General features: G+C 39.0%; 4 protein-coding genes and 1 pseudogene across 4 annotated transcripts; 4 read left to right on the plus strand and 1 right to left on the minus strand.

The window, feature by feature from the left end:
• Nucleotides 1-1,747: 1,747 nt before the first annotated feature.
• On the plus strand, nt 1,748-4,707 carry SOX17 (SRY-box transcription factor 17). The gene is made up of 2 exons (XM_054499549.2): nt 1,748-2,253; nt 2,867-4,707. Exons 1-2 carry the CDS (start codon nt 1,947-1,949, stop codon nt 3,808-3,810), a joined length of 1,251 nt encoding a protein of 416 aa, XP_054355524.2. The 5' UTR covers nt 1,748-1,946; the 3' UTR covers nt 3,811-4,707.
• A 55,066-nt stretch (nt 4,708-59,773) lies between these two features.
• Nucleotides 59,774-60,485, minus strand: LOC129042642 (putative signal peptidase complex catalytic subunit SEC11B). Its single transcript, XM_054498877.2, is given in 1 exon segment — nt 59,774-60,485. A coding segment is annotated over 1 exon segment (540 nt). The 5' UTR covers nt 60,474-60,485; the 3' UTR covers nt 59,774-59,933.
• A 30,315-nt stretch (nt 60,486-90,800) lies between these two features.
• RP1 (RP1 axonemal microtubule associated) lies at nt 90,801-432,237 on the plus strand. Its single transcript, XM_063669462.1, has 32 exons — nt 90,801-91,187; nt 91,430-91,703; nt 96,951-97,104; nt 158,551-159,177; nt 159,713-159,884; nt 186,525-186,688; nt 190,322-190,408; nt 193,611-193,743; nt 200,840-200,991; nt 210,850-210,928; nt 216,770-216,845; nt 217,725-217,801; nt 217,903-217,934; nt 218,111-218,240; nt 247,965-248,068; nt 249,990-250,166; nt 254,850-255,062; nt 268,580-268,757; nt 274,816-274,947; nt 283,013-283,212; nt 287,396-287,482; nt 303,145-303,277; nt 303,970-304,121; nt 307,257-307,411; nt 318,014-318,072; nt 318,396-318,440; nt 331,472-331,635; nt 397,864-398,083; nt 412,921-413,075; nt 417,435-417,513; nt 426,266-426,347; nt 432,141-432,237. The coding sequence occupies exons 4-32, from the start codon at nt 158,563-158,565 to the stop codon at nt 432,235-432,237; spliced, it is 4,149 nt and encodes a 1,382-aa protein (XP_063525532.1). The 5' UTR covers nt 90,801-91,187; nt 91,430-91,703; nt 96,951-97,104; nt 158,551-158,562.
• On the plus strand, nt 244,849-245,598 carry LOC129042861 (ribosomal protein uL30-like; annotated as a pseudogene).
• LOC129042925 (putative elongation factor 1-alpha-like 3) lies at nt 429,286-431,019 on the plus strand. Its single transcript, XM_054499246.2, is given in 1 exon segment — nt 429,286-431,019. A coding segment is annotated over 1 exon segment (1,389 nt). The 5' UTR covers nt 429,286-429,312; the 3' UTR covers nt 430,702-431,019.
• Nucleotides 432,238-576,716: the final 144,479 nt, after the last annotated feature.

The raw sequence follows: 576,716 nt of genomic DNA on the forward strand, positions 1-576,716 counted from the left end.
CTAAAATCAACCGCTTTCAAAACTACCAAGTAAAAGTAACACCCCTCTATGATTTCTTTATGCAGATTTAATTTTTTTTTTCTTGTTTGAATCTTAGAGACCCAGGAACTAGAAACGCTTTCTTAACTTGTCCCCTAGCCAAGGCTTCACAGATACTTGCAGAATTAAAGATAAGTTGGCTTAAAACAATCGTGTAAGAGTTCTTTTGAGAAAAAGCAATGCCAGAGAAACTGAAGGCCAGGAGTTTGCAAAAGTTTTGTATTTTTATGGATGCCACTAATAAGCAAGACTGGACAGACGGTCTTGTTGTTGTAGTATCACACTCAAAACAGCAGCATTTTACTTCTCAGATTCTAGGTGTAAGTTCTACTTTTTTTTATCACGCCTTCATAATAAAGAAAATCTGTTCTGGAGATTGGTATATTGATTTCTTTGCAAAGTTATCTCTAATTATGCAGGAATGGCTGTTAGTTGCCCTCAAAAACCAACACAAATACACAAACACAACAGCCTGGCTTAGTGATTATTAAGAGCTGCAAGTCTGAAGGCAGACTGCTGGGTGTGAATTCCACCTTCTCAACGCTGTAGTCTCCAGCAAGTTCCTTAACTTCTCTGCCTCAGTTTCCTTTCCTGTAAGATAGAGTCTACCTCAGGGTTATTATGAGGATACACTCCTTTGCTAATGCTGGAGGGCGCTAGGAATAGCAGTGGTAGGCTGTGTCATTTCTTAGTGCTGTATAACGGCTTGTTTTAAAAGTCCCACTGAAAACTTTTTTTTTCCAGATCGAAACACAAGTTTAATAGTCATTCAGATTTCATTCCAGTCTAAACAAACGTATAGAAATCTAATTATCTGCCAGAATAACCGCTTTAAACTGACTCTAAGAACCACAGTTACTTTGCAGCTAAAACAGATTGTTCTCTTCCCCCTAAAAACTCGGACATTTAGACAAATATTGCTGCTGTCTTTACATTTTAGAAATCAGTATTAAGGCTCACCTGTTACTGAACACATACGAGAAACAGTTTTGTTATGCGTATCTTATATACATCATGTACACATTTTCATACTTTCACATGATGTCTATAATAAGATACACATAAAAACTGGTTGGTTTGTCATGAGTAAATGCTTTATTCTTCAGAGTGATGGAATATTGGATACAGAACGTCGTTCCATATTTAATCTTGCTTTAGAAAATTAGGATTTATCTTGGACACAGCATTTTGAATACAACGCAGGCAAGTTGAGTCCTGGGGGAAAAATTGTATTTTTAAATTTATTATCAACGGTGTCTTTCGCACTCGAGAAAACACATTTGAAGAAGATGCCCGTGCAGTTCCTTGGAAGTAAGCTGGGTCACCCACCACTGAAACACCCTGGGCTTCTACAAAAAGATGTGCTTTAAAGAGAACAGAATGCACGCTCAGTATGTTCATCTAAACGACCTTGGGCAAGTACGTGGATTCCAAGGTACAATCAGCCCTCCCAGACGGCTTTTTGAGCCTCCCTAACCCGGGTGGGAGAGGACGCGGCGCCAGACCCAGCTCCGGCTAGTTTTCCCGGGGGCAGGTGTAGCCCTGGGCGCGGGGCCGGGGGAGGGGCAAGGGGCGGGCGTGGGGTTGGACTGGGACTTGGGACTCGGACCACGGCCTGGGCGTGGGCCTAACGACGCGGGACCGGCCCGCCCTCGCCGCTCCATTGGCCACATCTGTGCAGAAAAGGCCCCGCGGCCCAGGGGCGCCCGCAGTGTCACTAGGCCGGCTGGGGGCCCTGGGTACGCTGCAGACAGCGACAGGCCAGAACACGGGCGGCGGCTTCGGGTCAGGAGACCCGCGCAGCCCTCGGGGCATCTCAGTGCCTCACTCCCCACCCCCTCCCCCGGGTCGGGGGAGGCGGCGCGTCCGGTGGAGGGTTGAGGAGAGCGGGGCAGGCCTGGAGCGCCATGAGCAGCCCGGATGCGGGATACGCCAGTGACGACCAGAGCCAGACCCGGAGCGCGCTGCCCGCGGTGATGGCCGGGCTGGGCCCCTGCCCCTGGGCCGAGTCGCTGAGCCCCATCGGGGACATGAAGGTGAAGGGCGAGGCGCCGGCGAGCAGTGGAGCGCCGGCCGGGGCCGCGGGCCGAGCCAAGGGCGAGTCCCGTATCCGGCGGCCGATGAACGCTTTCATGGTGTGGGCTAAGGACGAGCGCAAGCGGCTGGCGCAGCAGAATCCAGACCTGCACAACGCCGAGCTGAGCAAGATGCTGGGTGAGTCCGAGTCGGAGACCCAGGCGGCCGGGCGCGCTGGCGCGAATCGCTAGGCCGATTTCTTAAGCCCCAAACAGTGTTCTTTGCGAGCCCGAAGCCCAAGACCAGGGGTGTGTAGCGGCCACGTCCTTTCTTAAGGCTCTGGGTTCCCTTCCCGCTTCCCGCTCTCCGACCCTCCAAAGCAGCTTTCCGCCTTGCTCTCCGGCTCCCGGATTCCCCAGGTGGCCGGGGGCCCGGGTCCAACGGCTCTGGGAAGGCGACTTCCCGGCACCTCTGGGCGGCGCGAGAGCACCCTTGGCCCTGAACTGGGCCGGTTGTGTCCATCCCTCGACCGTTTCCCTAGCTAGGTGTCCTTTTCTGCTTTTCGAACGACCGGGTGATGGGTGAGCGGAAAGCCGCTTCCAGGAGACCAAAAGAAAGGGGTGCCTTTAGAGGACGGGTATTTCTAAGGGCTCGGACTCAGGAGTCCCAGACCTCCCTCTTTAACTTCACCCCGGTTGCGCAATTCAAGGTCTGAGGGGAGAGGTGCGTCCGGATGGGGCCAGGTGGGGCCTGGAGCGGGAGCGCAGCCGATAAGCCCTGCGCCCCTCTCTCCCTTCCTTCCACTGTGCAGGCAAGTCGTGGAAGGCGCTGACGCTGGCGGAGAAGCGGCCCTTCGTGGAGGAGGCCGAGCGGCTGCGCGTGCAGCACATGCAGGACCACCCCAACTACAAGTACCGGCCGCGGCGGCGCAAGCAGGTGAAGCGGCTGAAGCGGGTGGAGGGCGGCTTCCTGCACGGCCTGGCTGAGCCGCAGGCGGCCGCGCTGGGCCCCGAGGGTGGCCGCGTGGCCATGGACGGCCTGGGCCTCCAGTTCCCCGAACAGGGCTTCCCCGCCGGCCCGCCGCTGCTGCCTCCGCACATGGGAGGCCACTACCGCGACTGCCAGAGTCTGGGCGCGCCTCCGCTCGACGGCTACCCGTTGCCCACGCCCGACACGTCCCCGCTGGACGGCGTGGACCCCGACCCGGCTTTCTTCGCCGCCCCGATGCCCGGGGACTGCCCGGCAGCCGGCACCTACAGCTACGCGCAGGTCTCGGACTACGCTTGTCCCCCGGAGCCTCCTGCCGGCCCCATGCACCCCCGACTCGGCCCAGAGCCCGCGGGTCCCTCGATTCCGGGCCTCCTTGCGCCACCCAGCGCCCTTCACATGTACTACGGCGCGATGGGCTCGCCTGGGGCGGGCGGCGGGCGCGGCTTCCAGATGCAGCCGCAACACCAGCACCAGCACCAGCACCAGCACCAGCACCACCCCCCGGGCCCCGGACAGCCATCGCCCCCTCCGGAGGCACTGCCCTGCCGGGACGGCACGGAACCCAGTCAGCCCGCCGAGCTCCTCGGGGAGGTGGACCGCACGGAATTTGAACAGTATCTGCACTTCGTGTGCAAGCCTGAGATGGGCCTCCCCTACCAAGGGCATGACTCCGGTGTGAATCTCCCCGACAGCCACGGGGCCATTTCCTCGGTGGTGTCCGACGCCAGCTCCGCGGTATATTACTGCAACTATCCTGACGTGTGACAGGTCCCCGATCCGCCCCAGCCTGCAGGCCAGAAGCAGTGTTACACACTTCCTGGAGGAGCTAAGGAAATCCTCAGACTCCTGGGTTTTTGTTGTTGCTGTTGTTTTTTAAAAGGTGTCTTGGCATATAATTTATGGTAATTTATTTTGTCTGCCACTTGAACAGTTTGGGGGGGGGTGAGATTTCATTTAAAATTCGTTCAGAGATTTGTTTCCCATAGTTGCATTGTCAGAACCCTATTTCCAAGTTCAAGTTAACTAGCTTTGAATGTGTCCCAAAACAGCTTCCTCCATTTCCTGAAAGTTTATTGATCAAAGAAATGTTGTCCCGGGTGTGTTTTTTCAATCTTCTAAAAAATAAAATCTGGAATCCTGCTTTTTTGCTCCACTAGTACCTCTGTCACACTAGTCTTATCAAAAACTAGTTCTTAAGATCAATGTTAAGTTTATTAATGTAAATTTCTCATCCTCTTGAAAAGGGTGAACATAAATGCCTTTAAGGAGTATATCTAAAAATAAACATTAGGATATCTAACTTTGATGTAATTGTTTCGGGAAGGAAAAAAGAAAAGCATTCTGGAATGAGCCTACTTCATTTCAAGTAATCTTAGTTTCTAAAACTAACGGTTAATATTTTCAATTCCAGTATATCACTTTAAGTAGAAGGGGATGTCCAAGTAATTTTGGTTTTCTAACTGTTGAATCATAAACTTGACCTGCCCACAGAGGCTTTTCGGATGTTTTTATCTGTGTTCTGCCATCTCTTTACACTCCTCGACATTCAGTTTACCTTAATCTTCACATTTTTACACCTTGGGAAGTGGCAAGCGTTGCTGGGTTTAAGATAATTTAAAGGAGTCACAGAAACTAATCAAAATAAAATTTGCATTATGACAACTTTTAATACACTTTAGCATTTTATTTGATTAGGTTTTTTTTTTTGTTTTTTTTTTTTTTGCTTTTAGATTTAATACATACACGGACGATTGCACAGACTTAGGGGAGAATCCATGAATGGTTTGTGTGTAGTGTCCCTATCTATCACCATCATTACTTTATCAAGAAGAAACAGTTACAGGGTTGTGAGTAAAAGATGGGGATCAGCCCCTGTAATCTACCATACTAATTGCTGTGGCACGTCTCACCACATTTGAGATTGAGACATAAATGGAAACAGGTGACTTATAATGGGTATTTCCTGTGCCAGGTATTTGCTCAATGCTATTCTAAACAGTTTGAGCCTCAACAAACCTGCAGGTTTAGGTGCTATTTTTCCCATTTTGTGAGAAAAGGAGGCACCAGGCCTTCCCCTGCCATGTATATGAAGGCTTGTATTACAAGTTCTTTTGACATATTTCTCACCTGTTTTCCTCTGGACCAGGATGTATTCATGGGCACTGGGAGAATTTACATTCTGTTGGTTTCGCACTGGGAGAATTTACATTCTGTTGGTGAGAAACCATATAATTATCCTTAGCAGCAAGTGCTATAGAAAACGGAAAGGCTTGGAGGATAGCTTCCAGTATTTACATGGGAGAGATGTCTGAGCTGAAATGATCGGCTGGATTCTCTTGAAAAAAGGCATGGAATATGTTTTTCAGAAGGGACTCCTGGAATGTGAAGGATAGACAGTTTCAGTGAGGAAAGGTAAGTTTATTCTGTCAGGCATAACAGGTTTCCTTTAAAAAGGTTAAATTCTTTCTCTTAGCTCGGATAGGTTGTTTCTGCTTCCAGCCTGAGCTCCTTCCGCAGGGTGTCCCAAGAGATCCCAGTAGATAAAGTGGGCAGAAGGGCTACCAGCCCAAGTTCAGGGCTGTGCTCACATTACACTTGGCATTTTCATCATAGTCAGCCCAAGAAGACTCAGCTGTACCCTTGGCTGCCATCTCTTAACGATATTAAGATAAGTACAGAAAAGAGAAAGAAAAAGTTCTTAGGGGAAAGATCTAAAGTCCTGTAAATTACATCTTTACTCACTAGGTGCAGGTGGAAAAGCAGTAAGAGCTAAAATTGTTAAGGTAATATTCATGCATTTACATGGATGGAGGGATTGGTGTTCACAAATAATTTTTTTGGGGTAGAAGCGTCAAGCCAATTCCTTCTCTTTCCTCAAGCACACAGATTAAGTGACTGCAGGTAGCAGCTAGTGATTTTTTTTTAATTCCTAATTTTAATTTTTATGGGTACGTAGTAGGGGTATATATTTATGGGGTACATGAGATGTTTTGATACAGAAATGCAATGTGTAATCACATTATATAAAACGGGGTATTCATTCCCTCCAGCATTTATCCTTTGTGTTACAATCCAATTATACTCTTATTTTAAAATGTACAATTAAATTAATACTGGCTATAGTCACTCTGTTGTGCTATCAAATACTAGGTCTTATTCCTTCTATTTTTTTTTTTTTTGGTAGTTTTAAATTACCAAAACATTTGGTATCCTTACACCCTTTCTCATTTTAAAGTACAGGGATATGGGCCCTGGTGGCAAAATTAGAAATAGAGCTTTGGGGTCCATTACAGACCATTATAGTTTTAAAGTGAACGACAGAATGTAAAACTTCTGCCTAGGTTGAACGACTCTATATCATCACCAAATGCACAGACCTCCCCCCACCATCAGCTGTGACATCACCAAATGCATAAATCCCCTCTGTGACATCACCAAGTGCCTGGATACCCCCATGACATCACCAAGTATGTAGACCCCTGTTTCCTCAAGTAGATTCAGATGAAGTGACCACAGGTACCAGCTAGTGATTTTTTGAGACAAAATATTAAATCTGTCTCAAGTTTTTACTGTTTTATTTTGGAGACAAATACACATAAAGGATACATTGCTTTTCTACCCATCTTTAATTTGGTACTTTAGAATTATATTAGGAGGTAAGAATCCAGCTCTTTTATGAGCTAAGATAGCCAGACTTGATGCCAGTATAGAATGTGCATGCCTTTGAGACATCCGGAGCAATAAGGAAGAGGGTATTTTTTCCTCCATGAGAATACTGACTATATCTCTATTAAGCTACCAGGTGGGTCTGATAAATTACAGATAAACTTGTAAATTACTTATACAAGCAGCTAAGAGATAATATTACAATGAAACAATTTACTTATTATTCTTATCAGTAGATTATTGTATCTTTAGTTTGAATCACGCTGCAGAAGATATCAGCTTGAATTTGTACTGATATTAGGAAAAGCACATCCAAGCCAAAGGAATTCAGATAAAACGGAAAGGGTGCAATGAACCAAAAGACATCATCTCAGCGTAACATTTTAAAATGTCCCATTTCATTTTGTTTTTAATACTGTGCCTGTCACATAATAAATGTTCAACATTCCCTTCCTCCCCCTGTTCCTCTTTGATTTGTTTTGACAATAGTGGACAGGGAGAAGTATTTTACATCCATTATTTCAGCACAAATTTATTTTTCCTGCTTACAAGGTGCTTCCTTCTGGGTCCACAATATTCATCTGAAGAAAAATGGCACTGATGTTCCTACCCAGTCCCCATCTGGAGTAGGCTCAAGTTCCTCCACAGGGTGGGCTCCTAATGGAGAGAGTACTTCTTTAGGTCCTCTGGCCTGGGATCCAGCAGCATCTCAGTTTTTCACCATAAGACCTATCCCTACCCTCCTTCTAATGAGAAGGTGGCTGTGTGCTTTCTCTGGAATTATCAAGCAGCTTTATGGGAATAATTCAGTTTGCACCATCCTCCGTATACAAACACTGAACCCTCACCACTGATATTTTTCCAAGGTTGGTTCAAGATACTGGAAACTACAGTGTCTTAGTGCAGCACTCAGTACACAGCAAGTGCTAAATCAGTTGTTGTGATAATAATGTTCTTTAATGTAAAAATTTCTCTGTAGCTAAGATTCAAGAAACCATTTGGCTAAATAAAGTATTTTAAAAATCTCTTCTTTCTGAAGAAATTTTAGCTTTGACAATCTTTTTTCCACCTGAATCGAAATCTTAAACCTTTTGCCAAAGTTGACTTCCTAACAAGTATTTCCCAAACTGATGTTGCTCCAAAAGATGATCTTGTGAGGATACTCTCTGTGTGCAGGTTCAGATAAGAAAAAAAATAAACATCAGTAGCTGTGCTGTGGATCCCAGTTCTGTGAGTTAGTGCCCTCCCATAAGCCTGATAACTTGTTAGGCAAGAAAAAGAACTGTGGTGCGTGTGCAGTTAAACCCAGCAGTTTTTTGCTCTTGGTTAAGGACTGTCTCATTTTCAGTATTACCTGACTTGTCACCGGTAAGTGCTCAGAAAACTGAATAACTTGCTTGGTAGTTGGTATCTCAGTTTTCTCTTGGGAAGCCTCAAGGAAACTCAAGAGTTCCTGCTTTGCCTCTCTTTTCTATTAGAGGCAGTCACCTGGTGACTATTATTCCTTTCTCTTGAATAATGTGTTTGAACACAAAAATTTAACCCCAGACTGTAAACTACTGGAGCAAGGACTAGAGAATAGCTCTATGAATAAAGCTAGCAGTGTCTGTCCTCCAGAAGAAGAAAAATCTCTGCAGTTTGAATCAGAGGTTCACCTGGCTCAGAAACGTAGCTCTGTGAGTTTGGAAACATCATCCACCATTTCTGCACTCCAGCCAGCTTATCTGTAAAAAGCAGGGGTGACGGTAAAACATTTTGCCAAAGTTTTCGTCTGGATAATGACGAAAGCTTCACTGAACTGTTGTAGGGATTAGATGAGATTACGCTGAAGGGAGTGCTTCAGTGCCACAGAAAGTGATCTCCCTCTCTCCAGCTTCCTATATTTTGATTTTATGTATCTCTCTCTATCTCAGCTGACTTGGGGAATTTAATCTCATTCTTCCATTGGGAAAGAAAAAACAACAGTAACTCGCCTTCCCCGGGTGCCTTCCTTAGTGGAATGAGAATTTTACAGCCTTATAAGATTGTCTGTGTTTGCTGGAGACACAGCATCTGTGTTTTACTTTGTGCTTTGGACAGCTTAGTCTCTTTGATTATAAAATGAGAAAAAAATAATTGTCAGTTGGAGAACTTTGTATAGAATGTCTTAATAGACAGGAACTCCCATCCTGCATGAAAATCTTCAGATCTTTATAAAAGGGACAGTTAATTAGGACATACTGAATGCGATATCAAGTTTGCCAACATTTATCTTTCTGTTAGCCCCTCCTCCCACCAGTATGGTTTCTGAAGTCCTGAATCTATTTCCACGCCGTTTACTTTTTGAGAACTGAACAGGGTCTGAATTCTTGAGGAGGAATAAGCAGAGTGTAATGGGGAGAAAGGCAAATTAAGAAAAGATTCTGGCTTCCAGTAGTTCCAGGTAATACTGAAACGCGATCCGCAGGCTTTTAAATCCCTCAGTCCTCAGAAGTTATTTCTGTGAACTGATGGATACGGACGGACTGATAGGAAGAAAATTAGTAGACACCAGCAAAATGGAAGGAGCAATTTTATAGCTGCCCCCTATATAGTGGATTTTTCTGCTTTTTAAAATAAATATTTCTTCGGACGTTTGAATACAATAGTAAGGATCAGAGGTGCACACATGCGCACCAAGAATGTTGACCTGAAAAAACTGACTGAGATAACAGGAAGGAAAAATAGAAAATAAAAATTTAGGTTTGTAGTTTCAATAACGAGACTGTGGACATAGAAAACGTATAGTTTTATTCATTTAAAAATAATTTTAAAAATGTAAATGATGCACACGCTTACAACAACTCAAACAACATTGCAGATGGGCTTGTAATATAAACAGAGTTGTCAGAAGTTACCATCTCTCCCCAGCCCCAGTCCCACAGGTCACAATCAATTCCTTTTTTCTTCCCCCTACTGGGCATTACCTACATTAATAATTCTGCTTGTCTAGCGGTTAATTAATTAATGTCCCTGCATTGCTAATTTTAGGCTTATGAGTTTTAGACATTTACTTTCTGCTACGACAGCTAAGAATTTCCTGCCCCGCTCTTCCTCGGAATATAGTTACATCCTTATTTCCACTTCTGTTAATTGTCTTTTAAAGTCCAGGACTACATACCCTTTTCTAGTTCCATCGCGAAGGCGGGAAGTCTTGATTCCTCACTGGGAAAAGTGGGGACATCGGTGCCTCCACCCTTCCCTGAAGCACTCCTCTCCTCTTTTGCGGAGATGGATTTTTAAAAACAGATTGGGGTTGGGGTGGGGGAGGGACAGCACGCGGAATATTGATGCACGCGTCATATGAAAAAGATATATATATATAATATACATGTATGTATACCTGCAAAGTGCTGTTACGTATACGTGTGTATATTAACAGCATTAGGAATCCCAGACAGTTGGGGCCGCTTACCGCCGTGGCTGTGACTTTAAATTCACTCACTTCTTACATCCACTAGGAAAAGAGGATTTGTTTCCCTAAAGCCTATAAAAGGGGAAAGCCTTAGGCGCAGTGGCAGCCCCGTTCTCCGCACCCTCCTGCCCTCGGGTCCCGGGCGGGCTGCGGGAGTCCCTCCTGCGCGGGCGTATGAGGCGCTAGAGGTCACCGGAGCGCGCTCCCCTCGCCAGGGACCTACACTCTTCCCGCTGCTACATTAGGCCGCATTAACAAGGCTCTGGATTCACTTTAATTTAAAAGGTAAAAGATCTGTAGGTCTGATGCGGGAGTGAGGCAAGGAGCGCTCGGACCGCGACGTCGCGCGCCCGCTTCGAGGAGTTTTGAGCCCTTAGCTTGGTGCCGGGGCCCGCCCGGCGCTAGATGAAGTGCTCGTTTACTCGGCCTAAGCCACGGTGACTCGAAGGTGAGAATGCAACTTCGCGGGGCACCGGCTCAGGGGCCTGCCTGCCGCGCCAAGGCTTCGGAAGGTCTCAGCGCGACCTCCGGGACAGGCTTTCCTCTGAGGGAAGGGGAGGGGATTTGTGCCTCTGCACGTTCTTTCCTGTGGAGGGGAAAATCAAACCCTGTAGCCGTCCGCTGCCGGGTAGGGATCGGGCGATGCTCGGCGCCCGAGTTCTCCGCCGTTCAGGTGGAGCCTGGCGGCGGGAGCTTAGGTTGTCGGTGGGTCACATGGTCCCAGAAGAGGCCCCGCGGCCCGGAGGCGCCCGCAGTGTCGCTGGACCAGCGGGGGCGCTGGCCACGCCGTGGGCTGGGACTGGCCCGGAACGCGGGTAGCGGGTTCGGCCTCGGAGACCCCCGCAGCCGTCGGACCATCTCCGTGCCTCGCTCCCCACCCTCTTTTCCTCCGCGTCCGGCGGAGGGTTTCGGGGCGCGGGGCAGGCCTGGAGCGCCGTGAGCAGGCCGGATGCGGCATACGCCAGTGACTACCAGAGCCAGACCCGGAGCGCGCTGCCGGCGGTGACGGCTGGGCTGGGCCAGTGTTCTTGGGCCGAGTTGCCGAGCTCCCTCGGGGATTTGAAGGTGAAGGGCGAGGCGCCGGCCGGGGCCGCGGGCCGAGCCAAGGGCGAGTCTCGCATCCGGCGCCTTCCAGGTGGGGCGAAGGTCGAGCGCCAGAGGCTGGCAAGGGACCCCCGCCCAGCTTGACGCCCAGCTGCGCCCGACGCCGGGGGAGGCGGAGCGCGGGGAACCGAGGCGCCGGGAACCCCGGACGTGGGAGGGCTGGGCTTCTGCGCGGGGAGACACCGGGCTCGGTGAACATCCTCAAGAACCGGTCGGTGGCTCTACCTCCGAGAACTCTCTCGTGTTTAGCGATTCTCATATTTAGTGTTTCCCTTTAGGAAAACTTGACCGGCAAGTGCCGACTCGTCTTGGGAGCTGGAGATGACATTAAATAAAAAGGTTCAAAACCAAATTGTTAATTATCTCCAGGTATAAACGGTAACACAAAATTTTGCAGTCTTGGGAGAAAGGTTTTAATGTGCCGCCTAATTAGGCCAGGTTCTGCAAAAACAAAACAAAACAACTCTATTCCAAGTTAAAAAGAATGCCCCTATTCCAAGTTAAAAGAAAAAAAAAATTGTATTCCTTGTTCATTTATGGAGTAAGGAATTGAGAGATGGGTGCTGAGTTATTTCAGATTCAAACTGCTCGCCACAAATGGAGCTAGAAATACATTTAACAGCCTTTCAGGAAAACGCCTAAAGCTTTAGAATTTCAAGCTAGCCAGGTTGCAATCTAGAGCTCTTGTTTGTTGCTGAAGTTTGGGAGAGGATGGCCTCTACCTGTGCACACATCGAGTTAATTTTCCAGAGTCTTTTGAAGTTAATAGGGAGCGGCTTTTCTGTTTATTTTTTGAGACAGGGTATCCTTCTGTCGCCCAAGCTGGAGTGCAGTGGTGCATCGCAGCGTACTGCAACCTGGACTTCCTGGGCCCAAGCGATCCTCCTGCCTCTGCCTCCCAAAGTGCTGGGATTATAGGCATGTGCCACCGCGCCTGGCCTGTTTTTTGCTTTTGAGAGAAGGAATAACGTGGCCAGAGTTTGTTTGTTTGTTTATTTTTTGAGACGACGTCTAGCTCTGTCGCCCAGGCTGGAGTGCAGTGGCGTGATCTCGGCTCATTGCAACCTCTGCCTCCCGGGTTCAAGCGATTCTCCTGTCCCAGCCTCCCAAGCAGCTGGGATTACTGGCGCGTGCCACCACTCCCGGCTAATTGTTTTATTTTTTAGTAGAGACGTGGTTTCGCTATGTTGGCCAGTCTGGTCTTGAACTCCTGACTTCAAGTGATCCACCCGCCTTGGCCTCCCAAAGTGTTGGGATTACAGGCGTTACCCACCGCGCCCGGCCTGTTTTTTGCTTTTAAGAGAAGGAATAAAATGGCCCGAGTTTATTTTAATCAAACCAGTGTAAAACGCTTTATATTCTGCATTATAGCTTTATTTAAAACTTATTTCATAAAAATGTAAGCAGCATATGAAAACAGTGTCCCTGCTCCAGTCCCAACTTCAGATATTCAGATATATGTCCTGTGTTCCCTTGAACACATTTTCTTTCTCTCTCTTTCTTTGTTTTCTTTCTTTCTTTTTCTTTCTTTCTTTCCTCTCTTTCTCTCTTTCTTTTTTTCTTTTTTTGAGATGGAATCTGGGTCTGTCACCACGTATGAAAACAGTTTCCCTGCTCCAGTCCCAACTTCAGATATTCAGATATATGTCCTGTTCCCTTGAACACATTTTCTTTCTTTTCTTTCTCTCTCTTTCTTTCCTTCTTTCCTTCCTCTCTTTCTTTTCTTTTCTTTCTTTCTTTCCTCTCTTTCTTTCTTTTTTTCTTTTTTTGAGATGGAGTCTGGCTCTGTCACCACGCTGGAGTGCAGTGGTGCGATCTCGGCTCACTGCAACCTCCGTCTCCTGGGTTCAAGCAGTTCTACCTCAGCCTCCCGAGTAGCTCGGATTACAGGCGTCCACCACCAGGCCCAGATACTTTTTGCGTTTTTAGTAGAGACGGGATTTCACTACGTTGGCCAGGATGGTCTGGAACTCTTGACCTCAGGCGATCTGCCCAACTCGGCCTCCCAAAATTCTGTGATTACAGTCGTGAGCCACCGCGCCCAGCCGCACACATTTTCTATTTAAGGAGTTTCTCCCCCCAACCCCCCATGGGATCGCATTTTCCTACTGTTCTGAAACTTGCTTTTTCAGTTTACAGTACACATTTGGCGATCTTGTATTCCTAGAAGATGGACTTCGATTTACCGGTTGATGGTCTTCTCCACTCTTCCGTGGGGTCAGCCCCACTTGTCCCGTCTCCAGTCCAATGTCAGTTTGTGACTTAATCTTTGACATCGTGTACAGTCTGAGCCCTGAGACCCCCTCACACATGCACAAATTGAGTTTATGCACAGAACAGATAGTACCTGTACTTTAAATGTAGACTCACTGGGGAGCACGTTTCACTCCATAAGAAAAGGGGTAAAAATTGTGGACACCATAATTGCAATATTTTACAAGACCGGTGCTTTCTTTTTCTCAGGGGTGCTGGCAGAGAGAGGTGCATAGAAAACTCTGGGTGGGTTACTTCCTCCTGGTGCATTGCCCCTCCGTTTCCTGCTTACCTGGGCAAGTGCTGGTCTGCGTGGATGGCTTATTGGCATTTCCGGGACCCTCATGTCTTAAGGCTGAGACCTAAGAAGCTGATTCTGTCCAGGAGGTGAGATCTGCCCCGATCGATAATCGTAGGCTGATGGGGTCGCTGCTCTGGCGTCATAGTTAATGTTAACTTCCACTCACACTGTGTTCGTCTGGGTGATAAAGTGTGTGGGGCGCCTCTTTGCAGGCGTCCTGTCCTCTTGGGAGATGTCTGCGCTTTGTGAGTTTGGGAAACAACTGGGTACCCAGCGAGGTGGGCGCAGGAGGAGAAGCTGCCTTCCTTCGGGAGGCGGCGCAGGGCGGGGGTCTTGCGGGACCAGGCCAGAGACCAGGACCGGCCCCCAACCGTTGGCGGCCGCGTAGCCCTGGGCGGCCTGGGCCTGCCCCTCCCCGGGCAGGGCTTTCCCTCCTGCCGGTCGCTGCCCCGCACATGGCTCTGGTCGTACTCCGCTCCACCGCCACCGCTGCCCACGCCCTCCGTCCCCGTTTGACCGCGTGGAGCCGGACCCCGCCTTCCTCGCCCCGCGCTGCCCCAGGCCTGCCCCGCACCAGCAGCTAAGCGCAGGTCTCTACTGCAAGCCCGCAGCCCCCTCATCGCTGGGCCTACTGGCGACCGCCGGCGCCGTGCGCGTGAACTGTGGGCGATAGGCTCGCCCGGGGCGGGCGGCGCGCGCGGTTTCCAGATGCAGCCGCCGCGCCGGGGCAGCTGACGCCGCCTCCAAAGACGCGCCCTGCTGGACGGCGCTGACCCGACACAGCCTGCCGAGTGTCCTGGGAACAGCCCAAGCCGGTGCCGACTTTAACCTCTCTGCTCAGGCCTCAGAGTTGCGTTACCAGTTTACCATGTATTACTAAGATTGACAGAATATAGGAAATACTCCTGTCTTTCTCAGAAGGAACTTTCCAGTAAAGACAGCGTTTAATATTGTTAACGTCTCAAAGGAGGCAGTGAAAAATGTGCTCAGGTTAAGCATGTGCAAAGTCAATTTCCATTTTCTACTTATGCACATTATATTTTGCATTAAAGTTTGATCATTTTAAAAGTGGAAAATTTATGGGCAGTGGCAGAAACCGCTTTTTTCCCCCAAAAGTAATCTTCTTCCAACTAGTTTTAAATATTTTACTAACAATTATTGAGTATCTTCGACATTTTAAGTCATTATTTTAAAGTTCTTGGTTATTGACATGTTGTAAATTTGAAAAATAAAGTTTTTCTTAAAAAATTGTGTGTGTATGTAGATTTTATATTCTGCAAAATTAAATGAAGTGTGTGTGTGTTATTCAGGGCCCCGCAGGAAACAGCTAACATACTTAAAGGGTGCCCGAAGAAAGATCATGAGTGGTCTATACATGTGAATCCATCTTGGGACTGGAAGCATCCAGGGCCCCAGGCGCTCAAAGCTGCACTCATCAGGCCTGACTGGGATGATGGCAAAGCAGTCCCTGGAGCCCAAGATGACTGTGGCTTTGGGAGTTCTGCCAGCCAGGAGCTCTGACCTAATCAACTAGTGCTGATTGTGGCCCAGAAAGATGTGACTAGGAAATAAATCCCGGAGAAAATCCTGTGGCCCACCTGGTTTGCTGGCCAAACCTGACCCCCAAACCAGAGGACAGGAGGCCAGTGGAGGCAGGAACCCGGAGAGTGGGGGGAGAGGGCATATGCTGGGGGACACCCAGGTGGAAAGGGCCAGGCTTTCCTTTAAGCAGCTCCATGGGAGGCCGTTTAGCAGAGCACCGCCATATTATGGGTGCAAAGCGTCAGGGATGGGAGGAGGGAATCTTAGCTGCTGCTCTTCTCATTCTCAAGAACTTTATGGCCCAGGTGGGGACCCAACAAAAAATGAGTAACAATACAACATTGTCGGGTGGAACGTTCCTTCCCTACTTTCTCTGGTTGACATTACTTCCTAGAAAGATTGGGTGACACCCTCTTAGGAGCTTGTGTTTTGTCCCTTAAATGTTAGAGGTTTGAAATACTAGTTTCTGAGGAGGCTTTTCAAAGGTTGGGATAGATTAGTACCTGCGGAATGAGCTAATAAAATGGATTAATACATGCCATTCTCCAGGATAAATGTAGAGTGTATATCTTGCTATTTTTCATACTACTTACTTAGGACTTTGAATGAGCTTGGCTATTTTCCGACCAAAAATTAGCTATGGTTTTCAAAAGAGCTTTATAATGTTTGAGTGCTTTTCCCTGGAATCAGGGATGTGGATGTAGGGTGAATGATTTCTGTAGAGGATTTCTAAAATTGGTTTTTCAGGAAGCATATTTGTGATCAAAGGTGCAACTCAACTCCCTGGATTCATGTTAAATACATTTTGAAATGAAATACCGTAGGCCGGGTGCAATGGCTCATGCCTGTAATCCCAGCACTTTGGGAGGCCAGTCTGACCAACATGGAAAAACTCCGTCTCTACTAAAAACACAAAATCAGCTGGGTGTGGTGGCGTATGCCTGCAATCCCAGCTACTTGGGAGGCTGAGGCAAGAAAATCGCTTGAATCTGGGAGGCGGAGGTTGCGGTGAGCCGAGATGGCGCCATTGTACTCAAGCCTGGGCAACAAGATTGAAATTCCATCTCAAAAAAAGAGAAATACTGTAATACCCCATGGCCAGCACTGTATTGCTATTTAAGAACTGGTGACCAGCACTGTATTGCACTTTAAGAATTGGGGACAGAGCTCCCTGTTTGGCCTCTCAGATGGGATGCGACCATGGCAGTTGTTGCTGTCTCCCCAGAAGAACTTTGGTTTTTCTTTGGAGAACTTGCCCTTTCAGCATCGTCAGTCATGAGGTCTGGGTGGAGGTCACTCGGGTGAGCCCGGCATGTCTCAAGCTTGTTGGCATTACCCATCCCCCTACCCCCCACTGTTATCCAGTTAAAGGACAGACGTGACTCAGAAGGTGGGTGGATCGCCTGAGGTCAGGTGTTCGAGACCAGCCTGACCAACATGGAGAAACCCTGTCTCTACTAAAAATACAAAAATTAGCTGGGTATGGTGGCGGGTGCCTGTAATCCCAGCTACTCGGGAGGCTGAGGCAGGAGAATCGCTTGAACCCAGGAGGTGGAGGTTGCGGTGAGCTGAGATTGTGCCATTGCACTCCAGCCTGGGGAACAGAACGAGACTCCATCTCAAAATAAATAAATAAACAAACAAACAAATAAGAGAGTGACTGGAAGCAGCCCTCCTTGGACACAGTGGGGGTGACGGTCCATAACCAATGCAGCCATTTTCATGAGAGCTGGGCCAGGAGGTTACCGGTGGAGAACGGACACAAAGCCAAGCAAGGACACAGAGAACCTGGATCCCAGGTGACAATATCAAGGCTCCCAGGGGGTGAGCTGTACCTCTGACTACTTCAGTTATGTGAGCAAATTCAGTTCATTTACGGTGAGTTCATTTTCTTTTCACTTGAAACAAAGGGATTCATAACGGATAATCAGGGGACAGGGCAGGCTGGAGCAGTGATTGCTAATTCCACTGGCTGGCACAAGGAAATACCAAATATGGAGTCTCTTTGGACCGCCGGCATTTGCATTGCCTGAGATCATCCAGAAATGCCGAATCTCAGACCATCGCTGCACTTCTGCTTTAGATTGGTCCATAACAGTACTTCTCAAATGAATGTGCATGCAGATCTCCTTGGGATCTTGCTAAAAATGAAGTTCCAAGATTCTGCACTTCTAGCAAGTTCCCAGGCTAGGCTGATGGATCATACTCAGAGAGCAAAGCCCTGGTCTACACTTACTTCATAGGGACCATTCTTTTTTTTTTTTTTTTTTTTTCCTGAGATGGAGTTTCGCTCTTGCTACCCAGGCTGGAGTGCAATGATGCGGTCTCGGCTCACCGCAACCTCCACCTCCCAGGTTCAAGCTGTTCTCCTGCCTCAGCCTCCCAAGTAGCTGGGATTACAGGTGCACGCTGCCACCACGCCTAGTTAATTTTGTATTTTTAGTAGAGACAGGGTTTCTCCATGTTGGTCAGGCTAGTGTCGAACTCCCAACCTCAGGTGATCTGCCCTCTTCGGCCTCCCAAAGTGCTGGGACTACAGGCGGGAGCCACCGTGCCCAGCCTTAGAGACCATTCTTAACCTAAAACACTTGAAGTTCAGGTACGGACACTGAAGATTCATTTCAGAAAAGTCACTAGATGAGAATCTTGGGTCATTTCTCCTCTGCTCCTTACCTCGGCACAGCCTGTCCTCCTGACTCACCAGGGTCCTCTTTCTTTTCTCCAAAGTCTTATCAATGATCTAGTTAGATCGAGACTGACATGAGCTGACAACACAGACACCCTGTTGGCAGGCGGCAAGCAGCCCCCTCTTCCTCATGCATTTCCACTGGCCTCACTGCCAAATTCATTATTGCTCATCATTTCAAGAATCTGTCTCTGGTTTGCTTGTCTCTCTTACTAGATTAGAGTCAGGCTCTTGTTGTAACACAACATACTGAATTAGATACTGAGTTTCTACCTTCTATAAACCAATGATTCTCAAAAGCAGGTTGCACACTGCAATCAGTGGAAGCTTTAAAAAAAGACTGAGGCTTGGTCTGGCCCCTTGAGATTCTGACTTAATTGGTTTTGCCTGCAGTCAGGGTGTTTCAGTTTTAAAATCTCTCGAAGTGCTGCTAATTGCTGCCGTAAGTAGATGAACATGTTGATATCACAGAGCTACCTGAGAAGTCAGTTACTTATTTAGGTATTTATTTCATCGAATATTTATTGAACATCTATTATATGCCAGACACTATACATTGTCTTCAAAGATAAGACACATACATTCCCTGTCCTAAAGGAGCCTGTCATCCTGTAGAAGGGAAAGGTGTATAGACAAATAATTGTAATGGTGTGTTCAATATAATGAAAAGTATAAAAACTATCCTTTGGCAAAAGGCAGAGTGGTGGATTCCATGTTAAGGGGCATGGGATAAAGGTAACTATGGCTGACAGTAACTGAGCATTACTATGGAAGAGGAAGGCCTCCAGAGAGTGCTGATGTGTGTGTGAGGCCTTGAAGGAGGAGAGAACCCAATGAGGAAGGTGAGTGGGAGATGGGATGGGGAAGGTTTTTCTGGGTTGAGGTTGGGGGATTTGGGGATGAGATGGTGGAGGAGCTGAGGGGGCTCCCTTCTGTTTTCTTTGTAAAATCAGAGTGGGGTGAAGACCTGAGAGGGCACAGTGGTGGGTGTTGGGAGGGGCAGGGGCATTGGCAGGGGTGGACCTGAGAAAAGCAGTGAGCTCTGTTCTGCAACATTGAAGGCTGTGATAAAGGTGAGTTCATAGATCAGCATCCCTCTTCAGGCTCTTGGGAGCAGAAGCTCCCACGTAAACAGAGATGAGACTATAGGATTCATCCAAAGCTGTGCTTTCAGCAGCAGGGGTGAAGGCAGACAAGAGGGCCAGAGAGTGTTGGTGAGACTGGGGTTCGAGAGTTCCAAGTTCCATGTGGAGGAAGTGAGATCTGAAGAGAGCTTGGGAAAAAGGGAGGGAGAAGCTGGGATGACAGGAGAAAGTATCAGAGGGGAATTTCAGAGACAAGTAGGTCAGGGTGACCAAAATGTGCAGGATGGGCTGCTGAGGGGGTGACGGTCACTGGAGTTGTGGAGCTCTGGGACGTGGATGCTGAAACCCCCCATGGTGGGGCGGGGAAGACTGTGATCCTCTCTACATGGTTCATGAGATGCTCACCAGTGGGTCCACCCAGAGGGGAAGGCAAGTCTAGTGGGAGTGGATTTGAAGAAATCATTCAGGAGGGGGAGTTAAAAGAGAACACAGGGACACGGCACTGAAATGCAAAACAGAGCAATGGAGAAACAGGAAAATACTGAGGAAAAAGGACAGAGGTTCCTAGTGATAAAAGGAAGCCTTACACATCCTTCTGAAAACTGGATTTTTTTTTTTTTTTTTTTTTTTTTTTTTTTTTTTTTTTTTTAGTTTAGGGGTAAAAGACCTAGAGTTCTGAAACTTTGCTAGAGGCAACAGTGGAACTGTTGCTACCAGCTCAAGGCCAACCTAGACAGCATCTCTTATCAACTCTGTAATTGATAGCAGGCTTTACAGATAAGTGATTTCAGCAATGCACTCTTGCTGAGAACTTCCAGTTAGAATTGATTGATCAATGGGTGCTAAACTTCAAAAATCATTATTAAAAAATATTCTGCCCAACAGCTCCATATTGATACCTTGAGGCAAAGCCCCATTCATCTGGCATCAATTACAGTTCTGCTCAGCCTGGAGGGATGCCTGACTTCCCACACTTGACATTCCTCTCCCCTCCCCCAGACCCTAGAGCCTTCCCTTATCCTATTACTGAGCATTAGTGCCAGGTTCTCTATCTGACAGCACAAGGACAACACCCAATGTCAAGAGGAGCACTATCTGACCCAAGATATAATGGAACTTCAGAAGGTGGCTGGCTTTCCCAGAATTTCCCACTAGAGGAGGGGGGATGCACCTGGGGTGCTGGAAGCATGCGTGCTGGGGTCCTCCTGGAGCCCTCCTCCTCCAGAGAAGTCCAGTGATCTCCAAAAACAGGGCACACAGACCCTGCAAGATGCGCCCCCTACTTGGAGAGAGACAGAGCCGCCCAAAGACCTTCAAGGACAGAACCCGAGTTCACCAGTCAATGAACGCCGGGAGCATCCTCAGACCCTCTGCAGCCAATGCTGGTGTGAAGGTGGAGTCAGTTCTTTCTTGGAAGTTTATTACCAGTGGCGGCTGCGACGTCCATGTTTGCAGAGGAAGGGAGGCCTTCCTCTTCCCAAGTGGATCCTACATCCCGTTCCACTCACTCCACTCAGGAGAATCAAAAAAGAGGAAGATAGGGCTTTCTGCCTTCCTTTTCTCAGCTTTTCTTTCTGGGCTGTCTCACTCGGGCTTTTGCTGAACCATACACCCCAGAACCATCCAAAAGCACAAGGGTTCTGTGCTGTGGGGGAGTCTCCAGGTGCAGTTATATATAGTGTGGGCCAGCACACCCACTCCCGTTACTCATGCAGTTTGGCCCTGGTTGAATGCATGAACAATCTCTTCCAGGCACTCCCTGTTTTCACTTCCCGCTGCCCACAGGGCCCCTCCTCTGTCTGACCCTTGGGGGTCAACATCCTTTCTAGCCAATCCACCCCACTTCCTCCCTCAGGCCGGGCTGGAGGCTGTTTTTTAACTTCAGGGGTTCCTGGAGAAGAGCTTCCTCTGCCCCTTCACGATCACATCAAACACACTGGATTCAGGGTCTTGAGATTTGAAGATTTGAAAGTAGAAAGATCAGTGTGAGTCCAAACCGTGGGAAGGAACATGATGAAAGAGGCTGGACTTGAAATATCCACCAGCGAAGGTGGGCAAAGGGCCGCCTCAAACAGGGAGAAATGGGAGCACCTTGCATTCTGGGTGCCCTGGACAACAGCCTGAGCAGCTGGAGGAGGGGCTCAGGGGTGTCTGAGGGGCTCTGGTGAGAGTTCGTGCAAGTAGCATACTCAGACAGGGTGGGCGCTGCACAGGTGACGGAGCTGGGCCCCTCATTTTGAGAGCCCCCTAGCTGGGTCTGTGACCTGGGGCCAGCCCCAACCACTCGGAAGGTCTGTTTCCTCCCTGTAAAATGCAGGTAATTATATTAAATAACTAACTGCAGAGTCACTGTAAGGATTGGAAATATTTGCACAGTGCCTGCCTGAATGATGGTATTGGGAGGAGACCTGTGTACCTGAGTTCCTCTGACCTGATATTTCCATGGGAGCTGGGGGGCAGCTGATGAGGAAGAAGCTTCTGCCCCACCAGCCCAATTCTGTACCGAGCAATGCAGCCTGAGCCTCCGAGTGACCACCCTCCTGAGCAGTCATAATTCACTGGGACAGAAACACGAAACGGTTTTTTCTCGAAGTATGGCTTTAACCATGCTCTCTTAAATCTCCCTGTCTTGATCTTTAATGATCCCTTGGGAAGATTTTATTACTTTTTACTTTTATTTGTTAAAATCTAACAGTATTTATTTGAAAACTAAGAATGCAAAAAGTCGATTCGCTGTAAAACCTCAAACATAGTTTAAATCTTATCCCTTTTATTCCCTTCCCTAAAGGTTTAAACTGGGACCCTATCTACCAGCCATGGAGGAGGAGGGACACTTTGCCTTGCAGATACCCCTTCTCGCCTCCCTCTCTAAGGCAGGCTCCTGCTGTGTGTGTGTTAGACTGGGGTGTGGAGGAAAGAGAGGGAAAGGGACAAGGGTCATTTTACTTACCTGGTAGCCACTGCTGTACTTATCTCTGGTGCTTCTCTGCAGGTCATTTACTGGACTAAGATCCCTTATGTGGCAGGGTCCAACTCATGGACCACATGGGATGCTTTAGAAGGTGCTGGGGGCCACCATACTGCCTTCTTCCTGGGAGATGGGCCGCGGCTGGCCACTTCCACATCCACCTGCCTATCCTGGGCAGCAAGCCCACAGCCCTGTGCTCAGGCGCCCTCACCTGGAAGGCAGTTTTCTCTGTGGTGCACTGGCAAGATGACTAGGGCCTGATCACTTTGCATGGTGCCCACTCTACACCAGGAAAATCCATGCACTCTGGAAGGTGGTGAGATGGCCCCTACTGCCCCTCTCCCAGCCCTGCCACTTCCCCTTAAATTCTTTTTTCTTTCAAATTTGATTCTTAGACATCAAATCAGAAACCAAAGTTCAACTCTCCTTTATTGCATTCCCTGAAACATCTGTCTTCCTTTTTTTTTTTGAGATGGAGTCTTGCTCTGTTGCCCAGGCTGGAGCGCAGTGGCATGATCTTGGCTCACTGCTAACTTTGCTTCCCAGTTTCAAGCGATTCTCCTGCCTTAGCCTCCTGAGTGGCTGGGACTACAGGAACGCACTACCACGCCCAGCTAATTTTAGTATTTGTAGTAGAGACAGCCTTCACTATCTTGGCCAGGCTGGTCTCTAACTCCTGAGCTCAAGTGATCCAACTACCTTTGCCTCCCAAAGGGCTGGGATTATAGGTGTGAGCCACCATGCCCAGCCTGTCTTCCTTTTCAGAAATTATTTAACCTACAATTATTTATTATGTAATTTATAAGACATTCAAGGACTGGGTGTGGTGGCTCACACCTGTAATCCCAGCACTTTGGGAAGCCGAGGTGGGTGAATTACCTGAGGTCAGGAGTTCGAGACCAGCTTGGCCAACATAGTGAAAACCCTGTCTCCACTAAAGATATGAAAATTAGTCTGTAATCCCAGCTATCTGAGAGGCTGAGGCTGGAGAATTGCTTGAACCTAGGAGGCAGAGGTTGCAGTGAGCAGAGATCGTGCCACTGCACTCCAGCCTGGGCAACACAGCAAGACTCCGTCTCAAAAAAAAGACATTCAAAATTACACAGTGTAATAGCATACCACCCATCATAAGAAACAAACATCTTCTACAGTTGGTTCTTTGTATTCATTTGTATAATACTACATCTGAACTGTGTTTGTAGTGATTGTTTATTTGCATATGAAAGAAACCCAACTCTGACTGGACTAGTAAAAAGAAAGGAAGTATTGGCTATGTAATTAAGCCACAGAAAGGGGAGGTAGACTTTTTTCTTCTTTTCAATTTTGTTTTGTTTTGAACCTTTAATGATAATATATATGCATACGTTGGGCTATAGAACACTGTGTTTGGTTTGACTTTGGGTCAAGGGTTGGGGATGTGCATGGCAGCACTAGTGAACAGGGTCTACATCAACAAAGATACACGTGGTCATAAAGCAAGAAACTGGTGCCCGGCATGGTCAACTTTCATTTCCTCATCACTCAGTAGCATGTTGGGGTCCCCACGGCTGATGTGGGACAGATGTCCAGACTCTGCGCATTGCAGGGTGTCCTCTAACACATCCAGCTCCAGCAGCATGTGGTGCATCTCCCTTGGAAATTTCTCATAATGCTCATACCCCTGAATCAGCCCTCTGGAAACCTCAAGCAGGTCCAAGGTCTTGGCTGCTTCCAGGAGTGCTGCCCACTCCACCCTGGATAGCATACACAGGTGTTGAACTTTGTAGGGTTGATGTGGACCTCGGTGTAGTGGGGAGGTGGAGGGGGAAGCCACAGGGCCCCATCGCCTGCACATACGAGCTCAGCTGATTGTGGGGTGAGGAGTTTCAAGTCATCCCATGAGCTCTTGCCAGGCCAGAAGTGGAACGGTCCTCTTTTCTCTTCTGAGCTTCTGTTGGCCTGTTGGCTTCATTCCTTTGGGCTGTGGATCCCCAATATATTGGATCCACTGGGACAGGTCTTTTCAGCCTCATCGCTAGATAGGGCGTGTGCCCTCCACCAGCTCCAGACAGAAAAATGCAGGGGAAGTCATATGCCTATCATTGAATCAATTATTGTGCGTAGGGGGACCGGGTATTGCATTAGGCTGAGCCTGGTTTTTTAGGGTTAGGTATTTTATTTTTAGAAAAATTGAGAGAGAATGCTTGGTACTACTTAGTATCCACTGTATAGATCCACTCAATTCTTTAAAATGCTTCATTGTATTCTGCTTCAGGGCTGTGCTGTTATTTGGCCAATCTCTATTAATGGATATTAAAGGTGTCTCCATATGGAATCAATCTAGCTTCCCATCAATGGTGGGTTGGATGAAGAAAATGTGGAACATGCACACCATGGAATACTATGCAGCCATAAAAAAGAACAAAATCATGTCCTTTATAGCAACTGGCAGCTGGAGGCCATTCTCCTAAGCAAATTAACACAGAAACAGAAAACCAAATGTCATATGTCCTTACTTATAAGTGGAAGTTAAACTTTGGGTATACATGGACATAAAGATGGGAACAATAGACCCTGGGGACTCCAAAATGGAGAAGGGAGGGGAGCAAGGGCTGAAAAACTTCCTAATGGATACTGTGTTCACTATTCAGGTGATGGGTTCAACAGAAGCCCAAACCCCAGCGTCACACAATATACTCTTGTAACAAACCTGCATGTGTACCCTCTGAATCTAAAATAAAAAAAAATTTTAAATAAGAACTTAAATGGACTGGGTGTGGTGGCTCACCCTGTAATCCCAGCACTTTGGGAGGCTGAGGCAGGTGGATCACTTGAAGACAGGAGTTTGAGACCAGCCTGGCCATCATGGTGAAACTCCATTTCTACTAAAAAAGCAAAAATTAACCAGGCATGGTGGTACATGCCTGTCATTCCAGCTACTCAGGAAGCTGAAGCAGGAGCATCATTTGAACCCAGGAGGCGGAGGTTGCAGTCAGCCGAGATCACCCCACTGGGTGACGGAGCAAGACTCTGTATCCAAAAAAGGAAAAAAGAAAAGAAAAGAAATTGTCTCCATTTTTTTCCTGATATGAACAATGCTTTCCATAACATTCTTTTATTTTTGTAAGCATGCATCCATATTTTTTATAAGACAAAGTTCCAGAGGTGGAATTGCTGCCAAATGGTATGCGGGCGGATCACCAGGTCAGGAGATCGAGACCATCCTGGTTAACATGGTGAAACCTCGTCCCTATTAAAAATACAAAAAAAAAAAAAAAAAAAAAAAGGAAAGAAAATTAGCCGGGCGTGGTGGCGGGCGCCTATAGTCCCAGCTACTCAGGAGGCTGAGGCGGAAGAATGGCGTGGACCCAGGAGGCGGAGCTTGCAGTGAGCCGAGATTGCGCCACTGCACTCCAGCCTGGGCGACAGAGCGAGACTGTCTTAAAAAAAAAACAAAATTGATATTGCCAGATTACTTTCTAGTTGCACTCTACCAGTAGTTCACAACAGTGTTGGCTTTTCCATACTCCCACCAACATCAACGTATTGGTTAACTTGTGCTGTGTAACAAGCTTCTGAAAACTTAGTAGTTTGAAACCAACAACCACTTATTTGCCCACCATTCCGTGGATCAGCAATTTAGGCAGGGCCCACATGGGATGGCTCACCTATGTTGACCGTAGAGCCCCAGTTTTACAGTCAGCTGGAGGTCAGTGACCCCGCTCACATGTCTGGCAGTTGGCTGGCTGTTAGGTGGAGTGATGGAGACAACTAGGTCATTTGTATTTGTCAGTCAGCATGTTGTTGGTGGCCAATGGATTCCTAAGAACTGGAAGATGCAAGTTCCATTGCATCAGTACTTTTCAAGCCTGCATTTGGGTAACATTTGCTAATATCCCTTTGGCCAAAGCAAGCCACTTGGTCAAGCCGGGATCCATGGGGTGGAAAATAAGCTATACCTCTTCATGGGACAAACTGCAAAATATTGTGGTTATTTTTGTAATCTATCATAGCCAGGTTATATCATTTTGTTAATCTTGGTCAATATGACTGGTAAAAAATGAAATAATCTTTTCTTAAATTTTACTATTATGATTGATCATTTTTTCCCAATTTTTATTCATCATTTTAATTTGTTATATAACTTGAGTGTCTGTATTTTTGTTTGGGGTTTTGTTTTGTTTTCCACTAAATTGAAACACCATTTTTGTCATATATTAACTTTCTCATATGTACTTGGATTTGATTTATTCTGCATCCTCTATATTTTTCTGTACCTTATTTGTTAATTCCTGAAAATATTTTCAATAATTTTTTTTTTTTTTTTTTTTCAGAGAACAGGGTCTTGTTAAGTTGGCCAGGCTGGCCTTGAGCTCCTGGGCTCAAGCAATCCTCTTGCCTCAGCCTTATGGGTAGCTGGGATCACAGGTGCTGCCACCATGCCTGGCTCCTATTTACTATTCTTATTTTAAAATTTCTTTTTCTGGCCGGGCGTGGTGGCTCATGCCTGTAATCCCAGCACTTTGGGAGGCCAAGGTGGGTGGATCACCTGAGGTCATGGGTTTCAGACCAGCCTGGCCAACGTGGTGAAATCCTGTCTCTCCCAAAAATACAAAAATTAATGGGGCACGGTGGAAGACGCCTGGTCACAGCTACTTGGGAGGCTGAGGCAGGAGAATTGCTTGAACCTTGGAGGTGGAGGTTGCAGTGAGCTGAGATCATGCCACTGTACTCCAGCCTGGGCAACAGAACAAGACTCTGTACCCCTCTCCCTAAATTTATTTTTCTATTAATTAACTTTTATTATTCTATTTAAAGTTAAAATCATACTTATCCAGTTTGAAAAGAATTGGAATTTAAATTGGAATGATAGTACATTTGTAGCTTACTTTCGGTAAAATATATATTTTTATGATTCATTCCCATCTCATATTTCCTAGCCTGGTCTAGAGATTCAATGCAATCCCTATTAGAATGCCAATTGCTTTTTCTTGCAGAAAAGACAGCTTGATCCTAAAATTCATATAGAAATACAAGGGTCCTCAAATAGCCAACACAGTCTTGAAAAAAAAAGTTGGAGGATTTCTGTTTCCTGAGTTCAAAACTTAATACAAAGCCACTGTCTGATACTTACAACTCAACAATAAAAGGACAAATAACTCAGTTTAAAAATGGGCAAAGATTTTGAATAGACTATTTTTTATACTGTCTTTGTCTGGTTTTTGGATCAGGGTAATATTAGTTTCATAAAATGAATTGGGAAGTCTTTTCTATTTTTTGGAGGAGATTGTGTAGAATTGGTGTTACTTCCTTTTGGATTGTTTGAGAGAATTTTCCTGTGAAGCCATCTGTGCCTGGAGATTTCCTTTTTGGGAGGTTTTTAAATTATAGATTCAATTTCTTCAACAGTCATAGGATTATTCAAATAATCTCTTTTATATTGAATGGTATTTTGTGATTTTCAAATAAGTGGTCTATTTGTTCTAAGTTGGTAAATTTATGGTTATAGAATTATTCATAGTATTCACTTACTATCCTATTGATATCTGCAGTGTCTGCAGTGATATTCTGTTTCATTCCTGATATAGTAATTCGTATCTTCTCTCTTTCTTTGTCAGTCTTGCTAGCAGTTTGTAACTTTTATAGAGTTTTTCAAGGACCCAGTTTTTGCTTCATTGGTTTTCTCCATTGTTTTTCTGGTTTCAATTTTATTGATTTCTTGTTTTTCCCTGCCCCCACCACACTTCCTTCCTTCGTTTCTTCCTTTCTTCCTTTCTTCCTTCCTTCTTCTTGCTCTGTCACCCAGGCTGGAGTGCAGTGGCACAATCATAGCTCACTGCAACCTTGAACTCCTGGGCTCAAGGGATTCTCCCACCTCAGCCTCCCAAGTAGCTGGGACTACAGGCAAATACCTCAAAAAAAAAAAATCATTCTACCATAAAGACTCATGCACACAAATGTTCATTATGCACTATTCACGATAGCAAATACATGGAACCAACTTAAATGCCCATCAGTGACAGATTGGATAAAGAAAACTTGGTACATATACAACAGGGAATGCTATGCAGCCATAAAAAAGAATATCATGTGGTTTTGTAGGAACATGAATGGAGCTGGAGGCTATTATCCTCAGCAAACTAATATGGGAACAGAAAACCAAATACTGCATATTCTCACTTAAAAGCTAAATAATGAGAATTCACGAACACAAAGAAATAAACAACAGACACTGAGGTTTACTTCAGGGTTGAGGGTGAAAGGTAGGAGAGGAGCAGAAAAGATAACTATAGGGCTTAATACTTGTGTGATGAAATAATCTGTACAACAAACCCCTGTGACGTGAGTTTACCTGTGTAACAAACCTGCACATGTACCCCTGAACCTAAAATGAAAAAAATTAGCTTGTGACTTCGCTAGCTCACTTATTAGTTCTAATAGCCTTATTGGTAGATTGAGATTTTCTTTGTAGACCCATATGTCATCTGTGAATAAAGACAGTTTTAATTCATCTTTCCACATTTATATGCCCCCCTTTTTTTCTTGTCTTACTGAGCAGGTGAGGGCTTTCTGTACAGTCTCAAAAAGGAGAAACACCCAAGAGTCTTCCTTCTTTTTCTGGTGACATGACTCATTGGCAAGTCATTTCCCAAGAGGATGAAAGTACATTTTTAATTACTAGACTCTGCCTCCATGACACTCACCTTTGGAGGCAATCAAACCACCTTAATTTGAGAAGGGAGTAGAGTGAACTTTGGTAGTGTGAGAACTGGAAAAGTGAGTGACTCAACACTTGTAGTGGCTCATCTCCCAGAATGAATGCCCAGTGATTATGGGTCCCTGATAGACTCTAAACATGTCTTCGGGGAAGCTGGGCTCAGAGAAGAATGGACATTCATTGAACTGAGAGGATAGGGCTCTTAGGCTACAACATGGCAAATATGGTGAGAAAGTCTTTGCATCATGTGTGGCTCTGAGGAAATGGAGGCATACAGGGGCAACATCTAACTTCAGAAGTCCTGGTCAACCAGTGCTGGGAGATGGGCCTTTGCTTTGGACAGAGGGAAGACTGTGTGATGGCAGTCCTGGGTGGCAGAGATATGGCAATGCCAGTGGCAATGGTTTGAGAGACACCAGGGCTGTTGGAGTCCTGGTCCTGGATCTACTTGGCAGTGAATGTTTGAAGGATCTTTGTTTGGACTCCATGTGACTCTGAAATTCTTGAATGATCCAGAAGAGGATAAGAGAGAGCCCCCAGGGGGGTGAAAATGTACTTCCTGCTGGTCACACATTTGGGGGTTCAAATCAGTTTTAACTCAATTGTGGGAAATGAAATAAATAAAAAGCAGAACCATTAAATGTTTTGAGAAGGAAACGATGGACATGTAAAGTGCATGGTGAGCCACTGTATACTGGTGTGTACTATTCTCACAGGTCAAGGGAAGAAAAGGTGTGCACAAGCATGGAGGCTGGAGCAGGTAAAGCCTGTACTGGAAGGACAAGTTCATTGGCCTGTTCAGAGTGGAGAACCCAAGGCTCTGGGGCCACCAGAGGGGGGGCACTTGAACAATGCTTCTGCAGAGGACTTTTCCTACAATGAGTTAAAAACAATTCCAAGATCTGGAAATATTTCCACTTCTTTTTCTTATCAGACTAAAATCCATTTTAGTAGGTATTTCTTGAAGTTATTAAGGGAATAGACTTATTGTTTAAGGAGAGGGTGGCAGCTCCATTTACCAGGGAGAACCTATTTAAGAACCCACAGTCTTGGGCTCTTTCCAAGGCATTGTAAATTTACTTTACAGTGTCTGATTTACTTTAAAGCTTCTTGTTATTGCAGTTTAAAACAAAATTTATCCTGCACACATCCTGTTTAAAACAGAATTTTCTCCTCTGTTAGGCAGAGATAAAGAATGCAAGAACGTGTGCTTTATAGCATTGATTGCACCTTGATATTAGGTGAAAATGGGCCCTGATGCTTTAAATTATCACGTTGATGGCTGAAGGGAAACCAAATCATATGCATTTTAAAATGTAATTTCGTTATGTCTTAATTTAGTTAGGGTGGTAGTTCTAACAAATCTAAATGGAAGAAAAATTCATTTCATCTCCTCCTTTTCCTCTTGCTCCTTCACTTTCTTCACCGTCGTGTTCCTCTTTAGAAGTGTGACATGTACACATTTTTATGTATAGCATTATGGTACTCCTCCAACATTTAGATCCTATTTTCTTTTGGAAGACAGCAGTATGCTCCCCAGGCTGCGTGGCACGCTGGTGGATCACACCTGTCCCTGTCTGGCACAGAATCACTAGTAGCTAGAGCAGCTCTCCCTTGCTGAGCAGCCTGGGGTAACTGGGACCTTCTTGTGCAGCACTTTTATTTCCTTTTGCCAACTCACAGCAGATTTGCCTCTTGCATATAGTGAGCAAAGCCCTCAGAAGTGTTGTATGTGCTACCCCATGTCATGCAAAGAAGGAGGCAGCAGGCTCCATGCACTGTGCATGCCTTTCTCTCTTTGATAGGGCTCAGGTATTTGGCCCACATCTTTATAGTTTCCAAGACTGCTAGTGGAACAGGAGTCATGCTTTTCAGCTTATGACCTCTGAAAGAAACACATCTCATATATGCTTGCTTTGGAGATTGAGCTGGTTGACAATGGTTGACATTGACAAAAAAGTCAAAAATCTACAAGAATAATATTTTACTGCAAGTCTCAAGGAGTTTTGACACAGATAGGCCTTGACTATGGCCCACGGAAGTGTCATGAGAACTAGGTTTGCTTGCTTTTTAGGTAATCCCCTGTCATTTCTGGATAATCTCCAGGAAAATGCCAATTTCTTGCTGAGGATGAGCAGCCTTCTTGGTCTGAAAATAGTGCTTCTGCCTCAGGGCAACTTCCTTCACCTGCCCTCACAGATGCCCCCAGTGCTTTATGCTGCCTTCTCCTAAGCTCATCAGCATCCTGCCCTTATCTGGGACTCCTCTGTGACTTTGACATGGGAAGGTCCTTCCACTGCTCTGGGCATCACACCCACTGGTCATCACATCCACTGGGTATCACACCGACTGGTCAGTTGCTAGGGAAGGTTCTGGTTGTAGACCTTGGAACTGGCCTTGTTTTATGGTAACTCTGTGACTTCAGGGTAGAGACTACGTGTCCCATATTGGTTCCCTTTAAAACAGTCAACCAGAATTGTGTCACTTACTGTTTCAAAACTTGTGTTTCTTGTAGAACCTAGGCCTCAGTTGTGGTTTGAATGCTTCTATATTCAGATGACTTTTCAGGCAAAAAGATTGGCACTTCATTGATGACTGGTCAATTCTTCCTAGCTAGACCACCAGTCCTGCTCATCCTCTAGGCTCTCTTTTACTCAATTCCCCCAACAATTGTCAATCAAGCTCTCTTCTTCCCCTCTATCTATCTCTCTATCCCAGCTTTGGTGTTCTACAATATTTAAATGTTCTAATTTACAGTTTTTGTGACACTTTGGTTCCATGTAACAGAAAATCCAACTGTAATTTGCTTAAGTAACCATGATCTTTTTAACTCACACAACTAAAATGTTTACAAGTAAGACATATTTCAAGCATGGCTGGATCTAGGGACTCAACAATATTCTCAGAACCAAATTTTTCTCCTTTTCTTTTTATAAATTTTGCCTCTGGTTCCTTAGAGGTGAATCCATTTTTAGATACCACGTGGAGGCAAGATGACTGGAGAAGCTCTAATACCCACATGGCAAGAGGTACCTACATGGCGTGGTCCCCATTCCACTAATGGCATCTTAAGTTGGCTGCTTCTTGTGCAAAACCCAGTCTCTGTTGGGTAAATACTGTCAGTTCAAGATTTCCTCCTTGGTTTTCTCCCCAGGGGCTCTGGAAGTCATGGTGCATGGGGGCGGGGAAGTGGCTTCTCTCTTGGTGTCTTCATGGGCTTCCATCCCTGCTCAGTCTTCTGATGAAACATTTGCCTCCCCTTCTGCTCTCCAAGTAGGTATCAGTCATTTTTGTCCCAACTTCAAGGTGTCCTCACTCAGCTACTTCCATCTTTCTGTGGCAGAAGAGTTTTTGGTCACCCTGCTGTTTCCTGTGGGGACTGCCTGAGCCTTTAAAACAAAACAAAACAAAACAAAAAAACACTGGCTAGGGGCAGTGGCTCACGCCTGTAATTCCAGCACTTTGGGAGGCTAAGGCAGGCAGATCACCTGAGGTCAGGAGTTCCAGACCAGCCTGGCCAACATGGCAAAACCCTGTCTCTACTAAAAATACAAAAATTAGCTGGGCATGGTGGGCACACCTGTAATCCCAGCTACTCAGGAGGCTGAGGCAGGAGAATCACTTGAACCCAGAAGGTGGAGGCTGCAGTGAGCCGGGATTGTGCCACTGCACTCCAGCCTGGGTGACAAGAAAGAAACTGCGTCTCAAAAAAAAAAAAAAAACCTAAACATACTTGCTATCATTTCTAGCCTAACATTTTAAATATAAATTGAGTCTCAGATTAGCTTACTCACATATTTCCAGCCCTGTGTTGGTGTTTCTAACTCCTTCTCACAAGGGTTTTGACAAGGTTGAGCAGGGACCAAGGAGTAAGCTTTGATCATAAGTATTGAAAACCTTCTCCTTTGTCTAGCTGGTTAGATTAAAAAAAAAAAATCACCTATTGCTTAAAAAAAGAGCTGCATTCCTTTCTGCGCCCTCTCTAACTCTGTAAAGCATATTCGTTCTCTGCTTGAGTCTCCTAGGCTTTGCTCTTGCTGGTCACAGGCAAATATCTGGAATTCTAATACACACAGCAAACAGCAACAGTTACAAAACATTTTCTTTCTCAAGTTTCTCTGAATCCATGGCTTTCAAGACTGTTCTCTGTGTTTTAAACTTGAAAGAGTACTGTGAGAGATGGAGAAACCAAGAATTGGACCCTCCATTGACTCAGAGGCTCCTGCTGAGATGTTAGGGAGAACAAACACTGGGAAATGAGGCAGGGTGGGAAAGGGTGCGGTGGAGGACATGTATTTGTTTAAGTGGTCCAAATTTTAACTTATTTCTATTATGCCTAACAGCTCTTGTATCCTGAAATCATATATAATAAAATGCTGTAATGACCATCACAGGATGATCTTACAAAGGACATAACTAGTAGAGTTTAGGAGCATTGGTGGAAAGGAGGGAGGAAATATACATATTCTCCCAACATCTCAGGTTGAATCAGGGGGTAGTGAGTGTTATGTCTCGGATGTGATATGCTGAGATGACAGTGAGGGTATTTGTGAAGCTCAAGCTTCATGGTGTTAGTTCTGAACAGGAAGAAGGAAGGAGGTGCTACGGCAGTGGTTCCAGCCTCTGGGTACATCACCGTGGGGGTACTTAACAAAAATACACTGGGCCTCCTGAGCCAGAATCTCTGGGGTTGGTGATAAGCTTCCAGGGTTTTTTTTTTTGAGATGGAGCCTCACTCTCTTGCCCAGGCTGGAGTGCACTGGTGCAAGCTTGGCTCACTGCAACCTCCAGCTCCCAGGTTCAGGTGATTATCCTGCCTCAGCCTCCCGAACGGCCGGAATTACAGGCATGCGCTGCCACACCCGGCTAATTTTTGTATTTTTATTAGAGACAGGGTTTCACCATGTTAGCCAGGCTGGCCTCAAACTCCTGACCTCAAGTGATCCGCCAGCCTTGACCTCCCAAAATGCTGAGATTATAGGCGTGAGCCACTGCGCCTGGCCATAGGGAATTTTATTGTAGCCAGCCTAGTACAAGTCAAGTATGTTTGGGGAACACTGTGTTAGATCAGGGAAGAATCAACAAAATATAAAATGGCAGCAGGATCCCCTGGTAGTCTGGTTTTAAGAGACTACACTGGCAAGTGCTCTGATATGAATAGTGCTAGATAAGAAAGAATACTGAGCTGAAAGAATTTTAATGATTTATATGTGGAGGAGAAGATGTTTTCTTTGTAAAGTTGTCAAAGCTACAATATTTGGAACTCTTTAGAAATGATTGGCTGATAAGAGACCCTGATGTGCAAAACAAACCATTGGGGAAAGATGCTAAACTGTTTTTCTTCTATTGATTGAACCTAATTAAAATGATGTCTTAACATTAAGCTATATTCCACTTGACAAGCTATGAATAATTTTATCTGCCTTGCTCTCTTCTAACCAGGCTAACATTAAGAGAGGCCAGTATTGAAGGCTGCATCATTAAAAATCCTGTCCAGGTAGGAGAAGTCTCTGGAGCAAGCCCTATACATCATAAGACTGCTCTGTTTCTGTGTGGTAGGATAGAGCAAGGAAAGCCTGGTCTTCATCATTTCCCATGGATTTTAGGACTCCTTTCGCAGCTGCATTCAGATACTCACAAAGTAAGCCTTTGATTAGGAAGGCGGAGAAACAGAGATGCTTAAATGGAACTGGGCAAACTAAAGTGAGCACATAGCTTAGTTTGTATTCCCTTTCCTTTTGTTCTCTTCAATAGTGTTTGTTCTTTCTTATCTGAAAGCATTTTATAGTCTACTTAAAAAAAGTCTCAGGTATAAATTTATAGAGCTTGGATTTTAGGATTTATATAATCTCTGCTTTGCTGAACATTGAGGTGCTTTTAACAACTGAAATCTTTCAAGTCATATGCCAGGTTTTTGTGTATGTAAGGTTTTCTATGGAAGAAGATTCAAATATTTCCTTAGATTTTCAAAGGAGTCTTTGGCTTCAAAATGATAAAGAGCTAAGCAGAAGTCTTGATGCTAAGTCAACAGTTCTCTTTGGGAATTTGACAGTGCTAATCGGTAGTTTCTGTAGATTACAAGATGCCCCACATCTGAACAATAGAAAAAAATCTAAGGTCATCAGATGAGACCCTTGAGGGGCGGTCCTCCTTGCATCTGGTCTGAGGGCGGTAGCAACTGGTTCCTCTCTCGATAATGCTTTTCTTGTTTGTTTTGAAATGTGGGTTGCTAGAGAGATTAACTGAACTAGGAGAGGTTCTCAGAGATGTGGCAGTGCACAGAGGGCTCATGACTTAGATAACTCTTTAGCAAAGTGCTGTACTGGGCCAAACTTGGCATCACCTGGTGCAGTCTTGTCCAGGAGGCATGCACCTGAGCTCTGATGAACAATCCTCTGTAAGACTCTATTCTTCTTGCTTTGGGTCTCCTTGCAACCCCAGGGAGCCTGCTCAGAGAGTCTGTCATGGTCATGGCATAATAATTGATTTTAAACCGGGCATAGTAGTGTGCGCCTATAGTACCAGCTATTTAGGAGGCCAAGGTGAGAGGATCACTTGAGGCCAGGAGTTTGAGTCCAGCCTGGGCAGCATATCGAGATCTTATCTCTAAAACAACAAAAAAATTTAACTTTATAAAAAACTATATATTTTATCCTCTGTGACTAAAAATTTATTCAGAATAGGCTTCTATCTTACTCCTTAATATACTTGAATGTCAATAGTTATTTCAAGAGGAAGAGAGGGCAAAAGTAAGCATTCTTGAGCATTAGTATATCTGAAGCTTTCCTGTAGTAACATTCCATCCACAGACAAGTCTGTAAAGTAAGGCCATGCCAGTTTATAGATGTGAAAAATGAGCGCTCCTCTAGCAATTCCGCCTCAGCAACGGTTTCTCTAATCCTTTCCACTCTGCTGTCTTCTCTGACCTAAAGCAAACCCATTTCTTAGGCTGACCTTCTTCCTTTTAAGTGAATGAACAATTTCTGTCCTCTTCATGGCCAGCTATAAAGAAAAAAGTTGCCTTGACTTTCTGTCTTCAGACTCTCATTTCCTTTCTCTCCTCATCATTGCTTCTGAAACACCCCAGAAACTCCTACTTGTCAACTTATCCTGAATTCCAGAGAACTGATGCGAGTTGGAAAGGAACGGTGGGTTTGAGAAGGCTGCAGAAGGCTGGGAACTATTAAAAGGATGGAAGTGAGAGCCACGGTACAGACTGGGTCAAACCAAGAGGGGCCCGTCCCTGTGAGAGGGTCAAGCTTTCACAGAAGCACAGGTGAGTGCAGAGGTGCAAGCTGTGAGTTGTTGCAAGAAAAGCAAACATGCATGTGTAGAAGGCAAATGCACTGGAAACATTGTCTCTGCTGAATGTGCTTATGATCAGTGAGAGCCTGCATGGCTCTTGGAGCACTGGAAACAGTTCCCCTGACAGCTGCCTGGTAGTTTTTGTTCTTCAAACTGCACATCAAATTGTTCTTTGACTGGTCTCATGGATTTTATTCCTACACAGGTGCAGACTAATATGCAGCCACAGACTCGAAGGGACCTTGTATGCAATTTCTGGAGCTCTTTCTGTCACATCATCCTTTCTGCCACTCTGCTCACAAATTCTAGTTGCCTCAGTCTCCCAAACTCCAACTTCTGTTTCCTGAACTCAGCAGAACTGCTGCACTATGCTTGCAGTCTCCTTTCACAAGTCTTTATAGTCTTGTACACTAGCTGATATATTGTGTATTATTTGTTTATTTTCTGATATTGTACAGCTATAGTAGGTCCTCAATGTGTTAAATTAATACACGAATGCATCAACAGAAGGGTTAGGTTAGTTGCTGTTTTTACTATTTTATTTCAGTTTAGTTTTATTTCATTTTACTATTTTATTTTATTTTATGGAGATAAGATCTCACTCTGTCACCCAGGCTGGAGTGCAGTGGCACCATCAAGGCTCACTGCAACTTCAACCTCCCAAGCTCAGCCTCCTGAGTAGCTAGGACCACAGGTGTGCCACCATGCCCAGCTAACTTTTTATATTATTTGAAGAGATGGGATTTCACCATGTTGCCCAGGCTGGTCTCAAACTCCTGGGCTCAAGTGAGCCTCCCTCCTCGGCCTCCCAAAGTGCTGGTATTATAGGTGTGAGCCACCACTCCTGGCTTTCAGCTGGTTTTTATTCAGATTGTTTGGAGGAGGTTGAGTATGGTGCAACCTCAGATGAAGACTCCAAATTCTCTTTCCCTTACCCTCTTTTCTGGGACCCACAGTCCACCCACATACTATTGATGTTCTGAATGCCAAACCAGACTAATTATCATCTTCCTTCTATTCTCAAGTCTGCCTTCCTTAGATATTCCTTGTCTGGAAAAATAATACTATATACATGTTTTACTTTATTCGTGGTAAATTACTTGCTGTCCTGAACTTACTCTTTCAACCACAATATTAATTGAAAATTTTTTGCATCTCCTATGTGCCAGCCACTGTCCTAGGAGCTGGGCTAATAAAAGCACTGCCCTCTAAGAGCTTACATTTCAGACAGGGAGACATGCAGGCATGCAGGTGCTACTACACTGTAATAAATCACAACAGAGGCAGAAAACAAGATGCTCGGAGACTTAACAGGAAGGTAAGGTCTCCCTGTTTCACCCATGTCTCTGACTCTTCCCCAACCGCTGTCTCTAGACTTCGAGAACTCCCATTCATTCTCTGTTATTCAGCACAGATATCTCTCGGGCATAGTTCAAAGTCCCTGGCTTTATGTTGCTCCAGTGTGTTTATACAGCTACCATAAGACTTACTGCTTGTAAGGCTAGGATCATGGTTTTTTGTGCCTCTTTAGTCAAATCAAAAGCATAGCTCCTGACACATCATAGGTGCCGAAAGAATCAAAAGGCCAATGTGATATGTCATTTTCCTCATGCAAGGCCCAAATCTCACACCGCTGTATAGATATTTTGTGGGGTTTGGTGACAGGAGTACTGGTGGTGGTTATATACCGTATGGTATCACTAGAGCGTGGGATTTTTTTTCCATAGGTTATTGGGGTACAGGTGGTATTTGGTTACAAGAGTAAGTTCTTTAGTTGTGCTTTGTGAGATTTTGGTGCAGCCATCACCAGAGCAGTATACACTGCACGCTATTTGTAGTATTTTATCTTTTGCCCTCCCTCATCCTTCCCCCCAAGTCCCCAAAGTCCATTGTGTCATTCTTATGTCTTTGAGTCCTCATAGCTTAGCTCCCACATATCAGTGAGAATATACGATGTTTGGTTTTCCATTCCTGAGTTACTTCACCTAGAATAATAGTCTCCAGGCTGGGCACTATGGCTCACGCCTGTAATCCCAGCACTTTGGAAGGTTGAGGCGGGTGGATCACCTGAGGTCAGGAGTTCAAGACCAGTCTGGCCAACATGGTGAAATCCCGTCTCTACTAAAAATACAAAAAAACCCCAAAAAACCCCAAACAACAACAACAAAAAAAACATTAGCTGGGCGTGGTTGTACATGCCTGTAATCCCAGCTACTCGGGAAGCTGAGGCAGGAGAATCACTTGAACCTAGGAGGCAGAGGTTGCAGTGAGCCAAAATTGTGCCACTGTACTTCAGCCTGGGCAACCTAGTGAGACTATGTCTCAAAAAAAAAAAAAAAAAGAAAAAAGAACAATAGTCTTCAATCTCATCCAGTTCGCTGGAAATGCCATTAGTTCATTTCTTTTTATGGCTGAGTAGTATTCCATCATATATATATATATGTCTATCTCACAGTTTCTTTATCCACTCATTGATTGATGGGCATTTAGGTTGGTTCCATGATTTTGCAATTGCAAATTGTGCTGCTATAAACATGAGTGTGCAATGACTTCTTTTCTTCTAGGTAGATACCCAATAGTGGGATTGCTGGATCCAGTGGTAGTTCTACTTTTAGTCCTTTGAGGAATCTCCACACTGTTTTCCATAATGGCTGTAGTAGTTTACATTCCCATCAGCAGTGTAGAAGTGTTCCCTGATAGCTGCATCCATGCCAACATCTACTGTTTTTTGATTTTTTGATTATGGCCATTCTTGCAGGGGTAAGGTAGTATTGCATTGTGGTTTTGATTTGTGTTTCCCTGATCATTCATGATATTGAGCATTTTTCCATATGCTTGTTGGCCATTTGTATATCTTCTTTTGAGAATTGTCTATTCATGTCCTTAGCCCACTTTTTGATGGGATTGTTTGTTTGTTTTTCTTACTGATTTGTTTGAGTTCATTGTAGATTCTGGATATTAGTCCTTTGTCAGATGTATAAGCTGTGAAGATTTTTCTCCCACTCTGTGGGTTGTCTGTTTATTCTGCTGACTGTTCCTTTTGCCATGCAAAAGTTCTTTAGTTTAATTAAGTCCCAACTATTTATCTTTGTTTTTATTGCATTTGCTTTTGGGTTCTTGGTCATGAAATCCTTGCCTAAGCCAACGTCTAGAGGGTTTTTCCAATGTTATCCTCTAGAATTTTTATAGTTTCAGGCCTTAGGTTTAAGTCTTTGATCCATCTTGAGTTGATTTTTGTTTAAGATGAGAGATGAGGATCCAGTTTCATTCTCCTTCGTGTGATTAGCCAATTATCCCAGCACCATTTGTTGAATGGGGTGTCCTTTCCCCCACTTTATGTTTTTGTTTGCTTTGTCGAAGATCAGTTGGTTGTGTTGCAAGTATTTGGGTTTATTTCTGTGTTCTCTTTTCTGTTCCATTGGTCTAGGTGCCTATTTTTTATACCAGTACCATGCTGTTTTGGTGACTGTGGCCTTATAGTATAGTTTGAAGTCAAGTGATGTGATGCCTCCAGAATTGTTCTTTTTGCTTAGTCTTGCTTTGGCTATGTGGGGTCTTTTTTGGTACCATATGAATTTTAGAATTGTTTTTTCTAATGCTGTGAAGACTGTTGGTGGTACTTTGATGGGGATTGCATTGAATTTGTAGATTGCTTTTGGCAGTATGGTCATTTTCACAATATTGATTCTACCCATCCATGAGCGTGGGATGTGTTTCCATTTGTTTGTGTCATCTATGATTTCTTTCAGCAGTGTTTTGTAGTTTTCCCGGTAGAGGTCTTTCACCTCCTTGGTTAGGTATATTCCTAAGTATTTAAATTATTTTTGCAGCTATTCTAAAAGGGATTGAGTTCTTGATTTGATTCTCAGCTTGGTTGCTGTTGGTGTATAGCAGGGTTACTGATTTGTGTACATTAATTTTATATCCTGAAACTTTGCTGAATTCATTTGCCAGTTCTGGGAGCTTTTTGGATGAGTCTTTAGGGTTTTCTAGGTATACGATCATATCATCAGTAAACAACAACAGTTTGACTTCCTCTTTACCAATTTGGATGCCCTTGATTTTTTTCTATTGTCTCATTGCTCTGGCTGGGACTTCCAGTACTATGTTAGATAGAAGTGGTGAGAGTGGGCATCCTTGTCTTATGCCAGTTCTCAGGGGGAATGCTTTCAACTTTTCCCCTTTCAGTATAACGTTGGCTGTGGGTTTGTCATAGATTGCTTTTATTACATTGAGGTATGTCTCTTGTATGCTGATTTTGCTGAGAGTTTTAATAATAAAGGGATGCTGTATTTTGTCGAATGCTTTTTCTTCATCTATTGAGATGACTGTGTGTTTTTGTTTTTAATTCTGTTTATATTGTGTATCATATTTTTTGACTTGCAGATGTTAAACCATTCCTGCATCCCTCGGATGAAACCCACTTGATCATGGTGGACTACCTTTTTGATATGCTGTTGGATTTGGTTAGCTAGTATTTTGTTGAGGATTTTTGCATCTATATTCTACAAGGATATTGGTCTGTAGTTGATTATGTCTTTCCTTGGTTTTGGTATTAGGGTGATATTGGCTTCATAGAATGATTTAGGGAGGAGTCCCTCTTTATTCCATGGAATAGTGTCAATAGGATTTGTAACAATTCTTCTTTGAATGTCTGATAGAATTCAGCTATGAATTCGTCTGGTCCTGGACTCTTTTTTTGTTGGCAATTTTTAAATTACCGTTTCAACCTTATTGCTTGTTATTGGTCTGTTCAGAGTTTCTGTATCTTCCTGGTTTAACCTAGGAGGGTTGTATATTTCCAGGAATTTATCCATCTCCTCTAGGTTTTCTAGTTTGTGTGGGGAAAGGTGTTCATAGTAGCCTTGAATAATCTTTTGTACTTCTGTGGTATCAATAGTAATGGTTCTCATTTCATTTCTAATTGAGCTTATTTGGATCTTCTCTCTTCTTTTCTTGAGAATTGTCTATTTTCTTGGTTAATCTCGCTAATGTTCTATCAATTTTATTTATCTTTCAAAGAACCAACCTTTTGTTTCATTTATCTTTTGTAATTTTTTTGGTTTCAGTTTCATTTAATTCTGCTCTGATCTTTTTTATTTATTTTTCTTCTTCTGGGTTTGGGTTTGGGTTTGGTTTGTTCTTGTTTGTTCAGTTCTGTGAGGTGTGACCTTAGATTGTTTATTTGTGCTCTTTCAGACTTTTTGACATAGGTATTTAATGCTATGAACTTTCCTCTTAGCACCGCTTTTGCTGAATCCCAGAGGTTTTGATAGGTTGTGTCGCTATTATCAGTCAGTCCAAAGAATTTTTAAATTTTCACCTTGATTTCATTGTTGACCCAACAATCATTCAGGAGCAGGTTATTTAATTTCCATGTATTTGCATGGTTTTGAGGGCTCCTTTTGGAATTAATTTCCAGTTTTATTCCACTGTGGTCTGAGAGAATACTCAATATAATTTTGGTTTTCTTAAATTTACTGAAATTTGTTTTGTGCCTTGTCATATGGTCTTTCTTGGAGAATTTTCCATGTGGTGATGGGTAGTTGCAGATCTTTTTGTAAATGCCCTTTATAAAAGGTTAAAAATGTTCCCTTGTAACCCCAGTTTGCAGATAATTTATATCAGGAATGGATGACAATTTTTGTCAAAGTTTTAAATTTTCAGTATCTGTTGAGATGGTCAGTTTTTAAAAGTTTGATATTATTATGAATTAATTTATTTGCAAATCAACATTAATTGATTTTCAAATGTTAAGCCAGCCTTGTCTAACTAGGCTAAACCACACTTGGTCATGATGTCATTTAATATGTTGTTGAATTCAATTTGCTAAAATTTTGTTTGGAATATTTGCATTCATGTTCATAGGGGATGTTGGTCTGTAGTTTTACTTTTGTGTAAAATCTTTTTCTGATTTTGGTATCAGGACAATACTAGCTTCATATAATAAGTAGTGAAAAATTCACTCTTCTTTCATTTTTGGAGGAATTTGTGTAGAATTTGTATAATTCCTCAAATTTTTTGGTAGAATTCACCAATGAAGCTATTTGGTTCTGTAGTTTTTTTGTGGGAAGGTTTTAAAAGCATATTTTCAATTTCTATTAAACATTTAGGGCTTTGTAGGCAATTTATTTCTTCTTGAGTGAGCTTTGCTAATTTGTGTCTTTCAAGAATTTTATCAATTTTATCTAAATTGTCAAATGTATCAGCATAAAGTTGTTTCTAATGTTTTATTATCTTTTTAGTAGAACCTGTAGTATCACCTCTCTCATTTCTGGTATTGGTAATTTGTGTCTTCTTTTTCTTTCTAATCAGTTTGGCTAAATGTTTATCAATTATATTGATGTTAAAGAACCAGCTTTTGATTTCATTGTTTTTTTCTATTGTTTTTCTATTTTTCTATTTTACGGCTTTTTACTTATTTTTTTGTTATTTATTTTCGTGAGCTTACTTTAGGTTTCATTTTCTCTTCTCTTTCTAGCTTCTTAAGGTAAAGGCTAAAATAGAGTTGGGAACTATCTTCTTTTCTAATATAAGCGTTAAGTGCTATAAATTTTCTTCTAAGTACTGATTTAATGGTCTTTTGACAAATTTTGATGGGATATATTTTTATTCAGTTAAAATACTAATAAATTTTTGTTTTAAGCATTTAGTACCATAAATTTTCTTCTAAGTACCGATTTAATGGTCTTTTGACAAATTCTGATATAATATATTGTTATTTTTATTCAGTTAAAATACTCATAAATTTTTGTTTTGATTTTTTTGGTTCATGGGATATTTAGAAATGTATTATATAATTTCCAAATATTTGGAGAATATTCCAAAGGTCTTTCTGTCATCGACAGAGGGGCATTCAAATCTCTGACTACAATTGTGAATTTATCTATTTCTCCTTGATGTTACTGTAGTACCTGCTAATCCATGGTTTTACTTCCTGTGGTTTCATTTATCCATTATATAGTACAATAAGATATTGAGAAAGACACAGAGAGAGAGAGAGAGAGAGGCTATACTCACAAAACTCTTATTACAGAATGTTGTTATAATTGTTCTATTTTATTATTAGTTATTGTTAATCTCTTACTGTGCTTCATTTACAAATTAAACTTTATCATAGGTACATATACACAGGAAAAATCATACTACATATAGAGTTTGGTACTATCTGTGGTTTTAGGCATCCATTAGGGGGTATTAGAATGCGTTCTCCATGGATAAAGAGGAACTACTGTCTATCAGTTTGGTTGCGTTTGTTTGTTTGTTTGTTTTGAGACGGGGTCTCACTCTGTCACCCAGGCTAGAGTGCAGTGGCGTGATCTTGGCTCACTGCAACCTCTGCCTCCTGGACTCAAGCAGTTCTCCTGCCTCAGCCTCCTATGTACCTGGGACTTCAGGTGTGCACCACCATGCTTGGCTAACTTTTTGTAGAGACAAGCTTTTGCCATGTTGCCTAGGCTGGTCTCAAATTCCTGGACTCAAGGAATCTGCCCGCCTTGGCCTCCCAAAGTACTGGGATTACAGGTGTGAGCCACCTTGCCCAGCCTGTATATATCATCTATTTTTGATTCATCTATTTTGAAGCAATCTGTTAATAGATGCATATTCATTTAGAATTTTTATGTACCCTTGATGAATAAATTCTTTATTATTATGAAATGGCATTCTTCAGCCCTCATAATATTTTTTCCTCTGAAATCTACTTTTTCTGATATTCATATAAGCCTTTTCAGATTTATTTTTATTATTGTTAGCATGATATCTATATTTCCATCTTTTCATTTTTTAACCTGTTTGTATGTAAAGTGTATATATAAACACACTTTATATTTATATATATATTTATAAATATATATACACTTTATATATATACTTATAAACTTATAAACTGTATATACATTTACTTTATATATATAAAGCATATATATAAATACACATATATAAAGTGTTTATACACTTTATGTATATATAAATATATATATTTATATGTATTTATATATTTATATATTTGTATATATTTATAAATATATATATATAAAGTGTATATATATATATACACTTTATATTTAAAGTTTGCTTTCTTTTTTTTTTTTTTTTTTAAAGTGGTAATAGCTCTTCATTGTTTATTCTGTCCTGGGTACTTGATACACAAGCTTCTTAGAGTCAACCTCGTAGTGGCATTCCCATTTTAATAAACAGAGAGATTGAGGCCCAGAGAGGTTAAGTAATTAGTTCAAGATCATCCAATTTGTTTGAGCAGAAGCAAGATTGAAATCCAGATATGTTTGACTCCAAAACTGTGCTCTTTCCACTCCACCATAAGCTCCTACTTGAGAAGTCTATACCCAGAGAGAGGGCATAGGAGTGGGTGTCTGGGGAAGGTTCCCCAAGGTGGGCAGGAGACTTGGAGAATGAGTTGGAGGAAGGTGGAAAAAGGGGATGCCAAGCCAAGGGAAATACATCAGAGGCCAAGTGCCCTGTGTTTCAGGAAGAGTGAAAAGCCTCACCTGTCCAGGGCCAGGCTGGACCCTCAGCCCTTCAATCTGGTGGTCTTCATGACAACAGGCTCACCCAGGTCTTTAGAAGTGCATTTTCCTGGAATTGGCACAGCAGAGGCATGGCCCATCTCTTTGTCTCTGACAGGTGAGCTGGCTGTTTCCCAGGCTTCCCCCTCTCCCAGATTGCTCACTCTCCGCTCAGGCTGTCTCTTCTCCCAAGAGCAGCAAGAGACTCACTTATCTTTGCAATTTCTTTCTATTTGGAAGTTACTTTCCTCTTTAGCTGCTCGTATGCATGCTTCAAGAAACAGAAATATTTTCTGAGTATTTTCAGTTGCACGGCATCTTCCTATATGGTATGTTATAAGGATCCTTTAGGAGAAGCTGTGGGAGATTTAAGCCATTGCTACTTTACTCCCAAATTCATCACTAGGATTTAAAGATTTTAAGCTCATAACTCATGTTGCCATATGTGAACTGCTCAGAAAATGTTTTCCTAGAGCACTTCTGCAGAGCCATCTTTATTACTCTCATCTGTTTGGTAAGTAGGTTTGTGAACAATAGTTTTGATAAATTCTACCAGCATTTTACCAATTCGAAAGCACCCTTTTTTTTTTTTTTTCTTTTTTTTTTTGAGACAGGGTCTTGATGAGTCACCTAGGTTGGAGTGCTGTCATGGTGCAACCACAGCTTACTGCAGCCTAGACCTCCCAGCTCAACTGATCCTCCCACTTCAGCCTCTCAAGTAGATGGGACCTCAGGTGCACGCCACCACACCCAGCTAACTTTTAAAAATTATTATGATTTTTTTTTCTTTTTTTTTTTAACTGAAAGTTTTTTTTTTCTTTTTATTATTATTATTATTATTATACTTTAGACTCTATGGTACATGTGCGCAACGTGCAGGTAAGTTACATATGTATACATGTGCCATGCTGGTGCGCTGCACCCACCAACTCGTCATCTAGCATTAGGTATATCTCCCAATGCTATCCCTCCCCCCTCCCCCCACCCCACAACAGTCCCCGAAGTGTGATGTTCCCCTTCCTGTGTCCATGTGTTCTCACTGTTCAATTCCCACCTATGAGTGAGAATATGCGGTGTTTGGTTTTTTGTTCTTGCGATAGTTTACTGAGAATGATGATTTCAAATTTCATCCATGTCCCTACAAAGGACATGAACTCATCATTTTTTATGGCTGCATAGTATTCCATGGTGTATATGTGCCACATTTTCTTAATCCAGTCTATCATTGTTGGACATTTGGGTTGGTTCCAAGTCTTTGCTATTGTGAATAATGCCGCAATAAACATACGTGTGCATGTGTCTTTATAGCAGCATGATTTATAGTCCTTTGGGTGTATACCCAGTAATGGGATGGCTGGGTCAAATGGAATTTCTAGTTCTAGATCCCTGAGGAATCGCCACACTGACTTCCACAAGGGTTGAACTAGTTTACAGTCCCACCAACAGTGTAAAAGTGTTCCTATTTCTCCACATCCTTTCCAGCACCTGTTGTTTCCTGACTTTTTAATGATTGCCATTCTAACTGGTGTGAGATGGTATCTCATTGTGGTTTTGATTTGCATTTCTCTGATGGCCAGTGATGGTGAGCATTTTTTCATGTGTTTTTTGGCTGCATAAATGTCTTCTTTTGAGAAGTGTCTGTTCATGTCCTTCGCCCACTTTTTGATGGGGTTGTTTGTTTTTTTCTTGTAAATTTGTTGGAGTTCATTGTAGATTCTGGATATTAGCCCTTTGTCAGATGAGGAGGTTGCGAAAATTTTCTCCCATTGTGTAGGCTGCCTGTTCACTCTGATGGTAGTTTCCTTTGCTGTGCAGAAGCTCTTGAGTTTAATTAGATCCCATTTGTCAATTTTGGCTTTTGTTGCCATTGCTTTTGGTGTTTTAGACATGAAGTCCTTGCCCATGCCTATGTCCTGAATGGTAGTGCCTAGGTTTTCTTCTAGGGTTTTTATGGTTTTAGGTCTAACATTTAAGTCTTTAATCCATCTTGAATTGATTTTTGTATAAGGTGTAAGGAAGGGATCCAGTTTCAGCTTTCTACATATGGCTAGCCAGTTTCCCAGCACAATTTATTAAATAGGGAATCCTTTCCCCATTTCTTGTTTTTGTCAGGTTTGTCAAAGATCAGATAGTTGTAGATATGTGGCATTATTTCTGACGGCTCTGTTCTGTTCCATTGATCTATATCTCTGTTTTGGTACCAGTACCATGCTGTTTTGGTTACTGTAGCCTTGTAGTATAGTTTGAAGTCAGGTAGCGTGATGCCTCCAGCTTTGTTCTTTTGGCTTAGGATTGACTTGGCGATGCGGGCTCTTTTTTGGTTCCATATGAACTTTAAAGTAGTTTTTTCCAATTCTGTGAAGAAAGTCATTGGTAACTTGATGGGGATGGCATTGAATCTGTAAATTACCTTGGGAAGGATGGCCATTTTCATGATATTGATTCTTCCTACCCATGATATTGATTCTTCCTACCCATGAGAAATTTCTCCACAGAAATTTCTGTAATACTAAAATGTCAAAATTTGCTGGAAAATTTTTTAAATGTTTAAAAAAATATTGTACAAATCTAAGACAGTGGTGCTAAAATAATACTAGTTAAAAATGGACTTTATTTTATTTGGTAAGAATGCCCATATTTACAAATAACTCCATATAAATCCAGGTCTCTGAAAGCAATACAGTCTCTGAGAGGAGCTCGGTTTAAGTGTTATATGTGTATATCTTTGCATTCTTGAGTCTGTGTTTTTTAATAAATTTCATTTTCTTTTACTGTTAAAATATAACTATTAATTAAATAAATAATTATTATTTACTAATGTGCAAGCACTATACAGTTCTTTGTATGGTGCATAAAAAATGACAAAACACTGTCCCAGTCCTCACAGAATTTACACTGCTCACATTATCTTGAAAATATGCATTTTGATATCAGACTGATTTGTGGATTTTATAGGTGTGCTTCCTGAGATCATTGGGTGATGAACAAAATTGATCATGGCCTGAGTATCAACAAGATTTTCAATGTAACAGCCTTCATCAGATAACATAATGTGTTTCTTAGAAAGGAAGTTCAAAAGGACCAATTCTGTTAGATTGCTGACCTTGACCTCCTGTGGCCAAAAATCCTGTTTCCCTGTGTTTTGAAAGGAAACACGTTTGAGAAAAGCTCCCCATCCCAGATTTGGTGATTTTCCTTAAAGGCTGTTTGGAGAGACAACAATGGAATTCTGGGAGAGATCTGACATCAGCAGGTTCATCTGATCTCTCTCAGGAGAGAGAAGTGTTTGTTTACTCTGCTCAGAGTGCTATATTCCTATGCATGTGCTATTATTAGAGTCCTTTGAAGTAGAAAAGTCATATGTCATAGACCTCTTTGTAATTAAAAACTGTAAGGCTGTTTTTCTGATATGTATGTAGAGTAGATGGAGAAGGAGTAACACTTGTTTGTTGAAAATGAATTCTGAGGAATTTGGGAGTAGAGCTTTGCAAGTTTTGGTTTTCTGTACAATGTCACATTTATTTATCTTACCTTTTCAAATGTCTTTGAAGAGATGGTACTAAAGAGAAAAACATGATTGGACCTTTGCATCTGGACCTCAAGAAATTTATAGGAAATTGAGTGGTATCCAGAAACTGTGTTGGGCCGAAGTTAATTGGGAGTAATACTTGCCCTGAGTACATACATTGTGAATATCAAAGGAAATGAGCCATATGAAATAGCTTCCAGACCATAGCTATTGAAAACTGAAACATTTCTTATTTATTTGGCTCAGTATAACTTAAAATTCAAAATTTAAGAAAATCACAATTTAAAAAAATGATATGCAATTTAATTGTTGTCACTCTATAGCAATATATCCTAGAGTTTTTTACATGTATATCTCATTTTTTAAGTGGCTGCATAGTATCCTCTTGTATGAAAGTAAAATACGTATTCTGTGTTGATAGACATTTAAATAATTTTCTGTTTAACTATTTTTAAAAAGCCACAGTGGGTACCCAAGTTACACATACTTTTATACATTCTCAAGCATTTCTTATTGATGGTAAAATGTGTGAAAAGAGAAGAAACACACAAAAGATGATATGCTGTTGAAGATGTGGACTAATTATGTTTATATTTATTAAGGAATGAAATTTTGCATGAGGCAATTAAGACAATAGAGTGTAAGAGTAAAGCCATTTAAAAATTGTAAAAAACGGGCCGGGCACAGTGGCTCACGCCTGTAATCCCAGCACTTTGGGAGGCCGAGGTGGGCGGATCACTTGAGGTCAGGAGTTTGAGACCAACCTGGCAACATGGTGAAACCCCATCTCTCCAAAAAACAAAAATTAGCTGGGTGTGGTGGCACGTGCCTGTAATCCCAACTACTCAGGAGGCTGAGGCAGGAGGATCACTTGAACTCGGGAGTCAGAGGTTACGGTGAACCGAGATCGCACCATTACACTTCAGCCTGGGTGACAGAGTGAGACTTCGTCTCAAAAACAACAACAACAACAACAACAACAACAACAACAAATTGTAAAAAACAAGCCATCTTGGCTCCCGCCCCCAGGAAGATGCAATAGATATACTTTTCTCTATTCCTCTTGCTAACTACAGCTAAAAACTGTGGGCATTACACAAAAAGTAAATATCAGAAGACTTTAAAAGATGAGAAACAAAAAGGACTGGCTAGGGATCATGGGACCTGGGTTTTTGTGTTGCCTCAGGTATTCTAGATTGGGTATTCGAGAAACGTAATGTGGAAATGCCAAAGGATTTAGACTAAAAAAGCCCAAAGGTGAATCTGTTTCCCAAATGACCAAGAAAAGTGTACTTGCTGTGGTTTAAATGATGGCATCTCCTGCAAAATTTATACTGCAACTTAATTTTCAGTTCAACAATATTAAGAGGTATAGTCTTTGGGAGGTGATTAAGTCATGAAGGCTTTTCCCTCGTGAATGAGATTAGCACCCTTATCAAAGGGCTATAGGTTGAAAGAAGTGCTCGCTTGCCCTTTCTGTCCCTTCTAGCATGTGAAGACACAGTGTTTCTCTCCTCCAGAGAATGCAGCTACAAGATGCTATCTTGGAAGCAGAGAGCAGCCCTTACCAGACACTAAATACCAATGCCTTAATCTTGGACTTCCCAGCTTCCATAACCAAAATAAATAAATATCTATTGTTTATAAATTACCCGGCCTGTGATATTTTGTTATAGCAGGACAAACAGACTAAGACACCAGTCTAATGAGACAACTTTTAGATAATATCTGCTCTATTCCATCATAATATCACAGAAGCTGACGATCTCCCAAATTTGGCAAGAGACATAAACCTGTAGATTCAAGGAGCTGTGCAAACCACAAATAGGATAAACTCAAATATTTCTGTGTCAAGACACTTCATAACCAAACTTCTAAAAACCAAAAACCAAGAAAAAAGCCTTGAAAGCAGCAAGTGAGAGATTACTTGTAACAATTCAAGTGATAGTGGAGTTTTCATCAGAGACAGTGGAGGCTGAAGACAAAGTGGCACATTTTTCAAGTGCCTAAACAAAAGAACAATTAACCCAGAATTCTATATTCAGAGAAAATATCTTCCAGGAATGAAGGGAAAATAAAGACCTTCTTAGTGAGTCAGGCTGAATAGTTACTCCCCTCCAAATGCTCATGCCCTAATCCATAGAATTTGAGAACATATCACCTTCCGTGGCAAAAGGACTTTTCAGATGTGATTCGGTTCAAGATCTTGAGGTGGAGAAGTTATTCTGGACTATCTGGGTGGGTCCAATGTAACCACAGGGTCATTATAAGAGGAAGGCAGGAAGGTCAGTGTCAGAGAAAAGAAAATGATGATAGAAACAGAGGGGAGGTAGAGAGGGGAGAGAGAGAGTTTGTGACAGATTTGAAGATGCTACCTGTTGGCTTTGAAGAAGAAAGGGCCACAAGACAAAGAATGTAGAAAAGGAAAGAAACAGATCCTCCCTAGAACCTCCAGAAGGAACTAGAACTGCTGACACCTTAACTTTAGTCCAGTGAGACTCATTTTGGACTTCTGACCTATATCATGGTAAGATAATACATTTGTCTTGTTTTAAGCTACTTAGTCTGTGGTAATTTCTTACAGTAACAACAGGAAACTAATATACTCAGATAAAGAAAAACTAAGAGAGGTATGTTACCAGCAGACATGCCTTAAAGAAATGGTTAAAGCGATTCTCGAAATAGAAAAGAAATTACATTTAAAAAAAGAATCTTGGAACATTGGGTATAAAGAAAGAACATGGTAAGCAAAAATAGAGGTACACGCAATAGGTTTTCCTTCTCTTGACTTTTATAAATTATGTTTGACAGTTGAAGCAAAAATATAACACCATCTAAGTGGTTCTCAGTGTATGCATAGGGAATATTTAAGAAAATTATATTATAAATGGAAGAGAGTAAAAAATGTAACAGTAGATAAAGTTTCTACCTTCATCTGAACTGCTAAATTGTCAACACCCATTGTATTGTATACATACAATGGAATACCTAGAGTAACTACTTAAAAAGCTATACAAAGCAATACACCCCAAACACATAGAGAAATCAAGTCAGAATTCTTTAAAATCTTCAAATAATACACAGGATAGCAGGAAGAAGATATAAATTGAAAAATAAGCAGGAAACAGAAAATGAAATAGCATATTTCAGCCTTAACATATCAATATTTGCAAGGAACTGTCCATAAGAAACTAATTTCAAATATAATAATAAAAGGAGGTTGAACGTAAAAGGATGGTATGACATTTCATTTTATGCGTCTGCTTGACTGGGTCAGATGGTGCCTGGATATTTGGCCAATCAATATTCTGGGTGTGTCTGTGAGGGTGTTTCTGGATGAGATTCACCTTTGAATCAGTAGACTGAGTAAAACAGATTTACCCTACCTTCCCTAATGTGGGTGGGCCTTATCCAATCATTTAAAGACCCCAATAGAACAAAAAGGCTGAGTAAGAGGGAACGCCTTCTCCCTGACTGAGCTGGGACATTGGTCCTTCTGGCCTTTATCTTCAGGTTGAAACACTGGGTCTCAAGCCTAATGGCTTTCAGACTGGAGCTTACATCCTTAGCTCTCCTGGTTTTCAGGCCTGTAGACTTGGACTGGAAGTACATATCAGCTCTCCTGGGTCTTCAGCTTGCTAGCTGAAGATCTTTCAGGACAATGTAGAACTTCTTAGCCTCCATTATTGCACATCTTTCTATATCTATATCTGTATCTATATCATCTATATCTATATCTAAATAGATCTATCTCCTAGATATGTAGATATACTTCCTATTAGTTGTGTTTCTTGGAGAACTCTGACTAATATAAGTGGGAAAATATTAATATATACTATGTAAACATTAATCAAAAGAAAGCAAATAATTGATAGAACACTTGATAGAAAATCAGCAAGGATACAGAAGAACTTAGTAACATTATCATCCAACAGAATTTGGTGGCCTTTTACAAATTATTCCACACAATAAGAGCAAAATACCCATCCTTTTTTCAACTGCCCATGGGATATTTGCCAGTGTAGACCATACTCTGGGGATAAAATAAGCTTCAATAAATTTTAAAAAATGGAAATTATTCAAAGCATATTCTCTGACTTACAAAGGTTTCAAACTAGAAATCAATATCGGAAATATAATAGGAACAATCTCCAAACACTTGGAAACTGAACAAGACACTTGTAAATAATCATAGGTCAAAGAGAAAGTTTCAAGGGAAATTTAACAAATATATTAAACTTAATTAAAATGAAAATACAACATATAAAAATCTGTGGGACACAACTAAAGCAATACTAGGAAATAACTTTATAGCATTAACACTTACATTAGAAAACCAGAAAAATCTCAAATCAGTAATCTAAGCTCCCATCTCAAAAACCTAGAAAAAGAAGAGTACAAACCCAAAGTAAGGAGAAGGCATGAAGCAATAAAAGTTAAATAGAAAATTAATAAAATTAAAATTGAAAACAGAAAATTAATGGAGAAAGGCAATGGAAAAAAAAGTTGGTCCTTTGCAAAGATCAATAATACTGGGAAAAGTCTATCATGACAAAGAGAAGGCACAACTTACTAATATCAGGAATGAGACAGGAGATAGCACTATCAACCCTACAGACATCAACAGAGTTAAAAATCAAGACTATGAATACCTGTACATACATAAATTTGACAACAAGACTGCGTGTGGTGTTGGCAGAGGGATAGACAGAATGATCAATAGATCATTCTCAATAGAGATACACCCATCCAATTTATGACAGAGGTGCAAAAGCCGTTCAATGAAGGAAAGAACATCTTTTCAATAAATGCTGCTGGTGTAACTGGTTATCCATAGGCAAAAAAAAAAAAAAAAAATGAACCTCAATTTCAACTTCATTCCTTAAACAAAAATAAGCTAAAAATTAATTATGGATTTAATGTAAAATCTATGAATCAAATATAGATAAAATGTAAAGGTATAAAACTGACAAGTTAACATAAGAGAACATCTTTGGGATCTAATGCTTGTGAAGAGTTCTTGGACATGATACCGAAGGCATAATTCATAAAAGAAAAATCAATAAGTTGGACTTTATTAAAGTTAAAAACCTTAGCTCTGCAAAGGACCCTGTTAAGAGGATGAGGAACAACCTACAGGCTGAGAGAAAGTATTTCACACCACATATAAGATAAAGGACACATAACTAGCATTTATAAATAAACCTCAAAACTGAACAGTAAAAAACAATATAATTAGAAAACTGGTCAAAGATCATGAGACATTTCATCAAAGATATATAGAGATGGCAAATAAGCACACGGTGTTCAGCATTACTAGCTATCAAGGATGAGATATTACTACACATCTATTAGAATGACTAAAATTTAAAAAAATAGTGAAATTACCAAATCCTGGCAAAGGTGTATAAAAACTTCCTCTCTCACACATGGCTGGTGGGAGTGAAAAATGGTACTAATCACTGGAAAATAACATGGTAGTATTGGTATTATTATTATTTTTAAACTAGACATACACTACCTCATGGCCCAGCAATTCTATGGTTGGGTGTCTATCCCAGAGAAACGAAAATGTGTGTTCACACAAAAACCTGTATGCAATTATTGATAGTGGCTTTGCTGGTAATAGCCAAAAACTAGAATCCACCAAAATATCCCTCATTAGGTAAATGGGACCGGGTGTGATGACTCAATCCTATAATCCCAGCACTGTGGGAGGATAAGGCGAGAGGATATCTTGAGCCCAGTAGTTCAAGACCAGCCTGGGGGAGACCCCATCTCTAAACAAACAAACAAACAAACAAATGAAAGGTAAATTGTTAAACAAACTGGTGTATCCATACCACATAATAACTACCCAGGAATAAAAAGAATGAACTAGTGATGCATGAATCAAGTTGGATGGATCTCAAGGACATTACGCTGACTGAATAAAGCCAGTCTCTACAGATCACATACTGTGTGATTGTATTTATATATCATTATGGAAATGACAAAACCATAGACATGGAAAACAGATTCATGGTTGCCAGGAGTTAGGGGTGGTGGAGTGGGGTGGAATGTGGGAGTAACTAAATGGGGTAGTGTGGGGAAAATCTTTGCATTGTTGTACTTCTATGTCTCTTTATTGTGGTGGTGGTTACCCAAATCAAAATATGTAGATGTGTTTCTTTGGGAACTAGGAACAGAAATGGGCTAGATACTCAGAATGGCAAGGAGAATCTTTTAGGAATCTTATCTATTTTTTTCTCATCAAAGATATTAATTTGACCGACAAGTATTTATTAAATGCCAGTTACCGAAATAGCTGATGGAATACAGAGATAATTAAAATATGTTCTTTGCCTTCAAATGGCTGACAGTCTAGTACATATGTAATCTCCGGTGCAATGTGATGATGGATATTAACAAAACTGTTGTTGGAGGGCTCGGGTGGGTCTCCTGATGCCAGTGAGACCCCACCTCTAGCTGACGTGAGAAAGAATTCAGGGACGAGTCAGAATGAAGTGCAGGGCAAGAAGCCTCCATTGCTAAGCGAAAGCACACCCTTACAGAAGTGTGTGTGTGCTCGTGAGAATGACTTGTGCACGATGGAGTTTGGATTTCTAATTTATGGGTGTTTAACTAATGGGTAGAATAATTATTAGGTATTCTGGAAAAGGAGGGGATTGCAGGGAGCTGCCTGGTTATCATCCCCTTTCTTCCTTGTTTGGGTTTGTCTGGAAGAGTCATGAACATGTCACCCTGACTGGGGTTTTGAACATTTTCTCCCTTATTTTGGGTTTTCTGTTATCCTGTGATTTCTTTGCCTAGTTCCTGTTTTTGCTGTTGTTTGGGTTTTTCCATTCTCCTGCGACCACCCAGTGTTATTCCTATCTCAAAAACTGGCGAGAATGAGGCATTGAGGAGGTGTTGCTATTTCTGATCTGGGAGGAACCTGCAGAGCCTGCTGCTGTGAGGATGAGGAAGTTGTCTCAGTTTGGCACAAATGCCTCCAACCTCTTATCTCTTGTCCACCACTGATTTATCACGTCCCTTTCTCTGTGCACATGGTCTTGACCTCAGAATCCTTCTGAAACACATTCTAGGCAGCCAGTACCAAGCAAGCAGAGTGGCTTCTTGACATAGAAGAAAAGTTTCAGTTGAGTAATCTTAGATCATAATAATCACTCCCCCTACGAGCTTTAAGGTTAACACTCAGGGTGAGCCATCTCCAAATTAACAGCCTTCAACATGTGGTCTGTGTTTTTTTCATGTTTGTGATTCTATTTAGATGTAAGGTGTTTAAAACATTTTAAATTTTATTGGTTGTAAATATCATGAACTATTTTATAGATAACAATAAAATTGTATGGCATATAGACCGTCTCACAATTTCTAAATGTGGAATTACACATGGGCAACCACAAGCTGTCATGAGAGTTTTTTAACCATCTTAGTACTCTCACTTCAATGATGCTTTAAACACACAGGACTCCTTTGCATGCAGCTCACTCCTTGTTCTCAAGTCCTGCAGGATTCCCAGCCTTCATGGCCTCCTTGTAAGTCTCAGCCCTGCTCCAGTCTCCAAGACCAATCCTGATTTCTGCCGAAGGCATTTAGGCAACTTTAGCATATGCTGAGCCTCAGTATCTGGTCACCTGCAACTGTTATCTGAGATTTTACAACCAAGCTTCTACTTAGATCCTATTTAAAATTGAAACTCAGAATTAGATATTGCTATTAAAGAGTTAATATTTGTATCCTTCAAAATCCATATGTTGAAACCTGATCCCTAATGTGATGATATTTAGAGGTAGGGCTTTGAAGGGTGATTACATCATGAGGGTGAGGTCCTCATGAAAGGGATTAGTGCCCTTATGAAAGAGGTCCCAGGGAAATCTCTTTCCCTTTTTTGTCAGGACACAGAGAAAAGGCAAACAAAAAGACAGCAGTATATGAAGCAGGTCCCCACCAGACACTGAACCTACTGATGCCTTGATCTTGGACTTTCCAGCCTCCAGGATGATGAGAAATAAATTTCTGCTGTTTATAAGCCATCCCATCTATGGTATTCTGTTAGCAGCCTGAACAGATTAAGTCAAGTGTACTGGGCCTGGCCCCTAAATCTCTTTTTATAAGGTTTAAGTAAACTAGGAATACAAGAAAATGACATTGGAAGAGAAGAAACACATTTATCCGTTGTAGATGACATGACAATATACCTAAAAATATAATAAGTTCAACAGGACAGGTGAGGTACCTCACATCTGTAATCCCAGCACTTTGGGAGGCCGAGTCAGGCAGGTCACTTGAGCCGAGAAGTTTGAGACCAGCCTGGCCAACATGGCAAAACCCCGTCTCTACTAAAAATACAAAAATTAGCCGGGTGCGATGACAAGTGCCTGTAGTCCCAGCTACTCGGGAGGCTGAGGCAGGAGAATCACTTGAACCTGGGAGGTGCAGATTGTTGTAAGCTGAGATCAAAGCCACTGCACTCCAGCCTGGGCGACAGAGCGGGACTCCATCTCAACAATAACAACAACCACAACAACAACAAATTTACAGACTGTTAGACTATTAAATTTTTAAAAATGGCTTTATATAAGATGGAATACAGAAATAAGTATTACTTTCTTTTACTAGCATTGAACAATTAGAAATTAAAATGGGAAAAATCACATTCAAGATATTGTCAAATTAGTTTGTAAAACATCTAAGAATTACTTAATAAGAGCACTATATATATTTTTATTAAAGGACATAAAATAGGACTAAAATAAATGAGACATAGTAATAATTCCTCACGAGAGGAAGACTAAATAACATACAGATGCTGTTCCTTCCCAAGTAAATTTACAAAGATAATGCAAATCTGATTAGAATCCCAGTGAACTGTTTTGGGAAATAGACAAGTTGGTTTTAAAATTTATTTGTAACAATGAAGTTAGCATTTGAAAAGAAGAATCAGAAGGGGAAATTTGCTCCCTAAGATAACACATAATTACTTAGATAAAAATGGTTGGGTGATGGTATAGAGATAGACAAATAGATCAGTGGTACATAAGAGAGAATGTAGAAACAGACACATTGATATATGTGGGTTTTTGTAGTGAATCTTATAATTTTATGTTGCCTGAACATGCATTTTGAACATTTAACTTTCTCTTATCAGTAGCAGAGTTAGTCTGTCTTGACAGTTTCTAGTTTTATGCTCCCCCCACTCCCACACCCAGTTGCTCAGTGTTGTTGATCCAGCTATCTGCCTTATATAACTGCCTCCTGGTAACCCCCTCCCTATGGGACAGCTGGATACAACCTGCCTGACTGGCCCTGCTGACCCCCATATCCTACATGGACTGTGCGGATGTGCTACAGTGACCACCTCTCAGTCACGGTATGACCTGGAATTTGTGCCTGCTGCTTTGAACCCACTAACTAAAACTCCTCTTGGGAAATCCGTTTGAATAATGTCTTGGACTCCAATAAAGGGACTGGCCCACGGATCCCTCTCCCAACACACTCCCTGACCTGTGTGTGTGTGTGTGTGTGTGTGTATGCAATGCGTGTGTGTGTGGCCTCCAGGCATGCTGTGCACCCCCTGAACCTGTAAGTAGTCAAATATTTATTTCCATCTTATATCTCATCTATCTAATCATTGAAGGAGTGGTCTCCATCCAAAAAAAAAAAAAAGATTCTAAGTTAAAACAGTTTAATATTATGATAATCACAGTACTTTGAAAAAACAAACTTACTCTCACATTGCATGATATAAATATAAATTGTAGATGAATTAAACTTCTAAATGTAGAGAAAAAACATTGCTAGGTTAACTATGCTGCAATATCAAAAATATCTTAAAATCACAGTAGCTTAACATAGGAAAGTTTCTTTTTTTTTCTTTTTTTTGAGACTGAGTCTTACTCTATCACCTAGGCTGGAGTGCAGGGGCATGATCTCTGCTCACTGCAACCTCCGCCTCCTGGGTTCAAGCAATTCTTCTGTCTCAGCCTCCTGTGTAGCTGGGATTACAGGCACATGCCACCATGCTCAGCTAATTATTGTATTTTTAGTAGAGACAGGGTTTTGCCATGTTGGCCAGGCTGGTCTTGAACTTCTGACCTCTGGTGATCTGCCTGCCTCGGCCTCCCAAAGTGTTGGGATTACAGGCATGAGCCACCACACCCAACCAGGAAAGTTTCTTGATTATGTGAAGTCTGAAGTGAGCCTGGAGACTCTTCGAAGGAAGCTTCCTTCCATGTGGTGATTCAGGGATTAAGGCTGCTTCCATTTTGTTCCCACAAAATTTGAACCATTTGGTTTCAAGGTGTACTGCTGAAGCGGAAGAGAGATCTGAAGGTTCACACAGAGGTCTTCATGATGGGGGTGAAAATGACATAGAACTGCCTATGTCACCTCTGCCAACATCTCATTGGCTAGAATGAGTGACATCCATGTAACAATTCTGAAAAAGGTTGGAATGTGGTAACATACATGGATATTAAGTCGGCATTAAATGTCTCAATCATAAAAAGTATAATTATCAAGAATAGATATACATTTTTATAAACCTGGGGTTGAGGAAGCTTCCTTAGGATTATTTAGAAAAGAAAAAGCAATAAAGGAAAAACTAAATTTAACAATAGAAAAGCTTAAAAGAATTAAACAGTGAAGGATGCCAAAAACAAAGTTAAAAGGCAAGCAACAGATTGAGAGAATATATTTGCAACACATACGAATTACAAATGTTAAAATTTCTAATGTGCAGAGTTTCTATAAAGAAAAAATAGGCCAGGTGTGGTGGCTTACACCTGTATTCCCAGCACTTTGGGAGGCTGAGGCAGGAAGATTGCTTGAGCTCAGGAGTTTGAGACCAACCTGGACAACAGAGTGAAACCTTTGTCTCTACAAGAAATAAAAAAAATCAGTCAGGCATGGTGATGTGTGCCTGTAGTTCCAGCTACTCAGTGGGGCAGAAGTGGGAGGATCACTTAAGCCTGAAAGGTTGACATTGCAAGGAAATGTGATTGTGCCACTGCACTCCAGTCTGGGTGACAGAGTAAGACCCTGTCTCAAAAAAAAAAATATATATATATGTATATATATATATAGATGGTCAGTGACATAAGTAATATATATACGAGGCAGTCCATTGCAGTATTGTGGTAATGGCATAAAATTGAACATAATTTAATTTTCAATAAGAGTCTGACTAAATCACTTACAGTATGGCTATACAACAGAATATCACGTAGTCATTAAAAAAAGAAAAATGTGGATCTCTATACACTGACATGAACAAATATTCTTGATGTATAAGTGAAAAAAATGAGATGTAGATCACTATGGACAATGGTGATTGTAATTTGGGAAAAAATTGATATATAAATAAATAGATAAATAATATAAAACAATAAAAGTATTAAAATATGACAAAATAGGGAAGGATATGGATAAAACTTTACATTGTTAATCTCTAAAAAGCAGGGAGGCATTCACTTTGTAATTCATAGAATTTTCTTTTTTTTTGGCTCAACCTTTTAATATAAAAAATTCACTGGTGTACAAAAATGTGAAAGTGTGACAATGACAACTATGAAATCCTGTGAATGAAAGTCCCCTCAAATGCACTCTGTGGTGCACATGCGGCCGCCCACACAAACTCTGGCGTGGAAACATAAACTAATGCAAACCAGTGCTGCCAAGAAACGCCAACACGTGTGTTCTCCATTCCACCAATCACAGACCAACATCTACTCCAAACATCCAGTAACGAAAAGTGTGGCATCTTCCCAGGAACAGCAAGGCAGACTTCTTACTCACGATGGACCAGCACAAATAAACCCAGCAAAAAGAGCACTTCATACTTAAATTTAGGATAGTCATTCATGAGGCTCGTCCCAATTCCAATATAAGGAACAAATCCCCTGGCTCTCCCCACGACATCTTTTTTCTCTAGCCAATGTTGCTCTTGTTTATAGAGGCCTCGGTCATCAACCGCATTATTATCTCCTTGGGTCAAAAACTTGATATGCCCATTTTGCTTTTCATGAACCTTCAAGATTCGGTGAACTATAGGAATCTTTCTTCCTTCTATCCTTAGAACAGCAATTTCTCCCACTCATATGGGATCTTCAACTCGAATCGTTAGAAAGAGAAGATATCCTCTATGAAATGCAGGTTCCATGCTGCCACTGAGCAACACTACAATTGGACTTTCACTTCCAGTTATTACCAGTAACCCCTTCCAGATCATGAGTGCTGATGAGACAATCATTCCAAAATTTAGGACTTGATAATAGAGCTGCCGCTTGTTCATCCACTGCACATCATCCAAAAAGTCTAGAGACAGCATGGCGGGGATGGCGAGCAGGACACCGGCAAGGGAGAGGGAGTGAGGACCAGCGGGCGGAACGACTGGCCTGTAATTCATAGAGTTTTCTAAGTGATAACTTTTGTCTTTTTGTGTTCTGGGCATGGTTTAAATAGAAAACCTTCAATAATATTCACTCATTCATTTATTTATTTACCCATCTATCCAACCATCCATCCATCATTCCATCCATTCATTCTATCATACCCAAGAAACATTGATTAAAAATCTATTTGTAGGCATTGTGTTTGCCATGCACATTTGAGTAACATTTAGTTTGGCACAGCTTGGAATAAGAAGAAAAATGTCCATGTGTTTTTTCCTTTTTCTTCTAGCTGACTATTTTAAAACCAATCAACAAAACGTAAAGAGTCTGGCCCTGGGCTTCTTGCACACACCATCTGTTTTGGCTTCCCTGGCCTCTGGCCTTTGTCTGCCCTGTAGATGACAGATTAGTCGGGGACATCCTTCATAGTAGGAAATGGAGGTCAATAAAATTTGCACCAGGCTTTTCAATTTAGTATCATCCCAGTCAGGACATCCCAAAATAAAATTTCTTTTAAAAATAGATCTAGGAGGAGAAAAAAGATTGAAAACAAACAATCCTCTTATGTCACTAATTCTGTGAGAAAACCTGATTTAAAAACAAATCAGTTTCTTGTTCAGGTGCAATGATTTTGTGGGTAGAAAAAAAGCAGAACAAAAATAGTGCAGAGTCCAGTGTGATAAAGGATACTATAGAGCAAAACAGGAAGTTGTTTAATGGAAGGGAATAATTGACCTCAGAGCCTGAGACGTGCATAGATCCTTGGATGCAGAGGTTTTTGCATTTGTAAAGTGTTGTATCGATGCTTTATTGACCAGATTTGAATAGTACATCATGCATTCTTTCTTTTTTTGAGACAGAATCTTGCTCTGTCGCCTAGGTTGAAGTGCAACAGCGCGATCTCGGCTCACTGCAACCTCCGCCTCTTGGGTTCAAGCGATTCTCTTACCTCAGCCTCCCGAGTAGCTGGGATTACAGGCATGTGCCACCACGTCCGGCTAATTTTGTATTTTTAGTAGAGACAGGATTTTTCCATGTTGGTCAGGCTAGTCTAGAACTCCTGACGTCAGGTGATCCACCCATCTTGGCCTCCCAAAGTGCTGGGATTACAGGCTTGAGCCACCGTGCCTGGCTGGACATTGTAAATTCTTACTCTGATAATTCAAGCAAAATTTCTTGAATTAAAGAGGAGTATGAGGGAGGCTGTTGTGAGATAGGTTTAATTTTTATCTTCATTCTGATCTTACAGAGGAGGAAATGAATGCTCAAAGAGATTCTGTGATTAGTTTGTGATAGAGCCAGTAAGTAGAAGAATCCATCTCAAACCAGGTGTACCAACCCCAGACACTGGCAGAACACTCTCTTTATGTAAGACCTCAAAAGCTTACTGGTTGGTGTCTGTTGACTTGTTTTTCTCTGTTATCTTGCCTGTCTGCAGTGACAAATTCAGTGCAGCTCTAACTCACGTGGACAGGGAGGAAATGATTCTAGGATTGAGGACTTAAGGGTGTTTAGCAGAGAAGAGAATTGTTTTGTTTTGTTTTGTTAGTTGTTGTTTTCCTCAGACAGGACCTTGTCAACACTTTCAAATATGTAGGCTGTTTGCTGTTTCCTTTATGTTGGTCCCTGAGAAGGATCTGCCCTTCTACCCTGTTTCCCTGGGGGGTGTGGACAGAGCCTTTGTCTTTGGGGAAGGGGGTCATCTTGGGAAAAGGAGAACAGGGCATCCTGAGGACCTGCCCTGTCTAAGGAGAGAAAGCCGAACAGATGGCAGCTGCCACGCAGAGGGCACTTTGTAGGAACTCTGGCTGGAGCAGGCTTCCTGCGCTGCAATGCCAAATCCTTCCCTTCCAAGGCAATGCAGAGGAGCCTGATGACGTGGCTTGGGGCCAGTGGGCTTGTGGCCAAAGAGCACTAAATCAAAGCAAAGAAGAGGTGACACCTTAAAAGCAAATGACATTTCATGTTTGTTTGTTTTGGAAGGCAGAGAGAAATAAGTCGTAATTGTAAAAGAGTAGAAGATATAAAACAACATGGCTGTAAAATATTTTAATGTTATTTGTTTGTAAAAGGCTTTTCTTTAATGAATATGCTCTATTCTTATTAAGCAACTTTCCCAACATTTCTCTAAATGAGGATGGTGAGTTTGTAAATTCTAGTTTTACCTGAAAACTGGTGACCTGGTGTTAGGGAGGCTCTTATCCCTTTAAAATAAACATAATGCACTAGTTTGTAATCTCTGCAGGTATATTAAAATGTTTTCAGTGATAAACATTTCGAGCTTTAAAACTTTTATCTCTTATCCGAATTCAAGATCTATGTCTTTAATGAACTCTTTCAACTGGACATTCAAACATGGAAAATATTTCTAGATTCTCATCTCCTATAATCAGCTGCGAATGGCTGTGAATTCCCAGAGGAAGACCTGTGGAAGTCAGAGCTGAGCTTCTGGAGGCAATATTATGGGAGCATAGGTCTTGGGGCACATTTCCTCAGAACCCAGGGGACTCCTAGCCACTCACTCATTTATCATGATCACACATTTAATCTTTTTTACTTATGTTTCAGGAATATAAGAAAATGTATGTTTTAAAAGCATGAACACTTATACTTACTGAGTATAATGCCTGACTAAGAAATAAGGTGTTACACCTTATTAATAAGGAGAAAATGCCAAGCTACCAAAGCATACATTGGAAAGCAATATGATAGAGTAGAAATAATGCTAGCTTTATTGTTCCTTTACATTTATTAGTAACCTTTAATGAGCTTCTGTTTGTGTCAGGAACTGAAGTTGCAGAGATGAAACTCTGAAATTACAGGTGCCCACCACCATGCCCAGCTAATTTTTGTATTTTTAGTAGAGACAGGGTTTCGCCATGTTGGCCAGGCTGTTCTCTAACTCCTGGCTTCACGTGATCCACCCACCTTGGCCTCCCAAAGTGCTGGGATTACAGGAGTAATGCAGATGATGAAAGATACCCTTTCCTAACTCAGAAGTGATGAGAGACTTGTAAGACACACACACACACACACACACACACACACATCCCCTATACTATACTTCAGGAAGTGCTGTGGCAGACGGAAGCTCTGGGAACTAAGAGATCAGGAGTAAAGGGAATCTAACCCAAAGTGGGAGCAAGGCTAAGCCAGGCAACTCCGGAAGGAAGGGTGCAGCAGGCAGGAGGAACAGCATCTGCTAAACTCTGTGGTGGGGCAGAGCACTTGCACACAGGCAGCTGCCATGAATATGATTGGCTGGTGTAGGCTGTGCTGTTGGTGGTGGAGAGGAATTGTGGGGGACCTGGGTATCCACACCAAAGAGCTGGGGCTTTCAGCAGGGGACCCAAAAGTTCGCATCTGTTTACTCACAGACTAAGGTGGAGATTTTTGCCCGGCGGGGTCTGAGGAGCACGTTAGAAGCTATGCAAACCTCTTGAAACTGTGTGCAATATGTTAGGAGTATGCGAGGGTGGGTAGGTGTGTGTGATGTGTGCATTTTCCCCTGGGAAGGTTTGGTTATGTTCTTCCAACTTAAAATGTGTCATAACTCTCAGAAAGGGTAAGGAGCTCAACTAGGACAGAAGAGGGTGATCAGATTGGAAGGTTATTGCAATACTTCAGATGACTAATAATGAAGTCTTGGGCTGATAAAGTTGTCCTCGGGATGGATGGGCCAGGACAATTTCAGAGAGAATAAAGATATGGTGCTGACAGGATGTGTTATCTGATTAGATCTGCAGGGGGAAGGGGAGAGGGAGGAAGCTGCCCAGTGCAAGGCCTCTTGAACTGTGACCTGCCCCTAAGCTACCTGGGGCTCCTGTTCAAGTGTAGATTCTGACTAGAAGGCCTGGGGAGGACCCAGAGATTCCACAGGGCTAACAAGTTCTCTGGTGATGTCCATGCCATGCCACTGGTGCTGAGTAGCATTTTAAGTCACAAAAGTGGAGGTAGCATACTCTAGGTCCAATTCTCAACCTCGGCTGTTGAGGCTTTCTTTCTTTAATGATTATGGGGCTTGGCATTGTGAGCATGGTAGGTGGTTGGACAGCATCACTGACCTCTGGCCATGAGATGACAGTAGCACTCCTGGGGAGTGCTGAGGAGACAAACAACCAAAAACTTCTCCAGGTATTACCAAATATGCAGGGGTGGGAGTGGGGCTGAGGCACTGATCTAGAGGTTAACTGCTCTGGCTTCACGTTAAAATCATCTGGGGAGCTTTAGGAGCTATCAGTGCCTGGCCTCGCCCAGACTGATTATATTCTAATCTCTGCTTGGGGGTTGGGGAGGGTGTCCACCCAGCTTTCGGGAAGTCCAGTGTGCAACCATCTCTGTGGTTGATGGGGCAGCCCGGCTGATAAAACCCAGGACTACACCTGAACGCAGGAAGAGGAGCAGTGTGGGCGGGGAGGTGGCGTGAGGAGTGAAGATAAGACTTCAGATTTACATGTTGATACGATGGAAGTGCCTGGGGCTCATTTAGATGGAGATGCTCACTTTGATTTTCTTGGTTACTGACAAGCTCTGTGGCCTCGTGTCTATGAAATATATTTTCAGGTTTTTATTTTACCTGTCAATTCTGATAGTATCTACTCTATGAATAGAGTAGATTGACGAAAAGGTAAAATAAATGAATGGATGTGAAAGAAAGTAATAGCTGTCTTACACTATTGCACACACACGTGCTCCAGGGTTCTTCAGAATTTTATTTGAAAAATCATATTTTTAAAGTTTTGGAAAACACAGAACAACATTTTATAATATCAGGGCAAGAACTGATTTCTAGAAAAAAGAACAACAAACAAAAAGCACAAATCATAATTGATACATTCAAGTAAATTAAAAAGCACCATCAGGAAAGTTAAAAGACAAAGACTGAATGAAGGTATTTGCATAGCATATAATTGACAAAGCTTTAGCATAAAGAATATGCAATAAACTCCTAAAAATCAGTTACAGAAAGTTGAACAACCAAGAGAAAATAGACATATGATATCAATAAGAAAGCTACAGAAGAGGAAACAGAAGTAGCCAATATACATAATACTACAAGATGCTCAACCTCCACAGTGATCCGGCAAATGGCAGCTGGAGCTGCAATGTATACTATTTCTTACCTACCAGATAGGCAAAAATTTACAAGTCTGATACAATGAAATGTTGCTGAAATGGCAAGGAAGAGGAAACTCATGCTGCTGGTAGGGATACAAATTAGTACTGCAATTCTGTGAGCAATTTGGCAATATTAAAAGTTAAAATGTCTAATAACCTGTGACACCGTAATTCCATTCGTAGGTAAGTTGTTTACGTGCAGAGATGATTGCTGCAGCATTATTTCCAACAGTGAAAAATTGTAAATGCCCTAAAGGTCTATCAGTAAGAGAATGGCTAAATAAATTGCATTCCTTTTAACATAATGGAATTTGTGTATTTTTATGAATATAAATAAATTAGAGCTTTAGGTATTAACATAGATAAATATCAAAGGTGACATTGAAAAAATGGTAAGTTACAGAAGCTGTAATTAGTGTATCCTGTTTATTTAAAATGTAAAAAATACAAAACAAGACTGTATTTTATTTACATTGGCATACATTCTTACTTTAAAAAGAATCAGGTGCATGCACGGGAATGTTGAAAACCAAATTCAGGATATTGGTTCTTTGTAGGGGAGAGAGAAATGAGATTGGGGAGAGTGACACAGGGTGGAGAAGTTGAATAGTTTGCCCTGGTGTCAATAGCTTAGAGAACAGGAGAGCCTGGATTATACCTCAGCCTCCGGCCCCAGAACCTGAACTCTTATGCTCTGTGGTGCATCCTGAATTTAAACTCTATCTCCATATTGAAAAAAAGTTTCCTGGATGAGCTGTTGTGCTCAATCTGCTCATGATAATTTAATTGGAGAAATTATTGGTTACTGATAAATAATCTTAAATTTTGTGATTTAATCTTAAAATATTTCTAGCACAGCATTTCAGTACTAGCAAGTATCATAGTATAATTGTGTGACTACCTGTATTACATTTTTTAAACCTACATTTGATGTATAATACATTGACTAAAATAGAATTCCTCATCATTGAAAGTCAAAGATTCAGTACAATAATGATTTTTTATAAACCAGCTTTCTATTCCTTTTTAAATCAGTTTTCTACTCTCAAAAGTTCTAAATTTTCTACTAAAAAATTCTAGTTTAATAAGATTTTGTGAACTTTATAAAAACATCTCTTTATACTGAGAAGGAAGGAGTCCATAAATCTTGAGTTTGAGCCCATGATATGGTTGTTTGGCTCCTAGAAGTGTCTGAAATAGGACCCAACATGTACACGGAGCTTTCCTAATTTAAAAGTTCCTTCATGTACATGCTCACTCTTTGTCTTCCAGCTCAGATTGCTATAACCAAGTCCCATGGACCCAGTGACTTACAAACAGGAATTTATTCTCATAGTTCTGGAGGCTGGAAGTCCACAATCAGGATGCCAGCACAGTTGAGTTCTGGTGAGGGCCTCTTCCAAGTTGCAGAGTGCTGACTTCCTGTGTATCCTCACATGGCAGAAAGACAGCCAGCAATCTCTTTGGCTTCTTTTCATAGGGGCACTAATCTCAGTCATGAGGGTCCCAGCCTCATGACTTTATCACCTCCCACAAGTCCCATCTCCAAACATCATCACACTGGGATTACAGTTTCAGCATATGGATTTTTGGGGGGACACAGACATTCAGTCCATTGTACCCTTGAACCCAAGGATTCTGTGGGGTGGGTAGATGCTATTTGTTACACTTATCAATTTGCAGTTGATACCAAAGAGCAGTAGTTTAAGTGATTTGCTCTGAGACCCAGTGACCCTGCGGGGATTGGAGCCAGAATTGCAATGTAAAGCCCTTGGTGTTATCACTTGTGTTTGGTTCACTTGGACCTGCTGATTATCATGCACAGAACCATTGCTCACTGATTTGACCCCTTTCTCTCCACTGGAGCAGCTCTCCAGACCACCATGGCCTTCCCTGCACATCCTCCTTCTGTCCAGAGCAGCAACAACTCTTGGCTCAGTTCATCACTTCCCCCTTGAAATGCTCTCTGGCTTCTGGGACCTCCTCTCTTGCTCTTTCTCAGTCACTTTGCAATCTCCACACTTCTAAATATTGGAGGTCTCAGGACTATGTCTTTGAAGTTCTCTTGTATCTACATGCATTTGTTATTTTTTAAAATTTAAAATATTGTTAAGACATACATAAATCAACAGAGAAGTAAACTCTAGGAAAGACCTTGGCTTTTGATCTATGTACCTGATCACTACTGTTACAGTGAGAATTAAACTATTTTTAGAAAACAGTTATTGGCTGATTTTTATTACACTTTGGATGATGCTAATCCCAGAAGTGTCAGTATAAGAGCTAGGCTTACACAGCAAAGGCTTTGGAAAACCATTTCCCCCCCATCCTCAAGTTATGAGGCAGATTAGGAACTAGAAGGATAGTGGGCAGTGTTCATAGCACTGGGAATTTAGCAATTTTATCGGCAAATTAAGAGGAGGAGAGAAGGTGAGTATTAAATGTGGCCATTTCAAAATCCTTGGGATACTGTGTTAATCCCCAAGAGAAGCAGCAGATAAGGAACCAGAAATACATTTGGCACCGAGAGGCTGGGGACACATAGCCAACAAAACAGATCAAGTTGGAAGAGATATGATGAAGTAGTGAAATAAATTTATTGTATATCAGTTGATGATATGTGCTAAGAAAAAGAAATAATTCGTGGGATAGAGAGTGATGGTGTGAAAGTGCTATTTTTTACATAATGCTCAGGGAAGTGCTAAAGATAATATTTGACTAAAGGCTTGATTGAAAAGAGGTCAAGCTAGTTTTGGAGTTTCTAGTAGGCAGTTTGAGATGCACAATGATTGGTAAGGGGTGGGATGTGAGCTGGAGTCCAGATTCAGGACTTGTTGGCACATAGCAGGTATTGAAAACCATGGGGCAAGATGAAGTCATCTAGTCAATGTTTAGTGGCCGTGAAAAGAGCAAGGCCCCCAAGAGATGTGGGACATCTCAAAAGAAGTGTCCCAAAGCTGACTGGGATGGAGGATCTAAGCAGGGAGGTGGATAACGCAGATGGGGTGATATGGTTTGGCTGTGTCCCCACCCAAATCTCATCTTGAATTGTAACTCCCACAATTCCCACATGTCATGGGAGGAACTGGTGGGAGGTAATTGAATCATGGGGGTGGGTCTTTCCTGTGCTGATCTTGTGATAGTGAATAAGTCTCATGAGATCTGATGGTTTTATAAAGGGGAGTTTCTCTGCACAAGCTCTCTCTCTTGCCTGCTGCCATGTAAGAAGTCCCTTTGCCCTTCATCTTCTGCCATGTTTGTGAGACCTGCTCAGCCATGTGGAACTGTGAGTCAATTAAACCTCTTTTTCTTCCCAGTCTCAGGTATGTCTTTAGTTTCCACAGTGTGAAAACAGACTAATACATGGGGTGTCATGGAATGCAAAATAAAAGTCTTTCAAGAAAGGGGGTGGGTGTTAGTATGTCTTTTGCTGCTGTGAAGTCAAGTAAAGAAAGGATTGTGAAGTAGCTATTATGGTAGATCCTCTTCAAAGATGTCCCCACCAATTCCTTCTTCTCTGTATGATACACATGCCTATGGGGTGATAGCTGAAGCTGGATCTACAGGAAAAAGGAATTTTTTTCTTTTTAAAGGTAGAAATTCTAGAGCATATTTGAAACAAGACAGAAAGAGAAATAGATGATATAGGTTGTAAATGGAATTCCGAAGTGAAAAACATAAGGCCTTTGATAGGACATTTCATTGCTAGCAGTATAATGGGGTGCACAGTATGGGAAAAGAAGCAAGTGGATTGTTCTTTGGTGGATGGAAGATGAAGGGCCTCCTAGTGATAGTTCCTAGCTTCTTCGAAAGGCAATGTTAACATCTGATGGGGCCAGGGGTGTGTATTTTTATGAGAGGTTTGAGCCAAGAGGAACAAACAAAAGGGAGAAAAAAAACCCTCTGTCCCTCCTATTTTGTTTTCATTATATGAGCTGCCCAGGTTCATAAACTATTAGTGACTATTTTTATATTAAGCACAAAACACTAGAATTTAAGTCAGAATTCAATTTTTTCTTACAATTTCACTAAAGTAGGTTTTAAAGTTTACTTCTCTGTTCATAAGACCCATTTATCTCCAAATTTTATGTTCAATATAAACATGTAAAAGTAATTTATTAAGAAATTATTAAATGGAAATACTTATCATTTATGTTTAGTAATTAGAATCTGTCTTTACCACTGTCTTTTAGGAAGAAAAGTGAAAACCATCTTGATAGGTTTTAGAATGAGATTTTCATGAGAGCCAATGCGATGTCCATGCTTGTTTATGACATATTTGAAGTGCTTAAAGGAAATATCCGTGGATTATCAGGATTTTAAAAAGTCATATGTGTTGTCAAACTCTCTAATGCACAATATTGGAGTGCCACCACTAAGTCAGCTAAAATATGCTAAAGGTAATTAAATATGTCTTAGAGTTGTTTTTTCCCTTTTGGGGGGTTTGAGTTTTAGAGCTTTGTTTGATTGTTTGTAAGGGTTAGTCAGAGAATAAAAGTGTCATGGTAAGTAAGGAAGTGTTCATGAAATAGTGCACTCATCCTTACAACTTTTTTTTTTTTTTTTTTTTTGCTACAGATAAGCCTGTTGTTAGTGATAAGGAATTTAACATGCTTTATCTTAGAAAAAGAAAAAATAGAACAAATGTATCTTAGATTTCAATGAGTTAATTTATAGCAAGGGAGACTTTTCTGTTTGTAAAGACACAGGATGGTCACCAAATAATCGACCCAATGGAGGTCTGGGGCTCTGTCTGAGCCTAGAGCCTGGTCCCAGTGGCATCCTGTTGTTGTTTTCTTCATTCAGGGATATCCACATGGAGGAGGTTTGAGGAAATCAGATTGGACACAAGTTCTGAACAGTTTTTACTGCTAGAAGCTGTAAATATTCTAAGACTTGTTTTGCTTTTCCTGGAGTTAATATTTCTTGGGCAATGGGATAGCATCCTAGTTTTGATCTGTATGGGATGTTGCATAAGCTACTTGGTAAAATGAGGGGGCCCCCTCATTTTAGAGACTCTTCCAGTTCTGTGTTTCTGATTCCATATAAATTAAATTTCACACAACACTGAACTGTAAGAAGTAACTTGCAACATGATTCTGCATTTGCCAATCTGACTTTTAAAAAGTCACACTAATATATTAAAACCCAAAATGTGTTGAGTGAATAAAATATTTGAAATTTAAAAAGTGATACCTGGAATGAAAGGGAAGGATGCCTTGACCAGTTTTACTAGGGTAGCCCCACTGTTCCAACGTTTGAGGGTATGAAAGAGTATAAAATGATGTCTCATTAATACCTCCTTACACTATTTTGAATTAATCAAAATAAACATAGAGCCCATTTTCTGACAGCCTGTGAGCCCAAACGTGGCATCCTATAGTTGTTCTTTGAGAGAAGTCAAGGACTCAAAGGCCCAGCTCTCACCAGGCTGCTCAGAATGTAAATTTTACCAATTCCAAAACTTCAGGAAGACACTGATGATTATATTTCTCCTTCTCAATATTACTATTAGAAGGATTTCCTAGTATGTTACTTAATTGTGCCCCAGTTTTCTCACCTGAAAAGTCAGAATAATGGTACCTACTTCATAGGGCTATTTTGAGGATTAAGTGAATAATTTTATACAATAGGTAAAGTTTTTTAGTATTAATATCATTTGTTATTGTTGTCCCATCTCCAATACTATTTCCTTCTTTTTTAAAGTAATATGCATCATTGCACCATTCTTGTACAGGTTTTTGTGCTACCATAACAAAATCATGTACATGCCTTAAAAATTTGTATAGCTGCTAATTTTTTTTTTTTTTTTTTTTTTTTTTGAGATGAAGTCTTGTTCTATCACCAGGCTGGAGTGCAGTGGCACGATCTCGGCTCACTGCAACCTCTGCCTCCTGGGTTTAAGTGATTCTCCTGCCTCAGCCTCCCGAGTAGCTGGGACTACAGGCGTGCACCACCACACCCAGCTAATTTTTGTATTTTTAGTAGAGACGGGGTTTCACCATGTTGGTCAGGATGGTCTTGATCTCTTGACCTCGTGATCTGCCTGCCTCAGCCTCCCAAAGAGCTGAGATTACAGGCGTGAGCCACCATGCCCAGCCTCTATAATTGCTATTATACATATCCTTCTATGACGTGTTTTCAGTCTGCAAAATGTTTTTGATATTTGTTTGATATATGTTTATCTAGCTTACTGATTTTTACTGATATATAACTTGGAGTTTACTTACTCATTGCAATATTAATGACATTTAGACACTTCATTTTTTAAAAACAGAGACAAAGTCTCACTCTATTGCCCAAGCTGGAGTGCAATGGTGTAATCTCAGCTCACTGCAACCTCTGCCTCCTGGGTTCAAGCGATTCTCCTGCCTCAGCCTCCCGAGTAGGTTGGACTACAGGCACACACCACCATGCCTGGCTAATTTTTGTATTTTTAGTAGAGACAGGGTTTCACTACATTGGCCAGGCTGGTCTTGAACTCCTGACCTTGTGATCCACCCGCCTCCACCTCCCAAAGTGCTGGGATTACACCGCACCTGGCCATTTTATTATTCTTTTCAACACTAATATTTATCCTATACATACTTTACCGGGCTCCGTAAGGTGTTATCTAGAAGTGGATTTGCTGGGTCATACAAACTGTGCATTTTCAACCATAATAGGGATTGCCACATTGCTATCCAAAGTAGTCAAAGTTACAGTTTCAACAACAGTGCATGTGTAAGTGTTCTGTCTTCTCTGTCTCCTTGTCAACATTTACAATTGTGTCTTTGCCAATTTGACAGGTGTGAAAAGACATACTATAGTTTTAGTTTGCATTTTCCTGATGAACAAATAAGGTGAGCAACTTTTTATATTTATTGGCTCTTCAGATTTTTTCTCCTGAGTCTCGTCTGTTTGTATACTTTGCTATTTTTCTATCAGGTTGTTTGTCTTTTCCTTTTGATTTGTAGATCTTCATAGACTCGTGAATGTACAGTTGATTCTCATTCTCAGTAGTTACATTCTATAAAGTCACAAAGAACACTGAATTAGTGAATACTGAACCGTTGCTCCCAGGGGAAATACAGGGCTAGGTTCCAGGGAGCCTTCCTTCACTACATTTTCATCACCTGATCCATACGTAAACTTGTTTTATGTATGTTTCTGCTTAAAGAATATATATATATAAACTTTATATATATATATATAAAGTTTATATATATATAAAGTTTAATATATATTGTTGATTCACTAGCATTGAGTTCATGGCCAACAGCACTGTAACTCCTACCTGAAGGAAGCTTCTGTAACACAAGTATTTTCTTTTTTTATTTTAATTTTAATTTTAGGTTCTGGGTACATGTGCAGGATGTGCAGGTTTGTTACATAGGTAAGCGACATATGTATTTTCTCTACAAGGCAATCACAACCTCTTGTGCTTAGGAACATTAGACAGCACTTCAGTGATATGCTTTGGGGCCATTTTAAATAGGGAAGTCACTACCAAAAGGCACAAAAATGCAAAAATGTGGCACTAAATACACCTTGAATAGGACGTTTGTTTACAGCATGAGAGCTGAAACAAGAAAGCAGAATGCTGCCTTGTTTGGCCTCAGCTGGGAATGTGCGTTTCAGGTAGCTCTAATTTTTCACTGCTCTGTGCATGGCTGTGAATGACTGTGAAAGTTCTATCAGTATTGATTTTGAAGTTACAAATAAATTTTAGCGAGTAGGTGAATTCACAAATAAGGAATCTACAAGTAGTGAGGACTGACTTTAATTTGTTCATTGTGCACAATTCAAATATTTTTCTCCACTCTGTTTTTAAACAATGTTTATGTGTCTTTTGTCATACAGAACATTTTATTTAAACTTTTTCAATTTTACTAAGCTTTCCTTATGTGGTTTATGGGTTCCATTTTGTTTTCGACATCTTTCCCTATCCTGATATCAGACAAATATTCTTACATGTTATCTTATAAACGTTTTATAGTTTTGCCTTTCCCATGTAGATTTTTTGTTTGTTTGTTTTTTTGAGACAGGTTCTTACTTCCATCACCCATGCTGGAGTGCAGTGGCGTGATCATGGCTCATTGTAGCCTCAACTTCCCGGGCTCAGGTGATCCTCCCACCTCAGCTTCCTGAGTAGGGGGGAATACAGGCATGCACTACCACACCCAGCTAATTTTTTTTGTGTTTTCAGTAGAGACGGGGTTTTCCCATGTTGCCCAGGCTGGTCTCAAACTCCTGGGCTCAAGCAATCCACCCGCCTTGGCCTCTCAAAGTGCTGGGATTACAGGTGTGAGCCACCATACCCAGCCTCCCATGTAGATTTTTAATCTATTACGATTATTTTTTGAGTAAAAGATGTGATAGGAATTGAATAAAAATCTCCAAACTTATTAACTAGAGCTTTTGCTTTGATTCATAGTATAGCTTCTGTTATTTATCAAGTTCCCATATATAATGGTCTGTTTCTAGGCCATTCTTTTCCAAGTTTGTGTATTCTTTAAGAAAGTCCATACTTCAACAAACTATTACAGCTTTATGCTAAGTCTTTCTATTTGGAAAGGAATGCTCCTTCTTCCTTCTCCCACCTTATTCTTCTTCAGAATTGTATCTTACTTCCCCCAAATGAGTTATAAGACTTGTCAACTTCTTTGAAAAATGTGGTTAGTTTCATGATTAGAATAGCACTGGATTTACAGGTCTTTTGGGGGAAAATTATCATTGTTATACGACATTGGGTTTTTCCATCTATAAATCATAGTATTTTTCTCCTTTATCCTTTTAAAAAATTTTAATTTAAAAAATTTTAATTAAAAATTAAAAATTTATAATTTTTCTCAATGAAAATGAGAAAATGAGATTTTTAAATCTTTTTAAAATGAGATTTTAAAAAGGCATCATTCCTAACAGATTTTTGCAGGTATATAGTAAACCATTAACTTTTATCTAGCAATCTTGCTAAAGAACTTATTAGTTTTAATGATTTGTCTATAGATACTCTTGGATTTTTAATGTAGGTAATTATATCATCTATGAAAACATAATTTTGTCTGTTCTTCAAAGTATTATTTCTTTTTCTTGTTTAATTGTGTTGGCCAGTGTTTTTAATCTTGATGCAGCTGTGTACTTGCAACAAATCAGCTCTGTGTTTTCAAATGACCAGTTGGAACCAGGTGTTTTCTCTGTTTATAGTCTGCAGTAGCCTGACTATTACAGAACTCTGGAAGATGGCCTAGGTCCTGGGCACATTATTTAACTACCTATGACTTAGTATCCTAATTTATAAAATAGAGATAATAATAGAACCTTCTTGATCATGCTGTTTTGATGACTAAGTAAGTTAATATTTATAAAACCCTTAAAACTGTGTCTGACATGTATAAAGAGCTCAACAGATCCTATCAATCACTACTACTACTGCTAGTACTGCTACATAAGAATGACATTGGCTTTGGGAGGCCGAGGCAGGTGGATCACAGGGTCAGGAGATTGAGACCATCCTGGCCAACATGGTGAAACCCTGTCTCTACTGAAATACAAAAAATTATTTGGGTGTGGTGGCACACTCCTGTAATCCCAGCTACACGGGAGGCTGAGGCAGGGGAATCACTTGAATGCAGAAGGCAGGAGTTGCAGTGAGCCGAGATCGCACCACTTTACTCCAGCCTGGTGTCAGAGCAAGACTCCATCTCACAAAAAAAAAAAAAAAAAAAAAATAGAATGACATTGGCTAACAAGCACATAGTAGGTATATACATTTATGGGGTACATGTATTTTGATAGAGGCAGGCAATGCACAGTAATCACAACATAGAAAATGGGGTAGCCGTCCCCTCAAGCATTTATCCTTTGTGTTACAACCTATTATACTCTTTTAGTTATTTAAAATGTGCAATTAAATTATTTTTTACTATAGTCACCCTGTTGTACTAGTAAATACTAGGCCTTTCTCATTCTTTTTAACTATTTTTTTGTACCCATCTATCCACTTTTGATATTAAGATTTTGCAAGCTTCATAAAATGAGTTCTTTAGTTTTCATTCTCTTTCTATTCTTTTAAGTGTGTTAATGTAAAAATAGGAATAATCTGTTTTTTAAAATTTTGGCAAAACTCACATTTGTAACTGGTTAAGCCTGGAGATTTTCTGACATTGATGACTGACTTAATTATTTAATGCTTTATGTCCCTTCATATTTTAAAATGTCTTTTGGAGTTAATTTTGGTAATTTGTATTTTCTAGTTGTCAAATTTATTGGCATAAAATTGTTCGTAGTATCTTTTTTGATGTCTTAAAGCTTTACTATACCTGTTATGACCAATTCTCTCATAGAAAGAGTAAAATCTGTTCTGTTAGTTTATTTCTTTTTATTTATTTATTTATTTTTGAGACGGAGTATCTCTCTGTCGCCAGGCTGGAGTGCAGTGGCACAATCCCGGCTCAATGCAACCTCTGACTCCCTGGTTCAAGTGATTCTCCTGCCTCAGCCTCCCAAGTAGCTAGGATTACAGGCATACGCCACCACGTTCAGCTAATTTTTGTATTTTTAGTAGAGCCGGGGTTTCTCCATGTTGGCCAAGATGGTTTCGGTCTCCTGACCTCGTGATCCGCCTGCCTCGGCCTCCCAAAGTGCTGGGATTACAGGCGTGAGCCACAGCTCCCAGCCCTGTTAGTTTATTTCAAAGATTTAGCTTTTGCGTTCATTTCTCTAATTTCTTCTTAATTTCATCATTTTTCATTATTTCCTTTTACTTTCTTTGGGTTAACTGTGCTGTTTTACTAAATCCTAGAGTCATATGCTTGGCTCATTAATTTCCATTTCTTCCTAATGCATACACTTAAGCATATACATTTCCTTTAAATACTGATTTTATGGCATCCCATGGAGTACTACATGTTTAGTTTAAAGAGTCACCAAGGATTATAATAAAATAGTCACTTCCGTTCTTAACATCCTTATCCCTAATCTTACTCCACAGAGATGACTATTTTTAAAACATTTTTAGCTATTTCTTTTGGAGCCTATTGCTTTATTTCTAATTAACATGATATAGTTTCGTTTCTATTTATTTATTTATTTATTTCTCCACCACATGAGCTATTTTCATTTCTTGATATTGGAATTTAAATGTGATCTACTGACTTTCTACTATGGAAGATGAGATTTGCCCCCACAGCTTTCCCCTTCCTCCATCTGTTGATAGAGGCTTGTCTCCATTTTGTAGTAAATCAATATTCAGAATTTGCATTATTATATAGATATATAGGTATAATTCACAGAAGAGCTATGTAGTATACTGTGATTACGTTTCCAGTTTTGCCACCTTTTTCCTTTTAAAAGTTAATAATGGGCTTTTATTTTTTTTTTTAGTTTTCCATTTTCTTATCACTCTTTCATCCCTAAGGCCGCCTCTATAATTCAAATTTTCTCCCACTATGGTCATATACATTGGGTATTCGATTGCTTGTATGTCTTTCCCAGAGGTAACCCTCCTAGCATTCTCTGTCCGATCCTCCCAATCTGGACTTGTGCTTTATACCTACTGTGCAGCTCCCGTCCTGGGATTTCCCTTCACTGTCATGCTGGGGAGTCCATCTGCCTTTTTTTTTTTTTTGAGATGGAGTCTCACTCTGTTGCCCAGGCTGGAGCTCACTGCAACCTCTACCTCCTGGGTTCAAGTGATTCTCCTGCCTCAGCCTCCCAAGTAGCTGGGACTACAGGTGCCTGCCACCACTCCCCGCTAATTTTTGTATTTTTAGTAGAGACGGGGTTTCACCATGTTGGCAAGGCTGGTCTCGAACTCCTCACCTTGTGACCCGCCCGTCTTGGCCTTCCAAAGTGCTGGGATTACAGGTGTGAGCCACTGCGCCTGGCCCATCTGCCTTTCTTCAGGGTTCATGTCACTGATTTTTTGGAGCCTGCACCTCCCCCGTTGTTAATGCTGTTATTTTGGTGGAGCACATTCTGCAGTAGCTTTCTGAGAATGGGTGCATAGTATTTTGGATCACTTTATGTAATTCTTAAACATTTCTGAAATATTTTGGCATTTTTACTCATCTGTATTATTCTGGAGATTTTTCATAATGTGCTTTGGTGTGGGTCCTTTTCCTTTATTGTCCTGGGAACTTCATAAGTCCATCCAATTTGGAAACTCATATTGTTACATAGTAGGGAAATTTCTATAATTCTATGATAATACTCTCACTTTTCTTTCTCCTTTAGGTGTTTATGGAAAAACTAGGATGAGATGTTGGATCTCCTGAATTTATCCTCTGCATCTCTTCGCCTTTCTCTCTTATTTTCCATCATCTCTGTGTGTGTTTATGTATCTTTCATCTTTATTTAAGTCTAAATTAATTTTTCTTATGATTTCTTCTTTGATCCATGAGTTATTTAGAAGAATCTTTTATAGTTTCTAAAGTATATGTGTGCATGTCTGGGTAAGTTATTGGAAATCTTTCTATCATTGATTTTTAATTTTATTGCTTTTTGATCAGATAATGTGGTCAATATATAATTTTAAAAATACTTGTTGAATTTTCTTTTGACTTAATTTTCCTTTTTTTGGGGGGGTGGGGGGAGGGAGATGAAGTCTCACTCTGTTGTCCAGGCTAGAGTGCAATTGCATGATCTCAGCTCACTGCAATCTCTGCCTCCTGGGTTCAAGTGATTCTCTTGCCTCAGCCTCCTGGGTAGCTGGGGCTACAGGAGCACACCACCACACATGGCTAATTTTTAAATTTTTCTATAGAGACAGGGGTCTTACTGGGTTGCTCAGTCTGGTCTCAAACTCCTGAACTCAAGTGATCCTCCCAACTCAGCCTCCCAAAGTGTTGGGATTACCAGTGTGAGCCACCAAGTCAGGCCACTGATCTGTCTGTATAGTTTTGCCTCTTCCAGAGCACAATATAAATGGAGTCACACAATATGACGTCTCCTGGGTCTGGCTTCTTTCACTTAGAAAAAAGCACTTTAGATGAGACACATGGCCATGTAGAGGGGAATACACAGTGGGGCCTATTGGAGGGTGAAGGGTGAGAGGAGGGACAGGATGAGGAAAAATAACTAGGATTAATACCTGGGTGATGAAATAATCTCTGCAACAGACCCAAGTTTGCCTATATAACAAACCTGCATGTGTACCCCTGAACTTAAAATAAAAGTTAAAAAAAGAAAAATGCATTTAAGATTTACCCATGTTGTTGCATGAATCAATACTGTTTTCCTTTTTATTGCTGAGTAGCATTCTATTGTGTGGACATGCCACAGATTGTTGATCCAGTCACCTTTTGAAGCACATCTAGGTTGTTTCCAGTTTGGGGATATTATGAATAAAGTTGTTATAAACTTTTGCTTAGAGGTTTTTAGGCAAACATATGTTTGCATTTCACTTGGGTAAATACCTAAAAATTGTATTTCTGGGTCATATGACAACTGTATGTTTAATTTTATAAGCCACTGTTAAATTGTTTTCTGAAATGGCCATACAATCTGCATTCCCACCCGCAAAAAGCAGGGGTTCCCATCTGTCTGCATTCTCCCCAGTCTTGGCATTGTTAATTTTTTAAAAAAATTTTAGCCATTCTAGATATGTGGTGGTAACTCTTTGTGGTTGTATTTTACTTTTCTTAGTGACTACTGATGTTGGATTTTTTTTTCTAAAATTTATCATCTGTTTATCTTTGGAGAAGTATGTTTTCATTTAAAAAGTGTGGATTATTTCTAATTGCCCAGCTTTAAGGGTTCTTTATATATATATATATTATCATCAGATGAAGCTTCTTAATGGGAAAAATCCCCCACACTTTACTAATATGTTTCCATCTTGATCTTATCATTTTGATCTATATGTGTGTGTGTGTGTGTATGTATATATATATGTGTGTGTGTGTGTGTATATATGTATATATATGTGTGTGTATATATATATGTATGTGTGTGTGTATATATATATGTGTGTGTATATATATTCTAACTTTAATTTTAAGTTCCGGTGTACATGTGCAGGTTTGTTACATAGGTAAAGGTGTGTCATGGTGGTTTGCTGCACTTATCAACACATCACTTAAGTATTAAGCCATTTATGCCTAGTGTTCCATTATTGGAACACAAGCTTGTTGGAGTTGTTTATATCCTACTGCTCATGGTCATCACCGAGGTCTGATTTTTCATACAAAAAATTTGCAACCTCTGGCATAAATGGGTTAAACCCTGCATGCATTAGCTGTTTTTCCTAATGCTCTTCCTCCCCTGACCCCACCCGCTGACAGGCTCCAGTGTGTGTTCCCTTCTCTGTGCCCATGTGTTCGGCTCCCACTTATAAGTGATAAGATAGGGCATTTAGTTTTTTGTTCCTTAATTACTTTGCTAAGGATCATGGCTTCCAGCTCCACCCATGTCCCTGTAAAGGACATAATCTTGTTCCTTTTTATGGCTGCATAGTATTTCGTGGTGTATACATACCACATTTTCTTTATCCAGTCTATCATTGATAGGCATTTTGGTTGATTCCATGTCTTTGCTATTGTGAATAGTGCTGCAATGAACATACACATTCGTGTATCTTTGTAACATAATGATCTGTAATCTTTTGGGTATATACCCAGTAATGGGATTGCTGGGTCAAATGTTATTTCTGGTTCTAGATCTTTGAGGATTGCCACACCGTCTTCCTCAATGGTTGAACTAATTTACATTCCCACCAACAGCATAAAAGCATTCCCATTTCTCCACAACCTCAACAGCATCTGTTGTTTCTTGACTTTTTAACAATTGCCATTCTAACTGGCGTAAGAAGGTATCTCTTTGTGTTTTTGGTTTGCATTTTTCTAATGATCAGCAACGTTGAGCTTTTTTTCATATGTTTGTTGTCTGCATGAATGTTTGTTCATGTCCTTTGCCCACTTTTTAATGTGGTTGTTTTTTTCTTATAAATTTATTTAAGTTCCTTGTAGATTCTGGATATTAGACCTTTGTCAGATGGATAGATTGCAAAAATTTTCTCCCACTCTGTAGGTTGCCTGTTTGCTCTGATGATAGTTTCTTTATGTATTTTAACACAAGTCTTGTATCAGATATGGGATATATAAATATCTTTCTCCAAGTCTGTAGCTTATCTTTTCATTCTCTTAACACTGTGTTTGACAGAGCAATGTTTTTAGTTTTTAAAAAGTCCAATTTATAAACTTTTCTTTTGTGGGTCATGCTTTAATTTCACATCTAAAAACTTGTTACCAAACCCAAGGTAACACAGATTTTTCTCCTACATTTCTTCTAGAAGTTTTAAGGTTTTAGATTTTGAATTAGGTTAATGATCTATTTTGAGTTAATTTTTGTATAAGGCATGAGTTTTTTTACACATGGTTGACCAACTGTTCTAGCAACATTTGTTGAAAAGATAAAACTTTCTTCATTGACTTGAGTTTGTACCTTTGCCAAAAATCAATTGACTATATTTGTGTCATTTCTAAGATTTTTATTCTGTTTCATTTTTATATGTATCTATCCTTTTGCCAATATCATATGGTTAGATAACTGTAGCTTTATAATAAATTTTGAAATCAGGTAGAGTCCTCCAACTTTGTTCTTTTTCCAAATTGTTTTGGCTTTTCTAGTTCCTTTGCTTTTCCATATATATTTTAGAATTAGTTTGTCTATATTTACAAAGAAGCTTGCTGGAATTTTGATTTTGATGTACTGAATCTGTACATCAACTGGATAAAATAGATACCTTAACAATATTGAGTCTTTCAGTCAATAAATATAGCATATCTCTCTGTTTACTTAAATCTTCTTTAATTCTTTCATTGTGTTTTATACTTTTCAGTATACAGACCCTGTACGTATTTTGTTAGATTTAAGTATTTCCGTATTTAAGTACATATTTAAGTATTTCAATTTTGGTGCTATTACATTTGGTTGTATTGTTTTTCGCATTTTAAATTTCAGTTGGTCATTGCTGTATGCAGGAAGACAATTGGCTCTTCTATATTGGCCATGTATCCCGTGACCTTGTGAAACTCACTTTTTAGTTCTGAGAGATGTTTTTGTAGATTCTTGGGATTGTCTTTTTAAACAATCATGTTAATTGAGAATAGGGGCAGTTTTACTTCTTCCTTTTCTCTTTGTGTGACTTTTATTTCTTTTTCTTTACTTACTGAAAAGGACAGGAATTCCAGTATGGTATCAAACAAGTGTGGTGAGAGAAGATAGCCTGTCCTTGTTCTCATCTTATGGAGAAAGCATTCCATTTTCTACCATTGAGGTTAGTTGCAGGTTTTATAGTTTTATGTATATATGTATATAGTATGCAGTGTCTTTCATAAGATTAAGGGCATTCCTTTCTAATTCTAGTTTGCTGAGACTTTTTACTATGAAGTAATGCTAAATTTTGTCAAATGCTGGCTTTAGAATTAATTGAGATGATTGTAAGGGTTTTCTTCCTTAGTTTCTTAATATCATGAATTACATTACTTGATTTTCAAATATTGAAGCAGCCTCACATTCCTGGGATGAATCCTGCTGGATTAGGATGTGTAATCCTTTTTCTATTAATATATTGCTGGGCTCAATCTGTTGAAGAAATTTATATCTATGGTTTGATATAATAATGGTTTGCAATTTTCTTTTACTGTCTTTTGTTTCAAATTAGATTAGTTCTGGCCTCACAAAATGACTTGGAGTGTTTTCCCTTCTTTTATTTGCTGGAGAAGACTGATAGATTTGTTCTTATTTCTTCCCTAAATATTGGTAGATTTCACCAAGGAAATCATCTATGCCTGGAGTTTTCTGTGTGGGAAGGTTTTCAGTCACAATTCAATTTCTTTAATAGACATAGTGTTATTCAAGTTCTCTATTTCTTCTCAGTGAGTTTTGGTGGTTTATGTCCTTTAGAAAATTGGCCTATTTCATCTAAGGTGTTGAATTTATGGAGGGTATTCAGCTATTTATTGTATTCTCTTATTATTCCTTTGATGTCAGTGAGGCAATAAATGAAGTTCTACTCTTTTATTCTTGGTATTGTTATTTATATCTGCTCTCTTTTCTTCTTAGACTCACTAGAGGCTTATCAATTTTACTGAGTTTTTCAAAGAATCAGCTTTTGGTTTCATTGGTTTTCTCTGTTGTTTTCCTGTTTTCAATTTCATTGATTTCTGTTCTCATCCTTATTATTTCATTTCTCTGCTTGCTTTGGGTTTAACTTACTATTCTTTTTCTAATTCCTTAAGATAAAAACTTAGGGTACTGACTTTAGATCTTTGTTCTTTCCTAACATAAACATTCATTGCTGTAAATTCTCTTTGAGCACTATTTTAGCAGCACTCTCAAATTTTGTTTTTATTTGCATTCAGTTCAAAGTACTTTCCAATTTTGCTTGGGACTTCCTCTTAGACCTAGTATTATTTAAAAGTATGTTGTTTAATTTCCATATATTTTGAGGTTCCCCCAATTTCTTTTTGTTATTGATTTTTAGTTTAATTCTGTTATGGTCTGAGAACATACTTTACATGATTTCTATTCTTTTACATTTATCAGGGTTTCCTTTATGGCTCAGAATATGGTCCATCTCAGTGACTGTTCCATGTGCTGCTGCTGTGAAGAACATGTACTCTGTTGTTGATGTTGTTGTTGGGTTGCATGTTTCCTAAATGTCATTAGGTTGGGTGGGTTGATAGGTTTGTTCAGGTTACCTATACACTTAATAATTTTCTTTCTATTTGTTTTACCAATTACTAAGACAGAAGTCTTGACTTATCCAAGTATAATTGTGGATTTGTTTATTCTGCTTTTAAATATATCAAGTTTTGCCTCTTTTGTTTTGAAGCTCTGTTGTTAATTCTACCTTCAAATATATCAACTTTTGTCTATTTTATTTTGAAGGTCTGTTGTTGTTAATATGTTGTAAACATATTTAGGATTGTTTTTCTTCTGGGAAAACTTTCTTGGAAAATTGATAGCTTTATCATTAGATACTTTCCTGCTTATTTTTGATAATATTTCTTGTGCTGTAGTCTAATTTGCCTGAAATTAGTATAGTTACCCCAGCTTTCTTTTGGTTAGTGTTTGCATGATATATATTTCTCCATATTTTTTACTTCTATCTATGTCTTCATTTTAAAGTTGGTTTCTTGTAGACAACATATGGTTGGGTCTTGATTTTTTTCTTCTGGCCCAGTATGACAAATCCTTTTCTTTAAACTGGCTTATTTAGATTAGTCACATTTAGAGTGATTATTAATAAGGTTAGAATAAAATTTACTATTTATCATCTTGCTATCTGTTTTATTTGTTCCATTTATTCTGTATTTTTTCCTTTTTAAATGCTTTCTCTGGGTTTATTGGAAAATTTTTTATTATTCCATTTTACCTTTATTTGATGTTATTTATACCTCTTAAAGTTTTTTCTAAGTTGTGGCCCTAGGGTCCACATGTAATTTTTAAGTAATCATTTGCATTTAAAAACAATCTGAGTCTTCTCTCAATAGTACACCATTGACATATTGTGTAAGGAACTTATTATAGCATATCCTCAATTCCTCTCTACCATTCTTTGTGCTATTGCTGTCATCTATTTTACTTTTACATAGCTATCAATAGAGATTATATTGTTACTATTTTCTTTAAACATAAAAAGTAACCACAGTAAGAAAATAATAAATTCTATCTTAATTCTATATTTTCTATGTATATGCTCTTCATTTATTTGTGTAGATTCAAGTTTCTGACCTCTATTATATTCCCTCAGTGAAGATCTTCTCAGTCTTTGTTGCAGAGTTGAACTGCTGCAATCCTCCTCTGTCTGCAGCCCCAGGGACTTCCAACTCTGGTTTTGTCTCCACACTGGGCCTTCAGCAATTCATCAAAAATTTCTAGCTGAATCTTCTTATTGGCTTATATGGCACCTGATGGCATCTACATCTGCTCCAGGTAAGCGAAAATTTGGGTCCTGTTTCTCCCCACAGACAAATCTTCTCTGAAGATTTCTGGTTAGTTGTTTGCTCTTGTGACCTCAGCTCTCCAATGGAAAAGTCATTCATATGGCTATTATTAAAAAGTCAAAAAATAACAGATGCTGGTGAGGTTGTGGAGAAAAAGGAATGCTTATATACAGTTGGTGGGAGTGTAAATTAGTTTAACCACTGTGGAAAACAGTGTAGCAATTACTCAAAGACATAAAGACAGAAATACCATTTGACCCAACAATCCCATTACTGGGTATATACCTAAAGGAATATAAATAATTCTATTATAAAGACACATGCACGTGTATGTTCACTGAAGCACCATTCACAATAGCAAAGACATAAAAATCAACCTAAATGCCCATTGATGACAGACTGGATAAAGAAAATGTGGTACATATACACCATGGAATACTGTGTAGCCATAAAAAGGAACGAGATCATGTCCTTTGCAGGAACATGAATGGAGCTAGAGACCATTATCCTTAGCAAACTAATGCAGGAACAGAAAACCGAATGCTACATGTTCTCACTTATAAGTGGGAGCTAAATGAAGAACACATGGACACAGGGAGAGGAACAGCACACAGTGCGGCCTATCAGAGGGTGGGAGGAGAGAGAGGATAAGGAAAAATAACTAATGGGTACTAGGATTAGTACCTGGGTGATGAAATAATCTGTACAACAAATCCCCATGACACATATTTACCTATGTAACAAACCTGCACATATACCCCTGAACTTAAAAGTTAAAATTAAAGAATAAATAATAAAATAAAATAAATTATTCATTTGTTATTGTCCAGCATTTTTCTTGTTGTAAGGGTGTGTGTGACACTCTTTCCAGCCCTCTATTTCTCCACACTGAATCTGGAAATCCATTGAATCCGGTTTTGGTTTTGTTTTGTTTGTTTTGAGAAGGAGTCTTGCTCTCTCGCCCAGGATGGAGTGCAGTGGCTTGATCTTGGGTCATTGCAACCTCTGCCCCCTGGGTTCAAATTCTCCTGCCTCAGCCTCCCGAGTAGCTGGGATTGCAGAAAACTGCCACTGCGCCTGGCTAATTTTTGTATTTTTAGTAGAGACGGGGTTTCATCGTGTTAGCCAGGATAGTCTTGATTTCCCGACCTCGTGATCCACCTGCCTCAGCCTCCCAAAGTTTTGGGATTACAGGCGTGAGTCACCGCGCCTGGCCAAATCTTTTTTTTAATTTCTGTGTTTCACGTTTGTCTTCCCCAAATATCCTCTAGCTTTAAAATGCTGTCTTGCTTTTCATTATTGTTTATATTTTTTTCTCTTATCTGTAAAATAAACTTAAACTATCTTTTTAATGGTGGCTTTCAGATTTTTCTATTTCCTCTTATTCTTTTTTTTTTTAGATGGAGTCTCGCTGTCTCACCTAGGCTGGAATGTAGTGGCGTGATCTGGGCTCACTGCAACCTCCGCCTCCCAGGTTCAAATGATTCTCCTGCTTCAGCCTCCCAAATAGCTGGGATTACAGCTGCCCGCCATCACACCTGGCTAATTTTTGTATTTTTAGTAGAGACGGGGTTTCACCATGTTGGCCAGGCTGGTCTTGAACCCCTGACCTCAAGTGATCCGCCCGCCTCGGCCTCCCAAAGTGCTGGGATTACAGGCGGGAGCCACCACTCCCAGCCTCCTCTCACTCTTGAGCACTAATTTTTTTTTTTTTTTTTGTGACGGAGTCTTGCCCTGTCACCCAGGCTGGAGTGCAGTGGCGCGATTTCGGCTCACTGCAAGTTCCGCCTCCCGGGTTCACGCCATTCTCCTGCCTCAGCCTCCCGAGTAGCTGGGACTACAGGCACCCACCACCATGCCCAGCTAATTTTTTTGTATTTTTAGTAGAGATGGGGTTTCACCATGTTAGCCAGGATGGTCTCGATCTCCTGACCTCGTGATCCACCCGCCTCGGCCTCCCAAAGTTCTGGGATTACAGGCGTGAGCCACGGCGCCCGGCCTCTTGTGCTCTAATTCTACCTGTGTTAATTCTGGCCCATCTCTGTGTCACGATGGTTCCTCATGCAGTTTTGATGGTGCTTGCATATGTAGTTTCGATTATGTAATTTTGAATTCTGATTTATTGTCAGTAAGAGCTATGCCTTCTATGGTGATCTATACATCCTGGGTTGTGCACTAAGGGAAGTTTTTTGTTTGCTTCTGCCAGGGCTTCAGGATTCTACTGCCCTGGATCAATCTTTCTGTTTAATTCTCAGGTACCTGTAGGCATTATAACTCACACCTGTACATGGTGTATTCTGAGGTTTTGATTTCTTGCAAGTAATTATTTTTCTTTTTAATACAAAGCACCTGTAGACTAGAAGTTTACGTTTCAGTCTGACTAGCCCTTAACACATTCGGACAGTGACTCAGTTCCAATTCCCTCCTTCCTTCATCTCCTGTCCTCCCCTGGGCATGAAAACCCCAGTTTCCAGGCCAAGTCTGAAATCCTTGTTGATCCACATGGCAGCAGCTCCTGCACATTGTTGTAAGTCTCATTTTCATTGCTGGAACCTAGGGATTTCCATCGGTCAAGTACAACGTCAACAAAAAGTGACCTACAATTCTACTTGCTTGTTTCTGGATGGGGGGTCCCTCCCCATTTCCTGATCCACTCCCTCTGATGCCAGCTCAGTCTGCCGTGTTGCTGGGAGAGGACTGAGCACAAGTTTTATGTGATTCGAATTCTGTTCATGACCAAAATGCAAAGTGTCTCCCTCTGTTTCTTTAAAAAAGAGAGATTCAGGTCAAGGCCAATTTGAACTCCACCCTCCTTAGTTACCTGAATTAAAAATACAGAATTTAGTGATATTTTCCTTATCTTCTTTCCCACTTTATGAGTTGTAAATACAATGGTTATTGTCTACATGACAGCAAGAAGGCAAGGTATGTTGATATATATCCAGGGAGTTTATATTATAGCCTTAGTTTATTTGAATGTGACGTTTAAGTATAAGGGATTAGATTTCTTGGTATTTCGCTAATTACTAACATACTGACTATACTTTTTTTTTTTACTTTAATTATTTTCCTCCAGTAAAGAGTAGACCTCCGACTGGAGGAAGCAGCCTGTCTTTCACCCATAAACTGTTGTTTGCTACACTTAATTCTGTATTACTCTGGCCCTCAAAGCAGTCTCACCCCGAGGTGAGCCTGGACATGAGTGTCATAGCCAGCAGTGTAACAAGTAGAAAGGCTGTGTATGAAGACACTCCATCTTATCTCCCAATGTTTTTCTGATCTGTACAATTAAGGTGCTCTATTAAATCAGCTCTAAGGTTGTTTCAAGGTTAAGAAAAAATTAAAATCATAAATCAAAATTTCAGAGGCATTGGAGGATTGAGATGCTACAATTTTGGAGTTTATATGTTGATAGTAAAGAGAATTGACAGAAAATGGCCTCTGTCCTGAGAGGAAGCAACCCCAGGGAAGTTTTGCCAGACCTCACCTCCACCTGCTCTTCTTTCAGAGACTGCACAAGAAGGGTGTTAAGGACACTTATTTCCAAATCTGTCTCCCTCCCCACAGCACACTGCTGGGCAGGATTCAGGACTCACTGTTTTCTTGATTCTTAGAACGTGTCACTGATGCATGTGTGTTGACCAAATAAATAACGCTACTGTTTTCCTTAGACTTGCCCTTTCTGATCATGAGTTCTAAGTTAGTATCCTGAGTGACTACTGCTTCTCACTTGCCTTATTTTCATCGTCTTTCAGCTCTCTCCTTTCCCTTCCTCAACACCAACAAGCCCTACATCTGCATGCCTGATTCCTGCACTGCAACTCAGAGTTTTAAGTCATGACTATTTAAACTCACATTGAAGACTTGTGCCTGGTTGTGTGCTAGAAATGTCTCCTTGGCTCTAGCTGTCTTGCATCCTAGAAGGAATAAAAATCTACATAGCTGCAGAAGGCAACATAGCCCCACCTGAAGGAGGTGAGATCCCGGTGTGGGAGAAGCAGGCCTGAGTGACAGAACATCGGTATCAGTCCTTTAAGATGATGAGGAAGCTGCCTTGCCGGCGCAGCATTGCCTCCATTTTAGCTGCCCATTTAAAATGAAGGAATTCTTAAAGATAATTTCCAGATTATTACTGGAAGAAAAGCGAATTTTCATTTCAAATTTAGAATGATGAATAGTGAAGAAAATCTTTTAAAAAATGCTCTTTACCCATGTAGCTCAATTAAAAAATTTTTTCTGGACCATTAATGAAGCAGGTGTAGTGTTTTATTTATTCTCAGTGATGAACAAAGTGAAAAAGGCCAGTCTGATTTTACCTGGAAACATTATGGAAAAAAAAAAAAAAAAGACTCGCCTTCCAGATCAAGGGAGCTCTGCCAATGCTCCCTTAGCGCCTCTGCATGAGTGGGGTCCTCCCAGAGCTCGCCTCTTCCCTCTGCAGTCCCGAGCTGCATTGATGCTCATGAGCCACAAGATGGAGCCTTCAAAGCGGGTCATTTCCTAGTGCTTCCTCTCCATTTCCCCCTGTGAAAAGTCAATGTCTGGGTTTGTGAGGGTTTAGGAAAGAGGGGCAAACACAATAAGGACGAGGTGAGCAGCCACTGAGGGGAGCCACAGGATTGTCCTAAAGAAAGCAGACCTGATCTTGGCTTTCTCTTGATGAACACTGCTATCAGCGTCTCCGTGAAGGCACAGAAGACACGCTCAGCAGGTGTGCAGGTGACATAAAGCCAGAAGGGATAGTTGGTGCATTTGGATGATATCGTAAAGATTATAAAACTTTTAGCAGGATGAAATTGACCAGGTGAAAGTGAGCAGGAGCACATGCATAGGTGTGTCTTCGATGGAGTAGGAAAAAGCGATTTGGATGGTGAAAGAGGAGACCTGAATCTGTCCCAGATCATACTAACAATAATCATGGTGCCTGTGATGGTTATTACAATGTCATCTCACACAGTGCTTCGCAGAGTATGGAAGTTCATGGACAGCGAGCTGGCAAACTGCTTGTTGCTTGGCCTCAACAAGATATGGAGCTCTGGTTAGAGTGTCAATGGACATTATGACAAACTTCATCACATTGTTTAGTACAGCCGAATAAGCAAAAGTTTCCCGAAGGAAGCAGGGCATCAATCTACCTTCTGGCTTGAATTCCTCAACTTGCAGAGGACCTGCCCTGAGAGTGGTGCTAAAATTTGAAGGCTCCTCTGTGTCCGTACTAAGTACTTAGTACTGATTGTGTTAAGTATTTCAAATGCATCTTTCTATTTGTAGATACATGGTGTACTTTGAGCTAGTGTAGTGGAACGGTTAAGTACATACATCTGGACCAGACTGCCTCGGTTCCTTCATTTGATGGATAACAACACGGAGGGTTGTCGGAGTGAAGGTCAGAAGTATAGTGCACATGAAGACACCATGTTTCCTGGCACATCGCATGAGCTCAGTAAAAGGAAGTGAGTAATAATGTGTTTCTCCTCAATAACTCTTTGAGGAAAGTGCTGTTGATACCTGATTTTATTGATGAGGAACTGATCTGAGTTTCAATGAAGCAAAATAAATTCCTGGGGTCACGCAGTTCTTAAGGGCAAGATCCAAGACTATAAACCAGGGATTTTCTGACTGTAAATTTCAAACAAATGCTTATCCATTATAGAACACTGCCATTTCCTGACTGAACTGGATCAGTGGCTTTTAAGTTTTTTGACCAAAACTCAATTATGATCATAATCTATACACACACATACTTGTGTATCTAAATCTGAAACATAAGTTTTATGTAATAATACTTGTCTTTCATATGTGCAATATACTCTGATACTTTCTACTGTATTTTATTCAGTTTTTAAAGAAAGCTGGGGGTGACCGTCTTAGTCCATTCAGGCTGATATAATAAACATACCATAGACTGGGGTGGCTTAAACAACAAACATTTATTTCTCACAGCTCCAAAGGCTGGGAAATCCAAGATCAAGGCACCAGAAGATTCAGTGTCTAGTGAGGGTCTGCTTCCTGGTTGAAATATAGCACTTTCTCACTGAGTCCTCCCATGGTGGAAGAGGCAAGGGAGCTCTCTGGGGTCTCTTTCATATGGGCACTAACACCGTTCATGAGGGTTCTACCCTCATGAGCCAATCACCTCCCAAAGACCCCATGTCTTAATGCCATCATATCAGGGATTATGACCTCAGTATGTGAATTTGGAAGTTGGGGGACACAAGCATTTAGCCCATAACAGTGACCTACTTAAATTGATTTCATGGCCCAAGAATGAGCTATATAACCCATGACATGAAAATATGTACCAGCAATTTCTACAGACTCTTTCATTCTAATGTTCTCTGATTCTCCTAAAAAACAAAAATACAAAAAAAAGCTTTCAAACCCAATTCCCTTAGTCCAGAAGAGAAGATTCTGACTTGAGAGCAGTGCATGTGAAAAAGAAGTAAGGATTTTTATCACAGGTCGATATGTGAAAACGCTGCAATATGGGGACAAAAAACTCACCTGTAAGGCTCCATCAGGGATCCTGCATTTCCTCCTGGGAATCATATTTTAAGAGAAATTAACAACCTAGACTGTGTTCAGAGAAGGACAGTGAAGGTGGGAAAGTTTCTGAAATTATTTAAGAAACTGAGAATGTTTAATATGACTTTAAGGAAGAAGGGTCTCTAAATAGTTTATATGTATATATATATGTGTATATATATGTATATATGTGTGCTTGTATATATATATTATGATAATAGGTCTCTGAGTTAGTAGAACAATTTTTCAGCATTAAATAGGTCTTGGTCCATCTGACATGGTATTTTGTATAAAACTTATGTTTCTTGTGTTTTTAGATTTTGGTGTCTACAGTGAGAATCCTGTAAAATGATTATGACTGCACCTCCCTCCTGTGAGAGACTGTGAAATGCAGGCAGGAAACAGCCCCTCCCAGGTTAAGCGGAGGAGCTCTGAAGCTTGGCGTTGGCAGGATTTTTGCCCAGCTTCAAAGGGATTTGAAAGGTGGTGACAGGCTCCAGCCCAGACTGCGCCTCGGAATGCAGACGCTTCTCTGCCTAGAACCTGGCCCGGCCCTATGGGAAAGCCCCGGTTCTTGGCGGCACTGAACTGGTAAAAAGCACTTGCCGTGGGTTCCCTCCCTTTCTCCCCCTCTCCCTGGCCATGGGAGTCAGGAAAACAGGCAGTGAAAGGCTTCAACAGTTCCTTTCCAGTTTTCCACGGGGGCCCCAAGGAACGCCTGCAGCTGGAATTCCCCAGGAGACAGGGAGTTGTAACAATAGAGGTCTGCACTGTGGTTGCCGTGGGAGGGCTTCTTGTTGGAGTGGGTCGCGGCAGATTTGTTGGTAGCTTATTAAATTCAGGAAGGAAAGGGGAGAGAGAAGTTGAGTGTAACTCAAAGCTTACTTGGTTGGGAAACCTGGGAGCAAAACGGGCCCACCAAAACAAAGTGGAAAAATTGCAGTTGCATAAGTTGTGGGGAGAAAGGATAAATACTTTTGATAGTACTATGTTTGTGGCTTTGAGTTGGGGCTGTGTCTGGGAAGGTTCAAAATGAAGCTGGAGTAGTTAAAATATATTAATCTTGGCCAGGCGCGATGGCTCACGCCTGTAATCCCAGCACTTTGGGAGGCCGAGGCGGGCGGATCAAGAGGTCAGGAGATCGACACCATCCTGGCTAACATGGTGAAACCTCGTCTCTACTAAAAATACAAAAAAATTAGCCGGGCTTGGTGGTGGGCACCTGTAGTCCCAGCTGCTCGGGAAGCTGAGGCAGGAGAATGGCGTGAACCCAGGAGGCGGGGCTTGCAGTGAGCCGAGATCGCGCCACTGGCCTGCAGCCTGGACGACAGAGCGAGACTCCGTCTCAAAAAAAAAAATATATATATATATTTATATATATTTATATATTTATATATATTTATATATTTATATATATTTATATATTTATATATTTATATAAATTTATATATTTATATATTTATATATATTTATATATATTTATATATTTATATATTTATATATGTATATATATTTATATATTTATATATGTATATATATTTATATATATTTATATATGTATATATATTTATATATATTTATATATGTATATATATTTATATATATTTATATATGTATATATATTTATATGTATTTATATATGTATATATATTTATATGTATTTATATATGTATATATATTTATATGTATTTATATATGTATATATATTTATATGTTTATATATTTATATATTTATATGTTTACATGTTTATATATATTTTTATATATTTATATATTTATATATATTTTTATATATTTATATATTTATATATATTTTTATATATTTATATATTTATATATATTTATATATATTATATAGATTTATATATATTTATATATTTATATATTTATATATTTATATATTTATATATATTTATATATATTTATATATTTATATATTTATATATATTATATATATTTATATATTTATATATTTATATATATTTATATATATTTATATATTTATATATTTTTATATATTTATATATATTCATATATATTTATATATTTTTATATATATTTATATATATATTTATACATATATTCATATATATTTATATATATTTTTATATATATTTATATTTATATATTCATATATATATTTATATATATTTATATATTCATATATATATTTATATATTCATATATATATTTATATATTCATATATATTTATATATATTTATATATTCATATATATTTATATATTCATACATATTTATATATATTTATATATTTATATATTTTATACATTTATATATATTTATAGATATATTTTTATATATTTATATGTATTTATATATATTTCTATATATATTTATATATATTCATATATATTTCTATATATATTTATGTATATTTATATATGTTTCTATATATATTTATATATTTATATATATTTCTATATATATTTCTATATATTTATATATATTTCTATATATATTTATATATATATTTTTATATGTATAAAAATATATATGTATAAAAAAATATATATATAAATCTTGCTGCTCAACCTTCTACTACCCAATGTTAAATCCAGACACTTGGATAACCTTTAATCATATTTGAGACTGAAGTGGCTCTTAGAGATACTGAAACTTCACTGTAGTCCCGGATAGCATATTCATTCATTCGCTAGCTGTTGGCACCTCATACTGAGGTTAACTCTTAGAACAGAATTATCATATTTATTTTTGGTAGTTCTTTCAAGTTCTTTCAGTAGACTTAAACAGGTTAGTGAGTTTTGCTTTTTTAAGCACCTAACACAGCATCTGGCACACAGTAGGTAGACACACACAAATATATACATACATATATATATAATTTTTTTTGAGATGGAGTCTCACTCTGTTGCCCAGGCTGGAGTGCAGTGGTGTGATCTCGGCTCACTGCAACCTCTATTTCCTGGGTAGCAATTCTCCTGCCTCAAGACTCCCGAGTAGCTGGTGTTACAGGTGCGTGCCACCATGTCCGGCTAATTTTTGTATATTTTTAGTAGAGATGGGGTTTCACCATGTTGGCCAGGCTAGTCTCAAGCTCCTGACCTGAAGGGTACACAAAAATACTGAGTGAAAGAAAATGCTAGATGGAGGAAAGCCCATCCAACCCAGCTCCTTACTTTGCAGATAAGTTAACCATAGCCAAGGGAGGTGAAAAGACTTCCAGCTGGAATGGGATCAGACTCAGATTTCCAGATGGTCAGCCATAGATTTTCCATCTGCACCATCCTGCCCCCTGCTGCTTGACTTGTCAAGAAACAGTAGGTGTTTCAAAAGGCAGGGGTTCTTCGAGAATTTCTTGTTCTCTATAGTTGACGTTCTAAGATCAGATTTGAAGGAAATTTACTTTTTGTGTGTTCCGCTTCACAAAGAAGATATTTTCTGCATTGAGGAGAAAACCAAACAGATTGCATTCTGCTCTAAACGTTAAAACCAAGAGATCACAATTTGATAGCCTAAAACCAAATATCCTGATTTAAAAAAGGATTCAAACGGACATTTCTTAAAGAAGACATACAGATGGCCAACAGGTACATTGTAAGATGCTCAACATCACTGACCCTCAAAGAAATGCAAATCAAAACCACAATGAGAAGTCATTTCACACGTGCTGGGATGGCTATTTTAAAAAAACAGAAGACAGCAAGTGTTGGTGTAGATGTGGGGAAACTGGAATCCTTATATATTGTTGGTGGGAATGTGAAATGGCGCAGCAGCTATGGAAAACAGTGCAGAGATTCCTCAAAGAATTAAAAATACAAAACATCTCATATATCCTATAAATATATACACCTCTGTACCCACAAAAATTAAAAATTAAAAACAGAACTAGCAAGCCTATTACACAGCATATACCCAAAGGAATTCAAATTAGGGTCTTGAAGAGATATCTGTACTCCCATGTTCATAGCAGCATTATTCACAATAGCCAGGAAGTGAAAACAACCTAAGTGTCCACAAATGGACAAATGGATAAAGAAAATGTGATCTGTCTATCTATCTATCTATCTATCTATCTATCTATCTATCTATCTATCTATCATCTATCTATCTATCTATCTATCTATCTATATATCTATAAAATACATGACTACTATTCAGCCTTTAAAAAGAAGGAATTCATGCTCTTGCAATAACATGGATGAACCTGGAGGACATTATGTTAGGCGAAATAAACCAGACACAGAGGGAAAAACACTGCATGATTCCACTTATGTAAGGGCTTCTAAAGTAGTCAAACTCATAGAAGCTGAGAGCAGAATGGTGATTGCCAGGCGATGAGAGGAGGGGAAATGGGGAGATGTTGTTCAAAGTGTATCAAGTTTCAGTTATGCAACATGAGTATGTTCTGGAGATCTGCTGTGTGACACAGTGGCTATAGTTAACAATATGGAATTTTGTACTCTAAAATTTATTAAGAAGGTAGATCTCATGTTAAGTGTTCTTACCACGAAAACAAACAAAACAACAAACACACACAGGAGACTTTGGGAGGTGTTGGGTATGTCTATTACCTTGATTGTGGTAATAGTTTATGGGTGTATGCATATGACGTCATCAAATTGTAAATATTTACGGTTCCTTATACAGCAGGTCCTCTAATAATGTCATTTCGTTATAATGTTGATGAGGAAAAAATAATGTATTCCCAGCCAGGGCCACTGTCTGTGTGGAATTTGCATGTTCCCCCCATATCTGTGGGGGTTTTCCCTGGGTCCTCCGGTTTCCTCTCACAACCCAAAGCTGTGCACATTAGGTGAACTGGCATGTCTACATGGTCCCAGTACATGAGTGTGGGTGTGTGAGTGTGCCCTGCCACGGGATGGTATCCTGTGCAAGGGTGGGTCCTGCCTTGTGCCCTGAGCTGCTGGATATGCTCAGCCACCTGCGACCCTGAACTGGAACAAGCGGGTTGGAAAATGAACGAATGAATGAATGAAAGTTACGGATTGGAAAATGAATGAATGAATAAAAGTTACAGGTTGGAAAATGAATGAATGAATACAAGTTGATTGTAAAAAAAATTGTAAAATCTGCGATAATCATACAAATGCACGACAATAAACAATGAAGTGTTTTGGGAGCCTGTTGTATTTGTAATGGTTTTCAAACTGCGAGGTGGGAGGAGGTGCTCCTGACAATTTTCGCTTTGCAAACACTTATTCCTTGCTTTAACCCACCACCATTACGACCACTGTGATTTGCTGATTTATCAAAAATTGGATAAATATTTTACTTGTTTTTATTAATCTTTCTCAAGTGTGTATTTCACATTTATTTCAATGGCTAATATTAGGAGTGTTGTAGTCTTTATTTAGAAGTTTGGTGATGTTTTTGTGACCAAAAATATGCTGTGGGAACTTGACTCTTGTTTATATCCATCAACTTATGGGAAAATTGGTTTTATTATACGTTGCTTTGCTTAAAGTTGCAGTTTCCAAGAAATTATCAACAATATTAGGTGAGGACTTACTATATATCCATTATGCCTCAATAAAACTTTTTTTTTTTTTTAAATTTGAGACCTTTACCCAGGGTCCTGGTGACCAAAATTAAGGCCATGAGGACATTGAGTGATTTGATAATGTATCACCCTCCCAGGCCCATCTCCCTGGGCTGCCTGCACTGTGCAGTGCCCAGTGCCCAGCTGCGCATGGCTTAAATAAGTGTTTATGTGGTTGTTGAAACAATGAATAAAAAGCAGAAAGAATACATGCTTACTGATGGTTGTCACTGTACAAAAGATAACCGGCTTGTGAATTCTTGGAAGTCATTTTTTGTTCTGTTTCTTTGTTTCAGGTTCATATTCTAAAGAGAGCAGGCACTGAGCAAACGTTTATTGAACTGAACCAATCTGCTGGTTATGGGGATGTGACCTCCACTTCATCGTGTCGAACTAAACAAACACATATTTCTCCAGACAAATATTGAAACTGGTGAACTTCAAAATAAGGTAAAAAGCTCCTATGTTTCCATGCCTCATTATGTGCTACAAAAAATTGAATGATAAGAACAAGAACAAAGCAGGTTATTTTGTTTGCTATTTAACTTGTGTTCAGGTCTTCACAGAATGAGAGGCATAGCAACACTCATGACCCCAGGCTAGTTCTGTTCTTTGCCAGTGTGTGGTTTGGGAGTTCTGTGAAGTGTTTGCAGTCGCTACTAATAATCCAGGTGACACAGCAAACATTGCTGTTCCCTTGGTCCAGCACAAATAGAGGAGGGTTCACTCATAGGCAGCATCTGAGCAACAGGCTCACCAGATATCAGCCTCTCCACACCGACTCTTCCAAACTCCAGCTCTCTTCATTAAGATATTCTGGAAGCAACTGAGGAGTTTCTACAAACGTCTGGGAAATTACAAGTAAAATATATGTGTTTTCTTTTCTCCTTGCCTTTTCTATAGGGAATGATAATGAAAATTTAAGTTTTTATAATTAGGCTTTTTAAAAGGGAGGAGATCTTTAACTTTTATTTAAATATGGAAGATTGCTTAATGGTATGGAAAATATGCCAAAGATGGTAAAGCAAGCAGGGAAGGCCAGAGCTAAATAACTTTGTGTCTTGGTTGCTGTGGGGAAGGTGAGTGAACCATTTTTCCTGTCAGGCATTTTTGCAGATATTTGTAAGGTATCGTAGCTTTGAGAGGGAGTTTGGACAAATGTCCTCACGGCCTGTACACGTGGGCCATGTATAGGACTTGTGATTTGATCTTTAAGGCCTGGGGAAAGCCCTGGAGGGTGATAAACAGAAGAATAGTATGACCCCTCTTAGGTTTTCCAGAGGAGAGTGGGTCACGTTAGGGCAGGACTGGCTGGAGGCACGAAGACCAGTTAGGAGGCTATCGAGACAGTCTGATAAAGGATGACTATTAGAGACTGAGAAAGGCCACAGCAAAGAATGTAAAAAGAGTATGGAGAAGTGAGATGGAGTGGGGACATATTTAGGGACTCAGTCCCCAACTGGGAGAAGGAGAAGTTTAATATGACTCTATGGTTTCTAACTTGGATGATATTAATTTTTCATATTATTGAGACTACAATTTTTCATGTTGAATTAGTAACCGTTAAGCCACAAACATATTGGCAGCCAGCAGAATGTAGCTCGAAAGGAGAAGCTTCAGGGCATCATGGCAGGAGCTTGGGCTGTGGAGGCTGGGGTGGGTCTGTGTTTGAACCCAGCTCCTCGTGGGGGCATGACTGCAGCCAAGTGCCTCGGAGTTCCTCTTGATGTGAGGGTTGGGACCTCCAACCCCCAGGATTTTTGGGGATGGGGAAGTTGGGCGAGATATTCTAAGTGAACACACTCTGAATGTCAGCTATCACTTTTTTCTCAGCAGTTCAAGTGGAAGTTTGTTTTCATTTCAGTTAAGGTACGAGCTGTTCTGACTGCTGTGCAGGCATTCACACGCCTGCTGCTAGAAAGCTGGAGCTGGAAGGAGCATTGGGGCCCGCTGAGTCCTCCTTTCTCATGTATGGATGTGGATGTGGAGGCAGGCCCTAAGTATTAGTGTAGGTGCCGACGGTGCAGGTGAGAAGCCCCCTGGTAACTCACTCAGTGCTGCGTCTGCTCTTCCACACTCTCCAACATGACGTCACTGGTTTACAAGTGAGAAGCAGGTCACATGTCCCTAAGGTTTCTGCGAGGGAGGCAAGCATTGTGCAGTGGTTCAGAACACCTGCTGCACGGGTTCATCCCGTGCAGCTTCTCTCACCTAAGTTTCTGTTTCTATATCTGTAGGTTGGGAATATGCTGTGGCTGTGTAAGGCCACCACATACAGTGCTTAGCACATTGTGAGCACTCAATGTAGAAACAGATCTTATTTGCTCTAGGTCTGACAGGCCAATGTCATCCAAGCAGGAGACCCACATGGCCTGCAGCACATTTAGGGCCATCTCTATGTCAATAGCATCCAATGGCTTTAGGTGGGGCCTGGACTGGAGCCTCCATGTTGAGGGTGCAGGCAGGGGGCTTGTTCTCTCGCTCCCCTCTGCATTGGAGATAGGTGCCACTTTGCAGGCTCAGGGGGTGTGACACAGGATCTGGACGCTAGGGAGACCACGGCCAATGGGGAAAGGCCACACAGTGTAAATGGGTGGAAGTGGGGGATATGTTGGGGGGGGTCACTGGGTGAGCCACCCTGGGAGATTGATTCCTCAGAAGGGGATCTGTCAGTCTGACCCTATACACTGAAAAAGCAAGTCCATCAAAAGCTTCTACTACTAGAGCTTCTTAACTAAATCCCTAGTAAACCTCCTTACTTCAGTTGGTAAATTCAAAATTAATGGCATAATACTTTCACAAGAATATACCATGAAATCATTTTCCTTCTTTTTGGCCAGAGTTTACGTGTTTTAAATTTTAAACTCAGATTCCAAGTAAACAAAGTGATTGTTTAAATTACCTGTCATTGACCCCACAGCAATAGTTGTTTAGTTTCTGTTTATATTTACTTAGTATCTTAGAACCATTTAATAGCAACATAACAGAGCTAAAACAGCACCCTTAGAAACTTGTATACACAATCAAGACCCGGGCATTACCATGGTTGAAGGATTCCTTCAGTACAAGGAAATACTGGAGAAGTTTGGCAGGCATGACTTAACTGGCCAAGTCATAGAGAAAGTGAACATCACAGATGGTCAGCTTGTAAAAAAGTGAGTTGTGGCTTTTCAGATGATTAACTGGCAGAGTGTGCAAACTTTTGCCGTTGGATTATTTTATTCTAGGTTGACTCACTTAAAGAAGAATTTGAATCATTATCTAACAGAAAAAAGACCAATAACAAGCATTATTGCTGGAACATTTTATGGGTAGACTGCTTTCTATACATGATTGGTGAACATTGTGTTTCAATTAATTATATATCCTGATAATATATGAATTAATACTGTGATATCATGCATACAATAACAATACTCAATGGAAATATAGCAAAACAGAAATGAAAATAATTTTGTTTTTCCTTGAGAAGGTATTTCAAATTTTGATAGTATTTCAGGGACATTAACATAAATGTCACTTATCACAACAAAGTACCTTGGCTACAGAAGGTATATGATATTGACTATCAAATGAATGGATGGTCCCCAAACTTGTCTAGAGAAAGATGAGATCCTGACAGTTAAAATTAAGTAATTTAAAGTGAATCAAACTTTAAAAACTCAGCAGCTTTGCTATTACTCAAATGATAAAAACTCAGAATTTAAAATTTCATGTCATAGCTATGTTCACATGTGAAACTAGTGAATATGAATATGGGAGCAACATTTTTCATTAAAAAAGTAAAGACTGATCAATGATTGCTTTTATTAAATTGCGTGTTTCACATCTGAAGCTACTTGACATTTCAGAGAATGCATGCCTGAGGCGGTAATAACATTTGGTATATAAACCAGTCTGTAGAATAAGTTAAAAGAAATATTTTAAGTAGGCAGCGTGCAGTGGCTCATGCCTGTAATCCCAGCACTTTGGGAAGCTGAGGTGGGTGGATCACCTAAGGTCAGGAGTTTGAGGCCAGCCTGGCCAACAGGATGAAACCCCATTGCTACTAAAAATACAAAAATTAGCCATGTGTGGTGGCAGGCGCCTGTAATCCCAGCTACTCAGGAGGCTGAAGCAGGAGAATCGACTGAACCCGGGAGGCAGAGTTTGCAGTGAACTGAGATGGTGCCATGGCACTCTAGCATGGGTGACAAGAGTGAAACTCCGTCTCAAAAAAAAAAAAAAAAGAAATATTTTAAGTAATATTAGGGTTGGTGAAGTATTAGTATAAGTTTGTAACTATCATGTAAGATTTCAACATTAATTGATCAAAAAAAAATTTTTCTAGCAGGTGCTAGACAGATAGATGGCATCCTCTTTCACATAGAAGAGCAAAGCAGTTTTCCAAAGGTCTTTGAAATTCCCCAGGGAGTTCTGTGCAAAGACCACGGAGACAGGTGAATGCCTTCTATTTCTACAGGCTTTACCCTGAATGGATAATGCAGTTGCTGGTCAACCAGGCAGGCCATATGGAGTCACCCTTTACTGAGGCCCCTGGCAGGCCCAAGTCCTACAACACTCAAAGATGTTCCAGTAATGACTGTAGACTCTTACTCTTAAGTTTACATCGTATTATCTGTCCCTTAAGCCTAAATCAGCTCTTCAGAGAGAGAGGAAAACATAATTTGTTTCCCCCCACACCCCATAGCAGAAGAGTCAGCCCTCGGGGTTGGCTTCCTGGTCTCAGGCTCCACTCTGGCTGCTGGTGGCTTCCTAAGGAGATCTGAGATTGGGAACAGGCTGAGAGGGAGGAGGTCCTGGGGCTTCTTGTTCCCTTGACCACACAGGAAATTCCTCAGAGACGCACTCACTCTGTTATGGGCTCATCAAAGAGAGCCTCTCTCAGAAGGAAAGCCTGGCAGTGAGTGGAGGGCAGCGAGTCAGGGACCGTCGCATCTTCTTGGCTCAGTTACCTCCCTGGGTGCCCATGTCCATATATGTGATGTAGATAAAATATCTCCCTTGCAGAGGTGCTTGATATTTAAGAGGCTAGCACATTTTGAATGGCTTACAAGTGTCAGCTATTATTACTATTTGTGTGTGTGTGTGTGGTTTTTTTGTTTGTTTGTGATGGGGTCTTGTTCCTCCCAGGCTGGAATGCAGTGGTGAGATCATAGCTCACTACAGCCTTGAATTCCTCGGCTCAGGTGATCCTCCTCCCTCAGCCTCCTCAGTAGCTGGGATTACAGGTGCACCCCACTGTGCCCGACTAATTTATTTTTTATTTTTTGTAGAAATGAGATCATAGTATGTAGCCTAGGCTGGTCTCAAACTGCTGGGCTCAAGTGGTTCTCCTGCCTCTGCCTCCCCAAGTGTTGGGATTATAGGCATGAGCCACCATGCCCGGCCTACTATTTGTTTTTGACAACCAAAATCTTCACACCTTGGCCCTAAATCTCAATACATTTGTCTAGCAAATGGAAATAGCAACAAAGGACTAATCCGTGTCAGCAGAAATGTTGGCTATTTCATTAGAAATGTGAGTAAACTCATCCCAGGAGCTATTTCAAGTTATGCTGGTGTGAGAGACTGCTGCGGAGTTTTTGCCCAACTCAGATCTCCTCTGGGTGGCACTTGGCAGCCTCCATCTCTGTCCTGGTATTCATGATCCCAGAACTGTCGGGACTGGTCAGCACAGTGGACAGATGCCATTACAGTGGTGGTCTTCAGCCTCTGGAAGGTTTTCTTAATGTAAGCTTTTTTACTAGAAGGCTTTCCCTCTTTGGTCATTGCAGGGTCTGAGGATGCCACTAAAATGAATGTCACCAATTATGGGTGCCTAGCGGGTGCAGGTACTGAGTTCATTTCATGCAGAAGGGTGGGGTGAGGACTCTGGAGCCAGGGCTTGGGCTGGAAACCTAGATACAGCACTTCACAGTGCAAATGTGGGCGAGTGACCAAGCTCTGTACAATGAAGTTTCCTCTGGATAAAACACAGAGTGGAAGTACTGAGCTCGGAGGGTTGTTGTGACAATAAAAGGTGTCAGTAAGTGTTCGCTGTTGCCACTGTCTCATGGCACCTTCATGATGTCTTGGTGATTGTTTCAGTCCCGTTTCACAGATGACAAAAACAGGCTCATAGAAGAGGTGGACTCTGTGACACACACTGAATAAGCAGAGAGGCTGTGCTTTGGGGTTAGAGAAAAATTGCAGCTGTTTCCACTCCGAACCTTAGAATTCTGTTTTTCCCTAGTTACCAATACATTTTGAGCAAGCCAATTTTATTGGACTTAGAGGCCCAGCTCACCTGATTGATTCCTTGTGGTGGGAGATGTGAATTTCCTAGTCCAGTCTCTTTGAGGATTGAAAGAACTCAGTGAGAAGCCAGCAGAGTTGGCAAGGTTGTTGATTTCAATAACCTGTGGACACATATCTGCAGGAATTACAGGTGCACCCCACTGTGCCCGACTAATTTATTTTTTATTTTTTGTAGAGATGAGATCTTACTATGTAGCCTAGGCTGGTCTCAAACTGCTGGGCTCAAGTGATTCTCCTGCCTCCGCCTCCCAAAGTGTTGGGATTATAGGCGTGAGCCACCATGCCCGGCACAGAAGCTGAGAACCCCGCTTCTCAGAGAGAAGGTGTGAACAGACAGGAGTGTGTCAGTTGGCTGGGATTTACAGGCAGCAGAGACAGAGAGTTTCTGTGGGGCATGTGCTCTTAGGGATGTCCTGGAGAGAAGTATGCTACCTGTGATCTGCTCAGTGTGCAAGGTCCAGGAAGACAGATGGGCCAGCCATGGAGCTGAACAGCAAGTAGCAAAACCTTAGCTGGGGCTGGGTGTGGTGGCTCATGCCTGTAATCCCAGCACTTTGGGAGGCCAAGGTGGGCAGATCAACTGAGGTCAGGAGTTCGAGACCAGCCTGGCCAACAGGGTGAAACTCCGCCTCTACTAAAAATACAAAAATTAGCCTGGTGTGGTGTCATGCGCCTGTAATCCCAGGTACTCAGGAGGTGAAGGCAGGAGAATCGCTTGAACCCGGGAGGTGGAGGTTGCAAAAACCAAAAACCTTAGCTGGTCCAAAGCCCTTTATACTGGTCCATTTGCTCTTAGAGATCTACCCAGACACCAGGATTGCCTCACCCTGCCATAGAGGGGCATGATGAGAGAAAATCCACAAAGTTCATCAATAGCCCACATGTGGTTAGGGTATGTGAGAAACAAGGCCCTCACTGTTACTCTCTGGGGGTGGAGAGCAGGGCTTGGGGGGATCTGGGTTCTGACTGGCTTGGTCTCTCATCAGACTTACTTCCTACATTGGACTTTTAGGGATGCTGGAACAAAGCACCACAGACTGTGCAGCTTGAACAACAGACAATGACTGTCTCACAGTCTGGAGGCTAGATGGCTGAGATCCAGGTGTCGGCAGGGTTGGCTCCTCCTGAGGCTCTGGGGGAGACTCTGTCCAGTCCTCTCCCCAGCTCTGCAGGTTTGCTGGCCATCTTTGACGTTCCTTGCTTGGAGGAGCATCACTCCTGTCTCTGCCTTCATCTTCACACTGGTGTTCTCCCTGTGCCTGTGTCCAAATTTCCTCTTTTATAAGGACACAGCTCAGCTGGATTCGGGGCCCACCCCACTTCAGGATGACTCTGTCTTAGCCAATCACATCTGCAAGGACTCTATTTTTCAAATACGGTCACATTCTGAGGAGCTGAGGGTTGGACTTCAACATATGAATCTGGAGTGGAGCTGGGGGAAGTGGCGGCGAAACTGGGGGTTGGGGAACAGTTCAACCCTTAACATCTTCCTTTTTCTTAAGAATAATCTTCAACTTCGCTCCACCCCAAACTTAATCAGTGTCGTCCTGATAAGAGAGGGAGATGGGAAGACTCAAAAGCCTGCTTCAGAATGCAGTGAGCTGACCCCAAGCTATTCTAGAGGTAGGTGAGGGTTAAAGTTTAATGATAAGCCTTCTGTGTTGACTCCTTCCGAATCACTCAAAGAGCAGCTCACGTTTTTGGGGCTGTGTCATCTGAGGAGAGTGAAGGACCTTGCAGGATAAAGCCCCGCCCCTATCATTTCCTTCTCCCCTAGGAAGGAGTGGCTAGAGGAATGGGCCAGGCAGGTCAAAGCCATCAGATTTTAGAATCTCTACCTGGTGGCTGTCTCCTTCCAGCTGCTTCTCTGAGGGTTGTCTTAGTGGGTTAGTTCTTTTTCTCCAGCATTAGGTGTGGTTTTGTAACCTGAGGCTGGCCAAGGAGAGCTACAGACGGTGGCTCCCAGCTGAGCTCAGCGCCACTGCTACCACCAGACCCTGAGCCTCCACCCCAGTCATTTGGAAGTGAAAGAAAGGTAAAAGATATTTAATGCTTACAGACTATTCACAAAGGGCTCAAACCAACAACTAGTAACCCAGAGACAAAACTACTTTAAAGTGTGCTAAGTTACAAATCACTAAAATGTCGGATGACACCCAGGCCCAACGTGCGCTGTGTGGAGCCAGCTGAGGCAGGCGGTGAGGTGAGCCACGAACTCTGAACCTCCCTGGTGGCAGGGAGCCTGGTGTGAGGTCTGGAAAATAGAGCCAATCAATTCACTTGCAAGTCCTGGCTGCAGTTCTGGGCTCACCCTGAACCTTGGGTGTTCCCTGATGTTCCTATAGCTGATTTCAATACTCAAGTCACCGTAGTTCAAAGGGCAATTTGACTTTTGCTTGTCCAAAGAAAACTTTTAAAAGAAAAACTCTTCAATATAGGCAACTATTTTGTCTCTTTTCACCCAAATGCCTATTTGACATGTTTGTCAGTCTCTCAGTCGCAGAATGTGCACTGTTATCCATCAGCTAAGGGCTTTCATTATATTCTGGTAAATGGGCCAGTTTAACCTAGGCATCAGTATCTAGGCATCTTTTTTACAGTCTCAGAGCCTAATACTTTTCAGGAAACTACCAAAGGCTTTATTTTTAAAGCATAATTCAAAGCTTATCAAAGTCACAGGAATTTCACTCATTATTATGAGACTTCCTGAGGAAAAGTAAAGTAAAGTAAAAATATAGGTAAGCAGGCTTCTAGAACTTTATTTTTTAGCAGGTGGGACGGAGAAGAAAAAATACTCCTACTGGTGTTGAGGTTATTATTTTTTCAGTGTAATGGACTTTAAAAGCAATAAGCAATGGGAAGCTGGACCTCACTTTGTAGGTTCAGGGAAAAAAATCACCCTTCTTTTGTGTGGTAGAAAACCTCTTGTAAATGCATAGATTTGAGACCATGTATCAGAATTCTGGGGTCCTCTGAAGCATTTCTGTAAAATTTATGGAAGAAATGCTTGTGATTGGTGTGATCTGTGATTACTTCATTAGATCAAGCTTTGCCTATACATCCAAATCATTTATTTTCTTGTTTATGTGTGTGTTGTGGTTAGGGGAGGTAGAGGGAGATTTGTCTCTAGCATAATGCTTGGCACACAGTAGAAGCTTCTCTCAGATAATTTTGGCTTCAAACAAAAGCAGCATGAAAAACAGACACATATATTTCTTTCTCATTAAAAAATGTGAATATATAGTCCAGGGCTGGTATGGTGGACCTACAGTGCTAAAACCACACTCTATTTTTCCATTCTGCTGTGATTGGCTACCATTCCCACGGTCACCTCATGGTCCATGAAGGCTGCTAGAGCTCCAGCTATTCAACCATTCTAGGACAGGAAGGAGGAAAAGGGGAGAAAAAGGGGACCCCTCTCTATTCATGAGTCTTACTGAAGGTACCACGTAACACTACTGTTTCCAGCTCAGTGGTTGGAACAGTGACATGGTGACAGGTGGCTGCAACAGAGACTGAGAAATATGCATGGATTAGGGAAAAAAGTCAGAATCCTTTTATTAAAAAGAAGGGAAGAATACATTTTGAGAGACAGCTAGCAATCCCTGCTACACTGCCCAAAATAATGTTTGTTGAATTGAATTGGATCAATTGGCCAGAACTGGTGGTGGTGTTCTTGAGTTATTTTGTTCTTGAGTTATTTTGTTCTTGAGATATTTGGAGATATGTTGTTGAAGATATTTTATCTTCCTCCTTGAAAAATGGAGTAGGATGTTTCTATACCTTTAGTGTGATAAGTGTGGGACTTGGGAGAGAGAATGCTGACATAAGTACATCTTCAGCTGACACCAACTTACTCTGGGCAAGGACATTAAGACGCTCGTGCTCTTTTATCCTAAGGAAGTTGGGTGTGAACACGAATGGTGTGAGACAAATGCTTTCAAGTTCCATAGTATGTGCCAGGCACATTGTAAGGTGAAAATGAAGTGCTCTGGTGATGAATGAGAACAATCTGAGGATCTTATCTCTCCAGTTTCCTCCACATAGTCACCACAGGGGACAAAATCTGGAGAAGCCTCCAGTTCTCTCATGAATTTGGAAATCATTGGCATTATAAATGGTTCCACCATTTGTTTTTTTGTATGACCAACCAACAATAAGTTATTTAACATTGCTAAGCCTCAGTTTCCTCATCATTAAGATGAAAATAATAAAAATCCCTATGTTCTGGGGTTGCTGTGAGGATTTTTTAAAATGCACGTAAAGAACTTTGCTCCGTGCCTGGCACATAACTAAATACTCAATAAATATTAGCTGTTCTTATTAGTAATGCAAAAAAGAGCAGAAGAAAAACGCCCAAAGTTAAGTCCCCAGGAGAGCAAGTCCTGGTTGGATGATTAAGTAATTATACGAAGATTATATGTCAGTCAGAAGTGGGGAGCAGTCATGGAAGGCCTAGGAAGGCACACAACACTCAAAGGCCAGCCCACCTGTCTGCCCACTCTGACCGAGAGGCCTTCTCAGTGAATTGGTTTGGATTCTTGGGGTCCCAAGGGAAAGGCTTTCTCAATTGTAGATAAAAGTACACATGGCTATATTAGCATGATGCCATTTTGCATTTGATTTTGGATGCCATTTTGCATTTGATTGTAATTTGCCTTGCCTTGTAGATCTATGTACACGGTAAGAATGAATGGGCCATATTGGCTTGAGTATTCAGCTGTGATTCCCATTGTAAGATGAACAAAGTGGCATTCTGATGTTATACATTACTCTCTTTGAGGTCGGTTAACGTGAGTCTGCCACCCAAATGAAAAAACATTCACTGTCTCTGCCCACCATGTGCTTCATAGGCATCTTCTTTTGGAACTTTTTCCCAGAAGTTTTTACACCAAGTAATGAATATAGGAAGCTGTCACCACAGATTCATTGAGGGCCCAGTGGTTGTCAGGCACTGTATTAAGGACTGGGGAATGTGGCGGTGAACAAAAGGGACACTATCCCCACCTTGTGGAGATTACAGTCCAGCAGGACTGAGAGTTGGTAAACTGTTACTATATCGTCACAGACGACGTACCGCATGATGTCAGAAAGAAGCCCAGTCACAGGAGCAGTAAGGCAGGGAGGTGGACACAGGACAGGCTGGTGTAGGAAAGGTTCCTTCTCAGTCTCCACCTGAGACCTGGAGGACGAGTGGGAGTATGGAGAGAGCACATGCCCCACACTGGAGTCTGCGTGCTCCTCTTCCACCTTCCTTGTCATGGGTGTTGGGTGGGGACATGGGAAGCTACATCACAAGCTCTGTCCCCTTGAATGTGGACCTGTCCACTCTGCGTGTTCCTTTGAACGTCCCCCATGCTTGTACCCTGTGTGGCAGCTGCTGCAGCCCAATGTTGCAGCCTCCCCTAAGATGTGGAAAACCCAACTGCCCAGAAGGAAGCCTGTGTTCCTGGAATGTCATGAGGGAGGGAGAAGGAAAGACAGAATCACAGTATTCATCCTGGCAGGATGCTGTCTCCATTCTTCAGAAACCAACTGAATGGGTGTTCAGTATTCTGTGAATCTTTGCTTTTATGTACTTTTTTTTTTTTTTGAGACAGAGTCTCGCTCTGTCTCCCAGGCTGGAGTGCAGTGGTGTGATCTTGGCTCACTGCAACCTCCACCTTCTGGGTTCTAGTGATTCTCCCGCCTCAGCCTCCTGAGTGGCTGGGATTACAGGCATGTGCCACCATGCCCAGCTAATTTTTATATTTTTAGCAGAGATGGGGTTTCACCATCTTGGCCAGGCTGTCTCGAACTCCTGACCTCAGGTGATCTGCCCACCTTGGCCTCCCAAAGTGCTGGGATTACAGGTGTGAGCCACCACACCAGGCCTACGTAAACTTTTTTTTTTAAATCAAACTATTGTTTGTGCTGTTTTCAAACAAACACACGGAACACACTCTCACAGAAACCTAACAACCAAAAAGTGTTGGAAAGGAAAACTGTCTTTGTGGTTCACATTAAATAATACATACTTATTCATAATTTATCTTTTCAGCCTGCTAGACTCCATTTTTAAGTAGAAAACAGAAAGACAGCCATCAGGCCCAAGAGAAGTCTTAAATATATCTTTGAAGTTTGGAAGTGACTCATGCCGTGAGTCTGGAAGTGTAGGTTTCTTTTGAAACACGCACTGCTGCCGCAGCTGTAATCACTGCCTCCTCAGCACTGGTGGCCTAGGCAGGCAGCAGGGCTCATGTCAGCTGTGACTGGCTGTCATCACATCCCACAGGACACTCTTGCTCCTTCTGTTGCCAGCCCTACATTCTCCCCCTTCTGCCTGTCTAGACAGCCCCTTCCCTTAGAGAAAGGGGAGACCCTGTGTTTTTTGCGCTGGCCCTGCCTGCAGCACACACACTGTGCCCTCCCCTCGTCACTCTGTTGGGTGCTAAATCCTTGCCTCCATTCCCCATCTCTGTGTAAACCTCATTGGCTTATGAAAGTCTCCCTTGGCCCATAGACTGATTTCCCCAGGACAGCCTCTGTTCCATAGCACACATCACACTTGCAGTCACTATTATAGAGCTGATCTTCCTGGGAAACTCTGGGTCCTCCTTGGCAGGGACTGTGTCTTCCTGCTCATGGCTGTGTCCTGGTGCCTAACATATCATAGGTGCTTAATGAATAGGTTTCTTGTCTGAGACATGTGGCCCCTCCTTCCCATACCACAGTCAGGTTTCTCAGAGTCAGGAGTGGGCTCAGAGCCTCTGTGCACCCCAATCCTGTATGGCACCGTGGATGGTTCCACTTAGACCAGCTGGAAGGACTGGTTAAGATCCATCAGCTCAAGTCCTCCTTTTCAGATGTGGCAACAGGATTAGTTTGCTAGGACTGTCAAACAAAGCACCATAAACTGGGTTAGTTAGACAACAGAAATTTATTGTCTGCCAGTTCTGGAGGCTGGAAGTCTGAGATCAAGGTATCAGCAGGGTTGGTTCCTAAGGGCAGTGAGGGAGGATCTGTCCAGGCCTCTTCCTCAGCTGCTGGTGGTTTGCTGGCCTTTTTAAGCGTTTCTTGGCTTGAGGAAGTATCAGCCCAATCTTGCACTCTCTCTGAGGGCGTCTATATCCAAATTTCCTTTTTTTTGTAAGGACACCAGTGATTGGATTAGGGCCTACCCTAATCACCTCATCTTAACTTGATCATCTTAAGTTAAGTCATCTATTTGCAGATAAGGTCACATTCATAAGTACTGGGGGGAAGGACTTCAATATATTTTAAAGAACCCAATTCAGCCCAAAACAGTGACTCAGTTTATAACACATCATCCTCCCTGCTGAAAGATGATCCTACTCACCCATAATAAAGGGGTCATGCTATTTTCCCAGGTGTAGTCTTATTTGTTGCTCTTTGTGAGCAGGAACTGGAAGACAGAGGAAAACTCTGGTTATAAAATAAGAGGTCATCTGCCTGGGTGATGGGGCTACTTGCTAAGTGTGGAACGTGATCTGCACAGGGTGTTTCAGCTGACCGGCATCAGGCCCACTTGACTGAACATCCCATAAGAACCCCAATCACAGGAGTTCAGTTAATCTCCTGGATCAATAAACAATTATTTAGAGAAAGTGACTTTGTCAACAATTTAATTAAAATCACCCAACCTATGAAATTAAAAGTAATTCAAGTTTGAGCACATATTAGCTGTGTGGCCTAGGCAAGTCAGTTGTCTGGATAGCAACATACTCTCTGTAAAGCACTGGGATTAGGTAACCTCTGAAGACCCTCTCGACTGGAACCTTCTTTGGATTATGTGGTTCTTTTCGTGTTGAAAGCAGAAAAGCTGTCTAAGGAGTTGGGATATACAAGTATGAAAAGAAATTAAACGAAGTGCTTTTCCTCTTCATTATCATTGTAGATATGAGGTGGTCCTTGCCTCTGCACAGAAGAAACATGCTAGATCTCTGTCTTGATCCACTTTTATGTACTCAATGTCTACTCCTTGCAAGAGATAAACCAGCACACAGGACATGGGACCTTTGCTGATAGGGTACCATTCTTGGCTCACCCTGCTGGTCCCACCCTGTTGGGCTGGTGGTGCTAGAATTTGCATGGGTTGAATGTATCATTTTCATCTTCAAAATAACCAATTTTCCAAAGAGTTACTTCTGTAAGTGTCTAATAACATATTCAAGAACCAAATCAGAGTGTCAGTTGTACAACCTAGTCTTTAGGCTATAGACACTCACTCTTTACGATCTTGGCATAAAAAATCTTACTAATAATAGTATCTTGACTATAAATAGAGATTTTCTAATGTCCTCTCCTGCTATTGTATTGCTTATTACAATGCTGAATGTATCATAATCCTTTTGGCCATAAAACTGTGCCTCTTGATTGTGAGAAGGATATAAAATAGACCAGATGTCTTAACCAAGTTTGGATAAATCAGTCATCACCTTCTTTTTTTCCAGTAAGAATGAGGCATAACAGCTTGAGTGATGCACAGACTTTATTTTCCATTTGGTCTTTCCAAAGCAAACAGAACCAAGGTGTAAAGTCTGCTAACGGCACTGTGTCAGCCGTGTGGCATTCAGTTTTAAGGATGCGAACATCGCTATTGTGAAAAGAGAGGGAGGTTAAATTGTTAGTGTTTAGTCTCGTTTAATATTAAGACCAAAAATAACAACCTCAGGAGAAAGACAAAGAGAATGACTAATGAACTCAGTTCTAGTTTAATGTTTGAGAGGGGCATAGACTTTGATATGAAACTAGGGAGATGAGCTCTCAGTACGGTAGCTTTTCCCTCAAATATAAGAATTCTTAGATTTAAATTTAAATAGTAAATTATTTTAGAATTTTCCTTTTTGCAAAAAAAGGTAATAATAAATACAAGAAGTCCCACTCAACAAGGTCATAATGAGGCAGAGTGGATCTGCAGTAACATAACAATAGTCAGACACCAGAGCATTTTTTATCCCAACATTTTATAGAATGTGTTATGTGTTGGTCACTAGATGGGTGTTGAATATACATGGCATTTAAAACACAAAGCTACATTACAAGATTGGAACAACTCCAATGTTTAAATGAAGAAAACATAACATAGACGGGTTAAGAGTCTGCTCAGGTTCATCCAGTTAGGAAACATTTAATACTAAACTCAGGAATCAAGCGAGGAGCAGGACCATTTGACTCAAGTACTGAGCTTTCAGAAGACTCGGGTTTTCCTATGAAGAGGACCTGCATGTGTGCAGATACTGCTCTCATGCTGCTTTCCAGGTGCGAGAATAAGATGAGCACAAAGACCTGGTTGTGATACCAATTCTGATGGCATCATTAATCTAAGCCAGGCCTATACCATGGAGTTAGAAGGAGGATTGGAAAAAGTCCTGGCGATGCTGCCCATGACGGTCTGAGGCACTACAGGGCATGCAGAGATGAGGGAAACACAGTTCCTAAGAGCACTTTTAGGAAGGCCCTGGTAGTGTACATATTATGATAACAGGGAGGCTCCAGGTGTCATGAAACAACTGTGAAAGAATGCTATTGGGAGCCGAAGCAGGGTGAGACCCTGGTAGCAAAGGCCTTTCTGAAACCCATTCCACATATGGCTATTGCTAGTGGTGACTGCAGCGCTAGGAGACAGGAGAGGAAAGGTCTGTTGGAGGACGGGGAGCATGGCACGGGCCTCAAGGATGCGTAGGTTTTGGGTAAGAAGAAAGGGGGTGGGAGATGGCATTCCGAGCAGAGGGAATAATAAGAGAGAGGCACAAAGAGGAGCATCACTTGGGACAAATATTGGGAGATGTAGCCCTAAATTTGTAAGACTGGGGCCTGGGAGCATTCCATTCCAGGGATTCCAAACTTGGTCTGAAAGTTGTCTAAGAAATCTGGGCATAGGCTTTTGTTAGTCTATGAAGTTTTATTTGAAACTAAATATATGTGCATGTTTCACTTATCTATGTTGTTGGATTAAAAAAAACCACTCCAGAGATAACTTAAAAATTAACTGCCTTAAAACAACAACTTCTTATTTTTTCTAGTTCTGTAATCTGTGCTGGGTTACCCAGGAACTAAAAAATTGTTCCAGAACCCCAGTCTGGTGTCTGGGGCCCTGCCACCTATTTTCAGGCCTCCTTCATGTTCAGTGTCTACCCTCCTGCTGAGAGTTTGAAGTAACAGCTAACTCTATCAAGGGATTCCTCATCAAAGGCCATCTTTGGGGATATTTCTATATTTTATATTGAAACTTCCACTGCCATCAAGTACAGAACTTGTACAAAAGAGTGGGTTTCCTGAAGGCCAGTTTTGACTCAACACAAATAATAACATTATTTTATCTAGAGCTCTTCAACTATGAATTTTTCCCAGGTCAATGAGTCCTCTACTAATAGATGATTTGAAGCAGAGGGCGGATACTGTGACTCAGGGGTTCTGTAGATACAAATCCTTCACCCCAAGACTCTACTGCACCAGCAGATGCTCTTATGATGATCTGGAAGCTGTAAAGGGTCCTGATTTAGCTGTTCCCTAATGTAACAAGGATACTGAGATGGAGAAAAACCAACAGTGTCAGGAAACAGCAGTGCATTTGATAACTGGAAGAACAAACAATGTCTATTTCTTTCTTTAAGAAAAATTAATTTTTTTTATTTTTAGTTTTTGTGGGTACATGTTAGGTATATATATTTATGGGGTACATATGTTTTGATACAGGCATGCCATGTGTGATAATCACATCATGGAGAATGGAATAGCCATCCCCTCGCATTTATATTTTGTGTTATAAACAATCCAGTTTACACTTTTAGATATTATAAAATGTACAATTAAGTTATTACTGACAATCGTCACCTCGTTTGCTATCAAATAGTAAGTCTTTTTAACTTTTATTTTTATTTTAGGTTCAGGGGTATTTAGGTTCATGTGCTGGTTTGTTATATAGGTAAACTTGTGTCATAGGTTTGTGTACAGATTATTTTGTCACCCAGGTACTAACCTCAGTACCCCATAGTTATTTTTTCTGTTCCTCTCCCTCCTCTTGCACTCTATCCTCAAGTGGGCCCCAGTGTTTGCTGTTCCCTACTTTGTGTCCATGAGTTCTCAAAAATAATGTCTATTTCTATAGCACCGTGATCAATAGGTGAGAGTGGAGTTCTTTCTCACGTGAGTGTGTGAGCAGAGAGAAGGCAGGCACTGCTTTCTTAATCATTCTGTAGTTTCTGCATTAAAAGGTTCCCACCTGTGTGCTATTTATATATCCTAGGGAGAAAAAGAAAGAATAAACCTGTCAGACTCTTTTTTTTTGAGACGGAGTTTCACTCTGCCAGGTAGGCTGGAGTGCAGTGGCGCCATCTCGGCTCACTGCAAGCTCCACCTCCCAGGTTCACTCCATTCTCCCGCCTCAGCCTCCCGAGTAGCTGAGACTACAGGCGCCCGCCACCACACCCGGCTAATTTTGTTTTTGTATTTTTAATAGAGACGGGGTTTCACCATGTTAGCCAGGATGGTTTTGATCTCCTGACCTCGTGATCTGCCCGCCTCGGCCTCCCAAAGTGCTGGGATTACAGGCGTGAGCCACTGCGCCCGGCCGGAACATGTCAGACTCTTAACACTGATTAATGCTGCAATCAGCCTGGCAACAGCTTCTGGCTTAACAACTTCATTTGCAGCCACAGAAGTACGTGTTTCTACTTCTCTTGCATTACTTACCGGCAACCTAATTTATATCGAGCCTCTTCTCATGCTTTAAAGATGTTCTTCAAAGATATGTTAGATGTCAGCAAAGTCATCACCAGTCATGTAAAGTGGATGATGCCATTGGGGTTACAATGAAGAGATCCTAGCCTATGGGTTCTCATTTTAATTCGGAATCATAGTGTAATTAATTATCCTTATTCTAGACATGTAACAGATCTGGTTACAGTCAAAGGCAGGGAAAATATTAGAAGTCTGGAAGTGAAAACACTGGGAAGTGATTTATCTTCAGGGCAAGAGTTAATCTCTTTCCACTTTGGGTCTGGAAATTCATGGGTTTTGTTTTCTAGATAAGACTTCCTATAACACTGGCCAACCAGAATATGTTGATTGGCAATTCTAGGTGTGGATGGTGCTATCTGTAGCCCCAGGTTAAATTTGATAGACATTTCTGAAAACTTGGTTTGATTAAACTGATTGATCAGGATAGTTTTAAGTTTCTTTGTAATGTATGCTGTTATTTGTAGTTGCTCTATGTATTATTCTAAGAATGTATATATGAAATTAAAACTTAATTTTCTTTTTTTTTGAGATGGTGTTTCACACTGTCACCCAGGCTGGAGTGCAGTGGCAATCTCAGCTCACTGCAACCTCTGCTTCCCAGGTTCAAGTGATTCTCCTGCCTCAGCCTCCTGAGTAGCTGGGATTACAGGCACAAGCCACCATACCCAGCTAATTTTTGTATTTTTAGTAAAGATGGTGTTTCATCAAGTTGGTCAGCCTGGTCTCGAACTCCTGACCTCAAGTGACCTGCCCGCCTCAGCCTCCCAGAGTGCTGGGATTACAGGTGTGAGGTGCTGCACCCGGCTGAAAACTTCTTTAAATCAGTGAAAGCTGTCTGAATAGATGGGAAACAACTGCCTATTTTTGGTGTAAAAAGTGTCAATCATTTATTTGTGATTTATATATAAGAGGGAAAATGTTGCTGTCATATTTACTGAAAGATAAATGCTAAAAAAGAATATGCCTTCTATGTGATTTTTCATATTTACTTATATACTTTTTTTGCTTATGAAATTTTGAGAATAGTGTATTATCAGATTCACACCCTCTTCTTAAGTAGTGTGTTATGAAGCAGTCACATGTGTTGTGAATTACTTATGAATAATAATGATAGCTAACATGATTTCTTACTAGATGCTATGCTACTTTATCTCATTTAATCCTCAAGATAATATTGTAAGATATATACTATGATATCCTCCTCATATTGTAGATGAGGAAATGGATGCTTAGGTAGTTTAACTACCCATCACAGAGCTGGAAAGCATACAGGAGGGGCTCAAATCCAGGTGTGACCATTGTTCAACTGCATTGTTAAACAGTGCACTTCACTGGCTTTTCACACAGTGCCTTGATAATTTCAGACTTGGATAACTTCCAATGATGAGAAGCTTGGTAGACATTTTCAGAGAGGAGGAGATGAAAGCATGACAAACATTTTCTTTTTTTTTTTATTATTATACTTTTAAGTTTTAGGGTACATGTGCACAATGTGCAGGTTTGTTACATATGTATACATGTGCCATGTTGGTGTGCTGCACCCATTAACTCGTCATTTAGCATTAGGTATATCTCCTAACGCTATCCCTCCCTGCTCCCCCCACCCCACAACAGTCCCCGGAGTGTGATGTTCCCCTGACAAACATTTTCTAATTATAAAGCGAGAAATGGGAGCTCAGAGGAATCAACTAATTTTTAACTTTTTAATTTTTATTTTTCTAGGGACAGAGTCTCATTCTGTTGCCCAGGTTGGAGTGCAGTGGTGCAATCACAGCTTATTGCAGCCTTGAACTCCTAGGCTCAAGTGATCCTCTTGTCTCAGCCTCCTGAATATCTGGGACTATAGGTGCACCATCAGGCCTGGGTAATTTTTTATTTTATTTTTTGTAGAGATGGAGTCTTGCTATGTTGCCTAAGCTGGTCTTGAGCTCTTGGCCTCAAGTGATCCTCCCTCCTCAGCCTCCCAAAGTGCTAGGATTATAGGTGTGAGCCACTGCACCTGACCTAATTTTTTAAGAGTATTAGTGACAAAAATTAGTTGAAATTTTCCAAAAGCAGTTCTACATCTCATGCTATATTTCATTTCTTTTGCCTCTGAATTTTACTCTGGAAGTGAAATATTTTAAAATTTCTAATGAGGGTCCCAGGATCATGTAGTACCTTTCAAATAAAAATATCCTATATCATGTGTACACAAAATAAGCTGCTGTGTTCTTTTGTTTAGTTAATCAAAGAAGGGTTTTCAGCATTTATTAAGCACTACACACTGAGCTAAGCAAGGTACTTCATTTAATCTTCACAAGCATGGTGTAAGCTGGTATTACTATAGCTGAGGAAACAGTCTCAGGGCAGTTAAGTTCCTTAACAAAAGTCGTACATATTGTAAGCCACAGAGCTGGGATTACAACCCATGCCTGCCTCATCCCCCTTCTTAGAAACAGATTTACTGTCCCCTGAAGATGAGGGAAATAAAGCCATTTCCCCAAATAAGCAATTTCTATTCTTTTAGTTACCTTCCAACTCTATTAGTTCCAATGCTTCACTTGTAAGTTTGGATGCTTAGTCAATATGAGTTCTAATTCAAAATCTGCCACAAAGTTTCAAAAGCTGTGCTGGTGTGTTGTTTCAAGAACTCCAATCTAATCACCATAGTCTTTGTCTAGGAAACAGACATCAGGGGCCTGAAGTGTCCAGATTTCCACTTGGTGTTATCTCAGTAGACACACAGCTGCAAATCAGTAGCAACAGACAGCCTCGTTTAATGATTCTTAACATTTCCCTCTAAATGAGAGAGAAAACTAAGAAACTGAGGATGAGACTAATCAGCATGTTTTATATCCATAAAGACTCAAGAAGCTGAAATGCAGGATTAATTCTGAAGGTTGAAGAGCTGGAGGTATTAATGACTCACCTTCCTAAGGAGACCAACTCCTCTCTTGTCACATTGAGTGATGAAGACTCTGGTGTCTTGTGGCATATTCCCCCCCGTAGATGGGGCATTTGGGATTAGTGAGTTGCCTGTAGGAATGAGTCCTAACATTCTCTTACGTCCTGTGTCAGGGAGAAGTTCTGGGTCAGTATCCTTATGACACGTGATTCTGTAAGTCTGTTCTGATCCTGATTCAAAGCTTTGAATGGGTCCAGCATCCTTGAAACCACCATGGAATGATCGGCAATCTAAATGTGGTCATTGTGCATCAGGCTGCTGTTCCTTTGTCTTGCTCGCAGTTAGAGAAGCAGGGACCTCTCTATCCCACTCTGTACTCTGGTGTTTCCCTGGCCTCTGAGCCTAAGTTCCCTATTCCTTCAAGTTAAACCAGTCCCTTCCTCAGAATCAGCCTGCACACAGGGAACTGCAATGTTCACCAACTTCTCTCCAGGACTGGTAGAGGCAGCCTGTCTCCTGGGAGTGCAGTGCTCAGCTCCCTCACATTCTTCCTGGGCTAGGAGAGGACCTCCTGTTTGGACTTCGAGAGCCCTGGACCAGGTACTAACAAACCCTGACAAAGGTGCTGTAGTAATGGCCCAGAGCAGCAGAAAAAGCAAGGCTTTTTTAGACAGATGACCTAAACAGTGGCTCCAACACACATTCTACTGGCTTGGAGGCCCCAGGAAACACTCAGTTTCCTCATCTGTAGAATGAAGTGAGTAACTGCTGTGCAGGTCAGAGTCAATGTATATAAAGCACTTGGTGTAATGCCTGGCATGTAATAGCCACTTAATAACTGGTAGCATTTATTATGTCTTTCAATGAACTTTCCAGACAGTGGGAAGCAAAATGTATCATAGACTTTTTTTTTTTTTTTTTTTTTTTTTTTGAGACAGAGTCTCACTCTGTTGCCAGGCTGGAGTGCAGTGGTGTGATCTCGGCTCACTGCAATCTCTGCCTCCTGGGTTCAAGTGATTCTCCTGCCCCAGCCTCCAGAGTAGCTGGGACTACAGGCATGCGCCACCATGCCCAGCTAATTTTTGTATTTTTAGTAGAGACGGGGTTTCACCATGTTGGCCTGGATGGTCTCAATCTCTTGAGCTCGTGATCTACCCCTCTCAGCCTCCCAAAGTGCTGGGATTACAGGCGTGAGCCACTGTGCCTGGCCAATGTAGATATTTTATTTATTTATTTATTTATTTATTTTTGAGACAGAGTCTCACTCTGTTGCCCAGGCTGGAGTGCAGTGGCACAATCTTCGCTCACTGCAACCTCTGCCTCATGGGTTCAAGTGATACTCCTGCCCCAGCCCCCAGAGTAGCTGGGACTACAGGCGTGTGCCACCAAGCCCAGCTAATTTTTGTATTTTTAGTAGAGACGGGGTTTCTCCATATTGGCCAGGCTGGTCTCGAACTCCTGACCTTGTGATCTGCCCACCTCAGCCTCCCAAAGTGCGGGGATTACAGGCATGAGTAACTGTGCCTGGCCCAACATATACATTTTTAAGCCTTTGGGATAGTTTGTAATATTGGAAACAATGCAATCAGGACTTGAATTCTTTTTATTTATTTATTTATTTGTTTATCTATTTATTTATTTTTTTATACTTTAAGTTTTAAGGTACATGTGCACAACGTGCAGGTTCGTTACATATGTATACATGTGCCATGTTGGTGTGCTGCACCCATTAACTCCTCATTTAACATTAGGTATATCTCCTAATGCTATCCCTCCCCACTTCGCCCACCTCACCACAGGCCCCGGTGTGTGATGTTCCCCTTCCTGTGTCCGTGTGTTCTCATTGTTCAATTCCCACCTATGAGTGAGAAGATGTGGTGTTTGGTTTTTTGTCCTTGCGATAGTTTGCTGAGAATGATGGTTTCTAGCTTCATCCATGTCCCTACAAAGGACATGAACTCATTTTTTATGGCTGCATAGTATTCCATGGTGTATATGCGCCACATTTTCTTAATCCAGTCTATCATTGTTGGACATTTGGGTTGGTTCCAAGTGTTTGCTATTGTGAATAGTGCAGCAATAAACATACATGTGCATGTGTCTTTATAGGAGCATGTTTTATAATCCTTTGGGTATATACCCAGTAATGGGATGGCTGGGTCAAATGGTATTTCTAGTTCTAGATCCCTGAGGAATCGCCACACTGACTTCCACAATGGTTGAACTAGTTTACAGTCCCAGCAACTGTGTAAAAGTGTTCCTATTTCTCCACATCCTCTCCAGCACCTGTTGTTTCCTGACTTTTTAAAGATCGCCACTCTAACTGGTGTGAGATGGTATCTCATTGTGCTTTTGATTTGCATTTCTCTGATGGCCAGTGATGATGAGCATTTTTTCATGTGTCTTTTGGCTGCATAAATGTCTTCTTTTGAGAAGTGTCTGTTCATATCCTTCACCCACTTGTTGATGGGGTTGTTTGTTTTTTTCTTGTAAATTTGTTTGAGTTCATTGTAGATTCTGGATATTAGCCCTTTGTCAGATGGGTAGATTGCAAAAATTTTCTCCCATTCTGTAGGTTGCCTGTTTACTCTGATGGTAGTTTCTTTTGCTGTGCAGAAGCTCTTTAGTTTAATTAGATCCCGTTTGTCAATTTTGGCTTTTGTTGCCATTGCTTTTGGTGTTTTAGACATGAAGTGCTTGCCCATGCCTATGTCCTGAATGGTATTGCCTAGGTTTTCCTGTAGGGTTTTTATGGTTTTAGGTCTAACATTTAAGTCTTTAATCCATCTTGAATTAAATTTTGTATAAGGTGTAAGGAAGGGATCCAGTTTCAGCTTTCTACATATGGCTAGCCAGTTTTCCCAGCACCATTGATTAAATAGGGAATCCTTTCCCCATTTCTTGTTTTTGTCAGGTTTGTCAAAGATCAGATGGTTGTAGATATGCGGCATTATTCCTGAGGGCTCTGTTCTGTTCCATTGGTCTATATCTCTGTTTTGGTACCGGTACCATGCTGTTTTGGTTACTGTAGCCTTGTAGTATAGTTTGAAGTCAGGTAGCGTGATACCTCCAGCTTTGTCCTTTTGGCTTAGGATTGACTTGGCAATGAGGGCTCTTTTTTGGTTCCATATGAACTTGAAAGTAGTTTTTTCCAATTCTGTGAAGAATGTCATTGGTGGCTTGATGGAGATGTCATTGAATCTATACATTACCTTGGGCAGTATGGCCATTTTCTCGATACTGATTCTTCCTACCCATGAGCATGGAATGTTCTTCCATTTGTTTGTATCCTCTTTTATTTCATTGAGCAGTGGTTTGTAGTTCTCCTTGAAGAGGTCCTTCATGTCCCTTGTAAGTTGGATTCCTAGGTATTCTCTTTGAAGCAATTGTGAATGGGAGTTCACTCATGATTTGGCTGTTTGTCTGTTATTGGTGTATAAGAATGCTTGTGATTTTTGCACATTGATTTTGTATCCTGAGACTTAGCTGAAGTTGCCTATCAGCTTAAGGAGATTTTGGGCTGAGACAATGGGGTTTTCTAGATATAAAATCATGTCATCTGCAAACAGGGACAATTTGACTTCCTCTTTTCCTACTTGAACACCCTTTATTTCCTTCTCTTGCCTGATTGCCCTGGCGAGAACTTCCAACACTATGTTGAATAGGAGTGGTGAGAGAGGGCATCCCTGTCTTGTGCCAGTTTTCAAAGGGAATGCTTCCAGTTTTTGCCCATTCAGTATGATATTGGGTGTGGATTTGTCATAGATAGCTCTTATTATTTTGAGATATGTCACATCAATACCTAATTTATTGAGAGTTTTTAGCATGAAGAGTTGTTGAATTTTGTTGAAGGCTTTTTCTGCATCTATTGAGATAATCATGTGGTTTTTGTCGTTGGTTCTGTTTATATGCTGGATTACATTTATTGATTTGCATATGTTGAACCAGCCTTGCATCCCAGGGATGAAGCCCACTTGATCATGGTGGATAAGCTTTTTGATGTGTTGGTGGATTCGGTTTGCCAGCATTTTATTGAGGATTTTTGCATCGATGTTCATCAGGGATATTGGTCTAAAATTCTCTTTTTTTGTTGTGTCTCTGCCAGGCTTTGCAATCGGGATGATGCTGGCCTCATAAAATGAGTTAGGGAGGATTCCCTCTTTTTCTGTTGATTGGAATAGTTTCAGAAGGAATGGTACCAGCTCCTCCTTGTACCTCTGGTAGAATTCGGCTGTGAATCCATCTGGTCCTGGACTTTTTTTGGTTGATGAGCTATTAATTATTGCCTCAATTTCAGAGCCTGTTATTGGTCTATTCAGAGATTCAACTTCTTCCTGGTTTAGTCTTGGGAGGGTGTATGTGTTGAGGAATTTATCCATTTCTTCTAGATTTTCTAGTTTATTTGCTTAGAGGTGCTTATGGTATTCTCTGATGGTATTTTGTATTTCTGTGGGATCAGTGGTGATATCCGCTTTATCATTTTTTATTGCGTCTATTTGATTCTTCTCTCTTTTCTTCTTTATTAGTCTTGCTAGCAGTCTATCAATTTTGTTGATCTTTTCAAAAAACCAGCTCCTGGATTCATTGATTTTTTGAAGGGTTTTTTATGTCTGTATTTCCTTCAGTTCTGCTCTGATCTTAGTTACTTCTTGCCTTCTGCTAGCTTTTGAATGTGTTTGCTCTTGCTTCTCTAGTTCTTTTAATTGTGATGTTAGGGTGCCAATTTTAGATCTTTCCTTCTTTCTCTTGTGGGCATTTAGTGCTATAAATTTCCCTCTACACACTGCTTTGAATGTGTCCTAGAGATTCTGGTATGTTGTGTCTTTGTTCTCGTTGGTTTCAAAGAACATCTTTATTTCTGCCTTCATTTCGTTATGTACCCAGTAGTCATTCAGGAGCAGGTAGTTCAGTTTCCATGTAGTTGAGTGGTTTTGAGTGAGTTTCTTAATCCTGAGTTCTAGTTTGATTGCACTGCGGTCTGAGAGACAGTTTGTTATAATTTCTGTTCTTTTACATTTGCCGAGGAGTGCTTTACTTCCAACTATGTGGTCAATTTTGGAATAGATGTGGTGTGGTGCTGAAAAGAATGTATATTCTGTTGATTTGGGGTGGAGAGTTCTGTAGATGTCTATTAGGTCCGCTTGGTGCAGAGCTGAGTTCAGTTCCTGGATATCCTTGTTAACTTTCTGTCTCGTTGATCTGTCTAATGTTGACAGTGGGGTGTTAAAGTCTCCCGTTATTATTGTGTGGGGGTCTAAGTCTCTTTGTAGGTCTCTAAGGACTTGCTTTATGAATCTGGGTGCTCCTGTATTTGGGTGCATATATATTTAGGATAGTTAGCTCTTTTTGTTGAATTGATCCCTTTACCATTATGTAATGGCCTTGTCTCTTTTGATCTTTGTTGGTTTAAAGTCTGTTTTATCAGAGACTAGGATTGCAACCCTTGCCCTTTTTTTGTTTTCCATTTGCTTGGTAGATCTTCCTCCATCCCTTTATTTTGAGCCTATGTGTGTCTCTGCACATGAGATGGGTTTCCTGAATACAGCACACTGATGGGTCTTGACTATCCAATTTGCCAGTCTGTGTCTTTTAATTGGAGCATTTAGTCCATTTACATTTAAGGTTAATATTGTTATGTGTGAATTTGATCCTGTCATTATGATGTTAGCTGGTTATTTTGCTCGTTAGTTGATGCAGTTTCTTCCTAGCCTTGATGGTCTTTACAATTTGGCATGTTTTTGCAGTGGCTGGTACTGGTTTTTTCCATGTTCAGTGCTTCCTTCAGGAGCTCTTTTAGGGCAGGCCTGGTGGTGACAAAATCTCTCAGTATTTGCTTGTCTGTAAAGTATTTTATTTCTCTTTCACTTATGAAGCTTAGTTTGGCTGGATATGAAATTCTGAGTTGAAAATTCTTTTCTTTAAGAATGTTGAATATTGGCCCCCACTCTCTTTTGGCTTGTAGAGTTTCTGCTGAGAGATCAGCTGTTAGCCTGATGGGCTTCCCTTTGTGGGTGACCCGACCTTTCTCTCTGGCTGCCCCTAACATTTTTTCCCTCATTTCAACTTTGGTGAATCTGACAATTATGTGTCTTGGAGTTGCTCTTCTCGAGGAGTATCTTTTTGGCGTTCTCTGTATTTCCTGAATTTGAATGTTGGCCTGCCTTGCTAGATTGGGGAAGTTCTCCTGGATAATATCCTGCAGAGTGTTTTCCAACTGGGTTGCATTCTCTCCGTCACTTTCAGGTACACCAATCAGATGTAGATTTGGTCTTTTCACATAGTCCCATATTTCTTGGAGGCTTTCTTCATTTCTTTTTATTCTTTTTTCTCTAAACTTCTCTTCTCATTTCATTTCATTCATTTCATCTTCCATCACTGATACCCTTTCTTCCAGTTGATCGAATCGGCTACTGAGGCTTGTGCATTCATCACGTAGTTCTTGTGCTGTGGTTTTCAGCTCCATCAGGTCCTTTAAGGACTTCTCTGCATTGGTTATTCTAGTTAGCCATTCGTCTAATTTTTTTCAAGGTTTTTAACTTCTTTGCCATGGGTTCGAACTTCCTCCTTTACCTCAGAGTAGTTTGATCGTCTGAAGCCTTCTTCTCTCAACTCATCAAAGTCATTCTCCGTCCATCTTTGTTCCGTTGCTGGTGAGGAGTTGCGTTCCTTTGGAGGAGGAGAGGCACTCTGATTTTTAGAGTTTCCAGTTTTTCTGCTGTTTTTTCCTTATCTTTGTGGTTTTATCTACCTTTGGTGTTTGATAATGGTGACGAACAGATGGGGTTTTGGTGTGGATGTCCTTTCTGTTTGTTAGTTTTCCCTCTAACAGTCAGGACCCTCAGCTGCAGGTCTGTTGGATTTTGCTGGAGGTCCACTCCTGACCCTGTTTGCCTGGGTATCAGCAGCAGAGGCTGCAGAACAGCGGATATTGGTGAACAGCAAATGTTGCTGCCTGATCATTCCTCTGCAAGTTTTGTCTCAGAGGAGTACCCGGCCGTGTGAGGTGTCAGTTTGCCCCTACTGGGAGGTGCCTCCTAGTTAGGCTACTCGGGGGTCAGGGACCCACTTGAGGAGGCAGTCTGTCCATTGTCAGATCTCCAGTTGTGTGCTGGGAGAACCACTACTCTCTTCAAAGCTGTCAGACAGGGACATTTAAGTCTGCAGAGGTTTCTGCTGCCTTTTGTTTGGCTATGCCCTGCTCCCAGAGGTGGAGTCTACAGAGGCAGGCAGGCCTCCTTGAGCTGCGGTGGGCTCCACCCAGTTCGAGCTTCCCGGCTGCTTTGTTTACCTACTCAAGTCTCGGCAATGGTTGGCGCCCCTCCCCCGGCCTCACTGCCGCCTTGCAGTTTGATCTCAGACTGCTGTGCTAGCAATGAGCGAGGCTCCGTGGGCATAGGACCCTCCAAGCCAGGTGCGGGATATAATCTCCTGGTGTGCCATTTGCTAAGACCATTGGAAAAGCGCAGTATTAGGGTGGGAGTGATCCAATTTTCCAGGTGCCGTCTGTCACCCCTTTTTTTGACTAGGAAAGGGAATTCCCTGACCCCTTGTGCTTCCTGGGGGAGGCGATGCCTTGCCCTGCTTCGGCTCACGCTCGGTGCGCTGCACCCACTGTCCTGCACCCACTGTCTGACACTCCCCAGTGAGATGAACCCAGTACCTCAGTTGGAAATGCAGAAATCACCCGTCTTCTACGTCGCTCAGGCTGGGAGCTGTAGACTGGAGCTGTTCCTATTTGGCCATCTTGGCTCCACCCCTTAGGACTTGAATTCTTATGCCCCAGTCCCAATGATCTTTAGAGAATGCACATCTTGCAGAACACCTGAGGTCAGGAGTTTGAGACCGGCCTGGCCAACATGGTGAAACCCTGTCACTACTAAAAATACAAAAATTAGCTGGACATGATGGCAGGCACCTGTAATCCCAGCTACTCAGGAGGCTGAGACAGGAGAATCACTTGAACTTGGGAGATGGAGGTTGTAGTGAGCCGAGATTGTGTCACTGCACTCCAGCCTGGGTGACAGAGTGAGACCCTGTCTCAAAAAAAAAAAAAAAAAAAGAGAGAGAGAGCATGCCCATTTTGGCTCTGATGGTCTCACCTTGCTTAGGCATTTTAAAGGTACACCTGACAAGGAGGTGAAAATCCTCCCTCTAATACTGTATCTGCAGTTACAGCTAAGAAAGGCCAAGGAAAGCATTGAAACCTACTGGGAAGTTGAAAATTTAGGCTGAAGAGCTGCAAGGGGTGACAATTTCTGAAGATTCATTAGACAGCAGAATAGTTTTACAAATAAAGTTCCTGAAGTCAAGACTCTTGGGTCATCTAAAATTAGATGGGACAAACCCTTGAGAATGAGCTACTGACAGGGACGTGAGCAAGGTGAACTGATGACTTTTTCTATTTCTAATTTCTATGAGTCTATAGAAAGGTCTATTTCTTTCAGCATTTTATAATGCATGTTTCTCCTTTTGCCTTCTTGACATTTTTTCCTCTGATATTTTTATAGATTCTACTTACAAAGCTTAAAATTACAACAAAAATGCAATTTCATACATTATTAAGTTTAGACCATTTAAAATCCTGTCTTGCAAATTTCTCTTCCTACAGAGCAATGCTGTCCCATCATGTTGCCTTACGTCTGCTGCTATTTTTGAATTACAGCACATTTCATCCACCTTTGATAAGGAACTTAATATCCATTGGCAGGTCAACTTGTGACTTTATGCTGTGACTATAACTGCAAATTATGGTGCATATTTCATTTTAAGTTATTCCCTGGGATAGGAAGCTGGTCCAAAGGCAGAACTTTGTGTTATAAAGACTGAGGAAGGAATCTTACAGAAACAATGTTTCCACGGTGGACAATGCTTACAGGATAGAACGTCAGGGAAGATTGCAATAAAATATATGGAAGGGAGTTGGGTGCAAAAGAGCAAACACATAACTGGAGAGCAAGAGATCAGTGTGGGATTGAGGAGTCCAGAGAAGGTTAAGCATGGAGCTGAGGTTCAGAGAGGGGCCCAAGGTCTGACTGGTGCAGGAAGCTAGGCCTTCATGTTTTGAAGATTAGAATAAACAGCTGCAATATTAGGATCTCACCACAGAAGGAAGCTGGGCCTAGGAAGGAGCTGGCACACAGGCTATGGCTTTGGCAAAGGGAAAGGCTGTGGACACTAAACCAACTTTTAGGTTGAGCTCTGAAGTTCTATAATCATCGTGTCAGGTCAGAAGCTAGTGTTAGTAGCCTGAAGGCACAGGCGTAGGGAAATAAGAATATTGGGGAGGAATATCATGGAGTGAGATTTAGAGGAAGAGAGATGGTTACTGACTTTACATCTCTAGATGTACATGGGCCTCCCTTAATTTAAATATTCTTTGCTTTTCAGCTTTTGTTCAGATACTGTATCCTCTATCTTGGAAGTAAAGTGAAAGGGAATTAAACAAACATTTCTAGAATATCTACCATTTAAAAGGTACTTGGATAAGCACTTAACATATGTACTCATTGAGCTGTTCCAGGAGAGTGGGTTATTGTTATCTCCATTTCACAGACAATACACAAGCTCAAAGGTTAAGTAACTCACCCTAGTGTGCACAATTAATAAATGGGGGCCTTTAGATTCACTTCCAGGTGCGTATTTGATTCCAGAGTTCTCACTCCTTTCACTCTACCATACTGCTTCCTACAGATAGATGTCTAGGATCAGACTCCAGGGACTGGGCCTGGCACACAGCAGGCCCTCTGTAAATCGTTGACTTCCCCTCTCCCTCCCTGTCCTCCACCCCTTCTAACCTCTTTAAAGTCCACTCCTTTATTTTCAGGTTTTTAGTTGACTCTATAGAGTTATTGTGTTAGGTTATAAAATCACCTGCATATTCTCTTTCTTTTCATGAAGGAGGATAATATCCTGAATTTGGAAATTTTGGATAATTTTTTTTGGGGGAGAGGGTAAAGCAAGGATTGATACATTTTTTTCTTATTCTTAAAAGCCAGACTCTCAGACTTTTGGAATATAATGGTTTTTAAGAAATTCATGAAATAAAGGGATTTTCCAGTTTTTCTGAGAATGTGGAAAAAAAGGGCTCTATTCCAACCTACAGGATTTAGCTCCTTGGGCCCAGTTACAACACAGGTCCACATGTCTGAAGCTCACTTTCTTGTATCACGGTGGTTTCTGCTGCTCAGCTCTTCCTGATCTTATTCCTAATCAGGTGACTGTTAAGTCTGCACTTTGCTGGCCCTCCCACTTGTCTTCCAGCCTTGTATTTTTAGATATCTACAGGACATTGCTAATTGGAGCTCATGATGTGAAAAACTGACAACTCCATAATTTTTCTTCAATTTTCCCCACCAAATATGCATCTTTTCTCAATTCTGGAATTCTAATGCTCTTTTGGTCCTCATTGGAATAATTTTTGACCACTTCCTCTAATTTCCACTGCCACTGGAATATACTTAAAATGAATGATCTCAAGTACCAAGTGGGCATCCAACATGGTGCTAAAATCCTAATACAGTTCCCTAGTAATTTACTTCTTTCTTTCTGAGATGATTTTATCCTTTTCTCCTTGAATCTCCTAAGCTTCCTTTATCTTCTCAATAATTCATCCAGACGACCTGCATCAAGTACCACATCGTCTGCCTTCCTTCTGCTTCTATGAAAGAAGCGTCCCTGCTCCTGCCATTCCACTGTGCTCAGGGTCCCATTCTCTTTCACCTTCTTAACATCTTCCATTCAGCATTATCCCTTCCCTGTCTTGGAAAATCTATTTCTTTCTCTCTGTTGAATCATTCTGCTAAACACACAAATACAACTTATTATCATGTATCTCAGAGAACATCCTCCTTTGATCTCATAGCCCTCCCCTGGCATTGTACTACTCCTCTGCTCCCCTTCACAGAAACATTCCAGCAAAGAGCTGCCCACCTCTCTCATCCCTTAGTCTTTCCTCAACCCTCCCTAATTGGTCTGTCTTCTACCACTCCACTATAGTGGCCATGGTCAAGGTCACTAATGACCTCCCTCTTGCACAAGCAGTGATTTATATACCCCATCAGGGGTGCTCACCCAGCCTAACCACCACCTTTCCTTAGAGTGCCCCCTCCTCGAAGCTCTCAGGACCCTTTCCTACCTTGTTTTCCTCTTACCTTGTTGGCCACACATGATCAGTTTCTTTTGGAAGCTCTCCTCCTCTACAAGACCTTGCTTGAAAAGCCCGAGGACTTTATCTTAGGCTCTCTTCTCTTTCGTTTTTAAATTCTCTTCCTAGAAAATTATCTCCAGTTATGTAGTCCCTCCCCTACCATATTTATGTGGTTTAAAGTGCCATCTGCAAGCATATTACTCTCAAATTTACATACAGCTCCAGATGTGATCACCAGCCTGAGCTTCAGACTCAGATAGCCAACTGTCTACCTGACACCACCATTTTGAAATCCATAGGTATCTCAAACATAACACAGCCGAAATATAATTATAGATGTCAGCCCTCATCCACTCTCCTCTTCTCAAGCCTTCCCCATATCAGTAAATGGTCCTACCATTCACTCATACCTAAACCTAAAGGTCAAACTTGAATCCTTTCTTTATCCTATAACCTACAATAGTAAGTCTCAACAGTTCCATTCCACAAATATATCCCAACCAATCCACTTATCATTATTTTCCTGGCTACACACCTCATGTAAGCCACCATAAGTTTTCATCCCAACTAGTAGAGCAGCAAGGCTCCTACCTCAACTCCTGCTATTTCTAACTTAACCCATCCTCCTCATAGCAACCACAATGATCTCTTTAAAATGTATAACAATCAAAATACCTTAAAAAAGTACAATCTAAACTCCGAACCGCGGTCCAGAGGGCCCTAAAAAATCTGGCTTCTTCCTATTTCTCTGATGAAGTCTTCCTTGACTCTCCATCTTGTTCCTATTTTTCAGCCACACTGGCCTTCTTTCCGTCCTTTGAGTATCCCCAGTCCTGACTCAGGGGCTTTGCACTTGCTCTTTCTTCTGTTTGGAATACATTTCTTCTGTATCTTTGAATAGTCTTTGAATAGTTTTTTCTCTTTAAATTTGTTTTACCTTAAATGTCCCCTTCTCAGAGAGGACTTCCCTGACAAATTGAGTGGCCTTATCACCTCTACAAAATTACCCTACGTGATCTTTTTCACATCTCTTCTGTACCTGAAATTATCTTATTTATCAACTTGCTTGTTTTTGCTGTCTGTAGTTTTATCAGTTAGCTTTTATGGCATAAAAAATCACTCCAAACTTAGTACTAAAACAAACATTTATTAAGCTCACAATCCTTTGGGTGGGCCAATTGGACTGAGCTCAAATGGGTGGTATCTGGATTAGGCTGGGTTTGCTCATGTGTCAGTGGCCAGGTGGGTGGCTCTGCTTCTGGGGGTTGGTTGGCTGTTGGCTGGGGTAACTGGGCACTGGGGCTAGGTTTCTCTTATCATCCAGCAGGCCAGCCCAGGCTTACTCACAGGGTGGATAATAGGATTCCTGAGAGAACAGAAATGTACCAGTTCTCTTGAGGTTTGGTTTTGGCGCTAGCACAATGTCCCTTCTGCCTCATTCTTTTGGTCAAAGCAGCCCAAACACTAGAAGTGGGGGAAATAGTCTCTACTGCTTAAGGGGAAGAGCTACAGATTACATTGTAAAGGGATGTGGATATGGGGAGAGAAGAATTGTAATCATTTTTGCAAACAACCCACCACAATGATATATATTTGCAATTCATTTGGGATTCTTACAATTTGAATCCCTTTTTAAGTTTAATAAATTACCTTATGAATCTTTGTAGGGCAAAGAATGTTTCCTCCTGTAGGAGCTGAACAAGCTACATAATTTCTTTCCATTAAGGGCACAGGTACTTGTGCAATTTGGAAGAGAGCAAGGTGTGATAGTAGGCTCCCTGTGGAATTCATTTTCTGGTTAGGGTGACAGCAAAGATGACTGTGCCAGGTTGGTATCACCTTATTTGCTGTACAATTATGTTCCTGGTGGGAAAGTAGCAAGAGTGCAAGCTGTAGCACCTGGGGCCCTGCTGCGATGAGCTGGTGATTTCCTCATCAGGCCAGTTCTATGAAAGGTTTTATATGTTGTTCCTGGAATCTTAAGTTTGAAACTTATTCTTTAGCCCTCTTGAAGATTCTGTGAGCCACTCAGTATTCTATTATATTCCTTTTCTGTGTAATTCCCTGGGGTCGGATTTGGTTGCTTGCAATGAAGAGCTCTATTTTGGCAGCTGGCACCAGGAATGGGGCTTATTTTTCTTATATAACAGGAAGAGTGAGATGGTTGCCAAATTAGTCCGGTTGCTCACACAGCTATCAAGGACTCTCTCATCTTCCTGCTTGGCTGTCCTTAGTGTATTAACTTTTAATTTTCATGCTTGTTGCCCCTTAGTAGCTCCAGGTATTACTTCTGTGTTCTAGGCAGGAAGGGGGAAAATGGGACGGCACAAGCTGTGTCTGTTCCTCTTATCAAGAAAGCAAAAGTTTCTAGGAAGTGCTCCTTTTATCAAGAAAGGAGCCTCTCTTTTGTCAAGAAAGGGGGTCTAAACCGATCAGCTGGCCCCCTACAGGCATCAGTGATTAGGAAGTACCTGGCTTTCTAGCCTCTATGAGGAAGTCATGCAGGGAGAAAGCTTGAGAATGTGCCAAATTAGGTGATACCCAGTGCCTGTCCCGTGATTAGTTTCCCCCTTTAGAATGACAGTTCTTGGGGTGGGGGGCAGGGGCTCTGATTTATTCATTGCTGTCTCTTCTGGGCCAGAAAAGCAACTGGCAAATATGCGGTTTCAAAATTCATTGATGACTGACTGATCTTTAATCCGCCATCAAGGTCTAGAGATTTCTTTCTTCAAAATGTGTCTTATCTCTTGCTTTCATTATAGAGCCACCATTTTACTTCAGGCCCGTAGTATATTATTAAAGATTTGTTTTCATGCTATATTTCTCTCTCCAGTCTTTTCCATCCTTTGTCTGCATTATATTCTGCTACTAGTGTATCACCTTGAATACCATTTTTATCTTGTCCTTTTCTTTCTCAAAGTATTAGTTATGTTGTAGTAAATCCCAGTCTCTCAGCTTGGGATCTGACTCCTTGCATAAGCTGGTCTGTTGGCTCTCTGACATCAGCAATTTATTTGGTAATCACTCACAAGTCCAGCTAATCTCATGGCCATCTGGTATACACTGCCACATGCAGTGTATGCAAAGGGAGCAGGCTGCACTGTGAAGGGAACAAGAAAGACCAGGACAGGGAAGACTGTCATTCTAGGTGACAGGTGGCCAGGCTGCTTGGTTGTAAAGGGTAGGGCCGTCAATGACCACTCACTCTGAACTTGGGCTTAGTCTGCAGCCTCAGCAGTGGAACTCATATCAGGCAGAGGGTCTGACTGGGCTGAAGCAGGACTGGGCTGGCTCAGTCTAATCCGTGGGGTGCTCACAGGAGTCTTGTCACCCCAGAGGAAAAGTGGAGTGTAAACCAGGATCAACAGTAAACTGTCACAGAGACTGGCCCACAGGGCAGAAGTTGCAGAGGAAGGCTGAAAGTCAGTGGCATGTAGGTGTCCAAGGGCTTGCTGTCCAGCCCAGCAGGAAACACATCATTCCTGAACTCCGAGAGAACTTGGGACCAGGAACTTGGTTCTTCTTGGTCTGAGGCTGGCAAGGAAGAGCACTTTGTGTTGGACCTCAGTGTTGGCAGCTAAGCTGTTGGATCTGGCAGGCACTGGTCTGTCTTCCACTTGCCTTTAGTTCTCTACCTTTATGAGTGCCCTACCTTTTGTTAGAAGCACATTATTTGCTGGTATGCTACAAGTGATATTTTGAAAAGCTCTGGAGACAATTAGGACACATCTGAATTTGTTTGATGAAAAGTAATTTAAATCATTTTTACAATAAAACAGAATAGACATGGATAAAATTGGCATGCTGTTTCAGACAAAATTAAGACTTAAATTTGAAGCTCTGATTACAATTCTGGTTTATGATTATGTATTCATTCTTTTCTTTCATTAGGGGTACTTAAATGGAAAGAATTGAGAAACACGGAATTCTAAGGCAAATAAAAGGCCACTAGAAGCACTGCAATTATTATGGAAGTTGTTCATTAGAGATATATATGCTAGGAATTTAAATCAGAATTCAGAAATTTCCATTTTTAGAATGAATTAAAAAGACCATGTATGAGATTTTAAAAAATATTCTTTAAAAGGAAGGGAGAATTTGTGATGATAGCATATAGTGGGAAGGATGGGAATAAAACTGCTATTTGAAGAGAATATCTACTTTTTAAGGTAAAAATCTCAAGTCAGTTTAAAATAATTTCAAGGTATTTTTCTTACTCAAAAATCCCTATAATAAATAAACATTTAAAATAAATAAATATTAAAATGAATAATTCCTTTTGAATACTATACTTTCATTCTAGAATGTCTATTTCCTCTAAGAAGGATCCTCCAAACATTTTTTTTTTTTTTGAGATGGAGTCTTGCTCTGTTGTCCAGGGTGGAGTGCAGTGGCTCGATCTCGGCTCACTGCAAGCTCTGCCTCCCAGGTTCATGCCATTCTCCTGCCTCAGCCTCCCGAGTAGCTGGGACTATGGGCGCCCGCCACCATGCCCAGCTAATTTTTTGTATTTTTGGTAGAGACAGGGTTTTACTCTGTTAGCCAGGATGGTCTTGATCTCCTGACCTCGTGATCCGCCCGCCTCGGCCTCCCAAAGTGCTGGGATTACAGGTATGAGCCACCACACCTGGCCCCTCCAAACATTTTAAACTAACAACTTTAATCTAACTGCTTGGTTAGAATGAGACTTCCCTGTGTCATCTCCTCTTAGCAAATTGCAATCTTTTAACATCTTAATACTTCTCTCTGGCAGGGTGCTAGGAGCATACCAGGGGAGATTTCTCCAAAATCACTTCTTCCACTGGCTGCTTCCAATAATTTATTTGAAATCTCAAGGACTGCTTATTACTCAGAAAGAAAAGTATAAACCCAGAGTATACTCGCCTGATTATGCCAAGCAGAAAATGCTTTATTGTTTTAAATAATTAGAAATTATTTTGTGGATTGACTTGTCTCTTAAACTTGATTATATGTTTTGAGGATAGCTGTATTTTCTATCATTATTAGTAAAGTTATTTCCTTTTATTATAAAAGAAAATATGTGCTTTTACAGTATTTCAAACACTCTGGAAGACTTGCTACAGAAGAGGTGATTTATTCCTGACCATCAAATTCTTTGTAGGAATTAGCTTTTTTCATTCTTTCATTTAGCAAATAATTATTGAAATCTGATGAAGTGATTATAACTCAATAATTTTGTCTAAATTAAAAATAAGTTTAGTCAAACAACAAGAATGATAATGATACACTGTAATTTAGTATTGCTTAGAAAATTCTTGGGATATATAGAATGCTATTTTATTTAATAATTCTGTTTCTCCATAAGACTATAATAGACTTCAAGAGCTTTTTCATTCTTGTCCTATGCATTAATCAGAATCACTGCGAATTTTAATTCAGAGTACATTTAGATCAGTTTCATCTGTTCAACAACTGATGGAAATGTGAAATTCCATTGTGATTTTGGGGTATACTTGTTACCTCAGCATAACCTAGACTCTTGTCCATTATAGGCCCTATCTATATCACAACTGTAAATCTACAATTTCTGGAGTTTGTTTCATTGCATGAACAATAATATTCACCTCCTTCACAATTCTTTGTCTCTTAGCTATCCCATGACTCAAATTATCTCCTCTACATGAATACCTTTCAAATCTTCTCTTATTCTGATCCCTCTCCAAATTTCCAATATAAGATTAATAACTTTCAGACATCACCACCCAGATGTCTATGACCTCAAATCTGTTAAAAATAGGATGGATTTACCCAACTCTTGATTTAACATTGTTTTTGACACATGTTGTCTGTTTTTGTTAGTGGTACCACAGGGTTGTGAGACTTGAGCTCCCCACTTAAACAAGTACAGAGCAAGTACTCAGTAAGAGCCAACTCTTTTCCTCTGTGACACTCCTGCTCTATGCAGCTTTTGCTGAACTATGCTCTGTGTTGGATTTTTTACTTACGATACATTATTCATTTAAAGGATTAAATAAATTACCCATCTCCTTGCCTTCTACAACCAATCTATTGTTATGTTATTTTGGGTCCACCTCTGAAATTTTTTGGAAATAATTTCCTTCCTTTCTATTCCTATTCTCATTACTCTAAGTCAAGCCCTTATGAACTCTGGATTTCACTATTTTTAGAGCTACCTTACCGGTTTCTGTCACCACTGTGTCCTCCCTCCAAATCATTCGACATAGCAATGTCAAGGACATCTTCAGTTCTGATTATGTCATTTCCCTGCTCAAAAACCTTCAGCATTTCCATGTTCAATAGAATAGAACTAAAACTCCTTAGCCTGGCATTTTCCATCTCCACAGTATGGTCTCCACACATATACAGGCTTCGATGTTAGATGGAGAATACTACTGCAAAGTGGTTAAGAGCCTTCATTATTTACTAATTGTGTGACCTTTGGTAAATTACTATTCCCTCCTCAACTCCAGTTTTTCTACTTGGAAAAACAGGGATAATAATAGTACATACCTCCTATAGTTGTTATGAGGATTAAATAATTCATTTGAAGCATTAACATGCCTGGTAAAACATAATTAATCCAGACATTTTATTATTATTATTATTATTACAGCATTTTTAGATGAGTACATAAATACATGTTGTATATTTACGGAACTTGATATCAATTCAGTTCTTCTCTGTATATGTTTTAGAAATGGGAACATGAGTCTACAGGACTGGGAATTATGGCTCCCTCACCCTTCAGTTCCCATGTATTTCTCATTAGCAATTATTTCTAGATGAAGGGCTATGCGTGTTGTGCTGTACGGAGCACACTGAATGTTGTCATGATTACTTGCCTAAGCAGGTTATTAATAAAATTCAAGTTTCCACTAAAAAGAAGAAATGTACTGATATATGCTAAAACATAGTTGAACCTCAAAAACATTATGCTAAATAAACAATGCCAGACAAAAGACTTCCATATTGTGTGTCCATTTATATAAAATGTCCAGAATAGTCAAGTCTATAAAGCCTAGAAGATAGATTAGTGGTTGCTTTGGGCTGTGGGTGGAAATGAGGAATGACTGCAAATGGAGACAAAGTGTTTTTTTTTGGGTTGATGAAAATGTGTGCATATAGTTCCATGTCACTTTGTCACATCTGTAACCACCACCACAAGAAAGATGCAGAATTGTTTGATTTCATAAAGATCTTGCTTGAGTTACCCCTTTATGGCCATACATATTTCCCTCCCCACACTATTGTTAACCCCTGCCAACCACTAATCTATTCTCAATCTCTGTAATTATGACATTTTGAGAATGTTATATAAATTAAATCATATAGCATATGAGATCATTACCAATAGTTTAATGTAATTATTGATATTCTAAGGTTTAAGTCTGCCATATTATTTTTTGTTTTCTGTTTTCTCTGATTTTTCATTTCTTTCTTTCATATACTTCCTGTGGAATACTTTAACATATTTTAGAATTCTATTTTGATTCTATATTGTTTGTAAGCATATCTCTTTGTATATATTTTTTAGTAACTGCTCTAAGTATTAAATTGTACATACATAACTATCAGTCTACTGATGTAGACATTTTACCAGTGTTAAGTGTAGCCCTTTAATTCTCTTTACCCTCCCTCATTTATAATTGTTTTAATATTTCCTCTACTCCATTGAGAGCCACATAAGACAATATTATACTTTTTGCTTCAATTGTCAAAAACAATTTAGAAAATTCAGGTGGAAAGTTTATTGTATTTATTCTTATTTTTGTTCTTTCTGTTGTCCTTTTTTCTTTCCTTATATTCCCAAATTCCTTCTTTTATCGTTTACTTTCTGTCAGATAACTTCCTTCAGTCATTCTTTTAGAGTAAGTCTGCTGGTGACAAATATTCTTAGTTTTCCGTCGTCTGAGCATGTCTTGGTTACCTTCATTCCTCAAGGATATTTTTGGTGGACATAGAACTCTGGTTGACAGCTCTTTTACTGTAGCACTTAGAAAATGGTTGCAGTATCTTTCAGAGTTTCTTGACTTTTGATGAGAAGTTGGCTGTCATTTGAATTGTTTCCCCCTTTTCCCTTACAGGTAATGTGTCATTTCTCTCTGGTTGCTTTCAAAATTATTTTCGCTGTCTTTAGTTCTCTGAAGTTTGATGATGGTGTGTCTTAGTGTAAATTTCTTTGGGTTTTTTGTCCTTGGGGTTTGATCAGTTTCTTAAATCTGTAGTTTGTTTTTGCTAAATAAGTTTTCAACCATTATTTCTGGGAAAATATTTTGAGGCCCACCTGCTTCCTCTTCTCCTTCTGAGATCTTTTGTTACAGTTCTGCAAGTCCCTGAGGTTCTGTTCAATTTTGTTTTTCAATCTATTTTCTCTCTGTTGTTCAGATTGGGTAATTTCTATTGTACTACCTTCAAGATAACCATATAATTATTTCCTGTCTTTTCCATGATGCTGTTGAGCCCACTCATTGTGTTTTAAAATTTTGATTACTGTAGTTTTCAGTTCCAGGATTTCCATTTGGTCTTCTTTATATCTTCTATTTCTAAGGATTTCTATTATTTAGTTTGTTTCAAGTCCATTTGGAATTGCTTGTTGAAGTAGTTGTATGGCATCTGCTTTAAAACCCTTGTCAGATAATTCCAACCTCTGTGTCATGTTGATGTTGTCATTTGTTGACTGAATGCTTTTTTTTTTTTTTTTGAGACAGGGTCTCACTCTGTCGCCCAGGCTGGAATGTGGTGGCACCGTCTCGGCTCACTGCAACCTCTGTCTCCTGGGTTCAATCAGTTCTCATGGCTCAGCCTCCCGAGTAGGCCACAGGTGCACATCACCATGCCTGGCTAATTTTTGTATTTTTTGTTAGAGGTGATGTTTCATCATGTTGGCCAGGCTGGTCTCAAACTCCTGACCTCAAGTGATCCACTTGCCTTGGCCTCCCAAAGTACGGCGATTACAGGCCACTGCGCCTGGCCTGACTGAATGTCTTTTGTCGTTCAAGTTGAGATTTTCCTTGTTCTTGGTATGATGAGTGCTTTTTAAAGGTTGCATTCTGGACATTTTGGGTACTATGTAATGAGACTCTGGATTTAAATCTTGTGTTTCAGAAGACCTCTTTTGACACTGCTGGCAGCGGAAAGGGAACTCACTCCTCTTTACTACCAGATGTGGATGGAAGCTCTGGCTACTTACACTGCCTCATTTGACTTCCTGAGGAGGGGTACACCTTATTACTACTGGGCAGGAATGGGATTTCAGGCTTTGATATGGTTTGGCTGTGTCTTCATCCAAATCTCATCTTGAACTGTAGCTTCCACAATTCCCACATGTTGTAGGAGGGACCTGGTGGGAGGTAACTGAATGATGAGGGTGTGTCTTTCCCATGCTGTTCTCGTGATAGTGAGTAAGTCTTATGAGATCTGATGGTTTTATAAAGGGGAGTTTACCTGCATAAGCTCTCTCTCGCCTGCCATAATGTAAGAAGTCCCTTTGCCCTTCCTTCATCTTCTGCCATGATTGTGAGGCCTGCCCAGCCATGTGGAACTGTGAGTCAATTATACCTCTTTCTTTATAAATTACCCAGTCTTGGGAATGGCTTTATTAGCAGCATGAGAACAGACTAATACAGGCTTCCTTTGTGGTCTCATTTACCCTGCAGAGTGGCGGGGAGTGGGGGAGGGATTTGGGCAGACCCATTACTGCTAAATGGTGGTGAAAGTTCTGGCTTCCCTCTGGGCTTCTTCTGATACCAATAAGAGGGAGAGTGGTGGCTTTACTACCAGGTGGAGATGGAAGTCTTGGTTCCCTACTTGGCCTTCACTGATATCATCCAGTGTAGGGAAAAGAGGGATGCCTCATTATTGCCAGAGAAGGGCACAGGTCAAGGCTTCCCAAGGCAGATAAGAGTATGATGAGGCCTGGGTTTTTTCCTGTGGTGTTTGGCTGCATTGGGCAGGTATTGCCTAAATGTTTTCTGTCTTACTAGGTTGCCCCTTTCCTGGACCCTTGGCCAGAGAGAGGTGACTTTCATTGGAGCATTTTAAATCTGCTCCTATTGGTGGTTTTTGGTCACTGACTTCTCTAGCATCTAGTTTGGGATATATGGGACAAAAAGAAAACCCAGAGAACACACTGCTGTGTCATTCCTTGAGTTTTGTGATTCCTAGCCCTTCTGTCTTCTTGTCTGTATCTTTCAGTGTATTTGCTTTATATATAATGTCCGGGGTTTTTGGTTGTACTTAATGAGAGGAATAGGGAGATGTGGTCTCCTCCATTTCGGTCTGGACTATTCTCTGTAACTAATCTGACCATTTCATTTTGCCATTCTGCTTTACAATGTAGGAGTATTGACTTACATGACCTACAAGTAACTTGCATAAAGACATGAAAAGGCAAATAATGGGGTTTATCAAAGATACCTCTTCACTATTAAAAATTAAACTTTGAAATCCTATCATAAGAATGCATGATAAATAAAAAGATAACCTAAAATATTTTCAACATGTGGATATGTAATTTTTTTTGAAAGAAGTGATATTACCAAAGACTTGCACAAGAGTGTTCATAGAATTATTGTCTGCAGGAACCCCAAACTGGAAATAACCTAAATGCTATTCAAATGGTGAATGAATAAATAAAATAAAATAAAATATTTGAAAATAATAAGGAATAAAGTACTAATATATGCTACCACATGGATGAATCTCAAAAACACTATGCTAAGTGAAAGAAGCCAGCCATAAAAGATCACATATGGCATGACTCCATTTATATGAAATGTTCAAAATAGGCAAATCCATAAAGACAGAAAGTAGATTCATGGTTGTCTAGGGCTGGTGTAGAGGTGGTGGGATAGGTACAGTTTCTTTCTTTCTTTCTGAGGTGTTCTAAACTTAGATCATCGTAATCTTGGAACAACTCTGAATATTCTACAAATCACTGAATCATCCATTTTTTTTATTATACTTTAAGTTTTAGGGTACATGTGCACAACGTGCAGGTTTGTTACATATGTGTACATGTGCCATGTTGGTGTGCTGCACCCATTAACTCTTCATTTAACATTAGGTATATTTCCTAATGCTATCCCTCCCCTCTTCCCCCACCTCACAACAGGCCCCGGTGTGTGATGTTCCCCTTCCTGTGTCCATGTGTTCTCATTGTTCAATTCCCACCTATGAGTGAGAACATGCGGTGTTTGGTTTTTTGTCCTTGCAAGAGTTTGCTGAGAATGATGGTTTCCAGCTTCATCCATGTCCCTGCAAAGGACATGAACTCATCATTTTTTATGGCTGCATAGTATTCCATGGTGTATATGTGCCACATTTTCTTAATCCAGTCTATCATTGTTGGACATTTGGGTAGGTTCCAAGTCTTTGCTATTGTGAATAGTGCCGCAATAAACATACATGTGCATGTGTCTTTATAGCAGCATGTTTTATAATCCTTTGGGTATATACCCAGTAATGGGATGGCTGGGTCAAATGGTATTTCTAGTTCTAGATCCCTGAGGAATCACTGCACTGACTTCCACAATGGTTGAACTAGTTTACAGTCCCACCAACAGTGTAAAAGTGTTCCTATTTCTCCACATCCTCTCCAGCACCTGTTGTTTCCTGACTTTTTAATGATCACCATTCTAACTGGTGTGAGATGGTATCTCATTGTGGTTTTGATTTGCATTTCTCTGATGGCCAGTGATGATGAGCATTTTTTCATGTGTCTTTTGGCTGCATAAATGTCTTCTTTTGAGAAGTGTCTGTTCATATCCTTTGCCCACTTGTTGATGGGGTTGTTTGTTTTTTTCTTGTAAATTTGTTTGAGTTCATTGTAGATTCTGGATATTAGCCCTTTGTCAGATGAGTAGATTGCAAAAATTTTCTCCCATTCTGTAGGTTGCCTGTTTACTCTGATGGTAGTTTCTTTTGCTGTGCAGAAGCTCTTTAGTTTAATTAGATCCCGTTTGTCAATTTTGGCTTTTGTTGCCATTGCTTTTGGTGTTTTAGACATGAAGTGCTTGCCCATGCCTATGTCCTGAATGGTATTGCCTAGGTTTTCCTGTAGGATTTTTATGGTTTTAGGTCTAACATGTAAGTCTTTAATCCATCTTGAATTAATTTTTGCATAAGGTGTAAGGAAGGGATCCAGTTTCAGCTTTCTACATATGGCTAGCCAGTTTTCCCAGCACCATTTATTAAATAGGGAATCTTTTCCCCGTGTCCTTTTTTCGTCAGGTTTGTCAAAGATCAGATAGTTGTAGATATGCAGCATTATTCCTGAGGGCTCTGTTCTGTTCCATTGATCTATATCTCTGTTTTGGTACCAGTACCATGCTGTTTTGGTTACTGTAGCCTTGTAGTATAGTTTGAAGTCAGGTAGCATGATGCCTCCAGGTTTGTTCTTTTGGCTTAGGATTGACTTGGCAATGAGGGCTCTTTTTTGGTTCCATATGAACTTGAAAGTAGTTTTTTCCAATTCTGTGAAGAAAGTCATTGGTAGCTTGATGGGGATGGCATTGAATCTATAAATTACCTTGAGCAGTATGGCCATTTTCACGATATTGATTCCTCCTACCCATGAGCGTGGAATGTTCTTCCATTTGTTTGTATCCTCTTTTATTTCCTTGAGCAGTGGTTTGTAGGTTTCCTTGAAGAGGTCCTTCACATCCCTTGTAAGTTGGATTCCTAGGTATTTTATTCTCTTTGAAGCAATTGTGAATGGGAGTTCACTCATGATTTGGCTCTCTGTTTGTCTGTTATTGGTGTATAAGAATGCTTGTGATTTTTGTACATTGATTTTGTATCCTGAGACTTTGCTGAAGTTGCCTGTCAGCTTAAGGAGATTTTGGGCTGAGACGATGAGGTTTTCTAGATATACAATCATGTCATCTGCAAACAGGGACAATTTGACTTCCTCTTTTCCTGCTTGAATACCCTTTATTTCCTTCTCCTGCCTGATTGCCCTGGCCGGAACTTCCAACACTATGTTGAATAGGAGTGGTGAGAGAGGGCATCCCTGTCTTGTGCCAATTTTCAAAGGGAATGCTTCCCGTTTTTGCCCATTCAGTATGATATTGGGTGTGGATTTGTCATAGATAGCTCTTATTATTTTGAGATATGTCCCATCAATACCTAATTTATTGAGAGTTTTTAGCATGAAGAGTTGTTGAATTTTGTCAAAGGCCTTTTCTGCATCTATTGAGATAATCATGTGGTTTTTGTCGTTAGTTCTGTTTATATGCTGGATTATGTTTATTGATTTTTGTATGTTGAACCAGCCTTGCATCCCAGGGATGAAGCCCACTTGATCATGGTGGATAAGCTTTTTGATGTGTTGGTGGATTCGGTTTGCCAGTATTTTATTGAGGATTTTTGCATCGATGTTCATCAGGGATATTGGTCTAAAATTCTCTTTTTTTGTTGTATCTCTGCCAGGCTTTGGTATCAGGATGATGCTGGCCTCATAAAATGAGTTAGGGAGGATTCCCTCTTTTTCTGTTGATTGGAATAGTTTCAGAAGGAATGATACCAGCTCCTCCTTGTACCTCTGGTAGAATTCAGTGGTCAATCCATCTGGTCCTGGACTTTTTTTGGTTGATAAGCTATTAATTATTGCCTCAATTTCAGTGCCTGTTATTGGTCTATTCAGAGATTCAACTTCTTCCTGGTTTAGTCTTGGGAGGGTGTATGTGTTGAGGAATTTATCCATTTCTTCTAGGTTTTCTAGTTTATCTGCATACAGGTCTTTATAGTATTTTCTGATGGTAGTTTGTATTTCTGTGGGATTGGTGGTGATATCCCCTTTATCATTTTTTATTGCGTCTATTTGATTCTTCTGTCTTTTCTTCTTTATTAGTCTTGCTAGTGGTCTATCAATTTTGTTAATCTGTTCAAAAAACCAGCTCCTGGATTCATTGATTTTTTGAAGGGTTTTTTTGTGTCTCTATTTCCTTCAATTCTGCTCTGATCTTAGTTATTTCTTGCCTTCTGCTAGCTTTTGAATGTGTTTTCTCTTGCTTCTCTAGTTCTTTTAATTGTGATGTTAGGGTGTCAATTTTAGATCTTTCCTGCTTTTTCTTGTGGGCATTTAGTGCTATAAATTTCCCTCTACACACTGCTTTGAATGTGTCCCAGAGATTCTGGTATGTTGTGTCTTTGTTCTCGTTGGTTTCAAAGAACATCTTTATTTCTGCCTTCATTTCATTATGTACCCAGTAGTCATTCAGGAGCAGGTTGTTCAGTTTCCATGTAGTTGAGCAGTTTTGAGTGAGTTTCTTAATCCTGAGTTCTAGTTTGATTGCAATGTGGTCTGAGAGACAGTTTGTTATAATTTCTGTTCTTTTGCATTTTCTGAGGAGTGCTTTACTTCCAACTATGTGGTCAATTTTGGAATAGATGTGGTGTGGTGCTGAAAAGAATGTATATTCTGTTGATTTGGGGTGGAGAGTTCTGTAGAAGTCTATCAGGTCCGCTTGGTGCAGAGCTGAGTTCAGTTCCTGGATATCCTTGTTAACTTTCTGTCTCGTTGATCTGTCTAATGTTGACAGTGGGGTGTTAAAGTGTCCCATTATTATTGTGTGGGAGTCTAAGTCTCTTTGTAGGTCTCTAAGGACTTGCTTTATGAATCTGCGTGCTCCTGTATTGGGTGCATATATATTTAGATAGTTAGCTCTTCTTGTTGAATTGATCCCTTTACCATTAGGTAATGACCTCCTTTGTCTCTTTTGATCTTTGTTAGTTTAAAGTCTGCTTTATCAGAGGCTAGGATTGCAACCCTTGCCCTTTTTTTGTTTTCCATTTGCTTGGTAGATCTTCCTCCATCCCTTTATTTTGAGCCTATGTGTGTCTCTGCACATGAGATGGGTTTCCTGAATACAGCACACTGATGGGTCTTGACTCTTTATCCCATTTGCCAGTCTGTGTCTTTTAATTGGAGCATTTAGCCCATTTCCATTTAAGGTTAGTATTGTTATGTGTGAATTTGATCCTGTCATTATGATGTTAGCTGGTTATTTTGCTCCTTAGTTGATAGTTTCTTCCTAACCTCGATGGTCCTTACAATTTGGCATGTTTTTAAAGTGGGTGGTACCGGTTGTTCCTTTACATGTTTAGTGCTCCTTCAGGAGCTCTTTTAGGGCAGGCCTGGTGGTGACAAAATCTCTCAGCATTTGCTCATCTGTAAAGTATTTTATTTCTCCTTCACTTATGAAGCTTAGTTTGGCTTGATATGAAATTCTGAGTTGAAAATTCTTTTCTTTAAGAATGTTGTATATTGGCCCCCACTCTCTTCTGGCTTGTAGAGTTTCTGCCGAGAGATCCGCTGTTAGTCTGATGGGCTTCCCTTTGTGGGTAATCCAACCTTTCTCTCCAGCTGCCCTTAACATTTTTTCCTTCATTTCAACTTTGGTGAATCTGACAATTATGTGTCTTGGAGTTGCTCTTCTCGAGGAGTATCTTTGTTGTGTTCTCTGTATTTCCTGAATTTGAATATTGGCCTGCCTTGCTAGATTGGGGATGTTCTCCTGGATAATATTCTGCAGAGTGTTTTCCAACTTGGTTGCATTCTCCCCGTCACTTTCAGGTACACCAATCAGACGTAGATTTGGTCTTTTCACATAGTCTCATATTTCTTGGAGGCTTTCTTCGTTTCTTTTTATTCTTTTTTCTCTAAACTTCTCTTCTCACTTCATTTCATTCATTTGATCTTCCATCACTGATACCCTTTCTTCCAGTTGATCGAATCGGCTACTGAGGCTTGTGCATTCGTCACGTAGTTCTTGTGTCATGGTTTTCAGCTCCATCAGGTCCTTTAAGGACTTCTCTGCATTGGTTATTCTAGTTAGCCATTCGTCAATTTTTTTTCAAGGTTTTTAACTTCTTTGCCATGGGTTCGAGCTTCCTCCTTTACCTCAGAGTAGTTTGATTGTCTGAAGTCTTCTTCTCTCAACTCATCAAAGTCATTCTCTGTCCAGCTTTGTTCTGTTGCTGGTGAGGAGCTGTGTTCCTTTGGAGGAGGAGAGGCGCTCTGATTTTTAGAGTTTCCAGTTTTTCTCCTCTGTTTTTTCCCCATCTTTGTGGTTTTATCTACCTTTGGTGTTTGATAGTGGTGACGAACAGATGGGGTTTTGGTGTGGATGTCCTTTCTGTTTGTTAGTTTTCCCTCTAACAGTCAGGACCCTCAGCTGCAGGTCTGTTGGATTTTGCTGGAGGTCCACTCCTGACCCTGTTTGCATGGGTATCAGCAGCAGAGGCTACAGAACAGCGGATATTGGTGAACAGCAAATGTTGCTGCCTGATCGTTCCTTTGGAAGTTTTGTCTCAGAGGAGTACCCAGCCGTGTGAGGTGTCAGTCTGCCCCTACTGGGGGGTGCCTCCCAGTTAGGCTACTCGGGGGTCAGGGACCCACTTGAGGAGGCAGTCTGTCTGTTCTCAGATCTCCAGTTGCGTGCTGGGAGAACCACTACTCTCTTCAAAGCTGTCAGACAGGGACATTTAAGTCTGCAGAGGTTTCTGCTGCCTTTTGTTTGGCTATGCCCTGCCCCCAGAGGTGGAGTCTACAGAGGCAGGCAGGCCTCCTTGAGCTGCGGTGGGCTCCACCCAGTTCGAGCTTCCCGGCTGCTTTGTTTACCTACTCAAGTCTCGGCAATGGTTGGCGCCCCTCCCCCGGCCTCACTGCCGCCTTGCAGTTTGATCTCAGACTACTGTGCTAGCAATGAGCGAGGCTCCGTAGGCATAGGACCCTCTGAGCCAGGCAGGGGATATAATCTCCTGGTGTGCCGTTTGCTAAGACCTTTGGAAAAGTGTAGTATTAGGGTGGGAGTGACCTGATTTTCTAGGTGCCGTCTGTCACCCTTTCTTTGACTAGGAAAGGGAATTCCCTGACCCCTTGCACTTCCTGGGTGAGGCGATGCCTTGCCCTGCTTCGGCTCACGCTTGGTGCACTGCACCCACTGTCCTGCACCCACTGTCTGACACTCCCCAGTGAGATGAACCCGGTACCTCAGTTGGAAATGCAGAAATCTCCCATCTTCTGTGTCGCTCACGCTGGGAGCTGTAGACTGGAGCTCTTCCTATTCGGCCATCTTCCTTCTTTTTTTTTCATTTGAGATGAAGTCTCACTCTGTTTCCCAGGCTGGAGTGTAGTGGCGCAATCTCGGCTCCCTGCAACCTCTGCCTCCCGAGTTCAAGTGTGAATCATCCACTTTAAATGGGTTAATTTTATGGCATGGAAATCATATATCAACAAAGCCGTTTTAAAAACTAGATGGTCATGATGGAATGTTCAATGTAAGGAAGCATACAGGAGCCCTCTCTGCCCTCTGTTTTCAGTCTAGGCAGTTATTTGTGCCTGACTAACCAAATGACTTGGCTGAAAGAATAGCATGAGATGGTTTTGCATATACACTGACTATGAAGAAAAAGTTGGCTTACATATGTTTGTTCAACATGGTAAAAAAAGAAGGGAGGAATCTAGTGAAAATTAGAGAATTCCTAGGGGATGGATGATATGTGCAGCAAACCACCAAGGCACACGTTTTCCTATAACAAACCTGTACATGCTGCACATGTACCTCTGAACTTAAAAGTTGAAGAAAAAAAAGAAAATTAGAGAGTAAGTCTTAAATATATTTGCTATCCTAATAAAAATAGTCCGTGTATACTCAAATCTTTGCTTGTTCTCTCTTCCTTTCAAATAATACATTAAAAACCACAGTCTTCTAGTTAGTAAAGTGTATTTGGGCTGAGTTTGCCTTCCCTCTACCTCTAAGCAGCATGAAGATGGGGGCTGGCACTCTCTTATCTGTAGTCACATGGACAGGATCTGACAGTGGCTAGAGATCAGCTTCTTTGGTTCCGGAGGACTTTATGTTGCAGACAGGCATGCTAAGGCATGAGGAAAGTCCAGTTGATGGGGCTGGGGATACCCAGGTTCAGGAGGGCTAGGTACAGGCAGTAAGCTATGATGGATAGATGTCAGGGAAAATCAAGGTGTAGACCAGGAAATGGTCCCATTCCATCAGATCGTAGCAGATCAATGCTGGGTAGCAAGAGCCAGGAAAGAATAGTCTCCTGGCCAGCCTGCATTGGGTGCTGCTTGGTGTCATTTTACATTTGTGTGGGAGGCCAAGGTAGGAGGATTGCTTGAGCCTAGGAGTTCGAGACCAGTCAGGGAAACAAAGTGAGACCCAGTCTTAAAAAAAAAAAAATAGCTGGGTGTGGTGATGCACTCCTGCAGTCCCAGCTACTCAGGAGGTTTAGGCTGGAGCATCACTTGAGCCTGGGAGGTAGAGGCTGCAATGAGCCATGATTGTGTCTCTGTACTCCAGCCTGTGTGACAGAGCAAAACCTTGTCTTAAACAAACCAAACCAAATCAAACCAAAACCAAAACAAAAAGCAACAACAAAAAAAGAGAAAACAACATAAAACAGAATACACTTATGGTTACTAACCAACAGCAGGTTCTCAATGCCCCACGCAAGCCTACTATAACTCCTCTTCCAGTCCCCCTTTCATTCCACTGGGTGACTATTTCACAGCTTTTCCTGTCTCATTAGATTAATAACACCTCATCCCCCTCACTCACACCCTCAGTGGATGGCCTCACATCCCAGGTCGCTGAGATGGAGAAGCAGTCAGAAGGGAAGGTCACCTCTACCAGCATCACTGCCTGTCTTTCTGCTACTGGGGATGGCCTTCTCCTTAATCCCTGCTGAGACATACACCTCTGTTGTGCATTATATCCCATCTCTCTGTTAGGCACTGAAGGATGCAGCTCCAAGAATTCTCCCCGCTCTTACCCACAGCATTAAATCTTCCCTTTTGATTGGTTCATTCCTATCAGCATACACGCATACTACACCTCAAACTGTATCTGATTTTAAATATGGAAAAACAAACTAAGAGAAAGAAAATTAGCAAAAAATTTGTGTCCATGTGCTGACTCCAATCCCTCTCCTTCTAGTTTTCTTTTGCCCCATACCCAGTGAAGATTTTATCCATACTGCCACCGAAAAAGCTCTTGAGGTTACAGATAAACTTCACATTGCTAAAGCCCATGCTTACTTCTCAGCACTCCTCTTACTTGATGTATGAGTACCATTTGACACAGCTCATCACTACCTCGTTTTGAAACACTTCTTTCCTTTGGCTTCCAGAACGCTACTCTGTTGATGCGCCTTTTCCACATAAACTCCTTTGCTGGAGTTTGCTGATGGTTCCTCACCATCTCTGTGGCTGCTATCTTTGCAGTGCCTTGGGATCTGATCTTGCACCAATTCTCTTCTCTATTTACACTCACTTCTTAGAAGTTCTCATCCAGATTCTTCCAAGTTTTAAGCACCATCAGTATATCAATGAATCAGGTTTATACCTTTAGCTTGAACCTTTAGTATAATGCCTTTAGTATACTTATGAACCTTCAGTATACTGCCTACTTGATATTTCTATTTGGATGTCTAATATGCTTTTCAAGATGATATTCACTATCACCTCCCACTCTCTTGACTGGTACTTCTGAGGTCCTCTCCATCCGAATAATTAGCAACTCCATTCTTCCAGATGTACTGGACAAAAATCTTAGTCTTCCTTGACAGTTTTATTGCTCTCATTCTCCACAGTCAATCCATATCCAATCCATAACTAAGACAGCTGCAAATGCTGTCACATCCACAGCAGCTATCTTGGTCTGAGTAATCCTCACTTCTTGCTTGGATTATTACAATACCCTCCTAATTGGCGTACCTGCATTTCTTTTTTTACAATCTAATCTATTGCCTTTTTGTTTTAACTTGAAGGACTCCCTGTAACATTTCTTGCAGAGCAGGTCTATTGGTAATAAACTTCCCGAGTTTTTATCTATCAAGGACTGTCTTAATTTTGCCCTCATTTTTAAAAGACAGTTTTGCCAGATATAGAAGTCTTGGCTGGCAGTTCTTTTCCCTTCAGCACTTTGAATATATCATACTGTGCCTTCTGGCCTCCAAGGTTTCTAATGAGAAACTGGTGAATAATCATATTGAGGATCCCTTGTATCTGATGAATTGATTCCCTTTTGATGCTTTAATGTATTTCAGTGCAGGTCTCTTGTAGTTCATCCTATGTGTAGTTCATTGAACTTTTGAATTTGTAGATTCATGTACTTCATCCAACTTGGGAAAATTTTGGTCATTTTTTCTTCAAAGATCTCTGCCCTTTTCTCTTTCTCTTCTCCTTCTGGAACTCCCATAATGTGTATGTTATTCTAGTTGATGGTATCCCCAGGTCCTTCAAACTCTGTTTACCTTTCCTTAATAGTTTTTCTTTCTGATCATCAAACTCAAAACTTTCAATTGTTCTAGTGACTAGAAAAAGTTCTGCTGATTGTTTTGCCACTGAAATCTGTTTTTGAACTGCTCTTGTGAATTTTTCATGTCCATTTTGTACTTTTCTGCTCCAGAATTTCTTTTTGGTTTCTTTTCATATTTCCTATCTCTAATAATATTCTCATTTTGTTCATACATCTCATTTTGTTCCTGTTTTTGTCCATGTTTTCCTTTAGTGCTTTAAGCATCTTTAAGATAGTTGTTTTATAGTCTTTGTCTAGTAATTCTGCCATCTGGCTTCCTCAGGGACATTTTCTGTTATTTTGTTCCTTTTAATGGGATATACTTTCCTCTTTTTAATGTGTGTGCATTGTGACTTTTTTTTTGTTTAAAATTCTATTTGAATCATATAATTTGGTAACTCTGGAAATTTAATCCTCTCCTCTCCCCATGGTTTGTTGTTTTCTTTCCCTCCGTCCCTCCCTCCCTCTCCCCCTTCCTTCCTTCCTTCCTTCTTTCCTATTCCCCCCACAACCTTTCTTTTTTATTTGTATGGTTTCTCTTTGCCAAGGATCAGCCTGCAGTAGAAGCTTATGGTATTCAGGTCTTTTCTGAGTCTATGTTTTTCCCTGAGCATATGAGATGACTTTCTAAATTCCCCTGTATATGCAGTTGTTTTGAATATCTCATCTTTAAGTGCCTAGTTCCTAAAATGGGGTAGATGATTAAAAAAGAAGAAAAAAGTCCCAGGTATTATATCTTTAAATCCCCTGGAAGGCACTTCTGCCACTGAGAGCTGCAACAATGCCCACCTCTGTATGCACCTCTGCAATCAGAAGCAGAAATCAGCAGCCAGAACACAGAAAATTAGTATTTGGAGGAGGGGGTTCTTATTTCTCACTCTGGATCCTGCAAGCTGCTGTAGGAATGCAAGCTGCTGTCCCCACAGCTGCCTGCCATGGGGCTGGGGGATGAGGAATGAGTAGTCACTATAGCACTAATGGCTTAAATAAACGAATTACAATTTACCAGCCAAGCCTTCCTCTGGAAGCTGCAAGCATTCAGATATACTTCAGAGTTCCAAAATATTAACTTCAGACAGTTTCTGCTAGTACAATTTTTGTCCAAGTGGGGAGATGAATTCCTGGCACTGCCTACTCTGCCATCTTCCATTGGATATACCTGTATTTTTAACATCATTGCCAAAGTAATCCTTTGAAGTGTGAGATCATTACTTCTCTTCTCAAAATCCTTCCTTGGTTTCTCATCTCACTTAAAGTTAAAGCCAAAGGATTTACCAATGGCTACAGACCCTGTATAATTTGGTGCCCTGCTTTCTAGCCACACCGGTCTTCTTATAATTTCTCAAATAGTTCAAATACTTCCCACAAACCTTTGCACTTACCCTCTCTGCCAGCAAGACACTTCTGTCAAATATCTGAACACCATTTCCCCTGATTACTTTTAGATTTCTTCTCACGTCACTTCTCAGTGAGGTTTTCCCTGACCTCTACCACTGCCACTCCTACTTTGCCTCACTTTTCTCCATAGCACTTTATATGATCTAACATGCTGTAAATTTGCTTTTTTTATTTATAGTTTGTCTCTGCAGGATAATGAGACCCCATGAAGGCCAGGATTTTTTTCTGTTGTGTTTGTTGCTATGTGTGTCTAATACACAGTGAGTATGCATTAATTATCTGTTGAACAAATAAACAAATGAGTAAAGAAGGAAGGGGAATGGTTTTTTATGGGGAATGGTTTTTTAAGGTAGAGGCCATTTAGGTTGAATATCCCATAATTTAACTTCATCAGAATGGACCATACACAGAATTCTATGTGGCTTGGATGACAAAGGACGAAGGCCATATTCCATACAAGCTATACAAAATTATTATGCTTCCTGATATAGTCTGATCTCTGTCCTGGGTTCCTTGGGCCTACCTGGAAAGGTAAATTCTAGCAGTTACAATGAGACAGCATTCTTCAGGCATATATATCTCCACAACAATTCTGTACTAAGGCAGGCAGAGGATCATTCCTTTAATAGGTATTTATTAAGTGCCTGATATATATAAGGTATTGAGCTGTTTCTGGAAATTCACAAATGATAAAGAAGTTACACTTCTGGTGCTTAATGTACCAGTTGTTTGTGCAGTATGAAATGTACTAGAGAGTATATTTATACAGATAGATAAGGGGGCACATTGGAGGGTACTTACTTCATTCAGCATGTTGATGTAGTGGGAAGGCAGGGGTTCAAGAAAGGTTTCTGAGATGAACTGAGTATTGAAGGAAGGGACAGAAAATGTATGGCAATGAAAGGCAGGGTGTCTGGGTTATGAGGAGGCATTCCAAGTAAGATAAACAATACATGTAAAAATCCAGAGCCACATTTAAAAAACTTCAAATAATCGAAACTACAGAGTAAGACATATGGATCGAAATGAAATTGGAAAAGTAAGCTGAAGTCAGATCACAATTTGTGAGGCATGCTAGGGCATGAAGTGATTTACTAAATGCTGTGCGGATTATGGAAGTGTGTTAAAAGAAGATAAACATGGCGAAAATAATAATGTCCATTTATTGAACACTTGTTATGACATTCAGACACTGTGTCAAACACATAATATATATTCTCTTACTTAACCCTCACCAATGAGCCTATAAAGCAGGTATTTTTCCACATTTTATGGCCAGGGAAGTAGACAGAGGAATTAAGTACATGGCTGCAGATTCACATAGCAAAGTGGAAGAGGCAGGATTTGAACTGAGGTCTGACTGACTCAGTGGTATGCTGAGAATGTATGCTTAACACCACTCCTGTCATCTGGCCACTCTAACAGCAGTGACCAGACAGAACTTAACAGAGCTCAGATATGACATACAGGTAGTCTCAGAGGCCATGGCAATTGAAGGCATTCTCAGGGAAGAAGCCTAATATGAACTCTGCCAATGAGGCTTTTGGCATTCCTTAGACTCACTTATTAAAGGCGGGCCAGGGCCAGAAGCATCAGCATCAGCTTATTAGAAATGTAGATTGTCGACCCCACCCCAGGCCTACTGAATCAACCACTGCAGCAAGATCCCAGGAAATTCATGTGCACCTTCAAGCTTGGGAAGCCATGGTTTAGATACACATTGACATGTGCCAGAGACAGGTGATACCAGGGAGAGGGTATGGTAGCTCGATTGGATAACAGGGGTACCTGGTCTCTGTCCTTAACTGGAGTTGTGGGAGTGGAACGTATACTACGGGAGATGCTCAGAAAAGGAGAGCCCATTTTGTGCTGTCTTATTTGTAAGAAATGTTATCTTTCCTAAAAGTGCTCCAAAAGAATCCTTTTTTGGTTCTTTTGATTCTTCTGATGCTGATGCTTCTGGCCCTGGCCCACCTTTGATAAGTGAGTCTAAGGAATGCCAAAAGCCTCATTGGCAGAAATTCTTTCAGTGTCAAAACAGAACTGATCAATGTGAATTGTTTATCAGACATAGATTATAGAATTAAAGATAAAATCAAGAGAAATGCTGCATTAGTCCTTAGCTATTTAATGGCAGATCATATCTGATCCCAAACTTTTTGAATTTGTACTTCAATTTGGAGCTGGTAATGATACAATTCATGCCTATTGCTACCCTGTAAACACAAATTTCCTTACTGATTTAATAGCCATGTCTGTGTGTAGACAGTGATAATTATAAATGGAGGTTTGTATCAAAGCTAGACACTACTGTTTCTCTTATCTACACCTCACTCTTTCTCTTTCTCCCCATCCCTCCCTACTCCTCTCTCCATTTCTCTCTCATAGGTGGCCTGTAACAAAGTCAGTATTTATGAGGCAAAGTGTGCAGTTTCATGGTCTTTTTCCTTTTGTGATTGGTGTGGAGACAACATTGTGGCGCACATGCTTGAACCTGGTCCTGTTTCCCTAGAGGACCCCTTACCTTGTTTTTGTTGTTCAGAGCTGAGGCAGGAAGCCCAGTAGGAAACCCGATTAGGTGAAGCATCTTCAAGTCCGATTAGACCACAGGTAGTCATTAGAAGGATCAGGTGCCATCTGGGGACTTTATGTGTGACAAAGTCCTGAAACATGTTCAAACCCCAGTATGAGTAAGGGAAGCAGTGGAAGCATGCTGGGTATGCAGAAGCATAAAATCATAGCATTTCATCGTGTGCTGCTTCTGCTGTTTGTCCCGTGTTATGCTGAGTCACCAAATTGTGTACACTCACAGTCATTTCAGAATTACATCAATGAGGTAATAAGCAAGAGTGCCTAAATAAAACAAAAGGCCTAGATCTTTATTTTTAACTGATTACCAGGAGCAAGTACTGACTTAGAAACTTATCAGAATGAGAAAATGTCAAACAATTTCATTTTTAGCCTGCACAATAACAACTTTCTCCCATTAACATAAATAAATGAGGGTTAAAAGTTGTCTGGGAGAGAAATGCTTGTGTACTGGTGAAGTACTTTTTCTGGAGGATAACACTAGGCAAGAAAGAAGATGCAAGAGAAACCTTCATGAGGAAGATTTCACAACTGCAGAGCATGCTAGGAACTGGTTTGTTTCTGGCTGTGGTCTCCTTAGGGTGAGCTCTGTCTGGTGATTAGCATCACCATGGATTAAATTAATTGGCTGTACTCAATCCCTTGCTGGACATGCTGAGAATAAATCCAAAGACATTAGTTTCTTTGCACGAAATGAGGGTACATATCCAGTGACATTTATTTGAGCTATTTAAACAACTTAAACATCTTTTTCTTTTCTTAATAAGGGAAGTTTCAAGTTCTGGTAAGTACAAAACTATTTGAAATCTTTCTTTGGAAAATATTCTGTTTTGCTAGTTGTATTTTGTTTTCCATGTTATACTTAGATTATATATCTGTGTTCTGTCTTTAACTGTTAGAAAAAGAATAAATGTTATTAATAATTATCTTTTACCTAAATATGCCAGCAACCTTCACAATACGCTGATACTGAAGTAGAATGGAACTTCAGTATCAGGAAATCAGGTGATTCTAGTTTATTCAAATGAGTAATGTTACTTTGTTTCTGACAATAAAAGCATTATATACTTCTTATAGACATCTGGGCAATACATTAAAGAAGAAGGCAGCTGCTTGTAATTCAACAATGCTGTGACTACTACAGTGAATAACGGGTGATTTTCCTTTTTGAATCTCCTCTCTCAACTCTACCCCCTAGGCTTATGAAAATCTGAAATGAACTGATTTTTCTTGCAACATCAAGTCTCTGAATTGCTAAAAGAATGAACATTCTGTACATTCTGTATTTCTCAATTTTCCATTTTTTCGACTTCATTATTTGTGACTTGTCTGAATTCACACTATGTGGTAGAAAATTAAACTTAAAATATAATTAGTGAAATGACGCATGTAACTCTGTCATGTTTTGTCGAGTGGGAGAATGAAGACACAGCCCTCTTGGTAGAGGCCAACTATTTAGTTCTGAGCAGCACAGCTGTAAATGATTGATTTAAGTGGGGTTTGATTGAAACTAATGATGCCACAGATAAGCCTAGCCACAGTTGAGCCTAAGGGTGTTAAAAAATCTGCTTAATATTAAAGAGCAATGAAAGTATGCATGATAGCTCCATTGTCTAACTTTAGGCAATAAAGAGGCTCTGCAGAGAAGAAGAGACGGTATTGGTAGCAAGCTGTCATGTCATTAGAAGCGGATTTTAAGGCAAAGAGTTGTTGTAAACCAGCTTCCTTGCTACTTATAGGGAAGTCACTGGTGAGAAAACTGGAGGGCCTCAAGATTCTACAGTTACCTCTTTCCACCTCTACCACTTCGTCAGCCTAAACTTCTGGGAGAATTCAACCATTTTATGCTGCTCAGTTTGTTCGTTCCCTAGGTAGCCCTTAAGTATATTACTGCCTTATTCCAAATTTAAAGGGCATAAGATAAACCTTATTATCAAAAATGTATGTAAAGATACATTGCTAAATTTCCATGCAAATTCTGATTCGTTCTTAAAACTGATTAAGAATGGAGCACAGCTAACATAGGAGAACTCAAAAATGTTACAGAGGGCTGGTAGTTCTGTTTCACAGAAGTGGGCACTCTATTGTCAAGACTTAATGACCACATTGCTGGTCTTGCTCAGGTGCACCAGGTAAATGCTGTACCACCTCTGCCTTCTTCCTGGAGGGCATCTCTACCACTTTTTGCCTCTGGCATCTCAACTCTACACAGGCTCTCCTCTGGAAATTGCCCTCTCTTCTCACTCCTGCCCCCAATCCCTCAGGCTGTATTAGACATCCCTCCTTAATATTCTCTTGGTACCCCAAATCTTCCTCTTCTTCAGTTGAGCTGTTAAGTTGCTCTGTGAACTTCCCATGGACTCTGTAGGAAATGCACATTATTAAGACAGGGCAAAAGCTGATTCACTTCCTTCATAAATACTTGGTTTGTACCCTCTTTCCAAATGATGACATTGTGCAATCAATGAACACAAATGTTTTTATTCAACGATAATACCTAATCTTTATCATGTTCTGGGTTTTACACACAAGGCCCTCCTTATCATAGGCTCTTAAGACTCACCTACAGGGATGCAGAATCTCAACACTCTACCTAAAAGTTCCCCCAGTGACTTCTAGGAGTTCCCAGAGATTCTCTCACACACTATGAAGATCATGTGAACTTGTAGTTTTGTTTTGTTTTCACTACAGCATCCCCAACAAGGTGCCTGGCAACCACCCTGTTGGATGCACCTTCTCTGCAAATGCTCCTCCACTGCTGGGGACCTGGCATCTTCCCAGGTCATGGTACCTTCAGCACCTGCCCTTCATGCGCTGGGCTCAAAACCAATGCTCAGGGCTGGGTAGCAGTGGGATAGGGACAATGCTTCTTTGCTCCTGTCGTCTTTATCTTCTATGTTTTCCCTCCCGGCCCCAGCACAAAATCTCCTTTCTCTTTAGCCAAAACCGACAAACAAAACTGCCCACAAAATTCTTAGCATATTGGCTCACATAGATGTGTTCCCAAAGTGGACACCAGGTTAACAACTCTCCAAATAGTGAGATTCAGGCATTTAAAAAGTGACATTAAGAGCCTCATGATGCACCTACACCAAGAAAAATATCATTTTCCAAAATTAAGTGAAAAATGTGTCTCAAATATTATTCATGTACAATATTTTCAAATAAACATATAAGTAAACCAACCTAAAATATAATTGGAGACAGAGTTCTAAAGTCTTACTTATTTTTTATTTTATTTTTTTCTTGAAATGGAGTCTCACTGTGTCATCCAGGCTGGGGTGCAGTGGTGCGATCTCGGCTCACTGCAACCTCCACCTCCTGGGTTCAAGTGATTCTCCTGCCTCAGCCTCCTGAGTAGAGTAGCTGGGACTACAAGTGCACGCCACCACGCCCGGCTAATTTTTGTATTTTTAGTAGAGATGAGGTTTCACCATGTCGGCCAGGCTGGTCTCGAACCCCTGACCTCAGGTGATCTACCTGCCTCGGCCTCCCAAGGTGCTGGGATTGCACGTGTGAGCCACCATGCCTGGCCTAAAGTCTTATTTAAATACTGAAGGGACTCATCCTTCTTATAGTTGCTGAGGCCATGGCGATTAAGCAGCCTGCTCAAGGTCAGACCACAGTTGACCAGATGAGGATGAGAAGAGGTTGTAGTTTTGCTGACTCCATTGCGAAGCTGGATTCCCCAGCTCCTGATGCACATGTCTGCTACAGCTGCTTTTTTTTTTGTCTTAAGTATTATAATTACTTTAAATCTCTGAGGAAGAAGGAAGGGAAGACATCTAATTTCTGGGCTGATCTTCAAATTTTTTTTTCCAAGTTACATTTAAATAAGATTTGCAAATCAGATTGGAGATATATGAAGAATCTTGGATAACAGCTTGCAAACATTTAAGTAGATAATTTGGGCCAGATTTATAGCTGATTTACAATGATAAACATGCCTTTTTCCATCTCTGTATTACCAATCACATTAATTTTGTTTGTTCAATTTGTCTTCAAGGCTGCAAGACTTTCTTACTGTGTCAAAAGACAGTAATAATTAAAATGATTTCAAACAATAGAAAACAGCCACAAATGAAAACAAGGCCAGAACCAGATAAATCCTTCCACATGCTGCTCATTTGTCAGTCAAACTCCAGTTGCACTGAGAAGTGGAAAAGGAAAATCTTAGTGCTTTGCTGAAAATTACTCTTCTTGAATTCTCTCCTGAAGGTTTAACTTTAGAACTACTAGTGGGACCAGTAACCAGACTGCACCAGTTTTAGCAGCCCATAGCAATGCTGTCATTCATTCAAAGAACATTTTTGCTTAATGCAGTGTTTCCCAAAGTAAGATAAGTGGTGTGTGAGATGATTTGCCTGCATTTTCTCCAATATGCAGTGGAAACATCTGATAGTATCTTAAGATGGCTCTTACTTAAGGTTCTATGTGATACATTCCTCCTAGAACTCAATGTCAAGTACATTTTCCTCCAGACAATTTGAACTTTAAAAACATTTCCTGTTTCTCCTATATTTCCTTACTGTCAGGATCCGAAGGACTAAATTGATGAATTGCAAAACTCTCTTACTTTTCTCAGTGGATGGTTTCTGATTTGTGTCTCTGTTGTTTTTTAAATTGTGCAATAATACCTGCTAATTTTAAAGGTTCACAAAGTTTAGCAATGTATAAAAAACACGAATATTATCCAGAATTCTGCAATCCAGAGTTAACCACCATCAACACTGGGTTGTGTATATTTCTGGACTTTTCCCCAATTCGTATAACTCAGTCATGTGCCACATAACCCTACTTTGGTCAATGGTGGACTACCTATATGATGGTGGCCCCTCAAGATTATAATACCATATTTTGACTGTATCTTTTCTATGTTTAGATATGTTTAGATACACAAATTACCACTGTGTTACAATGCCCTACGGTATTCAAACAGTAACATGCTGTACAGATTTATAGCCTAGGAGGAATAGGTTATTCCATAAAGCCTGGGTGTGTAGTAGGCTATACCATCTGTTTGTATAAGTACACTCTATGATGTTGACACAATGATGAAATCATGTAACAATGCATTTCTCAGAACTTATCGTCATTGTTAAGCAATGTGACTGTACGTATACATTTAAATCGGTGGCACAGAATGTTTTGCAAACTGATTTTTTCCCTTAGTAATATGTCATGATCATCTTTCTATGCCAAAAGATACATCTATAAGGTCATGTTTAATGGTTGCGTAGTTTTCCATTGCATGGGTGTATATGTGATAATTTATCTAGGCCCTTATTCGTGTGTTTAGGTTGTTTTAACTTTTAAGTTATAAATATCCTTATTTAACAGTTTATCTCTTTTATTGTAAGTTCCTTAAAATTGTCTTTCAAAATTGATAGGTATAATGAATGAATAAACGAATGAAAGAATAAACTTCTAGGAATATCCTGGATGTCTGCAGCTATATTTAGCATGCATTAGTATTACCATGTATTCGCTATGGTGCTGTGATTCTGGAGATAATTTTCTTTCTTCTCTAGGTCTCAGCCAAAATGAGTGATACCCCTTCTACTGGTTTTTCCATCATTCATCCTACGTCTTCTGAAGGTCAAATTCCACCCCCTCGCCATTTGAGCCTCACTCATCCTGTTGTGGCCAAGCGAATCAGTTTCTACAAGAGCGGAGACCCCCAATTCGGCGGGGTCAGGGTGGTGGTCAATCCTCGCTCCTTTAAGTCCTTCGATGCTCTGCTGGATAACTTGTCCAGGAAGGTGCCCCTACCTTTTGGAGTGAGGAACATCAGCACCCCTCGGGGCAGGCACAGCATCACGAGCCTGGAGGAGCTGGAGGACGGCGAGTCGTACCTATGTTCCCACGGCAGGAAGGTGCAGCCTGTAGACCTGGACAAAGCCCGTCGGCGCCGGCGGCCCTGGCTCAGCAGCCGGGCCATCAGCGCACACGCACCGCCCCACCCCGTAGCCGTCGCTGCTCCCGGCGTGACCCGCCCCCCACGGAGCCTGATGGTCTTCAGGAATGGCGACCCGAAGACGAGGCGCGCGGTTCTTCTGAGCAGGAGGGTCACCCAGAGCTTCGAGGCATTTCTACAGCACCTGACAGAGGTCATGCAGCGCCCTGTGGTCAAGCTGTATGCTACAGACGGAAGGAGGGTGAGCGTTCTGGGGGCTCCTCGAGCCTGAGCTCATTTTGAGCACCCTACTAATTGGATTCGTGTGGGATGTGAATGGTGGCCCCCGGGAAGGAAGTCTTCCTTCCTCCCTGCCTGTGTATGTGAGTGTGTGTGCTCCCATGCTGCCTTTGTTCCTTTGTCAGAATCTGACTGGAATTTCATCTTTCCCTCACCCCACCTACCCCTTTCTCTCTTCCCTGAGCCCCGAGTTACATAATGTTTTCACATGGAATCCAATCTTGATAATATTTTTTGGAAAGGAGTGGCAAAGAGTAGTATTTTCACAGAGGAAGCATTTTCCTGAGATCCCTGCTGGGACGTAACTGACTCCCCCACCCAACCTTGACATTTGGTATTTCTACTTATTTTGTATACACCACTGGTGCCTAAGAAAATGCTCATTGATGATGTCTTTCAAGCCTAGGAGGTTGTTGATTTGATTCAAGCAAAGTTATAAAATTACCACTTAGTATAAAATGTGCTCATCTCAGCATAATGACTCTGGTCTCTTTTAGGTTCCCAGCCTCCAGGCAGTGATCCTGAGCTCTGGAGCTGTGGTGGCAGCAGGAAGGGAGCCATTTAAACCAGGAAATTATGACATCCAAAAATACTTGCTTCCTGCTAGATTACCAGGGATCTCTCAGCGTGTGTACCCCAAGGGAAATACAAAGTCAGAAAGCAGAAAGAGTAAGTCACTTATTAATATATAGCCCATATTTTTAGCCCTGAGATTTTTTTTGCCTCAATGACAGCAAAAATCCATGCTTCAATGACCAGTTTCTTTCACCACAGAAACGAAAAGGAGAGGATTTAAAAACATTTTAAACAGAAATTGGCTATATTTATAGTTGGAAAGAGTCAGATTATCTATTTTTTAGACTTTTCCAAATCAATGGTATGCCTGTTTAAATTGATGATGTGTGCTTTTTTGCATAAAATACCTAGTTAAAAAAATAAAAATGCCAGCATTTCTTGCTTTAGAGTGAAATCTGTGTAAGTCTCCTCTCTGGTAGTTGCAGAGTTTTCTCTAAATAGTACCATGCAGCATCCATAGCTGACCTCAGCAGGTTAGCAGAATGACTGTATTTTTTCAAATCTACGCTATGTGCTCTGCCTTCTGAAGTTATTCCTATAAAAATCACAGGTTCTTAGATCCACACTTTATTTATTAAATAAAAGGTTCATGCAACCAATTCATGCTGGTTAACGATAATGTAGGTTGATAATTCTGTAGGATCTGCTGTGTAGCATTATCCTTTGGATAGAGGAGGAAGAGGGCCTCTTCAGGCCCAGGGATGTAGGATAAGCTGTAAATTGCCTATACAGCATGGCTAATCTCATTATTCATTGTACTCAGTATTTCCAGGGAAGACAAGCTCTTTGCTAGAGTACTGATTGTTTTTTATACTTAAATTTAAGTTTTTATTCTCTTTAGACTCGGATAATATGTATTTTAAATAGTATTAATCTCTCTACTTACTGCTAATGTGGGTGAAACTAATCCATTGTTGTTTAATGATTTCATGGATATATTCAATAGATAATTATTAATGCTTCTATTTTGTAAGCATTAGGTTGCCACATATATGTTATAAATATGGTAGTGCTATTTCATGTTTGTCATTTTACTAAAATGATTTTATTATCTTATGTCTGATACAGGTTGCTGAGTATGGTTTTTGATGACTGCAGGGAATCTGAGGGCTTTGTTAAGTTTTCTTCAAAAATTTGAGACACTTTGATTTACAATTTAAGTAAAAGCATATCAAAAATAAGAAAAAATATTTCTAGGTTTATACTCTGCAACATTAAAGGGGCTTACCTGATGGCAAATATGTGCAAATCTATATAGATTTGCTAACAGGATTTTTTTTCTTTTTGAGACGGGGTCTCGCTATGTTACCCAGGCTGTTATGATGGGCTCAAGTGATCACCCGCCTCAGCCTCCCAAAGTGCTGGGATTACAGATGTGAGCCATTGCGCCCAGCCCAGGCATTTTGATTGAATTTAAGAAGCAAGAGTGCCAAGGTTAATGCTGAAGATACACGTTAAAAAGATAACTGATATCTGGACTTATGTCTAGCTCTGTTCTCTCTTGTGCCCTATATTAAGTCAGCTGCAACGATTATACAAAGTGCATGCTAAATTAATAATTAGTACTTGATTAATTCCGTCTTAATCATAAAATGTTTCTGCTTTCATAAAGCTATGGATACCTCTTTTGATATGTGAAGGTGGGAAGATGAATACCATCATAAATTGTTACTTGCCTTGTTCGAATAGGTAAGCGGTACTTGGTTAGACTCCAGTTTCAGTACTGGTAAACAAAACAATGAAATGAAAACCCACAAAAAACTTTTATCTTTGGTAGAATTCTTAGCACTTTTTACTTTATACATTTTTAAAATTAAATTACCTTATTAAACTTGTTAAAATTCTCTGAACCTCCTCATTGAAGTTGAAGTAGAATTAGAGATCTCTTCTAAAGAGTGATTTGAAGAAATGTACCACTGTTATAGTAGGTTTTCTCAAATAACTATTGGGAAAATACATAGGCTCACGCGTGTAATCCCAGCACTTTGGGAGGCCGAGGCGGGCGGATCATGAGGTCAGGAGATTGAGACCATCCTGGCCAACATGGTGAAAACCCGTCTCTACTAAAAATACAAAACAATTAGCTGGGCATGGTGGTGCGGGCCTGTAGTCCCAGCTATTCGGGATGCTGAAGCAGGGGAATTGCTTGAACCCTGAAGGTGGAGGTAGCAGTGAGCCCAGATCGCGCCACTGCACTCCAGCCTGGTGACAGAGCGAGACTCTGTCTCAAAAAAAAAAAAAAAAAAAAGAACAAAATACATAGAGCTCAGAAACATATCAGTAACATTTTACTATGAAATACGAAAATGTACTACTTTTCATACTAATCATTTCCCCTTTTCTCTTTTTTTCTTTGCTGCCTCTTCCTTCGGATATTTCTAACTTCTCTGCCTTCCATATTATATTTTGATGTGGGCACCTTTTACTCTTAAAATCTTTAAAGTAAGCACACGTATGTCTTCAAGCTCTAGGTCCCAGATTTATTCTGTTTCTTCTGAGAAAACACATAATAATGATTGCTACTTAGACTATTCTTTTGTTCCTGAAAATTACTTGGCCTTAGAAAAGAATGATTCTCAGAATTTACCAATATATCCTTCTGAAGATGATATTGAGAAATCAATTATTTTTAATCAAGATGGCACTATGACAGTTGAGATGAAAGTTCGATTCAGAATAAAAGAGGAAGAAACCATAAAATGGACAACTACTGTCAGTAAAACTGGTCCTTCTAATAATGATGAAAAGAGTGAGATGAGTTTTCCAGGAAGAACAGAAAGTCAATCATCTGGTTTAAAGCTTGCAGCATGTTCATTCTCTGCAGATGTGTCACCTATGGAGCGAAGCAGTAATCAAGAGGGCAGTTTGGCAGAGGAGATAAACATTCAAATGACAGATCAAGTTGCTGAAACTTGCAGTTCTGCTAGTTGGGAGAATGCTACTGTGGACACAGATATCATCCAGGGAACTCAAGACCAAGCAAAGCATCGTTTTTATAGGCCCCCTACACCTGGGCTAAGAAGAGTGAGACAAAAGAAATCTGTGATAGGCAGTGTGACCTTAGTATCTGAAACTGAGGTTCAAGAGAAAATGATTGGACAGTTTTCCTATAGTGAAGAAAGGGAAAGTGGGGAAAACAAGTCTGAGTATCACATGTTTACACATTCTTGCAGTAAAATGTCATCAGTATCTAACAAACCAGTACTTGTTCAGATCAGTAACAATGATCAAATGGAAGAGTCATCATTAGAAAGAAAAAAGGAAAACAGTCTGCTTAAGTCAAGTGCAATAAGTGCTGGTGTTATAGAAATTACAAGTCAGAAGATGTTAGAGATGTCACATAATAATGGTTTGCCATCAACTATATCAAATAACTCAATTGTGGAGGAAGATGTAGTTGATTGTGTGGTATCGGACAACAAAACTGGTATCAAGAACTTCAAAACTTATGGTAACACCAGTGATAGGTTCAGTCCTATTTCAGCAGATGTAACCCATTTTTCAAGTAATAACTCTGGAACTGACAAAAATATTTCTGAGGCTCCAGCTTCAGAAGCATCCTCTACTGTCACTGCAAGAATTGACAGACTAATTAATGAATTTGCTCAGTGTGGTTTAACAAAACTTCCAAAAAATGAAAAGAAGATTTTGTCATCTGTTGCCAGCAAAAAGAAGAAAAAATCTCGACAGCAAGCAATAAATTCCAGGTATCAAGATGGACAGCTTGCAACCAAAGGAATTCTTAATAAGAATGAGAGAATAAACACAAAAGGTAGAATTACAAAGGAAATGATAGTGCAAGATTCAGATAATCCCCTTAAAGGAGGGATACTTTGTGAGGAAGACCTCCAGACAAGTGATACTGTAATTGAATCAAATACTTTTTGTTCCAAAAGTAATCTCAATTCCACGATTTCCAAGAATTTCCATAGAAATAAATTAAATACTACTCAAAATTCCAAGGTTCAAGGACTTTTAACCAAAAGAAAATCTAGATCACTAAATAAAATAAGCTTAGGAGCACCTAAAAAAAGAGAAATCGATCAAAGAGATAAAGTGTTTCCTCACAATGAATCTAAATATTGCAAAATTACTTTTGAAAATAAAAGTTTATTTCATGTATTTAACATCCTTGAGCAAAAACCCAAAGATTTATATGCACCGCAATCTCAAGCAGAAGTGGCATCTGGGTATTTGAGAGGAATGGCAAAGAAGAGTTTAGTTTCAAAAGTTACTGATTCACACATAACTTTAAAAAGCCAGAAAAAACATAAAGGGGATAAAGTGAAAGCGAGTGCTGCTTTAAGTAAACGACATGCTACAACCAGGGCAAATTCTTTAGCTTCTTTGAAAAAACCTGATTTTCCTGAGGATATTGCTCATCATTCAATTCAAAATTATATACAGAGTTGGTTGCAGAACATAAATCCACATCCAACTTTAAAGCCTGTAAAATCAGCTCCAGTATGGAGAAATGAAACGAGTGTGGTAAATTGTAGCAATAATAGTTTTTCAGGGAATGATCCCCATACAAGTTCTGGAAAAATAAGTAATTTTGTTATGGAAAGTAATAAGCACATAACGAAAATTGCCTGTTTGACAGGAGATAATCTATGTAAAGAGGGAGATAAGTCTTTTATTGCCAATGACACTGGTGAAGAAGATCTCCATGAGACACAGGTTGGATCTCTGAATGATGCTTATTTGGTTCCCCTGCATGAACATTGTACTTTGTCACAGTCAGCTATTAATGATCATAATACTAAAAGTCATATAGCTGCTGAAAAATCAGGACCAGAGAAAAAACTTGTTTACCAGGAAATAAACCTAGCTAGAAAAAGGCAAAGTGTAGAGGCTGCCATTCAAGTAGATCCTATAGAAGAGGAAACTCCAAAAGACCTCTTACCAGCCCTGATGCTTCACCAATTGCAAGCTTCAGTTCCTGGTATTCACAAGATTCGGAATGGAGTTGTTCAAATGCCAGGTTCACTTGCAGATGTTCCCTTTCATTCTGCAATATGTAATTCATCCACTAATCTCCTTCTAGCTTGGCTCTTGGTGCTAAACCTAAAGGGAAGTATGAACAGCTTCTGTCAAGTTGATGCTCACAAGGCTACCAACAAATCTTCAGAAACACTTGCATTATTGGAGATTCTAAAGCACATAGCTATCACAGAGGAAGCTGATGACTTGAAAGCTGCTGTTGCCAATTTAGTGGAGTCAACTACAAGCCACTTTGGACTCAGTGAGAAAGAACAAGACATAGTTCCAATAGATCTTTCTGAAAATTGTTCCACAGTCAACATTCAGAGTGTTCCTAAGTGCAGTGAAAATGAAAGAACACAAGGAATCTCCTCTTTGGATGGAGGTTGCTCTGCCAGTGAGGCATGTGCCCCTGAAGTCTGTGTTTTGGAAGTGACTTGCTCTCCATGTGAGATGTGCACTGTAAATAAGGCTTATCCTCCAAAAGAGATATGTAACCCCAGTGACACTTTTTTTCCTAGTGATGGTAATGGTGTGGATCAGACTTCTATGAATAAGGCTTGTTTCCTAGGAGAGGTCTGTTCACTTACTGATACTGTGTTTTCTGATAAGCCTTGTGCTCAAAAGGAGAACCATATCTATGAGGGAGCTTGCCCAATTGATGAGACCTATGTTCCTCTCAATGTCTGCAATACCATTGACTTTTTAAACTCCAAAGAAAACACATATACTGATAACTTGGAATCAACTGAAGAGTTAGAAAGAGGTGATGACATTCAGAAAGATCTAAATATTTTGACAGACCCTGAATATAAAAATGGCTTTAATACATTGGTGTCGCATCAAAATGTCAGCAATTTAAGCTCCTGTGGCCTTTGCCTAAGTGAAAAAGAAGCAGAACTTGATAAGAAACATAGTTCTCTAGATGATTTTGAAAATTGTTCACTAAGGAAGTTTCAGGATGAAAATGCATATACTTCCTTTGATATGGAAGAACCAAGGACTTCTGAAGAACCAGGCTCAATAACCAACAGCGTGACATCAAGTGAAAGAAACATTTCAGAATTGGAATCTTTTGAAGAATTAGAAAACCATGACACTGATATCTTTAATACAGTGGTAGATGGAGGAGAGCAAGCCACTGAAGAATTAATCCAAGAAGAGGCAGAGGCTAGTAAAACTTTAGAATTGATAGACATCTCTAGTAAGAATATTATGGAAGAAAAAAGAAAGAATGGTATAATTTATGAAATAATCAGTAAGAGGCTGGCAACACCACCATCTTTAGTTTTTTGCTATGATTCTAAGCAAAATAGTGAAAAGGAGACCAATGAAGGAGAAACTAAGATGGTAAAAATGATGGTGAAAAGTATGGAAACTGGAAGTTACTCAGAGTCCTCTCCTGATTTAAAAAGATGCATCAAAAGTCCAGTGACTTCTGATTGGTCAGACTATCGGCCTGACAGTGACAGTGAGCAGCCATATAAAACATCCAGTGATGATCCCAATGACAGTGGCGAACTTACCCAAGAGAAAGAATATAACATAGGATTTGTTAAAAGGGCAATAGAAAAACTTTACGGTAAAGCAGATATTATCAAACCATCTTTTTTTCCTGGGTCTACCCACAAATCTCAGGTTTGTCCTTATAATTCTGTGGAATTTCAGTGTTCCAGGAAAGCAAGTCTTTATGATTCTGAAGGGCAGTCATTTGGCTCTTCTGAACAGGTATCTAGTAGTTCACCTATGTTGCAGGAATTCCAGGAGGAAAGACAAGATAAGTGTGATGTTAGTGCTGTGAGGGACAATTATTATAGGGGTGACATTGTAGAACCTGGTACAAAACAAAATGATCATAGCAGAATCCTTACAGACATAGAGGAAGGAGTACTGATTGACAAAGGCAAATGGCTTCTGAAAGAAAATCATTTGCTAAGGATGTCATCTGAAAATCCTGGCATGTGTGGCAATGCAGACACCACATCAGTGGACACCCTACTTGATAATAATAGCAGTGAGGTACCATATTCACATTTTGGTAATTTGGCCCCAGGCCCAACCATGGATGAACTCTCCTCTTCAGAACTCGAGGAACTGACTCAACCCCTTGAACTAAAATGCAATTACTTTAACATGCCTCATGGTAGTGACTCAGAACCTTTCCATGAGGATTTGCTGGATGTTCGCAATGAAACCTGTGCCAAGGAAAGAATAGCAAATCACCATACAGAGGAGAAGGGTAATCATCAGTCAGAAAGAGTATGCACATCTGTCACTTATTCCTTTATTTCTGCTGGTAACAAAGTCTACCCTGTCTCTGATGATGCTATTAAAAACCAACCATTGCCTGGCAGTAATATGATTCATGGTACACTTCAGGAAGCTGACTCTTTGGATAAACTGTACGCTCTTTGTGGTCAACACTGCCCAATACTAACTGTTATTATCCAACCCATGAATGAGGAAGACCGAGGATTTGCATATCGCAAGGAATCTGATATTGAAAATTTCTTGGGTTTTTATTTATGGATGAAAATACACCCATATTTACTTCAGACAGACAAAAATGTGTTCAGGGAAGAGAACAATAAAGCAAGTATGAGACAAAATCTTATTGATAATGCCATTGGTGATATATTTGATCAGTTTTATTTCAGTAACACATTTGACTTGATGGGTAAAAGAAGAAAACAAAAAAGAATTAACTTCTTGGGGTTAGAGGAAGAAGGTAATTTAAAGAAATTTCAACCAGATTTGAAGGAAAGGTTTTGTGTGAATTTCTTGCACACATCATTGTTAGTTGTGGGTAATGTGGATTCAAATACACAAGACCTCAGCAGTCAGACAAATGAAATCTTTAAAGCAGTCGATGAGAATAACAACTTATTAAATAACAGATTCCAGGGCTCAAGAACAAATCTCAACCAAGTAGTAAGAGAAAATATCAACTGTCTTTACTTCTTTGAAATGCTTGGTCAAGCTTGCCTCTTAGATATTTGCCAAGTTGAGACCTCCTTAAATATTAGCAACAGAAATATTTTAGAAGAACTTTGTATGTTTGAGGGTGAAAATCTTTTCATTTGGGAAGAGGAAGACATATTAAATTTAACTGATCTTGAAAGCAGTAAAGAACAAGAAGATTTATAATTTCAATGTCAGCACAGTCATTCTTTGTCAATTCATTTTTTCCCATAATGAGATGAAGCACATGTGACGAATACGGACTAGATAACCTCTAAGAATTTTCCACTTCTTCAAAATGAACTTACTCTAGAAAGCTTACCCTTGGATAACCAGTTTGACTTTCATAATTTCTCTGTTCTTTGTTTTTCCAACAATTAAAGACTCAGGTTCTCTTATTGTGGAAGTTTCTATCTGGTTTTGTTCTGAACTTACATTTTTATTTTTTGGTATCTATGATTTTTTTTTGCTCAGGGCATCAAAATGTGCTAAGGACAAGAATTATATCCTTTTTAAAAAATGTTGTTAGCTTGGTGTAAAATGTATATTGACTGTATTGGTGAATAAATTGAATAGACATAACCTCAAAGTACTTCACTTATTCTTTTTAACTACTGATTTGATAAAAAGTATGATTATAAGATATCCACAACAATCTCATAGTTTCTTGTGCCAAATGTGTTGAGTCCAGTTCCTCAGAATATCCAGTGAAATTGCAAGCATTTCCATGGGACAGGATTTAGTGTTTTTCTAATAGACTAGACTATCAGATAGCAATTGGTTTGAATAATTGTGGTGTATTTCCCAGGAGTTAACCAGGAAAGCTTTTAAGAGTCCTTCCACTGCATGACTATATGATGGTATAGAAACAAGTCTTAGAAAACTTGGAAATCTATGCCTGTTGTCTACAGCTAACTCAAATTAGAATGATCAGTATTTTTGGAGCCACACATGGAGATGCTAAAATAACGTAAATTTGGCATTGAGGAACAAAAGGTAATTAAATTAATTACATCAAGAATAATGTTGGTGTCAGGTCAGTGTGAGTCATAAATTCATAAAAATTATGAATTGCTACTTCATCAGCTGGAGACTACTTCTATGTGGAGTATGCTTTTTAAAAAAACATTAAGTGATGCTTTCTTTTAATGAAAATATGGAAGCATAATGTTATGTAAGTTTCTGTAGTAAGCAATGAGAAATTGTAGTGAATGAAAGGGCACAAAGTTTTGGAGAAAAAATAGAAAGGAGAAAATAATTTACATTAATTTTGTGCCTACTGTGTACCAGGGACTATGGTACACCTGCAGGCTTTTTGTGTGTAATTCTTCCTCATAAAGGCACTGTGAATGTGGCTTTATTACTTCCCCTGCATTTTTTTTTTTTTTTTAAGTAGAGAAGTTAGGAGCAAAAGGTAAAGGACTTTCATGACTGGTTTACAGTAGGGGTATCATGCCAGGATTTGAACCCAGTTCTTTGTCTTGAAAATCAATGCTCTTTTTACTACCTTTTTTTTTTTTTTTTTTTTTAAAGCTGATTCTCAGTATGTTTCCCAGGCTGGTTTTGAACTCCTGGGCTCAAATGATCCTCCATCCTCAGCTTCTCAAGTAGGTGGGACTACAGGCACATGCCACTGCGCTGGGCTTACTACATTTTTATCATTGTTTTCATGTGAGGAAGAAGGGGTAAGATTTTTTTTTTTTTGAGACAGAGTTTTGCTCTTGTTGCCCAGGCTGGAGTGCAATGGTGCAATCTCGGCTCACCGCAACCCCTGCCTCCTGGGTTCAAGTGATTCTCCTGCCTCAGCCTCCCAAGTAGCTGGGATTACAGTCATGCACCACCACACCTGGCTAATTTTTGTATTTTTAGTAGAGTTGGGGTTTCTCTATGTTGGTTAGGCTGTTCTTGAACTCCCGACCTCAGATGATCCGCTCGCCTCAGCCTCCCAAAGTGCTGGGATTACAGGTGTGAGCCACCGTGCCCAGCCAGGGATAAGATATTTTTAAAAACATTACCACTCATTCTCTAGTGCAGGGAGACAAGGAAAGAATTTTTCTTTTTAATTTGGAAGGTGTGAAATATAGATATACCCAAGAAGACTGAGGAAATCACTTATAAAAACCAGGAGGTTTCAAGGAATATGGCATGTAGTATATAGTTTTTGGCAATACTATTACACCAAACAGTGTCCTTCATGCATAATAATTGGGAGAAGCTGGAGTGACAACCATGAATTAGTAATGCATGACTGTGTAACATACTTCTTCTTTAAACATACTTCTTTAAAATGAACATGTTCACTTGCATTGAATTCTGAGATCTTGGGCCACATCTTATTCACAGAGCTAGCTTCGTACTTGGGACATGGTAAGTACCTACTAAATGTGTGTTAAATGGATAAGAAGTGCTTTTGAAGGCATTTAATTTTTCTTTACCTCTTACTAATTTCAGATCCATACATGTAGAAGGATGTGCAAATATGCTGAAGGATAGAACTCAGTTTTTTATATATTTTTTAGTTCTTTTTATATTTTATGAAAGCAGTATTTTACTTATCCTTAAAATGTCTGTAAAGATAATTTTTTCTTTTAAACATTCAAAGCATGTTTTTAGTTTTACAAGATTTATATTTAAAAAATCTTGTCACACTGCGAAATTTAGAAGAGTAAGTGAAACTTTAGAGGAAATTTAAGGATATTATAGAGAGCTAGCTTTTGCTTTAGAGATGAAGTACCTGAAGGGCTGAGTATGGAAGTGTAGCCTCCTTTACTCAGGGGAAGATATGTAGAATTCAGAGTCTCTGGTCCCAAGGTGGAGTGGTGAAATTATTGTGTTTTGCCCACCAGATGGCAGCTGTGCTATGTGCTGCCAAAGGTTCAGGCACTCTGAGAGGCTTGCATGGATAAAGGCAATGTTTTAAGCATTGGGGCAGTCTCTGAGCTTTCTGCTTCTGCGTCAAAGAAAGCTGAATGCCCAACTGTGCAGGCATCCCCCAAATATTAAACCCAGAAGAAGTAGCAGTGTTCAGAATTAAAATAAATATACTATTAGTATATTTAGTAGCAAGGAGCAGAAGTTCAAAAGTAGAGGCACTCAAAAATGCCAGCTGTCAAGAATCATCAGAGTTGATTCCAAGGAAAGCCCAATTTGGGGACGATGGGACCCAACAAAATTCCCTAATTCAAGTTGAAACTAAGTTAATGAGCCATTGGCTCAGTGGATAGGGGTAATTTTTACATGACACTTTCAAATATTATAATGTAACTTTTCAGTGGCACAAAACATGCCTCATTTTTCAGAGTGTAAACTGAGGTATTGAAACTACATTCCATATTTGCAGCACTCATTAAAGTCCTTATGAAGAGCTACCTTATAAGGTGGTTGTGAGAGGATCACTAGAGAAAATACTTGTAAAACTCTTAGCACAGAGGTTGGCACACAGTGTTAAACATGTTTTAGCTATTTTTCTTTAAAAAGCCATTAGTGTGAATATGTTTGATACGCTTTTCAAAGTTGGTGTTCTTCTGACCAAGATGTATTTTAGCTTTATTGTGTGCATATATATATATATATATGAAATGTAATATTTTCAACATTTAGTCATATACCCCTTTACAAAAGTGAAGGTGACTTAACAGTTTGAGCCCCTGCTTGGTGCCAAATATTGGGCTAAGTTCTTTATGTGTATTATCTTAGTCCTCACAAGAACCCTCTCAATGGGTAACAGTATCTGTAATGTAGCAGGAAGGGGACTAAAACTCACAGAGGCTAGTAAAGAAGCACTTTTACTTTAATATCTGTATTTGATCCTCATAAAAAGTCCTGAGTTTTGTGGTTTGATACTCTACATACAGATCTACCCTGAAAACAAAATGACTTTCTATTCCCTGTTTATTGAGGTTAAGAAGGATTCCATAACTGCCCAGGCTTCTTTTAATCCAAAGTACTTACCATTTTTCCTACTATTCTACGCTCTTGTCCGTTAAGGTATTAAAGGATAATTGTTTTTAAAAAGCAAAATCATGAATTCTATATAGATATAACATGACCATGTTCCAAAGGTTGTATTTAACTTACAAATTACATAGGGAATTATTAACATATACAATGGGCTGAAGGAAGAATTTAAAGTATCACTAAAAATAAGCAATAAGAAATGCTGAAATGAATTTGGGTCTGTCCAGGACAAAAATTACATTCCCTGGACACAACCAATTTATATTTCTATGGACAAGAATAGTTTGCATTATCTATGTTTTTACAATTTGCAGGATTATCAGATAATTTAAAGATAATGAAAAAACAGAGATAACCCCAAGAGGGCTTGATAAGGCACCTAGTAATTTCTTTTTTGTCCATTTCAAGGTATTTCACAGTTTTTTTCCTAAAAGGGTTTATCTTCCAGTGACTTAAGTGCTAAGTTATTAAGGGACTATTCCCAAGTCATGGCAAAGAATGTATGACCAAAAAGCTTTTGAAAATTAAGCAACAAAACAGCAAACCTTCAAACAGAGACAAGTACTATGTTTGATGGTTTAGAGAAGATATGTTCATCTTGTTCTAGACAAAAATTAATAAACAATTCCCATCATGGACTTTAGATGTAATATACAATGGGCTGGGCGCAGTGGCTCACGCCTGTAATCCCAGCACTTTGGGAGGCCAAGGTGGGCGGATCACGAGATCAGGAGATCGAGACCATCCTGGCAAACACGTTGAAACTCCGTCTCTACTAAAAATACAAAAAAATTAGCCGGGTTTGGTGGTGGGCACCTGTAGTCCCAGCTACTCGGGAGGCTGAGGCAGGAGAATGGCGTGAACCCAGGAGGCAGAGCTTGCAGTGAGCCGAGATGGCGCCACTGCACTCCAGCCTGGGCAACAGAGCGAGACTCCATCTCAAAAAAAAAAAAAATAGATGTAATATACAATGATTATTTTTTTTATCAATGGGAATTCTTTCTAAAGGACATACACATGAGCCTTTTCTCTATGCATAGATATTTCATATATTAATGTTTACTTTTTGATTCATACACAGATTATCATAACAATCAGTAACAGCAAGAACCAAAAACAAAGGGCAATGGAGTAAAAATCATTTAGCTGCTTTTCGTCTTGAGAATAGTTCTTTTCGTCTGTAACACTAATGTTGATAAATGGCTGCAGTCTACAGACTACTACTTACGTAAGACTGCTTAAAGCTTAGGTGAATCAATACAACCAAGTAAATTAAGATAGGATGGTAGGTTCATGGGAAAACATGACTTGCACATCACAGGAATTCATTATATTGAGAGTGAAAGTGGTTAGTGAGAAATGGGTGATACAAAGCTAAATACTATATTTATGTTCATATATATGAATATTCATATATATATTTATAAATTTATTTAATGTAGTTGCTGCCTCAGCATCCATTTTTAGGCCTGACATAATATTTGAAATTTAGTCCTGCTTTGTCACCTTTGGCTTAATTAAAACCTTACTTTCCCATGTAGTTGTTTGCCATATGGCCTATTTGTTCCTCACTTCTTTGACCCAAAACCCAACACACCCCACAGCTATTGAACGTGATAAAATGTAATGGTCAACACCAGAGTCACATAAATAGGTTCACCCCTTCAGGAGGGAAGAGGTGAACTTATTTCTTTAAATTAGCCCATCTACAACCCCCACAAGAAAGCCTAAGGGATAATGCCCACAGACCTTAATAAAGGCATACACAGTCCCAGAGATTTCCCCCTCTCTTTCTCCCAACTGTTCTCTCTCCCAACCTCCCTCCTTCCCTTTCTCCCTCTTCCTCTCCTCCCCACCGACCCCTTGCTGATTGAGCTCCCTGCTGCCTCTTTCTGTTGGCACCCCTAACCTTTCTGGGAACTGTGAATAATAAACACTTATGTTTCATGCATTTCCATTTCACTTCATTGTGTCTCATTTGGCATAGATGCTCTTAACGTAGCCTTCTTTTTAGTCAGCTATCTTAGAGAGTGGCTGTCTTGACAGGAATAATCTGGATACAGGTCAGGCAAGACCCACAAGGGTGTCTGCCTGAAAAAACAGTTTCTTGTGAGAGGGACACCTAGTCATGGGTCAGACACTTAGGCAATAGGCATTCTTCAGGATAAAGAGGCATCTCATGGAAGGCGCACTGTCAACATCCACAACAAAATCCTTTGAATTTCTGGCCAGGGCAAGGCTGGAGCTTATGGCCACTCTCAAGAAAAACCTCAAGACCAAATTAGAAAGAAACCATCATAAAAATCACAACACTTGGCTGGACATGGTGGCTCATGCCTGTAATCCCAGCACTTCGGGAGGCCGAGGCAGGTGGATCACCTGAGGTCAGGAGTTCGAGACGAGCCTGGCCAACATGGTGAAACCCTTTATTTACTAAAAATATAAAAATTAGCCGGGCCTGGTCATGGGTGCCTGTAATCCTAGCTACTCGGGAGGCTGAGGCAGGAGAGTCTCTTGAACCCGGTAGGTGGAGGTAGCAGTGAGCTGAGATCACACCACTGTACCCCAGCCTGGGCGGCAAGAGCAAAACTCCCTCTCAAAAAACAAAAACAAAAAACACACTTGCATACATATGTATCCCATTTATTCTCATGGATGTGGTATAGAGAATCCAAAACAATAATTTCATGTCATTTAAATGACATTGGAGTTTGTTTTAGACATATATTTCAATATAGGTCTGGTAGTGGAAATTCTCAGTCAAAAAGCCATGATATGAAGAATGACTGGGACCAAGAGAAAGTTCTCTAGATTTGTTATTTTATGACTTTGCTTACTTTCTCCCTGTTCACTTATTAGTTTGCACCAATCTGCACAATTGGCTCTGTCCTGTCACCCTTCCAGGAGGCATGGTGTAGCATAGCATTATGGAGATTGTCTGGTGCTCTTCCTTCAGGAGGTTGATGTCGAGGTTAGCCTTGTATGCCCTGTTCGGTATCCTGCTAGGAATTTGTAGACCTAATCTGGATCAATAGATAGAGTCTCATGAAATGTCTGGTTGTCATGAAATGTCCAAGTATGTAGAGTGCTATGTAATAGCTCGATAGGACTGACTGAACTCCTGGGTGGTCCTGAGTGGGTTAGGAAAGGGGTCCACAGTGAGTGCCTAGCTGGACAAGTCTCTGCATACAGCTGACCACCTAGTGTCTATAAGGCATTAAGAGCCAGAACCACACAGTAGACCTGCACTGGCAGGCTATCCAGCATAGAAGTTTTACTTTTTCAATGGTGAACCGTTCCATTTGCATTTTTATTTCTTATCAAAGTTATACATTTATAACTAGTTTTAATCAGAAGTACATGGCTCAAAATAAAAAATAGAACACTTTCTGACCCTGTACGTACCTAATTCCCACTCCAGAGGCATCTTTCTTGAAAATGTTTAGCTGTTTTTCTGCTGTTTATTTCTGTATTTAGAGACACACTGCTTTTTTTTTTCAATTTTAGATTTTGTCTATTGACATTTCACCTTCAGCCTCCCACTTCATGTCTCTGCCAATATAATATTTTTATGAAATTACAGGGTTTTCATTAATAACCATGTAAATATGTAAATATTTTCCTCAGCTGAGCCTTTTAGTATATCCTGACTACATTTTCTTTTTTGAACTATTTTTTGTTTTCCTTGGATTAAAAATGGACTATCATTTATTACTGAACTCTTCCCCAGGGCTGACTCTGTCAGCATAAAAGTGCATGTCTATTCTATTTTTTTCCCTTGGGGACATTATTTTTCTTGAAGGCATTCCTTGGGGAAGTCCCTTCCCAACTCCTCTACCCAGCTCCCTCCTCTTCCGACATGAACAGCTTCAATCCAGGTCGGCTGTGCAGTTGTCATCCTGAGCTATCCCTCAGCAACATCCTGGGAATCTCCTTTTCCTCTCTATATTGGATGTCTTGTTTATTGAAATCTTAGTTTAGGCCTCAGTTTAGGTGGAGAAAATTCTCTTATAGCTTATAATAAGGGGTGCATGGGAGGTTTTTTTTGATTCTTGAATGTATGAAAATATCTTTTGGCAGGTGAATTGCCTGAGCTTGGGAGTTCGAGACCAGCCTGGGCAACACAGTGAAACCCTGCCTCTACTAAAATACAAAAGATTAGCCAGGCATGGTGGCATGCACCTGTAATCTCAGCTACTTGGGAGGCTGAGACAGGAGAATCACTTGAACCCAGGAGGTGGAGGTTGCAGTGAGCCGAGATCACGCCACTGCACTCCAGCCTGGGCGACAGAGTGAGACTCCATCTCAAAAAAAAAAAAGGTACCTTTATTCTCACATGTTTAATGGATAAAAATTATATGGCCTTATACATTAGAAGTAACTCAAACATTTTGAAAGCTTTAAAACTTTGTCTTTTATTTTCTAATCCCAACATTAAAAGTACTAAGCCATTCTCATTTCTGTTCCCATACATGTGACCCCTCTCCCCTTCCCAAAAGCTTTTAGGACCATCTGTTTATTCCGGTATTCTGAAATTTCACAATAATACACACTTGTATAGGGTTTGTTTGTTTGATTTTGCTACACTAGGCATTCAGTACCCATATCCTTTAGTTCTGGGAATTTGTTTTATATTATTTCTCTGATCTTTCCCTTCTGTTTTTTGTTCTTTCATTTTAAAATTTCTATTATGAATATTACCTGAGCCTGATGAACCTCTGGAATAATTCTTTAATTTTTAATTTCCTTCTCTCTCTCTCTCTCAAACCCTTTATTTGAGTATAATTTACATTTGATAAAATCTCCCCAATTTTAAGTGTTATGATTTAATGGGTTTTGACAAATATATGTATTCACATAACCACCACTATAGTAAGATAATGGAACATTTCCATCACCCAAAAAAGGACTTTTTATTTCCTTTTATAGCCAATCCCTTCTCCCCTTTGCCCAGCCCTTGGAAACCATGGATTCACTTTCTGTGGCTGTAGTGGTTTTTCTAGAATTTTATGCAAATGGAATCTTATGGTCTGGCATCTTTGATATCTGCTTCTTTTACTTAGCAAAATGATTTTGAGATTCATTATTGTTGCCTAATCAGTAGTTTGTTTTTCATTGCTGAGTGGTATTTCATTGTATGTACATACCACACTTTGTTTATATGTTTGTCAGCTAATAGACATTTATTTCCAGTTTCTGGTTATTATGGATATAAGTTATATGAACATTCATGTCCAGTCTTCTTGCAGGACATACTTTTTTATTTTTCCTAGGTAAATATCTAGGAGTGAAATTGCTTGCTTGTATGGTAATTGTATGTTAATGAGAGCTTGCCAACTCCTTTCAAAAGTAGTTGTATCATTTTGTATCCCTACCAACAATATATGAGGATTCTAGTTGCTCTGTATTCTGGTTTGCACTTGCTATTATTAGACTTAAATTTTAGCTATACCAGCGTGTTTACTTTCTGCATTTAATTTGCATTTTTCTAATGACTATTGATGTTGGACATCTTTACGTGTACTGATTTGCTATTCATATATATTTTGTGGTATAGTGTGTTTTCAAATTTATTTTCTGTTGGGCGTTTGAAATCTAGAGCTGCAAGAGTTCTTTACATATTCTGGGTACAATATATTCACTTGATCTTAGCCAAAAGGCTGAGAAGCAATTATATATATAATACAATATACAATATATTCAGATGTATGTCTTGCACACATTTTCTCCCAGTCTAATAGCTTGACTTTTCACTTTGTTAGTGGTGGGATTTTGAATGAATAAGTTTTAAATTTTGGTAAGCCCAGTTTGTTAATTTCCTTTGTATGGCTCATGCTTTTCAAGTCTTATCTAAGAAATCTCTGCCTGCCTATCTCAGTGACAAGATTTTCTCCTGTGTTTTCTTTTAGGAGTTTCATCATTCTAGTTCTTACATTGGGTCTATTTGTCCCATTTTGAGCTTTTTTTTTTTTAATATACTGTGGGAGGTAAGAGTTGAGGTTCATTTTATTTTAAATGGATATCCAGTTATTCCAGCACTCTTTGTTCCAAAAACTATCCTTTCTTCATTGAATACTTTGAATTAGAAAGGATAGTCTTTTGTCGAAAGTTAATCAACCGCATGTGTAGGGGTGCATTTCTGCATTCTGTATTCTATTTCATTGATTTGTGCAATATTTGTATGCCAAAATATACCGTCTTGATTACTGTAGCTTTATAGTAAGCCTTGAAACCAGATAGTGTAAATTTTTCCAACTTTGTTCTCTTTCGAAATTTGCTTTGGCCGATCTAGGTTCTTTCATTTTTCCTTTTTAAACTGCTAAACCAGCAGCTGGAGACTAAAGCTTTGAGTGCCTGGCTTGGAATTTCTCCCTGCTGTGTAAATTTTTATCTATGCCAGAAAAGTAGCCTTGGGCCTTATATTCCTGGGTGAAAAGAGAGACCATAGAAAGATGGAGTCAAGTCGGCTGGTGCTTAGAGGCAGCGTGCAGAAGAGTCCTAGAGAGAACTACACACAATGACCCTGCCCATCTGTAAAGCAGTCCATCATTACCTTGGACACTCAAATTGGTATTTTGCTACTTTAGGTTTTTCTGGCATGAAAAAAGAAACAGTTATCTTCCATTAGTTCTGTATCTTACACTACTTAGAAGTTACTTATTTTATGGCTACTTCTGATTTCACACAATCTTTTTCTAACAATGGTGGCTAAGATTGAACACTCTTATTGCCTTGCTTGGAGTTTGATTTCCAATGGTTTAATCCCAAGTATTTGTGATTTATATTTGCCCACCAATGTAAATCTCCTTTTTTTTTTTTTTTTTTTTGAGACAGAGTCTCACTTTGTCGCCCAGGCTGGAGTGTAGTGGCATGATCTTGGCTCACTGCAAGCTCCTCCTCCCGGGTTCACGCCATTCTCCTGCCTCAGCCTCCTGAGTAGCTGGGACTACAGGCACCCGCCACCACGCCTGGCTAATTTTTTGTATTTGTTAGTAGAGACGGGGTTTCACTGTGTTAGCCAGGATGGTCTCGATCTCCTGACCTTGGGATCTGCCCGCCTCAGCCTCCTGAAGTGCTGGGATTACAGGCATGAGCCACCGCGCCCGGCCATAAATCTCCTTATAGACTTGTAATCCAGTGGCTACATACCTATATCATGAAGGCTGATCCTTTCCTGTTTCTTTTTATTGTTATTTATATGAATTGCAATCACTCAGGCATGTAGACAGACACAGGCACTATTTCTCTAATTTTGTATATTAGGAGATTAATTTCCATTTACATAATAAATTTGTCCTCTGAAATTTCCAGGGTTGATAACAGTTTTTACACGTAATTCTTAAGTTAGCCTAATTAATTTCTCAACTTTTTTTCTGTTATTGTCTCCTGCTAATGAGAGAAATTAAATACTGAGGAGTAATGTTTTGCCAGATAGCACTGAGTTTAGAGGGCCCCAAACCATTGTATATTTAAGCTTTTTTGCCCTCCAAAAACCAGTTTTTGTCCTTTGGGATTAATATTGCTCTCATGAGAATGCGTGGTCTAATTGATGCAAAAGAGGTAATTTTGTAACAATTACAATGAAAATAACTTTCCTTTCTTGAGTAGCTATTATGTAATAGGCACCTTACTATGTGCTTAACACATGTTGTCTGATTTAGCTCTCCTAAAGGCCATGTGAGGAATGTATTATTTCTGTTTTCTGAATGAAGACACTGAGAAAGTTTAACTTATCTAAAATCAAGTTTCAGACTAGATCTCAAAATGATATGTGTGACGTTGAAGATCTACTACCCTCCTCTCCTCACAAAGATACTATTCACATTCATAGAAAAGTCAAGCCATTTCTGACTAGAGATGCACAATTAGTTGTGGTACTAAATGTCAATGTACTGATTTGCAGAAATGGTTCAGTCTTTTCTGTTTGGCATCACTTATAGATTATTAAGGATTTTTCTAGCCTGTGAATACTCTACTGGGAAGAATAGTTTACATATGATTATTAGGAACTCTAAATATAAAATGGTAATTCTAGAGAGGACTTTTACAATCACAAGGTGAAAACTTTTTTTTTGTTTTGAAAGAATTTAGGCACAGAGTTCCTATATGCTGATATTCCTAAAGAACTTTTCATTGGTTCATTATATGTATTTTTCTCTTTACATACTTAACCAATTTAAAAAAGGTAAAAGTTATATAGCATATAGTAAAAAAATTAGATAGTGTAGGCAGGTATTAAATAAACAATGTCTTCCTTCTCCCATCTCCAACTTCTAAACTTTATTTATAAAGGTATCTTAAGGTGTTTTTTCTAAACTTTAAACGTGCATAGCAGCATGTGTACATATATTTAGGAATATCTTTTTTATTTGTAAAACTGAGATAATAGTATCCAAATTGTACCACATTTTGCTTTATTCTTTTAAAATAGTTGTGTATTGCACTGAGTCAAAATTTAACTCATTCTGTATTTAAAGATACATGATTGTATCTAAATATTTACTACTTAGATAAGGAGACTTTTGAAGAATGTTCTTAGTACACATAGTTTGGGGTCGTTCTGAGTATATTTGTATAGTAAATTACAGGAGTAAAATAGTTACATTAAAGACTATGTGCGTTGTAAAATTTCGTAGATATTCTCAAGCTGCCATTCAATAAAGGTATATGAAACTTCACTGATGTCAAACTGTGTTTGAGAAAGCCCATTTCTTCACACTCTTATAACACTAGGTGTTTTAAAACTAAAGATTTTTGTCACTCTGATAGATGAAAAACAATGTTTTGATTTGCCTTTCTTTAGTTATAAGGGAGGTTGAGCATATTTTCTATTTCTTGATCACTTGTGTTCTTTCTCTTTTTTAATAAATTGCCTATTCATATTCCTGTCCATTTTTCCATTGTGATATTGATGTTTTGTTTAGTTTTGTTTTATTGATTGAATGAATTATTTGCAAATAAAGGAAATTTGTCCTTTTTCATTTGTGTGGCAGTTTAAAACAATTTTACCATTTGGGTTATAACTTTTACAAGTTTTGTTTATTAATGTTGAAAAAAATCAACTTATTGAAGTATAATTTACATAAAGAGATGTAGGCATTTTAAATGTAGAATGTGATGAGATTTAACAGTTGTGTTCACCTGTGTAATTACTATCTCAATCAAGATACAGAACAATTTTATCCCAAATAGTTTCTTCATGTTCTCTGAAGATAATTCCACCATTCCTGGCCCTAGGAAAGAACTCATTTGCTTTTAGTTATACAAATAAGCTTGCCTTTTTCTAGCAGTTCTTCTGTGGAATCATAAAATATATACTCCTGTGACTAGGGTTTTGATCATCATGAAGCTTAAGATTCATCCAAATTGTTACATCTATTAGTAGTTTGTGTCTTTTAATTGCTGAGTTGTATTCATTATGTGACACATTTTACCTGTAGAGTCACCTCTTGTTTGCTGGGGCTTCTGTAACAGATTACCACAAACTGAGTAACTTAAAACAACAGATTTATTCTCACAGTTCTGAAGGCTAGAAGTCTGAATGCTGTCTCTAAAGACTCTAGGGGAAGATCCTTCCTCACCTCTTCTCTGGCTTTTGGTGGTTACCTGAAGTCCTTGGCATTCTTTGGCTTGCAGCAGGGTAGCTGGAATGTCTGTCTCCATCTTTGTGTAGCACTCTTCCTCTGTCTCTGTATCTCTTCTCTTCTTATAAGGACACTAGTCACCTGTAACAGTTTGCTTTCTAGCTCCCGATAATTCACATCCTTAAGTGCAAAATGCATTTACCGCATCCCAATATTCCCAAAAGTTTTAACCATTCCACCATCAACTTTAAATTCAAAATCTCATCTAAATATTATAATTTCACAAAGTCCCAAATCTCATTTTATATATTATCAAAATCAAATTTGGGTGAGACTCTGGGTATAATGCATCTTGGACTGAAATTCCTCTCCATTCACAGATGTGTGAAACTAGAAAACAAATTATTTGTTTCTAAAATGCAACGATGGGACAGGCATAGGATAAGCATTCCCATTCCAAAAGGAAGAAACTGAAAGGAAAAAAGCGGTCATGTGTTCCAAGCAAGTTAGAAACCTAGCAAATTTCATTAGATTTCAAGGCCTGAGAGTAATCCTCAGTGGCTTACTGCTTTGTTCTCTGGGCCCTACTTGGTTGGTAGCCTACCCATTCGGCCCCCGAGGGCAGTGGCTTTACCCTCTCTGGCCCTCAGAGTCATTTGTCCCATCTCTGTTTCTTTCATCTGATGAAATAATATTCTCCAAAAACCTTATTGGTCTTCTGTGGATGCCAAAGGGGTCCGTACCATTAGACACAAGGACACAAGGGTTCTCCACAGATCTTTCCTGGGTAACTCTGTCTCTATTTATGGATTCTGCTGAGATGGCTGATTGGATCAGTGAATCACATGTTTAATGCTGTTAGCAAGAGGTTGTTCAGGCACACCCTTGGCCTATTTCCAGAGCCTATCTAGAAAGCTTTAGGTATCTGTTACAGCAGCACCCCACTTCCTATTACCAAATCTTTTTCAGTTTCCTGGGACTGCTATAAGAAAAGTACCACAAACTGGTGCCTTCAAACAACAGAATTTATTCATTCATAGTTCTGTTGGCTAGAAATCTGAAATCAGAGTCAGCAGAATTGGTTCCTTTGAGTGCTCTGAGGGACATCCTGTTCTGTGTGTCCCTCCTAGCTTCTGGTGATTTCCAGCAGTCCTTGGTGTTCCATGATTTGTAGATATATCATGCTAATCTCTGCCTCCATCTTCACATGACATTTTCCCTGGGTGTCTCTTTTCTAAGTTGTATTGGGTTAAGAGCCTACACTATTCCAGCATGACTTAATATTAATCTATATCATAATTACATCTGCAATGACCCTATGTTTAATTAGGGTCACATTTATAGGTACCAGAGGTTAGGATTTCAACATATCTTTTTTGAAGACAGAATTTAACCCATGACAAACCTGTTGATGGACATTTGGGTTACTCCAGTTTCTGGCTATTGTGAGTAAAACTACAATGAAAATTCATGTACAAGTTTTTGTATGTTTTTATTTCTTTGGGTAGATTACTAGAATGGAATTTCAGGGATATATGGTAAGTTTGTTGAACTTTGCAAGAAACTGCCAAACTGTTTCCAAAGTATTATGCCATTTCACATTTCCTCTGGTTATGCATGAGAGTTCTAGTTGTTCTATATCCTTACCTTGGTATTTTCACTGTTTTTAATTTTAGTTATTATATGTAGTGCTTTATCTCATTGTGGTTTTAGCTTATTTACATTTCTCTAATGAGGAATGATCCTGAGTATCATTTCATTTTCTCCTGTGTTCTGTTAATATGGTGAATTACATTGAATTACATTGATTGGCTGCTTAATGTTAAACAACTTGCATTTCTGGAATAAACTTGAAGATTATAGTTGATGTGGTTTTCTAATATTTTGTTGAGAATATTTTCATTGATTTTTTGGGGGTTATTGCTCTGTAGTTTTCTTATAATGTCTTTTCTGATTTGGGTACCAGAGTAATATTCTTCTCATACAATGAGTTGGGAACTATTCCAAATGGTTTATATAGGATTGATACTATTTTTTAGAATGGTTTGATAGAAAATTCACCATTGAAGCCATCTGGGCCTGAAGTTCTTTGTGAAAAATATTTACAGTATAAATTTATTATTTTTTTTAGAGGATATAGGACTATTCAAATTTCTATTTGTTTTGTGTCTCCTCTGGTAAATTGAGTCTTTCCCCAATCTGCTTGCTCATTAAATGACTAAATTGTTTATATAAAGAAAAAAGGAGCTGTTTGTCCACCACCTGCATTCTTTTTTTCTCCAGTTCATTTACTCACCCCTTCAACTCACTCTTTTTCAAACTGAGGCCTCGTGGTATATGTATATTACCAAGACTTAGAATTTTGTCTATTCACATTTTTTCTCCCATAGCATTTCTGAGAAAAATGGGTTAGAAGCTGGACAAACTCCTGAAATCTTCTGTCTTACTTGCTTTTTGACTCTACTTTAAAAGATTATGGCATAAAGTTTTGTACTTTCTTTCTGCTGATGTTTCTTTTTCTTTTTTTTGGCTTCTTGTTGTTCTCTTCCTCCTCCCTACTCTCTCCTTCTCTTCCCCCTCCCCTTCTTTTCTGTCTCCTTCTAATTTTTCTTATTCATTATGTTAGTTTTTCTGTGATCTGACCTCGCCTTACTAAAATATTACATTAAGAATATTCTGATGTTTTTCTCTTTTGGTGTGTTGGCCTATTACCTCATATAGATTACAAGCTAATGGAAGACAATGACATCATCTTATGTTTTTCATCTACTCCTCCCTAGACAGTGGTCAACTAGTAATGACCCAATGACTTGTTGGCTTTCTGTCGATTGAAATGTAAGTTATAAACTGAAAGATGAATCTTCGTTCATGATCTTTAGATTCTACTCCAGTTTTTATGGTACTCCGTTGCAGGGTTAAGGTATGAATCATTTAATGATTTAGGGAGGTGCAAAAACCTATAGTAAACGGACATCATATTTCATTATTTTTATTTTTATTTCCATTCTCTCACTTTTCAGCTTTTCCATCCTAGTTGTTGGAAAATGCAATTTCTTTCCTGATTGATTTGTTCCGCGCGTTTTTAGCAAGTATTGATTCTCCCCTGAACTTTTTTGCTGCATTTCTAAGACAGAAGTGTGGTATTTCAATTTATTCAAACAAGAACTAACATACCAGTTATCCTACAGAACATAGCTAGAATTTTTCTAGCTCTGTAGTTTGTAATTGCAATTTAACACTTTCTGTCACTGTTAAAGACAGACCATCCTTGACTAGTTTTTTAAAATTATGTTTTTATTTACTGATTGTCTACCAAGATGATTTGGTAGCCTAACATGGCTTTCCACTATGTGTAGGGCAAACAAAATATAGTTTTATATTTTAAAGTAGATTTTTTAAAAACAGGCCAGGTGCAGTGGCTCATGCCTGTAATCCTATCACTTTGGGGGGCCAAGGGTGGATCATTTGAGGTCAGGAGTTTGAGTCCAGCCTGACCAACGTGGTGAAACCTCACCTCTACTAAAATACAAAAATTAGCTGGGTGTGGTGGCGGGTGCCTGTAATCTCAGCTATTCAAGAGGCTGAGGCAGGAGAATCACTTGAACCCAGGAGACAGAGGTTGCCTTGAGCCAAGATCGTACTACTGCACTCCAGCTTGGGTGACACCAGTGAGACTCCCTCTCAAAAAAATAAAAATAAAAAATACAAACACAAACATACATTAATTTAATGTGTATTTATTGTACCATATAAATTTAAATCTAGCCTTTGGTTATTTATTTTAATGATAAAAATGGCAAATACATTTTAGTTCAAAGTTGGAAGAGAGGAAAACAGTCTAATGAGTAGAATGCCATTTAAATCAGTAGTTCTTAATTTTATTGCCTTATATTCTTACTTATTTTATGTAATCTTGAGTGTGTTCCCTAATTTCTCATTACTTCACTTTTGTTTTATTCCTTTTTTTTTTTTGAGATAGGTTCTTGCTCTGTTGCCCAGGCTAGAGTGTACTGTGGCAAGATCACAGCTTGCTGTGACCTCAAATTCTTGGGCTCAAGCGATTCTTCCACTTCAGCCTTCCAAGTAGGTAGGACTACAGGCATGCACCACCATATCTGGCTTTCGTTTTTCTTATACATCAGCTTTCTGATTGACATGGTTTGGCTCTGTGTCCTTACCCAAATCTCATCTTGAATTGCAATTCCCAGGTGTTGAGGGAGGATCAGGTGGGAGGTGGTTGGATCATGGGGATGGCTTCCCCCATGCTGTTCTCATGATAGTGAGTTCTCGAGAGCTGATGGTTTTAAAAGTGTTTGGCAGTTCCCCCTTCGTGCGTGCGCTCTCTCTCTCCTGCCTTGTGAAGAAGGTACTTGCTTCTCCTTTACCTTCTGCCATGATTGTAAGTTTCCTGAGGCCTTCTCAGCCATGTGGAACTGTGAGTCAATTAAACCTCTTTTATTTATGAATTACCTAGTCGCAGATAGTAGCTTTATAGCAATGTGAAAATGCAATAATACACTGATGTTTACCCCCAAAGAAACCTGACAAAATTAAATTGAAATCCTAGGACATTATATCATACCACTATTAATGTGCTATAATGTTTAGTCAGTCTCAGTTATGTTCACAATGAGCCATATGTTTTCTAGCATTGCTTTCATTTGTTTCTAGGTGATACAAAATATACTTCTGTTTGTAGGATTTAGTTACTTTATTAATTGGGGATACTTAAAATAATAAATGAATAAATTATGGCAGATAACTTCTCAAATTCTACTCACCCAATTCCAGTTTAAATTCTTAATTATTATATAAAATTTTATTTTGGAAAATAAATATCTAAACTCAAAAAATATCCTAAAAGGCATTAATTCTCAATGCACATGTTACATGCCAGAGCTGAGAATATTGGAGATTTTTTGTCAAAATACTGGGAGCTTCAAAGAAGTTGTTTAGTGACTCTCTTGGAGTCCAGGTATGACCAACGATAATATGGTAATGATACCACTCTAGCCATCTCACTAAAGATCTTTTTGGAAATATTCTCACTGTCACACTGTAGAAAATAGTAATTTTATTGAGTATTTTAAATTCCAAATATAAATCTTCTATTACGGCACTTTTTCAGAGGAGATGAAGAATAAGTTTTGTCTATCCTGAACTCTCCTAGTTTTATGATGACCTGCTGTTCTGAGTCTTCCATTTCTATCCGTTGCCATAATGCTGTATGTTATTTTTTCTTTTATAGGTAGTAACTGGAAAGTTTTTATAATCACCAGTGACTTGCTAGATGCAGGGACCAGCTCACAGATTTATATTATTCTGTATGGACAACATAGAAGTTCAGCCCCCATATATCTTTATGGAACAGATGGGGCTCGATTTCAGGTTGGCCATGAAGACATATTTACTGTAAGTAATAAAACTGAGTATAAACTGTTAATGTAAGTGATACAGCTAGTAGGTACTTTGGAATGAACGTAGTCTATCCGTTTAATAACACCATGTGCCCTGTAGAAGATCATTCAAAAGTAATTTATGGAAATTTTTGCTCAAGAAGATTTAACACAAGTAAATCTGCAATATGGGAAGAGATAGTAGCTAGAGAGAAATACTAGACGGTAAACACTTATTTTTATGTGGACAGACATCAGGAGCAAGGGCTTATGCCTTTCTGGCTCTCCAGATAAGGCTCAAAGTCAAGCTCAAAAAGGGAAAAATAAAATTGTGAAACAAGGAAGGCAAAAAAGTTGTCATCAAGTTGTTAATTAATGGTTTTTATTAGTTATTAGTTATCAAGTTATTAGACCATGGCTAGACACATGGAGATCAGGATCTAGAGGGAAACAGAGGTAACAAAGATGAAGCAGGGAGACCAGTGCCATGTTGTTTAAACTGAAGTCAGATACATTAGCAAACAAAGGCAAGACTTGAAGTGGGTCAAGCACCTGGCACTTATAGATGCTTAGTAATGTCTGTTGAATAAATTAATGGATGCACAGAAGGATTGGTTTGAACCAGGTGGAGACAGAGTAAAATCACCATGAAGAAAGAGTCTCCTTAAGTATTGCAAGTCTTCATAGGACAGCCACCTCCATGTGATCCTGGGTGTTTGGTTTACTACAACCACAGGAGAGGCTGAACCATTTGGAAACATTGTTCCCATTAGATTAGTTTGATCTAACTTTTCCATCCTATATGAGTCAATATTTAAAGACACTCTTGTGTTTATAGTCACTAAAGGATTTTGTCATTATTTTCCGTGAGTAAGAAATAAAAAATAGTCTGAGCTGTTGTTGTTTTACTATTTTAGTGTTTCATGTTTTCTTTTAAATTGAATTATATATTCACATAGTTTATAGGGCTAAATAATTTTCAATTCTGTAATAAGAAAGGAACACCCTTAACCCCTCATTTTCATAGTTTGATGCTTCTTTTTTCTTAATGTTGCTACTAAATTTCAGCTCTTTCTGTTGTCACTCTTGCTTGAGTTCTGGGATGGCTACATTAATCTCGTTGTAGAGGCGATGGCTTCATTAAATGCAGTAATTTCATGCCAATTTTGATCATAGTTTCATTTGTTCTAATTAATTGTTTTCTTGTAAGCGTTCTTAGGCAGACTGTTTTACATCTTCCTTTCCTTTTTCCCTGTACTTTCTTTGTATAGACCTTTTCTTTTCTTTTTTATTATGGTAAAATACACAAAAGTTATCATTAAAAAATTTTTAAATTGTATGATTTAGTGGCATATAGTACATTCACAGTGTTATTCAACAATCACTATCTACTTTCATAACATTTTATTCACTCCAAAAGAAAACCTTGTTATGCAGTCACTCCCTGTTGCCTTTCTACCAACCCCTAGCAACCTCTGTCTTGTCTTCCCTTCCCTTCCCTTTCCCTTCCCCTCTCCCCTCTACCTCCCTCCTCCCTCCTCCCCTCCCCTCCCCTCCCCTTCCTTTCCCTTCCCTCCCTTTCCCTTTCCTTTCCTATTTGGATGTTTTAAATTTTTTCTTATTTCTGAATTGCTCTAGCTAGAACTTTCAGTACAGTGTTGAATAGAAGTAGCAACAATTATTATCCTTGTCTTGTTCCTGATTTAGGGGAAAAGCTCTCCATCTTTTGCCATTGAGTATGACGTTATCTGTGGGTTTTTCTCACGATAAGTGCCCTTTATCATGTTCAGGAAGTTCTTTTCAATTTCTAGTCTGTCGAATTTTTTTTTTAAATCATGAAAGGGCATTTGATCTTGTCAAATGTGTGTGTGTGTGTGTGTGTGTGTGTGTGTTGGGGGGGCAGTTTGGCATCAGTTGAGATGATTGTGTTTTTCCCCTCTATTTTATTTACGTGGTGTGTTAGATTGATATTTGTATGTAGAACCAATTTCCATTCCTGGGATAAATCCTAGTTTATTATAACATATAATCTTTTTAATATGCTTCTGGATTCATTAGCTAGTTTTGTTGAAGATGTTTGCGTCTTTATAAGGCACAGTGGTTTATAGTTTTCTTGTTATGTCTTTGGGTTTGTTATCAGCATAATGCTGACCTTGCAGAATGAGTTAAAAAGTATTTCCACCTCTTTTTTGGAAGTGTTTTTAATTAATTCTTCTTTAAATATTTGATAGAATTCACCAATGAAGCCTTCTGTCCTAGGTTTCTTTTTCTTGGGAGGTTTTTGATTACTGATTCAATCTCTTTACCTTTATAGGTCTATTCATATTTTTTATTTCTTCAAGTCAGTTTTGGTGGTCTGTGTGTTTCTATAGATTTGTCCATTTCATGTAGGTTATCTAATTTGTTGGCATACTATTGCTCATGGCATTCTTTTATAATCCTTTTTATTTCTGTAAAGTCAATAGTAATGTCTCTACTTTTATTTTTGATTTTAGCAATTCTCTTTGCTAAAATCTAGATAGGCTAAAGTCTATCAGTTTTATTGATGTTTCTAATAACCGAGTATTAATTTAATGTATTTTGTTGTTTTTATATTCTCCCTTTTGTTTATCAGTCTATCTCTTTCTTTTACTAGCTTAGGATTTAGTTTGCCTTTCTTTTTCTAGTTCCTTAAGATGTAAATCAGGTTATTTATTTGAGATTTTTTTTCTTTTTTAATGTAGGTGTATATAGCTATAAATTTCCCTCAGAGCTCTGCTTTTTCCATATTTTTGTGTTATATTTTTGTTTTCATTTATCTCAAAGTATTTTTTAATTTTCCTGCAGTTTGTTCTTTGACCCATTTGTTGCTTACGAGTATGTTCTTTAATTTACACTTTTTTAATTTTATTTTTCTGAGATGGAGTCTAGCTATCTCACCCAGGCTGGAGTGCAGTGGCATGATCTCAGCTCACTGCAACCTCTGCCTTCTGAGTTCAAGCAATTCTCCTGCCTTAGCTTCCCAAGTAGCTGGGATTACAGGCACCTGCCACCACACCCAGCTAATTTTTGTATTTTTAGTAGAGACAGGGTTTCACTGTGTTGGTCAGGCTGGTCTCGAACTCCTGACCTCATGATCCACCTACCTTGGAATTTACACATATTTTGAACTTTTCAGTTGCCTTATAATACTGATTTCTGGATTCATTCCATTGTGTTTGGACAAGATACTCTGTATGATTTGTCTTTTTAAATTTTCAAGACTTGTTTTGTTGCATAACGTATGTTCTATCCTGGAGAACATTCCATGTGTACTTGGAAAGACTGTTTTCTGTTGTTGGGTGGAGTGTTCTACAGATGTTAGGTCTAGGTGGTGTGTAATGTTCAAGTCCTCTATTTTCTTATTCTTTTCTCTACTTGTTCTACCCATCATTCAAGTCGGGTATTGAAGTCTCCAACTATAATCATCGAGTGTCTGTTTCTCCATTCAGTTCTGTTAAATTTTGCTTATTATATTTTAGTACTCTCTTGTTAGGTGTGCACATGTTTATAATTCTTATCTCTTCTTAATGAATTGACCCCTTTATCAACATATCATATCCTAATCTGAGCTGTTTTTAAGTGGATTTTGTGAAATTACATTGAAAGTTGTTCCCTTGGCTCTTCATAGATAACAGTTGGAGACATTGGAGCACTCTTTAAGATTCGTATTGGTCATACCAACTCTGGACCCTCCCCTTCCTGGCACTGCAAGGAGGTAAGGATATATCAACACTTTCCCATTCTTTGCAAAATCCTCTGCATATTCCTCTCAGGAGTCAACTCATCATGCCTATAATGAGTTGATAGAGTCCTGTACCTTTTTAGCCAGTGCTTTCTTCAAGGCAGAAGTATCATATGCCCTTAATAAATTCTTAATTGATTGAGGGAGGCACCTTAACCTAGCAATTCTTTCACCTCTTTGCAAAGAAAAAAGCGCCTGGAACTCTGATATAGTTGCGCTGCTGATAAAAAGATGACTAGCTGTATGTTATTTGCTTCAGAAATGTTGTAAAGATAGACCACTGTGTTGATGAAATAATAGTCTACTAGACTTGAATGCCAGCTTTGAAATTTAGTCTATTCATGCTAAGCAGGAAAATGCCCCTTGAGTATTTTTAAGATTAAAAAAAGGCTTAAATTTTCTATATTGTTCAGCATGAAACATCCTACTTATTAGCATGATTGTCAGTAAATGCAGATCTCCAACACTGGAAATCATAGAGCTTGTCATCCATTTTTGTATATGGTGTATTTACGTCTTCTGCCATTTCAAAATAAATGCTCTTTAACTAAACAAGTTCTCAAAATGTGAAGAAAATCTGGTCATATTCCTGATATTTTCGGCAAACTTACTCTTCTTGAGTTTTAACATGTGGAAGAATTAATGAAAAATTCATAGAAGATGAGTAATTCCTTAAAAACATTAAAAAATTCCATTAGCAGAAATATGTAGTTGTTAATACCATCTTCTTTATGTTAAAGTTACAAACGATTGTGAAAGCAGAATGAAAAAATAAAACTTACCTTGTGAAAATACAGAATGTTGAGGTTATATTTTAAAATTCAAAATTACTACCTGGCTTCTATGTAAAATACTCTCTTTTATGCTATATAGAGCTTTTGAAGTATGATATTCAAATTGATTCTTAAGTGATCATATATGACAATACTTTTTTTCTTCCCTCTCAGTAAGTTACACTAACATATGAAAATTATCATTAATGCTCCTGCCATTTCATTTGATAGCCAGTAAGCAAGATTACATTCATTATGAACTTGGGATGCTGAGACAAAAAATTTTGTATTACAGAGGAATGATATAAAAATCAGGCTGAAAATTTCTGTTGTCTTTCTCTCTATGGCAAGTATTCTGTCACTGCAAGGGAACTTTGCCTAAGGTTTACTTTGGCTCTTGTTGAGTACCTGTGAAGAAGGGACACATTCTTGATTCAAAATTTCCTTCTGAATGTACAAAAGCCCTTATCCACTTTATCCATTTTGCTAAATTAGATAATGGGTTGAAAATTTTCTGTTCGATTCTTATAATACAGTTTAGAAGTTTGAAATTTGAAATTTTAAGTAAGCCAACTTGTATGGGGATTTGAACAGAATCACTGATTCCATGATAGCAACAATAATACATTTCCATAAAATAACCACATTACTTTACAAACTTAATCTTGATTTTTTCAAGCTTAGTTAGGGAAGATTACAAAATAAAAAGTTCAAAATGTTAGGTTATTTTCTGCTTCTCAAATGATCAGCTTTGGGCCTTAATTAAAATAATCAAATCAGACAGTCTTGGCAGTAATAACCTTGCAAACAATAGTTTTTCTCACGGGTTCTCAGGAAGTCTTTCTAAAAGTGACATTACATTGTATCAGAATCACACTTAATGTGCATTTATAAATGTGAATTCCTGAACCTGTCTGAGACTCACAGACCTTAGTAGGATCAGGTACTGAAAATCTGCCTTTTTTTCCTTTTTGAGACAGGGTCTCCGTCTATTGCCTAGGCTGGAGACCAGTGGCACGATCATGGCTCGCTGCAGCCTTGACTTCCCAGGCTCAAGTGATCCTCCCACCTCAGCCTCCCAAGTAGCTGGGACTATAGGCATGCACCACCACACCTGGCTAATTTTTTATTTTTTGTAGAGACGGGGTCTTGCCATGTTGCCCTGGTTGGTCTCAAACTCCTGGGCTCAAGCAATCTGCCCACCTTGGGCCTGCAAAGTGCTGGGATTACAGGTGTGAGCCACTGTGCCTGGGTGAAAATCTGCCTTTTTAACAAGGTGATTTTAAAATCATTAAAGTTGAAAACCTCTGATTTAAGGCATTCTCAAAAGAGTAAGATTAATTTAATAGTTAAAATAACACCTCACTGAAGCTTTATTTCTAAAAATATTTTAATGAAAAAGTTATCTTTCTGTAAACATTTCATTATACTACAAATGAAACATCTGAATCCATTACAGAACACTTCTGAATTCTTAAACATCAGAAAACATACTGAAGTTTTAAAGTAATTTTGAATATTTAGGTAGGCTAACAATCCTTACATTACCCTTGCACACTGGCATGCTTATTCACTATTTTGTAACATCAATTACTGGAACTCCAAGAGATACTGTAAAAGAATAATAGTACTCTATTCAGAAAAGGCTATATTTTAGTATGAGAAAATATAATTTTTACTTTTTGATGATTTTCATATTTTTCAGTTCCTACCAGAAATTATTAACATTCTTGTTTAACTCCAGGATAAAGGGATTAGGTATAATAGGTGACCATACAAATAATTAGTGCTTGAATTTTGTTCATTGCTAAGGATCCAAGGGGGGAACCATATCAGTTTGAATCTGTAGTGTATGAAATCTGACCTTATGCTACTATTTATAAAATCACTTTAAACCAAAAGTTAATTTCGAAGAAGTTGAAACAGGGAAATAATATATTTCTAAAAATGTAAACATCTCTTTCTAAACAGGAAAATATTAATGACATAAGATTTTGGAAGAAATCTTCCATGTTTGACATAAACATTTCGAAATAGAAACACTAGAAATAGAAAATTTATCTGGGTGCAGTGGTGCGTGTCTGTAGTCCCAGCTACTCAGGAGGCTGAGGTGGGAGGATCACTTCAGCCTAGGAGTTGGCAACCAGCCTGGGCAACATAGCAAGACTTTGTCTCAAATAAATAAATAGATAGATAGAAATAGGAAGATTTTTAGATAGAGGAAAGAAATGCCATTGTACCTGAGATGGCAGTAAAAGAAGAAATTAGCACTGTCAAATTATCAACAGTTTCTCATATTAAAAATAATTCTCTGAGCTAAGTGGCAGTCTTGAACAAAAACTTATTTGACACTTTGATAAAGCATTCCTACATTTTTGAAAGTAATATTATTGTTATTATAGATACAATTGCATAATATGAATTCTGGAAAACAGTTTTATGTACCTGTTCAACGATGGTTGGCGCGAGATCAAGAGGATGGGGAAATCTGTCGAGAATTTCCTCTTTTAAGTAAAGGACAACCCGTCCTTCCAGGTAGGAAAGAGTCAACTCCAGGTAGCACAGATAAAACTGGTTTGCCTAAATGCTGAAGGACAGGGAACCAATAAACACATGTTGAGTAAATGAATGTTTCTTATCACTTACCTCTCTGATGTGACAGCTGCATCTAAATGCTTTTTAGTTGTTTCACATGCCAGCATTCAGGAATATGTTCTTGTCAACAGCCCTATAGGAAGGTCGGCTGAAATGCTTCTTAATCAAAACAAGGAAATTAATTCTTAGGCGGTCATGAGAAAATTGAATGTCAAATGAAGTTCCTCCAGGGCTAAGAAATGCAAGTCAATGTATACTTTTCCCACTGGGCTCTGCCTCATTTTTGAAAATTTATCTATTTGATTAGGAAATAAAACACAACCGTTCAATGACTTTCTAAATGTCTGTCCGAAAGCAGAGATGTGTCCAAGCCCTGTGTAAATTTATGGCTGATAATAGGCTCTTGTTCTACTCAGGGGTAGGTAGTCACTGCTCCCCAGCACAAGAATTCAGGGTGACTATCCATAAGAGTCATTTGCTCTTGGGTCTGCTGGCCTCTGCCTTGGGGGAGAATGGGATAAGGGCATATGAGATTATTAAATAGACAATTGGCAAAAAATGGATTTTTCTCCAATCCAGACTATGTTCTATTAAAAATGTGATGTTTTAATTTTCTAAATAAATAAATAAATGAGTAATAGTAAGTTTTATCTGACATTAGGCTTAGGTCCATACCAACCTGTGTAGTTTTTTGAGGGAACATAGACTGGTAAACATTTGCACAGATTGATGATTCCTTTGTGGTTTTAAATAAGGTGTGATCACTTTTCTTAAGTTTCTGAAGTTAAAATATTTTTGAAAAGACATGAATAGCCCTAGTTACTGAAAAGTGAAGCAGGAGCATTGTTCTCACCATTTATAAGTATTTTTTTCACCATTTAGAAGCATTGTTATCACTATTCTTCCTCATCAGCCCACATGTTTCACCTGAGAAGATGTTCGCCAGGTGCCCTATTCCTACCCATTGTTAGTAATGATGCAGAGGTGACTTTCTGCTGCTGCTTCCCTCCATTTTAACTGTTAAAGTTCTGCTCAAAGAAGGCACACTCTACAAATATGTTCTGATTTTACTTGTCTTTTGTGTAGGGCTTGACCCTTATGGTTTATTAATAAACATTTTTCTTTTCAGTTTCAGGACATGGCTTGGTATTCTAACCATACCCTATCATATGCTATCTATAAATTTGATAAGCCTTTAGTTATCTAGGTCAGTGGTAGATATAGCAAATGATGATTTACCCTTGCCATATTTTATCTAATATTCTAGCTAAGATTGATGCTGTGTCTGAAATGATATCATTACAAATAAGTAACACTCTTCACTAGAGGTAAACACATAAGTTCTAGGTGGTACAAATAACGAAAGCTGGATTAATGTCTTTTTTGCTATATTTTATTCCTTTAAGATTATAAAAAGTAATGGTAGTTATTCGTCATTTAAGACAACAGTAACTCTAAAAGTGTTTGCCCAGTTTACCAGTATACCATCATGTGTACCTGAAAAAAAATTTGTTGTCATTATGGAATTATTTTCCTGCGAAGGATAAAGGTTCCTAAGAAAACACCAAAAGTGGGCTCACAGGCTGTGTGAGCTACTTTTAAACAAATTTTATTTTTAATTGTGATAATTAACACAAACATTAAATTTACTACCTTAAACATTTTTAAGTGTACAGTTCACTTGTGTTAAGTGTATTCACATTGTTATGCAACAGATCTTCAGAACTTCTGCATCTTACAAAGCTGAAACTCTATATCCACTAAATACTAATTCCCCCCAATCCCCACCCCACCACACTTCTCTCAGCCTTTGGGAACCACATTTCTACTTTCTGTTTCTATGATTTTAACTACTTTAGATACATCATATGAGTGTAAGCATACAGTTTTTGTCCTTTTGTGACTGGTTTATTTTACCTAATGTAATGTCTATGGTATAGCATGTTAACAGAATTTTTATTCTTTTTAAGACTGCATATTACTCTATCATATGTATATACCACAATTTCTTTATCCATTCATCTGACAATGGACATTAGGCTTGCTTTCACCTTCTGTCTATTGTGAATAATGTTGTAATGACCATGGGTGTGCAAATTTAAATATCTCTTTGAGATTCTACTTTGAACTCTTTTGGGTGTGTATCTAGAAATGGGGTTGCTGAATTATATGGTAATTCCATTTTAAATGTTTTGAAGGACCTCCTTACCTTTTTCCATAGTAGCTGGACAATTTTACATCCCACAAGGGTTCCAATTTCTCTGCATTCTCCCCAACACTTGTTTTTTTTTTCTATTGATACTGGCCATCCTAATGGGTGTGAGGTAGTTTTTCATTGTGGTTTTCATTTGCATTTCTGTAATAATTAGTGATGTTGAATTTTTGTAGGCTTGTAGGCCATTTGTACATATTCTTTGATGAATTGTCTATTCAAGCTGTTTGTCTATTTTTAAATTGGATTGTCTCTTTTTCATGTGTTATTGTTTAGTTGAAAGAGTTCCTTATTTTTTCTGGATATTAGCCTCTTATCAGATATATGACTGGGAAATCTTTTTTGCAACTCCATAAGTTGCCTGTTTACACTAATGATTGTTGCCTTTGCTGTGCAGAAGTTTTTAAGTTTGATATAGCCCCATTTGTTTATGTTTGTTTTTGTTGCATGTGATTTTGGTATCATATTCAAGAAATAACTGCCAAATTTGATATCCTGAAGGTTTTCTCTTAAGGTTTCATCTAGGAGTTTTATGGATTTAGATTTTTATGGTTCTTTAATCCATTTTTAGTTAATATCTATATTGATGTAAGATAAAGATTCAACTTTATTTATTTGTTTTTTTTGCATGTGGATATCCAGTTTAGTCAACACCATTTATTGAAGAGACTGTCTTCCTCCTTGTGTGGTCTTGGCACCCTTGTCAAAATCATTTGACTGTATAATCGAGGGCTTTTTTCTGAGTTCTCTATTCTATTCTATTAGTCTGTCTATCTTTATCCCAGTACCACACTGCCTTTATTACTGTTGCTTTGTCATATATATTAAAATCAAGAAGTGTGAGGCTTATAACTTTGATCATTTCAAGATTGTTTTGACTATTCAGGGATCTCTTGGCAATCTACATGAATTTTTGGATTTTTTCCTATTTCTGTAAAAATTGCTGTTGAGATTTTGATAGGGACTGCATTTAGTCTTTAGATTGCTTTGGGTAATGTAGACATTTTAACAATATTAAGTCTTCTAACCTACAAATGTGGGGTGTCTTTCCATTTATTTGTTTCTTTAATTTATTTTAACAATGTTTTGTAGTTTTCACTGTACATATATTTCGCTGCCTTGGTTAGTATTAAGTATAGTATTTTATTGTTTTTGGTGCTATTGTAAATGCAATTGTTTTCTTAATTTCTTTTTGTATTATTCTTTGTTAGTATATAGTAATGCAGCTGCTTTTTGAGTGTTGATTTTGTTGTTTTAACAATTTTTTTTTATGTGGAGCCTTTTAGAATTTTCTACATATGTAACCTGCAAACAGCGATAATCTTGCTTCTCTTCCAAGTTGGATATCTTTTATTTGTTTTTCTTTTTTTAATTGCAATACCTAGAACTTTCAGTCATATGTTGAATAGAAATGATGAGAGTGGGCATTCTTGTCTTTTTCATGATCTTAGAGGAAAAGCTTTTTTTCTTTCATCAATAAGTATTGTGTTAGCTGTGAGCTTTTTATATATTGCCATTATTATGTTGAGATAGTTTCCTTCTATTCCTAGTTTGTTGAGAGCTTTTATAAAGGAAGGATGTTGGATTATAAGAATGCTTTTTCTGCATTGATGAAGTTTTTTGTTTTTTGTCTTTCATTCTGTTAATGTGGCATGTTACATTGATTCATTTTCATATGTGGAACCATCCTTGTATATCTAGGTATAAATGCAACTTGGTCATGCTGTATGTGCTGGGGGTAGGAGGGGGAGCTTCAGCATGTAAAATGCCATGAATTTTCCTACTGACTTCGATGAGGTTCTTTTTGTCTTTGGGCTTGCCTGGGTGCAGGAACCTCTTAGGTGGTTTCTGGGGTTCTCACAAAGGCAAATGTTCCAAGCATTGTTGTTATGATGGTGTCTCTGTGGGCAAATGCATCTTGCTGATGCCCTACGGGTACTTTTTAATGAAACAACTATTTTGTATTTCAGTTTACCCAGTAGAACCCTGGGTAAATATGTCAATTAAGAAAATTTCAGTTCATTTTTGTTATATATTTGTCTTTTAAGTTCTTACATGGAAAATAAAAGAAGAACACCTCTGATTAAAATAGCACAAAGGTGATAGACCACTGTTACTCTGTTACTCTGATCCCCCCTCCTCTTGTTTTCTCTCTCCAACTTTAGCATAGTTATTTGGTTTTTAAAAAAGGAAAAATGAAATTTTGGTTAGAAAAATAATAAGGAAGGCTGAGTGTGGTGGTTTACACTTGTAATCCCAGCACTTTGGGAGGCTAAGTCAGGTGGATCTCTTGAGTTCAAGACCAGCCTGGGCAACATGGTAAAACCCCATCTCTATTAAAAAATATAAAATTATATATTATGAATATGTAATATAATATGTTATAATATATAATTATATTATTATATATACCTAATGATATATAAATGATATATATATATATATGAGAAAATTAGCTGGGCATGGTAGCACATGCCTGTAGTCCCAGCTAGTCAGGAGCCTGAGGAGGGAGGATCGCTTGAGCCTGGGAGGTTGAGGATGCAGTGAGCCATGATTGTTCCACTGCATTCCAGCCTGAGTGACAGAACCAGACCCTGTATAAAAAAAAAAAGAAAAAATAAATATCTTTAGATTCTTTAGAAAAGGATTGTCAAGTTTACAATCCCAGAAAGTAAATAAAACTTCCCTCAATAATTCCTACTTATAAACCTTCTGCATGAGCTGAGGAGGAAATGGAATATGAAAGAATATCAACTGATGTGAAAATCCAGAGGATGGAGCTGGTGTGGGAGGGCAGTGCAGAACTGTGTTTGAATTCACAGAACTCTTGAATTAGAATCTTTTTCTCTTCTTCTGATACTTCATGCCCATGAATATTAGGTATTTTATTATTATCCTACAGGTCCCTGAGGTTCATTTTTTTAAAAAAGTATTTTTCTGTGTTGTTAGATTGGATGATTTCTATTTATCTGTCTTCAAGCTCATTTGTGCTTTCGTCTGTTCTCTCCAGTCTGCTCTTGAGCCTATTCAGTGAGTTTTAAAATTTGTTTATGATGCTTTTTTTCAGTTCTAAAATTTCTATTTAGTTCTTCTTTAAATTTTCTATTTCTTTGCGGAGATTTTCTGTTTCTCCATTGGTTTTAAGAGTGTTCACGCTTGTTTGTAGTAACATTTGTATCCCAACTGCTTTAAAATCTTTGCCAGATAATCAGTACCCATGTCATCTCAATGGTGATGTCTCCATTCTCTTTTCCCATGTGAACTGATATTTTTCTTGTTCTTAATATTCTGAGTATTCATATTATATTCTGGGCATTTTACATATTATTATATGAGACACTAGTTCTTATTTAAATCCTAAGGAAAATGTTGATATTTTTGTTTTAGTATATAGTTGACTACTGGTTAATTTCAGGTTATAAATCCTAACCTGTCTTCTGTGGGCTGTGGTTCCAATGTCAGTTCAGTTCCTAAAGCCTGTACAGTTCTTGGATCTTTCTTTTGGTGCTTAGAAGACTGAGGCTTTAGTTATCCTGTTGTGCTGTGCACTTCTGCAGTCTTCCTGTTTGGAAGGAAGACCCTATTGAAGCCCAGTTCCACCAAACAGAAGAGAAAGTTCTCTCCTTCAGAATGTTGGCTCCAATGTGCTCTTCTTCCCAGGCACAGGGATGTAAGAAAATAGAGAAATGTAAGTAAAAAAATGGTAGCATGTCTGCATCTTCTCATCTTTATATTTGAGGAGTTCCCTTTCCTGCCTCCTGAACCAGAACTAGAGGTCTTCTACCGAGCCCCCATATCTGAGGTCCCAGTACCTATTTCCAGGTCTCTGGTGCATGGAATCCAGGCTGGGGGACTGTGGAGGAGGAAAAATGGTAAACTCACAGATGCTTGGTGTTACTTTAAATGTTGGTCTTCTTCCCCATTCCTCCTGCTGCTGTTCATGTTTTGATCTTCATATAGCTGTTCTATGCATTCTGTCAAAGTTTTATAGCTGCATTCAGTAGGAGAGACTGGATGCTGTGGGTTACTCCATATTACCTGGAACTAGAACTCTTGATTGGATTTCTTTACAGTAGTCCCCGCTTATCCATGGTTTTTCTCTCCTTGGTCTCAGTTCTTCAAAGTCACTTGCTGTCCAAAAATATTAAATGTAAAATTCCAGAAACAGACAATTCACAAATTTTAAGTTGTGTCCCATTCTGAGTGTGATGAAATCTCCTGCTGTCCTGCTCCATCCTGCCCTGATGTGAATCACCCCTTTCTCTAGTGAATCCATGCTGTGTATGCTCTCTGCTTGTGCATCACTTAGTAGCCATCTTGGTTATTGTATTGACTGTCACACTATCGTAGTGCTTGTGTTCAAGTAACCCTTATTTTACTGAATAATGGCCTTAAAGTGCAGGAACAGTGATGCTGGCAATTTGGATATTTCAAAGAGAAGCCGTAAAGTACTTCCTTTAAGTGAAAAGGTGAAAGTTATTGAATTGATATGGAAAGAAAAAAAAGTATGTCAAATTTGGTAAGATTTGTGGTAAGAACAAGTTTTCTGTCTGTGAAATTGTGATCAGCATATTGTTATAATTAATCAATTTTATTGTTATTGTTAATCTCTTATGGTGCTTAATTCGTAAACTAAACTTTATTATAGGTATGTATAAATAGGGAAAAACATAGTATATATAGAATTTATTACTATCTGTGGTTTCTGACATCCACTGGGGATCTTGGAACTTTTCCACCATGGATAAAGGGAGATTTCTGTACGTAATTTTCCGTTATATGAGTACTGCTTGGCACTGAAAGTTTTTTTTCTTATGTTGTCAGTGACAATATATGAAGTGAATGTGGCAACGGGTGAGCTATGGAATGCTGGAACAGTAGCAAACGTCTACATTTCTATCCATGGGGAAAAGGGAGATACAGGATCCAGACAACTATTTAGATCGAAGAGCTCCTTCAATTTTTTAAGAGGACAAGTAAGCAAAATGCCCTTTGATTTTAAAAAGATTAATCATGGTAAAAACACATAGAATAAGATTTACTGTTGTAACTATTTTAAGAGCGTTTTAATTTCACAGTTTGGTAATGTTAATTATATTCACATTGCTGTGCAACAGATCATCAGAACTTTTTCATCTTCCAAAATTGGTAATCTAATAATTAACAACTCCCCATTTCTCCTTCCCTTCAGTCCCTAGTAACCACCATTCTACTTTCTATTTCTGTGTATTTACTTCAGATACCTCATGTAAGGGAAATAATATAGTAATTGTCTTTTGTGACTGGCTTATTTCACTTAGCATAATGTCCTCAAGATTCATCCATGTTATAGCATGTGACAGTATTTCCTTTCTTTTTAAGGCTGAATAATACTCCATTGTGTGTAAACAAACAAACTACATTTTGTTTATCATTTCATCGATTAATGGACATTTGGGTTGCCTCCACCTCTTGGCTATTGTGAATAGTACTACTGTGTACAAAGGGGTGCAGATATCTCTTTGAGCTTATCTTTTCAAATTGTTTTTGATACATATTTAGAAGTGGGATTGAGGGATCATATGGTTGTTTGTTTTTAATTTTTTGAAACTGCTGTGCTGTTTTGCATAGCGGTTGTACCATTTGACAATCCCACCAGCAGTGCACAAGGGTTCCAGTTTCTCCATCTCCTTGCCAAGACTTGTTAATTTTTTTTTTATGTAACCATCCTAATGGCTATGAAGGGATATCTCATTGCTTTCTATTTAAATTTCTGTATTTATTAGTGATGTTGAACATCTTTCATATGCTTATTGGCCACTTGTATATAATCTTTGGAGAAATGTTTGTTCAAGTCCTTTGCCCATTTTAGGGTTGGGTTATTTGTAGGAATAGAAAACCAAATACTGTATGTTCTCACTTATAAGTGGAGCTAATTATAGGGTACTCATGGACACAGTGAGAGCAACAATAGACACTAGGGTGTGGAGAGGGATGTGAGAGAAGGAGGCAAGGATTGAAAAACTGTTGGGTACTATTCTTACTACCTGGGTGATGGGATCATTCATATCCCAAACCTTAGCATCACACAATATATCCAGTTAACACACCTACACATGTACTGCCTGAATCTAAAATAAAAGCTGAAAAAGAAAAAATTGGGTTATTTCTTCTTTTTTGTTGTTGAATTGTAGAAGTTCTTTATTTATTCTGGAACTTAAACCTTTGTATTTCCTCTTTGTTGAAATTCTCACTTGGTTCATTCATCGCTCTCTTGACATCAGTATCTTTGTGACTGTTATTTTGAATTCTCTGTTGAGTAAATCACTTAGCTCCATTTCTGGAAATTAATCTTGTTCTTTTGTTTGGGACATATTCCCCTTTTTTCTTCATTTTCTTTGACTCTTTCTATTAGTTTCTATGCATTAGATAAGACAGCCACCTCTCCCAATCTTGTGAGGCTGGCTTCATGTAGGAAATAGATCTGACTGATCAACTTGGCAGAGATTAAGTGCCTCTCAAACTTCTGTATTTGTCCCAACTACTGTCTTTGTTTTTAGTGGCCCCCAGGAGTTTAGGGTGTGCCAAGTCCTGTCAGTGCCCCAGAGATAGGTAAGATAGAAGTCAGTCTCTTGAGAAGCAGCTGGAAAAGATGGGTTGCTAGATGTGTGATCAAGTTCCTTTTTTCCTCAGTCAGAACCTCAGAGCTGGAGTTTATTTCTCACTCACTCTACATTAAGCTGGGGAGAGGATCTGTGGCAAATGCCTGCACTCCTGTTCAGACCACACAGTTGCATTGCTCTTTGTTGCCCCCAAGAGCCTAGCAAATGCCCAGTTTCATCCGTTCTTAGAGACAGGTGGGTCAGCTGGAGACTTGTTCTATCTCTGGAATGAACCAGAGGAAAGAGCTGTGTGAAGTGTGCAGACACTCAGTAGACTACTGATTGCTTGTTCTGTCACCGCCTGGATGCAAGGTAATTAAAAATGTAACCCATGGAAATCGCTGGGAAACTTGACATTAGGTGTACAGTCAAACCCCTTTCAAAGAAAAACTGGGTGCTGGGGGTTTTTGCCTGCTCTCTCTGCATGAAGCCAGGAGAGCTGCTGGAAGTGCTCCTTATGTGTTTAAAGCATCACTTCATTCTCTGCAGTCCCTGGGGTATTTGAGAATGCCTATCCCCATCAGCTCCTACAGTTAAGTGATTTAGAGTCCAGTCCCTCAGGTAGAAGCTGTAAAATATGGGACATTCGATGTATGGACAAACTCCTTCCAGGGAGAAGATGAAGATTGGCTTTATCGCTAGAGCCACCTGGGGAAGAAGGCATGTCTGTTCAGGTTCACAAAGGACTTCTAATTACTTGACTTATCACCAACCAGATGCTGGCTAACTAGAAGCCCAACTCTGGGGCAACATCTGAGAAAGTGCAAGTCCAACCTTTTGTAGTGAGAAAATGGGATTTGGGTATTTTTGCCTGCTTGCTCTGTGCTAAGCCTTATGTGGGACAGCTGCTGGAAATGTTCTTGTACCCAGTTAAAATTGCCTCTTTGTTCTCTGTGGTACCAGGGAATTCTCAAATGCTGAGCCCCCACATTTCCAGAGGTAGGTGATTTAGGAGCCAGTTGTTTAGGTGGGAGCTATGAAACTTGGGATGCTCAATGTGTGGAGAAACTCTTTCCAGGGAGAAGCTGGAGACTTGGTTTTATTGCTGGAGTGAGCTAGGGTGAGAAGACATGGGAAGTACCCACATGCCTATTGAGGCTCTGGGAACTTTACTAATTTCCTGCCCTCCAGGCTTCCAGATGTACTCTAGTTAAAGCCCTGACCCCCGGACAGCAGCTGGGATTGTGTGCAGTCAGACCTCTTCCAGGGAGAAACTGGAAGTTAGATAATTTTCCTTGCTTACTCTGCACTAAGTCTAGGGGTATAGCTGCCTGTTTAAAACCACCTCCTAGTTCTCTGTGGTCCCAGGGGATTTTCAAATGCCAAGCCCCATCTGTTCTCAGAGGCAGTTGATGTAGGAGCCAATCCTTTGGATAGCAACCATAAAAGTTAGGTGTTCTCCTCCACAATCCCTCAATCTGGATTCAATGCACCAGAAACCTGGAAATAGGCACTGGACCTCAGATATGGGGGCTCAGTAGAAGCCCTCTAGTTCTGGTTCAGGAGGCAGGAACGGGAACTCCTCACATATAGAGAAGGTGCAGACATGCCACCTTTTTTTTTCACTTTCATTTTTCTATTTTTGTACGTCCCCATGCCTGGGAAAAGGAGCACACGGGAGCCATCATTTTGAAGGAGAGGAACTTGCCCTTTTGTTTGGTAGAGCTGGGCTTCAATGGGGTCTTCCTTACAAATAGGAAGACTGCAGAATTGCACAGCACAACAGGATAACTAAAGGACAGAAATGGAAGAGTGGATCCTGTGTCCAGAATTCTGTCTCGTCTGAAGGCTGCCTGAGAAACTGGTTTATGTCTCCCCAACTTGGAGCCATGACAGAAAAGGCAGATAGTTTGGAAGCCTGGAAAAACAGAGGCTAGCCCTGCAGCCTGTTTTTGCAGCAGAGATTCTTCAGTACAGCAGAGAGACAATAAGACAAGCAAGAGATTGTGGGCTCCAGATAAAAAAACAAACACTTCCTTTTGGAAGCTGGAGAAGCTCCTGACTGTGCAGTGCTATTTCTAGGGTGTGGTTTGTGGAAGGAGCTTATCTCAGCTTTTTCTACCTGTTTCGGTGTGGATATTTTCTCAGTTTCCCAGTGTGTGTGTGTTGCAACAAGTGTCTGAATTTCTCTCCAAATGAATTGATGTATTTGTATTTGTTTATTTGGTACGTCCATGGAAGAACTGAAAGTCAGAATCCTCCTAGTCTGCCATATTGCTGACATCGCCCAACCCAATGATGGTTTAAAGAGTGAGTTGTTAATAACAGGCTCTGAAATTGAGGCAATAATTAATAGCCTACCAACCAAAAAAAGTCTAGGACCAGATGGATTCAAAGCTGAATTCTACCAGAGGTACAAAGAGGAGCTGGTACCAATCCTTCTGAAACTATTCCAATCAATAGAAAAAGAGGGAATCCTCTCTAACTCATTTTATGAGGCCAGCATCATCCTGATACCAAAGCCTGGTAGAGACACAACAAAAAAAGAGAATTTTAGACCAATATCCCTGATGAACATCAATGCAAAAATCCTCAATAAAATACTGGCAACCCGAATCCAGCAGCACATCAAAAAGCTTATCCATCATGATCAAGTGGGCTTCATCCCTGGGATTCAAGTCTGGTTCAACATATGCAAATCAATAAAAGTAATTACAAGCATTCCTATACACCAATAACAGACAAACAGAGAGCCAAATCATGAGTGAACTTCCATTCACAATTGCTACAAAGAGAATAAAACACCTAGGAATACAACTTACAAGGGATGTGAAGGACCTCTTCAAGGAGAACTACAAATCACTGTTCAATGAAATAAAAGATGACACAAACAAATGGAAGAACATTCCATGCTTATGGATAGGAAGAATCAATATCATGAAAATGGCCATACTGCCCAAGGAAATTTATAGATTCAATGCCATCCCCATCAAGCTACCAATGACTTTCTTCACAGAATTGGAAAAAACTACTTTCAAGTTCATATGGAACCAAAAAAGAGCCCACATTGCCAAGACAATCCTAAGCCAAAAGAACAAAGCTGGAGGCATCACACTACCTGACTTCAAACTATACTACAAGGCTACAGTAACCAAAACAGCATGGTACTAGTACCAAAACAGATATATAGACAAATGGAACAGAGCAGAGGCCTCAGAAATAACACCACACATCTACAACCATCTGATCTTTGACAAACCTGACAAAAACAAGAAATGGGGAAAGGATTCCCTATTTAATAAATGGTGCTGAAACTGTAGAAAGCTGAAACTGGATCCGTTCCTTACATCTTATACAAAAATTAATTCAAGATGGATTAAAGACTTAAATGTTAGACCTAAAACCATAAAAACCCTAGAAGAAAACCTGGGAAATACTATTCAGGACATAGGCATGGGCAAGGACTTCATGATGTAAACAGAAAAGCAATGATAACAAAAGCCAAAATAGACAAATGGGATGTAATTAATCTAAACAGCTTCTGCACAGCAAAAGGAACTACCATCAGAGTGAACAGGCAACCTACAGAATGGGAGAAAAGTTTTGCAATCTACCTATCTGACGAAAGGCTAACATCCAGAATCTACAAAGAACTTAAACAAATTTACAAGAAAAAAACACAAGCCCATCAAAAAGTGGGCGAAGGATATGAACAGACACTTATCAAAATAAGACATTTATGTGGCCAACAGACACATGAAAAAATGCTCATCATCACTGGTCATCAGAGAAATGAAATCAAAACCACAATGAGACACCATCTCACACCAGTTATAATGGCTATCATTAAAAAGTCAGGAAACAACAGGTGCTGGAGAGGATGTGGAGAAATGGGAACGCTTTTACACTGTTGGTGGGAGTGTAAACTAGTTCAACCATTGTGGAAAACAGTGTGACAATTCCTCAAGGATCTAGAACTAGAAATGCCACTTGACCCAGCAATCCCATTGCTGGGTATATACCCAAAGGATTATAAATCATGCTACTATGAAGACATATGCACACGTATGTTTATTGTGTCACTATTCACAATAGCAAAGACTTGGAACCAACCCAAATGTCCATCAGTGATAGACTGGATTAAGAAAATGTGGCACATATACACCATGGAATACTCTGCAGCCATAAAAAAGGATGAGTTCATGTCCTTTACCGGGACATGGATGAAACTGGAAACCATCATTCTGAGCAAACTATCACAAGGACAGAAAACCAAACACTGCATGTTCTCACTCATAGGTGGGAATTGAACAATGAGAACACTTGGACACAGGGTGGGGAACATCACACACAGGGGCCTGTCGTGGGGTGGGAAGGCAGGGGGAGGGATAGCATTAGGAGAAATACATAATGTAAATGATGAGTTAATGGGTGCAGCAAACCAACATGGCACATGTATACCTATGTAACAAACCAGCACGTTGTGCACGTGTACCCTAGAACTTAAAGTATAATAATAAAAAAAAACCAAAATAAAAACAGAAAAAAAGAGTGAGTTTTTAAATTTCCACATAATATGTGAATATTTCAGTCACCTACTATTATTTTCGAGTTTTGTTCCACCATGATTGGAAAAGATACTTTATATTATTTTAATTTTCTTAAATTTGTTAAGACTTGTTTGTGAACTAACTTGTGATCTCTCATGGATAATGTTCCATGTTTTTTTGTGGTTCTGTATATGTCTGTTAGGACCAATTGATTTATGGTGTTGGTCATGTCCACTTGCTTTATTGATCTTTTGTTTCATTTTTCTATCCATTATCAAAAGTGGGGCATTGAAATCTATTATTGTGTTGCTGTCTATTTCTCCCTTCAATTTTCTAAAAGTTTGCTTTATATGTATGTGTATGCATATATATATATATATGGATACGTACATATACACGTATACATACATATATAGGTTTACATATGTAAGTATGTATACATGTATACATATATGTATGTATACGTATATATGTATACTCTGATGTTAGGTGCATATATATTTATGAATTATATATATGTTTATATGTATATATAAAAAACATTAAGTCCCGGTGAATTAACCATATTATCATTATATAGTACCTTTTTTTGTCTCTTGTGACAGTTTTGGAATTAAACTCTATTTTGTCTGATAAAAACATGGCCACTGTCTCCCTCTTTAGGTTCCCATTTACATAGAATTTCTATCTTTTCATTTTCAACCTATGTATATACTGAGATGTATGTACCGATCTTGGCTTACTGCAAGCCTCTGGATCCTGGGCTCAAACTGCATATTTTCATATGACTTCATGTTGCTATCTAGTGTCCTTTTATTTCAACTTGAAGGACTTCCTTAGCATTTCTTGTATTGTAGGCCTAGTGGTAATGAGCTTACTCAGTTTGTTTATCTGGGAAAGTCTTAATTTCTTCTCCACTTTTGACAGTTTTGCCTGATGTAGAATTTTTGGTTGAGAGTTTTTTTTCTTTTAATATTTTGCATCTATCATCCTGTTGCCCTTTAGCCTGCATGGTTTCTACTTAAATTTACTCATAATTTTATAGAATCTCCTTCAAATATGATGAGTTGCCTTTTTCTTCCTGCTTCCATGATTGTCTCTTTGAAAGTCACCAGTTTGATTATAATGTGTCTACGTATGGATTTCTTTTGGTTTATTTTAGTTTTAGCTCATTGAGCTTCTTGAATTTACATGTGCATTTCACGCCTCAGATTTTAGAAGTTTTTGGCCATTATTTTTTCAAAAAAGCTCTGTGCCCCTTTGTCTCTCTCTTTTCCTTTTTAAATTCCCATAATGCATATGTTGGTCTGCTTGATGGTGTCTCATCAGTTTCTTATGCTCTGTTCACTTTTCTTCACCCTTTTATTTTGTTGCTCCTGTATTGATGATTTCAAGTGAACTGCTTTCAAGAAAGCTGATTCTTCTGCCTTATTAAATCTGAGGTTAAACCCCATTAGTGAATTTTTCAGTTCACTAATTGTATTAACAGTTTTAGAACTTCTGTTTGGTTCTTTCTTATAGTTTCTATCTTTTTCATTGTATTTATGCCTGAATTTACTGATTTCATTTAGTTGGTCTCTCTGTATTCTTTTTAGCTCATTTAGTATTTTAAGATAGTTGTTTTAAATTTCTATCAGGAAGTTTAGAGATTTGTATTTCTTTAGGGTTATTACATGGAGCCATTCATTTCTTTGATTGGGCGATGTTTTCCTCTTCTTTGTAGGCTTTGTGATCTTTGTGATCTTTTATTGAAATTTGAACATTTAGAAATACAACCATACCTCACAGTCATGAGTCACAGGCTTTACTAGGGGAAAACTTGCATTGATCAGCCCAGGTGGAGGTTTGGGACCTCTCAAACCTTTTCTGACAATGTGTCTTCCCTGGGCTTATGTATTTGATTTTAAGTATCTTAATCTCCGTAATTGCTTGCCCTTGTTTCTTATCCAGAGCCCACAATCTCCTGCTTGCCTTGTCTCTCTGCTGTACTGAAGAAGCTCTGTTGAAAAGTCAGGCAGCAGGGCTGGCCTCTGTCTTTTAGCCTTCCAAACTATTTGCCATTTCTGCCATGGCTCCACGTCAGGGGAGACAAAAACCAGTTTCTCAGGCAGCCTTCAGACAAGACAGAATTTTGGATGTATGGTCCACTCTTTCGTTTCTGTCCTGAGGGAGGTTCTGGACTGTGGGTGGTTGCCTTCCTGTTGCACTGCACTATGCCAGGTAGGGGTAGGGCATGGGCATGTAAAATGGCTTGAACTTTTCTGCCCCTTTTGGATGAAGTCCTTTCTTGGTTATGCATTGGCCTGGGTGCTGCATCTCTTAAGTGGTTTCCAAAGTTTCCAAAAAAGAGTATTCTAGTTCTTACATTTTTGTTAACTTAGTGTCTCCATGTGTAAACTGGAGCCTGGAGCTTCCTAATCTGCCATCTTCTTGACATCTCTCCCTTCTTTGTCGATGTTTAAATCTGTATGTATATTGTTAAATGTGGATAATTATATACAGCCAATTTTATTGTTGAATGTAGAAGCCAAATACATTGTTATTTTATTATTTCTAATATTAATATGCATGTAATATTTAACTTTTTCTTTTACTGAGTAAATTATAGACATTTTATCATATTATATTTATCTCAGCTTTCCTTGATGACTGAACTAGTTCTTAATGAGTATTTCAGCATATTTTCATTATACATTTCTTCTCTTTTCCTTAGAGTTCTCTACATCCATTATTATAAATATAATAACTCATAATTTTCTTTTATTGCATAGAAAGTCCTGCTTTTCTAACTGTTCTGTTTGGTGGATAAAAGGATAACAATGTTATCCATTAATTTGTACAAGGCGTGAACAGTATTTTTTTGTTAATGAATGCTAATGGTTTTGTTTCTCATTATTTATATTCTTAACAGTGCACTTACATAGAGACAAAGATATTGAAAAGAAAATAGTCTTATTATGTGTCAGAGGAGCTGAGCTCTAATCCTGGATCTGTGCGTCAACTTTCTTATCTGTGGAAAGGATTTTTTTTCACTTAGCGATTTTTGAGGATAAAATATGCATATGAAAATATTTTGAAACATAATACACTATACAAAGATTATTTTTTTGTTTTCTTATCATTTTTTAATGGATATGCTACATCATGTATTTTTCTTGGATTGAAACCTATAGCGTTATCTTTGATTTTATCGAAAGTATTCTGTGATTTTCACTTTTTGTCTATATTCTGAATATATAAACCATTGGAGCACAACTATGTCTCCTTTTAATTGTAAATTAATTTTTACAATCAATTTTTACTGGCTGGGTGCAGTGGCCCACGCCTGTAATCCCAGCACTTTGGAAGGTCGAGGCGGGCGGATTGCTTGAGCCCAGGAGTTTGAGACCAGCCTGGGCAACATAGCCAAACTTCATCTCTACAAAAAATACAAAAATTATCCTGGCATGGTGGTACATGCCTGTAATACCAGATACTCAGGAGGCTGAAGCAGGAGGATCATTTGAGCCCGGGAGGCAGAGGTTGCAGTGAGACAAGATTGTGTCATTGCACTCCAGCCTGGGTGACAGAGGGAGATCCTGTCTCAAAACAACAACAACAACAACAACAAAACAACAACAACAAAAACTGCATCTTAATTTATACTCTTGGTATAAATCAGAGTTATAGTCTAGATCTAATTATACTTTTTGATTCGTTATAGACTGACACCTTTTTCCTGGAGGCTGTGCACCTTGGAGATTTGTGTAAGATTGTGATAGGCCATGATGGACTTGGCCCAGGTAAGGCTCTTCCACGGAGAGTTCATGAAGGTCTGATTCCATTCTATTTATGTGAAACTCTGTTCAAATCTAGAAAATACTGTGGAAAATTGGTAGAAAATGGATCTCTATGTATTGACTATGTGAAATCAAAATATTGTCTCCAAATACCCTTTAAAATTTAGCTAGATATATTTTTCTTCAAAATGACATAGGCTTGGCCAAGGGGATAATCTAGGATGGGCCTAAATGCTAGAAAGAGTAATTTTAAAAAACAGAAGAGATTGGGGATTTATATGTTGTGACATGTGGCGTCGTTCCAGCATGGTAGTGGTGGAGGCAGCAGTCGTATCTCCTGGTGGTGATATTCCTTGAAGACTACTGATTATCCAACGGCGGCACGTTAAGGAGACTGTCCTGGCAGTGAGGTCTCAGCTGTTTTCTCCTGCCATTTTATTCATGCTTTTCCTCAGTCTTCTCATCAACTCTGTGAGATGACTCACATCTTCCCAATAAATTTATTTTCTGCTACTGTATAAAACAATTATAAGATAAACAAAATCCATTTAACAAAAGACAGACTACTAAAGTGCACATACCAAAAAAAAAAAAAAATAAAAAAGGAAAAAAAAAACCCAAATGCATCAAACAAGGTGATAAACTTTCTTACTAAAAAGTGTCAAAGTATAATTTTCAAACTAAGAACAAGATTGTTATACAAATACAGAGTGGACAATGTGTTTAGATAATTAATGAAGGAATTAGGAGGTTGACAAAGCTGGTTGAAAGGAGGTTACAAGAAGCTAAAAAATACCTACTTATAATCCATGAAAAAAATAATTATGACTAAGATTAATAAAAATATGACCAATGTTCTATAGACAATACAAATATACTTTTGAGGTTTTCTTCTCTCTCAGACAAAATGTATCTATATTTTGAATAGATGTAAATTATTTGCATATTATTTTTTGTCAGTTGATAGCTAATTTTACAGAGTCTAGGCCTGAATCCATAGTAAATATTTAGTCAAATAATGTTACACTCCCACAGTGAGTCAAATGATTCTCAGGAAAGCTTGTTAGTGTTCTACTACAATATTGAAAGTGAGAGGTGATAGCATGCTGGCAGTCCTCACAGCCCTCGCTCGCTTTCGGCACCTCCTCTGCCTGGGCTACCATTTTGGTGGCACTTGAGGAGCCCTTCAGCCCACCGCTGCACTGTGGGAGCCCCTTTCTGGGCTGGCCAAGGCGGAGCCCACTCCCTCCTTGCAGGGAGGTGAGGAGGGAGAGGCGTGAGCGGGAACCGGGATTGCTGCGGTGCTTGCGGGCCGGCTGGAGTTCCGGGTGGGCGTGAGCTTGGCAGGCCCCGCACTCGGAGCAGCCGGCCGGCCCTGCCGGCCCCGGGCAATGAGGGACTTAGCACCCGGGCCAGCGGCTGCGGAGGGTGTAGCGGTGCCAGCCCACTGGCGCTGCACTCTATTTCTCGCCGGACCTTAGCTGCCTTCCCGTGGGGCAGGCCTCGGGACTGCAGCCTGCCATGCCTGAGCCTTCCCCCGCCTCCGTGGGTTCCTGTGCAACCCCAGCCTCCCCTACGAGCATGCCACCCCCTGCTCCATGGCGCCCAGTCCCATCGACCACCCAAGGGCTGAGGAGTGCAAACCCACGGCCTGGGACTGGCAGGCAGCTCCACCTGCAGCCCCAGTGTGGGATCCACTAGGTGAAGCCAGCTGGGCTCCCCAGTCTGGTGAGGACGTGGAGAATCTTTATATCTAGCTCAGGGATTGTAAACACACCAATCAGCACCCTGTGTTTAGCTCAAGGTTTGTGAGTGCACCAATGGACACTCTGTATCTAGCCGCTCTGGTGGGGCCTTGGAGAACCTTTATGTCTAGCTCAGGGATTGTAAACGCACCAATCAGCGCCCTGTCAAAACAGGCCACTTGGCTCTACCAATCAGCAGGATGTGGGTGGGGCCAGATAAGAGAATAAAAGCAGGCTGCCGGAGCCGGCATTGGTAACTTGTTCGGGTCCCCTTCCACGCTGTGGCAGCTTTGTTCTTTAGCTCTTAGAACTAAATCTTGCTACTGCTTACTCTTTGGGTCCATGCTGCTTTTATGAGCTGTAACACTCACTGCGAAGATCTGCAGCTTCACTCTTGAACCCAGTGAGCCCCCGAGCCCACCGGGAGGAAAGAACAACTCCAGATGCACTGCCTTAAGAGCTGTAACACTCACCGAGAAGGTCTGCAGCTTCACTCCTGAGCCAGCGAGACTACAAACCCACCAGAAGGAAGAAACTCCGAACACATTCGAACATTGGAAGGAACAAACTCCAGACGCGCCACCTTAAGAGCTGTAACACTCACTGCGAGGGTCCGTAGCTTCATTCTTGAAGTCAGTGAGACCAAGAACCCACCAATTCCGGACACAAAAGGACGTGTGTCATCTTTTGGCCTTATTTCTGAGTTTCTTTTAATATTTTTAAACAGAAATAAGGGCAACAATTTTCAACGTAAAAAATCCCTGTGTCCAATTATATGCTCTATGCAAGAGACACTTGAAATAAATGACCCAGTAATATTAAAAATGAAAGTTTAGGCAATGATGTATCAGGAATATGTAAATAAAAGAAATAATCTTAGTTTTAACCTTATTATGAAATAAAGTAAAATTCAAGACAGCAAGCATTAAAAGTTACAAGAAGGGTAATTTTTTGATAAAGTTTATAATTCACAATGAGCTGGTAAGAGTCATGAGCCTTTAATTCCACAGATAATATTGCATATAAATAGATAAAGTAAAATACTCGGAGATAGGAAGAAATGAAAAGAAGGTAGGATAGGATTTTATCATATGTCTCAGATTTTGGTAGGTTAGTTGGATACATCAGTTACTCTTCTCAGGTGTTTGTACTTTGTAGCTAGGGAAGCACTTTCATTTCAAAACTTCGTGAAACATTTTTATAATTTGACTCAGATATTAGGCCAAAAAGAAAATCTCAGTAAATTTCCCCAAACAAGCCACATTCTCTGACTACAATTTAGTAAAACAAAAATTTAATTAAAAAGGTGAAAGTAAAAAAAATTTAGTCATTTAAGGTATTTCAGTCCTCTTCATGACTTTGGGGCAAAGCGAAAATCAGAACTATAAGTACAGTCTAACAGAATGTTATGATGGTGTTTTTTTCTGTGATTTTCTGCTGAGGTCTCAAAAGACCAGAATAAAATAATAGAAGCAAGACCTTACCATCTGTCTTACTTAGTTTGAGGCTGCTATAACAAAATACCTTAGACTGGGCAATTTATAAAGAAGAAACATTTATTCTTACACTTCTGGAGGCTGAGAAGTCTAAGATCAAAGTGCTGGCATTTGTTGTCTTGGGAGGGGCTTCTTGCTGTGTCCTTCCATGGTGGAAGGGCAAAAAGGCCTCACTAGTTCCCTGAAGTCCTTTTATGAGGGCACTAATCCCACTCATGACTTAATCACATCCTAAAGGCTCCACCTCTTAATGTTATCACATTGGGTCTTAGGTTCCAATAGATGAATTTTAGGGGGACAGGTATATTCAGACCCATCCCAGCACCATCCTTAAATGTAGGCACAAAGCTACATATTCAGGACTTATGAAGGAAGGGACAGACAACAAGTTATGGGTTCACCACTGGGTATAAAAGCTACAAGTTTTCATTGCAGTAGGTTGGCTGTTGATTTGATACCTATTCACCAACTGCCAGTAATAGCAGAAGGTAGTAGGGGTTTTTCCGTTGTGAAGAAACCACTTGAAGAACCTGTGCCATCTAGAATTTGTTACATGACCCCCACTTGAATAAAAATCTGCAGGCTTCCTAAGTGGCCTTTGGCCACAAAGAAAGGAAAGTCTGGAGAACAGTCGGAGTAGAATTGTAGGCAGATAATCCAAGAAGATAGTAAGATAAATGATTCCTGTTTTAAATACCTACTCACCAACATACATGTGTAAACAATGCCGGTTAATAAGACTTTTCTAGATTCTTACCCCTCCCTAATCCCTGCAGGAACAGCCTAGCTTTCCTTAGGAACCCAACTTTTCCAGTTTTCTAAATCCAGTTCTGGTTCTTTCTTATGGGAAAAACATGATAAAAATGTAGACAATATATTTTTACATTAATAATTTAAAAACTAACTAACTTACAAAGTATTGTTAAAATCAGTGTATCATTACCTCTAAGAGTTTTCTTTACAGCCTCCTCAGTTCTTAAAACTCATTTTAGAATTCTGGTAACATTTTATTTTTCCTTAAAGGAGACAAGTAATTCTTTTTTGGGAGATAGCATTTAAAAATGAAATTAAATAACATTTTGGAGATTTTGTTCCAGGTGGAGGGAATAGCATATGTAAGGGCATAACATTATGTATGTGAATCATCTGTGGCAGTGGTTTTCAAAGTGTGGTTTGTGGGCCATCAGCATTGCTTGCGAAAATTGTTAAAGATTCAATGCTTGGGGTCTTATCTAGGATGACTAGCCATACTGGTTTGCCTGTGGCTATTCTGGTTTACCTATGGCTGTCCCGGTTTTAGCACTGAAAATCCTGCATCCTGGGAAAACCCTCTGTCCTGGGCAAACGGGGGCATTTGATCACTGTAGGCTGCCTTTGCTGGGTCTACTGAATTAGAAACTGTGGAGCTCAGTAGTCTGTGTTTTTGTAATCCCTTTTGGTGATGCAGATGCATGCTAAGTTTGGGAACCACTGATATAGGGAACTGTGAAGAGTTCGGCATCACTCAATAATGGGAGTGTGTGATGAGGGATGAAGCTGAAGAGTAAGCTGAAGGGTCTTGTATGCTGTGTTAAAAAGTTTTATCTGGCTGACAACAGTGGCTTATGCCTATAATTCCAGCATGTTGCAAGGCTGAGGTGTGAGGATCGCTTGAGGCCAGGAGTTCAAGACCAGCCTGGGCAACATACAAGACCCCATCTCTACAAAAATATTTAAAAATTAGCTGAGCATGGTGGTACACACCTGGAGTCCCAGCTACTTGAGAGGCTGAGGCTGGAAGATTTCTTGAGTTCAGGAGTTCAAGGCTACAGTGAACTGTGATTGCACTACTGTACTCTAGCCTGGGTGACAGAGTAAGCCTCTGTCTTTAAACATATACAAATAAAAAATAAAAGGAAAAAAATAAATTTTATCCTATAGCTGATGAGTGTTAACTCACCAACTCACTATTTTTAATTAGAGTAGAATATATTTTGAGCTGGATCTTTGCATAGACAAAACCACTATGACTAATTAAAATATTTTATGTGTAAGTAAAATTGATTTTAACTAACTCTAGTTTGCACATTAATATGAAATTAAACATTTAAAAAGAAATTTCTACCTTCATGTATACCAGCTGAGTCTATGTGCTTGGACAGGATTTCTGAGTGGTTTTACATTTTTAGTCTATCAAAACGTATATATTTTATGCAGACTTTGTTTAAATTTGAACTTTAAAAAACTTCCTGGAGATAGAAAGTGTTGGTAACTCATCGAGTATATATTCTTTGAAAGATGTTAGGTTCAGGATTATGAATGCAGTTTATGAAATTAAAAGCAGCTACAGAATTTTTCTATTTTCAATTGTTTGGAAAAGCCCACTGAAATAGATACAATAAGGCATGAAGCCTTAAAATAATGCTTTGCTTTTGTTATATGTATAAGAAATACATTCCTTACAGTTTACTTCTGTTATATTTTGCATTATTTGAAGTACTAAAGCTTTATATTTTACAAGACCTTTACGTATATTTGGAAGTTAGAACTTGTTTCTCAAAACTTGAAGTATTGTTGGACTATATTTATTCATATCACATTTCCATTCTTTAATTTGTGTTTAGGAAATGGCTGGTTTCTTGATGATGTTGTTATCAAGGATCCCACAACAAATTACGAATATGCCTTCTTCTGTCACAGGTTTGTAGGTGTATTTTACATTGAAAAAATCCATTTCATGTTAGTTCCAATTTTGTGCATTGAGAACTGGGTAACTTATTTAGTTGTTCCTAGTCACTGAGGCTTTGCTGGGTAACTTTTGTGAACATTAATTTTAGTGGCTCTTTATGCTATTGAGAAAGACATTTATTATGTTTGTCATCATTCCTAATGATAGAAATTTAATATTTAATGGTAAATTAAGATAGATTCTTAAAAATATGACTTCTCTGTACATATCAGAAAGAAAAATGAAAGTCTCTGACAAGAAAACATATTCCCTTTGGACTAGGTCCCAAATTAGGTTAAAAAATAATAAATATACGCAGTGTTTCATGTAGCTTTTTATACAGAGATGATAGTGCTTACTTACTGTCAACAGACATAGATTTTTGAGTTATTTTCCCAGCAGTGGTGATAGATTTGCTTTCGTGATAGATTTGTTTTTTTTTTTTTGACACTTTCCTGCCTCTTTTCCTATGGAACCCATAATAACCATTTATGAAATAACTGATAAGAGTTTGAACTATAGTTAGTGGCCAAAGGACAGGATAAATTGATCCAGTAAATATAACATCTATGACTTTGACGGTTAGCAGGCTGATTGAGTAACTCACCTGTGTATTAGGCAAAAACATATTTTAGCCTTACCAGATAGTAACTGCTGCTTCTACCTCCCTTGCACTCTTAGAGTCATTTTAGGATTTTCTTTTCCATTCTGTACTGCCCTGCCTTTGAGAGCCAGATAGCCACGTCTTTTCCAATTCCTGCTATCTTGTATTTCTGACTTGGGAAGATAATTGCCAACGGTTATTGTAAATATAAAGTCTGAAAATAATCGATACACTTTTCTTTTCACAGATGGCTAGATCAGGGAGAAGATGATTGTAAAATTGTCAGAGAACTGTATGCCAGGGATAACAGTATCTTCTCTGCGAGTAGGTATCATGTATACACATTTCCTGGAAAACTATGTTTTATGATGACTGGAGAAAGCATGACACTTCTGAAATTAATGGCCCTCTCTTTACCTTCTCAGGGCAGAAGCTGGAACTTAAGAGAAAAGAAACAGTAAGATTTTGTTTGGGCTTTAGATTATCTCATATAAACAATGTTCAAATGACTATTTGATGTGTTAAAACAAAACCGCCTATAGAGTTTAGTAAGTGCTGTTTCTTAGCAATTTCTTCTCTCTGTTTCTTCTCATACTGGTGTTTTTGTTTGTTTTGTTTTGTTTTTCTTTTTAGTGGACTGCAGAAAGCTGGAAGTTTACAAAAGGAAATACTCTTCAGTTCTATAACAAGCTGACTGGAGGGTTTGTCCGTTTGCATCCAGATGGCACAGTTGACGCCATTGGAGACAAGACAGACAAATATGGTAAAACCATCGTACAAAGTTTGTGGTGCTGGACAGGTCTGGGAGTTAAAGGAAGGTAGATTTCTAGACACAGTTTAATTTATAGTTTTGTTCTTTTTACAGATGGCTTTACACAAGTGTTAGGCCATTTAAAAAATTTACTATCTGTATTAATAAAAATGATAAATAGATGACAGGCTTTAAATCTGGGCATTGTGAAAAATATATATATTTGGTATTAATTAATTGAAGAATAAAATGTAGGCAGTTATCAAAACACCATGTTAAATAATTTGAGGGACAGAGAAAATAACTAAAATATTATTCAGAATTTCAGACATTCATAATCTAATGAAGAAGACAAATACAACAATTCTAATAATTATTATTTGTAGCTAGTGTCATAATAAATGTACAAAGGAAAAACAAGGTAAGGAAAAACTAGATTTGATGTGTAATATCTGCATGCATGAAGCTGTAACCATGAGAATTAACAAAAGAGTAAACTGATGATGGTAGATGTTTGACTATAAACCCAAACCTCCAACTCTTTTTGAATTTGGACCTTCATTATTTAAACAATATTTGCCTGCAACACCTATGAATTTAACTGTAATTTACTATGCTGGAAACCATGCCGTTCAGTCTCAAGGATGTGCTGGAGCTACTAACCTGCAGTCTGTCTCAAAATGTAACCCCTTCTCCCTCGTATTTGAGATCCTAGGGAACAACCAGTTTTCTCCTGTATGAAAATAAGTGTCTGGGCCGGTCATGGTGGCTCAGGCCTGTAATCCCAGCACTTTGGGAGGCTGAGGCGGGTGGATCATGAGGTCAGGAGATCGAGACCATCCTGGCTAACACGGTGAAACCCCGTCTCTACTAAAAATACAAAAAATTAGCCTGGCATGGTGGCGGGTGCCTGTAGTCCCAGCTACTCAGGAGGCTGAGGCAGGAGAATGGTGTGAACCCGGGAGGCGGAGCTTGCAGTGAGCCGAGATCGCGCCACTGCACTCCAGCCTGGGTGACAGAGTGAGACTCTGTCTCGGAAAAAAAAAAGAAAAAAAGGAAAGAAAAGAAGTGTCTGTCTAAAAGTACTTCCTAGCAGCTTCTCTTTCCAAAATTATTCTTTAGACATTTTCCTTACCTGCGCAAAAATTGGTTCCCTCTTGAGATTATTTATCCACTTAAATCAGTCAAAGTGGCCCTTCATCCTATTCCCTGGGTTCTCTGCTGCCACTGTTGTTATTCTTTTTCATTATTAGTATCCTGTATTTGCAGATATGGCCACAAAAATATCTCCCATTGTTAAATCAGAAACAGTGAAGGATCTAAATTGTACCCTACTTGTAGGAAACAAGAGACCACTGGGTCAGAGACCAAGACCATTTATTTCTCACATCAAGTAACCAGCCACAGCAGTTGCTTGTGTTGGGTTCCCTAAACTCCAGTCTTGCGGTATCATGATGTGAGGTCCCAATGGTACCAGCACACGCAGTCAGGTACATTAAAAGAGAGAAATTTGCAAATTAGGAAACTATGATCTTCTATTTTCTATTTTTATTTTTTGATTTGTGTGTGTGTGTGTGTGTGTGTGTGTGTATATATGTATTTATTTAATCAACTTTTAAGTTCCAGGGTACATGTGCAGGTTTGTTACACAGGTAAATGTGTGCCATGGTGGTTTGCTGTACAGATCAACCCTTCACCTGGGAATTAAGCCCAGCATCCATTAGCTATTCTTCCTGATGCTCTCCCTCCCCTGGACCCCTAACAGGTCCCAGTGTGTATTGTTTCCCCCCCCACCCCCGATGTGTCCATGTGGTCTCATCATTCAGCTCCCACTTATAAGTGAGAATATGCAGTGTTTGGTTTTCTGTTCCTGGATTAGTTTGCTGAGGATAACAGCTTCTAGCTCCATCCATGTCCCTGCAAAAGACGTGATCTCATTTCTTTTTATGGCTGCATAGTATTCCATGGTGGTTAGGTACCACATTTTCTTTATCCAGTCTGTCATTGATGGGCATTTGGGTTGATTCCATGTCTTTGCTATTGTGAATAGTGCTGCATTGAATGCATGCAGGCATGTATCTTTATAATAGTATGATTTATATTACTTTGGGTATATACCCAGTAATGGGATTGCTGGGCCAAATGGTGTTTCTGCTTCTAGATCTTTGAGGAATTACCACACTGCCTTCCACAATGGTTGAACTAACTTACATTCCCACCAACAGTGTAAAAGCATGCCTTTTTCTCTGCAACCTCACCAGCATCTGTTGTTTCTTGGCCTTTTTTCCCCTTTTTTTTTAATTAAAAAATTTTTTTTTTTTTACTTTAAGTTCTGGGATACATGTGCAGAATGTGCAGGTTTGTTACATAGGTATACGTGTGCCTTGGTGGTTTGCTGCACCTATCAACCCATCACCTAGGTTATTAGTGGGAATGTAAATTAGTTCAACCATTGTGGAAATCAGTGTGGCAATTCCTCAAGGATCTAGAATCAGAAATACCATTTTACCCAGCAATCCCATTACCAAGTATATACCCACAGGAATATAAATCATTCTATTATAAAGATACATGCACACGTATGTTTATTGTAGCACCATTCACAGTAGCAAAGACACTGACTTTTTAATAATCTCCATTCTGACTGGTGTGAGATGGTATCTCATTGTGGTTTTGATTTACATTTCTTTAATTTACATTTCTCTAATGGGTTTTTTTTTCTTGTAAATTTGTTGAAGTTCCTTGTAGACTCTGGATGTTAGACCTTTGTCAGATGGATAGATTGCAAAATTTTTCTCCCATTCTCTAGGCTGTTCACGCTGATGATAGTTTTTTTTACTGTGCAGAAGCTCTTTAGTTTAATTAGATCCCATTTGTCAATTTTTTCTTTTGTTGAAATTGCTTTTGGTGTAATTTTGTTGCAATTGCTTTTGCCCCTGCCTGTGTCCTGAATGGTATTGCCTAGATTTTCTTCCAGGGTTTTTATTGTTTTGGGTTTTACATTTACGTCTTTAATCCATCTTGAGTTAATTTGTGTATAAGGTGTAAAGAAGGGGTCTAGTTTCCATTTTCTGCATATGGCTAGCCAGTTTTTCCAACACCATTTGTTAAATAGGGAGTCCTTTTCCCATTGCTTGTTTTTGTCAGGTTTGTCAAAGATCAGATGGCTGTAGATATGTGGCATTATTTCTGAGGCCTCTGTTCTGTTCCATTGGTCTATATATATCTGTTTTGGTACCAGTACCATGCTGTTTTGGTTACTGTAGCCTTATAGCATAGTTTGAAGTCAGGTAGCATGATGACTCCAGCTTAGTTCTTTTTGTTTAGAATTGTCTCTGCTATATGGGCTCGTCTTTGGTTCCATATGAATTTTAACATAGCTTTTTTTCTAATTCCATGAAGAATGTCAATGGTGATTTAATGGTAATGGCATTGGCTCTATAAATTACTTTGGGCAGTATGGCCATTTTCGTGATATTGATTCTTCCTCTCTGTGAGCATGGACTGTTTCTCTATTTGTTTGTGTCCTCTCTGATTTCCTTGAGCAGTGGTTTGCAGTTCTCCTTGAAGAGATCCTTCACTTCCCTTGTTAGTTGTATTCCTAGGTAGTTTATTCTCTTTGTAGCAATCGTGAATGGGAGTTCATTCTTGATTTGGCTCTCTGCATGCTTGTTGTTGGTGTATATGAATGCTTATGATTTTTGCACATTGATTTTGTATCCTGAGACTTTAAAGTTGCTTACTAGTTTAAGAAGGTTTTGGGCTGAGACAATGGGATTTTCTAGATATAGAATTATGTCACCTGCAAACAAAGATAATTTGACTTCCTCTTTTCCTATTTGCATACACTTTATTTCTTCCTCTTGCCTGTTAGCCCTGGCCAGGACTTCCAATAATATGATTAATAGAAGTAGTAAGAGAGGGCATCTTTATCTTTTGCCTGCTTTCAAAGGGAGTGCTTCCAGCTTTTGCCCATTCAGTATGATACCGGCTGTGGGTTTGTCATACATGGCTCTTATTATTTTGAGGTATGTTCCTTCAATACCTAGTTGATTGAGAGGTTTTTTGTTTTTTGTTTTTTTAATATGAAGTGATGTTGAATTTTACCAAAGGTCTTTTCTGTGTCTATTGAGATAATCGTGTGGTTTTTGTCTTTAGTTCTGTTTATGTGATGAATTACATTTATTGATTTGTGTATGTTGAATCAACCTTGCATCCCAGGGATGAAGCCAACTTGATCGTGATGGATAAGCTTTTTGATGTGCTGTTGTATCTGTTTGCCAGGATTTTATTGACGATTTTTACATCTATGTTCATCAGGGATATTGGCCTGAAGTTTTCTTTTTTTGTTGTATCTCTGCCAGTTTCTGGTATCAGAATGATGTTGGCCTCATAAAATGAGTTAGGGAGGAGTCCCTGCTTTTCAGTTGTTTGGAATAGTTTCAGTACACATGGTACCAAGTCCTCTTTGAACTTCCAGTAGAATTCAGCTGTAAATCTGTCTGGTCATAGGCTTTTTGGTTCGTAGGCTATTTATTACTGCCTCAATTTCAGAATTCGTTATTGATCTATTTTGGGATTCAGTTTCTTCTTGGTTCAGTCTTGGGAGGGTGTATGCATCCAGGAATTTGTCCATTTCTTCTAGATTTTCTAGTTTGTGTACATAGAGGTGTTTATAGTATTCTCTGATGGCTGTTTGTATTTCTTTGGGGTCAGTGGTGATATTTCCTTTATCATTTCTGATTGTGTCCATTTGACTCTTTTTTCTTCTTTATTAGTCTAACTAGTGGCCTATTTTACTTTTTTATTTTTTAAGTTTTGAGGTACATTTGCAGGATTTGCAGGTACATATACACCACGGAATGCTATGCAGCCATAAAAAGGAACGAGATCATGCTCTTTGCAGGGACATGGATAAAGCTGGAAGCCAATATTCTCAGCAAACTAACACAGGAACAGAAAACCAAACACCCCATGTTCTCACTTATAAGTGGGAGCTGAACATGAGGACACATGGACACAGGGAGGGGAACAACACTTACTGCGGCTTGTTGTGGGAGGGCAGAGGTGGGAGAGAATTAGGGAAAAGAGCTATGCATGCTGGGCTTAATACCTAGGTGATGGGTTGATAGGTGCAGCAGTCTGTCTATTTTATTAATTTTTTTCAAAAAACCAGCTCCTGGATTTGTTGATTTTTTTGAAGGGTTTTTTATGTCTCTGTCTCCTTCAGTTCAGCTCTGATATTTGTTATTTCTTGTCTTCTACTAGCTTTGGAGTCTATTTGCTCTTGGTTCTCTAGTTCCTGTAGTTGTGATGTTAGGTTGTTGATTTGAGGTCTAACATTTTGATGAGGGCATTTTAGTGCTATAAATTTTCCTCTTAATACTGCTTTAGCTGTGTCCCAGAGTTCTGGTGTGTTGTCTCTTTGTTCTCATTAGTTTCAAAGAACTTCTTGATTTCTGCCTTAATTTCATTATTTACCCAGGATTCATTGAGGAGCAGGTCATTCAATTTCCATGTAGTTGTGTGGTTTTGAATGAATTTCTTAATTTGAGTTCTAATTTGATTGCACTGTGATCTGAGAGACTGTTATGATTTCAGTTCTTTTGCATTTGCTGAGAAGTGGAAATTCTGATCTTATATAGGGCTGCCCATCCTTCCTTCTAGAGAATGAGCCAGAGAATGAATTTGAATGCAGCACAAATTCATAAACTTTATTAAAACATGATGAGATTTTTTTTTCTTTTAGCTCATCAGCTATCCTTAGTGTTAGTGTATTTCATGTGTGGCCCAAGACAATTCTTCCAATGTGGCCTGGGGAAGCCAAAAGATTGGACACTCCTGTTCTCGGTTTTATGACTAATTGAATGCAGCTGATGGAACACTTGAACTTCTAAGGTCTGCATCTTCTATCCTTACTTCTCAAATTAATCCTTCTTGGAACCCAGCCCTCAGGTGGAAAGGAAACCAGGCAGCCATGCAGAGAGGTCCTTCAGGAAAGAACTGGCCCTGACAGCCCCAGCTGAATCTCCAACCAGCAGCCATCACCAACTGCTGGCATGTGAGCCTCTCTGTAGATCAAACTAACTGGTAGATGATGCAAATAGAAAAACTTTTTACCCTTCAGTGTTTCTAGCATCTTAATATGCTAGTCTTGCCATATACAAAGCAGAATGAGAAGTTCTAAAAAAGGCAGGTGGAGGATAATATGAGTAATTTTCCTCAATGTAACTGACATTTTTGCAACAGGAGGTCTTTTATGTGTGATAATTACTTGCAGGGTTATTTCCTGATGTTATGCTTAGTGTCCCATAAATTCACACTAACGAATCAGTTTTCACATGCCTGGAAAGTGTTTTGATGAACAATGCTGACCTGTAGGCATCTTTTCAAGAAAATATTTCAAGACTATCTCCCTGAGATATTTTGACTTACAATTTTCACTCCAGAAAACAATGTTTTTTTTTTTGCCACCATGAACCAATATTTCTATTTAGTTATTCAGCTGCTTGTGAATTTAGTTTTTTTCCATACTTAGAGAGTTAGAGTGCCCATTTCTCTGAGTTCTGCTGAACCACTTCTTGGCAATACTATGCCTAAAAGCAGACACACAGCACGAGAAGTTCTTTGAAATGCCACAGGGAACTTCATTTTATGATAAACTCTTTAGGTACTAGAAACAATACTGTAACAACATTGACAATGGCAGTCACAAACAAGTGTTGTCTCTTGTGGGATCTTATCACTAAAAGGAAGGACCAGACAACCAAAGCTATTCAGTTTTTAACACTGAACCCTTGATGGCTACTTTTATGTCAGGGCCAGTTTCACAAACTTTACATCCCTTGACATTTCAAAATATTTACTATAAAATACAGATTCATATAGTTTTTTTCATTTTATAATAGTAGGCTTTCAAGAGAAAAAATTTATAATCTGGATTTGGATATAATTGATTCATGCTACTGAAAGGTTTTTAAATATTTACAATATATTACACAACTGGAAGACTTCTTCTGTCCTAGATTATCTCCATATTGATTTATGTAAATAATTTTACCAGGTTTTGAGTCTGGATTTTTTGCTTTTTGTTTTTGGAGTGTTTATTCATGCCATGTCAGACTATTGCATATGGAAAAGGTAATTGCATTTTTCTTTTTTTATTATTAAAAAGAATCTTTTGTATTACTCAATTCCTAGAAAGAATCAGGAAAGTAAAAGTCTAAAAAGCAATGATTTGAAGAAAAACAGGAAGCCTGCAACAGAGCGTTTTGTATAGGTGAATGAAGATTATTAGTTAAGCTGCGGATGCCTGCTTTTTCTGCCCTAGTAGTCACAGACAGAGTGGACATGCCTCTGCATAATCCTATTTTTTTTAAAAATATTTTTTATTATACTTTAACTTCTGGAATACATGTGCGGAACGTGCGGGTTTGTTACATAGGTATACGCATGCCATAGTGGTTTGCTGCACCCAACAACCCATCATCTACATTAGGTATTTCTCCTAATGCTATCCCTCCCCTAGTCCCCCGACCCCCGACAGGCCCCGGTTTGTGATGTTCTCCTCCCTATGTCCATGTGTTCTCATTGTTCAACTCCTACTTATGAGTGAAAACATGCGGTGTTTGGTTTTCTCTTCTTGTGTTACTTTGCTGAGAATGATGGTTTCCAGTTCATCCATGTCCCTGCAAAGGACATGAACTCATCCTTTTTTGTGGCTGCATAATATTCCATGGTGTATATATGCCACATTTTCTTTATCAAGTCTATCATTGATGGGCATTTGTGTTGGTTCCAAGTCTTTGCTATTGTGTATCAGTTCCAAGTCTTTATAGCAGAATGACTTATAATCCTTTGGGTATATACCCAGGAATGGGATTGCTGGGTCAAATGGTGTTTCTGGTTCTAGATCCTTGAGGAATCGCCACACTGTCTTCCACGATGGTTGAACTAATTTACACTCCCACCAACAGTGTAAAAGTGTTCCTATTTCTCCACATCCTCTCCAGTATCTGTTGTTTCCTGACATCTTAATGACTGCCATTCTAACTGGCATGAGATGGTATCTCATTGTGGTTTTGATTTGCATTTCTCTAATGATCAGTGATGATTAGCTTTTTTTCATATGTTTGTTGGCTGCATAAATGTCTTCTTTTGAGAAGTGTCTGTTCATGTCCTTGGGCCATTTTTTGATAGGGTTGTTTGTTTTTTTCTTATAAATTTGTTTAAGTTCTTTGTAGATTCTGGATATTAGACCTTTGTCAGATGGATAGATTGCAAAAAATTTCTCCCATTCTGTAGGTTGCCTGTTTACTCTGATGATAGTTTCTTTTGCTGTGCAGAAGCTCTTTAGCTGAATTAGATCCCATTTGTCAGTTTTTTCGTTTGTTGCCCTTGCTCTTGGTGTTTTAGTCATGAAGTCTTTGTCCATGTTTATGTCCTGAATGGTATTGCCTAGGTTTTCTTCTAGGTTTTTATGGTTTTAGGTCTTATGTTTAAGTCTTTAAACCATCTTGAGTTAATTTTTGTATAAGGTGTAAGGAAGGGTTCCAGTTTCAGTTTTCTGCATATGGCTAGCCAGTTTGCCCAACACTATTTATTAAATAGGGAATCCTTTCCTCATTGCTTGTTTTTTCCAGATTTGTCAAAGATCAGATGGCTGTGGATGTGTGGTGTTATTTCTGAGGCCTCTGTTCTGTTCCATTTGTCTATATATCTGTTTTGGTACCAGTACCATGCTGTTTTGGTTACTGTAGCCTTGTAGTATAGTTTGAAGTCAGGTTGCATGATGCCTCCAGCTTTGTTCTTTTTGTTTAGGATTGTCTTGGGTGTATGGGCTCTTTTTTGGTTCCATATGAACTTGAAAGTAGTTTTTTCTAATTCTGTGAAGAAAATCAATGGTAACTTGATGGGGATAGCATTGAATCTATACATTACTTTGGACAGTATGGTCATTTTCACAATATTGATTCTTCCTATCCATGAGCATGGAATGTTTTTCCATTTGTTTGTGTCCTCTCTTATTTCCTTGAGCAGTGGTTTGTAGTTCTCCTTGAAGAGGTCGTTCACATCCCTTGTAAGTTGGATTCCTAGGTATTTTATTCTCTTTGTAGCAATTGTGAATGGAAGTTCACTCATGATTTGGCTGTCTATTATTAGTGTATATGAATGCTTATGAATTTTGCACATTGATTTTGTATCCTGTGATTCTGCTGAAGTTGCTTATCAGCTTAAGGAGGTTTTGGGCTGAGACAATGGGGTTTTCTAAATACACAATCATGTCATCTGCAAACAGAGACAATTTGACTTCCTCTCTTCCTAATCAAATACACTTTATTTTTTTCTCTTGCCTGATTGCCCTGGCCAGAACTTCCAATACTATGTTGAATAGGAGTGGTGAAAGAGGGCATCCTTGTCTTGTGCCTGTTTTCAAAGGGAATGCTTCCAGCTTTTGCCTATTCAGTATGATATTGGCTGTGAGTTTGTCATAAATAGCTATTATTTTGAGATACTTTCCATCAATACCTAGTTTATTGAGAGTTTTTAGCATGAAGGGGTGTTGACTTTTGTTGAAGGCCTTTCTGCATCTATTGAGATAATCATATGTTTTTTGTAATTGGTTCTGTTTATGTGATGGATTACGTTTATTTATTTGCATCTGTTGAACCAGCCGTGCATCCTAGGGATGAAGCCGACTTGATTGTGGTTGGTAAGCTTTTTGATTTGCTTCAGGATTTGGTTTACCAGTATTTTATTGAGGATTTTCGCATCAATGTTTGTCAGGGATATTGGCCTGCAATTTTTTTTTTTGTGTGTGTGTCTCTGCCAAGTTTTGGTATCAGGATGATGCTGGCCTCATAAAATGAGTTAGGGAGGAGTCCCTCTTTTTCTTTTGTTTGGAATAGTTTCAGAAGGAATGGCACCAGCTCCTCTTTGTACCTCTGATAGAATTCGGCTGTGAATCTGTCTTCTCCTGGGGTTTTTTTTTTTTTTTGGCTGATAGGCTATTAATTACTGCCTCAATTTCACAACTTGGTATTGGTCTATTCAGGGATTTGACTTCTTCCTGGTTTAGTTTCAGGAGGGTGTATGTGTCCAGGAATTTATCCATTTCTTGTAGATTTTCTAGTTTATTTGTGTAGAGGTGTTTATAGTATTCTCTGATGGTAGTTCGTATTTATGTGGGATCAGTGGTGATCTCCCCTTTATCATTTTTTATTGTGTTTATTTGATCTTCTCTCTTTTCTTCTTTATTAGTCTGGCTAGCGGTCTATTTTGTTGATCTTTTCAGAAAAACAGCTCTTGGGTTCATTGGTTTTTTGAAGTGTTTTTCATGTCTCTATCTCCTTCAGTTCTGCTCTGATCTTAGTTATTTCTTGTCTTCTACTAGCTTTTGAATTTGTTTGCTCTTGCTTCTCTAGTTTTTTTAATTGTGACGTAGGCTGTTGAGTTTAGATCTTTCCTGCTTTCTTCTGTGGGCATTTAATGCTATAAATTTCCCTCTAAATACTGTTGTAGCTGTGTCCCAGAGATTCTGTTATGTTGTGTCTTTTTTCTCATTGGTTTCAAAGAACTTATTTATTTCTGCCTTGATTTCATTTTTTACCCAATAGTCATTCAGGAGCAGGTTGTTCAGTTTCCATGTATTGTGTGGTTTTGAGTGAGTTTCTTTTTAATTTTTTTTAATTTTATTATCATTATACTTTAAGTTTTAGGGTACATGTGCACAATGTGCAGGTTTGTTACATATGTATACATGTGCCAATCTTGAGTTCTAATTTGATTGCTCTGTAGTCTGAGAGACTGATTGTTATGATTTCTGTTCTTTTGCCTTTGCTGGGAATGTTTTACTTCCAATTATGTGGTCAATTTTAGAATAAGTGCAATGTGGTGCTGAGAAGAATGTATATTCTGTTGATTTGGGGTGGAGAGTTCTGTCGATGTCTATTAGGTTGCTTGGTCTAGAGCTGAGTTCAAGTGCTGAATATCCTTGTTAATTTTATGTGTCATTGATCTGTCTAATATTGACAGTGGGGTGTTAAAGTCTCCCACCATTATTGTGTGGGAGTCTAAGTCTCTTTGTAGGTCTCTAAGAACTTGCTTTATGAATCTGGGTGCTCCAGTATTTAATGCATATTTATTTAGGCTAGTTATCTCTTCTTGTTGCATTGATCCCTTTACCATTATGTAATGCCTTTCTTTGTCTTTTTTGATCTTTGTTGGTTTAAAGTCTGTTTTATCAGAGACCAGGATTGCAACCCCTGCCTTTTTTTTTTTCCTTTCCATTTGCTTGGTAAATATTCCTCCATGCCATTATTTTGAGTGTGTGTGTGTCTTTGCACATGAGATGGATCTCCTGAATACAGCACACCGATGGATCTTGACTCTTTATCCAGTTTGCCAGTCTGAGTCTTTTAATTGGGGCATTTAGCCCGTTTACATTTAAGGTTAATATTGTTATATGTGAATTTGATTCTGTCATTATGATGCTAGCTGATTATTTTGCCCATTAGTTGATGCAGTTTTTTCATAGTGTTGATGGTCTTTAGAATTTAGTATGTTTTTGCAGTGGCTTGTACCGGTTTTTCCTTTCCATTTTTAGTGCTTCCTTCAGGAGGTCTGGTAAAGCAGGCCTGGTGGTGACAAAATCTCTCTGCATTTGCTTGTCTGTAAAGGATTTTATTTCTCCTTCACTTATGAAGCTTAGTTTGGCTGGATATGAAATTCTGGGTTGAAAATTCTTTTCTTTAAAAGTGTTGTATATTGGCCCCCATTCTCTTCTCACTTGTAGGATTTCTGCAGAGAGATCTGCTGTTAGTGTGGTAGGCTTCACTTTGTGGGTAACCCAACCTTTCTCTCTGGCTGCCCTTAACATTTTTTCCTTCATTTCAACCTTGGTGAATCTGACAATTATGTGTCTTGGGGTTGCTCTTCTCAAGGAGTATCTTTGTGATGTTCTCTGTATTTCCTGACTTTGAATGTTGGCCTGTTTTGCTAGGTTGGGGAAGTTCTCCTGCATAATATCCTGAAGAGTGTTTTCCAGCTTGGTTCCATTCTCCCCATCACTTTCAGCTACACCAATCAAACATAGGTTTGGTCTTTTCACACAGTCCCATATTTCTTGGAGGCTTTGTTCATTCCTTTTCATTCTTTTTTCTCTAATCTTGTCTTCACAGCCTATTTCATTAAGTTGATCTTCAATCTCTGATATCTTTTCTTATGCTTGGTCGATTTGGCTGTTGATACTTGTGTATGCTTCACGAAGTTCTTGTGCTGTGTTTTTCAGCTACATCAGGTCATTTATGTTCTTCTCTAAACTGGTTATTCTAGTTAGCAATTCCTCTAACCTTTTTTTTTTCAAGGCTCTTAGCTTCCTTGCATTGGGTTAGAACATGCTACTTTAGCTTGGAGGAATTTGTTATTACCCACATTCTGAAGCCTACTTCTGTCAATTCATCAGACTCATTCTCTGTCTAGTTTTGTTCCCTTGCTGGTGAGGAGTTGTGATCCTTTGGATGAGAAGAGGCGTTCTGGTTTTTGGAATTTTCAGTCTTTTTGCAGTGGTTTTTCCTCATCTCCATGGAGTTTTCTACCTTTGGTCTTTGATGTTGGTGACTTTCAGATGGGATTTCTGTGTGGATGTCCTTTTTGTTGATGTTGATGCTATTCCTTTCTGTTCATTAGTTTTCCTTCTAATAGTTAGGCCCCTCAGCTGCAGGTCTACTGGAGTTTGCTGGAGGTCGACTCCACACCCTCTTTGCCTGGGTATCACCAGCAGGGGCTGCAGATCAACAAAGATTGCTGCCTGTTCCTTCCTCTGGAAGCTTCGTCCCAGAGGGGCGCCTGCCAGATGCCAGCCAGAGCTCTCCTGTAAGAGGTGTCTGTCAACCCCTGCTGGGAGGTGTCTCTCAGTCAGGAGGCACAGGGGTCAGGGAGCCACTTGAGGAGGCAGTCTGTCCCTTAGCAGAGCTTGAGCACTGTGCTGGGAGATCTGCTGCTCTCTTCAGAGCTGGAAGGCAGGAAAGTTTAAGTCTGCTGAAGCTCTACCCACAGCTGCCCATTCCTCCGGGTGCTCTGTCCTAGGGAGATGGGAGTTTTATCTATAAGCCTCTGACTGGGGTTGCTGCCCTTCTTTCAGAGATGCTCTGCCAAGAGAGGAGTAATCTAGAGAGGCAGCCTGGCCACAGCAGCTTTGCTGAGCTGCGGTGGGCTCCGCCAAGTTCAAACTTGCTGGCAACTTTGTTTACACTCTCAGGGGAAAACTGCCTACTCAAGCCTCAGTAATGACATGATGGACGCCCCTTCCCCTACCAAGCTGGAGCATCTCAGGTCGACTTCAGACTGCTGTGCTGGCCGCAAGAATTTCAAGCCAGTGGATCATAGCTTGCTGGGCTCCGTGGAGCTGGGATCTGCTGAGCTAGACCACTTGGCTCCCTGGCTTCAGCCCCCTTTCCAGGGGAGTGAACAGTTCTGCCTCACTGGGTTTCCAGGTGCCACTGGGGTATGAAAGATGACTCCTGAAGCTAGCTTGGTGTCTGCCCAAATGGCCACCCAGTTTTGTGCTTGAAACCCAGGGCCCTCATGGCGTAGGCACCAGAGGGAATCTCCTGGTTTATGGGTTGTGAAGACCATGGGAAACGTGTAGTATGTGCATCTTTCCTCATGGCATGGTCCCTCATGGCTTTCCTTGGCTAGGGGAGAGAGTTCCCTGACCTCTTACACTTCCCGGGTTAGGCGACACCCCACCCTGCTTCTGCTTCCCTCCATGGGCTGCACCCACTGTCTAACCAGTCTCAATGAGATGAGCTGGGTACCTCAGCTGGAGATGCAGAAATCACCCACCTTCTGTGTTGATCTCACTGGGAGTTGCAGACCAGAGCTGTTCCTATTTGGCCATCTTGCCAGCCACCTGAAAATTGCATTTTTCAATGTTGAGGTTTTAAAATATTGAGAGGTGACAGCTTGCTGGCAACCCTTGCAGCCTTCTTTCACTGTCAGTGCCTCCTCTGCCTGGGCTCCCACTCTGGCCGCGCTTGAGGAGCCCTTCAGCCTGCCGCTGCACTATGGGAACCCCTTTCTGGGCTGGCCAAGGCCAGAGCCGGCTCCCTCAGCTTGCGAGGAGGTGTGGAGGGAGAGGCACGGGAGGGAACCGGGGCTGCGCGTGGTGCTTGCGAGCCAGTGTGAGTTCCAGGTGGGTGTGATCTCAGCGGGCCCCACATTCAGAGCGGCCGGCTGGCCCTTCTGGCCCTGGGCGGTGAGGGACTTAGCACCTGGGCCAGCAGCTGCTGTGCTCGACTTCTTGCCGGGCCTTAGCTGCCTCCCCACAGGGCAGGGCTCGGGACCTGCAGCCTCCCGTGCCTGAGCCTCTCCTGTCTCTGTGGGCTCCTGTGCAGCCTGAGCCTCCCTGACGAGCGCCACCCCCTGCTCCACGGCACCCAGTCCCATCGACCACCCAAGGGCTGAGGAGTGTGGGCGCACAATGTGGGACTGGCAGGCAGCTCCACCTGTGGCCCCGGTGCGGGATCCACTGGGTGAAGCCAGCTGGGCTCCTGAGTCTGGTGGGGACTTGGAGAACCTTTATGTCTAGCTAAGGGATTGTAAATACACCAATCAGCACCTTGTGTCTAGCTCAGGGTTTGTGAATGCACCAATCGACACTCTGTATCTAGCTACTCTGGTAGGGACTCGGAGAACCTTTATGTCTAGCTAAGGGATTGTAAATACACCAATCGGCACTCTCTATCTAGCTCAAGGTTTGTAAACACACCAATCAGCACCCTGTGTCTAGCTCAGGGTTTGTGAATGCACCAATCAACACACTGTATCTAGCTACTCTGGTGGGGACTTAGAGATCCTTTTTGTGGACACTGTGTATGTAGCTAATCTAGTAGGGACATGGAGAACTTTTGTGTCTAGCTCAGGGATTGTAAACACACCAGTCAGCACCCTGTCAAAATGGGCCAATCAGCTCTCTGTAAAATGGACCAATCAGTGGGTTATGGGTGGGGCCAGATAAGAGAATAAAAGCAGGCTGCCCAAGCCAGCAGTGGTAACCCGCTCGGGTCCCCTTCCACACTGTGGAAGGTTTGTTCTTTTGCTCTTTGCAATAAATCTTGCTGCTGCTCACTCTTTGGGTCCACACTGCTGTTATGAGCTGTAGCACTCACTGTGAAGGTGTGCAGCTTCACTCCTGAAGCCAGAGAGACCACGAACCCATGGGGAGGAATGAACTACTCCAGACGCGCTGCCTTAAGAGCTGTAACACTCACCTTGAAGGTCCGCAGCTTCAGTCCTAAGCCAGCGAGACCACAAACCCACCAGAAGGAAGAAACTCCGAACACATCCGAACATCAGAAGGAAAAAACTCCAGACACGCCGCCTTTAAGAACTGTAACACTCACTGCAAGGGTCCACGGCTTCATTCTTGAAGTCAGTGAGACCAAGAACCCACCAATTCTGGACATAATATGTCACAAATTACTTAATACTGCTCCCTTCAAAGGGTGGAACGTGATTCTTCCCCCCATGAGCATGAGCTGAATTTAGTGACTGTCTTCTAGAAAATAGAATATGGTGGAAATGACTGTGTGTGACTTTCGAGGTAGGTCATAAAAGGTATTACAGATTCCTGCTGGCTCTATCTCTTGGATCACTCATTCTGGGGAAGCCAGCTGCCATGTCATAAGGACATTCAAGCAGCCCAGTGGAGAGGCTGACATTGCAAGGAATAGAAGCCATTTGCCAATGAGTGAGCCCTTTGAGTGAGTCATCTTGCAGGAGGGTCCTCCAGCTCCAGACAAGCCTTTAGATATCTACAGCCCCAACCAACAAGTTGATTGCAAGCTTATGAAGAGCCAGTCAGATAAGTTGCTCCTAGATTCTTGACCTGCAGGAATTGTAAGAAATAAATGTTTGTTTTAATGCTGGGAAGTTTGGGAGTAATATTTTACACAACATTAGGTCACTAACTATAGCAGTTCATAAACTGTATGTAAGGTAATTGCTTACAATATTTTACTACTGTGGACACTAGGAGGGGCTCCACCTTCCTTTCACACTAAGTTATGGCCAGGAATGGAAAGAGCAGTATCACTCTAATCTCTAATTGTAATCCTCATTTTTTTTTTCTCATGTTGCTGTTTCACTTCTACATTCTGCAGGGGGAAGTCCTGAATATTCAGTGTTAATATCGATGCCTATTTAATGATGGGTGCATTTTAAAAAATAATCATAATAGGAGGCATTGCAAAGATTAAGAAAAAATATTTCTAATATAAAAGTAATTAAACCCTTTCATGATAAAAACATTCAATGAACTAGGAATGGAAGGGAGTTTCTTCTACATGGTAAAGAGCATTTATGGAAAAACCCACAGCTAACATTATAATCAGTGGTTAAAGACTGAAAGCTTTCTGTGTTGGGACTCAGAAAACAATATCCTGAAATATGGTGCTTTGACATGCTGAACTAAAGAAGCAGCCTGAAGGTCTTTCTGACCCCCACCCCTCTAATCCTCTGTCTCTCCCAAAGCACAGAATGAAGCTATTCTCTGGTTTCGTTTTCTACCTAAAAACTGGACCCCAGGAGAGGAACAAAATTGCCTTCAATTCCTTCCCTGAAATTTCATCAATCAGAGAAAATTAAAACTCATATAACAGGAAGACACCCAAAATTTAACACCATTACAGCCCAGATGAAATTTGAACTTTATCCCAACTATTAATAGTATTTGTTCTCTGGTCCGATCTCATTCAGTTTCCAAAAAGAATCATTCATAAGATAATGTCTGCCTCCAGGTCCATTCATTTCCTCCACAGAATCATTTACTGCTACAGCCCCACCTAACCTTCCCCTATGGAGCATTTTTACCCCACTGCTTATTGGGTAGCGTGCACATTAGAATAAATTTGTTTTTTTCTCCTATTAATCTGCATTTCATCAGTTCATTTTCAGTGAACCTTCAGAGGGTGAAGGGGGAAGCTTTCCTTCTTTGCCATTTTACCCCTAAACGAAAATCAAGATGAGAATGTCTGTTTTTGCCACTTCTATTCAACATTTTACAGTTAGACAAGTAGAACAGTTAGGCAAGAAACAGAAATAAAAGGCATCCAAATAAAAAAAGAAGTAAAACTATGTTTATAGATGACATGATATAATATATAGAAGATCCTAAAGGATCCACACAAAAATATTAGACCTAATACATAAAGTCATAAAGATTGTAGGATACAAGATCAACACACAAAAATTATTTGTATTTTTATGCAGTAGCAATGAACAATCCAAAAGTGAATTTAGAACTATTTATAATAGCATCAAAATCTTAGGAATAAATTCAAGAAATGCAAGTCTTTGTATACTCAAAGCTATTAAACATTTTTGAAAGGAAGAAGACCTAAATAGATGGAGAGATAGCCCATGATTGTAAACTGGAAATCTTAAATTCCCCAGAGTAATCTACAGATTCACTGCAATCGCTATAATTTTTCCCCCTCGAGACGGAATCTCACTCTGTTGCCCAGGCTGGAGTGCAGTGGCACAATCTTTGCTCACTACAACTTCTTCCCAGGTTCAAGCAATTCTCTTGCCTCAGCCTTCCAAGTAGCTGGGACTATAGGCATGCACCACCGCACCCGGCCAATTTTTAAAATTTTTTTTTGTATTTTTAGTAGAGACAGGGTTTCAACATGTTGGCCAGGCTGGTCTCGAACTCCTGACCTCAGGTGATCCACCCACCTAGGCCTCCAGAACTGTTGGGATTACAGGCATGAGCCACCAAGCCTGGCCTGAAATTGCTATCAAAATCATAACACCCTTTTCTGCAGAAATGGAAAAGCTAATCATAAATTTCACATAGAATTTCAAGGTTCCTTGAACAGCCAAAACAATATTGAAGAAGAACAAAGTTGATAGACTCATATTTCCTCATTTTAACAAGGAAACAAGATGGCCCATCCACATGTAGGCAGTCTTGGCAACCTTAGGCTCCCCTTTGGTGACTGCCGCTTACCAGTGACAGGGAACATAACAGGAGGGCTCTCTGGGAGGGTGCCATCCCTTTAGGGATGCCAACCTAAAGGGAAGAAGAGGAGAAAAAATATAGAGTGTTTGTTTGGGCCAAGGTTGAGGATGGCATCTCAGGACATATTTCACACTTAAAGGTTGCCTTTGGAGAGTGGTCCAGAAAACAAAAGAGGCCTGATTACAAAAGTTGTTCCTCAGGTATTCTCGTAGGTTTACAGAAATAACATTGGTTAGTGATTGGTTGTACATTGTTGAACTATAGGGTGTATGATGTTTTATGGCCACTTGGTGTCAGTCTAGGGCCTGCATAGCAAGTGGCCTCAAGAGGTAATTACTTATCTCAAGGGGGAGTGAGATGTGACTGCTGTTATTTTATTTTATTTATTTATTATACTTTAAGTTCTAGGGTACATGTGCACAACGTGCAGGTTTGTTACATAGGTATACATGTGCTATGTTGGTTTGCTGCACCCATTAACTCGTCATTTACATTAGGTATTTCTCCTAATGCTATCCCTCCCCTGCCCCCCCACCCCACTGTGTCCGGAATTGGTTCCTTCTGGTGGGTTCTTGGTCTTGCTGACTTCAAGCATAAAGCCACAGACCCTCGCAGTGAGTGTTACAGCTCTTAAAGATGGTGTGTCTGGAGTTGTTTCTTCCTTCTGGCGGGTTCGTGGTCTCGCTGACTTCAGGAATGAAGCCGCAGACCCTCGTGATGAGTGTTACAGCTCATAAAGGTAGTGTGGACCCAAAGAATGAGCAGCAGCAAGATTTATTGTGAAGAGCGAAAGACCAAAGCTTCCACAGCATGGAAGGGGACCCGAGCGGGTTGCCGCTGCTGGCTGGGGTGGCCAGCTTTTATTCCCTTATTTGGCCCCTTCCACATCCTGCTGATTGGTCCATTTTACAGAGCACTGATTGGTCCATTTTCCAGAGTGCTGATTGGTCCATTTTGCTGATTGGTCCCTTTTACAGAGTGCTGATTGGTGCATTTACAATCCTTTAACTAGACATAGAGTGCTGATTGGTGCATTTACAATCCTTTAGCTAGACAAAAAAGTTCTCCAAGTCCCCACCCAACCCAGAAGCCCAGCTGGCTTCACCTGTCACCACGACAGGCCCCAGTGTGTGATGTTCCCCACCCTGTGTCCAAGTGTTCTCATTGTTCAATTCCCATTTATGAGTGAGAACATGAGGTGTTTGGTTTTCTGTACTTGTGATAGTTTGCTCAGAATGATGGTTTCCAGCTTCATCCATGTCCCTGCAAAGGACATGAATGCATCCTTTTTCATGGCTGCATAGTATTCCATGGTGTATATGTGCCACATTTTCTTAATCCAGTATATCACTGATAGACATTTGGGTTGGTTCCGAGACTTTGCTATTGTGAATAGTGCTACAATAAACATACGTGTGCATGTGTCTTTATAGTAGCATGATTTATAATCCTTTGGGTATATGCCCAGTAATGGGATGGCTGGGTTAAATTATATTTCTAGTTCTAGATCCTTGAGGGATCGCCACACTTTCTTCCACAATGGTTGGATTAATTTACATTTCCATCAACAATGTAAAAGCATTCCTATTTCTCAACATCCTCTCCAGCATCTGTTGTTTCCTGACTTTTTAACGATCGCCATTCTAACTGGTGTGAGATGATATCTCATTGTGGTTTTAATTTGTATTTCTCTGATGACCAGTGATGAGCATTTTTTCATGTGTCTGTTTACTGCATAAATGTCTTCTTTTGAGAAGTGTGTGTTCATATCCTTTGCCCACTTTTTGATGGGGTTTTTTTTTTTTCTTGTAAATTTGTTTAAGTTCTTTGTAGATTCTAGATATTAGCCCTTTGTGAGATGGATAGATTGCAAAAAATTTCTCCCATTCTGTAAGTTGCCTGTTCACTCTGATGATAGTTTCTTTTGCTGCACAGAAGCTCTTTAGTTTAATTAGATCCCATTTGTCTATTTTGGCTTTTGTTGCCATCACTTTTGGTGTTTTAGTCATGAAGTCCTTGCCCATGCCTATGTCCTGAATAGTATTTCCTAGGTTTTCTTCTAGGGTTTTTATGGTTTTAGGTCTAACATTTAAGTCTTTAATCCATCTTGAATTAATTTTTGCATAAGGTGTAAGGAAGGGATCCAGTTTCAGCTTTTTACATATGGCTAGCCAGTTTTCCCAGCACCATTGATTAAATAGGGAATCCTTTCCCCATTTCTTGTTTTTGTCAGGTTTGTCAAAGATCAGATGGTTGTAGATGTGTGGTATTATTTCTGAGGCCTCTGCTCTGTTCCTTTGGTCTATATATCTGTTTTGGTACCAGTACCATGCTGTTTTGGTTACTGTAGCCTTGTGGTATAGTTTGAAGTCAGGTAACATGATGCCTCCATCTTTGTTCTTTTGGCTTAGGATTGTCTCGGCAATGTGGGCTCTCTTTTGGTTCCATGTGAATTTGAAAGTAGTTTTTTCCAATTCTGTGAAGAAAGACATTGGTAACTTGGTGGGGATGGCATTGAATCTATAAAGTACCTTGGGCAGTATGGCCATTTTCATGATATTGATTCTTCCTATCCATAAGCATGGAATGTTCTTCCATTTGTTTGTGTCCTCTTTTATTTCATTGAGCAGTGGTTTGTAGTTCTTCTTTAAGAGGTCCTTGACATCCCTTGTAAGTTGGATTCCTAGGTATTTTATTCTCTTTGTAGCAGTTGTGAATGGGAGTTCACTCATGATTTGGCTGTCTCTTTGTCTGTTATTGGTGTATAGGAATGCTTGTGATTTTTGCACATTGATTTTGTATCCTGAGACTTGGCCGAAGTTGCTTATCAGCTTAAGGCAATTTTGGGCTGAGACGATGGGGTTTTCTAAATGTACAATCATGTCATCTGCAAACAGGAACAAATTGACTTCCTCTTTTCCTAACTGAATACCCTTTATTTCTTTTTCTTGCCTGATTGCCCTGGCCAGAACTTCCAACACTATGTTGAATAGGGCTGGTGAGAGAGGGCATCCCTGTCTTGTTACATTTTAAATGCCTCTCTGGGCCTGACAATTTAAAGGGACTAGCATTCCTCAGATGAAAAGTTATTTCCTTTCTCGGGGCCTAAGTTGGCATACCCAGCTCCTTCTTTCAAAGTCAATTACTAGGTTACAAAGGATGTTAAGACTCTTTATAAATATTGCCACATCAATATTTATTGATTCCAGAAGTTATACCAGTTTTCACTGTCATCAGTGTTGCATGAGTCTCAGACTCACTACACTCTTGCCATTAAAGTAGAAATAATAACAAATACATAAGCTTGTATATGTACTTGAAACAAATAAAAGCACACTTATTTAAATTTGTAAAGTAAGGCTAAGGTTTTTTTGCATAAAGCATAACTAGTTAATGGGGCTGTACACTCTACCCACTTTTGTTTGTGACATAGTTTTCTATTTACTTGGCATCCCCTTTCACTCTCAGTGGTGCCCTAATGACAGTCAGTTATACAGTCACCATATCTCTAATACATACTTTTTAAATTTCCAGTTCCAGTTTCAACTAAAGTGAAGTGACAATTTAAAGATAATTATTTCATAGGGGATATAGCTTCTTAAATCTTTTTTGTGCTTTCAAGACAAACTTCTAAATGTTAAAAATTACTGCTTCAGTAAATAATTTGTATGGTGTGTTGAAGAGGGTAATACCTTTTTTCCCTTTGCTTCAACTTAAAAAAAATGTTATTGTGCTGGTTGTTCTCTAATTCCCTTTGAATAGATAAAAATATAGCCAATTTCAATAACTGCCACCTGTGTAAATTTTCTTTGGTCTCCTTACCTATCTCCTTGGTGGTACTAATGGAATTCCAGTTCCTCTCTGAGGTCATTGCTAATAGTTAATCTACATAGTTTTAGGCCCTATTTCTAGTGAATATCTGGTGATGATTAGCTGCAGTTCTTGTCTCTGTCTGGTTCTCCGTACTTGGTTCTAATTAAGAATCTGAAAAATGGTTTATTAGTGTATAACACTAACTATACACTGGCCACTTTTTCTACTGCCCAGTTGTTACCACATCTTAACTATACTTCTCTGAAATCAAACCCCTCTATTTTCTGAGCAGAGTTTGAAAGATTTCCTTTGTTTTAGATTGGAAATGGATGTGCTCTAAATTGGGTATTGTCTGGTTCAACCCCCTTTACTGAGAACTTCAATCCCTAAATACAGAAAGAAACCTTGGGGAGAGGAGAAGTCAGGGGAGAAGAGAATTCTGGATGTCTTGGAAATACATGTACATATTAATAGTAGGGAAATGGCTGCTGATTTTTTTCTGGGATGTATACTGTAACTCTCTGACTTAAGTATATAGTACCAAGTGTAGCACCTTTACTGAGCTGCAGCAAATCAGGGCTATTTGTATCGAATTGCTGAATTTCTCAATTCAGAATCTTGCAAGAGATCTAACATTAGTTTCAAGCATTGTACTGCATGTGGTTGCAACAGGGAGTGTTTAATCTTATGTTTTACTCTAGAAGCTGTAAAACAAATTTTAAACATTTTCCCCCACCACTGCAACCATAATCATCTCATGTTAAAAGCAGTCTGCTAGCAACCCAAAGCTGTCAACTGCATTTGGTAATTTAAACCTTTACTTTTCCATGGCTACTCTTTGCCTACTACAAAAGGCTCTGGGAGAGAAGTTGCATGTCCAAAATCAGCTTCCTTTATTCCCTCCTAGGTTGAGAGATAGCCACAAATGGATTTGAAGTAGAGTAGAAACACTTTGGCAGCTAAGTGGAGGCCAGATTTGAGGCATATGGAGGAAGATTAGAAAAGGAAAGACCAGTCAGTAAGTTTTTGTAATATGTCAAGCAAAAGGTGATGAGGACTTGGAGTACTTAAGTGGGAATACTGATGGAGAAGAAAGAAAAATCTGAAGAATTTCTAGCAAGCAAAATTGGCAGGGCTTGGTGATATATTGGAAAAGGAATGTTAAGGGAAAAGGATTACTCTAAGGTTTCTGCTTTGGGTAATTGAGTTATTCATTGAGTCACTAACTGAAGTAAGAAATGTAGAAGGATTTAGAAGGATTAGATTTGGAAGCTAGTAATATGTGGAAAATTATGAGTTCTAGTTTGTGCATACTAAGTTTGAAGTGTTCATGAAACATCCAGTTGTTTACATGCAACAGTATATGAACCTGATGTTGAGCGAGAGACGAGTGGTGGAGATACAGGTTTAGAATTTCTCAATTTATAGATTATTAAAGCAGACTTCCCAGGGAGCGAGAAGAAGAGGCATGAGAACAGTAGTCGTTTAAAGATAGAACCCTAGGAACACCTTTGAGTGAAAAGCATGTAGGGGCCAAGGGAAAACTTCCCCTTTCCCCTGTGAAGATTCACTAAAAATCACTGATAAAATGCAGATTAATAGGGGGAAAAGCATACAAATATTTTGTATTAAAAGGCATGCAAGTGGCTGGGCACGGTGGCTCATGCCTGTAATCCCAGCACTTTGGGGGGCTGAGGCAGGTGGATCATGAGGTGAAGAGATCGAGACCATCCTGGCTAACACGGTGAAACCCCATCTCTACTAAAAATACAAAAAATTAGCCGGGAGTCATGGCGGGTGCCTGTAGTCCCAGCTACTCAGGAGGCTGAGGCAGGAGAATGGCGTGAACCCAGGAGGTGGAGCTTGCAGTGAGCTGAGATCGCGCCACTGCACTCCAGCCTGGGCAACAGAGCGAGACTCCATCTCAAAAAAAAAAAAAAAAAAGAAAAAGCATGCAAGTATTAATAGGGTAAAAAGCATGCAAGTTTTACCTAACACAAGGGCCTTCAGAATGAAGACCCACAGATACAGGGGAAGCTCTCCATTTTTAAAAATTATATTTAACAAAGTATGGACAGACATGTAGAAATAGGACTGGACAAAAAAGGTATAAACTAGTGCTAACAGACTGAGTGGGGAAACCCAGCAAGGCCTGTCTGTCTAGATTCTTCTTGGCCTCTCTGTGCCACATTCCTTCGTTCTGGGTGTGGGACAGGACCCTCTCTGGTTAGGGGTCTTATGACCTACAATCAAGGCAGGTCAGATCATTTCTTCATGGCCAGTTTTTCCATTGAAAGGGAGGGAGAATGTTAGATAAATATTTTTAGGTTTCATGACTGGCTTTGGGGAGATGGGGCTCTGGTTTCTGTGACCTGCCATGGAGAAGAGAGATTCTAGTTTCTGCGGCTAGCCTCCAGGGAGAATGAGGGGCCAGGTGAAGGTCAGAAAAAACTTGTGCTTCTGAGACCGCTTCTGAGGCCTTCATTTTGGGATGTCGTTTTTTGGGACCCTACAATAGAACAAAGAATGAGGTGGGAGACCAAGAAGGAAGTTAGTGAGGTGGGAGATTATGGAGTTTCAAATGGCATCCACAGTTTCAACCTAGTAACGAGGCAAAGTGCAATAAGGATTGAAATGCTTCTGTTGGATTTGGCCAATTCAAGTTTATTTTGGTGAATGTGACTAGATCCGATGGATGTTTGTATTAGCTGGGAACTTTAAGGTAATGTAGCCTTAACCCTTATTTTTAAAAATCAGAACACTTGAGAGATAAGAACTTTGATAATTTTTATCTAGGTCATAACTAAAAATATTCCTTGCACATAGGTGTTCAATAAATAATGGTTGAATGAGTGATTGAACTCTTTATTGGCAGAGCCAAAACTAGAAATCATACATCCAGATTCATGTTGTAGAGAAAGCTTTTTCTCTACTGTTTTAGGTTTGAATGGTTGGGAGCCTGAGAAATAACTGACAATCGACATGTATCAGGAGAAAATACAAGGTTTATTTACATGTGCACACCACAGGTAAGGTGGAAGTACTTAGTAATGAGTAACTTACTGAATAGTTAGAGGTAAAGGTTTATATACCAACTTCACAACAAAAAAGGGAGCATGTTTAGGACTTCAATGGGAAAGTATGGAATGTTCTATTGGACTTCCCATAATGTGGGGGTCAATGGCACCTGTATTTTCAGGAAGGCGGTGAGTACAGCTGTAGTTCCTGGAGTATCTGCCTAAGTGTAGATAATGTTTCTTTCTGTTGCTGCTGATTGCTCAGATGTTTTCAGCTTAATTTTAATACCTTCCTTCACATGGTGGTGCTCTCTCCCTTATTATTTTCCTCCAAACTATGCTCCATGGAATACCAGAGGTCCACCAAGGTATTTTAAAGTTCTTTAAAAATGGTGTATTTTTCCTCTATTGAAAAGTTTTAAATCCTGAAGATCTCATTTATCACACTGACTTGATTATAATTTTACTGGAAAATATTGTTTCTATATATTTTTTCATTAAAACTCACTAAATGAAGCTTCCAGATTCAAAGACATTCCGTATTGTGTTGCGATTCTTAAAATAGGGACCCTTAATTTTTTTTTCTCAGCAGAAATAACTCATTTATTCAACAAATATTTATAAAACACTTAACTGTTGATGAGATAGTCTTAGGCATGGGACTAACAGCAATGACAGTAAGATAAATAGCCATCTCTTTATAGAACTTGTAGTTAATATTCTTGATAAACTTTAAAATAAATAAATTTTTATAACAAAATATATAAATTTTTATTATTTTAATTATTGAGTTCTTACTGAAAAAGGTAAAATAATACCTTTATAGTTTTATGAATTTAGATTCTGGTATTTATGAAATCATTAGAACAATAAGAAAATTAAATTAAACCATGAAAATTATTCTTAGAACATTTTCAGGAACACCTTTAGTTTTCAGATTCTTTCATTGTTAGCTCATTAGTTTGCACAATTAATGAATCATCTGAACAAGTCATTTGAGAATTCTTGCCTTGATTTTATTGATGAGGAAATTGACATAGAGAAGCACAGTGCTTTGTCTAAGGTTATCTAATGAGTTATGTCAGACTCAAGGTCAGAATTCCTAGTTCTGGTTTCTTTCCTTATTTCAATAACACCCTGACCCCCAGGATTATCTGTATCAGAATTCCTAGTTCTTGTTTCTTTCCTTATTTCAATAACACACTAACCCCCAGGATTATCTGTAAGTGCTTGTCAACATGGTTTAATTTTATGACATCCTAATTCTTAAACATTAAGATGCATTTTATTATGTAGACAAAAATAAATTAGAAATTAATTAGACAGGAAGATTTCCATTTGGAGTGGTCTATTTAACTAATCTGTGTCTTTCATTTTTAGTAATATGACTTTAAATGAATATAAAATCATATAAATATATAGTAAAATCCTTTTAAAAATTGAAATTCTGTAGTTAACCTCCACATCAGACCTTATTCTTAACTAAAAGTGTTTGCCTGTGTGGCTAACTGGAATAGAATTATAAAGGTAGAATTAATTTATTGCATTTACCAATGCTAGATGAATATACACATATAATAAAGCAGGTAATTAAATAATTCCATGCTAAAAATTGGGATTTGGGACTGTAAATTACCCAATGACTACCATAATCCTCCTTCATTTGGTATATATTGACTAAGCTCAAAATTTTTAGTTAATACAAAATGGGCTGTGCGCACAATAGTAAGAAATGAAGGATTGGTTCATTTTAGAAAATCTAACTTTGTGCAACACTAGAAAGATGGCGGAGCAAGAGCAAAGAAAAAATCCTTTTTGTTCCAGAAAGTCTCCTGAAAAAGAGGAAAGCTTATCAAGCCCTCAAAGCCACCCAGGCAAAGCAGGCACTTTTGGCAAAGAAGGAGCAGAGGAAAGGAAAAGGGCTCAGGTTTAAGTGACTGGAATCATTCCTACATGATTCCTGGCAGCAGAAATGTTACAAAGTATGTATCAGATGACCAGAAGTGAAACCTCATGCCTTAGAATTGCCAGATAAACATTCCTTGGCCTTTGTTGTACGCATCAAAAGGATTGATGGCGTGATTTTACTGGTGCAGAGAACCACTTCAAGACTCCGCCTAAAGAAAATGTTTAGTGGTGTCTTAGTAGAAGTCATCCCCCAGAACCTAAAAATGCTGCATATAGTGGAACCTTATGTGACTGGGGATTTCCAAATCTGAAATGTGTCTGGGAACTCATTTTGAAACGTGGACAAACCAAGGTCAAGAATAAGATCATTCTTCTGACAGACAACACAGTGATTGAGGAGCACCTGGGGAAGTTTGGCATCATTTCCTTGGAAGACCTCATTCATGAAATTGCCTTCCCAGGGAAGCATTTCCAAGAGATCTCATTGTCCTTGCACCCTTTCCACCTCTCAGTGGCCCGTCATGCTACCAAAAATAGAGTGGGCTTCCTCAAGGAGATGGGCACACCTGGCTATCGGGGTGAACGCATCAATCAGCTCATCTGCTAGCTGAACTAGACCTAGGTGCCAAACAGCAGTACATTTTTATCAATGAAGTGGAAGCATGTGTTTTTGGTTTTTTTTTGAGAATTTTTATCAAGTATCTTCAGAGAAGATTATTTTGTGCGTTATCTTCAAAAACTGGAAAGGAAGCGTCAAAAAAAAAAAGACAGTACCTGGCCGGGCATGAAGGCTCATGCCTGTAATCCCAGAACTTCGGTAGGCTGAGGCGGGTGGATCACCTGAGGTCGAGAGTTTGAGACCAGCCTGACCAACATGGAGAAACCCCATCTCTACGAAAAACACAAAAATTAGTTGGGCATGGTGGCACATGCCTGTGATCCCAACTACTCGGGAGGCTGAAGCAGAAGAATCACTTGAACTTGGGAGGCGGATGTTGCAGTGAGCCAAGATTGTGCCATTGCACTCCAGGCTGGGCAACAAGAGCAAAACTCCATCTCAAAAAAAGAAAAGAATGGACAGTAGCTTATGTTCATGGCAAGCACTTCTCATCACAGTCCAGTTCCAAGGAAAAAATTCCAGCATTTTCTCAAGGCTACAGAAACCAAAACAGCATGGTACTGGTACCAAAACAGATATGTAGACCAATGGAACAGAACAGAGCCCTCAGAAATAACACCACACATCTACAACCAACTGATTTTTCACAAACTTGACAAAAACAAGCAATGGGGAGAGGATTCCCTATTTAATAAATGGTGCTGGGAAAACTGGCTAGCCATATGTAGAAAGCCGAAACTTGATCCCTTCCTTACACCTTATACAAAAATTAACTCAAGTTGGATTAAAGACTTAAACGTAAGACCTAAAACCATAAAAACCCTAGAAGAAAACCTAGGCAATACCATTCAGGACATAAGCATGGAAAAAGACTTCATGACTAAAACACCAAAAACAAGGGCAACAAAAGAAAAAACTGACAAATGGGATCTAATTCAGCTAAAGAGCTTCTGCACAGCAAAAGAAACTATCATCAGAGTGAACAGGCAAACTACAGAATGGGAGAAATTTTTTGCAATCTACCCATCTGACAAAGGGCTAATATCCAGAATCTACAAAGAACTTAAACAGATTTACAAGAAAAAAACGACCCCATCAAAAAATGGGCAAAGGATATGAACAGACACTTCTCAAAAGAAGACATTTATGCAGCCAACAAACTTATGAAAAAATGCTCATCATCACTGGTCATCAGAGAAATGCAAATCAAAACCACAATGAGATACCACCTCCAGCCAGTTAGAATGGTGATCATTAAAATGTCAGTAAACAACAGATACTGGAGAGGATGTGGAGAAATAGGAACACTTTTACACTGTTGGTGGGAGTGTAAATTAGTTCAACCATTGTGGAAGACAGTGTGGTGATTCCTCAAGGATCTAGAACTAGAAATACCATTTGACCCAGCAATCCCATTCCTGGGTATATATCCAAAGGATTATAGATTACTCTGCTATAAAGACACATGCACACGTATGTTTATTGCAGCACTGTTCACAATAGCAAAGTCTTGGAACCAACACAAATGTCCATCAATGATAGACTTGATAAAGAAAATGTGGCATGTATACACCATGGAATACTCTGCAGCCATAAAAAAGGATGAGTTCATGTCCTTTACAGGGATATGGATGAAACTGGAAACCATCATTCTCAGCAAAGTAACACAAGAAGAGAAAACCAAACACCACAGCATGTTCTCACTCATAAGTGGGAGTTGAACAATGAGAACACATGGACATAGGGAGAGGAACATCACACGTCAAGGCCTGCTGGGGGTTGGGGTCCTGGGGGAGGGATAGCATTAGGAGAAATACCTAATGTAAATGATGAGTTGATGGGTGCAGCAAACCAACATGGTACATGTATACCTATGTTAGAAACCTGCACGTTGTGCACATATACCCCAGAACTTAAAGTATAATAAAATAAAAGAAAGTTTAACTTTGTTATCATGAAATCATTTTGTAAATATTATATAATATACATTACATGTTATATATTTAATGTATTTAATATATTAGTATATTGTATTTGTATATAGATATAGCTGTGTATATATGTACATACTCAAATACATACAACACACAGACCAGGAAATGAAATAGGTCATGGATCAAGAAATCACCAGTTTTTAAAATCATTTTATTCATATACATATAGATGAGAAAAGTGCATACATTGTACTATGAATTTTCACAAACTGAACATACTATGGAGAGGCATTTTACCTTTGACTGAAAAGATTTAATTGAGAAGTTTAAAATATATTATTAAGAGATTTCAGTATATATTGAATAAAAAAAGTTTTAAAAGCAGAAATTGCTTTCTAATACTTTAAAAATGTTTTCCAGGTGTCTTTGATGTTATTTTCAACAAAAGAAATATATGCATTTTCCAAAGTCATGAGATGAGGCATCTTTCTCTTGCTCTTGACAATGGCATTGTCACTGGAATGGTGTGTAGTAAATTTTCTTTTTGCCACATATCAATAGTTTTATGTCTGTATATATTTTTTGTATAAGATACATTTATAAGATTACCATTTCCTTTTGGCTTGTACTAGCACTTTTTTCATTCTGTTTTGTTTCACTAATTGTTGAGATTGTGATGCATAAGTGGTTCTAAATTTCAGCAATTGGAATTTAGACAAGAAAAAGTAGACCAATTCTCTAATAACATTCAAAATTTTAATGAGCTTTCAAAAGGAGACTGACTTCTCAATGGCCCTTTTAGGGACCATATTGTTGGGGAAAAGCAATAATTTTTTATAATTATACCTTGTGTTGCTTAGTTTAGATTTGAAAAGCAGCATTTAATATAATGCCTGCATGTTATTTATTTTTAAAAAGAATACAATATAGGATAACTTTAATGCACTGTTTTAAGTGCTTAATGTGTATTACAATATTTCATTCTTAAATCTACTAGATGAGATAATCCATTATTATTTGTATTTAACAGAAGAGCAACATGAAAAATAAAAGGATTAAGTGAGTTGCACAGAGTCACAAGCTAGTAAGTGTGGAAGCAGGAATTTAATATAGGCAGTCTGACACTAACACTTATGCTACAGCTTCCTCATATAATGCTATACAATAATTGCTTTTTTTTTGAGGCAAGGTCTTGCTCTGTTACCCAGGCTAGAGGGCAGTTGGCATGATCAGAACTCACTGCAGCCTCGAATTCCTGGGCTCCAGCATTCTTCCTGCCTCAGCCTCCCAAAATACTGGCATTACAGGCTGATTTCAACTCATGGGATGTTATTTAGCTTTAGGGAAAATAATACTTATCGAAAAAAACCCACCTTGTGTAATTTGTATGCCTGAAATTCTGACTAAGTGATCAATCAGTCAGATTTTTCCATGAAGCCTTTTCCTCTCTGCTCTGGACTTGGTAAGGTACCCTACGCTGTAGTTCATAGCACATTCTGATCAGCATGGAGCCTGGTCATAGTAAATGCTTAAGAAATATGAATATGGATATGGAATCTACTCCATTGAATTAAGAGTTGAAGAAATATCTCATTACTATATTTTTCTAAAATCAAATTAAGGCTACCTTAAAGCCCTTATTCCACTAGGTTGCACTAGGTTGGTGGGAGATTTCATTTTAGTTACTATGGGACTCATCTTGTTTCACAGAAGATTTCACTTGGTATGGGTGGCCTCAGAATATCTGGTGACAGCTGTCATAGCTTTGAACCACACTGGTTACTGAGATGTACTCATCTGGTGTCAGATGGTTTCTTGCAGATCAATACCTCTGCCGCCTCCCTGCCATACTTGGGCAATGGAACTTTGCTGAAGTTGATAGACTTAGTGTTTTGGATCTAGCCATTCAAGAGGCACCAATGACTTTTCCTCTTCACGCCCTACTGCCTCCCTGGGAAACTAGAAGGAGATGGGGTGGGACCTAAAACGCTGTCCTGAACAATAGTCGTGTCTCAACGTTAGCATAACCTTCTCAATTTGTTTAGTTTTTGAAAGCAAAATTTAAGAATGAGATAAAATTTCTATCGATTTCAGTTTTTAGTGCCAAATACTCTTAACTTAGGAAGACACAAATGAGAAAATGAAAAAAAAAGATAAGATACATATTAGCATCTTATTAAATTATCCTGCCAATAAAGTTATTTTTCCAACATTCTTCCATGGATTCTGAGAATTCAAGAGAGGAAGTCATTGGATCAAGTCATTGGAATTAAGTCTAGGGAATAAAACCTATTGAATTTCAATAGGTTATAAAATCATGAGATTTTATAAATAGTACAAAGTTTCCATAAAATGAAGTAGACACCTGTATATGTATATAATGTGATTACATTAAATTTTTTTTTCTCTTGCTAATTTAGAGGGTTTTTTTGTTTTTCCTTTTAGGTTAGTGGTGAAGCCACCACTGAGCTGCGAGTGCTTTATCAGCCTAACCGCTGTGCACTTCTTGAGTCGGCACTGGTTCCTGGTCACACAGTTGTTTTTGATCGTCATGGCAAAATAGCTGATGCATCATCAGCAGGCTATGCAAACCTTTCAAAAGAATTTGTGATTTTTGTCAAGGTAAAATGGGGAAAGTTATTAAAGTTTATATTGCTAAATCCCAACTTTCTTTTGCCCTATTGAGGAAAAGTCTTAAAATTGAGTCATAATGCAGTAATCAAATCACTTCCCACTAGGTGGCATTGGTGCCTATTTCCATTCTGTTTGCCAGACTCTGAAAGGCAATAGAGATGACAGCTTTAGTAGCAATGACACTCTGAGGGGATTAATATCCTGTATGTAATTGAAGTTGGAGATTAAACTATGGATGTGGGAATTCTTAATAAAAAGTTAGAGAACCCTGCATTTGGGAGTCAAATGTATATATTGAACTTTTCTAACAATTAGAATTCATACTCTTTGAGTGTTGTATACATTTGATACTTTCATAATGCTTATTCTTTTTTCTTTATGTGTTTGTGAATCTATCTTAAAATGATATTATATAAATATAATAGCAATTATTTGTGAGATTTCCCATTTTGTTCCAGGCATTTATTGAGAATTTCACCACACGATGAGACTAAATTTAATCATCGCAAAAACACTGACAAATACTATCTGTATTTGAAAGGCAAAGGAAAAGATTTTCAGTGAAAATAATTATCTTAACTAGTATAGCATAGTTATGAAATCAGTATTCAGCTAAAGTCTACTTATATTTAAAACCTCAAAGATATTGTAGGTTCGTTTCTAGACCATTGCAATAAAGCAGATTTCTCAATAGAGCTAGTCACACAAATTCCTGAGTTTTCCAGTGCCTGTAAAAGTTATGTTTACTACACTGTAGTCTATTAAGTGTACAACAGCATTATGTCTAAAAAATGTACATACCTTAATTTAAAAATATTTTAGTGCTAAAAAATGTTAACGATCATCTGAGCCTTCAGCAAGTTGTAATCTTTTTGCTGTAGCGGGGGTCTTGCCTTGATGCTGACAGCTGCTGATGAATCAGGGTGGTGGTTGCTGCAGGTTGGGGTGGCTGTGGTAGTTTCTTAAAATAAGACAACAATGAAGTTTGCCACAGTGATTGACTCATTCTTTCATGAAAGATTTCTCTATAGCATGCAATGTTGATAGCATTTTATCCATAGTAGAACTTTTCAAAATTAGTATAAATCCTCTCAAACTGCTGCTGCTTTATCTACTGAGTTTATTTAATAGTCTGAATTATGTGTTGTCATTTTAACAATGTTCACAGTATCTTCATCAGGAGTTTACTCTGTCTTAACAAATTACATTCTTTGCTTGCTATTTCTACCACATCTGCAGTTATTTCCTCCTCCAAAGTTTTGAACCACTCAAAATCGTTCATGAGGTTTCAAATCAAATTCTTTCAAACTCCTGTTAATGTTGATATTTTGACCTCCTATCCCCATGAATCATAATTATTCTTAATGGCATCTAGAATGGTGAATCTTTTCCAAAAGGTAGTCAGTGTACTTTGCCCAGAGCCATCAGTGAAATCACTGTCTATGGCAGCTATAGTATTAGGAAATGTATTTCTTAAATAATAAGGCTTGAAAGTTGAAATTACTTCTTGATCCATAGGCTACAGAATGGATATTGTGTTAGCAGGCATGAAAATAACATTAATCTCCTTGTACATGTCCATCAGAGCTCTTGGGTGACCAGGTACATTGTCAATGAATAGTTATATTTTGAATTGTTTTTTTTTCTGAGCAGTAGGTCTCAACAGTGGGCTGAAAATACTCAGTAAACGATGCTATAAATAGATATGCTGTCCTTCAGGCTTTATTTTTCAATTTCTAGAGCACAGGTAGAGTAGATTTAGTATAATTCCAAAGGGCCCTAGGGTTTTTGGAATGGTAAATGGGCACTGGCTTCAACTGTAAGTCACCAACTGCATTAGCCCTTAACAAGAGAGTCAACTTATCCTTTGAAGCTTTGAAGCCAGGCAATGAATTCTCCTCTCTAGCTATGAAAGTCATACATGGCATCTTCTTCTAATAGAAGGCTGTTTTATTTACACTGAAAATCTGTTGATAATCTCATCAATTATCTTAACTGGATCTTCTGGGTAACTTGCTACAGCTTCTCCATCAGTACTTGCTGCTTTACCTTGCACTGTTATGTTACGAAGATGGCTTCTTTCCTTAAACTTCATCAACCAACCTCTGCTAGCGTCAACCTTTTCTCCTGCAGTTTCCTCACCTCTCTCAGCCTTCATAGAGTTGTAGAGAGTTAGGGCCTTGCTCTTGGGGTTAGGCTTTGGCTAAGGGAATATTGTGGTTGGTTTTTGTCTTATATCCAGGCCACTAAAACTTTCCCCATATCAGCAATAAGGCTGTTTAGGTTTCTTATTATTCATGTATTCACTGGACTAGCATTTCTGATCTGCTTCAAGAACTTTTCCTTTGCATTCACAACATGGCTACCTTACACGAGGGGCCTAGCTTTAGATCTGTCACAGCTTTTGACAGATCTTCCTCACTAAGCTCAATCATTTCTAGCTTTTGATTTAAAGCAGGAGATATGTGACTCTTCCTTTCATTCGAACACTTAGAGGCCATTATAGGGTTATTGATTAGCCTAATTTCAATATTGTTGTGTCTGAGGGAATAGGGAGGCAAGAGAGAGAGATAGGGGAATGGCTGGTTAGTGGAGCCATTCAGAACACACACAGCATTTGTTGATTAAGTTCACTGTCTTATATGAGCATAGTTTATGCCCCCCTAAAATAATTACAATAGTTAACATCAAAGATCACTGATCACAGATCACCATAACAGATATAATAATAATGAAAAGCTTGAAATATTATGATAATTACCAAAATGTGGCACAGAGACATGAAGTGAACACATGCTGTTGGAAAAATGGCACTGATAGACTTGCTTGATGTAGGGTTCTCACCAACCTTCAATTTAAAAAAAATTATCTGTGAAGCAAATAAAGTGAAGCACAATTAAGTGAAGTGCAAATAAACAAGGTATGTCTGTACTTACTCTATAATAAACACTTTCTAACATTACTATTTCTCCCAAAACAACATAATTTTAACTCATACATCTCATGTTATTTAGCTTAAGGTTAAACTTAAGGTTAATGGTTTCATAATACTCAAATGTAAGTATTACATGTATACACACACACACGTATATGTCTTTTTTGTTGTTGAACATTTAATCTCTCTCTTTTCCCACTTCTGCATATGATACTGTAATATATACTTTGACATATGCCTTTGACCACATCATTTATTATTTTCTTAGCTTAGAAAATTAAAAATTGAACTTAAGGGTTAGAATGTGAAACTTTTAAGGCTCTGGGAACATACTGCCAAATTTATTTCTTCAGATGTCCCAATTTTTACTCCTGTGAAAGTTAAGCCAACTATAAAGTTAGGGGGAACAGTCTATAATACTATCCTCACTTCTGACATCAACCACAGAGTTTGGGGGATGCTGAGACCACTATGAAGGCTTGATAATTCACCGGAAGAACTCACAGAACCCATTGAAAATTGTTACACTCAAAGTTACAGTTTATTATAGAGAAAGGATACAGATTAAAATTGGCTAAGCAAAGAGACACATAAGGCAGAGTCTAGGAAAAGCACCAAACATGGAATGTGCACTGGTTCTTTCCCCATGGAGTCAAGGCAGAGGTACTTTCTCAGCACTGGTGTGTGACAGTATGCATGGAGTATTGCCAGCCAAGGAAGCTTCCCGAGCCTTGGTATTCAGAGTCTTTATTGGGCTTCCATCCTGTAGGGAGTCCATGTGGCTGGTCTCAGTCTCCAGCCTCTGAGGAGGTCACTTGACACTTTCTGACTCAAAGCCCCCTACCCTAAGTCACATTATTACTATCTGGCTGGCTCAAGGTCTGCAGGCAAACAACGACACTCCTATCAGGCATGACACTCCAAGGGTAAAGAGAGATTACCACTCAGAAGCTGAGGCGAAGGTCAGACTTCTCCGGGTAGTTAAATTCTTAGTACCCAACTAGTTTCAGCATTGTAGGAAAACACCCATCTCACTGACCTCAGTGTTGTTGAGTGTGGTCCTTAAGGAGAAGGACTTTGACAATTTTCTAGAAGAATAGATATCCAATTTTAGCTTTTTTTTTTTTTATTACTAGCATGGATTACTTTTCCTTATGTTTAGTCACCATTTGTATTTTATCTTTTGTGATTTGTGTGTTTATCTATTATCAGTTTTACTGTGTTAGTGTATTTCTAATTAACTCTCAAGAGTCTTTTATATCTTCCTCTTAAATTAATGATTACATAGGATTTTCTTAAATATATCTTATTTGTATTTGATATCTTTTTACATTCATTCCTATATGCATACATTTAAATATCCATAGAGGGTATTCCATAATTCAGTTACTCTTATAGCATACTTTTTATTGTGCTTTATATTAATATTAACATTATTTGTTTAAGGTGATAGTAAATTCCTTAAGAGAAATATTTGTGATTTGTATCTTTTAAAAATCTCTGTAGCATCTCATGCTGGCATTTATACTATCAACAAATGATAACTGAAGTAAACCAATCTCCTTTTGTTTACTTTTGCATAGCAGTTACATTGTTTACTTCTTTTGCTCGTTTTCAGCCACCAAGCTTCCTGGTCACTATGACTTCAGTAAGAGAATTGCCTCTATAGTTGTCTCCCTCTAGCAAAACACGAGCCTGTTATTGACTGCCTTTCTGTTCTGTTTGTTGCTCTGAAGGGGGTGTTCCTCAACAGTGCTGTGGTTCTGCTTGCTACGAGCCTGTGTCAGGCCCTGTGTCTCCAGCCTGATGGAAGCTGCTCTGGAGTGGGAAGCCAGTCTGAAAAATCCTACTGGAAAGTGCATAAAATCAGCTCTGGGATTTGCATGTTTGAAAGTGTGAAAAATGCACAAATGTATCTAAGAATCAAGGATGGCCGATGCGATGGAACAGTAAGCATCTGCTCTTGTTTCTCTCAGCAAATGTTTGAGACATTTGCCAGTTGTAGACATGAGAATAGCACTTTCTGAGTGGGTTTTGGAAATTGAATGTTACATGTGGTGGTCTCCCTTGACTGGTATTTTTAATAAGTGAGGAGAGCAGCCACATGCCTGGTATGATAAGAGAGGAATCCTGACCCTCTAGATAGCGCCTCTGAAATGTAATGTATGTACAAATCACCTGAGAATTGTGTTAGGAAGCAGATTCTGATTCAGGAAGGCTGGCTTGGGACCTGAGTGTTTACGTTTCTAACAAGCTCTCAGCTGTGGCTGCTGATGCTGGTCCATGAATGATGCTTTGAGAATCAAGGTTCTAGAAAGGCCAGCTCAATAGTGTTTTCTTACTGCTCCTTTTGGTGCCTGAATTTCCACCACTGGAAACCCTGTACTTGACTAAGGAAGCTATTTTAAATTCTAAATATTAGGGGTTTTTCTTTTTGTATTTTTATTTTTAGAGACAGAGTCTCACTCTGTCACCCAGGCTGGAGTGCAGTCGTGCAATCTCGGCTCACAGCAACTCAGGTGATCCTCCTGCCTCAGTCTCCTGAGTAGCTGTGACTATAGGCGCATGCCACCATGCCCTGATGATTTTTGTACTTTTTGTAGAGAGAGGGTCTCGCCATGTTGCTCAGGCTGGTCTCCAATGCCTAGGCTCAAGAGATCCACTGCCTTGGCCTCCCAGAGTGCTGGAATTATAGGCCTAAGACACTGCCCAGACAGGGGTTTTTCTTTAACACCTTGAGCCTTAGGAGGGGATGTGGAAGACAACTAACATAACAGTTTATATATATTCATAATTCTTTTGTGGGGTGAGGAACAAGTAAGATTGCACATTTAACCTTCCTGTTAATGCTCTCCATCTATTATTGTTTAAAATAGTTTAGTTTAAATTAGATCTTCTGGATAAATTCTGAGGTCCCTCCTCTCCCTTCTTACCAGTCATGATGTCTAGCTATAAGTGACAACTTGCATGAGCTTCTTGGGGTATGAGGAGGGAGGACTTTGACCTTTCATGGTTCCCAGGGTCCCTGTCAGTGCTGCAGACTGGTGAGTTTGTGTCAGGTGAGCTGCACTGATGCTCACAATGCAAAGGCGAAGCACATGCACATACACAGGTGTAGTTAATATCCCTGATCTACCCACAAGTGCATAATGAAGTAGATTTTATCACCATTTCACAGAAGAGGAAGCCAAGCTTAAGAGACAAATTGTCATGCTTGTAGTCTTTACACTGGTAAGTGGACTAATTGGGATAAAAATGGGTAACATTATTAGTATGACTAGACTAGTTAGAAGTACAATTTCATCTAACGTTCAGTCATCCCCTAGGACAGGGTGTCCTAGGAGGAACATCAGTAAGTAGCCTTCCTATCCTCAACATTCACAAGTTATACAAGCATTTCCCTTCTGGGGCTTGTAGGAGTGTTCAGAACCATGAGATAATGTGTTACTATGTAATACATGCTTTTGTGTTTGTGTTTGGAAGTTGCTGGGCAGAGTTTCTAGAGGCACAGGTAAGTGTCACTCCAAAGTGGGAAATGGGTCAACATTGGAAATGTTTATCTTCTCCAGGTAGTAACCAAAGGGATAGCTCAGTGGTTGCTCACTTTCTATTTAGCTGCCTCATACTGTAGCTGAATGGTGATTTCTTTTTTTCTTTTTTGAGACGGAGTCTCACTCTGTTGCCTAGACTAGAGTGCAGTGGCGCAATCTCGGCTCACTGCAAGCTCCGCCTCCTGGGTTCATGCCATTCTCCTGCTTCAACCTCCCGAGTAGGGACTACAGGTGCCCGCCACCATGCCCAGCTAATTTTTTTTGTTGTTTGTATTTTTAGTAGAGACGGTGTTTCACCGTGTTAGCCAGGATGGTCTCGATCTTCTGACCTCGTGATCCACCTGCCTCGGCCTCCCAAAGTGCTGGGATTACAGGAGTGAGCCACTGAGCCCAGCCGAATGGTGATTTCTTGGTTCTTCACTTCCAGCCTGTATGCCTCTCTCTGACTCTTCCATTTTTTTTTTTTTTCTCAGTGTGCTGGTTATCTTATTCTTCCCAGTGAGTAAACTTCCTCTGTAAGTTTTTAGCAGAATCTTTTTGTCCTATACTTAATATTCATGCTTTTTCTTCCTATTTGTGCTATGGGTGACTCAGCTCTATCTGATGGGGCTGAGGGACTGGAATAAGTCCTTGGCATTCAATTGAAAGAATCTGGTGATCACAGGAAGTTGGATGGAGATGTACAGATTAAAACACAGAAGTATTATCCTGCCACAAAGAAACTATTGGCATGCTTTTTCTTCAGATGCTGAACTGAGTGTGAGCCTGGTTAAGTAGCTCACCCAGAGTCCCCAGGTAGCCTTACAGCTGAGGCTTCGTCCAGGTTTGCCCACTTCCAAAGGCCCCATTGTGGAGGACTGAGAATAACAGGATGGAGAAACTGGCTTTCCCCCATGAGGAGACCAGAGTCAGGATACATGAGGCAGAGGTGATTCTAAACACAAAACCAAAGTTTTCTTTAGAAATTTCCCAAGAACCAGCCTTGTTGACAGTATGTCAGGTGAGTGAGTGGCTCTGAAATAGGTGGGAGAACACTCTGTGCCATGCCAGCCTACGTTGTGCTGCTTTGCATCAATGTTGGAAGCCCCTTCTGTTTTCCCTTCCTGAAGGGCTTCTCAGGATGAAACGCCAGGTTCAGGACTTCTGTGTATGTTGGAAGGCAATCATGCTGAGCTGAGCTGAGCTGAGGCAGGCAATCATGCACTGGAGTTTCAAACCCAAGTATCACTTCTTCTTAGAGATATTTCACAATTTGAAAAAAGCCAGAGGCATTTGTTCTGTTTGCTTTGGGGAAGAGATAGCCAAAATGGATAACCCAGTGAAACTGATTGATAAAGGTGAAAGAGTATAAATGAGTTGGTTACACAGAATTTGATATACAGAACATTAAAATAAGAAATATTGGACAAAAGGCAGAGATTCTCTAGGCCTTTTGGAGATAAGCACACCATAGCTAGGTTACATGAGGCTTGTCCAGAGGGTTAAGGTCACTCCTCTGAGGCCTCTGAAGGCAACACATGTGTGTAAAGTAGTAGCTAAATGCAAAAAACACTGGTAAGGGGAGCTGTGTAATGGGGCAAACCAGAAATAACAGGTCCATATATGCTGGGGTGATACTCAAAATACTGTATTTAACAAGCAGTTTGGTACACTGAAATTCCTAGAGTGCAACCTTCAGGACAAGCAAGGATCAAGGATCCTGGAGAGTCCAAGATGTGGATGAGGCATTGGCTGGCCATGTCATCAGGGCCCCATGTTTTTGTGCTGGGTTCCAGGCCCTGACGCCTAACCCTGGCAGTGTGCTGTGACCTCTAGGGGTTCTCCCATTCTAGGGCAACCAGAACATGAGGGAGACACAAGGGGGCTCAGATGATGGCTATCCATTATCCAATATGAAAATATTGATGCAGGATATTTTCTTGACCCCTTTGCAGGTCTTGCAACAGGGGTGCCCATTTTACTTAGCCTGCCCCGCTCAACCCCTCATGGGAGGGAGCACGCAAGCAAACAAGTGTGGGCACTGGAGCAAGTGAGTGCAAAAACTGGCCGGCTGCTTTAGCACCAGCAGGAGCAAACTCTGTGCAGGCCCCATGGCAACATCCAGATGGGGGTGCCTGCAACCCCAAGGTCCCAGAAGGGGTGTGTTACAATGCTCTGTTAGTCCCACCATCTGCAGACAGCAGTGTGTCATCAGTTCTGTGGGCCTTTTGCCTCGTTGCGTAGGGCAGCTGCCCTCCACCAGTGAGGGCACAGGGCCAGTGTGACAGCCTTTTTGGCTACCCGCACTTGGTGCATCCTGAATTTTTGTCCACTGCCCAAGAAGAATGAGGTCACATGGACAAATTGAAGGATGGTGAATGCAGAGAATTTTATTGAGCAATGAAAGTGGCTGTCAGCAGAGAGGGGAGCTGGAAAAAGGATGGGAAGGGCAGGTCACTCTACCCTGAAGTTAAGCCAACTCTGCCTCATCCAGCCACTGTCTCTGAAGTCAAGTTGCCTCTCCCTGATGTCCAGCTGCTTATCCTGTCTACCGACTGGGTCTGGGTCTTTATAGGCACAAGATGGGGAGGTGGGGCAGGCCCTAGGTAGTTTTGGAAAAGGCAACATTCGACTGGTAAAAAGACGTTATTCAGAAAGAAACAATCAGGAGAGAGCCGATACACAAGAATGGAAGTTTTCATCTGGGCTGTGGGTTTCAGGCTTTTCACCTCAAAGGTGGAGTTTTGCCAGGGGCCACTCCTGTCTGCCTAGCATTTCTCTGACTCTTGTCACTCTCAATATTACAGTATTTAAAAAATGGATCTGGCTCTACCAATGTGTATCACTTCAGTGTCAATCCCCAGAATAAGGTGAGGTGAGTGTAATCCTTGAGGATTACAGAGAAAATACTGTTGCTATGTTTTTTTAATAGACATTTGTAAAAATCTTTAGCTTAACGTTAAGGTTTTGAAGGTCTTCCTGGCCTATATCATACTGTACATGGGTAATTTTGCCCTTCTGCCTGCTAAACTCAGAGGCTCAGAGGCTCAAACATTCTCTAGAGGTTTCTAGCTTCCTATTATTTCTGTTAAAAATTCCAATCCTGTTCTTGGAAAATTATTGCATTGGAAAGTTACTGCTAAAAGATTTGAAATTTTACACAGCCTCTCCATAAAGCCAGAAGCTCTTGAATACTCTGTAAATCACAGGAAAGTGTGGCACTGCTTTGGCCAATGGTGAATTCCCTGATACTATAACCAGATCAGCAAGACAAAGGGAGGAGGCTGACTGTATTTTCAGTGTCTACTGCATTCCAAGGCTGAGCGAGCGCTCTTAGGTTTGTAGTAACGCCTCTTAACCCTAAGCTCACACAGCAACCAATTAGGAAAGCAAACACCCGCAGCAGGTCTTCACCTAAAACTGACCCACGTAAATGATCTTATGACTCCTTTTGTGTAGTTACTAAAAGATTTGCCAGGGATGAAGAGTTTCTGTTCTAAATTTAATGATTGTAAATGTAGGAGACAAAACGTGATTTTTTTTTTTTTCACCCATTGCAAGCTGCCCGGCTGAGACTCCATAACAAAAAAAAAACAGATTAATAAGAGAAAAGCATACAAATTCACTTCAATAAGTTCTGTGTAGCTCAGGAGGCTTCAGAAATGATGATCCAAAGACCTAGGGAAAAGTTTGTATTTTTATAGATACTTATGCAGAAGTATAATTGGAGAACCAAAGGGTATGATCTAATGGTAATGAACTGTGGGGAACTTAGTAGGGCCTGTCTGTTCAGGTTTTTCTTGGAGTCACTGTATGACATTTCTTTCCTCCAGGTATAAAGTAAGACACCTGTCACATGAAGATCTTTAGGGGAAACAAGGAGAGGGAAGGTCAGACAGGTGACCTTTCCAGGTTTTGTGGGCTGGTTCCTGGGAGAAGAAGCAAGAGGAATTCTAGTTTCTGTGGCCTACATTGGGAGAGAGAGGGGAGAGGGAATTTCAGTTTCTATGGCCCACTTCAGGAGAGAGTGGGCTGGAGAGGGTCAGGGAGACCTTCCTGCTTCCAAAGTTTTCTCATTTCCTTCAGCTTAAAATACTCACTGGGCCAAGGTGCCATATTTTAGGGTAGTGTTTCCTGCATTCCATCATAAGTATCAGGCCTGGTCCAGAGCTGTGATGTCCTAGCTCTTCATTGGGATTGGCCCCTTAAGTGTGGCTTCTGACACATGCTGTCACTGAACATCAGGGTTCTCCTGTGGGTCACCAGTTGTTTTGTACATTAACAATATGTCATTAGCAGAGGCCTAAAGGAGCACTCTGAGGCTACCGTCTGATGGTGTCTGCCACTCAGACAATATTGATTTTTAACCTTTACTCTGGTAGTTTTATAGAGAAGAGCCTCCACAGAAAACTCCTCATTTATGTTTTACTTCTGCTACTTCCATCGTAATGTTTTCTTTGACTTGTTTAATGACTCATTGATTTTGTTGTCTTACTTTAAAATTCTCTATCTGAAATTTTGATAGTGAATCATTTTACTCAAAATGCCTGTGCTTCCTTGTTCTTAAGAAACAGTATTGATACATAACAATGAAGCATATTATTTTTCACTTTCATTATATCTGACTAGGAACCACTAGACTGGAATGACATTACCCTTGAAAACAGAATAAAAACAGTCCTCTTAATTACCCTAGTTTGCGTATGTTTAGAGGCTATGGTAAGGCATGCTTATAATCTCCAAAGGGATTTAAGATGCATTCAAAGGTAAATGGTAATGCATGGTCATATTACTATACCTTAAAAACCCAACAGTGCCTCAGTCCTGGTAGCTACTCAAGAAATGCTTTTTTTTTTTTTTTTTTTGTACTAAATTGAATTGAATAAAAACATTAATGGTTCCAACATGTCTGCTGTTGTAAATTTGGAAACATTTTTATAGGCAAATACACTTACATTTAAATCAAGTGACACTGATCCTATAACAAATATTTCTATTTCTGTTACCATGAAATTTTTATCCTGTATAAGTAAATCACCTTAATAGATTTGATGTAATCAAAAGTCAGGTTAGCAACAAACAGCATGCAGTTCACAGGGACATTTGTAAGGGTGTTAATTTAAAGAAGAAAAATAAACTTCAAAATAACATGGGTGGAACTCACTAAGCATGAGTACAAAGGAAAAAAAGATGTAGGAATTGTAGGAAAAATAAGCTCAAGTGTGATCACTGTATCCAAGATAGGCACACAGACACGCCCCACACTGGCAGGATACTTGTCTATGGGCGAGAGTTTAGTTTGTAGAAACTAGGAAAGATTCTGTCATTGTGGATTTGTCTAATTTTGCCTCTTCATTCAAAGTATATTCTATGCATGCAAATTAAAAAATTAAAGGTAATTCATATTTATAAGAAGTTGAAATATAAAAACACACGAAAGCATATAGATGAAGTTAGGTTTACACGGTGCTAGACCAGTGGGTTAAAAAGTATAAAATTCAGTGAAAGTCTTAGTTTTATGTAAAAATTATAAATCATGTTTTACCTAATCAAAAAATTTAAAAAACCTGATCTGAATAAAATTGTGTTTTACATACATAGCTACATGCAAGATAAATTATTTTGTTTGAATTTTCTAAAAAATGTTCTTACATTTCACTATTACTGAAATTGCCTTTGCAAAAATTATGTTAGTGGGAAAAATCTGACATAGGAAAATTATGGCAGTGAAAGAAATTTGACCTGACAGACTCCATCTTGCTTCTAACCTGCAAGCTGTCTTCTTCCATGTCTTGGGTTCAGGTGATTCTCCTGCCTCAGCTTCCCGAGTAGCTGGGGTTACAGATGCCCACCACCACGCCCAGCTAATTTTTGTATTTTTAGTAGAGACGAGGTTTCACCATGTTGGCCAGGATGGTCTCAAACTGCTGATCTCAGGTGATCCACCCGCCTCAGCCTCCCAAAGTGCTGGGATTACAGGCGTGAGCCACTGCACCCAGCCTGCAGTTTAACTTAGAAACAAAGATAATAACAGTCCCTCTCTGTAACAAACCCCTTCCTTGTTTAGGCACCAGACAGACTTGGTAAAACTAACAAATTAGCCACAAGATTAAAAATTATGGCTCAGGAGTCATGCAGCCAGACTCCAGACCTTTCCAATTGCTCCTATGGATAACATCACTATTGTAAAATCTAAGATTGGAGTTTGGGGTATTTTTTAGACCCTGCATTCTGATGGACCAGCTGGTGCCACCCAGACTAGTAAACTGGCTCAACTAGTTATGTGTCACCCACCCAGGAACTGAAGACAGCAAGAAGACAGCTTCAGCTCCCTATGATTCCATCCCTGACCCAACCAATCAGCATTCCCCACTCTCTAGCCTCGTGCCTGCCAAACTGTCTTTAAAAACCCTGGCCTCCAAATTTTGAGGGAGGTTAATCTGAGTAATAATAAAACTCCAGTCTCCCATTTAGCCTGCTCTGCATGCATTAAACTCGTTCTCTGTTGCAATTCCTCCATCTTCATAAACTAGCTGTATCTGGGCAGCTGGCAAGATGAACTTGTCAGTGGTTACTTTGTTGTAGATCACAGTCTATGTATTTAATCTTTACAGCATGAAAGAGATTTGAAGAATATACAGTGGGCCTTAAGGACAGCAACAAAGATTTCCCCTATCGGGGCAAATAGGCTTTAAGAAAGGAATAAATTGCTGAGTGATTCATCTTGGAAAAGAGGAGGCATAGTAATACTCCAGTGTGTAGAATGTATACTACTAGGATGCAGGCACCACAGTGGGGAGAGTTTTGTTTACTTTGTTTATTGAAATATCCCAAACTGTACAGCAAGAACTGACGTTTGATAAGTGCTTAACAAATATTAAGTATGAGAAGTTAAAATATCACTTGGGTGATGGTAACTAGTTGTTCTACTGCAACGGAGCCAAATAGAGGGAAATGGGCATTAGATGTTATGGTAGCTTGCAGTGGTGTGAGCATGCATCAGATATTCTAACCTGGTTATGTCTAGTTGCTGTTTGCTGCAGATGTGTAGGAAGGTGTACCTTTTGCATTCAGAACTCACGTTTTATTTCCCATCTACATCTCTTTAATCAGTTTGTATTTGGGTTAGGAATGAAGCAGAGATTTTTAAATGAAAGCAGGAAAGAGGAAATAAAGGAAACTAAAGGTTTATTGTTTTGAAATGTAGTTATATTTAATTTTTATTACTTTCACTAATTATACTTAGTGAGGTTAAAAATACCATTCCTTCAGGCACCGTTAGAGGGGACAAATACGCATACAACATTGATCTGGAGAACAATAGTTAATTGGTAATCCCTTTCAAGTTGTGGCTCAAGTGTTTCTGCGAAGGCTCAGGAGAGGCAGGTTGATTTGAGCAGAGTGGGTGAGTAGGAGAAGTTTCCTAGAATGGTGAATTTTAGAGGGAGAGAATAATTCCACTTTTCTTTATCAAAGAGAGGACATTACATTACATGAACAAATTATGAGATTAGAAATTAGTAAAAAGAAATTTAGAGTTAACAGATACTGAGTTTCTACTGAAAGACAGAAACTGTTTGTCACTAGTGCTACAGTAGATATACTAAGACATGCTCCCTGCTCTCAGGAAACTTGTGATTTAAAAGGGGAAAAGAAGAACGTAAATAGACAAATACACCATAGTGTGCAAAGTTCAATACCAGAAGTAAGTACCAAGTTCAGTGTTGGTTTAGAAAAAGATGTGTCTGAGAAAGAATTTTCTGTTGTGTGAGTCATGAGCAATTCCTTGAGATCTTTAATGTAAAATGACATTGATTTTTAATATGTTATCTGTTCTAAGTTTGGGGAGATAGTGGTTTGGGAATAATATTCAAGTTCATAAATCTGGCCTCACTGTGAAAGATGTGCTAGTTTATTGAGAACCGGAAGTTTGGAAGAGTAACTATGAGATTACTATAATGAAACACAGTTTGGCTGAAAAGCCCATAATTTATCTAAAGTGCACTAGTAATTCTAGTGTGTTCTAGTGTGCTTAGTTCGACTGATGGATTTTTTTTTCTGTCAGAATATGCTTGTATATCTTGGTTTCTATCTAGTTGAAAGATTAGTCCTTTACAAGTCAATAATAATTTTTTTTTAAATTACTTATTCTTTTTTTCTGCTTTCCCTCATCCTTGTTTGATATCTTGGCACAAAGACTTAAAAAAAAAATCATGGAAAAAGGCCACGGGACATAGACTGTTCTTCAGGTCTACACTGGTCTTTAATGAAGTGTGGCTGATTTGGCTTGTCCCTGAATGTGGATATACCAATTGTGTTTAATTTCAAATATGACTGATATTATAATCAGAGCATTTTGGGCAACATAGGCCTTGAGAGTCTTGCATAACCTCTGGTCTTAATGGTCCTAACTCAGTGGGCAGCTTGTAGCAAATCCAGCCCTCTCCCAGATCACCAGTCCTCTCAATAATTGAGTCTGCCATTAAGGCATGGGATAACTTCTAGATCCCCTGATGTCTCCATGTGAGCTGCGGAGAAGCTAGGAAGCTGTATCAGTGTTAATTTCTCAGACTCCTTCCCTGAACATTTCTAATCCATCTTCTGGATGTCCCCATGTTGCTCTAGTACTATGCTAAACACTGGGATACTCTAAGGGGAGTGTGTAAGTTTCCTGGGATAGCCCCTCAGCTATTGAGATTCTCTCCCAAAATATATGGATGATTCTAATGCCCCTTATTTCTTTGCTATACCAAAACACCAAGAATCAACTCCTAGTGGAGTTGTCTCTCTTCTAGCCATTTGTCCCAGGCCCCTCCTTTCAGAACCGGATGCACCTGTCTTCTTGTGGGGTGGCAGTTTTCTCTATGTAATATATGGTATCTACCTTTTCAGTGGCTTCATCATTTAAACTCTCAGGTGTCCCATCCTCCAGGTTCTAGGAATATTAAGTTCAATTTTGGAATTTCTTTTGTCAACCATTTTCTCTCTCAATAAAGCTTGCTTTTACAAATAAAAAACACCTTTTTAAATCTTAATTTACTACAGATGTGTTAAAACCCTTCCATTTGGAAGCTCAAAGCTGAGCAAAGATTTTTTTGCTCTAGGCTGGATTCTACTTACACCACCACAATGAGTATTGTTCATTTAGTAGGTAAGAGAGCCTTGGAAGAATTAGCAATGAGAATATATTAGTTAAAGAATTCACAAATATTATCCTTACTTGAGTTAGATCTAGGAATGAGGTGATGGGGCCTAAAATCTGGGAGGTAATGACAAAACTGGAGAGTTTGAGTCAAATTTGATAGATCATTTGGATTACTGAATATTAATGGTTGGTTGAATATTGGTGGTGAAATAAAAAGACTAACTCTCAGTAAACTATGAATAGATGGGAACTTTCTCAACTTGATTAAGAATACCTACAAAAAAACTTGCAGCTAATATTATACTTAATAGTGAGAAACTGGATGCTTTTTCTTTAAGATCAAGAACAAAGCAAGGACATCTCTCACCACTCCAATATTATATAGGAAGTCTTAGCTAATCAATAAGACAGAAAAAGGAAACAAAATGTATACAGATTGGGAAGGAAGAAATAAAACTCTCTTGGCTCACAGATGATATTAGTGTTTATGTAGGTAATCCCAAAGAATCAACAAAAAAAATTTCAGAATCAGTAAGTGTTTATAGTGAGGTTGCAATGTATGAGGCTAATATACAAATTTTAATTGCATTCCTATATACTAGCAATGAACAATTGGAATTTAAAATTAAAAACATAATTCCAGTTATATTAGTACAAAAATGTATAAATCTAACAAAATATATTCTGGATCTCTATGTGGAAAACTAGAAAATGCTGATGAAAAAAATCAAAGAAAATTTAAATAAATGGACAGATATTCCTTGTTTATATATTGGAAGACTCAAGGTTGTTGTCAGTTCTTACCAACTTTATCATAGATTCAATACAATTCCAGTCAAAATTCCAGCAAGCTATTTTGTGGCTATCTATAAGCTGGTCCTGAGTTTATATGAAAAGGCAACAGACCCAGAATAGCCAACATAATACTGAAGAAGAACAAAGTTAGAAGACTGAAACTACCTACATTTAAGATTTACTATAAAGCTACAGAAACAAGACAGTGTGTTATTGATGAAAGAAAAGGCACAGAGATCAATGAAGCAGAATAGAGAGCCTAGAAATAGACCCACACAAATACAGTGAAGTGATCTTTGACAAAGGAGCAAAGGGAACTCAGTGGAGAAAGGGTAGACTTTTCAACAAATGGTGCTGGAACAATTGGATGTCCATATGCCTGCAAATGAATCTAGACCCAGAGCTTAAACATGTCCATGAATGTTTATAGCAGCTTTTTTCATAATCACCCCAAACTGGAAACAACCAAGATGTCCTTCAGTAGGTGAATGTGTAAGTTTTGGTACATTGGTACAATGGAATATTATTCATCAGTAAAAAGAAATGAGCCATGAAAAGACATTGAGGAAACTTAGATGCATATTGCTAAGTGTAAGAAGCCAGTATGATAAGGTTACATATTATACCAATTATAGGACATTCTGGAAAATGCAAAGCTATAGACACAGTAAAATGATCAGTGGTTGCTAGGGGTTTGAGGGAAGTATGGAAAGGATAAATAGATGAAGCATAGGGGATCTTTAGGGCAGTACAGTTATTCTATATGCTATTGTAATAACAGATACAAGACATTATAGATTTATTAAAACCCACAGAATTGTATAGCACAAAGAGTAAACCTTAATGTATGCAAACACATCATTTAGGAGGTTTGGGAATCTCAGGAAAGAACACAGATGGTCTATGGTAAGGCCCAAACTTCCTATGCTGCAACAAACTGAAGCTGCTTTTCTGTATTTACCTTCTGTATTGTTCAGCATAATTAAGGTGCTTGTTCATCCATACACCATGCTGCCTATGGCCCCTCTGTCTTAGTTTATGGTGCCCCTCTACCTGAAATTTCCTATCCCTACCCCCAGCTCACCTTCCCCTACTTATTATCTGTATATGTGGTTGTCTTCTCTACTCGACCATGAACAATGCAAGGCCAGAATCTTATTGAATTTAGAACAAGAACAGAAGATAGAAATTGCTTACTTTATATTTATAAAAAGCGAGAGAGAAAGAGAGAGAGACTGCCTTGGTTCTTACTGAAAGAAGCTCACATTTGAGGGGAGACCAGAATATAATTTGTATCACAAATAAAATACTAGTTGCTATTGGAAATTTTAATCCATCCTTACAAAAGTCATTAGTTAGGACTGAAATCCTATAAGGAAACTTTTAAAACAGTGAAAGGCAAAATATTTTCTAATATTAGATTATAGATGGCTTAAAGAATGGAGAAGTGTTATAATCTGAGGGTGTGTAGACTGCTGCTAGGCATTCGATTCTTGCATATTTTCCTCTACAGTCTTTGCATCATTTGTGTGCATGCTGTTTATGAAAATTCAATCTGGAAAATGCAGAATAGCACAGAAAATTGGTTTACATTTAAATGTAAATTGACTTATGGTAAGAATAGCACTTTTCCCACCATTTTAGAGTATTTTCTAAAAGAAAAGTTCCACATTTTAATGTTCTATGTTCACCCACAGAGGTGAGCAACTCTAAAATGAAATACAGCATATACAACACTCTCCTTAGTTGAAGCTCTTATGGTATTCAGAGCTTTTTGTCCAAAGGCACGTGTCCTTGCCTCAACCCATCATGTGGTCTCTGTTTCTGGATCTTGTGAAATAGGATGAAGCACACAGGGCAATTTATGTAAAAAGGCTCTAGATTTATCATAGTGATTCGAAACGAGACAAAATTATATTCTTGTAAAATGACTGGTCTTAAATTCTGTCTTTTGGGACTTGCTCACATTTATTGAATCATTTTGTATTGATTATAGGGTACAGGAGATGTTGACTGTCATTTTAAAATTAAGAAGAACTTGAATAATGCATCTATAAGCCTGGAATCTACGAAGAGCCCAGGATTGTTTGTTGGACTTCAGTCGGATGGGCAGGCAAAACCAATGATTTATACCAAGGATGAGAATGTTTGCTTCTATCCACAAGTCATCCAATGTATGTTTACTCTGAAATACTTTGATTTTTGGTTTGCTTTAGGATGGTTTGTGTACAGTGTCTGAAAATTTCATCACATTTTTACTAAGCAAATCTCTGCTGTTAGGCTTTTTTGTTTGTTGTCATTCCAGAAGCAATGGAAGGAAAACATAATGAAGACCAGTTACCTCAAGTTTTCAGATAATTAATATTAGGTATAGTTTTTGCTACATTGAACTTCTTTGTAACTTTGAAAGTTATGTGTGTGCATTCGTGTGTCTGTGTACATGTGCATGTTTGAATCTTTGTTTTTTAAGGATAGCTTCATATACCCTGAGAGGGATGAGGCTGTTAGAAATATTCTCAGATTCATTGCTATTAATTTTTAATAGTTGCAGTATAAAAAGAGATGGAATAAAGATCAACACAATTGGGATTTGGATTAAAAATAGGATTTGGAAAAAATTTCAAGATAGGTCAGAAATGTGAATATTTAGAAACTGGTTTCTCTCATATCCAAGTTCATGTTCTCTAGCAAATTGAAATGAAAATATGAGGACATTATTTAAACATGTATTTGTGTTCAAACCTTAAAATGTGTTTGAACACAAAGGCTAATAAAGTAACAATATTGTATTTTTCAATTACCTTGAAGTTTAGATTGCTATCTAATTTTTGCTTGATGTGGTTCCCTGAATTTTGGCTTACTCAATATCTGTATCATTTTCTTGGTCTTACTTTTGTTTAGCTTCTGTTGGCTTATGAGAGTCCATGTTTACTGTGTGTGTATATATAATATCCCACAGAAGATAGCTTAGAATAGGAATAAAATAAGCCTGATGTAACATGATGGTATATTTGGTCCTGTTCTTCACTCTATCTGCATCAACTTCTTTTCAGCCTTTAGTTGCTTTTTAAAAAATTTTGCAAACTGTTGGGCTAGTATACCTGCGTTTACTGCCATCCATACCACCACTCCCTCCACCCTTCATTTTCCTACAGGCTGTCACAGAGTGGCATTCTGCCTTGACACAATGAGTATGCCACCTGCCTCTGGAGCTCTGAAGGGAAACAGGTGACTTCAAAGCCAGCAGAAGAATACAGGAGTAGAAAAAGAGCAGTGGGAAATAGCTAGCAGGGGTCAGCTGCCATGCTGGAAGAGCACAGGGAGAAAACAGAAATGACCAGGAAGCAGGTAGAGATGAAAAGGTGAAAAAGAAGAGATTGAAATAATAGAAAAAGAAATGAGAAGAAGAAAAGTAATTTGTGGCAAGACATAAGAGGGAAATAAAAAAGGCCACATTTGTCAACCTTAGGGTATTAGTACTAAAAGAACCAACAGAAACAAAACCATTCTCCTTTACAGCCCCTACAATTTAGTTCTGTTACTATAGCATGGATGGTTTATGTTTTCTTCTCTATTTGCTAGAGGCAGCCTCCTGCTTTAACAAGGGCAAGAATGCAGGAGACATTGCTTTAGAAATTTTATTGAAGATTCATGAATCCTAGGAATTCTGAGGAAGGGTTTGAAGGCATCAACATTTCTTCAAAATACAAAATAATACTTTCCAATTTCACAAGAAGAGCATTCCATTGGGATTTCTGAGTGTTAAAAACTCTATCTTAGGGGATTTTGTGAAGAGTGACAGAATGTTTATGTAAAAGTTTGTAGGGCCAGGCACGGTGGCTCACGCTTATAATCCCAGCACTTTGGGAGGCCAAGACGGGTGGATCACTTGAGGCCAGGAGTTTGAGACCAGCCTGGCCAACATGGTAAAACCCTGTCTCTACTAAAAATACAAAAATTAGCTGGTCGTGGTGGTGCATGCCTGTAATCCCAGCTACTGGGAGGAGAATCACTTGAACCTGGGAGGCGGAGGGTGCAGTGAGCTGAGAACGCTCCCCTGCACTCTAGCTGCAAAAAAAAAAAAAAAAAAAAAAAGTTTATAGTAATTCTCCAAGTCATTTTATTATTTTAGAATTTTTCTTTTTCTTTTTTTTTTGTGACGGAGTCTCACTCTGTCGCCCAGGCTGGAGTGCAGTGGTGCTATCTCGGCTCACTGCAAGCTCCACCTCCCGGGTTCACGCCATTCTCCTGCCTCAGCCTCGCGAGTAGCTGGGACTACAGGCGCCCGCCACCGCGCCCAGCTAATTTTTTTGTATTTTTGGTAGAGACGGGGTTTCACCGTGTTAGCCAGGATGGTCTCGATCTCCTGACCTCGTGATCCGCCCGCCTCGGCCTCCCAGTAGAATGTTTTCTAACTAGACTATCTACATATGATAGATTGAACCTACGCTATGCCAAAAAAGTTCACTCCCGAAAACATTTGGGAGTTTTGAATTGTTTATATTCTAATACAGAGATAGAGCAGCCTCCCAAAAAGTTAAACTGAAACTTTTTTTCAGCTTAAATTTTTCCTCATAGTTGTCTAGAAAGCAGAGTTAGAGTTGTGAGGCACCCTGAGTGATAAGGGGACTTGGATAGGGTAAGAGATTGTGGTAGGAAGAGAATCATAAGTTTACATCTCAAGAGACTCCACCTGTTGCCCCCAGGCATGCAACCTGAATGAGTGGCCCCGGCTTCCTTGGAAGCCGCTGCACCTCAAGTAAATGTCTACACACTGCCTGGTCTGACATGGCTCGCCATCACGTGGAGGGCACAGCTCTGCTCAGCCTACGACGAGGGCAGTCTCATTGACAGGTTCCACCCACCAAACAGCAAGAGGCTCAGAAGTATAGCAGGGTAGAGGGACAAGGGTGGGATTTCAGCACACAGGCTCTGAGAGCCAGACTGCCAGTGTCCAGGTCCTGGGTGGGGGGAGCTTTTGCCAGTGGTATGCTTTCACAGCTCTTGGACCACCTGCCTCTGTTCTGTCAAATGAGGACCAAGAGTGCCTTCACTCGGTTGTGGTGTGAGAATTACGTGAATTAACATATGTAAGATGCTTAGAATAGTGTCTGGTACTCAGCAAGTGCTGTGCAAGTATTTGCTGTTATGACTATTAAAGAGAGGAAGAGCACTTCATGGCATATTTTTTTATCACTTAAATAGAGTCGATAGATTCCTGGAAGACAAGAGATTCCGTCTCATCGCCTCTTTTAATCACTTTGCATATTTCATTTCTCTGTGATTGATTTTTTTAATCTACAGTTTCATAAGGATTTGGTTTAATTTACTGTGTATTGGGAATTTATAATACAAGTCATTTATCCCACTACCATTTATTTAGCTGTTCTTGCTAGCTTGTGCAGTAAAACTTCTTCATTCTCTATTTTCATGAATTTATATTCGCAGTGTATACAGGAGAAAGTGTGAAAAGATCTGACCCCTTGGGCTTATGTGATTAGTTATTATACTGAGCCCATGGAGAAGATTCTCCATTGATTATCTGGATATGTGGATGATTTGAAAGTTTTCTTCATTCTATTCCTCCAGATAATAAGCCTGCATTTATAATTCCATACAGTAAGACCACACTGCTAGATATTGTTTTAAAAAACTGTAGATCACTATAACATGTAACTTTTTGCTAACTTCAGTGTACTATTACTTTTATAGCATACTTAGGAAAGAGTGAACCTAAGTTTTTAGAAGTATTTTAACAGAAACTTGACTTTTGCCCAGAAATTTGCCTCCTCTTGCTCTAATTCCAGCCCAGTTTTATGGTATGAACCATCCTCTGTATATAGATCATGAGACTTTGGCTATTAGTAACCCCTCAAAAATGCAGGACTGAAGATATAGTTCAGATGTTACATTTTTATTACAATAAGAATTTCTTTCAGGTTCAAGTCTTATGGAAGTTTGCATTAAAATATGTCTGGAAATTTTATTTTTGCTTCATTCTAGTCTGCTAAGATCAAGCATAAAAATCTAAATGAAATACTGTCATATATCCAATTCATAAAATTCTGACTATGTATATTACAGTCTTAGAAAAATATGACAAAATATGTTTCAGATGATAAAATAGACTACATGGGTTTAAAATATATATGCACTAATGTGACACTATAATAATTGCTATTATGTAAGTTTTCACTTGTTTTACTTTTAAAATAGAAGGTATTCAATAAAATAAAAGACTTTTCCTAGTTGATTTTGTAGATTTACTGCCTTTATAGTCTGGTAGATCTTGATATAGCTTAAATTTTGGATATAATGAGGTACTACCTGAAGTGAGTCATTAATCATCCAAATGCAGCTGTATACATAAGATATACCTTTTGATAACATCTCTACCTAGACAGCTCTGGTTCTTTCACCTTCACCACAGGTTTTGTTTTACATTGCTAGTGATACAGTTTTCACTTTTCTTTTTACATTGTAAAAGTCAGACAAAGGGCTACTAAGGGTTGCTACAATTCAGAGTATTGTATTATTGGAGGGTCACTTTGGTACTTGGCTTTTGAACATCTTTCTGTAACCCACCTGGCCTAAAGACAAAATGGGAAGCCTTCTCTACAGAGGGATAGGAACTTGCTGGATGACATTTCCAGAAAATGTCTTCCACTTTCTGAATTCCATACTACTGTGTTGTATAAAGAGATATTGTTGTACTTTTTGAGAAGTGGAGGTAGAATTAATGAGAAGCCAGTGTGGGGAGGATAGAGAGGTAAAATGCTCATTCTCGTTTCACAGTTCTGCATAGACTGGCCCTGTTGTGCAACCCTTTTTGGGCTTGTTTCTAATGGACTGGCACATTAATTGTTTTCTCCTCTGTGCTCCCTATGCACGTTGTGCTTGTGTCAGTTAAAGTGCTCATCAGTATCTATCAGAGGTCATGTTTATGTGTTCTCTTTCTGGGCTGTAACCCCATCAATGTCAGAAGCCATTTCTTATACATTGATTTGTTCCTCGTGCTACACAGTGACTGGAAGATAGTTTATCTTTTTTGTAGATCCTGGATTTCTACATTACATTGGTAAATGAACCCTTAGTTATATATAAGAATCTTAAATTTTTTTCCTCTACAATTGTTTATTTATTCTCCATGAACATATTTCTAGTTATTTCTATCTTTTTTTAATGTTTTAAAATTCCTTTATTATCAATTTTTAGTGTCTCAGCATTGCATTGTATATAAACCATATGGAAAAACTATGTTTTAAAAGGATTAGTATTTTAAAACTTATTATTGTCTGAAATGATATCTTATAACACCTGAAGGATATAAATAACAATGTAATCATGGGCAGTTCTTCAGCCACCAGTATTGTATAGTCTGCACCATCACTCTGTGTGATAAGTGTCGCTTATTTCTACTAAGCATACCTTTGAGGTTGTTATGCTTTCTTACTGTGTGAGTCATCTTACATCATTGACTGCAGTTGTGGTATTAAGAAGGCGTTGTTATTACTCTTTATCTTATAGAATCAGAAATTTACATAATTTTTTGTTGCTGATGAGAACTTTAAAGCCATTCATAGTGTGAATTACCACCATTTAAAAACTGAATATGCCTACGCCTGATCCTAGAAAATGAACACAAACAACTTGAATTTGAAATCCTACATATAAATAGCACTTAGGAGCATATACTATAAAGTTGAAGTCATTATTTAACTTAGAGATACCTATTTCTAAACAAGACTCCAAAACAACTTGCTTCTAAGTAAAATGTAGAAAAGTAGCTAGTGTTTTCCATTACTTATAGATATGTGTATATTTTGTTGGTTCACGTCTTTCAGTAAGGTCACATGAAATCCTGTTTGAATGACGTTTTAGTTTCCCCTTTTGAGGAAGGCAAAGAACAAGATTGTTAAAGAAGTTCCCATTTACAATCTATAAGAAAAACATTTTGAATAAGTTGTTTGATTCATATTGTGATGTCAACTATCGTTCGGATTTGCAAAGCAATGAGTAGGTTTTATAGGGATGCCATCCATGCACAGCCCGCTGGTAAGAATAAGAAGTCATTTTCTGTTAACTACGTAATTCTGAGTAAAGAGATTTGACTAGGCATTGAAATGGAAACAATAGCAAAACTTAAACTTGCATAGCTGAACATATGGTGAGTATTCTGAGAAGAAACAAGTGATTTTGAAAGGATGGCATCTTTTAAAATCTTAATTTCAGTTGGCAGAGAAAACCCAATGGGAATGTCTGCAACACCCAGCCAAGAAGAAGAAAAGATCCATGAGTCAAAAAAACAGAAAAAAATACCCCCAGAATCTGAGGCTAGGAGTCCCTTACCTTCTTCAACTGCAAGTAAGCCACAGCTTTTGCTTTCATACTTTTGGTTTGTTTGCCTGCATTATTTCTTCCCGTGGCCATCGCAGGAAGACTATCAAATTATTTTTATAGCATATATTATGTTATACCACATGGACTGCTTGTAAGCTGTTATCTTGCTTTTTTATGCCTCAAGTTTTATATTATAAAGAATACATACATTTTTAAATGTGTTTCTTTGTCTTAAATTTAATGTTCACCCAGAACAACGTGTTGAAAAGAAGATAGTATTAAATCATAACATCAATTGGACTATCGCCTACAAAATATTTTATGAATATATTTTATGAAAAACATTAAATTCTCACCAAAGTCTAAGCAATGAAAAAAATAATCTCTATTTCTCTGGTATAGAAACTGAAGCTTGAAAAAAAGTGCTCTCGGTCCCAGAGGCTTAAATTCCTAGTTTCTATATTAGTCCATTTGATAATTTTTGTTGCTCTTAAATGTATTAACTTTTATCTGACAGGAAAGTATAATATATGATATCTGACAAATTCCATGTATCAGAACCTAGTCATCTTTGGGTAAAATGAAATAGGGGACCATCTCTGGGGGACCATGTTTTTAAAACCCGTCTTGGGAGACAGATACATTATAATGTTACCTTTAAAAAAGTGATTTTTAAAAATTACTTATTGGGTATGCTAGCTCTTCTTTTAGATAGTAACATAATAGACATCTCTTGTTGACCATCCTAAGCCATGAGCACATGAACATGGGGAAGAGAAATTAGCCTTTTGATTTTTGCTGCAAAGGACTAGTCTCAGTTTTTTATTTCCATGTCATGTCTTGAATCCATGGAGCAGTGTGAAGAATCACACTGAATGAGAAATATGTGCTTAGTTAAAATTTCTCACAGCAGAATTCAGTCTTGTGTCAGGAAGTAATGCTATCTAAATCAGGGATGGCCACCTCAAGTAAAATTTGAATTGGTTGAAAATAGCATGTTAGCCGAAATCCTTGGGGGATAGATACTTTTTTAATGAGTGGCAAAATGCTTATGAGAAAACCTTCTATATGTCTTATGAAAATTTGTTCTGGCAAAAATATTTTTAAAATGTTACCATTGTGAAATTTTTAAGGATTTTTTTTATTGAGGCAGGACAAGTAATTTGTAAAAATGACAAAATTAGGCTTCATGATAAACATAGACCTTTTCAAATAATTATTTCATTTAATTCAACATTAAATATGAATTGTGTGCCCATTAAGTGTCAGATGTTATAGGTAAAACAGACTTGGTCTCTACCCTCTTGAATTTGATAGGTGAGCTGTGCAGATAAAGGTTAAACAATCACACAAAAATGGAAGGCTAAAACCTGATAATTGAGATGAAGGAAATATCCAGGGCATATGAGACAGAAAATAAAATTTAAGTCATTAATTAATTGTAAAAAGACTTATAAGTTCTTCATTGTGGTTAATGGCAATACAGCAGAAATGGAGAGTGGGCCAAAGACTGAGAAAATGGAGACTGAGCTCAGTTTCTTCATGAACTTTTTAAAACTTTGACCTGTCACAGATTTTGGCCTTGGATATGAAATCTGGGAAGTCCAGATGATGAAGCTCCTCTAAGGCAAATGCCACCTATAAAATGCCCATGATATGGTTAAATTTTGCCTTCTCTGATTGCAGTGGGAGTGGTTTTATAAGCACCCATGATTTTAAGTGAGGAAAACATGTCTTTATGTATGAATATTTCCCTAGAAGGCTCTCTCTCATCTGTTACTGAGTAATTAGATCATGATTCTCTTTAGTTGTCTTTTTTCTACCTCTATCAAAGGACTGCAATAGTTAAAAGTTGCTTCTTTCAAGAAATACCTTCCTCTTGGTTTTGCAGCTTAGCTGTCAAGATAGATTTGGGTTACATTAGCCATTCATATTAAAATATGTTAGTTGAAAAACACTCTAGAAAACTTATTTTCTACTTTTAAATATATCTAAAACCAAATATCAGTTCCTTAAGAATGAGACTATGTTTGTCCATACACTTTTGGGATAGGGCAAGATGTATAGTTTTGGGAATGAGAAATTATAGACAAAATAAAACTGTTCTGTCTTCATTCAAAATGCTTATTTATTAAGAAGAAAGATGGAACTTTTCTCATCTACATCAAAGGGGCAAGAGGATTTAGAACTTAAAATAGCACATATATTATAAATAGTTATTTTGTAGTAGTTAAGTAGAGATATAGTGTCATTAAATTTGCAAGGCTTTCGTTTAGGTCTAAACTGAATTATGATATTAATTTTGTTAAGGTGTGGGGGTTGAGGAAGGAATCTTATTTTTTTAGAATAATCTTTTTATTATGGAAAATTTTAAACACATACAAAGGTAGACAGAATGGACAAATGAACCCTCATGTACCCATCACTCAGCTTCAACAATGATCAACATAAACGTAGTCCTGTTTTAGTTATGGTCCTTCCTGCTATGCCCTACAATGTCCTCATTTAATTATTTTAAAGCAAATCTATGACACCATATTATTCATAAATACTTTGGAAATTCCATGTTTTAAAAATTATTTAAGTGAGAATATACATTACTTCTGCATAATTTTAAGTTTGGAAACACTGCATTTAAACACATTCAAACTGAATATAAAAAGAGAAGACATGATTTGATGCTCTGAACTGAAATTGCCCTTAGATATCTTTCCGGTAACTACCTATTTCTATGAATGAGAAAATCAAGACCCAGGAAGATGAATGTTATGCAAGTCTCAGCTCCAGTCGCTTGCCTCTGTGCATGGGCACTTGAACAGTGCAGTGCAGCCATCCTGCCAGTCCATCATCTGTTTGTGGTGGCATGCTCCACAGTGTTGCCAGGCAAATCCTAATCTGTGCCAAAATCTCAGCCATGGCATTTTCTTTCCCAAATGTGTTTAGGTGCCAATACCTTAAAAACAAATAAACCTGGGTAGAAAAAAATCTATTATTAAGTTGAAGTCTTCCTTAAAAACAGCAGTCAGTAAATTCTGAAAAATCTTGGGTAGTTATCTTTGACTAAAAATAATTTCATTCTGAAAAAAAGTAGAACACATAAAGCATACAGGAAAACCTTAAAATTATATCAACTTACTACTCCCCCAAAGAGCACTTTAAAATCTATTTATACTTGTGTGTATATGTATGTATACACACTTGTAGATTATATTAAATATATCATTTTGTAACCTTCTCAGTTAATAGAAGGTACTAATCATTAAAGGATTTTTCATAATAAATATTTTAAATAAAATTTAATAACTAGAAATAATCCACTGTGTTGATGTAGCATAACATATTTACCTATTATTATAATTTGTAATAGATGCTCATCTATATATTATTTCATTAGAATAATTCCCATAAATGGAATTACAAGATAATGGATTATATTAATGGTTATTCTTGTTGTAATTTTTGTGTCCTTTTTAATATGAAAAATAGCACTTGGCATCCAGAGTAAAGTATAGTTTTATTTTTTTTAATGCTTGTGCTGTTGTAAATTATATTGTAAAGGTAGTGTAAGTTTTCGTTCATCATAGATTGAGGATTTGAAGGGACCTCTGACACATCATAAGCAGCGTAGAGGTTCATAGGAAGAGTGTAGAAATAAGCCATTGCATTTCAGATAATCCTAATCACTTGAAAGTACCTCCCTATGTTGAGCAGAAAAACTACCCATAAGTTCTTTTGGCCTATAAAAAAGTCAAATATCTTCTTCTATAAAACAACCATTGTTGTTTTTTCTTAGTATATTCTCATTTCCTCTTAGTATATTCTTCTTATATGTATATAAATATACCAAAAGTGGATTCTTAGTATTTCTTTTTAGTATATTCTCATCTGTGTCAAATATATTGCTTTAATAATTTCTTCTTATATATGGTTTTAGACTCTTCACCTTTATGAATATTTCTTTTAAAGTGTGAATCTCCAAGTAGGAACCTGTCTTCTCATATAATCTGAACAGTTTAGAATAATGGTATTCCTTTTATGTGACCTTATACATCAGCTAATACAGTCTCAGCTTGGAATACATGTTTTGGGCATTTTTATTGCATTTCTGGTTTATATTAAGATAATTAGGATATTTTATTCATAATATCCTTTCAGTGTAAAACATATAACTGATCTTTCAACCAAGACACAGACCTTTACCTTGATACTGGTTAGTTTTTATCTTCTTGGTATTAATCCAGTGGGCAAGCATGTTAGGATGCCTTTGATTATTTGATCCTGTTTTCTGTGTTAGTTATCTCTACCAGCTTTGTGCATCCTGTGCTTTGTATCCCTTAATTGAGAAACTGAAAATTTATGAATAAAACAAGACTATGTTAATTTTGTAGAAATAGGTTTCATCCATTGCAAGATAACTATAGGGGAATGCTTTCACTGTCTTATTGTTTTCAGATTATATGTTTTGAAATTAGGGTTTAAATATCTGATATTACACTATCAGATATGAGGACACATTTGTTTTCAGTTGTTTTCAATGACATGTTAGAATAAATCAGCTTTCTCAAATACTATCTTGGAATAGCATATAGAGGCTATACAAGCTGTCCTTTTATGGCCACACTCTGATGGTAATTCATGCTTTATGCTGACCTCGACTTAATCAACCCGTGAACTATTAGAATCAGCTAATTTATTATTTATTTCTATGAGTAATTTATTTTTTCTACTAGAGCTTCAGTGGACTAGCAGCAGCACAAAGTAGATTAACATTTTTTGTTTTTTTTGGTCTGAGTCAACCTAATTGGTGTTTAATTAAATAGTTCAGTAACCCTCACCGGGGATGTTTTTGAGTCATCTGAATACATCTTAGGTACCACAGATTTTATTCAGGGTGATCGTGAAGGACTCTATTGACTAATCCAGGGTCCCTATTAAATATTCTTCTAGCTTAGAGTATTTTAAACTTCTGGTCAACAAAAGCAACTGCTTTTATGGTTCTCAGTTCTCAGCAGAAATTTATAGTCTGAGACTAATGGACGTTGGTTCATTTCCAAAAGATCATGGTATTACATGGTGTTCATATTTAATTGATAACAGTACAAACTTTAATACATCATTCTGCATTATAGATTATATCATATTTAGCCATCAATTTTTATAATATGAATGTACCCTGACAATGTGTTATTTTTGTGCAAATGATGCAAGAACATGTTAATGCAGGAATAAGGGGCCTTAGAGACTATCAACTCATTTGCAGATTAAATCAAACAAACAAGCTGAACACAGACACACTTAGATTTGTGTTCATTCATGCACGGACATGGAAAAAAATTCAGACTAAATAACCGTGGCGTCTTGATTTCATTTCAGAGTTTGTTTCTTTGCATGTTTGTTCACTGTCCAGTGTCTATTGTTTGTTCACTGGCCTTCCTACCTCAGTCTGTCGCTGCTACAGTTCACCCTGTTTCAGACCGATCTTTCTAATACTTAGCTCAGACCACCACCATACTTTAAAATTGTGACTGGCTCTCTGTTGCTTGCAAAAAGATGTGCCAACTCCCTTCCAGCTTGGCCAGTGCCTTCCATGATCCTCGCATTTCTGTCTCTCCTCTTCACACATAGTATCTTATGTTCAACTGAACATTGGCACCTGCAGTTCTTCCAGCATGCCTGCTGCTTCAAGCCATGTACATGCTGGGAATGCTGTCCCCTCTGTTTAGAATGCTCTTCCTGTCTTTCTGCGAAATTCTGAGCCATCTTCCCACATCCAGCACTAAGGTTTCCTCTGTGAAGCCTTTTCTGCCCACTCCTCAATTACTCACTTCCTGCCTTCCACTACACCTGAACTTTTCAGTAGATTTTTGTTTGTTTGTTTGTTTTCCATGAAGGTATTTGAATGTTTGAAATCCAGATATTTATATGTCTGTTTTCACCACTGGATAGCATGTATCTCCAGGGTGATACATTATTTATCTTTCAAACTTTTCATCAGTTCTGTCATTATGAGAGCAATGAGCCTAACACAATGCCCAGCAAATAATAGGAACTAAAGTTTTCTTGAATTGAGTAAAAGTGATTCTTTTAGATAAATAAGATATCCATAAGATAGTAAGTAAGTGAATGATCGACATCCTAAAATGTCCGCCATTGACCTAGGATCACCAATTTCTCTCTGGAACTCATGGATGTGCTGTGGAGTCTTTGTTAGTAGAGATCTGGTAATGCAGTTGCCTGGGCCTGAGGAAATTCCAAGTGTGTTTGACTAGAAATGTCAGGCACAGTGGCCAAATGTTCACATGTAACACTGAGTTTTGAAAATTAGATCACGTCATAAAATTTTGTTGGGCCAATTTTTGTGATCATTTCCAGGTTTAGCTACTTCTGATGTAAATGGCATGGGATTCACACTTGCTCTGCCTGGGTTTGAAATTTAGTTCCTTGTTACTTCCTGTGTAACTCTGGGCAAGTCACTTCACTTCTGAGTCCCAGTCTGTCCATCTGCTTAATAGGGGACAGCATCTCATAGGAGTAGTATGAGGATTGAGTGAGAGTGACATGATGATGAATGTTAAGTGCTTAGGATGGTGTGCAGCACAGAAGAAAACCTGAGATGCTAGCAGCGCTGCTGCATCCTGGTGAATTATGTTTAGGTGAACACAGAATGCCTATCAAGCTTGTTTAAGTGCAGGTGCTTTGCAGTTAAACATCCCATAGTTTACTTATTATGTGACTTCGCCATATTATTTAATGTCCCTGCTTCTTTTCCTCTTCTTAAAATGGGCATCATAATTTGACTCCCCTTGTGAGTTTGGAATGAGGATTGAATGAGAAATGCATATGAAACATGCAACACAGAACCCCGCATATAATAGGAGCTTAAAAACAATTAAATTGTTCAGTCACTCCCACAGACAGAGATTACCCAGAGCTGTTATACTGACAGAAATTACTCAGCACATTCTAGAGAAAAAAACTTTTAAAAATGAATATCAGTTCTTTCATAGCATTTGTTTTTATTTATATATTTTTGCATGGTTTTTATTTTAAAATTAGTTCATTATAGCTTAGCAGGAAGAATTTCTTATTTTCTGGACTTGTCATCATTGTTGGTAAGATCCTAAGTGCTGCCGAGGGCTGCCTATAGTTTCAAGCTACAGAATTAAAGGAAGGAGATCAGCTCTGGCTACCTTTTAACCATTTGACATGAAGAACTTTTACCTCATCATCTTGGGTATATAAGATTTCAAAGTGGAAATATCAGTTAAGAATTAAAGTGCAGTTGTTGGGGTACTTTCAGACAACCAGTGCAGAATAGCATGGGAGATGCCCTCAGCATTGCCTGGCCCAGTATCTCCTCAGATGAGACCACAGGTGAAAGGGAGTGTGAAGAAGACAGCCATTCTAGCTTGGGACGTCATGGCATTCTTTACAAACAGGAGTGACTGTGTTTGGCCACTGCTGGTTGCTAGAGGATGCATTGTGAAACACAAGTGCTTTGCATCCCTGCTCTCGTGGACAACTGCTCTGAGCACCTCAGGAACCATTTGTAGGTGTGAAAATTCTCTCTTTAGTTCCAAATCCTTTCCATTGCCCATGCCAGTAAGGTATTTTTTAATTTTTTCAGAAATATTTCAGAAAATTTTTCTTTGCCCTCAATTTGCCACTTACCTATCTTATGTGAAAACATGTTTTAATTCCCCTTTTTTTTGTTACTTTATATGGTGGTAGTTCTATATAAAATATGTAGGTCAAGCAGGCAGCTTTATGAAAAATCTGTGGACATAGGACAGAAACTCCAGTTTGCCCTCCTGTGCTATAGCTTTGAAGATAAGTGAAAGATTGCCAAGTAGGTCAGATGTTTATTGTTCGAATCCAGTTTACTTCGGTGGTTGAGTTTCAGTTGACCAGAACCTTGCTGTGAGAAGACAAGCACAAATCAGCTCCCTGGAGTCCTCACAGTGCAGTGCCTCCTGCTTGCCTCACCCTACCCTGCCCAGTTTTCATGTCCTTTGGCTCCAATGTGACAAAGGATTCTGTCAGCCTGATGTTGTATCTGATCTGCCACTAATGCTTTTTTCCCCCATAGAAGAAATCAGACATTTCCAAAGTAGTGAGACTCTTCTGTCAGAAGATGAATGGAAGGTGTTAGTGCTGACAGGAAATACAGGAACTCAAGCCAATGTCACTCTCTGGGTGTATGGAGATAAAGGAGTCACTGGGCCAATAAGTCTTCGCAAGGACAACTCAGAGCAGCTCTTCCTTCCAGGACACGAGGATGAGTTTCAGGTAAACAACACTGGCAGTAATATTTTCCTGTGAACATTTCAAAGACATTTCTGTAATGTAGAAGTGTGTGTGTGTGTGTGTGTCTCCTATATAAAATGAACCTCTGGTCTTTTAGAATGCCTGTAAGTTAATAATGCTTATTGTAACAATCAAAGGAAATATTTTTGCTCACATATCTTATTCAAGCAAGGAAAGTTGTAGAAAAAGTTGCTTTCTTTAAAGACAGTTTATTTTAGGCCATGGGTTTGAAACTGGCCCTACAAACTGTCAACTTCAACTCAATTTATAACCAGCTTATAAGCTGTATAGAGATTCTTCTGGTAATGAAAACTCTTCCTTTCTATAATTGCATATACTTATAGATGTTGCTCAGCTGAGCTATACAGGTGTGAAATTATTTTCATTTTATAAAATTATTTTTCATCTTTTTAATTAAAAATGTCTTGAGAATGAAATCATTTCCTTGGCATCTTCACAGGCCATGTTTTGAAGCTTTGCCCATGCCCATTTCTAATTTCTCTCTCTTTTACTTCTTAGAGTCAGAGAACACTGGGCTGCTTAAGTTTGCATGTGGCTGGTTGCCTCACCTTGTTCCTCAGAGCTTTGGCCAAGTTTCAATTAGGACAATTACATTCCACTTCACTAATCCACCCTTCCACCCCCACTGCCTGTGAAAGCTGTGTGGCTCTTTGGTGTACTGTTAGACAGCAGTCATTTTCTCTGGAGGGTATTCCTTTTGCATCCTAAGGCTGGCTAGAGAATAGAGAGTGATTGAGGACAACTCGTGTCGCCAGGAACCCAAGGCTATTGGAGGCTACAGTACCTGGCAATCACTAGTACTCAAATGGTTTCTAGATTCTCAGACCTGAGCCTGTCATTCTACTTTTGTAATCATTAAAGTTAATTTTCATTGAAGAAAAGCAGTTGTCTGCAGTTGTGGAGGAGCACTTTGGCTCCTTGCACAGGCAGCCATACCTTATACAAATACATATTTCAAAAGATTATTTGAAGATAATTGTTTAGAATTCAGAATGTGTATGTATGGTTAGATCCTTAAGTCACCCCACAAAAGTCTAATTTTCTCATAATATACCTTGTGGTATATGTATTTGTATGCTGATAAATCCTATCAATGTTTTTCTGAAAAATTTACTTAGGGTCAAATCTTGGAATGGATGGTATAGATTCTCAGTCTTGATTGCACATTGGAATTACCCAGGGAGCTTTAAAAACTACTGATGCCTGATTCCACCTCCAGAAATTCTAGTTTAATTTGCCTGAGGTACAGTCTGGGTATTGAGGTTTTTAGATGTTCCCCAAGTGATTCTAAATTGCAACCAAGGTTGAGAATCCTGGATATAGCACTAGACTGCAAATCAGGTGAGCTAGATTGGAGTCCTTGCTTCCCACATGTTAGTTATGTGACCTTGAATATGCCACTTAATTTCTCCAGGCCAGCACTATCTTTATGTATAGAATACAGGAAATAATATCTTTTCTTTCTAAATTTTAAGGTAGTGTGATGACAAAAAGAGAAAATGTGTATAAATTAAAAAAGGAATCCTATTGACATATAGTAAAACTCATAAACTGGTTAAGAACAGAAGCCTTGGAGTCAGAGACCAGGTTCAAATCACCCTCTCACTAGTTCTGTGACCTTAAATAGACTGATTATCCTTACTAATCCTCAGTATCCTACTCAGTACAAGGTGGGTAATAACAGTTACTTAAAAGCCTTGCTGTGAAGTTTAAAGAATGCCTGGGAAGGTGTGTGCTGTGCACTGCACCTGATAGATGGGAAGTACTCTACAGATGACAGATTACAGGCACCAAGGACTCCCTCTGCTGGTAAACTGCTCAGGATGTGTTTTCTACTGGCCTCTGTCATTTACTGTGAAGTGTGAATAGCTCTAGATTATTACCTCAGTGGTGGAGATTGGGTCTACACATGGAAGCCCCCAGGAGTGTAGAGTCTTGTGGACTCCAGGCCAGCAGGATGGGCATTGCCTGGGAGCTTGTCAAACACACAGAATTTGGGTTCCCATCCCAGACCTACTGCATCAGAATCTGCATTTTAACCAGATCCCCAGGTAATTTATGTGTGCACCAAAGTTTGAGAAGCACTGGCCTAGGGGTTAATGGGCACTAGGACTGGGACCTTATGATAGTTTGAGAATCCTAAATTAGAATGAATTGACACATTTCTATAATCTCTCCTCTGTGGGTATTGATTCCCCTGTTCCTTTTCATTGGCATCATTTGCCACTTCTAAGTTTGTCTTTCATTCTCTTTTCCTTCTTTCCAGTCCTGAAGTGAGCATATAGCCATTTTTGAGGACAATGTGGGATATTTTATTAAACTTGGGTTCAAATTTTACTTTTGGAACTTTCTGTGTATCCAGCTGTGTATCCTGAGACGAATGACTTAACCTGTTTGAGTTTCTTCATCTTTTAAAGTAGACACTTAAAAGAGCCTTACCCTTCACAGGGTGACTGTGTGGATTGGAAGAGACAAGCATGTCAAGTCTTTCCCCACTGGCTGGCACAGAGCTGAGTGGCAGTTAGTTCTGCTCTTCTGCAGTAACAGACAGATAGGTATCAAGTCACATATCCTTGGTAACCAGACTGTTCAGATATCCCTTTATTGTTTTCACTTAAATTGTGGAGAAAGGAAGTTTACACTTAAGTGCTAATAGATTCTTGGGACAATGAAAGGATATTTAAAGTGTGGTTTACCTTTTAGAGACAAACTAGCCTCAAACTGGAGGATAACTTCCTGCTTCCTCTGGGAGGAAGAGCTAGCCTCTGAGTTCTGCCACTGAAACCAGCTCTGGGAATAAGGAAGTGGGGGGAAATTGGCTGTTGGGGATTAACATCCCTATTTTCCTTCTTCCCAGTTGACAACAGCATAATTTCTCTTGACCTGGTATTGAAACAGGCCCAGGTCTGTTCTAGCTGCTGCAGTCTGTAGGGGAAAGTGGTGGTGGGCACTTAAAAAAAAGAATTCTAAGCATGGGAACTGGGTATGAAAGAGGAGTTCTGATAGTTTCTGGGTGATTTGACTGTCCCAGCTCTTTCAGGGTCCAGTCCATAGGTAGGCAATGTCTAGTCAGACATAATATGCAAGTGCCTGCCTCTTTATATCTCTAGTCTGCAGAGGTAGATTGGTACCTGTAGTAGAAATAATGACAATGGCTATTATTGAAGCCATTAAGCAATAAGGTGGTATATTACATTTTTAAAAAATCCTCACAGTTCAGTGTCCTGGACATATTTTATTATACTAAAAATATCTGCTTATAAGTCTGTCTCCCTTGCTAGTCTGTATATTTCTCCAAGTTAGAGATTGTGCCGTCATTTTCATCTTCGCATACCTGTGGACTTGCACATTGTTTATTGTTTTAATATACATTTATTTAGTTGAACTGGAAATTTTATGCAAAAAGCATTATGTGACCATTCAACAGATAAAGAAATTGAAGATAAGTAAAAAAACCATATTTTACTCAGTTTACAAAAACGTATTTTACTCCGTTTACAACAGCCAGGCTTCCAGTTGAGCTAAAAGTGATTCCCAAAGCCAGTTCTCCACAATGCTACCTGGATTAACAAATACTCTTTGGCCACATCAAAAACTAAATCAGCACCCATATTCTGTGGGCAGGCTTGCTTCTCTTCCTTGAATGTAGAACATCTATATCTTAACCTAGGTATCATCAAAGACAACAGGATTTTCAGAGTACAAGGAAGTTCTAGACTCACACTTTTCTTAAGCTTGTAGAAATCACCATATTTAGCTTTTCTTTGGTGAAAATTGTTTTTTTTAATTTCTTAAAATACAAGCCCATCTTTCTGTCATTGGAACTCAGAAAGTGTTGGCTTCCAGTGAGAAATGTGTGGTAGTCAGAGAACTGAGCATATGTGTGTTCTTCATCCTGTTCTCTCATTTGACTCCTTCCACATATTTTTAGTCAAGTCTCGTGATATTTCTGTCTCATACTCTGTGTCTGTGAAGTTCACTGATTGTTTCTTGAGGGCATTTCATTTCTAGACTCTGAGAGAGTTCCTGAGAGCTTTTTAACTATTAGGAACAAAAAATGCATTTAGTGTAAAAAGAAAGAATTTTTTAATGTGCTTAATTTAAAAAATTCTGATAATTTTTTTCTCCTTTGCATTTCATTCAGGTTGAAATAAGAAGCATTGGAAACATATATAAGATAAGGATAGGACATGATGGAACCAGTGAGCAATCCGAGTGGAACTTGCAGAGGGTAATCATGTCACTTATTTTTTTCTTCATAGTTATTCTCTGATGAAAAGAAGCAAGCAGGCTATGTAAAGCAGTGAAAATGGTACTTTCCTAATTACAGGTGCCCCTTGACTTACAGTGGGGTTATGTCTCTGTAAACTCATGGTAAATAAAAAATATCCTAAGTAAAAAATGAATTTAATGCCAGTGACATAGCAGATAGTTCCCTACTTACTATGGTTTGACTTAAGATTTTTAGACTTATGATGGTGTGAAAGCGACATCTATTCAATAGAAGCTGTAACCCATCATAGGTCATACAGAGCTCTCTGATTTATGATGGGTTACTTCCCAATAAACCCATCATAACCTCAAGAAATTGTAAGTTGAACTGTGTTAAGTTGAGGACCATCCGTATTGTAAATAATGTGAACAAAATTTTTGTGGACATAACACTCTAAACAAATATGGTTCATTCTTGCAAAAGGTTTTTTTTTTTAAATAACATATTTATGGTTATATTTGCAAAGGTAATCTCTTCATAGAAATCTGAAGAATACGGTGAAGTGTAAGAATAAAAATGAATTGTTATTCATTGATCATTAGATGACCACTCTGGTGGTGCATTTTTTTTCATATCTTTTTTCTATGAATCTCTTTCATGGTTCCTTGCAGGCTCATATGCTTTCTCTCTCTCTGTATAGATATAGATACATACACACACACATATCACATATATATGTGTAAATATCAATGTAAAATATAGCCATGTGCCACATAGTGATGTTTTGATTAGCAATGGACTGCATGTACAATGGTGGTCCCATAAGATTATAATGGAGCTGAAAAATTCTTACTGCCTAGTGATGTCATAGCTGTTGTAATGTCCTTTTGTAATGAATTACTCATGTATTTGTGGTGATGCAGGTGTAAACAAACCTACTGTGCTGCCAGTTGTATAGAAGAATAGCATATTCAATTATGTACAGTACATAATACTTGCTAATGTAAGCAACTGTTACTGGGATGTGTGTGTTATATATACATAATTTTATATATATAAAAATATATTTTATATATACATATAATGCCATATACTTTTAATCACTTAGAGTGTACTCATTCTACTTATTAACAAAAAGTTAACTGTAAAAGAGCCTCAGGCAGGCTTTCAGGAAGTGTTCCAGAAGAAGGCATTATTATCATAGGAGATGACAGCTTCATGCATGTTGTTCCCCTGAATATCTTCCAATGGGTCAAGATGTGGAGGTGTAAGGCAGTGATATGGGTGAACCTGACATTGTGCAGGCCTAGGTGAATGTGTATGTTTATGTCTTTATTTTTAACAAGAAAGCTTAAAAAGTAAAAAAAAAAAAAAAATTAAGTAGAGAGCCAGGCGCAGTGGCTCACACCTATAATCCTAGCACTTTGGGAGGCCAAGGCGGGTGGATCACGAGGTCAGGAGTACAAGACCAGCCTGACCAACATGGTGAAATCCCATCTCTATTAAAAATACAAAAATTAGCTGGGCGTGGTGGTACGCACCTGTAATCCCAGCTACTCAGGAGGCTGAGGCAGGAGAATTGCTTGAACCTGGGAGGCGGAGGTTGCAGTGAGCCAAGATCACACCACTGCGTTCCAGCCTGTGCGACAAAGCGAGACTCTGTCTTAAAAAGAATAATAATAAAATAAATAGAAAAAAAGGTTATGGGCCGGGTGCGGTGGCTCATGCCTGTCTTCTCAGTACTTTGGGAGGCCGAAGCGGAATGGATCACCTGAGGTCAGGAGTTCGAGACCAGCCTGGCCAACATAGTGAAACCCCATCTCTACTAAAAATACAAAAATTAGCCGGACTTGGTGGCAGGCGCCTGTAGTCCCAGCTAGTCAGGAGGCTGAGGCAGGAGAATCGCTTGAATCCCGGAGGCGGAGGTTGCAGTGAGCTGAGATTGCACCATTACACTCCAGCCTGGGGGACAAGAGCAAGACTTTGCCTCACCAAAAAAAAAAAAAAAAAAAAAAAAAAAAAAGAGCTTGTGGAATAAGGATATAAAGAAAGAAAATATTTTTGTATGACTGTACAGTGTGTTTGTATTTTAAGCTAAGTGTTATTACAAAAGAGTCAAAAAGATTTTTAAAAATTAAATGTTTAATTTATTATGGAAAAAAGAAAAATATTTTTTATGACTTTAGTGTAGCCTAAGTATACATTGTTAATGAAGCCTACAGTAGTGTACAGTAATGTCCTAGGCCTTCACATTCACTCACCACTTACTCACTGACTCACCCAGAGCAACTTCCATCCTGCAAACTCCATTCATGGCAAATGCCCTATACAAGTGTACCATTTTTAATCTTTTATGCTCTATTTTTACTTTACCTTTTCTATGTTTAATATGTTTAGATTCGTAAATACTTACCATTGTGTTACAATTTCCTGTAGTACAGTAACATGCTACACAGGTGTGTAGCCTGTGATCAATAAGCTATACCATATAGCCTAGGTATGTCGTAGGCTACTCCATCTAGGCTTGTGTAAGTGCACTCTGTGATGTTTACACAATAATGAAATTGCCTAACAATGCATTTCTTGGAAAGTATCCCCATTGTTAAACAACACATGAATATATATAAAAACATATGTATAAATACCTTAAATATGTACATATAAATACATGTGTGTATTTATATATATATATATATATGTTTATATGTGCTTTGCCCTTTTAGTGAAATTGAATCATGCTATGTATGCACTTTAAGATCCTGTTTTTTTTATTTTTTATTTTTATTTAATCATGGCAGTGATAACAATAATAATAATAATGAGTATTTGTTGAGTGCTTAACATATGCCACCTACCTTACAAATACCACTGTATTTCTGCTTAATAGCAGCTCTTTGATTTAGGTACCATTAATATCCTATTTTACATATGAGAAAACTGAGGCTCGATCAAGTTAAGTAATTTGCCTGAGGTTCCTCAGTAAATGGTCTTATTGTATGTTGGACTCCAGAGACTGAGATCTTAAGTACTATCATTGGGCCTTAAGTTTATTTTAAAAAATAGGTGGTAATTAAACTCTTAAAAGCCTTGAGATTTCTGTATGGAAGCACTAGATTATAGTGGAGTCAGATGAAATGGTTTGAATCATAGAACATCTTTGCTTTCTGGCTTTAAATACTGTATCTGTCACTGGTTCCTTTACAGTACATGATATGTTATTCCAAAATGCTTCAGGTTTAAAATTTGGAATACCACTGATAGAGTCTAGCAAAATATTTCTTTCTTTTTAAATGTTTCTTAATTTTATCTATGATTTTTATTATTGTATCTTTGGTTGTATAATAAAAGTAATTGAGAAAAATGTTAATTTTGCTGAGGTGTTTATTGTAGTATTTCTTAGGACATGCCTATATAATGAAATGTTTTCTAATAGTGCAGGAACAGGTAAACATGTTCCAGTCAGTAAGGCAAGAAATATCTACTTAGCACCTAATATATGCCCTGCATTATGCTAGATGATATGGAGGATTTGAGGAAACCATTTGGTGACTTTAAAGTTTTCTATTTAGTAGCATTGAAAGAATTCTAAGAAGAGAAAAGCAATGACCTTTTAAGAAGATGCAAAAACCATGGAACCTGCAAATGTAGTAAAATCACAAGCTCTGTGCCTGTGAATTACTGGGAAAGGTGAGACAGAACTAAAATTTTAGAAGAAACTTACCCATGAGTTAAGTGGGCCTGAAGTCAATAGCATGGCTTGTGCTTTCTCTGAGGCCTGTGAGTGAGAAAAGTGGTTGAGGGGTATAGCAACATCACTATGTAGTGATTCTTCAACTGGAGGAAAAAAACATCCCCAGCAGAAGCTGTCCAAGGAAGGAGCACTCAGTCCTGGGAACCAAGGGAGGCATCATCCATTCCTCTGGTCAGTGGTAAAGGCTTCTGTGAAAAGTAAAGTGGGTAGAACATTAATTAATTGATTGAATTGAGCAGCTAGAAACTGTCATTACCAAAGCAATGTAAGAGAAGGGACTTTTCCTACACCTTACTTTTTATTGTGAAGTGCTTTCAAATTTATTTTAAAAATTACAAGAATAGAAGAAAGAACTCAAATTTCACTCAGATTCCCAGTTGTTAAGATTGCACCACATCTACTTTACCATTCCCTGTTAAAATATATATAGTTTGTGTGTTTATATGTATGTTTTAATCATTTGACAAATATTTACTGACATGATGTCCATTGATTCTTTGGCTATGTAAATATCATATTCACCATAAAATTTTTACCCACTAATTTTAGGATCCATTGATGATTTTTGCCTTAGTCAGTTATTACTGTGATGGTGGCCAAATGGTGATTTTTATATTCTATTGTTATTTCTCTATTTATTAATTGGCATTCTACTACAAGGTAGAACTTCTTCCTTCTCTCCATTTCAAAATTTCATTTATTTATTCATACCAGCGTGTACTTGCAGATTCTTACTTTATTTGATGGATTAATCTTTATTAACATAATTTACTTTGATGCTGAAATCATCCTTCATTTTTTCCTGTAAGCCCCTATATTTTTTCACATGTCACTGTCCATTCTATGAGGACTTCTTTACTTTCTGATTTGAAAAGATATTTCAGGCTTATCTAGCACTTTCTTTTCCCTAGCCCTGGAATTACCTATTTCTCAAGGAGCCCTAGTTTAATTTAGTGGAGAATGGTTTTTAGACACCAGTATTTATGTGAGCCATTCAAAGAAGTTACTTTCCCCACTAATGCCCATTTACCTCAGCCCTGAGGCCACTTCCCGTGATGTAAAAAGCCAGCCATGCTTCTGCTTTCCCAAGATGCTCCCCGATAAATGTTTCCAGTGTGGAAAACACTGAGTTTCCCACATGAGTTTTGGAAACACTGAGTTTTTCATTCCTCTCTTGGAGAGTCACAATGCAAATAAATATAGTAAAGGCTCTGGGATGCCCTGTGGTAGGGAAATCTGCTTAACAGCATTTCCAAAACTAAATTCACCATGGGGTCATATTTTTCAGGTAAAATCTATTAACATTCTATGAAAGGAATATTGTGCATTACTATAGGGGTTTGAGGCATTTGGGGTTTGATTTAGGAAAACGATATGACCATGGTGCAGAGGCAGTAGCACACATATTTTATTAGGTGATGTTGTGACAAGGTTGCATGTGGAGGAAGTTCCCTCCAGTAGTAATCTGTCCAGAAGCCACAGTGCAGGCCTATACTCAAAAGGGGAAGAGGGCAAGGGAGCTCCCTAGGGAGCCTAGGTGATGCCTCTGAGTGCACAGTGGGGACATGGGTCAGAGAGCCCCGAAGGGAAGGTTATGAAATATTGCATCCTAAATATGTAAAATAATTTGTTCCCCAGTAAAAGGCAAAGTGTCTATTTGCAAAGCTGTAATAGTTTCCTTGTGTTTGAAGGATGATTACATAGACTGGAATTTGTCAGACACAAGCCGTTTGACCTTGTTTAGGTAGAGTCACTTGATAAATACATAGACCTACAAATATTTTATTACCATCTTTTGCCACCCTATTCAAGCATATAGAAAAAAATCTGTATAGATGACTACCATCTTCTGTGTGATAATTAAACTCCAGTCATTATTTCTTCTCTCAGTATTTCACAAATACACTGGAAGTTTATTGCTATACAGTACAAAATTTTATTCCTCCACATGCATTTGCTCAGTGGCAAAATTCAGTAATCTTTATGTCTTTTATATAGTCTTCTTAATCAGTATTTCCCTTTTCTTATGTTGCATGGACCATGCTAGTCAAATTAACTTTATATTTTAAGACAGGTTAGGACCAAGGCAATTTTTCAATACATAGATTTCAGTGTGTCAGGGTGGGAGAGAGCAATCAAGTCTCTCCTTGAACTTTGGTGCTAAAATAAACAATAGCACAGATGTATAAAAGTATACATTTGTACTCGTATTCAGAAAACAATTGTACTCGTATTCAAAGTATTTTATCAAGTATTATTAGAAGAGTTGATAAGAGTTGGAAGAGTTCTGTTGGTCGTTTGAGCATGCCAACATGACTAAGATGCAGTTCTTGTCTTCAAAGAACACAATCCAGCATTAACCTGACTATAAACTAGATTGTGCTTAGTTATCCATAAAGTTGTCATTGTAATTGTCCCAGTGAAAATGGCACATGCTGTCTCTACATCTGTCTTCCAAAAGATTTATGGAGAGAATTAAATTGATTTCTCCCTTTTCTCAGGTTCTGAGCAGAAATGTTGGGTAACCTGACCTAGATGTTACATTCTCATTACTGAATTCTAACATGTTAATTCAGACATTGTAAGTACCACCATATGTCTGTTCCAGTCAGCTATTTTTAGGATATGTATTTAACGACTTGGTTGAAATTTTTAAAAGTAATCCAGGAATTTTAAGTTTCTAAGAAACAAGAATGAGTTTTTATGGTAATGTTCTCTTGTGAAACAACTAATATTTGCTGTTGTAAATCAGCAGGGGGAGCTCAGCAAATGAATTTTAGTTTCTATTGAAGGTATTCCTAAAATTGTTCCTATTCATTTAGGAAATTAAAACAAAATGCTGAATATTTTATGTGATAAAGACACTGCTGTTTCTTTTTCCTTTTTTTTTCCCAAGCACTTTGTTTATTTGTTTGTTTTCAAGGAAAATGAATGCATGTTTCAGTGAAAAAATGGTTTTGGAAATTCACCCTTTTTCTATTTCTCATCTACCTCAACATAAAGTTTGGCTTTGAAGCTTAATATCAGTGCACTTTTTCTCAGCCATATCGACTCTTTCATAGTACCCATATTTGGCAGTTTTGTATCAGAGCTAAAGCAAAAGTCAAGGCTTTGGGCCTTTTTAGTATTGATAGAATAATACCAGATGATGCTTCAGTCTGAAAGCCAAAAGAAAATACTATTTCCAAAAAAGAAAATGATTGGTTTTACAATGACCAAAGGCTGCCTTTTGTGGACTTGGAAAACCTGAAAGTCTGTCATTATTAGGACATATGCCATAAGGGTTCCCCCCATTAATGATCAACCATTTATAGCCAATAGCTATTGTTCATCTTGTGATAACAACGCAAGCACTTATGGAATGCTTTTCTTTGGGGGAAGCCGTTGTTTCTAAACAAGTGTTTGTTGAAATCATTCCCAGTGTCCCAAATTAAAATGGGTGAAAACCTAGTTTTTGACATAGCATTTTGAGCAGGGAACACCTGTCCATTTCATGATACTCTGGTGCTTTGGGGCTTTTGATCTAGTGGTGGGTCATGTGATGTCATTCAGAATCTTAAACTTTTATTCCTTGATCATATTTTAGAGGCCTTAGTGAAGGTCTGACTTGCTATTTCAGCCATATTAATACACATTAACCAACTGTACTGTCTAGCGTTCAAAACACTGTTGTAGAATATTAATCCAGGTCATCATACTGACTTCAGGTAATGGGTAGCTTCTACCCAAAACAAGATGGCTATAACTGAACATAGACAGATAGTAATTAACTTTGAATATTGAAAAAAGAAAGATAAGCATACATGTTAGCAAATGCTGTTAAATAAAACTAATAATTGTTTTTAAATCTTAGGTTTTCTTTTTTTTATTCTCTGGAATTGACTTTGACTCTTTCAAATTGAGGTAATAAACTTTAGAGTTGAAGTCAAAAGACTTGAAAGATGTTTAATTTCTAAAAAGTTAAAAAATCACTTTTTCTCTAGATTTTTCTTATTGTAAAATAGGGCTCAACGGTACTTGGTATCTCACAAGTTGTGAATATCAAGTGAAAAAAATAAATGAAACATAATCAGACCTTTTTGATTCCCTCATCCAATCTGCTTCTCCTTTAGTCTTGTTCATCTGAGAATATGGTGTCAGTGTCTACCTGGTTATATAAGCCAGAACCCTACGAATTTTCCTAGATTGTTTTATTTCCCTTCCCTCCAAAATCCAATCCCTCCGGAATCTCCTGCTGACTCTATTGCTGAAACATACCTCAATTTTGTCTATTTTTCCTCCATCTTATTACCATCACTTCACTCCAAGTTGCAATTTTTTCTCTTCTCTCTGCTGTAAAGGTCTCCTATGATAGCCTTCCAGCTTCTTTTTCTCCCCCCCTCAGTATCCAGATTTCAAAGAGCAGCCAGTGATCTCTTATAAACATCAGTCAGATCATGTCCCCTCATGTAATCTGTCCCCTGCCCACCTCTTTCTCGTCCCCTTCTCATGCTGTGGAAGCCACACTGGTCTTCTCCTGCTTTAGAGGTCCTTTGCTATACAGTCTAAAGGGAGCTCGCATTTGCTCTTGATCACATCAGCATGGTTTATTTTCTTTATAACACATCCCTTATCTGATATTTTATATTTGTTTATAGTCTGACTTCCACTAGAAAGTGAGTGACTTGAGAACAGGAACTTTGTATTATTCAGTGTTATAATCCCAACTCCTAGAGTATTGCCTGTCATGTAGTAGATGTTAAACATTTGTGGAATGAATGAATAAATAAAACACATTTTGTTTATTTAACAAATATTTATAATATGTGAAGTACGGCTGGGTGCATTGGCTCATGCCTGTAATCCCAGCTCATGCCTGTAATCCCAGCACTTTGGGAGCCCAAGGCCAGGAGTTCAAGACCAGCGTGGGCAACATGGGAAGACCCCTGTCTCTACAGAAATGCAAAAATTAGCTGGGTGTGCTGCAGTGAGCTGAGATTTGTACCACTGCACTCCAGCCTGGGTGACAGAGTGAGACCCTGTTTCAAATATATAGCCTGGAGAGTCTTGGAGGTTTGACTCATTCACGCAGAATTACCGGCGAGATAAGGCCAATGCTCTCTCCAATGTCTGGGCTGCCTCTGCAGCACATGTTTGCTATACATTCTGGATAAATAGACTCAAATAGAGTAGGAATTCTCTTGAAGCTTTTTGATTCTTCTAAGTCTTTGAATTGAAGTGGGTCATAGGTTTTGGTGAATTTGTTATTATTTTAACCTACTGCTGGTTAATATGATACGGTAACCTACTTGATATGAGCCCCAGGCAATCCTGAGATTAGCAAAATTAGGTAAAAAAAATTAGGTAAAAAAAATTATTTTTTTGAAGTTTTAAAGTATCTCATAAATATTTCTAGTTCCTTTTCATTTCCAGTTACCTCTTCACTTCAGGGTTCTAGAAAGAACCACATAAAGGAAATAGCAAGTTCTGAAATGCAGTAAGAAAAATAGTTTGTTTTTGAGGATTTTCTAGTTCAGTGAACAGCAGGAAGCACCAGCTTCTTTTCACAAAATCTCCAGGCAAATGTTTAATCTCAAAAGACTCCAGTAGTTTATAGAAACATTCTCAAAGTTGTGCCAGCTTATTTGAACCAAAGATAAATTCAGGTATTTGATAGTCCCTCAGTCAGTTGTAAATACCATAGTTGGTCCCCCTTGTACAGTCCTTGTAACAAATAGGGTATTATCACAAGGCACAGGATGAGAAATAAGGACATTTAGAGTCAAGCTTTGACTTTGTGTCTGATTTGCAAGAACACTTAAAATGTTCTCTATGAACACATTTAAACCTTATTATATTTTCATATTTCTGGCTATACAAAGAAAATAGTAATGACTGACACGAGTGCCCCATCCACCATCCCCAGTATCAGATCTTATAGAGTACTGTAAATACTTTGTGTCCAACAAACGTGTTGGTGACTATTTGCCTTTATTTTTTCAGAAAAAGCTTTGTGTATATGGAAACTGTAATGAGAGTAGAAGTATTTTTTTTTGTTTTATAGAACAAAGGTTTATGATATTTCAGAGTAGGATTTCTAAAAGGATTTTTTTCTAAACCTTTCTCATCCTAATGTATTATTTGTGTTCTATCTAGTGTTTATCTTACATCCAGTGTTCAGTAGACAAATGGCCACATGGATAGCTCTCAGAAAGTATTTGTTGACTCTGGTTCTATATCATTTCTCCTCCAAGAAAAGATAAGATTATTTTATTTATTTTGTTTAGGATTAAATAAAATTTGTGAAGAGTATTTTATAAAAAAGGATCGAGACCATCCTGGCTAACATGGTGAAACCCTGTCTCTACTAAAAAATACAAAAAATTAGCCGGGTGTGGTGGTGGGCACCTGTAGTCCCAGCTACTTGGGAGGCTGAGGCAGGAGAATGGCGTGAACCTGGGAGGCGGAGCTTGCAGTGAGTTGAGATCGTGCCACTGCACTCCAGCCTGGGAGACAGAGCAAGACTCCGTCTCAAAAAAAAAAAAAAAAAAAAAAAAAGTAGAATACAAATATAGATGGTGGCAATTGTTGTTGGTTATTAATTACATTTATTCAGGATGTGGAGTGAGGCTATGGCAGAGGGCAGGTGGCTCACTCTGCCCTCACAACCCCAAGTCTTCTGGCCATAGTGATGACCCTCCTTCTGACCCACTGGACCTGATCCTTGCTCCATTGATATCTAGGTTGACATTAAAGGCAGGCACTAAGAACAGTTAGAGAAGGGGCTCAGGGAGGACATGAAAGAAAAGATAAAGCCTTCAAGAGGAGTTGGGACAGTGCTGGTCCCTATAGTTTAGAGAGGAATGGCCTCCTTTTTCTTAAAATTTCCTGCTTGAGGTACAAAGAACCAGAATAGGAGCCATTTTAGGGAAAGCAGGCAAGGATTACACAGTGATCTAGAGGCCCAGGAGACTAGAAGTGCTGGAGAGCTTTCTTGGGAGGATGGGATGAGTGGGAGACCTGGCTCAGAGGACAGCTTTGGGATTCCAAAGCTTTAGAGGTTTCTTTTTTTTTTTTTGAAGTTAGAGGTTTTGCCTTTTGTTTATGAGCTCCTTGACTGATGGGCTAGAGAATTCATGGAGGGGCCCAGGAGAGAGGAAGCAGGAGAAGCTACTTCAGATTGGCTAAGGGTAGGAGAGCCAAAGGAGACCGTTAGTTGTCTTCCCAGATGGTCGTGGTCAGCTGTCCCAAGTACAGTAGGAGTCAGAGAATTGGAATAGAATTTCTCATTCTGGTAATAGAAAACTGAACGTTTGGCTGAAGTTTTCCTGTGCATTCTGTAGGAGGATGTTAAAGAGTGAGGAACCATAATCCCAAATAACTTTTAAGAATTCTGATCTCCAATCTCTGAGATTAATTTTGATACTATTATTACTTAAAACAGTAAACATGTGTTGAGCACTCAGGGTATACCTGATCACTTTTAATGTTTATACCACAGAAAGGTAGATATTATCATAATCCTAATTGAGAACATTGAGGTTTTGAGAACTAGGCAGTTCCCATATTACATAGCTAGCATGTGGATCTGGAAAGAAGTGATCTTACTTCTAGGCACAAAAACCGCCCTCTTACTGTTAACTTGGAAAATTTAGATGTTCTGAAATCAAGCTCTTTTACAATATTCCTAAGTATCACTGAGAGGTGAAGCCAGCTGGACTTCCTGGGTCAAGTGGGGACTTGGAGAACTTTTCTGTCTTACAAGAGGATTGTAAAACGCCCTAATCAGCACTCTGTAGCTAGGATTGTAAAACGCACCAATCAGTGCTCTGTAGCTAGCAAGAGGATTGTAAAATGCACCAATTAGTGCTCTATAAAAATGCACCAATCAGCGCTCTGTAGCTAACAAGAGGATTGTAAAATGCACCAATCAGTGCCCTGTACAACTCACCAATCATAAAACGCACCAATCAGTGCTCTGTAAAATGCACCAATCAGCAGGAGTCTAAAAGCCAATTGCAGGGAGGATTGAAAAAGGGCATTCTGATAGGACAGAAATGGAACATGGGAGGGGAAAAATAAGTGAATAAAAGCTGGCCACCCCAGCCAGCAGTGGCAAACTGCTCCGTACCCTTGCATGCTGTGGATGCGTTGTTCTTTTGCTCTTCACAATAAATCTTGCTGCTGCTCACTCTTTGGGTCCGTGCCATCTTCAAGAGCTGTAACACTTACCGTGAAGGTCTGCGGCTCCATTCTTGAAGTCAGTGAGACCACTAACCCACCAGAAGGAACCAACTCCAGACACATTGCCACCCATTCTTGAGAAAGTTCTGCTTTGGGAAAAAACTTCCTATGTCTAATCATTTATAGTTTACAAACTGTTTTCCAAAAGGTGTTTTAATCTGATTTTATTACATAAGGCACTTATCAACTTGGTGAGATATGATGGCAGTTTTGCAAATGAGGGCCTGAAGATGACAGGTCCTCTTGTGGAACTTTTATAAAAGTGCTTGGTGAGCTGCCATGTTTGCGATGGTTTGTTTTTGAACTGTGTGGTGGGAGGAAGTGCTTCTGACAATTTGTACTTTGCAAACATTTAATCTTTGATTTAACTCACCATTACAAGACTACTGTTGCTCACTGATCCACCAAAAAATGAGGTAAAATAAACTTTCTTACTTGTTTTCATTAATCTATCTTAATGTATGCATAGCTCACATTTATTTCAGTGGTTAATGGTTAAGGCCATACATCTGGTAAGTAGCAGTGCAAAGACATAAACCAAGGTCTTTTAATTCAAATCCAGGTTTGTTTCACTTGCCACATGCCTTTCACTGAGTCCTGCCATTAGCTATCATGTAACTGGGCTTAAACATTGTGGTCGTCCTGGAATTTTGCCCTTCTTTCTAATTTAACAGTTGAAAAAATATTTTGTGAAAATAAAAACAAACATTGCTAGAGATTACCTAGATTCTTTGTTTTTCTGTTTCGAGCCATCACGACTTCGAAGGTAAACGGAACTCAGAGTCCTCACTTTGGAGGCTTTTCAGTGTGTTAGTGGGATTGCACTTAAGTCAAATCGGTGAGGCTCTCTTATCAGTGGGCTCTTCTAAGGTTGAAAGGATGGCGGGGCTTCAGAAACCAGAGGCTTCTTGCCAATTTGCATGGAGAGGTTAATGTAGAGGAAGAACCTGTTGAAGTTTTAGGTAGTATGACCTTGTAATCGCTTAACATTGTCTTAGGTTCTTGGAAACTGTGACTTCAAGCAATACTTAGTATAACGAAACTAATTTACCATTGGCTAACTGAAATAAACAAGAGTTAAATTTCTAGAGCATATTTCTGGTCCCAAAAACATCTCCAATCTTCTAAAGTCCAAAACACTTCAAATATTAACCATTGAAATAAATGTGAGCTATATATAAATGTAATAAAGATTAATGAAAACAAGTAAGAAAGTTTTACCCTATGTTTGGTCAATCAGTGAGTGATAGCAATCGTAGTTATGGTGAGTTAAACCAAGGAATAAATGTTTGCAAAGGGAAATTGTCAGGACCACCTCCTTCCACCATGAAGTTCAAAAACCATCACAAACATGGCAACTCGCTGAGTGCTTTCATCCCCTAATTGTTTATTTTTGTACATTTGTATGATTATTATAGACGTTACAAATTTTTATTTGACAATCATTTGTATTCATTCCTTCATTTTTTAACCTGTTTATTCCAGTTCAGACTTGTGGGTGGGCAGAGCCTGTCCTGGCAGCTCAGGGTGCAAGGCGGGAACTGACCTGACCAGGACGCCATGCCATCATCCCATTGCAGGGCACACTCATACCCACACACTTGCACACCCCCCACACTCTCACACTGGGACCATGTAGATACACCAGTTCCTCTAACATGCAGAGCTTCTGGATGTTGGAGGAAACTGGAGGACCTAGAGAAAACCCATACAGACTTAAGGAGAACGTGCAAATTCCACACAGACACTGGCCCTTGTCTAAATAAAGAATGATCCAAAGAGAACATTTCCAAGTTCAGTAGAATATATTGTATTAACCTTTTTAATATTAATGTATGTATACATATATACTTTTCACTAATGTTAATATGAAGTATTTGTATAGTTTATATAAAGTTTTACACATTACATATAATTTCATTTAATATCCACAGTAACCATATGAGATAGTCATTATTCCTATTTTAAAGACCAGAAAACCGGTATTCAAAGTGGTTACATGATTTCTCATGGTCAGTTGGAAATGCCAGAGCTAGATTTTGGTCACAGTTTTTCTAGCCGTCCAGTGTTCTTTTCAAGACCTCTTGCTTGGAGCAAGTAAAGATACAGTCGTCACTCATTAATGATCAGGCATGCTGAGTTAGTCTGTAACTTGTGTTGACAAATACCCATTTCACGTAGTTATTCATTTAATCATTCATTCAACAAACGACCCAAGGACAGCCTTGTGAAAGCTTGTGGTAGTATCAAGATGGGTAGGACATGGTTCCTTCCCTCAAGTCAGTCAAATATTAGCTGTTAAATCATCAATGGGGAGGCTGCCGCAGATCACAAAGTAGGGTTACTGAACCAAACTGAGGGCTCACAAAAAACTCCTTAGAAGAGGTTATGTGTAAGCTATGAAGGATGGGCAGACTCATCACAGTAATGAGTCGGGATGAAAACTGTTCTAAGCAGAGCTACGAGTGTATGTGAAAACTGGTGTGAGAGGGAATGTGGCCAGGCTGAGGAACCATGAACAGATCAGTACAACTAGAACATAGCACATGAGGGAGAAGTATCTAGCAAGATTATGACCCAACCATGAACTGCTCATTGTATTGAGGATTTGGGATTTTATACTGTAGGAAGGACTATTAAAAAAAAAGTTGTGTGCAGTGTGCAAAATGATCAGATTTCTGTTTTAAAATAGTCCCTCTTGAAACAGGCTAAAGGCAGGATTGGAAGAGAGCAAGAACAGCAGACAGCGGGTTATGGCAGCAAGCTCGAAGAATAAGCCATCTGAGAAATGGTGGCACCTGCTCCTAAGGCCAGGAAGCAGCGGAAATTGAGGAGGGACAGGGACTTATTTAGAAGATTAGCTGGAATCTTAAAAGGATGAGGACATTTTTATCTATTGTGATAGGAGGCAAGGCAAACAATTGTGGGCTTATTCCTGGAAGTCCTCTGCTAGTCTGCTGGCATGTGAAGGGGAAGATAAAGGGAAGGGGCCTTTGTGTGGAACAGCCACCAAAGGGGCTGACGAGGGGTCTGTGGAGGATTCACTGGGCTGGGGGGAAAGGCAGCTGCCTGCATGCTGGAAGGTGTAGGCATTCGGTCTGTGGCAACTGGGGGTTTATTTAGAGCCTACAGATGTTATAAATACACTTAAAAGGCATTCACTTTTTTTTTTTCAAGTTCTGATGTATTCTTGCTTTGGTGACTAATATGAACAGAAGATCTCCTTTCGAGTTCTCTTGGGTTGTTTTTTTTTAAAATCACTACCACAGGTGAAATTGAGAGCTTTGAATCTGCTAGAGTCCATTTCAAGTCTTCATGCCTCCATTTTCTTATCTATAAGCTTGAAATAATTTTACAAGTCTGATTGATTAAGGTTAAAAGATAGTTAAAATAAAGCACTTAGCATAATACGTGGCAAATAAAAATTGCCTAATAAACAACTGATGGCACTTCTACTACTGCTACTACTGCTACTGCTACTAGTAAGTTGGTGCAAAAGTAATTGTGGTTTTGTCATTAAAAGTAATAGCAAAATGGCAATTACTTTTGCACCAACCTACTACTACTACTACTAAGAACCATCACCACTATCACCATCATCAGAGTATGCAGTACACTGTTGAAATCCCTGGGATGCATTGTGAATTCCAAGTTCTTTGAGACATTGAAGATGACACAATTTGGTCATTTTTTCTTCTAATTCCAGGTGACCATGCAACATACGAAAAGCAAGAAGATCCTAGATTTTACAGCAAACGTGTGGCTCTCTCGGATTCAGGCAGATGGGGATGTTGTCTGTGAGCTTCCTGTAGTAAAAGGAGGACAAGCTATTTTTCCATGTGTGTTATTAATCTTCAGTAGCATCTATTCCATAGACAAATTGTTTGGTAGTTGCTTAAATTTGCTTCTAAGCTATTTAGTTACAGAATATTTTTCCTGCTTCTAAGAGAGTTGTTTTACTCTTGAGAAGTGACGTTTTTAATGTCACAGCATGAGTTGCTGGTGGATCTTAGATTAAATGTAATCTCAAAATTGTTCTTGTGGCCCAGCTACAGTCACAAAGGCTGAGGCTGTGAGAGACAAGAAATGCCATGGCTGCAACTCACCTTAGCTTTGCCTGGGGCCAGCTTACCTCCTCGCTTGATTTCTTTCCTCATCAAACCTTACGTCATTTTAAACTTTAAACATAATGTGCAATAACAGTCACCTTTACCACTAAAATACTAAGCATAAAATATCCTCTTATGTCATACATAGAAGAACAACCTTTTAAAAAATCTTTTATTTCTCTTTCTGAAAGTGCAATAAACCTTCTGGCCTTTTGCTCATGGTGTAAAAATGCCCATGTATGATTAAAAATAATTAAAGCTCAAAAGTCTCTCAATAGACATAGAAAATCCAGATTAGAGGAATTCTCATATATGTTTTTCCTTTTTTACTATAGCCTGAAAGCCTATGGATCTGGGTTCTGTTTGTATGGATTTCAAGGTAATGTATTTCCTCTTGTTTTCTCTCCCTGTTGCTTTGCCAGTAGTGAGATACCAGGTTGACGTCTACACTGGGCAGCTGAAGCATGCAGAGACGGAGTCTGAGGTTTTCCTCTGTCTTTTTGGGGAGAGGGGAGACTCTGGCCTCAGACAGCTGTACAAATCTAACATGCAAGTAAAATTTCAAAGAGGACAGGTGAGTCTATACAAATAATTTCCCAGATTCTTAACAATCTCTCTGAAGATGGCCATATATGATTTAAAATTTAAAAGGTTTTTGGCACTCTTCAAATTTTAGTTTTAAGACGTCTTTAACACATTTTCCTGACCTGACTTCCTAATGTGCTTTGTTTTGGAAGTTGTTCTTGCAAGAAAAATGGGACATACTAAACCAACAGTAAATAATAGAACAAAGAAAAGATATTAAAATTTAGTGATCATGTGAGAAAAAGAAAAAAATGAACTCAAAAGACAAGGAAAATATTTATGAATGTGCTCTGTCAGGCTTGAAAGATACAAGGCATTATTTTAAAAGATAAGGCCATAGAAATGCCACTATACCATATTTCATATAATAACACAATGACCTTTAATCTATAAAACATCTTGAATGTGTCCAACTGTGTTATTTTCACACCTAAGCTGCTCCTTATTTCCTTTTGTCCTTATAGACAAACATAAGTCTTTCTATATAGTAGATATTTGAGAAGTTGCAGTAGGATATTGTTAATGTTATTTTGTTGTATATGGAGAGAAGGTACTATTTGAGGATCTGAAATTAAGGTTGGGGATTATGTAATGTAAAGACATATTTTTAAGAAAGACGACTCCTTAAACCAGTTAGAGAGTGCTGTTTCTCAGACTGTTGTAGTTTGTGAAATATTTTGAAACACTGGATGTCTTAAAGCTCACCTATACATTTGTCACTGTTGATTACACAGAAGCTTTCATCAGAATGAATAGGAAAGCTAGTTCTGCTTTGAGTGAGTCAAAAGCAAAATTAGGCCTAACTTTTGCTATCAGGAATGAATTATTAATTTTAAGCAGAAACAAAATTTTAGATACCGTGGTATTATTATTAATATTATGCTAAGTGATGATCAGTGAAGTGATCTCCTACAGAACCCTGCTGGCTTTGCATCATCCCCAGACTCTTTCACCTGACCACTTGAGGATAAATGGCAGAGGCTCCATGTCCCCTGGCTGCCAGCTAGTTGGCTGCTAGCATGTATCATTTTGCGGCAGTGCTGTATCATGGGACATTACCTGCTGAGATTTTGCAAGTCATCTTCATGATTGATCTTCCTCAGTTCATCATTGTGTTTAGCATTTTCCAGACAGTAGGGAGGGTGTATTATGGACTGAAATTAAAATTGGGTAGGAGATATAGTTGCAATCAGTATATAAAGAAGAGTACAGTGAGGGCTTAGTGGCATCTGCTTTTAAGTTTAGAATCAGAGATGTAAAAGTGTTTTTCTTCCATGGTTCATTTTAGATTTTACATTTTCTGTTATTTTCCTCAGTGCTTGGGATGTAATGAAAATGCCAAATAATTTCAAGAGTTTGTAGTCAAGAAACTGTGGTAAGAGTCTGAGAGTTTTATTATCAGAATTTGTGCATACCTGCCACATCTCACATCATAAACCACTCATTGGGCTAGTTGTCATTTTCTCTACTAAGTGTCCTAGCACGATAATAAAACATAGCAATATATGTAACAGACCCAATTTAATTCTGCCTTCAAACCTAAAGTTACTTTAAGATACAAGAAGAGACCAGAAAGCTGCCTCAGCCTATCTTTCCATACCTCAAGGTATTGTAGTTTGGGTTTGTCCCAAAGCCAACTGAGAGACAAAGACTTCGGTGAGGGTAATTTATCTGGGAGATAATCCCAGTAAGCACTGGAGAAGTGAAGGAGTGGGAACAGTGAGGGAGGAAAGGAGAAAAGCCAATATAGGGATATTAGTGAGCTGGTTACTGCCGTGGCTCCCTCTTCTTGCTAGAGAACTTCAGAGAAACTCTGTGAAACATCTCTCAGATTTGTCCCACCAGGGGAAGCCCTCAGACACAGAAGCAGGAGACAGGGGATTGAGATAGAAAGCTATGAGCACACCTAAACTGTTTATCAAAGCAGCAGATGCACCTAGAAAGTCCTAGAAATGGATCCAGAGGACATGGGATGGGGCATCACTTGCATTTGCTACAACAGGTAACATGCCTCATGAAAAGTCCCTTGTAAAGCCATGCTGAGAATGCAGGACAGTGACAATGAGATGATCTGTGCACACATGAGAAGATGCACAAATACTCATCATCTGGTTTACAGAACCATCATTACTGGACTAGTAATGGTTTTGGTCTGGACTCCACAGGAGGTTTCCATCAACAGCATGGAGCCAATAGTTGAGACCCAGGTAGCGTGTCTCAACCTGGTAACAATGCAGGGAGCAGTTAAATGAAATTTAACCTGGTGACAATGCAGGGAGCAGTTAAGACAGCTCCCCACATAGGCAATACAAATGATACTAGAGTCACATTTTTTACCATAGAGTAGCAGTAGCTAACAGTCAGCTATCATTTCTGGTAACTTTTCAGACTTACTTAAATTCATGATCCTTTCCTCAGATAACTTTAGGACGTTTATTCTCAACAACAATCTATGAGGAAGTAATGTGTGAAGGAGCTCTTTTTATTTTAATCAGTATAGCACTGACTTCAGGTCCTGAATCTCTCTGGAAATGTCAGTGTATTTTTGATATAACAAACCAATTCTATTTAGGAGTGAGGAGTCCAGGCTGCTCTTTTACAACAAACCCAAGAATGTGCTCTATTTTCATCTACAGAGGAAGGTGCAGGGGAAGGATGTATTGAAGGAGGGAGGGAGGAAGGAAGGAAGGAAGGAAGGAAGGAAAGAAAATTTGTCCCACATGTCTCAAAGCATATCAGTACTCATAGAAAGGAAATGTGCTGTACATTAGCTGCGTGGTTGTCAACCTGATACCCTAATGAACTGCTTCTCAGAGTAGGGGTCTAACGAGAGAAAAGTCTTTGTGTTGGGATTTCTTTGTTTGTTACTCTGGATGCTACTACAAATGGAGAAAATAAAACTGCAAAAGCGAAAAAACAGCCAGAAATATATTTTTAATAGATACAAAGCAATTTGCTTATTTTTCTCACCATATTGCCCCTTTTGATGCTAACTATAGTAACATTATCTCTTTTAAAGTATTGTGCTACTTCTGGCAGTCATTTAGCTATTATTATTGCCTGCATTTGTCATGCCTTGGACTCTAGTTATTTCTGTGTGTTTTTTCTCTGTCTCCTGCACCAGATTGATAAATTTCAAGTAGCAGCAGTGTCGCTTGGAAAACTGCAGAAGGTGCTGTTGCGCTGTGAGGCCAGTGACAAATCACAGTACTGGTACTGTGAACAAGTCATAGTCAGAGAGCCCGGCACCACATCCGAGTCCATCTTTACCTGTCAAAGGTAATGCTGGTCTCCAAGGTACTTCAAAAGAGTGTGCTGCACTGTGGATGATGCTGTGTGTGTATGTGCGTGTGTGTGTGTGTGTATCTTTTAGGTCACGGATTTGTTTCATTAACTCAGATTCCACATCATGCATAACTCTTTGATTGCTTAATCTTTTGCTAAGCATTGTAAGGAAGACTTATCTTATAATTTCTTATTACCACAATGTTGTGTGTGTCACAAAAGGACCAAAAGTTTAATACTGGAAATTATTACTTAAATAGTGAGAATATTTGTTTAACAGTTTGTTTCTTTACATTACTAAAATTGTGGTGTTACAACAGTTTCATAAGGAAATTAAGTTTGGAGAATTTTACAGAGAAGAACTTTCAGAACAGAACGTAAGAAAGACAAACATTAAATTCTAGATAAGTTGGACTTTCCTTGAGCCCCATGAGGGTCAGTCCTGAAAGCAGCTCTCTAAATTCCTGACCTGGCCCTGTACTGCCTCGGCTTGAGACACAGGTCCCCCATATACTTCCTTCTTCAAATCTCCTCATAGAAACCCCACACCTTCTTGCTTAAGAAAGTGTCACCTGTTTTTCCAAGAAGAAGCCTGGTTCTCTAGATCTTTACTGAGCCCTGCTGTTTCTCAAGAAAATGCTTAGCTTCAGCTAGATGGGCAATCATGTTTATCGTTGCTTGGTCTCTCAGTCACAGGGAATAGGCTGGGCCCCGACTTACGAATTGAGTTAAAACCCAATCTGTTGTGGGCATGGGAATGAGAAACTTGGGGTTCCATTTTGAAAATTGAATCTTCAATATCGAGGGCTGCCCTGTAGCCTCTTTTTCCAAATAGGTAATCAACAGGAAATGAGATAACAAAGTACAGGCAAAATAGGGGCAAGTGGAAATTCAAGGGTCTGGATTTAGCCAAGAAAATTGCAACTTTAAGTACTAAGCAAAAAGTAAAAATAATGAGGCAATTCAACTAAAAATCCTAAAGGCATGCCACTAAAACCTGCAAACACCCAAGATGATTGGAGCTGACTTCAGATGAACAGAAGCGGTGAGATCCACAGTAGCCCTCGTCTTTTTTGCCTTTTAGTCATTAAATTCAGTCAATTCCTTGTTCATAGTGTCTGCTTAATTCATCCTTTCTTTTATCTTACTACCACCTCTGCCCTGATTGATGCCCTTGTTCATCAAGACTAGCTCATCACTGTCATCTTCCAATTTTCTTCTGTGTCTTTCTTTCGCAGCCTACCTGCCCACAACTTCCAAGCTAGCCCTTTTATGGTACTAACTAGCATCATTCTGACTTTATCTTTTCTTCTCTCATGTCTCCTTTGTTTTACTTTGAATTTTATTCTTTAGTATTTTATTGTATAGCTTTGCCTGAAAATGTTTCAAGAAAAAATGTGGGGGAAAATAATGTTCTAAAAGCTATATTTTAATCACATCACTCCCCTGTTTAAAAACCTTCAGTAATCCTGATTGCCTACCACAAAAGCAAAACAAAACAGAACTTCCATTCAAGGCTGTATAACATCTGACTCTATATTTCCCCCTCCAATTCGTTTTTATAGCTGTCCTCTTGCAAGATCTTAGTGAAATTAGACCCCTATAATTACCTAAACAAGTTCTGTTCCACTCTGCTTCTGTCCCTCGGAGTGCTAGTCTTCACTCAGGAGGACCTTTCCTTGCTCTGTTCTCCCCATTATAATCCTGTTCATCCTCAAGCTCCAGTTCCTATTTGGCCTGTAGTATGACTTAACTGGCCAAACTACAAAGATTTTTTCTCTTCTCTCAATGTGTACTTAGAACTTAGCACAGCACAGGCACCCCCATCTGATGAGTAACACGTAGCACTGAAGAGGACTTGAGTGTCATTTCCCAGCCTGCTCCCACCCACAGCACACAGGCATCTCTGGGGCACTGGTGGAAGCTCTGTTTTATTCCCTGCATCAGAAGAGGTAGAGTGTGCTTCATCCAGGACTTTCATCTTATGTTCTGATATACTTTGTCACATTAATTTAGCTGATTTCTTTTAAATATGAAATCTTCTGGTGGATAATTTAGATGCATTCACTGCCACTGTCCATGTCTACACATACATTTCACATTGTCACCCATCATTTCTTGCGCTACCTTACTTTTTTTTTTGTTTTTCTTTTGAGACGGAGTCTTGCTCTGTCACATAGGCTGGAGTGCAGTGACTCAATCTCAGCTCACTGCAACCTTCACCTCCTGGGTTGAAGCAATTCTCCTGCCTCAGCCTCCCAAGTAGCTGGGATTACAGACATGTACCACCATGCCTGGCTAATTTTTGTATTTTTAGTCGAGACAGGGTTTCACCATGTTGGCCAGGCTGGTCTCCAACCCCTGACCTCAGGCAATCCGCTTACCTTAACCTCCCAAACTGCTGGATTACAGGCATGAGCCACCGCACCTGGCCCCTGCACTACCTTACTTCTTGTTTGTGCTGTGCCACCATGGCCTGCTTTGGAAGGAAGGAGCATAAATGATAGCTTAATTATTATAATTTCAGTGGGTTGTATCTGAAAGAATTTTAGTTTCAAAATATATTGAACAATCCCAAATAATGTAACAGATATAAAATAATAAGTGCTAATATTTAATACCCTGCTCATAGTAGGTCCTAAATAAAAGGTAGCTAGTGCTCATTCATATAATACCCTGATGAAGAAAGTAAGTTGCAAAAATAATTCCTTTCTATTATATAGCTATACAGAGATGAGACAGGTCCTACTTCCTTAATTCTTAAAGGAACAGAAGAGTATGGCACCAGGAATAGAACTTGGGGCACAGCAGGTTCCTTTCTACTGCAGAAAAAGGCCATTCTGAAGCCACTTCTAGTTACTTCTGTCTCCCAGAGCCTTTTCTATGCATATGAGGTCAAGGTCAGTGTCCATGGAGCCTGGAAGGCTGTTCTGAGGGGAAAGGAGAGCCGTGGGTGCACGCAGGAGCTGGACTGGACAGTCCTGGCAGGGGAGCTGGGGAGGGTATGATGCTGGGCATGTTCATTGTGGCTAGTTAGTTCTGGGGTACAGGCATCTAAAATGCTCAGGTGCACATCACAGAAGGGAAAAGGAAAGAAAATCTTGGTCATGCTCCTTGGAGTTTCCTCAGAGAACAAGAATTTACAGCACAGCTGAATTAGGGCAGAGAAAAAGACCACCGAGTGCTTGTCCCTTTTTGTGGGCTCAGGGGAAATGCTTAGGTGAGACACAAAGCAGAGCCGCGTGAGGAGACTGCTTCTATGCATCACAGAGGCTGCCTGCGAGTGTGCGCATCCTCCTTTCCTTTTTCCCTCTTCAATTGAACACCCACGTCCTTATGGCTTTATTTTATTTCTATGCCTGAAGGTATTATTTTTCTGTCTTTTGTACATTTGATATAGATAGGGGTATACATCACTGAATTTCTACCATTTACACTGGAGGTTTGGCTATTTGAGGTTTGCAGCAAACAAAATTTGTATTTGAATAAGGCAGACATTCAACTGACTTTATGAATTAATGCAAATATTTTTATTTAGTATTTATATTAGCTTCCTGTGGCTGCCGTAACAAATTGCCACAGACTTGATTGCATTGAACAACTGAAATATATCCTTTTGCAGTTCCTGGAGGCCAGTGATCCACGATTCAGGTGTCATCGGGGCCTCACTGTCTTGGAAGGCCTGGGAAACAGTCCTTCCTCGCCCTCCCCACTTCTGCTGCGTGCTCACCATCCTTGGGTTTCCTTGGCTTGCAGATGCATCACTCCAGCCTCTGCTCCGTTGTCACATGGCTATCTTCCTTTTGTGTGTCTATGTCTCTGTGTTTCTTATCTTTTTGTAAGGACACTGTCGTCATTGTACTAGACCCATCCTACTCCAGTATGGCCTCATCTTTACTAATTACGTACCCTATTTCCAAACAAGGTCATGTTCTGAGGTTCTAGGTGGCCATGAATTTTGGAGGAACACTATTTAACCCAGTATACTTTTTGAGTGGATTCTGTAATGTACTGTTTAGCATTAAATTAAGGAATCTCCAGATTTTTCTGTGTTACCAAACTTGAACTATTGTGTATACATGTGTATATGTGAGTCTTGACTTTAATGTGAAATTATTAAAAACAAGTTAGCATCTATCTTTTAATAGAAACAATGTCATTCACAATATATATTTGATAACCTACTTGACCTAGGAGGGCCTGGAGACAAGGAGGGCCAAAAGCTTCTCAGTGTTGCCTTCCATAACTCCTGATTGGTTTGGGAAATGATATTGACAGGAGCTTGCAGAAGCAAGTTATTTGAAATAAAGGCCCTACCTAGGGGAATTCTAAATAGGACAATTTTTAAATGCAGAAATCAATCAGTTAAATGCAAATAACTACAAATAATGACCAACATGGAGAAACCGTGTCTCTACTAAAAATACAAAATTAGCTGGGCGTGGTGGTGCATGCCTGTAATCCCAGCTACTTGGGAGGCTGAGGCAGGAGAATTGCTTGAACCCAGGAGGCAGAGGCAGTGGTGAGCTGATAGCGCACCACTGAACTCCAGTCTGGGCAACAAGAGCAAAAATTCCATCTCAAAAACAAACAAACAAACAAAACGAATCTAACTTGACATGTCAAGGCAAGGCAGCATGACCAGCTTTGTCCTCTCAAAACAAAATTGTAGTCAGATAGGTGGAGTGACCCTGAGGCACATTCACCTGAGGAATAAGGACATGATGCTGCACAGCGTTCCTTAGAGTTGACATTGCGGTTAACACCTTTAAAGTGTTCCCGTCTCATTTCTATTCAGGATTCTTGACTTTTTAAAAATTTTTTTGAGAAAGGTTGAGATTATCTCGTTTGTGCAAAGTACAAGAAAAAAAGACTTTAAAAGCTTTCCACTATGGATACAATAGACTATCAGCAAATCCTGAATACCTCTGGTAGGTGGAATGCCACCTCCACTCCAGACTCATGCCCTTTTCACAGTCCTCAGCACCTTCTTACTAATTGCTGAAAAAAAGAGTCTGTTGTTCCACCGAAACAATTATGGGCCCCCTTCAGGCAGGTGAGGCAGGCCTTCGGGTAAGGCAAACTAAAGTCCTTCTTTTCATCCTTGAGATCACACTCTGGGGGAACCTTTGCAGCCAAAAGCTGGCCTTGGCCACACAGCAGGCCTACAGCTCAGCCAGGGCCTGGGAGACACGTTCTTCTCTGCTCCTCACTGGCCTTCACTGTGTTCTCAGCTGGTGCTGTTGGATCTGAGTTTACCTAACTCATGGCCATTCCCTGGTGCCTGGAGTCCTATAGGCTTTCATGGGTATATTTACTGGTGAGTTGACAAAAGATGCGTCACCTCTGCCAGGAGATATTTCCTGAAGTTACAGGAAACTCATTTTCCTATATACCTTTCACAAGGCGTGTGACATTAACTCAGCACTTGCTACATTAAGTTATATGTATGTGTTTATGTGTCTATCCTACTCCTTTAGCTCAGTACACTTTTCCCCAAGGTTGGGCTGATGTCTTATATTTTTACTTTCAGCTCCTATCATTGTTTCTGAAATAGAAGGGAACTAGGTTAAATTTACATGTGTAATAAATTCAATCAAAATGCATGCATTAATCAAGACACTATAAGCCCAAAGGGAAATCATATTAAAAGACAGATTTGGAATTAGAACACAATTTAAAAGGTTTAATTGTATCTTAACCTCACTATGACACATATAAACAAAATTGTCACTTAATACTCATTTTTAAGTGTTAATGACAACAAAAAGCCAAAGAGTGATTCTTAGAATTAGCATGAGTTAAAAAGAAAAAAAAAAAAAAAAGACGTGTCCCACTGGTATAGATTTTTAAGCAAAACGCAATTTACTTGTCTCAGGATCTCACTCTTGAAAAACTGAAGTGGCTAGTTGACCAACCACACCGCAAGGGGGCTCCACCTTGACGGCCTGACAGAGAGCGGCGTTTCTTCTGCTCTATCACTGCAGCCTCACACACCAGCAGGGCCGCATCTCCATGCATGAGATCCTTACGTGGAAGCAAGGCTGATAATCACCACGTACCACCCCATCATTATTATTCACAAAGCATTCTCCTTGCTTAATTGCCTTGTGGCAACTCTGGCAGTTATTCCGTGAAAATCAAACATGAGGCACATGCTCTTAGGAGGTTGTAATCAAGACCTTCAGTGTCCACAGGACAAATACACAGAACATAGTAGGTACTCAGAAAGTGTGTGCTAAATTAGTGAATTAGTTAGTAAATAATGAGCTGAGCCTTATACAGAACAGGGCTGAGTATATCATTTGTGGAGAGGGTCAGGAAAAGAAGCAGGGGCAGCCCTGTTTGAACAGCATCCTTCTCCTGTGTAAGTATAGTTGGCAAGAGAACTTTTACACCTAGGCCAGCTCTGCCTGAAGGTGTTAGTGTGTGGTGAATTAAAAACTAATTATCCCCCTACCTTGGCCATTTACCTTTCCAGGCTTTTCTTCCAATTCTCCTGAGTAGAGTAAGTTTTGCTTCTGTCCCTAGACATTCTCCAGAGATATTGTTACTCTTTTCCCTCATTTGTCTTAGCTCATTTTATTCTTTTTTCTGCTTATTGAAATTCTTATCCCTCAAGGTCCAGGATAAAATGTTATCCATGCCATGAAGCTTTCTCTGCTTGCCCAGCCAAAAGTGTGTTCATCCTTACCCTCTTTAAATTCCTCCAGCGCTTAACTTAGACCTTTGTGCAATTCTTGCCAGAAAATGCACTGCCATTGTTTGTGAATGTATTTGTCTCAGGTACCAGATGATATGTTCTTAATGGTAGAGTCTCATAAATTTCTCTTTATTTTCCAGTATGGTTTCTTGTACCAAGTATGGATTTAGCAAATAGTCATAGATAGGAATGGGGAAAGGAAGGAAGGAAGGGAAGGAAGGAGGGAGGGGGGTAAGGACGATGGATGGAAAACATAATGGAATCCCAAGTTGGAAGAAACCTTAGAGGTCACCTAATCTTTGCATGAGTTCCCTCTGTAACATACTCAGATGTCTCATTACAAATAATTTATGCATTTATTTATTTTCAAAATAAGTCAGCTTGTCTACAAATGGTTTTATTTTCCCTTTCTGGGAAAAGAGGGGGAGATGATGAATGATATAGACAAAAAAGATGTTGAAATTTTGATAAAGTACAGAAATGTAAAATACAATTTTTATAGGGAGAAGGGAATAATAAAAATTATCATGAGGCAGTGAGCAATCATTTAACTTTACTGATTTTTTTTTTCTGAAAGAGGCCACTATTAATCATTTCTTGCTATTCTGAGCATGTATTTGTGCTGCTGCAGATTTCTGTGCTCTTCTTTGTCAGTTTACGCCATTCCTTGGTGCGAAAGTGACAAGTAGTGATGGTAGGAAACTGACAGAATGAGGTGCAGGGATGAGTCTTGCTCATTTTTGGGGGATGGGGGTGGAGACAGAATCTTCAAATATTTCTTCTGCCATTTTCAATGTGAAAGTGTGCCAAATATAAAATATATCTCAGACCAAATAAAATCTGTACTACTCCTTACCTCATTATACATCTTCCCCAGCAAAACACCCTATATGTTTTAAGGCAGGAGCAACCCAACACATTCCACAATTGTCTACTTTAATTTTAAAAGACTAAGAGAATTTTTGCCCCTGTCTTTGTGTTTCCTAGCTAGGCCAGTGAAAGGGAGCTCCCTGGTGACATAGGGGTTTAGGCATTCTTTAGCTGATGGCTGCAGAGAATGGATTGTGTTCTTTGTCAAGCAACCTTCTCCTGCTTGCTTTTTATTCCACTCCTTTAATATCATCACTGCACCTCTCAAGCCACACTGCTCCAATTCTCCCATCTGTTCACTGGCTTTGGGGGAATTTTCTTGTCCTAATGCAAAAACTTGCTTCACTATCCAAGGCCTACTGTTTTATGGCACATCTGAGAAAAGTAGGATGGTTGTTGGTTGACTGGCAGTCACCCCAATATATTTTCTGTAACACAACTGTGTACAAGGCACTGTGTTTGGCAGTCAGAAAATGCAGTAGTAACTATTTTACCATAATACATTTATGTATGTTTAATTCTGTATCCTTTGTGTAGGTACAATTATTATCCATAATTTACAAATGAGGAAACTGAGGGTTACAAAGATTAAGAACATGGGGCAAGGTTGCACAAGTAGTAGATGTTGAAGCCAGGTTTTGAAACAAGGCAATCTGACTCTACTTGAAATTTAAAGTCTGTATTTTTTTTTTTTTTTTTTGAGATGGCATCTCGCTCTGTCACCCAGGCTGGAGTGCAGTAGAGCGATCTCAGCCCACTGCAACCCCTGCCTCCCAGGTTCAAGTGATTCTCCTGCCTCAGCCTCCTGAGTAGCTGAGATAACAGGTGTGTGCCAATAAGCCTGGCCAATTTTTGGATTTTTTGTAGAGATGGGGTTTCACCATGTTGGCCAGGCTGGTTTTGAACTCCTGCCCTCAAGTGATCCACCCGCCTTGGCCTCCCAAAGTGCTGGGATTACAGATGTGAGCCACCTTGCTGGGCCTAAAGTCTGTATTTTTAAACATGAAGCTGACTGTCTTTATTCTGGCATATAAAGTAAACTCTTTACATACATAATAATGTAGCTGGAAAGATGGGATACATAAACCAAAACATAACCAGTAAAGTAAGATTGCGTAATTAGGGGCTAAGTAAATGTGCAAAATATATTGTATGTGTGTTATTAGCTTCTAGAGGAGGAAAGAACACTGTGAGCTAAAATGGTCAGAAGGAAATGGGATTTCTCATAGCTTTGGAAAAATGGAGAGATGAGCAATCCTGACAGCTGGGTAGGACTGCGAGCTCACAGTTCGCCTTTATACCCGACACCTTCCCATTATCTGCTGATTGCAAGGCTAGTGTGGTGGCGTCAGTCTTACAGCTCAGACTTTTAAGTTCCTTGACGTTGTCAGATCCTTGAGTAACCCACACACAACCCCTACCCCTACGTCATCTTGTCCAGCAGCCTCCTGTGCGTCAGCCACATGGAATCTCATTGGACTCTGTACCTTTGCCAGTGCTGTTGTCTCTCTCTACGGTGCCCTTTCTGACCTACTTATTGTTCAACCTTCAGCTCAAGTATCACCTCTTTGTTTAATTTTTTTGTTCTTCATTCCTTTGCTCTTCCCCATTCCTGCAATTGAATTGGTCAGTCTCTTTTTCTGCTCCTATAACATTTGTATTTAAGTGACTCTCCACACTTTGTTACGATTATATCTTTACATATCTGTTTCCTTCTGTTTTACACTGGAAGCTCCTCAGGTCATGTTTCTTCTCTCTTTTGTTTTTCTTGTAGTCCCAGCACTTAGGAAAATGCCTGCACACACAGGGCACTTTCTAAGTATGTACTGAATGGATAGATGGAAGGATGGAAGGAATGAGAGTATGTGTAAGTGTGTGGGATAGCAATAACCGTGGTTTTTGTGGTATAATAATAAAATTGATATACCATGTAATACTACAAAAAATGCTTGTACATGACTTTTCATTTCAGCTTCACAACACTGCTATGAGGCACGTAATTTAGTCAAAGAAAGTAAGCTTCAAGAGGGTAAGATCACAAAGCCAGTAAATGGCAAAGCTGGTTTTCTGAGTCCAATCTTGACCTTTTCTTCAAAAGGGAGCTTCTAACACTAAAGTTTACCTGGTTTAGGGGGAAGCTCCAGGAGGATCAGCTATTAGCTCACCCTAAGCATGTTTTCCAACATGATAGTATTTTCACCAACTTTTATGGTTATATTCTTTTTTTTTTTTTTTTTTTGAGACGGAGTCTCACTCTGTCGCCCAGGCTGGAGTGCAGTGGCACGATCTCAGCTTACTGCAGTAGTAGCTGGGACTACTGGCGCCCACCACCACGCCCAGCTAATTTTTTGTATTTTAAGTAGAGATGGGGTTTCACCGTGTTAGCCAGGATGGTCTCGATCTCCTGACCTCGTGATCCACCTGCCTTGGCCTCCCAAAGTGCTAGGATTACAGGCGTGAGCCACCATACCTGGCCAATGGTAATATTCTTTTTGCAAACACTGAGGAAGAGATTTTAGGGGAAGCCAGGTGAAAGCAAGACAGAAACTCTCATAGAGGAAATATTAAAATAGGGAGTCTATTTTTCTGTGCCAAGTTTCCCTGCAATCAATGTGCAGGCCATATTTTCTAGGCTGGCCCAGGTACCATGCTCAAATTCTGAAACCCGCCCTTGCCCTTTTCTCCAGCCTGGTACTGGGAGTGCTCTGCTGGAGCCCCAGTTGCTTTTATGGGTGATAGTGATAGAGGACTGACAAACCTGGAGAGGTGGGTGGTTAGCAGGGTTAGCAACGTATATATTTCATTCTTCAAGCCACAGGTATGATTCTTACCATTCTTAGTGTTATGATGAATATGTAATAGGATGGATTGTGTTTGACTATATAAAAAGCAATTTTATAGTTAACATTTAGTGTGCAAAATTAACGCAGAATCAACCTTATTTTAAAATTGAGAAAATCAGAAATTAATTTTCTCTCTATTTTCTCCTCTCTCTTTCTTTTTCTCTCTCTCTTTTTCCTCAGATGGCTTCCTTTCATGTCTCAGGGCATAATTCATTCAGAAATTGAACTTTATCTTCAAGGTGAGGATTACTGAAACCATCAGTAGAAGAAAGTACAAGATGATTTTGTTACATCTGGACATCATGGAACACTATTCCCCAGTTTTCCTCAGAACATCCCCTTTGACATTTATCTTTTATTGTTGGATTTATAGTATTCCTCACAGTGAAATAAAAACGTATGTAAAGCTGTGTCTTAGAATGTTAATATGCCCTACTTGAAGTTAAAAATCAACGTAAGGATTTGCCCCTGTTAAAGAGTTAAACTCACGTTTCTTCTTTTCCCACTTACAATGTCATCAGACAGATCTATTATTAACTGCACTTCACTTTTATTTTTGCAGAAATGCAAATAAATCATCAACCTAAAATACAAGAGGAAGCAAATGGTAAATGTTGTTGCCACTTTTCATCTCTTAATCATCTGAAATAATCCATTTCTGTTTCAAGATTACCAGCCTTACACATTTTTTATAGTACATTCTTATTGAGTTTAACTATTGATTGAAAAATACTTAAAATGAACACAGGAATAAGCATTATAGTTGATTTATAAAGAAACTAACAGCAACTTTAGCCCCAAATGCTTTTTTCCTTAATGCTTCTCTTCAATAATTTAAATATATATGGAAAATAATTATTTTCCAAATGGTTAAATTATATTAACTTCTTTTAATTGTACTTTCTAAAAAACTTATTTGCATATTGGTTTCTTAGTTTTCTTTTAAAGTCTTTTGTAGTTATCTTTTTCTATTAGGTTCTCTTCAAATCAATCTGCAATTATAGTACTAATATGTTACATTTTTAAAGTCGATCTGAATGAAATGGATAAATACTGTTTACTAATATGCATACCAGGTTACCACATCTCTATGTTTTCAAAAATGGATGTACTTTCTACAGTGGTTTGAAACTAGGCAAAGGTTAGTGCTAACATTATTTTATTCATGAAGTCCTATAATGATGAAGATGGCTGCTGAGACATAAACAGTTCAAGCTTAAACTAGCATTCTTATCTATTTGTATTAGGAACTGTGTTCAGCTTAGTTTTTGTTATTTATTTTGTAAGGAAAAGTCTGTTCATATGTCCGACTCTTAGTGTGGTCATAATTTTACTAATGTTCCAGAATTTCTTAATAATTTTAAGGGACCTCAAGAGGTCTGTGTCTTATAATAAACCATCAAGTAATAAGGCTTGAAATGACATTCTAAGTAGAAAAATTATCCATTAATACCAGAACTTGGGGGGGCATATGTCAGTAATAAAGGCTAATAGTTTTTAAATGAAGGTTATAATTAAGGCTGAAAATATCAGAAGTCCTTTGTCAATAATGTAAGCCATGTAATCAACATCAGTGATGTCAAACATGAAGTTGTAATGTGCAGGGAAGGTGTTGACCTAGGACTTTGTTAGATATACTTCACCAAATTTGATTAAAATAAGCTATTTTAAAATGCTTGCTTGTAATTAATTATTTCTGTTGTCTTATTTTATGGCCTCATTAAAATGTATATTTTTTATAGTTCAAAAGTAGATTAGTCAAAGACTAATGAGTTTAGTTAGTTCATGATACACTGTCATTGTGAATGGTTCTGTCTTATTTCATTTTTAAATTCTAAATAATGCAACCTTTAATATTTCTTGGGATATGATTCTGGAAATACATTAGTGATCTCATAGTTATGTGAATGAGCTAATTTATGGTGTAGAAAGAACCTTGAAAGGTTAAGCAGTCTAATTTATTGAGGCAGTGTTACATTGTGGTTAAGAATGTTGAAAAGCAAACATGAGTCTTAGATTTTGAAAGTATATGAAGCACATGTATGTCATTTATGCCTTTCTATGTAGCTTCAGGGGGAAGAAAGTGGACCAAAATGCTATTTAAATTTAAAGGAGAAAAGGAAAAAGGACTCAACTAAGTTATTTTTACTTTCATTTTGAGGTGATTAACACTAAGTGCAATTATGCACCATTACTAACTCCTAGCCATGTTTAATTAATTCCCACAATCATCTGGGACATGTTTTCTAAACCTTGACACCTTATAATCTTAAATATTTATAATTCATATAGGTAAAATCATTCTTCGTAGCAAAACTAACTACATTACTCAGTTAGACTGAACTTGGCTGTGAGAGAATATTTTCAGTATCCGTTGCTGGATTGAGTTTCTTCATTGTTATCAGTGCCTTTGGCATATTGCTCTTCTATCCAGCCACATACTAAGCCCCCTCACTAACTCCAATAAATTTATATTAATTATATAATAAAAATAAATTTAAATTCTAGTTCTAGAAGTTCTTTCAAGATACAATTTGAATGATCTATGAAGACCATATCATATGTGAATAACGACACCTTTTATTATCCTAATATGCTGTCTAGGTCCCTGATACAATGTGGAATAGAAGCAGTGATGGTAACATTAATAGTGAATGCGTATATTATTTGCTGTGTAGTCTAAGTGTTCCAGAAAAATTTATATATTTCATCCTCCAGTAACCCTATGGGATAGGTTGTATAATTATTCCACTTCATAGGTGATGAAACTAAAGGACAGAGAGGTTTTTATAACTTGCCTAAAGTCACATAAACAGATTTAGAATTTGAATGCAAGTGGTTCAACTTCAGGGACTGTACTGTTCTTGCTTTAGAGGGACTGATTTTCACTGCCCACTGCCCCCAGTCACTAAAAATGTGTGAGTGAGAGAGTATTTATCTTCTGTATCTTTGGATTTATCTTGTTGTGTTATTTTTTTAACCTATTAAGCTAGATTTAGCTTTTATCCTTGTTTCAGATCCAAGTGAAAGGATGTTTTTAATTGTCAGGGGAGATTATTATTGTTATTATATTTCATATTACTCTTTTCTCAACCAGAACCTTTGTGGGGACAGGTTGGGTTTTTGATAAGCTCCTTTTACTACCCCTTATTTGGAGCCCAACCTTTCACTAAGGGTGTATCCCCCTTTGGCTTACTTCAAAAGTCTCAGGTCCAGCTCCCACCCTTGTGTGGCCATCGCCACTCATTCTCCTGGCTTGGAGTGTTGGCATCCATCACACCTGCAGTCCTCGCCTTCTTGTTTGCTGAGTGCTCACCACTCACTTTCAGCTAGTGGCCCCTTTTATTATTATTATTAGTGTGCAGTGGATAATTTTTCTTACTTCCTTGAGATTAGAGTAATGTACTAAAAACATTTTTTTTTGTAATTTATCCAGAATCTCATTGTATTATAGTGAGATGGCTTTAAAAATACCATCTCAGGTCCAGGTGCGGTGGCTCATGCCTGTAATCCCAGCATTTTGGGAGGCCGAGGTGGCCTGATCACTTGAGGTCAGGAGTTTGAGACCAGCCTGGCCAACATGGTGAAACTTGGTCTCTACTAAAAGTACAATAATTAGCTGAGCATGGTAGTGCATGCCTGTAATCCCAACTACTAGGGAAGCTGAGGCAGGAGAATTGCTTGAACCCAGGTGGCAGAGGTTGCAGTGAACCTAGATGGCACCACTGCACTCCAGCCTGGGCAACAGATCAAGACCCTGTCTCAAAAAACTAACTAAATAAATAAAATACCATCTCAGAAACTCTGGCTCAGAAGTGTAAGAACCTTGTCCTCAGTCAAGCAGTTAGTAAATGAAAGAACTGATATTGGAACTTAGCTCTTAACCATTATACAAAACTGTTTCATTTTAATGACTCAGCTTCCTACATGCACTCAAGGATTTCTGATTTGAGGGATTTAAAAATTCTTGGAGCACTTACTCACATATTTATAGGCAATGCTAACTCTTTGTAGTATGATCATTAACAATTTGGTAGATTATGTGTGGTAAAGATTATTAAAATACCTTTTCTCTCTTCTCAATTCTGTTACCTATACATGCTTGGCTGGCCTCACTGCCCAAATAGTGTCTGCTCAAAGAAAGAAAATTAAATGTAATGATTAGTCTCAGCTAAACATGATTAAGAACATAAAATATTCTATCACATCATCATGCATTCTGAGTCAACTATTGATGGTTTTGTATTGCCTTTTACTCTGATCATTCAGGGTACAATTTCCTATGGTGGTGTGGATAATGACAAGGTAACAGCCTACCCCTTGTGTTGGAGCCTTCTGCCTGTTGTGTCAGCCTCATTTCCTCCACAGGAAGACACATCGTGGCACCGGGGAGCCTGGGCAGGCCTCAGGAATCAGTGTCTCAAATGAGTGTGCATAATTTGTGAAGCTGAGATGCCAGAGGAACCATTTTCAGGATTGCCTCGTCAGTCCCAACATACAGAGCCTGAAACTAGGTTAATGAATTCCAGCAGGGCTAAGTGGGAAAAGAGAAGTCAACTTGTGAACAAGTTTAGAATCAAAAGAAGAGAAGGTGAGCCAAGACGAATTCTCCCAGCAGAGGCCAGATGTTGCTGTGACTTACTGTTTGGTGCCTAAAACCTTTGGCATAGGCATGTCAGGAAGTGTTAAGTGAGCAACCAGGAAGACAGTGCAGCGCTTCTCATGCCCTGGCTGGGTTTAGCTTCATTTGCTCCCAAATTAAATAGCTAGTGTTTAGTTTTTATTTGATTCTAGAACATTGGCTCACACCTTCTTTTTGGTTTCAGACTAAATACCCATAACTCAACATAGCAGTGGAACGGAATGGATTTGACACTGAAACTGTAATATAATATACTCAGCATCTTCAAATATCCAACAGCCTTGCAGAAACATCACCATCAAAAGCCTACTCCTCAACCACTTTGTATTTATAAATAATTCACAGAAAGCATAGAATGGTTTGGGGTGAAATAGACTTACTCAATCAGAGTATGTCTTGTTAATCTGAAGCAAGTTTTCTAAACCTTGGGACTACTGACATTTCAGCTTGGACAACTTTTTGTTGTGGGGGACTGTCATAAATATCAGGGTGTTTGGCAGCTTTCCTGGGTTCTACTCACCCACTGGATGTCAATAGCATGCACCTAGTTGTGATGACAAAAAAAAAAAAATGTCTCCAGACATCAACAAATGTCTCCAAGTGGCAAACTCACCCAGAGTTGAGAACTGCTGACCTAGAAAATAGTGGTTCTGCTGCAAAAGTGGTCAGAGAGGTGTGGAGATGGGGAAGCCTGGAAGGAGAATGTGGGAGACTGTTTGCTAAAAATGTCTGTAACTGCAGCATTTTCTGTGCTCTTCTGAACTTAACAAAAGGTGGAATCAGCCTGGGCAGACATTTGAAACTGTCATGACTAACTGTAAAGCAGAAATGATACTATGTGACATTTTTGCTGTACACTATTAGGTCATAAAAGATGACACCACTCCTGCCTGGCTCACTTTCTGGGAATGTTAGCCTTTCGAATCCAGCCACTGTCCTGTGAGAAAGCGACCTTATAGAGAAGTCTGCATGGAAAGGAATGAAGGCCATTGCTCTGACCCCTGGCTGTGCTTGCAGCCAGCACCACCTTGCCAGTCACATTGAGAGAGCCATCTTGGAAGCAAATCCTCCCAGCCACAGCTGAACTGCCCCAGTTGACACTATGTGGAGCAGAGATAATCCTTCCCTGCTAAGCGTGGTCCAAATTATACTTTCAAGGGCATAAGAAATGACTGTCATTGTTTTGCGCCATTAAGTTTTAGGATAGTTTGTTATGCGGGAGTAGACCACGGTAGCAGTAGAATTGGTAGTGGATAGGCTCATACAGACCTGCATACATAGGTCAAGACTTGGATTCTAAATATACTGAAGACCATGAATTGCTCTCCTAATGACCAGCACACAGTAATGTGGGTCTGAAAGTAGATTTGAATCTAGTAGATTGCTTAGGATGTTGGGACACAAAGAACTCAGGAATTGTTAGCAAATGCAGTCGGCCTTCTGTACTTGCAGGTCCTACATCCCCAGATTCCATCAACCACAGATCAAAAAGTTCCAGAAAAAAACCCAAACAATAAAAAATAATAATATAACAACAGAAAGTAATACACATTTAAAAAACACTATTTATACGGCATTTATACTGTATTAGTTATAAGTAATCTAGAGAAGATTTAATGTATATGGGAGGATGTGCATAGGTTATATGCAAATATTGTGCCATTTTGTTGTTGTTTTTGTTTGGTTAGTTTATTTTTTAGAGACAGGGTCTTGCTCTGTCACCCAGGGTAGAGTGCAGTGGCATGATCATAGCTCACTGCAGCCTTGACCTCTTGGCCTCAAGGGATCCTCCTGCCTCGGCCTCCTGAGCAGCTGGGACTACGGGCATATGCCACCATGCCCAGCTAATTAAAAAAAAATTGTAGAGACAAGATCTCACTGTATTGCCCAGAATGGGCTTGATGTTCCCACCTTGGCCTGCCAAAGCACTGGGATTACAGATGTGAGCTACTATTCTTGGCCAACTAGGCCATTTTCTATAAGGGACTTGAGCTTCTTTGGATTTTGATATGATGGGGCGTCCTGGAACTAATCTCCCTGGAACACCAAAAGATGACTATAGTCAAAGGAAGGCAAGTCAAGTTTTCCATGTAAGCCAAGATAAGGTGGGTGACTAAAGAGGCAATGGGACGTGGAAGAGGTTTGGCAGCAAGTATCAAGGATACACGGGAAGGGAATTTGGGATGAGGACAAGGTGGAAATGCCAAGGCTGAGCTGCTAGAATCCAGGTTGAAAATGATCACAGGGAACCTAGGGCACCTGGAAAGAATTTGATATTTAACTGTCACACTCTCCTCCCTGTTAAGCGTCAAGATTTGAGGTGGAGTTGAATGTACTAAATAGGCAGGGGATGCATGGTAAACTGCACTAAAGTATAGTTGTCCTACCTGAATAGTGATACGACAAGCTCTCACATGCGGGAGGCTGCTGAGTGTTCCAGTTAGCAGTGCAGATTCTGAATCTTGACTGCACCACTTACTCACTGCATGGCATGGGAAATCACTGTATTTCTTTGTGCCTCGGTTTCTTTCCTATAAAATGTAGGTAATAGTAGAAACTCTTAGGATTATTGTGAGAATTAAATACTATCCATAAAGCACCTTGAACAGAGCCTAATACATCTTATGTATCCAATAAACATTAGCTTTTAAACTGTATGTTTCACTTGTAATGGAACCTATCCCTGTCTTGAGAGCTGTGGCTGTAGTCCCACTGTGCACGTGTTTGGACTACAGCAAGCACTTCCCACCCGGTTGGCTGACTCTGTCACTCTTTACTACATCATACAATAATCGGTGGTAAATAATCACAGGAATAACAAGAGATTCATCTTAGACCAATATCAAGATAAAATAGGTAACAGATTCATTTCTGATAATGTTTTATGGTTGTTTTCTGGACTTAAAGTGGAGAAAATTGAGCACTGGTCAAAACCATTTTAATCTAGGAAGCATAACTGTTTCTAATTCAGTGTCAAATTTATCCCAACTCCTGTGGTAGTCAGCACAGAATTTCTCTATTGCTTTACATGTATAATAGGATTAATGATATTTGTCTCCTGAAAGAATAAAAATATTTGTAAAGCACTTAAAAATTAAAAAAAATCTCATGATCCTCTTATGAGGTTGTATTTTGAAGGACTTGTGAATTTATATACATAGAATTATTTGGAGATAAAATTAATAAAAATTAGAATAATCTGTCGTGTTTACAGTATCTTTGCTAAATCTCATTTAAATATATTTACATGACCTTGAAAATGTGGATCATACAAGGTCAATATTGTTTCCATTATCTTTGTGCTAATAATAAGATCAATTATGAGGCAAATAACAATATCCTTGTCCTTTGTGTGAAAAATGACACTAATGACACATCATCAGAAGGACTTGTTTTTGTTAATTGATAAATAGTTATATATTGTACTGAAACAATCTTAATGGCATCTTGAATATCCTTCCTCATAGAGGCAGCCTTGCTTTTCAAAATACATTTTAATGGATCCCAAAACGTTTCATAAATCACCCATTCATTTTTTGAAAGGCTATTATGTGCCAAGTGTTGTATTAGGCACTGAGAATACAGAGACATTTAAGGCCAAAATTTGCCCTTCAGGGGCTTACAATCTGGGTGGGGAGGGTCCTGATCTGTCAAGGCACTTATTTGCATGTCCAAATGTTGAAGTGTGCCAGGGTCCAGTATAGGCATGAGAGGGAGAGTGGTTCATTCTGGTTACAGGGAGGAATGTTTGTTAATGCTTCTTCTTCTTTTTTTTTTTTTTTTGTGTGTGTGTGTGAGATGGAGTCTCACTCTGTTGCCCAGGCTGGAGTGCAGTGACATGATCTTGGCTCACTGCAACTTCCACCTCCCGGGTTCAAGCAATTCTTCTGCCTCAGCCTCCTGAGTAGCTGGGACTACAGGCGTGCACCACCATGCTCGGTTAATTTTTGTGTTTTCAGGAGAGACGGAGTTTCATCATATTGGGCAGGCTGGTCTCAAACTCCTGACCTTGTGATCCGCCCACCTCGGCCTCCCAAAGTGCTGGGATTACAGGCATGAGCCACCACGCCTGGCCATGTTAATGCTTCTTAAGAGAAGGTGACCTTTGAGCTAGGGTGTTCACCAGTGAGAGGAGAGAGGTGAAAGAGAGGACATTTTGGCTGAAAGATTTTAGTCCAAGTCCTGGAGGAAGAAAGAAGCCTTTTAGGATAGCTGAAGGCTGGCACAAGGGAAGGTCGCTGTGTGAGAGGGAGGCTGTAGAGGGGGTCAGTGGCTACTTGGAGGTGGGTGTTATGGGCAGTGGTCATCAATATTATAAAAAGAGCTAGATTAGACATTTGACAGGCATGCCAATCTGTATGTAATATTACGTCAGCATGGATGTAATGATAGAGAAAGTTTTATTTATTCTGACCTCTCCTCACCACCTAAAATCTGGGGGATTCTCACAGGGCTTTTATGGAGGTAGATCTGTTCAACTTTTGAACTTTATCCCCCCAGGTCACCTGCAGTTCTCCTCCATCTTTCCCTGCCACAACCCTCAACTTCTCCACCAAGTAAGAGCCAAACAAACATTTCACACACAGGGCTCTTGGTCTTTTTAGGCTGTCTTAATCTACCCCTGATTATTATAGTCAGGGAAGTGAGAGGCTGCAGTCTGCAGAGACGTGCTGGGTTTTTTCGCTTTCACTGAATATTCCTTTGCCCTCCTCTGTCAAGGTAAGAGTCATGGGAACATATTTGCTGTCCAATGAGGCAAAGCAGACTGTCCCATCATTTTTATTATTGAATTGCAGTGACTTAGGGCAAGCAGATGTGAAGAGTGTTTTCCCTTAGTATGCTCAACTAACAATTGCATGTAAGAGCTTAATTTACATGCATCCTCTCTGCATTTCTTTTGAGTATTCAGTGGGTAGTTGCCAAGTATCTGAAAACATGTCTAGACACAGATGTTTCTATATTCAAAAACAGGGTTAATTTTCTGAACTACAAAGTCAAATGCATGTAACCCCTGTAACAGAATACACAGAATAAGGTAAAGAAAAAAGTTATGATCTAAGGAAGGGCTATTGAACTTCACTAGCTGTAGCAACTTTGCTCACCAAAATAACCGTGCTTTCCTGAGAATACACTTCCAATTGATAAGAAAACAATGGGAAGGAAACAGTTAATGACAGGTCTGTAATCTAATTTTTTCCTCTACCAGGGAGACATGAAAGAGGTGACTCAGTCAAATCCCCTTGCATACATGCTAATAACTAGACATCCTGATAAAAATGCTAATGGTATTTATAAGTAAAAAGATAATGGAGAGCCCTTATCTGTGAAATGCTTTCAACAGCTATTCTAGTTATCTATTGCTGTGTGAAAAACCACCCCCAAACTCAGTGGCTGAAAACAATAATTTGTTATTATCTTTACCTTTCAGTGGGTTAACATGGCTCAGCTAGGTAATTTTTTGCGTGGAGCTTCTCACACAACTTTAGTTAGTGCTGCAGTTGCAGACATCTGAAGAGATAGCTCCCCCATGCTGCCAGCTGATGAGCCTGGGTTAGGCTTTTCAGGCCATATGGTCTCTGTTGCAACTACTCAACTCTGCTGTTGTAGTGTGAAAGCACCCATGTACAACACATAAACAAATGAGCATGGCGTCATTCCAATGAAACTTAATTACAAAAACAGGTGGCAGGCCGGATTTGGCCCATGGGCCATAGTTTGCCACCCCCGGACTATGATGTCTGCGAGGGAAAAATGCTTGTCCTGTGTCCTGCTAGTGAATCATTAGTAAACTCAGTATTAGGTAAGATGTATAAACTGTGTGGAGTTTGATTGATCATCAAACTCACTTCTTCCCTTAGAGTCTCTCGAATGTTAAACACAATGTTTGTGCATAATGTGGACACAATATCTGTAAGTCAACTTGTCAACAGATATTAATTTAATTCCAATTGTTGGCCTACATTACACTTGATGTTCCACATTCATGGATTCAACCAACAGCAGATAAAAGTATTTTTAAAAAGGAAGGTAGTGTCTGTACTGAACACGTACAGACTTTTTTCTTGTCATTGTTACCTAAACAATACATTCTAACAACTATTTACATTACATTTATATAGTATTAGGTATTAGAGGTAATCTAGACATGATTTAAAGTATACAAAAGGATGTGTGTGTGTTATACAGAAATACTACACCATTGTATATCAGGGACTTGGGCATCTACTGGTGTTGGTATCTATGGGGGTTTCTGGAACCAATCCTCCACAGATACTGAGGAACAACTGTAGGCTGAAGTTCGGAATTCTCTAGGTCAGTTTTACGTATACTGATTGCATGTGGTTGCATGAGAATGGAAATGGCAGAGCACATAATTCTCGTTGTAAATATGGAAGATCCTGTTAGACTTTACTTCATTGTTGAGAAGAAATCTGAATTTATTATGGAATATTTGGAGATCATAGAGTATATCCAAACTACTTTAAAAGTATTTTTAATACAAAAGAAAAGTAAGCCTCCTAAGGCTGTGGTTTCCAAGAAAATTTCCTTTTATCTACAGTAGGGTTTATTTAAATGAAAGACATTGCTATAGTATCTCCCTCAATTTAAGCTTGGAAAAGAGAATGAAAGGGCACAGCCTGAGGTAGATTGTCAGTAATGGCTTATTGCATAGTCAACGAACTTTTTTTAAACCTTTCAAAACATTGTAAATGTAAGATAAATATTTAGACTTCAATTACGTGGAATTTTCTTTCTTCCTTTGAAAACTCTAATAGAAGTAATTTTTCAAAGGGATTAACAGATGACAACATTTTTTGATATGAGTCCTTGGGGTTGAATAGACAGCAGCTATAAGGCAAAGGAAAAAAAAAAAAGAAACGTATAGATAAAATATCCGAAGTCATATTCTTTTGATTTTTTTGGTGAAAAAAGTTTTGCAATAGAAAATTACAGACAAATGCTTGTAATTTTGGCACACATACAACCAATACAAAAACTGTAAACATATTTTTAGCCCTGTTATAAATAAATTCTTTCATAGGGCAGTGGACCTTTTAATTTAAATATAAACTCAGAATGTTCCTCTATGTTATTTTCTACAAGTGTTCTCAACTATTTTGTATTTTAGGTAGTGAAACATTCTTAGAGAAGTTAAGTGATTAGATTTTTAAAGGATGAAATATAAAATTTATTTTTTTTCCAGTTGCAAAAAAGAAAAATATGCTTAGGAAAACTTGAAAGTGAATAAAAATAACTGCAGATGATGTTCATTAGTTATCCCACCCTTAAGGCCTATGTCGTCGTGACATGCTAATTCCAAAAAGGAGGAACACAGACATATTATATGAATCAGTGGTTCCTTGCTATTTGCCTCTATTTCAGTAAACAAGACATCCAAGCTTCTATGCAAACTTATTCCCATCCCTCCCCCCATGATAGCATGACAGCAGGCCCAGATGGCCGGGGAAGGAGATAAGGATGAGATAGGAAAGAAGACCTACAAAAAAGGAAAGAGATCCTTCAACTTCTTGAATTATGCATCAAAGCCCAGGTGTGAGGTTTTCTGTAAGAATTAAATTTTGATAGGATTCTCAATGGGACTTAGTTTTAGATTTGCATGTTTCTTATTTTCCCACGTGAACTGTAGTTCCTGAAAGCTGGCTGGCTGCAGGGTAGAAGTAGCAGTGCACCCTTTTGAGTTCTGCTGCCCCTTTGGCTTTCGGTACTGAGGTACTGGGTCCATCTTTCTTAACAAACATGACATTATGCAAAATTTACTTGATGCAAGTTTTATCAACCTGTTTAGAGATCTTCAAATGATGTTTATGTATATACAGACAGTAGCGGGTGGGGAGTAGCGTTGTTGTTTTAAAAAGAAAATCGCATCTTAATGAAAGAATTACTGAGAACTTGGTGGGCAGAATAGTGGTGGTTTTAATTGTATTTTGGAAATATAAAAAATACTCACAAGGTAGTAGGTTTATGGAGCCTTAGAAAACAATAGTAACAACATCTTCAGATTATTCCTGCACTCTAGGGACAGGCTGTGATGAGTAGATGTGCACGCCCTGCACAGAGTTCTAACTGGCAGGACTTTGTCCTTTGCTGGGCTTGGCTGTGTGGTGTGGACTCAGGGTGAGAGGGGTTCATTGCTGTGGGTTGATGATGTAGTTTCCCAAAATAATAAAATGAAAACTTATTTTGTCTTTCTAACTAAGTCAATCATAAAACAACTCATAGATCTTTTTAAGTTGTTTCCTGTCATGCTCTGCTTGTCTCAGCCTTTCTGTGCTCTCAGTATCACTGCAGCAGGAAGCTCAATGATCTCTTCTGCTTGCATGATGCATTGTCTTTCTCTATTTCAAACGTGTCTTTTCTTCATCCTCCCTCCCCAAGCCCAACTCCTTTTGCCAAGACCTATTTATCCAGTACAGCATTTTCTTCCTTACTTGTTGGTTTGTTCCAGCTCTCAGGGAACTCCAGCAATTTTTCATGAGAAAGAAAGTTAGTTCTTTTTTGCCTTGTTCTTATATCTTCTACATCTTTAGCACTATCTGCTAGGATCACCAAACTGTGTTACTAGTGTAGCTTGATAGGACTCTTCTCTAGTACAGATGATGCCTTAACATCAGGTTATCAGGATGCCTGTCATCCATTCCCGTCCCCAAATTTGACAGTTATTTGCCTAAATAAACTCCTAAGTATTTCAGCTAAACACTTAGTGCTAAATGCCTCCAACTCCATTGTTTTGCCCAAAATATGTATTGTTCTCAAAAGCCCACTACTATTTGTTTTGTAATTAAGCTACAATATTTCCAAAACTTTTTTATATGCTAGCATTCAAGGAGGATATCCATGATAAGCAATTATTTTAGTACTTGATTTCACAAACTATTCATTTCACAACCAAGTAGATTAAGGAGAAATCCTTATTTTCCTAATATTAATGTGTTTTTCCTCTATACTTTTATATTGATCTCCTTTTTCCTTTGCAGATGGAGACTGGAAGGTGACCATTGTCACTGGGGATCTTGAAAATGCCGGCACCACAGCAACAGTGTTCCTTTATGTCTATGGAGAAACGAAATGTTCAGGTCCTATTATTTTGGGATCTGGGAAACACCAGCTGTTTAACCCTAACACTGCAGATATATTCAAGGTAAAAATGATACAGCTATAACTTGTTTGCTAAGATATATTGTGATATACATCCCTGAAGATGAAATGGAGTGTAATTTTTTGTTGTTCTTTTGGTAATGCATTTGCATTAAATTTGCTTGGTATATGTGGCATGTTTTATCCCATGGGAGCTGGGAAACAGTAATAACAACAGGGATGTAAGATTTTTGTTTCTTCTTCATTTTTTTATTTGTATAAAGGCAAAAAAGTATATGCATTTTAGAACATTTAAAAATTAGAGTGGAATAATTTACTACCAATCCTATTGTCAAGTTGAGTATTTCCATTTTCGAATATCTGTCTCAGTCTTTGTTCATACCCATACAAGTTTTCCACAAGCACACTAACACATATGATGGAGCATGATGGTATGATGGAAAGGTGGTGGAGGCCTAATGACTAAGACATGGGCGAAACGGTCAAATGGTCAAGATTCAAATGCTGACTTTGCCATTTACAAGCATGGTGACCTGGACATATTATTTAACCTTTCTGTGCCTCACTTTCCTCAATAATCTTTACTTCACAGGATTAGAATGAGGATTAAATTAATTAATCCTCAGTGTAGTATCTGAAATGATCAATAAATGTTTGCTATAAATATTGCACTACATAGGCAATTTTGTAGCACCCTGTATTACGTGCAATATGGCCATTACATACTCTTCTCACTAAAAATTTTTATTGATTAGATACTAAGTAATGTACTATGAATAAATAGAAACTTTGATGATGTTGGACATTTAAATGGCTTTCAAGTTTTTACTATTATAAATAATGCTGCAATTAGCATAGTTTTAACCTTAGCTTTCCTCTTATTTTTTTAACCAAAGCTACCTATTTTCCTATGACAAACTCTGAGAAATGGTATTACTCTTGATCCATTTTGAAAAACTACGGTGTAAAAGTATGTGATTTACATAGCACATTGCCTCCGAAAACATAGTAAACACTGGTAAATTTTAATGGTTATTAAATCCCTACGACATCCCAAATCATGTTATCTATTTCTGCCATACAACATATTTAATAATTTTCATTAAAATTTATCAGTTTCTTTGCGCAAGTTAGAGTATGTGACTGTGGATCTATGGAAATTGTCTTCATTTCTTTTTGTTAAAAGTGTTTTTTTGCAATATAATTCACTCTAACATTCATATCATAACATTCATCCATTTTTTATTATTTTTTAATTTTTTTGTTTTAAAGTTTTGTTTTTAATTGACACATAATTGTATATATTTATGGGGTACAGTGTGATGCTCCAATACATACATATATTGTATAATGATCAAATCAGGGTAAAAAAACATTTACCCATTTAAAGTGTATGAAGTGTACAACCCTGTGAATGTACTAAATAATCACCACAATCTAATTTTAGAACATGTTCATCACTCTAAAAAGAAGGCCAGTAACCATTAGCAGAAACTCTCCATTTTCCTATCTCCCAGCTTTAGGAAACTAATAATCTACTTTCTGTCTCTACACATTTGCCTGTTCTGGACATTTCATATAAATGGAATCATGTAACATGGAGTATTTTTGTCTGACTTATTTTACGTAGCATAAAGAATGCTTTAAAGCTTAATCAGTATTGTAGCGTGTATCAGTACTTTATTCTTTTTTATGATGAAATAATATCCTATTATATGAATGAACCACTTTTTTTAAAATTATTATTATACTTTAGGTTTTATGGTACATGTGCGCAATGTGCAGGTTAGTTACATATGTATACATCTGCCATGCTGGTGCGCTGCACCCACTAACTCTTTATCCAGCATTAGGTATATCTCCCAATGCTATCTCTCCCCCCTCCCCCCACCCCACAACAGTCCCCGAAGTGTGATGTTCCCCTTCCTGTGTCCATGTGTTCTCATTGTTCAATTCCCACCTATGAGTGAGAATATGCGGTGTTTGGTTTTTTGTTCTTGCGATAGTTTACTGAGAATGATGATTTCCAATTTCATCCATGTCCCTACAAAGGACATGAACTCATCATTTTTTATGGCTGCATAGTATTCCATGGTGTATATGTGCCACATTTTCTTAATCCAGTCTATCATTGTTGGACATTTGGGTTGGTTCCAAGTCTTTGCTATTGTGAATAATGTCACAATAAACATACGTGTGCATGTGTCTTTATAGCAGCATGATTTATAGTCCTTTGGGTATATACCCAGTAATGGGATGGCTGGGTCAAATGAAATTTCTAGTTCTAGATTCCTGAGGAATCGCCACACTGACTTCCACAATGGTTGAACTAGTTTACAGTCCCACCAACAGTGTAAAAGTGATGAACCACATTTTATTTATCCATTTATCAGCTGATGCAGATTTGAGTTGTTTTCATTTTCATCTGTTGTGAACAGTGCAGCTATGAACATCTATGTACAAGTTTTTGTGTGAACATGTTATTGTTTCACTATGTATATATCATTTCACACATAAACTTGGGTATATACCTAAGAGTAAAATTTCTGAATCATATGTTTAACACTTTGAGGAACTGCCAAACTGTTTTCCAAAGTAGCTGCACCATTTTTACACTTCTACCAGCAATGTACAATGTTTCATTTTTCTCCACATCTTTATCAACATTCGATATTATCTGTTTTTTGATTCTAACCATCCTAGTGGATGGGAAATAGTATCTTATTGTGATTTTGATGTGTATTTCCTTAATGACTAATGATGTTGAGCACCTTTATTGGCCATTGGTGTGTTTTCACTGGAAAAATATCTATTCAAATGACTTGCCCATTTTTATATTTGATCTTAGCCAAAAGGCTGAGAAGCAATGATTTGCCCATTTTTAATTGGATCATTTGTCTTTTTATTAATGAGTTTAAGAGTTCTTTATATATTCCCAATATGAATCTGTTATCATATAGATAACAAATATGTTTATTCAACAATGAACACCCCCAAGATAACAAATAAAAAAATATGTTTTACAATTTTTTCCCCGTTTTTGGGTTACCTTTTAACTTCCTTGCTGGTATGGATTTAAGTTACCTTCTAGTGTCCTTTCAAATCAGACTGGAGAGTTCCTTTTGGTATTTCTTGTAGGGCAGGTCTGCTAGTGATGAATTCTCTATTTTTGTTTATCTGGGAAAGTCTTAATTTGCATATGCAAGTCTTGGTTGACAGTTTTTTTCTTTCAGTACTTTGAATATGTCATCCCACTTCTTTATGGCCTTTATGATTTCTGATGAGAAGTCACAAGTTAACCTTATTAAAGATCCTGTACATATGATAAGTTGTTTATCTTCTGCTGCTTTCAAGATTCTCTGCTTGTTTTTGGCTTTCAAAAATTTTACTGTGTTGTGTTTAGGTGTAGATCACCTTACTGTTGGTTTTAATAGCTACTGTGGTTGCAAGGTGGCCAGTTTTCAAGACTATTGTGGAGTTGGGGAGGGTGGTAGAGAGTAGATCAAAGTACTTGTAAGGTCCCCTTATGTTTCTACCAATGTTCATTGTTTTCATTGAATACATGCTCCTCAATTTGTTATAATCCTTTGATTAATTTTCAGAGTTCTAGATAATTTCATTTCAATAATCTTTTTATTGCTTTTGTGGAGCACTGGATTTATGGAGGGTCTCAGTCTGCCATTTCAGAAGTCCTGCTCTGCTCTTATTATCTTGATCGTATTTTGTTATTTTTAATTCAAGTTTCTATTTCTCCATGAAATCTTCCATGATTTCTATAACTTGCTGAAGATAAATAAGAACTGGCCCAATATAAATTTGGATTTGAGTCTATGTCATGTGACCAAATCCTTGGAATAGAAGAGCCACCATCCAAGTGGCTCTTGAGACATTGACTATCTTATTGTCAGAACAGTGAAAATTTCCTTTTATATAACTGGTTCATATGGTAGGTGACAACGCAGGGTAACTGTAATATTCTCCTGACCCAATCATAGGCCTTGAAGAGGAACTTGATTGTAGGACTTCATGAAAGAAGAGGATTCTAGTTTCAAAAAGGGCTTGCAAAATGGTGTCAGTGGCTTTGTAGCAATTTTGATATATACCCTCTATAGACTATAGAGTTCAGCTCTATGGTTGCACCTAGAATGTCACTAAGAGCCAAAATGAAGGAAATTAAACATCCTCAGGAAAACAATCAAGGCAAAATTAAGAGCGAAATGTCCATTATGGCAGAAAGTTGGAGACAATAGGCAGAGAGGAGTTTCTAGAGAACAGGGACTAGACCTAGTTCACTTGCTAACCGTTGAATCTGTTTATTGCCTGACATAGACTAGACACTCATAAATATCTGTTGAAATCATGAAAATTCAATAAAAATGACTTTGCTGAAATTTGTTTAATATTGACTGCTTTATCTTGGGGGTGTTCATTGTTAAATTTTTCTTATGATCCTTCTCACTCCGAGGGAATCATAAAGGCATCCATGTATCTTATATTAATATTATTTACTTATAAACCTGCCCAGAAATTTAGTTGGGCTTTTTATTGCATTTTTGCAAATTGAAATGCTAAATAGTATTCTCCGTTGCTTGGAAAAAGTTAGTGCTTATGCCGTTCACTCCTAGAAAGTCGCTTTCTGCTTCTGATTTACTATTGTATGAAGTCAATTAATTTTGTAGATGAAAAGGTTTAATATTTATTGTGAACTCCCAGGACCCTTGCCTAATCATTGACTATCCCTTATGCTCCTTAGGATTGAAATGGATGATACAGTTTTGCCTTTGTAAAAACAATTTATATCACCAACAATGTGAAGACCTATATTTGACCTCCAACTCTGCCCTTTACTATATAAGGAAATATGGATAAAGCACTTAACATTTGTAAGCTTTAATTTCCTCCTTTGTAAAATGAGTGCAACAATACCTTATAATATAACTATGCAGATTGAAAGAGTTAAACATCAATGTACTTTATATAAAGTATAAAACACTCTTATCATTATGCTCTTTAGGCTGACTCTTATGATCCTGCCCACAAATTCTGGTAGACTTCCTGATAGGATGGGGTTTAAGATAATTTTTCAGATGAATGAAGGCAGGAAGGCAGCTTGGCAGATGGCTGGTGGGTGGCTATTTCTGGCATGGGGGTATGTGTAGAAATGTCTGGAGGCTGGAGTAGGAGGAAGGAACATATGAAAACAAGACTAGGTTGGCTGAGCTAGAGCAAGTCAGTTGAGTATGTAATATCAAGAATGTTTATCTGGGTCTTTTCAATGTTTAAAAGTTAGATGTCCATGTGGGCCTACAAACTATTAGCCATTAGCTAGTTGGGTGTTAGCATGTCATTTTGATTTTGGCATAACTCTGTATGACTTTCTTTTCTCTCCTTCTTGCCCTCTTCCTTCTTCATCTTCTTTTCCATTCTTTCCTTTTTTTTTGTTTTTTAGGAATCCTAAAACTTGGAGATCGGTAACATTTTACATTGACTTCATTCAGAAGTGTAGGAGTGGCAGCACTAAGCAGTTCCCTGTTGACATGTTTGACTTTCCTGTGGATGGCAGATCCTAGGGACAATTTAACTTAAACTTTTTCCTTAGTTACAAAAGTTGAAATATTTTTAAAATGACATCTTCTACAAATTTTCAATTATGGATACTTATTGAGAAAAGTTAATAACGTTGTTCCCCTTAAATAGAAAATAAATTGCAGAAATAAAACCCCAGTTCAGATGATGTCAGCAAGGTAATAGAATAGAATTTGCTTAGCTTCAGAACTCCTCACAGTAAGACAAACTAACTCTACAGAGAAGAGTGCCTTTGTGAAAATCCCAGAAACTGGGGGTGAGGCTGATGCACCCCACAGAAATGAGAAAAAGTCTCATTAAAAGGGTAAGAGAAGCAGATATACTTTGACTGCTTCACCTCTCCCTCAGGCTGGCATGGCATCATACCAAGCTAGTCCTAGATGGACATCCAGCTTTTCCAACATTTTGGGGTGCTTCATGGGAAACTCACTTCTACTTTCCCCTACAGGGTATACTGGGGGACTTGGCAGGGCTAGATTCTATGGGGTCAGCCAGGAACAAAGAAGCATGGCAGGGCTTACAGCAACCAGTGCACAGAACTTGGCGATAGCACTGCATCCCTGCTGTTAGCATTATCACTGACTAACCAGAGAGCTTAGTCAGTGTCTCTGCCTAACCATGGAGCAAAACTAGTGGTACTGTCTTGCCAGAGAATACAGTCTGCAGTTTTGCATGTCTTAGGTTCCAAGCCAGTGGTCAGGCCAAGCCATGGAGCCTAACCTACAGCCCTGCCTGAGCAATGAGCCAAGCCAATGACCCGGCCTGACTCTGGAGCATATCTTGCAGCCTTGCCTGATCAAGAAGCCTAGATAAAGACTCTGCCATGACATAGAACCCAGCCTGTGATTCCACCAGGGGAGGCAGCCAGCCAGTGACCTTGACCAACTATGGGGCAAGCCTGTGTCCCTGCCTGACCAGGGAGCTAGGCTAACAATCCAGCCTACCGTGAAGCCCAGTCTATGGCCCCTCTCAGCTGTGAAGTTTAGCCTACAGCCCCACCTGACAATAAAACCCAGCCTATAGTCTTGCTAAATTGTGGAGCATAGCCTGATGGAGCAGGGAGTCCAGACAGCATACCCATCTAATTGTGGAGTGCAGCCTATAACCCCATCAAACTGCAGGGCACAAGCAGGGCACAATCTACAGATTCTCCAAAACTGACAGCCCAGTAGAGGTCCTCACTGACTGTGGAGCACAGCCAACAGCTCTGCATTATCAGGCAACCCACCCAATAACCCTGCTCAACTGTGAGACACAGCCTGTGACCCTACCCAATTGCAGAGCCCAGGCTGCAGCTAACCCCAACTGCAGAGCTCAGCCTGCATGAATGTGAAGACCAGCCATGAGCACTGTCTGGCCAGGGAGATTGGTTAGGTCTCTGACTAGAAGTGATTGTGGAACTCAGCCTATAGCCCTGCCTAATTATAAGTCCAAGCAGCAGCACTGCTTGGCCAGGGAAAGCAGCCTATAACTCTGCCCAACCAGAGGCAATTGTGGAGCCCAACCAGTGGCCCCATCTTGCCAGGAGCCTAACCAGAAGTTCTGCCTGACTACAGCCAGGTCAGCAGACCTATTGGTTGCAGAGACCATCTTGCAGCTCCACCCAACATCAGAGCATGGGCTGATGTCTTGCCCAGTTGGAGACCTTGACAGAAAGCATAACCTACCTGTGAATGCTACCAGCTGGTCTGTCTAAAACCCCAGGCTGGGCTGATGAGTGAAGGTCTTTCCCTGCCAAAGTGAACCTGTAAAGGCTGGAAGACCTGATTGCTTCCTTAAACGCACAGTCACCAATGCAAGAATATAAGGATCACAAACAGTCATGGTAACATGAAACTACCAAAGAAAACTAATAAAGCTCCAATAGTTGATCCTAGAGAAATGGAGATCTAGGAACTGTTTGACAAGGAATTGAGAATAATCTCTTTAAACAACTTCAGTGAACTTCAAGAAAAAAACAGGTAGACAACTAAATGAAGTTAGATAAGCAACACATGATCAAAACTATTATAGAAGTTCAACAAGGACATAGAAACCATTAAACAAAATTAAAATTCTAAAGCTGAAGAATACAATGACTGAAATGAAAAATTCAGTAGAGAGCTTCAACATTTGACTCAATAAAGAAGAAGAAAGAATCAGTGAATTTGAAGACAGGTCATTTGAAAATATTCAGTCAGTGGAGCAAAAAGGAAACAAAATAATTTTAAAAAGTGAAGAAATGTTATGAGTTAATGGGATACCATCAAGTGAAACAATATATGCATTATGAAAATTCCAGAAGGAGAAGAAGGAAAGATAGGGACAAAAAGCCTATTTAAAGAAATGATTACTGAAAACCTTGCAAATTTGGGGAGAGAAATAGACATTCTGATTTGTGAACCCCAAGTGTCACTAGACAGGTTGAATCTGAAATGTTATACACAAAGCAAATTATAAATAAATTGTCAAAAGTCAAAGACAAAGAGAATTTTGAAAGCAATGAAAGAAAAATGATTCATCATATACAGTGGAGCCTCCACAAGTCTATCAGTGGATTTCTAGCAGAACCCTTGCAGGCCAGGAAAGAGTGGGATCATATATTCAAAATACTAAAAAAAAAAAAAAAAAAAAAAAAACAAAAACACCCTGCCAACCAAGAATACTGTACCCACCAAACTTGTCCTTCAGAAATGGAGAGATAAAAGATTTCCCATCCCAAAGTGATGGAGTTCATCACTTTTACCTTCCTTACAAGAAATGCTAAAGGAAGTTCATCAAGTTGAAATGAAAGAACACTAATTAACAACCTAAAATATATGAATATATGAAACTTGTTGTAAAAATAAATACATATAGTCAAAGGCAGAACTCTCTAAATTTTTATTATGGTGATGCATAACTCATTTCAATTCTAGTAGAGCAGTTAAAAATGTATTAAAAATAACTATAACAACAATAACTTGCTGTTAGATATGGAATACATGAAATATAAATTGTAATATCAATAACATAAAATATTAGGTGTGAGTTAAATGTGTCATTTTAGAGACAATTAAATTTAAATTATCTGCTTAAAATAGGATGTGAAAATGATAAGATATTTTATGCAAGTCTTATGGTAACCACAAAGAATAAACCTGCAGTAGATACACAAAAGATTAAGAGACAGAGATCAAAGAATACCAACACAAAAGTCATTAATTACAAAAGAAGAAATAAGCAAGGAAGAAAGGAGTAAAGGAAATATAAAGAATCAGAAAATTAACCAAATGGCAAAAATACATTTTTAATTATCAATAATTACTTTAAATATAATGGATTAAATTATTTGATGAAAAGATGTGCAGCATTTGAATGGATTAAAAAACAAGATCCAATAATAAGCTGCCTAGAGGGGACTCACTTTAGCTTTAAAGACACACATAGGCTGTAGTTAGGGATGGAAAAGACTTTCCATGAAATGATAATCAAATGTGGGCACGAGTGACTATAATTTTATCATACAAATTGACTTTAAGCTGAAAACTGCCACAAGAGACTAAGAAGATTATTACTTAATGATAAAGGGACCAATTTATCAAGAAGATAGAACAATTATAAATATTTATGTACCCGACACTGAGCAGCTAAATAGATAAAGTGAGTACATTTACAACAATAGAAGTGAAAGGAGAAATAAGCAGCAATATTATAATAGTAAGGATCTTTGATATTAAACCCTCAATGACAGATAGATCATCCAGATAGAAAACTGATGAGGAAACCATGGGTTTGAACAATACTGTAAACCCAGTGAACCTAACAGACATATACAGAACTTTTCATCCAACAGCAGCAGAATACATACTATTCTCAAGGGCACATAAAATATCCAGGATAGATCATATGTGAAGACAAAAAACAAGTCTTAATAAATTCAAGAAGATTGAAATTACATCAAGTATCTCTTCTCACTACAGTAGTATGAAACTCAAACTAAATGACAGGAAGAAAATTGGAAGATTTACAAATTCGTGGAGATTAAACACACTCCTCAATAATTAAGGAGTCATAGAATAAATCAAAAAATAACTTAAGACAAACATAAAGGAAAATACAACATACCAAAACTTATGTGATACAAAAGCAGTGCCGAGAGGAAAGCTTATAGCTGTAAATGGCTACATTATGAAACAATAAAGATCTCAAATAAACAAGCTAACTATACACTTTGAGGAATTAGAAAAATAGAACAAAATAAATCCAAAGTTAGCAGAAAGAAGGAAATGATAAAGACTAGAATGGGGAAAAAATGAAATAGAGAGTAGAAGAACAATAGAAGAGATCAATAAAACCAAAAATTAGTTTTTGGAAAAGATAAAATTAACAAGCCTCTAGCTAGACTAATCAAGAAAAAAAGTGAGAGAACTCAAATAAATAAAATTATCAATGAAAAAGAAGACATTACAACTCATACCACAAAAATACATAGGATCATAAGAGACTGCTATGAAATATTATGTGTCAACAAATTGAATAACCTAGATAAAATGTATAAATTTATAGAAACATACAACCTAAAAAGATTGAAACATGAAGAAATAGTCTGAATACACCAGTAATGAGTAAGGAGATTGAATCAGTAATCTCCTAACAAGGAAAAAACCAAGACCTTTAGTCTTCATTCTGAGTTCTACCAAACATTTAAGGAAGAGTTAATGCCAAACCATCTCAAACTCTTCTAAAAAATCTAAAGTGGAGGAAATACTTCCAAACTCATTTTATGAGGCCAGCATTACCCTCATACCAAAGCCAGACAGGATATTAGAAGAAGAAAAAATTACAGGACAATATTCCTGATGAATGTAGAAGCAAAAATACTCAACAAAATACTGGCAAACACAATTCAATAGCACATTAAAGTATTATTTAGCATAATCAAGTGGGATTTATTCCTGGAGTGCAAGGATGGTTCAATATGTACAAATCAATAATTGTGATACACCATATTAACAGAAGGAAGGATAAAAATAACGTGATCATCTCAACATGATACAGAAAAAGCATTTGACAAATTTCAACATGGTTTTATGAGGCAAACTCTCAGCATATTTAATATGGAAGGAACATCTCAACCTAATAAAGACCAAATATGATAAACCCACAGCAAACATTATACTCAATGGTGAAAAGCTGAAGGCTTTCTCTCAAATATCAGGAACAAGATAAGGGTGCCTACTCTTGCTACTTTTATTCAACATAGTACTGGAAGTGCTAGTTAGAATAATTAGGCAAGAAAAAACAGGGTATCCAAATCAGAGAGAAGGAAATAAAATCATCTGTTTGCAGATGACATAATCTTACATATAGAAAATTCTAAAAATTCCACCAAAAAGCAGTTAGAATAAACAAACTCAGTAAAGTTGCAAGCTACAAAAGGAACATTTAAAAAATCTGTTGCATTTTCATACATTAACAATGAACTATCTGAAAAAAATTAATCCAATTTATAATACCATTGAAACAATAAAATAATTAGGAATAAATTTAACAAAGAAAGTGAAACATCTCTACACTTAAAACAATAAGTCATTGTTGAAAGAAATTAAAGTATGTACTATTAAATGGAAAGATATTCCATGTTCATGGATCAGAAAAATTAATATTATTAAAATGTACATATTACCCAAAGCAATTTACAGATTCAGTGAAATTCCTATCAAAATTCCAATAGCATTTTTGACAGAAATATAAAAAACAATCCAAAATTTTATGTGAAACCACAAAAAACTCTAAATAGTCAAAGCATTCTTGAAAAAAAAGAACAAAGCTGGATGCATTGCATTACCTGATTTCACACTATATTCTAAAGCCATAAAAACTAAAATAGTATTTTTATTTTATTGGCATAAAAATAGACACAAAGACAAATGGAACAGAATCAAGAGCCCAGAAATAAACCCATGCATATACAACCAACTGTTTGTCAATATTTGACAAGGGCACCAAGAATACACAATGGGGAAATGTTACCTTTTTCAATAAGTGGTGTTGGGAAATCTGGGTAACCACGAGCAAAAGAATGAAATTGGACCCGTGTCTTTTTTTTTTTTATGATAATTTTTTCTTTATTTTATTTTATTTTATTTTATTATTATTATACTTTAAGTTTTAGGGTACATGTGCACAATGTGCAGGTTAGTTACATATGTATACATGTGCCATGCTGGTGTGCTGCACCCATTAATTCGTTATTTAGCATTAGGTATATCTCCTAATGCTATCCCTCCCCCCCACCCCACAACAGTCCCCAGAGTGTGATGTTCCCCTTCCTGTGTCCATGTGTTCTCATTGTTCAATTCCCACCTATGAGTGAGAACATGCAGTGTTTGGTTTTTTTGTCCTTGCAATAGTTTACTGAGAATGATAATTTCCAGTTTCATCCATGTCCCTACAAAGGACATGAACTCATCATTTTTTATGGCTGCATAGTATTCCATGGTGTATATGTGCCACATTTTCTTAATCCAGTCTATCATTGTTAGACATTTGGGTTGGTTCCAAGTCTTTGCTATTGTGAATAGTGCCACAATAAACATACGTGTGCGTGTGTCTTTATAGCAGCATGATTTTTAGTCCTTTGGGTATATACCCAGTAATGGGATGGCTGGGTCAAATGGTATTTTTAGTTCTAGATCCTTGAGGAATCACCACACTGACTTCCACTATGGTTGAACTAGTTTACAGTCCAACCAACAGTGTAAAAGTGTTCCTATTTCTTCACATCCTCTCCAGCATCTGTTGTTTCCTGACTTTTTAACGATCGCCATTCTAACTGGTGTGAGATGGTATCTCATTGTGGTTTTGATTTGCATTTCTCTGATGGCCAGTGATAGATTCAATGCCATCCCCATCAAATTACCAATGGCTTTCTTCACAGAATTGGAAAGAACTACTTTCAAGTTCATATGGAACCAAAAAAGAGCCCACATTGCCAAGACAATCCTAAGCCAAAAGAACAAAGCTGGAGGCATCACACTACCTGACTTCAAACTATACTACAAGGCTACAGTAACCAAAACAGCATGGTACTGGTACCAAAACAGAGATATAGATCAATGGAGCAGAACAGAGCCCTCAGAAATAACACCGCATATCTACAACTAAGCATTTTTTCATGTGTTTTTTTGGCTGCATAAATGTCTTCTTTTGAGAAGTGTCTGTTCATGTCCTTTGCCCACTTTTTGATGGGGTTGTTTGTTTTTTTCTTGCAAATTTGTTGGAGTTCATTGTAGATTCTGGATATTAGCCTTTTGTCAGATGAGTAGGTTGCGAAAATTTTCTCCCATTTTGTAGGTTGCGTGTTCACTCTGATGGTAGTTTCTTTTGCTGTGCAGAAGCTCTTTAGTTTAATTAGATCCCATTTGTCAATTTTGGCTTTTGTTGCCATTGCTTTTGGTGTTTTAGACATGAAGTCCTTGCCCATGCCTATGTCCTGAATGGTAATGCCTAGGTTTTCTTCTAGGGTTTTTATGGCTTTAGGTCTAACGTTTAAGTCTTTAGTCCATCTTGAATTAATTTTTGTATAAGGTGTAAGGAAGGGATCCAGTTTCAGCTTTCTACCTATGGCTAGCCAGTTTTCCCAGCACCATTTATTAAATAGGGAATCCTTTCCCCATTGCTTGTTTTTCTCAGGTTTGTCAAAGATCAGATAGTTGTAGATATGCGGTGTTATTTCTGACAGCTCTGTTCAGTTCCATTGATCTATATCTCTGTTTTGGTACCAGTACCATGCTGTTTTGGTTACTGTAGCCTTGTAGTATAGTTTGAAGTCAGGTAGTGTGATGCCTCCAGCTTTGTTCTTTTGGCTTAGGATTGTCTTGGCAATGTGGGCTCTTTTTTGGTTCCATATGAACTTGAAAGTAGTTCTTTCCAATTCTGTGAAGAAAGCCATTGGTAATTTGATGGGGATGGCATTGAATCTATAAATTACCTTGGGCAGTATGGCCATTTTCACGCTATTGATTCTTCCTACCCATGAGCATGGAATGTTCTTCCATTTGTCTGTATCCTCTTTTATTTCTTTGAGCAGTGGTTTGTAGTTCTCCTTGAAGAGGTCCTTCACATCCCTTGTAAGTTGGATTCCTAGGTATTTTATTCTCTTTGAAGCAATTGTGAATGGGAGTTCACTCATGATTTGGCTCTCTGTTTGTCTGTTATTGATGTATAAGAATGCTTGTGGTTTTTGTACATTGATTTTGTATCCTGAGACTTTGCTGAAGTTGTTTATCAGCTTAAGGAGATTTTGGGCTGAGACAATGGGGTTTTCTAGATATACAATCATGTCATCTGCAAACAGGGATAATTTGACTTCCTCTTTTCCTAATTGAATACCCTTTATTTCCTTCTCCTGCCTAATTGCCTTGGCCAGAACTTCCAACACTATGTTGAATAGAAGTGGTGAGAGAGGGCATCCCTGTCTTGTGCCCGTTTTCAAAGGGAATGCTTCCAGTTTTTGCCCATTCAGTATGATATTGGCTGTGGGTTTGTCATGGTTAGCTCTTATTATTTTGAGGTACGTCTCATCAATACCTAATTTATTGAGAGTTTTTAGCATGAAGCGTTGTTGAATTTTGTCAAAGGCCTTTTCTGCGTCTATTGAGATAATCATGTGGCTTTTGTCTTTGATTCTGTTTATATGCTGGATTACATTTATTGATTTGTGTATATTGAACCAGCCTTGCATACTAGGGATGAAGCACACTTGATTATGTTGGATAAGCTTTTTGATGTGCTGCTGGATTTGGTTTGCCAGTATTTTATTGAGGATTTTTGCATCAATGTTCATCAAGGATATTGGTCTAAAATTCTCTTTTTTGATTGTGTCTCTGCCCGGCTTTGGTATCAGGATGATGCTGGCCTCATAAAATGAGTTAGGGAGGATTCCCTCTTTTTCTATTGATTGGAATAGTTTCAGAAGGAATGGTACCAGTTCCTCCTTGTACCTCTGGTAGAATTCAGCTGTGAATCCATCTGGTCCTGGACTCTTTTTGATTGGTAAGCTATTGAATATTGCCACAATTTCACAGCCTGTTATTGGTCTATTCAGAGATTCAACATCTTCTTGGTTTAGTCTTGGGAGGGTGTATGTGTCGAGGAATTTATCCATTTCTTCTAGATTTTCTAGTTTATTTGCATAGAGGTGTTTGTAGTATTCTCTGATGGTAGTTTGTATTTCTGTGGGATTGGTGGTGATATCCCCTTTGTCATTTTTTATTGCATCTATTTGATTCTTCTCTCTTTTCTTCTTTATTAGTCTTGCTAGCAGTCTATCAATTTTGTTGATCCTTTCAAAAAAGCAGCCCCTGGATTCTTTAAGGTTTTTTTGTGCCTCTATTTCCTTCAGTTCTGCTCTGATTTTAGTTATTTCTTGCCTTCTGCTAGCTTTTGAATATGTTTGCTCTTGCTTCTCTAGTTCTTTTAATTGTGATGTTAGGGTGTCAATTTTGGATCTTTCCTGCTTTCTCTTGTGGGCATTTAGTGCTATAAATTTCCCTCTACACACTGCTTTGAATGTGTCCCAGAGATTCTGGTATGTTGTGTCTTTGTTCTCATTGGTTTCAAAGAACATCTTTATTTCTGCCTTCATTTCATTATGTACCCAGTAGTCATTCAGGAGCAGGTTGTTCAGTTTCCATGTAGTTGAGCGGTTTTGAGTGAGTTTCTTAATCCTGAGTTCTAGTTTGATTGCACTGTGGTCTGAGAGACAGTTTGTTATAATTTCTGTTCTTTTACATTTGCTGAGGAGAGTTTTACTTCCAACTATGTGGTCAATTTTGGAATAGGTGTGGTGTGGTGCTGAAAAAAATGTATATTCTGTTGATTTGAGGTGGAGAGTTCTGTAGATGTCTATTAGGTCCACTTGGTGCATAGCTGAGTTAAATTCCTGGGTATCCTTGTTAACTTTCTGTCTCGTTGATCTGTCTAATGTTGACAGTGGGGTGTTAAAGTCTCCCATTATAATTGTGTGGGAGTCTAAGTCTCTTTGTAGGTCACTCAGGACTTGCTTTATGAATCTGGTTGCTCCTGTATTGGGTGTATATATATTTAGGATAGTTAGCTCTTCTTGTTGAATTGATCCCTTTACCATTATGTAATGGCCTTCTTTGTCTCTTTTGATCTTTGTTGGTTTAAAGTCTGTTTTATCAGAGACTAGGATTGGAACCCCTGCCTTTTTTTATTTTCCATTTGCTTGGTAGATCTTCTGCCATCCTTTTATTTAGAGCCTATGTGTGTCTCTGCACGTGAGATGGGTTTCCTGAATACAGCACACTGATGGGTCTTGACTCTTTATCCAATTTGCCAGTCTGTGTCTTTTAATTGGAGCATTAAGTCCATTTACATTTAAGTTTAATATTGTTATGTGTGAATTTGATCCTGTCATTGTGATGTTAGCTGGTTATTTTGCTTGTGAGTTGATGCAGTTTCTTCCTAGCCTCCTTGATGGTCTGTACAATTTGGCATGATTTTGCAGTGGCTGGTACCAGTTGTTCCTTTCCATGTTTAATGCTTCCTTCAGGAGCTGTTTTAGGGCAGGCTTGGTGGTGACAAAATCTCTCAGCATTTGCTTGTCTGAAAAGTATTTTATTTCTCCTTCACTTATGAAGCTTAGTTTGGCTGGATATGAAATTCTGGGTTGAAAATTCTTTTCTTTAAGAATGTTGAATATTGGCTCCCACTCTCTTCTGGCTTGTAGAGTTTCTGCCAAGAGATCCGCTGTCAGTCTGATGGGCTTCCCTTTGTGGGTAACCCAACCTTTCTCTCTGGCTGTCCTTAACATTTTCTCCTTCATTTCAACTTTGGCGAATCTGACAATTATGTGTCTTGGGGTTGCTCTTCTCGAGGAGTATCTTTGTGGTGTTCTCTGTGTTTCCTGAATCTGAATGTTGGCCTGCCTTGTTAGATTGGGGAAGTTCTCCTGGATAATATCCTGCAGATTGTTTTCCAACTTGGTTGCATTCTCCCCATCACTTTCAGGTATACCAGTCAGACGCAGATTTGGTCTTTTCACATAGTCCCATATTTCTTGGAGATTTTGTTCATTTCTTTTTATTCTTTTTTCTCTAAACTTCCCTTCTTGCTTCATTTCATTCATTTGATCTTCCATCACTGATACCCTTTCTTCCAGTTGATCACATCAGCTCCTGAGGCTTCTGCATTCTTCACATCATTCTTGAGCCTTGGCTTTCAGCTCCATCAGCTCCTTTAAGCACTTCTCTGTATTGGTTATTCTAGTTATACATTTGTCTAATTTTTTTTTCAAAGTTTTTAACTTCTTTGCCTTTGGTTTGAATTTCCTCCTGTAGCTTGGAGTAGTTTGATCGTCTGAAGTCTTCTCTCAACTCGTCAAAGTCATTCTCCATCCAGCTTTGTTCCATTGCTGGTGAGGAACTGTGTTCCTTTGGGGGAGGAGAGGCGCTCTGCTTTTTAGAGTTTCCAGTCTTTCTGCTCTTTTTTTTTCCCATCTTTGTGGTTTTATCTACTTTTGGTCTTTGATGATGGTGATGTACAGATGGGTTTTTGGTGTGGATGTCCTTTCTGTTTGTTAGTTTTCCTTCTAACAGACAGGACCCTCAGCTGCAGGTCTGTTGGAATTTGCTAGAGGTCCACTCCAGACCCTGTTTGTCTGGGTATCAGCAGTGGTAGCTGCAGAACAGCGGATTTTTGTGAACCACGAATGCTGCTGTCTGATCATTTCTCTGGAAGTTTTGTCTCAGAGGAGTACCCAGCCATGTGAGGTGTCAGTCTACCCCTACAGGGGGGTGCCTCCTAGTTAGTCTGCTTGGGGGTCAGGGGTCAGGGACCCACTTGAGGAGGCAGTCTGCCTGTTCTCAGATCTTCAACTGTGTGCTGGGAGGACCACTGCTCTCCTCAAAGCTGTCAGACAGGGACATTTATGTCTGCAGAGGTTACTGCTGTCTTTTTGTTTGTCTGCTCTGCCCTCAGAGGTGCAGCCTACAGAGGCAGGCAGGCCTCCTTGAGCTGTGGTGGGATCCACCCAGTTCGAGCTTCCAGGCTGCTTTGTTTACCTAAGCAAGCCTGGGCAATGGCAGGCACCCCTCCTCCAGCCTTGCTGCCGCCTTGCAGTTTGATCTCAGACTGCTGTGCTAGCAATCAGTGAGACTCCGTGGATGTAGGACCCTCCGAGTCAGGTGCAGGATATAATCTACTGGTGCGCCGTTTTTTAAGTCCGTTGGAAAAGCACAGTATTAGGGAGGGAGTGACCCGATTTTCCAGGTGCCATGTGTCACCCCTTTCTTTGACTAGGAAAGGGAACTCCCTGACCCCTTGTGCTTTCCGAGTGAGACAATGCCTCGCCCTGCTTCGGCTCGTGCATGGTGCACTGCACCGACTGTCCTGCGCCCACTGTCTGGCACTCCCTAGTGAGATGAACCCAGTACCTCAGATGGAAATGCATAAATCACCCATCTTCTGCATCACTCACACTGGGAGCTGTAGACCGGAGCTGTTCCTATTCGGCCATCTTGGCTCGACTCAGACCCATGTCTTATACCTTTCACAAAAATTAATTAGAAATGGATTAAATACTTAAAAATTCTAGAAGAGAAAGAAACCATAGGCAAACCCCACTTTTCCCTACGTTTTGGCAATGATGTTTTTGGCTATGACACCAGAAGCACAGGTAACACAAGCAAAAATACACAAATGGGCTCTATTAAACTAAAATGTTTCTGCACAGAAATGAAAACAATCAGCAAAATAAAAAGGCAATGAGTTTAAATGAAATGGGAATGGGAGAAAATATTTGCAAACCAATATCTGATGAGGGATTAGTATCCCAAATATATCAGGAACTCATTCAGCTTAATAGTAGAAAAACCCAAATAATATAATTTAAAAATGGGAAAAGACCTGAATAGACATTTTCCCAAAGAAGACATAGAAATGGACAACTTGTACACAAAAAGGTGCTCAACATAACTAATCATCAGGGAAATGCAAATTGAAACCACAATGAGATACCACATCTAACCTGTTAGTATGGCTATCATCAAAAAAACAGGAGATAGTAAGTTTTGTTGAGGATGTGGAGAAAAGGGAACCCTTGTATACTGTTTGTGGGAACGTAACGGTACAGACATTATGGAAAAAAGTAAGGAGAGTCCTATAAAATTAAAAATAGAGCTACCATATGATCTGCTTCTGTGTATATATCTGAAGGAAACAAAATCAGTATCTTGAAGAGATATCTGCACCCATGTGGTCATTGCAGCGTCATTCATAATAGCCAAGACATGGAAACAACTTATCTCTCCATCAATGAATGAATAGATAAACATAAATAAAGCCAAAAAAGACCTAAAAACCCTAATACAGGTTCAGAATATACTATGGAAAACATATTATTGATTTTCAGAAGGGTTAAATTTCCTCGGATGGGCTAAATTTTAGAACAAAAATATTATTGGCTTCAGATATCAATCATTTTTTATTTATTGGAGGACAACTGAAAGAATATGTCATGGCCTACTCCTTAAGAAGCCAAAAACCTTTGTGGAGAGGGAAGATTAAGGTTGTTTGCTGATGTTTGCTCTGAGCTGGATGATAGATATTTAGCAAAACTGAAACATGAAAGAAAAAAATATCATTCTCTAATTCCTCTCTGTTGACATCTTCTTTTGAAAGACTAACATCTTTATTTGTGGACTTGATCATATCCTCCTCTGTCTCTCAAAATTGTGTCCCATTAGCCATCCTTATTTTTTCTTGCATTTTCAGGATTATTCTATTTTAACCCTTGCCTTCAACCTGTCAACAGGCTTATGTTTTTCCTTTTCTAAATGTGACCCTTAATCTACTCTTAAGTTACAGTTTTCCTTTTCTTTGCAAATCTTCAAGGTACTAACCCATACTCATTCCTTTACCTCTTTCTCTTTCCATTCTCTCTTAATCTTGCAATTTGGAATATTATCTCATCACTCCATTAAAACCACATTTTCTAGGATCATCAGTGAGGTTCTGATTCTTCCTCAGCTATTTTTCTCAATTGGTAGCCAAGGAATTATTGGGTGGACAGATAGTGCAGTGATATGTGTGAGTATTGGAACCAGATATCCTGGGTTCAGGTTTTAGCTTCTTGACCACTTGTGTGTTTGTGGGCAGTTATTTACCATTTTATCCTCTGTAAAATTATTAAAAATAATAGTGCCTAAGGGGATTGTTGTGAGGATTATATGGGTATATAAAATCAACATAAAATTTTCAGCATATAAAAGGGCATGTAGTCAACATTCAAAATTCTTAAAAGTATTTGTATTGTGTTTGGGAAGCAAAGAGACAAAAGTGTTTCAGGAAAATGTAGGTGACAGTTATAGGTTGAATTGTGTTCCTCTAAAAGATATGTTGAAATCCTTGATACATGTGAATATGACCTTATTTGGAAACAGGCTCTTTACAGATTTAATTATGATATAAGTTAACATGAGGTCATACCAGAGTAGGCAGGGCCTTGATTCAATATGACTGGTGTTGTTATGAGAGAAGAGAAGCATCGAGAGAGAACACTATTTAGTGACAGAGGCAGAGATTAGATTGGTAAACTGTAAGCCAAAGGATGCCAAAGACTGACAGCCACCACCAGGAGCTAGAAAGAGGCAAGGAAGGATTCCACCCAGAGTCTCAGAGGGAGTATGGCCTCATTGACCTCTTGATTTCAGACTTCCAGCCTCCAGAATGGTGAGAGAATAAGTATCTGTTTTAAGCCACCCAGTTTGTTATGAAAACCCTATGAAATGAATATAGAACCCAAGAGTCAGATGCTTCACAGAAATGAGGAACGAAAATGGAAAGAAAATGGATAAATTTGCCAACAAAGAGGATATTAATGCCTTTCAAAAGCGCCATTTTACTAATCTTGCTGAGAGATATTATAGGGAATGATAGAATCTATAATGGGGTTAAGAGAAATGGTGGTTCTGGATATAGAGCCACTTTCCCATTATGTTTGTGAGAGGGAAACAGGTATTAGAGCACAACAGTGTAAAGAGTAGACCCCTTTTTAGGAATAGAAAAATTATCCATTTTTGCATGAGAAGAAGGTGGCAGTGGAGAGACATTTTTGTATGTAAGACTGCTGAAGACAGTTGGAGTAAATATTAGAGTCAGATCCTTCAAAAGTCAAGAGATCTACTTTCTTAACAGCTACCAAAAATGCAGTTGGAAGAATAGGTTATATAGAGGAGGACGGCACCTCTTCCTCATCTTTGAGACTAGAAATTAAGCTAGGAAATAGTTGTAATAATAGACGTTAAGGTAGAAATAAAGTACAATCAGTTTGGCTGTAATAGTTGTTTTGGAGATGTGAATTTGTTCCAACATAATTGGTATATTAAAGAACGGTGAGCATAAGTGGAATTTCACATTTGCTTATGCACATTTTATCGATGAGAACCACTAGATGAGTGCAGAAAACTCTACCTAGCTGAACTGGGTCACATAGGACTAAACACACACGCACACACACACACCTCAAACACCTACCAACTACCTCAGTCCACTGCATGTGTTAGGAACTATACTTATTCACATCTGATGTTAAAACTATCCTTCCAATTTCAGATAACCCTTCTTCCACAACTTGACAATAGCTTAAAAGCTACAGTTGTTTTCACACCCCTTCCAGGAGAAAACTTCGTGTCTTTTCAAAATAAAATATCATATTTATTATAGTATTTATGTATTTCTTAACCATTAACATATACATAACTGTTACCATTTTTATTAGTTTCCTATATTTTTTCTGATGTCATTGATGAAGTTTCCAAGTGTTGTTTCCCAACATTTTTTTTTTTTTTTAACCATAAGCCTATGGTTTTTATTGTAAAATTTTGCAGTGTGGTGATTTTAGGGACACATGTCACATTATAGAACTGGCTATACATATAGCAGGGGCTCCTCCTGGATGGTCTGATTTCCCTTTTATTTATTTTTTATTTATTTTTATTTGAGACAGAGTCTCACTCTGTAGCCCAAGCTGGAGTGCAGTGGTGTGATCTTGGCTCACTGCAATCTCCGTCTCCTGGGCTCAAGTGATTCTCATGCCTCAGCCTTGTGAGTAGCTGGGACTACAGGCATGCGCCACCACCCCCAGCTAAGTTTTTTGTATTTTAGTAGAGACGGGGTTTCACCATGTTGCCCAGGGTGGTCTCAAACTCCTGAGCTCAGGCGATCTGCCTGCTTCGGCCTCTCAAAGTGTTGGGATTACAGGTGTGAACCACCATGCCCAGCTGGTGGTCTGATTTCTAAAGTATAGGAGAAACCAGCAATATTTCTATGAGTGGAATTTCATTTGCCCAAGGTAATGAACAAAGAGAGTGATAGATCAGAAAATCTATGAAGACTCCGGGAATACATTAAGGAAACAAGGGAAACTGAAGTCCTCACATTGTCTTAATTTTGTTGGTTCTATTATCTACTTGTTCCCTGAAACTTAATTATCAAAAAATTCACAAATTTTATCATGTGGGCTAGGTTAATTAATAAATAGAGCTTATAGTTCAAGTAACTTTCAGGCATAAGACAACAGAGGCAAAAGATCATTATCCTCAGATGATTTATTTTGAGGGCATTAGTGTTCTTATTGCATGTTGAGCCACATAAATTTGAAGTGATTTGTCCTCAGAATATTTCAATTACTGTAATGTATACAGGAAACATTCTTCATCTTTTTAGTTGCCACTTAAGGAAGAAAAAGTAAATTATAAAGTTGTTCTTATCCTGCCTTGACAATATTACACATACTTGTACATCTATATTAGTCTCTATTTTTATCTTCATCTTCATACATACACATACATAACATACGTATTGTATATGTAATGTTAACATAGACAATATCTGTTATATTTCTTTTTCTATAGAACTATGATAGCCAAAAATGTTAATATTTTATATACAATTATTATATTCAGCTTTTTTGGATTTTCTTTTTCCTACAGCATAATATATAAATAATACAGTTGTGAAAATAAATGCCTATGCATTTTGAGACTATGTTAATTAATTAGAAAAGCTTTTTATTTTAAAGATGAAACCCTGAAATATCTTGGTGATGTTATTTGCTATTATAATATAAAAGTAAAATAATAGGAAGCTATATGTGATTGAACTTAACACTCTATAAATTTGGTAATAATTTTCCATTTTAATTCAAAAAGAAATCCACTAATCTAAATACATTCATTCAAAAAACATTTATTGCGATCTATTCTTTACCAAATACCATGACAACAGCTTTTTCTTTCTTTAAAATTTATGAATATTTTTGACTTCTCTGTATCTTTATAGTTAGTGGGTTTCTTGTAGATAGTATGGAGTTGGGTCTTGCTTATTATCCTACCTGGCAATCTGTCATTTCACTATGTTTAGACCATTCTCATTTAAAGTGATTATTATATAATTAGAATAAGATCTGCCATCTTGCTAGTTGTTTTCTGTTTGTTCTTTCTTTCCTTTTTCTCCCCTTTTTCTGCCTTCTCAGGATTTAACTGAACTTTTTTTAATGCATCAATATTATCTCCTTTTTTGAAATTATTTATACTATTTTTTCTTTTATCAAAAACTTTCTACTGGTTTCCCCATGGTTTAGAGTGTCTATTTTAAAATAATCTGAGTCTCCCTTCAAATAATATGCTACACCATATGCAGTATAAGGGTCTTAGAATAATCCAAATTCCTACTTCCCATTTCTTATAGCATTGTTTTCATACATTTCACCTTTATATATGTGTATACATGCAATATATAATAACTGATTTTATTTTAAATGGTTATATTTTAGAGAATTAAAAATGAGAAAAATAATATTTATTTTACCTTTATTCCATTTATGACATTCTTTATTTCTTTGTGTAGACCAAGATTTCTGGCCTATACCAAACCTTCAGTAAGAAGAATTGCCTTCAATATTTTTTGTTGAATGGGTCTGTTAGAAATACATTTTCTCAGTTTGTATTTGTATGAGAAAGTCTTTATTTATCCTTCATTTTTAAATAATGTTTTTACTGGATATGGAATTCTGGATTGCCAGTTTTTTTTCTTTAGTACTTTGAAGAAGTCAATTTATTGTCTTCTCCTTGCATTTATTCCAAAAAGAATGCTGATGTAATTCTTATCCTTCCCTCTATTCATAATGTATCTTTTTCTCTAGCCACCTTCAAGATTTTCTCTTTGTCTTTGGTTTACAGCAATCGTATATGATTTGCCTCTGTGTGTGTGTGTTGGGGGGCGGCGTGTGGGTGCGTATGTGTATTAGTATTTATCCTGGTTGGTGAGCTTCTTAGATCTGTGATTTGGTTTCTGTATCTAATTTTGAAAATTTTTGACCATTATCTTTGGAAAATATTTCTCATACCATGTTCTCTTTATTCTTTTTTCAAGATTCCAAATGTATGTATATAAGACTATGTGTTTGATATTGTCCCATGTTCTCGGATGCTCTGTTCTATTATTTTTCCATTAACAAAATGTTTGTGTTTCAATTAACCAATCTAAATATTCATTGATTCTTCCCTTGGCCATGTTGAATCTGTCAATGAGGCTGTCAAAGGAGTTCTCCATCCTTGTAACTGTGTTTTTGATTTCTAGAATTTTCTTTGATTCTTTCTTACAGCTTCCAATTGTTTTACTGAAAGTACCCATCTGTTTTTTTATGTTGTCCACATCTTCCATTAGAGGTTTAAACACATTTAATCGTAGTTACATTAAATTTCTTGTATGATAGTTTTAACATTTGTGTCATATCTGAGTCTGATTTTGATTATTGTTTTGACTCTTCAGATTGTGGTTTCCTTGCCTTCTCCCAAGCCTTGTAGGTTTTGTTGTTGTTGTTAGAAGCTGGATGTGTTGTATAGAACAGTAGATAGTGAAATAAATACTGTTGATAATTGGAGATAAGCACTCTTTCCTTCTGCTCTGCATTTAGTGGAGGAATTTGTACTAATGTAACCATTACTTGGGCTGAGTTTAAAGTCTGTTGTTGCTATGGTTACCTTCAGTGTAACTTCACGTTACTTTAGTAACACCTTATGTTTAGGATATAGTCTAATTTGCCAGAGAGTGTTTCTCAATATTTGCTTCCCAATTGGCTTGGGTCTGTCTACCTGGCTTTGGCTCTTCTGGTTTGTCTGTTGCAGCTCACAGCTGTATTCCACTGTTATTTTTCCTCAACACTTGTTAATGTAGTGTTGAGAGGGTGGGGCAGGTGTATGTTCTCAGATGTTCTGATTAAGCTTCGGTCTTAGCCAGGCGTTGCAAACCTTCACAAGTATTCCTGCTTCTCCTCCAGGCGTAGTGGGCCCAGGATATGTTTTTTGCCACTCCCCTCAGAATCACAGACTTTTTTTTCATGTTGTCCTTTCCTAGTTGCAATATATTTTTATCAGTGCCCTCAGGTAACAGTTTTTGTTTCTCTTCCCTCTGCAAATTACGTCTTTTGTTCCACAGGGGAGATAGAGGAGACAGATTCAGGACTTCAGCCTTGGCTACCGTTACTAACCCCAGCCAGCATGAGAAGGACTCTTTCTCGGTGTTCACCCCAATCTTCCCTGCAAGTGCCTGGTGGGGTTCTTGGAGGAAAAGTCTGCAAGGGAGTGCAAACTCTTATGCTTCCCATTTCCAGCCTTTAGCAATTTGTTGGAAATTTCTAGGTGCATTCTTTACTGGTGTACAGAACATCTGTAGGCATCCACTCCAGATGAGCACATACTTAGGTCCTGTTTCTCTCTGAAGAAATCTGTCTCTCTCCAGAGTTTGGTTAGGTTTTTACCCTGTAATCTAGTTCTCCAGGAAAGTCATTAATTTGCAGTTTTTCCAGGTTTTTCTTTGTTGTAAAAGTGACTCTGTCTTCTAACTCTCTACATCTCTGAGCTCACACTATGAATATTTAGATGAGTAGTCAGATTTATTTATTTTCTTTTTATTAGATTTTTATAGAATTGTAGTCACTAAAGAACTGCAGATAATATATAACATTTAAAAATGTATAAAGGCTCAATAACCCAGCTAGGCAAATAAGATGTTATTTAGAAACATAAGTCCACTGTTCTCCATTTTCTCTGAGAAGAAAATAAATATTATAGACAGTAAAAAGGCAACTTAGAGACATATTTAAGAAAGACCTTCTAAATAGTAAAGGTAAAAATAGCCTTGTAATATATTTATTATAGATTCTTTTCTGATGACAATATTAAACAGCAACTGAGGCTTTTTCAGTATGTCCTGATTCAGATGAATCCAACCTATAAGTAAGAGAATGGATCCATAAAAGACTGTTTAATCATGGCGTTCAATAGAAAATGTTAAACATTTGAGAATATAGGCTTTTTAGTGAGGATAAAGCAAAACAAAATGAGAAATACCTTCAAATTTCAATTTGGAGTGAAGACACCAGAAAATCTCTATCAAAGTTCTTAGGAAAGATATGATGAAATCTAAATAAAATGTTTTATTCACTTTCTCAAAAAGCATTTTAGGAAAACCAAATTGTTATTTCTTTCTGAAAGGTAAGGTCTTCAAAGGCTGCTATTCATTTCAATGTTGTTCAGCAAGTTTTTCTACGGTACACACAATAGGTTTAACACCGTGCTCAGGTCTCTGAAGGGTACAGAGCTATGAAATGAGAAACAATCCCACTGAGAGAAAGGACATAAACACATGACACAGGCAAGATGCCAGAAGTGTTATGAGTTAGTGCCTCATTAAGCAGGATAGATGCACAAAGCTTTACAGGCTCAGAGAAAGGATCTACAGTTCTCTCTTGGGATTGGATGAAACAAAATCTTCTATAGCTGTTGACTAGTGGACTTTTCAGCTGGGATCAGGGTGTGCTGGATGTGTGTTCTATAGAAGCAAGGTAGCTTACTAAGCTCAAGAGAGAAAAAAGCTTTGTCTTTCTTGGGATTCATAGCTTTTTTTTTTTTTTTCCTATGCATCTTTGTGCTTCCCACGTAAAATTCTCAAACTCAGTCACAGCAACATTTACCCCTTTTGTATTTTCTACATCTTCTCAACTTGCCCGGAAACCAAGACTACAAAATATTATTTTTAAAATCTCATTAAAAACTTTGTCTTATTTTTTAGTCTAATCAGTTTGTTTTTCAAATGAATTTTTGTAGCTACTTTTGGAGTCTATGTGATAAACAGACTGGGACTCTATATGAACATGTTCCTCACTGTCTCGTGGATGGGACTGGAGAGAGACACGTAGACAGAATTTTGGAACTGTTGATAACACAATTAGATGTCACAGATGAACACAGGGGAAAAATGATGAACACTACCTTGTAACACCAGGGATTATGACGTATCTCCTGAGGAACATGAAAATTATTTTGACTCCTGTAACAGTTGATGGATTTGAGATAACTGTGAAGACTCCCCTAAGAAAACTGACGGTCCAGGAAAATGTATAACAAATAATGATATTACACTATCATCCTCCAAATGCTATTCAGGGAACAATGTTGTTGAATGATTTCCTTAAAAGAGTTGCTTATTGTATAAATGAGTGAGGTATATCTTTATTTACTATTGCAAAAGATTTCCAGGGTTTATTATGTAGTGAAAAAAGGTAAAAACACGTATGCTACAATTTATTTAAGAAAAGAAGTGTTATGGGAATATATGCATATTCGGATTTACATATACATAAATATTACACGTATACATGGTTTTTAATTTAAAAATAAACAATGGGCCAAGTGCAATGGCTCATGCCTATAATCCCAACACTTTGTGAGGCTGAGGCGGGTGGATCACGAGGTCAGGAGTTTAAGACTAGCCTGACCAACATGGTGAAACCCCGTCTCTACTGAAAATACAAAAATTAGCTGGGCGTGGTGGCGCACGCCTGTAATCCCAGTTACTCAGGAGGCTGAGGCAGGAGAATCGCTTGAACCCAGTGGGTGGAGGTTACAGTGAGCTGAGATCACCCCACTGCACTCCAGCCTGGGCAACAGAGTGAGACTCCATCTCAAAACAAATAAAAGAATTAAAAAATAATAATAAACAATGGAAGGTAAACTATAAGATAATAAATGATTACATATGTGGGGGAGGCTAGGTTAGAGGGGTTAGTAGAAAAAACTAAGCTTCTTTGAATAAACTTTGTTTTGCAACTCTGATTTAAAACATATAAACATTTTATATAATTAAAAAAATTAATTTAAAAAGGCAACTTCTGAAAGTAAAAGGAAAATGAAACAAATGAACCTGTATAGTCAGATGATGTAAGCACACACAGCCAGGAACTATTCCAAATGACGTTAAGGCTCACCAGTAAGGTTTGACTGTATAACCCTTGTAGGGTAGACATTCATCATTTAGCTGGTGCTAGTTTCGATATGGATGACCTGAGACTGTCGTTTGTGTAATGTGGGATAAAGCACATGAAAAATCACACAACAGTAATTGAGAACCACTTAATTTTTTTTCAGTGATTTCAAAAAGGCTAACAAAAAACGATATTGACAAAAATTTACCTGGCAAAAAGAAGCAGTAAGAAAAGCAAGGGTTACAATTCTGACAACAAAAAACATTAAAACCAAAAAGTATAAGATGAGATAAAGGATACTTTGTAATGTTAAAAGCTACATTTGATGTAACACCAATACATTAAATAACACAGCACTCATGTCAAACAAAAACTACACAGATGCAAGGATTTGGTAGAAACCCAGTCATATAAGAGATTTTAAAACATGACTCTTAATTCAAGACAGGTCAAGTGTTCCAAAAGTAAGAAATTATATTTTAAAAAGTCTAAGCAATATAATAAATAAGGTAGCTCTTTTGTTTTTATACATTATACCCTAATAATGGAGAACATTTCTTCTTTTCAAATTTGGGTGACAATATAAATATTGGTGTAGCTTTCAAATACAGATGCTTGGGTTTCACCTGGGATCATACGATTCCAAGGTCTGAAAAGCTGTTCATATTATTCTGACTTTCATCAGCATCTGAAGTCACTGACAAAGGAGACAGAATCAACAACATAGGCAGTGCCTGAATTTTGAGAGAAATCTGAACAAAATGTTTGATACTGAGAGTGCTTCAGATCATCCTGGACAGAGAGCTTTTATAAACATCCCTGATTTTTCTCTGTCAAGACCATTTAACTGTTTTCTGAATATCATTTCAATAAATATGCTTATTTACTAGTTATATAGTATATAATTAGTTATGCCTGGCTATTTATTTATTTCTATCTCTAAGCTATCTTTCAGATGAAATATGTATATTATGGCAGAATTATTAACATTCTTCACCAAGTTTGCATATTGGTCTCTAGCATCACAGTAAATACAATTTGTGCCCTCAACTTGTCTACAGAAATAGAGACACCACAATAAAATAAAATAATACCAAATAAACAGTGGCATATTTCACACCCATGACTTGAATTCTATTATTCTAAATGGCTTACCTGTTGTATATTATACCCTGTGAATCTGTGCCATGTTCATTGGACCTTGTTCCAAAAAGTGACTGAGTTTATACAACTGGAAAATGCGAGCAACCTGGTTGGACCCTGGGTGTTTTGTTGGTATATTAGTTATAACATCCTGGCGATGATACCAGGTGCATGCTCATGGAGTGGAAATGTTTTCCATTTCTCTATTTTTTTTTTTCATTTTCTGCAGGTGCCATGGAAGGCAAATGAATGCTGTTGGTGATTTCCAGGCTATTAGAGAATCCAGCCATTATATATGGCATCTGAAACCTTGTGAATGAGGGCTCCTTATGGCTAGTGATCAAGTGTGTTTCCCAGCAGCCTTCAGGATATGTTAGGTGCTAAAAGATAAACTTTGATTCCTCAGAGCGAGTCCACCTTCTCTTTTGCAGAATGTTTGTATCTAATACAAGAGAGGAAGGTAATAAATTTATTGTCAGTGGTGTTTTTATTATTTTTGCTTTTATTTTATTTTATTTTTTGAGACAGAGTCACAGTCTGTCACCCAGGCTGGAGTGCAGTGGTGCAATCTTGGCTCACTGCAACCTTCGCCTCCCGGATTCAAGAGATTCTCCTGCCTCAGCCTCCTGAGTAGCTGAGATTACAGGCGCCTGCCACCACGCCCAGCTAATTTTTGTATTTTCAGTAGAAACAGGGTTTCACTCTGTTAGCTAGACTGGTCTCAAACTCCTGACCTCGTGATCCACCCGTCTTGGCCTCCCAAAGTGCTGGGATTACAAGCGTGAGCCATTGTGCCTGGCCGGGTTTTTTTTTTAACCTCAGCATAGAGTCAACTGAAGAGTTTAGCGATGGACATCCTTTCAGTGTGGAATCATGGACATTTATCTTAGTTAGAGCTGATTTAAAACACCAAAAACCCATCTGTCTTTACAAGGTTTCCCTGGCTACATGACATTTCCCTTAGCAAAATGACATAACTGCTTTTTGGCAGGCAGTGTGGCACTAGCTTTACATTTGAAATTTCACAGCATTGTCATTTTTTTCAACTCCCACATTTGTTTCATGAATGCAATTCATAAAGTTATATACCTTGCTACATGTGAACATAAGTGTTTTAAGAGCTCACAACTTAGATAATCAGGCGTACAACTTATTTGGTGATAGTTTTGAAGATAGAATTGGAATATTGGTCATCATAAAAACTTAAGGAATGGCTCGTATATTTGCCTCCATTTCTTTCTTTGTATTTTTACAAAAAATATTCTTTGTTTTTAACAAATTGTAATGGGTGAAGAGGAACATTTAGTACCTCAAGGGGAGATGGATAATTATCTTCGCCCTGAGATAATACCATTGTTAAGGTTACCAAATGCTAACTATGTTGTCCCCAAAATAAGCTGAGAGTGCATCAATTTAAGTCACGTTTCTTTTTAAAGTCTTATTTGCCAAAAAATTAGATTTCTAAAAGAAAAATTGAACAAAACAGACACGTTCTAGGTGACAGAAATGTTTCATTCTTGTTTGTATGAGAATGTCAAAATTAATATCTATTGACCACCTGCAAAGGGCAAGGTTTGTTTGAGGTATTCTACTTGTGTCATATAATTAAATCTCCTCCACCTGTTATGAGGTAGGATGCAAAAGGACAGGTAACTTGTAAGGAGCAATGGGCACACAGCTTTATGAGGCCAGGTCTGTCAAGCTCCATCAGCCTTTCATTATATGTTGTTTGAACTAGAGACTGAAGTAGTCTCAAACATCGCAAAAAACAGAAAGAAGGGTATCGCTAGTCCTTCAAAGAACAAATTCTTTTGAACTGGAAATTTTATTTTCCTTTTTTTAGTTAGAAGAAATTATGGTAGTTACATGGTTAGAGTCTTACCTTGCTAAAATATTCCAGAGCCTAGGTTGACATCTCACTAGATCCTTTCACTCCTTTGACCACATATGTGTAAATGCATGCTGTATTCAATGTGTGTTTCTGATGCTTGTCTGTATATTTGTTTGTATTTGAGCTTTTCTGTTAACTTAGAGAGGTACCTGGATGTAGGGACTGTATTAGTCATGGTTCTCTAACCATGCAGAACCACCAGAATGTGTGTGCATCTCTATCTGTCTGTCTATCTATCTATCATCTATCTATCTATCTATCTATCTATCTATCTATCTATCTATCTATCTCTATCTATCTATCATGAGAGATTTATTTTAAGGAATTGGCTCACAATTCCTTAAAATTGTGATTGTGGAGAAGTAGATTCAAATACTGCAGTGTGGGCTGGCAGGCTTGAACCCAAAGAAAATCTGCAGTCCATGTCCAAGTCCAAAGGCCATCTGCTGGTAGAATTACTTCTTGCTTGGGGAGGTCAGTCTGTTCTATTGAGGCCTTTAACAGATTTGATGAGACCCGCTCACATTATGAAAGGCAATCTGCTTTCCTGAGAGTCCACAGATTCAAATCTGATCTTATCCAACAAAAAACACCTTCTCAGGAACACTTAGAATACTGTTTGACCAAGAATTTGGGCCCCGTGGCCCTGTCAAGTAGACACATGCAATAACCATCATAGCATGTAACCATCATATCATGAAACTTCTTTCAACAACCAAATGAACAGGGGCTTATAGAATATGGGGTTCACTGAGGTACAGGAAAATCTCTCTCCTCCCAGAATCAGGAGCAGGAAAATGGTAGTTACTCCCTGATCCTTCAAGAAGCCCTTTACCCTCAGTAAACTGGAGTCCACTGCATGGAGGCCCACTGCCCTCTAACTACCTGACTTCCCCACGGCTCTGCACAAAGGTGTCTTAAGATGCCTGGGGCAAATGGAAGATGGTCTTCCCTTAGCCCACTGTCCAGGATCCCTCAGGTGCCCAGAGTGTGGAAGTGGACATCTTTGCATTCCCTGACATTCTCCACAGATTTGCCATCAGCCTGAGCTTTGAATAGTTGTGATTTAATACTGAGGTTGCTAGCATGTGGGGTACATGGAATGGGAATTAGAATCCTGATCTTCTTAAGAACTCTTAGCCTATTTTATGGGATTGGAATACCCAGCTAGTTGTTACAGAGCATGACTCTAGAAGATGTGAGCAAAGCTCCCCTTCCTTTCATTTTTCACTTGACCATTATTTTTACCATTTCTTTGTTAAAAAATGTTTCTTCTGCTTCCAATTGTTAAGTCAGAAATAAAAAGAAAAATGTTACTCCTGCACGGGTACAATCCCATAAAATTGGGAAGGGACTGATGAACAGACATTGGTGTATAGTTGCTTATCTCTTCGTTCATCTTTTCTCCCTGGAAAGTCTGCCTACTGTGTTACTAGAGTAGCCCTTGATGGCCACACCCCGTTCTACCTAGATCAGCTTCACAGAGCCCACTGAGGTTTGTTAAGTTCCTTATATTTAAGAACATTATCTGTCCTATAGCGTAAACAATTAGTACATATAATTTTATAATGCTAAAGAAGAAGATAAGCTACCAATGAAGCTAAAAGCTCTAGCTCTACCAAGTATTTGAATAGTTGTAGTATTTATGCAAATAATTTCACTTGGCACTTCAACTTATGTTCCTTAACAATTTAGCTACTTTTTCCTGTCTTTATATACTCTGGGCAATAACTTTTGCTTCCTTCACTGCCTTTACCTAGAAAGAAATGTGGCTCTATACAAGATTGAATTTGTTTTTATTAACTTGGAGCTCTTTCTAAAGTTTAGTTGTACATACAGCTTGCTAACATGGTATGCCATCATAAATAAACAACTCATATTCTTACTCATACATTCTCTTTCTTCATTCTGTGATGCAAAACTTGGGTTGGTATCTGTGGGAGTTATGTATATACTTCCAAAAGAGGCCAAATTCTCACAGGATATCAAAATAGCCTAGTGAGATAGTATCAGCAATGGGGGTTCAGTGGCAGAGATGGAGTCGACTGCTGGCATCTGAATTATGTGTTAATAAAAGATTCATGCAGTATGCTAGTAGTAGCAGACTGTGTTGTTCATAAAAGCCTTAAATTCAAACAAATTCTCTGTATTTATTTCAATCTTATGCCAGAAAGGCATGCTGTACATAAAAATGACTGTTTCTTTCACAGCCATTGTACTGTAAAGAAAATAAGATTCTATTTTGTTTGGTGGCTTTGCTAGGAAAAAATAGCACTCTCTCCTAGAACAACTTTTTGAACATACTTTGATCCCAAGGACTAAATGCATTCCATTTGCCATGGTTAGGTTGATGCTGAAAAGTAAGTGGTGACTTCAGCTATATTACTTAAGGTGGCAATAAGAAAGTTATTTGTGATGCAGTGTGATAGTGAAAGCATTTTTTCTCTGAATTGCAGTGTGAACGAGAGTTGAAAAACATTTGTCAGTATTCCAGTTGGCAAGTGGTACCATTTTAATAAGTCAGTATTGCCGAGAGTCCAGGTAAAAGCTCATCTGAAAGTGAAACACGCTGATGAAAACTCAGGCCAATGAATGCTTTCACCACTGGAAACAGTATGCCTGTGTGTCTAGAGCACATATATGAGAAGCCTTTCAGAATGATGCACATGCCTGACCATATGCTCTAGTGAATGCCATTAAAATCCCTGCTGGCTTTTCAGAAAAAATAAACATAATTACATTTGGCACCAGCATGAACTTATTTTAGAATAAAAAAGATACTAAACAATGTTTCAAAATGACTGGGGTTCTAGAGTGCCCTGCTTCTCATAAGGCAATCAGCCAGAGAAGATGAGAACTCAGGTGGCTATTTTGATCCCAGCATAAAGATTTTAGAAAGGGTATTGCTGAACATTCATAATACTTAATCCTATTATTTGGGCAATTATTTCCTTACACCTGGCAGGTGATCACTTTGTAAATAGATTTTTTAAGTCCCACCACTCTATCTTTTGCTTCTTGCCTTTGTTATGATTGAATTTGATTGTCAAAGTGCTGTTTCCGGAGATCATTCAGATCCCCTTCATAGGCGTGATGTCTCTTGAAACTCACCATATATTGAATTATTTTTTCCTTCTATTGGGAAACAGCTGGAAATAAATTGACTGTTAACTATTGTTCCCAAGCAAGTTCCACCAAGGTCCATGTGTTCCTTTTTCAGAAAGATAAATTTCACATTATGGCAAGAAATGAAACATGTAATGTTTGCACTGTTTCTGTGGAAAATCCCTGTTCCAACACTGTGCCTGCTTGCTGTTTAATGTTGTTCCTGGAGAAGAGGGAAGGCTTGGTCCAACATGCCACAGAAGATTCACAACTGCAGATCTCCACTGTTGATGATAGAAAAGGGCGTAAAAGGTGGCACCATTCCATTCTGCTGGCTTTGAGGCAGAACCTGTTAGCAGGCCAAGTCTTTGTTTTTGCCACCCCAAGTAGTAAGAGGTTCAAATCTGTGCGAATTCATGGAAAAATAGGAAACACACATACAGAGGGCCAAGCCCAGGGTGGTGATCTTTAAATGCTGTGAAGTATAGTTTCATATAGAGAATTAAGAGATAGCAGAATAAACCCTTGTTGGTTGTTTCTAGGTCTTTTGCTACCCTGAAGCATCCTCATCTTTGCTTATTTTAAAACAACCAAAATAAAGCCAGTTTAGAGAAGGGAGAAGCCCCTGATCTTGAACAAGCACATAGTATGAGATTCTATCCATTTTGTTTTGCTGTGGTGTGCTTTGCAGCTTTCCTTGGAATTGTTACTGCTGCCAACTCAAGCCAGGCCTGTCTTCCCATGTCTGTACTTCACCAGCATCCTTATTATAGGGCCCTCCTGCCAGGCTGCTTCCTGTAATGATTATCCCCAAACCCACCTTTAGCAAATTATCATCAACACTATTTGTAATTTTAATAATAAAATGTAACATTTCCTGCCATCCTAGACTATTTTATTATTACTCAAATCAGTCTCCAACCTGAATTATTTTAAGTCAACATTTTCTGTACCTGCACAGCCCCTTCTTGCAGTACTAATCACATTAGTAATTAACATTTTAAGATCTGCAACCATTTCTGTGCTGTATGCTCTGTGAGGGAAGAAGTCGTGTCATACGTATGCTACTTCCTCAGTACATGGCACCAGACAGACACAGGCCTTCAAATATCTGTGAAATGGGTAAAGTTAAGTGTGACTTCAAATTACATATTTCAAAGTTTAGATACCCCCAGCCATTTTTAAAATTGGTAGAATCAGGGATTCGAAAGGTTGGGTGTGGGAAACATTCACTAACATTTCCAGGTTTTAACTGATTCAAGTTAATATCTTGATCTTGACATTTTGATGCTTTTCATTGAACTTAGAATTTGACAGATAATTTCAAGCTGAAAGCTCACTGACCGCATATTGCCTTCCTTCACACTATTCAGCAAGACTTGGTTTCTGGGTGTTCCTCACCAAAGCTCTGACTTAGAGTCTTGTGGAGGTAGCTCAGTTATAATTAAATAAAAACATTGTATAATTGAACAATATTTGTCAACTCAGTTTCAAGAACAGTTTATATCTTCTTCTCTAAAACTAGTCTATAAATTAGAGAGTGAGCACAACCATACTATATCAAGACCAAGAGAAAAACTTATAGATGTCATCAATACAATAAGAAATATGTACATTTGTCAGATTTTTGTTTGCTTTTATTTATGTAGACAAAGAATCTCATTCTGTCGCCCAGGCTGGAGTGCAGTGGTGCGATCTCGGCCCACTGCAACTTCTGCCTCCCAGACTCAAGCGATTCTTGTGCCTCAGCCTTCCGAGTAGCTGGGATTACAGGCATACGCCATCATGCCTGGCTGATTTTTGTATTTTTAATAGAGACAGGGTTTTTCCATGTTGACCAGGCTGGTCTCGAACTCCTGGCTTCAAATTATCCGCCCACCTCAGCCTCCTAAAGTGCTGGGATTACAGGTGTGAGCCACTGTGCTTGGCCTTTGTTTGCTTTTAAAATGCATATATTAACAGTTTCTGTCAGTGTTTTGATTCCTATGATATGGTAATATATAGACTCAGTTCAGACATGTCATCCTCACGCATGGCTTCTCAATAACCAACCTTAGAAAGATCCGTGAAGTTATTTAATTTTATTTTAAGTGTTCACTTCCAATTCTGTTTTCTTTTGCCTCATAAGCACATGTTAATTTTATCTTCCTAAAATTCTACTAGTTCTCAAGCATAACAGCAGATTCTCATTCACATGATTCCAGATACCTCTCTCTCTCTTCTATGTATCTATGTATCCATGTATCTATCTATCTATCTGTCTATCCATCTTCTATCATTTATCTATTGAATTAAAAAGTAAAGGAAGCAGGAATGATATTCTTGAGACTCCTCTGAAGATTCCAGCAGCTCGGTGCTATAGTTATTTCAGTTTCTTAAATGCCTGTGGTAACTCATTCTTACTAATCCATCTGGCCAACAGATTTTATTGGTATTAACACTTCTGTGCCACAAGTTAAAATTTAGTTTCTGCTCTCATTTTCTGTAAGAATCTTATTGTGGATAATGGTGAGGAGGTGTTAACGGGAACCCAGTCCAACTTTTATACTTTGCAGAAAGTGAAGGCTTAGGCATTGAACTCTAATTACACCTAAATTGTCTCGAGCAGTTTCCGAAGTCTAGTAACAGTAGCCAATCAAATCAACATCTACATGGTTCCCATGGAATACTTTTCACTCTCCTTTAACTGGACTCAGAAACTGAATTAACTGACAACAAGTTAGCATGCTAGGAAAAGAATCCCGGCTTTCAGGTTTGTCACACTGTCTTGGGGGACAGAGTTCCTTGAACAGCCTGCCTAGACACCCAGGGATGCTCCTCCTCAGTGCTTTGCCTCATCTTTACTCCATGGTTCACCTTTGCCCTGAATGCAAATAGAAATCCATGCCATGGTAAAACCAGGCCATTGCCCAGAAATAGGAGAGTAGTTGAATGGATACTGCTGGCCTACTGAAACTTACAGCAGAATGAGAAAAACTTTTCCACTCCACGGATATAAAGGACATTTAAAATTAATTAGTTTTAACATTGCTTCATCATTTGCTTTTGCAAACAAGATATTATTATCTAATTCCCTGGAAATATTCTATAAATATTTGAGAGCCAGCCCTCATATGTACAGTCACATGGACATCCTTGTGCACACAGCATTTACACACATGCACTGGATAAGCACAGGCTGTGTCTACACAGGGGCCGATTATGTAGAAAATGCAGGGGCTGGAAAGATAAGGAACTATTTGAAATTATGTTTGCTGTTTCTATTTTTTGTTTTCCTATGTGGATCAGGTTTATCTCTCAGAATAGAATTGTCCAAATGTTTTAGCATGTGGTGTGGTGGTAAGGACAGGCAATATGAAATCCAGTCATCTGGAATTAAAATTTCCTGCTCTGAATCTTAGAGGCTGTGGGGAGTTGAGCAAATGATATAACCTCTCTGAATCTTAGTGTCCTCTTTTGTAAATAGGGAGAATTATGTGTATCTCATATGGCTCCCAGTAAGGATTTAAAATAACTTATGTAAAATGTCTGGCAGAGAATCTCCTTACCTCAACAAACAGGCCTTTTGTTCTTGTCCATGTTTTTAGTATTAAACCAGATAAATTTTGATTCTTGACTTTTGACTTGGTTTTGGATGTAAGATTCGGTTAGTTTTAAGTAAAAAGTCAAAATTCTTAGATATGTTAGGTGCATATTTAAGACATTTTCTTGTTGTAACTCTGAAAATTAATGGGCCCATGAAAATCTCTGCAAAGTTCACAAGATATGAGCCTTAAAGTGATATCCGCAGAGAATGAATGAGCACTCAAAAGTAAAAAATGAACAAAAATAAAAATAACGCAAAATAACTGTACTGTCCCTTGAAGGTATTTCAGACTATAGTATTATATAACATGAAGTGGTTGCTGGTTTTTCTGTAGAGAACAAGAAGCCATAATGGATAATCATTGGAACATATAAAATCTGTTGTTTTCTTAGAGTTCACTGATTAGACTCTGTAGAGAATTGGTCCTGGTACGGAACTCAGCATCTCTGCAAGGAACGCTGGACGTAGAATTTAGTCTCCCAATTTGCCCTATTATGTTTTCAAAGCTCTCTCTCAGGTGTGCTGGTTACTTAACGTTCTTTCATAATCGTTTACTCTGTTAAGCTGACATTTGACGCCACTCAAATCACTTCGGCTATTTTGTCCCTCTTTGGAGAGGTTTGCTGCTGATCACAGAATGACAGTGCCCATTAAAAAGAATGCAAATTTTGCCTTGGTAAATTTTGACAATGTTGCTTGGTAACAATATTCCTTACATAAAATGTGAATATTAAGATAGATTACAAACGAAGTCTGGAATTTTCTTCAAAATCTAAGATGGCACATTTTAAAACCTCTTAATGGCAGACAGACTGGTTGGACAGCATCAGAAGCTTCTTTCCAACCCTTTAATTCTTAGAGAATTTTTACAAAAACAAAAGTGTGTGTGTGTGTGTGTTTGGTGTTTGTGTGTGTGCAGAGAGAGAGAATGCAGAATACCAGGCCAATATTTTAGATTTTAAAAATAGATGTCTGACTTACAGTTCTGTTTGCTAATGTTAATAATTTTCAGAAAGATAGTTCATATTTGGCTCAGCTGTAGTAATTATTATAATGGGGATTAACTTATGTCTAGACACGAACATTTTGCCTTTGCTCTGAGTGGTATTATTACTTCAGAAATTTTAATACACCATGAATATGAACCTGTAGCATACTGATGTATCCCAGTTTGACTATAACACTTTCTGAGCCTTACAGATCTCTTACCTACTAGCTTTGTGATGATTGCTGAGTCCTAACTGTTCTTTCGCAGGTGTAAATGTGAAGCCTTAGGGGATTCAGCTTACAAGGAAGGTAGATTCTTAAAAATAAAACCCTCACTCTCCAATTATAAACAATCCCAATGAGAGAAAAGCGAAAAGTATTTAATAAAGTCACTGACTACATAGAGATTTCTTTGATGAACTAGAATTTTGAAAGCTGCATTCTAAAATGCATAAAGGGGCAAAATTAAGAACACATAAAAATGAATAGCAGGAACTTTCCAAAAAGGTCTCTGTAAGGCTAAAAGCTCCATACTACTGCAGACATGGAAAATGCTAATGGCCATCAAAAGCAAAGACAAAGGAAGGAGTCCCCTGCTTTGATCAAATAGATATAAGAGCAAGGAAAAAATACAGCTGGCAAACTTTGACTGGACTTTTAATGAAAAGTCTCTAACTTGGAAATATAAAGGCAAATAAGGTGGAATTTCAATCTAAGAAACTGAGGATTTTGTTAGATAAAATATGTGGCATAGGATGTACCCCAAATATTTAGGATTATTCTCCTTGCCTTCATTTCCAACATTGCCATCAGGGTCACCACCTTCTCTTGCCCAGACTCATGTACTAGTCTCTTACATAGTCTCTCCTGGCTTTTATTTTTACTTCTTGCCATCCTTCTTTTGCAGAACAGTCAAGGAAATCTTTTAAAAACATAAACTGGAACACATTATCTCCTGCTTTAAATCCCCACATGGCTTCATATCCCTGCCTGAGGGAACCAGTTACCTTTTCATCCTTCATCCATTCTGTGCTTCCCCCGGTCCCAACAGCCCAGGGAGCTTCTCTCTGCTCCAAGCTTGACCACTCCAAACTCATTTCCACTGTAGGACCTTGAAATGGTTATGGTAGCAAGCCCCTCTGCTTGCAGTGCTTTCTCCCCTGATACCCACCAGCTTAGGAGAGTATCTTTTTGTCATTCAGATCTCAGCCTGAATATTACTTTCTTGGCGAGCCTTTCCCTGGCCACCCTATCTAGAATGACCACCCATTCAGTCTCTTCAGAGGACTGAGCATGTCATTGCTTTATTTCTCATTTGTGTTAATTGTCTGTCTCGTCTCATTAGACATCTCCATAAGTAGGCTCCATATGGATAGGTGCCCTGTCTATTTTATTCATTGCTGTCTCTTCCCAGTCCCTAGAACAATGGCTGGTTAGATAATAAGCACTCAATAAATGTTTTTAGATGACTGAGAGACAGACTGAATAAATGGCTAAGAACTGGGAGAATTGAGACAAAGAAGATCAGGTTAGGGTTGGTGCCTTGGGGATGCTTTTGGAGGAGATGGGATCAAGCTGGACTTTACCCAAGGCTTGGAAAGGTGGAGGGGAGACTTGGGCACACATTGTGAGCCAGGGGAATGTTAGGAGAGAAGATACTGATGGAGAAAGCCTATAGCTGTTGGCAACGGTGACAAATGAGCCTGTCTAGAAGGCAGAGAGTGGTAGGGAATGAAACTGAATGGGTGGAGTCAGTAATGGTGGCGAGTGTTTGAAAACTAGACAGAAAATATTGATACCTCTGTGGAAAGTAGAGTATATTTCTGTGAGCAAAATAAAACTATATTCAATACAGAGGAAATTATGTTACAATATAGGTGAGGAATAAACAATTTCCTCACTTATAACTTTCTTTTTGTTAAATGACTCTAGAACACCTCATTATTCCATCTGTTAATTTTACTGATATTCACACATGTATGATGTACATAAAATAAAACATTTTTTTCTAAAAATAATATGTACTCTTCATTTTAATTTATTAGACTCGGGTGGGTAGTATTGCAAAGTTCCACTAGCAGAGAAAGTCATCATTAATATGCAGCCTATTTCATTTTATTTTCACAAAGGAACTATGAAAGCATAATTGGGAAATGGGACTGTCTCTTACAGAGCTTGTATTTCCTGTCATAAAACTTGACCAAATGAAATGCCCACAACCAGAGTTTTTCTATAAAATTAGATAAAAACAGCAAAAAGCCCCAAAATCTTCAATGCTTTTTAACTTTGCAAAGATGCAGTATGTTAACAACAACTGCTTAGGTGATTTTTCATGCCAAGGTCATCTTACGCTGCCTTGGCTAGGTATGAATTTGACTGGCAGTTTTAAACCAATGTTCACTGAAGTCCTGCATTCTTCATTTGCATGCATCCTATGCAACTTCAAACTAGCTACTTTAGCTCAATTTCCTCAACTGTGAAATGGATTCAATAAATAGTGTCTTTGCAAAAGTGCAAACTGTAGCTGAAATAAGCCTTATGCTAATGATGGCCTGTTCTGACAAGAGATTTCCTGTCCTTTCACTTCCATTAACCCTAAGAGATGCTATTTTATAAAAACCTATCAGATTTATTTAGCTTGAGACTCTTTGTTCAAAGTGGCAGCTATATCACAACAAACACACAGATTCAGTAATAATGAAAAATTTCAACATAGAAAACTAAGGCTAATGACAGACCTCTTGATGCAGAAAGACTTCTAAGTGGAGCTCAGTCAAGATGTCGGGCTCAGCTTTACTTAATGAGACAGCCTGCCTAAGGAAAGGCAGGAAGGGGTGTCAGAGTGTCCTTGCCTTAATTTTCGGAACTTGAGCCTTAGGGTCTATGCCCACTGGAGAAAGGCAGCTACCTGTCTTTGTCCTGTGGATCTACTTTGAGAGGTGAATTACTATTTGTCCTGCATTTTCTTTAAGTGAGAAAACCTTACTGACAGGATCTCAGAACAAGGCAAATACTGCAAATCCCAGAAACCACAGAGCAAAACAAGGAAATCAGCAATGATGGAGTGCATTCTGTGAGGAGAGTCTTCAGGTCCGAAGGCTTAAGTGGGGGCAGAGAAGAGAACTCAGAGTGCATTGCTTACAGTGCCAGGATGTTACAGAGGAGTGGTGGGGACTGGGGATGGGAAGAGGAGGGAGAGATGAAATGCACTGGAGGGCCCAGAACGCATTCATTATAAACTTTCTACCCACATCTCTCTCTCTCTCTACCTCCTTTTTAAGACCAATAACTCTTAGATTTGTGCTTTTGAGGTTATTTTCTGGATCCTGTAGGCATAGTTCATTCTTTTTATTCTTTTTTCTCCTCTGTGTATTTTCATATAGCCTGTCTTCACACTCACTAATTCTTTCTTCTGCTTGATCAGTTCAGCTGTTGAGAGACTCTGATGCATTTTTCAGTATGCCACTTGCATTTTTCAGCTCCAGAATTTTTGCTTGATCTTTTTTATTATTTCAATATCTTTGTTAAATGTCTCTGAGAGGATACTGAATTCCTTCTATCAGTTATCTTGAAGTTTGTTGAGCTTCCTTGAAACAGCTATTTTGAATTCTCTGTCTGAAAGGTCACATATCTCTGTCTCTCCAGGATTAGTCCCTGGTACCTTATTAGTTTGCTTGGTGAGGTCACATTCTCCTGGATGTTCCTGATGTTTGTAGGTGTTTGTTGATGTCTGGGCATTGAATAATTAGGTATTCATTCTAATCTTCACAGTCTGAGCTTCTCTGTACCTATTTTTTAAGAGAAGACTCTCCAGGTATTCAAAGGGAATTGAGTGTTGTGATCTGAGTCTTTGGGCACTGTGGTAGTATCTGCATTAGGGGGCACTATAAGCCCAGCAATGCTGCAACTCTTGCAAACTCATGGAGGTACAACCATGGTGGGCTTGGGTAAGATCCAGAAAATTTATCTGGAATATCAGGCAGAGTCTCTCATTCTATTCTCTCACTTTCCCCTAAACAGAAGAAGCCTCTCTCTCCATGAAGGGCTGCCTGGAGTTGAGAGAGGGGTGACACAAGAACTTCTCAGCTGGTAATGTGCAAGAAGTACTTGATATAGTACTGGATCTCACGCAAGATCCATGGTGACTACTGCCCGAGTACCACTGATTTTTATCAGGGCCCAATGGCTCTTAGTCAGCAGGTGGTAAATCCTGCCAGGACTGGTCTATCCTTTCAGGGCAACTTCCCTTCTGGCCAAGGATGGATCTAAAAATGCCATCCAGGAGCTTGGACCTGGAATCAGGGTCTTTAGGAATCTGCTTGGTGCTTTGTTTTATTGTGGCTGAGCTGGTACCCAAGCTGCAAGACAAAAATCCTCTGTCCTCTTCCCTCTCCTTTCCCGAAGCAGTGGAGTTTCTTCCTGAGCTGTGCTGCCTGGGGTTGGGGGAGGGGTGAGGCAAGCACTCCCTTGGCCACTCCAGCTTGTGTTGCACTGGGTTGTATACATTGCAAGTTCACTGGCTCCGAGCCCAGTGAAGTACCAGGACTTGCCGCAGAATTGCAGTCCTTGTGGCCTGACTGACTTTCAGATTTATACAGGACCCTAGACTGCTTTAGTCTGCTGGTGGTAGAGTTGGCTGGAAATCGAGTTTCTGTTGCTGGGGTGGAGGATTCCCTGCTGGCTGGGACTGCTCTAAATGCTCCCTTCATGGGCACAGGAAGAATTCTGTCCTATGTTGTGTTCTGCTGTGACAGGGTAGCACTGAGTTCCATGGCAGAGTCTCACAGTCACTTCATTGTCCCTTCCCCAAGCACAAGGATTCTCTGCATGCTGTGGGGTGTGTGGAGGGCTGGTGTGGGCAGAACAAGGTTGTCTTTTCGGCCATCTTCAGTGTCCCTTTCCCTGATATGATCTTAAAACCAGGTACTGCGATCACTCACCTGATTTTTGGTTCTTATGATGGTGTTTTCTTGTGTGGCTGGTTGTTCAATTTGGTGTTCCTGAGAGGGGAGGATCGCTGCAGGCCATCTTTCTCCACCTCCTCCCCAGAACACACTCAGGAAATTGGCGTCCTCAGAAGAGTAAAAGAAGACACGGCCTCGAGGAATCCACAGGAGGATCCAGGAGGAGAGAATATCCTTAGGCGAAGCAGCAAGATGAGGGGCGAAGCTGGAGATGGCTTAGAAACAAAAACACAAAGCAGAATAAAAAGCCATATTTAAAGCAGATGAGTATAGAATAGAACTGCCAAAGGTGGACTCAGTGATGAGGGACACGCCAGAAGTTACCTCCCAGAATGATAAAAAGAGATAGAAAAATAGAAAAGAGAAGGTAGGTGTAGAAGACAGAGAACAAATGGTAAATAAGGTGTTTTAGAAGAAAAAACAAGGGGAAATATAGTAATAACCATCAAAAATATGATGGAAACAACCTTCTGTAGTTCTAGAAAGACTATCATATATAAATGAAAGGGCTTGAAATGAGTAGAAAGAGAGGCACACATCCAGATACACCCTGATAGCTTTTTGGAAAGCTAAGGATAATCCCACAGGTGGACATCCAAAAAAAACAGATGCTTGACAAACCATACAAATGCCTTACATTAATATATTTACACTGATTTCAATAGGCTTATGTTATCTAAAATAAATTCTAGTAATTACGGGGGTTTGATTCCACATTCTGCCTTACTCTACATAACAGAGGCCAATTTAGTACTTTCTAAACCTGGGTACTCTGATATGTAGAAAGCAGGTACAGACATTTACCTCTTATGTTGATTGTGAAGATGAAACTACCAGTTAGTCATCCTCAGTGGTTGCTGAAGTCTCACACTCTAAGAGCAACTTAATGTGTTAAACTGGAAAAAAAAATTAGTATGAACTCATGACCTTAAAAAGATACCTATTTTCTAATTTGTCACCGCTAATTACCCCAAGGGCAGCTGTTTGTTCATCTACCACCGGCTCTCCTGCGTCCTGTACTGCCCATATTTTGCCCTTGATAATGCATACCACTAAAAAGAATCAGGGTACCTGGGAGGAAAATTGATTCCAGTGTTCAAGCAGGAAAAAAACTGGATTGGTCTGGAATATCCTTTTTGTTGTCTGAGATCAACTATTGCTTCAAAAATGTGAGGAGCAGTGCTAAAGGACAGAAGAGCAAACTTAACAAGGCGCCCATTGGCTAAGCTGCAAAGACCGTCATCGTAATAGTGATAATAATCATAGTAGTTAATTGAAACAAGTTGAGACTGTGAAAAGCCATGTATTAGTAATTATATTTGAAAGAGGAAAGTGAATATAAAGTGTACAAAATGTAGTTGTAATACAGAGAAGGATATATATAATAGTTTAATTATTTATTAGTTTTAATAAATAAAGGAGTGTTAATAAATGAGATTCCTGTAAAACACTGTGCCTTTTGAAATTTTAATAAATTCACTTCTATAAAAGATGTAAACATTCTGCAAAATGCTACTGAGAAAATTTATCCAGAAAGTAGCATATTTGATTGTAGGAATTTTATCTTTCAGAGTATCTACTATGATTTTGGATAATAATACCGACGTAATTCAGTATAGCATAGTTCTTTATTATCTGGAATATGAAAGAAAGAAATTAGAAAAAACAAATTATTAACAACTTAGTTTAAATGATGGGTAAATTTCATCTCTTCTACATTTTGTAAATTGTTTATATCTTATATAAATACAAATGTATTAAAATTCAAACTGCACATTTATTTTATGGATATTTTGAATATATGAGTATTTTGCTTCTCATTTTAATTATGTATCTGTTTATGAGTACAAAAAACAAACTTGTTTCTTTGTCTGTGGAAACAAAGGGAAAAATATAGAGAATTACGCAGAGTAATCCAAGTAGTCCATGAGAAAGCAGGTATTACACCAAGTTGAGGAAGGACTGCCTCAGCCCTGCAGGCATCAACATTAGCCAACTAAAGAAGAGTTCACCGTGTGTCCCAAAATGGTGAATTAGCCAAATACCTAGAGGAGAGCTAACTACACACATGCCATCTCTCATCTCCTAGGATGAGACCTCTAGGTGGCTCTGTTAATTGTAACAAAATGGTAATAAGTAAATTTCATAATTTTTGTTTTTAAATAATTACGTATTCCTCAGAAGTTGCAAAGATAATAGGTCTTGTGTACCCTTAACCCATTTTCCCGCAGTGGTTTCATCTCACATAGTAATAGTTCAGTATCTAAGTCTTAGAACAATGTGTGTGCATAGCTCTATGTTGTTTTATCAGGTGTATAGCACTCGTGTGACTCCCCACCCCCTCACCCCCCGCCCTGCCAACTGCAATAAAGATCTGGAACTATTCCGTCCTGAGAAAGCCCTCCCTGGTGGGTGCTGTCCCTTTACAGTCACAGCTCCCCCACCTCCACCCTACCTACCATCATCTCTGCCAAACATGCTTCTCTTTTATATCTCAATAATGTTTAGAATGTTATATAATTGGAATCATGTAGCATGTGATCTTTTAAGACTGGCACTCTTTTTTTTTATTTTTTTATTTTTTGAGACGGAGTCTCCCTGTGTCGCCCAGACTGGAGTGCAGTGGTGCCATCTTGGGTCACTGCAACCTCTGCCTCCCATGTTTAAGCAATTCTCATGCCTCAGCCTCCTGAGCAGCTGGGATTACAGGCATGTGGCACCACACCAGGTAATTTTTGTGTTTTTAGTAGAGACAGGGTTTCACCATGTTGACCAGGCTGGTCTTGAACTCCTGAGCTCAAGTGGTCCACCCACCTTGGCCTCCAAAAATACTGGGATTACAGGCATAAGCCACCACGCCCAGCCAGTTTGCTTCTTTTTATTGCTGAGTAATATTTTATGGTATGAATGTATGACAGTTTATCTAACCATTCACCTATTGAAGGACATTTTGCTCATTTCCAGTTTGGGGCTGTTATAAATAAAGTTGCTAAAATAAATATGTACGAGACTTTGTGAGGACATGGTTTTCCATTTCTCTGGGATAAATTCCCAGGAATGCAATTGCTAGATTGTATGGTAGTGTATTATGGAAACTGTCAAAGTATTTTCCAGACTGTACTATTTTATCTCCATCAACAACATATGAGAGATCTGGATTTTTTTTCCATCCCTGCAAACATTTGATAGTCACTAAACTTTTATTTTAGCTATCCTAATAAAGCTGTGCAGTGATATCTCATTGTGGTCTTAATTTGCATTTCTTTAATGCAAAACATCTTTTCATATGCTTATTTGCCATCCATACATCCTCTTTGGTAAAATATCGCTATATCATTTGCCCATTTTCTAATTGGATTGTGTGTTTTTTTAATATGAGCTTTTAGCTTCTAGTAAACCTAACAAATTAAAAAAGAGAAGATGAATTACTAATATTAGAAATGAAACAGAGGTTATCACTATAGATATTGCAGACGTTGTAAAGGAAATAAGGGAACACCACAAACAATTTTACTCAGTTTGCCAGCTTAGATAAAATGGATCACTTCCTCAAAAAAACAAACGAGTACAACTCACCCAATATGAAATAGATTGAAGTAGATAATTTGAATAACCCTATAATCAGCAAGGAAATTGAATTTTTAATTTAGAAACTCCCAGAGAAGACTCTCTAGGCCCATAGATGGTTTCACTAGAGAATCCTACCAAATATTTAAAGAATTATTAGTTTTGAACAATCCTTACTGGAAATCAGAAGAAGTGGGAATACTGTCTAACTCATTCTATGAAGCCATTATTACGTTGATCACTAAAACGAGATAAACACATCCCCAAAAATGGGAAACCACAGACTGTTTTTCCTCATGAGTATAGATACAAAAGTCCTTAACAAAATATTACCAAATAGAATTCAGTAATCTACAAAAAAAGAATTATATACCATGACCAAGTAGGATTTATCCAGGCATACAACTCTGCTTAAACATTTGAAAATGAGTCAGTCGTAACCTATTATATTAATAGGCTAAGAAAGAAAAATTGTATGATCATGTTAATTGATGCAGAAGTAGCATTTGACAAAATTCAACACCCATTCATAATTTTTAAAACTCTCAGAAAAAACGCGAATATCAACTTGACAAAGAGCATCTACAAATACTCAGAGCTAACGCTATTCTTTTTTTTTTTTTTTTTTTAATGAGATGGAGGCTCGCTCTGTCGCCCAGGCTGGAGTGCAGTGGCGCGATCTCCGCTCACGGCAAGCTCCGCCTCCCGGGTTCACGCCATTCTCCTGTCTCAGCCTCCGGAGTAGCTGGGACTGCAGGCGCCCGCCACCGTGGCCGGCTAATTTGAGAGAGACGAGGTTTCACTGTGTTAGCCAGGATGGTCTCGATCTCCTGACCTCGTGATCCGCCCGCCTCTGTCTCCCAAAGTGCTGGGCATACAGGCGTGAGTCACCGCGCCAGGCCACTAATACTATTCTTAATGGCAAAAAGCTGAATGCTTTTTTCCTAATGGAAAAGTTTTGCAAGACAAAACTGCTTGCCTTCAACATTCTTATTCAATACAGTGGTAAAAGTTCAGGAAATAAAAAGCATAGAGATTAGAGTTCTTGGGCATGTGTTATTGTGTTTTTAGACACAAAAAGCATGATCCATCAAAGAAAAAAGTGATTAAATTGGGCTTCATCAGAATTAAAAACTTTTATATGTGAAAAACCTCGTTAAAAGAATGAAAAGACACACTTCAGATGGGACAAAATATTTGCAAACTACGTATATGACAGACAACTCTTACCTGTTGCGTGGAGTGTTCTATACATGTCTATTAGACCCTGCTGGTTGTTGGTATTAGTTCTATATCTTTCATGATTTTCTGTCCAGTTGTTTTATTAAGTTTTGAGAGATGGATGTTGTGGTTTCCAACAATACTTGTGGCTATGTTTATTTTTCTTTAGTTGTATCAAGTTTTCCTTTACATATTTTGCTTGAGCTATATAAGAGATATAATAGGATGGCTCACGCCTGTAATTCCACTTTGGGGGGCAGAGCAGAGGATGAATGCTTGAAGCCAGGATCTTGAGACCAGCCTGGGCAACATGGCAAGACCCTGTCTCCACAAAAGAAATCAGCCTGGTGCAATGGCTTGCACCTGTAGTCCTCGTTACTTGGGAGGCTGAGGCAGTAGGATCACTTGAGCCCAGGAATTCGAAGCTGCAGTGAAGCATGATTGTAACCACTGCACTCCAGCCTTGGTGACAGAGTGAGCCTGACTCAAAATTAAAAACAAAGACAAAAAACAAAAAAAGATGTAATAAGAGATGGTTGACTAGAGAAAAAGGCAGCTTAGCCTGACAGTTGACTCAGGTTTAAAACACACGGGATAAGCAACCACATTTGAGAAGCTGGCATTTGAGCAGAATCTTAAAGAGTGAGAAACATTTTTGTAGGCAAAAATGTAAAGGAAGGGCATCATGAACAGAAGGACAAGTCCTTGATGCAGTACTTGGAGAATAATGTAGATGGCTGTGCCCCCCACATTGTCTGCATTATCATTGCCACCTCCTGGAGGAATGCTTTTGAGGGATAGCACTGATTTATCTTCTGTCTAACCTCAAAAGTCTATGCATAATTGAAATTGTTAGCTTTGCCTACTTTGGAGTTCTTTGTTCCATGATATTTCTTTGAAGATACAAGTTGTTTCAGTTTTTAGAGAATAACCATTATAAAGCATTTCTGTCATCAATATAAATATGAGTTGCTTAAGTATGACAGCAAAGTTTAAACTTCCATGAAAATTGCAGAAATATTTTTTACATCAAATAATGCAATTATAAATTCAGTCTCCAATTTAATGTATTTTTACAAACTTTAAGAGAATTGCCAAGTCCTCATGATATATGTCACTCAATCCAAACCCTACAAAATATTTACAAAGAAGACCATTAAAAGGATCTGCATTAAACTTTTCCTGCTTCATGTTCAAAGTTTAATACAGCCATGCCTTGCTTAATGATGGGGATATCTCTGACAAATGTGTCAGCAGGTAATTTTGTCATTGCATAAACATCATAGAGTGCACTTGCACAAACCTAGATGGTCTAGCCTGCTACTCGCCTATGCTATATGGGATTACCTATTGATTCTAGGCCTTGCACCTGTACTACTAAGTACTGTAGGCACTTGTAACACAATAATAATGACTTATGTGTCTAAACATAGAAAAGGTACGGTAAAAATATGATATGAAAGATAAAAAATTGTATACCTGTACAGGGCACTTACCATGAATGGAGCTTGCAGGACTGGAAGTAGCTCTGGATGAGGAAGTGAGTGAGTGGTGAGTGAATGTGAAGGCCTAGAACATTACTGTACACCAATTTATGTAAATACTGGACACCAAGCCTACACTAGATTTATAAAAAATATTTTTCTTTCATCAATAACAAAGTAACCTTAGCTTACTGTTTGATTTTTCTGTAATAACACAGCTTGAAACACAAACACATTGTACAGCGGTACAAAAATATTTTCTTTATGTTTTTTTTTTTTGAGACAAGATTTCACTCTGTTGCCCAGGCTGGAGTGCAGTGGTACAATCGTGACTTACTGCAGCCTCCACCTCCCAGGCTCAGGTGATCCTCCCACCTCAGCCTCCTCCCAAGTTGCTGGACTCCAGGCGCGTGCCACCATGCCAGGCTAATTTTTAAATGTTTTTCTAGAGATGGGGTTTCACCATGTTGCCTAGGCTGGTCTTGAACTCCTGGGCTCAAGTAATCCTCCTGCCTCAGCCTCGCAAAGTGCTGGGATTACAGGCGTGAACCACTGTGCCAGGCTACATTTTTTATTTTTGAAAGTAATTAAGAGAGGCCGAGACGGCAGATCACCTGAGGTTGGGAGTTCCAGACCAGCCTGGCCAACATGGTGAAACACTGTCTCTACTAAAAATACAAAAATTAGCCAGGCGTGGTGGAAGGCACTTTTAATCTCAGCTACTCGGGAGGCTGAGGTGGAAGAAGCTCTTGAACCTGGAAGGCGGAGGTAGCAGTGAGCTGAGATCACACCACTGCACTCCAGCTTGGGTGACAAGAGCAAAACTACGTCTCAAAAAAAAAAAAGTAGTTAGTAATTATTTTTTTCTACTTTTTAAGCTTTTTTGTTAAAAATAAGATATAGACGGACACATTAGCCTGGGCCTACACAGGGTCAGGATCATGAATATCACCATCTTTCACCTCTGTATCTTGTCCCACTGGAAGGTCTTCAGTGACAAAAACATGCATGGAGCTGTCATCTCCTATGATAACGATGCCTTCTTCTGGATACCTCCTGAAGGACCTGCCTGAGGCTGTTTTACAGTTAGTGTTAAAAAATAAGTAGAAATGTACTCTAAAATAATAATTAAAAGTATAGCATAGTAAATATATAAACCAGTAGCATAGCCATTTATTAGCTACTATGGTTTGGAAATGATTCGTTTGGCCCCACCAAGCCTCCTGTTGAAATCTGACCCCCAGGGTTGGAGATGGGGCCTGTGAGAGGTCTTTGGGGCATCAAGGTGGATCTCTCATGAATGGCTTTGTGCCATTCTCTCAAGTGTGAATGAGTTCCTGATCTTAATTCTCAAGAGAACTAGTTGGTAAAAAGACCTTGGCACCTTCCCCCTCTCTCTTTTGCTTCTTTTCTTACCATGTGATCTCGGCAGGCCTCCTCTTTGCCTTCTGCCAGGAGTAGAAGCTTCCTGAAACCCTCATGAGAAGAGGATGCTAGTGCTGTGCTTCTTGTGTAGTCTGTAGAACAGGAGCCAAATAAACCTGTTTTCTTTATGAATTCTCCAGCCTCAGGTATTCCTTTATTACAACACCAACAGACTGTGACATTATCATTATCAAGTATGTACTTTACGTAATTGTATGTGCTATACTTTTATATGACTTGCAGTGCGGTAGGTTTGTTTACACCAACATCACCACAACCACGTGAGTAATGTGTTCCCTACGTCATTATGACGGCTACGATGTCACTAAGCAATAAAAAATTTTCAGGTCCATTATAATCTTCTTCTTCTTCCTCTTCTTTTTTTTTGAGATGGAGTCTCGCTCTGTCACCCAGGCTGGAGTGCAGTGGTGCGATCTCGGCTCACTGCAACGTCCGCCCCACCAGGCTCAAGCGATTCTCCCGCCTCAGCCTGCTGAGTAGCTGGGATTACAGGCACCCACCACCATGCCTGGCTAATTTTTGTATTTTTAGTAGAGACAGGGTTTTGCCATGTTGGCCATGCTGATCTCAAACTCCTGTCAGGTCCATTATAATCTTACAAGACCACTGCATATATGCAATCCATCATTGACCCAAATGTTGTTATGCAGTGCATGACTATATATAATTTCTAGATAGGAGGTGGATTTGGTTTTGCTGGGCTTGAAATGTAAACCTTCATGGTAAACCTGCCTCTGCTTCCTGCCAATGGCTAATGCCATATGTTCTTGCTCCACCAAAATGTTTTCCAAAACATCGTGGGAACTTTGGGAAATAGAGCATATATTTTTAAAAATATGGTTTGTTGAGAAATTAAAGAATTAGATGAAACCAGAAAATAAAAGCATCCATTACAAATACAATCAATACAAATTTATATTAATGATATTAATAAAGTGTACAAAGCAGAAGAATCACAAATATGTTTTTGGAGGAGACAGAACATCGAGAGAACATCTGACTTTTGACATATTTATGATGGAATTACATAATCAGGGTTCTAGATGAATATAAGGAGGCTCCCTGGATGTTCAGGATAGGTATTTGACACCATTTTACCTCTGGTATATCTATGATCATTCCAAAAATAATACAGAAAGATCAACAAATGTATATGTTCTTAAGAACTGACTGAACCAAGTAAATATTAAAAAATCATTTGGATAAATAAGCAGAGAGACTTTAATTCACTAGATTTTTCCCTTATCTGGTGAGAAAAGTCACTGGATTTCTCAATTATTTGATCCAAAATTTACTAAGAATTATATCAACAGATCATGTGGAATGATTCTGGGGAGGGGGAAAGGACAGCACTTTCTCCCATAAACCGGTATAAATTTCTCTGAATTAAAATTTTATATCCATTTAATTTGGAAAAGCTATGCATCTCGATGTGCTTAGAATTAAAAAAAAGAGTATGTATTCTGAAGCTTTTGGATATAATGTACTCAATGTCAGTTAGGGCAAGTTGGTTGATAGTACTGATAGTCTTCTATATTCCTACTTATTTTTTGTAAATATCTATCAATTATTGAGAGAAGATGTTAAAATCGCCAACTATGATTGCGTATTAGTCTATCCCTTTTATTTCTATCAAGTTTTTTCCTCCTGTTTTTAAGCTCTATTAGTAGGTACCTTCACATTTAGGATTATTATATCTACTTGCTGAATTGACTCTTTTGTCATAAAATGACCTTCTGTATTTCTTTTTTTTTTTTATACTTTAAGTTCTGGGGTACATGTGCACAACGTGCAGGTTTGTTACATATTTATACATGTGCCATGTTTGTGTGCTGCACCCATTAACTCGTCATTTACATTAGGTATATCTCCTAATGCTATCCCTCCCCCCTTCCCCCACTGACCTTCTGTATTTCTAGTAATACTTCTATTCTTAAAGTCACCGTTATCTAATGTTAATATACACATGCAGATTTCTTATGCTTTGTGTTTTCTCGGTATCTCATTTTTCCATCCTTTCCTTTTTTAGCTGTCTGTATCTTTATACAGTACAGTTTTTATATATAGCATATTGTTAGATGTTACCTTTGTAATCCAGTCTGATAATCTCTGCCATTTAAATAAAAAGTTGGATCCATTTACTTTTATAAAAAATTGAGTTGAAATTCACATAGCATACAATTAACCATTTTGAAACATACCATTCAGTGGCAGTTAGTACATTTAGTGGTTCATGTTATGCAGCCACTACCCTGTCTAGTTCCAAAACATTTTCATCATGCCAAAAGAAAAACTCTGTACACATTCAGCAATTACTCTCCATTCCCCCCTCCCTTTCAGAGCTGGCAACCAGTAATCTGTTTTCTGCCTCTTCAACTACTTCTAGATATTTTATATCAATGGGCTCATTGAGTACATGGTCTTTTTTATTTGACTTGTCTCCCTTAGCATCATGTTTTTTGAGTTTTATCCGTGTTGAAGCATATATCAGTACTTCACTTCTTTTTATGGCTGAATAATGTTCCTTTGTTTGTATATATCACAATTTGTTGATAAATTCATCAATTGTTGGACATTTGGTTTGTATCCACATTTTGGCTGCATAGACTTTGTTGCTTTGAATATTTATGTACAAGTATTTGTCTGAATACCTGTTTTCAATTCTTTTGGGTATATACCCAGCAGTGGAATGTTGGGTCATATGGTAATACTATATTTAACATGATGGGAACTACCAAATGTTTTCCCATAGTGGCTGCACGTTATTGTTGTTTTAGAATTCTTTATATATTCTGGATATCTCAATCTTGTATTATTTTGTTTCTTCTTTCTTTCTCTTTTTTGGGATAACCTATTGTTTCTTTTTTTTTTTTTTTTTACCATTCAATAGTATCTTCTCCTTTGGCTTATTACCTGTGCCTGTTTTTTGTTTTTGGTGGTTTTTGTACACATTACAATATGCATTCTTATCACATAGAATAAACTTTAACAAGTGCTATCCCATTCATATCCCTTCAACCCCTTGTGCTATTACTGTTATGTATTTTATTTCTACATATATTACAAACCCCATAAAACATAAAACATCCTATTCCTCATTATATCTGCTTTAAACAGTCCATTGATTTGCATAAAATTTAATAAAAGAAGAAAAATTGTGGTTTATGTATACTCTTTTATGTATAGTATATTTACTATATCCATGCTTCTCATTTTTTGCTATACATTTACATATCCATCTTGTATTATTTCTCTTAAACCTGAAGAACTTCTCTTTGCATTTTTTATAGTACAAGTTGGCTAGTTTCTTTGCTTTTTTTAATGAAAAGATATTCATTTTACCTTCATTTTTATTTTTTTATTTTTTATTTTCTTTTATTATTATTATTATTATTATTATACTTTAGGTTTTATGGTACATGTGCGCAATGTGCAGGTAAGTTACATATGTATACATGTGCCATGCTGGTGTGCTGCACCCACCAACTCGTCATCTAGCATTAGGTATATCTCCCAATGCTATCCCTCCCCCCTCCCCCCACCCCACAACAGTCCCCAGAGTGTGATGTTCCCCTTCCTGTGTCCATGTGTTCTCATTGTTCAATTCCCACCTATGAGTGAGAATATGCGGTGTTTGGTTTTTTGTTCTTGCGATAGTTTACTGAGAATGATGATTTCCAGTTTCATCCATGTCCCTACAAAGGACGTGAACTCATCATTTTTTATGGCTGCATAGTATTCCATGGTGTATATGTGCCACATTTTCTTAATCCAGTCTATCATTGTTGGACATTTGGGTTGGTTCCAAGTCTTTGCTATTGTGAATAATGCCACAATAAACATACGTGTGCATGTGTCTTTATAGCAGCATGATTTATAGTCCTTTGGGTATATACCCAGTAATGGGATGGCTGGGTCGAATGGAATTTCTAGTTCTAGATCCCTGAGGAATCGCCACACTGACTTCCACAAGGGTTGAACTAGTTTACAGTCCCACCAACAGTGTAAAAGTGTTCCAATTTCTCCACATCCTCTCCAGCACCTGTTGTTTCCTGACTTTTTAATGATTGCCATTCTAACTGGTGTGAGATGGTATCTCATTGTGGTTTTGATTTGCATTTCTCTGATGGCCAGTGATGGTGAGCATTTTTTCATGTGTTTTTTGGCTGCATAAGTGTCTTCTTTTGAGAAGTGTCTGTTCATGTCCTTCGCCCACTTTTTGATGGGGTTGTTTGTTTTTTTCTTGTAAATTTGTTGGAGTTCATTGTAGATTCTGGATATTAGCCCTTTGTCAGATGAGTAGGTTGCGAAAATTTTCTCCCATTTTGTAGGTTGCCTGTTCACTCTGATGGTAGTTTCTTCTGCTGTGCAGAAGCTCTTGAGTTTAATTAGATCCCATTTGTCAATTTTGGCTTTTGTTGCCATTGCTTTTGGTGTTTTAGACATGAAGTCCTTGCCCATGCCTATGTCCTGAATGGTATTGCCTAGGTTTTCTTCTAGGGTTTTTATGGTTTTAGTCTAACATTTAAGTCTTTAATCCATCTTGAATTGATTTTTGTATAAGGTGTAAGGAAGGGATCCAGTTTCAGCTTTCTACATATGGCTAGCCAGTTTTCCCAGCACCATTTATTAAATAGGGAATCCTTTCCCCATTTCTTGTTTTTGTCAGGTTTGTCAAAGATCAGATACTTGTAGATATGTGGCATTATTTCTGACGGCTCTGTTCTGTTCCATTGATCTATATCTCTGTTTTGGTACCAGTACCATGCTGTTTTGGTTACTGTAGCCTTGTAGTATAGTTTGAAGTCAGGTAGTGTGATGCCTCCAGCTTTGTTCTTTTGGCTTAGGATTGACTTGGCGATGCGGGCTCTTTTTTGGTTCCATATGAACTTGAAAGTAGTTTTTTCCAATTCTGTGAAGAAAGTCATTGGTAGCTTGATGGGGATGGCATTGAATCTGTAAATTACCTTGGGAAGGATGGTCATTTTCATGATATTGATTCTTCCTACCCATGAGCATGGAATGTTCTTCCATTTGTTTGTATCCTCTTTTATTTCCTTGAGCAGTGGTTTGTAGTTCTCCTTGAAGAGGTCTTTCACATCCCTTGTAAGTTGGATTCCTAGGTATTTTATTCTCTTTGAAGCAATTGTGAATGAGAGTTCACTCATGATTTCGCTCTCTGTTTGTCTGTTATTGATGTATAAGAATGCTTGTGATTTTTGCACATTGATTTTGTATCCTGAGACTTTGCTGAAGTTGCTTATCAGCTGAAGGAGATTTTGGGCTGAGACAATGGGGTTTTCTAGATATACTATCATGTCGTCTGCAAACAGGGACAATTTGACTTCCTCTTTTCCTAATTGAATACCCTTGATTTCCTTCTCCTGCCTAATTGCCCTGGCCAGAACTTCCAACACTATGTTGAATAGAAGTGGTGAGAGAGGGCATCCCTGTCTTGTGCCAGTTTTCAAAGGGAATGCTTCCAGTTTTTGCCCATTCAGTATGATATTGGCTGTGGGTTTGTCATAAATAGCTCTTATTATTTTGAGATACATCCCATCAATTCCTAATTTATTGAGAGTTTTTAGCATGAAGGGTTGTTGAATTTTGTCAAAGGCCTTTTCTGCATCTATTGAGATAATCATGTGGTTTTTGTCTTTGGTTCTGTTTATATGCTGGATTACATTTATTGATTTGCGTATATTGAACCAGCCTTGCATCCCAGGGATGAAGCCCACTTGATCATGGTGGATAAGCTTTTTGATGTGCTGCTGGATTCTGTTTGCCAGTATTTTATTGAGGATTTTTGCATCAATGTTCATCAAGGATATTGGTCTAAAATTCTCTTTTTTTGTTGTGTCTCTGCCAGGCTTTGGTATCAGGATGATGCTGGCCTCATAAAATGAGTTAGGGAGGATTCCCTCTTTTTCTATTGATTGGAATAGTTTCAGAAGGAATGGTACCAGCTCCTCCTTGTACCTCTGGTAGAATTCGGCTGTAAACCCATCTGGTCCTGGACTTTTTTTGGTTGGTAAGCTATTGATTATTGCCACAATTTCAGCTCCTGTTATTGGTCTATTCAGAGATTCAACTTCTTCCTGGTTTAGTCTTGGGAGGGTGTATGTGTTGAGGAATTTATCCATTTCTTCTAGATTTTCCAGTTTATTTGCATAGAGGTGTTTGTAATAGTCTCTGATGGTAGTTTGTATTTCTGTGGGATCGGTGGTGATATCTCCTTTATCATTTTTTATTGCATCTATTTGATTCTTCTCTCTTTTTTTCTTTATTAATCTTGCTAGCGGTCTATCAATTTTGTTGATCCTTTCAAAAAACCAGCTCCTTGATTCATTTATTTTTTGAAGGGTTTTTTGTGTCTCTATTTCCTTCAGTTCTGCTCTGATTTTAATTATTTCTTGCCTTCTGCTAGCTTTTGAATGTGTTTGCTCTTGCTTTTCTAGTTCTTTTAATTGTGATGTTAGGGTGTCAATTTTGGATCTTTCCTGCTTTCTCTTGTGGGCATTTAGTGCTATAAATTTCCCTCTACACACTGCTTTGAATGCATCCCAGAGATTCTTGTATGTTGTGTCTTGGTTCTCGTTGGTTTCAAAGAACATCTTTATTTCTGCCTTCATTTCGTTATGTACCCAGTAGTCATTCAGGAGCAGGTTGTTCAGTTTCCACGTAGTTGAGCGGTTTTGAGTGAGATTCTTAATCCTGAGTTCTAGCTTGATTGCACTGTGATCTGAGAGACAGTTTGTTACAATTTCTGTTCTTTTACATTTATTGAGGAGAGCTTTACTTCCAAGTATATGGTCAATTTTGGAATAGGTGTGGTGTGGTGCTGAAAAAAATGTATATTCTGTTGATTTGAGGTGGAGAGTTCTGTAGATGTCTATTAGGTCCGCTTGGTGCAGAGCTGAGTTCAATTCCTGGGTATCCTTGTTGACTTTCTGTCTCGTTGATCTGTCTAATGTTGATAGTGGGGTGTTAAAGTCTCCCATTATTAATGTGTGGGAGTCTAAGTCTCTTTGTAGGTCACTCAGGACTTGCTTTATGAATCTGGTTGCTCCTGTATTGGGTGCATATATATTTAGGATAGTTAGCTCTTCTTGTTGAATTAATCCCTTTACCATTATGTAATGGCCTTCTTTGTCTCTTTTGATCTTTGTTGGTTTAAAGTCTGTTTTATCAGAGACTAGGATTGCAACCCCTGCCTTTTTTTGTTTTCCATTTGCTTGGTAGATCTTCCTCCATCCTTTTATTTTGAGCCTATGTGTGTCTCTGCACGTGAGATGGGTTTCCTGAATACAGCACACTGATGGGTCTTGAGTCTTTATCCAGTTTGCCAGTCTGTGTCTTTTAATTGGAGCATTTAGTCCATTTACATTTAAAGTTAATATTGTTATGTGTGAATTTGATCCTGTCATTATGATGTTAGCTGGATATTTTGCTCATTAGTTGATGCAGTCTCTTCCTAGTCTCGATGGTCTTTACATTTCGGTATGATTTTGCAGTGCCTGGTACCGGTTGTGCCTTTCCATGTTTAGCGCTTCCTTCAGGAGCTCTTTTAGGGCAGGCCTGGTGGTGACAAAATCTCTCAGCATTTGCTTGTCTGTAAAGTATTTTATTTCTCCTTCACTTATGAAGCTTAGTTTGGCAGGATATGAAATTCTGGGTTGAAAATTCTTTTCTTTAAGAATGTTGAATATTGGCCCCCACTCTCTTCTGGCTTGTAGGGTTTCTGCCGAGAGATCCACTGTTAGTCTGATGGGCTTCCCTTTGACGGTAACCCGACCTTTCTCTCTGGCTGCCCTTAACATTTTTTCCTTCATTTCAACTTTGGTGAATCTGACAATTATGTGTCTTGGAGTTGCTCTTCTCGAGGAGTATCTTTGTGGCATTCTCTGTATTTCCTGAATCTGAATGTTGGCCTGCCTTGCTAGATTGGGGAAGTTCTCCTGGATAATATCCTGCAGAGTGTTTTCCAACTTGTTTCCATTCTCTCCGTCACTTTCAGGTACACCAATCAGACGTAGATTTGGTCTTTTCACATAGTCCCACATTTCTTGGAGGCTTTGCCCATTTCTTTTTATTCTTTTTTCTCTAAACTTCCCTTCTCGCTTCATTTCATTCATTTCATCTTCCAGGGCTGATACCCTTTCTTCCATTTGATCGCATCGGCTCCTGAGGCTTCTGCATTCTTCACGTAGTTCTCGAGCCTTGGTTTTCAGCTCCATCAGCTCCTTTAAGCACGTCTCTGTATTGGTTATTCTAGTTATACATTCTTCTAAATTTTTTTCAAAGTTTTCAACTTCTTTGCCTTTGGTTTGAATATCCTCCTGTAGCTCGGAGTAATTTGATCGTCTGAAGCCTTCTTCTCTCAGCTCGTCAAAGTCATTCTCCGTCCAGCTTTGTTCCGTTGCTGGTGAGGAACTGCGTTCCTTTGGAGGAGGAGAGGTACTCTGCTTTTTAGAGTTTCCAGTTTTTCTGCTCTGTTTTTTCCACATCTTTGTGGTTTTATCTACTTTTGGTCTTTGATGATGGTGATGTACAGATGGGTTTTTGGTGTGGATGTCCTTTCTGTTAGTTTTCCTTCTAACAGACAGAACCCTCAGCTGCAGGTCTGTTGGAGTACCTGGCCGGCCGTGTGAGGTGTCAGTCTGCCCCTGCTGGGGGGTGCCTCCCAGTTAGGCTGCTCGGGGGTCAGGGGTCAGGGACCCACGTGAGGAGGCAGTCAGCCCGTTCTCAGATCTCCAGCTGCGTGCTGGGAGAACCACTGCTCTCCTCACAGCTGTCAGACAGGGACATTTTAGTCTGCAGAGGTTACTGCTGTCTTTTTGTTTGTCTGTGTCCTGCCCCCAGAGGTGGAGCATACAGAGGCAGGCAGGCCTCCTTGAGCTGTGGTGGGCTCCACCCAGTTCAAGCTTCCAGGCTGCTTTGTTTACCTAAGCGAGCCTGGACAATGGCGGGCGCCCCTGCCCCAGCCTCGCTGCCGACTTGCTGTTTGATCTCAGACTGCTGTGCTAGCAATCAGCGAGACTCCGTGGGCGTAGGACCCTCTGAGCCAGGTGTGGGCTATACTCTCCTGGGGCACCGTTTCCTAAGCCCGTCGGAAAAGCACAGTATTCGGGTGGGAGTGGCCCGATTTTCCAGGTGCCGTCTGTCACCCCTGGAAGGGGAACTCCCTGACCCCCTGCGCTTCCCGAGTGAGGCAATGCCTCGCCCCTGCTTCGGCTGGTGCACGGTGCGCTCACCCACTGACCTGCGCCCACTGTCTGGCACTCCCTAGTGAGATGAACACGGTACCTCAGATGGAAATGCAGAAATCACCCGTCTTCTGCGTCACTCGCGCTGGGAGCTGTAGACCAGAGCTGTTCCTATTCGGCCATCTTGGCTCCTCCCCCCTTTACCTTCATTTTTAAAGAATATTTTTTGCTAGATATAAAACTTCAGTTTGACAATGTTCATTTGTTCTTAGAACTTAAAAGATGCTTCATTGTATTCGGGCCTGCATTATTTCTAAAGCAAAAATAGCCACTATTCCTACTACTATTCGCCTATATAAAAATAGTATTTTTCTTTGTCTGCTTTTAAGAGTTTTTCTTTCCTTTTCATCAGTTACTATGATCTTACTAGGTGTGATTTTCTTTATATATATTTTGCTTGAGATTCACCATGATTGCTTTTTCTGTGGGTTGCTGTTTTTCACCAAAATTGAAAAATTTTAATAAATATTTAAGTATTTTTTCTGCTCTATTCAATCTCTTCTTTCCTTCCAGGAGTCTAATTATATATATGTTAGTTTAATTGATACTGTCTCATAGGTTGCTGAGATGCTGTTAAATTGTTTTACTAATTTTTTATTGTATATTTCAATATGGATAATTTCTATTAACTGTCTTCAAGTTTACTGACTTTTTTATGTCTAATTGGTTATTTTATTCCATTAATTATTATTTCACATTGTATTTTCTAGATCTAGGATTTTCACTTTTTTAATATAATTTCTAGATAGCACTTGACAATGCTTGTCTCTTTACTCATTATATTCCTCTTTTCCTGTGGATTATATGGCATATTTACTATATTTTAATATCCTTGTCTGCTAATTCCAACATCCATGTTATTTGCAGGTCTATTTTTATTAACTCCTTTTTCTATTGACATTATGCAGTTTGTTCATACGTCTAGTAATTTTGATTGCATACTAGACCTTGTTGATAATAGTGCAGTAACTCTGTATTCTGTTATATTCTTCTGAAGAATGTTGAGTGCTGTTAATTTGTGGATCACCTCGAATGTAGGGGTTTGTTTTTATGCCTTGTTAAGACAGGGCTATTTCAGCTTTATCCTTAGTCTTGAGAGAATCTTTTTAGTAAAGAGATGTAGTTGTCATTTCTAATGGACGGTACTTCTAGGGATTTGATGGAAAGCCTTGGGAATTTATCATGCTTTTATAACTTGGTGTAACTCAAACTTTAAAGTCTTTTTTCTAAAGTCACTTGTGGTAAGTAACAGCTAGAATTGCCACTCAGTTATTTTAGCCTTCTGACTTGTTTTCTCTCTGAGCTACTTGCAGTCATACCTGCATGTGAATAGTGTAGTCATTGGTCTAGGATTTGACTGGCATTTACATGCAGATTTGTATCACCCACTTTTGTTCCCTCCTTTCTGGGATCTCCCTTCTTAATTTCCAGCTTCTCTGGTAGTTCCAAATTAGTTCCAAGTTCATTCTGCCCATTCTTCAGCAGATTAGACTGTGTGTTTCTGCTTGAGTTTTAGCCTTGTTGTTTCTTGTAGAATTGGAAATGCCCTCAGGCAAAAAGCTATACAAATATAGATATTGGCTATTTTCAAGGGTAAGGTCTTTTCTCCCTCATTTAAGGTCAAATCCCTGGCTTTGCTGCCTGCTTTGTTTGTTTTACAGTGTCTTCAAGCAGAATTTATTATTGTTGTTGCTAGAAAGTTAGGTCAAAATAAGTTACCCTTCTAGAATAAAAGTGGAAACTACATAAAGAATTGATTACAATCCATTTATATTTTGCCAAGATGTATCAAGATTTACTTCAAAATCCAGGAGAAATATGACTGCTATGTTAGAAAAAGTTAAAGATCCATATTAGGGGAACTTGGCTTTAACCTTAATCACACAACTCCTTTATAAAGATATCAGGACTTCGTTTTCCAATAGAAATCATTCACTGTTGAAAATATAGACTTCATAATGAAATATAAGCCATATTTTTCATTCATTTAAATAGCAACTAATTGGATTACAAACTGTTATTGTTAAATTAAAAAAACACACACACAAGCATCAAAGTGTTAATAAGAACATTTTCCCAGTTACTGGGGCTCAGATACTTATAAGGAGACTGTTATAACACATCATCAAAACTTTGCAAATTATTATCGGATTTTTATGCCCACTAAAATTTTGATAGAAGCCAAAGAGAATGAAGGAAACACATGAAATGAAAAAAATCAACAGCTATATGGTTTATTTAACATATGTTTAAAGCAGTCTATTCTCTGCCAAATTTTGTGTAAATACTAAGGGTAAGGAAAAGAAAGACAGAGCTCAGATCCTCAAGGAGTTAAGGGTCTAGTGGGGAATGCTAAAAATGAACAAAGGACTTAAGTCTAAAGACGTAAGACTGAAACTTAAGACTTAAGTTTAAATTTTCTCAAGAAAGTAAGACAAGGGTATTTAAGGTACCCAGAATTATTTAGAGCTAGTAGCTCCTAAATCTTCAGAGGCATCATAACTCTAGATAATTACATGTGTGAGAAATCTGCTCCCTCTGAAAGTCAAGGTCAGAATCAGGGGTTCGGGACTAGGAGAATATGTTATTCTGTGCAGGGAAAACCCCACTAGAATCTGAGATCACTTAGATTCTTGAAGTCTTTTAAGATTTTTTAGGAAAGGGCTTTTGAATTCAGCTTTGTGAATGACACCAAGACTAAAGAATAAAGCATTTTTTAAACCAAGAACCCCTGTTTAGTTTCAGAAGGAAACCTGAATACTCTAGGCCATAAAGCCCTTGTACCCTTTTAAAAAAATCTAAGTATCATTTACTCATTAAGCCAGGAAAGTTTTATTTTCCAGTTCTTTCATAAGAAATTTTTACCCAGGATGTGTAGAGGAGAAGAGTGTCATATTTTTCATGTTGTATAATATAACAAATAGTCTATGCTTTGGGAGTTTTTGTGTGTGTGTGTGGTGTCACTTCCTCTTAAAATTTACCCTGATAATTTTTAGTGTTTCTAACTTGTTAGAACTCAAGTTTCTAGTTTATACTTCTACATTCCTGCCCTGAGTTGAAAGCTATAGTATTTCCTTGAAGGGCAATCAATATGTAAAATGAACTATCCTAGATGACTTGAGATGCTGAGTTAAGATAAAATGCCCCAGATTGAATTCAGTGATCACAAAGCTAATTGGTGTTCCAATGTATTTCTCCAACATATGAAAGTGTCTTAAACAGAGGATACAGACTTTGCGCAACATGAAATTTGCTCCTAGAACTTAAGTTTTAAAAATAACTTATTTACCATTTATTGAAAAAATACTACAGTTTCATGTGGGTTTAGGGTATCCTGGTTAGAAAAATCCTACATTTTGGAGTCACTGTCCTTTTTTGTGTGCTTTCAAATGTAGGAAGTTAAATGTAGAAAACTAAAAACAGTTATACGCAAGAAAAATTTCTAGGCATATTACATTTTTATTTCATTAAAACTGAAGTGACTCAGGTTGATTTATTAAACCAGAACTAACAGTTTCAAACTAATTTGACTAATATATTAGAAGCAATTTGGAAGCAGTCTATAGCATTAGCCATGCTATAGTACAGTCATTTTGGTTCTGGTTCTAGTTGGCTAACCCAGGCATGTACAATCTATGGGTAATTTAGTTTCTATGCCATGACACTATTCAGTTATTATTTACAAGTATATTTGTGAATTACCAACAGAATTAGACACAGGGTTTATCAATTTTAATTTCACTTATGATGGCCAAACTTAGTTTTAATTTCTTTCTGTGAGTGCTTGGACCCATTTTCTGTCCTGTCTTTAGATTAGATATATTTAGACCACTTCTTTTTGTTATTAATACAAAATTCTGACTCAAAAAATAGCTGCTATATTTATTGACTTCTATCATACTTTGTAAGATTGGTACTATTGTAGTATTCAGATGGGGGCACTGAAGCTCAGAGAGGTTGAAAAACTTGCTGCAGTTCACACAGCCAGCCAGGGTACAAGCAACTAACTTTCAGACTCAGGTCTGTCTGATATCAAAACCTGAGGTTCCATATTTCTACGAAGAGACCATGTTATTTTGCCTTAGGGTGCATTCTGGAGCTTGGCTACTGATTTCTATCATATTTCCTTCTATCAGTAGCTTTGAGGGGGATTTTAGGAGTCCTGTACTTATCTGAACTAAGCACCAATGTTAACATTTTTTTCTACGTGATAGAATTCCTATAATCACATTGTTCTAGAAATAATAGGAGGGGGACCAACTATTTAGCTTGACTCTGATGGATTCTGTCTCTGTGCACCTAGACGAGAGAGCATTTTGGCTACAGGACAGAATTTATTCAGAACAATTATCACCAATACGACAACCCAAGGTGATATTATCAAGAAAAATATTTTAGTAGAAAAAGGTAGCAGGTCTGGATAACGGGTGTAATTTCTGTGATGATGCGACCATTTATGGTAATACCAAAGGGAGAAAAGATGTTGCAGGTCATTGTGGGGATTAGGGCAGATGAAATACCAGAAGGCAGATTAAATGGTTTCTAATTATAGTATGTGGCAGTCAGAATTTTGGCCTCATGATTTTTGGCACTGGTGTTAATCTTATGACTATGTTATGTTCCATGGCAAATAGATTTTGCAGAACGTAATTAAGGTTACTAATTAGCTGACCTTAAAATAGGAAGATTAATCTGGTTTATACAGGTGGGCCTACTCTAAGTTATACATGCCTCTAAAAGCAAACACTTTTCTCCCAATGGTAGCAGAAATTCCAAACATAAGAAGGGTTTGATGTGCCTTTGGTAACTTGGAGATTCAGAGGGCCACATGTCAAGGAAACAAGGAACTCAATCCTACAGCCACAAGGAACAGGATCCTGCCAACAGCGTGAATAAGCTTGGAAGCAGAAGCTTCCCCAGAGCCTCCAAAGAGGAGCCCAGCCCACCCAGTGCCTTGATCTCAGACTGTGTGGTCTTGAGTAGAGGCTCAGCTGAGCCACATGGTGCCTGGACTTCTGACTCATGGAATTGGAAGACAATAAATGGGTCTTATTTTAAGTAATTAAGTCTGTGGTAATTTGTTACAACAGAAATAGAAAACTAATGTAGTACGTAATTGATCATTTTTTTTTCATATGACCACTGTAGGAATTTTCAAAAGAAAAATATTGCTTATTCTGGATAATGAATAATACCTTAGAATATTTGTCATACTGAATAATTATGTGTTCTGGGGGGTGCAAAGGAATACAATCATATTACCAACACTTTTGTAGAATCACAGCGTGAACCCTAGTTTAAATCTAGGTGTACATATGGTCTCTTCCTCAGGATCTCACTGTAATGGGAAAATTCAATCTTAATAACACCAGAGCATAGCATTGTCTTATTCTTCAGGTCTAACCACTGAATGAATAGTGTGTAATGATAATTACAATAAAATATGTATATTGCAAGATAGCAATGGTGAGTTGCCAAAAAAAAGGATGTAATGAAAACTAGCTGGATTTAATTTATTGGTTTTTCCATGGTTAGTGGATACATGCTTCACCATATAGAACAGCATTTCATGGTGTTAGAAGTAACTGGTTCTAAGGGAAATTAGTAAGGAGTATTTATGACAAAAAAGTAAGTAGTCAGTTCAAAATGGAATATGAATTTGGAAATTGGAGATGTAGGGAGTTTTAGTTCCCTTTTATCGTTTGTGTTGCAGATTAATCTCAAAGATATTGGTGAAATCTATAAAATACGTATTGGACATGACAACACTGGAAAGAATCCCAGGTGGTATCTGGAAGAAGTTAGACTTGAAAATATAGCCACATATGAGCTATTTTGTTTACCTGTTGATTCCTGGATAGCTGAGAATGAAAATGATGGAGATCTATGGAAGGAAATACCCATCATGGGAACTAAGAAAGCACCTTTGCCAGGTATATAATTTCATTTCCTTTGTGATGTGTATTGAAAATTAAAATAATTGAGATGATGTAGAATAGGGGCTGGCACCTTTTTCTGTAAAGGACCAGACAGTAAATATCGCACACTTCGTGAGCTATAAAGTCTCTGCCAAAACTGCTCAACTCTGCCAGTGTAGTGAGGTGGCAGATATAGATAACATGGAAACAAATGATGTGGCTGTGTGACAATAAAACTTTATGTGTAGACTCTGAAATTGGAGTCTCATATAATGTTTATTTGTTAAGAAATTGTATTCTTGATTTTTTTAATCATTAAGAAGAATCAAAAGCATTCTAGTTCCTGGACTGTACAAAAACAAGTGGCTGGCAGATTTGGCCCACGGGCCGCAAGTTGTTTGCCCACCCCTGATTTAGAACATTAGGATTAACACCAGTATGTCTGTTCAAAGGTGACAATGTATATCCAAGAATAGATGTGTGTGTTCAGCTCATCTTTCTGTAATCTGCTTTGCTACCCATTTAGATGTGACTTTCTTCTTAGATAATTATGTTAACAAATGTCAGCAGTCATGAACTTTGTAGCACCTGAATTCCCTTACTGAGTATTTTTTCTTTTTTGCTTGAAAGCGAACTCACCCAATGTCTTAATTTTCTCTCTGTCCTTTCCCGGTATCTCTAATAACTACCTTCTTTTTGCCTCCACCACTGGAGAGAAAACGTTATTTCTCAATGGATACTGATAGCCCCTTTGTTCAGAATGAAATGACTGTGTATATGTGTGTGTATATGTGTGCATGTATGTGTTTGTGTGTATGCATGTGAGTGTATGTGCATGAATGCTTATATATATGTGCGTGACAGAATGTATGCATGTGTGTATATGTGTATGAGTGTGTGCATGCATGTGACACTATGTGTATGTGTATATGTGTGTGTGCATATTCCTGCATGCATATGTGAAAAAGTCTGTGTGTATGAGTGTGTGTGTGTGTATTCTTAGTGTCCTGGACCTCTCTGTTGTATTTGATACTAATACTCATGATCTCTCATTTGAGGAGGCAGAAGTTCTTAGAGGCTCTGGAACCAAGTCTTGGCTTGGTGATGTGATTAGCTGTGTCACGCAAGCTACTTAGCCTCCCTTAGCCAACAATGCCTTGTCTGTAAAATGGTGATAAATAGTGCTTATGTCACAGGATTGTTTTCAGTACATGAGATAATGCATTTATAATATTTAGGATGATGTACTTACAGTATATAGCAGTGTTCCTAGCATACAATTATTCCACAAGAAATACTAGCCATTACCATCATCATCATTATTAAATATCTCTCCAACCTTGACCTTCATCACATGGTACCAGCCTAGTTCTTTGACTGTTTCATCCAAGTTTTTCTCTTTATATTACTGGCCCTACTTGGTCATTTTGCCTTGAACAGGTGGGCTTAAATGCTTGATTCTTTACTCCCCTTTGAGCCTCTCTCTAACTTCTATTGTTAATTCTACACAAAAGAATGACACATTTTCATCTTCAGTCCTGTCTTCTTTCCTGCCTAGAGCCCCAGCACTCCATTAGGTGTTTACCATCCCATCATCTTTAATACCCACTCATTCAATCATTCCACACAGATAAGGGTAAACACATGCCTACAAACAGGTCTCAGGTGGCTGGTGTGAGCCAGGAGTAATGAGCACCAGAGGAAATCTAGATGATTCGGATAGGGGTCCTGTTCTTTAGAAGTCGTTCTGTCTTCATGGCCATAGTTATCATCTTCAGTCTAATGACTCCACCTCTTCTGGCCTCTCATCAGTTTCTTCTTTTCAGTATCCCCTGGAAGTCTTTCCTCAGCATTTCAGTGATTCTTTGAACCCTCCCTGTCCCTGCCCTTCACCTCCTGCTGATTTCCTCTACAATTACCAGAGGGGCTGGGCTTCTCTCCACCAGCATCTTGTTGATTAGCCTTATATCCCAGCTGGTACTCCACACCACATACTCTCAATCTGTGTTAGGATGACACAGAACACATGGGTATGTGTCCCCAGATTCTTGTTGATTAATTCAGACACAGCAAGAAAGATTTGGGGTAAGTCCTGCTTAATGAAAGGAGAAATGTAGAATAATACTAATGCTTTATATTTGTATATATTTTGACAGTTTGCAAAAACATTCTCTCATATAAGATTTCATTTAACACATCATAAAGCTCCTGATTCTGACGGTTATTTGTAGCTGTTTGGCAGTCATGTGAAGGTGGCAGTGGTATCCAGGGATGCCCAGAAGATGCTGAAGTGGGAAAAACGAAGGGGTCCTAAAAAGTTTAGAATTCTGGTTTCTACCATGCATGTCTCAGGACTTATCTGTTCTATTCACCTCATTGCTAACATGTCAATAATTCATTCTAGTTTTGAAAAATGATGTTTAAAAAAATGTTGAAATCCATGGTACTGATAAGAAACAGAAGAACTCTGATGGTGTGTTATATTTGATATTTCTTAATTTGTTATATTTTTTAATGGCTGCATTATTGTTATTATTATTGAGATGGAGTCTCTGTTGCCCAGGCTGGAGTGCAGTGGTGCGATCTTGGCTCACTGCAACGTCTGCTTCCCAGGTTCAAGCGATTCTCCTGCCCCAGCCTCCTGGGTAGCTGGGATTACAGGTTTGAGCCACCTCACCTGGCTAATTTTTGCATTTTTAGTAGAGATAGGGTTTCACCATGTAGGCCAGACTGGTCTCGAACTCCTGACCTCAGGTGATCTGCCCAAGGCTGCATTATTTTAAAGTGAACTTTAAAGTCTGTTAGACAACTCTTGTATTTCTTTCAGTTGCCTCTATTGGAGAACATTTGTTACATGCAAAAAAAAAATGTGGAAGGCAGTTGTGTGAGTTTTTTTTTTTTTTTTTTTTTTTTTTAATTTGAGGTCTAAGAGAAACTGCACTGTATCTTAAATGAGCTATTGATTTTGGGTCCATTTAACTTGAGCAGCAATAAAGGCTCAGCATGTCTTCCCTGCATCTTTCTGTTCATCCTTTCTCCAAACTAGCTAATGAAACTTTATCCATTAGCATTTCCCATTTAAAGGGGGTAATTTCTTAGCTGAAGCACACTAACCATTTCTTAAGGTATTTTCTCCAGCAGAAGAATATAATGTAATAATGATACTTGCAGCTAATCTGACCAAGTTTTCTCATTTTTCTCAGGCTCTGACATATCAGTCCAGTTCCCCCTTTCCCAGATTAAATATTTGCACATTTAGGGGGAAACCATTAAAATAAGAAAATGAAAAAAATAACACCCCAATATTCACGAATTAAAGAGACCAAAACTCATGGGTGGGTAAGGAGTGGTCTGGGCATGCTGAGTAGCATCTTTTGGAAAATCATCTTGGTGCCATCCAGAGGCTCATTTATATTCCCATGACATCAAGGAAAGCCCACAGTGGTTTCAGACCAATGAACTGATACTTCCTTGATTTGGCTTTGAGAAGAGAAGGAAGGAAATGTTGACCTTCAATATTTTGGGATTGTCTGTCCCTCTGTCAGAGCATTCTCTAGCTGGCCATGGGAAAAACACAAGGAGTGATGAGGAGAAACTTTTAAATTATGAAGCTATTAATACTTATCTTGGAGTTGCCAGGCTGGTAAAGTCCTGGGGATGCACTTGAGGGTTGGGTACTTTTTAATTTAGTAGCACAGAGTGGTTTTCCAGGCACTTGGCACTTACACTCTGAGCCGATTAATTTTGTGACATTGTCTCTTATTTTCAAAGGATTGCTGGAATGTTTTCAAAAGAAAAGGGTTTTGAGACTACTAGTCTGTAAGTCATCATTCTTTGGGGGCTGAGCTAGATTGCTGGTGGGATTATAGTGATCTCCTCCCAGACGCCAGCACTGCCAAATGCAGCTTATTTCATGCCTTTCTCTGATTTATTCACCATCCGCGGCGTTGATGGGGAGCAGCCCGGAGGAGATGCCGATTGCCCTTGGCTTGCTGTCCTTAAGAGTCTTTAGTTAACGGCCTAGCAGGGATGCTTAGGGCTGAAAAGAATGCTGACTCAACTCGAGGCGGCCTTGCCACACGTTCTGGCTCCAGGCTCTCTCCAGGAGAGATGGATGATAAAAGAAGGTGAGGTTCGAGGCCACATCTATGGGTGAAGAAATGTTTGATGCCAGACTTTGGCAAGTGGTCAGAAGGGCTTTACTTCAAATCAAGAAATAACCATCTGAGAATGTATTAAAGTACCATCATATTTGAAATATGCCTACTTCAAAATATTTGCATTTATGAAACTTGAAGTCATGAGAAAATAAGCTGAAATGCCTGCTGACAACCTATAGCAAGTTTTAGATAACAACTGAGCTAAATTTAAAAAAAAGGACAAGCTTTCTTTAATGCTTTAGCCTTTATCACAGTACTCGTCAATATGTGAGGGGAAAACCTGGGCTTCAGAATGATTCAGACCTTTTCATCCACGAGAGGACTATAGCTCAGATACACAGCATCTGGCCTCAAATCCAGGTCTCCATCACTGGCTATGTGAACTGGGGCAAGTGGCCAGGTTTTCTGAGTTTCTGTTACTTTCTTAGTGAAATGGGAAATACAACATCTATTGCCAGAATGATTACCATTTAATTCACCATCTAAACCAGGACTTTTTTTGAGTGCAAAGAAGGGCTCTGAATCACTATTTCAGGACAGCAGTGTCAGTGGAGACCTTTCTAGGCAAACCCAGGCCATGAGCCTCCTGTGGGGTTTCCACTAGTAGCACGGCAGAGCAGCGCGATGGGTGCCAATCACAGAGGAGGTACTCACTACACTAAATTCATTCCTTCCCCTCCTTCCTTCGCAGCATTTAGCTGCTATCATGGGAACACTGGTATCACAAAGAGCACTTTGGGATTAGTATAGCCTGTTCTCAACCCCACTGACAGAGTGACCCTCTTAAAATGTCAATCAGATTATGTCATTCCTTTGCTTACAACCCTCCAAAGATTTTCTGACTTACTAAGAGTAACAGCCAAAGTCATCACAATGTCCTACAAGGACCTACTTGTGTCCCGCCACCACCCGCTGCCCCCGACTCCAGCCTCTATCTCCCTCGTGGCTCTGGCTTGCATCCCCAGAGCCCTCAGGCCCCTGCCCTTTTCTGTCCCGTCTTCTATCACAGGCCTTGCCCAGGCCTCTGCATGGCCAGCTCTTCATCTGTTCTCAGGTCTCTGATCCAAGGGACGTTTCCAGTGCCACTTTCCTGGCAACCTTCTGTAAAACTGCAAGAAACTCCACTCCCCTCCCAACTGTGGCATCCCTTTTGTCTGTACGGCTCAGACGTACTTCTTTTTTTGTGTGTGTGAGACAGAGTCTGGCCCAGGCTGGAGTGCTGTGGTGCAATTTCAGCCCACTACAACCTCCACTTTCTGGGTTCAAGGGATTCTCCTGCCTCAACCTCCTGAGTAGCTGGGACTACAGGCGTGCACCACCATGCCCAGCTAGTTTTTGTATTTTCATGTATGTATGTATGTATGTATGTATGTATGTATTTATGTATTTTTAGTAGAGACGGGGTTTTGCCATGTTGGCCAGGCTGGTCTCAAACTCCTGACCTCAGGTGATCCACCCGCTTCAGCCTCCCAAAGTGCTGGGATTACAGGTGTGAGCCATGGTGCCTGGCCCAGAGTTATTTCTTTTTCAGCAATCAGATATGTACTTTCAACTAAGAGGCACAGGATGATGTAGCCCCAAACCGCCGCCGTATATGGTCTTGGATCCCAAACCTTTAGTGCAGACTGGAACTGAACTGTCTGCACATGTTTAACGCTGAATCTCATTTGCCATCTGTTCCTGAGATCTGATTTTTTTGGACTGTATCAACGCGATCTCACCACAATGAGTGCTCTGAAAGCTTAATTCTTGGTGACCTGAGAGAAAGCACTAAAATAGTTCATTAATTAAATCAAAGGGAAGCTTCAGTCTAGGGGTTTATCTTCGGGAAGTTTGTTTGCTCTGCCTGCAGAGCTCCAGGGCCCTTGGGCCCACCCTTGCTCCAGTCCTGCAGGGGCTGGTAGCCTTCCCTGCACAGCATCACAGGGCTCAGGTGCAGAGGGAAGCAGGCCCGCAGTCGGGAGAGGGGACAGGTGAGGAGTCCCTGTGGCAGTCATTAGTGTTACCTAGGCGCTTTAGAGCCTCATGGCTAAGACTAAGGGACTAGGGAACTCCCCAAAACACAATTGCGCTCTTTTTTCTGATTAGGAAAGGTTCCACAAAAAATACGCATGTTGACTAACAATATTGTGTGCTCTGTGATAAGGCTGAGGGCATCAATGAGAAGTTCATGGCCTTTTAGCCTTCTCCTTGAACTTTATGGTTATTTGGTTATGTCCACCAAGGTAGGTAGAACCTGAAACTTGTTCAGAACTTTTTCCTGAGATGAAAGAAAGTGTCCTGAGAGAGCGTGGCCCCAGGATGTTTTACCAGCTGGACAGAGTTGGAAGCCCGGGTGACCCAAAGAACCCTTCATACCACCTTCTCTAAACTGAGGACCTAAATAAATATTTAGCTCAATTTATTTATTTATGTAGCTTCAATTTATTTATTTAGCGCCTCAATTTAGTTACTTTTAATGGCAAAAACGCAGTTACTTTTGCACCAACCTGTAGAAGGACCTGAGTGGAGAATCTTCTGGTTAGGGTCCTAATTAAGAGGTAAGGTCTCATGGATTTCACTGGAGTGTAATGCTGTTTGCCCCAATAAAGGTTGTGGAGTCCTCTGTGTGTGCGTGTGTAGACATGCTTGCCTCTGTGTGTGCATATGTGTGTGCGTGTGTAGACATGCTTGCCTCTGTGTCTGCGTACATGTGTGCGTGTGTAGACATGCTTGCCTCTGTGTGTGTGTATGTGTGTGCATGTGTAGACATGGTTGCATACATGTTTGCACAAGGGCACATCTCTCTAGGTAAAATCCCATAGATCCTTTCCCAATAAAATAGGAACTATACATCTTGTTAGGAGAACAGAAGTCTGCAACATTAGGGATACAGCTGGAAAAATGATATTCTTATGTGATCCTATTGTTGATTTGTTAAATGGAGAATATTTCCCAAGCAGATTGAGCAGATTGAGAAATCTTGGCTAGTTTGGATGGAAGGAGAATGAATGGCACCACTGGGTCACTCTGTGTAAAGGAGATGAGGAGGCATTCTAAATGAGCTCTCTTAGGGGGAGCTCCTCTAGCCCAGTGTCTGGCATGAAGGGCTCACCATGCTAGGTCCCCACCTCACCCCTCTTCAGTCACTCCACAGGCTGGTGGATGGCACTCCTTAGGGACGGTCAGAGTCTGGGAAGCGAAATTCTATTGTCCACTCCACTAACACATATGGACCTGGGTCTAGGAGATGTGGCCAAAGGGCCAGAAGCTTGGTGGCCCCTGGGGTGAACTGGGGAACAAGAACAAAGTTAGGAAGGAGGAGACAAGTTCCAATGATTATCAGGGAGGAGCACATTGGGGCTAGGGTTGCAGAGTGCCTGGGAAGGTGGCCTGGGAAGGGTGCAGCACTGGGTGAGGAGCAGCCGCTGCCTTCTTTAGATGATTCATACCCGATCAGTGGTTCTTTGGTGACTAGCAGAGTACGGTGCACAGGACTCATCGATGGATGGATGAAAGAGCACTTCTTTATTCAGCAGATATTTACATGTGCTAGGAGCTGGGGGTTCTAACCTGAAGAAACATGAGCCCTGCCCCTGGGAACACGGGATTTAGGAGCAGGGAAACCAAGATGCCCCCTGCACGGATGAGTGGACTTCTGCAGCAGTGACCTCAGAAGTGGCAGCTCGGGCTACAGAGAGTCCTGCAGACATAGCCATTGCCTGATAGGGCACTGATAAGTTTAAGTGAACTTAATAACACAATTACCAAATATTCTTTCATGCTTTATTCAAAATCATCCTAAATTGAGGAGATTGCTTCCTTTTAGGGCATTTCTCTGGCAATAGCTGCTTAAATCTAGGAGGAAAATTGCCTGGCTCAACTAATTTATTATCACTTCCTATTACTGACAGATGGCCGGCTGTGGGTGAGGCAGTCGCCTGCTCCTTTGCATGGGTACTTCTGGGGCCAAAATTCTGTGGTCCTCAGTACTTCTTTGCTCATGTTCAATCTCAACATCTTAGACTAGGTTAGAAGTGGCCCTTCCTCCTGAAACATCTACTGGTCCTAATGTTCTATGAATTTATAGACCACATAGAAGTCTGACAGGGGAAGACTCAATTCCATTCCACAGATACACTTCTGGTCTCTAAGTAGTGAAGCTACTCCATTCCAGCCAGCTTTGTGAAGGGCTGCCCTCATTGCCACATGTCTGCAGTTTTCACTTTACCTTGTTAATCAGAAATGGGCCACCAAGGGAAAGAAAAACTTCTTGGCCCAAGAAGAATATGAGATGACCATTACAATGGAATCCAGATTAAAGACAGAACTATGCTAAATATAGTATATATTATAAACAATTAATTGGCTTCAATTCCTTTATACATTCATTTGAGAAATAGACACGTGTTGTGTATAAGGCCATCTTTCTAGACATGGTCCAGGTTACTGCTATATCTGCATTGTTTTCACCATGATGTGGTGGATTTGAATCTTCATAATGATAACTTTGAGGGGTGCAAAATATAACCTTTTTCCTTCTCCACAACTGATTAAAGTCTACAGCCCTTCCTAAGGAAAGTATTGGGTGTGATGGAAATATTCTCTATCTTGATTGTGGTAGTAGTTCCAAGACTGTATGCATTTGGTAACACTCATCAAACTATATCTTAAAAGTGAATTTTACCACATGTAAATTATATTTCAACATACTTGACTTAACAAATAACCGACATCCTTGTTGCTACTGATGGTGGAAATCGTAATCATTTTGACTCCGAATAAACTTAGACACTTCCAGTATAGAGTTGAATTTAGTCTCTTTTGGTCTAAAACTGACCAATTCAGGATTCTTTCTTCTCATTCTGCCCCGCTTCCTACTCCACATGGACACCTTAGTTCCTGGATATCATCCTCATGTCTAAAGGTGCGAGGGCCATCTTCAGTTCTCTTTGGCCTTCCCTGAGGTGTCTCATTCTGTTTGTCTTTGGGAGTCATCTCCTCCTTGGTTGGTAATGTCTGCTGAAGGAAGCACACATCACACCACGGCTCTGGTTTCTGTGCCACCCTGGCTAGAAAAATGTGTCCCTTTGGGACTGTCACACTGATCTCAGCCATTCCATGCTTCTCTTAGCAGCAGGGGTGAGAGCTGATGAGGGCACTCTGTTGCCTTTCCCACACTCCTCCTGGCTGCTTGGTCAACAGGATGCTTCCTCAGGGCTGCCCCCAAGATCCAGCCCTCAGCCTCTGCTGGTGCATCTCTCAGGTCAAATCACAGACGCCAGGGAGGGAGGGAAGGAGACAAAGGGGAGGGAGGGAGATAGAAAAGGGACTTTTTTCTCCAGCACTCTTGTAAAAAAAGAGAGATTTTTTCAAAAACTCTTACAATGAATAGTCACATCTTTCACAAGTGATGTCTCTCCTAAGATTCTTTCAGTCTGTTTCAGAAATCAGTAGACTTTTTGTTCTAGACGTTACTCAGAACTGTCTTCCCCCAAGAAATAAATGTCACTCCCGGAGGCCCCAGGGCCCTCGGGGCAAAAAAGAAAAATGTAGGGAAGAAAAGTCTCAGCTACAATCTCATAATAGTATCCTGATATGTTTGCCAGAATGATGGTGATAATAATGATCTTTTGACAGATGGAATTCCAGTTCTGAATGGTAGAAAGCAGGGCTTTGTTCTGGCTGCGTTCATTTTAGATGGTGCAATCCTTCCACTGGCTCTCTGAGAGGAGGCCATCCAGGCCACAGGCAGCAGGCACTGTAGCTGCTGACCGGTGAGCTGTACTCGGTTACCTTTAGGCTCTGGGAGCCCCTCTACTCTCTTGGTTAATTGCTGATAGATATCACAGGCGCTTGGCCTTATCCAACCTGCTGCTATTCATTAAGCTGTCATGGTTCTTCACACTTTCCTGCTACTACTGTCCCTGTTTCCCAGCTCAGGCTCTGGGACAGTGTGTGTGGGGTCCACTTTTCGGGGACAGCTAAGTTGCCTGCACTGTTCAGGGCTAGTCCCCGGAGCAGTGTGGGGCTCTGAGTAGAGAATTGCAGAATGAATCAAACAGCTGCTGCTTCTCTTCCCTGCAGGTCTCCTCTCACTTCTATTACTTCTGCGTCTTTGGCCTCTAGTCCTATAAAATATATATATATAGCTTTTGTTTTGATTTAATCTGCTCTTAATTTTAGAAAAATTTCCTACAACATGAAAGTACATGTGATTACTCTCTCTCCCTCCTCTCCTGTCCCTTCTCCCTCCTGTTGCAGTTTTGCTCTCATTTCTCCATGCCCCACCTATGTGTGGACTCAGATATCTGGTGCAGGCATCCTTGGCAGTCATCTCGGGCAGCACAAGTGCCTGAGTGAGGAGCTGAGGCAGCAGGTGGAGCTTAGGAGTCTCTGGCAATTTCCACCTGCTTCTGCACTCTCCTCTGAGCCCCAAGGCTTGTGGGCTTCTTGGCTTCTAAGGAGTGCCTCCTCCTATCCTGTTCTTCCTGGGGCCTGATGACAAGGTCCTGGTGGAGTGCTTGTAGGAGCGGTAAGGAGAGATAAACTTCAGGTGTCTGGTTGTTGATATGTCCTGATCATCCTCTGTCCCTGCCTGGTGTGGATCGGGCCCAATGATATAGCTGCAGAAGACACAGATGGTATCAGGTTTAAGGCTCTTCTCCCATACACACTGCTGGACAGAGACTCCTGTATCATCACAGAAATATGAACTTACAGCCAAAATAATGTAATGTCTGTATAGTACAACTGTGTCAAAAGAAAATAAAGAGACTGGATCACGATGCAGTGGTATTATAGCAAAGAAACTAAAAATTTGAAGACTTATAATGAACATATTTAAAGAGATAAAAAAAGTTTAGTGATGAAGAACAGTTCTTTCCCAAGATGCTATTTTTCTTTTATTTATTTTTATTTTTTTGAGATGGAGTCTCACTCTGTCACCCAGGCTAGAGTGCAGTGGCACGATCTCGGCTTACTGCAACCTCCACCTCCTGGGTTCAAGCCATTCTCCCACCTCAGCCTCCCGAGTAGCTGAGATTACAGGCACCTGCCACCATGCCCTGTGAATTTTTATATTTTTGGTAGAGATGGGGTTTCACCACATTGGCCAGGCTGGTCTTGAACGCCTGACTTCAAGTGATCCATCCACCTTGGCCTCCCAAAGTGCTGGGATTACAGGTGTGAGCCACCGCACCCGGCCTAGGATGATATTTTAAAGAAGCTTCATAATGACTGATAAGCTCTCAGACCAGTGACACTAAGCCAGGTCAGCCATTCTTGGGTGTAGCAAGGCTGTCCATTAAGCAGGCAGAAGTTAGGGAATGCCAACACCTGGAACTCTGAAGGAGGCTACAGTTCACCTGTGCATTCTTATATAAATTAAAAAAAAAACACCAGAAGTACATTGTATTTTCTGTTTTTTGTTTTTTACTGGTTCAACAACCAACCAGGAGACTAAGCAGCTGAATTCATTCGTTGCAGTAAAATTGGACTGGGAAAAAAAATTAAGTTGTTGTGCTTGGACAAATTTTTTGCACATCCCTCTCCTAAACTTTTAGTGAAAAATCCTATCATCCCCCTTCCCCAGCCATGTGACATTTTAAGTATATCCTTATGACTAAGCAATTATGTGTCCCCATGAAAAGCAAGCATATTAAAAAAAAATTCTGTGCTTGCTGCAGTAAGCAGAGACTGAAGAATCCAGGGATTAAGGATACTATTTATGGAGCTGTTAATGCTTGGAGTTGAGGCTGATAAATCATCATTAACAAACACTTAGCAAAAATTTGGGCCTACAAAGATGTTTGAAAATAAACCTGCAGGTGAAGATTTTGAAAGATTTTTGTGCCACTAATAAAATCATATAAATCTTATTTATGTAGTCTGCACATTTGTAAGTCCAAAGAATGAATAAGTTAAAGAAATCAGACATTAAACATGCTGAGCTTTGATAATACATGGGTTATGCATTCCTTGACAGATGGGGGAATTGTTAAAATGGTAATAAATAATAAAAAAAATAAAGATGAGAGTGTTGAAGATAACGACATTGCAAACAAAAGTGAAAAAATAGTGAAAATACATAGTGTAGCTATCAATTGAATTGGGTGACAATTGTGGCAAATAGGAAGAAAAACATTTTATGCTGTGCTTCTGGCTTTGTCATATAAGGTTTTCATAAGTACCTGAAGTTAGTTGCTAATTGTCAGAAAGGAAAATTTAACATCAACCATGATAAAAAGAAATTTTAAAAATTTGGCAGAAATGTCCAACATAGATGGAAAACCAACAACAAATCTACTTTTCCAAATACTTTTAGCTAAATGACAGTGATAGATGCAGTAATAGCCACTTCTAAAAAATGGCACTTTAAGAAGATTATCTGTAGCCTGAATGACAGGTATTAGTGATACCTGTCTTTGAATATATTCAGGTAAAATGATCTCCATTCTGGAAAACATTGACATCTTGAAATCTATCCTTGTATTTTTTCAAGTATTCGAGCTAATTTTGAGTTCTCTTCTTACATATTTTAGACTTATCATTCAGCTCCTCCAGGAGTTCATCTCCTTGTATATATCCTTCCCTTGAGGTCAGATAATTTGTCAGCCTTGTACTTTTTTATAATAGAATGAATAACTGTTAGCTAGGGCATATGGCCCTAATCAACAGCTTTGAGCTTTGACTTTTCCTGCCCAAGGAGAAGGACTGAAGAAAGTAGCTGATGTACTCTTTGCTTACTCAGACTTGTTTACAACACCTGATATTTTAGGGTGTGTCTAAGTGACATGTTAACTAAGCATTATTTAAGTTCCCCCTTTGGGTTAAGTTAGATAAAGAAGAATTTCATATTGCCTTAAAGATCAAGAAAAAAAGTCTGAAGTTAGAATTTGTTATGAATTTAGTATTAAAAAAGAATTTACATGCTTTTGTTGTACTACTATAGCAAATGCTTAGTGAATCATATTATGTAGTATAATGAACACAAAGTCAATGTTACAGATTCCAGCAAAAATGTCTGTTTCTCCAGGTGGGGTGGGTGGAATTGTGTATTGTTCATCTCCCAATTTAAACTACATAACTCTTTTTGACTTGGTTTGAGAATAAAAGTTAGTGCTCAACTATGATAACCACCTTGTTCTAAATCTCTGGTACATTTTCTTTCTTTGAATTATTTAGATGGCAAGTACATGTGTGTGTGTGTGCGTGCACGCGTGCATGTGCGTGCATACTTTTTGAGGTACATATGTATTTAACCTAATCAATTGGAGCAGCTTCTGGGGACACTATTGAGAAGTATCTGAGGCCATGTGCAGGTCAGCAGGAAGCTGCATGATTTCATTAGGGCTGTGTGATGGTTGAGGAAGGGCTGAGTGTTGCTTTTTGTGCTGTCAATATGTAGTTTGTGTTCTAAATGCTTTTTATGTATACTTTCAAACACCTTTAACTATTCATTTAATTGTCTTACTTTATATCTGTTTTAATATTTTAAGGTCTCCCTTTAAAAAAATCATAAGCGAGTTCACTCTTCATCTGAAATTTAAAAGATTTCTCAGTGAACAGAAGCCTGGTTTCTCTATGTGAAGATGTCAAATCATGCTGGTCCTCACAAGCATCATACTTGTTTTCATGAAGAATTTTAGGAGAAGCTTTCACTTAACTCAGTTCAGGCAATTCCACATATTGTCAGACCAGCTCTTCTTTATAGGTTGTTTGAAAGATTTCTTTGATTGTCCTAAATTCATGAGAAGTGTTCTAATTTTCTGCTTATACTCAGCTGGGTTTCACTCTGGGGTATTTTTGAATATGTAAGCCTGCACAAAGAAACTGATGTATCTTCTCTGCTTATACCATTTCCCAATATACCACATTTGTCTTTATAAAGGTCAGGCATGATGGAAACAGCCAATGTTTCTCACTTATCTTGTTTCCTTACTTGTTGGATTTTCATGTCTGAGTTCTTCCGAAAATGTTAATGTGAATTTCTATAAATGAAACTGCTCAATTGCACAAAGTATGATTTATAAAGAGTTCTAAGATCTTGGAATAAAAAGTACTCATTGTATCCCAGATATTATTCTTGCTAGTAATATCAGCAAGAACAATCGCTTTTCTAATTATTTACTTCTATCAATGTCTCGGAAATGGCCTTAATTCTAAGGTCAAATATAGTGGATTATAATTTGCTGGTACCTTACTGGACTTTTTAAAAACATATATATTTAAATTTGCATCTCTCTAGGATCTTTTTTTTTCCTCCGTCAAGAGGGCTATTAAAAATCTCCATTGTTAGAATAATCTCCAAGAAGTAGCAGTGTGAGTGACCAGCTGTGATTAGAACAGCCAAACTTTAGGGGGAAAAATGCCCACTTTCATCTAATTAAGAGAGAGGACAGTTTCTGTTTTTTAAAAAAATACAACTTCTGATAATAACTGTGAAAGTGCAGTGGTTATTGAGAGTACATAATTGCTAACAATAATTATTTTGAAACAGTAGTTCTGGGAATAGCTGAGAGTCTGTATGAATGAGGTAAACATTAAGTAGCTGAAAGTATGTTTGAAAGGGGGTACATAGAAGAAAAAGAGTTGGGGCCAAGTATCATCAACTAGATGAAAGAACATTCTGATTTCCTTGCAGAATATCTAACTACATTCAAAGAGATAAATAAAAATGAGAAAGATAATATCAGATTTCTTACATTTCAGTGGTGCTTTATGAGATTCACATATATACAGGCACAATGACAGGTGCAGAAACAGAGTCTAATGTATTTATCAACCTCATCGGTACCAGAGGTGATTCAGGAAAACGAAGACTTCATCAGTCCAAAAACAATGAAATCAAGTTTCAGCGTGGACAGGTAATAGAAACATGTCTTCATCAGTTTTTACTGACTATCCTTCCTTTAATTTATTTAACAAAAACACACACAAACAGAAAATTTCTGAGACGCTCAGTTGATTCCTGTGAGGAATTCAGAGAGGTGTGGTCATTTCTTAGTGCGCATGTTATTGTTCTGGAGTTGAGTAGAGGATGGGACTTAACCCAACAAATGCAATATTCTACTTCCAGATAGGGCAGACTCAGCTATAACAAAATGAACATCCTGCTGAGAACAACTAGAAACATTTGATAAAACATCTTTTAAACTGGTTTTAAATGTATGAGAGAGCTACCCAGGCATTTAGGGCTTGAGGGTCCAAGATCCTGGAGAGAAAGAAAGTGCAGAGGAGAACATGGTATCAGCATGGCTTTCCACCATTTGTAAGGGGAAGCTTGGAATCAAGAAGCCAGTCAGAAAGTAGCAGTGGAGCAGTGGAGAGTCTGAGATGCTGTTCAGAGATTTAGGAGGCCTCATGGGGCTGGGATTTCTCACTTGAAAAGTGGCGATAGTGTGTGTCCTCTCAAAGCAGAGCCGGGACAGGTCCTGCAGTTCGTCATTGAGAGCAGTGATCCCAGGAAGCAGCAGTGAAGGAAAGCAGAAAGTGAGAGACGAAAAGAGGAAGAGTCAGTGGAAGTGTGCATTCTAGAAGTCACTGCTGTTGGCAGCAGGGACTGGATCACTTTAGGACCAGAGCCACCAGACTGGGCACCAGGAGCAGCAGTGACGGGAGCAGCCTTGGGGGACAGAACTCATGTCTTATGGCCATGCACAGATAAACTCCATCTCTGCCATTGTGGTTACTCCATCCATGGCCCATGGCCCATTGCACCACGGGCACTAAGGTGGCTAAGGCAAGACCTCTAAATAAAAAATTATAAAATATTATTGGAAAAAAATTTAAAACATAGCTACATGGAAAGCCGAGGTAGGAGAATTGCTTGAGCCTAGCCCAACTTAGCAAGACCTCATCTCTAAAAAAAGAGAGAAAGAAAGAAAGAAAGAGAGAGAAAGAAAGAGAAAGGAAGGAAGAGAAAGAAAGAAAACAGAAAGAAAGAAGAAAGAAAAGAGAAAGAAAGAAAGGGAGAGAGAAAGAAAGAGAAAGGAAGGAAGGAAAAGAAAGAAAGAGAGAAAGAAAGAGAAAGAGAAAGAAAGGAGGAAATAAAGAAAGAAAAGAAAAGAAGGAAAGAAAATAAAAGAAAAAGAAATATACTATGTTCAGGGACTCAGTATTATAAAGTTCTTACTGCTGTCTAATTGATCTGCAGTTTTAATGTAATATCAATCAAAATCTCAGAAACTTTTTTTAAACAGAAATTGGCAATCTAATTATAAAATTTATGTGGAAATGCAGTCAAATACACCTAAAATAATGTTGAAGAAGAAAAACCAAGTGGAGGAATTACAGTACCAGGTATCAAGACTTATAAAATTAAGGTAATTAAGACAGCATCAATTTGTACAAAGAAAGTCAAATATAGCAAAGAAACAGAAGAGAGTCCAGAAACAGATCCACACATCCTAATGTGCAGCATCAGAGAAAGCACTGAAAAATTTCAACAAATTTTTAAATTGGATATTGTTATAGAAAAAAAATCACAACTTCTATTTTACATCAAATCCCCAAATCAGTTTTATGTAACTTTATGTCTAAATGTGAAAGGTAAAACAATTAAATATCTAGAAGATATGATGCAAGAAAATCCTCATAATCGAGGGGGTTGACTAGGACTTTAAAAGTGTTTAATTGTGCGTCGGGCACAGTAGCTCACGCCTGTAATCCCAGCACTTTGGGAGGCTGAGGTGGGTGGATCATTTGAGGTCAGGAGTTCGAGACCAGCCTGGCCAACATGGTGAAATCCTGCCTTTACTAAAAATACAAAAATTAGCCTGCCATGGCGGCGGGCGCCTGTAGTCCCAGCTACTCAGGAGGCTGAAGCAGGAGAATCATCTGAACCTAGGAATTGGAGGTTGCATTGAGCCAAGATAGCACCATTGCACTCCAGCCTGGGTGACAGAGAAAGACTCTGTCTCAAAAAATAAATGAATAAATAAAATTAATTGTGGTAAAATACACATAACATAAAATTTATTTTTAACCATTTTTAAGTATAATTTTCTTAAAGTATAAGTATAATGGTTTAAGTACATTCACATTATTGTGTAAGCATGACTACCATCCATCTCCAGAACTCTTTTCATTTTGCAAAACTGAAACTCAGTATTCATTAAACAACTCTCCATTCTTCCATCCTCTAGCCCTTGGCAACCACCATTCTACTTTATGTGTCTATGAGTTGACTACTCTAGGTACCTCATATAAGTGGAATCATATAGTATTTTCTTTTTGTGACTAACTTCACTTAGCATAATATCCTCAAATTTCATGCATGTTGTAGCATGTGACAGGATTTATTTCCTTTGCAAGGCTGAGTAGTATTCCACTTTATTGTTCATGCATGTTGTAGCATGTGGGAGGATATCTTTCCTTTGAAAGACTGAATAATATTTCAAAACATTTCATGTTTTGTTTATCCATTCACCCCATGATGGACACTTGGGTTGCTTCCGCCTTTTAGCTATTGTGAATGATGTCACTATGAACATGAGTAGACAGTTATAAACTAAAACTTTAAAGATAAATCAGAAAGCATAAAGGGGAAAAAGATAAATTATACTATTTTAGTATTAAAGATTTCTGTTCCTCAAGATACCATTAAGAGAGTAAAAAGGGAAGGCACACAGTGGGAGAAGATGTTGTAAAAACATACTGGCAAAAGACTTGTTTGCAGATTGTGTATAGAAAACCACAGAGCAACAAGAAAAAGACAGAAAACCCTATTTAAAACGTGGGCATGACACTTGAATGTGTGCTCTACAAAAGAGAGTATCCAAATCACCAATAAATGTAAAAAGCCTACCCAGCCTTATTAATAATCAGAAAGAGTCAATGAAAATCGCAGTGAAGTGTTACTGTGCATGATCAGATCGTTAAACTTAAAAAGAATAACAATAAATATTGATTCACCCGTGGAGCACTTTGAACTCTTGTATGCTTCGCATACGGAGTGCATATTAGTATCAGCATTTTTAGAAAGTGAGACTTACTATATATACACACACACACACCCCCATAACCCAGCTGTTTCCCAACAGAAAGAAATGCAGATATCATGAAAAGACACATATAAGAATGTTCTGAGCAGCATTATTCTAGGAATAATGTTTGTCTATAAATAGTAGAGTGGATAAATAATTTGGAGTAATATTTAGTAATGAAAATGAACAAGATGCTGCTGAGCAAAATGGCACGGATGAATCTCACATTGAGTGACACAAGCCAGGTGGAGCAAGAATGCACTGTAGGATATACAGTCCCAGACAAGGCAAAATGAATTAAAAGTGCTAAAAGTCAGGATAGTGGATATCATCTGGGGAGATGGTGACTGAGAGGGGCATGTCAGGGTCTTGGGTGCTGCTAAGGCTCTGTTACTTACATGGATGTGTTTGTTGAGTGTGCATTTGTAATTTGTACACCTGTATCTATTTCATAGTTTATTTTAAAACATCTTATGTGTATGTATATATAAGTACATATATAATCCTATGTGTATGTATATATATGTATGTATGTATGTATATATAAGTACATAATAAGTACATATATACATATATAGTACATAATAAGTACATATATACATCCTATGTGTATGCATATATAAGTACATAAAACATCCTATGCGTATGTATATATAAGTACATATACATATTTCAATACATAGCTTATTTAAAAGTAAAAGATATTAAGAGACAGAACAATGTGGAAAGCACCAATTCTGGTGATAGCCTCCTGGGTCTGAGACTTGGTTCCTCACTCACTAGGTGTTGACCTGGGACAAGTAGCTTAACTCTAGGTGCCTCAGTCTCTTCAACTATGAAATGAGGAAGTGAGTAGTACTGACTTCATGGGCTGTTGTGAGGATTCAGTGAGTTAATATATGAAAAATACTTGGGAGAGTTTGGCACTTACTCATATAGTACAGATTATGAGCTGTTATTATTAGTAATAGTAGATTTAAAATAAATCTCCTAATTACATTCTAAAAATCTTTTTCACTAGACTCTGTGATTTAGGAGAGCAAGAATTATATTCTACATGTTTTTGTGTCTCTCACAAAGCATAGTGTAGAACTTTGCACATAAACTAGTGGTAATTTTTATAGTAGTAGTAAGAATACTATATAGTATAGTAACAATATAGTATCAATAGTAATACTATTTTTTTCTAGAGAAAGGAAATATCCTAATGGTCACTGAGTTTATTTCTTTATTGTACAGGTTGATATTTTTTCCATTAAGGCTGTATCTCTCGGAAAATTGAAGAAAGTTCTGATTAGTCATGATGGAACAGGTCCAGGTAAGATTTAGTTTCTTGATAAGAAATTTATTTTGCAAATTTATGAAAAATTGTATAAGGAGCAGATGAAAGAACAGGAAAATCTACAGGTCATATAAAATTCAAATAAGAAAATAATCTTATTTTATATTATATTTAATGTAAATATATGAAGTTATATTTATATATAATTTACATTAAATATATTATAATTATATTTATATATTATAATTATATTTATATAATATATTTATACATCACAAATTTACGTTAAATATATTTAATGTAAATATTTAATGTAAATTTATGATATATATTTACATTAGGTATATTTACATTAAATATAATGTAAGGTTATAAATGGTCACTAATTAAATTATATAGTGACCATTTATTGACTGAACATATTAAATTATATACATTTACATTAAATATATTTAATGTAAATTTATGAAGTTTTGTCAGGTTGAGTTTATTACATGACTTATACAAGCACACTATTATATTATGCAGGAAACTTCCTAGAAAGACAAAGGCTTTAGTGTGTGTGTGCATGTGTGTGATCTCCAGACACCCTGGGCATTCTTCACAGTTGCATGTCTGTCGTGTCTGTCCCTGTGTTTCCCTGGGTCCTTTATCCCACACTCTTTAGCAAACCCGCCACTTCAACACCATCCCTGATCCGACCTTTCCCTCCGTGTCTTCTCCCCTGGCACAGCTATCAACCAAGCCCTATCCATTCCACTTCATTCATATCTTTCCTACTGGCTCCCTTAGAGCTATTAAATTCAAACTTCAGTTCTACTGCTAAAATGTAACTCTATATTATAACTTATATCATAGTACTAAAACCATTTATCACATTGATTTCCATATTCCTCTTTTCTTTCTGCTAGATTTTGAGTTTTTTAAAGACTAGAATTATGTAGTATTTATCTTTATTTTCCTAGTGTCTAGTATTGTGCCTGACAGTATAGTTTAATTAGTGACCATTTATTGAATGAACATATTTAAATCAGTGAAATGATTTTCAGTAAAGCTCTTTAAAACAAATGGGAAGAGCTTAAAGTGGCCATAGTGACAGAAACCAAATGGAGCAGAAGCAGAAAAGGTGACGTAGCAGTGAATAGAAAGAAAATAGACACATAGTTCAATGAGTTCAGGATCGTATAGAGGAAATTATTAGAAAAAGGCAGAAGTAAGAAATTGAATAGAGGAAGGAATGACATACTATGCTTCCTTCTATACATGGTGTCACTGCAGAGTGGTGTCACTGTAGAGTGGTGTTTCTGTAAGGTGGTGTAACTGTAGAGCAGTGCCACTGTAGAGTGATGTTACTGCAGAGTGATGTCACTGTGGAACATTGTCACTGTAGAGCACTGTCACTGTAGAGTGATACTGCAGAGTGATGTCACTGTGGAACATTGTCACTGCAGAGCACTGTCACTGTAGAGTGATGTTGCTGTAGAGCTGTGTCACTGTACAGCAGTGTCTGTAGGCTGCTATCACTGCAGAGTGCTGTCACTGTAGAGTGGTGTCACTGTAGAGTTGCATTTCTGTAAGGTGGTGTCACTGTGGAGCGGTGTCACTGTAGAGTGGCGTTTCTGTAAGATGGTGTCACTGTGGAGCGGTGTCACTGTACAGCAGTGCCACTGTACAGAAATGTTACTATAGAGTGATGTCACGGTGGAATGTTCTCACTGTAGAGCAGTGTCACTGTAGACTGATGTCACTGTAGAGCAGTGCTGCTATAGAGCAATGTCGCTGTAGATTGATGTCACTGTAGAGTGATGTTACTGTAGAGGAGTGTCACCATAGAGTGGCTTCACTGCAGAGTGGCTTCACTGCAGAGTGGCATCAGTGCACAGCCATGGCACTATAAAGGAGTGTCACTGTAGAGCAGTGTCACCGTAGACTGTGTCACTGTAGAGTGGTGTCATTGTAGAGCAGTGTCACCATAGAGCAGCTCACTGCAGAGGGGTGTCATTATAGAGTTGTTTCACTGCAGAGTGGTGTCACTGTAGAGCGGTGTCACTGTAGAGCAGTGTCACTGTAGAGCAGTGTCACTGTGGAGTGTTGTCACTGTGGAGTGGTATCACTGTAGGTGGTGTCACTGTAGTGCAGTGTCACTGTGGAGCAGCACTGTCACTGTAGAGGGGTGTCACTGTAGGGTGGTGTCACTACAGAGTGATATCACTATAGGTGGTGCCACTGTGGAGTGTTGTCACTTTGGATCAGTGTCACTATAGGTGGTGTCACTGTAGGGTGGTGTCCCTGTGGAGTGTGTCACTGTGGAGCATTGTCACTACGGAGTGGTATCACTGTAGGTGGTGTCAGTGCAGGGTGGTGTCACTGTACAGGGTTTCACTGTAGGGTGGTGTCACTGTAGCAGTGTCACTGTAGCAGTGTCACTGTGGAGCGTTGTCACTATGTAGTGGTATCAGTATAGGAGGAATCACTGTAAGGTGTTGTCACTGTAGAGCAGTGTCACTGTAGGTGGTGTCACTGTAGGGTAGTGTCACTGTAGGGTGGTGTCACTGTAGAGGGGTGTCACTGTAGGGGGTGTTACCGTAGATGAGTGTCACTGTAGACGGGTGTCAGTATGGAGTTGTTTAACTGTGGAGCAGTGTTACTGTAGTGCTGGGTTGCTGCAGAGTGGTGTCACTGTAGAGTGTGGTGCCTTTTAGATTACTTTTATGAAGGATGGAAACTTTTATTGTGATTTCCTGCTTTTGCCCCAAGCCTCCCTTGCCAGCAGCACATGGATATTCAGCATAGCTAGTCACAGTCAGAGCTGTAGACTTTGGCATGGATTGGAACAGAACAGTTAGTAGAACTCCCAGACTCTTGTTTTAAAAAATTATTCTCAGACTCTTCTTTGTGACATGGGATGAAAACAATGTTAGAACATCCAACCCACATCCTAAAAAGCCAGAATTGAGGTGCTGTAGAGAAAACTGCCACCACATCAGGGCAATCACCACTGCAGGCAAAGGAAGGAGAATTAGGCATTTATTGAAGAGGTAGGCTGCACATTTGAAGGGGAGGATATTATAACCAAGGTTGTTTGATACAAAGAATAAAAATGACAGAAGGAAGAATGAAAGGGACATCGTGATTTTAAACATGTTTACATGGCTAATTTACTCATATAGAAATGGCTTTGATGGAGGGAGCAATAAACTTCCAAAATACTGATTTTTTTTTTTTTTTTTTTTTTTTAGGGAAACACTCATTAACAAAGAACGTGCAGGTATGGGAGGGACAATAGTGAGATTCTCAAGTTATTTTTTTCTTTCCATTTTTAAGAAGAAGCCACATACAGTATTATTCTTTTAATCCAAATACAGTTATGTCTAGGGTTATCTAACAACAAATGGAATAAATAGAAAGCTTCAGTAAAGACTCAAATTTGTAGCAAATTTGTAGAACTTCAAAACATTTAGGAATTATCTGAGTATCTTAAATAAAATAGATCCCTGGGCCCACCCCAGAGATTCTGCCTGTGTGGGTACCAAGTAATCAGAGGTATATGTGCTTTTCTGTTTGTCTCTTGCAACACAAGCACCTCCAGGGATCCCGATTCCAGAGGTCCTCAGACTGTGTCCCCAGGGTTCTTTGTTGAGGGACTGCAGGATGCTAGTCCCTGGCTGGATGCAAATGTCAGTGAGATGCATGGGGTGTCTGTGCTCACAGGCAGGGCCTATGGTGACAGACACATATGAAATACTTACGTTAAGTTAGAATGAAGTATGATAAATATTTGAAAGTAACCTTCACAGTGCTATTGTCCATTTGATGAAGGGACCTGGAAGAATGTAAAAACCTTCACAGGAAAAGAAGAAAATGTGGTAGGTAGGCTGGGGGTGAGGGCCAAGTTTTGGCTGGATATTTGGAAATTTCAGTGGGCTTCTCTGACTGGTGGGATTAGGCTATTTGAAACTCAGTTAAGGAACCCAGTTAAGGCAAGTGAAAAGAGATTACTATAACATGATTTTAAAGTCCTTTAGTGAAACTATCCTTCCTACATTCTGAATACTCTTTCCACTAAAAGAAAAGTATACCATAAGAGTATCCAGGTTATGTTCTTTTCCCATATTTTCTTTTCAAACTGTGTATTATTTGGAGTCTGATAACCCACTACCTAATGTAAGCCTGAACATTACCAGTACTGGTAGTTCTACCTGTGTTCACCTCTCCCACAAAGTATCCATCCCGATTTTTAAATTTTTTCATGATTTCAAAAACCTTTGCTTTAAAGAAAGGCTTTACTAATCATGTGGGGATACTTGAAAACACTGATAGTTTCTGTGCCTTGTAAAAGTTGTGATGTGCCATATGCCCTCTTTTGTGACATGATTTTTTTAACTCAACGTTGTTTCCAAGATCTATCCACTTTCCTGTGTAGTGCAATAGTTGATTTTCACCACTGTGTAATATTCTATTGCATAGTGATACATAATTAATCTGTCTACCTCTTGTTAATTCATAGTTGTGTTGTTTCCAGTTTGACTATTACAAACAAGCTGAAATAAACATTCTTTTTTTTTTTTTTTTTTTTTTTTTGAGATGGAATCTCACTCTGTTGCCCAGGCTGGAGTACAGTGGTATGATCTTGGTTTACCGCAACCTCCATCTCCTGGGTTCAAGCAATGCTTCTGCCTCAGCCTCCCGAGTGGCTTGGACTACAGGCTCATGCCACCATGCCCAGCTAATTTTTTGTATTTTTAGTAGAGACGGGGTTTCGCCATGTTGGCCAGGCTGGTCTCAAACTCCTGACCTCAGGTAATCTACCCGCCTTGGCCTCCGAAAGTGCTGGGATTACAGGCATGAGCCACTGGGCACAGCCTGAAGGAAACTTTGTAATGCACAGAAGCAAGAGTTCTAGAAGGATGGTTCCCAACTGGGGGCAAATTTGCCCCCTAGGGACATTTGACAATGTCTGGAGACTGTTTTGGTTGTCACAGCTGGTAGATGTTACTACCAGCACCTAGTGGGTAGAAGCCTGAGATACTGCTAAGCATTTTACCACACACAAGACAGTTCCACAACAAAGAATTATCAGGCCCCAAATGTTAGCAGAGCTGAGGCTAAGAAACCTCAGGTTCTAAGGTAAATCCATAGAAGTCAGTTGCTAGGTAGGTCAAAGGATATGATCATATCTGGCTCTCTAAGATAAACTACTAGTTTCAAAAGTGATTCTACTAAGTTTTTCTCTTACCTACAGTATACAAGAACTTCTATTATGTCATATGCCCGCCAACACCTGGTACACTTAATTTTTGCCTTTATTTTACATAAGTTGGTATAAAATAGTATTCCCTTTGGCCCTAATTTGCGTTACCCTGATTTCTAGGAACAGTGAGCATTCTTTCTTCTTCTTTTCTTTCATCCTTAACTGAATTTCTTTGTTTGTGGAAATACATGTTCTTGTCCATAATATTTAGGGTAAAGGCAAAGGTCCTCTAATAAAAAGTGATTTACAAAAAAGATTTTTTAAAGATAGCAGTGTATTCCACACACAGGTAACAGCCCCAAAGAGATAGCCATTCCCAGCCAGCCATCAGGGACCAGGTCCTTCTGCCTTGCTATTCTTCCATCACCTAAATCTCCTCTCCTCTGTGTGGTCAGAGCTGGTTACAGCACATGAAAGAGGGAAAGTCCCCTGCAACAGTGTCTTTTGAGCATGGGAGATGGCAGCTGCACATATGACTTCTGGCCACATTTCATTCCTGATAAACTAGTCACATAGTTCATCTGTGGCTGCAGAGACATCTGGGAGATGTGGGCCTCTCGCATTGCAGAAATGCCAAGAAAGGGAGAGCAACTAGCAGTGACTGGCACTATATCTTCTCTAGTTAGTGTTATATTTTAATGGCTGAAATTCTTAATTTTAAAGTAGTTTAAGAGTATAGTATAATTTTTAAATTATCACCATATTTTGTGTCTTATTTAAGAAAGTCTTCTCTACCCCCAGAGTATTCCAAATGGAGATATGTATGTATATATGCACAATCATGTGCTCCATAACCATGTTTCAGTTAACGTGGACCACATATATGATGGTAGTCCCATAAGATTATAATGGAATTGAAAAATTCCTATCACCTAGTAACATCTCTGCCGTTGTAATATTGCAGTGAAACACAATCCCTTTTCTATGTGTAGATACACATATACTTACCATTGTGTGACAATTGCCTACAGTATTTAGTACAGTAACATGCTGAACAGGTTATAGCCTAGAAGTATAGGCTGTGCCGTATCACCTAGGTGTGTAGTAGACGATACCATCTAGGTTTGTGTAAGTGCTCACAATGTTTGCATTATAACGAAATCACCTAATGATGCCTTTCTCAGAATGTGTCCCTGATGTTAATGACTACAAGTTTATACATCCACATACATATATTTTAAATCTTGTTTTTAAGATTTAAAATTTACTCCATCTGTAATTGATTTCTGTGTATGATATGAGGATGGAATCAACTTTCATTCTTTTCCATATGCATCATCAATTGTACTACCACTCTATATTGACTACTTCATCTTCACTTGAGAGCTCTACAAAGTCATCTTTATTTTATACAAGGAGTCATTGCTTTGCATGGAATCTATATGCACAAATTTCAGTTGCAATGATTTACTTAACACAAATCCCCAAACGGCATAGTTCAAATTTCAGCTACCATGCTCTAGTAACTGCAATTGCATAAGTACAAACTTTGCTGCCTGCTTTTTAGTCTACAAATCACTATGTGGATAGCAGATGCACATTCTCATCAGCAACCAGTCACATCACTTCTTCCAATGTCTGTCTGTTGGTGCTGGGTCATGGTGCATTTGTTATCAGTATATGCCTAGACAGCAAAGTGTATAGTTGTGTTGCTTCCTTGTTTACCAATAATGAATCCATGTGACAGTTTATAACAATATATCATTGAAAGATGAAAGTGTATCAAAGAAACGAAAAGTGGCAATGCCGGAAGTTCAAATCTAAAATAAATGGGGTTACAGACATAATTTACCACCATGAAAGTGTTGACACTGCCACCATTTGAGAGACTGTAGATTAGCAGCAAGAGGAAATTAATGAGGGGAATTGATGCCCATGGATGAGGAAGGTGGTGGTGACAAGGACAAAGGAGTTGATAAAAACTTCACTTAAAGGAATTCTGAGGTATTTTATGACATTGAAAACACAAAGAAAAAATATTGTAAGCTGATTCAAATTTAGGAGTTTAATAATTTGCTAAGATGCAAAAGATGCTTCCTCTGTATTATAAATTATATGATGAGAAAAAGAAGGCAAACACCAAACAATTCCTAAGTTTTTTTATTAGAAAAAAACATTTTAATTTTCAATGTTACTAATGTTTTAAATTATAGTGCATTAAATATTAATGTTGCTACTTTTCATTTTTTGTAGCCATTTTAAATTCACAGTAAAGATTTTTTGATGTTTTGAAAAAATGTTTAAAGATCATCAAGCAGTCATAATTTTTCCCTGTTGATTATTAAGATGGCTTGCATAGTTTCAGCTTGCAGTTCTTGTTATGGTTCCACACTAATGTGCAGAGCAGCGCTGCCTGTATCAAGTTTGCGTGAATGGGAAAGGTTAATTCTGAATTCATTTTCTGTCCCATAGTCAATTTATCTATGCCAGCCCCAATTCCACATTGCCTTGATTGGTATAGATTTACAATAAATGTTGATAACTGGTAGGGTGATTCCCCTCCCTTACTCAAGATCAGATGTGCTTGTGATATTCTTGGGCCTTTATCATCCACATGAATTTTATTACCAGCTTCTGGATTTTCATGTAAAACACTATGGTGAATTTGATTTAATTACATTGAGGTTTTGAATTAGTTTATGAGGAACTGACATCTTTATGATATCTTCCTCCTTACCAATATGAGATAGTTCTCCATTTATTTATGGCTTTTTTTGCTGTCATTTCCTACATTTAGATGATTTTTCTATAAATTATACTACATCTGATTTTAAATTTAATCCCAAATTCTTAAATTTTTATAGCAATTCAGCATTGTAACTTTCATTAAATTATGCTTTTTAACCTTTTCTCTCTGGTTAATAGAAATACACTGGATTTTTATGTATTAATTATATTTCTAACAATTTTTCTCATCACTCTTAATTCTATATTCTGTGATTTCTTTGGGTTTTTAAGTTAAGTCATATCTTCTGTGAATAATGACAGTTCTGTTTCTTTTTTCTATACTTATCAGTTTTCCTTTTCCTTTCTTCTTTCCCTCCTCTCCTTCCTCCCTTCTTCCCTCCTTCTCTCTCTCCCTTCTTTCCTTACTTTCATTTTTTCTTTCTTTAATTGTATTGACAAGTACAGTAATCAATGACTTCTAAATTTTCACTATTAAGAATGATGATTGATTGTGACTTTCCATTACTATTTAAACTTATAAATCTTCTATGACTTAACATAACTGAAATGCATTTATGTGAATTTACTTCTCTCTTTATTCTTGGCTCATGTGCTTTTAAATAATTTTTTTTTAAATTTTATAGAGAGTTTGGGTCCCTATCTTCTCTTTTCCTCTGCTTCTAGTATTCTGAGTAATTAGGTTGCTTACTCACATTTTCATTTCTCTACTGGCATAATTTGCATGTGCATATTTTTGTACCTTGACATGTGTACTTAAAAAGGAACATTTGGAGGACCTATGAATAAAATCACAATGCTGGTATTTTTATGCTAAAGAGTTAAATAAATCTCCTTTGTCAACTGACACAGGTAACGGATGGTTTCTTGGGAGTATTGTTGTCAAGTCTGAAGATGAAGACAGCAGTGAAGAGGTGCTGTTTCCATGCAACAGGTATGCTCTTAATGCATTATTATGCAAAATTATGCTCTCTTTGTCCAATTTATTCCACCTGTGTCCTCCAGCATGCCTCATCCCAGCTGTTGGACAACATCATTCTCTCCCTGAAAACCAGAGCTGAAGGCTCTCTCTCCTCAAGAAGCTGTCCTTTATCAGCACTAGTAATTCTGTCTTCTTTTGTAATCTCTAACATTTTTCTCTTCTGAAAAAAAGTATGGTGAAATGGAAAGAAATTGGATTAGGACTTGGAAAACAGGTTTTTCTTTCTGTTTCTAAAACACGTGCTAAGCTCCCTGCTAGTACTGCGAACTTGGGTACCACTCTTAACTTCTCTGAGGTTCAATGTCCTCATATGGAAGATGGCAACAATACCTGTTTCCCCTAGTTCATTTGAATCATTTAAACTCAGATGATGTATATATGTGAACTGTGAACTCTAATGCATTGTACTAATGTGGCATAGCTGTAATATAACAGGAGACTTAAGTGGCAAGGGTAACTGTAATTCCTTGGCCGGGTGGTCATAGGTGAATCACTTAAACTTCTGATTCTCAGTTTTCAAAGTTTTATGAGAATGATTAAATCTTCTCTACCTACTTTATAGAGTTATAATAAGTAGAATATCAAATGTACCTTAAAACAAAATGCACTAAACATAGAAATTGTGTAGTTAAGTTCCCTCCATTATTAACCAATCTACAGAATATGTTGATCCATTTGATCAGTCATTATGCAAGTAGTAATTGACCACCCGCCATGTCAAGAAGTGGGATAGATAATGGAGATCCAGCAATAAGGCATTCCAGTTTCTGTCGGCAAAGACCTATGGTCCCCACATGGGAACATGGGAAATGTTAACGACATGAGGGCAATGAGAGAGGCTTATATATGCTGTGAAGACCTGGGTGTCAAGGTTCTATGTCTATGTGATTGCATGTTCCTTGAATCTAGAGAACTCATGCATTGCATGTATTCATTTATCCATCCATTTAATATATTAATTTATCCATCCATTTATTTATGCAAAAATAGTGCATGCCTGCTAGTTGTCAAGTACTATACCAAATCCTAGAGATTTAGAGATAAAAAAGTGGAGTCCTTGTCTTCAAAGAACTTCCACTTGATGCTCAATAAGGGAGGAGGGATGTAATGCTACACGAAGCTGGAGAGCTGAGTGTGCTCTGAGTTTAGTAGGTGGTTCAGCATCACTATTCCCTAAAGTGAGGGACACTCTTCAGACCTACAGAGAAGCACGTTAGTTGACTGACTGGATTTTACCTTACTATAGTTTCGATTCTAGGAAATAGTCATTCCTTTGAAACTTAATAAGGAGTTGCATTTTGTATGAACAAAATGTGTAGCACTTCTCTGATCATCTGTTTGTTTCTTTTCTCAATGCACGTTCATTTAAAATGCATGTAGTAGTAGCTATTGCCATTTTATGAAATTCAAGCTCTAGGAAGAGACCTTGTATTTTTATTTTTGCAAGAAATCTTAGTGAATAGGGAATAGAAGGGGCAAAGATTGAAGTTTTTTAGCACCAGATTTGGATTACAACTGCGTTACTTACCAGCTCTGGGAGCCTCAGTTTATTCTTATGTAAAATGGCAGTAATGACACCTATTTTGCAGGGTTGTTTGAGGATTTCAGACAATGTATATAAAGTACCTACAAAAGTGTCCTGCAATTATTAGAGGCTCCATGATGGTAAATGTTATTGTCATAGAAGCAATTTTAAAGAAATTTTTAGACATGATACTACACATGCAAATGAAGGGAGAAAACACACCTTTGTTTCTAGATCATGTGTCTAGTATTTAGAACTCTCAAATAATTGACTAAGTTTTACTTTTTAAATATTGTATCTGCACAGTCCAATATGGTAGCCACTAGTCACATATGGCTAATTAAATTTAAATTAATTAAAATCAAATCAAATAAAAATTCAGTTACTTGGTTGTACTAGCTACATTTCAAGTGCTGAATAGACACAGATGGTTAGTGACTACCATATTGGCCAGTATATATACAACATTTGGTTTTATATCACATCTAGATATTTGGTATCATATGAAGCTGTGTTTAATATTTTACAGTGTAGTTTATTGCTCTAAATGTGATGGTACCAATGAAATAATGTAAGTAGTAGATACTAGATTATTATTTTTCTAAATGTGCCACATTTAGCAAAGTCAAAAGGCATCCAGGGCAGGTGATAATGGTCGCATTCTCTTCCAAGCCAAAATTAATTTTACTGGCAATGCAAAGGAGTAGAAATCATGAAGGTGACTTATTTCTACATTTTAGAATAATTGCAAACCCTAGAAATTGGACTTATAGAAACAAAATGATGCAGATGAAAATATTTAAGATGTTTTATTGTATTATACTATCATATGGAATGATATGCACACAGGTGTATCATTGCACTGTTATCATTAACTTAACTATAGCAATATAAACTGTTTTCCTTGCCTTTTCTCTCTGAGGACCCAGGGTTAAATAAGTAATAAATAATTTATAATAATAATTAATTTATTATTATAAATAATAATTTACAATAATAATATATGATATATAATAAATAAGTAATAAAAAAGTTATCTTGCTATTCCATCAGAAGTGGAAGAAAGCATAGATAACATTTAGTTTCATGGTTTGACAGATGAGCAAACTGTGACCTAATGAGATTAATGGCATGCACACCTCAGACCCATTAGTCAGAAAGCAGGGACTCTTGGTTCCTTGGCCCTCTGGAAAGTTTTAATTTAGTGTCTATCAATCTGTTGCTTCTATGATATAACTATGATTTTGTGAATTATCTTCTACTGAAGAATTCCGCGCATAAGATATCAAGTTTGCTATAAAATTGTTTTGTAAGAAAGTTCTACTTTCACTTTTTCGCAACGGGTTTGCCGCCAGAACACAGGTGTCATGAAAACTACCCCTAAAAGCCAAAATGGGAAAGGAAAAGACTCATATCAACATTGTCATCATTGGACATGTAGACTCAGGCAAGTCCACCACTACTGGCCATCTAATCTATAAATGCGGTGGCATCTACAAAAGAACCATTGACAAATTTGAGAAGGAGGCTGCTGAGATAGGAAAGGGCTCCTTCAAGTATGCCTGGGTCTTGGATAAACTGAAAGCTGAGTGTGAATGTGGTATCACCATTGATATCTCCTTGTGGAAATTTGAGACCAGCAAGTACTAAGTGACTATCACTGATGCCCCAGGACACAGAGACTTCATCAAAAACATGATTACAGGGACATCTCAGGCTGACTGGGCTGTCCTGATTGTTGCTGCTGGTGTTGGTGAATTTGAAGCTGGTATGTCCAAGAATGGGCAGACCCGAGAGCATGCCCTTCTGGCTTACACACTCGGTGTGAAACAACTAATTGTTGGTATTAACAAAATGGATTCCACTGAGCCACCCTACAGCCAGAACAGATATGAGAAAATTGTTAAGGAAGTCAGCACTTACATTAAGAAAATTGGCTACAACCCCGACACAGTAGCATTTGTGCCAATTTCTGGTTGGAATGGTGACAACATGCTGGAGCCAAGTACTAACATGCCTTGGTTCAAGGGATGGAAAGTCACCCATAAGGATGGCAATGCCAGTGGAACCATGCTGCTTGAAGCTCTGGACTGCATCCTACAACCAACTTGTCCAACTGACAAGCCCTTGCACCTGCCTCTCCAGGATGTCTACAAAATTGGTGGTATTGGTACTGTTCCTGTTGGCCGAGTGGAGACTGGTGTTCTCAAACCCAGTATGGTGGTCACCTTTGCTCCAGTGAATGTTACAACAGAAGTAAAATCTGTCAAAATGCACCATGAAGCTTTGAGTGAAGCTCTTCCTGGGAACAATGTGAGCTTCAATGTCAAGAATGTGTCTGTCAAGGATGTTCGTTGTGGCAACATTGCTGGTGACAGCAAAAATGACCCACCAATGGAAGCAGCTGGCTTCACTGCTCAAGTGATTATCCTGAAGCATCCAGGCCAAATAAGCACTGGTTATGCCCCTGTATTGGATTGCCACATGGCTCACATTGCATGCAAGTTTGCTGAGCTGAAGGAAAAGATTGATCACCATTCTGGTAAAAAGCTGGAAGATGGCCCTAAATTCTTGAAGTCTGGTGATGCTGCCATTGTTGATATGGTTCCTGGCAAGCCCATGTGTGTTGAGAGCTTCTCAGATGATACACCTTTGGGTCACTTTGCTGTTCTTGATATGACACAGACAGTTGCGGTGGGTGTCATCAAAGCAGTGGACAAGAAGACTGCTGGAGCTGGCAAAGTCACCAAGTCTGCCCAGAAAGCTCAGAAGGCTAAATGAATATTATCCCCAATACCTGCCACCCCACTCTTAATCAGTGGTGGAAGAACGGTCTCAGAACTCTTTGTTTCAATTGGCCATTTAAGTTTAGTAGTAAAAGACTGGTTAATGATAACAATGCATCGTAAAACCTTCAGAAGGAAAGGAGAATGTTTTGTGGACCACTTTGGTTTTCTTTTTTGCGTGTGGCAGTTTTAAGTTATTAGTTTTTAAAATCAGTACTTTTTAATGGAAACAACTTGACCAAAAATTTGTCACAGAATTTTGAGACCCATTAGAAAAGTTTAAAGAGAAAAAAAACAAAAAGAAAAAAGAAAATTCTACTTTCTGGAGTGTTTGGAGCATTTAGATGACATAAGCTTTACTGTCTTCCCCAGTATAGATTATCAACTACTTAAATGCAAGTCCCCTTCTAATTATGGGAAAAGAAAAGGTCTCTGAGAAGGAAGTTATTTATAACTTTATTTGTGGAGTTTCAAAATAACCAAGATATAGAGGGGTTATATTTTGTGTTGTGGGAGCCTCTAAGATTTCTGCACCCATCTGTTGTATTGCTGTAGAGAAAAATCAGAAGAATACCCATCACCAGCATTTACTGAATGCTTTCCAAGGAATAGGCTTCATGTTAAAGCCAGAACTGCACACAGATACTTATTTGATCCCCACAGCTAGCCTACAGGTAGACTCTGTGATATTTATATTTCAAAGACAAGGAAATTGTCTTTGAAATATAAAAATAGTAAATTTTTTGCCTGAATATATTAATAATTGGTGGAGTCAGGATTCAGATCAAAATATATTTGACTCTAGAACTGTACTGTCTCACATGGGAGCCACAAGCCACATATGTCTACTGAACTGTGGCTCTTCCAATGTAGGTATAAGATACATTCCAGATTTCAAGAATGGAGAATAAAAAAGAATGTGATATAATTTTTATACTGATTACATGTTGAAATAATTATCTTTTGAATTTATGAAAATTCAAAATATTAATTTTACCTTCTTTTTACTTCTTTCCATATGTGGTTTGTATTCTAGTTCTCTTGAAGAGTGCTGTCTTAGAGTCTGAGAGTTTAGCCACTGTGTATACCTGCCAGTCACATGACAGGAGAGAAATAACAGCTACCACTAAGGAAACTCCAAGTGAGAAATTTTGACTATGTTAGAATATTTGTAATGTTACCAGAAGACTTTTCTAAAAGCCAAAATTTTAGAGTGAACCAATATGACTTTGCAACTTGAGTGTAGGAAAAAAGCTTGCCGAAGCTGGACTGCTAAATAATCTGGTGTGGCTTAAAATCTTAAATCGTTTTTTAAAATTTCAATCTCTCTAAAGGCCTCTTTAAATTCTTTCCATACTTTTTTTTTTCCTTTCTAACTAATGAGCCTTCTTTCAATGCTCTCTCATATTAATTGTCTTCTTTTTTCCATGGCAGATGGCTAGATGAGTACCAAGATGATGGCAAGACCCAGCGGGAATTGCTCGCAGAAAGTAGTTCCAGTGCAGGAGGAGAGACGGCTACCATCTCCTGAAAGGGCCCACTTGGGCCTATCACTCCAATATACTTTAAAAGGCTATTGATCTGATTGTGATAGTGCATTTGTCTTTTGCTTGGGCTGGAGCAAACACCTGGGGAGGGTCAGTTTGTGTTGGACCCACTCATTGTTTCTGAGAACTTCCAAAATTGGGAGGATGCACTGAGAGCTATGGCCAATAGCTGAACAAGATCAGCCCCTGGTATCTGGGGTACCCATACTGCTGCTGCTCACCTCTTCCCCCTCCTCTTCCTTCTCTTTTTCTTTCCCTTCCTCCCCCCTCTTCCCCTCCCTCCTCTCCCTTCTTTCTTTTCCTTTTTCTTTCAGAAAATCTGACTTACTGCTAAGGTTACTGAAATGTTTAAATAAGTAGTCTCTGTAGAAAATAACTGAAGAGGTACCTAATAACATTTGATGCATGAAAAACACTTTTATGCAACCTATGTTAATTTTAAAGTGGAAGTTTTATTGTTAGACAATGGTATGTCTCTCTCAGAATTAGTGGTAAGATCAATAAGAAAATGTAGAAAGAACCCAACCAATTGGGTTACCTTGTGTTCCCAGTGCATGTCCTGTGGGTCCACTTGCAGTTTCAGCTTTGAGCTGGTGACAGAGGCCTGCAGGCAGACAGCAGCAGAGTGCAGGGCAGATATCTCACATCCATCGGTCACTTTTTCTCATGAAGCCTCAAACACTTGTAAACTTGGTGCCACAGGTGCCTTCTTCTAATCCGTTAATTTGGCACATAAGCTAAAACTCATTTGCCAGCCCAGGAGAGGTCAGGTTGTAGCTTTTGATATCAAAGACACCTGTCTTTGAATCTCTATTTTGCCCCTGTGAGGTAGATGCTCTCATCACCCACATTTTGTAGATGAGGAAACCAACCCATGGAAAAGCCAAGTGACCTGCCCAAGCTTAGAGAGTGGAATGAGCAAGAGAGCCAGGATGTGACCCTAGAAGTCTGATTTCAGAGCCCATGCACATCCACACTGTGACCTTGGCCCTCCTGCCTTCCCTGCTTGTTTTTAGTATCCTGTGAAATCAGGCAGAGGGGCCGAGGAGACAAATCTTGCATAACACCTGCATGATTTTTGTCATCTGCAATAGTACCTGTACTAGTATACGCTTGATATTTTCTTCCTTGAACTGTGTATAAATCAGTGTATTTAGAGGTGAAGAGAGCTTGGCCTCATCCTAAATCGTATTCCAAATATCCATGAAATCACTGATTTAATATGTCATTACATTTTTTCCTAAAACACATTAAAATAAATCTATGTCTACCAAAAATTTTAGGTTAGTCTATATACTACCTAAAATTATTTTATAAATATCTAGTAGTCGGCACATTTCACAATTACGGTGTGTGTGTATATGTGTGTTTATATGTGTGTGTGTGTGAGCATGTGTGTATGTGTGTGTAGTACTTAACTCTGGCCTGGCAGATCATTATTAGTAAATAATGTTTAGTAAGTAGATGCTGTTGTTATAATGGTTTCCCTTTTACTAACACATGACCAAGAAATAATCCATTCCTTAGAAATGGTATATTTTTACATCTGAGGATGAAAATAAATCAAGAATACAGTTTCAGTGATTTGAGGTTAAAAACAGCCTTTTTTTTTTCTAAAGTTTCCAGTAGACCATATTAGAGGTAAGAAAAATAAGTACAATATTTCTCCCTTATTGGTGGTTTTGCTTTCTGAGGTTTCAGTTACCAGAAGTCAGCCACAGTCTGAAAATATTAAATGGAAAATGTCAGAAATAAACAATTCATTCATTTTCAGTTGCATGCCATTCTAATCAGTGTGATGTAATCTCATGCCATCCTGCTGTTTCCCATCCAGGATGTGAATATTCTCCTTGTCCCGAGTATCCATGAATCACTTAGTCCTAGTATTGCAGTGCTTGTGTTTGTCACCCTTATTTTACCTAATAATGGCCCCAAAGTGCAAGAGTAGTGACTCTAGCAATTCAGATATGCCAAAGAGAAGCTGAAAAGTGCTTCCTTTAAGTGAAAAGGTGAAAGTTCTTGTCTTAATAAGGAAAGAAAATACATTGAATGCTAAGGTTGCTAAGACCTATAGTAAGAACAAATGTCTGTTAAATTGTAAAGAGAGAAAAAGAAATTTGTGCATAATATAAATAGGGTACAATACTATCCATGGTTTCAGACATCCACCAGGGGTTTTGGAACATATCCCCCAAGGATAAGGGGGACCACTCCAGGCTGCACAGAAGATTGGAGAATCACCTCTTGCCCTTGATGACATTTATTTCATGGTGCCCTGCACAAAGCGGATACTGAACAAACACACTCGTTTACTAAGCAGAAGCTTGTGAAGCATCTCCCAGACACTGGAATAAACCGGCAAACAGCATAGTCATTTCCCCTGCCCTCTGAGGGGCCAGTGTTCTAGCAGGGACTTGAGTGAATAATGTGCATGCTGCAAACAGAGCCGAGGCGCCCTCCAAACTCGCAGGCCTAAGGAGGGAGAGAGATCTTATGCTCACCTTTGTATATTCAGTTCTTGGCATACCAGGTGCTCTCCGCTAACTCGCAGGCCCTATGGAGGGAGAGATATCTTGTGCTCAGCTTTGTATATTCAGTCCTTGGCATACTGCCTGCTTGTAGTCAGTGCTCTGTGTCTATTAAACACATGAATCATTCTTGCCTTACCACACAATACACCTTATTAGAGATTGAAATATTAAATGATTCCCAATTCAGTTTATATTTGTGCAGAATAAGTATTCACAGATAATTACACTCAGTGCCTCTAGTTTTACAAACTTTGCTGCAACAATACAGTTTCATTCCAAACGTAATCCTGCCTCTTTCTCCCCACCCTGCCACAGTTCATATTGGAGTTGTCTATTTCCCAGTTCTATCCAACAGAACATTTACAATTCTTCTCTTGAGGGGGGAGGTGATGTAAATACCAATTGGATCCATTTTATGTGGATTCTTGTTTATTTTATCCTTATAGTGCTCATTTCTTAGACATTGTCCAGATTCTGGGACTGTCTCAGTCCAAACCCCTTACATAATAGCTATTCCTTGAAAACTGGAAAACTAACAGTGAAGCTATATTTATTTCTAGGTTTTCAGAGACAGCAAAAAATTACTGACAGAGTGCATAGCACAAAGGCAGCAAATAGATTCTTAAAGATTGGGTGAATAGAGGCATTTTGGTCATGTCGTTTGTTTTTTCTTGTGGAGTGAATGATGTAAAACCCTCATCCATAAATCTGACATGCATATCCTTTAAAAATGCTGGTGAATGGTAGATAAGTGCAAAAACAAAGACCAGAAAACAAAATGTGGCCCATTTCATGGAGCACTACAGTTGCCTAGCACAACCCCTTGTCTTCACGGGTTTGCTTGTATCTGGGTTAAAGGCAAGATGGAGCGAAGAACACTTTTATCTGATGGATGCATCCTCTATTTTAACCAGCAAGTTATCGTAATGGTGCAATGATGATATGGATGGCCTTCAGGTGCTAATGTGTTTTCATATAAACTTCGCAAGCAGATTTAAGTTATGTGTTTGTTATAGCAAAGGATGATATAGCTTCTTTGTGGCTGTGGGTAAAATAATGTCTTGGACAGCTAAACTAATTGTTCTTTAATAAGGAGAGAGGCTCTCCAGAAAGCCCACCAGAGGTAGGTTTATCCTGCAGTCATCAGGGCTGATAATACTTTTGGACAGTTATATTTTAAGTTACTTTTAGAAGCAAAGACACAAACACTGCAAAGTAGGCCCTCCTTCACATCCAGGTAAGCTAATGTTTTTTAAATGGAGGTTCCTTTTCATTCTTTCAGGCAGTGGGATAGAGTATACTAGAAAAAGATCCCTGGGTTCTGAAATTAATCTTGATTCTCTACCACAAAGAGTGTGAAGTCCTAAGAATGTAGCATCAACTTCCTTGGGCCTCTGTTTCCAGGCCTCTATGAGGATGACTAAAGAGTACCAATTAAAGTGATTACTAAGCTTATAAATATATCAATTACTTGATTATAGGGTCAACATTAATATTTGCAAGCTTATTCACATCAGTTGATTGAAACTTTGCAAACACACCATTCCCTAGGCCTTTGCCCATGTTGATTTCTTTGCTTGGAAGGGCCTTCCCTTCTTGCCCGGAAAATTCCTATTCATTTTCTAAGAACATGCTTGATGTTCTTTGAATCAGTCAAAACTAAGGCTCCCCCATCCTCTGTGTTTCCATATTACCCTGTCCTTCTCCTCTTACTGTAATTAGCATTTTACATAGTGGTCATGTATCTCAGTTCACAAAATCAGAAGTGTGACAAATATTACTTTTGTTTTCTGTACGTCAGCTTAATGTTCAGCTCCTAATCTCTGTCACACAGATTCATAGAAAATTCCTGTTCTTTTCTTTTCTTTCTTTTTTTTTTTTTTGAGACCGAGTTTCTGTTTCGCTCTTGTTGCCCAGGCTGGAGTGCAGTGGCGCGATCTCGGCTCAATTGCAACCTCTGCCTCCCGGATTCAAGCAATTCTCCTGCCTAGCCTCTCAAGCTGGGATTACAGGAGTGCACCTCATTTTCAAGCATAATTGAGGCACATTGTCCTTTCTAAGGGGCAACAGAATCCTAGAAGCTTATACTCTGTTTAGAGAGAAAAATGCTTTTCTTCTGAGTCTATCATTGTCCCTGCCACAGTCTGTTTTCTCTCTGGACCACTCACACAGTACTAGACTTTTTGGCATGGCTGAGAACCCAAGTGCCTCAAGACACTCCTTTCTAGGCTGCTTTGTAGCCCTCCCCTAAGAGGAAGGGTGCATCTCCTCCAGGTCTCTCCTTACTCAAGACAACAGATTTCACGGGGATCCTGCTGCTCTAGGGCTCAGAGACCTCTTTTTTTCTGGTCGATAAAAATCTCTTTTCTTTTCCCTGTTGCTTCTCAAAAGCCTCTCTGTTTTTCCTCCTATATCAGTACAACTAATACAAGTTATTGGATTTTTTTTAAAGTGTTTTGATTTTTATAGAAGACTGGATGTTGTTTTTAGTATGAACATGATGATGGCAGACAAAAGAACTTTCCCTTTCTGTTCTTATTCAAATTAACAAAGAGAATGGAAAACCTATTGAGAGGTGACAACGTGCTAGCAGCCCTCACTGGCTCTCAGCGTCTCCTACGCCTCAGGTCCGCTCTGGCGGCTCAGGAGGAGGTCTTCAGCCCGCAGCTGCACTGTGGGGGACCCCTCTCTGGGGCTGGCTGAGGCCGGAGCTGGCTCCCTCTGCTCGGTAGAGGCGCGGGCAGGAGCCAGGCCTGGCGCTCAGGCGTGGGGGCGGGTTCCGGGTGGGTGCGGGCTGGGAGGGCCCGCACTCCGTGCGGCCTGCAGGGGCCTGCTGTGCTGGATCGTGGGATGAGCTCCCTCTGGGCTGCAGGCGGGCCGGGCTAGATGCCACAAAGTCCTGCCCACCAGTTGGGCTTCTGGGTAGGGTGGGGACCGGGAGAACTTTTCTGTCTAGCTAAAGGTTTGTGAAGGCACCAATCAGCACTCTGTGTCTAGCTAAAGGTTTGTAAATGCACCAATCAGTGCTCTGTGTCTTGCTAATTGGGTAGGGGCTTGGAGAACTTTTGTGTCTAGCTAAAGGATTGTAAACGCACTAATCAGCACTCTGTGTCCGGCTAAAGGTTTGTAAATGCACCAGTCAGCACTCTGTGTCTCGCTAGGTTTGTAAACGCACCAATCGGCACTCTGTGTCTAGTTAGAGGTTTGTAAACGCACCAATCGGCACTCTGTGTCTAGCTAAAGGTTTGTAAACACACCAATCAGCACTCTGTGTCTAGCTAAAGGTTTGTAAATGCACCAATTAGCATTCTGTCAAAACGGACCAATCAGCTCTCTGTAAAATGGACCAATCAGCTCTCTGTAAAATGGACCAATCAGCAGGATGTGGGTGGGGCCAGATAAGGGAATAAAAGCAGGCCACCTGAGCCAGCAGTGGCAACCCTCTTGGGTCCCCTTACACGCGGTGGAAGCTTTGTTCTTTTACTCTTTGCAATCAGTCTTGCTGCTGCTCCCTCTTTGTGTCCCCGCTGCCTTAATGAGCTGTAACACTCACTGCGAAGGTCTGCAGCTTCACTCCTGAAGTCAGCAAGACCACGAACCCACCAGAAAGAAGAAACTCCGGGCACATCTGAACATCTGAAGGAACAAGCTCCAGACACACCATCTTTAAGAACTGTAGCACTCACCGCGAGGGTCCATGGGTTTATTCTTGAAGTCAGTGAGACCAAGAACCTACCAATTCTAGACACACTATGGTCTCCAATTTAAGTGAAAGCAGGAGTTAGTGAACACCTGCAAACTCCCGGGTACACAGTGTGAGGCCTGCAAAAGCCACTGACACAGACAAAAGCTAAAGGCCCAAGCAGCGGCAAATCTCAGAAAGTGCCAGCAGAAGTCCGCTTCCCAAGGTTGTGTGGCCCATTGGGAGGTACAAAAGCTATATTTTAATTGATAACAGCTTGAAAAGATGTGTGTCTGGAGCCTGATGGAGAGGAGGGTTGAGATTAGGCAGAAGCTGTGTAGAGGAAGGTGGAGTAGGGAATGTGTCTTTGAGGTCGTTAATAGTTAAAGAGTTCCCACAAATAATTTGCCAAGGAAAAGGAACAGTACACAGTAAAAACAAAGCTAAGCCTTAAATAAAAACAAAGAAACAGTAATAAGTATCTGCAGAAATAACACATATCTGACACAGCCTTTGGATATTGGAAATGTCAATATAGATTATAAAAACATCTATAGCACTACTTCAACAGGTTAAAAAATATCTTCTGCTGTAAAAAACTATGAAATTAATCTAGCATATTGAAAAGAAAAATAACCAAACAGGACTTATGGAAATTAAAAAATAGAATACTTAAAATTTAAATCTAGGTTTATGTGTTTAACGCAAATTAGGCTCAGTTGAAAAGAAAATTTGTTCACTAGAATATAAACTAGAAGGAATTTTCTAGAATGTAGCAGAGAAAGATAAATAAATGATATGTATGATGGAGAAGTTTCCAGAAGTGTTGAAATATATCATTTCACAGATTCTTCAATTTCCAGGAGATCAATACATTTCAAACTGGATTCAATTAAAAATATCCATATCCAGAGCCAATGTAGTAAAATTGTTGAGTATCAAAAACATACAGAATATTTAACAAACAGCCTGAGAGAAAAGCTAGTTACCTTCAAAGAAGCAGATTGTACAAGATCAACAAAGAAAACCAGGGAATGGAGTAATACCTTCAGGATACTGAAAAATTATAAAAATAACCTAAAATTTTCTAGCCAAGGAAAATATATTTCCAGAATGAGACCAAAATGAAGATATTTTCTTTTTCTTTCTTTTTTTTTTCTTTTGTTTTTTGAGATGGAGTTTCGCTCTTGTTGCCCAGGCTGGAGTGCAATGGCGTGATCTCGGTTCACCACAATCTCTGCCTCCTGGGTTCAAGTGGTTCTCCTGCCCCAGCCTTCCTGAGTAGCTGGGATTACAGGCATGCGCCACTACGCCCGGCTAATTTTGTATGTTTAGCAGAGACAGGGTTTCTTCATGTTGGTCAGGCTGCTCTCAAACCCCCGACCTCAGGTGATACACCCACCCACCTCAGCCTCCCAAAGTGCTGGGATTACAGGCATGAGCCACGGCACCTGGCCTAAATGAAGATACTTTCAAACATAGACACAAAAATTCTTAGAGAGTTTGCTGTTAGTCCCTCACTAAAGGACATTCTAAAGCATGTACTTCAGGCAGGAAAAAAGTGACTCTGGATGGAAAGGCTGAGATGCAAGAAGGAATGATGACCATGGGAAGTAGAAAATATGTAGACACATCTAAAATAACATTGGCTGCATTGAAATATTGTTAAAAATAACATGAGATAAAGTTGAAACAGGAAACAACAAATAACACATAAGTCTGTGAGTTGGGTGGGGGTAAGTGAAGCACTGTATTCTAAAGCCCCTGGATGATCTAAAAGGAGGATGGAGATATTTGATTTAGTGTGCTTGTTTGAATTTCTAGGGTAACCACCAAAAGAATAAAAACAGAATAAAATTTCCAAGCAAGTATAAATGTGGTGAAAAGGTTTAATCCATCAGGAAGATATTACATAATTTTAAATTAATGTTACTAGTAATATAGGCTCAAATGACATAATGCAAAAATAAGCATACGTTCAAGTAAAAATAGATACAGCCTGTTTTACATACATAATAGTATAAGAAGATTTTAAATATGTACTTCTCTTGGTAATTTGGTAAATAAGGAAGAAAAAAATGTTAAAGATGGAGAAGATTTAAATGACATGATTAACAAAGGCCATAATAGAGATGTGTAAAACTCTGCATCTGGCAAATGCCAATGCACATTCTTTTCAGATATATATGTAACATCATCAAAATTGGGTATGTGTTGGGCCATGAAACAGTCATAAAATTGAATGAAATACAGATACATCAATAACATGGATGGATTTCATAATAAATCATAATTGTATAATGTTGAATAAAATAAGCCAGTAACACAAATATATGAGTGTATTTACATTTATATAAAAGTCAAAAGCAGGCAAAAATTTCACAGATAATATTTTCTTACATATATATAATATATTAAACTATTTTTAAAGGCCCAACAGTTATTACCAAAAAGGTCGGGAAGATGGTGGTGCCTGCGAGAGAAGGCTGTGGCCCATGGCGGGCCTTCCAGGCAATTGACAGTGTTCCTTATTTGACCTTTTTTTTGATGGCTACATGAGTGTTGATTTTATAATTATTCTTTATGCTTTCATAGGTGTTTTTGTGGTGTAATATACATAACATAGAAGTTAGCATTGTAGCCATTTTTAGGTGTACAATTTAGTGGCATTAAGTTCATTCACAGTGTTGTGTACATCACCACCATCCATCTCCAAACCTTATCATCATCCCAAACAAATGCTTTGTGGCTATTAAACAATGTCTACCCACTCCCCTGTTTCCTGTAGCCCCTGGTAACCTCTGATCTAATTTCTGTTTCATTAATTTGCCTAATTCTGGACATTTCATATAAATGGAATCATGCAGTATTTGTTCTTTTGTGTGTGACTTTTTTCATTAAGCATAATGTCTTCAAGGTTCATCCATGTTGTAGCATGGTTGAGAATTTCCTTCCTTTCTAAGGCTGAGTAACATTCCATTGTATAGCTAGACCACATTTGGTTTATCATCATATATGTTTTATGTAAATTTCTGTCTTAATATTATATCTCACAAACAGAAAAACAATATAGAAAGACATACAAGAAAGATATTTTAAAATAGGTTATCTGTGGTAGAGGAGGGACACGAATAGGGAGAATGAAAGACAAGAATAGAAACAAATCTTTTTGTGCCATTTGATGGTTTTGAATCACTCAGTTTATCACCTATATAAAAAATTAAGACTGAATAGTTGATGGGTTAAAAAAATAGAATAAATAAGACCTAGTATTTGGTAGCACAACGGGGTGACTATAGTCAATAATAATTTAATTGTACATTTAAAAATAACTAAAAGAATATAATTGAATTGTTTGTAACACAAAGGATAAATGCTTGAGGGGATGGATACCCCATTTTCTGTGATGTGATTATAACGCACTGCATGCTTGTATCAAAACATCTCAAGTATCCCGTAGACATATATGCCTACTGTGTATCCACAAACATTAAAAATTTAAAAAAGAATGGTTCAATGAATAAATGATTGAAAATGAATGGGGAGTATCTTAACTACCAATGCACATAAGGGACAGATGTTCAGGGAGCCTCAACCTTCCTCTTTACCAAAATTATCAGAATAGAGAGTGACCTAGCCTGATCTCCTGCCTGAAAGGAGGAGACGGAGGAGGAGCAAATGAAAGAAGTCAGGAATTAACAGCTCAAAACCGTTCCCATTATATTAGTCTATTTCTGTCTTGAGAGCAGGACTTTTTATCTTATTCATCTTTGTTTTCTGGAGCACAATGCCTGGGTCAGTACAGACACAAAAAAAGTTGTGTTTTGCTACTGGAAATTAAAATTTAGGAGTAATGAAGATTAATAGGAAAGCTGAGAAAATTGAAATATTTTGGGAAATTCATCTTGCTTGCTTTTTTCCCCCCAGCAGTTTTTGTGACTCTGTGTTAGCCCAGTGAGATACTCTTAGAAAAAAGATCTGTGAAGTCTCTTGTTTAGCCCTGTGTCACTGTCAGTTAATAGAAAGGGACAGGCTTCTCAGAAAGACTTAGGAAGTTAGAAATGTATGGTGAAGTGACAGTCCCAGCAGTGGTGGCTGGAGCACACCGAAAGTGCTCACCACTGTCCTCTGAGGGCTCTGACCCTGGGCCTTTGGCCAGCAAAGCTCAATGCGGCGTTTCATCAGGGGCAACTAGCTCACATAGACCCCATGAAAATGCATTCTGACTCCCAGAAATTAAGCACCTATTAGGAATATTACACTGATTACCCTATAGAGAAAGGAAGACTCAGGATGGGCTTATAAAGTGTCCGTTTTTGTAAGCTTTCTGGCTAAGTAATGTTGCTACCAATCTCCCCATTGTCATTACTTGTGTGACTCTCTAACTTATTTTACTGCTAATCTCCTGTTAGAATTAATGATTACTGGCTCCTTTAATTTTAACAATAAAATTGGCTATTGTTGGAGAGAGGTCAAATTTAAGCATCACACAATGATTTCAATAGATTCCCTAACACTTAAAAATCCACTCCCCAACCCTGCTTTTTTATTTCAGTGATATAACTGGAGGCTAGTGTGTCAAATTGAATTCCACGGGCGCTTTATTAGCATTTACTGCATTTTGCCTGCCCAGCACCCATTCCCCACTCTTAAGAACACCCCACTTTCCTTTTTAAAAGCCAGCTCTTCCTAATTCAAGGGACTGTATTCTTCTTGTCCTGTCCTTTTGGCTGAGGGCAAGGCTTGTGACCCAAGCAAAGCTAATATTCGGACTTTAAATCTTCAGTGGCCAAGAGACCAAAAAATGGTATTCTTGCCTCACACAACAAAGGGTCCCCTCTTCCCCACAACCAGAGTGTTTGTTGTTGAGGTGTCTGCCCTTGGGCCAAGTGAGACGTCTGTGTCCCTCCCACCCTGCCACACTGGCTCCCTACCCACAAGCTAGTCCTGTCAACTGCCTTCCTACAGTTATTCCAGATTTTCAGGTTGGGTGCGGTGGCTCACGCCTGTAATCCCAGCACTCTGGGAGGCCAAGGTGGGTGGATCATTTGAGGTTGAGAGTTCGAGACCAGCCCGGCCAACATGGCGAAACCCTTTTTCTACAAAAAATATAAAAAATTGGCCGGGTGTGGTGGCGTGCGCCTGTAATCCCAGCTACTCAGGAGGCTGAGGTGGGAGAATTGCTTGAACCTGGGAGGTGGAGGCTGCAGTGAGCCAAGATCTCACCACTGTAATCCAGCCTGGGTGACAGAGCGAGATTCTGTCTTAAAAAAAAAAAAAAGAAAAAGAAAGAAAAAAAATGCAGCATTAGTTACTCTTTCCCGCAATTAATTAAAGGATTCCAACTAATTCAAACACTTTGCTCAGCCTGCTTGGGTCCTACTTCCTTTTTCCTCCATCCTGCAGTGTTTTCTGCATGCCATTCCTCTCTTACAGACCTCAATCACTTACCCCCTCCCATCTCCTCCCATCTACTTCCTTTAACTCCAGCCTTGAGTGTGTATGCTGGCATGGGCATTGTTTTAGGATGGAAGTCCTTAAACAACAGGGTAATGGGGTTCTGCTTGTTATGTTTTATTACTTTGAAGATTATGTGGAAGTAAACAAAAGCTATCCAAATGAGAAAAGCAAATGCTATCTTTTCTGACCTTGCTGTAGCAAGGGAGTCAGCTACCGCCGCTTGTGTTTTGGCAGAGACTCACAGGCAGGCAGACATGTGGAAAGGTGGAGAAGAGTGAAGGCTCCAGGTGTGCCCTGATGAGGCTGTTGGCCTGGGGAAGCTGGAGGAGACTAACTAACTGGGGCATCCTATGTAACTGGTTAGGAGTACATATTTGGCTTTTTCTGGTTGATCTTTAGGTGCAAATGGGAGCAAAAAACAGAATCGGATCATATTGATCTCATCTTGACTGCTGGGGGCCATTGCTACCGAAGTTGTGTTTTGGCTTCCTGGGTTGGTTGCTGCAGAGTTTGGGGGTCAGAACTCTATTGTCATGTAGAGTCTGCTTATTGTCTCTTTGTTTAATTCAGTCTCTCAATTAGCACTTGAGTTTTGTGGTTTAGGTTACTTATATTTAAGACTCTTTCTCTTTACTTTTATTCCCCAACCTCTTATTTTCATTTCCAGTGCAAAAGAAAGGAAATGATAAGAAATAAAATTCTTTGCCGAAAGACATCCATTAAAACTGAGAGTTCTAGTTTCTAATTGCCTGGCATTTTTGTTTTGTTTTACTAAATGGAGATTAACTTTTATTTGCTCTATGTAGTCTCTAAATGCAGGTGATCAGGACCTGCATATGAAAAGGTTTTAAAATTCCTTCTGAAACACGTCATTGGCTTCTGAATACATTTACAAATGAGTCTGCAAAAATGACTAAGTTTTCTTTCCTATATGACTCTGATCAAGATATTATTTCCAAATGTGCTTATACATAAGAATGAGCTGGAAAAGTTATTTAAGATGCAGACCTCCACTCCTGTTGTAGACTTAATGTACAAGACTCTCTGGAGGTGGAGTCTGAAGCTTTTTGTTGGTTTGTTTGTTGATGTATAAGAAGCACCCTGGGTGACTTTCATGCAGTCTGGCAGGTACTGGTCCTCAGGCTGACATCTGGCAACCTTTGAATTAGGAATTTCACTGCAACATGTTGGTGAGACTGACACTGTCACATCATTTACCCCTTTTGCAAATGTTGCTGTTGACAGCATGTGTACACTTACATTGTGTTTCCTGAGGTTTGGAAATTGTGCAGCTTGGGGGATTTCCAATTTACCACTGTGTGTGTGTGTGTGTGTGTGTGTATGTGTGTATATATATATATATATATTTACTACACTTGGAAGGGGAGACAGGTGAAGGCAAAGCATGTAAGTCAGGCTGTGTTACTTTTGTCCTTGCCAAAGGTGCTTTCCTGAACCTGGAACAAGTATGAAAAACAAAGCTTCACAATGTTAGAAAGTTCAAGGAAGAGCAGAGCTGCAGAGCGCCTAAGCACAAAGGCAAGTAACGTTTCCCAGTTAATTTGATGAAAGGAGTTGCTGTATCAATTTAACCATAGTGCTTAAAATAGCTTTTGCTCTAAATTCTTTTGAACACTGGCAGTGCAAAAAGAGACAGGAAACATTCCATACTGTGTCAGACAATAAGTCACTCACTTCTTCCAGAGTTGTTCTTGACTAAATGTTAGAGTTCCCCTCAAGACTCTCCTGCCACAGTCCACATACTCAAAGCAGGACAAAACCCAGCAGATGGGCGATCTGTTGCTGGTGCAGAGTTTCTGCCTCTGGAGGGGCCCGACACTGACCACTCCCATGTTGTCTGGATCTTCAAAAGGATTGTCATCAGTGAAGAAATGCACTGTCACTGCCGGTGGGTGTGAGTTCTGCAGAGATAGCCCTGGCTCTTGCAGGCTATGATGTCTGGAAATGCCGCGTCAGTAGGATACCCATGACCACTTCATGACACCCTGGCAGCTCAGACACAAAGGTCCCATGGGGAAGTGTCAGCAAAGGAGGTTTCTTAGCCATCACCTAGTCCACACTCCTTAGGTATGGCCTCATGTATCCATGCAATCATTCCTTCATTCAATAAGCATCACAAAGAATGTGGTGTTACCTCATATGAGAGCTCCTGCTTCTTCGCATCAGGGTGTGTGCCCCAGTCACTTGCTATGCTCTGAGCTCCCTGAGCTCTGAAAGGAGGTGGCACCAAGCTGCTTGCAGAGATTCTGATTTACGGAGTCTGTGCCTGTGATCACGAAGTGCACTCGGGATTGAGGAGCCCTTTCTAGAATGGTCTAAGATTCTCAATTACAGTGTAACACATGCTCCATCAACTTTGGTGCTGATGGGAACTGCAAGGACCTTGTTACTAATCATAGATTTACAAACAGAGTTTGAAAACGATTTCATGTTCTTTATAAATTGAAGCAGACTCTGTCACTTATTGGCATTTAGATTATTATGCTCTGTTCTAAAATATTTGCCTGAATTATCTCATTTAACACACAATCCAAGAGATACAGACTTAGGTCTATAGTAAAGATGGAACACTGAGGCACACAGAGACTAAGCTATCTGTTTGGTTTATCCCACCCTGGGCTGTCAGACCTGGAATTCAAGCTCCATGGTTTCCCATAGGGCACAGAACCTGTTGCATAACCATTTATTTGAGGCACTCTGTCTTCCTCTTCAGGGATCTTGAGCTATTTTCCAACCATTTTATCCTGAAGCCAACATGAACTTGGCTCTTGTTGAGTGTGGCACACCCTCCCTTCTGTGTGCTAGGGAGTGCTCCTGCAATCTGCATGTGCTTCCTTTTTCATCTATCTTCAGATCGTACCTGTCTTCCAAAATCCAGCTTTCTTTCTTACTATTCCTTTAAAGTGTACCATCCAACAAGTCTAGTGTCCCTGAATACATCTTTAGTATTTAAAATATTGGCCTTGGAGAAATGCCGTTTGATTGAACAATCCTATTACTGGGTGTATACCCAAAGGAATGAATGTAAGTCATTCTGTTATAAAGATACATGCACACATATGTTCATGCAGCACTATTCACAATAGCAAAGACATGCCCATTAGCAATAGACTGGATAAAGAAAATATGGTATGTATACACCATGGAATACTATGCAGTCATAAAATGAAATGAAATCATGTCTTTTGTAGGGACATGAATGGATCTGGAGGCCATTATCCTCAGCAAACTAACGTGGGAACAGAAAACCAAACACTGCATGTTCTTGCTTATAACTGGGAGCTGAATAATGAGAACACATGGACACATTGAGGGAACAACACACACTGGGGCCTTTTGGGGGGTTGGGGAGGAGGGAGAGCATTCAGGAAGAATAGCTAATTGATGCTGGGCTTAATACCTAGGTGATGTGTTGATCTGTGCAGCAAACCACTATGGTACATGTTTATCTATGTGACAAACCTGAACATCCTGCACATGTACTCTGGAACTTAAAAGTTGAAGAAAAAAGTTGAAGTAAATAAATAAATAAAAGATTGGCTTTGGGTTTGCCTTGTAAATATTTGGATCGATAGTATTATATAGAGTAAGGTGATTGAAGAAACATGGCCATGTTCTTTGTAAAACTGATACAAATAAAGAACTGTCATGCAGAGTTAAAAAGAAAAATCTCAATTAAACTTTTAAGTTAAGCCATTTCAACTTGTATTGTACTATGATATTGTTGCAGGAATTTTCCTTAGTTCCACTAAAGACGGGGTCTTATCAGTCCCACGGCTATGAAAATTTAGGCTCGCAGATGGTTTGAAGGGTAAGACAGGGCTTTATTGGGTGAAAAGGGAAGAAAAGGGAAAGCAGGGAACCTCTGCAAGGACAGAGTCCCTGCTACAGTCATATTACTATCTGTAAAATACAGACTATTTGCCCTAAATTTGTCAAAAGTATTCCTCTGGCTTTATTTGACAGTTGATATATAGATTGGTAATGTTTGTTTGCTTGTTTGTTTTTATAAATTCACCTTTCCACTTGAGAACACTTACTATCTCTACTGTCTTCATGATGAACAAACTCTATGGTCTCATATGATGAGGACAAGGTATTATTTTCAGTCAACTTGCAAAATTCTGGTTTGTGTTAAAAGATGATTTGGTTGCCTATGTTATTTGCCTTGGAGTTCTATTGTTTCAGATGTTACATTTAAGCCTAACACATTTCAAGTTAAATTTTGTATATGCTATAAGACAAGGGTCCACTTTCATTCTTTTGCATGTAGATATCCTGTTTTCTCAACACCATTTATTGAAGAAATGATCCTTTCTTCATTTTGTATTCTTGGTGCTGTTGAAGAAAATTAGTATACCGTATGTGCATAGGTTCATTTCTGGGCTCTCTATTTTGTTCCATTGGTTCACATGTCTCTTTTTGTGCCAGGACCATATTGTTTGATTACTATAGCTTTGTATTGTAGTTTAAAATCAGGGAATGTGATGTCTCCACCTTTATTCTTCTTTCTCAAGTTTGCTTTGGCTATTCAGAGATTTTTGTGGTTCCATATGAATTTTAGAATTGCTTTTTTCTATTTCTGTGAAAAATGTTATTGGTAGTTTGATAGGGACTGAATTGGATATGTAGATTCCTTTTGGTACTATGGACATTTTAACAACGATTTTGGATATGACACCAGAAAAATAGGCAATGAAAGCAAAAGTGAGTGAGATTATATAAAACTAAAAATCTGCAGAGCAAAGGAAACAGTCAACAAAATGAAAAGGCAGCTTATGAAATATGGGAGAAAATATATGCAAACCATATATCTGATAAGGAGTTAATACCAAAAATATATAAGAAACTCATATAATTCAAAAGCAAAACAAAACAAGCAACAACAATAAAACCCAAATAACTTAATTAAAAAGGTGGCAAAGAACCTGAATAGACATTTCTTTAAAGAAGGCATACATGCCAGCAGGTATATGAAAAGGTGTTCAGTGTCACTAATTATCAGAGAAATGCAGGTCAAAACCACAAGGAGATATCACCTCACATGATAGAGTGAGTAATCAAAGAGACAAGAAATAATAAGGATGTGGAGGAAACGGAACCCTTGTACACTGTTGGTGGGAATGTAAATTGGTACAGCCATTATGGCAAACGGTTGTGAAGGTTTCTTTAAAAATTAAAAATAGAACTAACATAGAATCCAGCAATTCCACTTCTGGGTTTATATCTAAACATAATAAAATTAGTATTCTAAAGAGATATATTCTCTTGCATGTGTACTGCAGCATTACTCACAATAGCTAAAGTATGGAAATGAGTGCCCATTGATGGATGAATGGATAAAGAAAATGTGGCGTGTGTATGTGTGTGTGTGTATTGTACATATATAAATGTCAATAATAAATACATTGTATTCATTGTGTTGTGGTACATATATATGAGTATATACATATAATATGAAGAAAAATATATGTATTATTCAGGCATAAAAAAGAAAGAAATCTTGCCATTTTGAAATAACATGGATAAACCCCGAAGGCATTATACTAAGTGAAATAAGCCAGACACAAAAAGACAAATACTATATGATCTCACTTTTTAGTTGTGGAGTCTAAAAAAGGTGAACTCTTACAAACAGAGTAGAATGATGATTGCTAGCAATGAAGAGTGGGTAAAATGGGGAGACGCTGATGGAAGAGTACAAACTTTCAGTTATAAGAGAAACAAGTTCTGGGGATGTAATGTATAGCATTGGTGAAAATGGATATGTTAATTTATTTGATTGTGATAATTATTACATGATATGTATGTATATCAAAGCAGTCTGTTGTATGCCTTGGATATATACAATCTTTATTTGTCAATTTTTTTAAAAAAAGATGACTTGGTTGATTTGAACAATGTTGTCTCAGATACTTGGGAATCATTTTTTAAAAAATAAGACTTATTAAGTTATAATTTTTTTTTTCTTTTGCAACTTTTGTTTTAGATTTAGGGGTATATATACAAATGTGTTACCTGGGTATATTACATGATGCTGAGGTTTGGGGCACAAATGATACGATCACCCAGGTACTGAGCATAGTACCCAACAATTAGTTTTTCAACCCTTGCCCCACTCCTTCCCTCCCCTCCAGTATCTACTGTTCCCATCTTCATGTCCATGAGTCTGTGATGGGTAGCTCCCACTTATAAGTGAGAACTTGTGGTATTTGGGTTTCTGTTCCTGCATTAATTCACAAGGTATAATTTACATACATTAAAATTGTACCCTTTATTGGTGGACAATATGATGAGTTTTGACAAATGTGTCTAGTCACATAAACACCACCACAACCAAGATATAGAATATTCCTATTATGCCAAAAAGTTCCCTTGCGTCTCTTTTGTCTTTTGTCAGTCTTCTTTCCCTACTCCCAGCTCCTGGCAACCACTGATGTATTTCTGTCCTTGTAGTTTTGTCTGTTTGTGACTGGCTGATAAAGGAATCATACAGTGTGACACTTTTTATGTCTGGCTTTTTTCACTTAATATAATGCTTCTGAGGTTCATTTATATGGTTGTATATATTATTAGTTATTTCTTTTATTACTGAATAAGTGTTCCATTGTATAGATATACCACAATGTGTTTATCTATTTATCAGTTAGCCTTTAGGGCTGCTTTTGTTTGGGGCTATTATTATAATAATAAAGCTGCTATAAATATTTGTGCAAAGGTCTTTGTGTAGACATCACTTCTCATTTCTTTTAGGTATGTGTTTAGTGGTGGAATTGCTTGGTCATATGGTAAGTGTATGTTTAACTTTACAAGAGACTGCCAAATTTTTTTAAGTGTGGCTGTACCATTTTGCATTCTCAGCAACTATATGTGAGAGTTGTACTGCAGCTTCTTGTCAACACTCGGTACTATCAGTTTTCAAATTTTAGCCATTCTAGTGTGCATTGTGGTATCTCATTGAAGTTTTCATTTGTATTTTTCTAGTGACTAATAATACTAAGCATCTTTTCAAGCGCTTGTTTTTCATCTGTATCTCTTCTTTGGGGTATGTCTCTGCAAATATTTTTCTCATTTTTTCATTAGGTTAAGATTCATTTTAAAATATCTTTCCTTCTTTTCCAAATGTTGATCAAGAAGAGGATGTACTTATCTGTTTACCCAGATTTCTTGTGTGCTTAAAATGAGAAATACTCTTCCCTCCCAGTGCCCCACTGTCTACCTTTTAAAACCAGGATAAGAGAAAAAGGAACCCTTGGGAATGTAGTCGGAAATATGAGGAATTATATCCCATGTCCCCAAGTGTCCATGAGGACACTTTTGCATTCTCCATTCTTTGCTTAGTCCTTCCCATGTGAGTAAAGTTGGCACAAGCAATTGGTGAGTAATATGGGGAGAAAATGACCTTTCCTGCCCCCTATCAGGCAGGTCTGGCTTTCCAGTGGACAGTCATTCTCCCTTTTGGACACACTTCTGTCAGTCCCTGCTCTCATGACTCAGCAACAAGAGACAGACAGTGAGCAATTATCCACATAGCTGGCCCATAAGGGTCTGCAATGGGGACCCAGTGTCCCCAGGGTAAGTCACAGATTGATATCTCATTGGTGCATCAGTGCTAAGGCATGTTCTCCATTTAGAATACCAAGTATAAAGCTCATAGTTTGAACCTCATCTGCTGCCTGTGTCTTCTCAATTTATTTGGAACCCACTGGTGTAAGGAGTGTAACTAGCTCCTGGTCATTTCAATGCAGTCTTGAATGCATGCACTATTTATGGGGTGTTGTCCTTGCTCCCTCCCTTCCATTCATTCTGTAAACATTTACCAAGTACTTACCATGCTCTAGGTACTGAGGCATTAGGGCTTTGGAAGTGTAAGTGCTTGACCTTGGAAGATTAAAGTATATTTTTATGGGAAAAGGAAAGGAAACATGTATATTATACATTTTCTTAGAGCATCTTTTTAAATCTTTGTCACATCTACTTTCTTCACTCTGCCATTGGGTAAAAATAGAAAATTTTTATTCAGTCTTTCATTTCTTTAATGCTTAGTCTATGCCACTTCTCAAAATGTATCCTTCACACAAAGCAACTAACAATATTGAATGTAGGGATAATTTTATCCAGAATATTTTACAGGTTCATGTTTGCAAACATTATCACCATTAGATTTTAATGTCTTATAGCAGTCACTCTGGTCTGTTTAGTATGCAGTACTTAGCTCATCACAGCCACTGCAGTTATGCATGTTTTTTTTCTTTCTTCTGAGACATAGTCTTGCTCTGTCACTCAGGCTGGCGTGACATGATTCATCAGGGCATGATTACTGCTCACTGCAGCCTTGACCTCCTGGGCTCAAACAATCCTCCCACCTCAGCCTCCTGAGTAGCTGGGACTACAGGTGTGCACCACCATGCCCAGCTAATTTTTTTTTTTTTTTTTTGTAGAGACAAAATCTTGCTCTGTTGCCCAGGTTGGTCTCCAAATCTTGGCCTCAAGCAATCCTCCTCCCTTCGCCTCCCAAAGTGCTGGGATTACTGGAGTGAGCCACTGCGGCCAGCAATGCGTGCTTTTTAAACAAACAAGCTTTAAATGATTTTCTACAGTTAGAAATTTGAAATTTTTTTTACAAATATTCTAATTGCACTTATGACTTAGAAAATTTACCTGGAGTCCACTTAAATTTTTGGTATGACATTTCTCATCTTCGATTTTTTTTCAACTTTGTAAGCCTGCTTTAAGAATGAAGAAGAATAATAGATCATTATGCTTGAAAGCCCTTGATGCTGACAAACATCCAACATTTACACCTGTCAAGCAGAGAATGGATTGTGCAAGTGTAGACACCTGAAGACTCTGCCAAAACTAAGATATCTGATAGAAACAGTTTGTTTACAGTTCAAAGGGAACCATCATAATCCTCATTTGTTAACTGAGGACAAGGTGTTCTTCCTGGAGCTACCAGCGAATTTCCTGTAAGCCATTTAGAGAGGTTCTTTGTATATTATATTGTAGAAAATCGACAGAAAGAATGAGACCATTTACAGGAAGGGACGTGGTGCTCATTTGATTTGGATACTTTATGTGTCTCCTGTGGCTTTTGAAATGAAAAATTTCCAGGATTGATTGTGTGTTTTAACTTCATAGCACATTCAATGGGCTATTTTGTAGAGCAGGTGGTCAGCACTGTAACACTTATCCAGCCCTGCCTCAGGGACTTTGCATCCTCCACTTGGACCTGTTCTTGTGGGTTTCCTGTGGCTCCATCTCACCCAGATGTCAGCCCTAGAGTCGCCTACACAGAAGGCTTTGCTGGGCACTTCAGTTGCCCCCTTCCTATTTCTCCTGCCCCTGGTCACTTCTTATCCCATGACCCTGCCATGTTCTCGGTGGAACCTAACATCCTCCAAGACAGTATATATTTACTGGAGTATTTGTTTATTTCTTCTCCTCACACTACAACATGAACTTCATAAGGGCAGTGATTCTGTCCTGTTCAGCACAGAATCCCAGGGATAGACTAATGCCTGACGCAGAGTACCTGCCCATAAATAATTGATGAAGAATTGATTACTGATTGCCAATTAGAGCTAGTCAGACCAGATAGCTGTCCCTTTTCCAAGTGGGATATCTTTAAATTATGGATATCTTTCAATTGAGCCTAATATTTTGTCAAAAAAAAAAAAGGAGACTAAAACTTCTTGTGGCTTAAAAGCCTAAGGTAGCAAACTGGTAGGTCCCTCATCCCTAAAGCTCTGTTAGTCTGTGCCTGCCCAACCCTGCTGACTACTGGGCTTTGTTGAAATACCAAAGCCATGCCTAAAGGGCAGAACCTTCTCTGCCTGCAGAAATTCGTCTCTTCTGTTGTGGCTAGGAAAGGCTCTCCTCTCCTGGTGACAAGGAAGGGCCCCTCTGAAAGCTGGCCTTAGCCCAGTCTGATGTATCATATAAGAGCTTTCCCTTTCAGATGTTACTGCAAAATGCACTTTCTCCAGTCACATCCCTCTCCCATGCCCATTCATACCCGCCAGAGTCACTGGGAGTAGGATGGGTTCCTCCTACTTCCCGGGGTGCCAAAACTCTCATAAATGACTGCAAGTTATTTCATGGTCTGGTTGTCATATAAAAACTATGTAGCCTGAGAATTTCATGAACAGATCGAACAGAAAACATAATTATATTTCTCCAGTCTCGTAAATCTCTGTTCAGAAATATCAGCTATAGTTTCATACCACTGAATCCACCCTTTAGGGGAGACAGTTCAGCAAACTGTTAACATTTATTTTACTTTCAACTTTTTATGGTGTTCTACTTACTATATGTTTGTATTTGGATGGGTAACTCACTGGCTACTTAGAAATAGAATGCTAAGCTTCTTATTGGTCAGGATTTGTGAGGAAATGAGATACATTTCATCCTTGTTTGCACGTGATCTTGCCAGAACATTTGTATTCTCAAAGTGATCATTTTAAAAAATTTTGATGTTTTTCTTTCTGAATGAATTGTGATGTTTCATCCATTTTTAAATGCTATACAATAATCAGAATAGCAGGGTACAACATTAAGAGGTGGATATATCATGGAAAACATTTTAATTAGAAAGATTTGAATGCATATGCCATGTCGTTGCTAGTCCTTTTTGTTGTCTTTATCAATAAAAATTGTATGGGAATCAGAATAGTCCTTTCTGAAGAAAACTGGAAGCATTCAGTGAATCTTCAAGACTTTAGTGGTCTTTAACTGTGGAATGATGATGTCACGATGAACAGAGCAGTTACTTCATATGGGGAGTAAATCGCTGACATGATAAAATATAATTTATCCCTAAGAAAGTAAATATGAGAAGGAGTAAATTGGATACAATTTTTGGAAGCTCATTATAAAATAGAAGTTTAATATGTTCTGAGTGGCAAGGAAGAAAAATGTGGCAAAGAAATGAAGCAATTAACAAATAGCTAGGAGCCAATGCTTTGATGAATTTAACTAAAATAGTAAAGCATTAAAAATCTGTTTATCTAAGAACATCTTAAAATTAGTGAGTAGGAGGAACGTTGGGTTGAAAATGTGTGTCTGTTTTGTTATGTAGGCAGTGAAAAACATCAAGTGAAAGCCATGACTTTGGGAAGCCAAGTTTAAAATAAAAGCCATTTTGACAGCAATCCAAGTCACTGAGTACAACAAAATACTCTTTTTAATGACTTCCGGGTATCTTTAAAAGTTTGTATGCAACTGTGTGACCAGGTCCTATTGTGAAAGAGGGGGAAACATATATATCCACAAACACATTGCTGTTCAGAATCCCTTTTATTAGTAAGAACTAGAAGCTCAGGGGATGATTTGTAGGTTGCAAAATATTCCCGTCCATGAGTGGGCTGACTTGTGAGACTATCTTCCTAAACCGAGAAATTTCAAATATAATTTTTTTCTGAAAGATTCAGTGTGATCAATGACATAAAAGTTGAGAACTGAGTTGAATGCAGTGAAAGACATAGCTTTTAATGGTTCTGTCGAAGGCATGCTAATTACCCCCATAGGAAGTGTGTACGTTCCCTTAAAGCCATGTGTTTGCCTTTAAAAAAGACTCACATTCATGGGGGCAAATGCTGAGTACCCTCTTGGAAAATTTTCCTGGTCTGCATTACTCCCTCTGCACCTAGGTATGAGTTTACAAGGTCACTTTTTCCATTTGCAGTCTATTTTTTAAAAGCTTCTTTGTTATTTTTATAATTTCCCCTTAAGTTTCCAAAATGCTTTTAAGGTTTTTGAATAACAGAAGTCCTATTAACAAAGCATATAATTTCTAAGCAGAGAAAGGCAGTCTGCTTCTACTGACAATTTTCCTCATGCTGCGTGAATGTCAGAAATCCTCTCAAGCAGAGCAGGTTCTCCACAAGCAGAGCAGGTAGGCTACACAGAGTTAATGAGGAAAAAACGCCTACCCCATTCTTTGTTGGAGAGCTGTTATTCTTCCTAAAATTAGTTGAACTGGTGGTAAAAAGAATGATATTCTGGTCTCAGCTTTATAATTTGTTGGCCAATTGGCCTTGGGTACATCATTTTATCTCTCCAAAATTAATGTATTCCTCTGTAAAGTGTGGTAATATTGTGCACCTCTCTGAATTTACAGCAAGGATGAAGTGAAATAATGTGGATAAAATTTCCCTTGAATATGAAAATGTTGATAATAATGATAGTAACCATCACATAGCTCATTTTAAAATTCTTGATCTCATGATGAGAACAGGCACAGCTCTCTCTGGGCACAGCTAACTACAATGCTGTCTGATGCTCAAGGGCTTCAATAACTGTTCCCCCTTTGAGTGCAATCTGTTAACATGTGCTTAACTTTCAGCTTTATCCTTGATACAAACCCTTTTGTAATATCAGAGAGCAGAGGTGTCATACTGGGTAGCCTAAATTTAACTGGCCTATTGGAGGTGGGAATTCTGAGAACGAATTTCCTAGAGACTTATGACCACTGTTAGTTTATGACCACTGTGGGGTCAATGTGGTTGAGGTTCAGTAAAGTAAAGCTCTCTGTAACCTAGAGCTGCCCAAGCTTTTCCTTTATTTGTTTTTAAATAATTGACTGAAAATGAGTTATGTAATTATATGTGATATGCATACATGTTTAATCATAATGGTATGATTAACAGTAGCCTGTTAATTATTCAATATATGGATTATTAGCAAAATTATAAAATAGACTCCAAAGTGTTTAATAACATGTTTGAACCAAAGTGAACAGTATAACCCTAAAAGTAGTCATTGGAACTTCAATGACACTATCAGAATTTCTGATCTCAAAATTGTAAAGGTAAGGGGAGAGTGTTAGAATATATTTAATTCGTGACTTCAAATGTACGTTGCTGATGCTTTGTTAAAGAGAGAACACTATATTGGAGCTAATTGTTACTAAAAATTGTCAAGTCTTTGGCCACATTGTCAGATCTAATAGGAGACATCTGAAATTAATGGATCCTCACTGCTATCTCGGGCAGTCTTTGTCTTCTTGGTGGACATGTTGACATTGAGCCACAGGCAGGGTGAATAATGATAGTTCAGGGACAGTTGGAGTCTTGTGCTCTAGAGGCAGCAAAAACAATTGAGTCACTTCAAAAAATCTGTGAATCTTCCTGGAAACTGTAATGTCAGATAAGCTAACCAGCTCTGCAATTTTTCAGAATTCATGATGGGTCAGAGAGTTCCTGTAAGGGAGACAAAGTGGTCTACGGTGGGCTTCTACCCAATGCAAGTGTCCAGTTTGAGCCTGAAGATCTAAACTGTTTTTATTAGTTCAGCCTTGGCTTGGTTTCTTTTCTAAAATTTCAGATTCAAGGTGTCCAGATGGCTTGTTACATTGGGGGAAGGAAAAACTTAAATCCTGTGAACCACTTGATTTCTAACAAATTGGCTTTCTCAGAGCGTTTAGTTAAAAAATATTCTTAGTCTAATAAAATAGTTAAGTACATCTCTTCAACAAGTTTCCACAATCTGTCTATAAACAATCACCACTATCACAAAGGGCAAACACCATATCATGTTCGATTTAAGTATCACATAGACCAATCATGATTAAGGGCACGAGAATTACAAAGGAAAGGACTAAACTTGGCTATTTTCTATGTCTGCATTGTTGGGGCTCAGAACACAATACTTCAAAGTATGGCACCCTGGTATGCTGATTTTGAACTGAAGGACGTTGGAAGGGCCTCGGAAGCAAGTTCTCTCTGAATTTCTCCTGCTCTCTTGTCCCTCTTTTTCCTCCCCCAGGTGAGTCATAGAAACCAGGATTCTTATTCCATGAGTTAAGCCAAAGAAACTAGAATGCCCCTCCCCCTAAGCAAACCATAAAGCCTGGAAAAGTCATTCTATCCCTTTTCCCTTGAAGACTCTCATTCCAGTGGGGTCCTGCCATGTATAAGGTATTTTCAAAAAGTTCACGGAAAATGCGTATTGTGAAAAAACATGCATGAATTTCAACAATTTTTTCACAAAAATAAAGTCATACTAACTTGTTATAACACGTCTGAACAGCATCTAGTTTGAGGCACTAAGAAGCATAAGACAGCTGAAGACAGCCCTTATCAAAGCAACATGAATTCTGCTACAATTGAAGCAAGAACAAACATCAAATTTATGGTGAAGCTTGGTGGAAGAATGATGAAATCACTGATCCTTTACAAAAAGTTTATGGGGACAAGTCCCAGAGAAATAAGCAATTTACCTATGGATAATTCATTTAAGAAGGGACAAGAGGATGTGAAAATGAAGCCCACAGCCCCAGGCCATCCATATCAATTTGTGAGGAAAAAATTAATCTTGTGCATGCCCTAATTAAAGAGGACTGGCGATTAACAGTGCAAAAAATAGCCAGCACCACAGACATCTCAGTTAGTTCAACTCACACAATTCTGACTGAAAAATTAAAGTTGAGCAAACTTTCCACCTAATGGGTGCCAAAACTGTTGTGTCCAGATCAGCTCCTGACAACGGCAGAGCTTTCAATGAAAATTTTATGCAAGTTGGATCAAGATCCTGAAGAATTTCTTTGAAGAATTGTAACAGAAGATGAAACATGGCTCTACCAGTACCATCCTGAAGACAAAGCACAATCAAAGCAATGGTTACCAAGAGGTGACGGTGGTCTGGTCAAAGCCAAATGGACCAATCAAGAGTCAAGGTTATGGCAAAAGTTTTGGGGATTCTTGAAGCATTTTGCTTCTTGACTTTCTGGAGGGCTGAAGAACGATAATAACTACTTTTTCTTAGAGTGTTTTGAGAAAGCCAAATCTTTCACAGTAAAACTTCCATGAAAGATTCACCAGGGAGTCCTTCTTCACCACAACAATGCTCCTGATCATTCTTCTCATTAAACAAGGGCAATTTTGCAAGATCTTTGATAGGAATACATTAGGAATCCATCTTACAGTCTGATTTAGCTCCTTGTGACTTCTTTGCATTTCCTAATCTCAAAAAATCTTTAAAGGGCACTTATTTTTCTTCAGTTAATAGTGCTAAAATGACTGCATGGACATGGTTAAATTCCCATGACTCTTAGTTCCTTAGTGGTGGATTAAGTGGCTGGTATCATCATTTACAAAAGTGTCTTCAATTTGATGGAGCTCATATTGAGAAATAAAGTTTATATTCTTAAATTTTCATCTTTTAATTCCATTTTTCCATGAACTTTTTGAAGCTCCTTATACTCTGGGGGAAATAGTGCTGCACAAATAGGTCAAGAAGAATCTGAACAGACAGGCCTTGCTGGCTTCCCTCCTCATTCTATTACCAAAAGGTCATACCCTTTTATCCAATCACATTTCCACATAGCTATCCACTTTTCATGAAACCTAAGCATAGAAATAGACAGTTTTCCCTGGGTCTTTTGGTATTCATTTCTGAAGGCTCCTGTGTCACTTTGTGGCAGAGTTTGTGTAAACTTTTTGATTCAATAAATTTGTTATGCTTCACTCTTATTAACCAGTCTGTGGTTATAGGAATGTCAGCTGTGACCCTCGTGATGGGTGAGGAGAGGTATCACAATTTTCTACCCCCTACAGCATCATGTGGAAAGGCAAGGCCTCAGACCAAATTCCTGGTGCATGATTCTGTAGGAACTAAATACAATGACCTTATATTTGACTTGAATGATTCACTGACCATGTCCCTTTTACTCTTTTATTGCTGGTGTCCGGGGGCAAGTAAATCTTTTTGATGAGTCACCTTTTATAATGCCCAAATTTTACTTAAAAAAATCTTAATGGAATTCAATTTAAACAGCACTAAATAATATCATTTAGTTATATTAGCTTAACAAGTATTAACCAACCTAAGTTCCCTAGTTTGACAACTAGCAGCAGTTACCTAACAGTAGTTAATGGTAGTATGTTAGCTAATCAGTTTTCCCCCCAAATGTTCCATGCCATGCCCAACCACAAGTTGCATGCCTTCGGAGCATTCTGTCCAAAAAAATACAAGTTGTACTAGAAACCTTCTTTTTTCTTGTCCTGCTAGTCCAACACAGGTTTTTAAACGGCAGCTAATCACTAAATCGATACAGAAGTAATTTTTCTTGTGAAATAATTCTAATCAGGTACAAGCAAAACTTCTAAAATGAATCATAACTTTTACAGGCTACAATAGACAAACAGGTTGACAGGCTGGTAGACTTTGGGGTCAGAATGACCAGGGTATAAATATTAATTCCCCTATGTATAACTGAGCCTCAATTTGTTTATTCATGAGATGGTCTTAATAATACCTAGTTTGCAAGGCTATTGTGAAGATTGAATGAGGACTACTTGCAATAGTGCCTGTTACATAGTATGGTGTCCAAAATTATAGCTGTTAGTATCATTAATAGCTTAGAATCTATTAATATATCTATTATATAAACATATAATATATAGCCCAGTTAATACATCCACTTTCTCCCTGCCTCTATTGTAGATTGCATCCTGGATGTGGGAGACATGTACAAGGTTCAGGTCAGCTGTGAGGCCCCAGCAGCCTTTCAGGGCTGGCATTTTAAGTCTCTCACATAAAAAAAGAAACATATAAAACATGAAGTGAATTTTGACTGTAGCTGCTGGTTCTCTCTTAACAGAGAAGATAGGATATTGGCTGAAGAATTCTCTACAGACAGAAAGGACCAAAACATTTTATCAGGTAAAAAATAATGGTGAAGACAAAAACAGCATCAACTTGGCTTTGAAAACAAATCAATGGAGCATTACATTTTATCATTTTCCCCTTCTCTTGGTATGTGCTTATGCTTATGTGCTTCCCATAATGACTTTGCAAATGCGGCACTTTTCAATGTTAATGACAAGTTGAAGTTCAATTTTCAAATAATGCTAAGATTGTAAAATCTCATATACAGTCTTATTATTAAGAGATAATACATGTTATTCAAAGGTATAAGCCATTGTTGTTAAAATTTTGTATTTAATATTTTGTTCCCCAAGTTGAGATATATGAAAAGTATTTATTATAACCCAATAATGAGTTATCTTATTATTGAAAGTGTTTACATAATCCTTTATATATGTACTTGTTTCTAAAATATGTTAGAAGTGCCTAATCATGATGCCTGACAAATCTGAGAAAAATTGTAGAACAAAGTTACAAGAAAAATAAAAGATATTGCTAGTTATCTCAATCTCTTACAGTATGGGTAAAATTAATTGTTAAATTGTATTAAGAAAATATTACTGATTTCCAGGGGGAGGGAGAGATGACTAGATGGAGCAGATAAGATATTTAGGCAGTGGAAATACTCTGTATGATACTGTAGTGATGGACACATGTGATTATACATTTGCCCAAATCCACAGAATGTAAAACACCAAGAGTAAATAAACCCTGAAGCAAACTATGGACTCTGGGAAATAATGATGTGTCAATGGAGGTTTATCAATTGTAACAAATGGTCCAGTCTGGCCGGGGATGTTGATAGTGGGGGAGAATGTGCATGTGGGGACAGGAAGGGGATATATAGAAAATCTCTGGGCCTTCCTTTTAATTTTATTGTGAACTTAAAACTGCTGTAAGAGGAAAGTTTTATTTTTAAAAAAGTATATTAAGAAATTAGAATATGTCAGGACCTATATGTTTTTGTTTTCCCCACAACATCAAATTAAGCTATATATGAATTGACCTGGATGATGAACTATTTACATGGGAGAAAATGACTTATATTATCTAAATTGGAGAATTTCACTTGACATCTGTTATTTTTTGGTGTGTAACTTCAATCTTCATGTTCATTTTTCCAAGTGTTATAACATTTTTGCATTTATTTCAATCAAGGATGTCAACAAGTTTGTGTTGTTTGAACTTTCTTTCAATTTAAAAAAATAACAAAATACCTTGCTTTTCAGTATTCTTTGCAAGTTTACAAAGCATTCTGAGATGTTTTGTCTCAAATAACCCTGAATGTTAGGAATTAACAACTCAATAGAAGAGAAAACGCAATCTCAGCGAGTACATCCAGACACAGGGACAGCGAGGCTAAGACCCATCAAAGATCATACAGTTGGCAAAAGTTTTGGCCAGAACCATAATTATGGATTCTTAATTATCAGTAGATAATTTTCTGTTTAAGCATTTTTATCTTACATTGATCAGAAACTGACAAAAAAATCCTTCTGATAATATTCAATTTTTCGCCCATCTCCAATGCTTCTAATTAGAGTTTTCCCCATGATTTGAAACAATAAGTAGGACTTGACTGTGCTTCATTTTTCCCCCAAAGACTCAGTGTAGAATAATGGGTAAAAGTATGAATTCTGGAGCAGAGCAAGATCACACGGATGTGAATCTAAACTCTGGTTCTACCATCTATGAGTTGTGAGACTTTGGGCAAGTACTTAGTTGGTTTGTGGCTCAATTTTCTTATCTGACAAGTGGGATGATAACGATTCTTATGAAGATGAATTAAATGACTTAATACTTACAAACAGCTTAGAAGAGGTCATGGCACAATAGTAAACATTATATGTGTGTTACCAAAAACAGTGGTATTTTTTCCTACTTTCTGTTAATCTTTTCCTTCTAAAAAACTATTATTTAGAAGGTCATTAATGAACATCGGTTGCCAAATTACATTATAACTTTTCAAACTCTGTCTTCTTATTTCCCTCTGAACTGTTCCAACAAGTACTAATGAGCATCCATTCTTTGATGGAACATTTACTCTAGTTGGTACCACTTCTTCAATAAGCTTTTACATTCTCTTGCTTCTACTACATTTCTGACATTTTCTCAGACTTTCTCATTCTGTTCCTCAGCTTTAGGTGTTCTTCTTGGTTAATTATCTGTAATCTTTATTAGATCTTCCCACTCTCACCTCTGGGGAAATTAAAACAAATTATCTGTCTGTCTATCTATCTATCTATCTATCTATCAATAGATAGATATCTGACCCAGATTCATTTTATTCTAAGATCTTTAGCTGACTATTGGAAACATTTACATGGATATTCTGCCAACATCTTTAAATCTAACATATATCTGTATCTGTATCTATGCCTATCAATCTACCTATCTGACCTTTACCTTACAGATTGTTTCTTCTCATGTTTTCTTTACATTTACCAATTGAATAAATATTAATTGAATGAGTATTCAAATATTAAATTGAATAACACTCATAGACATTTACTCTGGGTTTTCTCATCTATAAAAATGAAGAATTTGAACTTAGTACACTTCAACATCACTTACAGCATTAAAATTCTGTGTTTACATGAAAATGAAAAGAAAATGTGTAATTTAGAAATAACATACAATTATGGAATTTCTATGAAATTCTAATGAAACTCCTTAAAATCAGTGATAAAGAGAAAAATGTTAAAATCAGATGAGGAAAAAAATGAACACAGCATACACAATAACAAAGAAAAACAGCAGACTTCTTGTTTGAGACAATGCAAGCAAAAAGACAGTGGAGCAACAGGAAGAAAAGAAAGAAAAAAGATGGAAGGAAGGAAAGTAGGAAGGAAGGAAAGAAGGAAGGAAGAAAAAAAGAGGTTGTCAACATAGAATTCTATACTCAGTAAAAATACCCTTTAAAATAAAAATGAAACACTTTTTCAAATATATAAAAGCTGAAAGAATTCCCTACTAGCAGACCTTCAGTACAAGCAATATTAAATAAAATTCTCCACACAGAAGGAAAATGATATCATTTGGAAGTATAGATCTATGCAAAGAAATGAAGAGCATATGAAAATGCTAAATATGTAAATAAATATAACTGTGATAGTGTGTCTAAAGAAGCCTTTAAATGATAAGATTAGTAATGTTTCAACACTGAGTACAACTTTTTATTGAATAAATCAAAGGATTATTTTTCTTAAAATCATGAGTAGTAAAAACAAAAAAGATTATTTCTTTCATAAGAAAAAGGGATTTTTGAACACCAAGCTAAGTACTGAACCAGATTTTGTTTAATTCTACTTTTAATGTGGACTCAATGGCATTATATTTTTCAGTTGATAATAATTTATGTTTAAAATTTATTTTTATACTTTCCTAATTTCCGGTCCATACTTGCCTATCTTTTCTCCCTGGATTCTAAGTTTTCTTTTTGTCTTCTGCCTCAGCTTTTTCATTTATTCTTTCTACTTTCAGTTTTCTCATTCAGTCTGTCTTCATGGCTTCCTTTCTGTTTAGCATAACATTTTGAAAAGCACTTTATATTCTCTTTCTAAAGCTGGTCATAAACTCAACAAACTTAAGAAGACTGAGACACCACTTAAATACTTTCTCAAGAGTGAAATATAAAATTTAATGTTAACCATCAAGCACATATTTATTGAGCACCTACAATGTATTATATTAGGTATTTAGGATACCTTGATGAATAAAACAAAGTAAGTTTCATGAGCTCCTTAATTTTACATTCTAGGGGAAAGGACAGACCATAAACAATAAATATCATAAATTATAAATTATTATTTTACATTAAAAGGTGATACAGGCTATGAAAAAAGATTAAAGTAGGAACAAGTAGATGACACTGGGAGGTAAAAGTTGGAGTAGTAAGTGAAGTGATCAGGTTATTCTTTGAAAAGTGAGATGTGGGGGAAAACTTGAAAATACGTGCAGACACAAGGACAGATAGGCAAGGGCCAGGGTCATAAAACAAGAGCATGTCAGAAGTGTCCAAAGAACATCAAAAAGACCAGGGTGGCTAAAGTAGAGCAATCTGGAGCAGAGCTGCAGGATAGGAGGTCAGAAAAGTAATGATGACCTGGTAATGTAATGCTTTATAGGTCCCTGAAAAGACTTTTACTGTTTTGTTTTGTTTTTTGTAGATATGGAATCTTGCTATTTTGCTCAGGCTGGTCTCAAACTTCTGGCCTCAAAAAATTTTCCTGCCTCAGCCTCCCAAATTGCTGGGATTACAGGTGTGAGCCACTGAGCCTGGACTAAGATTTTAACTTTTTGTGAGTATGACGGAAGTCATGGATGAGTTTTGAGCATAGAAGTGACATGATCTGACATACTTAAAAAAAAAAAATTCTGATAATTTTGTTGAGAATTGATTACAAGTGGCAAAGGGGCAGCAGCACAACCAAGAAAACCTTTTGTAGTTATTCAAGCAAGAGATACTGGTGGCTTAGACCAAACAGTACCAGGAAGGTGGTGAGAAGTGATTGGATTCTGGGTATATTTTGAGGGTAGATTCAATGAAACTGACTAATTGATTTTATGTGGGATGTGAGAAATGGGGGGAGAGGGCAATGAAGATGCCAATATTTATTTACACAACTGGACATACAGAGTTGTCTTCAACCTGAGATGAGAAAGATGAGTTAATTAGATCTCTCTTGGGCATATGAGTGGAAATATCAAGTGGACAATATATCATGCAAGTCAATAATTCAGGGGAGAAGTCCAAGCTAGAGAGGTAAATTTGGGCATTGTAAGCATATAGATGCTATGTAAAGCCAAAGGCTGGATGGAATCACTATGAAAGTGAGTGTGGACGGAGATCAGAAACTGCCCAAGAACTAAGCCCTAGAATTCTCCACTGCTAAAAGATCAGAGAGAGAATAAAGAATCTATCAAGGAGGTACGATTGTTTTTCTCATTTTTCTACATTTAATCTTTGCAAACAAAGTTTATGCTATATGTAAAAAACATCCCTGCTCCCAGTTTCATGTGGGACCAGTGCTCCCTCCTTTGGAGCTGTACAGCTTCAATGGATGATACCATGTGAGACTCCTAGCAACGTGTCCTGTAGGATCCTGGAGATGTTCCCTTCACCACACTGCCTTATGAGGACAGTCACTGGGGCCATGATGTGGACTCTTGAGAGCATTGGCTGTTCAGTGAGACAGAAGAGGCTTGCTCACCTCTTATTAGTTCTGTGAGCAATGCACTCTTCTCAATTTCCTCATCTTTTAAATGGAGATAATAATCCTACCACATACTGGGTTGATGAGAGGATTAAATAAATCAATGAATTAATATATGCCAAGTGCATGTAAAAGAGTGATCACTCAACAAAGAAGCATACCCTTCTCCATGCGGGGCACTGTGTTAGACCTGAGGGTTTGCGTGGACTATAGCAATGAGCTCCCTCCGTTTCTGGGGCATACATCCTCCACAGGAAGACAAATGGTAAACAAGCAGATGTGACTCATAAAACTCAAAGTGCTACCAAGGAAACAAATCAGGGGCTGAGATAGAAAAGAGTGAGGGGAAGCTACTTTTCATATTTATTTCATATTTAATTTTCACAGCAATCCTGTGAAGTGGTATTAACAACACTGTTTCAAGATGAGGAAGTTGTGGGATGGAGCTGTCACATAGTTATCAAGTGGCAGAAGAGGGACTCAAATCCAGATGATCGAATGCTCTCTTGCTGCCTAGGCCACTGTGCTTTATTTGTATTTGCATATTCTTGCAGCAAGTGAGGGTCTATGAATCTTAAAAAAATGCAATGATTATCCAGTCTATTAAATTAACTCTGTGCCTTTATATAAATGACCCCAAGTGAAACTGAACAGGAGGAAAACCATATTTTTGAGTATAAAGATGTACTGTCCCATTGCATAAAACATACACCTCTCAGCAACCATATGGTGATTACTATTATCCATGTTTTACAAATAAGGAACTGAGGTCTGAATCAAAGACTGACTCCATAGCTCAGGCCACTGCACTCCCCTGGCATTGGCAGAGACTCAAAGAGGAAAGCTGTCAAGGCACAAGGGAGGAGAAGGTCCTCCTGCAGCCAGAGGCAGCTTGGGAAGACAAGGACTCCAAGACTAAGAGTAAGACTAAGGTCTGGATATCGCCAAAGACTCTTACAGAAAGCTGAAAAATGTGGCTACCATCATTTTTCTCCAGCTAGTAGAAAAACTTATTTCCAAAAATTCTATGTGATAATGAAAAGCTCAATAAGATTTGATGATTTAGATAACGAACAAATGAAATTACCTTCATGCTAAGTCAGGCTGACCGTTCAGTAACCTGCTCTGCCATGAGGGCCTGTCCCAAGGATGAGCTGCCTGACACTCTATCTCCTCCTGACAATTTACAATGCACCTGTGCACTAAAGACTCTCAAAGTACCATGACAAATGCGATTTCAATCTCCTTCAAACCAGAATTTATAAGACTGTTTGACTGCAAAACTCTCTCTAACCTTAGAATTCCTATCAGCTTCTCACCAGGGTGAACTTAGGCATAATGGTGTAGAGGAAAGAGCATAGGCATTAATAATTAGACTTTAAACTCATTAAGTCATTCATTCATTCATTCATGCACAACTGAATGTCTACATGATCAGGCATAATGTCTTGGAGGTATGAAAAATGATGACATAGTCCTTGTCTTCATGGGATTTATATTAGCGTGGGCAAGGGCCAGGAGGGGAGAGAGACATATCAAATGTAATTATGAGAGCATGTGCTTAGCGGGCTGTCCATTTATTTATTGAACAAACAACTGCTGCATGCCCACATTGCTGTTGTCTCTGGTTTAGAGTCTCAGAACACATTGAATAAGAGACGTAATGTCTTTAATTTTACAAAAATTACATTTTAGTTGAGATGGGGAAGATAATAAGTTAAAAAATAATGTCATCTGAGACAATAATGAAGACATTTTAATGAAAATGAAGGAAATTTAAACAAGGTGATAAGATAAAGAGTGACTAAAGCCAGTGATTATTTTAAAGTATCTATGTGAGGCTTATCTTGAAACTAGGAGGGACTTTATAACTTTTTTCATTGGTAAAATAATACATTCACATTTTAGAAAGTTTACAAAGTCCAGAAAAGTTTTGAAGACTTGCCTTCAGTAGCTATGTATACCATTATAGTATTTACTTAATCATTTTCTCATTAATGGGTCAAAGGGCACATGCATTTTTAGAAAGATCTTTTACAGCTATACTTTCTCAGGTAATGATAAATGTTAATGTGAAAATTATAGCCATAAACCAAAAACCTATTGAAGAATCCCTATTAGTTTCTTATTAAATTTTAAATCATTGAACTATTTATATCTTAAGCTAAAGATTTAATGATAAATTATTAGTGGAATCAGATTATGCTCATAGTGAATTGGACAGAGCTGACCAGTCTTCAGTGGGTCAGTTAGTTTAATACTTATTAATGGATGGCTATTAGGTTTGAGTATATTAGTCAAGTTTATTTTTATTTTTCCTTTGCTCACTGAATTGACCAAATAGAAAAAAGGCAGGACTGATTTAGTCTCACTTAAAGATAATTAAGCTCCTTGTGTTTTCAAAATTGAGCAAATTCAGAGCTCTCAGTAGTGTATTGTCAAGATTCATTGTCTTTTGAACTCTCTTTTCTTAGCAGTTTGTTAAAACTTGTTAAAGTTTTAAAGTTGTTAAAGCTTGAGTTGTCAAGCCAACAGCTCTTAAATTGGATCTTAAAATCAGGGGAGGATTAGTCTTAGTGTTGGATTGTGTTTGTGGGGAGAAACCATGGGAAAGATCTGGAATTTCTTAATATCTGGACATTTTGAAGGAGAGGGAGTTGTTTTAGGGTTTCACTGTACCACAGTTCCTTAAAGAGTTCTAAAATACTAACTCTAGCAGAACTTGCTTGGATACCAAGAGAACAAGCTCTATAAAAGTTAAAATCAATGGTAATTTCTCATAAGCACAAAAAATTTCTAAGTAAAATGGTAGGATTTTTTTTCCTATTGCCCATTTTTGGAGATTAATTATAGGAATAGCTTATGCCCTTTAACAAACAGTTCTACAGGGAAAGAGTTGACATAACTAGCTGACAAGAAAAAATATCTGGAAAAGCTTAAAAGATCTAAAAATGCTCAAGTGTTCAATGCTTTCTGCAATAAAAGCAATACAGTACCTATGGCAACAATCTTCCCAGAGTTCTGCCATATCTGTACAGTCATGCACCATATAACAATGCTTCAGTCAACGACAGATCGCATATACCACAATGGTCCCATAAAATTGTAATGGAGCTGAAAAATTCCTATCACCTAGTGACGGCAGCCTTCCTAATGTCCTACCTGCTGGTGGTAATGTTTGTGCTCTGCTGTAGTATGAATGTATATAGCACATACAATTATGGACAGGGCATGATACTTGATAATGATAATACGTGACTATGTTACTGGCTTCTGTATTTATCATATTGTACTTTTAATCATTATTTTAGAGTATACTCCTGCATATATATATATAAAGTTAACTGTAGAAAAGCCCTTGGCAGATCCTTCATGAGGTATCCAGAAGGAGGCATGGTTATCACAGGAGATGATAGCTGCATGCTTGTTGTTGCCCCTGAAAACCTTCCACTGGGACAAGATGTGGAGGTGGAAGACAGTGATATGATCCTGACCCTGTGTAGTTCTCAGCCAATGTGTGTGTTTATGTCTTAATTTTTAACAAAAAAGTTTAAAAAGTAAAGAAAAATTTTAATAGAAAAATGTTCAGAAAATAAAGATATAAAGAAAATATTTTTGTTTAGCTGTACAGTGTGTTTATGTGTTAAGCTAAGAGTTATTACAGAAGAGTCAAAAAGTTAAAAGAAAAGTTTATAAACTAAAAAAGTTACAGTAAGCTAAGGTTAATTTATTAAAGAAAAATATTTTAAAGTTAATTTATTGTAGCCTAAGTGTACAGTGTTTATAAATCTACAGTAGTGCACAGTAATGTCCGAGGCCTTCACATTCACTCACCACTCACTCATGGACTCACCCAGAGCAACTGCCATCCTGCAAGCTGCATTCATCGTAAGTGTCCTATGCAGGTGCACAATTTTTAATCTTTTATACTCTATTTTATTGTACCTTTTCTATGTTTAAATACACAAATGTTTACCATTGTGTTACAGTTGCCCGCAGTCCAGTGTTGTGCAGGATTGTAGCCTAGGAGCAATGGGCTGTACCCTATAGCCTAAGAGTGTAGTAGGTTCTACCATCTAGGTCTGTGTAAGTGCACTGTATGATGTTCACACAATGACACACAAAAAAGTAGCCTAAAAATGCATTTCTCAGAACATATTTCCTTTGTCAAGTAACCTATGACTGTACAAACAACCTACAAACACAGCTTTTTTTTTTTTTTTTTGAGACTGAGTTTTGCTCTTTTGCCCAGGCTGGATTTCAGTGGCATGATCTCGGCTCACTGCAACCTCCATCTCCCAGGTTCAAGCCATTCTTCTGTCTCAGCCTCCCAAGTAGCTGGGATTACAAGTGCACCACCATGCCAGGCTAATTTTTGTATTTTTAGTAAAGATGGGGTTTTGCCATATTGGCCAGGCTGGTCTCAAACTCCTGACCTCTGGTGATCTACCCGCCTCGGCCTCCTAAAGTGCTAGGATTACAGGAGTGAGCCACCGCGCCCAACCAAATACAGCTTTGTTTAGACTTTATAATAATTGTCAGCCCCCAGTCCTTGTATATTATGACTTGATCTCATGGTTTCTCCTTTCTCATTTCTCCCATTTCTTCCATGTATTTAGGGAAAAAGATTGATTTGGACTCCACCTCAGCTTCAAATTGAGGCGCACTCCCCAGGCTTATGGAAACAAACACCATCAATGTGAGTTGGACACAGACCAGATATGACCTCATCCACATGGTTTTTTATGGGCACTTGAATCTCAAAGAGATGGCCCTGCAAATTATAGGAAGTAAAACACAAACAAAAGTAATATAGCTTTTGCTTATTAATTGAATATCACCCAAGAATGTTTGAGAATGCTCCTGACTCATGGAGAAATACTAATTAATTTATGAGTATTGTCACCCTGCCAAGGGATAGTCGCCGTTGATAGTTAACCTTCACTTCCTGTTTCTTCTGCTTTCGCTACCAAATATGTGTTTTTGTGTTACTGTTTTGCCTTAAATTTCCTTTTCTTCACAAAAAAATGATGTCTTCATGACTCCACATACTGTTATAAATTATATTTTTAACTCACATTAGTCTTGCAGCACCTAGAAAAGGCACCTCTCAAAGACCACTCCCATGGTGGCTGGAGGTCTGAGCCCCTGAACCTCTCAGACTTTAATGATGAGATGATTCATTTTAATTCTATTTTTTCATAGTCATTGGAGACCGAGACACTTTTTAAAGCTAATTTCTACAGCACCAGAGTTCTTGCTCATAATGGGAAAGAGATTATGGGAGAAATGAATGTGTTACTGGGTTTATGATCTTGTCCTGTCCTGCTGACCAGCAATCAGAATTCTTCACAGATCATTGACTTTTTTTTTTTTTTTTTGAGGAAAACAAATTCCTGTGAGTTCTGGACATTGAGGACCAGAATCGTATTTTACATTACTAAGTAAGAAATATCCAGAATTAACTGCTTTGCAAAGTCTGTTAAATATTATTTATGGAGCAGGTCTTGGGTTTAGATGTTAAGCATTTGAATACACAAATGGACTCCTTGCTGGTTTTGTGGGTCGGCTGATAAGAGCTATTAGTGACACTCGTAGTTAGCGAGGTTCTTCAATGTTGAAGGGTTTACATCAATTAGGCTGCATAAGAATCACCCGGGATATTTGTTACAATTCCAGTTTCCAGGCCCTATGTCTTGGAAGCTGCATTTTTTAAACAAATGCAATACATGCACACTTATCATTGGAACCACTGAGTTTGCCTCTCCAGGTCAACTTTAAATGAAAAGTGTCTGTTGGCTGTCTACTCCTGTAGTACCTGGCAACTCTGAGACAGAAGTAATCAGAAGTTATCCAGTGTTTAAACTGGAGGGGTTCATTTGTTTTTCTGTTTTTTTCAGAATATAAGGAAAAATATGATCATAATATAGCAACTGCTTTTGAAATCTTCATTACCTAGATATTCAATACTGTTAATTTAATTACAAGTTCTACTAATCAATTCACAAATGTATATTTTTGCCAATTGGGAATTAATGAAACAATTAAGAAATTACTATATTGTTTCTCTTAGGCTTAGAAACAAAATCATCAAGGCTCAAGTTTCTGCAGTGCAGTGAAATGATCTTCAGAAATCAGAATTGATCACAATCTGCTGTCTAAATTTGAATCCATTGATCAATGACTTTTTAATGTATCAACAAGATAGTCAGCTGATCTGGAATCTGGACCAATGGAAGTGAGATTGATGAACCTTACATGATTAAGACAAACATAATATGCTCCCAGCTATTGTCAAATATTCCTTTTAATAAGGCATAAGATTTCTTATTGCTTTTGAAGCTCATTTCCTCAGGGAAAAAGCAAATGTTATCTGGCTAAAGTTCTTAACCTGCAAATATAGCAGGAAGTCCATGTGGGCTCTCCTCTCTGGGTCTAAACCAGTAGTCTAGCACATTCTGAAGAACCAGGATGATTGTTTCATAGTAATTGAGTTCTCCCCTGGTGCTCAGAGAACTTTGTAAGTGATGGGGGCATGGGTGTTCATGGGGCATGAAAGCTCATATTCATGAATTTAAGTTGTATTAATTGGAATTTAAGGAAGACTCACCAGTGTTTTATGAGATAAAATATTATACTGACTCAAAAAATATGAAGGTCATTTTGTTTTCTTCTTTCTCCCAGGAGGTGGGATAAATATGCTTTAAGTAGCGGAGAAGTCTGCGCACTCCTTCCTCCTCCACACCATACCTGTTCACCCAAGTTAGGAACTGGGCTTGTATTGGTTTTGGTGGTATTCTCATTCTCCCACTGTCTTTCTCTCTCAGCTCCCTGCATATGGAATGTTGTTTGCTACAGACCTCCAGACCTGGACTGTCCAGTATGGTAGCCACTAACCACAGGTGGCTCTTTACATGAACATTAACTAAAATACCACGAAATTTAAAATTCTGTTCCTCAGTCCTACTAGCCACAGTTCAACAGCCACAGAACACAGATCCAGAACATTCCTATCAGTGCAGAAAGTTCTATTGGGTAGTACTGATCCAGACTCACATGTAGTTTTCCGCCCACCAGACTGCCCAGATTTGGCCCAGGCAAACTGAGCCTGCTTGAAGTGGCTTGCAAGAGCCATTGGTGAATATCCAGGAACTTTGCAGGCCAGTTGGTAATGCACTGGTAGCTCAAAATTGGCCATGGTGGGAGCATCTATAACATGGGAAAGGTCTCAATTAGGGCCTTTTTAATTTTTATAGAGATAGGGTCTTGCTCTGTTGCCCAGGCTAGAGTGCAGTGGTGCAATTATAGCCAACTGCATGCAGCCTCCACCTCCTAAGTTCAAGTGATCCTTCTGCCTCAGCCTCCCAAGCAGCTGGGACTACAGGTGCACACCACCATGCCTAGCTAATTATTTTCCTTTTTAATTTTATTTTTTGTATGGACTGGGTCTTGCTATGTTGCCCAGGCTGATCTCCAGCTCTGGCTTCAAGTGATCCTCTCACCTTGGCCTCTCAAAGTGCTGGGACTACAGGCGTCAGCCACCATGCCTGGACTTTTTTTTTTTTTTTCTTAGAAGAGGCCATTTACTATTACACCACTACATGATAGTGTTTATTTTAAGCACTTACAAGGAAGAAACAACCCAGAAAGTTGATGCCTTTACCATGGGGCTGCTCAGGTGATATCCTTAGCAGGGCCACCATCCTCATACTAGTGGATATTAAAACCTGGGGTAGCATAGGTAGCATAGCTTATAGGAAGAAGTAGGGAGTTGCAGTGCTCAAAGAGATTGCATTATGAGTGTTCTAGTTCATAAATAGTCTTAGTAGCTTTTGTCCTACTTTTCAGCTACATCATATTACTCTGTTACAATAGTACTCTAGAAGAGCACCCATGCTATATTAATATAACACAAGCCACATATGTCAATTTAAATTTCCTGGTACTTAAAACAAGTGAAATTAATTTAGTAACATATATATTTTAACCAAATACATCCACATCATTATTATTTTAATACATAATCAATATTAAATAGTGTTAAAGAAGACATTTTACATTCTTACTTTTTCACAGAAAGTGCATGTCTTTATGCTCATAGTGCAGAGCCATTCAAGATAAACACATTTCAAGTGCCCAACAGTCACATGTGGGTAGTATTAGACAGCACAGCTCTAAGTAAAAAGGATAAAACAGTTTAATAATTGGCAAGGTAGGACTGGTAGAACTTGGAGAGTGATTAGATGTGGGAGAGACTATACATCTAGACTAGAGAGAAGCCAAAGGGAACACTCAGGAGAGGCAAATGGCTATCCCATGGCAACCTCATTCATTTCCATGGCTTAAGCTCTACAGTGGCACAGAATGCTCCCATCTTCAGGTCTGGCTATGCGCCTGCATCTCGTATGCACACTGTCTTACATGTGCGACCAGAATCATTATCTTTACCTGTAGAGCTGCTGTCCCCCCACTTCAATCTTGTCAAACATTACAGGCTAAGACCCCCAGCTGCCGTCCGTCTTGCCACCTGAAATCTGCAGTTATTTTGCCTCCATGATATCTTCCATGTACCCATCCTCTACTGCTGTCTTGGTACAGAAGGCATCACACTGGCCCAAAATGGCCTAGTATCTGAGTAGCTCCCAGTTAGTCACGCAGTTTTCTCAATGCATTCCCTTTCCTATCATCCTTCGCCCTGCTGCAAGTTTCCATGCCAAACGGCATCACTGGTCCTGTGGCCACACGTTAGGCAGAGAATAAGATCAAGCTTCACGTAACATCACGTGACTTTCAAGGCTCTTACTCCCCCCATCTTTTCTCTAGGATCCCCCTCCACTCTTCTCGCTGCTGAAACTCTTACTGGCTCTGCCCTGCACCCTGGACTTCTCACTCTGTGTTCACTGATTTACATGTTCTCATATCTGTGCCTCCAAATCTTCCTACTGCTACTTCTCAACAGAGCCACTCTTCCTTAGAAAACCATCACTCATGCCGGGCGCGGTGGCTCACGCCTGTAATCCCAGCACTTTGGAAGGCCGAGGGGGGCAGATCACGAGGTCAGAAGATCGAGACCATCCTGGCTAACACGGTGAAACCCCGTCTCTACTAAAAATACAAAAAATTAGCCTGGCGTGGTGGCAGGCGTCTGTAGTCCCAGCTACTCGGGAGGCTGAGGCAGGAGAATGGCGTGAACCCGGGAGGCGGAGCTTGCAGTGAGCTGAGATCCCGCCACTACACTCCAGCCCAGCGACAGAGCAAGACTCCATCTCAAAAAAAAAAAAAAAAAAACCCATCACTAAACGCCCTTCCGCCTGGGGATGGGTAAGACAACCCTTATGCGGGTTCAACACCTGCACATGAGCATCACTGCCCTCACACCATGGCATTGCTACTATTCTCATAGCGTCTGTCTCCTCCACCCCTCCCCGGGACTGTGCTCAGCCCCGGCATGCTGTGGACCATCAGTGCATACTTGCTGCCCAGCTGCTTTGGGAGCTTTGCCAGATTTTCCTGGGTAGACCTTCCACAATATTCCTCTGGAGCATTGTTTGGTTCCTTCCGGAGGAAACCAAGGCCGAGACATCAAGGGCTCCCACTTTGGCATTCAAGAGATTTCTGGAGCTCATGGGTCCCTTTGGCAAAGCCTACAGCTTTAGAAAGCTTGCTTGGTTTTCTAAAAGGGCTTGGTGTCCTGAACCCAGCCTACCAGGACTGGCAGGCTGTTTCCCTGCCTGCATTCCATTGCACATTAAACTGGGTTCTGAAACTGACAAATACCAGGAAGCGCTATTGAACCGAAGGGAAGGCTATTTAACTCCGTTCCAAAGCTATATATAATATTTATGAGGAGGACAACTTTAGCCCTACACAGAAAATCTCAGCTCAGAAAATTACCTATAATTATTGACCATAGCCCTAAAAATTTATGGATTGGTGCTTTTTAATGTTATGTGAATAATTTTAACTAATAGCATATTTAATGTTTGTTCTTGTGCTTGAACAGAAGCTAACCATATGAAGTTTGCTAGTTACACTAAAAATTTGCCTTCCCTTTTATGGGTTTTGTGCACTTTGCAATAAGAAAATCAGAACATTATTTTTCTCTTATCAACATATGTCATTGCAGGCATGACACCTCTTCGTTAGATATATTGATTTTAGATTTAACCACCCCTCCCCTATCTTTTTTTATTACACTTTTCTCAAGACTATGCAAAATTGTGTTTTTTCATTAGCATTATGTTCTTTTTGGCATTTGAGAAGTATTTTATATAATGACTGCATCAAATGTCACAATATTTGGAACTGAGCCCTTTCATTATATCATTCAATATGGAAAGCTTATGAAAAGATCTGCAGGAACTCATTTAAAAATAAATATCCTGAAGATATTTTTCCTATCACCTGTGAACCAAAATAACTGTCAGCATTGTGTCTTGTCCTTAGCTCCACTCCCTCTCTAATTTATTTTGATGATCTCTCCATCGGTCATCTTGCAGGTATTGCACATAGCCACTTTCAGACGAGTCTTGTTTTAAGCCTTTGTTTTCACTGTGTGGATTAAACATCACCATGGGATCTGGGCTAATCCATGAGATCCTGGAAGGAGGGGGTGCATATCGTGACTGGGGTGCGTGGTGGCATGATTCAGAGTGTCCTGAATGTTCAAGGGTGCTGCCGGAAAAGGACGAAAAAATCCACAATTGCCTCATGAATTGCCATTGCATTTTTTTTTCTCTTTTCAACATTGTACTCAGGCAAGAAGATTACTGTATGCACCATTCCAGACCAATAGAGTCACTCAAGACAGAGAAAATGACAGTGTTTTTCCCACTGGCACCCCTCCATCTGTTGCCTTTTTCTAGTTCTGAAGATTGTGGCAACTTTGAAGAGTGACAAATTATCATTAGCAGCATCCCCAGCATTAGCTCCAGATCATTACCTCAGATATTTATTAATCAGATATTTATCAAGATGCTACTGAAATATAAAAATAGAAAACATGACTTCTGCCTTCTATGTGGGCTCAATCTCTTTGGAGAGAGAAGACACGGGCCCCTTTGCCAACATAATAGCATAATAAAAATGTGTTAATTATAGTTAAAATCATTATCTCCATGTAGTGTTGACTTGTGTTTTCTTACATGCATGAGGCTGAGCATCTTTGCATAGGTAGCCATTTCCACTTTTTAAACTGAAAGAGCATTTTTCAGCTTATTTTTCTATAGCACCATTGGCCTATTTTCCCCTCTATTTTTTGATACTCTTTATATATTTAAGGGATATAACCACTATTGTGAGATAAGTTACAAATACTTTCCCTAGTTATTATTTTTAATTTTTAAATCATTTTTATGACAGTGTGATTATTTAAACTATATTCAGTCTTACTTGAAAACTATCAGTTTGGTTATACTTAAGGTTAGGATGCAACCTAGATGATCCTGACAAGATGAGACAAGTTGTTTTTAAAAACTTAAAATTTGTTATCAACACTGGAGAGCCCTTGAAGACTGAAAAGGGAGGTGACCTGGTGGACATAGGGATTGGGTGCAGGGTAGATTGAAGGAGAACTGGGCAGGGAGGCAGGTGGGAGCTATTTTTCTTGCTCTTGGAGGGCAGAGGAAGCTGCATGCCCAGTGTGCTCTTCTGAGACAGTGGAGGCTGGTCCGAAAACATAGCTCTCACGTACTTGACAGGGACCAGTTGGGAAGATCAGTCATTGCTGACTGGGGACACCCTTGTCATGGAATGCTGAGGGCAGAGGAGGCTACTGACTTAGGCAGAGTTTGGCTGGGCCAAGACCCCTGCTCCACTCCTGTCCTAGAGTTGGGCACAGTGTCCATCTGCAACTTTCCTGCCCTTGCTCTTGGTAATTAGCGGAGCCTGAAATTCAGTCAGCCAAGGCATGTGTGTAGGTTGCAGTCTAGAATCTTGACTCTCCTTTCTCCCTCCCTCCCTTTTCCCCACAGCTCTCCCAGGCTTGACAGCTCTTTTAGGAATGCAAGCTCAAAGGCCACCACCGCCTTTGGAATAGCCACTGACTGTTCTTGGAAAGGCAGAGGACTCGAGCATCTTTAGCAGACCTCTAACCAACCAGCAACAGCCATGTCTCTATTCAAAACCCAAAAGAGCTGATTATCTTGCAATCTTCCCATTATAAATTTACTCACCCTTCTCCCTCTTAAAGAAAAGTAACTGAGTGTCTTCTGGAAAGGACTTATTCTCTGTCCCTTCCCTCATCACCATGGGGCAGCATGTAGGAAACTAGAACAATACGGTCACTGGTTTAGAGGTGAATTCCCTTTGGGAGTCAAGCTCTCTTTCAACAGAGTGGGAAAGACATGTAAATTTAATGTCTAGGAGAAACCCTCTGTGTGTCTTCATCTCGCTCTCTATGTGCATACATATCCACACATACCATACCTGTGTATACATATATGTATGTGCATGTGTGTGTTATTCCTTCTTTTTTTCTTTTTATGGTTTTAGGAGTTTGAGGATTTCTCTTTCTCCAAGAATAAGCTGTTGGTAAATATTCTATCCCTTCTCTGTGACGTCAGTTTATCGCTGCATTAGCTAAGCACATACATTCCCCGTGCTCTCATCACACATGGCCAGTTGCCAGTTTAAATGAAGGGTTTTAGTATAATTTTTGAAGACAGTCATGCTCCACTTAACCACAGAGATATGTTTGAGAAGTGTGTTGTTAGGAGATTTTGTCCATATGCAAACATCACAGAGTGCACTTTCATAAACCTAGACGGTTGAGCCTACTACACACCTAGGTTATATGGTAAAACCTATGGCTCCTAGGCTACAAACCTGCACAGCATGTGACTGTACCGAATACTGTAGGCAATTGGAACACAACAGCATTTGTGTATCTGAACACAGCTAAACCTGAAACAGATATAGTAAAAAATAGGGTATTATAATCTTATGTGACCTCCCTTGTATATGCAGCTTGTTGTTGACCGAAACATCATTATACAGTGCATGACTATATCTGTTCAATCTTTTGGCTGAAATCTCAGAAGGCCCACCCCAAAAGGGATTCCTCTGTTCAAATCCACTGACTAACCAGGTTAGACTAATGAGGCTGTCTTGTGTTACTGAATGAAAATGCTTTACCTATAAACTATCATTTCAGAAAGAAAATGATGAAATTCAGATATTTTCTTTTTTTTCAGTTTAAATAAGATATGAAGGGAAGGAGCTAGCTAGGCATTTTCTGAATGTGAAGTCGTTCTGGGATTTTGAAGTCATCCTTGATCAAATTTTAACATAGAGAGAGAGAGGAGCTGAAAGTTCACATCTGAAAGGGATGACTACTTCATAATACATTTTGGTTTTCTGATGAGAATTTATCTGCTGGAAATAGACACAGTTGAAGCAAAGTAAAAGCCTATTGTGACTTAGGAGGAGGGCCATTTTGGTTCTGTTCAGGCTTTGTTTCCCTGGTTGCATGTAAGATGAGAATCATTACTAATCTAAAAGGAGAAAAAGTGAATACTACTACTAGAAATTGAAAAAAAAATCACTCCTATCATGCCTATCAAACAGTGTGACACCAGTGCTCAGAAGGGAGGTGAGTCAAATTCATTAAGTGCTCTCTGGCTTAAAAACCTATTATGTAAATTAAAGAGCGTAATATCCATTCCAATCAAAACAGCAGAGGCTTAAAAATAGCTCATAAAACAAATATTTATCCAAAAATGCAAGAAAGTTTTTACCCATAAACTGATACTAATATTATTAGCTATTCTTAAACAGTGAAGGGACTTTATTTGATCCCAAATCAGATTTGTAAGTCATAATGTCCAGGTTTCTTAGACTTGACTTTGTGGTACATGTTTCATGCATAGATTTCAACTGAGCTCCTTGAACTTGCCTTTCAGTGCATGGCTCTAGTAACCCGCAATACCTCTGTTCTGCTCCTGACCCTGCAGGAACCTTCCCTCTGCTGGTCTTGGGAAACCTTGGCCTGCGCACGTGCAGCCCGGCCCTCAGCCATGGACTAAGGCTCATCACACAGATTCAGGGGTCATCTCTATGCAGTTCTCTCCTGTTGGGCTCCTGCTCTGTGGATTCCAGCCTCTTGAGATGCTCCAATGCTGATCTCTGCCTCTGCAGCTCAGCAGACGTCTTACTTAGTGTGGACTCCGCCCCTTGTGCCATGTTAAGATGTGGTTCCAGGCAGAGAATGGGAACAAGAGGCACAACTTGGAATTTCTCCCTCTCGGGGACTGCGGTTCCCTCTAATTGTTGACCCAGGCTGCATCATTCAGTCTTGTTTTATACTTGTTCTGGTGGGGACACAAGTGCAGTTCCAGGTTAAAATAGTATATTTACCCACATATTAGCTCTTTTCACACTATTGCCTGATGTCTAGGCATTATCAGATGTATTATAGGGTGTCCTGGAGTTTTTTATGATGTACTCTAAATTATATTTTTATATTGATCATGACTAGAAAATCGTATAAGGGTATTCTAGATCATGCTAATGGATGGCTAGTTTATAACGTAGCACTATTATATTAAGGTATACACTGCATGTATATCTGTGTTTCCACTTGTGTTGACATTGGTAGAACTTGCCTTACACTTGCTAAATGAACAAATCTCAGGGATGGACTCATGTAGATGATCCAGCTGGGTCAAGTAAAGTCCAAATGGCCTTATAGTTTGCCATATGGAGGTTTTATAATGGACTGATTGGAGAAAAGTTGAGGGAGAATTGAGTTTCTATGTGCTACAATGATGCTAGAGTCTGAATGTCTGTGTTCCCCCAAAGTTCTACTGTTGAAGCCCTATCTCCCAAGGTGATGGTATGAGAAGGTGGGGCTTTGGGCGATGTGATTAGGTTATGAAGATAGAGTCCTCATTAACGGGATTAGTGAATTCACCCCTTCTAGTTGGTGAGGACACAGCAAGAAGTGTGCCGTCTATGAACCAGAATGCTGGCCCTTGCCAAACATTAAATCTGCTGGCATGCTGATCTTGGGCTTCTCAGCCTTCAGAAAAGTTTGTGGGAAATAAGTTTATGTTGTTTATAAACCACCCATTCTAGGCAAGGATACAAGGTAATATAAATATGTCAAACTGAAAAGAACCTGCACCCTGATAGTTTGTACACTGGGAAGTCATGATTTATATTCAGAAAGCAGTATTATCAATCCCATTAAATACATGTAGATAATTTGAGTTTTATTTTCTCAACTTTAGTGTTGTTTTCATTTAATTTGTAAATTTGGTTTTGGTTTAGAGTCATATCAGAACCATTAATAGAAGCATAAGCAATTTATTTATACCTTATGTTTTATGTGCGCATGTTTAAGGAACATTATAACAAAAATAATTAAAGTAACACTTAGGGGTCCATATAAGTTTGTTTTTGTTATTGTTTGGTTTTGACTTTTGTAGAGATGAATACATGACCCAGATTTGAGCAGTGCTACATGGTATCATGATATGGAGTTCATTTTTGTTTTCTACCCTAGTCTGCAATCAAGGTGTCTGTCATTTTTGTTTGTGCCAAAATCTACATGAGATGAATATGGAAAGGGCATTGCACTGAAGTTAACCCTGGATTTCAGACCAGATGTACTGCCATGGAATTGATCTCTCAGACTTGTGTCTCCCTGACCATGCAAGAGGAACACCACCATTCCCTTCCCATCCCATTTTCTCCAATTAAATACATTCTTCCAGAAACATTTGTCAACTGTAAAACTCTGTGTAAGTACTTGAGGCACCTTCTTAGCAGTGCATTGTGATAACAGCAATAAATTATTTCTTAGAAGGCTTTCAGTGATGTTTCAATCCATATGGAGTATTTAACCTTTTTAAATATGATTTAACCTGCACCCCGATAGTACTTAATTACCTGTATATCTATACACTTCAAACAATACTTTATTCATATTTTCTTATAGATGAAAACATCATTATGTATTTTTTGATCCAAAATAACAGATATTGGCTATTATTTTGTGTAAACAGAAAAAAGTTTACAAAAATCACAAAAAGAGATGCTGATGGGAAAAAGCAGTTTAAAACATAAAGAAGATTCAGAGATTAAAAAGAAAGAGATTCAGAGAGGATTAATGCAGGTGCAGGAAAGATACAGAACATTACGAAGCAGATAAAAGTTAATATAGCAGATTTGTACAGACTAAAGCTGACATTATTTATTAGACAACTGTCTTCAACCAAATGCCGAGGACACATAAGTTCACAAGCACTACTGAAGTCATTGATAACTTTCTGTGTTCAAGCTCCTAAGAGCAACTGTGCTTTTCTGGTGATTTGGCATGAGGTCCTTGGCCAGCATTGATATATAACCCCCGTCATTCAGAAGTGAGTGGTAACAATCTTCCTCAGAAACATAAAGTACCCCAAGAGTCCAGATTTCTAATGCTAAATTCTTGGTTTATTCATTATTTTTATACCCACATATACAATAATTTGAAAACACTTTTAATTTTGTAACAACATTGATGAATTTTTACTAAAAACCCAAGATACAGTCAGCCCTCCATCTCCACAGGTTCCATGCCTATCCATGAATTCAAGCAATTGTAAATTGAAAACATTCCAAAATTACACCAATAAAAAGCAGCAATACAGCAATAAAAATAATACAAATGAAAAGACCAGTACAGTATAACACCTATTTACATTGTATTAGGTATTATAAGTAATCTAGAGATGATTTAAAGTTTACAAGAAGATGTGCATTGCTTATATGCAAATACTACACAGTTTTATATCAGAGACTTGAGCATCCACGAATTTTGGTATCCTCCAGTGTCCTGGAATCAATCCCCCATGGATACTGAGGGATGTCTGTACCCAGTTCTAACATCATACTGGATGTTTATAAGCATATATGGAGTGTTTCCATGTGTCAGGCAATGTGCTGCCTATTGGGAATCTATTGACAAATAAACTATGAGTTCTATCTTAAGAACACAGGGCACAATGGATGGGAGCAAATATCTAGGAAAATATTTAGAATATTGTATGTTAAATTTAATACTAGAAGAACCATTTAAACAGCACAATGAAAAAGAGAGATTAAATGTATTTGGGGCAAGTAGAGAAGGATTCACTGAAGGGAAAATTTCTGAGCTGGGTTTTGAAGTATGAATGGAAGTTTTCTGTGTGGATAAGCAGAAATCATTTTAGCAGAGAGAACAGCATATGCAAAAGCAAAGAGGCGTGAAGTCACATTGCACTTTCAAAACACTAGGGGCATTATAAAACTGAGTTTTTAAGAAAGGGACAGTGACACACAAGAGAATAAAGGCAGAAGCCAGATCCTGTTAAGGAGCCTAGGTTTTATTCTCGGGTCATGAGTCACGATAGCAAAGAAGTTGTGCTGGGGGTGGGCTGAGGGAGGACAGTGTGGAGTCCTGTTTTCAGGGAAAAGGAGCAAGAAGAGGAAGGTCTGCTAAGAGGACTGTAGCACCTACTAGGTGCATATTCGTACCTCAGCCAAGAAAAGGAAGAAAGGGAAGATCATAGCTAGAACAGGGAACAGATGCTTAGTGGGTGTTTGTTTTATTTAAAAATGGGAGAAACTTGGGCTTTGGGAAGGGAAGAAGAAGGGAGGAATTGGGAAACCTTTCAGTTATGGCAACAAGGCAGATGAGAGAATGCATTCCTGCCCCGGACACATGCATGGCTTCTGAGCAGATATCCAGGGAAGTGTGAGCATCAGTGCAGAGATGCAGCGGTGGGCCTGGGGCTGAGAAAGAGGGCAGCAGGCAGGGTCTGCCTGCAGAAGGAATGGTGGCTCCTATTAGCAGCACTCTGCCCCTTGACCTTGGAGGTAGCGCCAGAAAAGAAGTCTTGTCTCTGCTCGCGCCTCTTAGCGGAGGCTAAAATAAAAAGTAGGTCTGCACAAATGTGTGTAGGTGTGCTTCCCCTCTCTTATTCTCAACCTACTTAATAAATAAATTGAGCACTATTTTAAAAATAGGGAGATTTGAAACAATTAAGATTACAAGAAATAAAAATATATCCACTGAAATTTAGACCCACTGAAAAATATACCCAAGAAATTTCAATGTTCTTTAAAGACAGAGTTGAAGAAATTACGAGAATGCAGCTGAATGCTAAAAACACTCTGTTACCAAAATGCAAAGAGATTACCAATCAAAAGCAAGCAAAACAAAACAAAGCCGAATAGGTCTTAACCAACTGTATGGATATTTAAAAACATACATAAATAATTCGTGGATCCAAAACTCAACGGAAATTATGAAGTATGAAAAACTAAACAACAAAACACACAACAAACATAAAATCTTTTTAGATGCATCCAAATTTCCTTTGAAGGAAATAAATTGTCCTGAGTGTATATTTTCAAAAAGAAAAAAGATTAAAAATGAATGACGTCACCATTCAATTAAAGAAGTTAGAAAGAAATAAAACACCATAAATTTAAAAAAGATGAAAGTAGAAAATAATAAAGAAAAATCAGAAAATAATTTTTAAAACTCAAGAATAGTATTGGTAGATCCAAAAGCTAGTTCTATAAAAGAATTAATAAAGTAGACGTGCCTCTGGACAGAAAATAAATGGAAGGAACTATATAAACTCATTTTATATATATATAATTTATATGTAATGTATATACATTTCATATATATGTATGTATAAAACATGTACATTTATATAAATCTAAGTATAAAATTCTAAGTAAAATATTTACCAACTTTGGTTGGTAATTTAGTAATAGTGCCAATAATATGTTATGGTGCCAACAATATGAATAACACGACATGAACAAGCTGGCTGTATTCCAAGAATGCTGTATAACCATACAGGCCTTGAAAGGCCATCCTCACACTTCTGAAGGACCAGAAAATGCTGATGGGAAACCCAAAACTTTGAGGTCATCCCACAGCTGGCTACTTGACTCTGTCTCACTCGCTTCCAAAATTTCCCTGCTGAGAAAATGTAGGAAAAAGAAATAGATTTCATGATTTCCTTTGGGAATCATTTGACAAAGGGAGAACATATATTTTTGGACAACTTATTGGAGACTCTTGACAGGTCATCTGGCTAGAGGGGGAAGTGGGAAGTGAGGCTCTGAGTTCAAGAAGAGTTTTGTGGGGTTTATTTATTTATTTATTTTGACAGGTCTGGAGTGCAGAGGTGTGATCATAGCTCACTGTAGCCTCAAACTCCTGTGCTCAAGTGATCCTCCCACCTCAGCAACCCAAGTAGCTGAGACTACAGGCTCACACCACCATGCTCGTTAATGAAAAAAAAAAAAAAATTCTTTGTAGAGATTGAGTTTTGCTATGTTTCTAGGGCTGATCTTGAACTCCTGGACTCAAGTGATCCTCCTGCCTCAGCCTCCTGAGTAGCTGGAATTACAGGTGTGAGTCACTATGCCTAGCCTCAAGAACAGTATTTAATGCAGCTTCTTATATGGCATTTTTGGAGACCTATAAAATCCTACTATGAGTAGACTGCTGTGATGTAAGAAAAAAAAGCCAGTGTTGACATTGCTGGAATTTACAACAATCCTGTTTCCCATTTGGTTGGCAATGAGGACTACTGAAGTTATTGAGTTGGTAGAGAATCAGCATCAGACACAGGTTTCTTCTTTACACGAGTGTCTAAAAAAGTGCTGCATAGGCTCAAAAAAGTTCAACATTCACTCATGTTAAAACCACCACCACAACAAAACCTTAGCAGATAGCAATCCCCAGGGTACGTTCTCAACTTGATAAAGGATGTCTACCAAAAATCAGCAGTAAACAATGAGAAAAGGAAATAACAATTAAAAGAATATACATCAGAATAGAATAGGAAAAATAAAATTGTCTGTATTCACAGGTAATATGATTATCTACATAGAAAGTCCAAAAGAATTTTATACAAACAAGTAAGGTTTAGGAATCATTCTGGATTTAAGATTCATTTTTAAAGATAAACTACATACTTATATGCCCGCAACCACTAATTAAAATACAATGTCAAAAGAAAAAGTATAAAGTTATAGGAATAAGTTCTATAAAAGATATGAAGAAAAATAAAACTATTTAAAAAACAAAATTGTGAGGAAATAAATAGTGGGTAGGAGACAGGACTAACTTGCAACTCCCACTTGGATGGACAGAGCAGCATGTGGAGATCCGCATCATGAACTTTCATTCCAAGAACTACTGCAGAAACATATCAGGAAAGCCGAGAGAATCTACAGACCCTTTGAAGGAGGTGGATTGCTGCTGCAGGCTCCATGGGAGCACCAAGGAACTGTGAGTCTGCTTTGCTTTCTCAGCAGGAGGCCGGTAGCCTAGGACAAGTGCTGAGCCCTGGTCACCAGCTGCCTGGAAATAAACTCAGTCCTGTTGGGGGAAGCACAGTGGGAGTGAGACTGGCCTTTCAGACTGAGGGCTGCATGGGAGGTGGGTGAGGCCTGTGGCCGCCGGCTTTCTCCCACTTCCCTGGTGACCTCTGTGATGCAGCATAGACATGCATAACCCCCCTGGGAACATAACTTCATTGGCCTGGGAACCACAGCCCCATCTCCCACAACAACTGTAGCAAGCCTCACCTAAGGAGAGTCTGAGCTCAGACCGGCCTAACCCTGCCCCCACCTAATGGTTTTTCTCTATCCACTCTGGTAGCTGAAGTCCAAAGGACATAACCTCATGGGAACTCTAGGGCCCCACCCACTGCCTGATCCTGCCTATAAAACCACAGCTGATACACTCTTGAAAGTGCCACCTCCTGGCTGGAGGCCAATCAACACAAAACCAGCACACCTAACAAAAATACAGTCAAGGACCCTCACAGAGTCCTCTTCACTCCCCTGCTACCTCCATTGCAGTAGGTGCTGGTATCGATGACTGAGAGACCTGAAGATGGATCACATCACAGAACTCTTGGCAGACACTCCTCAGTACCATCCTGGAGCCCAGTGGCTCCACTGGGTGGCTAGGTTTAGAAAAGAAATAACAATCACTGCAGTTCAGCTCTCAGGAAGCCCCATTCCCAGGGGAAAGGGGAGAGCACTACATCAAGAGAGCACCCTGTGGGAAAAAAGAATCTGAACAGCAGCCTGTGAGTCCTAGACCTTCCCTCTGACACAGTCTACCCAAATGAGAAGGAACCAGAAAAACAATTCTGGTAAGAAGACAAAACAAGTTTCTTTAATACCACAAAATATCACACTAGCTCAGCAGCACTGAATCCAAACCAAGACAAAATTGTTGTATTGCCCAAAAACGAATTCAGAAGGTGGACTATTAAGCTAATAAAGGAGACACCAGAGAAAGGTGAAGTCCAACTTAAAGAAATGTTTTTAAAAAATGATACAGGATATGAATGAAAAAATCTCCAGTGAAATAGAAAGCACAAATAAAAAACAATCACAACTTCTGGAAATCAAGGACACATCTAGAGAAATACAAAATGCACTGGAAAGTCTCAGCAATAGAATCAAACAAGCAGAAGAAAGAAATTCAGAGCTTGAAGACAAGGTTTTTGGAACAAAGCCTCCAAGAAGATTGGGATTGTGTTCAACAGCCAAACCTAAGAAAAATTGCTGTTCCTGAGGAAGAAGAGAGCTCTAAAAGTTTAGAAAACATATTTGAGGGAATAATCGAGGAAAACTTCCCCGGCCTCATTAGAGATCTAGGCTTTCAAATACAAGAAGCTCAGAGAACACCTGGGAAATTCTTTGCAAAAAGACCATCACCTAGGCACAGAGTCATCAGGTTATCTAAAGCCAAGACAAAGGAAAGAATCTTAAGAGCTGTGAGGCAAAAGCATCAGGTAACATATAAAGGAAAACCTATCAGATTAACAGCATATTTTTCAACAGAAACCCTATAAGCTAGAAGAGATTGGAGTCCTATCTTTTAGCCTCCTTAAATAAAATGATTATCAGCCAAAAATTTTGTATACAATGAAACTAAACTTCGTAAATGAAGCTAAGATGTAATCTTTCTTAGGCAATCAAATGCTGAGAAAATTCACCACTACCAAGCCAGCACTACAAGAACTGCTAAAAGGAGTCTAAAATCTTGAAACAAATCCTAGAAATACACCAAAATAGAATGTTCTTAAAGCATAAATCTCACAGAAACTATATAACAATAACACAATGAAAAAAACCCAAGGTATTTAGGCACCAAATAGCATGATAAATAGAATGGTACCTCTTATCTCAATACTAACATTGAATGTAAATGGCCTAAATGTTTCACTTAAAAGATATACAGTATGGCAGAATGAATAAGAATTCACCAACCAAGCATTTGCTGTCTTCAAGACTCACCTGACACATAAGGACTCACATAAACTTAAGGAAAAGGGGTGGAAAAAGATATTCCATGCAAATGGGCACCAAAAGTGAGAAGAAGTAGCTATTCTTATATCAGACAAAACAAACTTTAAAGCAATAGCAGTTAAAAAAAACAAAGAGAGACATTATAGAATGATAAAAAGACTAGTCCAAAAGGAAAATATCACAATCCTAAATATATATGCACCTAACACTGGCACTCCTGAATTTATAAAACAGTTACTACTAGACCTAAGAAATGAGATAGATGGCAGCACAATAATAGTGGGGAATTTCAATACTCCACTGACAGCACTAGACAGGTGGTCAAGACAGAAAGTCAACAAAGAAACAAGGAACTTAAACTCTACTCTAGAACAAATGGACTTAACAGATATATACAGAACACTCTACCCAAAAACTACAGAATATACATTCTATTCATCAGCATATGGAACATTCTCCAAGATAGACCATATAATATGCCACAAAACAAGTCTCAATAAATTTAAGAAACTCAAAATTATAGCAAGTACTCTCTCAGACCACAGTGGAATAAAATTGGAAACCAGCTCCAAAAAGAACCCTCAAAACCATGCAAATACACAGGAATTAAATAACCTGCTCCTGAATGATCATTGGGTCAAAAACGAAATCAAGATTGAAATTTAAAAATTCTTTTAACTAAGTGATAATAGTGACACAACCTATAAAAACCCCTGGGATACAGCAAAGGAGGTGCTAAGAAGAAAGTTCATAGCATTAAATGCCTACATCAAAAAGTCTAAAAGAGAACAAAATAGACAATCAAAGGTCAGTCCTCAAGGAACTAGAGAAACAAGAACAAACCAAACCCAAACGAGCAGAAGAAAAGAAATAACAAAGATCAGAGCAGAGCTAAATGAAATTGAAACAAACAAACAAAAAATACAAAAGGTAAATGAAACAAACAGCTGGTTATTTGAAAAGATAAATTAAATTGATAGGCCTTTAGCAAGATTAACTAAGAAAAGAAGAGAGAAGGTCCAAATAAGCTCAATTAGAAATGAAATGGGAGATATTACAACTGATACAACAGAAATACAAAAGATCATTCAAGGCTGCTATGAGCACCTTTATGTGCATAAACTAGAAAATCTAGAAGAGATGGATAAATTCCTGGAAATATACAACCCTCCTTGATTAAAGTGGGAAGATATTGAAACTCTGAACAGACCAATAACAAGCAGTGAGATTGAAATGGTAATTTAAAAATTGCCAACAACAAAAAAAAGTCCAGGACCAGAAGGATTCACAGCTGAATTCTATCAGACATTCAAAGAAGCATTGGTACCAATCCTATTGACACTATTCCAAAAGATAGGGAAAGAGGGACTCCTCCCTAAATCACTCTATGAAGCCAGTATCACCCGAACACCAAAACTGGGAAAGGACATAACAAAAATAGAAAACTACAGACCAATATCTCTGATGAACATAGATGCAAAAATCCTCAACAAAATACTAGCTAACCAAATCCAATAGCATATCAAAAAGATAATCCTACATGATCAAGTGGGTCTCATGCCAGGGATGCAAGGATGGTTTAACATGCACAAGTTAATAAATGTAATATACCACATAAACAGAATTAAAAACAAAAAGCACATGATCATCTCAATAGATGCAGGAAAAGCATTTGACAAAATCCAGCATCGCTTTATGATTAAAACCCCTAGCAAAATTGGCATAGAAGAGACATACCTTAATGTAATAAAACCCATCTATGACAAACCCACAGCCAATCGTATACTAAATGGGGAAAAGTTGAAACCATTCCCCCTGAGAACTGGAGCAAGACAAGGATGCCCACTTTTACCTCTTCTATTCAACTTAGTACTGGAAGTCTTAGCCAGAGCAATCAGACAAAAGAAAGAAATAAATGACATCTAAATAAGTAAAGAGGAAGTCAAACTGTTGCTACTTGTTGATAACATGATCGTATACCTGGAAGATGCTAAAGACTCATCCAAAAATTTCCTAGAACTGGTAAATGAATTCAGCAGTTTCAGGATACAAAATTAATGTACACAAATCAGTAGCCAAACAACATCAACAAATACATCAACAGCGACCAAGCTAAGAATAAAATCAAGAACTCAATCCCTTTTACGATAGCTGCAAAAAAACAAAAAACAAACAAAAAACAGAAAGCAAAAAACACTCAGGAATATACCCAACCAAGGAGGTGAAACACCTCTACGAGGAAAACTACAAAACACTGCTGAAAGAAATAATAGATGACACAAACAGATGGAAACATCCTATGCTCATGGATGGGTAGAATCAATATTGTGAAAATGACCATACTGCCGAAACAATCTACAAATTCAATGCAATTCATATCCAAATAACATAACAATTCTTTACAGAACTAGAAAAAACAATCCTAAAATTCATATGGAACCAAAAAAAAAAAAATGCCTGCATAGCCAAAGCAAGACTAAGCCAAAAGAACAAATCTGGAGGCATTACATTACCCAACTTCAAACTATACTGTAATATAAGGCCACAGTCACCAAAACAGCATGTTGTTGGTATAAAAACAGGCACATAGACCAATGGAACCAAATAGAGAACCCAGCAATAAAGCCAAATACTTAAAGTCAACTGATCTTCGGCAAAGCAAATAAAAACAAAAAGTGGGGAAAGGACACTCTGTTCCACAAGTGATGCTGGGATAATTGGCTAACCACATGTAGAAGAATGAAACTGGATCCTCTTCTCTCACCCTATATAAAAATCAACTCAAGATGGATCAAAGACTTTAATCTAAGACCTGAAACCATAAAAATTCTAGAAGACAACATTGGAAAAACCCTTCTAGACACTGGCCTAGGCAAAGACTTCATGACCAAGAACTCAAAGCAAATGCAACAAAAACAAAGTTAAATAGATAGGACTCAATTAAACCAAAAAGCTTCTGCATAGCAAAAGAAATAATCAGCAGAGAAAACAGACAACCCACAGAGTGGGAGAAAATCTTTGCAATGTCAGCACCCGACAATGGACTAATATCCAGAATTTACAAGGAACTCAAAGAAATCAGCAAGAACATAATAAAAAGTTCCATCAAAATGTGGGCTAAGGACATAAATTGACAATTTTCAAAAGAAGATATACAAATGGCCAAGAAACATACGAAAACATACTAAACATCACTAATGATCAGGGAAATGCAAATCAAAACTACAATGCAATACCACCTCACTGCTGCAAAAATGGCCATAATCAAAAATTTTAAAAAATAGTAGATGTTGGTATGGATGTGGTGAAAAGGAAACACTTCTACACTGCTGGTGGGAATGTAAACTAGTACAACCACTAAGAAAAACAGTGTGGAGATTCCTTAAAGAACTAAAAGTAGAATTACCATTTGATCCAGCAGTCCCACTCCTGTGTATCTGCCCAGAAGAAAATAAGTCATTATACAAAAGATACTTGCACACACACGTTTATAGCAGCTCAATTTGCAATTGCAAAAAGAGGGAACCATTCCAAATGCCCATCAATCAAAGAGTGGATAAAGAAAATGTTATACACACGCACACACACACACACACATATATATATACACACACACACACACACATACGTACCATGGAATATTACTCAGCTGTGAAAAGGAACTAATGGCATTTGCAGAAATCTGGATGGAACTGGAGACCATTATTATAAGTGAAGTAACTGAGAAATGGAAAACCAAACATCGTATGTTTTCACTCACAAATGGGAGCTCAGCTATAAGGACACAAAGGCACAAGAAGGATACAATAGACTTTGGGGACTCAGAGGAAAGGGTGGGAATGAGGTGAGGTTTAAAAGACTACACATTGGGTACAGTGTACACTGCTCTGGTGATGGGTGCACCAAAATCTCGAAAATCACCACTAAAGAACTTATTCATGTAACCAAACCCACTTGTTCCCCAAAAACCTATTGAAATAATTAAAAAACAATAAAAGTATAGACCAATAAACTTTATGAATAGAAAAAAATACAAAATTATGCTTAAATATGTAGAGAATAATACTGTTTCCACAGATGAGATAACTTAATACTCATATTAATTTAATAATAGCTATGATTTTAATAAAACACCAAGAAGACTATCAATCTATCTTTCTCTCTCTTTCTTCCTCCTTTCTTCTGATTTCTCCCTCCCTCCCTTCCTTCTTTCTTTCTGTTTTACTTTCTTTTCTCTTTGTAGAACTTGGCCTGTTGATTCTAGAATTTATGCAAAGTAATCAAAGACCAAAGAATAACTAAGACAATATTGGAGAATATCTGAGAACAACCCTCCTAGATAGCAGTATGCATTTTAAAGCTTAGTAGTTAAGACCCATGGTATAGACTCAGGTTTAACCAAAAAGAATGAGGCAAAATAAAGGGCCGAACATAAACCCAGGAATGTGACAGAAGTGGTATCACAAATCAGTGGTTGTGGATGAATTTTCAACAAGTGGGACTTGATTATCAATACTTTGAAGAAGATAAAATCTGATCACTACCTAACACCTGTCAAATTCAACAAGCGGATGTCCATTAGCCTATGGTTGTCACCTTATTCATACCATGAGTTTCTCTATAACAAACTTAGTGCCTAAAAATATATGTTATAATCTAACTTAGTGCCTAAAAATATAAAAGCCTAATTTAAGAAAATACTTTTTGTAACAAATAGCTGGGTTTCTGCTAATCACAAACAGCCAAGCTTCAGCCAGTCACAGGCAGCAAACTCATCGCACTGTGCCCAAATAACATAAATGCCTAACTGTGGCCAATCAGGTGATTTCTCTGTTTTGTTTCTGAGCTTAACCTATAAAAGCTCACCACTCACACCACCGGGAAGAATTATCTTAACTTCTTCTGGTTCTGAGTGCTATTCAATTCATGAATCATTCTTTTCTCAAATAAATTCTGTTAAATTTCATTTCTCTAAAGCTTTTCTTTTAACAAACTATATACCAAAATCACACTTCTGTGAAATACTAAAATGTAAAAAATAAAAATTTAGAAGTATTAGAAGAAAATATAATATAATATTTATATTTATTGTAAGGAAAGATAACTTAATCAAGACACAAAGATTTTAATGAATAGACATATTAGAATAAAAAAACTTCTGTATAATAAAATAGAACATACTCGAATTGAAAACATAAACCTCTGAGAAAAGATACTTGCAATTTATGTAGATGAAATATTACTATGCAGGTTAAACTTACACAATTCATACAGCAAATAAGATATTAGTATCCTTATAAGAAAAAGTGAAAACCCTGATAGGCAAATGTTTAATGGATATGACCAAGTAATTCACAGAAGAGGAAAACCAATTGCAAGCACTGAGGAGGTATTTTTCAGTCTAGATACTGGACTGATAGAACAGGTAGGACCCTAGGACAAATAAGAAAGGAAAATGAGGTTGATGGACGACAAATATTGAAGTAACCGGCATTGAAATGTAGGTTAGTTAGGGAATGAAATGAAACCAGCAGAACTGATTAAGGCTAATTGAAAAAAAATTAAGCAGATAAATATTGTGAATGAGCGGGTATAGAGGTAGTGAGGAAATGAGCAGCCAGCTCTGTTTGGCCCATAGTGAAAGAATGAACTCTTACCACTTAAGATTTCAGAGGTTTGAGATCCCTTACGATGACCAAGCCCAGACAGAGTTTGTCCATGAAGGCAGTAAGTGAAGATGAGTGAATGTCATTGGGCAAGAGAAGATCAAGAGGTTGTGGATGGGTCCATAGAACACTGGAGTTGCTGGAATGAGAGACAGATTTGGCATAAAGACAGTAGTGCTTAAAAATTCACCATTTTTTTAACCCCAGTTTAATTTCCATTATAAACTAGTAATGGAAAAATAAGAATGTAAAATCTTTGTCTTTGACAGATCAAAATTATCCTGTGTATTGACCACTAAGTTAATCTAATTAGAAAACTGAGTTATTCTACTTCCCTTGAGAATACAAAAAATAATGTAAAAATATCAGTCTCTTTATTTGGAGGAGATAGAACATTGGTAGTAATCCAGCAACTCTCACCCTAAGATAGTGGATCTTCATACATTTTCTCTTTATCCTCTATAAAGTGCTTGATTACTAATTGATCATCTACCATTTCTTAGTTCTGCACTTCTGAAGAAAAATACCTCCAGGAAAAACATTGCTTTTCTTCCTTCCTCATATATCCTGCTCATGATAAGATTAAGTGGTTACCCAAGTTTTGGTTTCCTTCGGTACACTTTGCATGCTGTTCTCAACTCCTGAGACTTAAAAATCAATTCTAAATCATTCTCTGTGGCCCTATGAGCTCATGCTGGCTGCATGCTGAGTATTTAGAGGCTGTAATAATTGATGGGGCTTCTAGTTTTCCTTTAAGATACACTACCTGTCTTCCTCCACAAGCTCTCATGTGTCATCTTACTTAGTTATGTATGTCCCAACAGCTGACAAGAAATGATATGCTTAGTGGAACTTTAAACAGAGCATGGATGCTTTTGAAAACACTGTATATCATTGACAGCAGCTGTGCTTAAGATTCCTCAGTACCTCTTATAGCAGTGGAGTTCAGAGTAACTGGCTGAGACTCGGGGTACCTGAATTCCCATCCTGGCTGGCCATTCACCAGCTCTGCATCCAGGGGCAACTCAGACTCCCAGCCCTTTAGTTTCTCCATCTATTAAAGGTTCCTAAAACTTTCAAAAATAAGAGGGTTATTTGAATTGTGTCAGTGTTGTATTTTTAAGAAGTTAAAGGAAATCAATACAAGTCAAATACATGCAAAAATATTCACAAGCTGCCAAAAAGGGGAGTAAAAGACGTATTTTAAATCAATTGGTGCACTAAATGTTACATTGTTCATTCAGCATTCCCAGGGTGCTTGTTTTAATCACAGGTGGATGCTTTCAGAGTTGGAATAGTGCAGCCAGTCAGGCTGCAGCAGTTCACATTGCATCCTGGATTTTTAAAAAGGCACAGTGTTTCAAAACAAAATAATTAACTGCAGGGGCTGGGCGCAGTGACTCACGCCTGTAATCCAAGCACTTTGGGAGGCTGAGGCAGGTGGATCACCTGAGGTCAGGAGTTTGAGACCAGCCTGGCCAACATGGTGAAACCCCATCTCTACTAAAAATAAAAAAAAAAAAAAAATTAGCCAGGCGTGGTGGTGGGCGCCTGCTACTCGGGAGGCTGCGGCAGGAGAATTGCTTGAACTCGGGAGGTAGAGGTTGCAGTAAGCCGAGACCACTCCACTGCACTCCAGCCTGGGCGACAGAGTGCGATTCCATCTCAAAAATAAATAAATAAATATTAATTAACTGCAGGCTGACTACACCACTTTGTGATAGGTTAAACATATCAGGGACATTTAATGAGGAGCTACTATTTTAACTTCCTGTATTTTTCCCGATTAATTCTGTATTGGTCTTCAGTAATAAGCAGAATTTAATTCTCTCTCTAAAATAGTGAAGTAAAAACAATATATTAAGATAGAACTGCATTCAGGTCTATGATTTCCAATGTGTCTAATCCTTATTATTATTGTCATTTTATTTATTTATTTATCTGAGACAGAGTTTCCCTCTTGTTGCCTAGGCTGGCGTGCAATGGCTCACTGCAACCTCCACCTCCTGGGTTCAAGCAATTCTCCTGCCTCAGCCTCCTGAGTAGCTGGGATTACAGGTGCCCGCCATGGTGCCCAGCTAATTTTTTTTATTTTTAGTAGAGATGGAGTTTCACCATGTTGGTCAGGCTGGTCTCGAATTTCTGACCTCAGGTGATCTGCCCACCTCGGCCTCCCAAAGTGCTGGGTATTAACAGGCGTGAGCCACCGTGCCCGGCCTATTGTCATTTAAAATAAATCTTTGTCTTCCTTAGAGAAAATGATAAAAGTCTAGGCTTACTAGTAGGTTTTCACTTAGTATTATTTAGGCTTATTACAATTAACCTGTTTCTCAAAGCAACTGTTTGAGTGCGGGTGGGGGAATAGTAATTTCCAAAGAATTATATTGATTTCAAGGATCTTATAAGTTAGGAGGTTTGGGGTTACAGTCTTATTCTCAACCGACTTCCTTATCAGAAGGCATCAGTGTTCACTGAAGAAAGAGAAGTGAACATTCAAAGTGTTCACTTCTGAATGACAAACCAGGAAGGGAGAGATATGGTGAAAATGGCTGCAATTTTCAAACTGCCTGCTATACTTTCCAGAATTTCAGACTGGAGTCTGCCTACACTTTGAATCATGAGATATAAAAGAATGAAGCCCCAAAGAAAATATTATTTCCATGTATTAGTTTCTATTTCAATTTAAAAGTAGCTCAGCTTGTTCAGATTGGAGTCCAAATATAAACGGGTGTGTAATCTCAACACATGCTGCCACTCGAAAACATTTACTTTGTACAACATCAAGATGAGCACTCTGCCTCATCCTGACTGAGTATTATAAAATATAAATCAAAATAATATTTGAACCTACTTCAGCAGTATTTAGAAAGAAATTCTAATTTATTTATCATCAAAATCCAATAAAGATTGGAACACTATGAGCAAGAAACATGCTTAGTATCTCCCATACATCTTAATACTACTTGGCACTCAAGAAATTTTTGTATAAATGAATCTTCATTCGGGGTTTTACGATGCATGTTAATACGCACCCAAAGGCAAGGAATACAGGGGATATAGAATCTCATATTTCCTGAGAATTACCTTCCAATTTTCACCTATAAAAGCCAAATAAAACATTAGCTCGGAGGTTTTGTGGATGCGACACGTGAAATTCTCCCCTCCTCTGCTGTAACTCCGTATCTTCCATGGCATTCGTCTGCTTTAATTCTGGTCTGCATATTAGATATCAATGTAAGGACGTGTTTACACAAAGGATTGATTCAACAGTAAAAAGAACTTTGAGACATGATTATATTAATGCACAGGCCAAGGAACGTGACACAGAAAAGCCTGTGGGTAGAGATCAGCAAGTGATGCTTCCATTGTCATCCAAGTGGTCTTTTCTAATTGTTCATTCATATCACAGGATGTTAGTCAGTTTCTGTCTCTTAGGAGTGTGCTTTCTTGCCAATTAAACAATAAACCCTAAGCCTGTTTGTATACATTGGTCACCCTGGGTAGGGTGATATCCCACATGAATAAAATGTATCACTATTTATCCAGGCTGAAATATCGAGATGATCATGCTGCTCCATTTTCAGAATCTAGCTTTCTATTTCAGGTACTCCGTGTGGCTGTTGACTTTAATAATATAGTCATCCTCCGAGGGATCACAAACAGTAAGGTGGATCATAAGCATTTTTTCAAAGAATGTGATTAATTTTGAAAAGTGTGCATTTATTTTTGCCAGCAATTTTTTTTCGACTCATCTAGTTCTTGGCATTCACCTCTAGGATTTTGGCAGATAATGTCATTTATTATCCAGACAAAGAGACATTTCTTTTTTCTGACTGTGTGTATTTTGAAAATCAGACTTAATTATTTACCGTCTAATGTAAAGAATCACTCTCCCTGTTAGGATTTCCATGATGGGGTCAGCAATAGTAGCCATTGACCATCATTCAACTTTATGGTAACCACATCAAATTTTTAGTAAGGCCGCATAAAATCTGCTTCTTACATGTTTTTATTTTCATATGTTGTGTTTCTTTTGTATGGCTGCTTTCAAATGTATCATGATGCACATATTTGTGATAGAATACCATTCTATATTAAAAATGGAAGGCTTTGAAATCATGACTTTACTTTTTAATTTTCTTATTTAAGTTGGTAAATGGAACAGTGTATCCAATGCGACTGTTCAGAATTGAGTGTGGCTTATCCAGAAAGGAGGGTGATTGTTCTCTCACAAAGACTAGGCCTGAAGTAGGGTGGCCCAAACCTCCATGAAGCCACTGGATCCCCAACTTCTCTCTAGTTATTGGTTCTACCACCTTTAGGGTGAAAACCACAATCCTGCACTCTGAAGAAAGATGCTATTTCTCTGCCATCATCAGTTTCAAGCAGAAAGAAGGGATAGAAAGGGAAAAGAGGAGAAAGTGGGTATGCCAGCTAGTCTGCTCCCATTCAGAAGCCTCCCCAGTAGCCCTGCTCCTCCAGTTGTTTGTGTTTATATCTCTTCAGCCAGGACTGCTCCCACAAAAATCCTCAACTTGCAAAGGAGGCCAGGGAATGTAAATATTTTCCTGCACATATTACTGCCCCAAGCAAACTCAGGTGATATAGGAAAATAAAAGTAAGTAGGCAACAAGCAGTCAACTGATATATCCAGAAACACTAAATAAATTTAGAAGGGACAATCAATAGAGTATATCAGTGGATGCATCTTCATAAATCTTTTATCTTTTGGAATAAAGAAGATCTAAGTAAATGGAAAGTGATGATAAATATACTGCAGCTATAAAATTGTTTCATGTTGATAAGAAGTGAAGTGTTGAGTGGGAAAAGAGCCAACTGCATGCAGTCACGTGCTCTTTTCCAGACCCTTGGCATTCCAATCAGCAATGCTGAGATGGACACCTTTGTTAATCTGCGCGTGAGGTCAGAGTGACCCTTTGAAATGTGACACTGAATACTGCAGGTTATGGAGACCAAAATTATGGATTGTTTTGTAACCAGACCCCTTGAGATTTTAGTGCCCTAGCATGTATAGTGACTAAAATCATAAAAATTCTTGATTAGGCCCTTGCTTGCTTATACATGTAAACCACTCACTTTTTGCACAGCATCCCTTGTTCCCACAATATAATTATGAACTACTGATACACTGTTTCTTTGTCAAGCAAAATAAATAAATAAATAAATAACTTCAGGGTCACAAAAAATTTTGCAGAAGAAATAAATGTCTTTAAGGACTTGTGACCAGCTGCTGATGCCCAGAAGTCTGGCTGCTCAAGATGTTATCTGAGACTAAAAAAACAGACTTTCCCCTCAGTTCCCAGAAACTGAAACTCCCCCTCCCTTACTCCCTAGCCACATGAAAACTCCCTACTTCATCGCTTTATTAAAATGTATTAGAGAGATCTTACTCTCACACCTTCTAGCTTTGGCCAAATCAAATAAACCTTTCTCTGTCTCCAAGCACCGTATCTCAATGTTTGGCTTCAAACACACATCGAATACACAAACCTAAATTTGGGGTTCTATGACAGTGTTACCAAAATCAACTGTCTGAGTTGGGGCAGAGTTTCTTTTTCATTTGTTTTTCTTCTTTTTGTAGCTTATTTAGCATGTTAATTATCATTAGAATGTTAAGGGTTTAATTTTTTTAAGAATTGTCATAATGTTTACAGGAAATAAACATGTTCTCCCTCATATATTTCAACCAGATGATTTGTTCCTGGTGAAACAGTCATAAAGAAAGGCCAAACCTCTACCTTCTCTCACTGAAAGTCATATCAATCTTGTTATTTCAATCTTAATATTTATTTGACTTAACTAGGGAAAAAAATGGTAGTTTCTCTTATAAAACCAAATTTCCAACTACAGCGTAAATTTACCTAATTGTCTGGGACTACCAAAAGCTTTCAAGACACATAGATAAAGCCATAAAAATTTTATGTGTTTCTTTCCCACATTTGTGTGCTTGTTATTTACATAAGTTTGTTTAAACCTATTGCATTAAATAGTTCGTTATAAAAACTTCTATTATATAGTACATCTTATAAAATGTTGATTATTTTCTACCTCCTAATGAAAATAAATTCATGATTATTTCATACAATGAAAATGAAAAACAAATTTCTATGTTGATTTGAAAGTGTGTGACAGAATCCTTTTTCAGAATTGTTTTAGAGAAATGGAGCAAAAGAGTGAAAGCAGCTGAACTGGATGATGCCAGAAAAGCTACTCATTCTCTCTGCCTCAGTTTCCTTATCTGTCATGCTTTGCTCATGGAGTGGAGTGAGAAGAAACTGAACTCTAGGTTGCCTGGCAGAGAGACTGGCACTGGAAAGTACCTGGCGGCCATTAGCGTCTTCATTTGTCTGAGCCTGCCCTTCCCAGCGCTCCATAAATTGCCCTGTGTTCTTGGACCCACTCACACTTTCTTCCCTACACTAATCTCTACTCCAACCCCGACCAGCTTCCAGATGCTTTGCTGAAGTGCTGTGTTCACTGTTAATGCGACTCCCCATCTTGTCAACCCCCATTCCTCTCCCCTCTGTTTATCCAGAATGCACTCCTCTCTCAGGGCGCCTGCAAGACCCACTCCTGCCCAAGAGTTCCTCCCATGATCTCGTGCACATGCCCATTTTACCCTTTGCTAAACTCTCATAACACAACATGTCTTTACCCTCGTTTTGACACTTAAATACTGGCAGTGAGGTTTAAAGTGCCGCAGCAAATATACAATGCAATATGAAGGGGAAAAACTCTTTATGTAACAAAATTTCCTCTGCATTGACTCCTATGAACAATATTTACACATGTGAATTATTATTATTTCAAACTTTAGGACTAAACAGGCACCTGATGTGATAAATGAGGAGAGCCCACGAATCCCTGTGTCATGCGGCAGTCCCTGTGGTGAGTGACGGACTCTGTTGGAATGAGATGAGAATCTACAGCACAGAAAATTAAAAATTTGAAAAAGGACTCATATTTGATAGCTTTATTTTAAAAATATTAATTTTAATCACATGGTAGGTTATTGAGAGAATTTGAAAGAGTTCACTGAAACAGATAAGAAAACACAGTGTTAGATCGCTGCCCATGGTGGTGTGATTTGCCATTTTAACCCAGACAGATAAAAAAGTAACATAATCAAGAGATGTAGAAGGAAACCTGTGGTCGGAACATTTGGAATGACTTCTCAGACATTTGGGTTTGTAGCAAAACCAGAATTATCTAAGAAAACTTATTTTGCAACATTCTGCCAAATCCCAAATGCCAGAGAATCTTGGCAGACTCCTTGATAATTCAGTCTAGCTCTCAAAATCATTTTCTAGAGACCAAGTTTTGTGATGCTACATGCAAGAGTGTTGAAAGGAAGCAAAACTGCTCAGATACCATCCTTTTTTAGAAAAATGCCAGCAACCAAATATGCTTTGAATTCCACTATGGGAAGATCTTGCTCATAATGCCTTTCTATTCACTTTGGTTTTGTGTCATTTCACAGTTGCATGTTGAGGGTATGGTGCTATAATTAAAGTTTCTTTTCTATTACCTCACCTATGTTGAAGAGGGGAATTACGCTACAGAAAATACTGTTCAGTATTGCATATTTAAATGAATACATGTAGCATATCATTAACAGATCAGAGCCTTTAAGGAATACCTTGCATTTTCTTCTTTTATGACATTTTAATTTTTATTGACAGTGAAATGAAATTAATTGCTCTAGTCAATGTAATAGAAAATCTTCATGTAGCTGAATTTCATTGTTTCATAGGTAAAGGGTTAAAAATCTAAGGAATACAGGAAATTTTAATCTTTAGATTAGGACCAAATCTAAAAATATGACTCAGTAACTTTATTAATTTGGAAATGTCATGTGAGCTTGGGACTTGGAAAATAACTTATTTTTTAGCAATCTCACTAAAATGGCCTATTTCTTTGACCAATAGCAGTGCTCATGTGAAATCATCCAATATACAACCTTTTTTGGGGTTATTTTCCATATAAGGAACCCATTTCTTTCAGAGTAGCTAATTCCATTTTGAGGAACAAGAAAGAACCCAAAGGCTCTTGGAATATCTTACTGTTGCAAGTAAGCAAAGAGTTTTTAAAATGTCTAAGGTAATGCTGAAGGATGAAAAGCCAGCTGAAACCTGCTGCCCTTCTCCAAGACATGCATATTGACCACCAGTTTTCTTTTAAGTTATTATCATCAATGGTAACAAGTTGAGTCTGTGTCTATGAAAAGCCAAAGACTCAAAATGATACTCAAATAAAAGTTTAAAGTCTGTAAGTGCTGGTTTTAATGCAATGGGAGGGAATATAACAGGACACTTATTTTAATGAACTTTAATTAGGCATTGACACACTTTGAGTGTTCCTATTAAGTATATATTGGTTTATAAAGTACTTTATATATTTTTCTTTCCCTGCAAGTAGAAATGTCAAGACAGAAAATTTTGAGTAATCTGAGTGGTTCTGGAGAAAGAAAAACTGCCTTAAGAGTAAAAAGAACAAATGATCTCCTTGTGGTCAACACTATAACAGGGTGGAAGGAGTCCCACCGTGAGAGGCAAACTGATAGATAAGCCACAGGTCATACAAGACATTGTACACATAAATCACTGCACAGACTCTCTGCCTTTGTCTCATCTCTTGAGAGAGAAAATTTCAGGATTTTAAAATATAATCCCACTAATTATATCAAAATACTAATAAGACATACATCAATTTGCAATATTGGTGACCCATCGGGTCAATATAAGATATTGACGGGGTGATGAATTGTGAAACTTGAAAGTACATCATTTTGGAGAAAGGTTGCATTTAAAGGAAACTGAAACCTGTGTGAAAGGCATGAGCTTTAAAAGTTCCACAGAAGTAACACTCAAAGCTTATCTATAAAACGGGGGCATGTTTGAAGACCACAGGAAAGAGAACTTGCAAATGTCATTTCACTGGTAAGATAGCTAAAAACGGAGGAAGGCACAGAATATTGTTCTAGCCCTTAGAAAGTGTAGGAATAAATATCAGGTATAAATACAGTGCCAGATCGGCCCAGGCAGGGCACTGTTTCAGGTTCTAGCCAGGAGGCAGAGTCTGGAGCTGGTGCTTCCTGGGTGCCAGTCTGCCACTCACTGCATCCCCAAGAGTCCCACCCCTCGCTTGTCTCATTTGCTCAGAGGCCTTTCTTCTTTTCTCTCACCCCTCTCTAACTTCCTACCCACCACGTTTCTTCTCACGATCCTTCTCCCCCACAACTGAACACTCTTCTTTATTTCATTATGTTCTTTTAAAATTTAGGGGAAGCTTACGAGACAGTATCCACTTGATTTGAGCCTTTTTTTGTTGTTAATGTGTATAAATTTAAGGCATGCTAGTGCAATTTTGTTACGTAGATATATTGCACAGTGGTGAAGTCTGGGCCTTCAGTGGAGCCATCACCTGAATAGTGTACATTGTACCCATTAAGTAATTTCTCATCCCTCACCTTCTTCTCACTCTCCACCCTTCCTAGGCTCCAGTGTCGATCATTCCATGCTCCATGTCTACATGTGCACACTATTTAGTCCTCACTTATAAATGAAATGTAGACTTTATGGATTCTTCTGGAGACATAGATTTTCTAGCCACCATTCCCTGGGTCAGCTTCTCATGGGATAGCTAGCCCAGACTATTTTGGAATTTAGAAAAATGGGCAAAGCAGGGCTCCTTCTGTCTGGAGGAATCACGTCCCACGTGTCACTGCCAGCTGCCTTTTTGCATGGTTGGTTCATGCTTATTCCAGATACATTAGGGCAACCTTAATATCCTAGGACCTGCAACTGTGGGTGACTCCCGCCACTTCTGTGGCCAGTGACTTAATGTCTCCGAGACTTACATCTTTCTCGTTAGAAAATCAGGAACCTTATTATAATACTGTCATTGCAGCATAACCCCAATTCTTTCAGGAAGCTCCAAAACCTGTGAAGCTAACCTGTGGTCCCACCTGTGCTTGTTTAGAGAAACAAAGGCCAATGCCCATAACCACGAATCAGCCACGAGATGAGCTGAGCTCAGCAGTGGTGCCTTGACCTGAATTCTTGCTTCATTACCATGCTAAGATCTCTGCCCAGTGGGAAGAAACATACCTTTGACGTAGGATTTTTCTCAGCAACTTTGCCTGCCAGAGACCTCTGGCTGATGATGCCCCTGCCCAGGCTTCACTTGGCTCCAAGTTCACCCAGGAGGTGCCCTGCCCACTTGGCCCACCAGGCTGCACCTGACTTGAGCTCCAGCATGGATACCATGGCCACTGTGACTGCATGCTCAGCCCCTGGCTGGAGGGGGTGTGTGGGTGAGTGAATTTGGGGTCCGGCTGGCCACTACAAGCACTGGCACAGGAGTGGGCTCCATGCAGAGCTTGTGGCTGGACCAGGTGTGTCACAAGTGACTCCTGTGGCAGACTTCAGTGTCCAGATGAGGGGAACGTGGTGGCACCCAAACAGGGAAGCGCATCACCCTGAAGCCCCAGAGCAGCTCTTACAGTGTGCTAATACCTTTTTTAATCCTGCTGTCTGCAGCCCAATGGATGGAAGCCCAGAGCCCATGGCTCCTGGGCTGGCTCAGTCCTGCTGCTGCTTCCCCTCTTGTGGGTGGCTGCCCTCCACTGGCAGAAGGTGGAGGGCCACAGTGTTACGGCTTTGTATCTGCATTTGGTGGGTCCCAAGTTCTTGTCTCGCATCCAACAAGAATGAGGTTATGCTGAGAATCGAAGGGTGAGGAGGGCGGAGAAGAATTTTATGGAGTGATGAAACAGCTCTCAGAGGAGAGGGGACGTGAGGGTAGTCCCCCACCTGAAGTCAGGTGGTCTTTCTCCCAGTGTGACTGGGTCCAGGGCTTTTATGGGCTCAGTATGGGGAATTGTGGGCTGATTGGTTTGTGAATATGCAAAAAAGGCTAAAACAAAAGCACCACTCAAAGATGGGCACAACAGTGTAAAAAACCAATTAGGGAAGGGCAGGTTTATGTAAAATAGGTGAAGGGTGGGGATCAATCAGAGGAAAATGTGCCAAACAAGAAGAGAGGTTATCAATCTGGTCTGTGGATTCATCTGAGACTTGTACTTGGCTTTCAGGCTTTAAACTGTCTTTGGTTTGAAGGTGGGGTTTCACCAGGGACCCACCCCTATATGCCTAGGGATTTGTCTGCCTCCTGCCACTATCACCTTGCTGGGCACAAAAAGTGTTGAGTGCAAAAGAAATGATATAACTGCACAGACTTGGCTGGGCACAGTGGCTCACGCCTGAAATCCCAGCACTTCGGGAGGCTCAGGTGGGTAGATCACTTGAGGTCAGGAGTTCAAGACCAGCCTGGCCAACATGATGAAACCCCATCTCTACTGAAAAACAAAAAAATTACAAAAATTAGCCAGGCATGGTGGCACATTCCTATAATCCCAGCTACTCAGGAGACTGAGGCAGGAGAATTGCTTGAACCTGTGAACCTGGGAGGTGGAGGTTGCAGTGAGCTGAAATCATGACACTGTACTCCACCCTGGGCGACAGGGTGGGACTCTGTCTCAAAAAACAAAACAAAACAAAACAAAAACACCCAACCTCCACAAACTCCAGCCCCTCCTGGAAGAACCCTCCTTTTCCCAGGAATCTCTGCCCTAGCCTCCACCTATCTGCCCTAAGACCCTAAGAGCCCTTAAAATCCCCCTTTGCCCTTTCTCTCAGGGGAAGCAAGAGCTCCCCTTCTCCATTTCTTCATCAAGGAATCGAGTTTCTGCTCTGCTTTGCTGAACCTGGTCTTGTTCTATTGGTGTGAACTACACAGACCAGGGTCAAGCGACCCCCCTGAAGGGTGGGTAGCAATACTACCATTAGCAATAAGTACCATGGTGTGAGTACACACTGTGTGCCTGGAGGTGTACTAGATGCTTTACACATGTTATTTCATTCCCTTCTCCTAAATTTCACTAGGTAAGTATAATTATTCTCATTTTACAGACATGGCACCTGAGGAGACTCTGAATGAGTTTTATAGAGTCAAAAGTCAAATGATGACCAAACACCAATCTGACTCCAAAATACTTGCTTCTGCTGCTCCACCTCATAGCTGCCCTCCAATGACCACTGTGTGCAGAACACAGGAGCACAGTTTGTTCAAACTGTAGATCAAAGCCAGTTCATTTTAAAAATGACACTGTGATGGAATGAAATCACAAAAAATAGCCAAGTGTATCACACATAGTATTTTTTTTACAAAATTTTATTCATTTATGAATGTTATGAATGTGTGTGAATAGGATTACAACATAAAAGAGCTTCTCATTATTGTCACAGTAAAAAATGTTTGAAAGTTGCTGCTATTGTATTTGTCAACAGTACCAGTAGTTTCCAAAAAAAAAAAAGCAAACACACACACACACATAATCAGTGGTATTAACATGATCCAATGGGTTCTGGTAAGGCATCATTAGCATTTCTATTTATTAAATTTGTTTTTACTGTCAAAAATATGAAAGAAATTAAGTTTGACAAATATATGAGGGTGGGCACTCTCTGCATTTTGTATCCGTGTTTCATAAAATATGAAAAGTTAAGATAAATTGGGCATTTTATAATGTACTTTCAATTAAATTAACTCTCACAAAATGGACAGGTGGCTAAAAAGGAATCTTGCAAAGAAACTATGATGAAAGTTAATGTCAGGCACAGTAAGAAATAAAAGCATTAATACTCATTCCATAACCTGATATTTGTGGGCCATATTACTAGGTAAAAGCAAATGGAAATTTGACACAAAGTCATGCCAAAAAAGCACTATAAATTGTGAAGAGTGTTCAGAAAATGGAATTACATCCACTATCCTTAACAATAAATTTTTTCTTAAAGTAGACATAATACCTTTTGATACTAACAAAAAATGGTATGGAGCCATCCTATCAACATATGCAAGGCATTTAACAACTGAACCTATAGATTATTAAAACAAATGTCAGCATATGTTTATGAAGTCTCAATTATGCAATACACAATTTGTATTTTATGAAACTTCACCAAACTTTATAATAAAGGTTTAAGACTTCGTCTTGATTTTTTTTATTTTTATTTTTTTACTAATAGCAGAAGACATAAAGCCACATATGCTTGAAGAAATATTTACTCTTCCTGGTTATAGCAGTAACAGTGGCTAAAGTGACAAATGGATAACAATATGAAAATAAAGTATATTCTTTTGTGAGATACATATATTATTGGAGTATACATAGAAAATATTACTTAAAATGGAAAAAGCATGTATTAAAATAAATTATCCAATTTTGGACAAATGCTAACTATAGGGTTAGATGGAAGTATATACAAATGTTTCTAACATGTTATAGCTGTGATAATCAATAGCCTGTAAAGAAATTATGAAAGGTAATAAAAACTACTTTTTTTGTGGACTGCTAAAGGAAAAAGGTAACAGAAAACATAAGAAATAAATGATACCTTTAATTAAAATAATATTTTGTGGAAAAGATGTGTCATTGCCAATGAAGAAATTGCTTTCACATGAATAAAAAAACAGAATATCATGACAAGGTTATAGAGCTAGAACCTCTTATAATATTTTATCACTAAATTTTTCATAGGCTCATTATTACAGCAAAGAAGCTGAACCCAGGAATGTGCAAAATTCTACAGGACAGTTAAACTTTAAAATACGACCTTTAAAACATGGTAGAATATTTACAATATTTTGTAATGAAATGGGGAGTGATCATTAAAATATCTTTAACATAGGATTCCCTTATTTTTTCATGGGAAAGTACTTAAAGTAGTGACTGCACTTAAAGATGTTACTTTTTTATTTACAAAAAAAATGGCATTCCAAAGTTGCAAACATTTTCTATGATAAGTTACAGATCAGTATTATGCTACCAAGCACAATTTAAAGAATGCATTTAATTATTATCTCAAGATTAAGGCAATTTAAAAAAAGATACAAAATTTTACTACTTTTCAAAGAAGCTCATGCCATAAAGAGAGAATTTTGAAAATGGATATCAGGAAATATTTTCTCCTTTATATTATTTGTAAAAAACAATGTATGTGTTACCTATAAAAATATTTGTATAGGCTGGGGCAGGGGGCTTGCACCTGTAATCCCAGTGCTCTGGGAGGCTGAGGTGGGAGGATGGCTTCAAGCCATCAGTTCAAGACCAGCCTGGACAACATAGTGAAACAGCGTCTCTACAAAAAATTTAAAAATCAGTCGGGTGTGGTGAGCGTGCCTGTAGTCCCAGATACTCAAGAGGCTAAGGTGAGAGAATTGCTTGAGCCCAGGAGTTTGACATTATAGTGAGTGATGATTGTGCCCACTGCCACTCCAGCCTGGGAGATAGAGTGAGATTCTTTTCATGAAGCATCTTCCTCAACTGTGATGGTCTAAATCCAAGTGTCTAAATAAGTAGAAATTAAGGTCAGGTGTGGTGGCTCATGCCTGTAATCCCAGCACTTTGGGAAGCCGAGGCAGGAGGATCACTTGAGGTCAGGAGTTTGAGACCAGCCTGGCCAAGATGGTGAAACCCCATCTCTACTAAAAATACAAAAATTAGCCAAGTGTGGTGACACACACCTGTAATCCCAGCTACTTGGGAGGCTGAGGCAGGAGAATCCCTTGAACCTGGGAGGCAAAAGTTGCAGTAAGCTGAGATCACGCCACTGCACTCCAGCCTGGGCGACAGAGCCACTCCATCTCAAAAAATAAATAAATAAATAAAATAAATAGTAATAAATGAATAAATAAATAGAAACTAAAACCAACACTTCAAACTGATATAACAAAAACATGTTGAAAATATTGAGCTATTATTTATAATAATATGAGTTGTGGTTTCAAATAGACCAAAAATGTGAAGGTCTTACCAATGGAGAGATTTATTCCCAATGCATTGACTCAGCACAGGTTTTCCAGATCATCGGCGGACGGTCCTCCACACTGTGACTGCAGGAGCCTAGGCTTCCTCCATCCCAAGGCTCCACCACCCACTGTGGTTTTGCATCATCTGTATCCAGCCAGTGGAAACAGAAAGAAAGGAGGAAAACACTGGCTTCTTAAAAGCTTTGCCCTGGAGATAGTACACCCAATGGATGAAATGTTGTTGTGGAATAGGATACTCATGCTTTTTCAAAGCATCATTCCACAATTTAATCATCAATAAATTGCAGTGCTTTACAATTGAGAGACCCAGTGGATTCCACCTTAACCAAGTGAACAAATTTGATGTTACCAGTTGTAGGACAAATGACACATGTGACTCTTGCCAAAAATGTTGACCTGAATCAGGAATAAAATCAGACAAATCCAGTTTTCGGGATATTCTACAAAACAACTGGTCTTGATTCCGAAAATATCAATTTCCATGAGAGGCAGAAAATGGTGGAAGGGACAATTTTAGATTAAACAGATGAAACTGACATGGCAATAAAAGCAGCACATGGTCCTTGTTTGGATACTGAATTTTCAAAAACTGAGTTATAAAGGCTATTTAGGGATAATTGGGAAAATTTAAGTATATACTATATACTAGATAATGTTATTGTATCGGTGTCAAATGTGTTGGGTATGAAAATGGTATTGTGTTTATAGAGGAAAGTGTTATTAGATACATACTGAAATATTTTGAGGTAAAACGTCATGATGTCTATAATTTATTTTTAAATGATTACCAAAAAGTATGTAAGTATGTATACATGTATTGTATTTGCATATGTCTAGCTAGTTAACTATATGGAAAGATAAAGCAAATATTGAAAAATGTTACAATTGGTGAATCTACATATAAGGTGTATGGAGGTTCACTGTAGTAGTCTGAATTATCTGTAGATTTGAAATTTTTCAAAGTAAATAGTTAAGAAAAAAGCATATTCTTTTAGAATAATATTACTATTATTGTAGATGCTCACTTGCTTGACACGTGTACATAATGGTTAATTTCATTATTATCATTGACCTTCACAGAATGCAAGGTCATATTTGCACTTACTACTAAGTATTCTGCTTACATGTATAAATTAATTTAAAAACCTCAGGGAAGGAAGCTGTCAGAATAGAGAAAAAGGAAGAGAAAGAGAGAGAAATTTTAGTTAAATGAGTATCTTCCAGATAGATACACAAATATGTAAAAGGGAACATATAACTAACATAACATATCATTTCTATGATATTTCAAATCTCAACACACAGCACATTGGCTGTGATTTCAAAATGACTCTGTGTTTTTTTGGCTAATGACTAATGAAAACTGCCCCAAAGCAAGTAGTATATGGCATAGGAAGGCAGATAACTGCATAAAATTTAGGCACAGGTAATAAATCTAGTGTTGATAGGGAAAAATTACTTGTAATCACCAAAAATAATAGTAAATGAGTTATCTAAGACTAGTTGAATTTGTGTGTACATCTGGGATGATTTTCTTTTTCTTACAGCTTTGGCTTAAAGACATGGCCATGGAGGAAGAGCTAGCCTTTCCAGCTGCAGACATGAGGGGGTAGATGGCCAGAGGATGCAGCCCCCTGGGGAGGGGTTGGCCTTTGAGGCTGCAGTAAGCTCCTAAGTCTCTCCCTAGTTGTTGTTTGTCATGCATCTCATCTCAGGTGAAGACAGTCAATTGCAGAAGCCTCTCTAGGACACCTTGATTTCAAAATACTTCATCATATCACTATTTTAGAGATTAGTGGTTTCAATTTTATTTCCCTGCTTACTATTGTAGAATAACAGCATTTTGTGTTAAACACACTTTAAAAACCTATAATTTTTTCACCACGAATGCCTACTATCTAATGATTATTTGTTTTGGAAACTTAATGCTAAATAAAGAAGAGGTATTCAGAACAAATGGAGAGAATTTTGACAACATAATTTGCAACACTTTAGATGAAACAATGTACGTACATACCAGTTTGTGCACTGTAGACAAAAGGAAGGAGTCTTTGTGGCCCACAGAAAATATACTTTTGTATGTCTGCTTGGGAGAATGTTGATTGAGAATACTACACAGGGCTGGCTGGCCAATGGACTTCAGAGCCAGACCATCAGTGACAGTGCATAGTGAGGGGTTTTGTGGCATTTAATGACACAAAGAGTTGATGCAACCATGATAAAATATTTCTGATATGCTGACTAAGGTGCATACACTGTCTAACTGTATGTTGTCATCTAGAAGACATGATAAATGATCATTATTGTCCCGTGTGAAAAGTGTTAATGCATTGTGATTGGAAGGGTGGAGCCTCTTTCTCAGACCACATTAATTGGAGGTGACAGCAATTACCTCCCTGACCATCTATTCCACATCCCTCTAATTTAGAACAAAAAGTACAAATATAAAAAGTACAAATTTTCTTCTTTTTATTCATAAAGTTCTAGAGCTAGTGAGGAAACTGTAACTACCCAAATAGAAGCAGTGTTTTAGTTTTAAACAGAAACCTGAATTAGAATATAGATTTGGGCTTTGGGGAAGCATCTAAAATAATGACAATGTATAAAGTCATAAAAGAACACTGAATAGGGTAACTCAATCTAGAAATTTTCTTTATAAAGTTTTGAACATCTGTGTGGAAGTTTGGAAGTTTTTGGGGAAGCAAATATAATTGCACGCATCATATTTCAAGGAAACATACCCTTGACAAAATACTTTCCAATATTAATTCTAGATCCAGGAAATAACAATGATCTGTGAATAAGGCTTTTTTTTTTTAGTATTTGCATTAGCAATGACCTTTAGGTTGCCTTGCATTAAGATTTTTCCCACTAAGTTCTTTTTTCACAGATGTGCTTTGCTTGGCGAGCGTCCATACAGAGGTATAATCTCTTTTCCAGGATACAGGCATCTTCATTCCCTATTCGAGGAACATGATCATTCCTGTAAAATAAAACTTAAGTGTTCTAGCATAAAGGAACATTTCAGAAAAGGAGAAATTAGTAGAAATAACAGAAGACAGTTGTGAATGTAAATTCTTATATCCCAGCTTACTTAGCATTCAATTTATTTAACAAAGCCAATTAAAAATAATTTATTTAAAACCATATTTTAATATATAGAAGATTAATTTTTAAAATGAGTTTATTTTAAAATATTTTGCTAATTATATTTTAAGTGAAGATTTTTAAAATGGGTGTTTTTTTTCTTGATGGTTCCTATATGTTGGTGTTTGAGCTAACATTATTGTAAACGAGTAAATTGTAGATTGTTTTACTGAAATGTCAAATCTTGGAAACTACAATCTACATAAAGTACCTGTGAAGACACTATAATTTCTCTTTGAACAATTAAATTGGCAACTTAAAATACCATAAACATTATATTCACAAGGGAATACGCAATTCACAATGGAAAAAAGAGTCAAAACCAAATCTGCTGATACAAAAGTAAAGCCAGAAAATTCTTTAAAAAGCGTAAATAAAAAAAAATAACAAAAAAAATAGTTCAATAACTAATATGAAAAAAACTGATAGTATTAGGAAGAAAATCTAAGAAAGAACTTGCAGCTAACACTAAAATAATACTCTAACATTTATCCTCCCAACTTCTTAGATTAATTTGCTCCCAGTGTAATAGAAGAGCTCTCAACTTTTTTTTTTTTTTTAATTTTAGACTGTGGTCAATTTAATTGGGAACACCTACTTCACAGTTCCTACTTTTCAGGAGAAAAGAAGTTAGAGATAACAATTAGTATCAGAGTACAGCAATTATTTCAGAAATTATTTATAAATCCACTTCAGCAGTAGAAATAAGGTTTTTGAACTGCAGACTATATATATCTTAAAGCTAATTATTGGAAAATCTTAGGCTAAAATATTGTTGAAGAAAGTTGACATTGCTTCCATTGGTGAATTTTAAACAAATAATCCATAGTCATCTAGATTATTAAATTAAAACAATTGAAAACTGTAATTAAAAAGTAACAGCAAATCCTGACCAACATAAGATGATATTGACAATACCCTCACTGACCGTCCCTCGGAACCTGTTGAAAATTTACTAACTTTACACGCTCTAACCAACCCAATGAACGTCTACAGGTCAATAAATCTAAGTTTTTCCATCCAAACTACCCATTTTGCTTATGAGTAATTACACCTGAGATGTACTTTTCTTTGGTCATTGAATTTTTACAGTATAACATTAGCATATGGAAGGAATGAAGTGGGAGAGAGAAAATGAGAAGAGGTAACATTTTAATTATCTTGCTTTACTTAGGGTCCCCTAGGAAGCAGATCCCAAGATGGGATCAGAAGAGCAAGAGACCTTTTCAAGAAGGAAGCAGGAAGAGGTAAGAAAGGCTTTCATACTATAACATAGGAAGGAGGGAGGGAAGGATTCAGTAGAGAGAGATTTGAACTGCAGCAGAGTTCTGACAGAGAGATTTTTCCAGGCCAACAGGGAACCCTCAAGCCAAAGTTATGGCTTCATGTAGTCTCAAGTCTCAGCAGAACAGGACTGCCTCAGTACCCTACCATGCCCAGTCCTAGCTGAGAGTAGCCAGCAGGAAGTGTGGCCACAGAGGTGGCGGATCCAGAAGGCAGCAGCAGAGGCCAACACGCAACTGTGTCCCCTGCAGCAGGAAACCTAAGTGTTACATTTTCATTCTCACTGCAGTTCCCTGTCTTAAACTGCAGAGATTCACTTCTCTATGCAGGTTTGGGAGTAGCTCCTCTATGATTCCTATGGGCTTCCTTTCCTGAGAAGAAATTTGGAAAAGGAAGCTTAGTGGGAGGACCTATATCTTCTGTGGTTGCAGTTGATCTGGGCGCTACAACTAGTTGTAATCCTTACTATCCTGCACTAATCATCTAAATTTTTCTTACCCTAGCTAACACTTTGTGGCTTACCTGGTGATGTGACTCAAACCTTTATTTCTCAAGGGTTTGAGCCCTTGGCCATCATACACTTCTCAGCCTGAAGTTACTGCTCATGTACATTCATAGTTATTGTGGGGCAAGGGAGTATCTACAGACACTCAAGTAGATCATCTAGGCTCCACATGTATTATCCCCATGTGTAAAGTGCTATCTATGTTAGGAGTGCCACCTCCTCCTGCAGATCAGAATGGTAATACCTACCAGAGTGATGACTGTCTTTCTTGTCTACAAAACCCTGGGCATAAAGAGTCAAAGTTCCCTGGCAACAGCCATAACTTGCAATTCAATAAGACCATTAAGTGTCCTCTGGAAAGAATGTGCCCCCCAGGGTGCCAAGAACTCCAGCCCAGAGCTGTGGGAATTATAAGTATGAAGCCCCCCAAGTGGATCACTGAGAACAATGGCAAGCAGACCCATAAAGTCTCCCTATTGGAAAACATAAAGGTTTCTAATTTGATGCATCTACCGTATTGTGAAGGATAAGAATTGCCATTAAGCTGGCAACTCAGCTTTCTTTAGAAGACCATTTCAGTGCTCCATGAGGCTGGCTGCTTCCAGATGGTGTAGCATGTGATATGACCGGTGGATCCTGTGGTCATGGGACCATGCCTACCTTTTTTGCTGCAAAATGACAGATTAATTCCCTGGATGAATGCTACGATGTGTGGGATGTGTGCCCATGGATCAGGCCTCATGTAAGCCCCAGACAGTGATATTGGCTGAAAATATGCAGGCAAGAAAGCCAAACCCAAACCCTGAATGGGTCTTTATCTGTGTGAAGATGAATTTCTGCCCTTCCAAGACAGAAAGGGCCCAATGTAGGTGACTTGCTCAAGTGGCTGGCTTTCTCCTTGAATAATATTATTTGGTATCAGGGACAGGGCATTGATCTCTGTTGCTGACAATCAGACCTTCAAAGGCAGCAGTAGCTAGATCAGCCTTGGTAAGTGAGAGTCCAGGCTACTGGGCCCATATACAACTTCCATCTCTGCCCCCATGGTGACCCTTTTCATGTATTCATTGTGCTAGTTCTATGAGTTCCAGCTGCCAATAACAAATGGCTTCAGCCAAATGGCTGCATCGTTTTGACTGCTTAACTGTTCAATGACTCCTCTGGCAGATGCTTTCTGCAGTATGTTAATATGTGATACGATAATCTTCACTCTTGGTGGCCACTCTCAGACATCTGTCTACATCCCTCTACCCAGACCTCCTTATCACAGTTCCTTCTCTTTCCTCCCCAGATCAGGCCACTGACCACTATCCAGTCATCTGGATATGATTTTTTTTCCTTGGATCATTTCTCTTTCCACTTAAAGTGGTCTGTCAGTTCAGAAGATTTTTTTCCTCTCTATTGTCTTTTAAGTCCCCTTCTCTGTGTGGTGGTAGTGAAGTCTCCATCATTTTAGGCGAGTACTCATTCTCGGTGGACCTATTCATGAACTGAGATTGGCCCTCTCCTCCTTCACATTTTGTCATGTGAGGATGCCCACACCCCATCTGACTACAGGTGTGAGTTGGGGAACACAATGGGTAACTGGGTAATGTGGGCATCTAGGCTACCTGCTCTGGATGCTTACTCATGCCCTTCTGTCCTACTCAGGCTCAATCTCAGATGTACCATATCCATCGTACCATCAAATCCTACTGGGCACATGTGGCTTTATGACATGCTGGGTCTCACAGAACCCTGCTCACATTGAGCAGTTCTGCACAATGGTTTTGTTGATGCCCCATGGGCAAGTATTCCACCTCTGGCAGGATCCAGGAACACTCCAGCTTCTCAAAAGTTATATAATTTTCTGCTGCTAATGGCATGGCCTTGCTCCAGCGTCCCAGAGGCTACATTCTTATTCTCACCCTGGTGCTTGTGTTGGCTGTGTACTGCATCCCTCCCCACAACTGACATGGACCAAGTCATAAGACTGCTTTGAGCACAGGCTAGACTTACTACAGAGCCCTTTTCTGCTCTGAGTTCTTTCAAATTTGGCAGCATTTTGTGTCTCCTGTATATGGGCTGGAGTAGTATTCTCAGATGTGGAATGTATCGTGTTCAGAGCCCTCAGAGGACAACTGGGCCTTGGGTTTCCTTCTTTGTGGTAGGAGATGCAGGATACAGCAATTTTTCTTTAGCTTTGGATACGATATCACTCCCTGTCCCAACCCCCAAATGCTGAAAGCTTCAATCAATTGGTAAGTCTCTCAATAGATAATAATCTATAAAGATTATTGTCCACTGTACACATGTCTTACTAAGGCTTCTAGCACATTAAAGCATAACAGGCCAGGCGTGATGGCTTATGCCTGTAATCCCAGGACTTTGGGAGGCCGAGGTAGGCAGATCACGAGGTCAGGAGATTGGGACCATCCTGGCCAACATAATAAAAAAAATTAGCTGGACATAGTGGAACACACCTGCAGTCCCAGCTACTCGGGAGGCTGAGGCAGGGGAATCGCTTGAACCTGAGAGCTGGAAATTGCAGTGAGCTGAAATCGCACCACTGTACTCTAGCCTGGTGACAGAGCAAGACTCTGTCTCAAAAAAAAAAAAAAAAGTATAATAGAGGACAGGAAAGCAAGCAAATAAAACCCCAAAGCAAACTTTAAACTCGAGCCAAGATGGCCGAATAGGAACAGCTCCCGTCTAAAGCTCCCAGAGTGAGTGACACAGAAGACGGGTGATTTCTGCATTTCCATCTGAGGTACCAGGTTCATCTCACTAGGGAGTGCTAGACAGTGGGCGCAGGACAGTGGGTGCAGCGCACCATGCACCAGCCGAAGCAGGGTGAGGCATTGCCTCACTTGGGAAGTGCAAGGCGTCAGGGAGTTCCCTTTCCTGGTCAAGGAAAGGGGTGACAGACAGCACCTGGAAAATCGGGCCACTCCCAACCGAATACTGCACTTTTCCCATGGGCTTAGGAAACGGCGCACCAGGAGATTATATCCCGCACCTGGCTCAGAGGGTCCTACGCCCACAGAGTCTCGCTGATTGCTAGCACAGAAGTCAGATCAAACTGCAAGGTGGCAGCGAGGCTGGGGGAGGGACGCCGGCCATTGCCCAGGCTCGCTTAGGTAAACAAAGCAGCCAGGAAGCTCGAACTGGGTGGAGCCCACCACAGCTCAAGGAGGCCTGCCTGCCTCTGTAGGCTCCACCTCTGGGGACAGGGCACAGACAAACAAAAAGACAGCAGTAACCTCTGCAGACTTAAATGTCCCTGTCTGACAGCTTTGAGGAGAGCAGCGGTTCTCCCAGCACACAGCTGGAGATCTGAGAACGGGCAGACTGCCTCCTCAAGTGGGTCCCTGACCCCTGACCCCTGAGCAGCCTAACTGGGAGGCATCCCCCTGTAGGGGCAGACTGACACCTCACACGGCCAGGTACTCCTCTGAGACAAAACTTCCAGAGGAACAATCAGACAGCAGCATTCGCACATCACGAAAATCCGCGGTTATGCAGACACTGCTGCTGATACCCAGGCAAACAGGGTCTGGAGTGGACCTCTAGCAAACTCCAACAGACCTGCAGCTGAGGGTCCTGTCTGTTAGAAGGAAAACTAATTAACAGAAAGGATATCCACACCAAAAACCCATCTGTACAACATCATCATCAAAGACCAAAAGTAGTTAAAACTACAAAGATGGGGAAAAAACAGAGCAGAAAAACTGGAAACTCTAAAAAGCAGAGTGCATCTCCTCACCAGCAACAGAACAAAGCTGGATGGAGAATGACTTTGAGGAGTTGAGAGAAGAAGGCTTCAGACAATCAAACTACTCTGAGCTACAGGAGGAAATTCAAACCAAAGGCAAAGAAGTTGAAAACTTTGAAAAAACTTTAGATGAATGTATGACTAGAATAACCAATACAGAGAAGTGCTTAAAGGAGCTGATGGACCTGAAAGCCAAGGCTCGAGAACTACGTGAAGAATGCAGAAGCCTCAGGAGCCGATGTGACCAACTGGAAGAAAGGGTATCAGTGATGGAAGATGAAATGAATGAAATGAAGCAAGAAGGGAAGTTTAGAGAAAAAAGAATAAAAAGAAATGAACAAAGCCTCCAAGAAATATGGGACTATGTGAAAAGACCAAATCTGCATCTTATTGGTGTACCTGAAAGTGATGGGGAGAAGGGAACCAAGTTGGAAAACACTCTGCAGGATATTATCCAGGAGAACTTCCCCAATCTAGCAAGGCAGGCCAACATTCAGATTCAGGAAATACAGAGAACACCACAAAGATACTCCTCGAGAAGAGCAACTCCAAGACACACAATTGTCAGATTCACCAAAGTTGAAATGAAGGAAAAAATGTTAAGGGCAGCCAGAGAGAAAGGTCAGGTTACCCACAAAAGGAAGCCCATCAGACTAACAGTGGATCTCTCGGCAGAAACTCTGTGAGCCAGAAGAGAGTGGGGGCCAATATTCAACATTCTTAAGGAAAAGAATTTTCAACCCAGAATTTCATATCCAGCCAAACTAAGCTTCGTAGGTGAAGGAGAAATAAAATACTTTACAGACAAGCAAATGCTGAGAGATTTTGTCACAACCAGGCCTGCCCTAAAAGAGCTCCTGAAGGAAGCACTAAACATAGAAAGGCACAACCGGTACCAGCCGCTGCAAAATCATGCCAAAATGTAAAGACCATCGAGACTAGGAAGAAGCTGCATTAACTAAAGAGCAAAATAATCAGCTAACATCCTAATAACAGGATCAAATTCACACATAACAATATTAACTTTAAATGTAAATGGACTAAATGCTCCAATTAAAAGACACAGACTGGCAAATTGGATAAAGACTCAAGACCCATCAGTGTGCTGTATTCAGGAAACCCATCTCATGTGCAGAGACACACATAGGCTCAAAATAAAAGGATGGAGGAAGATCTACCAAGCAAAAGGAAAACAAAAAAAGGCAGGGGTGGCCATCCTAGTCTCTGATAAAACAGACTTTAAACCAACAAAGATCAAAAGAGACAAAGAAGGCCATTACATAATGGTAAAGGGACCAATTCAACAAGAAGAGCTAACTATCCTAAATATATATCACCCAATACAGGAGCACCCAGATTCATAAAGCAAGTCCTGAGTGACCTACAAAGAGACTTAGACTCCCACACAATAAGAATGGGAGACTTTAACACCCCACTGTCAACATTAGACAGATCAACGACACAGAAAGTTAACAAGGATACCCAGGAATTGAACTCAGCTCTGCACCAGTGGACCTAATAGACATCTACAGAACTCTCCACCCCAAATCAACAGAATATACATTTTTTTCAGCACCACACCACACCTATTCCAAAATTGACCACATACTTGGAAGTAAAGCTCTCCTCAGCAAATGTAAAAGAACAGAAATTATAACAAACTGTCTCTCAGACCACGGTGCAATCAAACTAGAACTCAGGATTAAGAAACTCACTAAAAACCACTCAACTACATGGAAACTGAACAACCTGCTCCTGAATGACTACTGGGTACATAATGAAATGAAGGCAGAAATAAAGATGTTCTTTGAAACCAACGAGAACAAAGACACAACGTACCAGAATCTCTGGGACACATTCAAAGCAGTGTGTAGAGGGAAATTTATAGCACTAAATGCCCACAAGAGAAAGCAGAAAAGATCCAAAATTGACACCCTAACATCACAATTAAAAGAACTAGAAAGCAACAGCAAACACATTCAGAAGCTAGCAGAAGGCAAGAAATAACTAACATCAGAGCAGAACTGAAGGAAATAGAGACAAAACAAACCCTTCAAAAAATCAATGAATCCAGGAGCTGGTTTTTTGAAAGGATCAACAAAATTGATAGACTGCTAGCAAGACTAAAAAAGAAAAAAAGAGAGAAGAATCAAATAGATGCAATAAAAAATGATAAAGGGGATATCACCACTGATCCCACAGAAATACAAACTACCATCAGAGAATACTACAAACACCTCTACGCAAATAAACTAGAAAATCTAGAAGAAATGGATAAATTCCTTGACGCATACACTCTCCCAAGACTAAACCAGGAAGAAGCTGAATTTCTGAATAGACCAATAACAGGATCTGAAATTGTGGCAATAATCAATAGCTTACCAACCAAAAACAGTCCAGGACCAGATGGATTCACAGCCGAATTCTACCAGAGGTACAAGGAGGAACTGGTACCATTCCTTCTGAAACTATTCCAATCAATAGAAAAAGAGGGAATCCTCTCTAACTCATTTTATGAGGCCAGCATCATCCTGATACCAAAGCCTGGCAGAGACACAACTGAAAAAGAGAATTTTAGACCAATATCCTTGATGAACATTGATGCAAAAATCCTCAATAAAATACTGGCAAACAGAATCCAGCAGCACATCAAAAAGCTTATCCAACATAATCAAGTGGGCTTCATCCCTGGGAGGCAAGCCTGGTTCAATATAAGCAAATCAATAAATGTAATCCAGCATATAAACAGAACCAAAGACAAAAACCACATGATTATCTCAATAGATGCAGAAAAGGCCTTTGACAAAATTCAACAACCCTTCATGCTAAAAACTCTCAATAAATTAGGTATTGATGGGACGTATCTCAAAATAATAAGAGCTATCTATGACAAACCCACAGCCAATATCATACTGAATGGGCAAAAACTGGAAGCATTCCCTTTGAAAATTGGCATAAGACAGGGATGTTCTCTCTCACCACTCCTATTCAACATAGTGTTGGAAGTTCTGGCCAGGGCAATTAGGCAGGAGAAGGAAATAAAGGGTATTCAATTAGGAAAAGAGGAAATCAAATTGTCCCTGTTTGCAGACGACATGATTGTATATCTAGAAAGCCCCATTGTCTCAGCCCTAAATCTCCTTAAGCTGATAAGCAACTTCAGCAAAGTCTCAGGATACAAAATCAATGTAAAAAAATCACAAGCATTCTTATACACCAATAACAGACAAACAGAGAGCCAAATCATGAGTGAATTCCCATTCACAATTGCTTCAAAGAGAATAAAATACTTCAGAATCCAACTTACAAGGGATGTGAAGGACCTCTTCAAAGAGAACTATAAACCACTGCTCAATGAAATAAAAGAGGATACAAACAAATGGAAGAACATTCCATGCTCATGGGTAGGAAGAATCAACATCATGAAAATGGCCATACTGCCCAAGGTAATTTATAGATTCAATGCCATCCCCATCAAGTTACCAATGACTTTCTTCAGAGAATTGGAAAAAACTACTTTAAAGTTCATATGGAACCAAAAAAGAGCCCACATTGCCAAGTCAATCCTAAGCCAAAAGATCAAAGCTGGAGGCATCACACTACCTGACTTCAAACTATACTACAAGGCTACAGTAACCAAAACAGCATGGTACTGGTACCAAAACAGAGATATAGATCAATGGAACAGAACAGAGCCCTCAGAAATAATGCCACATATCTACAACTATCTGATCTTTGACAAACCTGAGATAAACAAGCAATGAGGAAAGGATTCCCTATTTAATAAATGGTGCCGGGAAAACTGGCTAGCCATATGTAGAAAGCTGAAACTGGATCCCTTCCTTACACCTTATACAAAAATTAATTCAAGATGGATTAAAGACTTAAACATTAGACCTAAAACCATAAAAACCCTAGAAGAACTCCTAGGCATTACCATTCAGGACATAGGCATGGGCAAGGACTTCATGTCTAAAACACCAAAAGCAATGACAATGAAAGCCAAAATTGACAAATGGGATCTAATTAAACTAAAGAGCTTCTGCACAGCAAAAGAAACCACCATCAGAGTGAACAGGCAACCTACAAAATGGAAGAAAATGTTTGCAACCTACTCATCTGACAAAGGGCTAATATCCAGAATCTGCAATGAACTCAAACAAATTTACAAGAAAAAAACAAACAACCCCATCAAAAAGTGGGTGAAGGACATGAACAGACACTTCTCAAAAGAAGACGTTTATGCAGCCAAAAGACACATGAAAAAATGCTCACCATCACTGGCCATCAGAGAAATGCAAATCAAAACCACAATGAGATACCATCTCACACCAGTCAGAATGGCAATCATTAAAAAGTCAGGAAACAACAGGTGCTGGAGAGGATGTGGAGAAATAGGAACACTTTTACACTGTTGGTAGGACTGTAAACTGGTTCAACCATTGTGGAAGTCAGTGTGGCGATTCTTCAGGGATCTAGAACTAGAGATACCATTTGACCCAGCCATCCCATTACTGGGTATATACCCAAAGGACTATAAATCATGCTGCTATCAAGACACATGCACACGTATGTTTATTGCAGCACTATTCACAATAGCAAAGACTTGGAACTAACCCAAATGTCCAACAATGATAGACTGGATTAAGAAAATGTGGCACATATACACCATGGAATACTATGCAGCCATAAAAAATGATGAGTTCATGTCCTTTGTAGGGACATGGATGAAATTGGAAATCATCATTCTTAGTAAACTATCCCAAGGACAAAAAACCAAACACTGCATGTTCTCACTCATAGACGGGAATTGAACAATGAGAACACATGGACACAGGATGGGGAACATCACACTCTGGGGATTGTTGTGGGGTGGGGGTGAGGGGGGAGGGATAGCATTAGGAGATATACCTAATGCTAAATGGCGAGTTAATGGGTGCAGCACACCAGCATGGCACATGTATACATATGTAACTAACCTGTACATTGTGCACATGTACCCTAAAACTTAAAGTTTAATAATAGTAAACAAAAAAAATGAATATTTTTGCTCAATCTATGTGAGTGTAAGAAATTTTAAATTTTCTTTCCTATTCAAAATGAAAAAGAATGCACCTGTAAAATCAATGGTGGCATACTGTGTACCTGAGGCCTTATTCATGTGATCCAGCAATGCCACCATGTCTAGCACAGCAACTGGATCATGGTTGCTACTTGAGTGAGGTTATGGTAGTTAAGATTTATTCTCTGAGAGCCATCAGATTTCTGCAGAGGCCAGACTGGCAAATTAAATGAAGATATGATAGAAGCCACCTGTATTAGTTTCCCAAAGCTGCCATAACAAACTACCACAAATTTGGTGGCTCAAAACAATACAAATTTATTCTCTCATGTATCAGGAAGCCAGAAGCCCAAAATTAGTTTGTCGTCAGGGCCATACTTTCTCTGGAGGTTCAACTGGAAGATTCTGCCTTTGCTGCTTCTGCTTCTGGAGGTTGCTGGCTTCCCTGCAAGGTGTGTGCTCACATTTTTCTGCTCCATCTTCACATCACCTTCCCCTTACTCTGACTCTTCTCCTCTCCTATCTGCTATAAAGACATTGTCATCAGGTTAGGACCCACCCGGATATTTCTGGATGAACCACATCTAAAGATCCTTAACTTAAATATATCTGCAAAGAGCCTTTTTCCAAACAAGGTCAAATTCACAGAGTCCAGGGATTTAGATGTAGACCTATCTTTTTGGAGGCCATCATTTAACCCACAACACCACCACTCTTGCATCTTTGAGATCCTGAAGGAAGGCACTAATCTGTCATTCCCCCTAGAGCACAATATTACTTTCGATTTGCTGTCCTGGCTAGAGTCTGGAAAAGGACAGTTTCAGAGGATTCTCCTTCTCCTTTCTCACTATAGTAGCCAAGGACCCAGTGTGAGAATTATTCCAGTTGTTCATTATATAAATTCTAGTTACACATTTGGGAACTTGGGAAATGACTATTGGGCCTATGTGGGCTGGACTTTATCTCATCAGTTAATCCCTCACCCCCACCAAAAGTTCCCATTCGAAAAGGGACCATGATGACACATTGGATCTTCAGTTATAACATTGGTTGAGACCAATTTTCAGGTAGTGTTCCAAATGTCTGACTGTCCATTCACCTTCCCTCAGTGTATATCACCCAAGCCAGTGCACATAAGTCTCTTTGGGACAGACTGAGAGCATCATTAGAATATATACATTTTGTAGTGTTTTAAGATCCTTCTTCCTAGGGGCCTGGACACTCCTTCAGTCAATAGATTCTAGATCTGAATGTTCACTGAGATCTGGGAACTGAGAAAGAGGTTGTGATTTTTTGGAGGGCAACTGCCCTCAGCCTTCTTCTCCCCATTCTTGTCTGTTTGGGTTGCAGATGCCAAGTAACATCATAGTTGATGGCCCTTCCCCTTCTATTTTATCTCAGTGGAATCATCCTCTATTAACAAGATCTACAACCCCCCGAGGCCAATCCCAATGGGGTACCGTCTGTTGTTGCTAGTCATGGTAATTGTGAACCCCTGGCTTCAGGTGGTTAAGTTCTGCCACCAGGTCTCTATAATTTGGAGGTGCCATCATTCCCATGCATGTGAAGAGCTGGCCTAGGACAGCCTTTCCTACTGTCTTGCCAGGTGCAGAAGAGCCACCACTGAGTTTCTCAGTGATGCTGGTGCCATTCTCACCAGTACATTTCCTATGGCCTTGGTGAAAAATGTGTCCTCTGAGTCCTTTTGTGGAGTGTAATCCCCTGATAAGTCTTATAGCTTCACATAAAATATCCAACCAACCCCCATCTCCACCTGAGCTTTTTAGTCCTTACCCTACCACCTGACAGGGTACCTTGGGCATTTCCCTTTGCTCAGCATTGGCCACCGCCTTTTATAAGCTTCTAAGAGCCTCCATCATAGTGAGTCTTCCCATTCCCCTCATCCTCGCCAGGATGTCAAATTTCATGCCCCAAGAAAGTTTCTTTATATTAATAGATTCTTGCTTATGCAAGTCCATCCTCCTTTATCAAGAGTTTTCCTAGTACCCAGCCAGACAAAATGTCTTTGTGGCATTGTGCTTCATGTTTTCCCAAAGCCTGAATCATCTCACCTACAAAGACAGTCCCCTGCACATGACTTTTTCCCTGATCACCACCAGTGAAATGTTTAATAATTAAGCCACTAACTTGTGCCAGGAACTAGTGGGACTCCCACCTACTGATCAGGCTGGCATCCTCTGCACCCAGTGGGCTGGGAGTGAGCTTGTCCCACATTCTGAGCTCATAAACTATCTCCCTGGACCACTCCTAGAACACTTTCTGTTAGTCTATGTCTCTCAGAAGGCATGCACAGACAGGATTATTCATACAAGAGATTTATTAAAAGGAGTGGAAAGAGGTGGAGTTGTTTCCAGACTATGCAGCAGGTCTGGCACCTATGGAAGGAGAGAGAGAGGAAAGGAGATTGCAGTGCAGTTCCAAGAAAGTTTTGGCCAAGCCCTGAGAGAACACCCATGAGCCCCAGAACTGCCCCTTAGAGGATAACCCCGTCAACATGAGACAGATTCCAGAGGCTGGCAGAGGGACCAGAAGGTCAATAAGCTATGTCCTGCAGAGGTGTGTGCTGCACATTTTCATGACTGCCTTATGCATTACTAAAATAAGAATGGGTGAGAAGCATAATTTTGTAGTGGAACAAAACTGAATTTGAATCCTTTGCTTTTTAACTTTGAACAGGTTCTTTTAACTTTTTCTGAGTCTTGATTTTTTGTCAGCTGTAAAAATGGAGATATTAGTACCTCTTTCCTAGTGTTGTGGCAAGTATAAAACATGATGATTTATATAAAGCCCTTAGCACATGATATGGTTTGACTGTGTCCCCACCCAAATCTCATGTTGAATTTTAGTTCTCATAATCCCCACATGCCGTGGGAGGGAGCCAATGGGAGCTAATTTAATCATGGGAGTTCTCACTAGATCTGATGGTTTTATAAGGGGCTTTTCCCTTCCTTTGCTCTGTCCTTCTCCTTGCTGCCGCCATGTGAAGAAGGATGTGTTTGCTTCCCCTTCCACCATAATTGTAAGTTTCCTGAGGTCTCACCAGTAATGCTGAACTGTGAGTCAATTAAACCTCTTTCCTTTAGAAGTTATTCAGTCTCAGGTATGTCTTTATTAGCAGCATGAGAACAGACTAATACAGCATGGTTTCTGGTAAATAAAAGTTAGTTCCTCTAAGTTTCAGGATACAAGAGCCTTTACACTGTCTGAACAACTGGCTGTTTCCTACTTCTGCTGTAGAATGTGCAAAATGCAGTTAATCATGACAAAAGGAAACCCCTTATAATTTGTATGAGGAACATAGATGGACTTAGTAAGTAAGTAAGGACTTAGTAAGTCCATCTATATTAGTCAAAATAGTATATAAAATATTAATGATGCCACAGAATGCAGACAATGTCAGTTAAACATTACTTTAGAATCTATAATTACTAATACAATAACTTTAATAACATTTACGACAAAGAAGAAATGGTGTACACTATATGTTTTGGAGTTTCTTAGTAGCTAGCTCTTTTGAAAGTCACAACCCATTTCTCATAACTCCCAAAATAATGTTCAAAGGAAACAATGACTTTGTCATAGATGAGTAATTCATTCTCATTTAATGGTTAATTTAAGAAATTGCAGTTTCATGCTACTTATTGTGAATTTAATGTTAGATTGTAGATTAACTTTTATCTTTGGCTCAGTTGCTTCTATTATCATGAATGTGAATTCTAAATATTTATTTGAAAATGTCTCCTTTAAATTAGGTTAAACATTTTATGACTATTCAAATTTGAAAATTTTATATTATCAACAATTATGTTATAGAAATCAATACTTCCATACTGAGAAAAATTAATCCTTTCATACTGAGAAAAAAACCAAGAAGGTAAACATGATGCATAAATACTGCTTTTTAAATAATAAGGAAGTGTAATGGAAAATATAATGAGAATTCATTTAAAACAATGACTAATTGTGTTTACTGGTATCTAGTGACTAGGAATTGTTATACCAAAGTCTGAGCCTCTCAGTTGAATTATGTTGTAGGGAAAAAAAATGTGAACAGAATTCACATAGTCTAGATTTTTCTAAGTGAAGAGTCATCTAGACTGACAAAAAAATCTGTTCTTTTTTTATTGGTTAAAAAAAGAAAAAATAGCTTTGAGGGCAAAAAATGAAGTTAGTATTTATACTATTCTACCCACTGTGTCTCTGGTGCTTTCCTTAGAGAAGCTGTAGTGATGCAGACAGGAGTCAATCATGGTTAAGGATTCCTCTTCCCATTCCACAGTCCCCCTTCTAGGTGCTCTGTGACTGGCAAACTTTGTACCGGACAGCAGGTTTCTGGGATGGGCAAAGAGAAGTTAGACTGGATGCCAAATTGGTCATGTCCCTCTGGCCTCAGGTGACCCTGAATCATGCAGTGGTTGGCAATGACCAGTCTGACTCCTCTCCTTGCTCCCACCTGGTCCCGTTATGCCTCCCACACACTCACCCACGTGCCTGCCTACATGTGTACCAGCCAACAGAGTGTGGGGGTGATTATCTGAATAAATCAGCCTCAAACACAGCAACTGAAAGATTCAGTTTTAGTTAGAAAGTTGGAAAAATACCAATCTAATTAATTACTTAAATTTTCTTTGAGAATTTAAAATTGTATTGTTAGAGCAGTAGCAGAATGAACCCAGGATTAAGAGATTGAGTCTCCATGTCATCTTACAATTATTGTGTAGGAATTATGATCAGCTTTTTCACAATATTTTGGGGACCTAATGAATCAGATGCAACTAACCTTGTAATTGCTGATAAACATCTCACATCTCTTCTCTACCTTAAAACCCATCTGCTTTATTACCTGTGTCATTCTGCTTATGTCCCAAACGTCTATAGCACACTTCTCCCCCAGTCTAACCTTCTGATCCCTTCGGTGTGCCCTCACTGGAGGCAAGTTGGTGCATGAAAATGATTATAATGGCAGATTCCCTTGGCTTTCAAACAGCATGGGGCCAAAATCTTTAGGCTGGTACTATCTGGTGTGAGCATTGTACATTTTTTTCAATGTGCTGACAAATTCTGACATATTATTAATATATGTGTGAAGGAGTGGAGAAGCATTGTCCTGCATTTGTCCATGACATTTTTCCTCTCTGCCTCCTCCAGAGCTCCACCCTTCTGATCCTGACCCCCTCTAGCTTGCATTTGCAGTCTGTACTCTGTGTCCCTTCCCTAGGGACACAGCCTGATCAGGATTGCCCAGTCTAGCATCCCCAAAGCAAAATGAGCACATACAGATGCTGCTGCCTCTTTCAAACTTCCTAAATTACCTATAACAACACATAGAATGAAAAACAGCCAGAAAACCCTACCTTTAGTTAAACATGGGGGTGCCTGTAAACTTAAATCACAATAATTGAGGAAGGGTGACCAAAAGTTGAAAGGAAAATGAGTAAGAGTTGAGAGGATGCCTATGGCTAGAGATCTCAGGCAAACTTTCCCAAGAACAGTTTTCTACTCAGTTTTCTAAGGCAAGTGTTATATCCTAAAAGAAAAAAAAATCCTAGATATATAGATAAAGATATAGATATACTCCTTCTTCAAGGCAATGACAAATTGGTTTACAAATTGGTTGTAGCATTTTCCTTGGGCCCATTTTGGCAAGGAGGTTGGAAAAGAAGTGGGGTAGGCATGCCATATTTTTAGGAAGCAGTCTGTTGGTGAGGGGAGAGGAGAAGGGCTCTACATGGAGAGTAGCTCTGTCACCACTGGTCTTGTAGCCTGGGGAGAAGTGAAGGGCTGGATACTTCATTCACTTACAAAAATAATCAGTCATGAGGAATTTCACTGTGTGCCAAGGAGGATTCCGGACAGCCTTAAAAACAGCCCTGGCCCTCTCATCATCTGAACTCCCACCTGTACTGGTCCAGAAAGAACTGCTTTTCCATTCAAAATTCTTCTACTCTGAATACAACACACCAAATAATATTTTTAAAAAAGGAAACAAGACAAGAAATAGGAAAAATAAATTGAAGGTGAAGATCGCTGAGAAAAATATTGGAAGGAAACAGTGAAAATCTTGCCCAAACATGTTTTTATATATAAATTAAAAAATTTGATAGAGTAAATTTACTATAAGATATAAATCAAAGCAGAAATTTATTACGGCATATTAAATGGCTTCTAGAAGAAGAGAACTACTACTTCCTCTATGATTGGAAGCCCCTGGGTCCTGAAACATTCTAGCACTCCTGGGTAAGAACTCACCTCAGAGAGGAAGCCCCAAGCAGTGCTATGGCCCCTGCCTGTGCTCTGGTCCCCACCATCAGATGAATATCCATGTCCTTCCTGATGCTCAAGGTGCTGGTCACTAGACATTGAGCTGCTACAGGAAATCTCTACAGCACTCTCACACTTGCCAGCAGAAATAGCAGAAGCAAGGCCCCCATCTCACCTCTGCTACCCAGGAGTGTGCATCTCATTCATCAGATCTGAGTCTTCTGGAACCCTGGCTGTAAAGGAGTCTGCAAATTAGAGCCTTTAGCTTTTCAGCCACTGCAATACAGGGCAACAGTTAAAAGGAAAGTAGATAGGGTCAACCTGCCATATCTGTCAGAAAATACTTAAGGATAGTACTAAGGTAAATAATAGAACCAGTGAAATACGGGTGGTGTAAGAGAGTAAAGAGATTGGATAATGTATAAACACATGAATCCTATCTTTGCTTATGTCAGGTAATAGATATCTAACACAATGCTTTTTAGGGCCACAAAGAAAAGAATGTGCACAATGCAGCATGTAGATGGGCCCTGCCTACTGCCCTATTACCCGTGACACGTCTATAAGCCATCGTGTAATATGCTGCAAAATACATTGAGGAGGTCTCTTCTACAGAATAAGAGAATTGGCTGGGCACGGTGGCTCACGTCTGTAATCCCAGCACTTTGGAAGGCCGAGGCGGGTGGATCACGAGGTCAGGAGATCGAGACAATCCTGGCTAACATGGTGAAACCCTGTCTTTACTAAAAATACAAAAAATTAGCCCGGCGTAGTGGCAGGCACCTGTAGTCCCAGCTACTTGGGAGGCTGAGGCAGGAGAGTAGCGTGAACCCGGGAGGCGGAGCTTGCAGTGAGCCGAGATTGCCCCACTGCACTCCAGCCTGAGTGAGAGAGCGAGATCCCGTCTCAAAAAAAAAAAAGAATAAGAGAATTAAGTATGAAGTACTGTTTTTCAATGTTTATCAAAATTAAAACACCCTGGGTATTTATGTACGTATGTGCTTGCGTATGTATAAAATGGCATACTTATACAGAAATTCATTGAAGCATTATTTGTAATAGAAGAGCTTAGTACCAATTTATATACCCATCAACAGAGTACTAGTAAAATAAGTTATGCTATGTCCATACAATGGAATAATATACAGTAGTTAAAAGCATGGCCTTTAACTGTAGTTGATATAATACTGTAGTTAATAATATACAGTAGTTAAAAGCATGGCTCATGCCTGTAATCCTGGCATTTTGGGAGGCCAAGGCGGGTGGATCACTTTAGGTCTGGAGTTCGAGACCAGCCTGACCAACATCCTGAAATCCCGCCTGTACTAAAAATACAAAAAAAAATTTAGCCAGGCATGGTGACACATGCCTGTAATCCCAGCTACTTGGGAGGCTGAGGCAGGAGAATTGCTTGAACCCGGGAGGCGGAGGTTGCAGTAAGCCAGGATCGCATCATTGCACTCCAGCCTAGGCAACAAGAGCAAAACTCCATCTCAAAACAAGACCCCCCCCAAAAAAAAGGCATGTAACAGCTTTATGTGTACCAATACCAAATGGTATCTGACAAATACATTATGACAAATAATTTGTGTTAAAATGAAGACACGTCATGGCATACACATGTTTTGAATGTTGGGGAGCCTGTGCTGGTGACCTCCATCTCCTCCAGGTTCATGCTCCTTACTTCTCTGACCCTGTGGCTCTTCTGGGAGGTTGACAGATAGGTTACATCACTGAGCTCTCCTGCTTTCTGGCTTCCTGTTAACCTCCACAAATAGGGACCACTGAGAAAAGATTGGAGGGGGTGAGAAGAAGGAATCCAGGGACTTACTACCCCAACCCAGCTTGGCTCCTTCCCTATGGATCATGGTGAATTGCCTATGGAGAATGTATGGCCTCTTATCTAGTTACCAGATCTAAGCCAGGTTCTAGATATAAAGCCTTTTGCTTGGAGGATCGACTGAGATATGACTCTGTATATGGTTTCTTCTCTCAAGCCTTCTCCCAGAGGCACCTTGACCATTTATCAGGGTGACTGCCCTAGGAAAAGGGAAATAACTAGATTATTGAGGGATTATTGTTATTGGATTTAAAATGATTGCTAATAACCAGAGACCAGAAATACCCATGTAGTAGACTAGTCAAATTGGGAGCTTATGGAAGTCAAGTAATAGATGACATACTGGCTTGAGTCTGTCTCAGAGAGGGTCTGTGGGCTTATTCTGTGGTTATTTCCCCAATGTCTGAATATATAGTGGGAACAGATAAACTCAGGAACTGGCAACATGTTCAAGCTGATTCTCTGGCCACAGGAGTGAAGCTGATGTGAAGGGCCAATCTGAAGCTGCCTCTGGTTCCAAGATGATAATCTGTTAGAATTTGAATGAGTTCCCCAAAAGTTCATATGTTAGAAACTTGGTCCCCAGTGCAGCAGAGTTGAGAGGTAGGATCTTTAAGAGGTGATTGGGTCATGAGGGCTCTCCCCTCCTGCTTGCATTAATTTGTAGATTAATGGTTAATGGGATACCATGGGAATAAGTTAGTTATTACAAAAGTTAGTCTGTTATAAAAGCCAGGTTGGTTCTCTCCTGTGTGCCCCACACCATGTCATGCTTGCACCACCTGAGGACTCTGCAGAGTCACCTCCAGCAAAAAGGCCCTCACCAGATGCGGCCATTGACCTTGGACTTCCCAGATCCCAGAACTGTAAGAAATAGATTTCTCTTTTTCCATTTTTTTGGCCTAATTTATATTTATTTATTTATTTACATAGTAGTTGTACAAATTTTGGGGGTACATGTGATATTTTGATATTTATAAACAACGTGCAATAATCAAATTAGGGTAACTGGGATATTCATCACCTCAAACATTTATAATTTCTCTGTGTTGGGAATATTACAATTCTTCTAGCTATTTTGAAATATATGATGAATTCTTGTTAAATACAGTTTCTTTACCGTACTGCTGAATTAGAACTTATTCCTTCTATGTAACTGTGTTTTGTACACCTTAGTGAACCTTTCCCTAATGTATGTTTCTAGTGCCTTTTTCAAAAATAAACTGGCTGTAAGTGAATTGAATTATTTCTGTTTTCTATTCTGTTCCATTGGTCTATGTGTACCATGCTGTTTTGATTACTGTAGCCTTGTAGTATAGTTTGAGGCTGGGTAGTGTGATGCCTCCAGTTTTGTTTTTTTTGCTCAGGATTGACCCCTGTGTCTCTGTTATAGCAGCGCTGCTGGCAGCCCTAAATCAACCCTAACTCAGGTGTGACTGGAGGAGTTTTTTATGCATCTTACAACTTGTAATCAGTTTTACCCTACTCAACTTTATCACATGATACCCTCAGCTTCCATCACTACCTAACAAGACTTACCATGTGTCCTCATTTTTAGCAAAAATAAACTGCATGCATTGAGAAGAATTTGAAAGCTTATTAGTGAAGGTTCAGGGATCATCTGTATGCTACAGCATATGAACTGTAAACACTGGTGTTGGCATGGTGAGACAAAATTGATAAGCTTTGGAATGGGTTGTGGTTGAAATCCTCTCTTTAAAAGATTCTTACAGATAGAAATTAAAAGCTGCTATTAACCACCTTGATTTCTATATTGATCTTTCTGTAAATTCTGAAAAAAACAAAAATCAAAAAACCCACAAACCGTATTTGCTTAACAGAATTTTACTCTCACATTCAAAGACACGTGACTATACCTGTGTTATTTCTATAATGTGTTCTTGATCAGTTACACACATTCACTCTGCATGCAGTGGACAGGACAGGTGAGACACGTGCCAACTGAACATCTGCAAGAGCATGCTGGGTGTTATCTGGACCAGATGGCCATCCAGTGTGGGGAGAAGCACACAAGCCTTTACCTTTCCCAAGCAGCAGTGCTTTGATGTGAAGTTAAGCATACAAAAGGTGAAGGGAGTTGAAGATCCTTGGCTGTATCAACAAAGAGATAACTGCCTGATTGTAGTCAAGGTGAGCTATCATTGTCAAACAACTGCTGGCCACAAATGGCTTTTATTCCCAGTTTTATAGTGAGTGTGGAGGGGGCAAGAGAAGGGGAAGGATGCTTTTTTTACACAAACACTTTTGGTGATACTGCTTTATATATTTTAAAAACTTATCCTTTAAAATAATTAAACTCTATGATAAAATGTAATTAAAGAGCTTAAATAACTAGCTTCTTATAGATGTCCCCAAATTGTATATTATTATTATTTCAGATGATATATTATTTAAAGAAAAGGATCCACATACAAAGCAGAAGCTTTCTTATTTACTCAAATTAAACAACCCAACATCAATCCTTTAAAATTTAATGAGATATGTAATCGCCCACATTATGACATGTCTTGGGGAATGCTCCATGTGCACTTGAAAAGGCTGCTCTTGTTGGGTGCGGCGTCTCTTGCAAGCAACTAGATTAAGAGAGTTTATAGTGTTGTTCAAATCTTCTATTTTTTTTGGTCTAATTGTTTTATCAATTACTTACAGACAAGTGTTCAAATATTCCACCATAATTGAATTTTACTATATTTCTGCCTTTAGTTATCTCAATTTTAATGCATTTATTTTGAACCTCTATTATTTGTTAATAACACATCTAGGATTATGTCTTCCTAGTGAATTGGCATCTTATCTCTGATAATATTTCTTCTCTTGAAGTCTACTTTGATGTTAAATTGGCCACATCAATTTCTTGTGCTCAGTGCTTTACACACTCGAGTCTTATTTTGGGCTTTTTTGTGCACATCATACCCAGAGAGTTGACTATGCATTTGTGGTCTGTATTCAAGGACTTTTGAGATTTTGAAATTAACCAACTGGGTACACACTACATTTGGCTAATACTCTAAAATGTTTGGCAGACTATGTGTTCTTGATGCTTTATACATTTCAACAAATGTCCACATTATTTCAAATAATACTAGCAACAATAAAATATAATGAGGTAGCCCTAGTAAAATAAGATTTTGATTTTTCACATTTTGATTTATCAGTATCATTCTCTTATGTGTGGCAACAAGTTGTGTAAGGTAAGGTTTGGGGAAGAATCAGGGAGAAGCATGAGACAAACAGATTGGGCCTCATAAAGTCTCAGTCATTTCCAAAGTGGGGGAGTGATATGTGTCACTTCACTGTCTTCCTCTTAAATATATTTGTGAAACAACAGACTCACTCTTTTAATGCCAGTAATTTCCTAAACAAAAACAACTTTTTATTCACCCACGTAAGATACTAGATTTTTTGGAAACAAAAGGAGAGAAACCTAAAGCCACAACAGTAGTTTCAAAGGCGTCAATTGTAATGTTCCCTCAAATTACCTTGTCAAGCTCTTAAACTGATTTGCCTTAGAAGTTAAATACTTAGAATGCTTTGAAATGGAAACAAAACCATAATTCCTTGCCTCTTTGTATTTGTCGAATGTGTGTAATGTCCTATTGCAAAACTCGATTCAAAATGCTTGCAATAAAACATTTTTTTTGTCATATTCAGAGCAGCAAGCTAAAGGTAAACAGTCACAGAGCTTGGTCTGGTGACTTAAGCTATCATTTAAGGTGCTAAGAACACCCTTTCCAGAAAGTCCAGGAAGTCTAAGCCTACCTGCTTCGTGTGGAGTAGGGAGTGCTCTGTGCAGGTGTCTGAAGACTTGTTTCTGAGATTTACCACTTAGCACATATTTGTGAGCTTGTGCAAGTCATTTAGCCCTATTGAATGATGTCTTTACATGTGACATAGTGGTAAACATACCTGCCTTATAGGCTTGTGTAGGATCATGTTAGGGGAACTGTAAATAATTCGGTATGACTAGATCATGGGGTTGGTTTAGAGGAGAGGGGAGCAAAGAGGCTAGGACAGAAAACAGAGACCAGATGACAAAAGACACAGAAAACCATGGGAGGGACCTAGGACTTTATTTGGCAGGTTTTGCATGAGTTAGATGTTTATAATTGAACTGTGCATCTTTTAATATTATGTTTTATTCTCAATTAACCTGTTCACTTCTCTGTTAAGTCTCTAAGCAAACAGCATCTTCAGGTATACTTAGGGAAAATCACACTTTATTTCAATTAAAACTTCACCTCTAGCACAGACACTACTTGATAACATTTCAACCAAGGACAAAAACTAAATAGTCACACTGAATGAACATTGCCCAAAATACATGTGGTCAAATTCATCACAGGCATTAATAGAAGACCAAAATTTACATTGGGCAATCTAGACCTGTACTGTACAATATGATGGCTACTGATCACATGTGGGTGTTGAGCACTTGAACTGTGGCTAGTCCAGATTGAGATGTACTCTGAGTGTAAAATACACCACAGATTGCAAGTGCTTAGTGTGAAAAAACATAAATGTAAAATCCCTCATTAATAACTTTATACTGATTATAAGTTAAATGAGAATATTTTTGAATACTGCATTAAATAAAATGTATTATTAGAATTAATTTCACCTGTTTCTTTTACTTACTAGGAAATGTAAAGTGGCATATGTGGCTCACATTCCATTTCTATGAGAACACATTGTTCTGGATCATTCTGGAGCAGTGCTGGAAACAGGCAATATCTCAGTACCATTCTTTTCACTTCAGATACTTTCTGAAGAATGAATAAAGGTACTTGAAAACAAAAGTTATGTATATTTTTATAATTCATGGAGCAAGTGCAGTCTGTATTGAAGGCCATGTGTGTAAGTATCTTTTTGTGTTTGTGTTTGAAAGAAATAGATACTGGAGGTCAGGCGCTGTGGCTCATGTCTGTAATCCCAGCAATTTGGAAGGCCAATGAGGGTGGATCACCTGAAGTGAGGAGTTTAAGACCAGCCTGGCCAACCTGGTGAAACCCTGTCTCTATTAAAAACACAAACATAGCCAGGCGTGGTGGTAGGTGTTTGTTATCCTAGCTACTCGGGAGGCTGAGGCAGGAGAATCACTTGAGCCCGGGAGGTGGAGGTTGCAGTGAGCCGAGATCGTGCCACTGCACTGCAGCCTGTGGGACAGAGTGAGACTGTCTCAAAAAAAAAAAAAAAAAAAAAAAAAGAGAGAGAGAAAAGAAAAGAGAAGAGAAAAGAAAAGAGACACTGGGAAATCACCGTGGAGTCTAATGAACTTCCCTACTAAAGCTTGAGCCCTGAGATGACCTTTGTAGTTTGCTGGGAGCAGGATTTCTGTGCTCCAGTGCAGGTCCCAGAAGACTTTCTTTGGATAATACAGGTGCATAAGATGACAGTACAAACAGATGGGAAAAGAGGGCCACAAAAATAGTTAGCCTGCAAGACACAGATGCCAAAAATGGAGACATCTGCGATTGCCATCAAGGAAAATGTTAAAAAACATTTGCATTCTCTTATTTCTTGTGTTTGTATGTCTCCTTTATTTGCAAATTCCTGGAGGCCGGAAACCATACATGGGCCCAGCATGTTGTTCCATACAGACAGAAATTTGATCATTCCTTTTCAAAGATAAACTCTTAGCATAATCTGGGTTTGCCCTGTTACAACAGTGTTAATGATATGTACTACTGCAGAAGAATCCTAATTTTTAAACAAATTTTAGCTGCTAAGTCTCAGCATTGAAGATTTTACATATGATGAAAAATATACCTCTTGTGAAGTTTTATTAAATGATGTATGAACTGTAAGGTTATTATTAACTTTATGTTAGTTATATAAATTAGTTACATAATGACAGTAAGTTATTACTAACTGTAAGAGAGCAGGAGACTGCTAGCAGAGTCAAACTTCAAAGTTATCCGAGTTCAATCCATTTTCACTTATGTAAACATGCAAAAGATTATTACCATAGTTCCAAATTGGCTGTTATATGTTCCAGACATATAATCCCAAAGAGGTACTGAAGTTGGATTTTGCCTTTTGACAAAAATATCTGCCACCTTGGTTGACGTGCTAAAAATGAATGCATAGTTCAAGTGTTTGAGATGCTGAAGATAATCCTCTGATTACATCAAAATTGCTCTGCAAGTACAGAAAGAGTAAGCAGATTAGATCCTGATCCATTTGTCCCGGCGATAAAGAAAAAGAGCAAGGAAAAAAAAATGCTATGTCTCTCGTTTGAAGGTTTACAAGCCTATATCTAAGTACATCTTGGTGTTTTGCTTTATAAGAATAGAAAGAAAACCTCTTTATCAGTTGTTAAGTGCCAAAGTGGGTAGGATGATGAAACAAACAGAAAACATTAATCTGCAGGCCCACCTGCCAATTTTACCTTCATCCTCCTGCAAAAGATGAACACATTTTAGTCAGTTTTAAAATGAGTAAATCTAAAAAGCTTCTGCACAGCAAAGGAAACAATTAATGGAGTAAAGAGACAGCCCACAGTTTGGGAGAAAATATTTGCAAATCATATTTTGGGAAAGTGGCTGATATGCAAAATATCAGGGAACTCAAACTACTCAATAACAAAACAAGATCCTATTAAAAATGGGCAAAAGACTTAAAAAGACATTTCCCAAAAGAAGACATACAAATGACCAATGGATATATAAAAAATACTCAACATCTCTAATCATCAAAGCAATGCAAATTAAAACCACAGTGAGATATCACCTCACTCCTGTTAGATTTGCTATTGTCAAAAAATGAAAGATAACAAGTGTTGGTGAGAATGTGAACAATAAGGAACCCTTGAACACTGTTCGTGGGAATGTAAGTTGGTACAGCCATTTTGGAAAACAGTATGTAGGTTCCTCAAAAAAAATAAAATTAGAACTACCCTATGACCCAGCAATCCTACTGCTGGGTATATATCCAAAGGAATTGAAGTCAGCATGTCCAAGAGATATCTACACTCCCATGTTTATTGCAGCACTGTTTACAATAGCCAAGAGAGGAAAACAACCTATTTCCTTCAACCAGTGAATAGATAAAGAAAATATGATACACAATAGAACACTACAAGGAATTCTGTCATTTGCAACAACGTGGGTAAACTTAGAGGACATTATCTTAAGTGAAATAAGCCAGTTACAGAGCGAACAAATACCATATGATCTCACTTATATATGAAATCCAAAAAGTCAGACTCACGAAAGTAGAGAGAGAATGGTGGTTACCAGTGACGGGAAGGGTGAGTGGTGGTGGGGTTGGGGGTGGACAGGGAAAGGGGTGATTTAGGTTAACAGGTACAAAGTTTCAGTCAGATAGGAGCAATATGTTCTGGTGATCTGTTGCACAGCATGGCGACTATAGTTAACAGTAATGTATATTTCAAAACAGCTAAGAGGGGATTTGAAATGTTCTCACTCCAAAGAAGTGATAAATATTTGAGGTAATAGATATGTTAATTAGCCTGATATGATTATTTCACAATATAGACACGTATCAAAACATCACGTCATACCCCATGAATGTATCAATTTATAACAAAATATGACAATAATTATTTGTCAATTAAAAATAAAATAAAACTTAAAAAATAAAAAGCTTGCTTATGGGGGTCTCAGTGGCAGGCCCTCAGGAACGGCTGGAACTTGGTAATTAACTGCTGCCACTGGATCCTCAGCAAAAGACAGTAGTGATTCAAAACCATGTTCAAAGAGGAGAGTTCCTGGAATAATAATAATAATTCAACCCTGAAGGTTTTCACAGCTGTTGTGTCAATTTCCATTGCTGCTCTCTTGAGCTGTTAAGTATGTCAGATTTTCTCATGAAAAACACAGAGGGTCCCACTGCACGGAATGTTCAGGTCTGAAGAGCTTAATAATAATCACACTCGTTGGTTCTATGCCCACCCCACAGGGGCAATTAGCTAATTGTCTGTGAAGCCCTTTGAAATGAATACGCTCAGAGTCAGAATTTGAGATACATACTTGAACTTGAAGGGGTGTCAGGAATATTAGATTTTGATGTCAGTCCAATAGCACCAGGCATAAAATAACATACATTAATGCATTATCTATTTAGGTACATGATCATCCTTCTCACCCATAAAAGCTGTCTTTTTTTCTCCTTGCCTAATTTATATAAGGGACTATTGTTTTCAAACTGCCATTATTAATATTGAATTTCCTACAAAATATATTGTTTAACAGTCTTTAATTTTTTAAAAACATGTTTTATTTTTATCTCTTTCTTTCTTTCTTTTTTTTTTTTTTTGAGACAGGATCTTGTTGTGTCACCCAGGCTGGAGTGCAATGACAAAATCATAGCTTACTGCAGCCATGAACTCCCAGGCTCAAGCAGTCCTTCCAATTCAGCCTCCTGAGTAGCTAAGACAACAGGTGCACCGCCAAAACAGGCTAATTTTTTTTTATTTTTTGTAGAGACAGAGCCTTGTTGTGTTGCTCAGGCTGGTCTCCTGGGCTCAAAAGATCCTCCCACCTTTGCCTACCAAAGTGCTGGGAATACAGGTGTGAGCCACCATGCCTGGGCTTTAACTTTTGAATATATACTTGTTGACTTGATCTTCTTCTGACATTAAAAAACAGCAAGGTAATTTTGATAGTTTTTTTTAAAACATACAATAAACGAGACAAATATGAATGACTAAAAATGGTGCCATAGAAATTCTTTAGCTATTTTTTTTTTTTTTTTTTTTGAGATGGAGTTTCACTCTTGTTGCCCAGGCTGGAGTTCAATGGCGCCATCTCGGCTCACTGCAACCTCTGCCTCCCAGGTTCAAGTGATTTTTCTGCCTCAGCCTCCTGAGTAGCTGGAATTACAGGCACGTGCCACCATGCCCAGCTAATTTTGTCTTTTTTTTTTTTTTTTTTTTTTTTTTTTAGTAGAGATGGGGTTTCTCCATGTTGGTCAGGCTGGTCTTGAACTCCTGACCTCAGGTGATCCGCCCACCTTGGCCTCCCAAAGTGCTGGGATTACAAGTGTGAGCCACCGTGCCTGGACTCTTTAGCTATTTTTAACTTAATTTTTCTTTGGGTAGATGCATAGATCCACTGAATATTTTAACGAAAGATGCTTGATGATCAGTCAACGAAATCTTTCATTTTCCATAAATTAACTGTTTGCCTCTTGGTTGCTTCCGAGTTTCTGGAGCTTCCAAGGTCTACCTTGGTCATAAGCCCTGAGTCACTGGGGCGAGTCTCTAGCTCCCTCACACACCATTCCATGGGCCTGACTCTGCCATTTTCTGGCTTCTAGCCTGGGAACCCAGCTCTTACAGCTGTAGCCCTCTGTGTGCACAGCTTTGCCCCACAAGGACACACCCTACTTCCTTCATCCTAAACCCCCTGATTAAAAGCCTGACTGTGATGATTTGGGATGACAGAAGAAAAACAGATCATGACAATCTATTTCAAACTAAGTTTTTGAGACTCATCTTCAAATTCCTGGACCATTTCCACCAAGCCTCACTTCTCTATCTCAGTACTAAGCTTAACTAAACACAACCATTAAAGTGCCTTTCCTGAGTGGAGGAAAGAGCAGAGAAATCCTCTCCCAAAGAGCAATGATATCCTCCTCCTAGGCCACTGAGCCCTGTATCTAGCCAGGCTTAAAAATACAGTAACAATGTGACGTATTCCTTCCCATGACCTTCAGATGAGAAGTCTGGAGATGCACAGAATTTTGCCCAACACCACTCAGCCAGGGAGCTGTGCAGCTGGCTTGCAACTGGATTTCCGGGTTCCCAACCAAGTGCATATCTTACATTGCAGCAGACCAACTGTGAAATGAAACAAGAACACCTTAACTGAGGGTAAATATCAGAGTGTCCACAAAGGGGGCACTATTAAACCATAGGTGTCAGGAAGCCCAGTTGTGCCCTGGCCCGATATTGACTTGCAGCCTGTCGGGGGACCATATCTTGGTGGTTTGTGTTGCTCCAATGGCATTCTAAAATAGGGGATATGTTCAGTGTTACTTCGGCTACAGCATTTTATTGCCTCCAAAATAGAAGATGCCCATCTGGGAGCACCTGATGTTATGAAGAGCAAGGGAACAAGCACAGAATAATATTAAAGCCACAGGGTTCTAGCCAGAGGCAGACCAATGCTTCTAGGCTTACCATTTGGACAGTCATAGAGGCAATTTATATCACAGCCATTCAGCAACTACTGCATTATCTTTCCCAGCTCTGTTCGTTCTCAGAACAAAAATTGTATAATTGAAAGAGTAGGTATTTTGCCACAACCCCTGGGTCATAATTTGAATAATAGATGTTTATCGTAAGGAATTTTTCACCTCTCATCTGCTGAGATTTGTTGTCATAAAGTACAGATGGTGACAATGGAAGCAGGACAGGGTGAGGTTAAAGTGAACCCAGAGGGACTCTGGTTATAGGCTCCACAATTCCAGATCAAGTGATGGCTGTGGAGTAAGCACAGCCTTAGGCATTGAGGACCCAGATTTGAGGTCTGCACTCATTAGTTTTGGGCAAGATTCTTAACCGCAAAGAGCATCAATTTTCAAATCTGTAAATTAGGATTAGTTTAACTAATGCCTACTTATAAAATTGTTGTAAGGATTACGTGAGCCAAGAGGTATAAAGACAACAAGTAAACTGGCAAACATTCCTCAAATGTTAGCTACCACCAGCCTCTTTTATCTCAAGTCCGGGAATTATAGGCCAAATAGAAGGAGACTACAATCTGATAAAGTCTAAACTTATAATGAGAACATGTATGTGGAGGGCTCATTATCTATTGATGCAGATTTGCAAAGTTGATTGTTATAGAAATATTCAGTTACTTGACATAGAATACCAAAGAAAATTTTTTTCAAAAATTTAATTTTTAAATAAAAGTTCTATGATGCACTTAAACTTCTTAAAGGAACAAATGGCTTAGTCACCTGAAATCAAGGCAGATACTTTTTGCCCAAATTCTGTAGGTGTTTTGATATAAGCAAAGTTAAAATTTAACTTCGGTCTGTGATACGAGAATGTATAGCTCTATTTTTGATGTTTATTTTCATTCTACAAATCATTCAAATACATGATTGGTGTCCTTTGGAATTTTTTAAATCAAATACTTGGTTAATGTTGCAGACTTATTTAATTGCATGTTAGGTGGTTTATTAATCTGTTTTTGTTTGAGTATTTACAGCTCAGGAACTGGAAAACTGGAGTTGCTTAGAAAAGTCACTGACTCATGTCACAGTGACGGCTACCTGGTGAGCCATGACCTTTCTGTCTGGCTTCTTTTACCTAGCATATTTTCAAAGTTCATCCATGTTGTAACATGTATGAGTTCTTCATTTCCATTGTATGGATATACCACATTTTATTTATCTGTTCATCAATTGATTGACATTTGCGTTGTTTCCATCTTTTGACTGTTATAAATAATGCTGCTATAAATATTCGTGTAAAGGATTTTGCATAAACACATGTTTTCAATTCTCTTGGGTATACACATAGAAAGAGAATTGTCAGGTCAATGGTAAATGCTACATTAAACTTTTTGGAGGACTACTAGACTGTTTTCCACAGTGGCTACAACATTTTACATTCTCAGCAACAGTGTACAAGGGCTTCAGTTTCTCCACATTCACATCTAGAGTTGTTATTATCTGACTTTTTAATTTTACCCATCGTAGTGAGGATGAACTAGTATCTCATTGTAGTTTTGAGTTACACTGTCCTGATGGCTAAGGATGATGAAAATCTTTTCATGTGCTTTTTGGCCATCTGAATATCTCCTTTAGAGGAATTTCTACTCAACTCCTTTGCCATGTTTTAATTGGGTTATTTGTTTTCTCATTGACTAGTAAGGGTTCTTTATGTATTCTAGATACAAGTCCCTTCTCAGGTACATAGTTTGCAAATATTTTCTCCCATTCTTTGGGTTGCATTTTCACATTCTGAATGGTTTCATCTAAAGCACAAAGGTTTCTAATTTTGATGACATACATTTTTTTTCTTTCTTTTCATGCATTCAGTGTCATATTTAACAAACAATTGACTAATCCAAAGTCATGGAGATCTATGTCTATGTTTTTTTCTTAGAGCTTTATAGTTTTAGCCTCTACATTTAGGTCTTTGATCCATGGACATAACTGATTATTATGTAATGGATATACTATTTTCCAAGTAATATTTGTTGAAGATAATTTTCTTTTCTCATTGAATTGTCTTGGCAGCATTATCAATAATTAATTGACTATACATATGAGAGTTTTTTTCTGTATTCTTAATTCTACCCCACTGCTCTATATATCTATCCTCATTCCAGTACCACATTGTTTTAGTTTCTATAACTTTGTGGTAAGTTTTAAATTTTGGAAGTGTGAGTCCTCAAACTTTGTTCTTCTTCTTCAAGCTTGTTTTGGCTATTCTGGTCTCTTGAATTTCTATGTAAGATCAGCTTGTCAATTTTTGCAAAGAAACCAGGTGGGATTTTGATAGGGATTACACTGAATCTGTGGATTAGTTTGGGTAGTATTGTCATCTTATCAAATTTAAGTATTCTGATCCATGAATGTAGGTATCTTCCCATTTACTTGGATTTTCACTATTATTTTCAACATGTTTTGTACTTTTCAAAGTATAAATTTTGTACTTTTTTTGTTAAATACATTCCAAAGTATTTTATGATCTTTGATGTTATTGTAGTTAGATTTTTTAATATAATTTTTGTATTGTTCATTACAAGAATATAAAAATATAATTGATAATAAATGGATTCCCTGGCAACATGGCTGAATAGGAACAGCTATGGTCTGCAGCTCCCAGCGAGACCAACACAGAAGGCTGGTGATTTCTGCTTTTCCAACTGAGGCACCCAGTTCATCTCACTGGGACTGGTTAGACAGTGGGTGCAGCTCACAGAGGACAAGCAGAAGCAGGGTGGGGTGCTGCTTCATCTGGGAAGTGCAAGGGGTTGTGTAACTCCCTCCCCTAGCCCAGGGAAGCCAGGAGAGGCTGTGCCATGAGGGACAGTGCTATCTGGGCCAGATACTATGCTTTTCCCACAGTCTTCACAACCTGCAGACCAGGAGATTCCCTTGGGTGCCTATACCACCAGGGCCCTGGGTTTCCAGCACAAAACTGGGTGGCCATTTGGGCAGACACTGAGCTAGCTGAAGGAGATTTTTTCATACCCCAGTGGCACCTGGAATGCCAGCGAGACAGAACTATTCACTCCCATGGAAAGGGGGCTGAAGCCAGGGAGCCAAGCGGTCTTGCTCAGCAGATCCCACCCCCATGGAGCCCAACAAGCTAAGATCCACTGGCTTGAAATTCTTGCTGCCAGCACAGCAGTCTGAAGTCAACCTGGGATGCTTGAGCTTGGTGAGGGGAGGGGCGTCTGCCATTACTGAGGCTTGAGTAGGCAGTTTTCCCCTCACAGTGTAAACAAAACTGGGAAGTTTGAAATGGGTGCAGAACCCACCACAGCACAGCAAAACCACTGTAGCCAGACTGCCTCTATAGATTCCTCCTCTCTGGGCAGGGCATCTCTGAAAGAAATGCATCAGCCTCAGTCAGAGGCTTATAGATAAAACTCCCATCTCCTTGGGACAGAGCACCTGGGGGAAGGGGTGGCTGTGGGCACAGCTTCAGCAGACTTTAACATTCCTGCCTTCCAGCTCTGAAGAGAGCAGCAGATCTCCCAGTATAGCGCTTGAGCTCTGCTAAGGAACAGGCTGCCTCCTCAAGTGGGTCCCTGACCCCCATGCCACTTGATTGGGAGACATCTCCAAGCAGGGGTCGACAGACACCTCATACAGGACAGCTCCGGCTGGCATCTGATGGATGCCCCTCTGGGACAAAGCTTCCAGAGGAAGGAGCAGGCAGCAATATTTGCCATTCTGCAGCCTCCACTGGTGATACCAAGGCAAACAGGGTCTGGAGTGGACCTACAGCAAACTCCAGCAGACCTGCAGCAAAGGATCCTGTTAGAAGGAAAACTAACAAACAGAAAGCAATAGCATCAACATCAACAAAAAGGATGCCCATGCAAAAGCCCCATCTGAAGTTCACCAATTGCAAAGACCAAAGGTAGATAAATCCATGAATATGAGGAAAAAACAGCACAAAAAGGCTGAAAATTCCAGAAACAAGAATGTCTTGTCTCCTCCAAAGGATCACAACTCCTCCTCACCAGCAAGGGAATAAAACTGAATGGAGAATGAGTTTGACAAATTGACAGAAGTAGGCTTCAGAAGTTGGGCAATAACAAACTCCTCTGAGCTAAAGGAGCATGTTGTAACACGATGCAAGGAAGCTAAGGACCTTGATAAAAGGTTACAGGAACTGCTAACTAGAATAACCAGGTTAGAGAAGAACATAAATGACCTAATGGAGCTGAAAAACACAGCATAAGAACTTTGTGAAACATACACAAGTATCAACAGCTGAATTGATCAAGTGGAAGAAAACAAGTCAGAGACTGAAGATCAACTTAATGAAATAAAGCATGAAGACAAGATTAGAGAAAAAAGAATGAAAAAGAATGAACAAAGCCTCCAAGAAATATGGGACTATGTGAAAAGACCAAATCTATGTTTGATTGGTGTACCCAAAAGTAACAGGGAGAATGGAACCAAGTTGGAAAACACACTTCAGGATATTATCCAGGAGAACTTCCCCAACCTAGCAAGACAGGACAACATTCAAATTCAGGAAATACAGAGAACAGCACAAAGATACTCCTTGAGAAGAGCAACCCCAAGACACATAGTCGTCAGATTCACCAAGGTTGAAATGAAGTAAAAAATGTTAAGGGCAGCCAGAGAGAAAGGTCGGGTTACCCACAAAGGGAAGTCCATCAGATTAACAGCGGGTCTCTCTGCAGAAACCCTACAAGCCAGAAGAGAGTGGGGGCCAATATTCAACATTCTTAAAGAAAAGACTTTTCAGCCCAGAATTTCATATCCAGCCAAACTATGCTTCAAAAGTGAAGGAGAAATAAAATACTTTACAGACAAGCAAATGCTGAGGGATTTTGTCATGACAAGGCCTGCCTTACAAGAGCTCCTGAAGGAAGCACTAAATGTGGAAAGGAAAAACTGGTACCAGTCACTGCAAAAACATACCAAAATGCAAAACCATTGACAGTATGAAAAAACTGCATCAAGTAATGGGCAAAATAACCAGCTAGCATCATAATGACAGGACCAAATTCACACATAACAATATTAACCTTAAGTATAAATGGGCTAAATGCCCCAATTAAAAGACACACACTGGCAAATGGGATAAAGAGTCAAGACCCATTGGTGTGCTGTATTCAGGGACCTATCTCATGTGCAAAGACACGTAAGCTCAAAATAAAGTGATGGAGGAATATTTACCAAGCACATGGAAAGGAAAACAAAGCAGGGGTTGCATCCTAGTCTCTGATAGAACAGACTTTAAACCAACAAAGATTGGCATTTAAAAAAGACAAAGAAGGGCATTACATAATGGTAAAGGGATCAATGCAACAAGAAGAGCTAACTATCCTAAATATATATGCACCCAATACAGAAGCATCCAGATCCATAAAGCAAGTTCTTAGACACCTACAAAGAGACTTAGACTGCCACACAATAATAGTGGGAGGCTTTAACACCCCACTGTCAGATCAATGAGACAGAAAATTAACAAGGATATTCAGGACTTGAAATCAGCTTTGGACCAAGAGGACCTAATAGACATCTACATAATTCTCCACCCCAAATCAACAAAATGTACATTCTTCTCAGCACCACATAGCACTTATTCTAAAATTGACCACATAATTGGAAGTAAAACACTCCCAGCAAATGCAAAAGGACAAAAATCATAACAAACAGTCTCTCAGACCACAGTGCAACCAAATTAGAACTCAAAATTAAGAAACTCACTAAAAACCACACAACTACAACCTGCTCCTGAATAACTACTGGGTAAATAATGAAATTAAGGCAGAAATAAATAAGTTCTTTGAAACCAATGAGAACAAAGAGATAATGTACCAAAAATCTCTGGGACATGGTGAAAGCAGTGTTTAGAGGGAAATTTATAGCACTCAATGCTCATTTCAGAAAGTGGGAAAGACCTAAAATCAACGCCCTAACATCACAATCAAAAGAACTAGTGAAATAAGAGCAAACAAATTCAAAAGCTAGCAGAAGAGAAGAAATAACTAAGATCAGAGCAGAACTGAAGGAGATAGAGATATGAGAAAACCCTCCAAAAAAAATCAATGAATCCAGAAGCCGGTGTTTTGAAAGGATTAACAAAATAGATAGATTGCCAGCCAGACTAATAAAGAAGAAAAGAGAGAAAAATCAAAGAGACACAGTAAAAAATGATAAAGGAGATATCACCACAGATCCCACAGAAATACAAACTGCCATCAGAGAATACTATAACCACCTCTATGCAAATAAACTAGAAAATCTAGAAGAAATGGATAAATTCCTGGACACATACATTCTCCCAAGACTAAACCAGGAAGAAGTTGAATCCCTGAATAGACCAATAATAAGTTCTGAAATTGAGGCAACAATTAATAGCCTACCAACCAAAAGGAGTCCAGGACCAGACAGATTCACAGCCAAATTTTACCAGAGGTACAAAGAGGAGCTGGTACCATTTCTTCTGAAACTATTCCAAACAATAGAAAAAGAGGGACTCCTCCCTAACTTACTTTATGAGGCCAGCATCATCCTGACACCAAAATCTGGCAGAGACACAACAAAAAAAAAAAAAAAGAAAATTTCAGGCAATATCACTGATGAACATTGATGTGAAAATCTTCAGTAAAATACTGGCAAACCGAATCCAGCAGCACATTAAAAAGCTTATCCGGCTGGGTGCAGTGGCTCATGCCTGTAATCCCAGCACTTTGGGAGGCCAAGGTGGGCCGATCATGAGGTCAGGAGTTTGAGACCAGCCTGACCAATATGATGAAACCCCATCTCTACTAAAAATACAAAAATTAGCTGGGCGTGCATGTCTGTAATCCCAGCAACTCAGGAGGCTGAGGCAGGAGAATTGCTTGAACCCAGGAGGCGGAGGTTGCAGTGAACCAAAATTGTTCCACTGCACTCCAGCCTGGGTGACAGAGTGAGACTCCATCTCCAAAAAAAAAAAAAAAGGCTTAAGCTCCATGATCAGGTCAGCTTCATCCCTGTTTCAACATATGCAAAACAATAAACATAATCCATCACATAAACAGAACCAATGACAAAAACCATATGTGTATCTCATTAGATGCAGAAAAGGCTTTTGATAAAATTCAACACCCCTTCATGCTAAAAACACTCAATAAACTAGGCATTAATAGAACATATCTCAAAATAATAAGAGCTAGTTATGACAAACCCATAGCCAATATCATGTTGAACGGGCAAAAGCTGGAACCATTACCTTTGACAACTGCCACAAGACAAGGATGCCTTCTCTCACCACTCCTATTCAACACAGTATTGGAAGTTCTGGCCAGAGCAATCAAGCAAGAGAAAGAAATAAAGGATATTCAAATAGGAAGAGAGGTTCTACTATAAAGACATATGCACACATATGTTTATTGCAGCACTAGTCACAATAGCAAAGACTTGGAACCAACCCAAATGCCCATCGATAATAGATTGAAGAAAGAAAATATGGCACATATACACCATGGAATACTATGCAGCCATAAAAAAGAATGAGTCCATGTCCTTTTCAGGGACATGGATGAAGCTAGAAACCTTTATTCTCAGCATACTAACACAGGAACAATAAACCAAACACTGCATGTTCTCACTCATAACTGGGAGCTGAACAATGAGAACACATGGGCACAGGGAGGGGAACATCACACACTGGGGCCTGTCAGGGGGTGGGAGGCAAAGGGAAGGATAGCATTAGGAGAAATACCTAATGTAGATGATGGGTTGACGGGTGCAGCAAACCACTATGGCACATGTATACCCATGCAACAAACTTGCACGTTCTGCACATGTAACCCAGAACTTAAAGTATAATTTAAAAAGAAAGAAATGATAAATATTTGAAATGATGGATATGCTAATTTCCATGATTTGATCACTATACTTTGTATGTATCAAAACATCACTGTAGGATGAGGTGGGTGGATTGCTTGAGACCATGAGTTCGAGACCAGCCTGGGCCACATGGTGAAACCCTGCCTCTATTAAAACTACAAAAATTAGCCTGGTGTGGTGGCATGTGTCTGTAGTCCCAGCTACTCTGGAGGCTGAGGTAGGAGGATGGCTTGAGCCTGGGAGGCAGAGGTTGCAGTGAGCTGAGATCATGCCACTGCACTCCAGCCTGGGCGATAGAGCCAGACCTTGTTTCAAAAACAAACAAATAAACGATCACTATGTACCCCATAAATATGTAAAATTATTATGTATCAATTAACATACATAAAATATAGAGCTTATGATGGGATACAGAGGGGAAATTGAATTGAGAAATGGGGATTTGAGATAAGGGAAAAAGGTAATAATTATATTTAAAAATTTAAAAAGTGGGGTTTAACATGGATAAATGATGATAGCTTGCTAAGAAATTAATATTATAAACTCAGTTCTGTACATCTGAGGTTAAAAAAGAAGCCTCTGCTAGTAATTCTCTGAGCTATACCACTTTTGGAAATAATTACACTTTTATTTAAATATTAAAGTTTGGTTGTCTACACCAACAAAATAAATTTAACATTTTTGCTTCAATCTTGAATAAAATTTGTTTTCAATGAGAAAAAGAAATACAATTGATATTTTTGTATTGGTCTTATATTCTGAAACCTCGCTGACTTAATTTATTAGTTATAATACTTTTAAAAAATATTATTAGATTAAACATGATAAGATTAATATTAAAATTTAAATTTCAATGGCATTTAGTATGTTGTATAGCCACCACTTCTGTCAAGTTCCAAAATATTTTCTTTCACCACAAAATAAAACCCATAAATGTCCCACAAGCAGTCACTTCCTTTTCCATTCTACCTGTAGCAACTGACAACTATCAATCAGCTTTCTGTATCTACAGATTTATCTCTTCTGAATATTTCATAAAAATGGTAACAGTTGACCATAGGTGTATGGGCTTATTCCTGGACTTTCAATTCTATTTTTTTTTACTATATATTTATCCTTCCTTATGCCAGTACCATACTGTTTTGATTACTGTAACTTTGAGGTAAGTTTGAAATAAAGAATGCGAGTCCTTCAGTTTTGTTCTTTCCAGGATTCTCATGGCTTCATAGTTCCATGTCTTGCATTTAAATCTTTAATCCATTTCAGTTGGATTTTTGCATGTGGCAACAGAGGATTTCCCTTTGCAATTCCATATGAATTTAAAGATCAGCTTTTTTATATCTGCCAATTAAATAGAAGAAAATTTCCTTCTATTCCTAGTTTTCTGAATTTTTCTTTTCTTCAAAAAAGGATGTTAAGTTTTGTCAAGTGCTTTTTCTGCATCAATTGAGATGTTATTTTCTTCATTCTATTAATGTGGTATATTCATAGATGTTTTATGTTTTGACTCACTCCTGTATTCCTGAAATAAATTCCCCTTGGCCATAGTGTATAATACTTTTACTGTTATGTTGGATTTGGTTTTCTAGTATTTTCTTGAGGTTTTTTGTATCCATATTTATAAGGAATATTTATCTGTAGTTTTCCTGTGGTGTTTAGTCTGCCCTTGGTATTGGAGTAATACTGGTTTCAAAGAATAAGTAAGAACTGTTTCCTCCTCTTCTATTGCCGTTGTATGTAAAAAGCTTGAGAAGTGTTGGTGATAATTCTTTAAATGGTTGGTAGAATTCACCAATGAAGCCAACTGGCTTGGACCTTTTCTGTTGGGAAGTTTTTGATTACTGATCCCTTTACTTTTTATTATTTGTTAGTAGTCACCAGTTTACAACAAACACCCAAATCTGTAACAATCTAGTTTGAATTGATACCAACATAGTTTCTTTGCTCCTACATAAGGTCCATCCCCCTTATATTGTTATTATCATAAATTATATCTCTGTATATTATATGGGTATTAACATATATTACTGTTTTATGTCAATAAAATGTACTATTTTACTAATTTGCCTTTTTAGGAAATAAAAATAATTTAAAAACAAAAATACAATAATACTGACTTTTATGTTTACTTATATAGTAACTTTTCCAGAGTTTTTAATTTTTGTATGTGGCTTTGAGTTACTGTCATACTGTATTTTCATTTCTGTCTGAAGGACCTTTTTATTCCTTACCTTTTGTAAAGTAGGCCTACTGGTAAAGCACTCCCTCAATTTTAGTTTCTTTAGGTGTGTCCTAATTTCTCTCTCACTTTTTAAAGATAGTTTTACCAGATATAAAATTCTTGGCTGACAGTTTTTTCTTTCGGCACTTAACAATTACATCCCACTGCCTTCTGGCCTCCATATTGTCTCATGAAAAATTGACTAACAGTCTTATTTGGAATGTCATGTGCATAAGTCTCTTCTCTCTTGCTGCTTTCAAAATTCACCTTTGGCTTTGGCGTTTGACAATTTGGTTATAATATGTCTGTGTGAATCTCTTTGCATTTTTCTTTCTTTGAGTTTAATAAGCTTGTTGGAATTGTAATTTCATGTCTCTTATAAAACTTCATGAGTTTTTATCCATTATTTTTTCAGATTTTTTTTTCTGCTTCTTTTTCTTTGTCCTCTCCTTCTGGGATTCCTACTTTGCAAATGTTGGTATCCTTGGTGGTATCACAGATGTGTCTTAGTTTCATTCTTTTTTTCTTTCTTCTCCACTGACTGGATAATTTCAATTGATCCATCTCCAAGTTTGCTGATTCTTTTTTCTGCCCATTTAAAATGTGCTATTAAAATTCTCTAGTGAGTTTTCAATATGTTGTTATGTTTTTTAGTTCCAGAATTTCTGTTTGGTTCCTTTTTATAATTTCTATCTCTTTATTGATATTCTCTGTTGAAATGTCATTCTCCTAGTTCCCTTTAGTATTTTGTTCATAAATTATTTAGCTTTTGAATATATTTAAGGTCATTGATTATAGTATTTATTTGCCTAATAAGTCCAGTATCTGTGCTTCCTTAGGGACAGTTTCTGCTGAGTTCTTCCATGAGCAGAAACTTCTGTGGGCTATAGTTCCTTATTTATTTTCATGCTTCATAGTTTTTTGTTGAAAACTGGAAATTTTGATTATTATAAAGTCATAATTCTAGAAATCAGATCACATTCTTCTCCTTCTTAGAGTTTGTTTTTGTCACTTTCTGTGCACTGTAGCCATCTGTTTGATTAGTGAGTCTTCTGTACTATTTTTATGAATTTTATTTGTCATGTGTAGTCTCTGAAGTCTTAGTTCCATTAGCTTGTGTTCAACTCATATTTTGACAGAGATTTTTATAACTATCAGGAGGAAGCAGAAGGAAGGAAGGAAGGCAGGGAAGAAGGAAGAAAGGAAGGAAGGAAGGAAAAAAGAAAGGAAGGAAAGGAGGAAGGGAAGAAGGAAGGAAGATGGGAGAAGGGAAGAAATGGAGGGAGAGAGGAAGGAAAGGAAGGGAGGAAGGAAGGAAGAAAGAAGGAAAGAAGAAAGAAAGAGAGAGAGAAAGAAAGAAAGAAGGGAAGGAAGGAGAAGAGGGAGAAGGAGGGAGGGAACAAGCAAAAAAAACCCTCTCTCGATATTTGCTGACTGGCTCTGTGTTGGAACACTTCTTCAGTGCTTTTTCAGGCTGTTCACAACTCTTTCTTAGCCTTCACTTCCTGCTAGAACTGAGACCAAAGATCAGCCAGAGATAAAAGCTTAGGGTCTACTCAGGTCTTTTTTGAGCATGAATCCTGACTAAGATATGTACGTGGCTTTCTAAATTCCCCAGTATATATGAGCCCTTTTGAATGCACCAATTTCTTTAAGAAAATTTTCTTATATTTTTCTCTTAGGCTTTTGGCACTATATTATTTCCCTCAACTGTAATCTTTTGCCCCAGGTGACAGCAATTGCTCATTTTCCTTACAATTTTTTCAAGGGATGCCCACTTCTTCTCTTCCCTTAGTGAGCTCTGAGTTGGGAAAAGCAAGGGAAAAGGCTTTGCCTCATTCCTTAATATAGCCTCCAGACAGATTAGAACAACCACAATTTTTTTTTGCCATTCCAAGACGGCCAAATAGGAACAGCTCCGTTCTGCAGCTCCCAGCAGGCTCGACACAGAATACAGGTGATTTCTGCATTTCCAACTGAGGTACCTGGTTCATCTCATTGGGACTGCTTGGACAGTGGGTGCAGCCCACGGAGGGTGAGCCGAAGCAGAGCAGTGCAAGGGGTTAGGGGATTTCCCTTTCCTAGCCAAGGGAAGCCATGACAGATGGTACCTGGAAAAACAGGACACTCCTGACCAAATACTGTGCTTTTCTAATGGTCTTAGCAAACGGCACACCAGGAGATTGTATCTTGTGCCTGGCTCAGTGGGTCCTGCACCCAAAGAGCCTTGCTCACTGCTAGGGCAGCAGTCTGAGATCGACCTGTGAGGCAGCAGCCTGGCAGGGGGAGGGGCATCCGTCATTGCTGAGGCTTGAGTAGATAAACAAATCAGCCAGGAAACTTGAACTGGGCGGAGCCCACCACAGCTCAGCAAGGCCTGCTGCCTCAGTAGACTCCACCTCTGGGGCCAGGGCATAGCTGAACAAAAGGCAGCAGAAACTCCTGCAGACTTGAACCTCCCTGTCTGACAGTTCTGAAGAGAGCAGTGGTTCTCTCAGCACGGTGTTTGAGCTTGGAGAACAGACAGACTGCCTCCTCAAGTGGGTCCCTGACCCCCCATGTAGCCTAACTGGGAGACACCTCCCAGTAGTGGCTGACTGACACCTCATACAGGTGGGTGCCCCTCTGGGATGAAGCTTCCAGAGGAAGGAGCAGGCAGCAATATTTGCTGTTCTGCATTATTTGCTGTTCTGCAGCCTCCGCTGGTTATACCCAGGCAAACAGGGTCTGGAGTGGACCTCCAGCAAACTCCAACAGACCTGCAGCTGAGGGAACTGACTGTTAGAAGGAAAATTAACAAACAGAAAGGAATAGCATCAACATCAACAAAAAGGACATCCACACCAAAACCCCATCTGTAGGTCACCAACATCAAAGACCAAAGGTAGATAAAACCACAAAGATGGGGAGAAACCGGAGCAGAAAAGCTGAAAATTCTCAAAACTAGAGTGCCTCTTCTCCTCCAAAGGATCGCAGCTCCTCACCGGCAATGGAACAAAGCTGGACAGAGAATGACTTTGATGAGCTGTCAGAAGTCAGCTTCAGAGGGTCGATAATAACAAAGTTCTCTGAGCTAAAGGAGGATGTTCAAACCCATCATGAGGAAGCTAAAAGCCTTGAAAAAAGATTAGATGAATGGCTAACTAGAATAAACAGTGTAGAGAAGACCTTAATTGACCTGATGGAACTGGAAACCATGGCACAAGAACTACGTGATGCATGCACAAGCTTCAATAGCTGATTCGATCAAGTGGAAGAAAGGGTATCAGTGTCTGAGGATCAAATAAATGAAATAAAGTGAGAAGACAAGGTTAGAGAAAAAAGAGTAAAAAGAAATGAGCAAAGCCTCCAAGAAATATGGGACTATGTGAAAAGACCAAATCTAGGTTTGATTGGTGCACCTGAAAGTGACGGGGAGAATGGAACCAAGCTGGAAAATACTCTTCAGGATATTATCCAGGAGAACTTCCCCAACCTAGCAAGAGAGGCCAACATTCAAATTCAGGAAATACAGAGACCACCACAAAGTTACTCCTTGAGAGGAGCAACTCCAAGACACATAATTGTCAGATTCACCAAGGTTGAAATGAAGGAAACAATGTTAAGGGCAGCCAGAGAGAAAGATCAGGTTACCCACAAAGGAAAGCCCATCAGACTAACAGTGGATCTCTCAGCAGAAACTCTACAAGCCAGAAGAGAGTGGGGGCCAAAATTCAACATTATTAAAGAAAAGAATTTTCAACCCAGAATTTCATATCCAGCCAAACTAAGCTTCATAAGTGAAGGAAAAATAAAATACTTTACAGACAAGCAAATGCTGAGAGATTTTGTCACCATGAGGCCTGTCTTAAAGAGCTCCTGAAGGAAGCACTAAACATGGAAAGGAACAACTGATACCAGCCACAGCAAAAACAAGCCATATTGTAAAGACCATCGATGCTAGGAAGAAACTGCATCAACTAACGGGCAAAATAACCAGCTAACATCATAATGACAGGATCAAATTCACACATAACAATATTAACCTAAAATGTAAATGGGCTAACTGCCCCAATTAAAAGACACAGACTGGCAAATTGGATAAACAGTGAAGACCCATCAGTGTGCTCTATTCAGGGACCCATCTCATGTGCAGAGGCACACATAGGCTCAAAATAAAGGGATGGAGGAAGATCTACTAAGCAAATGGAAAGCAAAAAAAAAAAAAAACAAAACAAAACAAAAAACACACACACACACACACACACAAAACAAAACAAAAAACAGGGGTTGCAATCCTAGTCTCTGATAAAACAGACAAAGATCAAAAGAGACAAAGAAGGCCATTACATAATGGTAAAGGGATCAATTCAACAAGAAGAGCTAACTATCCTAAATATATATGCACCCAATACAGGAGCACTCAGATTCATAAAGCAAGTCCTTAGAGACCTATAAAGAGATTTAGGCTCCCACACAATAATAATGGGAAACTTTAACACCCCACTGTCAATATTAGACAGATCAACGAGACAGAAGGTTAACAAGGATATCTAGGACTTGTGCTCAGCTCTGCACCAAGTGGACCTAATGGACAATCTACAGAACTCTTCACCCCAAATCAACAGAATATACATTCTTTTCAGCACCACGTCACACTTATTCCAAAATTGACCACATAATTAGAAGTAAAGCACTCCTCAGCGAACGTAAAAGAACAGAAATCACAACAAACTGTCTCTCAGACCACAAATTAGAACTCAGGATTAAGAAACTCACTCAAAACCGCACAACTACATGGAAACTGAACAACCTGCTCCTGAATGACTACTGGGTACATAACAAAATAAAGGCAGAAATAAAGATGTTCTTTGAAAACAATGAGAACAAAGACACAACGTACCAGAATCTCTGGGACACATTGAAAGCAGTGTGTAGAGGGAAATTTATAGCACTAAATACCCACAAGAGAAAGCAGGAAAGATCTAAAATTGACACCCTAACATCACAATTAAAAGAACTAGAGAAGCAAGAGCAAACACATTCAAAAGCTAGCAGAAGGCAAGAAATAACTAAGATCAGAGCAGACCTGAAGGAGATAGAGACACAAAAAAACCTTCAAAAAATCAATGAATCCATGAGCTGGTTTTTTGAAAGATCAACAAAATTGATAGAATGCTAGCAAGACTAATGAAGAAAAGAGAGAAGAATCAAATAGGCACAATAAAAAATGATAAAGGGGATATCACCACCGACGCACAGAAATACAAACTACCATCAGAGAATACTATAAACACCTCTATGCAAATAAACTAGAAAACCTAGAAGAAATGAATAAATTCCTGGACACATATACCCTCCTAAGACTAAACCAGGAGGAAGTTGAATCTCTGAATAGACCAATAACAGGCTCTGAAATTAAGGCAATAATTAATAGCCTATCAACCAAAAAAAGTCCAGGACCAAAAGGAGTCCAACCAAAAGGAGTCCAAGACCAGACAGATTCACAGCCAAATTGTACCAGAGGTACAAAGAGGAGCTGGTACCATTCCTTCTGAAACTATTCCAATCAATAGATAAAGAGGGAATCCTCTCTAACTCATTTTATGAGGCCAGCATCATCCTGATACCAAAGCCTGGCAGAGACACTACAAAAAAAGAGAATTTTAGACCAATATCCCTGATGAACATCGATGCAAAAATCCTCAATACAATACTGGCAAACCAAATCCAGCAGCACATAAAAAGCTTATCCACCACGATCAAGTCAGCTTCATCCCTGGGATGCAAGGCTGGTTTGACATACTCAAATCAATAAATGTAATCTATCACATAAACAGAACCAAAGGCAAAAACCACATGATTATCTCAATAGATGCAGAAAAGGCCTTCAACTAAATTCAACAGCACTTCATGCTAAAAACTCTCAATAAACTAGGTATGGATGGAATGTATCTCAAAATATTAAGAGGTATTTATGAAAAACCCACAGCCAATATCATACTAAATGGGCAAAAACTGGAAGCACTGCCTTTGAAAACTGGCACAAGACAGGGATGCCCTCTCTCACCACTCCTATTCAACGTAGTGTTGGAAGTTCTGGCCAGGGCAATGAGGCAGGAGAAGGAAATAAAGGGTATTCAATTAGGAAAAGAGGAAGTCAAATTGTCCCTGTTTGCAGATGACATGATTGTATATCTAGAAAACCCCATTGTCTCAGCCCAAAATTTCCTTAAGCTGATAAGCAACTTCAGCAAAGTCTCAGGATACAAAACCAATGTACAAAAATCACAAGCATTCCTATACACCAATAACAGACAAACAGAGAACCAAATCATGAGTGAACTCCAATTCACAATTGCTACAAAGAGAATAAAATACCTAGGAATCCAACTTACAAGGGATGTGAAGGACCTCTTCAAGTAGAACTACAAACCACCGCTCAATGAAATAAAAGAGGATACAAACAAATGGAAGAACATTCCATGCTCATGGAGAGGAAGAATCAATATCATGAAAATGGCCATACTGCCCAAGGTAATTTATAGATTCAATGCCATCCCCATCAAGCTACCAATGACTTTCTTCACAGAATTGGAAAAAACTACTTTAAATTTCATATGGAACCAAAAAAGAGCCTGCATTGCCAAGACAATCCTAAGCCAAAAGAACAAAGCTGGAGGCATCATACTATCTGACTTCAAACTATACCAAAAGGCTACAGTGACCAAAACAGCTTGGTACTGGCACCAAAACAGATATATAGATCAATGGAACAGAACAGAGGCCTCAGAAATAACACTACACATCTACAACCATCTGATCTTGGACAAACCTGACAAAAACAAGAAATGAGGAAAGGATTCCGTTTTATAAATGGTGCTGGGAAAACTGGCTAGCTGAAACTGTGGAAAGCTGAAACTGGATCCCTTCCTTACACCTTATACAAAAATTAATTCAAGATGGATTAAAGACTTAAACGCAAGTCCTAAAACTATAAAAACCCTAGAAGAAACACAGGCAATACCATTCAGGACATAGGCATGGGCAAGGACTTCATGACTAAAACACCAGAAGCAATGGCAACAAAAGCCAAAATAGACAAATGAAATCTATTTAAGCTAAAGAGTTTCTGCACAGCAAAAGAAACTACCATTAGAGTGAACAGGCAACCTACAGAATGGGAGAAAATTTTTGCAATCTACCCATCTGACAAAGGGCTAATATCCAGAATCTACAAAGAACTTAAACAAATTGACGAGAAAAAAACAAACAACCTCATCAAAAAGTGGGCAAACGATATGAACAGACACTTCTCAAAAGAAGACATTTATGTAGCCAACAGACACATGAAAAAAATGCTCATCATCACTGGTCATTAGAGAAATGCAAATCAAAACCACAATGAGATACCATCTCACACCATTTAGAATGGTGATCATTAAACAGTCAGGAAACAACAGATGCTGGAGAGGATGTGGAGAAATAGGAACACTTTTACACTGTTGGTGGAAGTGTAAACTAGTTCAACCATTGTGGAAGACAGTGTGGTGATTCCTCAAGGATGTAGAGCTAGAAATACCATTTGACCCAGCCATCCCATTACTGGGTATATACCCAAAGGATTATAAATCATGCTACTATAAAGACTCATGCACACGTATGTTTATTGCAGCACTATTCACAATAGCAAACACTTGGAACCAACCCAAATGTCCATCAATGATAGACTGGATTAAGAAAATGTGGCACATATATACCATGGAATACTATGCAGCCATAAAAAATGATGAGTTCATGTCCTTTGTAGGGACATGGATGAAGCTGGAAACCACCATTCTGAGCAAACTATCCCAAGGACAGAAAACCAAACACCGCATGTTCTCACTCATAGGTGGGAACTGAACAATGAGAACACTTGGACACAAGGTAGGGAACATCACACACTGGGGACTGTCATGGGGTGGCGGGATGGGGGAGGGTTAGCATTAGGAGAAATACCTAATGTAAACGACAAGTTAATGGGTGCGGCAAGCCAACATGGCACATGTATACATATGTAACAAACCTACACGTTTTGCACATGTACCCTAGAACTTAAAGTATAATTAAAAAAAAAAAAAAGAACAAACACAATTTTTAAGAAGAAGGTCTACTATGCTCCCTCCAGAACCAGGAACCAGGGTCCCACACTGGGAATCTGAATTGCCATCTTAAAGATTGTCACTGAGCCGGGATGGTGGGTAGAGAAAGAACAGGCAAAATACTGTGAAGCTTTGTTATCACTTTTAAATTGCTTTATTACCACTTTTAAATTACTTTTTCTTGATTCAGCATTTACTTAGTTGCTATGAACTTTTTACTGTTTTTCAGAGCTATGACAAAGTTGGTTCTGAGAGTTTTTGCTTGATTTTTTGATGTTCCTGTGAAGGGATAGAACCTTTGAGCTATCTACTTTACCACTTTTGCTATAATAACATCACTCTTCTAATCGTTTTTTTAAATGGGATTGCTTAGAATCCTGTATATAAATTCATTTCATATACATATGGAGATGATTTTGTTTCTTCCTTTCCAATCCAGGTATTTTTTTTTTCCTTGCCATATTTCCCATTGTGCTGGCTGAAGCCCCAGCACAATAGTAAATAGAACTAGTGAGAGCAGACATTTTTATCATGTTACTGATCTTCGGGGAAATGCTTTCAGTCTTTCACTATTAGATATGCTGCTTGCTATGGGTTTTTCATAGATGTCCTTTATAAAGTTGAGAAAGTTTCCTTTTATTCCTAGTTTGTTGAATTTTTTGTTTATTTTTGTTCTTGATATTGTTTTTTAATCAAAAGTGTTGGATTTTGTCAAGTCCCTTTTCTATTGATATGGGGCATTCCATTAATTCATACATTGAGTTGACCATGTGTGTCTTAACCAGCTTAGGCTGCTATGACAGAACACCACGGACTGGATGGCTTAAACAACAGCAATTAGTTCCTCAAAATTCTTGGAAATGTGAGGCTAGAAAGCCCAAGATCAAGGCACTGTTAGATCCAGTGACTGGCGAGCGTCTGGTGAGGGCACTCTTCCTGGTTTGCAAATGGCCATCTTCTTGTTGCATCCTCACATGGTGTTGGGGTGGGAAGGTGGGGGGAGAGAGAGAGAGAGAGAGGAAGCAAACTATCTCCTGTCTTATTTTTAATAAAGGCACTAATCTCATTTATAAAGGCTCTACCCTCATGACCTAATTATCTCCCAAAAATTCTACCTGTTAGTACCATCACACTGGGGGCTAATTTTTTTTTTTTTTTTTTTTTTTTTTGAGACAGTTTAGCTCTGTAACCCAGCCTGGAGTACAGTGACGTGATCTCAGCTCACTGCAACCTCCACCTCCCAGGTTCAAGCGATTCTCCTGCCTCAGCCTCCAAAGTAGCTGGGACTACAGGCACACACAACTATACCCAGCTAATTTTTGTATTTTTTGGTAGAAACGGGGTTTCGTCATATTGGCCAGGCTGGTCTCAAACTCCTGACCTCAAGTGACCCACCAGCTTGGTCTCCCAAAGTCCTGGGATTACAGGCTTGAGCCACCGCAACCCCACCTGGGGGCTAATGTTTTAACATATGAATGGGGGCGCAAACTTTCAGTCCATAGCAATGTGGTTTTTGTTCTTTATTCTGTTGATATGGGGCATTCTATTAATTCATTTTCAAATGTTAAAAGAGGCTTGCATTCCTGTGATAAATCCCACTTGGTCATGGTGTGTAATTTTTTTTTTTTTTTTTTTTTTTTTTTTGTGAGACGGAGTCTGGCTCTGTTGCCAGGCTGGAGTGCTGTGGCAGATCTCGGCTTATTACAAGCTCCGCCTCCTGGGTTCACGCCATTCTTCTGCCTCAGCCTCCCGAGTAGCTGGGACTACAGATGCCCGCCACCATGCCAGGCTAATTTTTTGTATTCTTAGTAGAGTCGGGGTTTCACTGTGTTAGCCAGGATGGTATCGATCTCCTGACCTCATGATCCGCCCGCCTCGGCCTCCCAAAGTGCTGAGATTACAGGAGTGAGCCACTGCGCCCAGCCTAATTTTTCAATATATTGCTGAATTTAGTTTGCTACTGTTTTGTGGAGTTTTGTATCTATATTTACAAGGAAAACTGGTCTATAGTTTTATTTTGTTGGGACCTCTTTCTCTGTTTTGGCATCAGGGTAATATTGGGCTCATAGGATGGGTTGGGAAGTGTTTCTTCCTCTTTTAATTTTTTTGGAAGTGCTTATTATGTATATGTGTTAATTCTTATTTAAATATATGGTAAAATTCATCACTGAAGCCATCTGGACCTGGCATTTTCTTTGTGAGCAGTGTGGTGTTTTTTGTTTGTTTTGTTTTAGTTGCAAATTCAATGTCTTGTTATGGTACTGTTCAATATTCTCTTTCTTCTTGAGTTAGTTCAGTAGTATGTGTCTTTCTAAGAATTTATCAGTTTTATTAAAGTTACCTAAATTGCGCCATACAATTGTTCTTAATAACCCCTTATAATCCTTTTTGTTTCTATAAGTTCATTTTTCTTTTATTTCTGATTTTAGTAGTTTGAGTCTTCTGCCTCTTTTTGCTTGATGGATTAGTCTATTTGGTCTGCCATAACAAAATACCAGACTGGGGACTTAACCAAAATTAACTTTCTCACAGCTCTGGAGGCTAGGAAATCCAAGGTTAAGAGTCCACCTGATATGGTTCTTAGGGAGGGCTCTCTTCCTGGCTTGTAGAGGGCTGCCTTCTTGTCGCACTCACCCAGGGCCTTTCCTTGGTGCATGTGTGGGAAAACTGAGGTCTTTGATGTCTCTTCTTTTTAAAAGGACAGTAATCCTATTACAGCAGAGTTTCACCCTTGTGACCTCATTTAACCTCAATTATCCCCATATAGGCCCTGTCTCCAAATACAGGTACAGTCACATTAGGATTTAGGGCTTCAACACATGAATTTTGGTGTCTCGTGATTCAGTCCGTAGTACTTGCTCAGTCTAGCTAAAGTTTTATCAATTTTGTTGACCTTTGCAAAACAAAAACAAAAACAAAAAACTCCCGGTTTTGTTGATTTTCTGTATTGCTTTAACTCCTACTTTTATATTCATTTATTTTGTATACGTTTTTGAATAATAGCCACTATGCCAAAGTTTGGGAATATACATGAAGAAGTCATATATTTTGCCCTCATGGAATGCATTGTCTTCTGCACTAGTTTCACATTTTAGCATGAATAAATATCTTCTTGTAAGGTTATTCGAAACTGAGTTGATCATTTATAGATATATTCTTTGAGTAGCGGGGCTGGCCGATACCATGTAGTTAATGTTACCACTGCATCAAACACCAGCTGAAATGGAGTGTGCCATGGAGGAGGTTTTAATTTGCTAAATGCATTTTCACTAAAATAAGAAAAGTGATCCCTAAAAAGTTGCCTTGTTTTTCCCTGAATATCTTGAACAACACTTTTATTGATCTGTTTCTAATTTTAGATCCTTCAAATGTGCCAGCCTAGTAGACACTTGTCACTTGGACACAAATGTGTAGATATGGTTCAAGTGAGCTATAGGAGATTAAACTTGGGATAGGTGATCAGTTGGCAGGATTATAAGGTCATGGACAATCATCTAACTTCTGTGGATCTCCGATTGTTCTTCTTTTTATAAGCAAGCTTCAATTTAAACTACTCTATATGTGTGATTTTCAAATTTCCAATGTTGTGAGGCCTTAGTTTGGATGGAAACACACTCTAATTCATTGTCTAATGTAATCATTTTATTCTTTCAAAGTTTCTCAGAGACTAAAATACTAGAAAGGTCAAACAACTGACGCCTGTGACAAGGAAAAAGCGGCTCAGTGCTGCCCAAAGAAGTAAAATCATGTTTTAGTAAAATAAACATTACTCTTAATAAAATTAAGTTTAATTAATAACTGAAATGGAATTGGTAATGCTGAACTTGCCTACCTTTAAGTACCTAGGTAGAACCAGAAATCTCAGATGGTATGAATAATTACAGCTGTAAACATTTGCACACTTATTGTGTGCTAGGGCTCATTAACACTCTGTATGTATCTTCTCTTATCTTTCTCATATTTACACTGGGAGATAGGCACTACTGCTATGTCTTTCTTTTCTAGAGGATAATGGAGGCTGAGAGACATTAGACAACTTGCATAAGGTTCCACAGGTGATCACTGCTGTCGGGGGAAAAGGAACCCAAGTCTTTTCTTTGTTTGAGACAGAGTCTTGCTCTGACACCCAAGCTGGAGTGCAATGGCGCTATTTCAGCTCACTGCAACCTCTGCCTCCCAGGTTCAACGGATTCTCCCGCTTCAGCCTCCCGAGTAACTAGGACTACAGGCACCTGCCATCACACCCAGCTAATTTTTGTATTTTTAGTAGAGATGGGGTTTCACCATGTTGGCCAGGCTGGTCTTGAACTCCTGAAGTCAAGTGATCCGCCTGCCTCGGCCTCCCAAAGTGCTGGGATTATAGGCGTGAGCCACCACACTCAGCTGGAACCCAAGTCTTTCTTCCAGCAAAGTGGGTAATCTCAGCTCAATCACACTTAGGTTTCCTATTTTTATAGAAGTGAAAAGTAAGCCCTAGAAAGCTGCTTTAGCAAGGCCAAGGAAAAGGTTATCTTTGTAATGAAAAGTTTGCTTTTTTTGAAAATGACCCAGATTTCACTCCTCATGCTTTATTGCTCACACTGTTCTACTCAAAAATACCATTATTTCTTTCATTTGCCTTTTTAAATCACATGTGGTTTCATCATGCCATCCTTATGGAAAACACGACATTTATCACATCTGATAGTTGCATGCACATGGACATGCATGCACAAACACCCAGACCCACACCCTCAGTTAGGGACCCTCATGGAGGCTCTTCCATGCCACATACACAGCTGGAAACATGGGAAATGACAGACTTTCAATATATATAGTTTCTATTTATAGTGTTGGAACTAATGAGAGTGCTTCAAAGTAAGATTTAAACCTAAAGTCACAGACAAAGAGTTTTGTGTGTCATCAAATCATATGGTAAAATCGATGAGTCAAAGGTCTTGAATTTGTTGTAGCTCAGTGTTTCACTGAATATGAAAACTAATTTGTTCAAGAAGCCACTCCTTTCATTGCTACTGGGCAGTGCCCAGGGTTGGGTGCTGTTGCTGAGGAATAGGCCATATTGTAGAGTCCTCACCAGCCACTGGGCAGAGGAGGCTTTGCAAGAAGGAAGAGGAGGAGGGAAACTGGGTGATACTTTTTAAGATTTGCTGACTTTAGCTTGTATTTTTGTTCTTCTGAATTATGGTTATAGCTTGGTGTGAGCATTCCAAGGTATTATTTTATAGGCAACTTACTTCTGCAAGGAATCTGATAATTTTTCTACTATTGCTTTTTCTTTCTTTCTTTCTTTCTTTCTTTTTTTTGTACATGTCTTAAATCCCTTTGTGGCTATAAGAGGGAAAAGATGACCAGGTGCCTTGTCTTAAAGAGGACAGTCCTTTGTTTTCATACCTTCTCTTCCAACCTGTTTTATGGGATGCTCCCCCACAGATGCTTATTTTTCTCGGCTGAAAGCATCCTTCTTCCCAAACCTCACTTAATTGCCCTCTGCTGATGCTTCTCCAGCTTCTTTCCTTTCCTTCCAGCTCTCTTACTAAGGACCAGTTCTTACAGTTCTGTGTCTCTTCTCTCAGGGCCAGAACAGTGGTAGCTGGGAACACAGACTTCACAGAGAGGGTGCCTCAGTTCAATCCTAGCTTAACCACTAAACCACTCTGTGTCACACATATGTAATACATTTTTAATTTATAAAACAAAGATGAAAATAGTGCCAATGTCCAAGGGTTTCTGTGAAGTCGAGCCATGTAAAACACGTAGAGCCATATAAAACACAGCATTGCAGCACGTGCCTGGCACTTAGTCAATGCTCGTCGTAACCTTGCTCTCCATCCTATACTGATGGAGATATGTAGGAGACACAGATATAACCCCTAACAGAATCATTTAAGATGGGTGCCTCATTTCCTTCATTTAGAAAACAAGCTGATAATTCCTGTCTATATCAGAGCTATTTTCAGCATTTGAACTGCACCAGTTTACAATTCCTTCACCTTCTGATGGTAAATGAATTCTTCACAATTGTTGCCACATTCTTTAGGAAATAGCTCACTGCTTCATTAATCAACATAGAACAACACTGGCCTAAATGAGACTCTACTCCTTCAAAACGTAAGTGTCTTCCTCTGCAATTTCTGGTAGGATGTTTGAAAATGACCTTGCGCTCCAGAGAAACATGTCAAAGTCCCAGAGGGACACTTTTCCTTGGGTTAAGTAGTCATCACTTTGCCCTGAGGCCACAGGTGCTTCAAAATTCAAAGAGGAATTCTCCTTTTGAAGATAATATGTTGCTTCTAAGAAAGATTGCATGTCTGAGCAATTTCTTTCCTGGTGTGTTATAACTGATTACAATTAAATTACATCAAGGGCAGCTAAGGAATGCACAGTGAATAACAGACTGACAAACTTATGCCAATTTATTAGATAAAACTGTGCAGGGTACAAATGTTATTTTCTTTCTCTTTTCCTATCTTAACAGACATCTTAGTCTCCCTCTTCAGAAGTGGCAGTTTATTACAAGAGTCCTGGCTTTCAGCCTGAGAACCACAGGCGTAAATAGCAAATGCAAGTCAGCCATAGGGTGTAGCAGTATCCAAGAGTCAACATATCCTTACACTGGCCTATTATTTTAGTAACTGCTAAGGACGTTACTGGCCTGCAGCAACATTATGGATGCATTTCCAAACTCCTGTCTTACCAGACATACCAACCTGGCTGGTGGTTTCTGATTAAAGAAATGACTAAAATTCGAAGATGGGCTGTAGTTCGAGATCTGTCATACTTCAGAGTGAAGGAGCTCAGAAAAAAACTTTGTCTTCTAAGCTCGCTGAGTTGATGGGCTTTAAAATGCCATTTGATGGGCTTTAAATTGTAATCTTCTGCTCCTGAACTGATCTCATAATACCTAAGTGACTCTGAGCATGTAAATTGGGTGCCTCTGGGAGTTGGAGCTGCACTTCCAAGCCTGGGGAAACAGTGGGGACATAGCTCCACTGTGCTGTAGTCTAAATCCCAATAAAGGCAGACTGAGAGCAAGGAGACAAGGAACCATACAAAATTGCTCTACCTTTTTTCTCGGGCTTTACCAAGACTTCAAAATAAGCATTTATCTTGCAGAAATATTGACAAGGCAGGGGGCGGTGGCTCACTCCTGTAATCCTAGCACTTTGGGAGACCCAGGTGGGTGGATTGGTTGAGCTCAGGAGTTTGAGACCCGCCTGGGCAACATGGCAAAATTCTATCTCTACAAAATTTAGCTGGGCATGGTGCTGCACACCTGTAGTCCCACCTACTCTGGAGGCTTGGGTGGAGGATTGATTGAACCTGGGAGATGGAGGCTGCAGTGAGCCGAGATCACTCACGGGTGAACCCCAGCCTGGGCAACAGAGTGAGATTTATTGGGCCTAGTGTTTTTGTCAGATTCAAATTTGACAGAAGAAAAATTAATTGTATTGAGTTCTTCCATCATTCCAGGCACACTTTGTATGTATTAAACATTTAAATTTGGAAAGAATTATATAATTTAGGTGCTATCATCCTCTTTTTGTGAATGAGGAAACTCGGGAACAATTAAGTTAAATACCTTGCTCTTGGTGATAAAGTATAGCTAGAAGATTAAAAACCAAGGTTTGAACCCCAACCTTAAACCTAACCCTAAACACAACCTGAACCCCAGACCTAAGCCTAAATCTGAACAACTGTAGCCCTAACTTTAACCCAAATCCACTTTCTCCAAAAGCCACACTCTGAACCACTATGCTATAATAAACTATTACATGCTGATCAATAGTATTTGGAAACTAGTGGAATTGTTTAATACATAATAAAATGCATGAAACTACTATATGGTGAAAATTATAACATAATTGTATTAAATAGATTGATGAACTCCATGAATCACCAAATATTCTGGCTTTGGGCTAATAAGTTAAGAAAGATATTTATTTTTATTTATTTGTACACTTTTTTTAAACCAGCCATTTACCCTGACAGAAGAAAGATATTTAAAAGGTGTATTTGTCATTTTTGCCCAAGTTCCAGGTAGCTATCAAGTAAAAAATGTTTCCAAGACTAGAAGCTGAAGCATTTTTAAGGGTAATCAAGATGGGATTTTCATTTTGAAAGTTGCATTGGCATTCAAAAAAGTATTCTTATTTTTAATAAGACTTATCCTGCCTCAAAGATGCTAGTAAACAGCAACTATATTTTACCATTGAAATGAGTGCTGTCAAAATATTAAATTAGTTATAAAACAATCCAGCTACTGGGAACATAAATATCAGATCTGTTGTACCCCAAAGATTAGCAAGGTACAAAAGAGAATGGAAAACAACATTCAAATGTATTTGCCATGGATGGAAGGCTCATTTAGAAAATGATAGATTCTTCCCCCTTGTGAGCCAAACACCAGCTGTAGGGGCAATGGAAATTAAATTTCACATTCAGTTTTATATTCAAAGACAGTAACAATGAAAATCAAATTCAGGATCCACAAATAGGCGAGGTAAGTCAGGCAAAGTGATTGCAGAATAATACATTCTGCTGTCCATTTTCAGAATTTTGCCCCAGGAGCATTTAGAACAGTTCTTATACATCACATAGGTGCTTAATACCTACTTGTCAATTGAATGAAGGAAAAAAGTCATCATGGCTGATCTATGTATTTGAATGGATGAAGAGAGAGAGAGACTTCAATATACAGATGAACCATACCTATCACATAATTTTAGCTTAGCTGCATCTTTGAAAGCATGAAGAGAGGATAATGCACTTTTCATGTGTTTAGTTTTATTCTTAACTGAAAGAGACATAAGTTGCTTCAACTCATTAAAGAGTCCAAACGTCAAAAATCACTTCTGATAAAAATTTCTGTTCAAAATAAAATTTCTTTAGGAGTAATAACTGGAGGCTGAATCTATGAACTGTAACCATTTATATAAATTGACCAGATTATTTAAGTTGATAAGATATTTTGGTAGAGAGGGAAAAGAGGAATGCAAAACAGCAAGTTGCAGCCTTTTCCAGTCTGTTCCCTTATAACAGTAGAGGCCACTACTGAGCATGGTCTTCTAAAAGTACTCAGTGCTAACTCAACGCAGTCACCATTGCTCGTCTTTTCTTTCACGGGGACTGAATAGTAAGATTTACCATGTATTTCAAGTTGGGCTAGTTGCTTCATAGAAATATGTGACAGAATGCATAAAAGATCATGTCACTCTCTTAAATCCATTCATTGGCCTCTTGTGTCCTCAGAATAAAATCTTACACTCTTCATAGTGACTTCCAAGACCCTCTCAGAATCTCCCCACCCCTGATTTATTACACTACATCATTTCCTGTCATTTTCTCTCTTAATCACATCTTCAGTCAATATGTTTTGCTCATAATATTTGGTTCCATTCCTTTTTGCTTATCACCATTTATAACCATGGATCCATAATTATGTTTATTTGTTCAGTGCCTTTTCTTCCATTTGACCAGGAAGACAAATGATTTAGAATGTGTGCTTGTTAAATAAATGAAGGAATAACTCTCAACTTCAAGGACACTTGGAATGCTTTTGGGGGTTAAAACTGTAAGCATGAAGCAAAGAATTATACAAAAGAAGAATATAAAATATGCAACATTCTCTGACCATATTGTATTATTGTGAGCGATCTACAGCAGAGTCTTTGGAGAAGGTCTGGGTGGGCATTAGACCTGAATGAGTATTTTAAAAACTGATGGAGAGAGGTTGTTTAAATTAGGAAATGACATGGGCAAAAGCTCAGACGTAGGAAAGATAATTGCCTGTGAGGGAGCCAGTAGGGGAAGGAGAGTCGACCAAAACAGAGAAAATAGATTTGACCAGGTCAACCTTTGAGCTCTCAGAGCACTTATGTCAGATGATGCTCCTGAGCCCTGACTTTGCCCAGGATGTGAACTGCAGCACAGGCATGATGGGGTACAAGTTGTACACAATTACCAGAACTTTATGAACTCCTCTGAGTAATGCACTCAAGACACCATAAGCTAATAAAAATGTGAGAGCAGCTGAGGCCAGGGCCTCTCAGACAATGGGAGAGACCTCAGCCAACTCTTTTTTTTTAGATTCATTGTGTAATAAAAACTAAAAAAACACAAATAATCTTACAAAAATTCTGATCTATTTTGCTATGCTCATTTAACATAAAACAGTACCAAAAATTTGCAATGTAATGTAATTGTGCTAGTCACAAAATAGGAGATTTTGAAAAAAAAGAATACACTATTGAGGATGCAGTTTAAAATAAAATAAAAGCTTAAATTTTTATAATGAACATCTGTATAGCGTCAACTGAAGAATACTTTAAAAGTCTGAATTAGAGGCTGCACGATTTGCTTGTGCCTGGCACTGTCCATGGTGCTGAGCATAGCACGAGGAGCAAGTAGGAGGCTCCTCACAGAGCTTATGGGCTGACTGGAAGAGAGGTGGGCCTCCTCTTGGAACTTATGAAGTCATTCAAGGCCCAGTAACCGACACTGAACTAGAAAGAAAGTGGTCAAACTTTAATAAATGTTGGAAGAAAAAAAACCATTAAAAATGTAAATCAAAGTGGCTCTATGGTAGGATAGGACTGTTGATAAAAAATGGCAATATTAGAAGAGAGACTTATGGGCACAGATTATAATAAGTCAGGTTATATGTTAATATGAGTTTAGGGTGATGGTAAGGTAAACAAGTGAGAAACTACTTAAGGTTTTAAACATATGAAACTAAAGAATAATGAGCAGACCAGAGCTAGAGTTACCACATGAGAGTACTAGTTGGGAAAATAATTACAGGTGCAAAAAAGGGCATGGGGGACAGATTTGGCATGAAGATTTTAAAAAGAATTCAACACAGTGCCCATATTTATCTTAATTCTCCCCCTTCTCCTAAAAAAGAAACAGAACCTCAGTTAAGGATGCACTAAATCATAAATTGAGACTTCATGTAGGTAACACTGGAATCACAAAAAAAAGAAAAAAAAATGGAGTCAATGATGGCTACATTCAGATGTTTCCCAAAAGTTCACTTTCAGTCTTCACCAAGCCCAGGGGCTTCACTCCTCTTCCCCTACATGACTCTCCTCTGGCTGAAGTCAATGTGGCTAGTTCCTCCCTGCAGCTGTATGCTTGCTAAGAATAGTTTAATCACTGTGTGTGTATGTTGAGAAATAGCTACAGAGACAATTAGCAATTTAGTGTTTTGGGTTAAATATTGCCCTATTTTCTCAGTTATCTTTTCAGAAGTAAATACTCCTTGATGTTGAGATATACTAAGTGATTAACATCTTGGTGGAAATTAACTTTTCAGTTTTTTTTATTTTAAAGTATTTAATTGACAAATAAAGACTGTGGACAACATGGTGATTTGATATATGTATACATTGTGTAATGATGATCAGAATCAAATTAATGAACACATCTTCCACCACCCATGCTGTATGCTAGAGCTCCTGATCTCATTCATCTTATGTCTGATTAAAATTTTTCTTTTTGATGGTAGAAACTTTGGTGCAGACAGGATATTTGGGTTGGTGTGAGATCCCATGGAAAAGATGAGTGGAGTAAGGATGACAAATGTAGTGCACCCATGTGAACACTGAGCCCACCCAATTCACCACCGAGGCAGCCACATGCAATAGGATGTTTATAAACAGAGCATCTGAAGGACAGGATCTGAAGCATCCAAGGCCAGCCTGCCAACAGCACCTCTGCAGACTCTATAACCACTGCAGACAGGGATGTTGGCCCAGCGCATTGCAGCCCTCACAGGAAGCAATCCCATTCCAGAGCTCCTCTCACACCCACTGTGCTGTTGGGCCTGGCTCACAGGCTTCATTCTCTGCTTCTGAAACCATTCCTTTCTAAGACATTGGAGTTGGATTCCCTAGGGCATGGAGCCCAAGTTAACTCCTCCTTACAGTGGCATTAACTTACATCAGAGCTGCACAGTGCTGAGTTACAGTATTGGCCACACCTCATTTTACCATCAGGACTAGCCTCAGAAGGACAATAGTTTAGATTCTTTCAACATTCACTGAAGGCCCCACACTTGATTATGAGGCTCTCTTTGCATGCCAGGTTCAGAGCTAGCCTGAGGATAAGGGATAAGCAGACAGAGCCCACTTCTGTGGCCTGAGGGTTCTGACTGTAAGCCCAGGGCTCCTGCATAAACCATGGCGTCTCCCCAGGTGGACTGGGAAGGACCTCCCTAGATAAACAGATAACTTGTTTGGCATGCTGTTCAAAAGGCTTTATAAGTAAATTAATCTGCTTTACGTGAACAAACAGTGTATGCCTCCAGAGCCAAATTGGTACTGAATTTAGTGATTTAACAACACTATCTTTTCTTACTGAGCACTTCATATTTTGTGAGTTCTCTCAAAGTTTGAGTTGTTGCTCAGTATTCTGGACAAGAAAAGGAACAGATCCTTCTATTGCATCCAGGGGCCTTTTAATAAATATCACCACTGTAAAGCATTGTCATCTTGGCTGCGCCTCACCTGGAGTGCCCCCGAATGCACAGGTTTTTCTGTGGCCGTGAAGGAATGCAATGTCTCTTTTGTCTTTAAGCTGTAGCTTTGGATAGACAGATTCCTTTTTTCCTTTAGATGTGTGTTTTTCCCCTTCAACTAAAATGTTTTGGGCTATCACGGGGTATTTCTCCTGGGTTATTTTCATATGAGTTACCTACTGGAGAGTTACTAAAACAGTCACTCTGAAATACAGTTGTTTATTTCTCTTCCCCCCAAAAAAATTCCTTTTAAAAAACCAAACTTTAATATAACATCAATATGACAATGCAACAAATAACCTCTTAAATATAAAAAAAATCATAAATCACTCTTTTCTTTACATCTGAAAGATAATAAATTAAAATATAACCTTCCCTCTTCCCCACTCCCCCCAAAAAATGGCACAAGAATATTTATTTTTTTCTTTGCTCCTCAAATTTGTCTTTTAGTATTTGAGAGCAGATGAAATCTTTTATCACTATATTTAGATGTCAACCAGGCAGGTCGCTGCCATGGTAACTGCTGCACGAAGAAATGCTAGCAAGGGAGGGGCTTGTGGGCTCTAAGAAGGTACTTACTTAGTGCCAACCGAGAGAGAGTAAAGATGCTACCTGATCAAGGCTTCCAGCAGCTCCTCTACCCACCTGTACCCACCTGCCTGGCTGCATATGCCAGCTGCTTCTGCATCCATCTGCAACAGGGCAGGCAGGACTTCTGAACACCGCCACCGCCCCTGTGCAGCTAATGTCTGTGAAATAGAAAGAGACGGTATAAAGGAGTCCCTGCACTCCAGGACCCCCACCCCACATCCAGGCTACTCTCTAATCCCCAACAGTGCTGCCTTGGCTTTAAGCAATCCGATTCAACTTGAATCTCAGGATAACTCTAGACGCCCACTCTATAATAAGAGATCAAATAAGTGTATTGCTTTGCATGTTTATCTCATGTTATTTCAGCACACCTACCGCATGGTAAGAATTCACAGGGCTGGCCAGGCGTAGTGGCTCACGCCTGTAATCCCAGCACTTTGGGAGGCCGAGGCGGGTGGATCACAAGGTCAGGAGATCGAGACCATCCTGGCTAACACGGTGAAACCCCGTTTCTACTAAAAATACAAAAAAATTACCTGGGCGTGGTGGCAGGCAGCTGTAGTCCCAGCTACTCGGGAGGCTGAGGGAGGAGAATGGCGTGAACCTGGAAGGTGGAGCTTGCAGTGAGCAGAGATCGCGCCACTGCACTCCAGCCTGGGCAACAGAGCAAGACTCCGTCTCAAAAAAAGAAAAAAGAATTCACAGGGCCAACAAATTCTTAATCAGGGCTTGCCTTTTTCCCAACACTGCATTAGGCACTAGAAATAGAAAAGAAAAGAAAAAAAAGACAGGCAACGTTATTCTTTTCTCGGAGCTTAAATTCACTAAGAGAGAAACACGATAAAACACAATAATAAATAGCAGCAATCAACATATAGTAGACATACATTTTAAAATGCCATATTTCTAAGTGATGTGAAGATTCCAGAGAGGCAGTTGTCATCGGAAGGGGCTGGTTGTTGGGTGGAGAGCCAGGAAGGGTGGCTCTGAAAGGCTGAAATGAATTGAGACTTGAATGGCGGGAGATTAGCCATACCAGATATGGAGAAAGGGCAATGAGGGGAGGTCAGTAGGTGGAGAGATGCGCCTGTCTGTTCTACAAAACAAGCCCAGTGCAGCGGGAGTTAGGGAGTTCCCGGCACAAACAAAATCGCCCTTGTCTAGTCACCCCCTGCCTGCTCTTCTGGAGCGCACTTGGCTTCAGGCAGCCCTTCAACAGCTCTGGGTGTCCCCAGGAGGTGGTCTTCCATGAGATCTAAAAGGAAGAGCTCACGTCTACCGGAAAAGTGTACCATTTTCCTGACTTCCTGAGAGCTCCAGCTCATTGCAAGTGAGACAGAAGCCCAGAGAGGCTCTTGTCCCTGGAGACTGAAAGACACAGCTGAAGTAGCTGCAGCTCCTACAGGGCAAGGAAAAAGGAGCTGTTTGATCAAGGGCTGCATTCTGGCTTTGCAGCCGCCTCCCAGGGACTCCTGTGGCATCCGCTGCAGCCTCATTTCCTGCCCGCAGGCACCAGACTGCCTCAGCCTGAGTGCTGGAGCTGCCACAGTGACCCTTATGCTGATGCCAGAGTGATTTGGAAAAACTCTCGGCTTCTGTCATTCTTGTGTGGCTGTCTTCTTTCCCTAGGGCTCAGGAAATCTGGGCCATAGGCAGCACCTCTGGCTTCACATCCTCCTTCACTCTCCAGCCTTTGACCTTGCCTGGAGCACCCCCACTTTCGCTTCCTTTGGGATGAATTATTTCTTTCTTGTCCAAGAGCCTCCTTAGTTTCTCATGTGGTGGTACCTACCCCTATCAATCTTCCACAGTACAGAGAAGCCTCACAACAGACCCAGCATGGGTTCAAGCTGGTTCTTTTAAAGAGCATTTACGTGTTAATCTGTCACCGGTGCCCCTCTCCCCAGCACTATTCAGGAATGCTGTGTGGACTGGACAGAGTTCCATCGTGTTTCTCAGAAAGGAGTAAGAAAGCCGTGGTTTTCCTTTTCTGGATGGGAGGGCTTTCTCTTCTTCTTTGATTACAACAGGATTTACAAGATCTAGGTGACGGTACATTATCCTTCTATCCAGCAGAGTGGGCTTACATAGAATAGAGGAGTCTTTCAGTAAAACGTGTTTTACTGACAAAAGAAAAGGTTTCTCAAGCCTTCACCCAGTTTCTACCTAGCCTGGTGGCAAATGCTGGAAAAGGAGAAGATGCGGAATGCGTAGGAATGCGGGGGGTGGTACCAAAGACAAGACTTTTCTTAGACTTGCCACTTGGCCCTATTCTGTGTCTAGTGGAGAATAGGAATTAGAAACCAAAGAATTGATGTTCTTTAAAAAGAAGATAAGGCACGTAGGCAGGGCACATATGGAGCTATAGTTGTGGAAATATGCTTTTCGGTCTGAAATATAACTTATTTTATTTCATGTGAACTTACTATTAAAATGGGGGAAGTGGATCTACCTCTTTGAGAAACTGACCTTGAAATAGTAGGAAATTTATTATTCCTCACATATTTATGGGAACTTTGGAAAGAGTAAAGACATTTGGCAACCTACTCAGGAGATATTATGGGATGCCTACCAAGTGGAGGATACTGTGCTAAGACTTTGGAGTGGTTGAGCCCAAGCAAGGGCAGAGCATTGTTACTTCTTCACTCACCCAACTGCACATTTATTGAGTGCCACTGGGTAATTTACCTCTGATGGTTTTTGCTTCTGTTCATCTCTGTGTTATTAATACTTTCTCCAGCGGTTCTTGTGAAAAATAAATGGGATAAAGTTGTTTAACAATACTTGTTAACAGGTAAGAGATTGGTAAACAGTTATTTCTCTATCCTTTGCCACACTTAGAATAAAATAATAAATTCTTTGTGTGGCATTTATGGCTCTTTTTAAAACCGACTCACATAACTATCTGGTCTTATTTCCCAGGGCTTCCTTGTCTGGAGTGCCTATGAGAATAGTGTACTAGTTTGCTGGAGCTGCCATAACCAAGTTCAGTAGAAACCTATTACCTCCCAGTTCTGGAGGCCAGGAGTCCAAAATCAAGGTGTTGGCAGAGCTGGTTCCTTCTGAGGGCTGTGAGGGCAAGATCTATTCCAGGCCTGTCTCTTTGGCTTGTAGATGGCCATATTTTGTATGCATTTTTCTTGTTTAAAATTCCTTTCCGTATAAGCACACCAAACGTACTGAATAACGGCCCACACTAATGGCATTATTTTAATGTAACTAATCACATCTGCAACAACACTATTTCCAAATAAGGTGACACTCTGAGGTACTGGGGGTTAGGATGGCAGCCTGTGAGTTGGGGAGGGAGACAGTTTAGCCCATGACAAGGGGTCTTGTTTTTCTTGCAGAATCAGAACTCACCCTGTTCTCCTCTCCACTCTTGCTCCCTCTGGTCTCCTAAAATCCTTTCCTAGTGAAATTTGTCTCCTCCTTCAAGTCAAATTAAATGTTCACATCCTCTGTGGAGCTTCTTCTGATTTCTTTAACTGAAATTCACTGACTGCTTTTGAATCACACATGCAGTTATTTTACCTTATTTTTAAAATAATTTTATTTTAGTGATTATTTTCTATATCACTTCTTGTATAGTACAATTCAGTTAATACATATTTTTAATAAATGAAATTATTTGTGAAGATGTTTCTTCTTCCTAACTGGGCCATAAACTCTTAAATTAAGAGATCATGTTTATACTTTTCATAACAAATATATTTTTTTAAACACAGATCCTTATATGCAGGGGAGAAGAACAGAGACAGTACTCATGCGGGAAAGAGGAAGAGCCTTTGGGAAAGGCCCCATTTAGACAAGGCTGCAGAGGATGGCTTTTCCTTGGTAGACACTTCAAGGTCCTCTACCTGTTAGCTTTGAAAGTTGGTTCCAACCGCAAATGGAGAGTAGTTTTATCTAAAGATAAATGCGTGCATGGGGATTGATGGATAAAATCAGAACATCGATGTATTAACTCACAGTGAGAAATGAACTGTCATAAACACTGAAGGGCAGTGTCTCCTGATTATCTCCTATGGAAAACCAGATATAATCAAAAGTTTGCTGGATGAGCCTGGAGTCAGATCAAGGGAAAATCAATAAATGATTTGAATATTTAATGGTATCAGATTAAGACAGTCTGAGGAATTCATCTCCATGGTGTCAGTTGCCAATGGAATAACATTCTTGAGCCTATCAGCTAAATGAGCAGGCACTAGCAATGTTTGAATCTTGAGCTATTCTTCCTCTTTGTATAATACAATTATTCTGAGTTTTATAATCTTCTGAGATCACACCTTCCTTTTAATAACCAAATTTAAAATACTTCATGGCTTCCATATGGTGTGACTATGAACAATTCAGCCATCTCTCAAATATTTCTGAGAATTTCTTGTCCTGCTTGTCATTTATTATCTCTCACTCTAAACTACTCCCAAGTTGCCTTGTTAGTCACTGCTTGCCATCTTATTACTATCCCTGTATATTGCTTTAGCTAGCACTAGTTCAGTACCATCACTATATCCTTCCTCTTTCTCCCTTACAAGAGGGTCACTTGACTGTACTGGTTAACTAGTTTGCAGGAAATCTGTCGAGGGAATTTCAAAACAGGAAAGGAAAAAAT

This window comes from Pongo pygmaeus, chromosome 7 (genome assembly GCF_028885625.2).
Source record: "Pongo pygmaeus isolate AG05252 chromosome 7, NHGRI_mPonPyg2-v2.0_pri, whole genome shotgun sequence".
NCBI classification, from domain to species: Eukaryota; Metazoa; Chordata; class Mammalia; order Primates; family Hominidae; genus Pongo; species Pongo pygmaeus.

Bases quoted from the DNA above. Each gene is read 5' to 3' on its own strand.
- SOX17 (XM_054499549.2), top strand. From the start codon at position 1,947: ATGAGCAGCCCGGATGCGGGATACGCCAGTGACGACCAGAGCCAGACC. The intron at 2,254-2,866 runs GTGAGTCCGAGT...TCCACTGTGCAG, and splicing joins CGAGCTGAGCAAGATGCTGG to GCAAGTCGTGGAAGGCGCTG.
- RP1 (XM_063669462.1), top strand. From the start codon at position 158,563: ATGAGTGATACCCCTTCTACTGGTTTTTCCATCATTCATCCTACGTCT. The intron at 200,992-210,849 runs GTAAGCAAAATG...GATTCGTTATAG, and splicing joins TCAATTTTTTAAGAGGACAA to ACTGACACCTTTTTCCTGGA. The intron at 283,213-287,395 runs GTAAACAACACT...CATTTCATTCAG, and splicing joins GACACGAGGATGAGTTTCAG to GTTGAAATAAGAAGCATTGG.